This window comes from Lepus europaeus, chromosome 18 (genome assembly GCF_033115175.1).
Source record: "Lepus europaeus isolate LE1 chromosome 18, mLepTim1.pri, whole genome shotgun sequence".
Classification (NCBI taxonomy): Eukaryota; Metazoa; Chordata; class Mammalia; order Lagomorpha; family Leporidae; genus Lepus; species Lepus europaeus.
Genome location: NC_084844.1, coordinates 62,331,617 through 62,889,894, shown reverse-complemented (window position 1 = coordinate 62,889,894; position 558,278 = coordinate 62,331,617). Strand labels below are relative to the sequence as shown.

Here is a 558,278-nt window from a genome sequence, read left to right as displayed (position 1 = left end):
GGTGTGTGACAGCGGCCCAGGTCAGACATCATGGCAAGGGCCAAGCCACGTGAGCCAGACCCCGTGAGCCGAGCACCGGGCAGATCCTGCACAGGGAGCCCCTCGTTTATCCCCTCCACAACCGCAACGGGCGATGGCATGTTCCCACGGAGCTCCAAAGTGGCGGAGCGAGGATTTGAACCCACGCCCCTCCGGGTGCCCAGGGCCTCTTCCTTCCTCCTCCTGGCAGTGGGGGCAGGGCGTGTACCTTGAGGTAGCGCCTGCGGTTCAGGTACGTGTGCACCAGGGACCGGAACTTCACCAGACTCCTCCTCATCTGTTGATAGCGCTGCCTGCGGGGTCAGGGGTCATGGTCATGGGCCCCAGGGGTGACCAAGGGGACAGACGCCCAGCCAGTCGGGGCCTTGGCAGCCAGCACCTACACTGTTCTGAGCTGGGGCTCAGAGTGGGGCCGGCGACTTGGCCAGAGTCCTCGGCCCGCGTGAAACCCGTGTGGACCCCTGCCTCCAGCTTGCGTACCTCCACCGACGGGAGGCTCACTACCCGCGGCCAGGCCAGGCCTCTCTCCCCAGCCTGCTTTCTCGGAGCCACACCTGGCGAGGTAGCCGCGGGCCCGGCTTTGCAGGAGGACGATCTTCCGGCGCAGCGAGCGGAAGCGCCGCTGGATGAAGAAGCCGCGGAGGCAGCGCTGCAGCGTGAGGGCGGCCATGTTGAGAACGTGCTCTCGCATCCTCTCCAGCAACTGGTGCAGGTGCTCTTTCAGGAAGAGCTGGGGGCGGGGGCGGGGGCGGGGGCAGGGAAGAGCCGGGCTGTAAGTAAGTGCGGGAGACAGGGCAGCCTCCCCGGGCGGTGGGGCCTGCCCCGAGCCAGGGCCTGGAGGCGGGATTTGCATCCCGGGTGCTTGGACTTGACTCTCACCTTGCTGACCCCCACGCGGTACATGTTTGGCATGACTGTGCACAGGCGGCTCAGCACTGACACACACATGTCCCCGTTAGCTGGTACATCGTGCCTAAGGGCCACCAGACAGCGGTACCTGCAGGGGCGGGAACCCACACTCAGCCTGGGGCTGTGAGACCAACCCCAAGGGGCCTGCCCAACCAGGCCCCGGCCCCCCGCAATGGCTCCCCTCCGTGTCTCCTAATCCACCCTCAACTGCTGGGTGTCAGAAAAGATTTCGGTAGAACAAGGCTCTTTACTGCCACCTGCTGGACATGTATGGTAATAACTACTAAAATCACCCCTCTGGAATCAACACAGATATAACAAAACTATGGAAAAAAGGCATAACAATAAGGATATCTACCACGTCACAGCTAGCTGCGGTGGTTCTGTTGGTGTGCAACCTGGGCAACTGTTCATGGCAAGCCTTGTGCTGCCTGGGTTGTGTACTCCGAGGGTCATGGGGAATTGGGTAAGGGGTCTGTGGAGCCCAGTACTACCCTAAGCAACACGTGTTGAGGCTCAGGGGTTAGGCTGCTGCCTAGGATGCCTGTATCCCAGACAGGAGCACCTGGTTCAAGTCCCATTCATTCTGTACTTTGTAAAAATATATTTATTTATTTGAAAGGCAGAGTTAAGAGACAGAGACAGATGGAGAGAGAGAGAGGTCTTCCATCCACTGGCTCACTCCCCAAATGGCAGCAATGGCCAGGCTGAAGCCAGGAGCTTCTTCCGGGTCTCCCACATGGGTGCAGGGACCATCCTCCACTGCTTTCCCAGGAACATCAGCAGAGAGCTGGATCAGAAGTGGAGCAGCCGGGACTTGAACTGCTGCCCATATGGGATTCTGGTGTCACGGGCAGCAGCTTTCCCCGCTACACCACAGTGCCCATCCCATATCTCTGCACTTCTGAGGTAGCTTCCTGCTGATGTGCCTGGGAGGCAGCGGATGATGTGCCGGGCACTTCCGTTCCTGCTACTCACATGGGAGACCCGGATGGAGCTCCCGGCTCCTGGCTTCGTCTTGGCTCAGCCCCAGCTCCTGTGGCCATCTGGGGAGTGAACCAGCGGATGGAAGACCTCTCTTTCCCTCTCTCTCTGTCTTCCCCTCTCTCCCCTTGTCTCCCTGCCGTTCAAATAAAACAAGAAAGGGAGAGCGCCCTCCCCCAGCCCCGGGCACCTGTCGACAAACGCCTGGAAAGGCAGGCGCACAGGGAAGCCATCTCTGCGGATCCGTACGGTCTCCAGCACCCCCGAATAGCGTAACTGCGCCATCACCACGTCCGGCTCGAAGAGGCCGGGCTCCTGCAGGGATGCCCAAAGGGCACGGAGTGGTGAGTAGTCCCCTGGACAGGTGGCAGTCCAGAGAGGCCGAGCCACTTGCCCAAAGCCACACAGCACCGGGAGGACCATCTGGCTCTCCCAGGGGCCTCCGCGCTGACCCACCTTCTTGTGGTTGGGTTTCAGGCAACGCACGAACAAGGGGTTGCACCTGGGTGGAGGGGGAGGCAGCGTGAGACCCTGGGGAAGGCCGGCGCTCACCTGCTGAGGGGCCGGCTAAGAGGAGGCCAGGTGCTCGGCCCACCTGCCCCCACCCCCGCCCCCACCTCTCCATCTTTTCCACCAGATCCAGGAGCGACTGCTGGAACTTGGCAGCCACCGTGTGTGCCTTGTAGAGCCTGGAAACCGAGCTGCTCTTGCCCAGGCGCTGAGGGGCGGCCTGGAGGCTGTGGCTGGAGAAGAGATGGGCCACCACCTGGGCGGGGGCGGGGCGGTCAGGCACGGAGCGGCAGGCGGGGAGGGCGGGGGGGGGGGCGAGAGAGACAGCCACGGAGTCAGATGGGTCCGGGGCTGGGGCGTGGGGCTCCCCAGCCTTCCAGGGACCCAAGTCGAGCCCTCCAACCCCGTGGCAGCCCTGGGGAGATTGCTGCACAAACAGAATTCCTGTGGAGGGCTGAGGACCACCTGCAAGGGTGGGGCGGGGCCCGCTGGAGAATGAGGGGGGTGGGGCCGGGGTGTGGCAAAGAGCGGGGGGTGGGGGGCGTGGTGCGTCCTGGAATGGGCTAAATCAGGGGGCCGATGGGGGAGGCCACCTGCGGGGCTCCTGGCATGGGCAGGGGCGGAGCCAGGCTGGGGGCGGGGCCCGGCTGGGCGGGGAGCCAGACGCGGCCAGGGCGAGCTGTGGGGGGCGAGGCCAGGCCCGCTCACCCGCGTCCGGCTGCGCACGAACAGGTCCAGCACGTCCTGGCGCACCTGGTCATGGTTCTTGTCCAAGAACTGGTGCACCTTTAAGAAAGATCAGTGGAGGAGGAGGGTGTGCTGTGCCCATTCTACCGATGAGGCAAGTGAAGGCTCCGCGTGGGGACAGAGGAAGCCGCCTCTGCTGATAGCAGTGCAGTCGACCACAGCGACCTCAGCTATGACACCCCCTCCCGAGACAGGCACCACCCACGATCACGCCCCTTTTCAAGACAAGAAAGCTGAGCCTGAGAGGCTAAGGGCTTTGTGGCCAAGGTCACACAGCTGGGGGGGAGCCGCTGGACTGGAGCTGGAGCCTGGTGTGCGCGTCAGTGGTCAGTGTCTCCCCCCACCCCACCCCACCCCCGACAGCCGGGGCGGGCCTTGGCCGCTCACCTGGTAGGTGACCTTGCCCGCATAGTGCTTGATGGTGAACTCGGGCAGCGGCATCTTGGGCTTGGAGTAGAGCGGGTTGGCGCCATGGTGGTAGTGACACTTCTGCAGGAAGGTGTGGTCTGTGGCCTGGGGGCAGGCAGGGCCAGTGAGGGGGCAGGGGGGACCCGAGTGGCCAATTCTCTAACATACTGCAGAGGGGCAGCTTATGGCTTCCTGTTGCCCTGGGTCAGGGGGGCAAGCACCTATGAGGCCCAAGAGGACGGGACCCCTACAGACAGGCATGGCAGCCTCCCTTTTCCCCTGGGCTGCCATCCCACCCTTGTGCAATCACCCCCCCATCACTTCCTCCGGGAAGCCTCCTGTGATTTCTCAGGGTGGGAGAAGTCCCTGTCTGCTGGCCTCACTCGGTGCCCCCAGGTTGGGAAGAGCAGGTGGACGAGGATGGAGGAGGCTCACTGGGGTGGGGTGGGGGACAGGTGCCAGGGCCCCCGCGGTTCACCTGGGGGAAGCAGCACTGGTCGTCGAGGATACGTAAGATGCCGTAGGGCTTCAGCGAGATGAGGTTGATGCAGGGCTGGTTGTCGGCGAAGGGGATCTCCCGCCAGTCTATCTGCTCCCGGATGTACTCCTCCTGCGGGCAGCGGGCAGCAGCCGTGGGGCCTCCTAGGCCCGCCCAGGACCCCCCACCCCAGCCCGGGCTGACTCCACCTGGAGTCGTACCCCTGCTTGCATACCTCCCAGAACAGGGAGCTCACCTCCTCACAGGGCACCACATGCTATCTCAGGGCCCCGCTGCCCCCCTGCCTGGGCAAGCTCCGAGGGGGGCAAGAAGGCCCCACCCCCTGCCCCAGACCCCGCCCCCAGAGCCCAGGCCTTCTCTCTTCTCCCATCACTGGGCTCCTGGCATAGAAACCGCCCTTTAAGAATCCCGATAGCCTTGGCCGCCCCCAAGGAGGCCTGCCCACCGGTGCTGATGGCGCGACGCACCTGCTCCTCCTGGAAGACGATCTTATTGAACAGGTACTGGAGGTTCTCGTTGGCGTAGTTGATACACAGCTGCTCGAAGCTGTTAAAGCTCAGGTCCTGGCCCGGGGCGGGGTGGTGGTGGTGAGGCTGGGCCTTGGCCCCCTGGGATGCCAGCAGCAGGCATGCATCTGTCCCTACCTCCCCTCCCCATCTAGCACCGCCCAGCCCAGCCGGGGGCAGGTAGCACCTGCCTCGTGGGCTGCTACAAGATGGAGCGAGTTGGCAGACACAGGGTGCCGCCGCGGGAGAGCCTGCTGTCCCCGGTCCCCGCACTGTGCACGCGACACAGCAGTCACCCCCCATCACAGACATCATCCAGACACCACGCCCCCGCCCCCACCTCCCAGCCTTTGCACATGCTGCCCGCTACAGCCAATGCCTTTCATCACTTCTCAGGAATGTTTCTTCCTTCCCCTCCTTGATTCTTGCCCAGCTGAGGGAAGCATCCCTGGGGGCTCCCCCTTCCTGGCTCTGGTCCCATGGGCTTCTCAGAGTCACACCCCCCTCCCGCCCCCAGCCAGCCCCAGTGGGGAGCTCTCCCCAGGCAAGCAGGGCTCTTGTCCTTGCTGGGGTCACCAACCCAGGTCCCGGCTCACAGAGGCCCCAGGTAGCGGGTGAAAGAACTGGGAGGGAACAAGAGAACCCCAAGTGAGGCCGGTGCTGGCTGCAGGCAGAGCACGGCAGACAAGATGGGCAGCGGCCGCAACCCGCAGAGCAGAGGTCTGGCCCTGCGTCCCCTGCCCCTCACCCCTCACGCAGCCCCACCTCGAAGCCATAGATGTCCAGGATGGCGATGGACAGTGTGTCCTGCCGCGGGGACACCAGTGCGTTGACCCTGGTGATGAGCCAGCCGAACAGCAGTGCGTACAGGACCTTGGCAATAGCGTCCCTGGGGCAGAGGTGGCGCTGGGCTGGGCAGGGCACGGCGACGGGGTGGGGGCGGCGCTGGGGGCCTTGGGGTCCGGGGGTTCCGCCTCACCTGGCATCTACAGCGCTCTCCACGGTCAGGGGCGTGAAGATCTTCTCCCGCATCGTCTCCTAGGGTGCGACAGGGGCATGGAGGGACAGTGGGCTGGCGGCACCAGGGGGTATGGGGTAGGGAGGTCTCAGGCACACAGTTGGCCAGAGGCTGGAGAGGACCCCTCCTCCCTCCTCCGCCTGGCATAAGCCGACAGGTAACACCGCAGCGGATTGGCCCTGGGAAGGCAGAAAGGCGGGCCTTATGGTTGTGAAAACCCTAGAGGAGATGATGACCCAGCCAGGCATCAGGGAAGGCTTCCTGGAGGAGGGGGTCACAGTACTGGGACCTGAAGGAAGAGTAAACATGAAGACAGGAAGTGCCTTCCAGGCACAGGGAACAGCCTATGCAAAGGCCTGCATCTTGGGAGTCAGGCCCGGCCCAGCAGGTGGACAGAGACAGAGAGAGGAGGAGGGGGGCAGCAGAGGCCGGGCCCTGGCAGGGCGCTGTGTTCGAGTCCCAGCGAGTGCAGACTCACGGTCACTTTGAAGGTGATGGCCTTCTGCAGGCCCTCGGGGGAGATCTGGAGCAGCTCCGCCACCACCTGGATCTCCCGGGCGCTCACCACCGAGGCCACCTCCTGGGCGTCCGTCTGAGCGACAGCCACCAGCAGCACGGGTGTGAGAGGTGGGGGGGGGGGGGGAGAGGGAGAGATAGAGAGAGAGAGAGAGGTGTTCCATCTGCTGGTTCACTTCCCCAGATGGCCACGACTCAATAGTCAGGGCTGGGCCAGGAGCCAGCAGCTCCATCTGGGTCTCCCACATGGGTGGCAGGGGCCCAAGCGCTTGGGCCGTCTTATGCTGCTTTGCCGGGTGCATTCGCAGGGAGCTGGATCGGAAGTGGAGCAGCTGGGACTGGAACCGGCGCTCCTATGGGATGCCGGTGTCGCAGGGGGTGGCTTAGCCCCCTGTGCCAGAGCACTGGCCCCCCAGTATCATTGGAGAGAGAGAGAGATTTGTGGAAAGTGAATGACCAACCCCTAAAGGAGAAGAAATGCAGGACGGGAGACCAGTGAAGAGGGCGACCCCCAAGGCAGACAAACGGCAGGTGTGCCCGGCTTTGCAAAGCCAGCCCGTGTCTGGGGGTCCCGCGGCCCGCACCTCATACTTCTCGAAGTAGACGTTGCCCAGGTGCAGGATGGAAGCCAGGATGCGGAAGATGCTGTCCTGGTCCTCGGCGCTGAAGCCCAGCACCTCCATGGCGGCCAGGAGCCGGCGGAAGTCCTCTGCGTCGCTCTTCCCCGAAATCTCACAGTTCCCGCCCTGGAGGGGCCGGTGGAGGTCAGCGGCCTGGGGCGGGGCCTGGGGCCCTCCCGCACCTGCTGGCACTCACCTGGTTCAGGTAGTAGTAGGTCTCCGCCTCCTGCAGGCTGAAAGCCTGCCGAAGCTGGGCGGGCAGCCCCGCCAGCAGCTCATAGAAGATGTGGTAATTCCTCTCGTTTTTGGCCTGCAGGACGGGGCAGGGGTGCAGAGAGAGGAGGCGCCTACCTCGGTGCCCCCCACCCCCCACTACACACACACAGGCACACCAAGGCTTGCAGGCGATACCAGGCGCCTGTGTCACGGGCAAGGCTCCCAGCCCGGCCCAGATGGGGCTGGGGCTGGGGCTGGGGCTGGACACGGAGGAGCCCTGGTAAGGGAGAGAGGGGGTCGTGTCCTAGGCCCTGGGTAACAAAGCCAACAGAAGCCCCTGCCATCACGGATCTCGATCTGCTAGCCGGGGAGACAGACTCTCCAGCAAACCACTGATTACAAAGGCAAGATGTTTCAGACAGAGAAAGCGTCTACACAGAAATACAGCAGTGACAGGTGTGGGGATCCCGGTGGAGTAGAAAGGGGCTGAGCAGGAGCCACTGCAGGAGAGGGGCAAGGGATCCAGGGGATACAAGTGCTCCTAGGAGAAGGCACGGCAGGTGCAAAGGCCCTGGGGCAGGAGCGTGCCTGCTGTGGTCTGGGACAGGCAGGAGCCAACATGACTGTAGGATGGTGTGTGGGGGGGGGGAGGCGATGAGGCCACTGGTTCATGTGCACATGTTGACATGCATGTGCACACGTATGGCCGCATCTGTTCACTGATTTGACATCGGCTTAGCCCCACCAGGTGCCAGGCTCTGAGGGTTTGTGCTGCGCCCCGCCCCAGTCCGGGGAGAGGACGGCCCACCTGAAATACAATCCTAGACTTCTCCAGCAGGTACTGGGAGGTTATGGCCCCGGAGATCACGCCCCTGGCGAGGGGGAGGGGCAGAGTCAGCTCCCGGGGTGGTGCGTGGGGGGAGGGGCGCGAGGGAGCCCCCGCACAGGCCCCACTCACCCTTCCAGAAAGATCTCCACGAACTTCCCAAAGCGGCTGGAGTTGTCGTTCCTGACGGTTTTGGCATTCCCGAAGGACTCCAGGAGGGGCGTGGCCTCTAGGATCTGAGCCCCAGAGGAGAGGTGGGTGTGTGTCGGGCTGGGCGCTGTTCCGGATGTGGGGGCTTAGCTGGGCACGCTCAGACACAGGGACCCTCCTTTGTGAGCTGTAGATTCTCGGGGTCTCCCTAGTGCACCCCCTCCCATCCCACCACCATGCTGCCTGGTTCTCAAACCACAAGCCCCCCCCCCCAACTCCCTGTGCAGTGCCAGCCACCCCCCCGCCACAGGCTCCTCGCAGCTGAGACCCAGCACAGGCCTTGGGATGTCTCCCGCTGCCCACACACACACACACACACACACGGTCTTTACCTTTATCTTCAGGAGCGCAGGGAGGGAGGAGAGACAAGAAGAAAAGTCACCAGCAGAACCCAGACGTCTCTCCCAGGGGACTGGCATACCTCTCTGGGCCCCCGAGGTGTGAACCCACCACCTTCGGAGACCCCAGGAGTCTGGGCTAGGGGACGGCAGAATGCTGTCCCCTTCTCCTCCTGCCCATGGCTACCACCAGCCACTGGTACCCGGGCCCCCTGAGCCTCTGCCCCAACCCTGCCTTTGCGCCCTCAATGCGGCCATCAGAGGGGTCCTTTGAGAACCCACGTCAGGCCAGGCTCCCCGCCCACTCCCATTCTCACCAGGACCTCTCCCCAGCCCAACCCCAGTGCTTCCCCTGTGCAGTGCAGCCCTCCTAGCTGCTCCCTTGACACCTAGCCCCGCCCTGCCTCTGGGCATTTACACCTGCCACTCCCTCTGCCTAGAAACTGCTGCTAGGGGCTGGCGCTGTGGTGTAGCGGGTAAAGCCACCGCCTGCAGTGCAGGCATCCCATATGGACGCCGGTTCGAGTCCCAGCTGCTCCTCTTCTGATCCAGCTCTCTGCTGTGGCCTGGGAAAGCAGTGGAAGATGGCCCAATTCCTTGGACCCCTGCACCTGTGTGGGAGACCTGGATGAAGCTCCTGGCTCCTGGCTTCGGATCAGCACAGCTCCGGCCATTGTGGCCAATTGGGGAGTGAACCAGCGGATGGAAGACCTCTCTCTCTCTCTCTCTCTCTTTCTCTCTGCCTCTCCTCTGTGTAACTCTGACTTTCAAGTAAATAAATTAATTAAAAAAAAAAAAAACTGCTGCCCTTCGGCACCTCCTCCAGGGGGGCCTCATCCCTGCTGTGGCCCTCAGCACCCTCACATCCTCTCTTGTTTCCCGGTCTGTCTCCTTGGCTGTCATCTGTCTCCCCGACTGGAATGTCAGCAGTATTCTGGTGCTCGTGCCGTCTGAGCAGCCCTCAGCGTGCGCTCAGGCCCCCGTGCACGGCGCAGCCTCTAAGAACCTTTCCCGAAAGGATGGGGAGAGAAATAGCATTGCCCAGTACAGCAGCCACAGCGCGTGAGCACGTCCCACACCCGGACACACGGCCCCCATCACGTCCTCCTCCACCACCCTCCAAGGCTGGTGTTATATGGCTTCTGCTTTGTAGACTAGGAAGCTGAGACCTAGGTGCGTGCCCAGGGACCCCAGCATCCCGGACAGCAGTATCCCCGACAGCGGCGAGCCGAGCGTATTCCCAGTGTGTGTGTGTGTGTGTGCGCGCGTGCGCGCCATGTTTTCTCCAGCTGTTATTTCTTTGTAAGCTGTGGTACAAAGGGTTAAGCCGCCGCCCACAGTGCCGGCATCCCATGTGGACACCGGTTCGAGTCCCAGCTGCTCCACTTCTGATCCAGCTCTCTGCTATGGCCTGGAAAAGCAGTGGAGGATGGCCTGAGTACTTGGGGCCCCTGCACCTATGTAGGAGACCCAGAAGAAGCTCCTGGCTCCTGGTTTGCACCTGGCCCAGCCCTGGCTGTTGCTGCCATTTGGGGAGTGAACCAGCAGATGGAAGATCTCTCTGTCTCTCCCTAATTCTGCCTTTCAAATACATAAATCAATCTCAGTAAAAAGAACTGTGACCTGGATTCCCCAGCAGGGCGCCAGCCCCCTCCATCTGTTACACCCCCGCTGTGCCCATTGCATAGCAGAGTAGACTGAGGCCGAGGAGAACAGGGGCTGCCCTGTGGTTGCTCAGGGAGTGCCTCTTTGGTGTGGGACGCCCTTGAGGGCGCCAGACGGTGCTTGTCAGCTGCTTCAGTCCCCTGGGGCCAGCACAGGGCAGAGCACAAAGCCAGGGGCTGGGGAGAGAGGCCTCCAGTCCAGAGGAGATAAGCATCAGAGGGGTGGAGCCCACGGCCTGGGCCTCAGCCAATCCAGGCATAGCATGCTAAGTGCAGTGCTCCATGATTGGCTCCAGTGAGAACACTTGACCAAGCCCTGAAATGTTGGGCGGGGGTGGATGCTGAAGATGCCCACACGCATGGGAGGATGGAGCAAAGACAAGGGCCATTGTTTCAAGACCCTGCATCCGTCCAGCGTTGCCTAAAACTAGCCTCCATGTAAACAGCTGGATGGTTATGAGCAGGGTAGGGTCTTGGCTAGGAGGGGAGCCCCGTGGCCATCACAGCTGGCGGGCACATCCTCAGATCTGTTGTGTGCCCGGCACAGGCACCCCCAGCACCAGCCCCAGCCCCAGCCCTCAACTCCTCCCACCCCACACTCCATGACAACGCTAGGCCATGGACTGCAAACCCCAGCTCTGCCACCCCCCTGCCCTGAAGGGACACAAGGCAGGTTGGTCACCTCCCCTCCGAGGCCACAGCTCCCCACCTGCAGACAGGCACCATGCACCTGCTCCCAGGGCTGCAGTGAGCTCTGCTGATGACGTAACCGGAGGCCCTGGCGCACGGCAGGTGCTGGAGGGGCACTTACTTCTTTCCCTGTCTACCATGCAGTCCTTCTAGAAGTCTGATCTGAAAGGCTTGGAGAACTGCTTAAGAGCAAAGGCATTGTCTAGTTGGCTGTCAGGGGGCCCAGGCCAGGATGGCAGTCCCAGGCTGGGCTCCCGAGGGTGCAGCTTGGGTTAACCCACTCCCCACAGGGCCCACCCTGCTAAGATGCTTGCTGGCTGGCTTCTTTGCTGGCCACGCGCTGCCTCTCTGCTGCCCCCTGGTGCCCTGGGCTGACTCACACCTCTCACCCTCTTCTCTCGGGCTCTGCGCTTCTCCATCCCTGAGCCCATGTCCCTTGCCTTCCCAGTGCGGCCTGCCCTGACCGCAATACTTACAATTACACACCCGACACGTCTCCTCTCTCCTCCCCACACTTTTTTACTCAACCTTCCACCCTTTCACACACAGATAAGGGGGCTTCCACAGTCTGTGGAAAGGGCAGGGCGCTGTGGCGTAGTGGGTAAAGCCACCACCTGCAGTGCCAGCAACCTTATGGGCACCAGTTCGAGTCCCAGCTGCTCCACTTCTGATCCAGCTCTCTGCTATGGCCTGGGAAAGCAGTGGAAGATGGCCCAAGTCCTTGGGCCCCTGCACCTGCATGGGAGACCTGGAAGAAGCTCCTGGATCCTGGCTTCAGCCCCGGCCATTGCAGCCATTTGGGGAGTGAATCAGTGGATGGAAGACTTCTCTGTCTCTCCTTCTCTCTCTCTAACTCTGCCTCTCAAATAAATAACATAATTTTTTTTTGACAGGCAGAGTGGACAGTGAGAGAGACAGAGAGAAATGTCTTCCTTTTTGCCGTTGGTTCACCCTCCAATGGCCGCTGTGGCCGGCGCACCACGCTGATCCGAAGCCAGGAGCCAGATGCTTCTCCTGGTCTCCCATGGGGTGCAGGGCCCAAGGACTTGGGCCATCCTTCACTGCACTCCCTGGCCACAGCAGAGAGCTGGCCTGGAAGAGGGGCAACCGGGACAGAATCCGGCACCCCAACCGGGACTAGAACCCGGTGTGCCGGCGCCACGAGGCAGAGAATTAGCCTGTTAAGCCACGGCACCAGCCAACATAAATTTTTTTAAAAAGGTCTGCGGAACATGGAATTGAAAGATAAATGTGGGTGCAAAAAGTTTTGACACGCGTGCATCGTGTTTTCACAGTAGGTACTTTCACAAGCTCCTCCCACTGGAATGCCATTACCAACAGGGGGTGGATTTCTGTCCGAGTCACTGCCGTCTCCCCCCGCCAGTGCCCAGCCTGGTGCACAGTAAGTCCTCAGTAAACCTCCAACCCCACCCAGACCATGGCCTCTAGTCCTCTGATGCACCCCCACTCTGGCATCTACTGCCTTCCCCACCTCTTTTAACACCACAGCATCCAGGGGCCAGAAGGTAGGGACAGGTGGAGGGGGAGGGGATGGGATGAGCAGCCTGGGCAAGCTGGGGTCCTGCTACAGGACCGGCAGCCCTGGGCAAGGTCACGATCCATCTGCTGCAACTCAGCCTCCTCCGGGTGGGGGCGGGGGTGCTCAGGGGAGGCTCCCAGGGAGACCAGCCGGCCGGGAGGGATGGACAGACAGACGCACCTGCTGCACGACGTCCCGCTTCTGGTTCATGGCGGCCAGGTAGCGAAGAATCAGCTTCGTGGCCTCAGTTTTACCAGAGCCGCTCTCCCCGCTGGCCGGGCAGAAGGGCAGGCTCAGCCTCCGGCTATCACGGCGGGGCCTGACCCCATCATGAAGTAGGAGAAAGAGGGCCGCAGGTGCCACCTTCTGGGGGTTCCATGCACACCAGCTCACCTGATGATGATACACTGGTTCTGTTTGGCATCGAGCATTTTGGCGAAGGCGAGGTTTGCAATGGCAAAGAGGTGCCTGGGGAGACAGGCTTCCAGTTATCACTGGGCCTGGCTCCTGTCTCAAAGTCCCAGGGGCTGGGGGGTGGGGTGGGGGGGAGGTTTCTCTGCCCAGCTGGGCAGCCAAGTCCATCAACCCTGCAACCCCCTTTGTAGGGAAGTGTTCCCATGGCCATCCTGCTCTGAGCCGCTGTGGCCTCCAGACAGGTGGTGGCCAGGCCTGGGGAAGACACTGCTGGGCTGAGCAGCAGCCAGGGTTCCGCTGAGCTCAGAGGAGAACCCAGGAGAGCAGATACTCACGGAGGATTCTCTCCCAGGGCCCGCCCGCTGTACTGCTGCACCTGCTCTGGCCCGTAGATCCCAAACATCCGGTAGGGGTTCACTGACACCAGGATGCTGCCGATGTATGTCTGCGGGGACATGGTGGCCTCAGCACCGCAGCACCCCATGGTCCTCCCCCGGTGCTCCAGGGTGGGACGCGTTCCCGTCGGGATGCATGCCTGGCTGCCTTCCCTGGGTGCTCTGACCTGCAGCTGTGGGTCATATGCTCTGCAGTGGGCTCTCAAGACACTGCACCTGTTCAGTCTGCAGGGAGCAATGCCCCCACAGCCACGATCCTGCCCCTGGGCTGCCAGCTTCATTTACTCACAGTCAGGCCAAGGCTTCTGCCTGGGGATGGGGCCAGACCAGAGCGAGCAGACCCAGAGGGTCCCCAGGAGGCTTTCCATACTGTGGCCCTGGGCCTCTGTCCTGACACTCTAGGAACGCCCCTCGGGCTACCTGTACTCTGAGACCCAAGTGCACCATGGATTGGGGCCTCCAGGGCGCACGGGGCTGGGGGATCGGGGGAGGGGCACATTTCTGCTTCCTGCCTGCAGGTCTGGGCCTCTGGCACCCAGCACTTGACGCTACACATTTGAGAGGTTCAGGCTCTCACACACACCAGGCCCACACAGCAGAAACCCCGGAGCCCAAACCTCAGGCCACTGGTCTGGGGCTTCCCACTGGAGCCCAGGAGGCAGCCGCCCAGCAGACCCAGGCCCTGCCAGAGCCGAGACCTACGTAGATGAGGTTCCGTTCAAATCTGGTCTTGAGGTTGGACAGCACGGTGTTCTCCTGGAGGTCTCTGAAAGGGCGTGGAGAGGGGCGATCAGCACCTCCAGGCTGGAGGCTGACCCGGACCCCTCCCCACTCGGTGCAATGCTTTTTTGGTTAGGCTTGAGTTCAAGACACTTGTCTCGGGGGGTGGGGAGTGGCGACACTGTGGCGTAGTAGGTTAAGTCTCTGCCTACAGTGCTGGCATCCCATATGGGCACCGGTTTGAGTCCCGGCTGCTCTTCTTCCCATCCAGCTCTCTGCTGTGGCCTGGGAAAGCAGTGGAAGATGGCCCAAGTGCTTGGGCCCCTGCACCCATGTGGGAGACCCGGAAGAAGCTCCTGGCTCCTGGCTTCAGATTGGCCCATCTCTGGCTGTTGCAGCCAACTGGGGAGTGAACTAGTGGACGGAAGACCTCTCTGTGTCTCTCTCAAATAAATCTTTAAAAAAAAAAAAAAAAGTCCTGTCTGACATCAGGGAGCTGTGAGGCCTTGGGCAAGCTACTTCACCTCTCTGCCTTGAGTTTCCTCATCTGTCTAATGGGTACGATAAGCATCACACCCACCTCACCACAGGCCTGGGGGATGCTCTTTGAAGGCAGAGTCGCCTCACAGTTCTGGGTGTCTCCACCCCGCCCCCACCCCCACCTGGTAGAGGAGAAGCCCAGGTGCAGGGTGGGACCCAAGGTCCCCGGTTGGTGAGTTTGGACAAGGCCGGGATGCCAACTCAAGGCCTAGTGCACACGGCAGGTAGGAGAAAAGTCTCAAAAGATTCCGGGAGGGGGGAGCAGAGGCTCTGGTTGGGAGTGTGGGTTCCCCCCCACCCCACCACACCGCCCTCCCGCTGGGGACCACACCCAGCCCCTCCCACTCACTCCAGCTGTGTCATGTCCTCCACGCCATCCTCGCTGTGCTGCTCACGGGACCGCACGGAGGGCAGGTTGCGAATGGAGTGCATCTGCATGAGGCAGAGGTTGTGGGGGTGTGTGTGTGCGCCTCACGGGCACACACCTGGGACCCCGCTACTATTGTCAGCAAGGGGACCCTCCACGGGCCAGCCTGGTAGGTCCTGCAAGGTCTCCTTGCCTTGGAAGGCTACGGTGCTTAGGGAGTGCACGAAACTCCTACCCATACACGCCCAGGGACTTGGTGCTCCTGTGAGCTCGCCAGTGTTCCAGGCTGCACCTGCCCCTCCCATGCACCTGCCCCTCCCATGCACCTGCTCCCCCCCAACCTCAGCTCTTCCAGTACTGCTCCCCAGCAGACCCTGTGTGTGGCGAGTGTGATGGCTCCATGGACACAGGTGTCCTGACATATGGGGCCTCCGTGGCGGGGTGGGACAGAGACTGTCTTAGGACCATACACCTGTGCCCAACCTGGGGCAAATGTGTGAACACCCACATGCAGACCCCCATACAAGGGCGCCTGCAGCTCACACAACTCCCATACTACTCCTGGTTTTGCAGGAGACCTGTGGTCCTGGCCGGCAGCATATACTCTCAAGGTCTACTCGGCACGTGTAGGGACGTGTAGCAGGGGCCTTCCTCACCTGGGGGGGGGGGTGCACTGGACGATGGAAGTCTGGATGCCACCTTCGGGTTGCATGCAGAGGGTGGAAGATGACCACAGCCCCCACGAAAACCACATCGGCTCAGGCCCTGGTGCTCACAACACACACACTTTCTTCATTTGGCCCTGGCATTCACTCCCACGCACACGAGGGCATGCAGGCCTGTCTGGGATCCATGTGACTGAGCAGGCACAGAAAGGAGACACCAGGAGGGAGCCCCACATGCCGTGTGCCCGCCGCCGGGCCGCTAAGTAGGCCACGGCACGTATCACCCTTTCAGCCCTGGCCTCGGGCCCACCCACCTGCCCACTTGCTCGCCAGCGGCCACAGACCCTGAATAATTTAGCCACTCACGTATTCCAGGGTGAGGAGGGCCCAGGCATCCTTGCCTCTCACCCCCGGGCGCCCCGCGGCCCGTTCCCGCAACGCCGCAGCCCACACGGCACGGGGTACCCGCCGCCGCGGCCAGGGTCCCCCCAGCAGCCAGGCCGCCCCAGTCGCCATTGCCAGGCCCGGCTGGCTGCCCGCTCCACCGGGTACCGTCTGCGGAGGCTGAGAGGCACCTGCTGCCCCTGCTTGCCCCGCCCACCCTGGGCGTCCCGGGGGAGGCTCCAGTGACCACCCGCCTCCGCCAAGGGCCACCTAGCATGGGGCTCACGTTCCGCCACGAGTGTGGCAGCCAGGCATGGGCTGGGCACCCCTCAACAAGGCTGCCTGCCCTGCATAGCCATGGGGTGATGGCTGGGCCTGTTTCCCCAGCCCAAAGCTTGTGTCCTGAGCCCCTTATGTTTGCTTAGTACAGAATCCTGCACCCCAGGGGATTATAAAGTGGGGGGAGGGAAGACTTAAGTTTGGGGGTCAAGAGAAACAGCACGAATGTAGATTTTGCACTGGGCGTGGCCCAACCTCTAGAGCCCAATGCTCCTTCAAAGATTCTTTCCCCAAAAGCAACCTGGGTGCAATTTTGCACACCTCTGTCCTGGGCTGGGCGTCCCCCACCTTAACCTTCCGGGCAGCTCTGGGAGGCTGAGGATGCTCTCCCCAATTTAGAGATGGAAAGACTAAGGCACAAACAGAGGCCAGCAGCTCACTAAGCTTGCACAGGACTCCTCGGGCCGGCGCTCCCAAGCCCGCCCTCTGACCTATGCCCTCATACCTTGTTCCGGCAACTTGTGGGGTCAACCGCTTCCCAGGGGCCTCTGAGGGACAAGCAGATGGCCCTGAGGCCCGGGCGGCAGGACTGGGGGTGGGTGTGTGCCCGTGGCCAAGCACGGTGGGCATTTGCTGGCAGCCAGAGGTGGGACCAGCGCAGACTCCAGGCTGGAGGCTTGGGGCTGGGCTTGGGGTCCTGGGCTGGCTGGCTGGTACCAGACCCAGTGTGCTGGAAGGCATTCAGTTTCTGCACCTGAGGCATGACCACAGCAAAACGTCCAGCCTGGCGCCTCTCACCGCCTTTGGGCAGGGGTGCCGGGGCCCCGGTGGGCGCCAAGGGAGCTGGGGCTCGAGGCAGGGTCCTCCAGCGGCGCCACGGGGGCCACGTGGCTCTCGTTTGATCTCCTGGGTAGGACAGGCTGGGCCTTAATGACTTCTGCTCTGGGGATACATCCTTGGAGGGTGCCGGTGTCAGGGGTTCCGGCTCTGCTGGTGGCTGGGGGTGCCCTGGGGCGGCTTCTTCTCCCAGCTTCTCAGGACTCGGGCTGGCCGATTTGGCGAGCTGTCCAGGCCCGGGGTCGTGGTGTCTGCCCACGAAAACACCGGCGGGGTCAGAGGCTGGGTTCTCAGTCTGTGCACCGGGGGCCGGCACCGGGCCCAGGTGCTGGAGGAAGGGGTTTTCCAGCACAGGGGGTGGCCTGGAAAAGCCTCGGAGGCTGCCGGCCCCTCCTGGCCACGGGGAAGGTGGCCGCTGGGTGGGAGGCATGTCCACGTCCCAGCTGGGGGCCAGCGGGGGCACCGTCCAGGGCGTCTCCGAATCCTCGGGTTCTCGCTGGCTCTCTCCGGCGGCGGCGGCGGCGCCGCGCCAGCCCCCCGGCCCCGGCGGCGGCGGGTGGAAGGGCGTACGGACCCGGGGCTTGACGGCCCGGGTGGGCGGCTCGCTGAGGCGCCGCCACGAGTGCGGCAGGCGCGAAGGCAGGTCGAGAGATCGGCGCCGCGGGCCCCGCAGAGGCGGCGGCGAGGCCGGCCGCGGCGAGCCCAGGGCCGGCGAGCGGGGTGGGCCCGGGCGCCCGGAGGCCCGGCGCGGGGCTGGGGGCTCGTGCAGGGAGCGGGGCCGCCGGGGCGGGGGCGGGAAGGGCGGCTGGAAGGGGCCTCGGCGGAAGGACAGCTGGGGGGACAGGGGCCCCAGGGGCGAGCGGTACCCGGGGCCCGGCAGGTTCCTCAGCGAGGGCTGGGGTGAGGGCAGGGGGGTCCAGGCCCTGCGCGATGCCTGTGGGGAGGCCCCGGGGAAGCCGAAGGCCGCGCCTCGGCGGTGGCGGGAGCCTCTGAACGAAGGCCGGGGCCCCGCGAACGCCCTGAAGTCGGGCGGCGCCTCCGGGCCCACGGGCGGGGGCTCCACGAAGGCCCACCAGCCGGCCTGCGCGCCCAGGGGCACGTGAGCGGGCGCGGCCCAGGGCGGCGGGTGCCGGCGGAGCGAGCCGTAGGGCGAGGCCGGGAGCACCGGGGAGAAGGGCGGCGGGCCGGGGCTGGGCGGCCGCGCGGGCGCCAAGGGCGCGCTCCAGTGCGGGAGGGCGCGGGGCGGCGCGGGGGGCGAGGGCGGCCGGTGCGAGTTGTTGTTGTTGCGCGCCAGCGGCTGCGCCCGCCTCAGCACGATGGGCGTGTTGGGCCGCTCGGGGTCCATGCCCGCCAGCTTGTAGCCGAAGCGCTTGTAGGCCGCCTCCCGGACTGCCGGACCCCCGGGCCGCGCCTTCTGGCTGCCCCTGAGCCGCCGCGGCAGCGGCTGCTTCTCGGACAGCGTCTTCTTGAGGAACCTGGCCAGCGAGGTGGCCGGGCGCGGCGCGGGGCGGCCCAGCTCCGGGCCGAAGCCCAGGCCCCGGCGCGCGCCGAAGGCCGACAGGGCGCGCTGCAGGTTGCGCTGGCGCGGCGTGAGGAAGCCCCAGTAAGGGTGGACATAGGGCAAGGGGGCCACGTCCTCCTCCTCCTCCTCCTCTTCCTCCTCGTCCGCCTCCCCCAGGGGCAGGGGGATGTCCAGGGAGGGCGGCAGGGGCACCTCCAACTTCTCCTTCCCGAAGAGCTTGACCTGGGGCCGCGGGAAGAGGCGGAACTTGCGGATGAGGGACAGCTTGGACCTGGCCGGCTTGTCCATGCCCTGCTGCTCGAAGAAGGCGGCGCTGGGCAGGCGGAAGGAGGTGCCGCCCTGCCGCCCGCTGCCCGCCGCCTCCTCGGGCTCCTCCTCCAGCTCCGCGATGTCATCCATGGGGTGCGCGTAGGGGTTGTGCGGCGAGGCGATGGGTGGCGGCACCCAGGGGTACATGAAGGCCGGTTCTTCCGGATAAAGGTAGGGCGCTCCGGGAGGGTAGATGGCCTCGTCGCCACCGCCGCCGTAGTCGCCTTCGGCGTAGGGGAGCGTGTAGGGGGCCCCGTAGGGGTCGAGGTAGGGCAGGGGGTAGGGAGTGTCGTAGGGCAGGTCGTAGGGCAGGTAAGGCGAGTCGTAAGGCGCGTAGGGATCCAGGTAGTAGCCGTAGGGGTCCACCTGGCCCTCGTACGCATCCAGGAAGCTGTAAGGTGAGGAGTACCCCGCCGGGGGCGCGTACGGGGGCGCATAGTCCTCGTAGCCATAGCCGTAGCTGTAGGGGTAGCCGTAGGGGTACCCGGGGTCGAAGGCGTCGCCGTAGTAGTAGTCGGGGTGGTGGTAGTAGCCGTAGGGGTCCTCGGGCGGGTACCCGTAGGGGTGGTGGCCAGCAGGTGGCCAGGCGTGGCCTGCCAGGTAGGGCTCCCGCTCCTCGTACTGGTAGAGCGACTGCTGGTCGTAGTAGTCGTCGCCCTCGCGGTGGTAGTCGTAATACTCGCCCAGGTCTTGGAAGCCCTCGAGGCCGTACAGCGACCTGCGGGAGCCCGAGTGCCCGAAGGGGGCTTCGTCCTCAAAGGGCAGGAAGCCGACAGGCTCGCCCGAGGAGTAGATGCTGTGGCTGCGAGGGAACCTGCGGAGCCGGCCTCCGGGCCGCAGGATCTCGGCGCCCGAGGGGAAAGGCAGCTTCCGGGAGCCCACGCGGGAGCCGGAGCGCTGCAGCCACGCGTCCACCGTGGCGCGCTCGCTGCCCGCCTCCTCCGCCTTCTTAAGCAGGAACTTCTTGGTGAGCCAGTTGATGGCGGTGGACGCCTTGCTGAGCGACTGGGCGCGGGGCCGCAGGCGGCCGTAGCCGCGACGCCCGGGGAAGCGGATGACCATGAAGGACGGCTTCTTGCCCTTCATGGCCCGCTTCTTCTTGCCCATGCGCATCTGCGTCATGAGCTTGGAGGTGGACTTGAGCACGGTGCGGGCCTGCTTCTTGCGCCTTTTCTTCTGCGGCCCGGTGTGCAGGCCCCAGAAGAAGGCGGAGGCGCTCCGGAACTGGCCCTTCTTGGAGATCTTGGGCGTGCGGTCTCGGAAGCCCATGAACAGCCGGGAAGTCCCCTTTAGGCTCCGTTTGGGTTTCTCCGGCTCCGGAGCTTTCTTCCCCTTCTTCCCTTTCTTGGCTTTCTTCTCCTCATCTTCCTCCTTCGCCATGGTGGCTGCCGGCTCCCGACCGGGCGTGCAGCTGGTGTCCCTGGCTCAGACACTTGGAAACACACACACACACACACACACACGGGAAAGACCTGCTTCTGTCCGCTCTGCGGCTGGACACGCGGCCTCCCCGGGGCTCAGAGCAGCCAGGACTGGCCAGAGAGGTGTGGGGAGCTGGGACCAGGATTCCGAGAGGGCGGATCCATAATTCATCTCCTCTAAAGCCGCCTTGGGTTTCACCTTGAAGCAGCAGTGGAAAGCGTGGGTGTTGTTTACGGAACGGGAAAGCTGCAGAGGCCGGCACTGGGCACGGGGCGGGGGCGGGGGGGGGGGGGTGGGCGTCCTGGCCTTAGAATCACTGTAGTTAACAGAGGTGCTGGCCTAGCTCGGGCCCATCAGCCCACCGCGCGCAGGAGGTGTGTATGTGGAGGGGGGTGCTTTTGTCTCTAGAGCTTCCCCTGGGAAAGACACTGGCCCTAAGCCATCCTGCACAGCTCCACTTGACCCAGAGCGAGGCCAGGTCTCCAGAGCCCAGAGTTCCCCAAGGCACCTTGGAGGGAGACCTTGGCCCCCTCCAGGTCCTGCACAAGGGCCAAGGGGAGTGGCCAGGGCAGGTGCCGGGGCCCACTGTCTGTAACAGGAGCTAGCCAGCCCTGGGAGCTGAATAATGCATCGGGGAGATCTGGATGCCCGCTCAGCAGGCAGGGCAGGGTGCAGGTGTCACGACCGGACTGTAGCACAGCTCGGGGAAGCAGACGGAATGTGGGTCAGGCCCGGCCCCGATCCCTTTCTATGCCGCCGGTCGGCTGTGTGGCCTCAGGAACGCCCCCTCTGGGCCTCCATCTCTGCCTCTGTGAACCTATATTGGAGCCTCTAGGGCTCAAGCCCCGGCTCCACTTCTGATCCGGCTTCCTGCTAATGCACACCCTGGCAGGGAGCAGGTGATGGCCAAGAACTTGGGTCCCTGACACCCACATGGGAGACCTGGTTCAGCTTCCGGGCTGCTAGCTTCGGCCTAGCCCAGCCCAGGCCTCTGCCGTGTGACCCCTGCCCCCTCTGGGTGCAGCTGATGGCTTCAGGTTTGACACCTGACCCAAGACTGTGTGCCCAGCCCCTGGGCTGGTGTGTGTGTGTGTGTGTGTGTGTGTTGGGGGTAGGGGGCAGGGGCAACTCACTTTTGAGAATCTGGACTAAAAGAGGTAGGGGCTGTGGCTGGTTAGGGGAGGAGGTGGGGAGCTGCAGCCCTGGGGCTCTCCTCCGCCTGTTGCTCCTCTTCCTCCCCCCCACCCTGCTTCCTTCTGCCCCAGGACCTGGCCACACGGGATCCAGGGGCCTAAATTAGTTTTTTAAACAATGCCAAGCTACCTTCTCCCCACACTGTGGTTTAAATCTTTGAGTCCCAATACAAATGCTTTGGTTGTTTGAGGTGTAGCACAGCAGGCCCCCAAGCTCCACCGTTCTGGCCCTGGCCTCTGCCAGCTCTGTGCGCCCAAGGGAGTGGCTCCAGGGTGTCGGCCTGCTCAGCTGTGACATGGGGACAGTGAGAAGCCTTCTCAGGCAAGTGGTGAGGAGCAAGAAGTCTTCCTCTCTCTGTCTGCTCCCCGCCTCTGCCTCTGCTCCTGCTCCTCCTCGCCGGGGTGCCCAGCCATTCAGAGGGGGCCATGGCCATGCCAGGGGGCTAGTGGCACCTGCTGAAGGCAAACACTATGCAGAGCTGAATGCAAAGCACCTCTCTGGCCTTGAAGCCCCGGTTCTGCAGAATGACCGGGGAGTCAGCACCACCCACGAAAGAGAGGCAGAGTTGGCGGAGGAAGTAGAGCTGCAGGGGTGGGATCCTGGGGCTGGGGAGGCCAGCAGTGGCCAACGGGCGCAGGACAGTGACAGCGGTGGTCTCCGTGGAGAGGTGGGGCAGGGGTGGTTACGGCTGGTGAGAGAGCGTTCAAGACAGCATGGCGCTGGGTATCACAGGTGTGCCTGCTGTGCACACACTCAAACCTCCACACTGGACCCTCCAGGGTGTGAATGATATTGGGGCATGAGTTAAAGCTCCGGTAAACTTGTTATTAAAACAAACAGGGGGCCAGCACTGTGGCATAGCAAGTAAAGCTGCCACCTGCAGTGCTGTCATCCCATATGGACACCAGTTCAAATCCCAGCTGCTCCACTTCCGATCCAGCTCTCTGCTATAGCCTGGGAAAGCAGTGGAAGATGGCCCAAATCCTTGGGCCCCTGCACCTGCGTGGGAGACCCGGAAGAAGCTCCAGACTCCTGACTTCAGATCGGCTTGGCTCCGGCTGTTGTGGCGTGAACCAGTGGATAGTTCTCTCTGTCTCTCTGTAACTTAGCCTTTCAAATAAATACATCTCTTTTTAAAAAAAAAAATGCAGCCAGGGGCCCTGTTAGACATGTCTTGGGCACATGTGATGGTGAACTCTTAAACTGATCTTGGCCGGCGCTGCGGCTCAATAGGCTAATCCTCCGCCTTGCGGCGCCGGCACACCAGGTAATAGTCCCGGTTGAGGTGTCGGATTCTGTCCTGGTTGCTCCTCTTCCAGTCCACCTCTGCTGTGTCCCGGGAAGGCAGTGGAGATGGCCCAAGTGCTTGGGCCCTGCACCCGCATGGGAGACCAGGAGAAGCACCTGGCTCCTGCTTCGGATCAGCGCGGTGCGCCGGCCGTAGCAGCCATTTGGGGGTGAACTAACAGAAAAAGAAAGACCTTTCTCTCTCTCTCTCTCTCTGTCCACCCTGCCTGTCAAAACAAACAAACAAAAACTGATCTTTAAAGTTTTTATCGGGGCTGGTGCTGTGTCACAGCGGGTTAACGCCCTGGCCTGAAGCGCCGGCATCCCATATGGGCACCGGTTCTGGTCCCGGATGCTCCTCTTCTGATCCAGCTCTTTGCTATGGTCTGGGAAAGCAGTAGAGAATGGCCCAAGTCCTTGGGCCCCTGTGCCCACATGGGAGACTCGGAGGAAGCTCCTGGCTCCTGGCTTCGGATTGGCACAGCTCCGGCCGTAGTGGCCATCTGGGGAGTGAACCAGCGGATGGAAGACCTCTCTCTGCCTCTCCTCTTTCTGTGTAACTCTTTCAAATAAATTAATAAATCTTAAAGTTTTTATCTATTTATTTGAGAGCCAGAAAGAGTTCTCATTCACCGGTCCACTCGCACGATGGCTGGGCCTGGGCTGGAGCCAGGAGCTCAATCCAGGTCTTCCACGTGAGTGGCAGGGGCCCACCTACTGGAGCCATCACCTTCTGCCTTCCAGGTCTTCATTAGCAGGAAACTGGAACTGGGAGCGGAGCTGGGACTTGAACCCAGGCCCTCCAGATATAGGATGTGGGTATCTTTGCGGTTAAGCCAAAAGCCTGCCCTTGAGCTGAATTTTCAAACGCAGCTGTGTGCACAACCCCACTGACCTTAGGAACAGAGCTGAACCTGCAGCTTCTGGGGCAGAATCTGCCAGCCTGCATGAGGTCACCCCCTGCCTTCCTCTTGCACCCTTAACCCACAGAAGGTGTCACTAACAGCAGCCACCACCGTGCACAGCTCGTGGATCACACATTCAGGACCTGCCTGCATCTTGTGTCGCTCACTCGCCACCTAAGAAGCCCCCGAGGAGCAGAAGTCTGTCCTTAACCGAGTGGATCCGGTCTTGGTGGAAGCTACACACGCTCATTGCTACAACACATGATGCATCCCCAGAGGGCGCGCCCCGTGGCTGTGAGGGACAACGGAGACAGGCTCTGTGTCCCGCTGAGGAGGCCCCTCGAGGGTCTGCGAATGAGAACCGAAGACACGGAACCCCCTGTCCACAGAGCTCCCTCGGCCCTGCCTCTTGCAGGAGGTGTGTATGTGTGTAGTGGCGGGTAACACTATGAATTCATATCTTATCTACAAATGGAAATACTGCAGAAGGTACAAAAGAAAGGACTGAGAACGGTTATCTCGCCATAAACCTTCCCGTAGCAGCTGGAGTTCTGAACCACACAATGCATTTCTGAGCAAAGAAAAAAGTAAAAAGACATAAAAATGGGAGAAAAAAGGAATTGGAAACAGCGAGTGGAGACAGCCCTTTATGGGGCTCCCAGGAAGCAAGTCAGGGTACAACCCCACCCCCACTCCAGCCCTGCTGGCCCCAGCTCCAGGTGACGTTTGAGGAAACTGAGGCAGAAAGAGGTCAGGGACATGCAGGGTGGAGACAGGGCAGGGCTAGTCCTTCAGGCTCAAGGCCACCTCCCAAAGCCACACCCACTGCCTGCCCCCAGCGGGGACCCTTGGCTGTCTGGAGTTTGTCCTGGAGAGAGACTGAGAGGCTGCCACTGCCCAAGACCTACAGTGAACCTTCAGGCAGGCATCTTTCTGCCCCAGAGTTGCACCATCCTGAGGAAGAGACTGACGCTCAGGCAGGCCCGGCTGTTGAGGGTACACTGTGCTCAGAATGGAGCCGGGCTCCGGGTCAGGTCTCATTCCTGTCCTGGACCTGAGCCCCAGCAAGTTACGTGGCTCCTGCACTGCCCCCCATCTGTACGTGTAGGTGCCACCAGCGCCCCCTCCTGCCGGGGCTGATGGGCATCAAATAGCATGCAGTCTGTTTGAGCAATGGCTGTTGCCATGACGACTACTGTCATTGTTATCACAGGCGGCAGTCCTGTCTGCTGTGTGTGTGTTGGTGACCGCTGGCAGCAAGGGCCGTCCACTTGACCCCTCCTGGTGTCTGGAGCCCAGGCTAGTAGCCAGCAGAGGCTGCTCTTTCTCTGGTGGGTTCCAGGTCCCCCTCCCTGTAGGGGTCCACAGCCTCTGCAGCTGATACAGAGTGGGTGTCAGGGAGCAAGTCTCTCATTCACTCATTCATCCATCCATCCATTCATTCATTCCTCAAAGACTGGTCATACACGTGCTATGTGCTGAGCATAGGGAAGTCACAGAGCTGAGAAGGGCAGTGCCGGACCCCAGGCAGGCGGGCACTGCCCTGGGGGGGGGGGGGGCCAAGAAGTGGCCCCTGAACCCAGATCCTAAAGGGTGAGGAGCCAATCACATGGAAGAGAGAGCAGAGTGCCGGGCAGATGGGCAAGCACACGCAAAGGCCAGGTGGTAAGAGAGGCTTGAGGGGAAGTCTTGGGGCCACAGCAGAGCTGAGGGGCACACGTGTGGAATGGCAGGCAGCGACCGGCCCCCATGAGGCCGTGCAGCCTGGGACGGGACTTTGGTCTCCATCCCAAACTAGTGGGGAGCCACAGCAGGGTTTTAAGTTCTTGGAATACTGTGACCAGATTGAGGTGTGGAAGTTACAAGAAAGGTAACCAGCACTACTTAAGGGTCTACTACCTGCTCAGGGCTGAGCGCTTTCCTGGAGTAATTTTTAAGAGTCTCATATAAGATGGCGAATTTTCTCATTCTGCAGACACAGGGCTGGGTCTTTTTTTATTTTTTTTACTTTTATTTTTAACAGGCAGAGTGGACAGTGAGAGAGAGAGAGAGAGAGACAGAGAGAAAGGTCTTCCTTTGCCGTTGGTTCACCCTCCAATGGCCGCTGTGGCCGGCGCGCTGCAGCCTGAGCACCGCGCTGATCCGATGGCAGGAGCCAAGTACTTCTCCTGGTCTCCCATGGGGTGCAGGGCCCAAGGACTTGGGCCATCCTCCACTGCACTCCCTGGCCACAGCAGAGAGCTGGCCTGGAAGAGGGGCAACCAGGACAGAATCCGGTGCCCCGACCGGGACTAGAACCCGGTGTGCCGGCGCCGCAAGGCGGAGGATTAGCCTGTTGAGCCACGGCGCCGGCTACAGGGCTGGGTCTTAAGAGAGGGGAGACTCCCCTCCCCGCCCCCACCACTCAGCCAGGAGCAAGGAAGGGATGGGCCTGGGTCTCTCTGACTGCAAGACCCTGTGTTCAGAACTTAGCAGCCCTTGCTGTAATCTCCAGAAACTGCTACTGTTATTTATTTTCCCATGGAAGAAACAGGTCCAGAGAGGTTAGGTAAGTTGCCTGAGGCCACACAGCTTAAAACTGGGTTTAAGTCCAGGCAAGCTGGCTCTAGGGACCCCAGTAATTGAGCCCCCACCTGCTGCCTCCCAGGGTGCGCATCGGCAGGAAGCTGGAATGGAAGCGGAGCCAGGTCCGGAACCCAGGCAGCTGCTTAACCCTCTGCACTGAACTCCCAGCTCTGGAAGACAGCTCTTGGGCTACTGTGGGTGAAAAGTCAGGGATGGGACACATAGCGGGGCAGGGCGCAGGGACAGTGAGAGGATGGGAGTGCCGTGGACACATTCAGGACAAGGTGACACAGCCCTGGGGAGGGCAAAGCCATGTGGACTTGAGGCTGCTGGATGGGTAGAGGACTTCTCTCTGAGGTGAGGTGGGGTGGGTGGGAATGTGGGACATGGCGGGGTTGGTGCTAGACAGCCAAGGAGGCTGAGGGGGAGGTCCGGGGAAGGGGCGCGGCCAGCCCTACTGAGCTTACCAAGGCCACAAAAATATGGGCTGAGTGGTCCCTGAGGGGGCCTGGCTGTGTGGCACCATGGTTAAGCCACCACCTACAATGCCAGCATCCTATATCTGGGCACCAGTTCGCGTCCCGGCTGCTCCACTTCTAATCCTGCTCCCTGCTAATGGCCCGGGAAAGCAAAGGAAGATGGCCCAAGGGCTTGGGCCCCTGCACCCACATGGGAGACCCAGATGGAACCCCAGCTTCCTGGCTTCAGCCTGGCCCAGTCCCAGCCAGCTACTGTGGCCATTTGGGGAGTGGACCAGTAGATGGAAGATCTCTCTCTCTCTCTGCCTTTCAAATAAATCAACAAAATCTCAATAAATAAATACACGAGATGGCTGCTCGGCCGCACGTGGCATCAGGAGCTGGTGGGGTAGCGGGTTGGGAGTCAGTGAGCAGGTGGGCCTGGGAAGCTGAGGTGGCCAGAGCAGGCGACACACCTGTGAGAACTTCTGTGGCTGGAGCCACCCGGGATTGGGGCCTTTGTTACGGCTGTGGCTGCCAGAGCAAACGCAAGGTCACAGATCCCGCTGAGAGGGGGAGGGGCAGTCCCCAGGGAGCAAGAAGGGGTCCCTGGGGGGAGAGTTTTCCAGCTGGGACCCCATGGCAGGAGGTAAAGGAGCAGTGGGGAGCGAGCAGGCTTGGCAGAGCTGCAAGGGGAGCCGGAGGCGAGGCCCGGCCCTTGGGAACAGGTGAGTGCGGGCTTTCTGGGGGAGCTGCGGAATCTAAGCCGGAGAGGAAGGGATGTGGAGTGGACAGACGTACAGGCGCTGGACAGAACAACGGACCCTGGGGTGCCAGGCTACCTGGGGACGACTGGCCCCTGGGGTCACCCATGGTCAGGAGAGTGATGGGGCTCCTGGGGCTGGCAGGATGGTGTGGGGGCAGGGACTTTTGAGCCCTTGGGGGTCTCCTTGGCCCCAAGGGCACTGTGATCTGGCCCTCCACACAACCTGGGTGTGCACAGCTGCGACCCCCCTCTCGCACTCAGACGTGTAGACACACAGGCATGCAGACCACAGACCCGCAAAGCCCCGGTGCAGGTCAGGAAACAATGCCATCCCCGAGCCCAGGGAGGAAGCCGTGGGCCCGGGGGCCTCAGGCCTGGGTCTGCTCTGCCCAAGGGCTCCAGATCCCACCCAGAGCCTGGACTCAGCCTGAAGCCCTGGGAGCACAGGGGCTGCCCAGCCCCTCTCCGGGCATGGGAACCACAAGCCCCAGGCAGGCACGGCCGGGCCCAGCAATGGGCGAAAGGGCTGCGGCAGGCTCATTTATCCGGCGTGGCATCCACCCCACCCACCCCACCGTGGCCAAGACGGGGACTGCATGGCACCCCCCCCCCCCCATTTTACAGGGGAGGAGGGCGAGTGTGCCTGGGGGAGGCCCCAGCACTGCCGCTGCCCCGTCCCGTCTCACCTGTAACCTCAGGGGTAGGGGCACAGACCCCAAGGTACCCAGGAGGCCAGGCTGCCCTTACCTGGGTCCCTCGGCCTGCTCCCTGGCTGCATGCCGCCCACTGGGTGCTGGGGCCACTGGCCCCGGGAGCAGCTTGCTGTTGCGGGGAGGGGAGGCCCAGCCCACCACGCCGGCCGCCTGGGGCCCCATGCATATTTAATGATGTCTATTATTCCCATTTTGTCTCTGGAAAGGAGCGAGCGGCTGACAGCTGAGCCGGGAACAGCTAGAAAGCAGGGCAGGGGGCTGCTCCAGGCTCTAGCCTGGCCCCGGGGAGCTCCCTGTCCCTCCTGGCAACCTCGCATAACTTGATCCAGTCTCTCCCAAAGCACACCTCCTGCAGGAAGCCCTCCCTGCCACTCAGGCCTCAATCTGGGCTCTGCACTCACCACCTGTGCAGCTTCCATGACGAGGTGGAGCCCTGGCATGCAGGGGTGCTTGGCTGGCACCCGGAAGTCCCTCCATCGCTGCTTCCAGGGCAACAGGAATACACATGGCTTTCACAGGGGAGCCTCCCGCCACCCCAATAGGGTCATGAGGGCCACCTCTGACATCTGTCTGGCGCCGCAGACCCTGGCCAGCACTCTTGGGTAGAGAGCCATCTGGTGCCAGGATAGCAAAGTCCCCACATTCCCTTGCCCTGCAGGTTGGGCCTGCCCACGGAGGGCCCAGGCTGAACCCCCTCCCCAATCACCAGGCTCACTGCCGCCCCCCCACCCCGCGCCCACCCCACCAGCTGGGGCCGGCTGACAAAATCTTCCTCACCCTGAACGGGAATCATTTTCGATCTTTTATTTCAGAAAGGAGAGCTGAGAGGTCAGGGCGCCTAAAGAAAATACAAGACCCAAACTCAGAAGTGATCCCCCCTGGTTGGGCCGGGCCAGGATCCTGGGGGTGTGGGCTGGGCAGGGCCGCCCTGCGAGGGGCAGAGGGAGGCACTTGAGGACCCCACTTGGGCGGTGCAGGGACAGGCCGGGCAGGGGGGGCGGGCTCTTCCCAAGGGCCAGGGAAGCTGGTGGAAGCTGCGGGAACAATGTGCCCTAACAGTCCCCACCACCTTCAGCGACCCAGACGGGCCCAACTCCCCACCCTGCACTGAGCCTGCCGTCGGCTCTGGGCCCTGGCTGGGAGGTAGGCCGGCAACTCACTCCCTTGCAGCCTGAAGACGCAGGCCCAGGGCTCAACTCAGGACACCCCCAAGAAGGACCAGTCTCATGGGAAACGCTGCCAGGGAGCCCAGGGCCGCCAGCCTCGCCCCTCTGCCCTAACACTTTCACCATCTGCCTACTGAAGAAGCTTCTGGAAACAGCGGAGACCCAAGGGGCCCCTTCCCGGGGTGTGGCTGTCTGGGCTTTTGTGCGTCCAGCGGGCCTGACTCCCCAGGGAGATGGGGCCGAGCAGGGTGGGCCCAGCAGGTGCGGCTACTTCTTCACAATCTGGATGACGTCCTCGTGCTCCACGGTGTGGGAGAGGCCCACGCGCTGCGGGCTGTACTTGGTGCTCGTGCCCTGGCAGGGGTGGGCAGAGAGGCCACGTCAGCCTCTGGGCCAGCCGAGGCCGAGGCTGCAGGAGCCACGGCGCGGGGTGGGCGTGGGTCTACAAGCCGGGGGGACGTGGGGGCCCTAGCACAACAACCACCCCCCCGGCCTAGGCAGCAGGACGTACAGACGTGCCTGCCGCGCTCGGGACAGGCAGACTACAGAGGAGGTGCGCGCCCACTGCCCGCCTCCTGCCCACACTCACCCACACAAGGGCATACTTGAACTGGCTGGCGAGCGACCGGTGGATGCGGTGGCACTGGGGGGAGTCACACAGGGAGATGAGGCGCCACCCCTCGCCCAAGCTCAGCTGCAAACCCAAGGCCTGAGCAGGGGCCGAGCAGCAGGAAGCCCAGAGCAGGTGCTCAGACAGCCCGACCCTGGACCAGGACCACCCACCACACGCTGGGACGGCACGCCACCTCCTGGTCACGGCTGCGAGGCGCTCTGATGCCCGCCTGGTCAGGAACGCTGCCGGTGAGCAGCCTCTGCCCGCCAGGCCTGAACGACACCCGGACACGCGCCTTCCGAATGTGCCAGCGTGGAGCCACGCCTGCTCCGTCAGTCCTAGCTGTGGCCGCAGCCTCCCGCGTTATCATCCACCATCTCCCTCCCCGCCCCCAGCGGCCCACAGCCTTGCACACTCCAGCTGGGGCAAGCGGTGAAGGTCCCGACCACAGGGGCCCCTGGCTGCCGTGGTGACAGGAGCAGGGCGGGAGGGGACCACCTGTGGCTCCTTCTCCCCCATGTCCACGGCTCTGACGGCCCGGCTGCCCTGGATTTTACTTTCTGTCTGGCTTGCTGTCACTTACAGCAAAGGACACCCCCCGGCAGTTTAACAAGCAGGGGCGGGGTCACTCAAGTTCGGGGGGGGGGGCACTGAGGCAGTCGGGGCAGGAGCTCTGCTGCGTGCTGCAGGCCCCACTGTGCCCTAGTGCCCTGCCTCAGGAGGCTCCATAAGCCGTGGAACTCACTCTAGGGCTCCCCCCAGTGGGAGAGAGGAATCCCTGCACTCACATCTCTAGCAAAGAGGGTTGGGTGGGGATGGAAGGTCATCTGAGGCTGTGCTTTTCAGAAAAAGGGGAAATGGCTTTGGGGCTGGGGAGACTACTCCCCTGGAGCCCCAGGCCCACTCCTGCAGACCCTCACACACGCTCCTGTCTGGAGCCTACTGCCTGGAGCCTCTCCCAGGCCGGGCGCTCACCACTGACAGCCCTGGGGTAAGTTACCCCAGACGAGGAGACCCAGGCCTAGGACTGGCTGGTCCATCTGCCTTGGGTCTCTGTTGTCAGCACCCAGGCTGAAAGGGAGCCTGTGGGCAGGGCAGGACCCTCTGGGACAAAGCCCAGGTCTCCTGGGCAAGGTCCCAAAGCCCCTCCTCACCGTGCGGTCCAGCACCTGTTGCCTGTGCCCCTGTGTCCCGGCCCCCGGCCCCCGGCCTTTGCACCTGCTATTCCACTGCCTGGGGCACCCTGCTCCTCCCAGTGTTGCCCCCTCTTCTTCCCACGGTGTGGCCAAGACCCCCACCCTCCTGGACAAGCAGCTGAGAGCCTGAAAGGGCGGGTGAGGACTGCTCTGGCCGCCACAGGCCGGCCCAGGGAGGCCAGCTCGAAGCCTCTGACCTGGAGCTCTGTGTGAGGGACCACGGGGACTTGGGAGGGTCATCTGGGGTCCCCTTGCCTGCTGCCTGGCCTGCGAACACTGAAGCTCGTTTTTCTCAGAGTCAGGCACCCAGAGGCCTCAAGGCAGGCTTTGCTGATGGACAAATGTATGAGGCCAGACTGTAGGCCTGGCTGCCAGTGCCCTCCCGAGCGACTGCTGGGTCACACAGCAGCCCTGCCTCCCAAGACAGAGCCCGGGGAACGCAGGGAAGGTGGAAAACAAAAACCCCGGACCCCAAGACGGCTGTGGGGCCTGGACCGAGCGTGGCAACACTCACTGCTCCTGCGCGCTCCTGTACAGGTGGCAGGGACTGGGCAGCCTCTGTTCATTGTGACCCCCATGTGGACCACCCCCATCCGCCATGACCCCTGTGTGGACCCCCCCGTCCAGCTTGACTACCACCAGGACCTCCCCCCATCCATCCTGACCCCCATGTGGACCCCCCTGTCCATCCTGACCCCGTGTGGACCCCCATCCATCCTGACCCCGTGTGGACCCCCCTGTCCATCCTGACCCCTGTGTGGACCCCCCATCCATCCTGACCCCTGTGTGGACCCCCTCATCCATCCTGATCCCCCGTGTGGACCCCCATCCATCCTGACCCCCGTGTGGACCCCCATCCATCCTGACCCCTGTGTGGACCCCCCATCCATCCTGACCCCCCGTGTGGACCCCCTCATCCATCCTGATCCCCCGTGTGGACCCCCATCCATCCTGACCCCCATGTGGACCCCCATCCATCCTGACCCCGTGTGGACCCCCCTGTCCATCCTGACCCCCGTGTGGACCCCCATCCATCCTGACCCCGTGTGGACTCCCCATCCATCCTGACCCCCATGTGGATCCCCCGTCCATCCTGACCCCGTGTGGACCCCCCATCCATCCTGACCCCGTGTGGACCCCCCTGTCCATCCTGACCCCTGTGTGGACCCCCCATCCATCCTGACCCCTGTGTGGACCCCCTCATCCATCCTGATCCCCCGTGTGGACCCCCATCCATCCTGACCCCCGTGTGGACCCCCATCCATCCTGACCCCCATGTGGATCCCCCGTCCATCCTGACCCCATGTGGACCCCCCATCCATCCTGACCCCGTGTGGACCCCCCTGTCCATCCTGACCCCGTGTGGACTCCCCATCCATCCTGACCCCCATGTGGACCCCCCTGTCCATCCTGACCCCGTGTGGACCCCCCGTCCATCCTGACCCCCGTGTGGACCCCCCCATTCATCCTGACCCCCGTGTGGACCCCCCATCCATCCTGACCCCCACGTGACCCCCTCATCCATCCTGACCCCTGTGTGGACCCCCCATCCATCCTGACCCCTGTGTGGACCCCCCTGTCCATCCTGACCCCGTGTGGACCCCCCTGTCCATCCTGACCCCGTGTGGACCCCCCCCGTCCATCCTGACCCCTGTGTGGACCCCCCATCCATCCTGACCCCCGTGTGGACCCCCCATCCATCCTGACCCCGTGTGGACCCCCCTGTCCATCCTGACCCCGTGTGGACCCCCCATCCATCCTGACCCCTGTGTGGACCCCCCATCTATCCTGACCCCCCGTGTGGACCCCCTCATCCATCCTGATCCCCCGTGTGGACCCCCATCCATCCTGACCCCCGTGTGGACCCCCATCCATCCTGACCCCTGTGTGGACCCCCCATCCATCCTGACCCCTGTGTGGACCCCCTCATCCATCCTGATCCCCCGTGTGGACCCCCATCCATCCTGATCCCCCGTGTGGACCCCCTCATCCATCCTGATCCCCCGTGTGGACCCCCATCCATCCTGACCCCTGTGTGGACCCCCTCATCCATCCTGATCCCCCGTGTGGACCCCCATCCATCCTGATCCCCCGTGTGGACCCCCTCATCCATCCTGATCCCCCGTGTGGACCCCCCATCCATCCTGACCCCTGTGTGGACCCCCCATCTATCCTGACCCCCCGTGTGGACCCCCTCATCCATCCTGATCCCCCGTGTGGACCCCCATCCATCCTGATCCCCCGTGTGGACCCCCTCATCCATCCTGATCCCCCGTGTGGACCCCCATCCATCCTGACCCCTGTGTGGACCCCCATCCATCCTGACCCCGTGTGGACCCCCCTGTCCATCCTGACCCCGTGTGGACCCCCATCCATCCTGACCCCCGTGTGGACCCCCTCATCCATCCTGACCCCTGTGTGGACCCCCCATCCATCCTGACCCCCGTGTGGACCCCCTCATCCATCCTGACCCCTGTGTGGACCCCCCATCCATCCTGACCCCCGTGTGGACTCCCTCATCCATCCTGACCCCTGTGTGGACCCCCCATCCATCCTGACCCCGTGTGGACCCCCATCCATCCTGACCCCCATGTGGACCCCCCTGTCCATCCTGACCCCGTGTGGACCCCCCGTCCATCCTGACCCCCGTGTGGACCCCCCATCCATCCTGACCCCGTGTGGACCCCCCGTCCATCCTGACCCCGTGTGGACCCCCCCCGTCCATCCTGACCCCCTGTGGACCCCCATCCATCCTGACCCCCATGTGGACCCCCCTGTCCATCCTGACCCCTGTGTGGACCCCCCATCCATCCTGACCTCCGTGTGGACCCCCATCCATCCTGACCCCCGCGTGACCCCCTCATCCATCCTGACCCCCGTGTGGACCCCCCATCCATCCTGACCCCCGTGTGGACCCCCCATCCATCCTGACCCCGTGTGGACCCCCCTGTCCATCCTGACCCCGTGTGGACCCCCCCCGTCCATCCTGACCCCCTGTGGACCTGGCACCTGCTGACCCCAGTCGACACCGTTCTGCTGGGAACTACAGCCCGCTGCTCAGTGCTTGTGCTGAGTGCGGGAGGCAGTCACAGCCATCCCTGGCGGGGACACGCCAGGCTGGGGCCTGAGTGGGGGCCATGGGAGATGGGAACCTGAGCCACAGCCAGCAGTGCCACCAGGGATTTTGGGAGGGAGGGGCCTCTGCCACACTCACAGACCCGGTCCCCTGGAGAAACCTGGAGCACAACAGCTGGCTCAACACCTGCGGCCCGAGGAGCAGACATGCCGACGGCTGCCTGCTGACGTCGTCCAACACCAGGCAAAGCCCTTGTTCAGTGCCACTCTCCCAGCGGCAGGGGTGGGGGGCGTCGCCAGCCCATCTTACAGGAAACGGATGGAGGCTCCACAGCCAACCCGCAGAGGTGGTGTGCGTGCAGCTCTACCCTGGGCCAGGCTGGGCCCAACCCCCACCCGAGAAGCCTGTGGCACTCCGACTCCGACCCCGGTCCACCAGGTCTTGCCGACTCACCACGTGTTCCACGGAGGCCCCCTTCCGCAGGATGATGGCGTCCGTGAAGTCTGGCCTCTCTGCGGGGAGACGGAGGGCTGCGTCAACCGCACGGGCTGCGGCCGCCCTTCTCACCCCTAGCCTTCTCACCCCTAGCCGGTCTTCCAAGCAGTGACCAAACCCTGCCCCCTGCTGGCGAGCACGACCTCGGGCTAGACCCCTTGGATGACGGCCTCAACAGGGAAAAGCAAAGGGAACCAAAGCCCAGGCTTCCACGGGCCATGGTCTGGGTGAGGAGCAGAGGCCGGCTCTGGGACAGGCCAGGCCAGGACTGGCGGGGGGTCTCGTGGCCGGGGCGCCCCTCCCCACTCACGGCCTCTCTTCTTGGTGTAGATGCAGGTCAGGGCCAGGTACTCCCAGAGCATCTCCAGCAGGTAGTCCAGGTTCAGCTTCATGCCGCAGCTGCGGGGAAGGGGGCGGCGTCAGGCAGAGGCCCCACGGGGCTCAGAGGCTGCCGCCTCTGCCTCCCCCAACCTCCATCGGCTGGGCACGGCGGCAGGGCCTGCGGCCATCAAGCCTGCAACTCTGCCGGCTGCACGATGCCTCCCATCACCAATCATGGTCTCGGCCGGCAGAGCTCTGAGTCGCTCCCGGGGGCTCGTGGCACCTGTGACTGCCGCAGGCTGGCCTTGGGAGACTTGGGGGGGGGGGGGGCGGTGGGCTAGGGTCTCTGTGGGGCCCAGCGAGGATTTCAGCAGAGGGGAGAACCCCACAGCTCTGGAGGCAGTCAGACCCAGGGCGGCCCCGGGCTCGGCTGTCTATGGGAGAGACACCCGAGGGGCATCCTGACCTCTGCCTAGACTCCGTGGTCGTGGGCAGGCACGCAGGCGGCATGTGGGGTGCACACGCTCATCATCCCTGAGGATGGATGTGGCCCCACACAGCCTCCTGCGGGCCTGTGACTCTGCAAGGGAGGTGCTGAGGCCACCCTGTGTCATGCACCCCTACCCGGCCTCCCCGTGAGGCAGGCCTCGCGGTCTGAGCCAGGGATCTGCCAAAGTGGGGTCAAGGGGCACCCCAGGGCCCACCGTGCAGGGAAGGGCAGGAAGCAGGGGCCTGTCCAGCCTCAGCGTCACTTCTCTTTGCCTCCACGCTATGGTCGGACAGAAACCAACCATCCAGAGCCCCAGGAGGGAGACTTGCACCGGGGCTTCCTGGGATGGGCCGTTCACTACCGCGCTAAGAAGTCCCAAGTGCCAGCGAGGACTCCCCTGATGGCTAGGCAGAGCCCGGCAGAGGTGGCCACCCTGCCCACGCCGAGTCAGGGCCGGGGCAGACCGGTGTCACTAGCAGCCGTGGGAGGGGCCGCCTCCTCCAGCCCAGCTGGAGCTCAGGGAAGGCGCTCTGCCCCGGGACGCGGCGCCAGTGGCCTCACCTGATGACCACACTGTTAGGTTTTTGGGCCAGGCGGTCCACTTCTTCCATGGAGATCTGGTCGATCTTGTTATAAACCTGAGATGGGAAAGGCGGAGGTGGGAGCTGGGGAAAGCAGGCAGCCAGGAGGTCGGGGAGAGGCCCGACAGCCCCACACCTGCCACTTACATACAAGCAGGGCATGTACACCCGGTTGCCCACGATCACGTCGATGAACTCGTCTGGAGAGCAGTCTTCGCGGAACAGCACTTCTGCATTGAAGATCTCTGAGGGGCTCGGGTTAAGGGACTCATGTGCCAGCAGCCCCCAGGCCCCCGCAGTGGAGGCCCCCAAAAAGCCACGCACGACACACGGGCTGCAAGGGACCCTGGTGGGTATCTGCCTGTGAGATTTTACACAACTTTGAAGTTCGCAGCAAGCAGTGGGAGGGTCGGCATGGCAGCCAAAACACCCCTTATAAGCACCCCTTATCAGTGTTCCATTTCTGGCTCGAGTGCCAATTCCAGCTTCCTGCTACGGCACACTCGGGGAGACAGCAGGTGATGGCTCAAGTACTAGAGTCCCTGCCACCCACACAGGAGACCCACAATGAGCTCCCGGCTCCTGGTTTCGGCCTGGCCCAGCCCTGGCAATGACCGGAGCTATGCTGAACCAAAGCCAGGAGCCAGGAGCTTCCTCCAGGTCTCCCACACAGGTGCAGGGGCCCAAGCACTTGGGCCATCTTCTACTGCTTTCCTAGGCCAGAGCAGAGAACTGGATTGGAAGTGGAGCATCTGGGACTAGAACCATGTGGGATACCGGCATTGCAGGCGGTGGCTTTACCCGCTATGCCACAGCACTGGCCCCTATCTCTCTGCTTTCAAAAAAAAAAGTTTGGGGCCCTCTCCTTTCTTTTCCCCACAGACGCTACGAGACATACAACTGTCCCTCAGCGAACAATGAGCATGTCTTCGCCGTTAGGTAGGGGAAGTGTGCCACTTCCCCTGGCTACTCTGGGCGTCATCTGAGAGCCGGCCCAGGGCAGCTTCTCCCACACGGGACCTCCTTGGGGCCACGCACCACAGGGTGCCAGGGGCTCCCACACTGTCAGACAGCCTGCCCTGTGGAGCCCCAGAGCCCACCGAGCCCCCATCCTGCTGTTACCTGAGGCCTCTGCAGACCAGGGGCCTCAGCACCGCCTCATCTTTCTCCGCGGTGGGCCTCTTTCTTGGGGGGGGGGGCTGCTGGGGGAGACCCAGTGCTGGGTGGACGCGGCCCCGCCCCGCCCGCCCCACGGGGAGGATACTGTACTCGTGTAGGATGAGCTGCACCAGCTTTTCCGAGCACTGGGTCAGCGTGACCGTGGAGTTAAAGGAGATGCCGCCTCCCTTCTTGGGCTGCAGGAAGAGAGGGCGGGGCGGGGCAGCTGCTGAAGAGGCGGGGCAGCCGCCCCGGGCCCCCCCCTGCCCCCCCCCCTCCGCACACGTTGGGCCTCACCTTGAAGTAGATGTTGGGCTTGTGCTTGTTGAGGCGGATGCCCACAGACTCCAGCTCCTTCTCCAGCAGGCTCCTAGGCAGAGCCCCGCGAGCCCTCAGCTGCCGTCCAGGGGCTGCCGCTCACAGCTTGCCCCCTCCACAGACCCCCAGGAGGGGCTGGGTGACGGTGCCTCCTGGCCCATGAAGGCAGAGCCCTCGGCCCCCAGCACGTGTCTCCCATTCGGGGCAGGGCTCCCGGCCAGCTCTGGGCAGGGGCTGGGGCGCCGGGGCCTGGAGCCAGGCCACACTTCTTAGCCCCCTACCCTGGCCCAAGCTGCCCCAGGCGAGGAAAGGACGCGGGGGACCGGGCCAAGCTCCCCCCAGGCGGCCCGGCGCGAGCTCGAGGACACCAAGGCTTTCCCCAGCCCGGTGAGTCTGCCCCCCAGCCCCACCCCGCGGACCTCTGCACCTCTCCTTTGGTGGCGTCCAGCATCATGATGACGACGTCAGCCGTGCGCGCCACCGCGATCACCTGCCGGCCGCGGCCTTTCCCTGCGCAGGTGGGAGGGGCGTAGGCAGGACCCGCGAGCTCCCCACCCCAGCCCAGGGTGCGGGGACACCTGCCCTCCACACAGCCACCACCCACCAGGCTCTCTGCCGCAGCCCCCCCGGGCTGTGACTTCCCTGGTGCCTCTGGCATCCCCACTGTCAGCCGAGCAAGGCCAAACGTCTCTCCCACACCACCTCACTCAGCCCTCCGCACAGCCAGCACCAGCGCGCCCATTTTACAGACAGAAACACCCGATCACTTGCCCACAACCACAAAGCCATCGTGGTGCCAGTATCTGAGCCTGAGCCTGCCCTTTCCAGATCTCTCCCAGCCACACCCGTTCCAACAGTCAGTGACCGCCGCCCGCCTGGCCCCAACACCCACCTTGCGCTGCGCCTTCAATGATGCCAGGCAGGTCCAGGAGCTGGATGTTGGCGCCTTTGTACTGTGAGGCAGGAGAGGGGTGGGGGGAGATGGTCGCCGCCGGGAAGAGCTGCCTGGAGCCCGGACACGGACGCCCCACGGCTCAGGGTCCCTTGTGGCCCAGAGAAGGCCCCAGCCTGGGTGCTGGAGAGCTGCCAGTCCCCAGAGCTGCACGGGCGGACCTGACCCGGAATCAGTCAGGAGTCCAGGCCCGGCCACACGCCTCTGGGACCCTCAGGGCCACGCAGCCACAGCTTCACCCACCCCAGCACACGCCCCACCCCACCCCTCCCCACCCGGGCCGGCGCACCCGCTTACTTCGATGACCCCGGGGATACAGGTCAGGGTGGTGAACTCGTAGGAGGCGGCCTCACTGGCTGTGGAGGTCATCAGACTCAGGAAGGTGGACTGGGGGGAGAGGAGGCACTGCCTGAGTTCTCCCGGGCCCTGGGGCCACCCAGGTCGGGCAGTGAGAACAGGGCCTCAGGCCTGCCCGTCTCAGGTAGATCGGAGCCTGGTTTCTAGGGGCTTCCCCATATGAGCGGGGGTCCTGCAGCCCCTGCTGGCCCCTCTGTACCCGTGGAACCCACACACAGAACGAGCTGCTCCCTGGAGAGGGCAAGGGGACAGGTGAGGAGGTGCCACCCTCTCACTGGGAGACAGACGGCTATGGGAGGGAGGTGGGGGTGGGGTGGAGGCTGAGTGCCACTGTACTCTGGGAGTGGGGGAGACCTGGCTTCGGATGTCACTGCTGCTTGGGGACCCGGGACAAGAAAGGTCCCTGTGTGAGCTGCACAGTGGTTGCGTGCACAGCCGGCCTCAACCCATTCCCTCCATCGCAGGACCGCACCAAGGAGAGAGCCTGGGACACCCAGCTTGGAAGGTCACCTGTCACTGATGGCTACACCAGCAGGGGGCAGAGCCTGGAAGGGAGAGGCCCACCCTGTGAGCCCTGCCCCGCCTAACCTGCAGGACCCTGGGGTTCTGGGCTACTGCGGTCCGCCCCTGCCCACTCATGGCCACACCCACACAAGGCGTGGGAAGGAAAGCCTCCAAGCCAGAAACTCAGCCACGGGGACCTCCGGGAAACAGAAACCCGGCAAGCAGAAAGGCATGGACAGACAAGGGCACCAACTGCGAGACAGAGTAGGCTCTCCGAGGCCACCCAGGGACACCCTAGATCCCAGCCACGGTGCCCAAACCCCAGGCGCTCGGTAGCTCCAGTAGCTAGTTAAAATCCCCCACCCACCTCTCTCTCTCTGCACACCCCCACCCTGCCTCTCTGATACACACCCCCACCCTGCCTCTCTCTCTCTCTGATACACACCCCCACCCCGCCTCTCTCTCTCTGATATACACCCCCACCCCGCCTCTCTCTCTCTCTGCACACCCCCACCCTGCATCTCTCTCTCTGAGACACACCCCCACCCCGCCTCTCTCTCTGAGACACACCCCCACCCCGCCTCTCTCTCTGCACACCCCTACCCCGCCTCTCTCTGACACACACCCCCACCCCGCCTCTCTCTGACACACACCCCCACCCCGCCTCTCTCTCTGACACACACCCCCACCCCGCCTCTCTCTCTGACACACACCCCCACCCCGCCTCTCTCTCTTTGCACACCCCCACCCCGCCTCTCTATGACACACACCCCCACCCCGCCTCTCTCTCTGATACACACCTCCACCCTCTCTCTCTCTGATACACACCTCCACCCTGCCTCTCTCTCTGATACACACCCCCACCCCGCCTCTCTCTCTCTCTGATACACACCCCCACCCCGCCTCTCTCTCTGATACACACCCCACCCTGCTTCTCTCTCTGATACACACTCCCACCCCACCTCTCTCTCTCTCTCTGACACACACCCCCACCCCGCCTCTCTCTCTGATACACACCCCCACCCTGCCTCTCTCTCTGATACACACCCCCACCCCGCCTCTCTCTCTGATACACACCTCCACCCCGCCTCTCTCTCTGATACACACCCCCACCCTGCCTCTCTCTCTGATACACACCTCCACCCCGCCTCTCTCTGATACACACCCCCACCCCGCCTCCCTCTCTGACACACACCTCCACCCCGCCTCTCTCTCTGATACACACCCCCACCCCACCCCTCTCTCTGATACACACCCCCACCCCACCCCTCTCTCTGATACACACCCCCATGCTACCTCTCTCTCTCTTACACACCCCCACCCTACCTTTCTCTCTGACACATACCCCTACCCTGCCCTGCCCCTCCCTCTGACACCCCCCCACCCCTCCCTCTGACACACACCCTAGTCTCACGGACGGAGGAAGCAGCACAGAGCTGCACAGCCCGCAGCAGGCGACGGCAGCCCCTGCCCACCTGCCCTCTGCCAGCCCAGGAGCGTGGGCTCAGAAGCTGCCCCGCTGGCTCCTGCTGCAGCTCCAGCCCTGCCTGCTTGGCTTGGAACAGATCAGTGCCTCTGTCTGCCCTCCGCCAGCCCTGCCCAGCGCCCATCCGCCCATCCGCTGCACGGCGGCCAGGGCGATCCACTCAGAGGCCTGTCAGCCGTGTCTAATAGTGATGAGCATCTCCAGTGATGAGAACCAGGGCCCTCTGGGAAGCAACAGACAGGACGAGCCCCAAGTGTCTCCCAGTGCCGGGAACCGGGCCAGCATCAGGGAGGCTGCTCCAGCTTCCTGCTAATGGTCGGGAAAGGCATCGAGCGATGGCCCCTGCCACCCATATGGAAGGCCAGCCGAGGCTCCTGACTCCTGGCTCAGCCCTGGCCATTGTGGCCATCTGGGGAGTGAAGCTGAGGCTGGAACATCCTCTCTCTCTCTATCTCTGACTTTTGAATATATAAAGAAACCTTTAAAAATATTTTTAAAAGAATGGAAGAAATGAACACGGCTATGTGTACAATGCTGCCGCTGATTAAAAATAAACAAACCCCATGGATGTCGCACTGAGAAAGCTTTCAAAGGAAACCAAAACGAGAGCGCTCCTGCTTCCCGCTCACCCCCAGCAAAGTCCTTCCCAAGCCGGGACCCCCAGCCCCTGCCGTTCCCAGCTGGCTCCTAGCCAGGTGCCCCCGCCGTTCCCGCTGCCCACAGCGTCCTTGGCCAGGGCTCCACAAGCCCAGACAGACCCTCGTCAGCACCGCCCACCCAGGACCCTGCCCTCAGCCGGCTCTGTTCGCTGTCCTTGCTCCCCGGAGCAGGGGGCTCTGCGCAGCCGGGGCCAGAACCCGACCTCCTCGCCCGCCATCAGGACCTGCGCAGTCCACGGCTACCGGGAAAGGAAGATGCTAGGGGCGGGGCCTCGGCCCGGGGGCGGGGCCTCCGGAGCACAGCAGACAGGCAGTGGCAGGGGCGGAGACGCCGTGTGTTTGGGAGCTGCCCCCCTGCCCTCCTCCCCCAGGCCGCAGTGCCCATCACTGACCTTACCCACAGAGGGGAATCCAATGAGGGCCACCCGGGCGTCACCCGACTTCATGACGTCGAAGCCCTCTCCTTTGGATGAGGCCGACTTGGAAGGCTCCAGGAGCTGAGCCCGGTACTTGGCGAGCTTCGCCTTCAGCAGGCCCAGGTGGTACTCGGTGGCTAGAGGAGGTGAGGCAGACAGTGGGTGGCCAGGGGCCCCAAGCCTGGGGGCCACCTCCTCCCGCGCCGAGCAGACCCGGAGAGGAGCAGCTGGCCCTTCGCTCCCACCACCCCTGCAGACCCCAGTGCCAGCCACGGTTCTCAGCGGGGCAGCGCCGCTCCCTGGGGGCCCTCTGGGACTTGCAGGACTGTTCTCTGCCCCTCGGAGGCTCAAGTCCTCCCTGGCGCCTATCCTAGGCGGCCTGAGTTCAGTCCTGTGCAGTCAGTACCACGGGCTGTGTCACAGTCCCAAAGACATGCCCAGGGGTGGGAACCCTGGGGGAGGGGAACCAGGGCCTGGATTCCCACTCTGTCCGCCCCCACAGGGCCTTTCTCAGGGTGTTCCTGTGCCCTGAACTTCCCAGCCATGCGCCTGCTGAGTTCCTGGAGCAGGGAACGTCTGAAACTCCACCACGCCGGGAGGCCGGCACCACACGCCTGACAGGTGCGCACTGCAAAGCCGCCCCCGTCCCCGGACTCCATCCAGAGCAGGAGGCACTGCTGCCTCCCTGTAACCCTGGCACGGAGGGACTGCAGCGAGCGCCTCTGGTTCCCAACTCCTTCTCCCTTTCCCCTCCTGTGTGGTGCCCCTGAGGGCGTTACGGGCTTTTCACGTTCCATGCCACGTAAGCCGTAGTGCACATGGTGCCCAAGGGAATTCCGGATCTTAGCTGCAGTAGGGGACTGGGGTTGAGGCTGAGGAGCAAGGACCCACGGGACTGGGCCGCTGGCTGTCTCAACGCCACCTGTCACCCCCTATCTGTCACTCCTCCCATCACCCCCTGCCTGTCACTCCCCCCATCACCCCCACCTGTCACTCCTCCCGTCACCCCCTGCCTGTCACTCCCCCTGTCACCCCCCACCTGTCACTCCTCCCATCACCCCCCGCCTGTCACCCCCCACCTGTCACCCCCCACCTGTCACCCCCTGCATGTCACCCCCGCCTGTCACTCCCCGTCTGTCACCCCCACTTGTCACTCCCCTGCCTATCACTCCCCTTCCTGTCACCCCCTGCCTGTCACTCCCCTGCCTGTCACCCCCTGCCTGCCACTCCCCCGCCTGTCACCCCCCACCTGTCACTCCTCCCATCACCCCCCGCCTGTCACCCCCCACCTGTCACCCCCCACCTGTCACCTCCTCTGCCTGTCACCCCCCGCCTGTCACCTCCCACCTGTCACCCCCCACCTGTCACCCCCCGCCTGTCACCCCCCACCTGTCACCTCTCCCACCTGTCACCCCCACCTGTCACCCCTGCCTGCCACCCCCCTGCCTGTCACTCCCCCTGTCACCCTCCACCTGTCACTCCCCACACCTGTCACCCCCCGCCTGTCACCCTCCACCTGTCACTCCCCACACCTGTCACCCCCTGCATGTCACCCCCACCTGTCACTCCTCCCATCACCCCCCGCCTGTCACCCCCCACCTGTCACCCCCCACCTGTCACCTCCCCTGCCTGTCACCCCCCGCCTGTCACCTCCCACCTGTCACCCCCGCCTGTCACCCCCCACCTGTCACCTCTCCCACCTGTCACCCCCACCTGTCACCCCTGCCTGCCACCCCCCTGCCTGCCACCCCCACCTGTCGCCCCCCACTTGTCACCTCCCCCACCTGTCACCCCCCGCCTGCCACTCCCCTGCCTGTCACCCCCCTGCCTGTCGCCCCCCACCTGTCACCCCCCACCTGTCACCCCCCTGCCTGCCACCCCCCTGCCTGTCACCCCCCACCTGTCGCCCCCCACCTGTCACCCCCCACCTGTCGCCCCCCACCTGTCACCTCCCCCACCTGTCACCCCCCTGCCTGCCACCCCCCTGCCTGCCACCCCCCACCTGTCATCCCCCACCTGTCACCTCCCCCACCTGTCACCCCCCGCCTGCCACTCCCCCTTGGCCGCTGTGTTCCAGACAGTGGCTTTCTTTGCTTTGCAGAACCTGCTGACCACATGACTGCCTCGGGACCTTGAGCTTGGGGCTCTGGGCATTTTGAGCGCATCTTCGCAGAGCCGGCCCCTTCTCACCGTGTGAGGCACAGCTCAGACGCTGCCTCCCGGAAGAAGCCTCTCGGGCCCTCCCTGGGGGTGCACGGGCGGTGCCCCGCAGAGGCTGTGAGCCCCTGCCTCACTGCTGGCTTCCTATGGACAACTCACTCCTGTGCCTCAGTTCCTTCAGCCGCAAGCAGGGGATGTTAAAGAGTGAACTCCAGGGGGCCGGCACTGTGGCACAGCCGGTAAAGCCGTCCCCTGCAGTGCCGGCATCCCATATGGTGCTGGTTCTAATCCCAGCTGCTCTACTTCCGATTCAGCTTTCTGCCGTGGCCTGGGAAAGCAGCAGAAGATGGCCCAAGTCCTTGGGCCCCTGCACCTGTGTGGGAGACCTGGAGGAAGCTCCTGGCTCCTGGCTTCGGATCGGTGCAGCTCCGGCCGTTGCAGCCATTTGGGGAGTGAACCAGCGGATGGAAGACCTTTGTCTGTCTCTGTCTCTCTCTCTAACTCTGCCTTTCAAATAAATAAATATTTAAATATATATATCACTCATATATATATGAGTGACCTGCGGCCTCAGGTTTCTGTAGTGTGAAAGCAGCATAGAACATGGCTCAGCACACCGCAAGTGCCCAAGAACAGGGTCTGCAGGAGCCCCGCCCTCCCCGGCGTGTACTGGGCTCTCGGCTCCTATCCCGCCGTGGTGGACCGGCCTGCCCCCTCTTCCCTGCCTCTGACGGCGCAGGGGGTGGGGCTGCCAGCGGCGTCCCCAGCCGATGGCCATGAGAAACGGTCCCATCCTGGCTCAGAACATGCCGGGCAGCGCTGCAGGGACCTCACTGAGACCCTCTCAGCTGCTACTGCCAACGCAGTAGCCCCCTCCCCCACCCCGGGGCTCCCTGCTGATCCTCCACATTGCCAGCCAGCATCCGCCAGCCAGCATCCGTCTCCCCCCACCCCCCGGGGACCCGGTCCACCGGCTCCTCCTACCCTTAGGACAGGAGCCGGGCCGGAGGCCTTTCCCGTGACCTGTATGTACGGCTCTGTGCTGCCCGCACCTCCTCTCCCACCACTGCCCCAAAGCCCCAGACTTTGGATCCTTGATAGGTGCACCTGCTGCCCGAGGTCTTGCCCCAGCTCTCTGCCTGGCTGGGTCCTCCTGCTCATTCGGGTCTCATCCCAAATACCCCCTTCCCCGAGGTGGTCTCCTCGGCCCGGCCCCCGCCCCCGCCCCGGCTCTGTCCTCACCCACTGCTGCCCGGCATGATGTTGTTTATTGGGCTTACTCGATCAGCTCCAGCAGGGCAGGGGTGCACCTGCTGTGACCACAAGTACCAGGCCCAGCTCCCCAGCCGCCAGACCTCAATGGGGCCGAGCGGGGAGAGGCCCCCGAGCCCGGCCCCCGAGGGCTCCCTGCCTCCCGCGAGCCCACAGCACCGCCCGGGGAGTCAGCCGGGCCAGTCCTCCCCCACGATCCACACTGGTCTCCTCGCCGTCCCAGGAACACGCCAGGCCTCTCCGCCCTCCTCCTGGCGCCACCATCTTTCTCTCCAGCCCTGACAATCCGAAGCCCAGACTCGGGCACCTGGTCCAGCACGGGTCATTTTCCTTTGGGAACCTTTGCTGACAGAGCGGGGCGTGGGGCCCTGGCCCTGCCTCCAGCTTTGGCACGCCCCTGGCGCTTCGCCCTGGTCTACCGCTGGAGCTGCTACCCCATTTTGCAGACAGGAAAACTGAGGCGGGCACAGCACGCAAGGCCCCGCCGCGTCGGGCCCTCACCCTTGTTCTTCTGCGTCCGAGCGATCTCCTTCTCGATCTCCGAGATCTTCTCCAGGATCCCCATGGCTGCGGCAGAGATGGACACACCGGCAGCGACGGAGGTGGCACGGGCGAGTTCCGGTCGCACGGCGGCGGCGGAGCGGCGCGCGACCGGAAGTCCGCGGAGAACCGCGTCCTCGTGGGCGCCCGGTGCGCCACTGTTCAGCGTCCGGGCGGGCGACGTCGAGCGGAAATGCCCGGACACTATCGGTTCCGCCCGCTGCGCCGGCCCAGAGGCGGAGCTCCAGAGGCGGGGCGGGGCCGGGCCAGACGGAGCGAGGCGGGGCCAGGTGGGGCGGGGCCAGATAGAGCAGGGCGGGGCCGGCCGGAGAGGGCGGGCGCTGGATGGAGCGGGCGGGGCCAGACTGAGAGGGGAGTGGCCGGCCGGGGAGGGAGGGGCCGGATGGAGCGGGGCGAGGCCATGTGGGGCGGGGCCAGATAGAGCAGGGCGGGGCCGGCCGGAGAGGGAGGGGCCGGATGGAGCGGGGCGGGGCCAGACGGGGCGGGGCGGGGCCAGACGGGGCGGGGCGGGGCCAGGCCTCCCGCTGGCCCGGGCCGGACTGGAAGAGAAAGGGAAACCTTGAGTGTTAAAGCCGACCTTGACAGTGAAGGCAGAGGTGCTGAGGTGGAAGGCTGGTGCCTGTCATTTTGTGGGCCCCCCTGGATCACCTTAGACAAGGGCTGCAGCTTGGCACTGCCCGCCGTCAGATACCCCCTTGAGGCCGCGCGGTGTGGACAGCGTCTCCTATGTGACATTCTTGACAGGAACAAACTGTGCCTGGGTTTAAACACGACAGACACGGAGAGTGGGTCGTCCTACAGGCCAGTGGCTGGGGGCTGGAGGGTGGGCTGGGGTAGATCCAACATATGAAATTCACGGTGTGGCAATTTGTTTCTCACAGCCTGGGCACTGGACGTCTCAGAGCCCAGGACCAGTGTGGACGGGGGCCCGGGAGGGCTTAGACGACACAGCCTCACACAGCCGGTCCTGGGGGCGTGCTCTCTGGGACAGCGAGCCTGCTGGTCTCTTCTGGGAAAGGCACCAATCCCATTTTTTTTTTTTTTTAAAGACAGAGAGAAAGCAAGGAGAGAGACACAGAGAGATCTTCCATCAGTTGGCTCCCTCCACAGATGGCCTCAACAGTCAACAGCTGAGCCAAGCCAAAACCAGGAGCTGGACTGCATCTGGATCTCCTACAAAGGTGGCAGGAGCCTGACACTGGGGCCATCTGCTGCTGCTTTCCCCGGGGGAGCAGACACTGGATTCCAGCCAGTCTCCATGAGATGCCTGTGTTGCAGGCAACAGCCTAACCCGCTGGGCCACCACGCCTGCCCCACTAATCCCTCCTCCTCCTCCTCCATTTATTTATTTATTTATTTGAAAGGCAGAATTACAGAGAGAGGAGAGGCACAGAGAGAGAGAAGTCTTCCATCCGCTGGTTCACTCCCCAGCTGGCTGCAATCAGTAGAGCTGGACCAATCCGAAGCCAGGGAACCAGGAGCTTCTTCCAGGTCTCCCACATGGGTGCAGGGGCCCAAGCACCTGGGCCATCTTGTACTGCTTTCCCTGGCCATAGCAGAGATCTGGATTGGAAGTGGAGCAGCCAGGACTCGAACCGCTGCCCATATGGGATGCGGGCACTGCAGGCGGCAGCTTTACCTGCTGTGCACCATTTCAAAATGAATAACAAACCTTCAGTGTATAGGCAGAGGTGGGTAAATCACCATGCCTGTATCATATTCTCAAGTAGTTCAAACATGCATATATTCACAAAATGCATGCTGAAGTAAGAGTGGCAGTATGCAAGGGTTGTTGGCCCTGGGGGAAGAGTATGAGGGAGTTTATTGTTAGTCCTTCAACTTACCTGTATCGTTTCAATTAGAAGTTGGGGCACTGGGGAGCAGGTCCTGTGTTCAAATCTCACGTCCCTAACTGGGTGATCTTGGCTACATTTCTTTATTTTTAAGATTTTTAAAAATTTATTTGAAAGACAGAGTTATAGAAAGGAGAGGCAGAGAGAGAGAGAGAGAAAGAGAGGGGGGGGTCTTCCATCCGCTGGTTCACTCCCCAGCTGGCTGCAACGGCCGGAGCTGCACTGATCCGAAGCCAGGAGCTGGATCAGAAGAGGAGCAGCCAGGATTAGAACCGGCGCCGGCCCGCGCCATGGCTCAACAGGCTAATCCTCCGCCTTGTGGCGCCGGCACACCAGGTTCTAGTCCCAGTTGGGGCGCCAGATTCTGTCCCGGTTGCCCCTCTTCCAGGCCAGCTCTCTGCTATGGCCCGGGAGTGCAGTGGAGGATGGCCCAAGTGCTTGGGCCCTGCACCCCATGGGAGACCAGGAGAAGCACCTGGCTCCTGCCTTCGGATCAGCGCGGAGCGCTGGCCGCAAGGTGCTGGCCGCGGCGGCCATTGGAGGGTGAACCAATGGCCAAGCGGAGCGCTGGCCGCAAGGTGCTGGCCGCGGCGGCCATTGGAGGGTGAACCAATGGCCAAGGAAGAACTTTCTCTCTGTCTCTCTCACTGTCCACTCTGCCTGTCAAAAATAAGAAGGAAGAGGAGGGGGAGGGGGAGGGGGAGGGGGAGGGGGAGGGGGAGGGGGGGAGGGGGAGGGGGAGGGGGAGGGGGAGGGGGAGGGGGAGGGGGAGGGGGAGGGGGAGGGGGAGGGGGAGGGGGAGGAGGAGGAGGAGGAGGAGGAGGAGGAGGAGGAGGAGGAGGAGAAGGAGAAGGAGAAGGACCGGCGTCCATATAGAATGCTGGCCCTTCAGGCCAGGGCTTTAACCCGTTGCGTCACAGCGCTGGCTCCTTGGCTACATTTCTTAAGCTTTCTGAGCCTGTTTATACCTCCTGGTAGGGTTGTTATAAAAATGAAATAAGGAGGGGGGGCACTGCTGTGGCGTAGCAGGTAAAGCCGCCGCCTGCAGTGCCAACATCTCATATTGGACGCCAGTTCGAGTCCCAGCTGCTCCTCTTCCAATCCAGTTCTCTGCTATGGCCTGGGAAAGCAGTAGAAGATGGCCCAAGTCCTTGGGCCGCTGCACCCACGTGGGAGACCCGGAAGAAGCTCTAGGCTCCTGGCTTCAGATCCGCACAGCTCCAGCCATTGCAGCCATTTAGGGAGTGAACCAGAAGATGGTGGACCTCTCTCTCTCTCTCTCTGTCCTCTCTGTGTGTAACTCTGACTTTCAAATAAATAATAAATAAATCTTTAAAAAAAATGAAATAAGGGGTGTGTGTTGGTCAAGTGGTTGGGGTGCCTGCATCTCCCAGCTGTGGGCTATGTAGACCCCTTTGCAAGCTTTGAGTTTGCCACACTCACCCACATTTTACTCATTTTAAAAAAGACTTTTATTTTATTTATCTGAAAGCAGGGAGATTTTTCAGGTCCACTTTCCAGATGGCCACAGCAGCCAGGGCAGGGCCAGGCCAAAACCAGGAGCCAGGAGTTTCTTCTGGTCTCCCACGTGGGTGCAGGGGTCCAAGCACTTGGGCCATTGTCTGCTGCTTTCCCAGGCGCATTAGCAGGGAGCTAGATGGGAAGTGGGGCATCCGGGACTCGAACTGATGCTCATGTGGGATGCTGGCTTTTTTTTTTTTTTTTTTTTTTTTTTTGCAGCTTAGCATATTACAAATTAAGGTGTGAGTGAGCCGTGCAAAGTTCCTGGCCTGTTGCTCAAGCTGTTCAATGGCCGGCTGAGCTCCAAAGCCAGGGCTTCCAATTCCAGGGCCAGAGACTCCAAAGCTGACTGTAGACTGTAGGGGGAATATATCGTAGACAGGTGTTACGTCTACAGCGTTTACGGATGGTAGGAGGTGAGAGCACTTAGGGAACTGGGGGGTCCCTGCAGTCCTCTCGGCCTCCTTCTTCCATGGGATGTGGGTCTTGGGGCCTCACTGTGGCCACTCTTGTGCCCACGGAAGCACGTTCATAGTCTACACTTAGGAAAAATGAGTCTCTTTCCCAGAGTCCTGGCGTCTGCTGGTGTGTCTGCCCCCACGGAGATCCTGTGGGGCTCAGTTTCCTCATGAATGTAAGGGGCTCGTGCTGACTTCCAGGCTCAAAGGAGATTGACGGCACATCAGGCTTGCTCCAGGCGAATGGCCTCTCCTGCCTGGAGGGTCTGTGTCCTGCCCATCCCCAGCCTGGGAAGCCAACTATGAACTTGATGTTCAGGCTGCCAGGGACCCCTTGAGGTGGAGTTTCTGTGCTTCCGGGAAGGCTGCTACTGGCAAACACCTGACCTGGGCACCAGCAGACTGAGCTGATACCGTGAAAGGTAACCCATGGAATGAGGAGGACAAATAGCCCTGCAACTCAGCACCAATAAAACGGGCAACCAGATTAAAATAGGTAAAGGACGTGAACAGGCACTGCTGCAGGGAAGATGTACAAATGGCCAGCCATCATGTGAACATATTCTCCGCATCACCAGTCATTTCAGAAATGCAAATCAGGCCAGCAACGCGGCTCACTACGCTAATCCTCCACCTGCGGCGCTGGCACACCAGGTTCTAGTCCCAGTTGGGGTGCCAGATTCTGTCCCGGTTGCCCCTCTTCCAGGCCAGCTCTCTGCTGTGGTCCGGGAGTGCAGTGGAGGATGGCCCAAATGCTTGGGCCCTGCACCCGCATGGGAGACCAGGAGTAAGCACTTGGCTCCTGGCTTCGGATCAGTGCAGTGCGCCAGCCACAGCTGCCATTGGGGGCTGAACCAACAGAAAAGGAAGAGCTTTCTCTCTGTCTCTCTCTCTCTCCTACTGTCCACTCTGCATGTCAAAAAAAAAAAAAAAAAAAGAAAAAGAAATGCAAATCAGGGGCCGGTGCTGCAGTGTAGTGGGCTAAGCCTCTGCCTGTGGCGCTGACATCCCATGTGGGCACCGGTTCAAGTCCCGGCTGTTCCTCTTCCCTTCTGATCCAGCTCTCTGCTAATGGCCTGGGAAAGCAGTAGAAGATGGTCCAAGTGCTTGGGCCCCTGCACCTGCATGGGAGACCCAGAAGAAGCTCCTGGCTCCTGGCTTCAGCTTGGCCCAGCTCTGGCTGTAGCAGCCATTTGAGGAGTGAACCAACGAATGGGAGACTTCTCTCTGTGTCTCTCCCTCTCTTTCTGTCTCTAACTCTACCTCTCAAATAAATAAATAAATAAAATAAAACAGAAATGCAAATCAAAACCACAATGTGATACCATTTCACAGCCATTGGGACGCCTGTTATAAACAACCAAACAAGGCTGGCACAGCAGCTCACTTGGCTAATCCTCCACCTGCAGCGCCGGCACCCGGGTTCTAGTCCCGGTTGAGGTGTCGGATTCTGTCCTGGTTGCTCCTGTTCCAGTCCAGCTCTCTGCTGTGGCCCAGGAAGGCAGTGGAGGATGGCCCTGGTCCTTGGGCCCTGCACCCGCATGGGAGACTAGGAGGAAGCACCTGGCTCCTGGCTTCGGATCAGCGCAGTGCGCCGGCCATAGTGGCCATTTGGGGGGTGAACCAATGGAAAAGGAAGACCTTTCTCTCTGTCTCTCTCTCTCTCTCTCTCTCACTGTCTAACTCTGTCTGTCAACAAACAAACAAACAAACAAAACAGAAAACAACAAACTGGTGAGGAGGCAGAGAAACTGGATGCTGGTAGGAATGTAAATTGGTAACACAGCTGTGTATAGTCGACCAGTTCCTCTTCCAGGTATTTGGCCAAAAGGATTCAAAGCAGGATGTCAAAGAAATCCTTCCATACCCCAGTCGCAGCAACATTATTCACGACAGCCGAGGGGATGGAAGCATTTCAAGTGTCCGTCAGTGGGCAGGTGGCCATAGGCTTGCAATGGGACACTGTTCACCAGGCTGACACATCCTATGCTACAGATGAACATGGGCGATGACAAGCTATTGAGCCATTCACAGGAAAACAAATTCTGCAGGGCTCCATTTCTATGAGATATGTAGACAAATTCATAGACACAGAAAGTAGAATGAGTGAGCGGGGCTGGCGTGGCACACTGGGTTAAGATGCTGCCTACAATGCTGGCATCCTGTATGATGGTTAGTGTGCGTCCCGGCTGCTCCACTTCCAATCCAGCTCCTTGTTAATGCACCTGGGAAAGCAGCAGACGATGGCCCAAGGGGCCGGTGGGTAAAGCCGCTGCCTGCAGTGCTGGCATCCCAACATGGGCACCGGTTTGAGTCCTGGCTGATCCACTTCTGATCCAGCTCTCTGCTATGGCCTGGAAAAGCAGTAGAAGATGGCCCAAGGCCTTGGGCCCCTGCACCCACGTGGCAGAAGCTCCCAGCTTCAGATTGGCCCAACTCCGGCAATTGCAGCCATTTGGGGAGTGAACCAGCAGATGGAAGATCTGCCTCTCTCCCTCCCTCTCTGTCTCTGTAACCCTGCCTATCAAATAAATAAATCTTTTTTTAAAAAAAAAAAAAAGTGAACACATTTGAAAAAAAAAAAAGATTCTAGAAAGTTCCAAAACCAAAACTTGAATTGGCGGCACACCGACGTAGTACATGGGATCCACACCAGCCACGGGGTGTGCACACTCTGCATTACGCAACAGATAGAGCATGGGGGGTTTTTGGAGGGGGCGTTTAGGGCAGTGAATGACACTACTCTGTGTGATGCGTAACAGCCTCCACAGAATCTTTCCTTTGTCCAAACCTGTAGACAGATGGCATCAAGAGTGACCCCACAGGTGGCTGTTTGGCACAGCAGCTACCTCGCCACCTGGGACACCCACATCCCGTCCCATGGTGTCTGGTTTGAGCCCCCATGGATCCACTTCTGATCCAGCTTCCTGCTGATGCTCACCGTGGGAGGGAGCAGGTGCTGGCTCCAGTGCTCGGGCCCTGCCACCCCCGGTGAGAGATCTCTGGATGGAGACCGTTGTGGGCATTTGAGGGAATGAAACAGTGGATGGAAGACCTCTCTCCATCTCCATCTCTCTCTCTCTCTCTCAAATAAAATGAAAATAAATAAATAAATACAGGATGTTAGATGTTGGCCAAAAGTGACTTAAAAAAAAAAAAAAAAGCATGGGGGCTGGCGCTGTGGCGTAGTGGGTAAAGCCATGGTCTGAGGTGCCAGCATCCCATATAGGCACCGGTTCAAGTCCTGGTTGCCCCACTTCCAATCCAGCTCTCTGATGTGGCCTGGAAAAGCAGTAGAAGATGGCCCAAGTCCTTGGGCCTCTGCTTCTGTGAGGGAGACCTGGAAGAAGCTCCTGGCTCCTGGCTTCAGATTGGTGCAGTTCCAACTGTTGTGGCCAATTGGGGAGTGAACCAGTGGATGGAAGACCTCTCTCTCTCTCTCTCTCTCTCTCTGCCTCTCCTCCTTCTCTCTGTGTGTAACTCTGACTTTCAAATAAATAAATAAACAAATATTTTTTTTTAAGTGTGAACCCTAACATATCCTAGGGACCCTGAGTGACAAGGACAAGGGCACGTAGGCTCATCTGTTGTAACGAATGTGTCACTGCCTTGGGGAGCTGAACGGTGGGCCAGGCTGCCTATATGTGCGGTGAGGGCCTATGAGAATCTTCTGAACTTTTTTTTCTTACTGTCAATCAGAAAAATACTTCAGAAGACACAAAGCCCACACTCAGAAACAAAGAACAGAAGTTGGCTCCCTGCTCACGCCGCTCATCTGACACGGGAGCAGGAAGACACTGGGAGTCAGAGGCAGGTGGGGCTTGGGCCCACCAGCAGGGGGGACCCTAGCCCCCCGCCCCGTCCTGGAGCCGCTTTCCGGCAGCAGCGTCCACTCCTTGGCCACTGCTGACCTGGGAGGACACGGGGAAGTCCTTTCCACCTTGGCGGCTGCCAGGAAGCCCCTGCTGCCTCCGGCCCTGGCCAGGAGTTGGGAATACCAATTTCTCTCACGTTTCAGCTGCCCCAGGGGGGGGCTACGGCCCTCTCACGCTCCGCCGCCCCCGCGGAGGAACATGACCGCATCTCCTACGCACCAGCTTGTCGGGGATGAAACTCCTGGCGACCTGGTTCAGTCTGGCCCGCCGGGCCGATGTGGCCATTTGGGGAGTGAACCAGAGGATGCGTGACCTCTCTCTCTCTCTCTCTCTCTCTCTCTCTCCATATCTCTGCCTTTCAGATAAATATATCTTTTTTAAAAATAATAGGTAAGTTTGCTTGAACAAAGGAAACAAGGGTGCAGTGAGCGATCCAGGGTCCCACAGCTGGAGCGCGGTCCTCCCCTCCCTGAGTCTCCCCCCACCCTCGTCCACCTGCCCCGGGGCCACGCCCACAACTCAGAGAGGGGACAGGCAGAGGGCGGCCTCCAACACAGCCACGGCCAGCCTGGCACACGTGGGAAGTCCGTGCACACCCCGCTGCACAATCAGAAACTCTGCCCCCACAGGCCCCACGCGCACGCAGACGCTGGTGGGGAAGGGGGGGATGGGCTGCTGGGCCCAGGATACAGGTGGACATGACGACAGGCAGCGCCCACGCCCCGTCGTCTCGGGCTGCAAGCATGGCCCGCCAGGGGAAGGGAAGTGGGCGGGCTGGGCAGCCCAGCTAAGGTGGGGTTCTGTGCAGACCCCAGAGTCACAGAAGGGACACAGAGAGATCCCCATCACCACCCACCTGAGGGGCGTGGCCTGTGCTTTTGAGCATCCCACTGTGTGCCCAGAACTTAAGTGTACTTAACAGATGGAAGCTGCCAGCAAACCCATCTTACAGATGGTGAGACCGAGGCTCAGTCAGAGTTACAGAGGGAGAGGGAGAGGGAGAACAGTCTTCCATCTGCTGGTTCACTCCCCAGATGGTCACAACAGCCAGGGCTGGGCCAGGCTGAAGCCTGGATCTAGGAGTTTCTTCTAGGTCTCCCACATGGTTGCAGAAGCCCAAGCACTTGTCTTCCATTGCTTTTCCCAGGCCACTAGCAGGGAGCTGGATCGGAAGTGGAGCTGCCAGGAAACAAACCAGCGCCCATATAGGATGCTGGCACTGCAGGTGGAGGCTTAGCCCCACCAAGCCATAGCGCTAGCCCCTTTATTTTCATTTTTTATCTGAAAGGCAGAGAGAGGGGAAGATCTTCCAATTGAGGCTTTAATCCCCAGATGGCTACAACAGCCAGGGCCAAGCCAGGCTGAAACCAGGAAGCCTGGAACTCCACCTGGAGCCTCCCACATGGGTGTCAGGAACCCAAGGACTTGCATCCTCTGCTGCTTTCCCAGGTGCATTAGCAGGGAGCTGGAGGCAGAGTGGCTGGAACCCAAACCAGACGCTAATCCGGGACTCAGCTGTCCGAAGCAGCGACTTAAGCCACTGCCTTAAATACCCACCCCTCACATTTGTCTTTTGAGTTGAAAGAAAGCAAAAAGAATTAGCAAACACAAATGGAAACTAAGTAGCTTCAGGAACAGGTGGATTCGCCTCACTGAGGTTGTCAGCTCTCCTGGCCCCTGAGGCTCCCGGCTGACAGCAAACCGATTTAGAAGTCCCCCAGAAGCAGACTCCCCGAGTGTTTGTCAGGTGGGTGCTGGTAACACAAGTAAGAGTAGGAGTCTACGGCCAGCTCTGGGGAGAGGTCCCCCGGAGAAGAGCGAGAACATCCTTCTGCACCGGATAGCGTCACCTCTGCCCGTGCTATGGCTCTGGTCGCATCCTGAGCACTTCCCAAGACTGACCCACGGAACCCCCTGACAGCCCCAGAAGGCTGTCGCAACGTCCGCCTCACGAATGGAAAAAATCACAAAGGAATGATGATGGTGCCCAACTGCTAATCGTTTGAAGATGACTTGGTTTCAAAACTCCTGCAAGGCTTTTTTTTTTTTTTGAAAGATTTATTTATTTACTTGAAAGTCAGAATTACACAGAGAGAGAAGGAGAGGCAGAGAGAGAGAGAGAGAGAGAGAGAGAGAGAGGTCTTCCATCCGCTGGTTCACTCCCCAGTTGGCTGCAACACCTGGAGCTGTGCTGATCTGAAGCCAGGAGCCAGGAGCTTCTTCAGGGTCTCCCGTGTGGGTGCAGGGGCCCAAGGACTTGGGCCATCTTCTACTGCTTTCCCAGGCCACAGCAGAGAGCTGGATTGGAAGTGGAGCAGCCGGGACTCAAACCGGCGCCCATATGGGATGCCGGCACTGCAGGTGACAGTTTTATCTGCTATGCCACAATTTTTTTTTTAATAAAGGATTTATTTGTTTGATTTGAAAGTCTGAGTTGAGAAGCCATGCTCAGGAGCTCCCCACTCTGAACGAAAGAAGGACTCACCCCAAGCCTCTTCCTGCCTCGGCTTGGATGCTGCCTGCGATGGGGACCTCACTACTGATCAAGGGCGTGCAGGGGATGGTCCAGAGGTGTTCACTCAGCGGCCGCCATGGACAGGCACCTGCCCTGCCCGGCAGCCCTGGGAGCCACTGTCTGTGGAGCTGGACGTCCCAGCTGCCCAGTGGCCTTGGGGGCTTGCCTGCCCATCTGTAAAATGGGTGGGTTACTCCATTCAAGAGTGCAAGTCCTCCTTCCGTGCAGTCTGGGAGGACTTCCTGTTACATCCCACAAATGGCTGCCGAACATGGACAATGCAGTTGTGTCTCACTGAACAGCCACGAGTCCCTGTCTCTGCCTCTCTCTCTCACTGTCACTTGGCGTTTCCAATAAATACATCAAGGACCTGTGGCGGCTCCAACGTCCCATGGCCCCACGACCTTCTCCTCTGCTGAGACCCTGCCCTGCTGGACAAGGGACTCCCGCGGATCCCAGAGATCAGAACAGGGACACCTTGGGGGCCACTTCCCAGCATCCCGCAGTGAGCCACTTGGGATCTGAGCCAGACAACTCTGTCACCAACTCCCAAAGTCAGCCCGAGCACTCGAGAGCTTCCTTTCTGGCTTCTGGGAGGAGGTGACCGCAGGCTGGGAGCAGGGGACTGCCAGTGGGCAATGTTCCCCCTCTTGGGGGCCTCAAGACGGACTCCAGCAACACCCACGCCCCACAGCAGAGTGGGGCCACGTCTAAGATACTCACCCAGGGGCGGGTACTGACGCACAGTGGGATAACCCGCCACCTGCAGTGCCGGTATCCCATATGGGTGCCGGTTCGAGTCCTGGCTGCTCCACTTCTGATCCAGCTCCCTGCTAGTGCACCCAGGAAAACATTGGACGATGACCCAGGTGCTTGGGCCCCTGCATCCACATGAGAGACCCAGAAGAAGCTTCTGGCTCCTGGTTCTGGCTCTTGTGTCCCTTTGGGAGTGAACTAGTGAATGGAAAATCTCTCTCTCCTTTTCTCTCTGCCTTTCAAAGAAATAAAGATATAAATCTTTTTGTAAAAAAAAAAAAAACCAACAACTTCAGAACCGTTTATTTCTGGAATTTTCCACTCCATCCTTTACTGAGAGTAAATAAAACCGTGGAAAGCAAAGCGTGGCTGGGGGGAAGGGCACCATCCTTCTGCTCGCTCTGTCTCTCTTCCACTTCCCATAAAGACAGTTTTTGTGTTGCTTTCTCTTTGCTGCACCAGCCCACGACCCCCCCACACACAGCCCCTCCCCTCCCAGCACCAGGTGCACTGCAGATGCTAGCAACTGTGGCATGAAGGCAAGGCAGACCCAGCGGGGCACAGACAGGTGGGACAGGTGAGCCGTGTGCAGCTGCATGCATGGGACCACAAGCCCCCCCCCCCCGAGTCACGTGCACAGCTATCCATACACGCACACAACACACATGCATGGAAGCCCTGAGTCCAAGCTGCCCCCTGTCCAGCGGGGCCCTGGACAGCAAGGCCTGACTCTGCCACTTGGGCAGCGAGATGGGTCTGTCCACTCTCGGTGCCCGTGAACCTGTCCCCGGCTGCATGAGGGCTGGATAAGCCCAGACTGCTTCTATGTAGAGGACGGGGCTGCAGGCTCTGCGACACGCCAGACAGCCAGTCAGCCAGCTGCAGGGCCCCAGCTGCCTGCCCTCCCCCGCCTGCCCCCGTCCCAGGCGCGTTGCCAGCCAAGTGCGAGCGGCCACCCCACTGAGCAGAAGGAGAGACTGAGGCCCGGGGGCCCCCTTTAGAGGCGAAACAGGCAGTGGCGGCTCCCTGGCCAGCCCCCATCTCCCTCCTCCCCCTCCCCCCCACCTGCCCCCAAACAGCAGGACCCCAGCCCGTGGAGCCCCTCTCCACCGAAGCCCCTCCAGCCCTGTTCACCAAGGCTCGCTTTCCCGACAGAGATCGATACAAAACCTTTTATCTCCTTCCCCTTAGACTCAAGCCTGGGAGCAGAGCTGTTACTATGGTGACCCACCAGGCCCCCCTGCAACTCCTGCCCCACCCCTTCCCTCACCCCCCGCCCTGCCCCTGCTCTCCCCCACTGCCTCCCACCCCCATCCTGCAACCCAGGACCAACGTTCTCAGCACTGTTGCTTGCTTTGCCGCTGAGGAGTGGGCGGGGGTGGGGGTTCCTTGGGGTCCCCCCAGACTGCACCTGCTCCCCACATTCCCAGGAAAGACCACCACCCGGCGGCTCCTGTAGACCCACTGGTCTCTCTGCCTCCTTTCTTCTTTAAAAAAATTTATTTGAAAGGCAGACAGAGAGTGAGCTAGACACAGAGATCTTCCATCTGCTGGTTCATTCTCCCACGTGTGTGTCCGCCGGTGGCTGGCACTGAGCCAGGCGGAAGTCAGGCGCCTGGCGCGGAATCGGGTCTCTCCTGTGGGTGGCAGGGGCCCAGGTGCTTCAGCCATCACCAGCGCCCTCCCAGGGTGAGTGTCTTAGCAGGAAGCTGGAGTCAGGAGCCTCCATGGCCGGGACCCCCAGCACGCAAACCCTCAAGGTCAAGTTCGCGGGAGACAGGGATTGAGTTCCTGGCTCCTGGCTTTGGCCCAATCCCAGCTGTTGCAGCTACTTCTCTTTCAAGTCCGCTTTCTAACAGCGCATGGGCTAACAGAGAAGCTTGTTTTGGTGCGAAATGTTTTGAAATTCATAATACATCATTTCCATGAACTTGGGGAAGATTTCTCATGTACATGTGTTTCAAAACAAAAAGTTTGCACCAAAATAAATGTATATATATATTTAAAAATTTATTTACTTATTTGAAAGGCAGAGATACATGAGAGAGAAGGAGAGAGAGAGAGAGAAAGGTCTTCCATCTGCTGGTTCACTCCCCAAATGGCCGCAAATGGCCAGAGCTGGGCAGATCGGAAGCCAGGAGCCTGGAGCTTCCTCCAGGTCCCCCACGCAGGTGCAGGGGCCCAAGGACTTGGGCCATCTTCCACTGCTTTCCCAGGCCACAGCAGAGAGCTGGATCAGAAGTGGAGCAGCCGGGTCTCGAATCAGCGCCATATGGGGTGCTGGTGTTGCAGGCAGCTTAACCAGCTGCACCACAACGCCGGCCCCAGTGGTACTGAGCCTGCTAAGCCTTGAAGAGGATTGAGTTTCTGGCTCCTGGCTTCAGCCCCAGGAAGAACACTGTGGACATTTGGGGGCATTTGGGGAGTGAGCTAGTGATTGGATTTCTCTCTCTCTCTCTCTCTCTCTCTCTCTCTCTCTCTCTCTGCTTCTCGCACAAATAACTTTTTAATGAAAACAAGAATTCCAGCCCCTGGATAGAGAGAGAGAGATTCATGTAGAAAAAGCGATGGGGGGCCTGCTGGGGGATCTGCGGGATGCATTTCGGTGCACTACCACCAGGGGGAGCCAGGCCCTCCTTGTCCTGGGCAGTGCGCCCCTGAGCTGAGCCAGACAGAGCAGGGTGGGAAGAGCACCACGGGCAGAGGGAACAGCGTGTGGGGCTGCTCAGCGGACACAGGGAGGAGGCAAGAGAGGGACCAGCGAGTCGTCCTGCAGGCACGCAGCAAGAAGAATATACAGGGGCCGGTCTTGGGGGGACATGGGGAGCCAGGGGTCAGGGCACAGCAAGGGACCAGCGTCCTGCCCTGGCTGCCCTGAGGGGCGTGGGTGGGGACTAGCTCCCAAGGAGGATGAAAAGGCCAAAGCAATTCGAATCCATGACTTCCTGGACGGAGGTGAGTGAGGAGGGGCAGGGGAGGGGTCCGGGGTGCCGGGTGGGGGCGGGGCGGGGATGGCACCGTTGTCATATAAACAGATGAAAAGCTGTTCCGGGCGTGCTTTTGTTGTATTTTTTTATAATACTTTTCTATTGTCAGAAAAGGAGAGCAGAAAATATGTTTTATTAGCGGCGAAGCCCTTTTATGCTCACCGCTGGTTCTAACAACAACACACGAGACTGCAGGGTCCCCGGGCACAGCCATTCTGCCCCTGCTATTTGGTAAAAGCTTAAAGACCTGCGGGGCTGGGGGAGGCGGGGCGGGGGTCTGTGGTCAGCCATACCAATGAGGTTTCTTGGTGTGCGTGTGTGTGTGTGTGTGTGTGTTGCTAAGATGTATTCATTTATTTATTTGAAAAGCTGAGTGATAGAGAAGAAGGGAGAAAGAGAGAGAGGCAGAGAGAGAGGGGGAGAGAGGGATGGAGAGAGCGTCTTCCTTCCTTTGGTTCACTCCCCAAATGCCCACAACAGCCAGGGCTGGGACAGGGCAAAGCCAAGAGCCTGGAACTCCATCCGGGTCTCTCACATGGGTGCAGGGACCCAAACACTTAGGTCACTGATTTCTGCTGCTTTCGCAGGCATATTACCAGGAAGCTGGATCATAAGTGGAGCAGGGGCCCACTGTGCTGTAGTGGGTAAAGCCGCCGCCTGCAGCGCTGGCATCCCATATGGGCGCCAGTTCTAGTCCTGGCTGCTCCACTTCCCATCCAGCTCTCTGCTATGGCCTGGGAAAGCAGTAGAAGATGGCCCAAGTCCTTGGACCCCTGCACCCACATGGGAGACCCGGAAGAAGCTCCTCGCTCCTGGCTTTGGATCGGCGCAGCTCTGGCTGTTGTGGCTAATTGGGGAGTGAACCAGTGGATGGAAGACCTCTCTCTCTCTCTCTCTCTCTCTCTCTCTCTCATTCTCTCTCTGTGTAACTCTGACTTTCAATTAAGTAAATAAATCTTTCAAAAAAAAAAGACTTTACAATTCAACATTGGGAGCACGCTGGCTTCCCCAACTCTGCACTAACACTGGCTGGGGTGGCAATGGCACGAGTTCCCATCACCACCTCCTGCCTCTCTCTCTCGTGGCCGACTGCTTCTCCTGAGGCAGTCCTGGTGGCGGGAGAGTTCCTGCTTGGAGCCGAAAGCCCACTCCGGGAGCTCCTGCCCCATGGAGCCACACAGCCTGTGAGTGGTTTTACCTGTTCAAGGCAGCTGCTCAGCTCCTTGGAGACTGGGATTGTTCCCTGTCCCTTCGCCTTCCAAATGTTTCTCCTTGGGGTACAGTGGTCTCAGTTCTCTTTGGAACAAGCTGCAGAAAAACTAACACAAATTGTGTGATGCAAAAAGAGAATAAATAAAATAAAATAGGCACATGTTGTTGGCTCCTGTCAGTGAAAAGTCCACAGGTTTCCAGCTTCAGGCATGGCTGGATCCAGGAGCCCAGATGGTATCTCTATGTCTCTCTCAACACTGCTTTTCTCCATGTTGGCTCTCTTCCCAGACCCACAGCTAATGAGCTTACCGTTTGGTAAGTTTCCAGCAAAGCTCGGCACTTCCAGCAAAACACCCAAAGAGCTTGGGGAACGTTAGCCATCCCTGTGGCCAGGCAGACGGGGCAGTGTGGCAAGACTCAAGGCGCTGGCTCCTCCCATCTCTGCCTCCCAGTCTGAAACCCTGGGCTGGAAGTGGGGGAGGCTGGCCCCATGGGAAAATCGGGGCACGGTTAGCATGTTCTAGAAGAGCCGTCTACGAGGACAATGGCATATGTGGTAGAGTTGTGTCCGGGTGCCCTTCCAGTGCCAGGAGTCTCAGCAGACACGGCCATCCTATGGTCGGCACCCTGACAGCCGAGCGCTGGTTACCTGGGCGGCGGCATCTCTGCCTGCCTTTCCCAGCAGCCTCTGGAGTGGGTTCACCACAGTGAACGTGTGTTGGATGGGTGGACAGATGGGTGGATGGGGGGATGGGTGGACAGATGGATGGATGGGTGGATGGGTGGATGGGGGGGGTGGATGGGGGGATGGGGGGAAGGGGGGATGGGGGATGGATGGATGGGAGGATGGGTGGATGGCTGTGTGTTGATGGATGGGTGGATGGAGGGAGGGGTGGGTGGAGGGATGGATGGGTGGATGGGTGGATGGGTGGATGGGGGACAGATAGATGGATGGGTGGATGGGTGGATGGGGGGACAGATGGATGGATGGGTGGATGGGTTGGTGGATGGATGGGTGGATGGATGGATGGAGGGAGGGGTGGGTGGAGGATGGATGGGTGTGGATGGGTGGATGGGTGGATAGCCTTGTGTAGGTAGATGGATGGATGGTGGGTGATCCTAGCGATGCCTGTTGGCCCTGAGTCAGTTGGTCTGTGACTCCCCTACATGGCATTTCTGGGACTGGAAGAATTCCCCTCACCCCACGGCGCCCAGACTCACCAGGAGTTAAGCAGGGCCATCGCCCCACACTCACTCCTCTCTGCTGGACATGAGCAGCCTCCCAGGGAGTCCCAGGCTCTCCCCTCGCCCTGCTCGCCGGCCCCACCTCCCTGCCAGCGGGCTCTGAGCACTGAGACCCAGGCTGGGTCACATCCACCTCGGCTTTCAGTGTAGTGGGTGTCACAGAGCAACGTGCAGTGCCCAAGGTCTTTTTATTTTTTTTAAATGCTTACTGCAAACCCAAGGGCTGAGCATCGCTAAGCTCCGCCTGTTTACAAAGCAGAAGTTTGCCGAGTTTAGGGGAGGTGCCTGAGGCCACAGCTGGACCAGATGTCACCCCCCCCCCCACACACACACACCGCCATGGTCCTGCTGCTGAAGGGGCACAGAGCCTGGCCAGACCCGTGCCCAGCGACAACCACTTCTGGGAGCCTTTCAGACAAGCACACAGTAGGTGCCAAATAAACTGTGTTTGCTAACAGGAGTCCTGCTGGGCGCCTCCCCTCTGCCAACCTATAAGATCGGTGGGGAGTCTCTGGGGTGTGTGTGTGTATGTGTGTGTGCTCTTGAGCGAGAGGAACCCCCCACCCCAACACGCACACACACACACACACCCCAGGCACAGACGCCTGGCGGTAGAAGCGCCCTCCACATTCCCTGTGCTAAGCCCAGGGGCCCCCTGCGGGGAGCAGGGTCCTATCTGACCCCAATCCTCCCCCCTTTCCCAGCCTTCCTGCCACTGGGTCTCTCTCTCTCCCGGAAACATAACCTCCAGTTGACCTCGGAGAAAACACGGAGGAAGTTCAAGGCCACACAGATGCAGATTGGGTTGTTAGACCCCTGGGGTGGCGGGGTGGGGGCTGGGGGCGGCAGTTCTCTGGGAGCGCTAAGCCTTGGGGTGGAGGACTCAGCCAGGTGATTAAACAGGCCGTAGGGGAGGGATTTCGAGACTCCGAAGGTATTTCCAACCCCACGATTCTCTGTTTGCTCTCCAACCTAAACAAACCGAGAGCCCGGGCCGACCCTCCCCGCTGTGAGTCTGATACTGCCTTTATGGGGCCTCTGGGCTGCACAGCGCCCTGCTCGCTCCTCAGCCCCCCGCCCCACCCCCACCCCAGCCTGCCAGCGATGCGGGCCTGATCCATCCCTTATGGTCTCCACATCCCTGCTGTCCCAGCAGCTGGTAGACGCACGAGCTCTCGGCCAGCACCATTTACAGGACCAAGGCCACCTGCCCTGCCCTAAACAGGACACTCCTAAGCCCAGGAGCCTCCCACAGGCTAAAGCAAGCAGGGAAGACAGCAACAACAAATCACTCTTGAGACCGCCTCCTCCAGGAAGTATCCCCTGATTTCCAGGGCATGAACCCCACCCCCTACCCCCCAAGACCTGTGGGCCAGGGCATTTTGCATAGGTTTTCTCATCTGTGAAATGAGTTTTTTTTTTTTAATATTCTATTTATGTACTTGTGAGGTAGAGCTATAGACAGAGAGAGGTAGAGACACAGAGAGAGGTCTTCCATCTGCTGGGTCACTCTCCAATTGGCCACAAAGGCCAGAGCTGGGCCGATCCGAAGCCAGAAGCCAGGAGCCTCTTCTGGGTCTCCCATGTGTGTGCAGGGGCCCAAGGACTTGGGCCATCTTCTACTGCTTTCCCAGACCATAGCAGAGAGCTGGATTGGAAGTGGAGCAGCCGGGACTCAAATCGGGGACCCATATGGGATGCTTAATCTGCTACCACACAAAACGTCGGCCCCCAGACCCCGGATCTGTGGTCTTGTCTCTCTAGCTTCTGGAGGTCACCAAGAGGTCACAATCAAGACATGGGGTTGGCCACAGAAGCAGGAAAATACCAGAAGCCCCTGCTGCAGCCAGCCCTCACCCCAGCGACACCCAGTTTGGCCTTTGGGCCTGCAGAGCTGTCAAGAATGAAGTTATGTCATGAAAAGCCACTAAACTCAGGGACAGACAGACAGACAGCTCCCATCCTCTGGGTCACTCCCCCAAATGCCCACAGCAACAGCCAAGGCTGGGCCAGGCCGAAGCCAGAGCCTGGAGCTCCATTGGGGTCTCCCACATGGGTGGCAGGGGCCCAGGCACTTGCAAGGCCTTTCCCTGCTGCCTCCCAGGGTGTGGAGAGCAGAGCAGGGGCACGAACCACACACTCAGACCTGGGACGTGGGTGGCGCAGGCGGTGTCTCCCGCTGTTGGCATTTACACGCCCACTACCCCTGGACCACCTGCTCTGTCTGCTGCCAGCTCCCACTCCAGGACCCCTGCCCCTCCTCCAAGCCCTCAGTAAATCCCCAATGCACTTCTCCAAACGGGGCCGGAGCTGTGACCCTCCCCAGCCCCCGCAAAAACAAAAAAACTCCATCTGTGCCTCTAAGCCCCACGCATACGGCCCAGTGTCCCCAAACCTGGTAAATTCTAGCAAATTAAAAACAAAACTCTCTCTCTCTCTCTCTCTCTCTCTCTCTCTCTCTCACACACACACACACACACACACACACACACACCTCACACCGAAGTCCAAAGCCAGACAGCTCCTCTGGGTAGAGTTAGCCAGGCGGGGAGGGTGGGAGGCGGGGCCCGGAGGGGACTAGAGAGACATCTAGCATTTTATTTGATAAAGATTGATTGATTGATTGACTTGAAAGGTAGAGATACAGAAAGAGAGAGAGAGAGAGACAGACAGACAGAATCTTCCATCCGTTGGTTCCCTCCCCAAGCTGTTGGCTACAACAGCTGGGCCAGGCCAAAGCAGGAGCCTGGAGCTCCATCCGGGTACCCAGGCGCATTAAGCAGGGAGCTGGATCGGAAGTGGAGCAGCCGGGACTCATGGGGGATGGCAGTGGTGTGGGTGGTGGCTTAACCTTGCTGAGCCACGACCCCATCCTGCTGAGTGTCCACGGGGCACCACGCATCGACAATGGGCACTGCCATCATCTCCACCCTATGGAGGGGGAAACTGGAACGCAAAGCCCACAGCCACCCGGAGGAGCCATCCCCGCGGCACCACGGTTCACGGCGTGCTCCCAGCGTCTGTCTGTCTGTCCACACTGCCCTGGGCGCTGGCGGCCAGGGCTGGCTGTCACTGAAGACCCCTGGGGCGGGGGACTCCATCACTGCCTGCCTCAGTTTCCTGATCCGTGGAATGGAGATGAAGAGGGTTGCCAGGATCAGAGAGGGCCTGGGGCTGGGCCCATCCCAACTCCTGCTGTCAGAGATGAGGGTACTGAGGTTGGTGGGGGGCACTCACTTGTCCCGAATCACCCAGAAGCTCTGACACCTTAAGGCCACTCATCCCAATCTCCAGCTTCTCACCGGCCACACGGCCTTTGCACCTGCTGGTCTTCCACCCCCCCTACCCCCCAGCTCCCAGCTCTAGCCCAGCTGGTTCTTTCTTGCTCTTTGGTTCTTCGCTCACCTCCTGCTAAGTAGCCCGTCTCCATCACTTCACCTGCTAACTTTAGAATTCCGTGTTTCTGTTTGCCCCGGCTCCCTCTGCCAGGAAACCAGCTCCGCGACAGCGGGGACCATACTGGTCACTGTTGACTCCTCTACACCCAGCAAGGTGCCAGAGACGGTCGGTGTCCAGCGCAGGGGGTGCTCTGAACTCCAAAACCGCTTCTCCAACTGGGCAAAGGCGAGCACAGGAGAGGGCTGGGGTGAGGGCGATGGCGGAGGGGCCTGGGGCTGGAAGCGCCACCCCCAGAGTTTCCGAATCCCCCAGCCCCCATCGGACCCCAGACCCCCAGCTCCAGGGCTGCGCGGAGCCCCGCCGGCCGGGGCCGCGTAGTGGGGCGCGCGGGCCGCCAGGGGGTGCTGTCGGGGCGCGCACGGCCCGCCCGGCGCCCGGGGCCGCGAGCGAGCGCAGCCAGGCCGCCCGCCCGCCCGGGAACTTTTCCTCGCGCTCTCGCGCTCCTGCTCCCCCCGCGCGGCGCCCGCCCGCTCTTCCTGTGCGGAGCGGATCGCATTTCCCCGCGGCCCCCGCGGACACCAGGCAGGCCGTGCCGGCTTGCGCGGCCAGGGCGCCGCCCCCCGCCCGCGGCGGGGCTGCGAGAGGCGAGTGGGGGAGCCGAGGCGGCGGCGAGGGCGAGAGGCCAGCCGAGCAGGCCGCCCTGGCCGCGGCCCGCACGCCGGCGCGAGGAGGGGGCGCCGCGGTCCACCTCCTTCCGCCCTGACCCCCATGGCCGCCGGGGCCTGCAGGCCGCGACGTCGCAGCGCCAGGCCCGGCGGGGCCCCCGAGTGAGCGCGGGCGCCGAGGTGAGCAGCGGGCGCTGGGCGCGCGCGCGCTCGGGCCGGGTGGAGACGGGGGTCCGTGGGGGTCGTTGCTTTGTGTGGCGGTGAGGGTGGCCGAGGTCACCGGCCGGGGGCCGCGCGGAGCGGGGGCGAGCGTGGCCAGGGCCCCCGAGTGCACCGGGGCGCGGCGTGGGGGGCCGCTTGCGCGTCGCCGGGGCGGGGGGCGCGAGGGGAGCTTTGTTGAGCGCGTTGGGTGTGTGTGTGTGTGCGCGCGGGGGAGGCGGGGAGCGGCTCCTCCGTGCGTGACCGGGGCCGCCGCGGCCCACGCGTGGGAGTCGGGGCGGCGAGCGGGGCGCTCTCGGCGCGCAGCCCTCTCCCCGGGGCCCGCGCGGCGCCCGGGGCCTGTGCGCAGGCCCCGGCGGGCGGCCGGGCAGGAAGCGGCCCCCGCGCCCCGGGGCGCTCCGCGGTGGCCGGGCCTGGGGCGCGCGCGGGCCCCGCGCGGGTGACGTCACAGGCGCCCCCCAGCCCCCCGGGACCCGCGAACCTGGCGACCCCCCCAGGCTGGGCTCCCCCGCCGCCTCCCACCCCCTGCCCCTTCCCGCAAGCCCTGGAGGAGGGGCCGCGCGCAGCAGGGGCGAGGGGCCGCGCAGGACGCGGGGGTGACACTTGGAGCTCGGGTCGCGCCGGGGGGCTCGGAGGAGGGGCTGGGTGGGGAAGCGGAACGGCAGGCAGGCCCTAGGGCGCCGCGGCCCCGGCTTCCTGGGGCGCCAGGTCCAGGGTGCGCTCCACGGGCCGGGGCCGGAGTGCGGGCCGCAGCGGCGCGCGCCCCCCACCCCAACCCCGGGCCGCGAGCGAGGTAACAATGCGCCGTGGGGGGCTGGGGGAGGGGAGGCCGCGCGCCCGAATGGCGGACCCGGGCCCGCGCCGCCGCCGCCGCGCGCCCGCCCGCCCGGGCGCCACGCGGGACCCGCGCGCCCCCTCCCCCGCGCCGCGCCGTGTGGAGGCTTCAAGGGCATTACATCTGGTTGCAATCCGGTGTCTTGCTGCCTGGCCCGGGCTGCTGAGACCTCGCGCTGACGTCAGAGCACGGGAATTACTTCTTTTTATTTTATCTTTTTTTTTTTTTTTTTTTTTTTTTAGTGGTCTGCTGCTTTGGGAGGGGGGCGGGGTGGGGGGAGAAAATGTGATGTGGAGGCGCCAGCGCCGAGGGTGGGATTGGGGGGGTGGGGAGATCCAGGCCGGTGAGGGGGGGCGCTGCGTCTCCCCTTGCCACGCGCCCCCGCCCCCACTGACCACATACTGGCATCTCCAGGCTCCTGCTGGACGCGGAGCTGGACGGTGGAGAGGAGGCTTTGGGTTTCCCACACCTCGCCCCCCCCCATAGTTGGGAGGGTATTTGGGTATTTACCCCAGGGGTAAAGGGAACCGGCCTTTTGGGTGACACAGAGAAGTGGACTCAGGAGAAGGGTGCAGCCGCAGCAGGGGGGTGATCTAGGCTCCCACTGCCCGGAGCCGCTCGCCCCCCAGCCATCTTTCTCTCCCGCCGGTTCTCCCAGCCTGTGCCCAAGTCGTCCCTGGGACCTATAGGGGGAAGCTCATTTTGCATCGTGTTTCCTAAATGTAAAACCAAAAGAGAAGTTAGAGAAAGAGCCTGCTACCCTGTCTGCTGGTCTGTGATAACGCTCTCTTCTGGTCTGATTTAAAAGAAAATTCCTCACCCCCGGCGTTGGGGTGCACGGGGCTGAGCTACCTGCTTGCATCCCGTGCTGGTCCTGGCTTCCCACTTGTGTGCCGGGGGGCAGGCAGCTGAGAGATGCCGGAAGTGCTCGGGGTCCCCTTGCCACCCACATAGGAGACCCAGCCGTGGGGGGGGGGCCCGGATGGAGTTGGGGGCTCCTGGCTGCAGTCAGCCTGGCCCAGACCCAGCTGTGGGGAAGAAGAGCCGCAGGTGGGACATCTCCCCTTTCTCTCTCTCTCACACTCACTCTCCCTGTCACTCTGCCTTTTGCAGAAATAAAATACTTTAAAAAAAAATTGCAGTTGGACCCACGAGATTGATTTCACTGTCAGCCGATAGATCAGACTGGGAGTTCGAAACAAACAGGACTGGGAAGTGAACCTGCTGTTGATTCCGTCAGCAAACATTAAGACCATGGAGTCCTGTCTCTCTCTCTCTCTTTTTTTTTAATGACAAGTAACGGCATGGCTGTGGTCTCGGTGACCAATGCCGGTGACTACAGAGCACAAGTCCCCCGCAGGCAGCCCCAGCCCCAGGTGTGGGAAGTGAATCACAGATGCACAGGTGTTTTGTGTCCCCAGGCACCTGGCTTCTGTGTTCCGCACAGGAGCCCTGGCCCTGCTGTGGCTGGGGCCCCTCCCCTCCCCCGCCCTTTCCTGGCTGTGTGTCTGGGTGTGGGGGTGCCTCAGGGAGAGGTTCCGGGTCATCCCTGGCTGCCCACGTACTTTGCACCTACCCTGCCTCTCCGTGCCTCGGTATCCCTGCTGGGGCCAAGGGGAGTATAACAGTTGTGACCTCATGGGACCACAGTGGAAGTGTGGGACAGTGGCTGTCCCCAGGCGTGCCCGGCACTTCCATCTTTATGGCTGTGGCTACTGCTTCGTGTTATCGTGATTTTATGGCCGCGGTGGCTCATATTCGTACCTCGTCGCTTTCCTCTTCTGTTTGTCTTTAAAAAATTATTTGAGGGGCCAAGCCGCCGCCTGCGATGCCAGTGCCCCAGGAATGCTAGTTTGAGTCCTGGCCTCTCCACTTCCGATCCAACTCCCTGCGGATGTACCTGGGAAAGCAGCAGAAGATGGTCCAAGTGCTTGGGCCCCTGCGCCCACGTGGGAGACCCTTGGGGAAGTCCTGGCTGTTTTGGCCATTTGGGGAGTGAACCAGCAGATGGAAGGTATCTCTCTCTGTAACTCTGCCTTTCAAATAAATAAACTTTAAAAAAAATAAATAAATAAATTGAGAAGCAGACAGAGAGAGCACCAGCCCTCATCTGCTGGTTCACTCTCCAAATGCCCACAATGGCAGAGGTTGGGCTGGGGCAGAGGCCGGGCTGGGGCAGAGGCCAGGAGCCAGGCGCTCCATCCAGGTCTCCCATGGGGGTGGCAGGGGCCCAAGGACTTGGGCCATCCCTGCTTCTTCCCAAGAGCCTGCATTAGCAGGGAGCGGGAGTCGGGAGCTGGCGCTGGGACTTGACTCCGTATGGGATGCCGGATGCTGGTGGTTTAACTGCCCAATCCTTCCCACTTCCTTTTAACAGCTGCCCATATACAGGGAAGAGTCTCTGTGGGACAGGCATGTTGCCCTAGGGCAGCAAGGGCTGTACAAGGACCCACTGTTTGCAAAGCCTTATGCTTAATGCTGGGGTCCAAGCATGAGACATCCTTGTAGCTGCCCCCCCCCCCCCCCAAGAAAGACACAGCGCAGTGGCTGATGGAGATGTGCGTGACAGCCAAGGCCATGGCCAGACCTGGGGCTGGGGCTTCCGGCGGGGAGGGCTGTGAGCAGGTGCCTGGGGGACAGGGGTCGGTGGGTGAGGATGAGACAGGCAGCTCCTGGCAGAGGACACACAAGGAGCAAGTGTTTGTGGTGTGGCCCGCGTGCTCTGGCCAGGAGGGGAGGACTTGGCCCAGAGAGAATGGTGGCAGAGGAGGCTGGACGGCAGCCAGGACCTCCACGCTGGCCTCTCTGCCCTCCCTGCTGCCATCCTGCGTCGCCCCCACCCCACCCCACCCCCGCCACGCTGCAGGAGTGATCTTTCTAAGCTGCCGGGGCTGCCTCCGGGGGCTCCCGCTGCCTTCGGAATAAAGCCAGGGCCTGTGCCGCGGAGCTTCCCACACTGCTGGGGCCCTTTCAGGCCTCGCCGGCCGCTCTGCCCCCTTCCAGTCCCCTGCCTTCCCCTCCTGTCGCCGCCGAGGTGAGAGCCGCGTGAGCCCTGCCTCTGTGCACGGGCCCGGGCTGCCCCTTCCACCTGGGATGCCCTTCACCTTCCTCCAGGGCCCCCCAGGACCCAAACAGACATCCTGTCTCCTCTTCCTCTGACCTCCGAGGCGGAATGAGTCATCTCCCTTTGTCTATACCCGCGGCTTGGCGTTTATCACGGAATTATCGGCAATTCTGTCAGTGTCTGGGCTCGGCACGCGCGCGCAGGCTGGAGCATCCAGGCCTCGCAGCACGGTCACGGCCGTCCTCGGCTGGCTCTCCTTTCTCTGCCCCGGGCGCTGGGCCAAGGGCGAGGCCCGGGGACCTGGGGCCAGGCTCAGAAACTCCGCTTGGCAGGGCAGCGGCCAGGTGAGGTGCAGAAGGTGAGAATCCGGCATTGTTCGCCCGGCCCCTTTGATCTTCCCGTAAGGGCACGCATGAGCTGTGTGTGGGTTCTGCACTCACACAGGGCAGGCGGGTAGATGGCTCAGCGGCCCAAGGGATGGGGGGAACGTGCTGAGAGCTGGGGCCCAGCTCCCCCAGGCTGCTTCCTGCAGGTCTGGGGAGAAACTGGCTCGTCCTGTTTCCCCAGGGACCCAGGCAGAGCTGTGCCCTGATCCTGGGGGTGGGTAGATGGATTGGTGGTGGTGGGGGGGGTCCCTGGGGATCTGAGACTGGAATGTGACACTCCGGGGAGGGGAGGGGGCAGGGGCGAGGCCAGGCTGGAGGCGCAGGCTGGGGCTTGGCTCCCCAAGGGCAGGGGTGTTCTCTGGGGTCTTAGACCCGTGTTGAGTGGTGTGGCACGGCCAGGCGGGGCAGGCCATGTTCTGGTTGCTGAAGAACAAGCACAGCCGGGCGCCCGCCCTTGGAAGCCCAGAGGGCCTGCTTGGGGATAAGAAATGGGGCAGGGGAGAGGCTCGAGAGGAGGGGGAGGCGGCCCAGGCCCACTCTGCTGTGAAGCTGGGGCTCACTCCTGTCCGTCCGTCCGTCTGTCCGTGGGACAGGGCTGTGGGAGGGGCAGGCACCCGATTGGGAGGCAGGGAAGTTTTTAGTTCTACTTCTCTTCCCTGAGTACCACTGTGTTCCACTCTGCCCAGAATGGGACCCTGCACGGGTTAAGCCGTCGCCCGTGACGCTGGCATCCCATACAGGGGACAGTTCGAGTCCCGGCTGCTCCACTTCTGATCCAGCTCCCTGCCGATACACTGGGGGAAAAGCAGCAGAAGATGGCCCAAGCGCTTGGGCCCCTGCCACCTACCTGGGAGACCCGGGTGGCGTTCTGGTCTCCATGAGCAGGTTCAAGGTGACGCTGGTTTGGTGTGTGTGTGTGTGTGTGTGTGTGATGTGCAAAGCCAGGAGGAGGCCTTGGAGCTTGGGGTCAGGCCGGCCTGGGTTCAAAGGCAGGTTCCTGTCTCCGTACCAGCTCTCTCCTGGTTGCTGTGAGGAGGGTGCTGGCTTGTCACTGCTAGGCACTGCGGGTGGAAGTGATGGCTGTGATGGTCACCCCTTTAATCTCACCTGTGTAACACTGGCCACTTAAGTGGCTCGGGCGGGTGACTAGCCTCCTTTGCTCAGTTTGTTCATCTGTAAAATGGGAGGAATGATGGCGCCAGTGCGCGGACGGGGTCCTGCTGGTTAGAGTCTACGCCACGTCTGGTGCAGGCAGGGCCCTAGGGACCGGCTGTCGGTCCCACTGGGCTTCCCTGCCAAGGGTGGCATCCAGGGAGGAAGGGCAACTTTCCAGGTCCCCTGTACAAGCAGCTCAGCTCCTGGACCGCTCTTGGCTGCCTTCCAGTCCTGTGGGATCTTTCTCTGTCTCCTGTGCTACCTGGCAGGACCAGGTGGGGAGACAACGTTGCAAGGGCTTTTACTCAAGATTTCGTTTGTTTAGTTATTTGAATGGCAGAGCGATGCCTCGGGTGCCAAAGATGGTGTCCTTAGCACAGGTCCCTCAAACTGGGGGGGCCCTAAAACACTAAGCACAGTACTACTTAATAGATGCCCTGCCTCCCTTCCCCCAACCCCCCCAGGAATCGTCACGGGGATTCTTAGTTAATCACTTGATCCCAGGGTCTGTAGCTCCTGAGAAATGCGAAGCCGGGCCTTCCCACTAGTCCAGGACAGAGAACTGGCACAAGCCCTGGAGAGACAGGCCCCCGGGGGCCCAGGCACCCAGTGATCCCGGCTGGGCCGCGGGGACAGGAGGAAGCCAGAACTGAACTGGGTCTCTGTCTGGTGCCAGCCATCACTTTGCATGTTTCTCTTTTCTTTTTTTTTTTTTTTAAATTGAGCACCTCCTCCAGCTGACTATATTGCTTTTTTTTTTTTTTTTTTTTGGACAGGCAGAGTGGATAGTGAGAGAGAGACAGAGAGAAAGGTCTTCCTTTTTGCCGTTGGTTCACCCTCCAATGGCCGCTGTGGCTGGCACATCGCGCTGATCCGAAGCCAGGAGCCAGGTGCTTCTCCTGGTCTCCTATGCGGGTGCAGGGCCCTAAGACTTGGGCCATCCTCCACTGCCTTCCCGGGCCACAGCAGAGGGCTGGACTGGAAGAGGGGCAACCGGGACAGAATCCGGCACCCCGACCGGGACTAGAACCCGGTGTGCCGGCGCCGCAAGGCGGAGGATTAGCCTGTTAAGCCACGGCGCCGGCCTATATTGCTTTATTCCAAATGCCGGGAGACACAGAGACCACAGACAGGGATCTTCCGTCTGCTGGTTCACTCCCCAAATGCTTGCAGCAGCTGGGGCTGAGCCAGGCCAAAGCCTGGAGCCAGGAGCTCCCTCTGGGCCTCTCGGCGTGGGTGACAAGGGTCCAAGGACTTGCGCCATCACCCTGCTGCCTCCCCGGGGTGTGCGTCAGCAGGAAGCTGGAATCGGGGAGGTGGCTGCTGGGACTCAATCCCAGGTGCCCCGGCGCGGGATGCTGGCGTCCCCGGTGGCATCCTGGCCTCTGTGCCGGGTTTTCCGGCTCCCGTCACATGCTTCCATGAGTGTTCCTTCACACACTGTTTCAGGCAGTCAGCACTGATAATCCACGGGGGCCTGTCTTCTGGAAGCTTCTAGGCTGAATAAGGAAAGTGGAATTTGTACGTGATTGCGATAAGAGGGAGAGTGAAAAATCCCCTGTTCTAGAGGGAAGAGTCTCACACTCGCTGTGCCAAGGGCCACCGTGTCAGTGCCTGGCCAGGGAGCGCTGGCGCTCAGTTGGGAGCAGTTTTGAATGTGTCTGGAGGTCTGTGTGTGTGTGTTTCCAAGATTTATTTATTTATATGAAAGGCAGAGTTGCAGAGAGAGGGAAAGAGAGAGAGAGAGGTCTTCCATCTGTTGGTTCACTCCCCAGATGGCCACAATAGTCCAGTGCAGGGGTCGGGGGGCTGGGCCAGGCTGAAGCCAGGAGCCAGGAGCTTGATCCAGGTCTCCCATCTGGGTGCAGGGGCTCAAGGACTTGGGCCATCCTCCGCTGCTTATTAAGGCACATTAGCAGGGATTGGGATCGGAAGCGGAGCAGCTGGGACTCGAACCGGCACCCACGTTGTAGGAAGTGGCTTGACCTGCTGGCGCCACAGCGCCTGGCCCCTAGAGATATTTTTGTTGGTCTCAATGGCAGAGGTCCTTACTGGACTGAAGCACCCATCTTTCTGTGCACAGGACGGCCGGGCGACTAGGATTGGCAGGGTTGAGATGCAAGCGCACCTGGCGTGTGCCTGGGGAGAGAGACCCGGCCTCAGAGGACCCACTGGGGAGCAGCTCCCAGAGGTGGTGAGGACCTGAAGCAGGGGTGGTGCTCCCCACCTCTGCAGCATGCAGCAAGCTGAGCTCTGGGGGACACCACACAGGCTGGGGGGTGGGTGGGTGGTCCCTGGGCCCAGGTGCCTGGCCTGCCTGCCTGGCCCTGCCTGCCCTCTGGCCTGGCCTGCCCAGCCTCCACGACTCAGTCTCCTATAGGTGGGAAAGAGAAGCAGGAAAAAAAAAGAGAGAGCAGGGAGAGGAGGAAAAACAATATTTTCATTTCAAACACAGATAGGGGTGGGGGAGGCGGGGAGGGATCCGGTTTATGATACCTTTGAGACAGGCACAGAAAATCCCCGCCCGTGGCCCAGAATAGCACTCAAGACAGACGTTTTGCCAAATCCGACCTCACCGAGTCGACTCGAGTCCAGCAGGATGTGGACGGAGCTGGCCGTGTCCCCTCGGGCCGACGCGGTCCCCTTGGGCCCCTACCCTTGCTAGTTGAACTCAGTGGCCCCGGTTTTGTTCCTGGGGCTGCACGGCATCGAGGAGCAAAGCCGTCACCTGCTGTTGTGGTCGCCCTATGAGCTGCCCTGTATGGGTTATTACCAGGGGAACCAGAGAGCTCAGAGAGGTTAAGTGACCTCCCTCATGTCACACAGCAACCCAGGGGCAGAGCTGGGAGTGGACGGCACGTATGTCTGGCACACATTGGGAGGGTGATCCCTGGCCTCAGAGGAAGCTGTGACCTGGGAGTCAGACCCGGATGCCCCCCGAATGTGGACTTGGGGTGATTTTGTTTGTTTCTGTGGGCATCATGAGAGGATGGAAGGTGTGTGTGTGGGGGGGGCCTGGGAGGGAGTGAGGCCTGCCCTGGGGCCACCCAGCGTGACAGCCCAGGTTGAGGGAGCTGGGGAGAGTGCTGTAAGTGCTGTATCTCTGGGTGGTATCAGAGTCAGGTTTCTTTATTTGAATGGGGAGAGAGGGCAGCCTCTCGGCAGGTAGAGAAGGTGGTGTGGAATGCTGGTGTTTATTTTTCTTTGCAAAAGCCCTGCCTGGGCAGGGCTTCCCAGGACAGAGCTGCCCTCAGCCTCCTCGTGTGGCATGGGGGTGGGGCTCTGTCCAGGTGGTCTGCCCAGGGTGGGCCCTGGGAGGGGGCACCCTAAAAGCAAGATCCTAACCCCCAGTGCAGCCTGTACACCCTCATCCCAGTGCCTGGGATACCTGGGGAGGGGTCTCCTAAAAGAACCAGAGGTGGGTGAGGCCCACAGGGCCGGGAGGGGGGCAGCATCCTCTCTCTGCCTCTGCTGGCTAGGCCCTCTTGGTCTCATTCATTTCCTTATCTCCTGGCAGCCAGTGGGTGGCTGGGAAGGCAGGGGCAGCCTTCCTGATTGACAGACAAAACCGGCCTGGCTCAGGAGAGAGGGGAAGGCTGGCTGGGCCTCTCCCTCGCTGAGCTCTCCCCCCCACCCCAGGCACCGCTGCTGCTCCACCCAGGGGCACCCGACATTCTAGGAGGCACAGTCTGGCCACCCAGGCTCCCTGCAAGCCCCCTTGTCCCCCCACCCCCGGAGGGGCATTTGAGGAGCTTTGGCGGCGGGGGGGGGGGGGGTGTCCTGAGCTAGGGCTTGCAGCCATGACTGGGCAGGCAGCTGGGAGAGGAAGCCCGGCCGGCAGGTAGCAGGGAGAAAGACATCGGATCCAGGGGGAGCAGCGGCGGCAGCAAAAGCAAACAAACAGGGCTTTGTGTGGCTGCAGATTGGAAGGGAAGCCAGGCAGGCCTGCGGTGGTGGTGGGGGAGGGTGGCCCCTGGGAGGCTCGCCAGGCCATTGCTCCGGCCGGGGAGATAAGCGGCTGGACCAGCCTTGGCGGGGCTCTTAAGTGTGGAGCGGCCTCTTGGAGGCACAGCTGGACCAAGCACCCCCCCCCCCAGCCCACCCCCCTACCCCCACCACGTCCCTCCCGGGCTTGTCGGCCTGCTTCAAGGGGCAGAGTCCGCAAAGGGGCACTAGGGGTGGTGGTCGTCTGGCCAGCCGGTCAGGGCCAGCTCCCATCCTGCGGGTGGGTGGGGGTCTCCTGGGAGGGCAGCAGGCTCCCGGGGTGCAGCTGGGCACCCCAGATCTGGGAGTCCAGCCGCTCATCCCCCTCTGGGGCGACGGCTGAGAGACGCCCCCTCCCCGTGGAGTGTGTGTTGGGGGTCCTGGCCAGGGCAGCTCCCTCTTTGGGGGGTGGTCCCGGGCCTCGCGCGAGGTTTAGGCAGGAGCTGTGGGGGCCGCTCAGGCGGCGGCAGCAGCTCCACGACCGCCCGCCCGCCTCCGGGGCCATTTCCTCTCCTCTCCCCGACCTCCACAGGGAGCATCAGGAGGGCAAACGCCCGCGCTTCCTGCCCGCCCCGCCCGCGGCGCCCACCATCTTGGCCGCGCCAGGGGCCTCCTCCGTGTGGCCAGCGGCGTCCGACCCGCCCGGCCCTGCCCTGCCGGGGCCACGACGACCACCGCCCTCCCGCCCGCAGGTGGCCGCAGTGGGGGCGCCGCGGGCTGGGGCTGGGGGCGTGGGGGGCGGGGCGGGCCGCTCGCGTCGCCTTGGCAGCGCCCCGGCCCGGCATGCTCTGCGCGGGCGCGGGGCGGGGCTGCGGGGAATCCCCGCCCCCTGGGCGGAGCCTGACTCCCCGCCCCCCCAGCTTCCAGTCGCAGGGTCCCGGGCTGTGTCGGCGGGGCCCTAGGGCCGCGCTGATGTTGGGGGAGAAGAAGAGAGGCCGTGTGGGCCGAGAGCCCCGCGCAGGGGCCTGCGGGAGCCGCTTCCGCGCTGGGAGAAGGGATAGCCGGGACACCTGGCTCCCGGCCCCTGGTGCAGCGAGGCAGGTGGCCGGCCGTGGGGGCCTCGCTGCAGGTGCTGGGGCCGCCCACAGCCACTCAGCTGCTGCCCCTCAGCCCGGGGCCGCAGAGGGGCCAGGGGCGCACACGCGCAGCCCGGCCTGCCTGCCTCCTCCCCTGGTTGGCAGCCGCTGGACTTGTCTGGCCAGGAGGCACATTCCTGCCTCCGGAGCCCGGGCACCCCGCCTGCCCTGGGGCAGCCTCTTCCGGAGCCTTGCAGTCAACCCGGCCCTGCCCTTGTCTGTGCCAGACTCCCTGGTTCCTGGAGCCCCCAAGCGCTGGCTCCACGGGCCACCTTCTCTGTCCCGGCTTCGGAAGCGCGGCTCTGCTGACCTCTGCCTCCTGCCTGCGCTGGGCGATTCGATTGGCAGCCTTCGTGGCCTGGGGGCGACGGGCTGTGTACTTGACTCCTGTGTCTCTTGTCCAGGGTGTTGAGAATGGGGAACTGGCGTGACAGCAGAAAGAATTTTCTAGCTCTGAGCTTTTTTTTTTTTTTTTAAGATTTATTTTTGAAAGGCAGAGGCAGAGAGAGGGAGAGAGAGGGAGGAGTCTTCCATCTGCTGGTTCACTCCCCAAATGGCTGAATTGGCCAGAGCTGGTCTGATCTGGAGCCAGGAGCTTGATCCAGGTCTCCCGTGCTGGTGCAGGGGTCCAAGCACTTGGGCCATCCTCTGCTGCTTTCCCAGGCCATAGCAGGGAGCTGGATCGGAAGTGGAGCAGCCGGGACTCGAACCGGTGCCCATATGGGATGCTGGCGCCGCAGGAGGCAGCTTTACCCGCTACGCCACAGCGCCGGCCCTATGCATTCTGTTTGAGTGAGATCATCAGGTTGCTACTGTGTTGCTTGCAGAAAAATCTAAAAACACAGGGAAGCGGTTAAAGTAAAAACCCCCTATAATCCCACCACCAGGACACAAAACCAGCGTCGACATAGTTCCGGTAAGATAAACAGTTTATGATAAACAGAATAAAACAGGGCAGTGTGGTATCTTGCTTGGTTTTTGCATGGCAGTTGCTAGTTTTAATACCTTTCCCCCCTCTTGCTATAAAAGGAGACGGCACTTATTGTAGGCTTTTGGAAAATGTGACAAGTTAAAAGGGAAAAAGATCTCCCCAGCTCTGCGTGTCCCCGGGCTGCTGCGGCTGTGCTCTCCAGTCCCCCTCCCTCCCGGGGCGGGGGGTTGTTGAGCATTCTGTGAGTGTTGAGGTGCGCCGGGGCCGCCATGGAGCCCATCTGATGGCCTGCGCGCCACACTGGATGCCCGGCCTCACGCTCCTCCTCCCCACGCGTCTGTGAAGACTTGGCCAGAGCCGGCGCCGTGTTCTTGGGAAAGCCTCAGAAGACCGAGATTTCTGGAGCTGATTGGTGGACCTGGTGGCCGCTTCCCGATCTTGTTTCTCCTCGCCAGATCAGAACCCTTCCCACTGCTGCTAACCTCTAATAAGCACTGGTGCACCTGCTCGCTGGGGCCCCTGGAGGCCGGGTCTGGACAGGGACATGAGCTGTTGCTGGCCCTTAGCTGAGATCTGGGTTGTAATGGCAAGGGCTTTTTTTTTTTTTTTTTTAAAGATGTATTTATTTACTTGAGAGGCAGAGTTAGAGAGGAAGAGAGAGAGAGAGAGGTCTTCCATCTGCTGGTTCACGCTCCATATGGCTGGGACAGCCGGAGATGGGCCAGGCCAAAGCCAGGAGCCAGGAGCTTCCTCGGGGTCTCCCACGTGGGTGCAGGGGCCCAAGGACTTAGGTCATCTTCCACTGCTTTCCCAGGTGCATCAGCAGGGAGCTGGATCAGAAGTAGAGCAGCCGGGACTGGAACTGGTGCCCATATAGGATGCCGGCACTGTAGGCAGTGGCTTTACCTGCCATGCCACAGCACCCAGCCCCAAGGGCTTTTGTTTTTTTAAGGATTTATTAATTGAAAGGCATTGTCATGAGAGAGAGCTCCCATCCATTGGTTAACTCCCAAATGACCTTGACACTGAGGGCTGGGCCAGGCTGAAGCCAGGAGCCGGGAACTCCATCAGGGTCTCCCATGTGGGTGACCAGGGCCGAAGCACTTGGGCCATCTTATGCTGCCTTCCCAGGATGCATTAGCAGTGAGCTGGATCAGAAATGGAGTGGCCGGGATTCGCACCCGGGCCGCTGTGGGATGCCGATGTTGTAAATGGAGGCTTAACCTGCTATGCTGCAGCGCCAGTCCTGGGTATTTTTTGTTTATTATGTGTTTAAGAGGCAAAAAGAGAGGATGGGGAGAAAGAGAGAGAGCGCCTACGTCTGCTGGTTCACTTCCTAAATGCTGGCCACCGTTGCGGCCTGAGCCAGGCACTCAGTCCCGGTCGCCTCCCAGGGTGGCAGGAGCCCAGTTAACTTGAGCCATCACCGATGCTTCCCAGGGTGCTGCATTAGGGTGCTGGAGCCGGGGGAACCGAAAGCCGGCCGTCGGAGTATGGGACATGTGTGGTTTAACTCTCGGGCTGCATGCACAGGCCAGGCCAGGCTTTGGTCTGGGCTGGGTGTGGGAGGCTTCAGGCTGGTCTCGGGTTCAGAGCAAGGCCCTGTGTTGGTCGGGTCACTCACCTCCTGTCCTGACTGGCTAGGGGTCAGCTGCTGCTGTCCCAGGCTCTCCCTGGAGGCGGGCAGGCCTGGCACCAGGCACGGCCTCTGCATCTCCCACCAGCTACCCGCCAGGCCTCTCTCTCTTCTCCCCCTTTTCCTGAACGGTTCAATTCTAACACATCCAAGCTCTGTGGGAAACAAGCCTTGGGAAATCGCAGTTGCCAGGGATGGATTGGCATTTAAAAGGCATCCAAGGCTCAGAGAGAGAGAGAGAGAGAGAAACAAACTGAGATGACAAGAGAATCCAGGGCCTTGTCTCCCAGCGGCAGCTGGATTTCGTGGATGGAAAATCACAGAACGCCCGTTTTCCCGGGAATGACACGCCTGGCAGAGGGGCGGCGGGTGCGGCAGCAGACAACGCCAGGCCCTGCCTTGGCCACCACCTGCCACCACCTCTGTGCGCCTCGGAAATGCAAAGACCAGGGAGGCGTGCGTGGTGCTGTCTGCCGCCAGCCGCCCTGCATATTATATTCTCTCAACAGGGTTCTTTTATTTTTTTGGTTGTTTTTCATTTATAAAATATTTAAGAGCCGTCTCGCTTACCTGTGCCGGGGAGGCAGCCAGGTTGGGGCTGAGATGGCTGCTCTCAACATGATTTATTTACCTGGGCTTGCTCCTGGGGGCTGGGGCTCCGCCTGTGTGTGCGACTTCGCCAAGCGGCAAGATTGTGTGTGTGTGTGTGTGTTCCCAGGCTCAGGGGGCCTGTGTGTGCATGTGTGTGTGTGTGTGTTCCCTGGGCTCAGGGGGCCTGTGTGTGTGTTCCCCGGGCGCAGGGGGCCGGTGTGTGTGTGTTCCCCAGGCTCAGGGGGCCTGTGTGTGCATGTGTGTGTGTGTGTGTTCCCCGGGCGCAGGGGGCCTGTGTGTGTGTGTTTCCCAGGCTCAGGGGGGCCTGTGTGTGTGTGTTCCCCGGGTGCAGGGGGGCCTGTGTGTGTGTGTGTGTGTTCCCCAGGCTCGGGGGGCCTGAGTGTGTGTGTGTGTGTGTGTTCCCCGGGCGCAGGGGGCCTGTGTGTGTGTGTTTCCCAGGCTCAGGGGGGCCTGTGTGTGTGTGTTCCCCAGGCTCGGGGGGCCTGAGTGTGTGTGTGTGTGTGTTCCCCGGGCTCGGGGGGCCTGAGTGTGTGTGTGTGTGTGTGTTCCCCGGGCTCAGGGGGCCTGTGTGTGTGTGTGTTCCCTGGGCTCAAGGGGGCCTTTGTGTGTTCCCCAGGCTCAGGGGGCGTGTGTGTGCATGTGTGTGTGTTCCTGGGTTCAGGGGACGTGTGTGTGTGTGTGTGTTCCCCGGGCTCAGGGGGCCTGTGTGTGTGTGTGTTCCCTGGGCTCAAGGGGGCCTTTGTGTGTTCCCCAGGCTCAGGGGGGCCTGTGTGTGTGTGTGTTCCCGGGTTCAGGGGACGTGTGTGTGTGTGTGTTCCCTGGGCTCAGGGGGCGTGTGTGTGCATGTGTGTGTGTTCCTGGGTTCAGGGGACGTGTGTGTGTGTGTGTGTTCCCCGGGCTCAGGGGGCCTGTGTGTGTGTGTGTTCCCTGGGCTCAAGGGGGCCTTTGTGTGTTCCCCAGGCTCAGGGGGCGTGTGTGTGCATGTGTGTGTGTTCCTGGGTTCAGGGGACGTGTGTGTGTGTGTGTGTGTGTGTTCCCCGGGCTCAGGGGGCCTGTGTGTGTGTGTTCCCTGGGCTCAAGGGGGCCTTTGTGTGTTCCCCAGGCTCAGGGGGGCCTGTGTGTGTGTGTGTTCCCGGGTTCAGGGGACGTGTGTGTGTGTGTGTTCCCTGGGCTCAGGGGGCGTGTGTGTGCATGTGTGTGTGTTCCTGGGTTCAGGGGACGTGTGTGTGTGTGTGTGTGTTCCCCGGGCTCAGGGGGCCTGTGTGTGTGTGTGTGTTCCCAGGCTCAGGGGGGCCTGTGTGTGTGTGTGTGTGTGTGTGGCTTAGAGAGTGACTTGAGGGGGCCTGTGTGTGTGTGTTCCCAGGCTCAGGGGGGCCTGTGTGTGTGTGTGTTCCCAGGCTCAAGGGGCCTGTGTGTATGTGTGTGTGTGTGTGTGGCTTAGAGAGTGACTTAAGGGGCCTGTGTGTGTGTGTTCCCCGGGCGCAGGGGGCCTGTGTGTGTGTATGTATGTGCGTGTTCCCCAGGTGCAGGGGGCCTCTGTGTGTGTGTGTGTGTGTGGCTTAGACAGTGACTTGAGGGGGTAGGTGTGAGCGTGTGTTCGTGACAGGGTCCTTTGCAGGGCCCTGTGTGTGGCCGCGTAGCTGTGTGTGCACGCATGTCCCGTGCTACCTGTGCTATGAGGCCAAGTTTCTCTGTTGCACGGGCAAGAGGAAGGCGGTAGGGGATTTTGCCGCCTGCCTTTTCTCCGTGGTGGGCAGTGCTGAGCTGTTGGGCATCTGCTTTTCTACGGGGCACTGGGAGGAACTGGTGCCTGGCAACCTTGACCCCATGACCCCGAGTGGCTGGGCCTCGGTGGGTCCAGGGAGGCTTGGCTGTAGGAGGGGTCACTGGTGTCCCCTGACCTCCCACCTGCAGAACTGGCCCTTCCTGTCATGCGGCTCAGAGCCCAGAGAGGCCGTGGTGGTCCAGATGGCGCTCAGGACCCAGGACCGGGTCCCTGAAGGCACAGGTGGCTCCAGTCTTATGCCCTGCTCTGGGGCCACGCCTGTCCCTTCCTGGGTCTCAGCTTCCTCTCGTGTGACACAGAGGCCAAGTTCCAAGTCCCCGTGGCTGATCATCGCACATGGGGTCGCGGAGAGCCCAGGTCAGCAAAGGCCGGAGTTTGCCCACCGCGCCGCGTGCGGCCAAGAACAGCAACGGAAGACGGGAAAATCCCACCAGGGGCGCGCTGACTTTGCATCTGAGCATTGTCTCCAGGCCTCCCCCAGCTCCAGCCTCAGCCCCAGCCCCAGCCCATGCTGTCAGCACTTTGCTAATGAGCCTGCCAAGCGCCCTCCTGGGACAGGTCCCTGTGCAGGCCAGCCAGCAGCGGGGAGGTGGGGCCCCTCCCCTGCCTCCGTCCCCCAGGCCGGCTCAGCTGTGCACAGCGAGGCCCCCGAGCCCACTGTGATGGGGCAGGAGGGCTCAGGGGAAGCAGGAAGGGCCACGCCAGGCCCTGGGACCTTCGGCCATAGTAACGCTCCCATCAGCTGTGTGTGCAGGCCTCCTGGGTCTTAGCCACGGTCTGGGGTCGGAGAATCCAGGTATCCAAGTTGCTGACCCCTAGCCCAGGCAGGAAGCCCTGAAGCAGAGCTGTGCGGGAGATGGGGGCCTGGGCCTGGCCTGGGGAGTGATCCAGGCATCGCTTCAGAGGCACTGAAGGGCTCGGGGGTAGGGGTGGGGGTCCAGGTTCTTGCTGTGGGGCCCCAGACAACTGTCCACCCTCTCTGGTCTCCTTTCCAGTTGCACCTGCTCTGAGTATCTCCTCCTCAGGTGCCTGGCCAGAGGGTCCTCCCAAACAAACTTGACCTTGGAATGCTGCAGGCACTGCCTCAGGGGATGCCTGGAGCCAAGGCACAGCACCTGCCCCCCCCCCCCGGGTGTGTGTGTGTGTGTGTGTGCCTGCCACTTCCTTTTAGTCCTGAAGAAAGCTTGGAAGGGGCAGTGTGAGAGCGGCCCCTCCCTGTCCGTGGTACAGGCACCTGCGCTGAGCATCGGATGGGGGTGGTGAACAGGGGGCCCTTCTGCTACACTTGACCCACAGACCCACCGCGGAGGCCCACTTGTCATTTGGGAGGGAAAAATAAATGAGTTGCCAGGCAGTAATCCTTGGGTGATTTCTTCCCCAATTTCCAGGTCGCCTGGATTTTTTTTTTAAAGACATATTAATTTATTTTGGAAGTCAGAATTAGACAAGGGGAGAGATCAGTCCATCTTCCATCTGCCGGTTCACTCCCTCGCATTTGGCCGCCAAGGGCCAGTTCTGGGTCAGGCCAAAGCCAGGAGCCAGGAGCTTCACACGGGTCTCCCACGTGGTTGACAGGGGCCATCTTCTACTACTCTCCCAAGTGCATTAGCAGAGAGTTGGATGGGAAGTGGAGCAGCCGGGTCTCGAACCGGCGCCCATATGGGATGCTGGCACTGCAGGTGGCGGCTTTACCCACTTTGCCACCACGCCGACCCGGGTCTTGTTTCTTACAGTCCGCTTCTGCCAGGCCCCATGAGTGAAGCTGGCCCAGCCACCACCCCTCCCGGCATGCCCACACATGGTAAGTGTAGATCCTTTTGATAGCTAGAGGGATCCCCGGAGTTAAGTGAGCACCTACTGGCTTCTGGCACTGTTGGAGGGAAGAAGGAGAGATTTTATGAAGCTGTTTAGCACCGGCAATGGTGCTGAATAAGGCCCCCACTTGTAGTTCGAGACCTGGGCTGCTGGGACCAGCAGGCTCCTCCCCCCTCTCGGTTAGACACCCTGCTCCCCCTCGGAAGAAGATCTATGCCTGCGACCTGCGCAGCGCTCCAGCCTCCTAGCCGTTGGTGGAACCCGGCTGGCCCCAGGATCTGGCCTCCGCAGGGTCCCCTGCGGCCTCTCCCGGCTCGCGCGCTGCCCCGCAGGGGGGTGGCCGCCATCGGAGCGTCTTCTGGTTCTTATGCTAATAAGCCGCATTCAAGCTTAATGGGCGCGAACGCGCGGGTTTAATCGCACCTGCCCGGGCCGGAGGCGCGGCTGGCCTCGGAAGCAGCTGCGCGCCCGCCCCGAGCGGCCTTAATTACCTGGAAAACGACGCCCGGCGGGGAGGGGCCGCCTGGCAGGTTCATCTCCCCTAATTTATCGCCTTCCCAGGTGGAGATTTGCCCTGCCGGCGGCCTCCCCCCCCCCCCCCCCCCCCCGCCCCGGTCCATCGTTCACACCGCTGGGGCGTCCTGGGCTCGGCATTCAAGGCCCCTGCGGGACCCAGCGCCATCTCACCCCGCCCAGCCCTAACAGTGAGGACTGTGGTGGTCGTATGCTGTGTGCCGGGCGGGCGCCCAGCCCGTGCCTTCTCTCGGTCTCCCTTCCTGAAGCCCACTCGGGTCCCTCTGCTTGGGGACGAGCCAGCCCAGGACCAAGGGTCCCTGGGTGTGTCCTCCTGGCCCGACACCACCTCCCCTTCTCCCCAGGGGCTGGCTTGCAGGTGGGGAGCAGGGTGGGGCTGCTGTCCCAGGGTGGGGGTCGGGGCCCCTCAGGGAAACCCTGCCAGCTACTGGCATTCTCTGTGGGCCCTGCCTGTGGTCTCCCGGCCCTAGCAGGTGCATCCTGGAACACCCTAGCCTGCATCCGGGTCTCTCTGCAGGATGGAGTTTGGGGCACCTGTCTCTTCCCCTGACCCCTTGTCCTCAGCACCACCCCCTTTTCTGCCTTTTACCCCTCTTGGTCTGCACTGATGACTTGGCCGCCCCCCTTCCCCTCGCAGGGCCTCAGGGACATAGAACCCTAAGACTTAACGCCCCACCTGTGGGAGACTCCCTGGCCCCAGCCCTCTCTGCCTGTGTCGGGCGATGCCAGTGGCAGAGATCAGATGGAAGCTGTGCAGCCTGGAGAGGGATTGGAGAAGGGATTGGACTTGGATCCCCCACCCCCCACTGTCGCAAGCCAGGCTCCTGTGTTTTGTCCTGAGTCTCTGTGTGCAGGGGGGCGTGACTCTTTGTGGACTCAAGGCAGTAGGGCCTGCTGGGTGGGGTCCCAGCATGCCCGGCCTGCAGGGAACACTTGGCCTGCCGCCTCCTCCCTCCTCCCCCCTCCTGCCCCTCCCGGTCGACTCCCTGCCCTCATCCCTGTCCCCGCATGTCCTTGCAGACAAGATGGAGGTGAACGGGCTGGCTGCCAGGGCGTCAGGTGGCGTCACAGCCGGGCACACCGTCGTCTCTGATTAACGAGGTGGTGGAAGTCTGGGGGGGGGCAGTCTCTGCTGGCGTGGCTCAAGGCCCTGCCCCTGCCAAGGTGAGGAGCAGCTGCAGATTCAGTCCCTACTCCGTGCCAGGCCCCTGGGAAGCTCGGGGTACCCAGGAGCTGGTCACCACCTGCAGGGGGGGGTGCACTGTGCTAAGGTCGCCTCTTGCAAGGGGTGTGGTCGGCGCCAGGGACACCTGCTTCCCAGATCTGAGCACCTGGGTTCAAGTCAGGCTCTGTCTGCTCCCTGCTTCACGCACACCCCGGAGGGCAGCCACGGTGGCCCCAGGACTGGGTCCCCGCCACCCACGTGGGTGACCCGGATTGAGTTCCTGGCTCCTGGCTGTTGCGGGCATTTGTGGAGTGAACCAGAAGATGAGAGTCCTTTGTTTGCCCTATGTCTTTCTCTTCCAAATGAGTACAAATGACACTGAAAAGCCGCTGGCTCAGTCAGGAGGTGGCCGAGTCCGGCCTTCACCTACAGGCCTGTGCCACTCACAGCCCGCGTGCCTAGGGCTGCATGGGACACTGCTCTTGGGCTGCGCCCGCCGACCCTCCCTCTCACAGCGGTTGGTACGGTGCTTTGCAAACAGTGGGTGCTCAATAAGTGCGTGTGGCCGGATGACTGGGGCAGTGAGCGATGAGGAGGGCTCAGAGGCAGTGGGCAGGCCTGCTCCAGCTCTGCCTTCCAGGAATTGGGCAGGGGGGCTGGAAGGGGAAGTGGAGACTGGAGGCTTTGATGGTGGAGGTGGGCTTCCAGGAGGCGGCGGCGGAAGATCTGGCTTCCTGTTGTAGCTTGCACGTCTATATCGGGACAGCACCCTGGTGGCCGGGCCACCCGTGCACACTGCTTTGGAAGTGGTTGTGGTCTGGGGATGGGGTGTCTGGGATGGGGGCAGCTTTCTGATAATGCCCAAAATGCAGGGGAGGGTCTCAGCTGGAGACTGAGGCCCAGCTGGAGCTCAGGGAAGACACCAGTCCCAGCCATAACCACCATGCCGTGTGTGGAACACCTGTGCCACATGCACCCAGTGTTACTGTTTGCATCATCCGGGAGCTTGATCATAACCCCATTGTACAGATGGGAAAACCGAGGCTTGAAATGGTTAGGGTCAAAGAGCTGAATCTGCTGGACTCCAGTGTCCCCTATGGACCCCCGTGTGGCTTCCTGGAAGGCCCCCAAGGCCCTGTTTTCTTTTTTCTTTCTTTAAATATTTATTTATTTACTTGAAAGAGTTACACATAGAAAGAGAGGCAGAGAGAGAGACAGAGAGAGGTCTTCCATCTGCTGGTTCACTCCCCGATTGGCAGCAACAGCTGGAGCTGTGCTGAACAGGAGCCAGGAGCTTCTTCCAGGTCTCCCACGTGAATGCAGGGGCCCAAGGACCTGGGCCATCTTCCACTGCTTTCCCAGGCCATAGCAGAGAGCTGGATCAGAAGAGGAGCAGCCAGGACTCGAACTGGCGCCCATATGGGGTGCTGGCACTGCAGGCGGCGGCTTTGCCCACTATGCCACAGCGCCGGTCCCAGGCCCTATTTTCGGAAGCTCAGCAGTTAGAACCTGGAACCCGCCTCCCTCCAGCTCTTGAAGGCTGTCCCTGGAGGCAGTGAGCTGCCTTGTGCTAGCATCAGGGCCTGGTTGGGGTGACTGCTGTGTGTCTGCCCTGCCTGTCTTTCAGGAGGGTGGAGTGAGCGGGGCTGCCCCACCCAATGTACCCAGTGCCATCAGGTTGTGGGTGACAGTGGGCAGAGCCTTGCCATCTCATCTCATCTCAGCCCCGCCAGCCCTACGGTGTGGGCGTGGCCTCTGGGCCTCCATTTCTCTCCAGGCCCAATCTGGAACCTGCCTTACCACCAGGAGGGCTGTGGCATCCGATGCCCAGGTGTTGGCTACGGCAGAGTAGGGGAGGCTGTTTCTGGGGGGGACCCCTTGTCTAGCCCAGGGCAGTCCTCAACCGCTGGCCAGCTTGGTGGGAGAAGCTAGGAGTGAGCCGGGCAGCGGGTATGTCATCACGCCATCGCGTAGTCCCACCTCATCCAAGCCATGTGACCTTGGCAGTTCCCTGCACTGTCTGGGCTTTAGCCGCCTCGTTGGGATAGGGGCTGCTGGTAGCTGTGACCTCAGAGTGTAGCCTTGGGTGTGCGTATTCGCGCTATGAATGTTGGTGCCATTGCTCGATGCGTTCCCCAGAGCGGTTGGCCACGGTTCTGGCTGTGAGCCGGTGGCGGGGTTGTGCTAGACCTGTGGTTGGGTGGTGCTGTGTGTGGCCGGTGAGATCCTTGTAGGGCTAGAGCATGGCATGGCGAGAGTCCCCCTTGGAGCCCCCCACCCCGGCACCCCCATATGGACCTGAAGCAAGGCAAACAGTCGGCTTTGGTTGTCCCGAGCCCTGGTGGGTTGGGGGTTGATGAGAGTGACAGCCCAGTCCCTGCCTGACCGCTCACCCTCCCCAGCGGGCTGGCAGGGAGCCGGGGGGCAGGGTGAGGGGTGAGACACCCGCTGAAAGCAGGGTGCTCCTGTATTCCCCTTCTGCCTGATTTCATTTGTGTCTTTCCTGGGCTCCTGTGGCCGAGGTCCCCACGGGAATCCCAGGCCAGCAGCATGTGGGCCCCAGATGGGGAGGCCACCGTGCCGGGAGGCGGGCTTCCAGTGCCGTGTGGTGGGTGTAGGAGGCACAGCCCTGTGGATGGTGCCCTGTGTGGGTGTGCATAGGCAAAACGCAAGACCAAGGGCCAGTGTCATTCTGTAGAGGGTAAAGCCGCCACCTGCAGCACCGGCATCCCACGCAGGCACTTGTTCGAGTCCCTGCTGCTCCACTTCCCGTCTGGTTCCCTGCTGATGTGCCTGGGAAAGCAGTGGAAGTCGGCCCAAGTGTTTGAGAGACCTGGCTGAAGCCCCTGGCTCCTGGCTTTGGCCTGGCCCAGTCCTGGCCATTGTGGCCATCTGGGGAGTAAACTAGCGAGTGGGAGCTCTCTCTCTGTCTCTTTCTCTCTCTGTCTTACAGGTGTATCAGCCTGGCTCACCCCACCCTCCGTCTGCGGCAGCCCCACCCCGCGATGTCCCCCACCCCCCTCTAGCCAATTCACAGCCTGGTGCCCCCCCGAGACAACTCCTCAGCCGAGGCGTTTATGGGCCCCCTGAGAGTGCCAGCAGTGGTGGGAAGCAGGCCCCCCAGGGAAGAGCCTTGATGAGCCCTGGGGAGCGGTTGCCTGGTCGGTGTCTTTCCGCCCGCCCGAGCTGGGAGAGGGACTCCCGTTCTCATGATGTCTTAGCGTTCCCAGGGCTGGATCTCAACTTGGGAGGCATAGGTCCCTCTCCTCCTACACCTACCTCCAGGGGCTCCGGGCAGCTCCCTTGTTGTCCTGTTTGAGGCTCGGTGGGGGGTGGGGGGACGCTGCAGCCCACAGGGATGGTCACCTCTTACCCAGAGTCCCGCACAAGGGTAGGAGCACAGAGCTGAGGCCGGGGTGCGAGCTGGGAGGCCAGGACCTTTCCCTGTGTGGGCCCCGGCTAACTGAGCAGAGTCTGTCCTCTCTCTCTCTCAGTGCTCAGAGATGCTCACGCCCACCTGCAAACCTCCAGAACATTCCAGCTATACAGCGGCACCTTGCTCCAGGCACCCCGCCAGCAGGCTTCTCCTATGTCACATGCGTAGTGGGCCGCAGAGCCCCACATTCCAGACGGGGATAGCCCAAGAGAAGGAGGGGAGGGGTCCCTTGGGGTTTCCAGCCTGGTGTTCTTCCCGCGTGCCCCACCAGCCCTCCTGGGACCACCAGTGTAGCCACAGCAGCCACGGATGCAGTCCCGTGTGCAGAAGCCCCTGAGGAGCCTGTGCGTGTGTGCGCCAGGGCAGGTGGCAGGGTTGGAACTGACCCAGGTGCTGGACACGCAGTGGTGCGTGCCGTTGGCTGTATCGTGGGGGACCTTCCTGGTACCCCGGTGCCTCCTTAACCTGGTGACCACCGATCTGTGGCACCTGGAAACTGACTTTCTCGTGGCTGCCCCGACTTGCCCTGTTCCCAGCCTGGGGAGCCACCATGGCCTCCCTCGGCTCCCTGCCACCCCCCAAAGTCTCTCCTGCCCGGCCCTGCCCTGCCCTCTGGGTCTGCTCTCTACCTCCCTCCAGGACCCTGGCTCTGTCTGTGGCCGTGAGCTGCTGCCTGAGCCGCAGAGCCTTGGGATGGGGCCCTGACCAGGACCCCCTGAACCCCCAACACTGGATCCGAGTGCTGGGGCATTCGGGGCGAGAGCCTTCTGGAGCCTCTCTCAGAACCTCGGGAGGGCCCACAGATGTGCAGGGAGCTGTTCCAAGAGCTCTGAAGGAAACCCTCTTGCACACCTTGCACACGCACGTCCCTGGGTGCTGGCACACACAGCCTCCCCGACACATACTTCCCCACCCCCCACAAACACACTCCACCACCGCCGTGAGCCTCAGCCACAAGGCCGGGTCCAGGCCCTCAGCTCAGGGCTCCGAGGGAGGACACGCAATCACACGCGCTCATCCGTGGGCACGCACGCCGAGTCACACGCGTCCGTGCTCACCGTTGTGGGAAGCCTGCTCGTCACGGAGAAAGCAGAGCCGCAGCCTTCCAGGGAGGAGGGCTCCCACGGCCCCCGCCCCAGCGGCAGACACACAGTGTCCCACACACACACTCCCGCCTCAGCCACCCAGGGCCACGTCCCAGGAGCTGAGTCACATGATGTGGGGGGGCGGCGAGCGGGGCAGAAGGGAGGGGGTCTGCCTCTTATTTTCCCCGCAGGCCTGAAACCCCATAACCCAGAGCCTCTCCACGCCCTCCTGGCTGCTGGGTCTGGGTTAGTCTGAGACCTGTCTGTCACCAGGCAGACACCTGGTGTTAGGCCTTCCGGTGGGTGGTGCCTGGCAGGTGCGCCCTTGTGGGAGAACTGAGACAAGGAGGCATGCCGAGGCTGTCCTGCCTCTTCTGAGAATGATGGCGCCACCCCCTCCACCCCGGCGCTGCCCAAACCTATGTCTTCTGTAGGGGTGGGCCTTCCAAGACATCGTCTTCCGAGGCCCAGAGAGGGCAGAAGCCTAGCTCGCCCAAGGTCACACAGCAAAGTCCATGGCGGAAGCTGAGCAGCCTGGGACTCTGGGGCTGCCGGGGACCCCACTGCCTCCAAGCCCACCGCCCTTCACCCTGTGTGTGTGCATGGGAGGGGGAGTGGAGGGGGCCCAGGCTCGGGAGGGCAGGAGGTAGGGCTGGGTTTGCTCCCCGCCGCCGCTGCCGCCTCCCCCGCCCCTGCTCCCTCCTTGCCTTGCACGGTTTGTTTGGAGAATGACTCACAGGAATGCAGCAAAATCCTGATGGATGGGAAGGCAGGGCTGCGGGAGCAGCAGCAGCACCGGAAGACCTCTCCCTGGTGCTGGGGAGGAGGCGCTGAGGCCGGCCAGGGTGCCTGCACACAGCAGGGCTGGGGAGACTGAGGCCCCGGGAGAACTCTGCACGCATGTGGCCTGGCACACGGAGGCCTCCTACCATAACGCGCACGTGTGTGTGTGTGTGTGCGCGCGCGTGCTCACAGCCCCCTCGCTGGGCCTGGCCTCCACCGTGGGGCTCCCCGCCATCTCCACCCCATGGGTCCCGATGCCCCCACAGCACAGCGGGTCCCCCGATCAGAGCCTTATGGGTGCACACGTGGACCCTGGGGCGGGGAGGCTGTCTGTCTTTGGCCATTTAACCAAGGTGGCCACTGGTGGCCGGGGTGAGGTGGGTGGAGCCGCTTAGAAGACATGGGACACGGTGGAGCATGGGTGTGGGGGTGCCGGAGCTCCGAGAGCTGGGGAGGTCACCCTCGTGGACTCAACGTGGAAGAGAGGCCTTAGCAGGTGGCCGGGGGCATTTGGGGGCCCAGGTGCCAGACAGACAGTGCACCTTGGGCCTGTGCGAGGAGGGACAGTCCCACGCGCACCCCCTCTCCCCCAAGCCCAACCTCTCGGTGAAGGCCGATGTTGGTTATGCCGTGCGTAGGCCCCTGGGTGACTAGATCTGTGTTTCCAAGACAGGCTGCCGTTTGGATAGTTACGTGGGCGCTCCTGGTTTTCAGACGCCGGCTCGAGGCACGGAAGAAGGCACGGTGTGCCTGGGTCCCTGGGGTTTATAACGTCTGCTCCACGGGGTGCCTGGGTTGGCTGCTTTTTGCGTAGCTTTTGTGATCGGTTGATGGGCATTGAGCTGCAGTTGGGTTCTGTGTGCTGGGGATGTGTCAGCAGCCGATACAGCAGGGCATGCGCGCAGAGGTGTCGTTTTTCCTGGGGGGAGAAGGCCGTGAACCAGCGGTGTGTCAGGGGTGCAAATTAGGAGGCGAAATCAAGCAGGTCTGGGAAAATCTTGGGGCTGGGAGAGGCGTGTTCCATGTAGCAGGGGCAGCCAGTGCAAAGGCCCTGAGGCAGGACTATGTGGCGGGGGGGGGGGGGTTGAGGAGCCCCAAGAGGCCAGTGGTGGGTGGGGGTGAAGGGAGACTGGGAGGAGGTGAAGTTCGAAGGTCACAGAGGTCAGATCTCATGGTGGCGGGGGAGGGGCTGTGGTTTAAGTTTAAAGTGCTAGGAGATCCGACTCTGGTTTCTCGGGCTCTGTCTCACTGCTGTCAGGGCTGACGGGGCCAGGGTGGGTACAGGGAGGCTGGGGGGAGGCTCCTGGAGCGTGATACAGAGCGCGTGGTGTGACCCGTCCTGTCCGGGCCAGGCGTGCTGTGAACGGGAGCTGACGTCACGTGGACGTGGAGACCGCACGCGGTGCTGTGTAGAAGTGTTTCCCGGAGCCGTCTGGAGAACTCAGCACTGCCAGACACAAGGGCGTGTGAGCAGGCAGGAGGCGAGCGGGGGGCTGGGGGGCTGGGGGGCTGGGGCCGCGTGCAGGGGCTGCTCCAGGGGGCCGGCGTGAAATGTTTTGAAATCGGCAGTAGTCAGTTCCCAACTCCGTGCCACTTTTGTTTTTATTTATTTGCGTCAAAGGCACAGAGACAGAGCTGTCCTGTCTGCAGGTGCACCCCCCAGATGCCCACAAGGGCCAGGGCTGGGCCAGGCCAAAGCCAGGAGCCTGAAGTTCAGTCCAGGTCTCCCACATGGGTGGCAGGGACCCAGGTATGGCCACAATGGCTGGAGCTGTGCAGATCGGAAGCCAGGAGCTGGGAGCTTCTTCCAGGTCTCCCACGTGGGTGCAGGGGCCCAAGGACTTGGGCCATCTTCTACTGCTATCCCGGGCCATAGCAGAGAGCTGGATCAGAAGTGGAGCAGCTGGGACTCGAACCAGTGCCCACATGGGATGCTGGTGCCACAGGCGAAGGCTTAACCTCCTATGCCACAGCATCGGCCCCCACTGTGTACTTTAAAAGGATGTATTTTATGGTGAATTATATCTCAATTAAAAAATTAAGCACAATAAGATTTCTTTTTAAAGATTTTTATTATTTGAAAGGCAGAGAAACAGAAAGAGAGAGGGGGAGAAACAAAGATACCTTCCATCCGCTGGTTCACTCTCCAATTGGATGCAACGGCTGGGGCTAGTCCAGGCCGAAGCCAGGAGCCAGGAGCTTCTTCTAGGTCTCCCATGTGGGTAGAGGGGCCCAAGGACTGGGGCCATCTTCTGCTTTCCCAGACCACAGCAGAGAGCTGGATTGGAAGTGGGACAGCTGGGACTCGAACGGGTGCCAAAGTGGGATACTGGCACCGCAGGCCAGGGCTTTAACCTGCTGCACCACAGCACTGGCCCCAGCCTACTTTTCTTAATGGTTAAAAATAAATGTTGGCCGGCGCCGTGGCTCAATAGGCTAATCCTCCGCCTGCAGCGCCAGCACCCCTGGTTCTAGTCCCGGTCGGGGCACCGATCCTGTCCCGGTTGCCCCTCTTCCAGGCCAGCTCTCTGCTGTGGCCAGGGAGTGCAGTGGAGGATGGCCCAAGTGCTTGGGCCCTGCACCCCATGGGAGACCAGGAGAAGCACCTGGCTCCTGGCTTCAGATCAGCGTGGTGCGCCGGCCACGGCAGCCATTGGAGGGTGAACCAGCGGAAAAGGAAGACCTTTCTCTCTGTCTCTCTCTCTCTCACTGTCCACTCTGCCTGTCCAAAAAAAAAAGCTAAAATACTCAATACAAAAAAAAAAAACAAAAAAAAACAAAAAAAAAACTCCACACAAACAAAAAAACAGCCCCCAACCAAGACACAGCTCCTTAAAGAATTAAATACCGCATGGTGGGGCAGGGTGGGGGGAGCGGACCTCGGGGCTGGGGGCTCAGCCTCTCTCGCCCGCCCTGGGCCCTGGGAGGTCTGGTCTCTCCGACCTCCGCCAGCCTTCCACTCGGGAGGCTCCCAGCGCACCCTGCTCTGGCCCCTGGCTCTGACCCTGGAATTCCACTGCTGCTCACATGGCCTTGGGCGAGTCACAGGACAGGGACTGGGCGGTCCTGTCTGTGGGGTGCCCCATCGCTTTGGCCCCCCCGAAGCCCCCCCATACACACCCCGCTCCAGGCAGCCTCCTGCCTCCCTTTCTGGGCAGCTCTGTTTGTCAGCTCCTTATATGGAGACGGAATCTGCCTTCCTGTCGTTTCTACCCTCTACCCTGCCACAGCTCTCTCTCTGAACCCCAGCTTCTGGGGCTGGCGACCAGGCGCTCCTGGCCCCTCCCTGCCTCCACTGCTGTCCCCCACCCCTCCCCCCAGGCTGATGATGGGGGGGTGCAGGCAGAGAGACTGGGGGGAGCGCTGAGAGCGTCATCCGGCCAGCCAGCAGGTGCAATGCCTAGGCTGTGGCTGTGAAGCCGGAGTTTAACCCCAGGGAGCTACGGTTTCTGCAGGGCGTGGGATGGGGCACACACACCCACGGCAACTTCCACGAACAATGCAGGCCCTGCGCGTCTCCCTGTTTCCACGGTGAAGACGCCGAGGCTCAGAAGCGTACCGCAGAGCGGGCGTGAGTCTCTCGGCATGTGTTTTTTGGGGGTGCTGTGGAGTGCGCGAGGAAGGCGGCCCCGGAAGGCCCCTGTGGCCTGCTGGCCTTGGCTCCCGGCCCTGTCCCTTTGTTGGCTGCAGGACCCAGGTGTCGGCTCTGGCAGCCGCCTTGGCTCAGGGGCTGGGTTGGGGAAGAGTGTCCATGTCTCAGGCCTGGAACTTCCTGTGAGTTTAGGGGGAGAGAGAGAGAGAGAGAGACAGAGAGACAGAGAGGGCGAGCAAGCAGCATTATCTTCCACCTGGTGAACTTCACAGCAGGATCTCAGCTCTGGATGCCGGGGCCCAGAGAGGGTGCACAGCGGCCTGGGGACACACAGCCACCAGGGCAGGGCAGTGCCTTCCGAGGTGGAGGGGGTGGGGAGGATGGGGAGGTGTCACTTTACTCCCCAGAGGCTCTCCTCGGGTGTCTGAAGCCAGGGTGCTGTCCTTACCCTCTGCAAAGGTGCCAGCCTGGATGGCTCGGAGCTGTGTCCTGGCGGGAAAAGTGCTTGGACCCCTGCCACGCACGTGGAGACCCAGAGGGAGTTCCTGGCTCCTGGGTTCAGCCCGGCCCCGCCCCTGGTCGCTGTGGCCATTTGGGGAGACAGCGGCCGGGGGAATCTGTCTGTCTCTCTCATGCCGCTGCCTTTTAAATAATAATAAGCATCAGCCAATGCATAATTCGTCAGAGAAGCTCCGTGCTCCACTCCAGAGGCTGAGCGGTGATTCCGGCTCAACCTGCCTTCTCTCAGCCTTTGTGCCTCTGTTCTCTGAGCCTCAGTTTGCACATCTCTCAAGTGGGCTGAGGACAGCCTGCCTGGAGCACTGCAGAGCGGGTGCTGTGTGGGGTGCTCAGCAGGTCAGCCCCAGCTCTGCACGCCACCCCCCATCCCCCATAGCACGGTCCCCAGGGTCCCACGAGGGGAGTGCAGATCACAGGTGTCTCTTCCGGTGTCGCTGATCAGTGGTTCCGGCTCCTTCCAGGTGTTATCTGCAGAGCCAGTGCCCCCGGTGCCTGGTGTCCCGGACTCACCTGGCCCCAGGAGAGCTGAGCCCGTGCCTGGAAGGGACCGTGGTCCCCTCTGCACAGGTCCTTTGGAGCCCTCGCTGCTCACCAGTGGGAGCAGAGAGGCCCTGGTTGGTCCTGTCCTGCAATCCCACACCCTCACGGTGCCTGACAGCTCTATGTCCGCCGTGTCACGGGCAGAGCAGCGTGGGGGAGGCAGAGGTGGGGACTGGGTCTCCCTTGGCAAGGAGGGAGTTGGCTGAGTCGTGCCAGAGATGCCAGTCTGGGTCAGGCGATGCTAGGGCCTCAGCTGGCCAGGGGCAGGGAGCAAAGGTCGTGGGAAGGCAGGCGGGTCCCGTTCACATGTGAACTTGCGTGTGCACACCTGTGTCCTGACTTCTCCATTGTGGAGGGACATGAGATGGGTCCCCCAGGCCTTGGTGGCCCCCAGGCCATTGCAGTGGCCCTGAATTTAGGGAGGGAGCAGGGGAAGCTCTCGGGGCTCAGGGTCCTGTGTGCTCACCAGTTCTCTCTCCGTTCCCGCTGGTGGGCTTCAGGGGCGGGGTGTGTGCACTTGTGCGTGTGGACACGTGTGCGCATGCGTGTGTGTGTGCGTGCACACACATGGACATGTGTTTCTGAGCACGCACCTCTGCAGGAAGGGGCTGGGGGTTGTACAGGGATCTGATTCTGTGTGTCAGAGGTCCCAGGCCCGCCTGTAGTGTCAGCAACGTAGGACACAGGGCAGGGTTAGTGGTGCCTCTGGGTGGGGGTGGGGCTGGTGCGAGCTGGGCTCCTTCCAGCTCCCCCACGTGGTCCCCCCCAGGGTCAGAGGTCAGTCTGTAGCAGCGAGGAGGTGCAGGTCTGTGGCTGCGGCTGGAGATTGGTCCGTTTTGGTGCGGGGGTGGGGGTGCTGGCTGGGCCTTAGCCACTCCGTCGTCCCCAGTTCCATGGGGCTCCCTGGCCATGGGATGGATTTGAGCCCTGGGCACAGCTTGTGGCCAGGCCCTGATGGGCATGTGTCATAGCTAGTCTGGGACAGGACACAGAGGAGGCAGGGGGTGCGTCCCAGGCAAGGCAGAGAGGAGACCCCTGCCCGAAGCGTGCTGGGCACCCAGCCCTGTAGCTCTGTCCCCTCTCCCTCTCTCCCTACCTCTCTTTTGTCTGCTCTCAGTCTCTCCCCACTTCCTGTTCGTCTTTCCCAGGTGCCCAGCCCCCCTCCCCCATCACCCAGACCCCCCCCCCCCAATAAGCTCAGATGCTGGTGCCACCATTGCCGCCACAGAGGAGGAAGGGGGCTGCCCCGGGGAGGCCCAGCCGTGTGGAAAGACTGGGCTGGGAGGTTCCACGGAGGCCCCGGCACAGACCTGCGGGCGAGGTCCCTGCTGCAGCCCATGTCTCCCGTGAACAGGGTCCCTGAGGGTGGGTTGAGGAGGGGTCCGGCCAGTCTCAGACGCTGCCCTGACATCCCGTAGTGGCCTCCCACAGGCTGGCAAGGACGCGTAGACAGACAGATGGTAGAACCACCGCAGGTGGCACCAGACTGAGACAGCTCCCCCTGCCTTGTGCCTGGAGCCTCCCGTGCCAGCCCCTTCCACTTGGGGAGCAGGGGACCAGCGGCAGGGGGCAGGGGGGCCGGGGAGCACCAGCTATCTGCACTGCTCCTGGACCTTACAGGGACTTGGGACGTTTATACTTCTCCTGGTTCCCCCCACCCCCAGCTAAAACACCAAATTTTTGCTTTCAAAGAAAAGCATTTTTCTTAAGAGTTTTGTCTTGGTTTTATACCATAGCCCCAGCATTCCAGAAGTGCTAGGGTTAGAAGGTTCTGATTGGGAGAAAAGGGGCTGTGGTTGCCTTTTATTTAGTTATTTATTTTTTATCTACTTATTTATTTGAAAGGGAGAGTGACAGAGCGAGCTCCCATATGCTGGTCCACTCCCCAGGTGCCTGTGATGGACAAGGCTGGACCAGCCTAAAACTAGGAGCTAGGAATTCTGGGTCTCCCACATGGGTAGCAGGGACTCAAGTACTTGAGCCATCGCCTGCTGCTTCCCGAGGCTGGGACATTGGCCTGAAGTTGGATCCTAAGCAGAGCGGGAACTTGCTGAAACCCAAGCATCTTTTTTTTTTTTTTTAAAGATTTATTTATTTATTTGGAAGGCAGAGACCGAGAGAGAGAGATCTTCCATCATTGGTTCACTTCCCAGATGGCCACAGTGGTCAGGGCTGGGCCAGGCAGCCAGGAACCTGGAATTCCATCCAGATCTTCCATGTGGCTGGCAGGGGCCCAGGTACTTGGAGCATCTTCCACTGCTTTCCCAGGAGCATTTGCAGGAAACTGGATTGAAAGCAGAGCAGCCAGGACTCGAACCAGTGCTCACGTGGGATGCCAGCATTGCAGGTTTAACTTGATGCACCGTAAATCCAGACTCTAAACCCAGGCAACTTTAACAGTTAGACCACAACACCCATCCCTCTGATTGCTTTGAATAACCACACTCTGAGAGCAAGGTTGTCTTTATTTATTGGGGAATCAGAGAGACAGTGCAAGAACTCCGATCTCCCGGTCGTCCCCAAATGCCACCGTTGGTGCTGTCTAAACACACAGCAAGAGAGACTGTGGCATGGGTTGGCTGAGTGCGTCTTAGAGAGAAAGCTGGATACATGGGGGTGCAAAGGAGGGGACTGGCTGCCCTCACCTCATGGGCCTATTGGGCCGTGAAGGCGGGTGAGTGGGGAGGTGACTGGGGTAGATCACCCCTTGCTGTCCCAGGCCAGAACACAGATTCCGGCACATTTGCCAAAAACGGGGCCTCTTCAGATTGGCGTGAAGCTCATGCACCTGTCGGCCAGGGCAGCGTGGAGGCCAAGGAGAGGGCAGGGGCAGGTTCCCTGTGGAGGCTTTTGGTCTCCCACTGCCTGCCTCGGCCCCTACCGCCGTGAGTGGCAGGTCCCAGGAGTTCAGACGTCTGCCAGCTGTTGAGTCTGAGCGAGGCAGCTAGCAGTGTCAGCACTCCCATCCAAGAGCAGGTTTCTCATCTGCCTCAGCCTGGCCAGGCCCCGCCCTCGCCCCGCCCATCCTTTTCACAGCATGGGGGGGGGGGCGGGAGACGCCCTGTGGGGACCCACGGGAGATCACGTCCCTGCTGTGCTCACGACACTGCAGCCCAGGTCCCTGTGGGGGTGCACAAGGCCCTACAGGGCCCCTCGGCCCCATTCCTTCCCACCCAGCCCCACTGCTCACCACACTAGCCACAGCAGCTGCGTAGAGTCATGGGGACTCTAGCCTAGCCTGGCTCCCGCCTCAGGGCCTTTGTGCTTGCTGGTTCCTCTGCCTGCACAGCTTTTTTTAATTTTATTTTTTTAAGATTAATTTTATTTATTTGAAAGAGTTACAGAGAGAGGTAGAGACAGAGAGCGAGGTCTTCCCTCCACTGGTTCACTCCTCAGATGGCCGCAACGGCCAGAGCTGCACTGATCTGAAGCCAGGAGCCAGGAGCTTCTTCCGGGTCTCCCACGTGGATGCAGGGGCCATCTTCCACTGCTTTCCCAGGCCACAGCAGAGAGCTGGATCAGAAGTGGAGCAGCTGGGACTTTGAATCAGCGCCCATATGGGATGCGGGCACTGCAGGCTGGGGCTTTAACCAGCTGCACAAAAACGCTGCCCCCCTCCTTTTAAATCTTAGATTTTCCTTTAAAAAAAAACACCTTTTTTCTTCCTCTATTTTCACTTTATGTGAAAGGCAGAGAGACAGAGAGACACGGAGATACATGAAGTATCTTCCATCTGCTGGTTCACTCCTCAAATGTCCACAACAGCCCGGGCTGGGCCAGGCCTACGGCCAGGAGCCTGGAACCCCATCGGGGTCTCCCATGTGGGCAGCAGAGACCAGAACTGGACCCAGGAGCCCCGACAGAGGGCGTGGGTGCCCCAAGCAGCCTCTTCACCACGAGTCCTCGCCCCTCTGCATCACCTCTCCTCCAGGGCCTCAGTGCTTCAAGTCTGCTCAGACGTTCCCAAGTCCCTGAGCACCCCGTGTGGAACCACGGCCCCCAGTCCCCGCCCCCTGCACCCTTTTCCTTTTTTAGTAGCAAATAGGACATCACTTACTGATTCGCCCTTTCTTGCCTGTCTCGAGCCTGAAATGGAAGCTTCTGTCTCTCGTGCAGAATCAACATGTCGCACAGTGCCCAGCACGTAGCAGGTGCTCAGTAAACCCAAGTAAACTTGGGCATAGCGAATGATCCGGAACGCGGCAGCAGGCTTCCAGTCTCTCTCTGGTACCTCCCTGGCTTGGGGGCTGGGGTCTGTGCCCTTGTCCCCCACCATCCATCCTGCCCCACCTCCACCCGCCCTGCCTCTCCAGCCCCCTTCCCCAGTGGTGTCTGGACACACACTTTGCAGCTATATCCAGACAGTGCCAGGCAAACAAAAGGCCATCCTGTCCAAGGCCTAGGCTCTCCGGAGCGCAGCCACATCTCACCAGGAAGCACTGGGCCTTCCCCTGCCCTCACAGAAGTGTCCAGCCAGTCAGGTCAGGGGATCCCCATGGCCCCTGGGGCAGGATTCGCCTGGTAGAAAGGTGGGGTCAGATCCCCAGGGAGCAGGAAGCCTGCTGGCCTCCCCCCCCCCCCCCCCCCCCGCCCAGCACTTAGGGAGCCTGGTGCTGGTGCCGTGGCCCCATGGGATCCTGCCAGCAGGATCTGACAGGACAAGCCAGGGTCTGGAGCCTGGCTGCCTTGGTTTGAATTGGACACGGCCACTCCACGCATTCGCTTGATAAATACACATTCAGCTGCACCTGCCCTGTGTTGGGCAGAGATGGGCAAGGCCCTTCTGGAAGCTTCTCCCTAGGTGGGATGGGACTGTCTTGCTCTGAGTCCCTTGAAGGTAGGGGCACCTGCTCATAGAATGAGCACTGGGCACCATTCCAGGTTGGGAGGGTGCACCAGGGAGCAGAGACATAGCTACAAAATAAGTGGCTTGGCAGGAGGGGAAGAGCCAACCAGTGCAAAAGGTGTCGAGGTGAGCATGTACCTGGTCAGAGTGAGGGGGCTGTGTGTGTGTGTGTGTGGTCTCACCAGCCATCAGGAGGACTTTTCTCCTGATGACCCAGAAACTGGGGTGGGGGGTGTCCATCACCATCCTCTCCCCACCAGGCTTTGCATTACCAGGTGGCTGCCTGGAGGAGGTGGCTGGGTCAGGGACAGTCCAGAGCTGATGGTAAGGGGTTAGGGGAGGTCACTGTGGCAGGGGCTGCGGGGTCAGGGCATGGCTGGATTAGTGGTTCCCAGGAGGGGTTTTGTCACCAGGGGTAACCGTGCACACGGCAGTGCCCATACTGAGCAACCCCTGGCTCTCAGACCAGAGGGCATTAAAGGCCCTGCCTCGGGGCCTTAGGGACCCAGTTCTTGAAGGGAGCTGGCTGTGGGTGAGGCCAGGCCCCTAGGCAACAGCAGGTGTTCCGCACCAAGGAGTCCCAAGCCTGGCTGTGAAAATGCTGGTTCCTCGGTGGACGGCACAGCCGGTGCAAAAGCCCCAGGCATTCAGACTGGTTAGATCTGTGCCAGGGACCGGGGGGGGGGGGGCACGAGGGCGTCAGGCACCCCTCAGGCTGGAACAAGCATGCTGGGGGAGGAGTTCTGGGGGAGGAGTTCTCAAGCAGGGAGTGTAGCCCTGATGCCTGCCTGCCTGCAGGAACACCCTACAGAAGGCACCTCATGCCCACCTGGCAGGTAACCGTGGGCGTGGGGGGGTGGTTAGCACGCGTGGAGCCTGCACAAGAGCAGGGCGAGGGGTCGGTAAAAGCCAAGCAGGCAGCAGTGGTGGGGTGTGCCCCCCCCGCCCCCCGCCAGGGCGCAGAGGGGCCCGGGGAGGAGCGAGTGGGGGAAGAGAGGCAGCAGGGGCTGACACATCTGTGTGATCTCTGGCGCGGATAATCAGGTGGCTGGATGGACACGTGGGTGGATAGAAAGGTGGGTGGGTGGAGAGCGGATGGATGAATGAGTGGCCGCGTGGGCGGCGAGCGAGCGAGCGGCCAGGAGAGGGGCGGGCCAACCCAGCGCTCAATCACAGCCCCGGGGCTCTCGGCGCCCGCCAGCTGCGCTCAGAAGCCTGCGGGCCTCGGCCCCGCCCGGGGCACGTAATAACGTGCCCGCGGGGCTCTGGAGTGGCTCCTGGGAAGCGGGCAGAGAGTGGAGCCGCCGCCAGAGCTCCGCGCGCCGGCTCTGTGCGTGCGCGAGCAGGCCGCCCTTGCGCTGCGGAGCTGGGGACCCGGAGGCGCAGTCCGGCCTCACGACCCCTCAGTCTCCTCTTCTTTGTCCTTGCTGTCCCCGGGTCTCCCTAGGTCGCCCTCGCCATGGCCCCGTTGCCCCCAGTCTATAGGCGTCTCCCCAGGCTGGTCAAGGTCTCCCGAACCCTGTACCTCTTGGACCGCGGGTACATCAAGAGGAAAGATCTGCAAGCTGGGGAGCAGAATGGAGACACCCCCCACCCCCGCGCGCCGCCCCCTTTACCTTCTCGCCCTCTGCCCCGCTACGCTACTACGCGCTGCGCCGCCCGCCTGGACCCAGTGCTGCGGGTTTGCGCTTTAAGCCGCTCTTGTGCTGTGATGCGATCCTTGAGGCCACCAGGGCTAGCCCACGACCGCCTGCAGACACGCGCCGCTGCCTCTCGCCAACCCACAGCTCCGCACAGGCGCATTGCCCCCCCATGCACCCCGCACCCCGCAAAGCCCGTTCACAAACAGGCCCACGCGGACACTCGGCGCCACGCAGGCACAATTCCGTATACACACACAACCCCCCCCCCCCCGCAACCTCCCCTCCCCACTGCGGGCTCTGTCCCACCCACGCAGCCACACAGAACCCGCCACCCCCGGAAACAATCGCGCGCGCGCGCGCACGCACACACACACACACACACACAGCCCCAAGCAGGCACCGCATCGCTCCGTGCCGCCAAGACCCAGAAACACATTCCCGAGCTCTTACCCAGGCCTCCCCCACCCCACCCCAGGCCGCGTGACATTCACACGTAGGGACAGACCAGAAATCTGCAGCCACGCAGATACACACCCGGACCTAAATGCACAGCCAGGAGCTCACCCCGCGGGCTCCTAAGTCACTAGAAAAATATTAAAGCGCTCGCCTGCCTCCCTCCCTTTTTGCCTGGGACACACGCACGCGCGTGCGCGCGCACACGCTCACACAGACGCGCTCACACGCACCCCACCCCCACCCCCCAGTCTCTACGCGCCTCGGAGCCTCGCGGCTGGTGACCCCGAGCCCCCGCGGTGAGAGCCGCGGGAGCGTCTCCCTGGCGCCCCCTCCTCCCGTTCCCCTCTGGAGCTCCCCGCCTCCCTCCCTCTTTCCCTCCCTCCACCCCTGCCGCCTCCTCCTCCTCCTCCTCCCCTCCCCCGCGTCTGGGGCGCGGGCTGCGCGCAGCCAAGCCCCCTCGTCGCGCGCCCCTCCCCGCGCGCGCCCCCCGTGCCCGCATCGCGCGCTTGTCGAGTGGATGCGGCCACGGGGCCGTCTCTAATTACCTCCCGTCCCCCCCAGCGGCCCTGTGGATAATGGCTACTGAGGGCGCTCGCAGGGGCTGCTGAGAAGGCAAAGCGGGGCGCGGGAGCGCGAGGGACCCGGGGCCGCCCCCCGGCAGCGGCGGGCGGGCAGAGAGAAAGGAATCGTGCGAGCGCTCACAATTTTTTTCCTCCCAAGGATCTCATCTGGCCGCCGCCGCCGCGTTCTGGAAGAGGCGAAGCGGGAGAGCGCGCGCGAGAGCCGGAGAGAGACGGCGGGACGCGCAGCGCCGGCGCCGCGGAGACCCGGGAGGAGCCCGCAGGTATTGTTGGCCGCGGAGCTTTGTGTCCTCGGCGGGCCGTTCGGGGCGCGAGGGCTCCCCGAGTCCCTGGCCGCTCAGACCTGCCCCGAAGCCGAGGCTGGCCAGGGGGTCGCCGCCCGCGCCGCGGTCTTGGCTGGAGTTGTGGATGTGCCTGTTTGGGGGCTTTTCCGCGCCGGTGGCGGAGGCGGAGGCGATCGGTTTCAGCCGACGGAATTTCTTTTCTTTCCTTTCTCTCTCTCTTTTTTGGCTGCAGTTTGGTTGTGCTGGGGATCCCCCCCCCCCTCCTGTGCCTGCCACAACGCACTGGCGAGCGGGCTTGGCGACCGTGGCACTGGCGGAAGGCACGGATGGGGCTGAGATGGCGGGGCTGGTGGCTGCGGCGGGGTGGGTGAGAGGCGCCAGGGGGAGGACGGAGTTGTGTTCAAGTTCGTCATCGGCTCCCCGGAGCTGCTGCAGCCGGGGAGACGCGGGCGGTCGGTGCGCCCCAGTCCTGCTCAGGGCAACCGGTGGGAAACTTCCCGGGAGCGCGGCCTCGCTCCCGAGGGACTCGGCGCCCTGACGCCTCCGGGCGGGCGCGTCCCGCGGCTACCGCCACCGGGTAGCCCCTCCTCGCCTCCTGCGCGCCGCGAGGTCGTGCTCTCCCCACCCCCGCCTTCCTCCCGGCCCAGGCGGCTTCCGGATCTGGACTGAGCTGGAGGAGCAGCTTCCAACACTTCCCCTGGAGACCCCTCCCCACTGCCCGCGCCACAGCCGTCCCAGCCACCACCCTCCCCATCCCCCCCCCGCCCCCCCCCCCCCCCGCGCGCCGCCTTTGCCCTGCGCCCCGGCCCCAGGCGCGCGCAGTGGAGTGGCCAGGCTGACAATGAAACCTCGCGCCTCGGTTTCTGCCGTGGGGGAGGGGGTCGCAGCTCACTGCTCTCTGCGCTGCGCTGCTGACCCTGGGTGGGGGGGTCAAGGAGGGGGAGGAGGAGCTTGTCTGGGTTAGAGATGTTGACGTGGATGGCGCTATGGCTGGGAGGGGGCAGCGGGGCCCTGTGCAACCACGGAGGTTGGGGGTCGTGTGGGTTTTAGCCCCTGTGTCCCCCTGTGGGGCTTGGCTCTTGGCTGATGACTTCAGGCGCGGTGAGGGGTCTCTCTTGCGTCCCCTCCCAATGCTGGGCTGGAAGAGGTGATCCCAAAGGTGTACTGTGTGACGGAAGTGTTTATCTCAGCCTGGGCTGCTGTTCCTCCGGTGGCCCTGAGATTCCCGAGGTTGGGGCCTCATAGGGGAGAGGAGCAGTGGGAAGTTCTACCCCCTACCCCACCCCGGAGGGCTAGCTGTGTTAAAGATGCGGCTCCTTAGCCCAGAGCGAGCCCCCTCTCTCCCAGCAGCTGGCAGCCAGGCTGTGCCCTGACTGCTTACAGAGAGGGAGTGGGGGCACAGGGGCAGGCATCTGTGCCGGCTGGACTGTGTTCAGGCTGTGTCACTGGCCCAGGGGTAGAAAGAGTTAACTGTTCCCCAGACACATGTCAGCCCCACACAGCAGGTACACTCGGTGGGGCCCGCTGACACTGGCTGACCCAAAGCTAGCAGTTTCCAGATCCTCTACTCCTGTTTTCACAGCCAGGCAGGACCAGGGGGAGCCTGGGGGAGGCCGGGAAGTAGAGCCCAGAGCGGGGACAGCAGCCAGGCGACAGGCCAGGGCCACCATGGGGGTCTGGCGTGGAGGGACCAGGGAGGCCTCTTGTGCCCAGGTTGGGGAAGCTCCTGGGCCGGTTGGTTCCTGCCCGGGTATTTGCCCTGCTCCCTTTCGCCCTGCAGCTGGGGGACAGGTCCCCCCATGGGCCCGGATGTCTGTGAGGCTGCCCCCTTGGGCGTCCCCCAGGACCATCCGTTGGCATTGGTGGCCATTCACAGCGTTCTGCGTTTGGCTGGCTCAAGAGTGAATGAATCAGGGCTGAAAAAAATGAATGAGTGTGAATGGGGAAAGTTTGTCGTTGGGAGAAAAAAAAAAAAAAACCCTTTTCCATGCACATATGTTAAGATTGGGAAATCTGAGAAATGGAAGGGAAGAAGGTGGCTGACAGTGGCCGTGGGCCGAGGGTCGCGGGGCCCTGGCCGACCTCCGAGACCTGGTTGCCGGCAGCTGCCCTGGGAGACTGGCCCTTTGCTGTGTCGGAATGCATGCACACAGCTCACTCGCCTGGTGAGCTGAACCGGAGCCCCTGCCTGTGTCGTAACCGTGTCTTAACAAACACCCGCGGCCGTGGCTTCGGGCTTTCCCAGCCAGGTGGCTGCACCGGGACTTATTTAATTTCCCCTTTTGTCCGGTGTGGTGGACGTTCCTGGCGAACGCCGGCACCGAGCTGTTTTGCGTGGAGAGAGCGTTCTCTGAGGGTTGAGGCCATGTTCCTCTCCGGCATGCCTGCAGTGGGAGACACAGGCGTCTCCAGTTTTCCCTAAGTGGGACATCGTTCTGCTTCCTTCCCCACAGCCTAGAACCTTCCACCAGGGCTGAAGGGAGCCTGGGCCAAGCCAGAGAGATCCCAGAGAGGGCACAGGGTGTGTGGGGTGGGGGGGAGGGGATCCTAAGGTGTGAGGTTAGCAGTCCCTGGGCCATAAGGCAACCAAAAACTGGCTACTGAATCCGTAAGGTCCCTAGAGGTCATCTTTCAAGTTCATCTTGCCCATTGCAAAGATGGAAAAACTGAGGCCCCGGCTCAGGAGAGGCACCTGTGTCTTCCAGCATCGCCCACAGTGGCTGCCATCATGGGCGCTGCGGCTGCTGGGCCTCCAGCTCCCTGTTGTCCCTTCTCACCGGCTTCTCGCTTTCCTTTTTGCTGTCCCACGCCGCATGAGGAAGTGGGGAGGGCCCACGGCAGCGAGACGTGGGACTGCAGATTGTTAAGGGGGCACCGTGCCTGTGCCCCTGCACCTGCACCTCAGCTCACTTGTCTGGTGTTGCAGCGTTGGGTCTGCTCAGGACCCGGGGGGGAGGCTGGTGTTGGCACAGATCCGTGGTGGCAGCAGGAGGGTCCAGGTACATCCTGAGTGAGCCTTGCAGGCACAGAGACAGAATGGAGACCGTCAGGGTTAAGGAAAACCTGGCTCCTTGTGCAGTCTTTGGGTGAGGTCTCAGCGGGAGTGTGCGGGTTTCTGTGTCCCCCCCCACCCCCGGCAGGTGCGTGCCCCTCCGTGGGCGTGGGTGTAGGTCTGTGGTCCTGTTTGTAGAGTTCCCTCTTGGGCATGGGGTGTGCCTGCATGCCTCTGTGTGTGTGTGCATTTGTGAGTCCCTGATCGCATTTGTGTGTGTTGAGGGGGGGGGGGGTGTGCTCCTGAGCTTGGCGTGTGCGTGTCTGTGTGAACACACACTTCCTGCTAATGGCCCCAGGAGGGATCCGAGCATCAGGCTTTTGTGCTGTTCTCAAGGTTGCAGCGGGGTGGGGGGAGTGGGGGGGGGGAACGGCCTTCGGCAGGGAGGGGTGGGCTGGGGGAGGCAAAGGAAACATCTTAAAAGACCATCTTCCCTCTGGTCTCCAAGGAGATCAGCCTGTGAAATGATCCGCACGTTAATTAAAAACGATTATATCCTGATTGAGCCATTCCCACTCACATCTCCCAGCCGAGGAGAGGGTGGATGGGCTGGGGCTGGGGCAGGGTCCGGCTGCAGGGCCCCGCTCACGGGGCGGGCAGGGGGAGCAGAGGTGAGGAGGGGCCGGGTGCCCGAGTCGAGATGGTCTCTGAGGTCCTGGGCTGGGCCCCTGGAACTCGTCCCCCAGGGCCAGGTGCCTCCTAGCCTGTTGTGAACGTAAGATTCTGCCGCATTTGGGGCTTGGGTTTTACAGAAGCGTGGTGGACTTGAGGACATGCTGGGGCCCCTTCTTAACTTGCAGCTGCCCCCAGACTCCCAGCACGAGCCCCTTCCTCAGCAAGGCTTCCAGGGACAAGGCTGTCTAGGTGGTCCCATGCACGCTGAGGTTGCTTGTTCCTGAGGTCCACGCTGGGCTGGTGCCCTGGCACCTCTGTGTGCGGGGAGCTGGGTGACTCGCCAGCCCCGGCCACCTTGGCCACCCCTCTCCCTCTCCATTGCCCCTGCCTCCCCCACCGCCAACCCTGCTCCCATGCTGGCTGGTGGTGGGGTGTGTGTCCATACTCCTGGGCGCCTGTGCTGAGACGTTTCTGGGAAAGCCCAGGCCTGGCCGCTCTGTGCCCTGCCTGTCTTCACTCGCCGCTAGTCAGCCCTGTAGGGACTGTGGGGGTTCCAACAGTCAACCAGAGGGTCCTCAGGCCAGGCTCCCAACAGCAGGTGTTGCCAGGGGGCCTTGAGTGCAGTAGGTGCTTGGAGAGCTGGCTCACCTTGGCATCTGTGGGGTGCTGGCTGGTCACTGTGTCCTGTGCCCTCCTACGCACTCTCCCGCCTCTGGGCCCCGTTCCTCGGGGCTCTCTTGAGTGGGGGGAGAGAGCTACTCTGTGTGGATCAGCCACACCCAGAGGCACGGTCACCGGCCGTGAGCGGGGCCTTCTTCGGGCTTCTCTCTCCTTTCTATGTGATGGGTATCCTCTTTTTCCTGGCATCCTGACTTTTTCCTGGCAGGACCGTAGGGAAGTTGGGAAAACCAGGTCAAGTTTGTCCCAGTGCCTGGCAGGACCTGGATGCCCAGAGGGGCTCCTCGATGCACCTGTCTCATTCATCCAGGACCCCTGTGTGTTGCCCGTGGCCGGGGCCTTGGGTTTGCTGGTGTCTGGGGCGGGTGATGTGCTGAGTGCTTCCTCCGTCTGGGCTGCAGGGGACCCAGAGCGTGAGGCTCCGAGGACTGACGTCTAAGGCTCCATTTCCAGAAGGGACGGGGATGTTCCTGCTTAACCTGGTCCCGCTGGAATTTGTTGGATCCATGCCCGCATTCTTAGGCGGAGTTTGACTAAGTCTGGGATGCAGACAGAGTGTGACAGAGGGCCACGTTGCACCGGGAAAAGCCCCCAAGGTCAGGCCTGGGAGAGAGGCAGACGCCCACTCATCTCATAGGAAGGCGTGGGCACCGGAGCGGGGCGGAGAGACCCTGCCTGTCCCCAGTCGTCCCTGCAAGGTGCACCGCCTCTCAGGGTGGCTTAGGGGACCTTGGACGCCCCCTCGCTGCCCTGCCGAGGGTCGGAGCACTGAAGGCATTCCTTAGAATGCAAGCGTGCTCCCTCGGAGCAGTGAGCGATCAAAAGCTAACCTCAGCTTTGCATAATGCAGAGGCTGCCAACCAGGGCCTGGCAGGCAGTGCTGGTGAGCTGTGGGGGCTGCCTGCCTCCTTGGGGGGGCAATGCCGCTAGGGCGGCACGGGGGTGGGATGCAGCCAGGGGTGCCCGTCACCCTTCTCGGGAGCCAGGGCTTGCGTGTGTACCCAGTCCAGCCCTGGGTCTGGTTCGCATCCTGGGCCCAGCGATCCTGGCTCAGTGGCTGTTACCCAGCAGTCACGGCGCCAGGCAGGCCTGTGGCACAGGTGGGGCAAGAATGGCGAAGCTGGGACTCCCACAGGGGACGTGCCCCACGCTAGCCTTGGCCAGGAAGGGCCCTGCATGGCTAGGGTCAGATGAGGCACTGTCACCAGGATGGAGGCACAGCCCAGGACAAGGGGAGCTGGGTGGGGATTGGTGATGCGGGGACCCAGGAGAGGGGTGGAGGGTTAGGGCCGCTGGTGCCGCCTGTGGGAAGACCTGACTCTGGGCTGGCTCACAGCCAGAGCCCCTGAGCAGCTGGGAGAGGGGCAGGCCAGGGCAGGTGATGCCCGGGGGCAGCTGTGTGTGTGCAACGCCCCTAGAGCTGCCAGGGTGCCAGGCAGGGTGCCAGCCTGGTGCATTTCCCTCACCTACCCCAGCCCCTGTTAGCGGCGCACGAGGGGAGGGTGTGGGAAGAGGGGCACCCACAGCAGGGCTAGGACCAGGCTGTACCTGATCAGGACCTGGGCCTCCACTTCCACGGTGCCCCCACTTGATGGACCGAGTTCCATTTGTTTCTCCGAGTCCTGCCCACGTGTGCTGGCAGCCCTGTGAGTCTACAGGGAGGCCCTGCCGAGGAGAGTCTCGGTGGGCGTCCTGCAGGAAGGGACGTGGCCTCAAAGCGGGGAGTGTGTGACTGCGGGAGAGAGAGCGTTGGCTGCAGGGTGCAGCCTGCTCTGGGCGTCTGTGTGTGTGTGTAAGGGCATGGAGTATGTGTGTGTGTAAGGATCTGATGGCGTTTGTGTGTAAGGGCCTGGTGTGTGTGTATAAGGGTCTGCTATGTGTATGTGTGAGAGTGTGTGTGTGTAAGGACCTGGAGCATGTGTGTGTAAGGGCCTGATGTGCATGTGTGTGTGTGTCAGGGCCTGGTATGGTGTATGTGTGAGAGTGTAAGGACCTGGAGCATGTGTCTGTGTAAGGACCTGATGGCGTTTGTGTGTGTGTAAGGGCCTGGTGTGTGTGTATAAGGGTCTGCTATGTGTATGTGCGAGAGTGTGTGTGTGTGTAAGGGCCTGGAGCATGTGTCTTTGTAAGGGCCTGGTGTGAATGTGTGTCTGTAAAGGCCTGGTGTGTGTGTGCATGTGTGTATGTGTGTGTATAAGGGCCTGGTGCATGTATGTGTGTAAGGGCATAGAGCATGTGTGTGTCAGGGCCTGGTGTGTGTGTGTGTGTAGGCCTGGTGTGCACGTGTGTGTGTGTATAGGCCTGGTGTGCATGTGTGTGTGTCAGGGCCTGGTGTGTGTGTGTGTATAGGCCTGGTGTGCACGCGTGTGTGTGTCAGGGCCTGGTGTGTGCATGTGTGTGTAAGGGCCTGGAGCGTGTGTGTGTCAGGGTCTGGTGTGTGCATGTGTGTGTAAGGGCCTGGTGTGTGCATGCATGCATGTGTGTGTGTATCAGGGCCTGGTGTGTGTGTGTGTGTAAGGGCCTGGAGCGTGTGTGTGTCAGGACCTGGTGTGTGCGTGTGTGTGTGTAAGGGCCTGGTGTGTGCATGCATGCATGTGTGTGTGTGTCGGGGCCTGGTGTGCGCGCGTGCGCGTGTGTAAGGGCCTGATGAGAGAGAGAGAATTTGAGAGATGACAGTGTGCCGCAGGCTGACCTAGGCAGCGGGCAGAGAAGCGTGGCCCAGGCCAGGTGTGGCTGGAGCAGAGGTTCTGCGCAGGCCTTGCCTGTGCCGTCTGGGTGCAGACAGGTCCTCGCTGGGGCTGTGTGCCCTCTGGGCTTCTCACTGGGTCTGGCAGGTGGGGTGTGGCCGGGCGAGGAACTTCCTCCTTCTGCCTTGTCCTGGAGGCCTCCATCTCCCCCCCCACAGAGCTCCTCCCTGCAGCCCAGGACAGCTCCGCTAGGGGCCCTGCAGCCCGGGCGACTAGGCCTGTGGGGACCATTAAATCCCCGCTGGGGAAGGAGGTGGCCCTTGGGGGTGGTAATTACTGCCTGGCAGATTCTAATTCTCTAAAAGACATCAGGGAGGGAGGTCCCAGCTCCATTGTCCAGATGAAGAAACTGAGGCTTGGAGAGGTCGGGCCATGCTGGCTGCAGGTCCTAACCCAGGCTGGGGGCTCCCTGGATCTCTGGGCAGGGGCGGGCACTGCTGGATGCCATGGAGGCTAGGCTGTCTGATGGTGGAGGCCTGAGTCAGGGGTGAGTTTGGGCAAGCCAGACCTGCTTCAGGACTCCTCATGAGCCTGCCTCTTGTTTGGGGGTCTTCTGTCTGGGGGACAGGGGTTGGGATCACAGGTCACCCTGGAGGGAGTTGGCCACCCCCTCGGGGGGGGGGGGGGCTCGAGCTGATTTGGCCATGCTGTGTGTCTCGAGACGAGGGAGGGCCCTCTCTGGGTGACTCTGCACCTGTTAGAGTCTGCACCTGTTCTCCCAGGGTTCCCCGGTGGCCTTGACGGTGTGATCGGCTGAGACGGTCAAAGCCAGCAGCCTTTCCGAAACGACTTTCTTCCCGGCTTTGTCCCACAGGCACCTGCCCAGGCCATGGCGGGCCAGCAGTCTCCTCCCCAGGGACATGATGCTCCCGCAGCCACCGTGGCCCCTTCCCCAAAGGGCTTTGCTCCCAGGCGCTGAGCAGGGCCCACGCCTTCCTTGCACAGTCCGCCTGTCATCCACAGAGGGGCGGAGCAAGAACGGCACTTGCAAACTCAGGCCTGGGGTCCTCTGCTGCAGCCCTCACACAGGCACTGTGTGGCCGGCACAGCATTTAAACAAACAGCATCAGGGCTGGCTTTGTGGTGCATTGGTTAAGCTGCATCCCATGTGGGCACCGGTTCGAGTCCCGGCTGCTCTACTCCCCATCCAGCTCCCTGCTGATGCGCCTGGGAAAGCAGTGGAAGATGGCCCAAGTGCTTGGACCCCTGCCACCCATGTAGGAGACCCAGATGAAGCTCCTGGCTCCTGGCTTCTGCCTATTCCAGCCATGGCTGATGTAGCCATTTAGAGAGTGAGCCAGCAGGTAAAAGATCTGTCTGTCTCTTGATCTGTGTGTGTGTGTGTGTGTCTCCCTCTCTGTAACTGCCTTTCAAATAAACAAATAAAAAATCTTAAAAAAAAAAGACTTTCAGACTTCATGTAAAAATCCTACATTTTGCTTCTCTCAAAAAAAATTGGGAGGCGGGCGTCGTGGTGCAGTGGGTTAAGCTGCCACTTGGGGTACCTGTATCCCGTATCAGGGTACCAGCTCGAATCCTGGCTGCTCTGCTTCCAGCCCCGCTCCCCGCTAATATGCCTGGGAGGCCACAGATGCTCCAGTGCTTGGGTCCCTGCCACCCCCACAGGAGAGAAACTGGATGGAGCTCCTGGCTTCTGGCTCAGCCCTGGCTGTTGCAGGCATTGTGTGTGTGTTGGGGGAGGGGGGCAGTGAGCCAGCAGAGAGAAGATCTGTCTGTCTCTCTCCTTCCCTCTCTCTTGGTTTTTGTCATACCCTCTTGCCGTCTCTGTTTTTCATGTAAATAAACTTACAGGGCTGGCCCCCAGGCCCCGTAAGGGCACCGTGAGCACAGCTGAGACTGGGCTGCTGCGTCCCGACCGGGCCTACGCACCCCTGCTGCCCTGAGCAGACCTGGGATCGGACTTGGCATGGACGCCTTTGAAGTTCATCTGTTTGATGTGTTTGGAGACCCAGGCGCCCATGGCTAACTGGCTCTTGGCAGGTCTTTTCCAAGAATTCTCCAGGAAAGAAAGGAAATGGTGTACCTGGGGATGGGCACAGAGGTGGGAGAGGGGGACAGCACACAGCGGGGTGGGTCTGCGTTCTCTGCCTGCTAAGCAGTTGGCTTTCATAGGCTGTTGACAGCCATTGGAGCCTGCTCCTCTGGGGAGTGGAAGCTCTTCCTTCTAGGCGTTCTCGTGACCCTGCTAGGATGCAGTGTGCGTGTGCGTGTGCGTGTGCGTGTGTGTGTGTGTGTGTCGGGGTGGGGGTGAGGGAATCTGTTCCAGAAAACTGAAGCTCAGACAAGGCACAGTGACGCCGCCCACCCCTGGGTCCCCCCCACAGCCCTGACTCCCAGTCCAATGCTCATTTTGATCTGAGACGCCATAAACCTCAGCTCGTAGGTGAGCTGCTTTTTCCTATGCATCTAAAAAAAAAAATGCTCTTTTAGTTAATATGCGGGAGGGATTTTGATGTTCTCGTACGTAACCTTTTGCTGGAGCGACATCATGCGATAAAAGGGTCCCGGGAGAGCCAGTGTAATTTGGCTGGGAGGGATGGCGAATACCAATGAGAGGTCTTTCCAGACGGCCCGTTTGCTCCCAGGAGCCGGGTGGGGGGAGGGGAAAGGGGGTGCACCTAGGGCCCCCAGCCCCGCGGCCGTGCTGGACGCCCGGGGCCACGTAGTCACTCAGATTCAAGTTCGGCCACCTGGTTGTCTGCTTTCTTCTTCCACCTGTGGGTGAGGACCTCCTAGAAGAGGGAGGTGAGGCAGGGCGAGGAGGGGGTCTCTGGGGCCAGAGCTGGCATAGTGGACAGTGGCAGGCAACGCAAAGGGGACGTTAAAGGGTACCTGCCGCTCTGGTCACGGCTGCCCTTGACCCCGAAGCATTGGGCTGGGCCGGGCTGGGGTGGGGCAGCTTCCAGTTTAAATCAGGAGGCCAACCGGAGCCTGGCGGTGCAGATGGTGGGGACAGACCCCCTTCCCTCCCTCCCACCCACCTGGAAGTGTCAGGGACAGAGCCAGGGCAGGCCGGCCTCCCGCGTGCATAGGTGTGCTGTGTGCATGTCCAGGGGTCTCTGTGATCTGTGAGTGTGGTACCGGCCCATCTCCCACTCAGCCACCCCAGCTCCCTTCTGTGAGAAACCCATCCTGGTAACTGTCCATGCAGGGCACTCTAAATCCCCAATGTGGGCTTTGTGCCTCTCGGGGGTGGTGCCTGGCTGTGCCTAGCCAGGGCTCAGTCCCGCCCACCAGGGCAGCCTCCTCCTGTCACTCAGAGGCGGCCAGGCCTGCCCCAGCAGGGGGTGCAGGCAGGTGCCACAGGTGCGCTGCCTGCTTTTCATTCATGGTTCCTTCCCAGCCCAAAGCGCTGGGACGTGAATTTCCCGTGGGCACCGAGCAGTTGCTAACGAGGCCGCTGTGTCTTGCCACCCACACGGGCTGGGGGGGGGGGGGGGGCGGGGCTGGCAGGGCTGCTGTGCTTGATGTCCCAGAGCTCAACCCTTAAGAGGCCAAGGGAGTGTGGGCGTAGCTGCGTGGTGTGTTTTGTGTATCTGTTCTGTCTGTACTGTGTGTGTCTGTTGTCTGTTGTGTGTTGTGTAATGTATCTGTTGTATGTTGGGTATCTGTTGTATGTGTATTGTGTGTCTGTTGTGTTAGGTGTTGTATCTGTTGTGTTATGTGCTGTATATCTGGTGTGTGTATGTGTGTTATGTATATGTTGTGTGTGTCTGTTGTGTGTATATCTGTTTGTATTGTGTATGTTGTGTTATGTGTTGTATCTGTGTTGTGTTTTGTATGTCTGATGTGTGTATATGTGTTGTATTAGTTGGTTTTGTGTGTCAGTTGTGTGTATATCTGTTCTGCCGTGTCTGTGCTATGTGTGTGCTGTGTTATATCTGTGTTACAGGTCTGGGGTGTGTATATCCGTGTTTTCTGTATCTCTTGTATGTATCTGTTCTGTATTGTGTGTATTTGTTGTATGTCTGTTTTGTATATGTTCTGTACCTGTATTGTATCTGTTGTGTGTATCTGTTCTGTTGTGTCTGTGTTGTATGTGTGTGTGTTGTGTGTTATGTGTTGTATCTGTTGCATATCTGTGTTGTTACGTGTTGTATATCTGGTATGTTGTGTGTATCTGTGGTGTGTTTGTTGTATGTTGTGTGTGTGCTGTGTTATGTGTTGTATCTGTTGCATATCTGTGTTGTGTTATGTGTTGTATATCTGGTGTGTTGTGTGTGTCTGTGGTGTGTATATCTGGTGTGTGTATGTTGTACATGTGCTGTGTGTTGTGTATCTGGTGTGTGTGTTTGTGCGTTTTGTGTATCTGTTTGCGTATATCTGATCTGTGTTGTATGTCCATGTGCCTGTCATGTTAAGTGTGGTATCTATGTTGTGCTGTATATCTGGTGTGTGTCTATGTGTTTGTGTCTGTGCATATCTCCATGTTGGTGTGTTATGGTGTGCATGGTCGAGGTTACAGCTGATGGGTGTGGATTCCCACATTGTGTGTGGCTGTCAGTGGTGGGGCCATTGTACATTCTGCAGGTGTTCGCCTTGAGATGTGTGTCCGCGGGTTGGTGGGGTGTTTGTGGTGAGCTGAGGGCGTGTCTGGTGGGGGAGGCTGTGCCCAGGTTGCCACTGCTCCGTCGGGCCCATCACCCCCACCCAGGCCGGACTTGGGGGGCTCCCCATCACCCTGACCGCTCACGAGGCTCCCTGCTCCCAGAGGCCTCAGTGGGGCCAGCCCAGTCCAGGGCTTTGTCCTGGCCCCTAGGGCAATGGCAGCTCAGCGTCCCTCTTGGGAGGTCCTGGAGCCAGGAAGAGGTGTCTGAGTTTCTGTGGCGTCCCGGCCAGGTGGAGAGAACTTTCTGGAAAGACCCTAGGTGAGTCCAGGTGCAATCAGGACGTTTCCAGAAGTGGAATGTCTTTAGAGAGACATTGCTAGGGACCGTATGGCAACACCTTGCGGATGATGCTTTTACATTTTTTTTTTTAATGTTTATTTTCATCTACTTGAAAGGCAAACTGAGAGAGAGAGAGCGCAAGCTTCCATCCACTGGTTCCCTCCCCAAATGTCCTCAAACAGCCAGGGCTGGGCCAGGCTGAAGCCAGGAGCCAGAGGAGCTCCAGCCAGGGCCCCCCATGTGGGTGGCAGGGCCCCCAAGGACTTGAGCCATCCTCTGCTGCTTTCCCACAACGCGTCGGCAGGAAGCTGGATTGCAAAGGTGGAGCTGCCGGGACTCGAACCAGCTACGCTGCAAGATGATGGGGTACAGGCATTCCAAGCAGGGGCCTCCCCCACCCCCACTGCACCCCAGCGCCGACCTGGGTGGGGTGGTGTTTTGGAAGATGAAATCAGAACCGCGGCGCATCACAAGCGTTGCCGGAGACGGCCCGTGGCAGCGTGGTGTGGCGCGCGCTGCTGGAGTATTCCTGGGGATGAATAGGGCACTTCTGGGCAGGAGGTATTTTTGGAGCTAAAGTGCAGCCTCTCTGGAGACGGCGTCAGCGTCAGGAGTGGAGCTCTCTTGGCGTTGCTGGGGAGCCCCGGTGTTTCTGGAGTGGCGGGGAGGCGGGGGGGTTCCTCCCAAGGCCAGGCTTGGTGGTTTTTTTTTTTTTTTCCCCCTGCAGATGGAACTTTCTGGAACCGGAGGAAGTCCGGATGACAAGGAAGCCTTTCTCAGAAGGAAATGGGCTGCGCTCACGGGAGGAGGCGGCTGGTTGAGAAGTGGATGGGGCTGGGTTCTCTTAGGGGCCCTGGGGCCAGAGTGGAGAGCCGGCTGCTCAGCCAGCCTCCTGTGCCAGGAACCCCTGCCCCTTCTCAAGCCCCTAACGCCCAGCTTTGGAACAAAGCAGAAGGATTGGGGGGTGGAGAGGGGGCAGAGACCCAGGCTCCTGCTCTGGGCCCCCGCAGATCCCCAGGCTTCCCCCGCCCCCAGCCAGCCTGGAGCCCTGAGGTCATTACTGTGTCCTCCTTAATTGAAATTTCAGAGACCCTGCCCCAGGAGGAGGCGACAGTGGCGGGCAGCACCCACCACAGGCCCCAGGGGAGCAGGTGGCTTCTCCAGCCCCGGATGCTGGCGGCGGGCACAGAGTGGAGGCTGTGGCTCAGGAGGCGGGGCCGGCGGGCTCAGGCGGTTGCAGCCAGCTGGGATGGACGAGGGTGAACCTTTCACCCCCAGTTCTAGGGGAGGAGGGGAGGGGCCCGGGGCAGCGCTGTGGTGGCATCTGAGCTCTGGGAAGCATGAGGGGTGGGTCCCGGAAGAGCTGCTACCTTGTCCCCGAGCCGGTTGGGGACCTGGGGGTGGGGTGGGGATGGAGGGGCTGTGACTCAGACAGAGTGACTGTGACCGTGTCGGAGTGGCCAGCCCCGTTCATGGTTCAGGCCTGGGGAAGGCAGCAGCAGGGTGGGCTGGGCTGGGCTGTGTGTGTGTGTGTGGAGGGGGGGCGCGGGCAGTGGATGAGCCTGTTTGCCCGGCTGCTGTGGTCAGGTTGGGCGGAGCATCCGGGCTGGGCACTGGGTCAACACACACACACACACACACATACACACACACCACCTGGGTGGTCCCTGCCACCCCACAGGGCCTTGGGCCTGGCCTGGCTGTAGGGGAGAAGGGAATAAAGACTCCGGGAAAAGCCACGAGCTCGGGATGGACCCGGCGTCTGCCTCCCCGTGAGATCTGGAGAGCCAGATGTGGAACTGTCTACTTCTAAGCAGGCCTGTGCAGATGCGAGGCTGACCCAGAGCCTGCGTGTGGTGGTAGGGCTTTGGGGCTCAGTCTTCTCCATCTGAGAAATGGGTTGGGCCCAGGAGGCACTTCTAGGGCACTTCTAGGGCCTCCCCGTGGTCTGTGGTCTGCCTCTCCTGCACGCAGGAGGAGCCCTGGGGAGGAGCAGGGGAAAAGCACCTGGGGAAGAAACCCAGGAGGTGTCTGTCCGGGCCTGCCTGAGGTGATGGGGAAGTAAGAACCAGCAGGTGAATACCGCGTCCCGGGCACTCAGGGCTCTGATCAACCAGGGAGACAGCAGCCGAGGCCAGCAGTCCCCTGACCCCTGGCCTGGGGCGGGGAGCGTGGCTGGGGCTGCCCTCCACGTAGGAGGAGTTGCCCCAGTTGGCTGCAGGGGCTGGGGCAGCCAGGGTGGGTGCAGATGGGGCTGGGGGTTGCATTTGCATTTGTGGTCCATTTGTTTCAGTCCCCAGCTGGGAGGAGGACCATGGGGATGGTGAGGGTGGCAGAGAGGAGATCTGTCGGCCAGGGGTCAGACGAGCCCATGGCCCTGGGACCTGGAGTGCCTGCTGCTTGCCTGGGCCCTGCGTCCCCCTCCTGCCTTCCGGCTGCCGCTGGAGCTGGGGTGGCTGTGTTTGCTCTCTGCTCCAGGTATCCAGTCCCCACCATGCATTCCAGCACTGGCCCCTTCCCCGTGACCCCAGCCACACCCCCACCCCTCCATGGAGGCGGGGATTTTGAGGCCCTAAGCCCCCTGCATCCCCCGCCCACCGAAGGGGGCCAGGCTCACTCCTCCCTGCAGTACCCAGGCCAGGGAAGGGGGAGGTAGAGCAGGGGAGACAACCTACAGGCTGCCTGGGGTAGGTCCCAGGCGCCAGCCCAGCCGGCTAGTCGGCTCCTGGGCCTGACCCCTTCACCTTGGGCCCAGACTGAGGGCAGCCCCTCCCCCATGCACCAGGCTGTCCGTGCTGACATGACTCAGACTGCAAGCCCCACCCCAGAGGGGACTCACAGCCCCTTCCAGGAGGGCACAGCCAGGGATCAGGTGGGGTTGGTTCTGGGGGCCGCCACGTTTGGGAGTTGGGGGGCCCCCTGACCAAGCAGCAGTGTTCCGGCATGCCCGTCTGCTCTCAGGTGCCAGGCACAGCAGCCTCCGGGGAGTTGGGGGGGTCCCTCGTGTTGCTCCCCACTCCCGCAGGTGCAGAGAAGCCGGCCGAAGGTGCTGTGTCACAGGAAGGTGCCCCAGGAGGGCAGAACGCCGGGCTCAGAGATTGACAGCGTCTCCCCCCGCCCCGCCCCCACCCCGGCCACGTGCCAGGCTTGGGCTGGGATTTGAGCCGCTTCTTTGAACCGTCCAGGGCAACAGTGCTGGTTTTTACGTTTACGTCTAACCTGCCCCTCACCCCCACCCCCAGCCCACCGCCCACCGCCCACCCTGGCGGGCACTCAGGACAGACCCAAGTCTAGGCTTCCGTCAGAACAAAGCGGCCAACGTGGCGGCTTCCATCAGAGCAGGTGGAAGGAAACTCAGTCTCTCCTGTCGTCACTCAGGGAGGGGAGATTTGCCCTCGGAAGGGTGGGGGTGGGGGGCTTGGCAAGCGGGGATGGACATACCTGGGATGAGACACCCGCCCCCTTCAGACCAGCAAAGGGCTGGTCACCATTTTAGTATTCCACCCTCGAACACACACGCACACACACACACACATCACCCCCCCCCCCCCAGGTCCCCCTTGAAACCGGCAAGGTAGCATCTGACCAGCAGAGAAGAAAAGGAGAGAGAGAAAAAAAAAATAAAAGAGAGATTAGTGGGAAGAAAATCCGATTCAGGGAGTTACCTTAGTTACCAATTCCTGATGACACGGCGGGCGGGTGTGAGAGTGCGTGTGCGTGTGTGTGTGTGTGTGTGTGGTGGGCTCAGCCACCTTTTAGAGCGAGAGGACCCTCCCCCTGCCGCCGCCACCACCACCCTCGGGCCCCCTCCTTCCCCCCTGTTCATAAGAGGGGGGTCCCCTGTTTCAGAGTTCGGCGGCAGGAGGGGGCAAAATCAAGGACTTTGCAGTCAGAGCGTAGCGTGCTCCCTGGGTGGCTGCGAGTGACCGCTGTTTGTGTGGTAGCAGAGGACTTGTCCTCAGCCGCCAGCTCCCGGGTCTACAGATGGATGAGTGCGCTCTCCCTCCGGGGGCTCCATCTTTTATTGTTGGCTCCCTTTCCGCTCCTGACGCCCTCAGCTGAGCAGGGGCCGTGAGTCAGGCAGGCAAGAGCATCCCCCCAGGAGGTTCAGCCACAAAGGTTGCAAACCTGGGGGTGGGGTGACTGCTCAGCGCACGGTGCCCGCGCCCGGGGTTCCAGGGCTGCGGGCCAGGGCCACGCTCCTGGCTGTGGCCCCGGTGCCAGCAAGAGGGGCAGTGAATGGAGGAGAGGCTTGGCCGGGGAGCGACGCGGCGGCAAGGGAGGGAGACGTGTAAATCCGTTTTTATCAGACGCTGCATATCTTAGACAAGCACATTTCTGTTCCTTGGGCTTTGGGCGAGCTGGCCCTACCCTTTAATTTTCTAATAAAAAGGAATTATGTCTGCTGAGAAGGCAGGAAGCAGCTTCGAGTCAGTGTCTCTCACAGGGGCCGTAATTCTCGCTTCGGGTGCCTGTGGGGCGCCTGCGGGCTCCCGGGGCAGCAGGTGGGCTCCTGTGATCGCAGGTGATGCTGCAGGGGCCCAAGGGACAGGGACGTTGGTTGGGGCACGTGGCAGATACGCCCTGCCCGCCCTACCCCAATCCTGCCTCAAGCCATGATTCCAGAGGTACCATAGAGACCGCAGAGGCCGGAGACTCACAGGCGACGTACCGTAATTATCTGTGGCATGATTGACAGTTCTTGCTGCCGTGGCCTGGTTGCTCAGACAGTTGGATTGGGGTTGAATGAATGAAGCAGTGAATGAATGAATGAGTGTGTGATGGCACCGCGGAGTCCCTGAAACCGCCTACCTGGAGGGACCCGTCCCTCAAGCTCTGGAACTCAGTGTAAAGTTGGCCAAAAATAATGTATCCCCCTCCCCCTCCACTTGAAAAATAACGTGTCCGGTGCTTGAAAAAGAGAGAGCAGACAGAAGTGGGTCGGTCACAAGTTCATGTCTTCAGCCCCCCTGCCCTGGCCCGGGCCACGGACCTTCCTCCTGGAACCCGGAACTCTGCGACCCTTGCTGCTCCGGGGTTTCACCCCTTGCGGGGCCCCGCAGCCAGGCTGTGGCCCCGAGAGTGTGGCCCTGTGTGCTCCCCGGCCTGGGGCACAGAGGGCACTCGGCTGTGATAGATAACCTGCACCCCCGCCTGTCTCCAAACAGATCCAGCAGGCAGCAGCAGGCCACTGTGCAAATGGTAGCCCTTGGTGACTTGGGCTTCCATGCTCTGTACTTTGCTTATTACCTCCTCCCGTCCCTCCCCCACCCCCCACCCCCAGGTTCCAGGGGCCAGGGCTTGGCTGGTAGCGGGAGTCACACAGAAATACTCAGGATGCCACCTCTCTGTGTCTCCGTCCCAGGGAGGTGTGCTGTACCGTGCTGCTGGGGCCAGCCAAGACTAAAGCCAGCACCAGGCGGAGGGAGGCAGGGCTGGGTGGCCTGTGCATCCCCCTGGCTGGACAGGAGATCAGCATACAGGCCTGGGCTGGGGGCAGGGAAGGGTCAGGAAAAGAGAATGGAAGGGGAGACCCGCAGGGGTGTGGTCGCCCAGGTCCTGGTTTGGGCAGTGCATTTGTCACTTGTGTTTTCTGTCTTGTTCTGGCATGTAGTCAGTGCATAATGGACTTCTTTTTAAAAAAAAATTATTTATTTGAAAAGCAGAGTTTATAGAAAAAGGGAGGGAAAGACAAATCTTCCATCCGCTGGTTCACTCCCCAGGTGGCTGCAATGGCCAGAGCTGTGCCGCTCTGAAGCCAGGAGCCAGGAGCTACTTCTTTCTGGGTCTCCCACGTTTGTGCAGGGGCCCAAGGACTCGGGCCATCTTCTGCTGCTTTCCCAGGCACGTTAGCAGGGAGCTGGATCCGAAGTGGAGCAGCTGGGACTTGAACCCACGCCCACATGGGATGCCAGCACCGCAGATGGAGGCTTTACCTGCACCCCCACTTTTCTCACTGGCACCCAGCTTGGCTGGGGAAGACCCAGCGGCCGTGAGAGTTCCGAGAGGTCCAGGTTCCCCTGGGGCTGCCACTCCGTGAAATGGACTCCACTCTCCAGCACCCTCGGTGTGGTTTTTCATTCACAATCTTTTTTTAATTACAAAAGAGATGGTAAACAAGAAAGGGGGTTTAAAAATAAAAATCGCAGTAGGAGCAGAAATGGGTGGGTCCTTCGGCTCTCTGCAGGTCATCCCTGTGTCTAGTTTTGAGTCTTTGGAGTCCGTAATGCCCTTCAGTGCACATCGGTGTGTGTGCGTGCACACACACACACACCTCCATCTTCATTGAGTTCCTACTTGATGTTCAACTGGAGGTGTTAGAGGCGCGTCTGTACCGAGCCCTGCCTCTAGGGGGCGCTCGGTCCCGCTGGGAAGACTGAGCCCTGGGAAAGGGGCTGCGCTGGGCGAGAGGGGCACAAAGGGACCAGCTGGGGGTGGGGGCTGGGGAGTGACGTGCACGTTCGGAGGATTGATTTTTAGGTAGAGAAAAGGAGAAGGGTAGGCTTGGACAAGCATTCCACGGAAGAGGAGGTGCTTGGGAGGGGTCATCAGTGCAGGAGCGCCCCCCCCCCACCCCGTACCTCCCCAGGGGCCGGGCCGGGCAGCTGTTTGATTTGTGCCTGTATGGCTTGGAAAACAGCAGAGGCTGCGGGAGGGTGAGCAGCGAGGCCCCTGAGGAGTCCAGTGGGCACCATGACCCTGGGGCTGGGCCGTGTGGGGTGAGGGGCCATGGGCAGAGGAAGGGGCTGGACTCTCTCCGCAGCAATTGGCCCAGGCACAGGGGCGGAGCCAAGCAATGAGAACCGGCTGGGGGACAACTCAGGCAGGGGAGCCCCTGCCCACCCGGCACAGCCCCACGCCACCACCTGTCCCTGTCCGGGCTTAGGTGACCGCCCAGCTGGTGCCACTGTGCCCCACCACTGCCCTCTGTCGCCCAGGGGCTGCCTGGAGAGACAGCCCTTGGGGCCCAGCCCTGCCTGCCAGGGTTGGGGCCTCTCAGGACCCCTGCCCCCACCCCCAGTGTCACACGTAGTGGGGGAGGGCCCCTGCCTCCATTCTCTGTCTCGGGCACGCAGGCTGGAGCCATGTTTTTGAGAGAGACGCTGCCAGACAAACCGCATTTATTACGTAATGATTAATGCAGTGCCCCCATTTCTTAGGCATCAAAGGCATCTGTAACTGCCTATCAGAGCTCCGGGGGTGGGGGTGGGGGAGCAGACAGACCCAGACCCAGGGGGCTTCCGTGGGTTTGTGTCAGGGCAGCCTCCCGTGGGATGGGCGTGCAGTGCCCCGGGGGCTTCTAGAAGGGGCAGTGGGAAACAGCTCAGGGCTCCCACCTGCACCTCCCTGAGGGCCTGGGCCACCCTGGAGTGTGGGCTAGCCCCTTCCCCCTCAGCCAGCTCCAAGCTCAGGTTGGCCACTTGGCACTTGGCTCCTGGGTGATGCCCGGCTTGTCCCAGCACTAACTGAGAGTGAGGCAACTTGGAGATGGGGGGGGGCTGGGGGGGCTGGGCTGCAGCCAGGAGCAGGAGCACTCTGGGCAGAGTCCACAGGGAGGTGTTGGACCGAGCTGGGGGTGGGGGCAGGGGGCGCTGGGCTGGAGAATTCTGGAGTCCCGGGGTCATCTGAGATGCTCATCCCCTGGCTGCCGGGATGGGCCAGGAAGCTTCCTCGGCTCTCGCCGACCACGTGGCCTGGTCTCCATCAGAAGTGTGCCCGCCCTCGAAGTGCCCACGGTTCACCGGGGTCGGGGCCAGAGGCCCAAACAAGGCATTTTGTGCCTTGCAGTGCCGGGTCAGGAGCTGCCCTAGGAGCCGAGGTACCCGTGAGAAGGCACGTAGCCCAGGCTGGGGGTAGGTAGGGGAGGGTTTCTTAGAGGGGGTACTGCCCCCTGCAACAGGGCGGCATGGCGGGTTTTCTGTCTGGTGTGTGTGTATTTAGTTTACTTTATAAATAACCGCTCGGTGCCACATGCTGTTAGCCACTCTGCACCTCTCTCGTCAAGTTGCCTCGGCACTGACACCCCACGAGGTAGGAAATAGCTCCCGTATGTTCCCCGTGAGTAAGCCAAGGATCAGAGAGGAGAGGTGAGGTTGCCTGTCCGGCTCAGATCAGCCCCAGCGAGGTAAGGATGGGCAGTGCGGCCCTGGGTACCAGCAGCGGTGCTGGGGTAAGCAGAGACTGGCGAGCTTGGGTCTTGGGGGAGCCTTGAACGCTGGGGCACCGTGGCAGGTGTGTGAGTCGAGGGAGCGGTGCTGGGGGGGACTTAGCCCCTGCCCCCTGCCTGCTGTGCCTTCCTGGCTACCTGGTGGCCCGCCCCCTCCCCCACACTGCTTTCCTGTATCTGATGTGCCTTTTCCTGCTCTGGAGTTAGCAGCTGGGTGGGCGTGGAGCATCAGAGAGGAGGGGGGGCTTCCCGGATCTGCCCCCTGCCCTGTGATGCGGGTGTCGGATGTCTCCGTGTTGTAGAGAGAGGCTGAGTGGAGCCAGCCTCTGCCCGTCAGCAGCGAGTTCCCGCTCTTAGCACCAGCCTGGCTGAGCTGCCCCTGGGGACAGGCCTGCCCGCCTCCCCAGAGAGCCGGAGCTTCCGCTGCCGCCTAATAGCTCTGCCGGCTGGAGACGAGCCTGGATACTTAGCCTGCGTGGCAGGAGCCTTAATAGCAGCAGCTCCTGCCTCTCGAGCTGACCTCTTCCTCCTCTACCACCCCTGGTGGCCAGGATGCCATAGCAGAGCCTGCGACCCTCCCCTCGGCTCTCTGTGCGCGGAACCCTGGGGTATCTAGAAGGCATGAACTGTGTGCAAGCTGTCTCCTTCCGGCCCCACCCCGCCCCTCCATGGGGGGGTTGCCCTTGCCTGGGGGCTAGTGGAAGAGGGGGGGTGCATCTCTGAGGTCCAGGCCAGGGCCCAGCTGACCTCGCTGTCCACCGTGGGGAACGGTGTGGCCACTCACCATCAGCCGTCGCCCGCCCTGGGTTTTGTCTTCCTGGTGATTGGCGAGTACCCTCCTGCTTGGGAAAGCCCGAGCAGACTGGCCAGTTGGCGAGGTCAGGACTCGGGTCTGGGTGGCTGGAGGGCGGGCTCCAGGGCTGTGGCACCATCACCAAGCCAGGTATAGCCCAAGCTTCCTGAGGTGATTATGTGGTGAGTGGGCGTGGCGTCTGGCAGATTGACAGGCAGGAAGGGAACAGCGGATGCAAAGCACCGCCCCGCGCCCAGGCCTGAGGACCTCCCTGTCCCGTGCTGGAGGGGGGCCCCATCTCCTAAACCCACGGCTTCATCTCAGCTCAAACTTGAGTCCCCCAGGAGAGAGACTTAGGTAGAGAAGACCGGGAGGGAGGAAGGGAGGGAGAGCAACAAGCAAGCAAGCAGACGAGGGAGGGAAACAGGTCCGCACCGACCCTGCAGGCCGTCTGCTGTGGCGTCAGGGGGGCTTGGCCGCCTCCGAGACCTCTCAGCTCCCCCGGCCCTCTCCTCCATGCACACTGCTGCCCCAGGGCCTTTGCATGCCCTGGCTCTTCTGGACATGGCTTTGACTCCCCTGCTCTTTCTGCACACGGCCACAGAGCTGCCCCCCCCCCCCCGAGGGTCCTCCCTCGAATGTCCCCCTCCTGGGGAGGCCCACTGTCTGCCTCAGGTGTTCCCCGAGGGCATTTAATCCCGTCTGATGCCTGCACTGCTCAAGGTCGTGTTTTTCTGCGTGTTGGCTGGCTCCGGTCTCCGCACCCCCTTCCCTCCCCGGTGTAAGCCACGGGGTGGCAGGCTTTGTCTTTTACTGTCTCTAGCCCCTGAACACAGTGGGCGCTCAATGAATGTTTATTGATGACGTCAGCTGGGCCAAATGCAAGCCCATTTCACAGACAAGGGAGTGGAGGCCCAGGGCCTTTTTATTTGTAGGTTTTTTTTTTTTTTTTTTTTAAAATATTTATTTGAGAAGCAGAGGTAGAGAGAGAGGTTTTCCATCCGCTGGTTCACTTCCCACATGGCCGCCACGGCCGGAGCTGGGCTGATCCGAAGTCAGGAGCCTCTTCTGGGTCTCCCAGGTGGGTGCAGGGGCCCAGGCACTTGGGCTATCCTCCACTGCTTTCCCAGGCCATAGCAGGGAGCTGGATCAGAAGAGGAGCAGTGGGGACTCGAACCGGTGCCCATATGGGATGCTGACGAGACTTAACCTGCTGCACCACAGCGCCGGCCCTTATTAAGGTTTTTTAAAATGGTTTTGAGGGGCCGGCGCTGTGGGGTAGCAGGTAAAGGTGCCGCCTGCAGTGCTGGCATCCTATATGGTTTAAGACCCGGCTGCTCCACTTCCGATCCAGCTCTCTGCTATGGCCTGGGAAAGCAGTGGAGGATGGCCCAAGTGCTTGGGCCCCTGCATCCATGTGGGAGACCCGGAAGAAACACCAGGCTCCTGGCTTCAGGTCAGCGCAGCTCTGGCCATAGCAGCCATCTAGGGAGTGAACCAGTGGATGGAAGACCTCTCTCTCTCTGCCTCTGCCTCTGCCTCTCTGTAACTCTGCCTTTCAAATAAATAAGTAAATCTCTTAAAAATGTATTTGAAAGGCAGACTGACAGAGATCTCGCATCTGCTGGTTCACTCCCCAGCTGGCCACAACAGCCGGAGCTGGGCCAATCCGAAGCCAGGAGCCAGGAGCTGCTTCCAGGTCTCCCATGGGGGTGGCGGAGACGCAAGCACGTGGGCCATCCTCCGCTGCCTCCCAGGCACATTGGCAGGGCGGTAGGGCAGAAGCGGAGGTGAGACTCCATCCCTGGCTATGAGAGACACATCCTGAGCTGCTGCCCGGCCCCCTGCACCCCAGCCCCCAGGCGCAGTGTGGCATGGGCTCAGGATATGGGGCGGGAGGTGATGGATCCATCTTTCTCCACTCGATCCTCAGGAGGCCGGGAGGGTGCAGGTGGCCCTGGGCACTGTGCCCTAGGCTACTTGTATTTCCTGCCTTTTATGTTTGCATAGGCCTGGACCCCCGCCCCCAGCCAGGGCTGCCACCGCTGATTGGTTGTCCTGCAGTAGAGGGGTGGGACTGGTGGGAAAGGGCGGAGCTTGCCCTTGTGGCGGCTGCCAGGGGAGAGGCATGTGGTCAACCCACCTGGTTGGCAGAGATTAACGGACTGGGCTGAAGGGGGAAGAGGCTTCCGGAACAGTCACCTTGGGAACCAGGGAATGGGCACCCCCTCTGCGTCTCAGGGTCAGAGAGAGGGGCCCAGACCCCTCATCCTCCCCAGCCGACCTGCCCTCCCCCCCGCCCTCAGAGGGGTACACCCCCTCCTCTGCCAGACTCCCCTTCCCTGTCTCACCCCAGTGCCTTTGCACGTCATACTGTGTCCCCAGCCAGTTCCTCACCCCATGCTCGGCACATCCCCATCATACCAGACTCGGCACTGTCGGGGCAGGGCCTGGCACACCGTAGATGCTTACTGTATGCTGCTGAATGCATACATTTGTCCACCTGCCCGGAGACTCCCAGAGCTGAGCACTGGGACTTGGGAGGGAGGGAGACAGATGAGCCTTCACCCGCAGGCTCACAGGAGCTGCACGGCCAGGGGCTGGGGTGGGCACCTGGTCTGCACCGCGGGCCGCAGCAGCCGGCTTTGGTGTGTGTGTTTGCTGAATGGCCCTCTGTGCCGGCCGCCCAGGGAGCCGGGCAGGCTGGCCCTGCCCCAGGAGGAAGCAGGACCACAGAGACAGAGTAGGGGAGGAGGGAGGGGGCTGCCCGGCGCACCTTGGGGCCAGACCGGGAGGCCCAGTTGTCTTTGGCTCTTGGTCGCTTAGCTCCTGTGCCTCGGCCTGGCTGGAGCGGGGACGAGGTAACGGCGGCGCCCGCCCTTGGCACTGTCACAGCCTGGGAGGAAACCAGTTCTGGGATCAGGCACGTGGTGGTGCGTGGGGTCTGGGGTATGTACGCGTCGCTCCCGGCTCCCGCAGCAGGGCAGGTGTGGGTGTTTTCCCCCCACACACACACCCCGTGAGCTTTGGCGGGGACTCCGTGGCGCCTGCTGTGTGGGCAGGCCGCCCCCCACTGTGTGGACCCCCCAGAATCCGCCCCAGTCCCAAGCTTCCTCTGTGGTTTTGACCCTCAGAATCTCTAGTGCACACTTGAGAAATGGAATGACAGATGTTTGCGTCCCCAACCCTTTCCAAACCCCTCCTCGGGCCCCCAACGTCCTCCCAACCAAAGTCTTCTAGCCCAGGCCTGGGCTCCAGTTTGTCTTCAGAAAGATGTGCCGTGACGTACAAACTCAGGAGGTTCTTAGTGCTGGGCCGGGGAGGGGGGTCAGAAAGGTCTCCATGTTCGCACTCACCTGAACCTGAGACCAAAGCGCCCAGTTGTAGAGGCTGTGCACTGCACAAAAGGTTCCTGGCAGAAACGCAGCCACTGGCCAAGCTGCTTGGAGCCTGGCGCCTGGGGTGTCCTCTCCTGTTTGGTCCGAGGGCATCCCACGGTGTTGTAACCCCTCCAGCTACTCAGGTCAGCAGCGCTAAGGAAGTTACAGCAGCAGCGGTGTTTCTGTCAACGCTGTTATTAGACCGGTGAGGGTGAGCCAGCAGCCGCGTCCACGCTCACTTACTGTCCAGTTCCTGGCGCTTCTGCTGGGCGCAGTGGCCGGGGAGCTGCTTGGGACAGGGTCGTGGGTGGGGGAGGAGAATGGAGGGGGTGGTGGGGAAGACAGCAGCCTGGACCTTGGGGACACGGTGCTGCCGCCCTGCATCCAGGCCTGGCGGCTGCCCAGCAGTGTCTGAGAGAGCTTTCCTGATTGGATGACCGAGCACTGATGTGGTGAACTGTGGGCTCCCAGCAGCGCGGCTCAGGGAGGGCCGGGCCACGGGGCCCGGGGCCATGGAGCCGCCTGCCGGGGTGAGTTGGCACCTGCTACTTTCCCAGCCCCCTCTCTCTGACTGCCCCCTGCTCAGCCTGACTGCCGGAGCCCCCATCCCAGGGCGAGGGGCAGGGGGAGAAGGGCGGAGCTGTCCATGCCATGGAGCCGGGTGTACACTTCCCACCTGCAGAATGGGCACAGCTCCTGGTGCCGTCCAGGGCCTGGCTTGGGAGGCAGGGCAGAGGCTGCCTCCAGCATGCCCAGCAGTGAGGATCTGCCCACCCCTGGGTCACAGGAGGACCTGGGCGCATGCACAGGGCGCTGGTTCACGCCTTATGTCTTTGTCCACCCAGCACTCTGAGAGCACCTACTGTGTGCCGGGCCCGCGACGGGCCTGTGGGTGGGCACCCTGGCTGTGCTGCCCGCTGCTGAGGCCTCCCGTTTTGCAGAGGGGCAGCAAAGCTCATGGAGACCTGAACCCAGAGCCCAGAGCCACCACAGCCCCATTGGTGAGGGGTGAGGGGCCCAGTGTGGGTGCCGGGGTGCGCCGGCCCCCAGTCGGTTTTCTCTGACTGCAGCCTCTGTAGGAGACAGGTTGTCCAAGCGACACTGAGGGTCAAGGGGCAAGAGAGACCTCAGGGCTGGGGCAACACATGGGAAGCGCAGCAGCCCCCCACCCCGCCACCACCTCCATCCCCAGGCTGGTCCAAGCCCACCCTTCTTGCAGCCCCCCCAAACCACCCCCACCCCGGCTCCAGGTTCTGTGGCTTCCTGGGGGCGAGGTGGGACCCCAGGTGAATAGCCCTGCTTCCCGCCCACCGTGCCACCTGCTCTGCATGGGGGCTTCGTGCCAACCACCCCCCCCCCCCCGCCCGTTCCCTCCCTGGGACCTGACAGCAGCCGGTGCCGGCAGCCCAGCACAAGGAAGCTGGGCCCTGCCTCTTGCCTTCCAAGTGCCAGTAATCAGCCCCACACAGCCCCCGCCGCAGGCGCCCATCAAACCCGCTTCCGGAGCCTACTTGAGATACACCTGCTCGCGCTAAAAGCAGAAGCAGTAATCCATCCAAACAACCCCAGGCGCTGGGGCGGCGGCGGGAGGGGCGCAGCCTGGGCCTCCCGGAGTCCATGCCGCTGGGTCGCTTCGCCCCTGTGTGCCTCGGTTTCCCTGGTGCGCCCAAGGTGCGGCGGCCGGCCGTGGCGGGGGGTGGGGGGAGGAATTGGGGGGAAGTGAGCTCCCCGCTCGCGCCTCCTCCCTCACCCCACCCTCGCCTCTCCCTTTCCAGAGACACTATAAATCAAACGGCTCAGAACGTAAGGCATCAAAAATTCTGAGACCTTCATCTATTATTAAAGCTGACAGTAAATTCCCCCTCGGAGCGTTTTACATAGCAACTGTTACCAAGACTCGCTGGCAGAGCTGCGGCCGCAGCCCAGTCGCGTCCCATGCAGCTCCGGGCAGGGTGGCGGGCCTGTCGTTGGACCTCACCCGCCGGGCCACCACCTGGGCACCTGCCAGGCTCTCCCCCTCCCCGGAGTGGGGAGCTGGTGGCGGGGAGGCGGAGGCGTCCTTGGCAGAGGAAGTACTGGCTTCCTGTTGAAAGGGGGACCCAGCTGCTTTGGTTGAGCCCTGCCCGAGGCTTCCTGGCCAGGCAGAGGGAGAAGGGGCCCCGAAGCACCCCCAGGCCCTTCCCTGTGGTCGGGGATGGCAGCCAGGGAGCCCGCGCTGGCGCGCAACGCCGTGGTGAGGGAGCAGGCAGGCCCCCACCCCCCACCCCCTAGACAGAGGACAAGCTGTGGTAAACCGTGACAGGGCCGTGGGGGTGTCGTCTCCCGCAGGCGGCTGCGTGCCCACCTGTCAGGCAGCCGCTCCTGGAGCGCCTTGTTTGTCTGCAGGCGGTATCTGGGCCCCGGGGATTTCAGACAAAAGACAAAAGGCCCAGTCCCCCGTCGTCATCATTGCTTCCGGTTTGGAAGGAGACAGGCGCGTCACCCCCTAATTGCAGTCAACAACAGTGATCAGTGTGTGTGTCGGGAGCCGGCTTGGAGGGGGGCGGGTAGGCGGCCAGTGCCTGGGCTGGGTTGGAAGCATGGAGAACGGAGGGGCTGAGGATCTAGCACCTGCCAAGCCCCTGTGGGGCACGCGGCAGCCCAGGGGGCAGGTGGGTGAGAGGCTGACCTGTTTTGGTGGGAAAGAGCTTGGGGGCAGGAGCAGCGCTCATGGGGTGGGTGCTGGGCCTTGAATGCCAAGCCAGTCTTTGGGTGGAGGCATTGGAGAACCATGGAAGGGTCGATTTTTTTTTTTTTTTAAGATTTATTTTATCTATTTGAAAGGCAGAGCTACAGAGAGAGAGGGAGAGACAGAGAGAGAGAGCATTTTGGTCCACTGGTTCACTTCCCAAATGGGCCACATGGCCAGGGCTGGGCCAGGCTAAAGCCAGGAGCCAGGAGCTTCTTCTGGGTCTCCAATGCGGGTGCAGGGCCCAAGGACTTGGGCCATCTCCCACTGCTTTCCCAGGCCATAGCAGAGAGCTGGATCAGAAGTGGAGCAGCCGGGACTCAAACCAGTGCCCATATGGGATGCCAGCACTGCAGGCGGAGGCTTTACACGCTACGCCACAGCACTGGCCCCATGGAAGGTTTTAAAACTGGGGAGGGGCCGGCGCCGTGGCTCAACAGGCTAATCCTCCACCTTGTGGCGCCGGCACACTGGGTTCTAGTACCGGTCGGGGCGCCGGATTCTGTCCTGGTTGCCCCTCTTCCAGGCCAGCTCTCTGCTGTGGCCAGGGAGTGCAGTGGAGGATGGCCCAAGTCCTTGGGCCCTGCACCCCATGGGAGACCAGGAGAAGCACCTGGCTCCTGCCTTCGGATCAGCACGGTGCTCCGGCCGCGGCAGCCATTGGAGGGTGAACCAGCGGAAAAGGAAGACCTTTCTCTCTGTCTCTCTCTCTCACTGTCCACTCTGCCTGTTAAAAAAAAAACAACTGGGGAGGGACACAGATTTGAGTTTGCGGGAAAAGCATGGACGTCGCCGTGGTTCCTGGGGCCCAGGGACCCTGGGGTGGGGGGCAGCTGACGTCATAGGCGCCGCTGTCGTGTAGGTAAGGATAAGTCATCACAGGGGGCGAGGCCAGCCGCTGTCTGCCTGCGGTCACTGCGCACTTGCTGTGTGCCCACTGCTACGTTGGACCAGAGGTGCAGCTCATGGGGGCAGGCGGGGTCTGTGCCAGGTCAGAGCGGCCCAAGGGACTCACTCAGACACTCAGAGTGCAGCTCCTGCGGCGGCTTCCCCCAGGAGACCCTCCTCTTAGAGAGAAACTGTCTCCTTCCTTGTTCATTGCGGGAAGTTCAGGAAATACAAGTTCTGGGAGAAAGAGGCTCCCCTGGGAGCCCAGCCCAGCCCCGCCCCCGGAGCCAGGCCCAGGGGCGCGGGTGGCAGGGGATGGGAGGGGACTGGTACCGGACCCCTGCATTCCCATGGGTGACCTGCTTTTCTCGGTACATCAGGAAACCCCCCCCAACCCCATCCTTGGTTTTGAGGGGAGAGCCGTGTCCGCCCCTCCTGTTGCTGCACCCAGCTCTGAGACTGGCACCCAGCAGGCGCTGGGCTCCAGACCTGAGGCTCAGCCGAGCTTCCGGCTGAGTCCTGTGCTTCGGAGTAGTGGGGTAAAGTTGGTTCCCTGAGGGCTTCTTGGAGGCGGTGAGCCGTGGGCCGTACGGAAGGGAAATCAGTGCATCTCTGTCCATTCAGCCCTCCCAAGGGCTTCCTCCTGGGCACAGCTCTGTGCTGGGCAGGGTTGGGGAATCCCACAGTGCTGCTGGGCATGGGGGAGGGACAGGCAAGTGCCCGGGGCCCCTGGGGCCGGGGACCCAGAGTGGCCTGGCTTCGGGCAGAGACGCCCACACACTGGACTGCCGTTTGGCTCAGCTCTGGCAACTCTTGGACACCGGAGGGCTGGTGGCAGCTCAGTTAGCACCCTGGAGCACCCAGTACCTGGCAGTCCAGTGCCCACGCCGGGTCCCACACCAGGGGGGCCCTAGCCTCCATCTAGAATCTAGGGGTGTCTGTATGCGTGTGGCGAATCCGAATCCAGAACCTGAGCTGGACTCCTGCTGTGTGGCCCTGATCTCAGTGTCCTGAGCCCTTGTGGGGGGTGTGGGATCGGCCCCTTCCCCCTTTCCTGCAGGACACGTGTGAAGTTCAAGGTGATTTGTGTTCCAGATGCCCTTGGGGCTTGGGGTCACACCCCCAGGAAACCCATTCCCCATGCAAGTCGAGAAAGGTTCCAGGGAGAAACCCCCACCTCCTGGCCCCAAGAATTCAGGGGTTGGTTTATGGGTGTGTTGGGGGGGGGGCTCGGGAGGGAAGCCCACCTGCCCGCAGTGCCTTGGACCTTCTAGAACTGTGTGCAGTGCCTGGCCCTTGGAGGTTCTGTGCCCTTTGCTAGCTCCTCACCCTGTGTGCTGCCTGTACCTCGGGGCTGCAGGAGGTGTCAGCACAGTGCCGGGCACATAGGCGGGGCCTACAGATGCAAGCTGGGCTGTCCGTCATCCTGTTGCCCGGGGCACCCAGGGATGGCAGCGTCTCCACCAGTCTCTTAGGTCCCGGGCCCGTGGGCAGCCACCAGATTCTGTCCCTGGGGCCACCACATCATCATCTTCTTCTGTGCCCGGGGCTGGGATGGAACCAGAGGAGGCGCTAGGTACCACTGGCCCCACGAGTAGCCACTGCCCTCGGAAGTGGCTGCCTGGGCAGCAGGGAGGGAGTCTGGATAGGTGTAGTGACATTTACGAGGAGATGATCCCCAAGCTGAGGCAACCAGGCCCTAGTGGCATTTGCGGGCAGGCCGGGGTGGGGGTGGGATGTCTAGAGGGTGCCCACCCCCCGCTGTGAGTGGCTTCCCCTGTGGCTGAGCCCTGCTGGGCATTCATTTGGGGAGTTGGGACAGTAGGAGGTGACACCCCTGAATGCCAGGCTAAGAAGGCGGGGCATCGTCTTGTGAGTGACAGCGCCGGGAGAATGGGAGATGGTAGCCGCGGAGGCACAAGCAAGGGGCAGAGAGATGAGGAGGGTTCACAGAGGGGACAGGAAGTGGAGGGCCGACTCCCAGGGCCCCAGGCCCTGCAGAGTTCCTGGCATGAGGGTGCCATAGAAACATCGGCCTCCTTACTGGCAACGTGCTGCACCTGGTACAGAGTTCCCAGAATTCATCTGTGCATTGACAAGCACAGGTCTGCTGTGGACCCTGACAAGACAGTGGGACCCTGCCCTTGTGTGGTCACCTTCCAGTGGGATGGACAGACGAGAAGGGAACAGGGCGTTGAGGGGAGAGCTGCGGAAGTGGTGGCAGGTGGGTGACAGAAAGTGGGGGGGGAGTCTCCCTTAGGCAGGACAGTCACGGAGGGCTTCTTAGAGGAGGTGGCTTTTGCCACCCACAGGGGCCAGGCCCTGCAGCCAGTGGCCCACCTTAAGAACCCCCTCAGCTGTGAGCAGCTCCCAGTAGGCTCCCACTGCTCCTGCTCTGTCTGCAGGGGGTGGGGCCTGTGGGCCACAGCAGGTGGAAGGGAGCTTTCCTTGCCGGGGGACACAAGGCATCCAGGGGCCCATACTGTGACAGCAGGGTCACCCCTTGATGAGCCCTCTCCTCTAACGGGGGCCGGGAAGCAGGCTGCTCCCCCCCACCCCGTGGCCCCATGATTGGCAGTCGATGAAGGCAGCTGGGAGCCCCTCCCGCCCTGGGCGTCCTTTATCACGCGCCTTCAGAGACCTTTCTGGAACAAATGTGCTCTCCCTGGGATTCCAACGCCTGCTGTGGGCGGCACCTTTGTCCCCTGGGAACCCTGAGATGCTCCCCTGGGTCCCCCCCCCAAGCTTTCCCAAGCCATCAGGGAGCCTTGGAAGCGCTAGGAGAGAGAGAACAGGCTTTTAACTTATTTCCTTGTTTATTTGGAAGGCAGAGGTGAGACAGACAGACAGCAGTCTGCCATCCGCTGGTTCACTGCCCTAAATGCCCACACGGATGGGAATGGGCCAGGACAAAGCCAGGAGCTGGGAGCTCCATCCAGGTCTCCCACGTGGGGGATGGGGTCCAGGAGATGCAGCCATGACTGCCTGTGGCTTGGTGTCCCCGGGGGGCAGGGCTGCCTTTGAAGTCCCTCCCCCTGAGTGGAGGGCGGGGCCGGAGGTCAAAGAGCCTGTGTTTCTCCTGTCCTCCCTTGAGCTGTAGGAAATGATTGACAGCTGACAGCAGCCAGAGAGGGTGAGACGGACAGACAGGTGCAGGGTGCCAGGAGGCCGTGTGGACCAGAGGGAGCAGCCCAGTCTGCGTGGTGATGGATAAAGAGCAGGTGTCAGGCCGCCTGGGAGGCTTGGTGGGTGCAGGTACAGAAGCCTGGGAAGCGAGAGACCAGGTGCATGGGGCAGCTGCGAGCTGCCAGCCTGCCTGGAACACAATCCATGGAGGGGCCGGAGCTGTGGTGTAGCCAGTAAAGCTGCCTCCTGCAGTGCCGGCATCCCCTATGGGTGCTGGTTCGAGTCCCGGCTGCTCCACTTCCCATCTAGCTCCCTGCTAATGGCCTGGGAAAGCAGTAGAAGATGGCCCAAGTCCTTGGGTCCCTGCACCTGTGTGGGAGACCCAGAAGAAGCTCCTGGCTCCTGGCTTCAGATTGGCCCAGCTCCGGCCGTTGCAGCCATTTGGGGAGTGAACCAGTGGATGGAAGACCTCTCTCTCTCTCTCTCTCTCTCTCTCTCTCTCTCTGCTTCTGCCTTTCAAATAAATAAATACATCTTTAAAAAAAAAATAGAAGAACCCACTGAGATCCTCCAAGCTGACTCTGCCACATAACAAGCATCTCGCATTCGCCAGGTCAGTGGGGAGACAGCTCGCCGGTGTCTCCAGGGGCCCTGGGCAGACAGGGGCAGCGCCATCCAGAGAGCCTGCGTGTGACAGGGAGAGGGCCTTGCATTCGGCCGTGTGCAGCATTCCCCCTAAGGCAGCACGGGCCACCTCCACGCCGAGTTCGTTGACCCAGAGGAGGGCACAGGAGGGCACTGGGGAGGAGGGGACGCACACGTCGCCGCGGGCAGCCGAGGACAGGAAGTACTTGGGAGGGGCAGAAGTGGATCACACAGGCAGGCCCAGGGTCTGCGCTCTATAAACCCAGGCACAGCCACTCCTGGAGGAATGGCATAGAGGAAGCTGGGAAATTTTATTTGCTGATTTTATTTAAGTGGCTGAGAGAAAAAAATCTCCCATCGACTGGTTTCACTCCCCAGGTACCCCCCGGCCCCCAACAGCCAAGACTGGGCCAGGCCAAAGCCTGGAGCTGGGAACTCCATCCAGGTCTCCCATGTGGGTGCAGGGGCCCAAGGACTCGGGCCATCGTCTGCTGCTATCCCAGGACACAGCAGAGAGCTGGATCGGAAGTGGAGCAGCCGGGACTCGAACCAGGGCCCATATGGGATGCAGGTGCTGCAGGCCAGGGCGTTAGCCCACTGCACCACAGTGTGGGCCGCTACTTAGTTATTTTTAAACATTGTATTGACTTGTTTCTAGTGAAGATAGATCAGTGAACAGCCAATGAATTTCTACCAGCTGAACACACTTGTGTATAACTGACATTTGTGTAAAACTGATGAGAGAGAGACCCTTCCATCCATTGGTTCACTGCCCCAAATGGCCCTGCCAGGCAATTGCCAGGCGTCAGGAACTCCATCCAGTTTCCCATGTGGGTGGCAGGTGGGCCATCTTCAGCTACCCTCCCAGGCCCATTAACTGGGAGCTGCATTGGAAGTGGAGCTGCCAGGACTCGAACCAGTGCTCATACAGGATGCTGACCTCCCAGGTGGCAGCTTTAACCACTGTGCCCACCACGCTGGCCCCGGTGCTCCATTTCTTGTGACTTGGTCGCGTTGTTTATTTTTTGTTGTGTAGTATTCCATGGTAAGCACGTTGTGGGGGTCCTCATATCCACAGGGGTTATGCTCAAGACCCTCTCCCTTGTGCATGCCTGAAGCCATGCAAAACCCCTAGCCCTGTGTCACTTTGCCTTTTTAAAAAAGATCTATTTATTTGAAAGGCAGAGTTAGGGAGAAATACAGAGAGGTCTTCCATCTGCTAGTTCACTCCCCAAATGGCTGCAATGGCCAGAGCTATGCTGATCTGAAGCCAGGAGCCAGGAGCTTCTTCTGGGTCTCCCATGCAGGTGCAGGGGCCCAAGGACTTGGGCCATCTTCTACTGCTTTCCCAGGCCAAAGCAGAGAACTGGATCAGAAGTGGAGCAGCCAGGACTTGAACTGGCACTCATATGGGATGTCGGCTCTGCAGGCAGCAGCTTTACCCACTACTCTTAATATTATACTGAAATAAAGTCGCTTACCATGGGTGAATTGTTATGTCTGAGATGTCCCATTTCACATGCTGCTCACATAGGATGCAAATGCCGTATAGTGGGCACCCTTGGGAGTCCCAGGAAGCAGGGCCCAGGAGCCTGGGGCTGAGCGATCATCCGCAGCCAGCCCTGGTGTAGGCCTCACCGGGTGAGGCGTTCCAGCTCATTCTAGCACATGTGGGAGCAGGGGCCCAAGCACTTGGGCCATCTTCCACTCCTTTCCCAGGCGCATTAGCAGAGAGCTGGATCGGAAGTGGAGCAGTCGGGACTCGAACTGTCACCGTATGGGATGCCGGCACTGCAGACAGCAGCTCCACCTCCCCTGGAGCCATCGGCAGAGGTCCAGGCGCTGTGGCTGCCGCCTGAGCCCAGAGCCCAACACCTGCCCTGTCTCTGCTCAGCACCTGCGCGGTGGAGACCAGAGCAGGGCTGCCCAAGGCCCTCCCGGGTCTGGCGCGCTTGGCTTTTGTTTGAAGAAGTAAGCTCTGAGGGGTGTCCCTCAGGCTGTCCTCCCTTCCTGGGATGGGGACGGTGGATTCCACAGTGCCCACTCCCGGGTGCCGTGCCATGGGCCACGCAAGGAAATGCATCTTTGTCACAGACGGCACGCGGGGGCTCTTTATGTAAATTGTTTCAGTGCCTTAACAGGAAGAAGAAAAATGAAGCTTTGATCAGGCCGCCGCCTCCCGGCCGCCGCTGTCACTCAGCCGCGTCAGCCGCCTGCTTCCATTAAGGAGCTGTCAGCTGTGCTCAGGCCAGAGCCCAGGGGGCTCTCCGGGCAGGAGGTGGCTTGGAGCTATCTGCCCGCTGATGGTAGGCGGGGGAGGGGTGTGTCCTGGCGGATGGGTGGGCGGGGTCTCAACTCAGCCCTGCGTCCTGGCAGGGCACAGCAGACTGTCAGTGGAGTCCCTGGGAGCCGTCTGTGCTGGGCACCAGTGGTCGGGGACAGGGCTACCTAATGCGGGGACAGGCGTGCAGACAGGCAGCATTCTCAGGGCCAAGTGTGGCGTGGTTCTTACTGCGTGGTGGCACTGAGTCAGGTTGCTCCAAGGGAGAGAGGGCAGAGGTGAGGAGGCCGGAGCAGCAGGGGCCTGGCGAACCTGGGAGCTCCCCCTGGAGGCGGTGGCTGGAACCTGGCTGCAGGACGGCCCGGATTTGTGGCCCTCTTGCGTCATGGGGGGGAGCCGAGGGGTGGGAGTCTGAAAAAAGGCCAGAGTGGCAGGTGGGGGCAGGAGGGCGCCTCCCACTGGTCGCAGTCCAGAGGCTGGGCTGATGTCAAATCTCCCAGCTCCAGGAAACCCATGCGGGCTTTCCCCTCGGGGCCCTGCTGTTCCCAGGAAACTAGGCAGAGGTGGCCCTGTGGGTCCCCAGCTTCCCCCCAGTCCTGAGGAGCCTTCCAGACCAGGCCGTGGTTGCCCCCCCCCCCAACCCGGTACCCATAGCAACTCTGTTAAGCAGCAGTGGGTTCCATAGACTCAGAGCAGGTGGTCTTATCTGAAGGCCCACTCAGAACAATCTAGAAAACCTGGAAGAGGAAAGCAGAAGTGGGCTGTAGTCTCTCCGAGGACGAGACGCTGATGCCGGCACTTCTGTGTGTTTCTACCCCCCCCCCCCGAGTGTGAAACCAAGTCGGCCTCAGAGTCCTGCCCCTTACTTTCTGCGTTCTAGCCTGTGCATCTCCCCTAGGGCATAGAACAAGGCCACGAGGCCTCCAGGGGCTGGCACTCGGAGGGCCTGGTGTGCTGGGTGCAGACGATTGAGGGTGGTTTCTTGGGCTCCAGTGCTGGTGCACTCAGTACGTGCTCAGCATCATTGTACCTGGGCCTTCACAGGTGTGATGAGACAGTTAACTCAGGGTCTGGTCTCCCTGTGATGCTGGGGCCGAGGGAGTGCTGCTGGCCTGTGGTGGTGGGGGGGACTGGGCACTGGACCTCCTCCTGGCCAGGGCATTCGTGGTGGATTGCAGCCTGGGGAGCCCTTGGTGTTCTGCTGTTACAGTCTTGAGATTTTATTAAGACTCATTTTATTGATTGGAAAGGTGGAGAGACAGAGACAGAGGTCTTCCATCCACTGGTTCACTCCCCAAGTGGCTGCGAGGGTCAGGACTGGGCCAGGAAGAAACCAGGAGCTTCATCCGTGTCTTCCATGGGGGTGGCAGGGGCCCAAGCACTGGGGCCATCTTCTGCTGCCTTCCCAGGCGCATGGGCAGGGAGAGTTAGAGAGAGAGAGATCTTCCACCTGCTGGTTCACTCCCCAAATGGCTGCAACGGCCAGGGCTGGGCCAGGCCAAAACCAGGAGCCGGGAGCTTCATCCAGGTCTCCCACGTGGGTGGCAGGGGCCCAAGGACTTGAGCCATCCTCTGCTGCTTTCCCCCAGGGAACGTTAGCAGGGAGCTGGATTGGAAGTAGAGGAGCCAGGACTCGAACTGGCACCTATACGGGATGCCGGCGTCACAGGCCACGGCTGAACCCAGTACGCCACAATGCCAGCCCCATTTCCACGCTCTTTTCAATAGGATTCCTTGCAGTGGTTCACAGAACAGCCTGGCTCGGCGCCCAACACATGGACATGCTAGGGAACTGTTTGTGGGTGAAGGTAGGGGCCAGGCGCACCCCACCCACGCCCACTCTCACTCAAAAGAGAACACTGGCTCCTGGGGAGGCCAAGCGGTATCTGGACGGTTGTGCCAGAGATGGCTGAGGGCAGGAGCTCTCTGTGTGGAGTGCCCGCCAGGGCAGGAGAGCAGAGCAGCCAGACACCGGGGCTAGAAGCGAGCTCCAGGGGGCTCTCTGCTGCGTGCTGGGCCCGGCGGGCAGTGCCTGCACTGGGGATGCAAGCCAGAAGTCCTCCCGCACGCACGCATGAAGGCAGAGAGGGGCAAGACGCCAGGCCACCTGGCGTGCAGACGGCCTGACAGTTCAGGGAGCCGCTTAGGGTGGCCGTGGGAGGCCTGGGTGGCAGCCACGGAAGAGGTGGGGCTTGGGGGCCGCCTGCACATGCAGGGGATGGGGCCTCGGGATGGAAGGGGCTGCCCCCCCCCAACAGCTTAACAGAAAAGGAAGTAGAGACAGGAGGAGGAAGACAGTGTGGCTATCGTGTCCTGGGACCAGGTGGTCCCAGGCCAGAGGTGCTGGGTTCCAGTGAAAGACAGTGGATAGGGTGTCCCCCCAATCCCGGCCCTGTCTTTTAAATATCACGTGTCCGCCCTTGTAGGGGTGACCTTTGGCCTAATGCAACACCTGCCCCGCAACCTTACACCTGCCCCTGGTCCACACAGCTACCAAGGATAATCGCCCACAGGCAGGTGGGGGGATTGAGGCTGTGAGAGGCGGCGTTGGTGCACTCCGGGGTGCACGTGAAGCTAGGTGGGTCTCCAGGAAGCTTCAGGAGCTTCCGAAGGAGGCGGAAGCCACAGGGGCCACCCAATGCCGTGCGGGACCCGAGGGGGGGGGGCAGGAACATGGCAAGCCAGTCATGGAATTCCTGGCAGGGCTGGACTCTGGAAGTGGCCACCAGGACGAGCAAGGGTGGTCTGATGGGGAGACCCCAGCGGGACTGGGCTGGGGGCAGGGTCTGGGGTGCAGGGGAGGGGTGTCGGAAGGGCCTCAGGGTGCTGTGGGCGTGCTGGGTGGGGGAGAGATGGTGGGCTTTGGGAAGGGGGACCAGGGGATGGGGTTAAGGATGAGTGACATGGGGTGGGAAGAAGAGGGAGATGTGGGTGCAGCTGGCTGCCAGGGGGAGGGGAGAGGCCCTAGGCCTGGGTCTCCCTGGGTGAGGCCTCTGGACAGGGCCAGGGCATAGGGTCCTTGTCCAACTACGAGGAGGTGACAGCTGGTCTTCCGGAGGGTGGTGGGACAGCGGAACCTCAAGGACAAAGGCAGGGCAGGGGAAGGAGCCTGTGGCTGGGAGCTTAATGGCCCCGAAAAAAAAAAAAAAAAAAAAAAAACATAAAACCGGAGAATTATGGGGAGACATAAACAGAGCTGTCAGGCGCTGGCCGCGGGGAGACGAGATGCCGGCGGCCGGGCTGGGGTCCTTCCTTGCGTGTGCATAAAAAAGACAGAAGTTATAAAAAGGAGGGAGATGAAGGCCAAGCCAGTCGGCACTCCCTGCTCCACGCCTGGGCTCCTGCCATGCCTTTCTCACGCCCTCCCCCCCCCCCCCAAAGCTGAGGCCCCAGCCACAGGCCGACCTGGGGGCAGCGGAGGGGCCTGCCTGCGGGGGTGGGTGGGGCGGGGAGCCCAGGCCCAGGGGTGGGGGCGGCGCCGGCGCTGACAATTTATGGGCGCTCACGTACCCTGCCATCTTCATTTTCGCTGCTGCTGCTGATGTCATTAGCCAAGCACTAATGGGCTTAAATTTCACCTTAAACCATCCCCACTGTCCTCGCAGATGACAAACACCCGGCTCTGGGAGCTGCCGGAGCTGAGCTGCCCGGGCGGGCGAGCTGCGAGCAGGCAGCTGCCCCTCCCCCTCCTCCGCCCCCCCTTCTTCCTCCTCTTCCTCCTCCTCCTCCTCCCTCCTCTTCTACCTCCCCTCCTCCTCCTCTTCTTCCTCCTCCTCCTCCTCCTCCCTCCTCTTCTATCTCCCCTCCTCCTCCTCTTCTTCCTCCTCCTCCTCTTCCTCCTCCTCCTCCCTCCTCTTCTACCTCCCCTCCTCCTCCTCTTCTTCCTCCTCCTCCTCCCCTCCTCTTCTACCTCCCCTCCTCCTCCTCCTCTTCTTCCTCCTCCTCCTCCTCCTCCTCTGCTCCTCCCCTCCCTCCTCCCCCTCCTCCCCCCTCCCTCCTCCTCCTCCTCTTCCTCCTCCCCACCTCCTGCTCTCCCTCCTCCTCCATGTACCCTTTGGGGGCCTCCATGGCCTGGCGTACTTGGGGTCAGGAGAATTGCTGGGGGGCCCAAGGAAGAACAGGGTTGAGGAAAGGTTGGGGGTAGTTAGGGGCTGGGGGGGAGGCCCTGGCATGGCACGGCCCCGGGGGAGGCAGCAGCCCCGAGGCCGGTGACCCCCCAGTATGAGGGCAGGGCTGTGCTCCTAACCCGGGCATGGTGGAGAGGGCCCCAATGGGAGCCCATAGGGCTATGGGAGCTACCTGCACATTTCTTTATTTAAAAAAAAAAAAAAAAGCCTTAGGGAAATGGTGTTTTGCTCAGACAGACAAAAATAGCAATGGCTTTGCTTGGGGCTGGGGTTCGATTCATCCATCCGTCCAGTCATCCATTCACCCATCCATCCGTCCGCCCACCCACTTCTCCAGCCACTCTCTGCCTCCTTTGCTGGACCCACGGGGCTCACCCAGGCATGTCCCCAAGGGGCTGATGGGTGCCCCTCCACTCCAGTCAAGAGGGGTGACCCAGGAGCCACTGAGACTGGGGAGGGTTGCATGGACCTGTGGTCCCCTTAGTGTGTGTGTGTGTGTGTGTGTGTGTGAGAGAGAGAGAGAGAGAGAGAAGGAAGAGACAGGAATAAAGGCAGAGCCGCCACGGACAAGCCGCGGGCTGCCAGGGGTTCCTTGCTCGTGTTCGCACATGTCCACAGCCACCGCCAGCCACTGCCTTTGTTTCCCAGCGAGGGGCAGGTGCCCCCGAGGAGCCGCCTCCGGCTGGGGTTTATCTGCCATCAAAGCCGGCCAGTAGGGGGCTGGTGCACAGAGCCAGACCTTTCCCATGGGAACCTTCCAGGTCCTCTGCGCCCGCCTTTCATCACCGAACTGGGAGTATGCCTCTGTAGACACCCCACGGTAGACACCACGCACGCCGGTCTCCCCGTCCCAGTCTCTGAGCCGCCAGGCTGTGCGGCTGCCTTTGCCCTCTCTGGGACCTCAGGGTGTGGACCCTGTGGGCTGAGGCACCCTCCGGGGGCAGGGGGGCGGGGGGGATGTGTGCAGGAGGCTTGGGTGAGGCCCCTCCCCTCCCCTTTGCTCCGATGCTGGCATTTCTAGAATGCCGCCTGCCTTTGCTGTCCACTTTGGTCCTGCACCCATGCTGTTCAGGAAGACATCCTGCCGCCTCCTGGCCTCCACGCCCACCCCGTGACCAGTCCCTCCTGCATCCGCACAGCCGTGAGCGGCGGGGTCGCTCCTCCCCTCTTGGGCTCCCCACTGCCCCCACCGCAAAGGCTGTGAGCTGTGCTGGGGCCCACGCCTCGCAGACCCCTCTCCCGTCTTGGCGACGGACCCTCACAGTCGGCTTGCGAGCCGTGCCATGTTCTCATCGCCCCGTCTCGCTCCCTTGCTGCCTGGTCTCGGCCTTTTTCCTCTCTCGCTCTGTAACTCTTGCACAATCATCAGGTCTTGGGTAACAAGTCACGTCCTCCGGGAAGCCCCTTTGGGTCCCCTATTACCAACCAGTATGATTTGGGGCCCTTTCCTGTGCTGTGGCTCTTAACTTGCCTTTTGCAGGCATCTCTCCCCTCCCCTCCCCTCCCCTCTCTCGTAGGTTTACTTATTTATTTATTTGAGAGGCAGAGTCACACACAGAGAGAGAGGTCTTCCATCCACTGGTTCACTCCTCAAATGGCTTCAACAGCCAGAGCTGGGTCAGTTGGAAGCCAGGAGCCAGGAGCTTCTTCCAGGTCTCCCACGTGGGTGCAGGGGCCCAAGCACATAGGTCATCCTCTGCTGCTCTCCCAGGCCGTAAGCAGGGAGCTGGATTGGAAGAGGACATGAACCAGCCTCCATATGGAATGCTGGTGCTGCAGGCAGAGGCTTAGCCCACTACACCGTGGCCCTGGCCCCTGCAGGTGTCTTGAGCCCATGGCAGCCCCTGGCAGCCCCTGGCACTTGGTGAAATAGTTAGGCATATTGTAGCTGCTTTATCGGATGGCGGATGGATAGACCACGCCGTCTGAAAGGAACCAGGCGCCAGGAAGTAGGGTCCTGAACCTTGGGCAAGTTCTTGCCCTCTGTCTGTAACATGGTCTGCTCACGCCTGGGTTAGTGTGCAGGTTCAAGGTGAGCTGGGGTGAAGGCACAGGCCCCAGGAGGCAGGGGTCAGGCACCCCACGGTGTGCCTGCCCCCACCCCATCCAGCAGAGCATCAAAGCCTCCCCCTCCCCATTCTTGGCTGTACCCTCCATCTTGCCCTGGGGAGCAGACTCAGAACCAGCCAGGCCAAGTTCAAGTCCAACTGTTGCCGCCCCTCCCCGGTCGCACTCCTGTGTACAGTGGGGGTGCTCGTGTGTTCTCACAGTTTCTCTGGGGGATGGAAGAAGGGCTCAGCCCACCGATTCCCACGGCCTCCGAGGCTGGTGTGGTGGCGTAGCAAGCCAAGCTGCTGCTGGAGACGCCTTCACTGCATCAAGTCCCAGCTGCTCCACTTCTGATCCAGCTCCCTGATGATGGCTCAAGTGCCCAGGCCTCTGCCACCCTCCTGGGACACCCGGATGGAGCGCCTGGCTCTTGGCTTCTGCCTGGCCCAGCCCTGGCTGTTGCAGGCATTTGGGGAGTGAATCAGCACTTGGAAAATCTCAGTTTCTTTGCCTTTCAAAAAAAAAAAAAAAAAAAAAGCCCCAGACTAGTGTTTTGTCTTAGCGAGTTAAGCCACTGCCCACAACGCCAGCATCCCCTCCGGGTGCCGGTTCAAGTCCTGGCTGCTCCACTTCTGATCCAGCTCCCTGCTGATGCTCCTGGGAAAGCATGGAAGATGGCCCAAGTGCTTGGGCCCCTGCACCCACGTGAGAGACCCAGAAGAAGCTCCTGGCTTCAACCTGGCCCAGCCCAGGCTGTTGGGGCCTTTTGGGGGAGTGAGCCAGTGGATGGAAGATCTATCCCTCCCTCTCTGTCACTTTGCCTCTCAAATAAGTAAATACATCTTCTTTTTTTAAAAAAAGAAAATCCCTCTGGTTGGCCTGACGGGCCACAGCCACCCCCAGCGCTCCCTCCTGGGTCTGTATCCAGGCAACACTTAGCCCTGAGAGCTTCCAAACCTCAGTCCTCAGCCCACGGCCACTGTCGTAATGGTGATGCCAGGCCTCGGGGAGTGTGACACAGGCCCTTCGCTCTCTGCAGGCTGCTGCTCAGAGCAGGACACGTGACAGCTGTGCGGGCACTGCCCTGGAGGAGTGATGACAACGCAGCCCTGTATCCGTTTTCTCGTGGCCTCTCTGGGAGGCCCAGGGAGGTGGGGTGATTCACCTGAGGTCACACAGCGAGTCAGCAGCGGGGCCTCTGCAGACAGGGTGTTCTTTGCAAAGACCTGGGGTGGAACAGAATTCCACCCCCCCCCCCCCCCATCCAGCCAGACAGCCAAGGCTGCTGCAGCCCGCGTGCCAGCCAGGGAACACAGATGGCCAGCCCCTGCTCCACTTACTGCCGGCGCTAGGAGGGCGTGTCCACCCACCCAGGCTGCTCTGTGTCCTTGCAAGGAGCTCCTTCCTGGCCTTCCAAGGAGGAACCAGGGATTTTCCTGAACTTTTCCATGTTATAAGAAGTGATATAAATATTTACCTTCTAAAAGTAACAGCTAACTTACCGCGCGCCCAGCTCTGCCCAGAAAGCTCTGTGTAAATTATCTCATTCAGTCCCCTCCCACACACACACCCATTCCCACCCCAGGGGCATATGCTTGCTGTCTTACTGTGGGGATTCAGATGTGGTTCTCTGCTCGCTTAAGGGGCCTCAGTTTGTTCATCTGGGAAATGGGGCCATGATCTGTATCTTGTCTGTTGGCAGGCCCCGGGGTGGGGGGTGGTTACTTGGCAGTCGGCCTCATCCCATTCTGTTGAAACACACACACAGGCCAGCTCAGCAGCTGGAAAGTAGCAGCTGGCGCCCAGGCTGGAGCCCAGAACCGGGCCATTTTCTGCAACCAGTGTGCCTAGCCTGAAGGGCAGATTTTTTTTTTTTTCCCTAGAGGAAGTGTTGAAGCCTCTTAGGAGGGTACCTTGTAATCAGGGCAGAAGGCATAAAACCCCGCACACGCGCGTTTGCTCCGCGCCGTCTACACTCTGCTGCTGTTCACACAGCTGGAAGACTCCCCGCCAAGTGGGATTCCCCGAACCTGTTTCCCGTGTCCCCTCTACTTACGGGATCTGGGATCCGCGATCCACAGCCTTTTGCTGCTGCCTAGGCCGGTGCCCTTAACAGCGCTCTGCAGATGTAGTTCCCTTGGGGCCCTTGCTCCCCTCCCAGGCCCAGCCAGACTGGGACTGGTCTTAGCCTTACCACCCCCTCCCCCCCAACCTGGGGCAGGTACACAGCACCATGTCAGCACCTTCTCTGCTCCAGGCAAACCACAGGGGCTCTTTCCCTTAGGAGATCTCCAGGGGGCAGGCATGTTGTGGGAAGCAGGCTGAACTGGAGAGAGCCGAGTCCAGCTCCCCCCACTGCCCGCTGCGTAACCTCCCTCAGTAGGCGTCAGCCCTGCAAGGCCTAACCTGGGTGATGTTCGGCCCTCGGATGCCTGCTCCAGGGAAGAGAAGAAGTGTGCAAGGAACTACAGGGGGCTAAGGGGAGATCAGCTATCCCAGCTCCCTCCCTGCACCAGTGGGTGTGTGTGTAGCGTAGGGGGTAACCAAGGCCTCCAGGGGACCAGTGATGGCAAACTCAGCAGCAGGAAACCACTTTTTTATCTGTGTTGCTGCCAGGGAGCGAATACCCAGTGCAGCATCTTGAGGGTGGTGGCCAAGCTGCTGCTGGGCCACGGGCTCTGAGACCAAGGGGCTTGGGCACACAGAGGCAGGATCCTGGTCCCGGAGGGGGCCCTTCCCGGAGCCTGGCTCCCAGGACCCAGCAGAAGCCGGAGTCCCCGAGGGCTGAGCTCTTCCCGCAGGAGTTGTGGTCCACAGGGCTGGGCTGGGAGGTGCCTACTTGGCGCAGCAGCGCCTGGGGAACACGCAGGCATCCCGCAGCTGCCTCTGGGGGCAGATCTCACTGCAGTCCCAGATGTGAAGCCAGAGCGCATTTACAGGACAGGCACAGGGCCAGGTAAGAACACCCCGTGCCCCCAAAGCCAGACCCTCCCCCAGCCCCTGCACCCATGAGCGCTCACAGTGGGCCGGCCTGCCTGTCTTGAATCCGATTTGTCGCCTCTGGAGGAGGAGAGCTCTGCCTTGGGGGCAGGGGCTGCAGCTTGGCAGAACCAGGCGGGTCTGGGGTCAGGCCAAGTCTGGCTATGTCCAGCTGGACGAGGCCCTCTGCCCCCCGATGCTGAGTGACTGGGAGGCAGCTGGGAGGGGGTTCTAGAAGGGTCTGAGGTAGTAGGAGAGACTACGCAGAAAGTGGTCCGCTCTCCCTGGGCAGATACGAGAGCTGTTGGGACCGGCTTGATTCTGGGCGCCTCGGTGTTGGCGTGGCTGTTGGGACGAGAAACCAAAGGCAGATCTCCTCTGTGCTCAGGAAGCTCCCCGGGGCAGCTCCAGGTCCTCCTGGGGAGCAGCGCAGTGGCAAGGTGGCCCCTGGCGAGGCCAGTGCTTCTGGCCACCAGGCCCCACCTGGAGAGAGCTGGAGGTGGGTGGTGGTGGTGGTGGTGGTGGTGGGGCAGCGGCTGTCCATCCCAGGCCGGCTGTCAGTGCAGGCTCCCAGGCAGTGGTGGAAGTTGCTGTGGACCGAGTGGAGCTGTTAGGCCCTGAGTGAGATGTGTCATGCATTTATCAGACACAGCGAGGGGAGGGGACCCTTGGTCTGCAGCCCCAGGAGCCAACCCCTCAATCGGGGTTGATAACGGGGCAGCACGCAGCTGTCTCTAGCCTCCCACCACAGGAACTCCCTCCATTCCTTTTTACTTCCCCCCTCCCCAAGAAAACCAGTTGTCTGGAGTTTTCAGAGGGGGAACCTGGGACCTCAGGGCCCCCCATGCTTACACTGGTGTTTTCCGGTGCTTGTGCATAGAAGCCCCTAGGGCCACCTACCTTCCCTGGGACACCCAAGTGGAAGCCCTACCCCACAGGGCCCCGAGCAGGGGACCAGGGAGGACCCCCAGAGGTGGAGTGTGAACTGGGAAGTGGGGTCACCCCCTCTGCCCCATCCCCCGAAGGTCAGAATTAAGTCTCCTTATGTAGGACAGCAGCTCTGGGCCGGCTGAGAACTCTCCAGATCTCAGGGAGGCCCCCAGGCCAGTGGCTGGCTGGCTTGGAAATGGAGGGGCAGGGGAGACCCCCCTGAAGAACTTCCCTCTGCCACGCCCCGCCCTGTTGCATCTCAGAAGCCTTGGCCCCCTCTCTCCTCCCTCTGGGACCTGCTTGGCCTGTTGGTGGGGGGAGGGGTCTGGACCCTCCTGGCTCCAGCCAGTGGCCCTGTCCCCACCGCTATACCAGAGGCTGCTCCCCTTGGGTGGGGGACCCAGGCTTCCCCCACCGGTCACTCCCCACCCCCACCCCGCCACCTCCAGCTTGATTTGCCTAGCCCAGCCAAGCCTCAGGGGTCTGTCCCAGGTTTTCCTGGTACCTGGACTGCCCCTTTTGTCCTGGGGTTGACATGTGACACTCCCCCACTTCAGGAGCAAGATGGGGCTGTCCTGGGGTGTCTGTGAAGGGGACAGCGGGTCCACTCAAAGCCCCCCCCCAGGGGGGCTTCTGTGCTGTCCCCGCCTTTGGGGGCAGGGCGGGGCTGGGAGGCGGTGTGGAGACAGCAGGGTAATGGGTTGCAGCCCTGACCTTCCTCCTGGGAAGGAGGGCGCGCCAAGAGGAGGAGGTGGAGACGGAGCTGCTGCTTTCCGCGCGCCCCCCCACCCCCACCAGGGCGAGGGCGCTGGGGACGGGTGGGCTCTGCCCCGGGAGCTGTGGGTATGGCGAGCCCGGATGCCGTTTAAATGGCGTGTTTGTTTGGAGCAGTTCGGGAGGACCGGGGTGGGGGGCGGTGAGCGCAGGCAGCGCCCCGCTTGGCGCCCGCCGCCCCGGGGTCCGCGCGCTGGAGGCCAGCACACGACTGCAGAAGGGTGGGCGTTGAGGCGAGAAGGGCCAGGGCCCCGAGCTGGGGGTGGGTGGGGGGGTGGGGGCTTGCCGCCCCGGCCGGCCGCCCCCCCTTGGGCGGGCGGGAGAGCGGGAGTGCCGCCTCTCGCAAGCCACTCTGCGCGCAGGGTGGGAGGGAGAGCGGGAGGCAAGGGGGGCCGAGAGCGCCGGGCTCCCCGCCCCCACCCCCACCCGGTTCCAATATTTCGCAGAAAGGCACGCGGCTCCTAATCGGTCCTTTCCAAGCTGCGATTTAGCCGCGCGATGCCCGCGCAGGGGCGGGGGCCGCGGGCCGGGGGAGGCGCTCAGAGTCCGGAGCCGCGGCGCGAGGTGAGGAGCCCCGCGTCCCCCGGCTGCGGTGGAGCGGGGCGGGCGGGCTGGCGGGGCGCGCAAACCCGAGAGGCAGTTATAGAAAGGGGGGCAGGTTAAAAATAACCGTCTCCGGCTGGGAAGCTCGCGCGCGCTCTCTCGGCTCGTTCGGTGCCAGAGGACTCCAGGGGAGGTGGCGTTGGGGAGGGCAGAGCGGGATTCCCCCTCCTCCGCCGGGCGGGGTGCCCGCCCGCCCGCCTGCCTGCCTGCGCGCCGCGGCTGCACGTGTGCGGGGCCGCGCGCCCTCTCTGCACCCGGCCGGCGGGCGCCCCCTCCCCAGGACCCGGGCGCATCTGGCGGCGGGCCCCCGCCCCGCAGCCTTGCGCGGCTGGAGGGAAGCGCTCCATTATTCATTATTTACGAGCGTTAATAGGTTTGAGGCAACCGAGTTGGTGGTGGTGGGTGGGTAGCGGGAGGCGAGGGCGCCGTGGGGACCCAAGCCTTAGGGAGAGGAGGGGGGCTGGGGCTGCGGCGCGGGGTCGGCCGGGCTGTGCCGCGCAGGGCCCCGGGAGGGGAATGCGGGGCCTTTGATTGCGTCTCTCGGCCTCTGTCCTCCGCGTCCTCGCCCTTCCTGAGCCGCGGGGAGGGGGCTGCGGGCCGCACGCCCCGCCCTGCGCGCCCCTCGCCGCCGCCGCCGCGTCCCCGACGCAGCCTCGCCTCATTTATCATCATCTTTGGTCAAGTGGAGTGTGCAAAGAACAGCTGCTTCACTCGGCTGACTTCCGAGGGCGGCTACTGCGGGAATCTGGGAGATGAATGATGGGGGCCCGGGGCGCAGCCCCCCTCCCCCGCGCCTCCGGGGTCCCCGCGCGGGCGGGGGGGAGCGGCCGGGCCGCCGGGCCCCCGTGGCCAGGGCAAGCGCCCCCTCCCTCCCTCTCGGCGGAGCGGGGAGCTGGGGCGCCCTTGGCCGGCGGAGCCCGAGGTCGCGGCGACCTTGCCGGGGTCAGAGGGTTGCGCTGCGGAGGAGGTGGCGCGGCGTCTTTGGTGGCGCTTTCGGGATTGGCGCAGGCGGGGGCGGGGGCGTGAAGGGGTGGTGGTGTTGGGGGGGGGGGACGCAAATAGAAGGTGAAATTTTACCTGCCCCCTGAGGGACTCCTGCGGATTTTTCTCTCGGCAGCGGCGGGCGCTCTGCCTTTGTCTTACAAGGCTGAAACATCTGTTGCAGAGGGGCGGCGCGGCCGCAAACCACCCCCGCACACCCCCAGCCGCCCCCCGCCCCCACCCCCCAGCCCGGCCTGGCTCCCGGCCCCGCGGCGCCGCCTTCGCCCTGCCGGAGCTGGGGCGCACCACGCCAGCCCCCTGCCGCAGTGCGCGCCCCCGCGCCCCGCCTGGACAGGGGCGCCGTGGCCTCGACCTGGGTAGGGAGGTGGGCAGGGGGCGCTTGCGGAAAGGGTTAACGGGCCTCCTCGCAGCCCCTGATTGTCAGCGGCGGCCCCGCTTCGTTTCAATTACCCGAGCAGAGACTGAATGCGCAATTAACAAAGTCAGCTCGCCAACTGGAAAGCCGGCCCCGCGCCTGCACGGAGCGGAATACTCCACCAGCTGACTCGGGCTAAGCAATTTCCTGCTCTCCGTGCTCGCTCGCTCGCTCGCTCGCTCGCGCTCGCTCCCAGCCCCCTCCTCCTATCCCCCCTCCCTTCTCCTTAATAATAAAATTATACCAAGCAGTTTGCGGTGTGGCAGGCGGCCAGAAAGGCGTTTCTTTAAACGCCGCCGTCTCACAATTAGGCAGCGAGAGGATTTGACACGCCGCGGCGGCCTGACAGGCGGCTTCCTCCCCTGGGGGCTGATGGGGGGGAGGGAGGGAGGGGCGCCAGTTCCCCCCGGCTCCCCCAGGTGGAACTCGGGCTGTCAGGACGCTGCAGCGAGGGGTGGCTCTGGCGGGGGCCGGGGGGGGGGGGGGCAGCAGGCGCGCATTCCGTGACTCCCGTGGGAAGCCTTGTTTCCCCGCCTCCCTCCCCACCGCCTCCCCGGTTTGGACAGGCAGTCTGGGTCTCAGGGCTGCCGGGCGGGCCAGTGGGGATCTCGGCCTGGCTGGGCCTCTTGGATGAGTCACTGGCCCTCTCTGGGCCTCTCTGCAGAATGAGAGATTTGGTGGAGACTGTTTTGTGGCTCCCTGCTCTGGGTGGCCCCAGAGTGGGGTCAGGAACAGCCAGGGAGACCCCACCGCGGCCTCCAGCAGGGGCGATGGGCCCCAAAGGCACACAGCAGGGGGTTGGGGGGGGTCGGGATGTAGGCAGGGTGACAGTGCAGGGCTGCATGGGGCTGGTGTCCTGAGGACCCACCAGTGGACGATCAGCTGAGAGGCAGGTCCAGAGAATGGCAGAGGGGAGGAGTGACCTGTGGCTACTTCCACAAAGCAGGCCTTTGCCCGGCCTCTCATGGTTAAGCCCTCCTTCCAGCACCCCCCCACACCTCCCATCACCTCCCCTGCCCTAACCCCCTAGCTCCCAAGTGCGGGGCTAGGGTGGGGTGGGGGTCACTCCATCTCAGCCACTCCCAGGCAGCTGTCAGGATGTCTTGTCCACTGTGTAGCACCCAGCCCAGGCCCCATGGGGGCTGTGACCTGAGCAGACGGGTGCCTGTGTCCTGGCCTCCGTCACCATACCTGTCTGTGGGTGTCCTAGGTCCCTGGCGAGGTTACAGGAGATGCACAGGACACAGAGCCCGGTGCCCTCCCACCCCACCCCTACCCCTCCATCCTGTCTGCCCATCCAGCCCTCCCAGCAGCTACCAGCACTCTCCCAGGGGCGGGGTTCTGGCTTGGAGCCCAGGATCAAAAGAAGCCCTCGTCCTCACCAGGCTGTATTCTGCTGGGGCAGGCTTGGGTACCATTCACCATGCTAATGAGTGCCATCAAGGTGCCTGCCAGGACCCCAAGAGGGTGCCCCCCAAACCGGCCTTGTCCCTTGTCTGGGGGCCGCCCCCAGGGGCCGAGGAGCAGCCCAGAACTGCCCCTGCTCTCCTCCCAGCACACTGAGTGGCTCCCATACACCCTTCAGCACCCACTAGGCACCCAGGCTCCTCGGAGTAGGTGTCTGGTGTAGCATCTGGTGTAGCAGTGCCTAGGTTCGAGTTGCAGCTCCGCTCTGGTTCCTCTTCCTCATGTGTAACCTGGGAGACAGCTCAGCCAATGATGGCTCAAGTCTTTAGGTTTTGACTACCCACATGGGAGACCGGGGTGGAGTTACTCCTGGCTTTGGCCTGGCCCAGCCCTGACTGTTGCATGCATCTGGGGAATAAACCAGTAGTTGGGTGCCATGTCTTTCAAATTAGAAAAACAGAAAAAGCAAAGCTCCAGCCCCACAGGGCCTCGCCTTTGCAGGTGCAAGGTTCAACCTGTGACAGTTACAGCATCTCTTGACACGTGGGAGCTTATGACCCCAAACAGGCTCTCTTGAACCTGAGAGATTTTTTTTTATTATTATTTTTTTATTTTTTATGTATGTATTCCAAGTAGAGTGACAGATTTTCCATCTGCTGGTTTACGCCATTAAGTGGCTGTCATGGCTAGGGCTGAGCCAGGCCAGAGCCTGGAACCTGGAGCTCCGTCTGGGTCTCCCACATGAGTGGCCGGGGCCTGGGCACTTGGGCCATCTTCCGCTGCCTTCCCAGGCTCATTAGCAGGGAGCTGGATCAAAGTGGAGCAGCCGGGACTCGAACCTGCGCTCATTTGGAATGCCAGCATCGCAGACAGCAGCTTAACTTGCTGTATGTAGCACAGCACTGACCCTACAGGGATTTTAAAGATTTATTTATTTATTTGAAAGTCAGAGTTACACAGAGAGAGAAAGAGAGGCAGAGAGAAAGAACGAAACAGGTCTTCCATCCACTGGTTCACTCCCCAAATGGCCACAGTGGCTGGAGTTGAGCCGATCTGAAGCCAGGAGCCTCCTCCAGGTCTCCCATGTGGGTGCAGGGGCTCAAGCACTTGGGCCATCTTCCATTGCTTTCTCAGGCCACAGCAGAGAGCTGGATTGGAAGTGGAGCAGCTGAGACTTGAACCGGCGTCCATATGGGATGCCACTGCAGGTGGCGGCTTTACCTGCTGCACCACAACACCGGCCCCCTCACAGGGATTTTAAAAAAGGGAAAAAAAAACTTTTTATTTGGTTAACATTTTTTAAAATGGAAAGTACTCATTTTTATAAAGTCCTTATTTCTAGCTTTTTTATTTTGAAGATTAACTTATTTAGGAGTTGAAGTCAGAGAGAGAGCGAGCTTCTGTCCACTGACTGGTTCACTCCCCAAATGGCCACCATGGCCAGGGCTGAGCCAGGCCAAAGCCAGGAGCTTTTTGCAGGTCTCCTGTGTGGGTACCAGTGACCTGAACACTTGGGCCAGCTTCGCTGCTTTCCCAGGTGCATTAGCAGGAAGCTGGATCGGAAGTGGAGCAGCCGGGACATGAGCTAGTGCTCAGGTGGGATGCTGGCACCGCAGGCAGTGGCTTTACCAAAACACTGTGCCACAGTGCTGGCTTGGATAGAAAGTTGTGTATATATATATATGTATGTATATATATATGTATGTATATGTATGTATATATAATTTATATATATATAATTTATTTATTTGAAAGAATTACAAAGTGAGGCAGAGAGAGAGAGAGAGAGGTCTTTCATCCACTGGTTCACTCCCCAATTGACCACAACGGCCGTAGCTGAGCCGATCCAGAGCCAGGAGCCTCCTCCAGGTCTCCCACACGGGTGCAGGGGCCCAAGGACTTGGGCCATCTCCTACTGCTTTCCCAGGCCACAGCAGAGAGCTGGATCAGAAGTGCAGCAGCCGGCACTTGAACCGGCACCCATGTGGAATGCCGGCGCTTCAGGCAAGGACCTTAACCCCCTATGCCACAACGCCGATCCCCCAGATTTTTAAAGAGAAAAACTAGGTGTCCTGGCACCCTGGGCTCCTGTTCCCCAAATCCTCCAGAGCTAGGTGGGGCTTCTCCACCTGGCCCACGTGTGTTCAGGACCAGGACCCCAACATACATGTGCACTTCACTCAGGCCTCCCTGCTGGACTCAGGAAGTTTGTTTCATGTGGGATGAATGAATGAATGAATGAATGAGGTGGCCCTGGGGCTGTGGGATGAATGAATGAGGTGGCCCTGGGGCCATGGGGTGAATGAATGAATGAGGTGGCCCTGGGGCCATGGGGTGAATGAATGAATGAGGTGCAGCTGTGGCCGTGGAATGAGTGAATGAGGTGGCCCTGGGGCCGTGGGATGAGTGATGAGGTGGCCCTGGGGCTGCCAGCCCGCCCGGGTGCCCTCTGTCACTCGCTGCTTGCTGTAGCTTGTCACAGGATGAAGGTAGCGTTTTGCGCATCCTTCGTGCAGTGAATATTTGGCAGGGTTACCAATCGACCAGGCAGAGGTCCATCTCCTGTTCTGAAAAGGAGGGCAAACCGGGGTTTATCACAGGAGAGTGATGATCGGGGACGCACTGGGGGCTGTGCAAGGGGTGCTGCTTCCAGGAAGACCACTGCAGAGCGTGGATGATGGGAGCTGGGTGGGGGCTGACAGGTCCCTGGGAACGGCATCCCCTGCGGAGGAACAGCGTGCAAAGGCCCTGAGGCCGAGGGAGTGACAGCACTCAGACAGCCCTCCTGGCTGGGACTCTGCACTTCCACTTCCCCGGGGACGGAAGTCGTGGTCTCCCTGGGCAGAGGGAAGGAGACTGGGCGCCCATTCTTTGCTTTTTTTTTTTTTTTTTTTTTTTTTTTTTTGACAGGCAGAGTGGACAGTGAGAGAGAGACAGAGAGAAAGGTCTTCCTTTTTGCCATTGGTTCACCCTCCAGTGGCCGCTGCGGCCAGTGCATCGTGCTGATCCGAAGGCAGGAGCCAGGTGCTTCTCCTGGTCTCCCATGGGGTGCAGGGCCCAAGCACTTGGGCCATCCTCCACTGCCTTCCCGGGCCATAGCAGAGAGCTGGCCTGGAAGAGGAGCAACCGGGATAGAGTCCGGCGCCCCAACCGGGACTAGAACCCGGTGTGCCGGCGCCGCAAGGTGGAGGATTAGCCTGTTAAGCCACGGCGCTGGCCATTCTTTGCTTTTTTTTTTTTTTAAAAAAAATGTATTTATTTACTTGAAAGTCAGAGTTATACAGAGAGAGGAGAGGCAGAGAGAGAGATAGAGAGAGGTCTTCCATCTGGTTCACTCCCCAGTTGGCTGCAATGGCTGGAGTTGCGCCGATCCAAAGCCTGGAGCTTCTTCGGGTCTCCCCCATGGATGCAGGGGCCCAAAGCACCTGGGCTATCTTGTACTGCTTTCCCAGGTTCACTAGCAGGGAGCTGGATAGGAAGTGGAGCAGCTGAGTCTCGAACCGGCACACATATGGGATGCTGGCGCTTCAGGCCAGGGCATTAACCCACTGCGCTACAGTGCCGGCCCCATTTGCTTCTTTTGCAAACCTGCAGCCACACAGCTCCTGGGTAACGATACTGTGCGCGCCTCTTGGAAGGGCACGAGTTACTGGGGGGGGGGGGTGCACCCTCGTGGGTTCCCGTAGACCTTGGTGCCAGCTATGACCTGGGAGAGGGGAGGGCGGACGGGCTGTGCCCTGCAGGGCATGGAGAGCTGCCTGGGCCGCCAGACCCCACTCCCCCCTCTCACACACACACACACACACACACACGGGACCTCAGCACAGCAGGTGGGACCCAGGAAAGGGTGGGGGCACGGGGTCCTGAGGCACGGAAGACCCCCCACTCAATCTTGGGGGCTTAGTCGGTCTCAGCTGGGACCCGAGAAGAGACCTCGCATTGGTGGTTCCAGAATGGAGCGTCTGGAGCAGTACCCAGGGGCTTGGCAGGGCCTGACTCCTACAGAGGGTGCTGGGGTTGGAGGTGGGGGTGGGGGTGGGTCTCCCTGCTACCCCACTGCTGACCCCTTAACATCCCCAGCTGCCTGGCCTGCAAAGACAGCCACACAGCAAAGTGCCCCCCCCGCCCCCGCCATGGGCGTACTGAGGCCCATGCGGATGGGCTGGGGGCTGCCCTCCCCTGGGAAATCCTTGTGTCCCAGGATGCTCCTGGTGTGCCCCAAGCAGGCCTCTTCCTCAGGCCCGAGGCCTGCTGGGTGGGCCCCTGGGAATTCACCCCTCCCTCCCACCCAGGCCCCGCCTCCCCCAGCGCCTGATTGATCTGTTCTGGAACATTCACCCACAGCAGAGAGGGGGCCCCAGTGGCTCCCCCTTCTCCCCAGATGCCCACCCCGCTTCTTCCCCAGCCTCCTTAAGGCTCTGCGAATTCCCACCTCTATCTCGTGTTCCAGGCCTTGAGGGGGTTGGTGTTTTTTTTTTTTCCCCTGCAGCTACAAATCAGGAAACCATAAAATAACCCGGGTAAGTAGGAGGGAGGGAACCAGCAGCCTCAGAGCCGCTGCTGCCTGGCTGCCGGGAGCAGCGTGTGTCCCTCCCCTCCTCTCAGGAGAGTGTTCCAGGGGCTCGGTGCTGTGGGCAGCGGCTTCAGCCACTCCCCGGGGGCCACCTGCAATCCTTGTGGGAGCGCCAGTTCCAGTCACAGCTGCTGGCACTGCCGGTCCAGCCCCCTGCTCACGCGCCTGGGAGGCAGCAGAAGATGAGCCCGAGTGCTTGGGCCCTGGCCTCCCACGCGGGAGACCCAGACAAGGCTCCAGGCTCCTGGGTTTGGGCTGGCCCTGCCCTGGTCGTTGTGGGCACTGGAAGTGAACCAGCAGATGGAAGGTGGATCTCTCTTCTCTCCTTCTGTCAGTCTGCCTTTATAATAAATAAATCAATCCCTTCTTTTTTTTTAAGATTTATTTATTTATTTACTTGAAAGTCAGAGTTACACAGAGAGAGGAGAGGCAGAGAGAGAGAGAGGGAGGGAGAGAGGTCTTCCATCCACACTGGTTCACTCCCCAATTGACTGCAATGGCTGAAGCTGCTCCAATCGGAAGCCAGGAGCCAGGAGCATCTTCTGGGTCTCCCACGTGGGTGCAGGGGCCCAAGCCCTTGGGCCATCTTCTACTGCTTTCCAAGGCCATAGCAGAGAAATGGAGATCGGAAATGGAGCAGCACGCTGTGCCCGTTTCCCTGGCTGGGGTGTGGCGGGACTGTGGGCCTTGTAACCTCGCTGGGCGGCTGCTGGTGCTCAGGGCACAGCAGTCACCTTGGCCATCAGAAGCCAGTGACCGTCGTTGCCCGTTGGTGGGGAAGGAAGGCATGGTTAGGTTAAAGGGGCTTCCGGGGGCTGGGCTTGTGGCGCGGCGGGTTAAGCTGCCATTTGGCAATGCTGGTATTGAGCACCAGCTCAAAGCAGCTCCCGGCCAATGCCTGGGAAAGCAGCAGAGGATGGCCCAAGGGCTTGGGCTCCTGCACCTGCATGGGAGACCCGGATGGAGTTCCTGGCTTAAGCCTGGTCCGTCCTTGACCGTTGTAGCTATTTGGGGAGTGACCCAGCAGATGGAAGACCTCTCTCTCTCTCTCTCTCTCTCACTCTCACTTTCACTCTCTCTCTCACTCACTCACTCACTCACTCTGCCTCTCAAATAAATAAATACTTCAAAGAAAAAGATCAAAGATCGGGCATGCAGCAAAGGGGACGAGGGCACATTTGTCTTATCATTCGGCTCTGGCTCCCCGGTAGCTTCCACTGGGTGGGGTCCAGGTGAAGGGCTGTGAGCCTGGGTGTGGCCTGGCTGCCTCCTCTTGGTGGCTGGGCTCTGTCCTGGGGCTCTGAGCAGGTCCCTGGCTGCTCTGAGCCTCATTTTTTCCTGTAAAGGTGAGGGGACGGCTGTGTGCCCCCAGAGTTCTCCTGCTGACCTGGCACTGGAGGGCTAGGTCCTTGCGCTGCCCCCCTACACTCCACTTGGGGAGCTGAGCCAGGGGACATCCTGGGGCCAGCTTCAGGCCTCTGTATCCGGTGCCTGAGGCCTCGGCGGGTGGGGAAGAAGGGATGGGAGGGGCTGTGGAGGAAGGGGTCTCTGGGGCCCCCCCAGGAGCCTTTGGGGGGTGGAGGGGTGCCCTACCGGCCCCCACACCCCCTTTGCCACTTGCCCCTCCCCCAGGTCACCATCACCCCTCCCTCTCCCCCTCCACTTCCTTTCCTAGTGCTCTTGAAAAAATAATAATTAATAACAACAGAACTGGTGGCAGGCCCAAGGCAGCTCTTAAAGGGGCAGCGCCCCGTTTTCTGCCAGCAGAGCAGGCCCCGGGACTGGGGGAGGGGGGCCCCGTGGGGGTCCACGCCTTTGTTCTGGCGGGCCCCGCTCTGGCTGGGCTGCGGGTGGCGTTGGGGCGAGCTCCATCAGGCGCTGGGCCTCTCCTATTCTAATTGAACTGTCTTTTCTCCGAGATAGATGTTTGCACGGCATCCGGCTGCTTGTGTGCGTTGGGAAGCCGGCCTGTAACACAGCTCGGCTAAATTAAAAGACGCAGCAGCTGGGATGATTAAACGGGGAGGGGGAGAGATGGGGACGGAGCAGGCGAGGAGGGGACGCTGATAATAGCACGCTCCCCCCCCTCCACCGCCGCCTTCTTTCTCTTCTCTCTTTAAATGTCTCTGGTAATGCATTTTGAAGAATGTGCAAGAAAAAAAAATTTTAAAAGCTGTAGAAATGTTAATGATATCCACAGGACACGCAGCAGGAAATGAGGGAGACCTGGGAGTAATCAAAGCTGAAATGTAATTTGTGCAGATATACGACAGGCTTGGTGCAGTTCTGGCCTTACACAGAGGGCAGGGTGCAGGTCCCACCGTGCCCACCCCCCCCCACCCCGGCCTTGCTGCAGGCACCCCCAGAGCAGAGGTGGCCTCCACAAGCCGGCCCTGCGGCCGAGGGGCTGCGCCCCCTTCCCCGCCCCCACCCCCCACCCCCGGAAAGCTGGTTCATCTGACAGGCCAGAACCCAGCCGCCACTGCCGCCGCCGCCAGCAGCTCCCCTGGGCAGGCGGGCGCGCCAGAGCAGGCCCTCGGTGTAAGGTTTTATCCCAGCCGCCAGGGCTGGGATTGAAGTGGGTCAGAAGGGGCGGGCATGTTGCTCCTTGTTAGGGACCTCGGTGACACATCCGGGGGTGGGGTGGGGAGGGGCTGTGGGAGGGAAGGGGTCTTGCCTGGCGACTCCTTTACTCCCCCAGGGCTGGGTGCCCCCCCCTCCCTTCTCTCTCCCCGCCCCCACCCCCCAGTCTGGGTGTCTCTGGCCCCTGAGAACACCCTGGAATCTTGGTAGCACGACCCAGGTCCCCCTTCCCCCTCTCTCTCTGGATCTGGGAATGAGAACTGGAAAGTCCCCGTCCCCTCCTGGGACCTGGGCCACGCAGGCCAAGCCGTTGGGCCAACAGCTTTTGCTCTGGGCTGCAGGGTCCCTGGCGTTGGTCTGGCTTCTGCCCCTCCTTCCAAGGCCTTCTGGGCTGACCAGGCCTTGCTGGGCTGAGTGTGTGGGGTAGGGGGAGGCGGGAGGACCCTCAGCCCGGCCTGTGTTGGGACTGCAGCTCCTCTGGCCTGAGAAGTGCCTCCCACCTGCCCCGGGTCATCTCTTGAACCGGGATCCTGCTATGGGGACAAGGTGGTTCCTGCCCTGGGCCCCAGCCCCTAAAACCATCACCAGATGGGTTCTGGGGCGTGGCCCTGGGAGGGGCCCCGTTAGCGTGCACTCACGTAATTGTTTATGCAGCTACAGTATGGGAGACGGGTGCAGGTGCCCCCCGTCCTGCGTGCCCGGAGTCACAGGAGGGGCCTTTTTATGTCTGATGGCTCAGAAGCCCCCCATTGAGGTCTGCTCGTAGCAATAGATTCCAGATGGCGTGGCAGTGGAGGAGGTGTGTGTGTGTGTGTGTGTGTACGTGTACACGCTGAACCTCAGCTGCCTTTGCAAGAGGCCTCTCCCAGGGCCCAGGGTCCCCAGCGTGGCTGGGTCACCGCTGAGCATGGCCGGTGCCCCCACAGGGACTAGGGTACGGGATCCAGCGCCCCCCCCGGGGGTGGGTGATGGATGGGGGGAGCGGGTACATGATGTTGGGCTGTTAGGAAGGGCTGGGAGTGGCCGGAGGAGGGCGGCCAGGGTTTCTCGCCTCCAGGGCCGGTGGTGGTGGTGGTTGGCTGAGCTTTGACGCGGCTCAGCTGTAGGCTCCGGCACAGCACACCCGCCACCCCCCTCCCCCAAACACAGAAGTTGTCAAAATATGTGCACAGCTGGCGGTGGAGGGGTGGGGGGGAGCAGAAGAGGGGCTTGGAGCTGGGGGAGGTGGGTGGGAGGGGGGTTTTGGGAGGTGGAGGAAGTGGCCCCCATCTGACCGCTCTCCCCCTGCCCTCCCCACCGCCCCCTGTGCCTTTCTCTCTCTCTCTGTCTCTGTCTCTGTCTCTGTCTGTCTGTTCACAGCTGACCAGCCCAAGTCATGCAGTCCTTTCGAGAAAGGTGTGGTCTCCATGGCAAGCAACAGAACTACCAGCAGAGTTCCCAGGAGCCATCGCGCCTCGAGAACTATAGGCAGCCCGGGCAGGCCGGGCTGAGCTGCGACCGGCAGCGGCTGCTCACCAAAGACTACTACAGCCCGCAGCCCTACCCGGCGGCGGCTTACGAGGGCACGGGGCCCGCGGGCACGGCGGCCGACAAATACCACCGAGGCGGCGGCAAAGCACTGCCCTCCCAGCAGGCCCTGCAAGGGAGGCCGCCCTTCCCCGGCTACGGCGTCCAGGACAGCGGCCCTTACCCGGGGGGCTATTCGGGTGAGGAGAGCCTGCAGGCCTGGGGGACCCCACAGCCCCCGCCCCCGCAGCCGCAGCCCCTGCCGGGGGGCGTGGGCAAATATGAAGAGAACCTGATGAAGAAGACCGCGGTGCCGCCCGGCCGGCAGTACCCGGAGCAAGGCGCCCAGCTGCCCTTTCGGACTCACTCCCTGCCGCAACCCCCGCCCCCGCAGCCGCCACAGCCCCCGCAGCCGCTCGCCTACCCCAAGCTGCAAAGGCAGAAGCTACAGAATGACATCGGGTCCCCCCTGCCCTTCCCCCAGGGCGGCCACTTTCCCCAGCACTCCCAGTCCTTCCCCGCCTCCTCCACCTACTCCTCCTCCTCCGTCCAGGGCGGCGGCCACTCGTACAAGAGCTGCACGGCGGCGCCCTCGGCACAGCCGCACGATCGGCCACTGACCACCAGTGCCAGCCTCGCCCCGGGCCAGCGGGTGCAGAATCTGCACGCCTACCCGTCCGGCCGCCTGGGCTACGAGCAGCAGCAGCAGCAGCAGCAGCAGCAGCAGCAGCAACAGCAACAGCAGGCGGCGCTCCAGAGCCGGCACCACGCCCAGGAGACCCTGCACTACCAAAACCTCGCCAAGTACCAACACTACGGACAGCAAGGGCAGGGCTACTGCCAGCCGGAAGCAGCCGTCAGGACCCCCGAGCAGTACTACCAGACCTTCAGCCCCAGCTCCAGCCACTCGCCCGCCCGCTCCGTGGGCCGCTCGCCTTCCTACAGCTCCACGCCGTCGCCGCTGATGCCCAACCTGGAGAACTTCCCCTACAACCAGCAGCCGCTGAGCACGGGGGCCTTCCCCGCGGGGCTCGCCGACCACAGCCACTTCATGCCCCTGCTCAACCCCTCCCCCACGGACGCCGGCGGCTCCGTGGACCCCCAGGCCGGTAACTGCAAGGCCCTGCAGAAAGACAAGATCCCCGAGAACCTGCTGTCGGACCTCAGCCTGCAGAGCCTCACGGCGCTGACGTCGCAGGTGGAGAACATCTCCAACACCGTGCAGCAGCTGCTGCTGTCCAAAGCCAGCCTGCCGCAGAAGAAGAGCGTCAAGAACCTCGTGTCCAGGACCCCCGAGCAGCACAAGAGCCAGCACTGCAGCCCCGAGGGCAGTGGCTACTCGGCTGAGCCGGCGGGCACGCCGCTGTCGGAGCCGCTGAGCAGTACGCCCCAGTCCACGCACGCCGAGCCGCAGGAAGCCGACTACCTGAGCGGCTCCGAGGACCCGCTGGAGCGGAGCTTCCTGTACTGCAGCCAGGCCCGCGGCAGCCCGGCCAGGGTCAGCAGCGGCTCCAAGGCCAAGCCCGAGTCGGTGTCCACCTGCTCCGTGACCTCGCCCGACGACATGTCCACCAAGTCCGACGACTCCTTTCAAAGCCTGCACAGCACCCTGCCCCTTGACAGCTTCTCCAAGTTCGTGGCGGGCGAGCGGGACTGCCCGCGGCTGCTGCTCAGCGCCCTGGCCCAGGAGGACTTGGCCTCCGAGATCCTGGGGCTGCAGGAGGCCATCGGCGAGAAAGCCGACAAGGCGTGGGCCGAGGCGCCCGGTCTGGCCAAGGACACCGGCAAGCCGCCCTTCGCGCTGGAGAACCACAGCGCCTGCCTGGACTCCGTGGCCAAGGGCGCATGGCCGCGGCCCGGGGAGCCCGAGACCCTGCCGGACTCCCTGCAACTCGACAAGGGCGGCGGCTCCAAGGACTTCGGCCCGGGGGCACTGTTTGAAGACGCTTCTGTGGCCTTCGCCGCCCCTGACCCCAAAAAGCCAGCGGGCCCCCTGTCCTTTGGCACCAAGCCTGCCCCAGGGGCCGTCGCCCCGGACCCTACAGGAGCGACAGCTTTCGATTGCTTCCAAGACACGACCGCCACCGCAGCCACTGGCTCGGCCGACGGCGCCAACCCCTTTGTGTGGCCGGAGGAGAACCTGGGCGACGCGTGTCCCCGGTGGGGCCTGCACCCCGGGGAGCTCACCAAGGGCCTGGAGCAGGGCGGCAAGGCCTCGGACGGGGTCGGCAAAGGCGACGCCCACGAGGCGGCTGCCTGCCTGGGCTTCCAGGAGGAGGCGCCCCCCGGGGAGAAGGCGGCTGCTGCCCTGCCTGGGGACTTCAAGGAGGACGATGAGGCGGGCGGGGTGAAGGAGGAGGCGGGCGGGCTGCTGCAGTGCCCGGAGGTGGGCAAGGCCGACCGGTGGCTGGAGGACAGCCGGCACTGCTGCTCCACCAACGACTTCGGGGACCTGCCGCTGCTGCCGCCCCCGGGCAGGAAGGAAGACCTGGAGGCCGAGGAGGAGTACTCGTCCCTGTGCGAGCTGCTGGGCAGCCCGGGCCAGCGGCCCAGCGTGCAGGACCCGCTGTCGCCCAAGGCCCCGCTGCTGTGCACCAAGGAGGAGGTTCAGCAGGTGCTGGAGGCCAAGGCAGGCTGGGGCTCCCCGTGCCACCTCTCGGGGGACTCGGTCATCTTGCTGGGCCCCACCGTGGGCACTGAGTCCAAGGTGCAGAGCTGGTTTGAGTCCTCGCTGTCGCACATGAAGCCCGGGGAAGAGGCGTCCGGCGGTGGCGGCGGCGGCGGTGGGGAGCGGGCCCCAGGGGGGGAGTCGGCCGCCCCGGTGGACGCCCTTCCCGAGGCGCCCATCGCGAAGAAAGAGCCGGTGCCCCGGGGCAAGAGCTTGAGGAGCCGGAGGGTGCAGCGGGGGCTGCCCGAGGCCGAGGACTCCCCGTGCAGGGCGCCCGCGCTGCCCAAGGATCTGCTGCTCCCGGAGTCCTGCACGGGGCCCCCACAGGCGCAGATGGGCGGGGTCGGGGCCCCCGGCCGGGGGGCCTCGGAAGGGCTCCCTCGCATGTGCACCCGCTCCCTCACGGCCCTGAGCGAGCCTCGCACGCCCGGGCCCCCGGGCCTGACCACCACCCCGGCACCCCCAGACAGGCTAGGGGGCAGGCAGCGCGCGGCCTTCAAATCGGGCAAGCGAGTCGGGAAGCCGTCGCCCAAGGCCGCCTCCAGCCCCAGCAACCCGGCCGCCCTGCCCGTGGCCTCGGACAGCAGCCCCGTGGGCTCCAAGACCAAGGAGACCGACTCGCCCGGCGCGGCCGGCAAGGACCAGCGCTCCATGATCCTGCGCTCCCGCAACAAAGCCCCGTACCAGAACGCCAAGCGGAGACGGCCCTCCGAGAACCGCCTGCCCAACGGCCGCGCCACCAAGAAGCTCCTGGCCAACAGCCACCTGCCCGCCGCTGCCGCCACCACGTTCAAGGCCTCCGACGGCCCCCCACAGAAGGAGGGGCGGGCGGGCCAGCGGGCCAGGGTGCCCAAGCCCGGGGCGGGTGGCAGGCTCCCGGAGCGGGCCCTGCACACGCTCAAAAGGAAGTCGCCTTTCATGGCGCCTGTCCCCACGAAGAAGCGCAGCCTCGTGGTGCGTGGCAGCTACGGCGACAGCAAGGACGAGCAGGCCGAGGGCGCCCCCACCCTGTTCAAGAGGGTGTCGTCCCCCAAGAAGGCCAAGCCGGCCAAGGGCGGCAGTGGTGAGCCCATGGCCAAGCCCGCGCCCCCCGAAGCGGCTGCCGCCACCGAGGAGGCCGCCGCCGCCTGCCTCAAGCTGGCCTCCAGGGTGGCCTTCCAGGGGACCGTGAAGACCAAGGTGTTGCCACCGCGCAAAGGCCGGGGCCTGAAGCTGGAAGCCATCGTGCAGAAGATCACCTCGCCCAGCCTGAAGAAGCTCGCGTGCAAAGTGCCAGGGGCCGCCCCCGGGGACCCCGTGAGCCCGGCCCTCCCTGAAAAGGACCGCAGCAGCGCAGGCCTCAAGAGCGCCGGGGGCAGCCCGGTGGGCGCCGAGGAAGGGGCATCGGGCGCGGGGCCTGGGCCGAAGCTCCCGGCGGCGGCGGCCACTCCGGGCACCGAGCCGTCGTGCAGAAACCCGGCCAGCAGGTCCTTAAAGGGCAAAGTCGGGAACAGTAAGAAGCTGTCCTCGACGGACTGTTTCAAACCCGAGGCCTTCCCCTCCGCCGCGGCTCCCAAGAAGAGAAGCCGGAAGGGCCGGGCCAGCCTGGGCCCAGCGCTGCTCCTGACGCCCCGAGACAGGGCCGGTGGCGGCGGCGGCGGCGGCACGCAGAGGACCGGCGAGGACAGCTCCGGGGCGGGAGGCAAGAAGCCAAAGACGGAAGAGCTGAGCCCGGCCCCCCAGCCCCCCGACGGCCGGCCCTGCCAGCCGCAGACCAGGGCTCAGAAGCAGCCGAGCCACGCCGGCTACAGTGGCGGCTATTCCAAACGGAAGCGCCTCACCCGGGGCCGGGCCAAGAACACCACATCCTCGCCCTGTAAGGGGCGGGCCAAGCGGCGCCGGCAGCAGCAGATGCTGCCCCTGGATCCCGCCGAGCCTGAGATCCGCCTCAAGTACATCTCTTCCTGCAAGCGGCTCAGGGCAGACAGCCGGACCCCCGCCTTCTCCCCCTTCGTACGGGTGGAGAAGCGAGACGCGTTCACCACCGTGTGCACTGTTGTCAACTCCCCCGGGGACGAGCCCAAGCCCCACAGGAAGCCTTCCTCCTCTGCCTCCTCCTCCTCCTCCTCGGCCTCCGCCGCCGCCTCCCTGTCCCTGGACGCGGCGGCCGGGGCCTCCCTGGCCACGCTGCCCGGGGCCTCCGTCCTGCAGCCGCGGCCCTCTCTGCCTCTCTCCTCCACGATGCACCTGGGGCCTGTGGTGTCCAAGGCCCTGAGTACCTCTTGCCTTGTTTGCTGTCTCTGCCAAAACCCAGCCAACTTCAAGGACCTAGGGGACCTGTGCGGGCCCTACTACCCCGAACATTGCCTCCCCAAAAAGAAGCCAAAACTCAAGGAGCAGGTGCGGCCCGAGGGCACCTGCGAGGAGGCCCCGCCTCCCCTCGAGAGGACACTCAAGGGTCTGGAGTGTGCGGCGGCAGCCTCAGCCACGGCGGCCGCTGCCACCACCCCTGGGAAGGCCCCCAGGCCTGACGGCTCCGCAGACCCCGCCAAGCAGGGCTCGCTGCGCACCAGTGCCCGGGGCCTGTCCCGGCGGCTGCAGAGTTGCTACTGCTGTGACGGGCAGGGGGACGGGGGTGAGGAGGCGGCCGCGGCCGACAAGAGCCGGAAACATGAGTGCAGCAAGCAGGCCTCGACAGAGCCCGGGGGGGACACCCAGGAGCACTGGGTGCACGAGGCCTGTGCCGTGTGGACCAGCGGGGTCTACCTGGTGGCCGGGAAGCTGTATGGGCTGCAGGAGGCCATGAAGGTGGCCGTGGACATGGTAAGAGGAGGCCGGCCCAGCCAGGGTGGGGAACTTGGGGTCTCCAAGGGCAGACATTCAGGGAGTCCCTCTGGAGCCATGGTGTGGGTCAGCCGTGCTCCTAGGCACAGAGCCGTGTGGGTGGACCTAGAGTCCATTGGGTGAGTTGAGGGGGGGGGGAACAGAGGCACGCTCAATTACCCCCCATCCCTGTGTCCCAGGACACGTCCTACTACCAGAGCCCTTGTGTGCACCTGCCCCAGCCCAGCCAGTACACACACACGCACACACACACACACGCGCGGCACGTGCCAGCTCTGGCCCCAGCCAAGCCAAGATGCCAAGACCCAGAGAGCATGTGGGGTCCCCCCCACCAGCCCAGGACCCCAGGGCAGCCCACAAAAGCAAGCCGCCCTCGCCAGCTCTGCCTGTGACCCCCTCCATGGACGTCCGTCCCCCCACGCCTCACCCAGTTCCCTTCCCAGGAGCTCTGCGAACAAACCCTGGGCTGCCCCGGAGGTCACTGTGTGACCCTGGGAACCTGACCTGCCCCCCTCTGAGCTCCGGTCACTGCTCTGTGCACATGGGCGCCTCTCCCCACCCCCATCGGGGGGTGACACCTGTCATGTGCTAGGGCTGGAGCCTGGCCCCCGAGTCAGTGGCTGTGTAGCCGTGGGAGGCTCCCCTGGGAGTGGTGTCCCTGCTGCTGGCGGCTGGGCGCCCTCAGGAGCCACACATTCCACATGCCCCCCCCTCCCTGCCCCTACTGTCCCTCCGAGTGCCGGCCCTTCTTCCCATGCCGACCTGCCGGGAGCCATGGGCTCTTGTTGCCCATTCAGACTGCCTGCTCCCCCCCAGACACCTGTGATCCTTCTGTACACAGCCCCGCCCCTGGTCCCGCCGCCTTGGCGAAGCTGGCATCCAGATGGGGGCTCTGGAGGCCTGGGCTTGGCCTGCCTCTGGTGTCTCGGTGACCCAGCATAGCTGCTGGGGCCCCAGCCCTCACCCTTTCCTCCGAGTGCACCAGCTTTGCTTGCGAGAGGCAGCATCTGGAGCAACAGTGCTCCTGGGACCCCACCCCCCGCATGGGCTGTAGACCCTCCCTGTGCCTGGACGTCCCCTGCCTGACACCTGCTGATGCCCCAGCCTGCCGTGCCCCGCCCCCCCCAGCCCGGTATCTCCCCTCTTCCCTTCCAAGTGGTTCCTCCTGGCTGCTTCCTTGATGCTTGGCCCCATCCAGCTGAAACAGGTTCCCGTCTCCCCCCACAGCTCCGCCATTAAAAACCGCTGCCCTCCCTAACACACAGCCCCACTCCAGTAGGCGTCGCCTGCACTGCAGCCTCACTGGGTGCTGGTGCCCCCCCCCCAGCCCCACCTCCAGGGCCGTCTCTGCGCAGGGACTGGGCTGTCTCTGTGTGCCCTGCACTGCTGGCCCTGGGCGGGAAGGGGTTAGAGACAGCAGGGAGAGTGCATGAAGCTCTCCCCTGCCACCCGTTCAGGCCCATCAGAGAGGGGTCATGCCTCCCCCCAAGCACACAGCGCCGGCAGCCGCTGCACCTGCTCCACAAATGGCCACGCAGCCTCCCCCGCACAGGTCACACAGCGGGGCAGGCGGTGTCTACGTATCAGGTGGTCCCGGTGCAGGGCAGGGCATGTCCCCAGAGGCAGGGCTGTCTCCCATGGAACACTCCAGAAGAATGAGCAGGGTCTAGGACGCCCCCGTGTCCCGCTGAGCCCCTGGCACACAGGGCTTGACAAACCCCAGGGACACTGGTTCCTTCAGTGTCTGTGTGGGACCTCAAGTTCCCAGGCTGCCCAGGGCCTGCTCCTCTCCTGAAACTGGTGGACACATCTGCCGTCCAGACTGGGCTGGGTGAGAAGGCGGCACCCGGCCGCCTGGGGGCGTGGTCACAAGGCTGAGTGCTGCCTGGTGCGGGCTCCTTGGCCAGCCGCGGTTCCAGCGGCAGAGCATGGGGGCGGCTGACTCCAGCTCCCTGTCTGGAGCAGAGTGGAGGGGCAGGGTCCCATTCTGAGTCAGAAATCATGGGCCCAGGTGCCCAGGAGGACAACCCCACAAAGGGGCCCATCCTGATATTCTAAAAAGTACCGCAGCCCCGCACGGCCCCACTGCCAGCTCTGGGCGCCAGAGGGCGCACTCCTAGGCGCCACCCTCACCTCCCCCCAACTCTGGGCTGTGGTGTGCATGGAGCTGTCAACAGGGTAGTAAGGGACAGTGGGTACTCCAGGCTGGCCACCTAAGTCAGGAAATGCATGGGGTGATGAGGGCCCCAGCTTCGGCCGTGGCTGGCACAGCCAGCCACCCGCTGGTTCACTCCCCAAATGGCTATAATGGCAGGGACTGGGCCAAGCCGGAGCCAGGAGCCAGGAACTACTTCTGGGTCTCCCATTTGGGTGGCAGGCGGTCCCAGCACTTGGGCCATCCTCTGCTGCTTTCCCAGGCGCATTAGCAGGGAGCTGGATCGGAAGTGGAGCAGCCAGGACTTGAACCGGTGCCTATAGGGGATGCTGCCACTGTGCCACAGTGTCTGAGCCCTTGCTAAGCTCTTCCAAAGGACCTGCTTGTCACTGCCATCCCGTGCTCACTAGGTCCCCTCCAAGTGGCCAGGCCAGGCGCTGGGCAGCCCCCAAACTCAGAAGATGATAGTTTTGGAGAACATGAATTTGACATAAAGGGGCGTGTCTGTACCGCCACGGTGGGGGGGCCTCTGAGATCAGACCCGGGGTTCCAGGGAGCGCAGAGAAGTCCGATTCCATGTGGAGTGTTCCTGCTGCTGCCCGGAAGGGTGGAGACCAATGCAAGGGCTGCCTCAGTCTTCCCACCTGGAAAGTGGGTTCAATGGGAAGTACCCCGTTTCCAGTACCTTCCACTGCAGGTGCTGCCTGGTGGCCACAGACACAGGGGGTCGCCAAGGTCCATGGCCCACATCCAGTGCACCAGCCCAGGGGGTGCGGGTACCCAGCCGGCTGGGATGGGCGTGTGGGAAGCCTGGGCTTGGGGACTGACCTGCCTTCCCTCTCTCTGGCAGACCTGTTCCAGCTGCCAAGAGCCCGGGGCCACCATTGGGTGTTGCCACAAAGGATGCACCCACACCTACCACTACCCGTGTGCCAGCGATGCGGGTAAGAGCCGGCCTGCGGGGACTGGGAGGCTGTCGGTGCCACCTCCTTGGTGCCCCTCTGCTGCCGCCCGAGCTGTTCATCTCCTCCTCCTCCTCCTCCTCCTCATCCTCTCCACCCAGACCTGGGCTGGGCAGGGCCAGGGCCATGACAATGAGCCGTCTCCAGTGGTAGAAGGAGGGAGGTGCTGGGGGCGGGGCCTCGAAGACTGGGAGGGGTGGGGCACAGAGGAGGCGGGGCCAGTTCCCCTGCCGCCCTTCCCTCCCTCTGCCACCTGCTGGGCCCCTGTTCCACACCGCCTGATTGGGCCATGGGGATTTGGGGGGGGGGGGCGCCCACCCTCTGAGGCTCGGAGACACTCGTTGCAAAGCAAGCAGTGGGTTAGGGGGCCATGGGCTTTGTGTCAGCGGGGGGCTTCCCAGCCAGTGTGGCCTGGATCCAAACCCCCCTGGTGGCGGTCCACGTGTGGAATGGAGATGACTGTGGTCTCTCCTCACCGGCTGAGGAAGAGGCAAAGCCCCTCTGACCGCGCCACCCCACCCCCACCCTCCGTCCCTCCTGGCGCTGTCCTGGCTAGCCTCGCTCTCCCAGTAGGCTGTCCCCCCCCTACCGCCCCATGACCCCTGCTCCCTGGGCACCAGGGACCACAATCCTGCACACTGCCTGTGCAGAGTCCGGAGCCAGTCTGTCCCAGCCACACTGCCCCCACCCCACCCCCGCTCCCAGGAGGCTTTGAGTGACAACCTGGGCTGAGCTGCCAGCATCCAGCATGGAGTGGGGGGGCCGGCTGGACTGGACCTCCCCCAGGGGCTCCTCACTGGCGCCCCCCTCCCACTCCCAGCAGCAAGAACTGGATCTCTGTGCACGGGCTTCACTCCCATATTAGCTACCTGAGTCCCAGTCCTGCTTCGCCCCAGGCCCGGGGGGTATCGGCCTCCCAGCTCTCTCCAGCTGCACCTTGAGGGCTGGGCGGCCCCTCAGCAGGCCTCAGGGCCTGGTATGGACAGAACCAGGCCAATGCTCTCCATCCTGTGTTCCTTCTACCCCGGCACTGTCCAGCCTCCCACGTGGAGCAGACAGGAAAGCCATGGCGAGGAGGAGAGTGTGTGTGGTGGGACAGGGTCATTCTGTCCGACCTGGAGGGGCAATCCAGGAGGGCTTGCAGGAGGAGGTGGGGATATCTGAGCCAGGCCCTCAAAAGGGCAGAGGATGTGGCCGCAGAGGGCCACATGCTGGGCAGGGGTGGACATCAGGCTTTGTGCAGTGGTTTCCCCAGATACCAGGGATCCCTGGGCAGCCGAGACAGGGGCTTTGTCAGGCTGATGGACTACTTAGCGCACAGGGGTGGAGGAGGCCTGACCCCCAGCTTCCGGCCCGAGCAGGATGGAGGCTGTGCAGGTCGGGGTATTAGCTGCTTGCCCTTTCGGGAGCGCCTAAGTGGCTCAAACCAACCCTGCGCTGTTTGGCGCAGGTGCTGTGGGCAGCTGGCAGGCTCGGCAGGAGCCGTCGGGCCGCAGGTGGCCCAGCCTGGGCTCCAGGCCTCTCCCCGGCTGCTGCTGGCCAAGGAGGTCCCGGAGGCCCGGGTGTGGGAGGAAACGGGGCAGTCTGCCCCCCCAAGCCAGCACTGGGTGACACGATGGGCACCTGGGGGACCAAGCCGCAGCCTTGTTCCCCTCCCTTCTTACTAAGGAGCCCCACCTTGGAGAGCAGCCTTGCCTTGTGGAGCGGGCGGGTGGTGGTGGCTGTCCCCGCCTCTCTATCCCATGGGAGCTTCCCATGCTGGGACCCCAGTACAGACACCAGGAGAGGAGCCACTGATGGCTGGCTGTCCTCGCGACCCTGTGTGGCACGAGGCGGGGCACAGCTGCAGCCCAGCACTGCCTTGGCCTGTAGCTGTCCCCGCTCTGCCCTTGAGCTGCACACTGGCCACGGGAAGGGTGCACTGGCCAACCCCGCTGCTTAGGGGCTCGGGCTTTAACAGGGCAGTTGAGGCTGCGGGGGGCAGGGTCTCCCCAGGTGGCGCAGACAGGAGCAAGGACTCCCTGAAGGGGGTCACACCCCTGCCTGGCCGAGGTGGGCATGGCACCCCGTGTCCACTCGGCAGGAAACGGGGGTCTGGGCACCCAGGTTTGCTCACCCCTGATACCCATCACCAGCCGCATCCGTCCACCCCTGGGAGCCGCCCCGCCCCCCGCCCCCAGGAGGCAGCACGGTGCCCATTCTATAGATGTGGAGAGAGAGGCTCTGCTTGGTCCAGGCTCACTGAGCAGCCAAGGGCTCTCTCCTGCAAGACAGACCAGGAACCAGAAATGTACATCCCGGGAGGCGGTGGGGGGGTGGCCGGAAGAGGAAGGCTGGTCCCCCTCCGGGGGCGGGGGCGGGGGCAGGGGAGGGAGGGGCAGGGGAGCTGCGGATGAAGCCCGTCAATGGGTTTCTGTGCACTGTGCGGCCCACCCGCAGCCAACTCCCTGGTGGCCCTGGTGCCCTGACCACGCGCCCTCTCTCCGCTCTCAGGTTGCGCGTTCCTCGAAGAGAACTTTTCTTTGAAATGTCCCAAACACAAGGTAAGCGACCAGCAGGGGCGCTTGCAGGGTGGGGCCCGGGCTGGGGAGGGGCACCGCCCCCACGGCTGCCTCCTACCTGGGCGGGCTCAGTTCTATGGGGCAGCCCCTGCACCCCCGCCACGCGCGCGCATCCTGGGGGCGTGGGGGCGTCCTGGGCTAGGGGCGGAGGCCCGCCAGTGACCGGCGCTGGGCGTCTTCTCCCCGTGCAGAGACTCCCGTTGTAATGCAACCCCCGACCGGCCGGAGCCGCCGCCGAGGGCAGGAGCCGCCCGCGCAGCACCGCCGGCCCGGGCCTCGGAGCAGCTCCCGGCGCCGGAGCCGATCCTTGATCCGGGCCCCGGGTGTTGGAGCCGGCCGCCAAGGGCTGAGACCTGTGCACACACCTGCCCCGCCGACCCTCGCCCCCACCCCACACCGGGTGGGGGAGGAAACCCGTTCCGGAACCGGACAGCCCGGGGCGCTAGTGCGCGCGCCCCCTGGGGCCAAGCCCGAAGCTGGGGAGCTCGCCCCACCCTGCCCTCCGCCCCGCTGCGGGACATCCAGGGCGACGTGGCACGCATCCACCCGCGTGGGTGCTGCCGTCACCACCCCCAACCCCGTGGCTCGCGCCCTAGGGTCGGTATGGGGGGCGCTGAGGGGTGGGCGCAGACGGCCCCGGGAGAGGCCGAGGGCTGCCCCCCGACCCTGGGCTCCGTGCACCCCACGAGGCGAGGGGGCGAGCCGAGGCTTCCCGGAGCAGGGGAGGGGCGGCGGGAGGCTCTGTCTTCGGCGCGACCTAGCCGGCAAGCCTTTGCCGAAGCTTTCGCGCGCTTCCGGGAAGGCCGCCGGGATTGCGGGGGTGTGAGTGGAGGGCAGTCCGGCGGGGGAGTGGGGGCCTGCTCTGAGGACGCCGTCACCGTCACCGTCACCGTCACCGCCACCTCCGCAGAGTCCGGCCTGGGAACGCGAAGAGGCCACGGCGAGGCGGGCCGAGCGCGCCGGGGAACCACGGCGCGCACTAGGCACGGGAGCAGGGGACGGCTCCGGCTGCGAGCTACAAAACCTGTGTGCCCCGCCCCCTCCGTCCCACAGAATGTATATATGTCGGGAACATGCTCGCTTCCCCCGTGTGTCGCCGCGCCCCGCAGCACGGAGCCCCCGCGCCCTGGCCTACCGGGGGTGGGGGCGAGCGCAGTGCCACTTCCCCCGCGCAGTCCGTCCGCCAGTCTGTCCGCGTCCTCAGCTCTGTCCACGCTTCGATAGGCCTGACGCAGACCCCCACCCCCTCCGCCGGGGCCCGCCCTAGCAACTTCCTGTACATATGACTGTAAAATGGCAAACGTGTGTATTATATCTGGCCTCGTTATATAGTGTATATATATGTATACATATACATATATATAATATATATGAAGATGTAAATGTTCAGACTAGTGTTCTTATTAGTATATTGCTTCACACTGAAGACTGTGTGTATCGAGCTGTTTCTAAAAGATGTTTATTTTCCTTAAGAGTAAAAAACAGTCATTGCATTCAGAAGAAAAAAAAACAATAAAGATACGACGATTGTTTTGGATCTGTGCAGCCCCTGCCTGGATTCTGACCACAGCCCCCTGGGAGGTGGGCGGGGCGGCGGGGGCAGGCTGGGAGGGGGCAGGTAGGTTGCCACCTGTAGTGCCTGATCCCGCCCCCATGTGAACTCGGACCAAGGAAGGAGGGACAAGACTGCCGGGGACAGTAAGTGACACTGGGTGACATGCCAGGAAGGGGTGGGGCTGCTGTCACAGCAGGTCCTTGGTGACAGTCCTCTTGTGCCCTGTCACCCTGGGACCTGCTGGAGGCAGAAACTGGGAGGCCACCGAGGCTCTAAGGGCTGATGTGGCCTGGTGGGACGGGTCATCAGCGGGTCACACGGCCACCTGTGCCCCCCCCTCCCCAAACACTGGAAGGAAGTTCATTTTGTCCCACCTCCTCCCCCTGGGGCGGGGCCTTTGCCTAGGCACTGCATCCCAAAGGCCAAAAAGACTTTCTGGTCAGCTGACCACACACCGCTCCTCCTCACAAGCGCCAAACTCAGGTTATAAATAATTTCATTTTTTATTCTCTGTACAAAACTCAGCCTACGAAAATAAAGTTTGCAAAAGACAAAAAGTAGCAGGTGCACCTCCCAGAGAGGCTGGCTCACCCAGATCTACACTATATACAAGTCTTTCCCAGAAGGGACAGAGGCGCCTTGGGGAAGAGGCTCCCTTGCTGGCCGGAAAAGCCAAAATGGGACCCCCCCTCCCCCACTAACCCCTACACCAGCCCCACCCCTTCCTCGTCCATCTAATCTGGGAGGCGCGGGGTCGGCCCCCTGCAATCCCCACATGGGCCACTAGAGGTCAGCACCATCCTGGCCGCTGCTCGAGGAGCGGGAGAGCCGGCTAGGGTGGTGGTGGTGCTGGGGGGGGGGGGTCTCACCCCTCCTGGCCTCCCGGAGCCAGAGACAAAGGCCGCCGAGCGCCCCCCACCCCGGGGGGCAGTGCAGCCGTGGGTGAGCCGCGGGAGCAGGGCGCTGGGCCGCATAGCGACGCGGCGGGGGCCTAGCTGGAGGTGACGGTGGTGCCGCCGCCCAAGCGCAGCAGCATCTGCTGACAATCGTGCAGCAGCCGGCGGTCGCCGAGTTTCTCCAGCGTGCGCGCCGCCTCGGCCAGCATGCCCACGCGCTGGCCCGGCGCCGACAGGAAGCCGGGCGGCAGGTAGCACGAGGCTAGCAGCAGCGCCTCAGCGTGCTCCCGCCGCGTGGGCCGCGGCTCCAGCTCCGCCGCCGCCGCCGCCGCCGCACCTGCGAGAGGGACAAGGCCCCTGTACCTCCCCGTGCGTGCGCACGCGGGGGTCACCGGCCCCCGGAGCGCACACACGCACGCGCAGTGGTGTATGCCACGGAGCTGCCCCCCCCCACACCTGTGCAGCACGAAGCTGGGGGCTCCCCCACACCCCTGAAAGGGTCAGCCCCGGTCCCTTACCTCCTTTGCCACCAGGGCCTGCCCGCTTTCTCAGGCTGCGGTCCAGGAGCTGGTGCGTCCGCGCGGGGCTGGCCCCTGCCATCAGCCTAGCAGTAGCCTCGTGCAGGAACACCTGGCGCGTGTTGGGGGCAGGGAGGGGCGGGAAGTTGAAAGGTCAGGCCCAGAGCCACCTGCCCCTGCCAACCACTGCGCGCGAGGCCAGGGGTCCGTGGACACTCACCCTCCGCATGGCGGGCCGGAAGCTCTGCGCCAGACGTCTCAGGCCACTCAGGTCCCGCTGGAAGCCACGCAGCTCCAGGGCAGAGGCCTGGGGCCCGTTGCTGGGGCCCTGGGACCCCTGGGCAGCTGCAGGTGGCTGCTGCTGGCGCCACAAACTGGTGCGCACCACCAGGAGCAGGTCACAGAGGAGCAACTGCATAGCCTGGGGGGAGGGGGTGGCAGGCAGGGCAGGGGTCATGGGCGGGCCGCCCCAGCTGCGGGAGGGGCAGGGAAGGAGGCCCGCGGTGCCAGGGGCCGGCTCCGGGCTGCACTGCCGAGGCACTGCACCTGCTGCGCACACATGCAATGCAACAGCAATGCACCGCGGGGCCGCCCGCCTCTCCGGGCCCCGCCCCCACCACCTGCCCTCAGCACCACCCGCCTCCCAGCCTCCCAAGAGGCCCCCTCCCCTCGCCACGGCTCACCCCACCTTTCCTCCTGGGGATGGAGGAACCAGGCCGGGCAGGGACAGCCACTCTCTACCCCCCTCCAGGACACAAGCCTTGGCCAAAGCGCCCCAGCCCCGCGCCAGGCCCCCAGCCCCGCGCCTCTCACCTTGTCGATGGAGCTGCCTGCAGGAGTGGTGGCCAGGCTGTCCCGCAGGTACCCGCTGGCCTTCTCACAGATGGCCAGGCTGGCCGGGCCAGACTCTGCTTTTGCGGGGCTCAGCAGGGCGCGGGCGGCCTTGAAGGAGTGCAGGGCTGCCCTGGGCAGGGGTCTCCTGTGGGAGCCGAGGGCAGGCGTGCTGGTCAGGACAAGCCCCAGGTCCTCACCAAGCACCCCCCACCCCCCACCCCACTCCGTGCGCCTTCCTGGGGAAGAAAGCACGATGACACGTCCCCCTGCCCGCCACCCCCTCACAAACGGTGCTGAGGGCCCGGGGAGGGGTGAGCGGGGACCAGCACGCACTCAGACTCCTGCAGGCTCCGGGGCAGGTGCTCCACCAGGGGGTACAGCCGCTCGGCCGCCTCTTCGTCCCGCCGTAGCCAGTGGACCACCACGGTGGTCAGCGAGGCCCACCACTTGGCCACGGGGTCTGTGCCTGCAGGGGACAGGGGAGAGAGAGAGAAGGGAGGAGGGAGGGGGCTCCCTGAGCCTCGGGCCACACCCACACCGAGGCTGGGGCTGAGCCGAGAGGCGGGGCCAGGACCCTGGGAGGCGGGGCTTACCGGCGGTGGTGGCCATGCTAGAGCTGATGGAAAAACTGCAGGCGGGCGCCCCGGCGGCGTCAGAACAGGTGTTCAGCAGCTGCAGGTAGCCCAGGGCGTCGGCAAACTCCCTGGGGGAGGAGAGGGGCCGGCGTCGGCACAGGCGGTGGGGTCCCCGAGGCCCAGGGGCACCAGCCCTGCCCACTCGCTCTGGGCCACCGTCTCCTTCCGGCTCTGGCCGCTGGTACTGCCTGCAGTGCAGGCCACGGGGACACTTACTTGTCCCCATCAGCCGACCCGGGGCTGGGGCTGGGGCTGGGCTGGGCCACACAGGTCAGGGCTCGCTCCAGGAGATGTTCTCGAAACAGCTGGGTCACCCGGGCCAGGGGGTCCACTGGAGAGAGGGGCGAGGGGGTGGGAACGGGGCCCACCCCACCCCACCCCACCTCCCCACATTCTCCTCTCCAGGGCCAGACCGAGGTTCCTCATTGGTCCTGGGGGTGGGGGTGGGGGTGGAGCATGCTCTCCCGGGCTCACTTCCCAGTGTCACCTCCCAAATCAACTGCAAGGGTTGGGTTTGCTCTTGCAGCATGCTGGGGGTGGGGGCAGAGACCTGGCTAGGGGCGCCCCACACCCAACACAGCTGCGGGGGCCGGTGGGGACCACCCAGAGCTATGGGGGAGAGTGAGGAACAGGGGACAGGCAAGGGGTGAGACAGCACCTGGGTTCCCGGCCATGCTGTACAGGCTCTCCCGCGGGGCACTGCGCACGGCCCAGTCCCCGTCCACAAAGAAACGGTGGCCCACAGGGTGGCAAAGCCACTGCATGGCCAGAGGCACGGAGCCACTCTGTGCCAGGCAGGCCTGCCGAGCGCTGCTCAGGAAGAGACGCTGTGGGGAAGGGGAGAGGGGGGCCGGGCTGTCACAATGGACGCAGACCCCCAGGGTGAGACCCCAGCAGGGGCCCCTGCCCCCCCCCCCACCATGAGCCAGCAGGGAAGAGCTGCAGAGAGAAGCCCCCTAGCCAGCCCTGGCCCACCCACTCACCGTCAGAAAGTGCAGGGCCCGTGGGAGACTGGTCTTGACCCTCAGGGCAGCCGCTACATAAATCTCGGCCAGCGTTGCCACGGAGACCGCATCCCCCGCGCACTCGGCTAGGTTCAGGGCACTTAGCGCCAGGTTGGTGGCGGCCAGGTGCCCGCCTGTGTACTTCCCTGGAAAGGAGGCCAGATGTGAGGCCAGGGTGGGGCGGGGTGGGGGGCCCCGGGGGCCCGGCAAAGTGCCACCCCCCACCACCACCAGGCTTACCCATGGCATGCAGCTGGTGCAGCTTATGGTACACGAGGGCGGCATCCCGGGCACTGGTGCGTGCGTCCGCCCGCAGCGCACAGTCCCGCTGCAGGCCCCCGGCCCGGCCTGCCAGCCAGCGGCCCACCCAGAGGCGCTGCAGCAGGTGGCGGATGAGGTTCCAGAGCAGGCTGTAGGTCAGGTCCAGGTGGGAGGTGGGCAGGGGCCTGCCCAGGGCCCGCAGGGCCAGCCACAGCTGCTGGGCAGCCTGGGCAAAGTCCCCCTGGGGAATGAGAGTTTTCCAGGTGAGAAATGCAGGTTCTGGACCCCAGTGCTACAGGGAGAGTGGGCACAGACGGTAGGGCGAAGCCAGTGCCTCCTAGCACCTCCCACTGGGGGCCAACCCCATACCCGGGCCAGGTCCAGGTCGGCCTGCTTGCGATGCCGCCAGAAGTGCACGGCGGGGTCCGAGTGGGGCCTTGTGACCGGCTCCCCGTACACAAAGAGAAGCGCCAGGGAGGTCAGTACCAGGAGTCCGTTGCCTACCCAGACCAGAGGGGGCAGCAGCCACTGGGGCCAGGTGGGGCCATCTGGGGACAGAGGGTGAGGGCTGGGGACACCGTTGCCAGGAGACCCAGAGTCCATTCCCCCGCCCCCTCCCCAGCTCCCCAAAAGGCACTTGGGCTGGCCCTGCCTACCTTGGCCGTCGGTGCCCAGCATAGTACGCCCAGGGTTATGGTGGATGGCGGTGGCGTCCGGGGGACCAGGAGGCCCCCGGCTACCCAGCAGCAAGGTCAGGGGGTTGCAGGAGAGGCAGAGGACGACCAGGGCGCACAGGGCCAGGCGTGAGCGGTCCAGCATGCCCCCGCTGCGCGGCGACGGTGGCTGCTCCGGCTTCACCTGCAGGGGGCGCCAGAGCCAGGGTGACCCCGACGGCTCCCTCCCGGGACCCGGGCGGGAGGGGGAGGGGGGGAGGCGGCAAGGTCTTGGGCTTGCTGCAAAGTGGCAGGACCGGGAGTGGGGAAGCGGGCAGGACCCCCAGGGCCCAACCTGGCTGTCCTCGAAGGCTGGGCTGTCCGGCTCCGAGTCACTGCCGCTGCCCGTGCTGCCACTGCCCCTGCTGCCGAGGGACAGCGGGCTGCCCTGGGAGGGCGAGCCGGCGTCCGAGGGCGGCGGGGTCAGCGTGTCCACCGCTTCGGGCTTCACGCCGTCCATGGGCGTGTCCGCGCTGCCTCCTGCGCCGCAGACCGACACCAGATCCTTCAGGGATTCTGGAGATGAGCAAAGGAACAGAGCTGGGGTCGGGGGTGGGGGGACAGGCTGGGCGCCCACAGCCAACCCGAGCTTAGGACCCTGGGAAGGGAGCTAGGTTAGTGCCAGCGCAGCCATAGGGCCAGAGCGCACCCAAGCACCGGGGCTCTGGGCCAGGCCAGGGGGCTGGAGGCGGGGCCAGAGGCAGGGTGGGCTGGGCTGGCAGCAAGCCCGGAGCCAATGGGGGCTGGGCGGGCGGGGCCGGGGGCGGGGCTGGCACGGAACTCACTGCTCTTTTGGGCAGCACTTCGCAGACTCTGATTCTCCTGCTTGAGTTTCTGGTTGCTGTGTTGTAGGAAGCGGATGTAGTCGATGGCCTTGCGCAAGACGGCGGATTTATTCAGCTGCAGGGGGCGGGGGCGGTGGGGAGCAAGATTGGCCAGTGAGGCCTGGCCAGGGCCACCAGCAAGGGGGTGCGGGGCGGCTTTGCAAGCTTGGCGACCCCAGCCACCTGCCGAGTAGCACTGGATACATGGTCCCCCGAGACAACTGGATGGACTGCCGTCTCTAAAGTCGGGTCTGTCCAGGCTGAACCCCAATCCCGTGCTCCCCACCGCCACCCCCTGCTCCATGGCTGCCTCCGCACAACCCCCCCCCCCAGCCCCAGTGCCTCTGCCCTCACCTTGGCTTCAGTGCCCACCACCAGGTCCTTGAGCTCCACGATCTTGTCGTTGATGGAGGAGCGGTAGCGCTTCTCGATGGCGTTGTGCGCCGTGCGCTTCTCGCCGCGGCTCTGGGCTGAGCCGGGGGCTTTGCTGCCAGCCGCCAGGCGGTTGATGGGCAGTTTGTCAGCATCCACGACCAGTGGCACCGTGGCCAGGATGGCTCCGCCGCTCACCAGCGTCTGTGGGGCCGGGCGCGGGTTACTCCGATGTGTGCGTGTGCGCGTACGTCCCCACCCCCCTCACCCTCGCCCACTTCTGCCCCACCCATGCCACCCACCTGCAGGGGCCCGGTCTGCACAGCGGTGCCGGGGGCCAGGGGGTTGATACCCGCCGCCTTCACGGAAGCCCCCACATCTGTCTTCATGGTGGTCAGGAGCAGTGAATCAGCCTTGATGAAGTGGGGCTGCAGCAGGACCTGGGGGGTGGGGGTGGCGGAGGAGGCTGAGTGGTGAGCCCAGGGGGGTCTGGGCCAGGGGCTGCCACCTCCCTGTCACCGCCTGGCCGGACCCCCCCTCACCGGGACCGGCTGGATCTGGGAGGTCACAGTGGTTGTCGCAGGGACTGCCGTGGCCGTGAGCAGCGGCTGGGGTGTGGCACTTGGGACCTGGGTGTGCAAGGAGACGGGCGGGACCCCTGGCGGGGAAGCCAGGGCCAGGCCAGGCAGCGGCTGCTGGGTGCTCCCGGGAGGGGTCCCTGTGGACAGAGATCAAGCACCACGTGGTCTGGGATGAGCCCCTTGTGGCTCCCTGGGCGGCCAGCCTCGCCCCCTCCATCCCCCCCGCGCCCCTTACCTGTGGGGAAGCCCCCAGAGGGGCTGGGGTAGCCCATCACGGGTGCAGGGCTGAAGGGTGGTGCTGCTGCTGTGGGGTTCAGGAAGCTCTGGGGTGCGAGGGCCCCGGGCAGGGGCTGCGGGGCTGGCGGCTGCAGGATGGTGAGGGGCACGGGCTCCTCCTTGATCCCAGGCCCAGGGGAGAAGGAGGGAACCGATGGATAGGTTTTCAAGGGAGGGGACACCGGTGAGGGGGCTGCCTTCGGCACCCCCAGGAAGGCTTCCAGAGGGGAGCTCAGTGTGGCAGGAGGCGGGGACAGGCTGCCTGGAGAGCTGGCCCCGGGGCTGACCGGGTCCGTGCCCCCTGCCCCACCCCCGGCGTAGGGGGCATCGAACAAGCCAGGAAAGTCACTGTCTTGGTTGTTGATGAGTTGCAGCATATCTAGGGGAAAGAACAATGGGGGGGGGGGGGATGAGTCACAGCGAGGGGCAGGGGGTTGGAGGCTGGACCCTTGTGGGTGGGTCCTCAACCACAAAGCCACCCACGGGCGTCTGTGCTCCAGGACACGCAGCCATTCTGTGGACTCCAGGGGCATCAGGCGGGGATACCCAGTGTGGCAGGTGCACACACCCGCCCGACAGGGAGGCACCAGAGGCAGCTGTAGCCTGCCCCACCGCCAGGCTGCAGCCTTCAGAACCCGAGCTCCCAGCAGCCCCACTATGCGCCGGCCCCTCCAACACCAGCCTCAGCCCACAGCACACAGCAAGCCTGCACACAGTCCTTTCCCACACTCACCCACGGAAGCTCCTGCCAAATGCCTGGTATGAGGTACCAGTCTCAGCCACAAACATGACAGGCAAAAGAGCCCTACCCAGAACCAGGCAACTTCCTGGGGGGCTAGGCAAGTCCCCTATCTTGACACGGATGGAGGTAAAATTTGCCACCTGTCTTCACGGAGAACCAAAGCCTAGAATGTTCGCCTCCAACTCTCCGCACACATGGGCTGCACCCGGGACCTAAGCCAGCCTCTGAGGATTCGCCCACTGCCCACCCCCCCACCCCCGGTGTTCACCACCACCCAGGCTCAGGGCATGATTGTCTGGCTGCCCCAAGAGAGTTCAGAGGCCCAGGGTCGGCCCTACCCTAGCACCACACACGGCCTCAGTTTCTCAATCCACAAAATGGACACATGCCTCCCACACACAACAAGCCAGTCCTTAGGCAGGAGGTGGGGCAGAGAGGGTTTCCCAGCTGCCCACAGGGTCCTGTGCGCACAAAGCACTGAGAGTGCCAAGGAGTGAGCGAGTTCCCACCTCCCTCGGCTTACAGGAGATGGGGTGGGGTCCTCTACCACCAGGCCCCATGGTGCAGCCCCAGCCCCACCGCCCCTGGGGCTGCACAGGTGCCCTGAGAGGGAAGGCAGACCTCCAAGAGGGGGCCCCAGGTCTTCCACCACACTGGGGGGACTCCAAGGGCAGGGGCTGTGTCGGCAGGGGTTGGGGCTCCCTACCCACGGCTCTGGGGAGGCTGGTGTGGTCACTGGCCACAGTGCTCAGTAAGTCAGCGACAAAACTGTGGCCAGACCCCATTTCCTGCTGCTAACCAGAGCGCTGGCCTCTGGGAGCAGGACAAAAGGCACTGTGGTTCAGAGAGAGCCGCACGCAGCCCACGCACAGGACTCGCCCCCCACCCCAGGTCTACCAGATACCACTCTATCACCTCCACGCAATAGAGCCTCGACCCCATCAAGGGGCCAGGAGCAAAGCTGGCATCACCCACCCATTCCCCAGTGGTACAGGCTGAGGCTGGGGGCCAAGTCAGCTGCTGGTCACGCAGCCAACCACTGTGTCCCTGCGTGTTCTGGGCACAGACCCAGGCCCCAGCCTGCAGCCAAGCAGCCTCGGGACCCAGGCTGGGCCCTTCAGGGCTTCGATTCCGCCTCTCTGAGAGCGAGGGCTGGCTGTGCCGGCTCCTTCCTCCTCACGCAGCCTAGGACACACTGTGCACTCCGCTCCAGCCTGGCCACAGGCCCTCTCGCCCAGCTGGCGACAAGAGCCAGGCTGGCTTGGGTCAGGGCCCTCTAACCCACCTGGGGCAGCCGCCCACTGGGTCAAGGTGCTCCTCGCACCCCCGGCCCCCTCCTCAGGCTACTCATTGGCACAACAGCAAAGGTGAAGCCCTTCTGGACAAAGCTGCCGATGGTTTGCCTAGCGGGCAGCTGGCACAGCCATGAACACAAGACAGGCACGGGTGCGGGCTCAGCACCCCCCCTCCCCTGCCGGGGACCCCCAAACAGAAACACCTTGTGGGCCGCCCCCAGGTCCAGGTGGGTCACAGAGTACGTTCCATCCCAGGCCTCCCAGCCCCAGTCCACGGGAGCCCCTTTTGACAGATAGGGAAACTGAGACCTGGACAGGAAAGCAATCTGTGGGCAACTGGGGGTCCCCACTGTCCACCTAGAGGCCCAAGATATTCACAAACAGGCCAGACCCCCACCCCTGGCAGGGGACAACTGTTGCCCCTCGTGTCCTTCCAGCCCTGCCCAGGGAGAGGATATTGCGCCACCCTCTCCCTCCAACCCCCCTGGGTCTCTGGGAGCTGCTACTGGGTCTCTACGCCTTCCTCTGGGTTGCAGCGGGCACTCAGGGGGTTGGGGGTGGTCCCCCGCCGCCCCAGCCAGCAGAGAACTGGCACAGCCCCTCCCGCAGGCAGGGGAATCCTATAGGTCCCATCCCGACACTATCTATGCACGAGAGCCCAGGACAGCGAACTGCAGCAAAGCCAGAGGCACGGGGGTAAGAAAGAACCCCGCAAATACCTTCGAACGTGCAGTCCATGGCTCTGCGGTCCGCGGCCCCCGCCCCCTCGGGGCGTCCAGGCGGCTGGCCCCGGGCCGGTCTCAGCGCGGATTTCACCTGTCAAGACTTCGCTGAGTTTTTAAAGCCCGCCGAGCCCTCGGACCGGCCCCGCCCCCGGGCCCCGCCCACCCCGCCCCGCCCACCCCGCGGCCGCGGGCCGGGCATGGGGTGAGCCCGCGCGACCAATCAGCAGCCGCGCCGCCGGCCCCGCCCCGCCCCCGCCGCCGGCCTGGGCTCAGGTTGCAGCCCGCGGCGCTGAATGGGGCCGGGGTTACTCGCGGACGTCCGCCTTTAACCAGATCGGCGCCAGCGCCCGCCGGGGTTACTGGCGGTCACCGCGCCGCGGCCCGCCGCTTCCGCGACCGCCCGGGCACCACCTTGAGAACACTGAGACCCCGAGTGAGGAAGGCACACATGCGAGGGGGCGGGCGGCCTCCTGACTCCCAGGACCCCCGGTCCCTGTGCCCCTACCCACCCACGTCGCTCCAACAAGGTCTGCGGCCCCTGCCCCCAGCAGGTGCCAGGTGAGGCCAGACTACACACGGCAGCCCCCTGGGAGTCCAGCGATCGGTGTTGGGGCTGAGGGGGTGGTCCCTTGTGGCCCCCATGGTAGTCGCCTCTTTGGAAGCCCTAGGTGAGAAGGAGCCGAGTCTCCCTCTCACATACACACCCTCCCCCTCCCTGGGCAGCCACAGCCGGAGGACAACACAGGTCAGCTTTGGCACCTGCCCCAGGCCCTGGGGTCCAGCCTGTGGGTGCTCAGCGCAGGCTCACCGCCCCAGCAGGCTGAGCGCACATGGGAAACAAAAGACAGGGGTGAGCCTGCCCCCCAAGGATGCTCACGGCTTCATTCATTCTTGGGTGGCTGTTGCCCAGTTTCTGAACCCAGACTTGGCAGGGGCCACGGCCACTGTGCACAGTGCCCAGCCCCCTCCTCTTCCCCTTTCTGCCTCTGGACTGAGGACCACCGCGCACCGATCCCCCTGTTTCCCGCCCCCAACCTCACACCCTGCTGATGCCGTGGCCTTGGGGAGGGGCCTGTGACCGCCAGGGTATTGTGGGCCTGGAGGCAGAGGGCCCTGCCCCGCTAAACTGCAGGGTCGAGCAGGGGGCCCAGGGGCCTCCTGGTGCCTGGGGCCCCGGAAGCAACCAGCCTATCTTGGGGCAGATCTGCTGGTCAACTCCTGCAAAAGCCATTGACTTCTGTTAACAGTGAGGGGTGGACTCTGGACAGCCAGCCAGCCCCACAGCCTCCCCGGGGAGATCTGGACAGCCAGCCAGCCCCACAGCCTCCCCGGGGAGATCTGGACAGCCAGCCAGCCCCACAGCCTCCCCCGGGGAGATCTGGACAGCCAGCCAGCCCCACAGCCTCCCCCGGGGAAATGCAGCCACCATGGGTGGACCTGGGGCCAGGTGCCAGGACCCCACTTGCTGTGCGACCTGGGGCAGGCAGCCACTTCCTCTCTGAGCCTCCACCCCCCCCCCCCCCGCCTCCACCCTGGAGATTCCAGAGGGGAGGGGTGCAGCACCTCAGTGAAAGTTAAGTCAGGTAGTGAGGTGCCCGTTGCTTGAAGTATTTAAGACGGAGCTCCGAAGGTAACCATTTTATGGAGGTTTTTTTTTTTTTTTTTTTTCCAAGCAGGTTAAGGCAGCTTCGCTCCAGCTTCCGGCTAAGGTGGCTGGTTCTGAAGCCCCGGCCCCCAGCGCGTGCGAGCTAAGGGTCCCCACGCTCGGGGAACAGAGAGCGGCCCCAGCCCCACCACCCCTCCCCACTCCTCCCCTCTTGTTCCCCGCTCCTGCCCTGATTCCATCAGCAGCCAACAGGAAACTTGAAACCATTGCCCGCCCCTCCTGGACTCCAGCTTTGGGACTCTGGCCTATTTATTCTGAGAGGTCAGGACAGAAATCCCGGGGCAGGCCAAGCCCGGCTCTGACCATCACAAGACGCTCACAACCTGTCCAGCAAGCAGCACTCGGCCTTGAACCCCACCTTGAACCCCAACCAAGTTCGGCTTGCATACCTCCCTGCATGGGGAGCTCACCACCTCTCCCCCCACACACAGCGTGTCTCTCTGACACTATCGACCAGCTGTTCTTCAGCACCTATTTGGTGTGCGTCGACCCTGAGCCAAGCACTAGGACGGGAGCACAGGAAGAGACCAGTGAGGCAGAGGGAGGGTACGCAAAGTCACAGACGGACAGAAGTGGCACAGGGGCCGGCCCATGGCCTGGCGGTTAAGACACGCGTGCTCCATATCAGAGTGGCCCGGCTCTGACTCCTGCCTCCAGCTTCATGCTAAATGCCAACCCTCGGAGGCAGCAGGGTGTGGTATGGCACCAACCACATGGAGGACATGGGACAGAGGCGGAGCTGGCCCGTCTGCCTCCGTGAGGGGTGCTCAGCCAGGACCCCAGGGAGCGGGGGCTGCCCCTGCTCGCACCCAGCGCCTTCTTGGTCTTCTGGATCCCACAGGTCAGCAGGTGCCGAGGTCCTCGCCGCTCACGTGTGCAGCAGGGGCACAGGCTGCCTTTTGTGTGTGTGCGTGCACGGCTGCCCCTTCCTGGAATGGGATGGGCCGAGGGCTGGCTCCCCGGAGCTCCTGGGCATGGGTTCTGTCCACGGACGAGGAAACCAAGGCTTGGAGGGAAGCCACGTGCCCCAGGCCCCTCCACTGCCCGGCAGAGCACCGGGGTTCCTCTGCTTGCCTGCTTTCGGCACACGTCCTGCCGTGCAGTGGCACCGTGCATTTGTTCAGCCTGTTCCTTACACCAGGAATGCCCTTCCCTTCAGCCTCGGTGCACCTGCCAAGTTCCTGTTCCTCCCTCAAAACTCGCTACAGTGTCACCTCTGCCTCCTGCCCAGTGGGCGCCACCCACCCTACGCGCTGGCCACGCCGTCCTATGAAACTCGGGTTACATGTCCTTGCTGCTGGAGCCTAGGAGGGACCCTGAACGTGACCTGGGAAGATGGCGATTAGCAAGTTCCCAGTGGGGACCAAGGCAGACGCTTCGTCTGCCGCCGTGGGCCCTGAGCACGGATTCGACATTCTGGCTAAGGAGTAACCAACCAGTGAAGGGCCCGGTGTGCTTTGCGTGTCTTTGCGTGAGTGGCATCGGTCTCTCCTGTTGGCGTTTCAGACCTCGAGTGAGGGCAGAACCCGCCCTACACCGGGGCCCATTTCTACAGCATCGCCGGCACCGGGTTCTATTGTGGTTTTTCATTTTTTTTAAGTACACTGTGGTCTGCTTTGCCTTAGTGATTGAGCTGTGGGGCCTTCCAGGTGATAGTATTTGCAATTCTGAAGGGCCTGGGAGGTGTGTGGGGTGGGGGGTGGGACTGTTGTGGCCACGGAGGACTCCGACACACCTGCTATACCACTGCACCTGTTACACCGGCTCCTTCCGCCCCCACGCCCCAGGCCAGGCCTCTCCCGATGCTTTACCAAGTCTGACCTTCTTCACCCTCCTCAGCTGCCCCAGGGCCTGGGCCTGGGCCATCGCAGGGGCTGCTTAGCAGGCAAGTGAGTGACAGGTGCCCTGGTGGGGAGGGGCCCAGTCTCAACTTGTCGCTCATGCAGACTCCGGCCCACCCCACACCATGGCTGCTCAGAACTTGGAACCACAGCCCAGAACATCCTGGAATCGTCCAGAGTAGCCTCTCCCAGGCCCAAATCCTCCCAAGTAGGATGGAGGCCAAGCCCCGCCCCTACCCAGCAAGCCCCACCCCCAGGAGCCTCTGGAGCCGGCCTCCCTGTGGGCCTGCCTCCGCAGCAGCATCCGAGAGGGGGAGAGTGTGGGATGCGCCGCCCACAGCTGTCTCCCAGGTCACGGGCCTGTGGCTGGCCGGAGACAAGGCCAGAGACACTTCCTGTGGCCAGCGCAGCGGTGCCAACCCCAGCCACGCAGGTGAACGGGCGATGTCCAGATCCCAGGCCGCCAGCCCGGCAGTGACACCCCCCCACCCCGACCTGGAGCTGACCAGGTCGCTCCCACGGCTGGTGGCCAGCTAGGTGACTGTCGGGCAGGAGGTCACTCCCGGTCACCTGCCTGCCTGCCTCCCCAAACCCACTCCTAGCATTTGCCTCTGTTCCCCTCCTCCAGCCTCACTGAGCCACGGGGGAGGGGCTAAGGGAAGGGGCGTGAGTACAGAGGTGGAGGGAGGAGCAGGTTGTGCCAGAGGGGTGGGCTTGGGGTGGATGGGAGGGTCGAGGGGTGCAAGGCTGAGACCCCACAGAGAGGAGGGGACTCTCCCTGGGGGCACCCAGGAGCCGAGGTTGGCCTGGGCTCTGGGGAGTCGGGCCCGTGCAGGGAGCTGGGCAGAAGTCAGTCCAGGGCTGTGTTGCCCGGGGATGGCCCGGGATGGCTGGGCCAGGGAGAAGGGTGAGGCAACAGATATGGGGGGGGGACGCAGGGCTGGCACAGGGGACACCTATGGTACCCTCTCTCGTGGGGTGGGGTGGGGAGGTGAGGCTGGACCCAGACTGAAAGCAAGGCCAGCCACTGTGGTGCGGCTGGGCACAGACAAGGGCAGGGGAGACCCAGGAGGACCCCCTGGAGGCAGCATCTGACACAGACCACACATGGAGCAGCCCCGGGCAGAGGAGAGATAGCTGTGGCACCCAGGGCCCCAGACGCCCCTTCGGCCAGGGCAGAGAGGTCCCCGTGGTCGCCACCCCCTTCCTTCCCCAACAGCACTGCGTTTCCGCTCACCTCTTCTTCGGCAGCTAGCCGTTTGTGCAAGAGCTGATAAATTAATCCGCCCAAGAGGAAGGCTGCCACGGCTCAGCGCTAATCTCCGACACGTGCCCGGGCCACCTCCCTCCTCCCCTGTGCCGCGGGGACCCTGAGTGCACTGCAGCTCATCCAAGGTCACGGGGCAGGCGCAGGACTTGAACCCACGGAGCACCAGAGCAGGCTGGCACCTTCACCCCCTAGAAGCCAGGGTGCAGCTCTGCCCCCACCTCCACCCCTGAACCCATCCACAAGACAAAAGCTTTGGCCCAGGCTGCAGGCTGGGAGGCAGAGATACTGCATGACCTCTGACCCCTCTGTGACCCACTCCCAGGTCCCCAGCATAACCCTCCCTGGAGCAGCCTCCCCCAACCCTCAGCCCCCAGTCTTAGGAACCCAGCTGTTAAGAGCTTAAGCCAGCTTTGTAGCACAGCAGATTACGCTGTACCAGCATCCCCTATGAGCACCAGTTTGAGTCCCGGCTGCTCTACTTCTGATCCAGCTCCCTGCTCATGCACCTGGGAACACAGAGGAAGATGGCCCAAGTGCTTGGCGGGAGTTTCAGGCTCCTGGCTTTGGCCTGGCACTCTGATCCAGGCAGCAGGTGTCCCGAGTGGTGGCTGTAACCACTGTGCCCGCCAAGCTCCCAGCCACGAGGGAACATGCATGTCATGTCCCTGTGCTGCCCCCTCCCCCAGCCAGCCCAGCTCGCCCCTGGGGCGCCTCCCCACCCTCACTTCTCTCAGGGGACCTGGCTTTCCCATCTGGCTCTTCCAGACTGTGTCCAACCTGCCCAGGGCCAAGTCTGGTGGCAGCCCCCATAGAAGCTTCTGTAGAAACCCTCTCCCCAGCAAATCCCCCCTCCCAGAGCCCAGACCTTAGGAACCAAAGTGAGGATCCCAGCACAGGCTGGCCTCGGGGGTGGGGAGGGGGGCCCACTGCAGCACAGGTTAGGAGAACAGAACCACTGTGGTGTCTTTAGCAGGTGGATGTGTGGGGGAAGTGGCTGGCTGCTGGCTGCTGACATGGAACAAAGCAGATCCCCATCTGCTGGGAACCGGATGGATGCTACTGTAATTTATCAAAAAAAAAAAAAAAAAAAAAAAAAGGCCGGCGCCGCGGCTCACTTGGCTAATCCTCTGCCTGCGGCGCCGGCCCTGGGTTCTAGTCCCGTTTGGGGCGCCGGATTCTTTCCCAGTTGCCCCTCTTGCAGGCCAGCTCTCTGCTGTGGCCCGGGAAGGCAGTGAAGAATGGCCCAAGTGCTTGGGCCCTGCATTTGCATGGGAGACCAGGAGGAAGTACCTGGCTCTTGGCTTCAGATCGGCGCAGCGCCGGCCGTAGCATAGCAGTCATTCGGGGGGTGAACCAATGGAAGGAAGGCCTTTCTCTCTGTCTCCTATCTCTCTCTCTCACTAACTCTGCTTCTCAAAAAAAAAAAAAAAAAAAAGGCCGGCGCCATGGCTTAACAGGCTAATCCTCCGCCTTGCGGCGCCAGCACACCGGGTTCTAGTCCTGGTCAGGGTGCTGGATTCTATCCCGGTTGCCCCTCTTCCAGGCCAGCTCTCTGCTATGGCCTGGGAAGGCAGTGGAGGATGGCCCAAGTCCTTGGGCCCTGCACCCGCATGGGAGACCAGGAGAAGCACCTGGCTCCTGCCTTCAGATTAGCGCGATGCGCTGGCTGCAGCGGCCATTGGAGGGTGAACCAACGGCAAAAAGGAAGACCTTTCTCTCTGTCTCTTTCTCTCTCACTATCCACTCTGCCTGTCAAAAAAAAAAAAAAAAAAAAAAAAAAAAAAAAAAAAAAAGCAGACAGCCTAGGGTGTGGGGGAGGAAAGGGCAGAAACTGTACAGTCACAAGGAGTCCAAGTGGGCAGCTGATGATGGGCCTGCGACTTGGTAAACATGCTGGAAACTTGCATAGGGCGCTACTGGAAACTGTTGCATAGCACGCTTAGAATGTATCTATTTCCCAGTGTGTAAAGTTGGTACCTTAATACACTTGTGGGTGTTTTGTTAAAGATTTATTTCTTTCATTGGAAAGGCAGAGTTAGAGAGAGAGAGAGAGAGAGAGAGAGAAAGAGAGAGAGAATATCTTTCATCTTTTTAACAGTTGGGGCTGGGTCAGCCTGAAGCCAGGAGCTTCTTCCAGGTCTCCCATGTGGGTGCAGGGGCCCAAGGACTTGGGCCATCTTCTACTGCTTTCCCAGGTGCATTAACAGGGGGCTGTATTGGAAGTGGAGCAGCCGGGACTCAAACCGGCACCCCCATGGGATGCCAGTATTGCAGACAGTGGCTTTATGGGCTATGCCACAACTCTCTGGTCCCTGTTTTTGAAAAAGTGGATGAAAGGGTCAGTATTACGACTGGGTGGGTTAAACCGCCACCTGTGGCACCAGCATCCGAGATAAGCGCTGGTTGGAGTCCCGGCTGCTCGATTTCTGGCCCAGCTCTCTGCTGTGGCTGGGAAAGCAGCAGAAGATAGCCCAAGTGCTTGGGCCCCTGCAAATGCGTGGGAGACCTGGATGGACTTTCCCACCTCGCACAGCCCCGGCTGTTGTAGTCAGAACCAGCAGATGGAAGACCTCTCTCTAACTCTAACTCTAACTCTAACTCTAACTCTAACTCTAACTCTTTGCCTTTCAAAGAAATAAATCCATCTTTTAAAAAAAGTGGATGAAGCTTCAGGGCTTATCTCTGGTGGGTAGAGTTAAGAAACATTTTCTTCCTTTTGTTAATCAACACTTCCTACTTTTTCTACAATGGAAAAAAAACAATGTGTTGCATAACCAGGAAAAAGAACAGAAAGTGTGAGTAAAGACAGAGAGAGACTCTCCCCCGTAGCAGGCAGACCTCAGCCACTGCCCACCGCCCCCGCCTGGTCCTGCAGGGCTTCAGCCTCCCTGGCAGAGCACTCAAGCCCGGTTTGACCCCCAACGGCGCCCCCCACGTGGCTGCCCAAGCCCTGTGAGTCAGGGAGAAGGCCAGGCACAGATCTGAGTCAACTGTCCCGGCTCCCTCGTGAAGGGGGCATTTACAGGGGAAGAGGGGGAGACTGAGACTCGGTGGGCGGGCGAGGGGGCTCCAGCAGGATGGCAGAGGGTCCAGCTTCAACTCTGACCCCCCGAGCCCACGGGGACCCCTGCAAGTCGCAGCCACAGGCTGCGCAGGACAGCGGCCACCAGGGTGCCAGTGTCCACGCAGGTTGCTCCTCTGCCCTTAGCCTTCGCGTCTTCCCACGGCAGGTGCAACGAAGCTCATTCTGCAGCCAGCATGGGGGGAACTTCCTGGGACTTGGGGTTCGCCGGGCCTGCCACGTGGAAGCACCTGCAGCCCCGAGCTGCTCCTTAGGGACAGGGCGCCCCGCCTAGGCACTGCCCGGGGCCTCTACCCTCGCCCCGCTGTCCCCGGGGCTGACCCTCAGGTCCGCGCTGTCTGCGAACCCTCCGCGCCTACGACGTGGTGCTGGGGTGGAGTGGGGTGGGCTTGGACGGTGGGGGCCTGGCCTTCGGTGGTGGCTTTACAACGCGTGCGCAGAAGCCAGACCCTCTCCGGCGGCGGCGGCGGCTGGCAAAGAGGCCGCGCCGTGCGCACGCGCAGAGGCGCCTGCGCCCGGCTGAACTCTTGGGCCGGAGGGAAATGACCGTGAGTAACCCCGCGCGGACGTCACGGCGGGGGCGGGGCCTCGGCGACGCCCGGGTCCCAAGCTCCAGCCGCGGCCGCCAACGGGGCTGGGGAACGGGCCGGCCCCGCGGCGCAGGGCCCGGGACGCGTCCAGGCGCACGTGTCCCCCCCGCCCCGCCAGCGCCGAGCTGCCGCGGGACCCCCGGCGCGGCCCGGCCCAGGCGGCCCGCAGCCCCGGGAAGCCCCCGCGTATCCCCCACGCCGGCCGGGGAGACAAAGGCCGGGACGCCTCCTGCGAGCCCCCCACCCTCCGCACCCACCGCCCCGGCGCACCTTCGATGTCCGTCAGCAGCGCCGCGTCCAGCTCGCACGGCTCGGCCAGCGCCTGCTCCAAGGCCGCCTCGCTGAAGGGCGGCTCGTCCATGGTGCCGGGCCCGCCGCCGCCGCCGCCGCCGCCCCCGCTCCGCGCGTTCGAGTCCCGCGCCGGCCAAGTCGCTGGCGGCCCGGCGCAAAGTTCCTCGGAAACTGGGTTTCCCCGGGCAGCGACTCGGACTCCGCAGGGCGGGCGCGGCGGGGGCGGGGCCTGGCGGGAGGTCCCGCCCCCCTGGGTAGCCGGCTCCGCCCCCACGCCACGCCCCTCCGGTGGAACCATGGAGCCCCCGCCGGGTCTCGGCCGGCCGCAGGGGCACAGCACCGGTGGCCACCCGCAGCGAGCAAGGGGGCCGAGTGGAAGACCTCACCAGGATGGGTTCCATCGCTGGGGTCTCTAAACCGGGGGTCCGGGGCGCGACACGCTCAGTTCCCTCTGTCTGGCTCTGTGGGGCTCCAAGTGACAGCTGTCACTCTGCCTCAGTTTCCCCCATCTGCAGATGGACCTGGGACCCGGGCCTAGCCCCTGCGGCGGGGAAGGTAGTGTCCCATCCGGTCTTTTTTTTTTTTTTTTGACAGGCAGAGTGGACAGTGAGAGAGAGACAGAGAGAAAGGTCTTCCTTTTGCCGTTGGTTCACCCTCCAATGGCCGCCGCGGTAGCGCGCTGCGGCCGGCGCACCGTGCTGATCCGATGGCAGGAGCCAGGTGCTTATCCTGGTCTCCCATGGGGTGCAGAGCCCAAACACTTGGGCTATCCTCCACTGCACTCCCTGGCCACAGCAGAGAGCTGGCCTGGAAGAGGGGCAACCGGGACAGGATCGGTGCCCCACCGGGACTAGAACCTGGTGTGCCGGCGCCGCAAGGCGGAGGATTAGCCTGTTGAGCCACGGCGCCGGCCCCATCCGGTCTTTATCTCTGGTTTCCTCCCAGACTGAGCTGTGGGGAGGAAGCAAGACCCCAGACTAAACAGTGAGCCTCCCGAAGCTGCAAACCCCAGAGCCAGGCCAGGGGTCTCAATGTGGGAGATCGACATCACTCAGAAAGAGGCCCCCTTGGTGGAGGGCAGCCGGGGAGACTCGGCAGGGGTCTGCACCTTCCGCCCACCCCCACTCCCCCAGGCTCCGCCAGTCAGAGCATGCCTAAGACCGCCCCCGGCTGACTCCAGTTATATAGCCTGTCCGCTCACGTCCACACCCGTGCAGGGAGGAAAGTGCGGGGTGCAGCCTGCAAGGGGGGTGGGGTACCCCTGCAGGGAGAAGCCAGCCACAGACACCCGGGGCCTGGGGCTCAGCCTGCACGCGGATAACCCGCACAGGGTCTCTAAGCTACAGCGCCTGCACAGGCAGCCTGCTCAGGGGCCCCACCCAGGGCTTGCCCTCTCCAGATGCTGGCTGGGGTCTCTCAGGCTCGCCCCCTCCCCGCCCCCAGGAGGCCTCTGGCATCCGGTGACTTTCCCTGAAAATTCAAACAAGCCCTTCTTCCCAGGGGACAGGGATGGGATTAGGGGGTGCCAGGCGATGCCCCCAAGAACACTTTTCTTCCAAGTCGGGCGGCTGAACTGGTCTTTCCTCCGCCTGCCCCGGGTACCGACAGAGGCAGGTACGGAATCCCCAGGGGCCATGGTCTTGGGGATCCGCCCCGCCGTTACCGAAATGGGTTCAGCATAGCTCCAGATGCCAGGAGCCGGTTAAAACAAGGTCACTGCAAAGGCCCATGGGACCTGAGCCTGGTTGAAGACCCCCGCCCCGTGCTGCACAGTTCATGGCTGCGACTCGGGGGTCGGGGGTCGGGGGTCGGGGGTCGGGGGTCGGGGGCCGGGGCTGGAGTGCGTTCGGTGTTGGCCACCAAAGAAACACAGCTTGGAATAAAGAGTGCGAGTGGGCAAGATAAGGGTGTGGAGGGCCAGGCCAGGGGACAGGGTTCTGCAGGGGAGCCCTGCTGGTCCCCACCCCCACCCGGCAGAAACCCCAGGACCTCCAAAGGAGACCCTGGATGCACCCCTTCTTGGCCCGGAGGCTCTGAACACAGCAGGATGTGGGGCGGTGGGCGGTGCTGAGGGGTCAACGCCAGGCTGCCCACGCGGCCCCAGCCAGCCAGTTCCACGCCGCTGTCTTCTGTCATCACCCAGCGCTTCCAGTGTGCCAGCTCCTTGTCCTGTTTTAACCCATGCATTGCCCCCAGCAGCCTTGGCAGCTGTCACCACCCCATTTTGCAGGGTGAGCAAACTGAGGCCGCGAAGACGCGCGATTTCTGCTAGGCCAGGGCGGGGAGGGGGGGTGTTGCAGTTCCGAGAGCCCTGCCCGGCTCCGCAGGCTGGGCCACGGCTGGGGAGACCCGTGCCGGATCGCCGGGGTGGGGTGGGGGTGAGGGTAAAGGGGGCGCAGAGCCAGGCAAGCCCCGCCCCGCGCGCCCGGCGCAGCCAATGAGCGCCCCGCCCGGAGTGGGGTGACGCGACGTCAGCGCGCGGCTCGCGGGCCCTGGGTCACATGCGCGGCGCCTGTTCCCCCGGGGGCGGGGCGGGGCCGCGGCGCGGCTGGCGTGTCCGGCCCCGGGGCCAGTCGGGCCGGTGCGCGCGTCCTGGGCATGGCGCAGCCCCGCTTGTCCGTCTTGTCCGTGCCGTGCCTGGGCGGGGCGGGGTGCGGTGGGGGTGGGGGGTGTGCGTCGCGCCCAGCCACCCCCCCCCACCCCCAGCAAAGCCCCTGCCAGACCGCCCCCCTCCTCCTCCCAATGGGTTCCGAGCCATCGGGGGCAGGGCGCCTGCCCGGGCCAGCGCTCGCACCCGTGCCCTGAGCGCCCCGGCTCGGAGCGGGCAGCCAGGCCAGAGCCAGCCGCGGCCACTCTTCATGGCTGCAGGCGCCCGCCGAGCCTGGGTTAGGGTCCCCTGCTCCCGGCCTGGAGCCACCGGGAGGAAGTCTCCCCCCCGCCCCGTGTGTGTGTGTGCGCGCAACGGAGCCCGTGAGGGCTGACACGAGTGGTTGTGCACGCCGCCCAGCTTAGCCTGAGTCCCTCAAGGAGCTTCCATGGCCTGTTCTGCCCCCAGCCCAGGGAGGCTCATCCCGGGTCGCTGGGCTCGACGGTCGGGCCCACGCCGCTGCACAGTTAAGGGCTGAGGCTCAGGACTGGGAGACTGGGGGCTGGGAAGAGGCTCCTCCCACCCCAGGTGAGGGCCTGCTGCACAGGTGCCCCCACAATGCCCCGGTAAAGCAGCTCCTGGGGCTGCAGTGTCAGGAGGCCGCCTGGGGCTGTGGAGGGAGCGCTGACACTGGTCCAGTGCCACCCCCTCCCCGGCCCTCCCGCCACGCTGTAGGGACCCCGCCCCCCCGCATTGTGCCTGCCCAGCCTTCACCCTGCCTTTAATAACAAGCCTGCTGCTTCAGGGTGGGGCTTTGGCTGGAACTACTGCGAAAGAGGGGTTCTCTCCCCGTGCCGGTAGGACGTCCACAGGGAGCTGAGCCAGAGAGAGGGAGCAGTGCCAAGGCATAGGAAGAGGCAGGTTCCTGGCTGACACCATAAGCACCTGGATCCACCTGTGCCTGAAGCTTGATTCCGTTACATAAACCAATAAGTCATTCTTTCTGGATAACCAGTTTCGGCCACAACCTCTTGCATCCAGGGCTCAGCTGAGTCAGAGTACCCCCCCACGCCCCTCCCCGCAGGGTCTGGAAGAAGGCTCAGTGCCTCGGTTCTGGGGACCCAACCAGCTGTGAGCTCCCCCCTTCAGGCCCAGCTTGGCACAGAAGGCACAGGGGGACCAGGTGCCCTGGGGAGTCTGCGGTGGTGTCTCGGGGCCACACCCACTTCCCCATAGGAGAGGGACCCGGCTTAGGCCCAGGGTCTGGCACAGAAGGGACTCAGGCTCCAGGCTGTGTGTTCAAAGGGCCTGGGGTTGCAGGCTTCCCCATCTCAGAGGTCCACCCCTCCCCCTCCGCATGGGCGGGCCTCTATCTCAGCCTGATTGACAGGAAGCAGGCAGGGTTTCTGTTGAGCTCTCAGGAGCCGGGTGTTGCTACTTTTGACCCGCCAGGGTCGTGGTCCCAGCACGGTCCCCACCATGGACCCAACTAGCTTCTATCAGGCAAGAGAGTCGGGCCCGAGCCCCACTCCCGAGCCGGGCTGGTGGCCGGTCTTGGGGACTGTGTCACGTATGCCACTCATCCAGGCCCGTATGGGCCCATATGGGCACCGGTTCGAGTCCCGGCTGCTCCACTTCTGATCCAGCTCTCTGCTGTGGCCTGGGAAAGCAGCAGAGGATGGCCCAAGTCCTTGGGCCCCTGCACCCGTGTGGGAGAACTGGAGGAGGCTCCTGGCTCCTGGCTTCGGATCGGCGCAGCTCCGGCCGTTGTGGCCGCCTGGAGAGTGAACCAGCGGATGGAACACCTCTTTCTCTCTCCCTCTTTCTCTGTAACTCTGCCTTTCAAATCAATAAATAATAAAATGTAATTTAGTAATTATCTAATGCAGGTGGCAGGCGTGGCTCCAGCGATGGGGCTGCTGCCACCCACGTGGGAGACCCAGGCTGGGTTCCTGGCCCCAGCTTTGGCCCGGGAAGGCTCTGCTGCAGGCTGCAGGACGGAACGTTAACAAGCTGGTCGGAGCTCTCCAATGCATACTCACTGTTTATTAAAAAAGGCAGGGAGTGGGCAAAGATACGAACGCTTGGGGCCCCGCGGTGATGAGCCCCACCTCTGCCTCCAGCCCAGTTCCCCGCACATCCTAGCCAGAGCAGATGATCGCTCAGGTGCTTGGGTCCCTGCTGCGCCTTTGCAAATCCTGGCTGGGGCTCCCGGCTCTTGGCTCCGGCCTGGCCCAGCTCCAGCTCGTACAGGCATTGGGGGAGTGAACCTGCAGGTGGACGATCTCTCTCTGTCTCTCTTACTCTGCCTTTCAAATAAACACACATTATTTTTTAAGTTTAAACTCCTGAGTTCTTGGCTCTCACTTGTACTGATGGTCACATAACCCCACAAAGATGTTAAAAACTGCCCAGTGAGGGGCCAGCGCTGTGGGTAAGTGGGTAAGGCCACTGCCTGCAATGCTGGCATCCCATATAAGCACAGGTTCTAGTCTCGGCTGCTCCACTTCCGATCCAGCTCTCTGCTATGGCCTGGGAAAGCAGTGGAAGATGGCCCAAGTCCCTGGGCCCCTATGTGGGGGACCTGGAAGAAGCTCCTGATAGGTTGCATCCATCTGGGGAGTGAACCAGGGGATGGAAGCCCTCTCCTCCCTCTCTCTCTCTCTGCCTCTCCTTTCAAATACCCAGTGATACGCTGCAAAGGCATAGTTGTGTGCTAGCTGAATTCTCTCTCAGTAAGTTGCTAACATAAACAGTGGAGGATAGGCCTCAAGTTCAGTGCCAAGCTCAGGTTCTGTGGACCAGGCTGACACCCAGCCAGGCTATAGGGACTCAGGGGGCCGCCTCTGGCTGTTGCTGGGTGCCGTGGGTGCTCCAGGCAGGGGGAGCAGCTTTCCCTTGCCTGCTTGGGGTGCAAAGCAAGACAAAGGAGGACCCACAGTGCTGATCTCTGGCACCTCCCCCCCCCACATGGGGCAGCTCAGGCAGGTGGGCAGGCTGGGGGAGGGGCGTCCCTGCAGGCGGTCAGAGCCAGCAAAGAGCTCTTACAGGAGTGTTTGCTCAATTATTTATTGTGCAGTATTTTACATGCAAGGACTCAAACAGAGAGAAAGAGAGAGAGAGAGATGGCTTCTGCGAGAGAGAGCCAGTTGAGAGGATGGGTGCCCCGGGGTAGCTCTGAGCCACCCTCCAGACCACCTCTGCCCCTACCGCGACACAGGACAGCGACGAGACACCAGACTGCTCCACACACGCCTCTGTTCGGTAGCCCCCCATCCCTACCCTCGCCGACCCCCTGTCCCCAGGCAGTCCTGAGAACCCTCCAAGACCAAGTCCAAGCTCTGGGAGACAGGTGTGCCGGGACAGCGCCCAGGGAGGGTCTGGGGCTCCTCCCCGCCCCTCCCCCAGGGGTGGGGGCTGGTGGCTGCAGGTTGGAAGCCTTGGCTCTTGGGCGCTGGAGAAGTGGATCCCACAGGGAGCAACTTCCGGGGGGGGGGTGTGAGCACGCTGGCTGCAGGCGTCCCTCACACCCCACCCCCGCGGCCGACCGACCGGGCAGCTGAAGGGACTCGAAGCTGGGCCCCTGCTCTTTGGGGTGGGCATGGATGGGTAGAAGGAGGGCGCATGGGTGCCCTGGGTTCCAGGACCTCGGGGTGGGCAGAGGGAGGCCAGGGCTGGGAGCAAGGCACAGGCACTCACACCAAGGGCGACAGACAGACAGACAGGATGGACAGATGGACGGCCCCCTTCCCCTCCGGCCCAAAGCCAGCAGTGAGATAGTTTCCGGCCCTGAGGGCCTCAGCCTCGGGTGCTCTAGCCCTAGCTGCCGGCTGGCCACGGAGGGAGGTAGGGAGGCCCGTTTTTTAACATCCCGGCACACAAGGAACACAGAAAAGGTTAAACGCATCCCCAAGAAAATATTTTGACAAAATAAATATTTTAACCTATCATCAGGTGTAATTAGTGCTTAATGCGGAATGCCGGCGATAATTTAGTGTAATTAAGCACACACCGTATCTGTGATTTCTAACACTGCGGAGGGGCGGGCGGCTCGCGAGGGTCCGGCGTGCCTGCCGAGGCCACGCCCCCTCCCTCCCCTGGATGGCAGGGGCGGCCCAGGCCCTGATAGGGCGCCTCTTCCAGGCGGCCCCCGCCCCCGGCAGGTAGGAGTGGCTGCAGACCAGGAAAGCAGGTGGGCATTCACAGGCCACTGGTCTCCTGTCAGTCACTGCCCCCAGAGCAGTGGGGGCTGGAGGGGGCGGGGCGACTCTGGTGTGGAGAACAGCTTTGCGGGGTGCAGGGCCTGCCCCTCCCCTCCCCTCCCGCCTCCAACTTCCCAAAAAGCAAGGAGGCGGAGCTCTGGCGGCACAGGTAGCCCTGGCTGGCTTTCACGCTGCCCAACCCCTCTGGGGCCACCTGCAGCCTCCTGGCCACGGGCCCTGCAGAGGCCTTGGCATCCCAGCTGGTCTTGGAGCCACAGCGATGCTGAGAAAAGGGGTCAGGGCAGAGTGGGGGTGCATCGCGTGCTGGGTCCAAGGACTGGGGTGTGACTTTTCCCACTGGTTCTGCGGACATAATGGCCCCGGGGCCAGCTACCAGGTCTTCCTGGGGAGGCAGCCGTGGGGGTTGGGGGTGCACTGGGCGTGGAGTTCTGGGCGGCAAATGGGCCTCTCTCCACGGGCACTGCTCCGGCTGGTGCCCCAGCCCGGTCTCTGGGCCTCCTCACTGCTCAGCTCTGGCGGCGGCAGGGGGTGGATGGGGAGGGGAGATGGCACCATGGGCTGGGAACATGTGGCGACCCGTGTACTGGAAGGGACCGGGATCTGACTCCGCGAGCTGGCCCGAGACTCGGCGGGGGGGCGGGGCAACGCAGCCGTAGCAGTGGGGGGGGGGCGGTGGGCGTCAGGGCAGACCAAGCTGGGCGGAGCTGTGAGTCCCTCGCCCACGGCCAGGAATCACGGAGCAGGTGTCCCAGCGCCCACCTGCTCCGTCAGCCTAAGGTCAGGTCAGGAGAGGGACCACAAGGGTGCCTGGGGACAGGAGAGGCAGGAGTCAGGCTGTCAGGGCTGTCTGAGGGGGGAGGCTGAGGCGCACCACTCTCTGCTGCTGGCCTCTGGAGGTAGAGGTGGGGAGACTGCCTTGGGCCAGGCACCCCGAGAACCCACAGTGCATCCTGGGACAGGTGTGCAGGTGGGTGCGGGCGTGCAGGTGTGCGGGTTGGTGTATGGGAGTCAATGCGGTCAGGTGCCCCGGGCCGCCGTCCCCTGTCCCACGATGCTGCCCTCGGGTCCCTGGCCGGGGTGGGTGGGTCCCTGGGTCCCTGGCTCTGGGCAGCTGAGTGACAGCAGGGGGAGAACCCCACAGGACCTTCTAAAGTGCTGAGCTCGCCAAGTGCCACAAGGGGACACGCAGTCCGAGGAGGGAGATGGTGCCCGTGGGGGGAAGGGGAGGGGTTGGGCCCTGCCCTTCCAGACTCCGGGCCCAAAGACCTTTCTGGGAAGGGAGGGGAGGGGGCAGCATGCCTGGGGAAGCCACAAGCTGGGCGGGACAGGCACCAGGGCATGGGAGGGGGGTGCTGCCTGTCCCTCCAGGGTGGCCATGGGCCTAGGGGTCTGTAGGGGAGGGGGAGGTCTCCGACCCCACACCCAGAGAGAAGATGACACAAGCCGGTCCTGACCAGGGAGGGCCTGGGAGCAAACATAGTGGCGTTTCCATGGAGACACAGGTGCAGGCAGCGGGGCGGGGTGGGGGTGGCCACTGCCTGGGGTCCACCGGGGAAATGGCGGTGACCTGCCTGGAGGAGGTGAACGGCCCAGAGCTCACAGGGCGAAGAGGGCATCCTCTGACCGCTCTGGCTTCTTCCGGCCAGAGGGGTTTGCGGCCGGGGCGGGGGCCTCCGTGGGGGGTGAAGGGAGGTCCGGGACCTTGTCAGCAGCTTTGGCTCGTTCTTCCAGGAATTTATCGAACTCTGCAACGCAGACCAAGCCCAGGGCCCGGGGTTGGGGGCTGCCCACCCCGCCGGCTCCAGGAGCTCACCATCCCAGCATGCCCCCCCACCCCAGCTCCAGTCTGCACCCTGGGGGGAGGGCAGGGCAAGCAGCCAGCCAGAGCCAGGACACTCCTGGGCCCTTCCTGCCTGGGGCCAGCCTCAGGCTTCTGCCACCTGCGGGGGCCCCCAGGAAGCCCAACAAGGTGTGGGTGGGTAGGGGCCCGGTAACTGGCAGACAGGCTGGCCATGCCAGGGGAGGCTTGGGAAAACATGGAGCAAGCACCTGCCCCCCTCTCTAGTGCATCCCCACCCCCCACCTCCACCCAGTTCCAGAGTTGGCAGGGGTGGCCCTGGCTCTAGGAATGAGAGTGGGGGAGGCAGCAGGGAGAGAAAGGGGGTCCCCAGAACCAGGGAGCCGGGGCGGTCCTCGGAAGGTGCTTATGGGGTCCTACCTTCGCTCGTGACACCCTCTTCCAGGTCGTCCCCTTTCTGTGGGAGAAGCAGAGAGAGGGGGGTGTCAGGGCTGGTCCTGGCCACACCCTCTGGGTGGTACTGCCCACCACAGCCCGAGCTAAACTCCCCATGGTTCCCCACTCCTGGATTTATTATTTTTTTTAGCACTCTTCTTGTTGGAGAACGAGGATTCTTGTTTTTTAAAAAAATAAAAGCAAAAAACAAACTAATTTAAAAAAATAGGTTCTAGGTTTTGGAATGTTACAAGGACCAGAAAGAAAAATCCAAAAATAGGAGGCTGGTTCTCTGGCCTGGGGCCATGGCGGGGGTGGGACCACCCCTATCCCCACCCTTGGCAACACTGCACCCTGGGGAGAAGCCAAGGGCCTGCTACCCAAGCACGCCACCCCCGGCTCTGCCACCCGCTGCTGTCCACACCAATACTGCAGGAGGCCCATGGGAGCTGCGCCAGCCTCCTCCCGAGCCCCATTCCCGCCCTTTTGGGATGGGGTGTGTGGAGGTTGTCTCCTTACTGGGGGAGGGGAGGACGTTGGCCCCTTCTGTGTGGCTTCTGTGACAGAAGCCATCTCAGTTCGAGGCATCGCCTTGGGAGAGAGATCACCGGGCAGTATCTCTGGGAAGCCTGGCCTTCTGGCCACGGGGCCTGGAGAAGTTGGGGGGCCCTGGCTGGAGGCAGCCTGGGGGAGGGGGGGACAAGGCCTCCTTTGAGGACCCTCGGAGCATCTGAGCCTCCGGGTCCAGGAGGGGATCAAGGATCTGCCCCTCCCCCCATAGTCTCTCTCTCTCTCTCCCTCTCTTTCCCTCTCTTTCCCTCTTTTTCCCTCTCTCTCTCTCTCTCTTTCTCTCTTGATGGAGGCAGGGGTTCTCCTGAATGAAAAGTCGCCGATGTGGGCAAGAGGGCAGTGGAAACAAGTCACCTGTGTAGATATTTCACCATTGAAAAGCCGAAATGAAAAACCGAAACAAGAAATACGAAACACAAAAAATACTCCCCTACCCCCCCAAAAAAACCCACCCAAGCACGTGCGCACGCACACACACACAGAGAGACACACATCAGACTGCGAAGTGAGTCTGAGGGAGGTTGTACCCATGGGGGCTGGCGCTGTCACAGCACCTCCGGCCCCGGGAGTCCCGGGTGGGGAGGCAGGTGCACACGCAAGCGCATGCGCAGTGAGCTGCTGGCGCCTGTGCGCGGTCCTGCCTGCCCCCGGGGGTCTCTCCCATTCCCCTGCCGAATTCCCCACCCGCCTTCCGAGGCCTGTCTCAGAGAAGCCTCGGCCTGCCACGCCCGCACCGGAAATAAAAAAGTCTCGCGTCTCACCAGGTCGGTCCTGAGCCACACCTCAATGTCGTCCATGACAGAGGGCTGCGCCACGGGGATCTATGGAGGCGGCAAGCAGCGGTGGCGGGCACGGGGGTGCCAGGCAGCCCCACACAGCCAGGCGAAGAGAAGACAGAACACCAGAACAAAGTAAATCGTCAAAGCAACCCCCAAATCAAACCAGAACGTACACAGAGCAAAATAAATAAACAAACTCAAAAAACAAAAACAAAAACAAAAACAAAAAAAAAAACCAACACAAACCAATAACACGACCACAAGTGGCATGGCAGCTCGGGGCATTGCACATGGAATGGCAGGTGAGGAAGCAGGGAGGCGGCCGCGGCGGGTTATGGGAAGGGAGACGGCAGGACGGGTTCTTGCCATGGACAACTTTTTGACTATGGCTGGCGGAGTCTCCGCGGAGGGCGCCAGAGCCGGGGCCCATCAGCTGTGGCAGCCAGAGGAGTCCCACTGCCTCCTGTGCAGCCAGCCCAGAGGGTGTCAGCCAGAGCCCAGAGGGGACCCCTGGTGTCCCCAGTGGTGCCGGGGAGCAGGGAGCCAGGTGCAGGGGCTGGGGAAGGGGAAGGCGGTGGCGATCTGTTTGTTCAGCTGAAAATGCTTCTGAGAGGACACAAGGACAGCCTGTGGGCAGCGGCAGTCAAGCTCAGGTGTGGTCCCTATCGACAGGGGCGGGTGCATTTCAGCACCCAGGCCTCTGATGACAAGAGGAACCATCGTGGGGCTTTTGTCTCCTCTGAGCCTCCTTGGGGGGGGGGGGCCTGAAGCAGCCTGGGTGCAGTAGCTTCTTTCCGAGTTCAGCTGAGGAGCGGAGGGGGCGGGCAGAGGCTGGGGGCGCTGGGGAGTCCCCTCGGGGCTCCTGAGTAGGCTGGGATGGGTGGGCTTCGTGGGTGCCATCCCCACACCTTAGGCCACCTGTGCCAAGGGCTGCGGAGGCTGAGTCTGAGAAACACTAAAACTACGCTGCTGTCAAGTGGCCAAAAAGTGAGTGTGCACCTGCTCCCAGGAGCCCCGTTAATGGAGCGCTGGCTCCCAGCCCCCAGAAGGGGGTGACAGCCCCTAAGCAGGCTCACCTGCCTCCCGGCCTGAGCCTCAGTCTGAGAGGCCTTCGCAAGTCTATTATTTCTAGAAGGGGGGGGGGGGGAGCGCTGTGTTTAGAGTTGGCGTTAGTCCCATGTCAGGATCTAGGGTAAGAATAAAGTTCCAGCGAGAAGATTGCATCAGCTGTGTTTACCAAGCCCAAAAAAACAACATGACCTGACAGAGGGAAAGAATTCACACCAGCAGCCCTGACCCCTGCTGCCCACGGCGGGACAGGGCTGGGGCTCGTGGGCGGAGGGCCCGGAGCCAGTGTGACAGGGCGGCGGCGGCGGCTCTGGGGGCTGGGTTGTCTTCCTCCCTGGGCTCCCAGGGAAAAGGCAGCCACGGGCCAGAGGAGGAGGGCTCCGTGCTGCCGTTTTAAAAGGATGCCCGAGCTGAAGAAGGAGGGCGCTCTTATCACCCTGGCTTGCAAACTTGGGGTGGGGGTGCGGGGGTGGGGGTTACTCATGCGGGGCTGGGAGGGGCTCATGCGCTGTTTTTCCCGCTGGACACGTGCCTGGGCATGGGAGGTGCCAGCTCTCACGGTTTCCATGTTTGTGAGTCGGCAAGCCTGGCTCTGGGAGGAAGGTGCCCAAGCCAAGTGCCCTGCGGGGAAGCCTGCACAGTCAGCTACTTCTCCAGAGAGAAAACAGGGCCCATGTTGTGGTCATCACACACACGCGCACTCACACACGCGCATGTGCACACTCACACACACATGCGCGCACTCACACATTCACACACACACGGACCCTTTTGCTACCTGTCCAGCTTTGGTCTCTCTGGAAGGTACTTGTGTGCTGGGTGGCAAAAGCTTGGGTTAAAAAAAAATGCCACGAAAGGGCTCACGGGCCTTAAACCTGCAGTTTTGGCTCAGATCTTTGTGTTTCTGTTCAGAGATCACCCCCCCCCCCCGCCCTGCCCCACACCCAGGCCTGGGACTCTGGGAACATTTTTCCTTGCTCTCCCAGATTTTTCCAAATAAGATGTTTAGGAATAGCTCCCTTTAGCCCATGCCCCGGGGAGCCAGTGGAGTCTGGGAGCGGCCCAGCGCGGCCAGTGGCCTCTCTCTTCTTTCCTGGGTTGCTGCCTGAACCCCTCTCTAGGTGGAGAGGCAGGAGCAGGGGACAGGACTTGGGCAAATGTTGGCCCCCGTGTCCCTGTCCGTGAGATAGAGCGATTGCAGAGCCCACTGTCAATGCCCTTCCGGCTTGAGATTGCTTCATGCCCAGGCCAGGGCTTCTGCTTCCTCGTTCAGACACCCAGAGTGGGCAGAAATGACCGGAAGTGACCCCTCCTGGTGAATGGACAGCCCTCGGCGTCCAGGCATGAACTGCTGTGGAGCCGGAGCATGCTGGGTAACAGTTAAGCTTCTCTCATCCGAGGAGGAGGTGGGTTTCCTGGCCACGGGACAGCAAATCCTGAGCTACAAGGGCTGGGGAACTCTCTCAGCAGGTACAGAGCCCTCCAGTAACATGGCGGCCGGCATCCATGGACTACACAGGAACAGGAACAGCAGGGACAGGACGGAGGAAGAGGGCTCCAGCTGGGGAAAGGGGTGCCATGCTGGGACGAGGGGGCCTGCTCTCTGCCCCGGCGCATGGGGGCAGCCTTCGCCAGACCAGAGGCTGGTCTGGCAGGTCCCTGGGGAGGCTGCTGGCTCCGATGGGCCCAGGAGACCTTAGCAGCACCCCTCATGGGTAAAGGATGCAAAGAGGAAACAGGTGGAGGAGGGAGACAGGAAGGAAGAAGAGATGTGAAGAGAGAAAAAGAACAGAGGCTAGCATTGGACGGCCCTCCCAGGGGGAGACAAGGGCCCATCAGCCCAGCCACACCCACACCCACACCCAGAGTGGAAAGAGGCGGGGCCTCAGATCTGGGCGGGGCTGCCTCACATCTGGGTGGGGCCATCTCGGATCTGGGCGGGGCAGCCTTGCATCTGGGTGGGGCCATCTCGGATCTGGGCGGGGCAGCCTCGCATCTGGGTGGGGCCGTCTCAGATCTGGGTGGGGCCTGCTACCCCAGCCTTGGTTGGCTGTGTCTGGAGGTGTCTCAGGGCCTTGGGGGTCTCCAGGTGTCCAGCAGGGACCTCCCCTGGGGAGTGCAGCTGCCCGATTTTCAAGGCAACAGGAGTGGTCTCTGTAGCTCAGGCGGGCTGCTTTGCTGTTTCTAGAAGCCTCGCCTCAGGTGCAGGAAGAGTCGAGAAGCTTTAGGTGTCGCTCAATAGTACAAAAAGTTTCCAAGTAAAGAATCTGTACTTGGCAGGGTTAGAAAGACTCCAGGTTTCTACGCTGTGGGAAATAAGGCAAAGCGACGGACAGACGCTGTTAGTTGGGTTTGTTTCTGGGAAGTTAGGGACTGGGGTTCTACGTGGGGACAGGCAGGGGGCGGGGAGCAGCCTGTGTGGGCAGAGGCAGGTGCCACCGCCAGCTGCCAAGGCCACACTCAGGGCAGTTGGCGTGGGCAGTATTTTTTTTGTTGCAGGATTAGTAGGCACGAGGGCGCGCGGCCTGGATCTCACACAAGTGGGCCACAGCCCAGCGGGCCCCGGAGCATCAAACGAGGGAGCAGGCTGTAGGAAGAAGCTCCTCTCACCCAGAGCCGGCCTGCCACGGCCACTGGGCCAGGCTCACTCCGGCGGGGAGCTGCACGGGTCCTGTGTGGCCCGAGTCCTTGCGCAGGTAGGCGGCCCACCCGGACACTCTGTCCATGCGCCAGGCTCAGGCCAAACCCAAGAGGCAGGAGAGATCTTGCCAGGGCTCTGGGCCACACAGGAAGGAACTGCGCAGAGGCTGCTGTCCTGTCCGGCTTCGTCTCTCTCTTCTGTTCCTGCTGTGTTTGTTTCAGAAGGCTCGAGACCTTCTGGGGGGCATCTCAGTGGACACAAATATCTAAATCAGAAGAATCCACCAACCCTGAGAGCACCGAGTTCCGAGGCGCTGGCCTAGAGGGACGCCTCCTGCCGATCAGACACCTGGACTCGAACCCTCCCAGGCCAACGCCAGAGGAACTCGCGCTCATCCTGGAAAAAAACCAATACTGCCCAGGGCTGCAGAGAGAGGCAAGTGGGGCAGAAGGCCCCGCCCTTCATTCCTGTCTTTGTTCCAGGCTCTGAGGAGCCAGGGCACCAATCTCAGCAGGACAATCCACGCAGGTGTTTCGGGGCTGGAGTCTGTGGCTCCAGATTACACAAGGCAGGAGGGGAATCTGGCACCGAGCGGGCCTGGTCCTGTCTGACCACAGGGCTGGAGCAGGTGGCGAGAGGAAAGCACAGCTGTGACGCGGGCAGGTGAGGGGCGGGGCTCCTCACCATTCCTTGGGTCAGGAGCCAGCTGTCTATGGGCTCCAAGGCGGGGTCCCCACCTTCCCCTGTCTGCTGGGCCGAGGACAGAAAAGTCACAGCAAGACCCAGGATAGAGAGGTTGGTAAAGTCACTTTTCAGATGTGATGGTGTGTCACGCAAGGAAATGTGACCCAAGGCTTCCCCCCCAGCTCCCAGCCCTGCCCCCGCCCCCCCCACCTGTCTATTTAGCAACCAAGAGTTCCTACAGGGTTACATGCAGGAGGTGTGGCTACACGATCCCGCCCCGTCTTCCCTGTGTGTGGTCTCAGTTTCTCCTGTGGCCCAGTTTCTACTTCTGGGTTAGTGTGATGGCATGGGACCAGGCACCCCAGGCTGTAGCCGGTGCCACCACACTTCTCAGCAAGTAAACAGAAGACTGTTCAAGTCATCGGGACCTTTGACATGAGCGAGCCAGTCTGGGTGAAAGGTGACCAGTCATCCCACGTCTCCTGGACTTGGCCCCAGGCCTGGGTGCTGATAACTACAGTGCTGTGGCAAGCCACAGGCTGGTACGGACAGGGCAGGTCCCTGGGGGCCAGAGTGGGGAGCAGGCGAGGCTGGCCCCCCGGGGTCAGGAATGGGACTGTTCCCAAGCCAGGCCAGGGTCACAGGTCCCCAGCCTGCCTCTCTGACACCTCATGCATTAGGCGGGGATGGGGGGACACTTGAGATTTTGGGTGTGCGGTGCTGAGAACCCAAGGCAGGCACAGGCTCTTCTGCGCCCCCTGGTGGCCAGTGCAGAAGAGGCTGCCTGGGGCCAGTGGTGAGGAGTCCCACCCACTGCTGCTGCTGCCTGAGCCAGTTTGGACAGTTGGGGGCAGGAGGCAGAGAACTAACCCCGGGGAAGCAAAGATCCCTCCGCAGACTCCCCAAGCAGTGGACGGACGCCCGGACAGGAGCTGCAGCTGTCTCATGAGCACCCCTCCCTGGCTCTGAGTCGGGCGCAAAGGATAAAACTCCCCCAGCCGCCCGAGACAAGAAGTCTCTGTCTTCCGGGGAACTGGACTCTTGGGGGCACCCGGGCTGTGCGGGGCGCCCTCCACAGCCGCCCTCCTCTCCCAAGGGCCTCCTCGGTGGCTTTGCTCCTTCTAGACCTCCTCCCAGCCACCTCCTCCCCCCCACCCCCCACTGTGCCAGCCCCTTGAACGGGATCTGAGCCTCCCCTGTGTTCCACTGGGGTTGGCACGGCTGGGCCTGGCAGCACCAATGGTTACAGAGCTCAGCCAGCCTCTGCCGTCCTAAGGAGGGGGCGGCATTCCTAGGATGGGATTCCCTGCCGCTTGCCGTCTGGGTGCCCCTCAGTCTGTCTCCTACCTCTTGGGCTGAAGACCCCCGGGTGGCATCCAGGTGCTCCCCCCGGGGCCAGTGCCCAGAGGGTCCCCGCCCTCTGTGCAAGCCAGCTTTGTCAAACTACCCAGCCAGCTTTTACCAAACTGCCCGACTTTCCCTCTAGAAGGTTCCAGGCAGGAAACAGGGGTAGAAGACGTACCACCTCGGAGGTCTGTTTCCGGTGATCAAGTGCAGTGGTGAGGCCACTGGCGGCCTGGGTGTCCTCGTACGTGACCCTGGGGAACAGGCGCAGGAGCAGTGAGGTCTCCCCAGGGGTCAGGGGAGATCAGGGCGGTGGCCTGGGTCTCACTCTGTCCCAGGGCCCCTCCCTCAGAGGTCACTGGAAAAAGCATCTTCCGTGACTTCGGCCCCGGGCAGAGGCTAAGGGCCTGTGTTGTCTCCTTGCCGCTGGAACCAGTATACCAAGGTCAAGCATGCACTCAGCCACTGATCCCTCCCCGCCCCGGTCCTGGGAGAGGTGCATGCCTCCACGTCCCTCTCCCGAGCATCAATGCTGGGAATGTCAGTGGCCAGCAATGCCTGTGATGCCAGCAGCCCATGTGGCCGCCGGTTCGAGACCCGGCTGCTCCACTTCCGATCCAGCTCCCTGCTAAAGCGCTTGGGAAAAAAGCAGTAGAAGACGGCCCAAGTGCTTGGGCCCCTGCCACCCACGTGGGAGACCTGGAAGAGACGCTCCTGGCTCCAGGCATCTCTGGAGCTCAGTGACAGGGTGCTGGAGGGCCCTGAGGCTCCCCAGAGGAGGGCAGAGCAGCCTCTGAGGGGTGCTCCCGGGCCCCTGAGCCCATCAGCTGGACCTGCGAGGCTGTGGAAGGGGGCGTGGTGCCTCGGCGTGCTCCTGCATGGAGCCAGATGCCCCCAGATGCCGCGTGTGTGTTCGGTCCCCCCCCCATGCGGGGGACTGCCTATTTTGGAACCAACGCCTCCATTCCCATACGGCGCATTCTTCTTGGAGCTGCTGCCACGGAAACCTGTTCCTGCCCTGCACGGCTGCCCCTTCTGCTCCCAGCTCCCTGCGCATGGGGGCTGGGGGTGGCGGCTGGCGCTCATTCCACGGCTGTGGGTCACGCTAAGTTCCCAGCAAGCAGCGACTCGCAAGTAAAGGCCTCTGTGTGCTGGCCTGGGCCCACCCCCCAGCCCCCACCCCTGTCCCAAGAGGGCCCTGGGAGGGGTCCACGTACGTCTTGCGCTGCTCGGCCAAGGAATTCCCTCGGGTCTGGGCGAACATGTCGAAGCCGTCCCGAGGACTGCACTGCTGCAGGGAGCTGAGGGTGCCGCTGACGCTCTCGGCCCCCAAGTCTGTGGCAGCGGACGTGAGAACGCAGCGTCAGGCCCCGTCCCGCAGCGTCCCCAGGGCGCCACGTGCAGGCACAGCCACTGCCGCCCCCTCCCCACAAGCTGCTCAAGGAAGGAAGGAGGTGTCACAAGTGACGGGGCCCTGCTGGCGTGAGAAGGTGGGGACCGAGGGCCAGGGCACCGGCAATTTCCCATCATGCCCCTTTCTCCGTGTGTCCCTCGTTAACGCACTCAGGGTATCTAAGGACTAGGGTCATGTACACATCCTGTCACTGTTTCTTAGGCACCCACAATGTCCAGTTCCGATCTAGCTCCTGGGCGGGGGGGAGGCAGCTTGAATCTGCAGGAGGAGGGGCAGGGGCAAGTTCAAAGGCACGGCCCTGGGGGGCCAGGGAAGGGGCCGGGCCTTGTGGGGAGAGGCGGGAGGCGGGAAGTGGCTGGGATGGCAGACGCATGAGTGTGTGGGAGCACCAGGCAGCGCTGAACCAGGCAGTGGCTCCGATTTGAATTTCAGATATTAAAGCTGGCAGCCACGTGTGGGCTGCTCGGTAGAATCTTGGTGCTGATGGGGAGAGAGCGGTTACAGCTAGGATGACCGCAACCGGCAGGCCACTGACAAAAGCTTAATTCGCTGAAATGAAGGTAGAAATGGATTAGGGGGAGAAAACGGGGGTGGGGGGAGGGACCAGCACATGGGAGGGAATTCCGAGGGCCCAGCTCGCTAAGGCCGTCAATATCAGCACTGTTGCTCGTCATGAATTGGTGCCATCTGGTGTGACGCAAGCAGGGGCAGTCTTTGGGACCCAGTGGACCATGGGAAAGAGGTGACTTCCTTCTACGGGTCAGACCCTGAACACCTAAGGTGGCTGGGACAGGATGAGGAAGGCACACCCCCGCAGGCACAGTCTGTCCATTTGGGATCTGATGTGGCTGGAGCATCCTTCTCAAACCTAACCCTCGGCCCAGGGAACATGCGAAAGCAGACGGCTTCAGCCACGTGGACTATCCTAGCTAGAACACAGCCGGCTACGCTGTTCTTCTAGAAGCCAACAAATTCCAATTCCTTGGAACTTGCCCCCCCCCCAGCCTGTTTGCCAACACAGGCTTACACTTCAAGTGCCAGGGCCAGAGTTATGCACTCAGACAGGTGCAACTGGCCAGACCCCAGGAGCACACTGATGCTTTCTCTAAGTCTTCCCTCACCCCCCCACCCCCAACTCACCCAGGCCTGCAAGCTGGGAGGAGAGGGACGCCGGGGGCGCCGTGTTGCCCACCATTGGGCTCACCACGGCTGGAGACCCGGGGCCCAGGTCTATTAGGTTGTCTTCAGTCACCTCATTTAACACCTGCGAGAACGTGACACGGGCGTGTGAGCATGTGCAGGGTGAGACGCCGGCAGGAGAGGAGAGGTGGGAGCGTTGTGAGTGACGGGTGTGTGTGCGTGTGTGCGCGCGCACGTGTGTGACCCCACTAGTAACTGTCCTGAGAGCCACAGGTGTCAGCTCCCCTCAGGGTGCCCAAGGCACTTTCCCAACCAGAGTTTACCCCACAATTATGAAAAGATTTTAACCATAGCTAGAAAAAGGCAGGGCGAGGCCAAACTGGGGCGGCCGCCCCCCTCCCCCCCCACTACCCCCACCCCCACGACGGGAGGGGAGCTCCTGGAGCTACACTTACTCCGTTACTGGCATTTTGAACTGACCGGCCCGACCTGTACCGCTCGAACCTAGCGGGGAAGAGAAGGCAGAAGTAAGGAGAGAGGCGCACCTGCCATGGCGCCGTGGTGCTCACAGCCTGAGCAGGGCTCCTGGGGGCAGAGCAGAGGCTGGGGGTCCTGGGAGGAGGACCTCAACCTCAGCACCATTTGGGAGGATGTGGATCCACACCTAAACCGTGTGGCGCCTTTGTCTGCATGCCTGGGGCTCCCCCGCTGGGTGGACCAGCCTGCCTCTGTCTCCCACGGGACTCGAATTGGTATCAGGGTGGGGGGAGCTGGCCAGCACACAGCAGAACGGTCAGCCGCTGTACGTGGAGAAGTGCCAAGCTTGTGCTGGGGGATAATGGGTGGGGTGGGTGCTCAGCCCAGGACACCACCCAGACTGCACGTGGGACAGAGAGCCTGGGGGTGGCAAGTCAGCAGGTGCAGAGGTGGGAGAGGATGGGTCCACCCACCCCGGATCTCAAAGCCCCCCAGTGTCGCCGGTAAGGGGAGCCTGAGAAAGTGGCTTCCGTGGGGTGCGCGGCTCCACACCGACCTCCTAATTGCTGGGGACGAGGGTGTCCCAGCAGGGACAATCTGGCTGGGTGGTGTGTGCACTGAGGTTTGACGATGTCTGTCTGTCTCTTGCTCTCTCTGTGTTTGCGCTCCAGGAACAGGACAGGAACATTAACACATCTGAAACATTTTAAGTCCCAGGGTGCCTTTCCCACCCTGTCTTGGAGGAACTGACCAGGGTGGGGCAGCTCAGGGCTGCTGGCCCCAGCCGTGCTTCTGGGCTCTTTGTAACGCTGAGATTCGCGGATTCTTGGGTGAAAATGCCCTGTTAGCTCCTGTTAAGCTGTTCCAGCAATAGCTGGAAAATTGAAACCCAAGATGCCCGCATCCCACTCCAGAGTGCCTGGGTTCGAGTCCCAGCTCTGGCTCCTGACTCCAGCTAATGTAAAGTCAGGATGGTGGCGGTGTTGGCTCAAGCCAGCTGGGCTCCTGCCACTCACGTGAATGGAATTTCCTGCTCCTGGTGCTACCCAGGCCCCTCGCTCAGCCTTGGTCACTGTGGGCCTATGGGGAGTAAACCAGCAGACAGGAGCTGCGTCTGTCTGGGTCTATTTGTCTGTCTATATAAAAAAAAAAAAAAAAAAATCCCCAAACCTAAGTCCATTCACTTGGGGGAAGTGGAGCCATAGGGTGATACGAGGCGGCCGCAGGCTGGTGTGGAGGCCCTCCGATCTGCTCCTGTTCACCCACCCACACGGGGTGGGCAGAGGTGACCTTCCCCATCAGATGGGCAGGGGACCGCCAGTCCCTCCCGCCACAGCTGCTTGTGATAGCCACAACAAAAATCACCCTGAGCCCACAAAGGGCAGTGTGTGTCCTTGTGACTCTCCCTGGTGCCAGGCCTTTGTCCCCGGGGACGAGACCACGCAGTGAGTGGCGCGCTGGCTGGTGAGCACAGAGGCGGTGAGGACCTCGGGGCTGTCTCGGGCTCCCCCTCTTTCAGCGGGGAAGGCTGGCCTGGTCGAGGTCCTTTCCAGCCTTGACACTGGGTCATTTAGGACAGTCCCAGGTGCAGCCATCAGGGTGATGGGTGGGGACTGTGCCTGCTGTTAAACTTCCTGTTCAACTAACCAGGAGGTCCTGGGCAGGGTGGATTTGGGGACATAGCAGGTTAGGCAGCTCCCTTATGGGAGCCTTAATGGAGTCCTGGCTACTCTACTTTTTAAAAAAATATTTATTTATTTGAAAGGTAGGGTTACAGAGAGGCACAGAGAGAGAAAGAGAGAGAGAGAGAGAGAGAGGTCTTCCATCCACTGGTTTACTCCCCACATGACCGCAACAGCTGGAGCTGGGCTGATCCAAAGCCAGGAGCTTCTTCCAGGTCTCCCATGTGGGTTTAGGGGCCCAAGCACTTGGGCCATCTTCTACTGCTTTCCCAGGCCACACAGCAGAGAGCTGGGTCAGAAGTGGAGCAGCCGGGACTTGAACTGGTGCCCATATGGGATGCTGGCACTGCAGGTGGCAGTTTTACCCGCTGCACCACAGCGCCAACCCCTGGCTACTCTACTTTCAATCTAACATCTTGCTAATACACCAAGGAAGCAGTGGGTGATGGCCCAAGTGCTTGAGTCCCTGCCACCCCCATGGGAGACCAGGATGGAGTTCCAGGTTCCTGGCTTTATCTTGACCCAGCCCCAGCTGTTACAGCCTTTTGGGGGTTGTAGGGGAGTGAAGCCTACAACCCCCAAATAAATATATAATAACTGGACTATGCTGTTATTTTCTTTTTCCAAAAAAGAGATTTTATGTATTTATTTTCACAGGTGCATTAACAGGGACCTGGGTCAGAAGTGGAGCAGCCAGGACTTGAACCAGAGCTCATATGGGATGCCAGTGGCTGGCCCTAATAGATCAATCTTAAAAAAAAAAAAAATACTAACTACTAGGTCTAAATCAGGTGTTTTGCATTTTGTCTTGTGGGAGAATGTCCAGTTGGTGGCCTTAGACTGTACATGATCTGGCTGCAGGGAGTTGGAGGGAGAGTGTGCGCGTGCGTGTGTGTGTCCTGGACAGCATACCCGGCAGCGGCGGCAGCAGCAGCTTGCCTACCCTGTCTGCGTCTCAGGAGCAGTCCGGACACACTGACATTTACAAAGGGAAAAGCCATTTTTTTTTTCCTTTCTCTCTTTAAAGGTGGTGAAGAGGAAATCCTTTTCCTTAGCGGAGCTCCCCCCCCCCCTTAATCCTTGTCAAATTCAAAGCATGGCCCCTGGGGACAGGGAAGACACAGGCACAGCCTAATCCCCCCCCCCCCCCAGCCAGCTTCCTGCTGCTCAGGTCCCCCGCCCCACCCCTGGTGAGGGCCACAGGCCGCTCACCTGTCCTCCGAGAACACATTAGCATCCCTAACGGGCATTTCCCCTGTGATCTCCAGCTCTCTCCTTTGTCTATGCCAGACATCCCTGTGTTATGGCGATGCTCCTTTCAAGGTGGGGGCGGGACCAGGGGCGGGGCCGGGGCCCACCTCTCGTAGCGCAGAAACACGTTGTTGAGGTCGTCGTTGACGTGCAACAGCTCCTCCGTGACCTCCTCGTTGGACACGCGGGAGATGAGCTCCACGACGCGCTGCTGCATGGCGCGGCAGGTCCTGTTCAGCTCCTGGGGGGGGGGGGGGGACACGCACCTCTGCAGGGGCTGCTGGGTGCCGCTTCTGTCTACGTTCCACCGCCTTTGAACAAAATCTGCACTGGTTCTTAAGTCACAAACGGAGTACATGGCTTGTTCGTAAAACCGTAGGCTGACCCGCGATCGCCTTGGAGACAAGGGGGCGCTGGCACAAAATGTAAAAACGCAATTGCCTGCACCTTGCTTTCTCTCTTACTACAGCCGTGCAGTGCATCCTCTTACTGTGCGTTACCTTTCTCTTCTTTGCCACCTGCTGAGTGGGCTCGCTTCTTCTGGCCAACCTGGAGCAGCCCCGAACATCTGTGCGTGTGTGCACAGAGCACACACATGCCCACACACGCACATCTGTACATGCACACACACAACACACACGCATGTACACACATGTGTACACACACGCGCGCGTGCTCTCCTAGGCCTGTGTTTTTCCAGAAGAGCTTCCATCAAGTGGAATTCTGGGTGCAGGGGTTTCGTCATTTAGAATATACCAGCGCTTAATTTAACACCACCCTCCACAGCCCAAGTCTATCTTAGGACTGCACAAGGCGTACTGTAGTGGTGGCACCTCTGTCGCCTTGTCCATGTGTCGCCTTGTCCAAAGCTCCCCCCAGGCTCCCCGGCTGGCCGAGGATGGCACTCCAGATGTTACAGCTCTGCACGCGGTGGCCCTCTGGGGGTTCTTGGGTCGGGCTGCTCCCTGCCAGCCTTGCCTGTCCCAGCAGAGAATCCTCACCCACGCCCTTCTTCTTGGGTGCCTGCCAGGGCTCTGTGCCTCCTCTGTACAACAAAGATGGAGCACCTGACCCCCTGGCAGCACTGCTTAGCGCTACCCCCTCCGTCTCCCGGCCTCCAGGTCAGGGCCTCCTGCTACCCTCTGCTGAATCAGCTCCCAGGGCAGGCCTGAAGGGCCCTTCGCCTGCCCCCTGGGACCCACAACTCAGGGTCTCTCCTGCTGGGCTCCCGGGGGGCAGAGAGGGTGCAGGACCCCAGGCTGACACAGGAGGTGCTCCCAGATGCTCTGGGGGGATGCATCAGTGGAGGCCTTTGTAGTCCACACTCGGCCCAAGGCGGCAGGTGGGGTCCCGGAGACACACGCCCCCTTCCCCACAGCTAGAGGCTCCTGTAGGCAGGGGCAGGACACCTGCCCGACAGCACAGTGGCCAACCAGATGCAGCCTCCCACCCCCTCTCCCGCCTTGAGGGTGCCCAGGCTTTGGGGCTCCTTCCCCGGGAGTGGGGGAAGGAAGATGCCTGGCCCAGGTAGGTGAGCCCAGAAACATCTGAGCACAGCCCTGGGCTCGCCTGAAAGAGAATCTTCTGCCGGGGACTCTGGCCTCGGGTCGGGCAGCTTGTGGGCCCTGTCTGTCCTACCACAGGTGCCCTTCGCCTTGACCCATGCTGATCGGAGCCCTCAGCACAGCCAGGACGGTGCTGTCCATCTCTCTCGGTTCCTAGGCAACCCAGTACAGGGTCCTGCCCTGGCCTCTTCTCTGAACAGGTTCCCACCTGGGATGGCCCCTGGGAGCAGGGACTTTGAGCAAACACCACTCAGCCTCTCTCCCTGCCCTGCCTAGGAGCCTCAGGTGACAGCAGTCCAGCGGCAGATAAGTGGGGGGAGGGGCATGGGGAGAGCCAGGCTTGGGGCGGCCAGGGGAAGGAGGTGTGTGCCTCCACTCTGCCCACCTGGGGACCGTGAGGGTGAAGCGCGCTCAACCCTCGGGCCCCAGAAACACCGCCAGGGTCTCACCACTGTCCTCTTTCAGGCATGCGCTCTGCACTCCGAGATGGGGGAATTCCTGTCCGGCTGCAATGTTACTTCCCTCCGAGACCTGTCCCCAGGCCCCCCTGAACCAAGCAGAAGGCCTCGCTACACAGGCGCACGGTGCCAGAATCGATAAGGAGAGGCAGACGCTGGAAATTAATCACAGGGGGACACCCACGTGCACTGAAGGGGGAACCATTTGCAAGATGCTCTTTCTCTTCCACGGCGACTGGCTCATACCCCCAGGCCAGCCGGGAGAGGGACACTTGAGAACTGGCCGGGGCCTCGGTCAGTGACAGATTTTTGCACAGTAACTGCCACGGGGGTCCCCATGGATGCGCACAGCGCAAGCCGAGTCGCCATGGGAAAAGCAGCAACAGAGCGCGCATCGCAGCCATGAAGTGTGCTCCTGAGACACTGCAGGCTGAGCCCGACCGCCAACGGGAACGCAAACACACACAGCATCGGGAAGCCCAGACATAGGGAAGAAGGAAGCACCGTGGACCGACGGGAAGGATTCCAACAGCCGGGGCTGCAGAAGACAATTTCTAACCCGTCACAGAGCTCAGCAAATGTCCCCCTTAGAGCGCAGAGGCAGGTCAACCTGGAAAGACCATGCTCCCTCGTCACCTAACCAAGAAAAAAAAGAGATACTGGGGCAGAGGTATCCCCAGCGTGCTTTGGTGACAGGCTAGAGGGAGACCTGGATGGAAAACTGGGGGGATGCTGCAGCCATGGCGCAGGAGTGACTGGGGCCAGGACAGAAGATGCAGGTGACTGCCTGTCTCTCCGCCATGTGCCCCAGGCACTCTCTGGGCCACAGTGCGTGTCCTGCACACACAGGGGCCAGGCTTTGTGTGAGCCTCTCTTGCTATGGCCCTCAGGAGTCTACAGAAAATCTCTGATGGTAGAAGGATCCTGAATCCCACTCCCTCCCGCAGAGGCAGACCGCACCCATAGGACCAGTTCAGGAAGGTGTGGCCCGTCCGGTGCCTGTGGCCAAGCAGCAAGCACTGGCTGCCTGTGGCCGGGGACAGGAAAAGCCTCCGTCCCCACCCATCCAAACTGCAGGCTATTACAAGGCACAGGACCTGCCAGTGAGGATAGCGTGGGGTCACGTGGCAGGGAAGAGGAATAAGGCCACCTCTGGGCCCACAGGTCATTTCCAAACACACCTAGGACACTCCAGGACAGCAGGTGGCCACAGGCAGGCCCCTGCGGAATCCCATTCTGCCTACAGGGGCCACTACTCCCCGGGGCATTGGCAGAGCCGTTAAAGCCTGGCTTGGGACACGGGTATCCCATACAACAGCGTTTGGTCCAGTCCTGGCTCTCTCACCAGTTCCAGTGCTTGGCCACTGGGGAACAGCACAGCAGAGGAAGCTGCTGCCTGCGTCCCATAGCCAAGTGCGTGGTTTGAGTCCCAGGTACTCCATGCTTCCAATCCAGCCTCCTACCAGTGTCTCCTGGGAGGCTACAGCTGTTGGCACAAGTACTCGGGGTTCAGAGGGAGTTCCTGGCTCCCGCCTTCAGCCTGGCCTAGCCATCCTCGGCCTCTTTCCATCTCCAAACCACCCAGACGCTGCCCCCGTATTTCTGGGTTCGAGATGCAAGAGCCTGCAGCTTGCCAGGTCAGCCTTTCCAGCGTGCGCCAGCCACGATGGGGATTCCCTGACTGCTAATGAGCTCAGCTTGGTTCTCCTGCCCCTGTGGCTCTCAGCGGAGCGGGGGAGGAGCTGGTGACTAGTGCCCCGGGCCTCCACCCGACACCTTCTCCCTCCTGTCGCATCAATCCCAACGCCTTTGTCTTCTTTTCAAGGGCCAGGTTCACCCCCACCTGACAAAACCGGCTTTTCTCGCCCTCCGGCTTTCCTCGAACCCCAACCCCGTCGGGGCATCCGAAGGACCACTGAAGGAGGCCTGAGGGGGGACCGCTTTTCTGTCCCTGCAAAGGGGAGAAGAAAGCCCTAACTGACGAGGAAGGAGGGAGAGTGGAGCCAGACATGTCGAACAAGCTGCCTTCTGCCGAGGAAATGGCCTTAGCTGGTCTGTCCTGGTTGATACACGACGCGAGAAGACTCGGTGTGCAGGAGGCTGCTCTTGGCATCTGAAAGACGGCGGTGGAACAACGGCCCTTCCTGGCACCACTGGGCCAATGCAAAGTGAGCACTTGAAGACAGAGCTCTAAAGGCTACACTGGGAGAGGGAGTTGGGTGACAGAATCGAGACCTTCAGGGGCGCGTCTTGTGCGGCAGCAGGTTAAAGCCACCCCTTGGGACGCCTGCATCCCGTATCAGAGCGCATCAGAGTGGTTCAAGTCCTCGCTCTGTTTCTGATGCCAGCTCCCTGCTAATGCATCTTGGGAAGGCATCGGTTGATGGCCCCAAGTACTCGGGTCCCTGTTACCCATGTGGGAAATGTGGTTGGAGGTCCTGGCTCTGGGCTTCAGCCTGGCCCAACCCTGGCTGCTGTGGGCATTTGGGAAGTAAACCAGTGGATGGAAGATCTGTCTGTCTGTCTCTCTCTGTTGCTTGTCCTTTCAAATAAATAAACTTAACCAAAAGAATCAGAAGCTTTAAAGACCCCAGAAAACGACTCACACTGCAGCCGAGGGGGTGACGTGAGCAGGGACAGATGAGAGGAGTCAAATGTCAGGCCTGGCCCCAGGCCTGCACGCAGGGTGAGAAAGATGCGCTTAACAGCCACACAGCAGAGCAGGTGTTCAGCTCTCGGGCAGTGTCCGCAGGCACAGAGAGCCACCTGTCATCAGAGGGTGGGCCGCGGACCGCTGCACCTGCTCCCTGGAGAGTGGGCAGGGGGCAGGGGGCAGGGCTGGCGGCCATCTTCAAATCTTTAAGGTCCTACCGTGGGAAAGGGATTCCTTCTGTTCCGTGGCCTGAGAAGACAGGGCAGGGGCAAGGTTGCAGAGAGATGGACTTGAATCCTGGGTGAGTGCCCAGGGAATGCAAGGTGCCATGGAGGGAGGAGCAGCGGGCTCGGAGAGAGCTGTGGCGGGGGCCGGCATGTGCACCCAGCGATCCGTAAGCCCGCTGGGCTGCTCCCCCAAATCCAACCGAGACGTCTGTCTAAAAACACAGTGCCGCCAGCAGCAGCTCAGTGTTGGGGGTGAGGAGAAGGCTGGCAGGCAGGCAGGCACTGCTGGACGAGATGCTGGAGTTGGACTGGCTGACCCAGCTCAGAGAATGATGGCAGATGCTCACTCACTCCACGCACCCCTGCCTCCATCTGCCTTGGGGGCTCCAGCTAAGCTGACAGCCTGGGGTTCTAGACCTCATCCTGGCCCCCAAAAGTCGGCCAGCTGCTATGAGTCCTTAGGCCAACAGCTGCAACCAGGGCTGGAGCAGGCAGGTGGCAGCGACCCCTGGAAGTGCTTTGCAACACACAGGAAGCAATAACCTGCCCCTACCTTCACCCCCCACGCCCCCACCCCTGTGAGGATGAGCCACACCAGTGCCACCTGGGGGCTGACACCTCCAATTACCTCTCCCACTCTCTCCATTTCCCACGCCCTCCGCCTCCCGGGGAGGGAGCAGCTACTGTCGGCAGGGCCCTTTGCCTTGGTGATGAACGCGTTTCTTTGCGCGCGCGGCCCTGGCCAGCACGCTAAGCTTGGCACTGCTTCACCCTGAGCGCTCTGGCCGCCCTCCAGACAGACAGAGGGGGTTCCCGGGGGTGGGGGGCGGGGGTGCCTTGGGATCCCAGGTCTTGCCGGGCAGACTGGAGAGTTTTCCCACGGGCAGGGCCCTTTGGGAGCTCCTGTCGGCCGCCAGCCAGGGGGAGCTGTGCGTGTCACACGATGCACCCCGAGAGTCGTCCCTTTTCAGTTTGATTTATAAGTTAGCTACGAGGGCTGCAGGGCTTGGCGCTGGATCAAGACAGAGGGAGGGAAGACATCATGGGAAGCAGCCTATTTTTGAAAACTGTGAGCTGACGCCAGGAGATTGGGTTCTGTTTGTCTTGGCTGACGGGGCTTCTTTAAAACAAAAAACAAGACCAAAAAAAAAAACCAAACCAACTCCACAGTCACAAATACACACACACACGCACGCACACACACACAGAGGGACTCCTGCTGCCTGGGTCAGCTCTAGTGTGTGCAAGCATCTTGGCTTTGTTCAATTCACTGCCGGGAGCTCAGCTCTGTCCAGGGCAAAACCCCCATGCCCCCACCCCACTCCCTTGTCAGCAGGAACTGCAACGCTGACACAGCACAAAGCGGCCACAAGAGGCCCTGTCAATTTAGGGAGTGACCTCGGGTTCCTGTGCATCTGGGCACAGCCTGGCAGAGGGAGGCCCTCCTGCAGGGGTGAGGCACTGCAGGGCGGCAGGTGCCAGGCATGGTTGGGGCACGGGCAGGTGTGGGTCTGGGAGCAAGAGAGGGCTGCTGGGGGCTCTGCACGGGGGCCCAGGGTACTTGTCCTGGCTTCCGGAGCAGCGTGACACCACAAGCTGCTTCCCCGTCTCCAGCACACCGCCGCTGGGGGCTACACTTCTAATCTCTCGGGACCCGATGGTTTTGGAGTTGGGAGGGGGCGCTCCGAGGAGCAGCACGGAGCAAGGCTGATGAGGGCAGAGTGGGACCACAGGAGCCTTCTGCTTTCAGACAGGCGGGTGGCCAGATCCCAACAGCTCATTGGGAGTCACCAGTGTGAGAGACGCCAGCCTGGGCAACCTCAGTGTTTGGCAAGAGAGAACAGGAGCTCCCGGCCTGGTCTCAGGAATGCCTTGTGGTGGGGAGGGGCGGACAGAAGAGCTCTCATGTGTAGTCCAGGGGGTTTCTGACAATGCTGAGGGACCGAAACAGCACAAGACTGCACAGACCATGTCATCTCCCCTAGTTTAAAAACAAGCATAGAAAAAGGCCCGAGAGAAAAACACAGCAAAACATCAACAGCAGGGCGGCTCTGACCCATGGCCAAGTTCCTGGGTTGAGTCCTGGCTCTGCTTCCATTCCAGCTTCCCGCTCATGTGGCCCCTGGGGGACAGCAGGTGACGGCTCAAGTACTCGGGCCCCTGTCATTCACATGGGAGACACGGCTATTGTGGGCAGTTGGGGAGTGAACCAGCAAACGGAAGATCTCTGTGGCTGTCTCTCTGATGGCATTGTGGCACAGTGGGTTTATTTTATTTTATTTTATTTTTGACAGGCAGAGTGGACAGTGAGAGAGACAGACAGGGAGAAAGGCCTTCCTTTTACCATCGGTTCACCCTCCAATGGCCGCTGCGGCCAGCATGCTATGGCTGGCGACCCATGCTGATCCGAAGCCAGGAGCCAGGTACTTCTCCTGGTCTCCCATGCAGGTGCAGGGCCCAAGCACTTGGGCCATCCTCCACTGCCTTCCCGGGCCACAGCAGAGAGCTGGACTGGAAGAGGCGCAACCGGGACAGAATCCGGCACCCCGACCGGGACTAGAACCCAGTGTGCCGGCGCCGCAGGCGGAGGATTAGCCTAGTGAGCTGCAGCGCCGGCCGCACAGTGGGTTTAAACTATCACCTGTGATGCTGGCATCCCATATAGACACTGGTTCAAATCCCGGCTGCCCCACTTCCGATCTAGGTCCCTGCTAATGAACCTGGGAAAGCAGTGGAAGATGGCCCAAGTCCTTGGGCCCCTGCACCCATAGGGGAGACCCAGAGGAAGCTCCTGGCTCCTGGCTTCAGCCTGAACTAGCCCCAGCTGTTGTGGCCATTTGGGGAGTGAAACCAGAGAATGGAAGATCTCTCTATAACTTTGCCTTGCAAATAAATAAAAAAGTCTTTAAAAAATTGTTATAGTAAATGATTTTTTAAAATGTCCATATTCCATAATGGAAGGCCTGGATTCGAGTCCTCAATGTACCTTTTAAAAAAAAAAAGATTTATTTATTTATTTGAAAGTCCGAGTTATACAGAGAGAGAAGGAGAGGCGGGGTGGGGGGGTCTTCTATCCGCTGGTTCACTCTCTAAATGGCCACAATGGCTGGAGCTGTGCTGATCCAAAGCCAGGAGCCAGGAGCTTCTTCTAGGTCTCCCATGTGGGTGCAGGGGCCCAAGGACTTGGGCCATCTTCCACTGCTTTCCCAGGCTATAGCAGAGAGCTGGAATGGAACAGGAGCAGCTGGGACTAGAACCGGTGCCCATATGGGATGCCGGTGCTTCAGGCCAGGGCGTTAACCCACTGCGCCACAGCGCCGGCCCCTCTCAATGTCCTTCTGAATCCAGCTTCTTGCTAACGGTGCCCCCTGGGAGGCAGCCCGACGCGGAGCACGGCCAACACGGACAACGGTGCGTCCTGGCGCCTGCGGGCCGCCCCACTCCACAGGACGAAGCCCCTCACCTGCAGCAGCTCCAGATCAGACGAATCCTCCTGCCCAGGGACCATTTCCGTCAGCATCTCCGACATGACTTTCGTGTTTCCTCGGACAACGTCTAGTTCGCTCCGCAGTCTGGCAATCTGGAGGTGGGGGAGAGGAAGGCAGGGATGGGTTGGTCAGGCCGCGGCCACGTGGGCCCCCATGAGGGAGGACTGGGGCCCTCGTGTCCGCGGGGAGATGAGGCCTGGGCACCCCTCCTGAACGCACGCTGCATGGGCGGCCTTCCTGGGAGGGGGGCGGCAGGTCAGGGTGGCCATCCGTGCCTGTGCCACCGGCATTGCTAACGGGAGCGGACATGAGTGCATTCCAGCCTCACTCTTCCAAACCACCCCACCTTGATTGGGAACCTGCGCTGTGGCTGCTCATGGAAACCCCAGCGGGGTGCGCAGGCGCTCTGAAGGCTTGCAGCCTGCAGCCACCTTGGTCTATGGACCGTGTACGAGTTATGGCCCCTGCTCCGGGGAGTGTCAAAATCTAAATGCTGGGCTGGCGCTGTGGCGCAGCGGGTTAAAGCCTTGGCCTGAAGCGCCGGCATCCCATATGGGCGCCGGTTCTAGTCCTGGATGCTCCACTTCTGATTCAACTCCTTGCTAGTGGCCTGGGAAAGCAGTGGAAGACGGCTCAAGTCCTTGGGCCCCTGTATCTGCATAGGAGACCCGGAGGAAGCTTCTGGCTCCTGGCTTCAGGCTGGGCCCTGCTCTGGCTGCTGCAGCCATTTGAGGAGTGAACCAGTGGATGGCAGACCCTTCTCTCTGTCTCTCCCTCTCTCTCTCTGTAACTCTACCTCTCAAATAAATAAATAAACCTTAAAAAAAAAAAAAAGAAAATGAAAGTCCCACTGGTTCAAGGCTCAGCCATGCAAGACCACTGCGCGCTGGCGAACAGAGTCGCAAGCTGCCACAGGCCACGGCAGCGGCGGCAGCAGCCATGTCCAGAGACGGACCTGACCCACAGCCAGTGTCCTCACCTGCGGAGAGGTGGTGACAGCGCCACACCTCGAAGTTGCCGTGACATCCCCACCCCCACAGTGCTGGTGCACAGGCATCTCCCCACTACACACGTGGACTCTCCTTCTGTACCCTCCGGAGACAGCTGAAGCCTGACACTGCTCAGGGACTCGTCCCCTCCCCAGCGAAGTCCTGACTGCCCAGCCCCCACCCCTGAAGATGGGACTGGCCCTGGCCCCCCCAGCCCCCCACTACCACCGAGGCAGCGAGTGCAGCCTCTCCTGTGCTGCCATCTCTCAGCAGGACCCTGGGCCCTCAGGGCCGGGGCTTCGTTAGGCTGAGACCTGTGCCCCCAGCACAGGCGCAGGGACAGGGGGACCTCAGTCAGTGGTGAACCCAGGATGTGGCTCAGGTCCCGCAAGACTCCTGCTGGCCCCTGGCTCTGCCTGGAGCTAAGGCATGCTCAGGCAGGCTTTGATGACCACCCCCCCCCCCCGTATCTTCTCTGTTCCACTCTCCCTGGGGGCAGCAGGCTGCAGGATTCTGCACGACCCCCACCCTCTGGGCTGTCCTGGTATAGAAGACCCCTGCTTTTGAAGGCAGGCCCAGGCCAGGTGGGTTACCAAGGAAGGAGCGGAGTTTGCTGGCCCAGCCCACAGCTAGCACAGACCCTGTGTTGCATCTGTCAGCTGGGCCCTACAGGTGCACACAGCACAGGTGTGGCTCCCACTGGAGCCTCCTCCACCTGCCTTGCAGGGGGACTGGTAGCTGACCGGAGGTGGAAAGCCCACAGAGAGTGGCAGGTGGTCCTGGAGCCAGGCCAGTGTGACCACCAGCCCCCTCAAGCATGCACCATGCTCCCCCAACTCAGCACCCAGGAGAAATGAGAGGGGGCTCAGTGCTGGCACCACACTGTTGCCGCCTATACATACTCACTGGAGCTGCTTCAGCAAGGTAGGGAACCTTTTTTTTTTTTTCCTGGCAAGGGCCATTTGGATCTTGATAACCTCATTTGCAGGCTGTACCAAATGATCAGCTGCAAAATGAGCCTGCATGGATGCACTATGCGTTTCCAGTCCCGCCAGACCAAATGATTCCGCGGGTCTTGTACGGCCCCGCGGGTCGGCGGGACGTTCCTCGCCCATCCTCAAACTTGAACAGAAACTGTGTGGATTCATCTACAGGTCAGCTTCCACGGTTCATCTCAAGCATCAGAACGGGACCCAGGGACCGGTGGGCAGCGTTTGGGATAAAGCGGGAAGAGCGCTCTGGAGCGCCCCCTGGCGCCGGCCTCTGTCTCCACAGGAGCGTTGCCGGCTTCTGCCAGGCTGAGTTTGCTGCAGGACAGACAGCTGTCCACCTGTGACAGACAGCCCATCAGCGACTCAGCTGCCTTTCCCAAGTGTGCTGCGCACATGAGCCGTCTGCCCCCAGCCAGGCCACCTGCTGGTGCCCCCGCCTGCACAGGGCCCCTCCTGCCAGAGCCCCCTTTGTGTTTTGGGGACCCTTGGTGCCTCAGCTGCCCGGCTGCCTCCCAGGCCCTGCTCACTGCTGTGCTGTGCTCGGTCCCTGTGGGACCCCGGTGTCCCTCACACCCCTGCATGGCGGCCGCTCTGGGGGAGTCCCGCGTGGCCCCAAAGCGTGCAAGTACCTGTTCTGAATTGGCCGTGATGGGCCCAGTGATGCTCAGAGCCGGGGCCTGCGGTGCGGAGTAGGGAGCAGGAGGAGGCGCGGAGTAGGAGCCGGAGCTTGTCCTCTGCTGCGGCTGGGACCGGGGCATGGCTGTGGCTGGATCCACTTCAGGGACGCTCTGCCTCGGACAACGACACAGCACTACGTCCACCAGGGCTGCCTCCGCTGCGGGGCCTGGCACCACCCCAGGCAGCACCTCCTGGGTCCGCTCTGGGCCCAGTCCTTCCACCCACACAGGAGGGCCACCCAGCAGCAGGCTGGTGGCACCCGGACAGGGACCCCTGGCAGACCCTGGCGCCTTCCTGGTTCTTACATGTGCCAGCGCGCAGCCCCTGCCCAATCCATGCGGCTCCCCTGACTGCTGGCACCAGGAGAGCTGCAGGAGGAGGCCCCCACATGGTCTTTCCTGGGCTTGGAGGACTCCACGGATTCCCTGGGATTGATACTGAACACACAGCTTAGCCTCCCTTCTAGATGTATGTGGTGTGCACAGCTGATAAACCACGGGGCCACATTTTGCCCTTCTGTGCTGATCTGGGGGCTCCGGTGCCGAGAATGGGTGCCAGGGGCCCCTGAAAAAGCAGGTGCTAACGACCTGCACAGGACCGTTCTGCCCAGCAGCCGCCCCCCACCCCCACCCCTACCCCCACCCCTACCCCCACCCATATTATAATCTTCCACAGTCAGTGTGAAAGCTGGGGAGGGGGGCTCTCTGCTGCCGCTTAATCACCAGTCAGCCAGCTGTCTCACGCCTGCACTCCCCCTTGTTATTAAAAAGCAATGCCCCGGGGGCTTTCGGAGTGACAAGCTGAATAATTCACAGGGGAGCGGCAGAAGGGTGGTGGCCGCGGCTTGGCCTGCCCGCGTGCAGCAGGTTCTAGAACGCCAGCTGGAAGCTTACCCGCTGCGGTGTGTGTATGGGAGACAGAGCGTCCAGGTCTGACATGGGGAATTCCACCCCCTTCCTCTTCAGCTCCTCGTATATGTGCACCACCCCGGTGAGATCGGGGCTGCTGCGGAAGGCGTCGGCCCACGCCTGTGGGAGGCAGAAGAAGGCCCTTGGGAAAGATCGTCCCCCGCCCCCCAAAGGCGGCTGCGGCCCCTGAAAACCCAGGGCAGCCCTGGAAGCCAGCGCTCTCCCACGCTTGAATGCAAAGCTCCCTGGCGAAACCCACTGTGGACCTCCCCTGGCGAAATTCTGGTTTGCAGGTGCCGCTGAGCGCGCGAATGAGAGCATGAAACGGAACTGCGGTGCGAACTTCCTTGGCGCAGGGACAGAGAAGTGACACCTAAGCCCCGTGCGCATCCTCGGATGCAGGCAGCTCCGTAGCCACAGGAAAGCAGCTGCTGGGCTGTGCAGCTGGGGGTGGCGGAGAACTGAGCAGAAGCAAGGACAGATGGATGTGGGCTGTGAAATCCAGGCCAGCCCCGGGCCTCAGCAGATCTGAGACAGCCACAGCTGCACTGCCTAGCCCAGCCGAGGGAAGACTTTAGCCCAGAGGAGGGCTCATCCCCAAGGGTCCTGCTACCCCACCCTGCTACCCTGCTTCTATTGTGTCCTGCTGAGGCTAGGGTCAACATACATGGGCCAGACAGAAAAAAACCACAGGGGCCGGTGCTGTGGTGCACTAGGCTAATCCTCCGCCTGCAGTGCCGGCATCCCATATGGGCGCCGGTTTGAGTCCCGGCTGCTCCACTTCTGATCCAGCTCTCTGCTATGGCCTGGGAAAGCAGTAGAAGATGGCTCAAGTCCTTGGGCCCCTGCACCCATGTGGGAGACCCGGAAGAAGCTCCTGGCTCCTGGCTTCAGATCAGTCCAGCTCTGGCTGTTGTGGCCATTTGGGGAGTGAACCAGTGGATGGAGGGCCTTTCTCTCTGTCTCTCCCTCTGTCTGTAACTCTGCCTCTGAAATAAATAAATAAAACCTCAAAAAATATATACACACAATGCAGACAGGAAAGAGCCAAGATTCCAACAGATTACCATTTCTCTTAACTCAGGAAACTCTTACACATTTTCTTTTTTAAAAAAAGATTTATTTATTTATTTGAAAGTCAGAGTTACACAGAAAGAGGAGAGGAAGGGAGGGAGGGAGAGAGAGAAAGAGAGAGAGACAGAGAGAGACAGAGAGAGAGAGAGAGAGATGAGATGTCTTCCATCCATTGGTTCACTCCCCAGTTGGCTGCAATGGCTGGAGCTGTGCTGATCCAAAGCTAGGAGCCAGGAACTTCCTCCAGGTCTCCCACGTGGGTGCAGGGGCCCAAGGACTTGGGCCATCTTCTACTGCTTTCCCAGGCCATAGCAGAGCTGGATCGGAAGTGGAACAGCTGGGACTCGAACTGGCACCCATATGCAGGCAGTGGCTTTACTGGCTATGCCACAGCGCCGGCCCCCACACATTTCCTTATAAGATATTCCACTCTTTGGAAGTTAAAGAATGTATATAAAAAAAAAAGCATATCTGGGGCCCGCTGGCATGGTGCAGTGGGTTAAGCTGCCGCCTGCCATATGGACAATGGTTCGAGTCCCGGCTGCTCCTCTTCTGATCCAGCTCCCTGCGAATGTGCCTGGGAAAGCCGCAGAGGACGGCCCGAGTGCTTGGGCTGCTGCCACCCACGTGGGAGACCCGGATGAAACTCCTGGCTGGTGGCTTTGGACTGGGCCAGCCCCAGCCATTGCAGCCACTTGGGAAGTGAATCAGCTGCATGAAGATTTCTCTCTGCCTTTCAAATAAATAAATCTTAAAAAAAAAAAAAAAGCAGATCTGAAGGGCTCCCTGGCAGTGGGGCCCAGCCCCTCCTGTGCCGTTCCCTTCATCCTGTGTTCTCCAGTGCTCATGTCTGGGGGGAGGAGGGGCGGCCTGCAGCGCTCCGGCCCTCTGTTGCCAAGTCTGCTGTCTGCACGCCATTTAACTGCCTTGCCTCCCTGGCTCCAGCGAGCCTTCCAGCCAATCCGGAAGCAGCCACAGAAATTCTATCTCCAACCCACGGACCCGCTGGAAGTTAACAGGTCCGTTTCTAAACAGCCTCCTTAAATCCGAGGACATGAGAGGCACGCCACCCAGTGCCCTGATTCCATTTGCACGCTCGGGGTTTAGCACCGCTGTGTCTGCTTAGCCTGTCTCGGCCAGCGCTTCCTTCTGGATTCTGAATGGGCCAAAGGTGTCCGCAGCGGGGCGGTGGGAGGCCCAGCCTCCAGGGAGGGCCCCAGAGTCAGGTCCCCGATCAGCAGCTCCTGCGGTACTACTCCCCCTTCCCCAAAATTAGCATCCAGCTGAGTCCTGGCTCGATTCAAAATGCTCTGGCATTTCATTCAGTGGGGACAGAGGGGACCCCAGTAACTGAGCCTGCACCATGGGAGGGGAGGCAACAACATGCTCTGCATCGGGCCAATCAGATTCTCCTCTGCCTGTGGGGGCAGGGTGGGGGTGGGAATGGGTGGTTCTCTTCGGGGGGGGGGGGATTGAAACAGTCATCTCAACCTGTAGGCTCTAGGAGGCGGCCCAGGGGCAGGAGACACAGCAGCTGGTGTTCAGAGGGAGGTGCGGACATCAGGTCTGGAGGACTTTTCTGATCCCTTTCGCTCCTCCCCTGGCTTGGAGGCCTGGGCATGCAGCAGGCTCTGCCTTGTCCTGGCAAATGCCCCTCTTTGCCCAGGCGTGTGGGAGTCAGCACCTGCTGTCTGCAGCCGAGCCGTGTTGGCCGGCGTACCCCTTCTCACCTGCCAGGCCTGCAGCCCCTGTCCAGGGCCCCCTGTGATGGTACTCACCACTGATGCCAACAGGGAATGAATGGGGGCGGCAGCAGGGGTGGGGGGTGTTTAAAGAAACAGTAGTCCCATTGGAAACGCACGGTGTCTGGTGCATGCCCAAATAACTCTGCCCACCGTCTTTCCCACACCTAGGCAGACACCTCTTAAAGGGAGCACCAGGGGCTGGCACTGTGACATAACAGGTAAAGCCGCCACCTGCAGTGCTGGCATCCCATATGGGCACCGGTTCAAGTCCCAGCTGCTCCACGTCTGATCCAGCTCTCTGCTATGGCCTGGGAAAGCAGTGGAGGATGGCCCAAGGACTTGGGCCCCTGCATCCTCGTGAGAGACCTGGAAGAAGCTCCTGGCTCCTGGCTTTGGATTGGCTCAGCTCCAGCCTTTGCGGCCATTTGGGGAGTGAACCAGTGGAGGGAAGATTTCTCTCTCTGCTCTGCCTCTCAGTAACAATGACTTTCAAATAAATAAATAAATCTTAAAAAAAAAAAAAAAAGAGTACCAGTTCTCTTGCCCTTGTACAGGGAAGCCCAACGGCCAGCACTTGGCACCTTGAAACTGAATTTGGTTCTTCCGGTTACCTAGCAACCTCATTTTCTTTCTTTCTTTCTTTTTTTTTTTTTAAAGATTCATTTATTTATTTATTTGAAAGTCAGAGTTACACAGAGAGAGGAGAGGCAAAGAGAGGCCACAACGGCCAGAGCTGTGCCGATCCAAAGCCAGGAGCCAGGTGCTTCCTCCAGGTCTCCCATGCGGGTGCAGGGGCCCAAGGACTTGGGCCATCTTCCACTGCTTTCCCAGGCCATAGCAGAGAGCTGGATTGGAAGTGCAGCAGCCGGGACTTGAACCAGCGCCCACATAGGATGCCGGCACTGCAGGCGGCGGTTTTACCTGCCGCCACAGCACTGGCCCCTATGCATGCTTATTGTCCTGCCTAGGAGAACAGAAGCACTCTGGCCACTGAATGTGTCACAGACTGAAGGGACAGTGATACGGGAGGGTTCTCTGGAGGCTGACCTGGCACGGAAGGCTCTCTCTGGGAGGTGTGGCAACCCTGGGAGTGGGAGAGGAAGGGGAGGGGTCTGCTCTGCTCAGAATCCCAAGCTGACGCCAGGGTGGCAGAGAGGGTGGCGACAGGCGAGCGGTCCCTGAGGGCCCTTGTCACAGTGAGCTGCACACTGAGACAGCCAGGCTCTCGCCTGCCTATGGCTACGGGACCGAGAGGATCATCTAACAAGGAGAAAGAAGGCAAGGGATCAATTCACCCTTTCAGCTCCTTCATGGCTCTGGACGGGAACACAGCCCCCACGCAAACACGGGCCGCTTTCTTCTTGTTTCTCTACCCCTCTCAGTTTTGAACCACCAAACTTCAGACTGACAGACCACTGCTGGCTTATACTGTGTGTGGGGGGAGGGGGGAGGGTCTGGGAGGCCTCTGGACACAAGGGGGCTTCTGTGGCCTGCTGCTCAGGCTCCCAGACCAGACCTCCTGGTCCCAGTAACCAGGCTCGCCAGGGCACTGCCCCTGCACATAGTCACAGCCATGGTAAAGGGACCCGGGTGGCTGTGCTCTGCCCTGGAGTTTTCCAGAACACGACACCTCTAGCCCTCATGGCCCTCCCGCCCCACCCCTGCTCCCCTCCTCCTCCCCCCTCCCCTGACCGCCCCCCACCCCCACAGCTCACTCTCTTCAGTGGAAAGAGAAACTCTCAGTGGAAAAAGAGTATTTTTAGCCCCTGTGGCTTGGGTGCTAGGGAGGCATGACCACGCTGAGGTCTTGGAAAAGCCGAGTGGGAGGAGGAGCTTGAAGCTTCTTGTCTTGGAAACACATGGGACCACCAGCTGAAGACTAGCTCAGGGACCACGCGGAGACGTGGGTGCGACAGCTACGGCGGCCGGCGGATGCAAGGCCCTCAGGTGGCCCTGGGTAGCAGGGGGCACCGGCAAGCTGCTGAACTGTTCTGCCCTCCCTGCCTCTCCTCTCCTCCCAACCCCCACCCACCCCTGAGAAACCGGCTCCTTCTAGGAGGGTGGACGCCCGCGATGGGACTGAGCTGACCGGGCCGCTTAGTGCACCATGGCTTCGGGGCTCACGTGGAGCCTGGGACGGGGAACCGGAGGGCAGCCTTTGGGTGCTCCAATGCCAGGGCCCTCTGCAGTGCGGGAGCCTGAGAGGCTGGCTTGTGTGTGTCTGTGGGGGGAAGCCAGAAGACACAGAAACCTCGGTGAGGGGAGGGAGGGAGAGGGGTGAGGAGGGGGAGCCCCAGGCGCAGGGACTGCTGGAGGCACAGGTGTGCCTCTGAGAACACCCCTGCTGCGGGCAGGTGCCGAGGCTGACCGTGCCCGTGAAGAGCAAGCAGGGGAAGGAGGCAGAGGGATGTGGGCTGGGGGCGCAGCGGGGCGGGGGGTGCTGACACACAGGGACAAGCTCTGCACTCGCTTCCTTCCAGGGACAGGGGACTTAGGCCAGGGCTACAGCGCATTCCCTGGCTCGGAGAGGCTGGCGTGCTCACTCTGTGGGTTAAGCTGCCACCTATAACACTTGGCATCCCGTATCAGAGCGCCGGTTCAAGTCCCGGCTACTCTGCTTCTAATGCTTGGGAAAGCAGCAGCTGATGGCCCAAGTGCTTGGGCCCCTGCACCCATGTGGGAGACCCAGAAGAAGCTCCTGGCTCCTGGCTTTGGATCGGCGCAGCTCCAGCCATTGCGGTCATGTGGGGAGTGAACCAGCGGATAGAAGACCTCTCTCTCTCTACCTCTCCTTCTCTCTCTCTGTCTGTTCTCTGCTCACCGACATACAGGAGAACCCGGGACCCACCACCCGCCACCTCCCATTCCTGTCTCAGTGGTGTTTTCTCATCCAGAGAAATTCTCAGACTCCCGTGTGTGTGTGTGTGTGTGTATAGTTTGTAAAATTAATCAACATGCAAATAAAATTATCTGCTTTCTCAAAAGGGTTAAAGCCACAGTTGGGAGGACACGGGTGACAGCCCTCCGTGGTGAGACAGGTCATGGGGACCATGAGGGACCAGGCAGCCAAACCCCTGCCTGCTGAGGGAGGGGCCCCTGAAGAGCCCCACGGCCCGGCCACTCCACCTCCTTACTCAGATGGCAATTACTGTACCAAGTGCCTACCCCTTTAATTTTTACTTATTTTTTTTTAAAAAGATCTATTTATTTATTTGAAAGGCAAAGGCAGAGAGAGGTCTTCCAGCTGCTGGTTCACTCCCTAAATGGCTGCAAAGCCGGAGCTGTGCTGATCCGAAGCCAGGAGCCAGGAGCTTCTTCCTGGTCTCCCACATGGGTGCAGGGGCCCAAGCATTTGGGCCATGTTCTACTACTTTCCCAGGTCATAGCAGAGAGCTGGATTGGAAGTGGAGCAGCTGGGACTCAAACCGGCATCCATACAGGCTGCCGGCACTGCAGGTGGTGGCTTTACCTGCTATGCCACAGTGCTGACCCCAATTTTTTATTTATTTACTTTTTCATTTTACTTGAAGGGCAGATAGAGAAAGAGACTCCATTAGCTGGTTCACTCCCCAACACAGCCAGGGCTGGACAGGGCAGAAACTGGAAACCAGAACTCAGTCCAGGTCTCCCACGGGGGTGGCAGGGACCCCAGTACTTGAGCCATCACTGCTGGCTCCCAGGGTGCATTAGCAGGAAGCTGCAGCCAGGAGCAGAGCTTCACCAGAGACAACAAAGCCTCTACAGGCTGCCTGCTGGGGTCTGCATTGGCCATGGGAGGGGTTTCCAGGAAGACTGCAAAACTTGGAGAGGAATCGAACTCTCTAGCCAGGTTACCAACCCCACCCAGGACACCCTCTCTGAGGCCTCCTGCATTTCCTTCGGCTCAGGCTCCCCTGGGCCAGTGCGCACCTGCTGTTGCTGAACCAGTGTGGGGAGGCCTTGGTATGGGGTGCAGGCCCCTGTGCTGTGGGCTAATGGGAGTGGGGAGGTGGGAACCCGGCCCCAGCTGCCCCAAGGCTACAAGTTGTGTGGGAAAGCTTTGAGGTCAGGGCAGGGTGCGTGGGGCCTCATTCTTGGCCTGCCCTCAGCCAGGTCGCCACGCGGCGAGCAGGCACAGCACACACCGCGCCTGGTGATGGCTGTGTTTGCCAGGGGGAGTGAGTCGGCCACTCCACTCGGCCCCTGCCAGACCACAGGTGAGGGCGCTCGTTCCCCCCCAAAGTGCTCTTCTAGGGGTGTCCATGGTAGGCCCAGGAGATACCTATTGTTGCATAAGGGGTCCAGGCTGGGGCACCCCATCTTTCATGAGAAGAAGTCCCTACTTGAATTCCTGACATCAGTTTCTGGGGACACGGATGTGCAGCCATGGAAGAAGGGGCAGTGGTGTGGCCACACGTGGAGGTGGGGGTGGGGTGGGGAGAGAGGTAGAGTGTGTGTGAGTGAGAGAGAGAGAGAGAGAGAGAGAGAGAGGGAGGCCTGGCAAGGAGCACAGGACAAAGGGAAACAAGGGGGGGAACTCTGCTTGTCCTCAAAGTTTCAGACAAGTACATGGTTCACTCATTTAAAAAAACAAAACTGGGGGGCCTAGCATTGGGGCATAGTAGGTTAAGCTGCCACCTGTATTTCCAGCATCCCAGATGAACGCTGGTTCGAGTCCTGGCTGTTCCATGACCTCTCCAGCTCCCTGCTAATGCACCTTGGAAAGCTGCAGAAGATGGTCCAAGTGCTTGGGCCCCTGTCACTCATGTGGGAGATCTGGATGGAGCTCCTGGCTCCTGGCTTACACCTGGCCCAGCCCTAGCCGTTGCGGCCATTTGGGGAGTGAACCAGCAGATGGAAGATGGCTCATGTTCTCTGTGTCTCCCTCTCTGTGTGACTCTGCCTTTCAAATGAATGAATGAATCTTAAAATCAGGTGCCCTCTGCCCTGTCACCTGGGCCATGTCACTGGCTCAGAGGCCTTCAAGCACTCCCCAGTGCCACAGGACCAAGCCCACAGCCCTGCTCATCCTTTTTTTTTTAAAAGATTTATTTATTTCAGAGTTACACAGAGAGAGAGAGAGAGAGAGAGCGAGAGAGAGAGGTCTTCCATCCGCTGGTTCACTCCCCAATTGGCAGCAATGGCCAGAGCTGTGCTGATCCTATGCCAGGAGCCAGGAGCTTCTTCCGGGTCTCCCATGAGGGTGCAGGGGCTGAAGAACTTGGGCCATCTTCTACTGCTATCCCAGCCCACAGCGGAGAGCTCGATCAGAAGCGGAGCAGCTGGGACTAGAACTGGCAACCATATGGGATGCCGGCAATGGAGACCGTGGCTTTACCTGCTACGCCACAGAACCGGCCCCTCTGCCCCTCCTCTGGTCTCTTTCCCTCAACCCTGCAGGCCTGGCCCTGGACATTGTTTTTTATGACATCTTGCTTCTTGTCACACAGTTTAAATTAAACATGGCCACAAATTCTTTGACCCTCCTCTGTTCAGAAGTGGAGTTTTTTTTTTTTTTTTTTTTTGGACAGGCAGAGTGGACAGTGAGAGAGAGAGACAGAGAGAAAGGTCTTCCTTTGCCGTTGGTTCACCCTCCAATGGCAGCCGCGGCTGGCGCGCTGCGGCCGGCACACCGCGCTAATCTGAAGGCAGGAGCCAGGTGCTTCTCCTGGTCTCCCATGGGGTGCAGGGCCCAAGGACTTGGGCCATCCTCCACTGCACTCCCTGGCCACAGCAGAGAGCTGTCCTGGAAGAGGGGAAACCGGGACAGGATCGGCGCCCCAACCGGGACTAGAACCCGGTGTGCCGGCGCCGCAAGGCGGAGGATTAGCCTAGTGAGCCGCGGTGCCGGCCCAGAAGTGGAGTTTACTCCCCCTCTGCCTCCTGAGGCTGGGCCTGGGGACTCCCTTCTGACAACCAGAATGTGACAGAAAATGGCGCGTGACTTCCAAGACGAGGTCACCACGGACCTGGTCCAGAGAGAGAGAGAGAGAGAAAGAGGGAAAGAGAGAGAGAGAGAGAGAGACTCGGGCTCCTGCCAACAAGGCACTGAGCTTCCCGCCCACAGTGGTGAGGAGGGGGACATCTCCCGCAGGACCACGAGGTCGCAAGCTTTGTTGTTTTAAGTCACTAAATTCTGGGGCCATTTTTGCAGCGTGATTAACAATCAGTCCACGCCAAGTGTATCAAGGGTGCTCTGTGCTGCCCCCGGGCCTTTGCACACCTGCTAATCCCATTGTCTGAGCTGCCTCTCCCAGGCAACCCTCCCAGAAAGCTCCTCCTCCTCATCCAGACATGCCTCCTCGATGGAACATCCCTTAGTACCGCCCCCATCTCCTCTCTGCCCTGCACTGGCCCCTGCCCTGCACGGGGCGCTGGTCTGGCCCTCCATACTCCATACGGTCTCAGAGGCCGGCTAGGCTTCCGTTGTCTCGTGGACAGCACGGGGCAGGGCAGCTGGAAAGCTTCTTGAAGGTTTTGTTCAAATGGCTGGAGAGCCCCTGCGTATTAGGGCTGTATCCCAGCGGGAGGAGCAGCCAGCAGATCAGTGTTTTTGCAATAAAATATTTAAACCCTGCAAAGCCTCCGCCGGTTTCCTGCAGATGGGGGCAGAGGCAGGGGTAGGGGGAAGCAGAACCCACCTGGATCAGGGCGAGCACCTTGTCCTGCACGATGGTGGGAGGGTTGTTCTTGGGGGAGATGATCTTGACCAGGACACTGTCGATGAAGTCTCGGTTGGCCACGAGGACGTGGAAGCGGTGGCCACAGTTCTTCACGCACGTCTCCAGCACCTGATGCGGGGAGGGAGAGAGGGAGTGAGGGAGGGCCAGGGCTCCCTGCCTCAGGTAGCTGAGGGCCTTGCCTGCTCGGTCTCCAGGGCCACGCAGAGATGGCTGGCACATTCCCACACTCTCACTCCCTCCTCCCTCCAGGGCCGGGGCAGCCCCTGGCTGACAGAGGTCTCCCACCCCTTGCACAACAAGCAGGCGATCAATCGATCAATTGGTCATCCAGACATCAGTTTTGCATGAGAAAGAACCCTGGTGTTTTAATGGGATCAAGCCCAGTCCCTGAAAACGAGCATTTTTAACTCCTCCCTCTGGGCCTCTGGGGGCGAGGCTTCAGCCAATGGGACATGGGCTGTCTGTCCAGAGAGGAGGCTCCTGGGACAGGACCCTTGCAGGGGAGGAAGCAAACACGCGCACACATGCATACATACATGAACACATACATGCATACAACAGTCACAGATAAATGTGTGCACAAAGATACACATACACGCACAAACACACACAAGCACAAACACATAATTGCACACACGCATACAGGCATGCCTGCTGCTGAACGGACGCGGCCCCTTCCCAGGCCTGGCTCATAAGCAAGTCTGGCCAGAAAGACGGGCTCATCACTATGACAGTGACCGGACGTCAAGGGCAAGCCAGGTACAGAGAGTGATCCCTCTGTATCCTGCATGGCTTCGCCCCATTCTCATGGCTAAAGACTCCTGGTGGGGGGTGGGGGTGGGGGGACCTTATCAGCCATTCCAGACGTCAGAGGCTTAGAAGAAACTGGTCCAGGTACAGATGGCTGGTTAGTGCCAGAGCCTTCTTGGGCATCCTGTCCCTCGCCCTCCCTCCCAGCTGTCCTCGCAGGAGCCACACCAGCTGGCCATCCACAGAAGACAAGGCGCCGTGTGCTGGCTACTTGCTTCCTGCTTTGTGCTATCCCATTTCCGAGGTGAGGCCCCAGAGAACTTAACCCAGGGGGCCTGAGCTCCGTGGCCAGCCAGAACGGCCCCCTCCTCACCCTGCTGCTGCCCATGGAAGATCCCAGGGTCCTGTGTGGCTTGCCCAGTTAAGACTCCGATGACTTAGCAACCTCAGGGCCTCCGAGCCACTATAGGTTTCGCTCAGCCAACAAGGTGTTTCCTTTTTCTTATTCTCTCTGCTGTGCCTGGTCCTGGGTGCCCACAAGGTGATCAGCATTTGCTCTTCAGGGGCCTTGCAAGGCTAAAAGAGGCAAATCCCAGTGCAGGCTGGTGGGCCAGGGCAGGGCAGGAGATTCAGGGGGAGCAGGGCCCTTGGAAAGATCCCTGGGAGAGCTATCCAGTGGCTCTGCCTCTACCCTCAGGGCAGTGGGAGCAGGGCCGTTGTCGTGGTTAGGGAGCTGCTCCTGAGGTTTTCCCCCAGGGCCTGCGTCCCCCCACCTGGCACTGGGAGTGCCCCTGGCAGAGACCCACACGCTGCAGGGCAGCCCAGAGCCCTACCCAGCAGGAAGTGCAGGAAAGCCTCCTGGGCCAGCCGGGCCACCCCAGGTCACCCTGCCGAAGAAGCCCCTGGGCCGTGGGGCCTGGAACACACGGTGGCAATTTTCCAAAATGCAGCCAGCCCAGAGAAACCCATGGGACAAGTAAAAGGAGCTCTCGAAGCAATCAGACGTAGGAGGGACTTCAAAAAGTTCACGGACAAAAGTTTGCTTTTGTGTACCAATGTTTTGAAATCCATCCACTGTTGTTCTTTTTAAGGTTTATTTATTTGAAAGGCAGAGTAAGAGAGAGAGGGAAAGAGAGAGAGAGAGAGAGAGATCTTCCATTTGCTGGTTGACTGTCCCAAATGGCTGCAATGGCTGGGGCTGGCCCAGAATGAAGCCAGGAGCCAGGAGCCAGGAGCCTGCTCGGGGTCTCCTACATAGGTGGCAGGGGCCCAAGCACTTGGATCATCTTCCATTGCCTTCCCAGGCCATTAGCAGGGAACTGGATTGGAAGTAAAACAGCCGGGACTCAAACCGGTGACCATATGGGATGCTGGCCCTCATCCATTTTTTTTTTCATTCATGACACATTTTCCATGAATTCTTTGAAGATCCCTCGCTACGTTCTGAGGCCATTCACGAAGGCCCAGGCTGAGCGTCCCGGGAATTCGAACTCGTATTCTGGGTAACTATTAGCAATGGTGGCACAGATGGAAAGTTAGGGGAAGGTCACACAAAGCCACGAAGCAGGAGAACTGACAGCCACAACAAAATTGGGAAGTAAAAGCAGACACGGGGCCATGCACAGTGCACCAGCCTGGCCCGGTATAGGATCAACAGCTCTGCCCGTCCCGCCAGCTGATGGCCTCGCTGCATTTACAGCCAGGACCTGACGATGCCTTGTTGTAGGAAGGCAGGTGCACGGCGGAAGACTTCCAGCCAGCATGGTCAGCGTGAAGACAGGCGTGGGAAGGGAGAGGTTTTAGATACAGGGCCATGGCTTGACACACGGGAGCTCATTCTCTGGGGTGTGAGTTATTGAAAACAACTCATTTTGGGGCTGGCGCTATGGTGTAGCAGGTTAAGCCTCTGCCTGCAGTGCCGGCATCCCATATGGGTGCTGGTTCGAGTCCCGGCTGCTCCACTTCCAATCCAGCTCTCTGTTAATCCCTGAAAAAGCAGTGAAAGATGGCCCAAGTCCTTGGGCCCCTGCACCCATGTGGGAGACGGGGAAGAAGCTCCTGGCTCCTGGCTTCAGATCAGCCCAGCTCCAGCTGTTGCGGCCATCTGGGGAGTGAACCAGAGGGTGGAAGTCCTCTCTCTTTCTTTCTCTCTCTCTCTGTCTCTAACACTGCCTCTCAAATAAATAAATAAATCTTAAAAAAAAACAAAAAAACCAAAAACAAAAAAAAACCATTCTGGGACTCGCTCTGGGTTTAGTGGGTGCTATGGCTCAAGTTCTGAGAACGAAACAAAAGCTTTCAACTCCCTGGTTCTCAAATGTTCTTTCCTCCTTTATTATCCAAATTCCAATCTCCTGGCAGAGAGAAGTCGCCTAAGAAAGTTCTGAGGGGGATTTTTCAGAGGGAAAAAAAAATCCAAACAACCTCTGGGCTTTAGAGGGAACTGTTCGTTCCGGGGCTGTTTGGGATCAATAACCCACTATTTCAGACCCGCAGAGATCCACGTGCTGACCTGCCACCGTTTCTATTCCGAGAGCTCACGTGGCCCAGATTCTGCCGCCTCTGAGCCACGGCCGGCTTTCAAGACACAAACAACATCTGAAGTCTCCATTTCGTTCTCTGATAGCTTAAGGATAGGGGCGCGGGCCGGCCTGCTCCTCTGTGTTATTGCTAACTTCTTCAAGGACCTTTGCAGCAAAGTTTTCACCCCAGGTTTTAATAACAATCCACTGCTCAGTACCTCTCTAGCTGTGAGGCCTGGGCAAGTCTCTGGACCGCCGCCCACTCCCTGCCCCCCACTGCTGAGCCTCAGTTTCCCTTAAGGAACCCTGTTTTAGAAGGCAGGGGTCTGCAGTACATCTGTCTGGTTCAGCACAGTTCCAAGGGGCACAAGGAAGGCATGGGTTGGTGACTTTTTTTTTTTTTTTTTGAAAAAAAAATTTTTTTTTCTTTTTTTCTTTTTTTGACAGGCAGAGTAGATAGTGAGAGAGAGAGAGACAGAGAGAAAGGTCTTCCTTTTTGCCGTTGGTTCACCCTCCAATGGCCGCCACGGCCGGCGCATTGCGCTGATCTGAAGCCAGGAGCCAGGTGCTTCTCCTGGTCTCCCATGCGGGTGCAGGGCCCAAGCACTTGGGCCATCCTCCTCTGCCTTCCCGGGCCATAGCAGAGAGCTGGCCTGGAAGAGGGGCAACCGGGATAGAATCCGGCGCCCCAACCGGGACTAGAACCTGGTGTGCCGGCGCTGCAAGGCGGAGGATTAGCCTGTTAAGCCACAGCGCCGGCCTTGGTGACATTTTTATAAAGGGGGTGGCCACCCAGAGAGGCAGCTGAGCTGTCTCAGAGCAGGCTGGCGGCAGGTTGGGGGGACTCCCTCCCAGCCTTTGGCCCCACTGCTCTGGGCATCTGTACCCGGCGGTGCTGTCCAAACCTCATTTCCTGGTGCGTACACACTCTCTGTTTCAGAGAGGGGCAGGAAAACCCCGGGGCCCTACCGGAAGGCTCAGCTCATCTCCAGTGGCACCGGCACCAAGCCTTTCCCAGGCTGTGCCCAGTGGCGGAAGGGCAAGGCCGGGAGTACAGTGCCCCCCCAGGAGAGCAGCACTCACTGTCAATGCCAGCATCACTTCTCTGTAGTTCCGGTTCCCGTTGAGCCGCTTCTTCAGGGCTCGGATGGCGTCCCTTGGCCTGTAAAAAAGGGCAGATGCAGTGAGACCCTTGCAGCACCCCCACACACCCACCAGGCTTCAGTTATCCGCGGCAGCGTGGAAGTGCACAGACCAGGCCACAGGTCCAGTGAATGAAATCACGGCTCATTCACGCCGTGGAACACTGTGTACCTGCAGAGAGGAATCCGGGAGGTCCCTAAGGACCTCTGTGGGTCAAGTTCAGAGACGGGTGCAGAAAGTCCTTTGCACAGGGTGCCTGAGGCGTGCTGGTTTTGTTACAAAAGGACAGCACACACAGGGAGGCTGTCCCGGAGGAGGGGAACTGGGGTGGGGGTGGGGCGAGCTTTTTCCCTGAATTTTCTTTTTGCAGGCCTTTTGAATTGTGCATGAAGTGCAAGTATTATTTGTTTGTAACAGTAACTAACTCACTGGGGTAGGGGATACACCCGGGAGAGTTTTCCAGAGAGATACCAGGAGACAGGCAAAGGATGACAAAGGTCCAGGGCCTCAGGCCTGGAGGTTCAACTCCTCTAAATTCCATGGAGTTCCTTTCCCAGAAGCCCAGGGCATTATGTGTTGTAGAGAAGAGATCCCATGTGCATCTCCACAGGGAATTTTTTTTTTTTAAAGATTTATTTGGGGGGAGGGAGAGAAAGAGGGAGAGGGAGGAAGGGAGGGAGGGAGGGAGGGAGGGAGAGAGAGAGAGAGATATCTTCCACTAGCTGGTACACTCCCCAAGTGCCTGCAATAGCTAAGGCTGGACCAGATCAAAGTCAAGAGCCAGGAATTCCATCTGGGTTTCCCCCAGTGCGGGAGGCAGGGGCCCCAGCACACAGACCATCCTCTGCTGCCTTCCCAGGCGCCACCAGCAGGAAGCTGGATTGGAAGCAGAGTAGCCAGGCACGCTGATAGGGGATGCAGATGTCCCTAGCCATGGCTTAGCCTGCTGTGCCATGACACCGGCCCTCCCAGAGGGCATCTCATGGAATTACAGGCAGCTCCCGGTTGACCAACGGACCTTGTTCGCAAACAGATGGGGCAGCTTGGACTGGATTCCTCCTTAAACAGGGCTCCAGCCAGCCCTCTGAGCTCTCTCTGCTGAAGGTGATCTTATGTCTATCATGCTACTTAATGTAGGATTTGAGAAAGCTGGGGGCCAGGGGCCGAAGCCCCTGCTGCTGGATGGCCCAACACCCTGTGTCTCAGGGCACCCCAGGCTCTCATACAAGGGGCTGTTAACCCAAGGGCCTAAGGTCTGGGACCTCCTATCTGTACAGTTCTAAGACATTCATGCTCTGGCTACCTAATGAAGAAATCCCTCCAAGTGCTTGAGAGAAGACACAGGGAGGGTGGAACTCTGCTGAGCAGCCCAATCGAGAGACAGAGACACACGCACAGCGGCAAGGCCTCTGGAAGACACTGCTAAAGCCCCCTCCCCCACTGTTTCCCACTCCCCACCTGGAGCCCTGCAGGAATTCCTGGCTCCTGGGTCAGGGGCTCTGCAGGGGAACAGCCCCCCAGGCGAGCAGGTTTGCAACAGGCACGTGGGACCTCAGGGAGCTGGCTTGAGGCATGCGCTGGGGCGTGACCACCCACACCACCGCTCCCCCTGCGACCCACGGTTGCCACCCCTCTCCCCTGCGGAACGTCCACCGAGGCATCAACACGGGGCTGCGACCCCTCAGGCAGGAAGCGCCCCCTGAGAGTGTCTGGGTGAGCACAAGAGCGAGGATTCCTCTCCCTCCCCCACCCTCCCCCCCATTCCCCCGGAGAAGCTTCAGAGAACAGGATCAAAGTCGTGTCGGAGGAACTGTCGGGTTTCAAGGGGCTGTGCAGATTAGACAGCGTGGAAACCGAGAGGAGAGGAGGGGAGAGGAGGGGGAATAGCTCCAGAGCCAGTGCGGGAGAAAGGATGGGGCAGGGTGGGGGTGGGGGTGGGGGGTGGGGGTGGGGGTGGGGGGTGGGGCGCCAAACACAGAGACTTTCAGCAGAAAGGTCAGGCCCCCGGGGGCAGTCCCCAAGGCCTCAGGGTTCCTCCCTGGACCACCTGAGACTCAAGAGACCACCCCCCACTTCTTTCCAGCCCCACTGCATTCTCTGCTTGCTCTGCAGAATCAGGCTGCCTTCCCCTCGCAACCCCAGGGGGACCAGGCTGTCCCCTCCCGGGCCACCTCGAGCCCCCCAGCTGTCACCTTGCTCTGTGCTGCCTTTCCCGGTGCCTCCTCTGTGCCCATCAGCTTAGCTGCTGGAGCACAAAGATTCAGCGAGCCGGGAAAGGTCAGAGATGGCCGTGGAAATGACCTAGGACCCAGATCTGCCAGGGGTGTGATTTCAGGCCCACATCCACATGTGTGCGCCCCCGTTAGGCAGGTCTGTGTCAGGAGGCAGGGTCCACAACGTTCCCAAGTGGGATTATTCACCCAGGTGCTCCTGGTTAGTAAGCAGAGGTTAGGACAGACACAGGGGATCTTGGGTGTCAGTACTGGTCAGACAGGGGGCGCTCTCACCCCTGGACATAGGGCAAGCGCAGAGACAGGCTCTTAGGCTGTTCATCCATCTGCACCCCCCAGCCTCCATAAATACGCAAAGGCCAGGCAGACCTCCAGGGGCAGCAGCTGGGGCAGACTGGGCCCACATCTGGCACAAGTCCTTCCTGCTGTGCCGTGGGGCCTTTAGCCCGTGATCAAAGCACTCTGGGTTTCAGCTTTAACGTTCAGGAGTGGGGCATGTGCTTGGCTTAGTGGCTAAGAAGCTGGTGAAGATGCCCAAGTCCCATATTGGACTACTTGGGTTTGATTTCAACTCTGTCTGACAACGCAGACCTGGGAGTGACTGAATTCCTGCCACCCATGTGAGAGAACTTCTCTCGCTCTACCTCTCTACCTCTAAATAATAATAATAATCAGGCACAGGTGCGTGGCTTGGTGGTTAAGATGCCAGGTTAGGATACTCACGCCCCCTACGCTGGAAGGTCTGGCTGGGCTGGAACTCCAGCTCTGGCTCTCAATTCCAGTGGATTCTGGGAGGAAGTGCTGAGGGCTCAAGTATTTGGCTCGCTGTCGCCCATATGGGAGAGCTGGGATTGAGGTCCTGCCACACAGTTTGGCCTCCTGCCACCCCTGCCCCCCACCCCACCCCCACCCCAGGGCCACTGGGAGAATCTGGAGAATGAACCACCAGATGAGAGCGCTCTCTCAACTTAATAAATAAATAAATAAATAAATAAGATTAGATCAAACAAACGAGGCTGCCTCTTCCTTCCAGGGCTGCTGGGGGCTGCCTGAGATGATCACAGAGCAGGCCTGGGGCCTGGACCAGGGCAGGTGCTCTGGGAATGATCCACAGGGAGAGGCAGTGAACCCAGAGAGATCATTCCCAAGGTAGCTCGCAACACAAAAGCCGCTGTGGCGTAGCGGATAAAGCCGCCGCCTGCAGTGCCAGCATCCCACATGGGCGCCAGTTTGAGGTCCGGCTGCTCCTCTTCTGATCCAGCTCTCTGCTATGGCCTGGGAAAGCAGCAGAAGATGGTCCAAGTGCTTGGGCCCCTGCACCAGTGTGGGAGACCTGGAAGGGGCTCCTGGCTCCTGGCTTTGGATTAGTGCAGCTCTGGCCGTTGCGACCATCTGGGGAGTGAACCTTCACATCCATGGCATAGAGGTGGAAACACATAGTCAGTGGCTTGTACTCCTTGAGTCCTTGTGTGAGCCCTGGCACAACTGGTAACCATTTTCTGAACGGGAAAACCACAATACAGGGAGATGAAGTAACTTACCCTGGAGCCCAGGGCAGGTGACTAGGGACCTAGGATGCCAGCCCAGATGGATGGATCCAAGGGCCACACCCCTAGTCCCACTACAGCTGTGTCCTAGGCACGTGTCGCACGCTGCCCTCCAGCCTGGGGCAGACCACCTTCCTCCCCTGTCACCTGGCTGATGCGCTGGTATCCAACAAGACGCCACTCCGCTAGCACCTCCTCCAAGAAGCCTCTGGCTGCTGCCAGCCAGTTGCTGCCGGGCGGGTTGCTCTCTGTAGCTAAGTGGGGCCTCTTCACGGTGCCTGCAGCTGGCTCTCTTGGCACAGCCCAGGCTGAGCTGTGACTGTGTCATTTACAGGCCTGTGTTCTTCATCAGACTGAGTGCCTCGGCACCTTCCCCGCCTGATCCACTTACTGAACCAGTTTTTATCCACAGCCAATTATGGATGGACCGTGCGAGGTGCTAGGGCTGAAAAGGTGGCTGAGGCATGGAGTCCTGCCCTGGTGTAGCTCATAGTCTACTGGGGCGTGGTGGGGCAGACAGACCCCAACATCTATGTAGATGTATCGGCCTGCAGCGCTGGCATCCCATAGGGCACCGGTTCAAGTCCTGGCTATTCCACTTCTGATCCAGCTCTCTGCTGTGGCCTGGGAAAGCGTAGAAGATGGCCCCAGTCCTTGGGCTCCTGCACCCGCATGGGAGACCTAGAAGAAGCTCCTGGCTTCAAATTAGTGTTATGGCAGGATTTTTGCATTAAAAAAAAAAAAAAGGAAGAAGCTAAGGTGCAGGCAGCTCCTCCGGCATGAGGAAGGTCCCAGGGCCCTGGGTTTCCTTGGCCTGGAGCCTTCTGGGTATTTGCACATTTTCCCAGAAGATCAGAAAGAGGGCAGAAAGAGGCCCGTAGGGGGAGGCGTGGAAGTCAGAGAGCCACACACCTGGACTGCCCGCCCGCCCAGGAATTCAGCCCAGGGACACGCTGGCTCTTTTCAAGTCACCCTCAGCGGCTGGACGCTTCTTGCTGTCAGCCTGGGGGCCCAGCCCAAAGCCTGTTCTTCCTCTGAGCCTGTAGGGGGCGCTCGAGGGCGGGCTGGCCCATTCGCCTTGGCTTCCTGGAGCAGTTATACCCGCCCCCCCAATCCGCTGATCCCCAGGGGCCGTGAGGAAGAAAACAGGCCAAGTGGGAGGTCAGGAGGATGGTGGCCAGTCTGAGTGACTACATCAGCAGCCACCTGTGAGGGGCCGCGTGCCTGGGGCCCCGAGCGGACCACCCCCACGGGCAGGCAAAGTGTGTCATCTTTAACTGGAACCCCTCTCCACCAGCTCACAGACGGCACAGGTCCCTGTGCGCTCCTGATGCTGCTGTCTGCCCTGTGAGCTTAGCTGGCGGCTCTGTCCCCGGCCCACTCCACCTAGGAAGTGGTGGCTCCAGCCTGTGGCTGTGCAGCCCCTTCTGCTCACTTCCCACACCAGCAAGCCCCCACCTGGCTTCTCCCTCCCAGAGCACCCAGAATGGAATCGGAATCCCCTCGGTCAAGGCCGCCACCCCGCCCCCACCAGGATGAGGACATTCAGCTCCTGCCTGGTCTTTCTCGCTTCTGCACTGGGCCTGCCTCCAGCCAGGCTGTTCTGAATGCAGCATCGGACAGCGTGGTCTCTTTGAGACAAGGGCCGGGCCGTGCCCAGACTTCACCGGAAGTCGGAGCCAGAGTCGCTTTGGTGCTGACACGGCCTGCGCTTCTGGGTGCCCCTGGGGACTCTCCTCTCCCATCTGTTCTCCTCACCACCCTGGAGGCGGTTCAGAGAGCGTGATGACAGCAAAGTGTCCATGGGTGGGCAGAGGGGCTAACCACAGGACAAACAGAGCGAAGGGGAGGCTACAGCCTGCAACCTGGGAGATCCAGCAGTGTGGGAACGTGAGACACAACCCTACGGGCTGGGTCTGCACAGTGGCCTGTACCACGCGTGCCCCCTTCTCACTCCCTGCCTTATCTGACCATGCCCTAGCCCTCCCTCAAGAGGCCCTGTGACCCAGCAAACCAGGGCAGAGACAGCCCCACAGCTGCCAAGGTGCGGCAGGGGACAGGCAGGAGGGGCAGAAAGAGACGCCACCAGGGACAGGGAGCCAGGCAGTTTCTTCCCCACTTGGGATTAAAAGTGGTCACTACTGCTCCACCTTAAGCACTGTCACAGGGGAAGCTGGGAGAAGAATGGATGGGAAAATGACACGTAATTAAGAGTAACAGTGGGGCAGGCACCGTGCAGCAGCAGGTCAAGCTGTATCCCCCATCGGAGCGCTTAGGGTTGAGTCCCACTTCCGTTTCCCATCCAGCTTCCTGCTAATGTGCACCCCAGGAGATGAATATACACTGTGGGAGGCAGTGGATGATGGTTCAAGTGCTTGGCCCACCCCCCTCCCCACCGCCACTCATGTGGGAGACCCAGATGGAATTCTAGGCTCCTGGCTGTTGCAGGCATTTGGGGAGCAAACCAAATGGAAGAAACCCCCCACCACCACCTCACCTATACCCATCTCTCTATTGCTCAGTAGGTAAACTAAAAAAAATTTGTCAGCTTATTTAATGCCAAAGGTAACAGACTAAAAAAAAAAAAAAAGTCAAACTCCTACCCCTGGGCCCTGATAGGCTCTGAGCGGCGCCAAGGGTTTGAGAGAGGCCCCTGGCCCGAGGCACACGTACCCTTCCTCGGTCTCATTGATGATGTCACAGATCTCCATGTTCAGTGTCCAGTCCTCGCTCTGCAAGGAGCCGTCTGTCGCCTTTTCTGTGGAATCAGAAAGAGAGATGGGTTTACATTCTCCTCGAAGAGAGGGGTGGTGCTGGCAGGAAAAGGGGAGAGACCAGACTCCCCCAATCTCTTCCCAAGCAAGATGGGTGGAGCCAACGGGGCTGCTTTCATGAGGGAACACACACTGGGGACAGATCTGGCCGAGTACTGGCGTCCCACATGGGCACTGGTTCGGGTCCCAGCTGCTCCACTTCCAATCCAGCTCTCTGCTGTGGTCTGGGAAAGCAGTAGAAGGTGGCCCAAGTCCTTGGGCTTCTGCACCTGTGTGGGAGATCTGTTAGAAGCTCCTGGCTCCTGGCTTTGGATCAACTCAGCTCTGGCTGTTGCAGACACCTGGGGAGTGAACCAGCAGATGGAAGACCTTTTTCCTCTGCCTCTCCCTCTCACTGCCTGTAACTCTACCTCTAAAATAAATAAAATCTTTTTTTTTTTTTGACAGGCAGAGTGGATAGTGAGAGAGAGAGAGAGAGACAGAGAGAAATAAATAAAATCTTAAAAAAGAAAAAGAAAAAGAGGTGGGGAGAAAGGACCATCATTTAGTAAACCATGGTGGGTGTGGTATCAGGTGCTATGGGTGCACTGTTTCACACCACGCACAAAACAACCTGCTGCCCACTCAGTAGAGGAAAGGACAACTTTTTCTTTTCTTTTTTTTTTTCTCAAAGATTTAGTTTTATTTATTTGAAAGGCAGTTACACAGGCAGGATAGGGTGGGATGGGGGGGAGATCTTCCATCCTCTGGTTCATTCCCCAAATGGCTGCAACAAATCAGGGCTGGGCTAGACTGAAGCCAGGAGCCAGGAGCTTCTTCTGGGTCTCCTACGTGGGTGCAGAGGCCCAAGTCCTTGGGCCATCCTCCACAGCTATCCCAGGCCATAGCAGAGAGCTGGATCAGAAGAGGAACAGCCGGGACTAGAACTGGTGCTCAGAAAGCATGCCGGCACTGCAGGCCAGAGCATTAACCCACTGCGCCACAGCGCCAGCCCCCCATCTGGACAATCTTTTCAACAAACGGTGCTGGGAAAACTGCCTTTCCACATGCAAAAAAAAAAAAAAAAAAAAAAAAGAGTGAACCTTTCTCTTGCGCCATATACACAAATAAATCCCAAGATATAATCCTCAGAGCGACAGCTGCAGAACCTTTAGAAAACACAGCGGGAAAGGTTCACAGTGCTGGATTTGACAGTGATTCCCTGGTTCGAACACCAAAGGCATAGGCAACAAAAGGAAAAAAACTAGGGAACTTAAACTATTTCAACATGAAAACCTCCTGTGCATCAAAGGACGCAACGGACAGAGTGAAAGGCACCCCACGGACTGGGAGACAATATTTGCACCTCATGCATGCGACACAAGGCAGATCTCCAGAACACAGAAAGAACATCTATGATCCCCGATAACAAAACTACCCAGGTTAAAAATGAGGATGGGTAGGTATTTGGCCTAGCGGTTGAGACATCCACAACCCACACCAGAGTACCTGATTCCACTCCCATCCCTGGCTCCTGACCCCATCTTCCTGCCGACACAAACCCTGGGGGGCACCAATGAAGGCTCAAGTAATTGAGTCCCTGCCACCCACTTGGTGGACTGAGTACCCAGCTCCCAGTTTCAACCCCAGTCAGGGGCCCTGTGGGCATTCAGGGAGTGAACCAGCAGATGGGGATTTGCTCACTTGTGCCTGTGTGTACTCTCTCTCTCAAATAAATAAGTAACTTAAAAATAAATACGTAAAATTGAGAAAAGTCTTGAACATCCAGTTTTCCAAAGAAGATATGTTAGTAGCCAAGAAATACATGGAAAGGTGTTTAACATCACTAAGCATTAGGGAAATGCAGATCAAAACCACAGTGAGGTGGCACTTCCTATCAATTAGGATGGTTATCACCATAAATAGGTAGATAGATAGATGGATGGATAGATGGATGGCTGGATGGATGGATAGATAGATAGCAGGTGTTACTGAGAATGTGGAAGAATTGAAACCCCAGTGCATGGCAGGTGGGAAAGTACACAGTGCAGCCACACTGACAGGCCCTCAAAACCAGAGATACATACGGAACTGTTTCCACTCGCCAAGATATGGGATCAACCTAAGCGCCCACAGTGGGAGGAAGAGAGAAAGAAATGGTGGCATAAACACTCAATGGAATATTACTCAGCCGTGAAAAAGAGTGATATCCTGACATCTGCCGCAGGTGAGTGGACTTGGAGGTCGTTATGTTAAGTGGTATAGGCTGGACATAGGGAGACAAATAACACACTTATGCTCTAAGTAGGAATTCTTTTTTTTTTTTTTGACAGGCAGAGTGGATAGTGAGAGAGAGAGAGACAGAGAGAAAGGTCTTCCTTTTTGCCGTTGGTTCACCCTCCAATGGCCACTGCGGCCGGCGCATCTCGCTGATCCGAAGCCAGGAGCTTCTCCTGGTCTCCCATGCGGGTGCAGGGCCCAAGGACTTGGGCCATCCTCCACTGCCTTCCCAGGCCACAGCAGAGAGATGGCTTGGAAGTGGGGCAACCGGGATAGAATCCGGCGCCCCAACCAGGACTAGAACCCGGTGTGCTGGCGCTGCAAGGCGGAGGATTAGCCTGTTAAGCCACGGTGCCGGCCTAGGAATTCTTTTTTTAAAAAAAGTCAATCCGAGCTTTGATAGTGATTACCACAGGGTGGGAATGGGGATGGGGGTCGGGGAGAGGAATGTTGGAAAAGGAGGAAAGTAATGGATTCTCCTGTTCCTCAGCACAGTGGGGTACCTGGTTCACAACAATGTATCGATACTGCAGGAAGAACTGGGAGGGAGGGGTGGGTAAGCCCAAACACAGAGAAGGTGATGCAAATGCTAATTGCTGTATGCTATATTGTGTATGCTATATTGTGTTGAAATGTTGCACAGTACCCCACAAAAATGTGCAAGTATTACATTTAGTCCCAAGTTAAAAAAGACATGTTAAGCATAAAATTAAAGTATGACCCAGCCTTTCCACTTCTGAATATACATCAAAAGAATTGGCAGGGACCAGTGCTGTGGTGTAGTGGGTAAAGCTGCTGCCTGCAGTGCCGGCATCCCATGTGGGCGTCGGTTCTAGTCCTGGCTGCTCCACTTCCAATCCAGCTCTTTGCTATGGCCTGGGAAAGCAGTGGAGGATGGCCCAAGTCCTTGGGCCCCTGCACCCACGTGGGAGACCTGGAAGAAGCTCCTGGCTCCTGGCTTCGGATCAACTCAGCTCCAGCTGTTGCGGCCATTGGGGGAGTGAACCAGCAGATGAAAGACCTCTCTGTCTGTCTGTCTCTCTCTTCCTCCCTCCCTTTGCCTCTCTGTAACTCTGCTTTTCAAATAAATAAAAACAAATCTTAAAAAAAAAAAACGAATTGTAAGCAGGGTCTCACAAAGGTACTTGCACACTCATGTTCACAGAGTCACTCACAATAGCCAAAAAGTGGGAACAACCCAAGTGTCCACCCACAGCGGAATGGAGAAACAAAGTATGCTACAGGTCTGCAACGGAAGCTCACTGGCCTCAAAACAGGAGGGGATCCGACACCTGCTCCAACGTGGCTGAACCCAAGGGCACCGTGCTGAGTGACGTAAGCAATCACAAAAGGAAAAAGTGTGGGGCCAGCGCCGTGGCACAGCAGGTTAAACTGCCGCCTGTGACACCAGCATCCTACATGGATGGGTTTGAGAGCCGGCTGCTCCACTCCCAATCCAGCTCCCTGCTAATGAGCCTGGAAAAGCAGTGGAAGATGGCCGCAAGTGCTTGGGCCCCTGAACCCGTGTGGGAGTCCCAGATGAAGCTCCTGGATCCTGGCTTCATCCTAACCCAGCCCCTGCCATTTTGGCCATTTAGGGAGTGAATCGGTGGATGGAAGATTCTCCTCCCTCTCACTCTGTAACTCTGCCTTTCAAATAAATAAAAAGCAAATAAAAAAAAAAAAGCTGACATTGTAGTATAGTGGGTAAAGCCATCACCTGCTTTACTAGTATCCCATGTGGGCACTGGTCCGAGTCCTGGCTGTTCCACTTCCAATCCAGCTCCCTGCTAATGTGCCTGGGAAATCAGTAGAAGATGACCTAAGTGCTTGGGTGCCTGCACCCTTGTGGGAGATCTGAAAGAAGCTCCTGGCTCCTAGCTTTGGATCAGTCCAGCTCTAGCCATTGCAGACATTTGGGAAGTGAACCAGCTGATGGAAGATTTTCTGTGTGTGTGTGTGTATGTGTGTGACTCTGTCTTTCAAGTGAATAAATAATCTTTAACAAAAAAATACAGGGGCCAGAATTGTGGCACAGCGGGTAAAGCCACCGCCTGCAATGCCAGCATCCCACAAGGGCACCAGTTTGAGTCCTGGCTGCTCCACTTTGATTCCAGCTCCTTGCTTATGGCCTGGGAAAAGCAGCAGAAAATGGCCCAGGTGTTTGGGCCCTTTCCACCCATGTGGGAGACCCAGATGAAACTCCTGACTCTTGGCTTCAGCCTGGCCCAGTGCTGGCTGTTGTGGCCATCTGGGGGAGTGATCCAGCAGATGGAAGATCTTTCTCTCTCAAATTGCCCTCTCTCTCTGTAAGTCTGTCTTTCAATTAAATAAATAAATAATTTTTTTTTTTTTTTTTTTTTTTTTTTTTTTTTACAGGCAGAGTGGATAGTGAGAGAGAGACAGAGAGAAAGGTCTTCCTTTATGCTGTTGGTTCATCCTCCAATGGCCGCTGCAGCCGGCGCATCGTGCTGATCCGAAGCTTGGAGCCAGGTGCTCCTCCTGGTCTCCCATGCAGGTGCAGGGCCCAAGCACTTGGGCCATCCTCCACTGCACTCCCAGGCCATAGCAGAGAGCTGGCCTGGAAGAGGGGCAACCGGGATAGAACCCGGCGCCCCAACCGGGACTAGAACCCGGTGTGCTGGCGCCGCAAGGCAGAGGATTAGCCTGTTGAGCCACGGCGCCGGCCTAAATAAATAAATCTTTTAAAAAAGTTCCACCCTCACCTGGCCGCAGCCCGGGAAGATTCAAGTCCCGTGGAGCTAGATGGTGATGACGGTTCCCTCACAGAGCAAATGTACTTAACCACTGAGCTGCACACTTAAAATGGCTACGACGGTAAATTTTACGTTATCTATATTTTACTACAAAAACTAAAAAAAAAAAAAAATCAAAAGGAAAAGAAAAAAGTATGCATGAGCCAATGGACTACTGGGCTGGAGGGAACAGGGAGACGTAGGTCGCTTGCCAGGGCGTGCCGACAGTCCGGAGTAGCAGAGGGAACGGCAGGGCCAGGACTGGGACCAGTGTCACCTGAGTCCCTGCCCTTTGGGCTGTGAGCTCCGGGCCACGTCTCCCTTGGCTTCCGCTTATGTCGGAGAGGTGACCTTGTCAGCATTCCCAGCCTGGCTGTCCGTGAGCACTGCCCGGGGAGCTTGGGCGCACAACACCACCTGAGCCTCAGCCCCACAGGTTCCTATTTGAATGGCACGGCGTGGGACCAGGCATTAGTATTCCTTTAACTGTTTCCTGGGTGATTCCTCTATGCAGCAAGGTTGGGGATCCTGCTCTGTCTCATACCCTGCCCCTGTGCTCTCTCTAGCTGGGAGAGAGATATAGGGACATGGTGCTTCCTCTGGGCGGTTGCAGACTGGCCTGTCTCACTGCCTCTGTATGCCCCCACCTCCTTTTTAAAAAGATTATTTATTTGAGAGGCAGAGTTACAAAGAGAGGGAGAGACAGGGAGAGAGAGGTCTTCCATCTGCTGGTTCACTCCCCAAATGGCTGCAATGGCTGGAGCTGGGCCAATCCAAAGCCAGGAACCAGGAGCTTCTTCTGGGTCTGCCACATGGGTGCAGGGGGATAAGGCACTTGGGCCATCTTCCACGGCTTTCCCAGGACATAGCAGAGGGTTGGATCAGAAAAGGAGTAGCCAGGACAGGAAGGGGTGCCCATATGGAATGCTGGCACTGCAGGTGGAGGCTTAACCTACTACACCACAGCACTGGCCCTGGGTGCCCTCCTTGAAGAGCCCGCTGTCTGTTGGTTCCCTCTACAGCCTCTTGGCACCAGGGCACAGGTGTGCAAGTGCTCAGAGTGCTGTGGCTGTCCTCTGTCCCAGGCCAAGCTGGACTATCCCAGGACCGACTGCCTGTCTGCCTCTTCCCATAATTCCCTCTGAAGGCAGGGACTTAACCAGCTCCCTCTCCTTAACTCTAAGGATTGTGCATGGTACACTCCAGGCTTCTGTCAACCTCAAGGAAACGGCTCTGGGACCACGTGGTTGTACTTAAAGTCACAGACAAGGGCAGGCATTTGGAGCAGCCATTAAAACGCCACTTGGGACCCCTGCATCCCACATCAGAGCACTTGGGTCTGAGTCCTGGCCTTGCTTCTGCTTCCAGCTTCCTGCCTAGGGGCACCCGTGCAGACAGCAGATGGAGGCTCACGTACTTGGGTCCCTGCCACCCACACATGGGAGACCCACACTGAGTTCCAGGCTCCTGGCTAGGGCCTGGTCCAGCTCCACCTGTCACAGGTAACTATTTGGGGAGCACACCAGCGAATGGAAGATCTCTCTGTGTGTGCCTTTCAAGCAAGATGAAAATAAACACAGGCAAGGGAAAAAGAAAACAAAGTTGCAGAAGGAGAAACACAGCCCTGAGAGTGGGTGTGAGTTCATTCTCTGGGCTCTCCAGAGACAGGGCAGGGTCCTGAAGCAGTTGGCAATAATGGCTCCCTGTAGGTGGCTGGCGTCGGTTTCGCCCTCTGCCTGGCTCATAGAAGCCTAAGGCCCTCACCGGTCACCTCTTGAATGCTGCTCCTTCCTCCCCGCCCCCTTCACCACTGGAGAGGTGGATAATTCGGCTGTTTTCTCCTTATCCTCATCAAACAGAATTGGCTGAATGCGCAAGGCTAAAACCAGGCTTCTTTTCCTTCTGGTGCTGGGCTGCTCCTAAAGTCACACTGCTTAACTTCAAAGGGCAGGAAGCAGCAGCCAAGAAGCCAAGCCACTGGACTGTGAGGCCCCTCCCAGCAGGGCTGCCCTAGGTTTCTGACTGCTGGGGAGGGGCGGGTGGGAGGCGCAGCCGTGTCCAGGAGAGAACTGTCGCTGCTGTCAGGGTCAAGGCTCCAGGGCATCCTGGCCCTTGTCCATACCAGGTGGGAGGCAGCCTTTCTGAACGACCACAATGCCATGGCAACAGCATCCGGAGGGCAAGCTGCTCTTGAGCTGGGGTTTAACGGGAGCTGAATCCGATCACCCCCAGCCCTCCACAGCCCTGTCCTATCCAGTCTTTGGCCAAGAGCATCACCACAGAGGCTGGCACTCTGCAACCAGGGGCACTGGAGCCTTGACCCTAACCCATCCCCAGCTCTGGGCCGCTCCAGGTTTTATTTTTGCATTTATGCGACCAAAGAAATGGGGAGGGGGAGGGGGGCGCTGAACTCTGGCTTTCCTCTGGCCTGGGGACCGGACGGAGTGAGACTGGCGCCCATCCTGAGTGGCCTTAGTGTTCCCGTTTGCTGGGGATTCTTTTATAAGAGGAGGAGAGGGAGAGCTGATTTACCCTCCTTTGTCGGCCTCCCTGGCGGAGCCAGACCTCGTGGCTGTGTTTGTGCAGCGTTCCCAGCACGGCGGGGGTGGGGGTGGGGGGCAGAGAAAGAAGTGTTCTTTCGGTGGCGTTGGCTTTTCATAATCCAAACGAGTGTATATCTTTTAGCTCGGAAACTCGGAATCGCAGTAATTGAATAGCACACGCTGACCCTGCGGATAAGTTATCATGCCTCTGAACCCCTCCCCGGTTTTTATTAGAGGGAAGCAGAGGGTGAATATAAGGTTAATGGATTCTGCCGCTGAACCGATCTTGGAAATGAGGTTTCATTGATTTAATATTTCCTCTATTAAGCCTCCCAAGACTGCGTCCCTCGCGGCCCTGCCGAAGTGTAATATCGGTCTGCCGCAGCCGGACTTGTGCGAAGGGATGACAAGGTACACAGCGGGGCCCCACCCCCACCCCCAGACCACCTCCCACGCAGGGACACCTGACCTGTCCTCTGGATGGCTGGGACGGGCCACACAGCCAGAGCTGCTTCCTGCAGGATGGGCCTCCTGCCAGGAGGCTGCTGGCCCCAGACAAGACCCACACTGTGCCTGAACTTGACCTGGGAGTGAGTCACCTCTTCCCAGCACTGACACCTTAGAGGGGAAGGGAGTGGGACAAGTCCCGGTCTATCTGGCTCTTAACCCTCGCTGACCAGGAAGTGCTTTTGCGTCTCTCCCTCATCCTCTCCACGGCCTCCTTACTTGCCAGGCTGGCACCATCAGAGGACTTTTTGGTTATGATCTCCCCAAACCTTGGAGCAGGCTAAGTTTAGTCCAGTGGTTAAGACATGAAGATACCCACGTTCCACATCAGGGTGCCTGGCTCTGGACCCAGCTTTCTGCTGCTGACGTAGACGACACGGAGGCAGCAGCCATGTCTCAAATGCCTCCTACCTGGGAGACCTGGATTGAGCTCCTGGGTTTGGCCCCAGCCCGGGGGGTGGGGGGTGGGGCCGGCACTGTGGCATAGTTGGCTAAGCCTCCAACTGTGGCCCCTGCATCCCTATGGGCGTCAGTTCGCATCCTGGCTTTTTCTCTTCTGATCCAGCTCTCTGCTGTGGCCTGGGAAAGCAGTAGAAGATGGCCCAAGTGCTTGGGCCCCTGCACCCACCTGGGAGACCTCTAAGAAGCTCCTGGCTCCAGCTGTTGTAGCCATTTGGGGAGTGAACCAGTGGATGAAAGACCACTTTCTCTTTCTCTCTCTCACTCTCTGTAATTCTGCCTCTCAACTAAATAATAAAGGAAAGATCTACCCAAGTGTCAGGATCCTTCCTAGAGCCCTGCTCAGTGCTGAGTGTTATGGCATAGTAGGTAAAACTGCCTACCCTCAATGCTGGCAACCCATACGGGTGCTGGGGTTCCTGTCCGGGGGGCTCCACTTCCGACCCAGCTCCCTGCTGATGGTCTGGGAAAGCAGCGGAGGATGACCCAACTACTTGGCCCCCGCCACCCACATGGGAGACCAGGTAGAAGCTCCTGGCCCTGGCTATTGCAGCCATCTTGGGAGTGAACCAGGGATGCAGGATCTCTCTCTCTCTCTCTCTCTCTCTCTCTCTCCTTCCAGTCTTCACCACTGTCTCTCCCTCTCCTAGCTCTAAATTTCAAATAAATAAGTCATTTTTTAAAAAATGCAAACTAGAGGCAGTTGCACAAACGTGGGGGTAATATCTATATTCTTGGAGGATGTTGTCACTCCTTGTAAGAATAGCTTGTTTTGCTGTGTGAGTTCTAGTACATTATGCAAAAAGCAAGTGCAGCCAATGAAACCCAGACATTTCCAGCTTACACAGAGGCCATCTAGATTAGTATTTGAGGATCTGTGGAAGGGTGGGTTGTATTAAGCCTTGGTGGAAGTGATGGTGAGGGTGACCCTCTCCTGTACCGACAGGATGGGGCAGTCCTGGAATTCACCTAAGACATCAGGTTCAGATCCATGCTCAGGCTCTGCCAGCAGGTGCAACAATATTATGCAAATGTCCAGGTTTCACAGAGCGATAAGCCTGAGATCAAGTTTTTTTTTTTAGATTTGTTTATTTATTTGAAAGATGGAGTTATAGAGAGGCAGAGAGAGAGAGAGAGTTTTCCATCTGCTGGTTCACACCCCAGATGGCCACAACAGCCAGAGCTGGGTCGATAGGAAGCCAGGAGCCAGGAGCTTCTTCTGGGTGCACCACGTGGGTGCAGGGTCCAAGCACTTGGACCATCTTCTACTGCTTTCCCAGGACACAGCAGAGAGCTGGATTGGAAGTGGAGCAGCCAGGACTAGAACCAGCACCCATACAGGATGCTGGCACTGCAGGTGGCGACCCTACCTACCACAGCACCGCCCCACTCCAGGCTCATTTTTTAATCGGGTAGTTTTTTATTGTTGAATTGTAGAAGTTGTTTATATATATTCTAGATAGTAATCCCTTGTCAAATATATAATTTAAAAATTTGTTTTGTATTTACTTGAAAGGCAGACAGACAGGGAGAGACAGAGATAGGTCGACAGATCTTCCATCCGCTGGTTTACTCCTCAATGCCTGCAACAGCCAGAAGCCGGGAGCCTGGAACCCTATCCAGGTCTCCCATGTGAGTGGCAGACACCAAAGTACTTGAGTCCTCACTGCTACCTCCCAGGGCATGCATCAGCGGGAAGCTGGATTGGAAGCAGAGCCAGGACGCAATCTCAGGGGCTCCAACATGGGGTATGGGTGTACCACACAGTGACTTAACACCTGCCCTCAACGTCACAGTTCAATTCAGTGGGCTGTCTTTCCACTCTCTTGATGATGCCCTTTCAGGCACATACTTTTTTTTTTTTTTTTTTAAATGGGAATTCTTTTTTTTTTGACAGATAGAGTTAGACAGTGAGAGAGACAGAGAGAAAGGTCTTCCTTCCATTGGTTCACCCCCCAAATGGCCATTACAGCCGGAGCTACACCGATCTGAAGCCAGGAGCCAGGAGCTTCCTCCTGGTCTCCCATGGGGTGCAGGGCCCAAGCACTTGGGCCATCCTCCACTGCCTTACAGGACCACAGCAGAGAGCTGGACTGGAAGAAGAGCAACTGGGACAGAATCCGGCGCCCCAACCGAGACTAGAACCCGGGATGCCAGCGCCGCAGGCGGAGGATTAACCTAGTGCGCCATGGCACCAGCCCCACACACACATTTTTAATTCCAATGAAGTCCTATGTATCTATTCATTTTCTTTTGCTGTCTATACTTTTGGTGTCATATTTGAGACATCATTGCTAAATCCAATGCTGTGAAGATTTTTCCCTGTTTTCTTCTAAAACTTTTTTTAAAAGATTGGGAGAGGGAGAGGGAGGGGGAGGGGAGGGGAGGGGGAGGGGAGAGGGGGGAGGGAGGGGAGGAGGGAAAGGGAGAGGGGGAGGGGATGGGGAGGGGAGGGGGATGGGGAGGGGAGGGGGGGAGAGGGAGAGTCTTCCTCCATTGGTTCACTCCCCAGATGGCTGCAATAGTTGGAGCTGTGCCAATCCAAAGCCAGGAACCAGGAGCTTCCTCCAGGCCTCCCACGTGAGTGCAGGGGCCCAAGCACCTGGGCCATCTTCCACTGCTTTCCCAGGCCATAACAGACAGCTGGATCAGAAGTGGAGCAGCCAGGACTTGAAACGGCGCCCAGATGGGATGCTGGCACTGCAGGCGGCAGCTCTACCTGCTACGCCACAGCGCCAGCCCCTTCTTCAAAGACATTTTATATATATATATATATATATATATATTTTTTTCTCATTTGTTTAGGTCTTTGATCCATCTGGAGTTAATTTAAAAAAAGTATTTGAAAGGCAGAGAAAGAGAAAGAGAGAGAGACCTCCCATCCAAAAATCATTCCTGTCCAGTTTAACTTTCCAAATGCCCACAAAGGCTGGGCTGGGAGCCAGAAACTCAATCCAGGTCTCCCATGTGGGCGGCAGGGACCCAAACACTTGAGTTATCACTGCTGCCTCCTGGGGTCCACAGCACAGGAAGCTGGGGTGAGGAGCCAGAGCCAGGAGTCCAGCTCGTGCACTCATACGGGACTCGGGCATCCCAACCAAGGTCTTAACAGCAAGGCCAGATGCCCAGTCCTGGAGCTGATTTTTGTATATGGTGTAAGATAAGGGTGGGGCCGGCGCCACGGCTCACTAGGCTAATCCTCCGCCTACAGCGCCGGCACCCGGGGTTCTAGTCTCAGTTGGGGCACCAGATTCTGTCCCAGTCACTCTTCTTCCAGTCCAGCTCTCTGCTGTGGCCCAGGAGTGCAGTGGAGAATGGCCCAAGTCCTTGGGCCCTGCACCCGCATGGGAGACCAGGAGAAGCACCTGGCTCCTGGCTTTGGATCAGTGCGGCCCGCCGGCCGCAGCAGCCATTGGAGGCTGAACCAATGGAAAAGGAAGACCTTTCTGTTTCTCTCTCTCACTGTCCACTCTGCCTGTTAAAAAAAAAAAAAAAGATAAGGGTGGAATGTCATACTTTTGCATGTTGATAGCATTTTCCCAGCTCCATCTGTCCCCACTAAATAGTCTTCACACCTTTATTGAAAATCAATTAATAAATGGGGGATTTATTTTATTCCACTGGTCTGTCTATGGCTATGCTAGTATCACACTTTTTTTTTTTTTAAGATTTATTTATTTACTTAAAAGGCAGAGTTTCAGAGAGGGAGGGAGGGAGGGAGAGTGGGAGGGAAGAGAGAGAGACAGACAGACAGAGAGAGAGAGAGACAGAGAAAAAGTCCCCCATCTGCTGGTTCATTCCCCAAATGGCCACAACAGCTGGAGCTGAGCTGATCCAAAGCCAGGAGTCAGGAGCTTCTTCCAGGTCTACCACATGGGTACAGAGGTCCAAGGACTTGGGCCATCTTCTATTGTCTTCCCAGGCCACGGCAGAGCTGGATTGGAAGTAGAGCAGCTGGGACTCGAACCAGTGCCCATACTGGCCACCAGCATGCAGGCGGCAGCTTTACCCACTAGGCCACAGCGCCGGCCCCCTACTGCTTTAGTAGCCTCAGTTTTATAGTAAGTTCTGAAACCAGGAAAGTGTGAACCCTCCAGCTCTGCTTTTTTCTAAGCTCACTTCGACTGCGTAGGTTCCCCTAAGATCTCATGTGAAACTCAGGATGGATTTTTCTATTTCTGCAAAATATGTCATTGGGATCTTGAATGGGATTGAACTGTATCTATAACTTACGGTAGTATCATCATCTTCAAAATATTAAGTCTTCCAGGGTAGATGTCGAACCCAGTGGTTAAAATACATTCCATATCAGGCCGTCGCCGTGGCTTAACAGGCTAATCCTCCACCTTGCGGCGCCGCACACCGGGTTCTAGTCCCGGTTGGGGATCCAGATTCTATCCTGGTTGCCCCTCTTCCAGGGCAGCTCTCTGCTATGGCCCGGGAAGGCAGTGGAGGATGGCCCGAGTGCTTAGGCCCTGCACCCGCATGGGAGACCGGGAGAAGCGCCTGGCTCCTGGCTTTGGATCAGCACGATATGCTGGCCGCAGCGGCCATTGGAGGGTGAACCAACGGCAAAAAAGGAAGACCTTTATCTCTGTCTCTCTTTCACTATCCACTCTGCCTGTCAAAAAAAATAAATAAATACATTCTATATTGGACAAGCTGCATGTGATGCCCGGTCCCAGCGCCTCCTTCAGCTTCCTTGTCAGTGTAGACCTTGGGAGGCAGGGATGGTTCAAGGCATTGAATTGCTGACACCATGTGGGAGACCTGGGGTTGAGTTCCTGGTCGCCAGCTTCATACTTGGCCATGTGAGCAACTGCCGAGTGAACCAGCGGAGACAGCCTTTTCTGCCTCTCTGCCTCTCAAATAAATAAATGTTTAAAATTATTGTCTTGGGGCCAGCACTGTGGCGTAGTGGGTAAATCCACTGCCTGCAGTGCCAGCATCCCATATGGGCGCCGGTTCGAGTCCCAGATGCTCCACTTCCGATCCAACTCTCTGCTATGGCCTGGGAAAGCAGTGAAAGATGCCCAAGCGCTTGGGCCTCTGCGCCCACATGGGAGACCTGGAAGAAGCTCCTGGCTCCTGGCTTCAGATCAACCCAGCTGCAGCCATCATGGCCATTGGGGGAGTGAACCAGCAGATGGAAGACCCCCCCCCCCCGCGCCTCTCCTTCTCTGTGTAACTCTGATTTTCAAATAAATAAATAAATCTTAAAAAATTGTCTTCCTATCCATGAAGATAACATTTCTTTCCATTTATTTGTACCCTCTTTAATTTCAGCAAAGTTTTTAATATTTTCAGTGCACAAGTTGTTTAGCCACCTTGGTTAATTCCTAGGTATTTTATTCTTTTAGATGCTATTCTAAATGAAATTGTTAAAAAAAATTACACTTGGGCGGTGCCGTGGCTCAATAGGCTAATCCTCCACCTTGCGGTGCTGGCACACCAGGTTCTAGTCCCGGTCGGGGTGCCGGATTCTGTCCCGGTTGCTCCTCTTCCAGGCCAGCTCTCTGCTGTGGCCAGGGAGTGCAGTGGAGGATGGCCCAAGTGCTTGGGCCCTGCACCCCATGGGAGACCAGGGTAAGCACCTGGCTCCTGCCTTCGGATCAGCGCGGTGCGCCAGCCACAGTGTGCCAGCCACAGCGGCCATTGGAGGGTGAACCAACGGCAAAAGGAAGACCTTTCTCTCTGTCTCTCTCTCTCACTGTCCATTCTGCCTGTCAAAAAAAAAAAAAATTACACTTAACTTTTTTCTTTTTAGATGAAAGCAACAGAGAGAGAGAGAGAGAGAGAGAGAGAAATCTTCCATCTGTATGTTTACTCCCCAAATGCCCACAACTCAGTTCAGGTCTCCTATGTGGGTAGAAGAAACCCAAGCACCTAGGACATCACCTGCTGCCTCCCAGGGTGCACATTAGCAGGAAGCTGGAATTGGAAGTGGAACTGGGACTCGAACCCAGGCCCTCTGACACAGAATGTGGGTGCCCCAAATGCCATCTTAACCACTCTTCCAAATGCCTACTCATAACTGTTTTCTCAATTTCTTTTTTCGGTTGTTCATTGTTACTATACATAAACACAGTTTTTTTTTTTTTTTTTTTTTTTTTTTAAAGGCAGAGAGAGAGAGAGAGATCTGCCATCTGCTGGTTCACTCCCCAAATGGCTACAATAGCCAAGGCTGAACCAGGTCAAAACCAGGGGCCAGGAACTCCATCAGGGTGACAGGGACCCAAGTATTGCGCCAGCTTTTACTGCCTCCTGGGGTGCATTAGAGAAAGTTGGATCAGAAGCATGGAGTAGCCGGGACTTGAACCAGGCACCTATTATGCCACAATGCCCAGCCCTTTTCTTTCCTCCCTTCTTCCCTTCCTGTCTTTGTTGGGAATGCAACTGATTTCTGCATGTTGATATTGTATAGTGTAACTTTGCTGAATTTATTTCTCAGCTCTAACAGTTGGTACGGCCTCTTCAGAGTGCTCCCTGCATAAAGTCCTGCCATCTGCAGAGATTTCATTTCTTGCCTTGCCATTTGGATGTCTTTTATTTCTTTTGCTTCCCCAATTGCTCTGGCTAGAATTTCCAATACTGTGTTGAGCAGGATGGGGGAGAGTGGGCAGCTTTGCGTCTGCATGTACTTTTGCAGAGGTCCAATCAAGAACAAACAAGGCTGGGGCCGGTGCTGTGGTATAGTGGGTAAATCTGCTGCTTGCAGCGCTGGCATCCCATATGGGCGCCGGTTCAAGTTCCGGCTGCTCCACTTCCAATCCAGCTCTCTGCTATGGCCTGGGAAAGCAGTAGAAGATGGTACAAGTCCCTGGGCACCTGAACCCATGTGGGAGACCCGGAAGGAGCTCCTGGCTCCTGGCTTCAGATCGGTGCAGCTCTAGCTGTTGTGGCCAATCGGGGAGTGAACCAGCAGATGGAAGACCTCTCTTTGCCTCTCCTTCTCTCTCTGTGTAACTCTGACTTTCAAATAAATAAATAAATAAATATTTTTTTAAAAAAAGAACAAACAAGGCTGAAGAAGACTCCCCTGGGTCCCTCATGCTGGAGGGCAAAGTGGAGCCACACCCTCACAGGAGGACTGTGCCAGCCCTGGTGAGCCCACACAGCGGCTTGCTGGATCCCACATCCTCTCCAGGGGCCCTCCCTTGTATTTGCTCCCAAGGCACGCCCTCTGATGGCTGCAGCATCTCGCGGTGCAGCCCAGGCCACCACTGAGATCTCAAGACGACTCTAAGGTCCTGAGATGTTCTTCAACGCTGTGAGGCATGCGCGCATTCCCAGCCCCCTACCCTGGACTTGAAGCTGGCGGGAGGCGGGACATCTCCAGGACAGTGTGTGACCACAGACCCTCACACACTGCTGGGGGGGCGGGGGAGAGGGGCGGTCCCTGCATTTTCCCTTTGGGCTTAGAAGCAGGAGAAGGAAGTGGGGTGGACTCAGACTGGGTGAGCCCAGGGCGGTCACCACCACACCTCTCCCACACAGTCACTGTGGCAGAGTAAACACGGGGCAGAGCCCCCACCCCCACCCCGGCTGGGGCACCGTTCCGCCCTCTGCAGCCCAGGGTCATCGACGGAAGGTACGGCTATGGTTACTGCAGCTCTTCTGCAAAGAGGGCCCTCCGCGCCCCTCCGTCAGCATCCCGTGTCACCACTGCCACCTGCAGGTAGAGAGCCTGCCACAAGCACGCTCACCAGATGCAAGCCCTGGGAGCTGCAGCCTTTTGGATTTCCGGGTTTGTGAGCTGCAAACTCACAGAAGCTTCCCTCCCAAAAAGCCCCCCACCCCACCCCCACCCCGGCTTGGTTCACCTGCACGGTGAAGGCGCAGCCAGGGCACATTCTCCCCGAGCATCAAATGTCCAAACTCCAAGAGGCCTTACAGAGCATCGCCTGCAAAGGGCTCCCTCCCCCTCCACTTCTTGGCCCTTGGGAAATGGGGAGCACGCGGGGAGCAGGGGATGCTGCTGCGGGCCCCCCGCCAAACTCCTAGCTTCCTGCCCTCTAACCTCCACCGAGCCACGGATCCCAAATCTTCCCACGGCAAGCGCACTCATCCGTCTCACACAGAAGCAGAGAAAGAGAAGGGAGAAGGAGCACCACACCAGGGCTAGGTGCTTTGCGTGTGCTGGCTCGCTTACCACCCCCCTCACCTCATCCTCCAGAAAAGAGGATCTTGCTTGCAGAGGTAAAGCAACCGAGGGCCAGCAGGTTGACCAGCTGCCCAGTCCACGTCTGGCAGGCGGCGGCACTCCCAACCATGTGACCCAGGCCATCTTGGACCCTGATCCATCTCCAGAGAGAGGGCAGTGGGGGCGAGGGAGCCCAGGCCTCTAAGGCTCTGGGATGCACAGGCAGGGGAAGGCTGGAGACCCCAGGCTTTGCGGTATATCCACATGTGTAGGCGGACGTTCGGTTGCAGCAAACTAAGTACCGAGTCGACTTTTCCCCCTTGCTCTGCTTTTCTTGTTTTATTAATAGACTTTAATTTTGGAATAATTTGAGATCTACCAAACCCTTGCACAGGAAGTCCCCATAGGCCCTCCTCCCAGTGTCTTCTGACGTTAGCATCTTCTGTAACTGCAGTACATTGGCCAAAACGAAACAATTATCGGTAGCACGGCGCTGTTAAAACTCCAGACATTACTCGGATTTCTCTGGTATTTCCAAGATCCAAGCAGGCTACCACGGTGCACTTAATTTTCTCCTGCTTTAAGCGTCTGTTTTCTTTAAAGATCGCTGAGTTTGCAGACTCGCCAGCGTCCCCTCGCTGGAGAGCTGGGATCGGCAGGGATTGCTCTGTGCAAGCCTGGCTTCCACACCCAGCCCGGTTAGGGTCCCCGCCGCGGCCGGCCGGCTGCCCACTTGCCACACAAAGGAGCCCTTCAGGCCGGCCAAGCACCAGAGAACACAGAAGCTTGTTAGCCACACAGGCCCCGGGCTGCTGACCCAAGTTCTTTTTTAACTGGAATTCCCTTGAGGAGAATCCACAGATTTAAAATGCATTTGGGGTGTGTTTTCTAGAGGCTGAGCCGCCCGGGTTTGATGTCTTCCCTTCTTTGTACTTGCACGGAATAGCTTCTGTGTGGAGTAAATGCGCGCATGAGAGGAGCTGGGGTGGTGGGGGGAGGCTGGCTGGGAGCTGCACACGGGGGCAGGCGACCTCGTCCCAGCACGGCAGGCTGCTCTCTAGTGTCAGGCTGGTGAGCTGTCGACTGGGAAGATAAAAGGTCCCCGAGGACCTGGTGCTCGGGTCAGACCGCTGTGTGACAGCACAGCAGATCAAATGCGAGCCACGCACAGGCCCTGTGTCCCCTCCCCCTTCTCCGCTGGGGTTGCCAATTCTTTGTCCCCATCGCGCCTCTCGGGGGCTGGTCGCCCGGCCCGCGTGTCCTCTTTGGCCACCAGCGTTCTGAGAGAAGAGACGAGGGCCTGAGCGTTTCAGCGGGTGGCTGTGTCGCTACCGGCACTGCTTCTGATTAAGGAGCCGTCATTCCTCCGGGAGGGGAGACTATGCAAGGCCATCCAGGGATGTCCCAGCTCGGTCTAAACCTTGAACTGAGCGGTCTGTCCCTGCCAAGTGCCTTGCTAGATTAGAACAGACATAAGTAAGCCCCGAAGGAGCTCTGCGGGGTGGGGACAGCCCTGGCAGCAGCCGTGAGTGGCAAATGCGAAGTGCGCGGACTGCAGGGCGCGCTAATGAAGGCTGCAGACAGAGGGAGAGGGTGGACGAGCAGGCAGGTGCAGGGGAGGCAGCCCCGCGGGACGCGTGGATGGCTCTGAGAGGAGCCGCTCGGGAGAGTCCTGGCATTTTTTACAGGGAGTCTGGGGGCTTTGCAAAGAAGCACTTGGGACAGAGGGCTCTGGGAAGCCCAGGGAGCTGGGCTCGAGTGGAGGACGGCATGGGGGTCAAGGGCACCGGCTCTGTCCCCAGGACACATTTCCTTACACTCTCTGATGGTCCACTCTGATCTATAAAACCGGCATACCTGCTCCCAGGGTGTAGTGAGGTGGAACCAGTTGTGGCAAACGTGCGGTAACTCTACACTACGCTCTGTAACGTGTGTGTCCTGTGGGCTGGACCTGGGCAAGACAGCTGGGGCAAGTGGCAAGGCCGATGGGGCGGTGGCTGTCTCCAAGGCCTCTGGCAGAAGAGCGAGGTGGCCTGCTGGAGCGTAGGGACAGAGGTCCCAACAAGAGTCATGAGCTGTTGGCCACGCTGCAGCCAGCCTAGGAGGCTGGCCAGGGACTGCAGACTGAGCCGTGAACAAGGCTTGAAAAGGAAGCAATTATGAAATTCCAAGCCAGGAGAAAAGACTCCCCCAAAGTCCCCCAGGGCTCGTACCTGCTGTGTTCATTACAGCCGGAATGCCTTTGACTACTCCCGCGGAGAGCTGCTCTTCAGAACTGGGTACAGAGAGACACCCTCCCGGCCACCATCACAGCATTGGCACTATTCAAAGGCATTTGTGGAGAGCTCTCAAAAGCAACCATGGGAGTGAGACTCAAACACCAGCTCTAACATCCTCCATCCAGAGGCCCTCGTCTTAGGGGGACCAGAAGCCAAATCAAAACACCCGTGTGCAAACGTGGAAACTAAACTTTTACACTGATGTTCACGTGTAGTTTGGCAAGAGCAGTACCCGCTGGGGGCGGGTGCTCGGTGCAGCAGTTAAGTCGCCGTGAGATACCAAACCAGCTTCCAAACCAGCCTCCTGCTAATGCACCCTGGGAGGCAGCAGTGACGGCTCAAGTCCTTAGGTCCCTGCCACCCCCGTGGGAAACTAGGATGCAGCTCCTGGCTCCCAGCTTTGGCCTGGCCCAGCCTTGGTTGTTTTGGACATTTGGGGAGCAGACCAATGGATGTGCTATTTCTCTCTCTCTCTTTCTGCGTTTGAGATAAATTAATTAACTTTAAAGACAAGAGATGGTTACAGTGAAACAGAATATTACATTATTGAAGAAAGCCTACATTTAAGAATACTTTGGAAAAACAATTCAGGCGACAGACATCAAGGGACAAGCCGAAAAAGGTTCTGATCCTTTGACCTAATAATCTCTTTCTCAAAACTCCCAGTGGAGGGCCAGCGTTGTGGCAAAGTGGGTTGGGCCACCGCCTCTAGTGCTGGCATCCCACATGAGTGTCCATCTGAGTCCTGGCTGCTCTACTTCCAATCCAGCTCCCTGCTAATGCGCCTGGGAAGGCAGTGGAGGATGGCCCAAGTGTCTGGGCCCCTGCACCCACATGGAAAACCAGAAGAAGCTCCTGGCTCCTGACTTTGGCTGGTCCAGCCCTGGTCATTGTGGCCATTTGCAGAGTGAAATAGTGGATGGAAGATCTCTCTCTGTTTTTCTAACTCTGCTTTCAAATAATAAATAAATCTTAAAAAGAAAAAGGCAACTACAAGATAAATGAAAGTTTAAAAATAATAAAGTACATTTAAAAAATTAAAATACCTAGGCACAAGGCTAGCCTCCACATACAAGTCAGACTTTGTATGGAATCTATAGATTATTTTCTCTAAGGAGAAAAGCGCTCCAACCCCAGTACCTCTAATAAACCAGCTCTACCTGACTGGCCAGGTTTTCTGGTAACTCTCCCTGGTTCTAGGAAGACACCCCAGGGTACCCAGCCAGCCCATGAATGTGAGCTGGCTCTGGGGTGGGTGGAGGTGCAGACATAACCCACACATGTGATTTGCCTTCCACGGCCAACACAACAGGCATTTGAATCGTCTGGGAAATTGCTCTTATCCATCAACACAGAAAAAGCAGGGACATCAACGGTGAGAACAAACAGGGAGATTAGGTTTAAATGCAGCCATATTTAAAGATGAAGAAGAGATCCAACCCGAGCACGGATTCCTGCCTGCACAGTGTTCTGAGCTAATAGACTTATCACACGCAGGGTGTGTAACTTATTAACGACAATGTGACTTTAAACAGTTCTAACTGGGTCACCTTGAATAATACAAAACACAGCTTGCCAGGGGAGACATGCAAAGAAGATGATCAGAATCCAGGGGGAATAGGCATTTTCCCAGCCGTTTGGAATTTTTACTGTAGAGTGAGAAGCCCCCTATCTATGGATTTTTTTTTTTTTTTTACCTTGCACTATAAAACCCAGCAACAGAATACTACATTCTTCAGTGGGGTGCAGTCCGGAGGGTGGGGCCTGCCTTGCCTTCGCCACCTCACGCCCAGTCAAGCTGAGAGTGGAGAAAGTGGCCAGCCAGCCAGGTTCACCATGTGGGCAATAGGTAGCCAGGACCGCACTACCCCCATCAGCACAACCCACACAGGGGCCTCCTCCACACGCCCCCCTCCCCTCCACCCCTTCCCAAAGTCAAGCCTGGCAGGCAGAGCCCTTCTTTATAAAGGACTCCCGACCTTGGAAGGCAGCACCAGGCGTGAGGTAAAACCTCCCTACCCACAGAGCAACGCAGACACAAACAACACCTGGTCTCGCAAGAACGGCCACGGACAACACAGGGAAATTGTACCCTTGCAGCTGGCTGACTGGGTGTTTTATGATACTAAATAGCTGTGGCTAATTGATTTTATTTAAAAAAAAATTTTGTTTATTCATTTGACAGGCAGAGTGAACAGCGAGAGACACAGAGATCTTCCATGCACTGGTTCACTCCCCAGATGGCCACAATGGCCAGAGTTGGTCCAGGTCAAACCCTGAAACCCTGAACTTGGTCTGGGCTTACCACATGGGTGGCAGGAGCCCAAGGACTTGGGCCATCTTCCACTGCCTTCCCAGGCACATTGGCAGGGAGCTGGATCAGAAATACAGCAGCTGGGACTGGCGCCGTGGCGTAGTGGGTAAACCCTCTGCCTGTGGCGCCAGCATTCCATATGCATACCGGTTTGAGTCCTGGCTGCTCCACTTCTGATCCAGCTCCCTGTTATGGCCTGGGCTTGGGCCCCTGCATCCACATGGGAGACCCAAAAGAAGCTCCTGGCTCCTGGCTTCGGATCAGCTCAGTTCTGGTCATTGGTGGCTATTTGGGGAGTGAACCAGCAGATGGAAGACCTCTCTCTCTACCTCTACCTCTACCCTTATACCTACCCCTACCCCTACCCCTACCTCTATCTCTCTGTAACTTTGCCTTTCAAATAAATAAATAAATCTTTAAGAAAGATAAATACAGCAGACAAGATGGGAACCTTGCACTCATATGGGATGCTGGCATTGCAAGGGGCAGCTTAACTTAATGCCCTGGCCTGAAGTGCCTGCATCCCATATGGGCACCAGTTCGAGTCCCAGCTGCTCTACTTCTGATCCAGCTCTCTGGATCCTCATAAGAAAAAAAAAAAAAAAAAAAAAAAAAAACAAAGAAAAAAAAACAAAAACTTCAGTGGGAAAAGGATAAAAAAAATCATCCATAACTGTGACGCAGCAATCTGCCCCCGAGGAAATATGGGATGAGAAGGAGACCACCCTTGGGGGGAAACCCAGCTCTCCCACACGCGGCAGGATGGCTAAGCAAGGAGCTCTGTATGTGGCTTTAAAAAAAAGAGGAATCCTTCAGCCCAGTGGCCAGGCAGAAATCGGTAAAGGAATGCTAAGTGGAAAACAGGCAGCATGAAGTAGTGTGTGCATACTAATCATGACAAGGTTGAAAAAAATAAAATAAAATGCGTGCGCACAGAACGCATCGGGTCAGCAAGGAAGACAGAGGCGCGTAACCCCTGCAGCATTCCCTCCTGCAATTAATCGAGCTCTTTGCGGGTCCCACGGCCCTCCCTTGCTGACTCTCAGCCTTTACCCTTGGGTGATGTCTCCTCCTGGGTCTGCCTTCCCTGAGAGAAGGCACACAGTAGGTATTCAGTAAGGTTTGCCCAACAGAAAGAAAACATAAATAGTTGTGTGTTTTGTTTTGTTTTTTTCCTCCTTCTGAGCTGTCCACGCCCACAGGAACCATTCAGGAAGGGCATTCCTCAGTGATTATCAGAGAACAATGCTTCCATTTCTGATTCACAAAGTGCTTCTGACACTGCGGGCTGGTGCAGTCAGCGAGGCAAAACAAAATCCAGCCGACTTCCTGTCCAGATCCCTGCTGGACCACAGAGGGAAAAAAAAAATCTCACCGTGCTTTTGCAAGCTTCTACGGAGTCTCATTGCTATGGTTCCTAGAACCGAGCCCGAAGAAATTCTCCAAGCACAGCTGGCGGAGTAGCAGCCTTTCCTGGCACGCCATGGCTGCCCTCCGAGGCTGGCACGGGGCGGGGGTGCCGCGGGGACTGGGGTCACTCGGCAGCCCTGGGAGGGGAGCACAGGAATTGCCCAACTGGAGTGGACTGGTGGGCAGCTGCACAGCCAGTAATTTTTTTCAGAATAGTAGTTTTTCTTTCTTTTTTTTTTTTTTTTTAAGATTTGTTTCAAAGGCAGAGTGAAAGAGACAGAGGGAGAGACAGAGCGAGAGATAGCCATCAGCTGGTTCACTTCCCAGATGGCTCCAACGGCCATGCCAAAGCCAGGAGCCTGGAACTCCATCCTGGTCTCCCAGGATATCTTCTGCTGCCTTCCCCGGGGCACATTAGCAGGGAGCTGGATCTGAAGTGGAGCAGCCAGGCCTCAAACCAGCGCTCCAATTATGGGATGTCCTTGTTGCAGGCAATGTGCCACAACGCCGGCCCTAGGATACGGCAGTAGTTCTGAAGTCTTTTTTTTGGATAAGATGTTGAAGGAATAACGTGCTCCCTTCTTAGATCATCTGGTAAGACTTTTCCAGAAAGGAGCGAGAGCACACGGTTTGGCACGCTTGCTAAGGTGCCTTCTCCCAGCTCTGGTCTGGTCAGGTACTCTGCACCCCACAGCACTTTGGCTGCAGCTGTTCATAGAAAACACCAACAACGCCCGAGCACGCCAGGGATTTTCACACCAGCAAGGCGGCTGCAGGTGTGAGGCCAGGACTCACTGCGGGAGGCTCCGCCCTGCGTCTTCATGAAGATGCACAGAGCCCAAGCCTGGGCACACAGAGCAAGACAAGACCGACACATCCCCGAGCCCCTAACAACCACGGGACAGTGGGCCCGCGATGCTGGCACAGGGTCACTTTGCTGAGGGTTCCCCATGAGGTCCAGAGAGTGAGGAGGAGAGCTGCCGATATAAACTTCAGCTCCCGTTCTCCTAACAAAAGCCAGAAACTTGGCCCAGGTGGTCCTGGACAGTCGCCGAAGCAGAGACTCTGCAAAGATGGTAGAAAAGGGCTGGGGGGAGGAGGCGAGCAATGTGCGGGACATGACCTTGACCTTGGCAGGGACAAGGAGGACAGCGGGGAGAGTCCCCGTGGTGGACACACACCTGGCGGGCCCCTCCCAGCAGCCTGAAACTCCTGGGATTCACAGGCCTGGCTGATTCCACCCCCTGCCCTGCCCTGGAGTCTTGCAAGCAGCTCAGGAGAATGCGAGCTTTGGTCACGTGACTGCCAGTTCCAGCCCGAGCTGCTGTGAGAAGGGTGTGTCGCCCTACTTGCAAAAGGAATTTAAGGCAGCTTTTAATAAGTTATATCCAAGGAAAAGAAAAGCAAATGCAAGGAGGACCAGAAGGCACATGGAAGAAAAGATTTTTTTTTTTCTCCCAAGAACTAGAGCGCTAAGACATTGCTGAATTAGGCCAGGGCTTCCTGGCAGCCTGGGTGAAAAGGGAAAGACAATGCATTTCACGTGGTCCTTACTTTCTGATTAAAAGCAGCATAGAGAGGCATTCCTTTAGGAAGGGGAGAAATTTTTTCTCTGACACCCAGTATTGAGATCAATTCTCCTGCAGTCTTTCTTATATTCAGGAGCGACGGACAGCATAAAATATGCTATCTTCAACAGTTTTACACAAAATATACAATGCTCTTCCTGCAGCTTAGCCCATTCTCCGGACAAGAGACCCCCCTCCCCCGACCCTCGCCTGTCCCTCTGCAGGCAAGCGGCGTGGAGCACCGACGAGGCGGTCACACAGGGGCGTGGGAAGCGTCTCTGGAGGCCAGCAGATCTGCACTCAGATCTGCTGCTCATTGGCAAACACCTAAATCTGTCCACATCTGGGAGCAGGAGCAGACACACCTACAACTCGCAAAGCTTTGGGAAAAAGTACATGAGTGCGAGGCCTGGCGCACAGCCGGGCGGGCACGCGGGAGCCTGGCGAGGAAGCGGGAGTGGCAGCGGCTGCCCCTTGGAAGGGAGCTGGGTGAAGTGCCTCCTGGATGATCACGCACCACGCGGAGGGGAATCTCAGAACTACCTGACTGTCTCTGATAACATCAGAGGCCCCGGACACCTGGCGGGCCAATGCCAGACCCAGGTCCTCCCTCCTGGGCCACATGCACCCACTGATGCCCAGGGCCCTGGAAGGCCCCAGGTACACCGACCTCCTATTCTACGTAAGGAACCTTTCTCTTCCCTGGCAAAAACTCATCCCTCTTGCGTGCGAGTCTCCAAACACCCATGCAAATCCCATTATTACAACCTGAGGTGGCCGCCTTGCCCAGAGATCCCATTCGAGGGGAGCTGGTGTGTGTTTAATTGTTCTGAATGCGTATCACTGACCAATGCCTTGATGAGCCACGGATAACATCCATCAGCCCTTGATGGCTAATTTGGTATAACACGAATCCTGCCGGTTCTAATAACTCACAGGAGACTACTCCAGTACTTACCAGCTATATGTCTTCCACACTCATAAAACAACCATAATTACCTTTCATGGGTGAAATGTTCTAGTAATTCTTAAGTGACTTAACCCTAGGAAGCCTACGGAAAAAGCTAATTTCCAAGAAGTTTTGTTTCAAACGTAGAAGACTAAGAACTTAGGAGTTTGCGTTTTTAATAAACAAGTCAGGGAAACCTGTACCCCTCCATCTCCTGGGGCGTCAGGCATTGCAGATTCTGCCCCCTGGATAGCGGAGGGTAGGGGGCGCTGCTGTGTCACGGCCCACTGCCTCTCCTGTCCTGGAAGTTCCCTTTGGAAGCTGTGTGTCTGTGCTCTGGGGAAAGCGGGGTCCCCCCACAGCAGGGCGGGGGAGGTACTTTGGGACAGATCTCAGTGCAAATATCACTGTAAAACATCGGGATAAGTTGTGCAACCTCCTTAGGCCTCAACATTCTCATCCATAAAATGGGGGATGGTGCAGACCGTTGTGGTGCAGTGGGCTGGGCCACCGCTTCGGATGCTTGCGTCCCATAGCAGAGTGCCTGGGATGGAGTCCTGCCTCTGCTTCCTGCCAGGGTGCACCCTGGGAGGCAGCAGGCGAGGGTTCAGGGACTTGAGTCTCTGCCATCCACATGGGAGACCTGGATTCAGTTCCTGGCTTCTGGCTTCAGCCTCACCAAGCCCCAGTTGTACTGCCTTTCAAATAAATTTTAGAAAAATTTGAAGTGGGGGATCATACCGTTAATGAATATGGGAGCGACTACCCTGTGGTACTGTGTGCGCCCGAATCGCCTGGAGAGTTTGTTAAAGCCACGGGCAGACGCACCAGTCTCGTCCCCAAAGGTTCTGTTTCCGCGTGTCTGATGTGGGGCTCAGAGATCTGCCGGGATTTAAATTATTTTTCATTTTTAATTACACAATATGTAAATACATTTCCCCCTTGTAAAATATTAAAACGTTACCTTATCAGTTATGATTGCATTCAGCTGCAAGCAATTAAAAACCTCACAGTCGCTTAAGCAGATGGGGGGTACTTTTCTCACGGAATAAGAACAACTCTAGAAACAGGCAGTCTGGAACGAGAACAGGAAGTACGGCAAGGACCCAGATGCTCTGTTTCTCTCTCTGCCCTCCTCGGCCTGAGCTGCCATCCTCACAGCCACGGGGCAGCTGCTGACCCACCCGGCTGACAGGCAGGAAGGGTGGACATGGGCCAAAGGACTTGGCCAATTGGCTGTTCTCCCTAACGGCTTCTGCCTCCAGACAGGACGGGGTCACATGATCACTCCTAGCTGCAAGAGGGTCTGGGTAAAAAGGGATTTTTGCCAGTTAAGCACATGGCCGTTCCAAACAAAACCAAGGTGTCTAGCAGGAGGGAAGAAAGAAGACAGGCGCTGGGTGCCTGCGGGCAGTGTCTCTGGCGGGACAGAGAAGGTTCTCTTTGGAGCTTCTGCGCCGGCCCCAGCCTCCGTCAGTCACTTTGGACAGCGCTGCCACACTTAGAGTCCTTGGGCAGGGGCTTAGGTCTGCCTTTAAGACGTTCTACCGAGTGCAGTCCTAACGGGATTTCCAGTGAAGTCTTACTCTCATCTTCTTTCCTTCACCTAAAAGCCACCCAGCAAGACGAATCTCATTTGTTACAGCCGCGTCTCAAATTTGGCCCCAGATGGCCGTGCTCAGCTTCTGCCGCTGCAGCGTGGAAAATTACTGGCTGGTTTCAAAAAGCAAATCCATCCTTTCAAGGGTGATGATCGGCCGCCCCTGACGATATTTAAAGACTGTGACTTGGGCCCAACACGCGGCCGGCCGAAGCCTGGGACCCCAGTGGAAAGGGTAGCGTTGTCCCACAGCAGGGACGCCCCGCCTGGACACATCTGGCTGCTAGGTTAAGGGAAAAAAAAAAAAGCAAAAATCAGAGGAGAGGAAAGGGTGTGATACACAAGAAGTGGAGAAAAAGAAGATACAAAATAGATATGCACTGCATAGCATGTTATATGAAAAGTGTGTAACTGGCGCAGCGGGTTAACGCCCTGGCCTGCAGTGTCGGCATCCCATATGGGCACAGGTTCGAGTCCTGGCTGCTCCACTTCTGATCCAGCTCTCTGCTATGGCCTGAGAAAGCAGTGGAAGATGACCCAAGTCCTTGGGCCCCTGTACACATGTGGGAGACCCGGAAGAAGCTCCTGGCTCCTGGCTTCGGATTGGCTCAGCTCCGGCCATTGTGGCCATTTGGGGAGTGAACCAACAGATGGAAGACCTCTCTCTTTCTCTTTGCCTCTGCCTCTCTCTGTAACTCTGCCTTTCAAATAAATAAAAATAAATCTTTTTTTAAAAAAAGTGCACAACTATGCCAAGGGAAAAAAAGCCTCAAAGCCTGACCTCTAATACAGTAATGGCAGTTCCATCCGGTTACACCTGAGCAGAGAGAGTAATTCTGTCTTATTCTGTATTGTTTTCTTTGAGGGACAGGGGCACGTTCCAAAATTTTCTACTTAAAAAAATACATAGTTCTTTTGTAACTGGACTGAAGGCTTTTTAAAAATATGTCATCAGGAAGAGAAGCATAGTTTTTGGAAGGCCCTCGGTGGGCGGGCTCATCGGACTCTATCTTGATTTATCTGGTCTCTGTAAAATTAAACAGCTGAGAAGGAGGACTGGGGGGGAGGAGGAGCCAGGATGTGGCCTGACCGTGGCTGTGGCGGCAGCATTTCCACGACCGGGAACTGTTCACGGTGAACAGGTGAGAGTGTTCCAGAAGGAAACACAGGCTCTCGAGGGCCCCGGACTTCCTAATGGAGAAAGACAGCTACGCACGCTCATTACGCACCATTGGGAATGCTCTCAGCCACCCCGCATGGAGAAATTAGGGTGGAACTTCGGGGGGGGGGGCACCATGTGCACTGCATACGAAACCCAAAACGTACAAGACCCCTGCAGCAGGACAGGACAAGTTTTCCCAGGCGGGGTGCATCCTCAGCAGGCTGCTGCCTGCGAATTTCCTCTGGCAGTTTCCGTGACTATCAAATGGGTGAAGTTTTTAACAGGCAGGAGCCACAAGTCGGATGCTGTTAGCTTCAAGGCGGGCGGCTTCCGGTGCACCTGACACTCTATTCTCTTCCGGCTCCGGCAAATGCTTACGCCCTGCAGGCAACACATGGCTTTGGCTGGGCTGCTTCTAAAACAAAAATGCCTGCACTGGCCAAGGACACGCGGATGTAAACTGTGTTTGCTATTCTCCAAGCCCCTCCCCCCAGACCTGCAGGGCAGAAAAGCAGCTTTCTCCCATCCACTCTCACTGCTCTTTCTGTTCCGCAGACCGCAGCTGGCTGACCTGCACCTGGTCATGCTGCCGGCTTTAGGACGAGGTAGCTCAGAGCACTGCAGAGGGCAGAGGCTGGGGTGCCAGGAGCCCCCATCCTGGGCCCAGGGACCCGAGCAAAGTCCCTTCCCTGGTTTCTCTGGGGCTCCAACGCGAAGCTGAAACATGTACCTGACCTCCCTGTCCCTGAGGTCTGTGATGACGGTGACATCAGGCCTCAACAGCCTTCGGGTCACAAGGAATCACGTCCCAGGAATGGAATGGAGTCAGCAACTCCACATAAAAGCACTCAACCCAGCAGGAATGAAAGAAATGAACGTTGAAGCGAAATACCCCTTCACCTACCCATTTAGCAAATTCTTTTTTTTTTTTTTTTTTTTTTGACAGGCAGAGTGGACAGTGAGAGAGAGAGACAGAGAGAAAGAGAAAGGTCTTCCTTTTGCCGTTGGTTCACCCTCCAATGGCCGCCGCGGTAGCGCGCTGCGGCCGGCGCACCGCGCTGTTCCGATGGCAGGAGCCAGGTGCCTATCCTGGTCTCCCATGGGGTGCAGGGCCCAAGCACTTGGGCTATCCTCCACTGCACTCCCTGGCCACAGCAGAGAGCTGGCCTGGAAGAGGGGCAACCGGGACAGGATCGGTGCCCCGACCGGGACTAGAACCCGGTGTGCCGGCGCCGCAAGGTGGAGGATTAGCCTAGTGAGCCGCGGCGCCGGCCCATTTAGCAAATTCTTAGCAATGATTCAGAATGGGTGAGGCGTTGTCTTGTGCAATGACCCTAACTGGGCTCCCCAATCAGGGGTTCGTCCCCTCCACCTGCCCAACCCATCCCCTTTGCAGCACCTGAGTGGCCCTTCTCATCCTGACACTGGTCACTGAAAGTCCTTCGTGGTCTCCCACTGCTGGCAGGTCACAGTCTACATTCCTCTGGGCCCTTGCCACCCCACCCTCCAGCAGCCCTGGGGTTCCTGCCTTCTGCCCCCACCCCCACCCCTGCCCCGGCCTGGACACCTGGGACAACCTCTCTCCACCGTTGCATCTACTTCTGGCCTTGTTTCTGTTTAACACCTTCAACACAAGGTCTAAAAACCCTTCTTCCATGGGGCCCCTCGCCAATCCCGTTCCATATACCAGTGCCCCTGCCCCTGCCCCAGTCCCGGTACCAGCCCCCGGCCAGCTTAGATTAAGACAAGCAAACGTAAACCAGTATAATTTGTTGAGAGAGGAAGAACCTTGAAAATGAGCCTACCCTTTGACATGGTAAATCTGTTCATGGGGATTTATTATAGGTAAATAACGTAAAATGCAGACAGAGAGTTAAGCCATAAGATGTTTATCACTGTATAATTGTAACAGCAAGAGAGAAAAAAATAAAAGACATCTAAATGTCCCAGCATTAAGACAATGGTGGGTAAACTGTAGCACATTATGTAGTTGTTTTAGGTTTTTTTATTTGTTTAAAAAACATTTTCAATTTCAATGTTTATTTATTTTATTTTCATCTCTGACAGAGCAGAGAGAGAGAGAGAGAGAGAGCTAGCTTGCACATGCTGGTTCACTCCTCAAATGCCCACATTTGGGGGCTGGGACTATGGCATAGCGGTAAAGCCACTGCCTGCTGTGCCGGCATCCCATATGGGTGCCGTTTGAGTCCCGGCTGCTCCACTTCAAATCCAGCTCCCTGCTATGGCCTGGGAAAGCAGTGGAAGATGGCCCAAGTCCTTGGGCCCCTTCCCCCTCGTGGGAGACCCAGAGGAAGCTCCTGGCTCCTGGCTTCGGATTGGCGCAGCTCTGGCTGTTGCGGCCAACTGGGGAGTAAACCAGAGAATGGAAGACACCCCTCTCTCTCTCTCTCTCTCTCTCTCTCTCCCTGCCTCTCCTCCTTTCTCTGTGTAACTCTGGCTTTTAAATAAATAAATAAAATCTTTTTTTAAAAAAATGCCCACAACGGGCAGACTGAGCCAGGCCAAAGTCAGGAGCTTGGAACTCCATCTAGGTCTCCCAAGTGAGTGGCAGGGACCCAAGTACTTGGAGCATCATCTGCCTCCCAGGATGCATTCAGGATGCTGGACCAGAAGCAGAGCAGTAGGGACTTGAGCCAGCACTCCAATATAGGATGCAGGTGTCTCAAGCGGTGGCTTAACCTGCTATACCACCACACTTGCCCAATGTTGTCATTATCACTATTTATGGGGGCTGGGGCTGGCTCTGTGGCACAGCAGGTTAACGCCCTGGCCTGCAATGCCAGAATCCCATATGGGTGCCAGTTCCAGACCCAGCTCTCTGCTATGGCCTGGGAAAGCAACAGAAAATGGCACAAGTCCTTGGGCCCCTGCACCCACGTGGGAGACCTGGAAGAAGCTCCTGGCTCCTGGCTTCGGATCAGCGCAGCTCTGGCCATTGGGGCCAATTGGGGAGTGAACCAGTGGATGGAAGACTCACTCTCTCTCTCTCTCTCTCTCTCTTTTTCTCTCTGTCTCTCCCCTCTCTGTGTAACTTTCAAATAAATAAATACATCTTTAAAAAAATATTTATGGGAGCTGGCATTGTGGCACAGTGGGGTAATGAGCTACTGCCTGCAGTGCTGGTATCCCATATGGGTGCTGGTTTGACTCTCGGCTGCTCTACTTCCAATCCAGCTCCCTGCAAGGGCACCTGGGAAAGCAGCAGAACATGGCCCAAGTGCTTGGGCCCCTGCACCCACACAGGAGAGTCAGATGGAGTTCCTGGCTCCTGGCTTCGTCCTGGCCCAACCCTGGCTGTTGCGGCCATCTGGGGAGTAAACCGGCAGATAAAAGACCTCTCTCTCTCTCTTACTTTGCCTTTCAAATAAATAAATCCAAAAAAGATAATATTTATAACCTGCTTTTAATTAAAATGCTTATTACATACGGGGCTGGGGAGAACAGGGCACAAAGTTATCTACAGCATCATCTCTGTAAAGAAAAATACACTCATAATATGGAGAGACACGCACGCATCACAGATGGCTAGTGACCTCCAGGAGGCAGGGAAATGAATATTTTTGTCTCCTCTACATCGCTTCATGCTTTCAAGTTTTCAGGTTGTGGGCGGGGGAGGGGGGAGGGAGGGAGGGAGGAAGGGATTCTTAAGAGCCTAAGTTGAATTCTTCCCCTTGCTCTGGAGCTGCCTCATACCTCGAGGGGTCAGAGTTGACTCGGTCTCTCTCTCTCTGATGCCCCTGCAGCACCGATCTCCCGTGACCTTCCCCTCGGGGTCTCCTAACCTACAACATGCGGTGACAAATGCCAGCGGGGCAGAAAGGAGGGCTGGGGCCATCTGTCTCTGCAGACCCCAAGGATAAAGGACAGCAGAACCTGGCAGACGGCCCTAGGCCAGCAGCTCCTGCTCCCAGAAGGAGGTGGTCACCCAGAATAGGCCGCTGGATGCTGGATGTGACCTTTTTCCCAGGGGGCGGGGGCTTCATAGAAGCCTAGCCAGCCCCTGCCCCTGGCTCTGCGATGGCATTCCACTATAATCCCTCTCAGGAAACACCTAGCATCTTTACTTTCATCTTTCCTGGGAGGCAACTAATAAGGAAATGGCAGCCTGTGTGTACTATACAACCCGATGAATAAACCACCAGGCACATTCAATGTCTCACACCGGGGCCATCGGGTTCCCATTAGCGGGGTTTACACAGGTATGGGAGGCGAGGGCCAAAGATCTGTAGGGCTGGTACCCCACCGCCCAGAAGAAAACAAATCTTTCCTGCCTTCTCTGTGTCAGCGCCAGGGTGGGCCTCTCCCCGTGATGGAGGGCCCCAGGGCACACAGGCTCTGTGTCACCTGCCAGGGTCGTTCGTGCGTGCGTGCATGCGTGGGCTCTCAGCTCCAAAGGCTGACAAAGGGCCCAGCACTGACAGCAGCCCGCATGCGAGGCACTCGCCCTGTGAGCCGCGGGCATGAGAAGGCGTGGGGATAAATGGCACTAAATAATGCAGGGGTGAGCACCACGCAGGCAGGAACCTAACAAAGGGCGTTTGAGAGAGCTGCGCCGTGGTGGGCGGACGGCAAGGGGACCGCCCTACCACTGGGCTCCAAAGCGTAGCGCTCCAGCTTACAGGCAGCTCCCGCGTCGTCTCCTTCATGGCTGTGGGCCCACCTGCCCCTGACATGGCTCATTCGAGAGTCCTGCTCTGTCCTGCCACTCAACAGAAGGTCCGCACAAAGGCGGTGCCTCGTGTGTGGCTGGATTCTGCCAGATGGCAGGTCAGCTTCAGAGGCTGTTTTGGGGTCACACAACAACCTGTAGCAGGGACCCCCTTTTCCATATCACTCCCTCCCACCCAGCCTGGTGCAGCTGAACGAGCATCCAGGACCAGCTGCTGGGAAGGAGAGGGGACAGACTTCAGGTGAAATGAAGAGGGACCCTTTTCTGGCTGACGTTGTGGCGTAGCGGGTAGAGCCACTGCCTGTGACACGGGCATCCCATGTGGGTGCTGGTTTGTGTCCCAGGTGCCCAACTTCTGAGCCAGCTCTATTCTAATGGCCTGGGGAAAGCAGCGGAAGATGGCCGCAAGTGTTTGGGCCCCTGCCCCGACATGGCAGACCTGGAAGAAGCTCCTGGCTTTGGCCTGGCCTAGCCCTGACCATTGTGGCCATCTGGGGGAGTGAACCAGCAGATGGAAGACCTCTCTCCCTCTTTCTGTCTCTCCCCTCTCTGTGTAACTCTTTCAAAATAAATAAATAAATCTTTGAAAAGGAAGAAAGACCTTTCTCTCTGACTGCAGAAGAAGCCAGACAGGTGATGAGTCTCCCGTCACTGGAGGTATGCAAGTCTGGGCTACAGACCCCTGGCAGGACACCCCCTAGGGATGACCCCTGTGCCAGAGATGCTGCCGTTGGTGACCCATGGGTCCCCAGGCCTGGGATCCTGGGTGCCTTGGACAGGCCTGCAGCTGCCTTTCTCCATTGCTACTGGAAGGTGGACAGGAGCCCTGCTTCTCACTGGAACAATGGCCGAGGGAGGCCCTGGGGAGGAACATGGGAGCCGTTCAGTCTTTCACTGGAGAACAGAGCAACGGGGCACCCTGGATGGAGCCATGAAGCTTGGGACGGCCCTGGGATTGCTGCCGTCTCCAGATACCACTTCTACCTCTCCCCTCCCACACCCCCACCCAAACACAGAGGCAGCATCCAGTTAATCATAAACAGCACCACCTAACCTCACTGACTGCCTTGTTCACTTCTCATCGGGAGGCGGCACAGAAACTTCTCACCCCCACTTTTCACATCCCGGGGGGCGGGGCCAGACTCACACACACCGCGAACAGCAGGGTCTGCCCCAGGACTCAGCTCTGTCTGGCTTCCAGAAGAGCTGTCCTAAAAACCTAGGCCGCTGCTCGCTAAACGGGCTGCAAACTGTGAAACCAAGACCCCTGACACCGGCCTGCCTTTACGTGAGCTGTTTCCACTCAGTCCAGAAGGACCTTGCCCGTGAACCAGACGTTCCCCAAGGCTGGCGAAGGGAGGCCCGACCTCTCTGGTGTAACCCGCCTCCCTCTGGGTGTTGAGACTAACGCCAGGCAAACAGTCTGGCAGCTGGGTTCTGGAAAGTATTTGTCAGCCCCTCATCAATCAGCAGGACCCAGGCCCCGACCGTGAAGGCTGTTAACCTGGCCCGGGGGGAAACGCCAGGCGCTGGCATGCCTCCAGAAAGAAAACCACAGCCTCTCTCAAGGGCCTGCTCACAGAAAGCGACCGTGAGTCTGTTCAATTCACCCCGAAACGCGTTAAGGGCAGAGGAACCTGCAAACATGTTAAATGCAACCACAGAGGCACCATCGGCAAAATCCAGGCTATGAGAAACACTGTAGGGTACAGGACCTGGTGTCTTCAATAAATAAACTTTGCAAGGGGGAAAAAAATGTGGAGGAGCTGCCTATGGAGGAAGAGACTATCAACCAAACTACAACACTGGATCTTACTAGGCGCTATCCAAAGAAACAAACCCGTCATATTAGGAATTACTGTTAAGGTTTTTTGTCGTTGTTATTGTTAAAAAAGATGTATTTATTTTTTATTTTATTTTTATTTATTTATTTATTTATTTTTGACAGGCAGAGTGGACAGTGAGAGAGAGAGACAGAGAAAGGTCTTCCTTTTTGCCGTTGGTTCACCCTCCAATGGCCGCCACGGTTGGCGAGCTGCGGCCGGCACACCGCGCTGATCCGATGGCAGGAGCCAGGTGCTTCTCCTGGTCTCCCATGGGGTGCAGGGCCCAAGCACTTGGGCCATCCTCCACTGCACTCCCTGGCCACAGCAGAGAGCTGGCCTGGAAGAGGGGCAACCAGGACAGGATCGGTGCCCCGACCGGGACTAGAACCCGGTGTGCCAGTGCTGCAAGGCGGAGGATTAACCTAGTGAGCTGCAGCGCTGGCCAAAAAAGATGTATTTATTTGAAAGGCAGAGTTACAGGGAGGGAGGGAGGGAGAGAGAACTTTTATTCTCCTGGTTTACTCCCCAAATGGCCATAACAGCAGGGGCTGGATCAGGCGGAAGCCAGGAGTCTGGAACTCCATCCAGGTCTCCCCTGTGGTTGGCAGGGGCCCAAGCACTTGGGCCATCATCTACTGCCTTCCCAGGCTCATTGGAGGGAGCAGGATCAGATGTGGAGTAGCCGGGGACTCGAACCGGCACTAGAATGGGATGCTGGGGTTGCAGGTGGCTGTTTAACCCTCCGGGATAAATGCCAGCCCCTACTGTGGAGGGTTTAAAGTGGAATCATGGTATTCTGGATGTTTTTAAAAAAGAGTCATTGCATTACAGAGATACATACTGAAACACACAGCTGAAATAACGGGAGCAGGGAGAGGGAGGAGACGAGCGCATTCGCACATCTAACAGGCTATGTTAATGACTGTTGATGTTACACAAAGCATACTCAGAGGTTCATCACACTATGTTTAATATATTTAAAATCACCCTCAGCACAAGGTTTAAAAAGTAAATCATGGGGCCAGCACTGTGGCATAGCGGGTAAAGCCGCTGCCTGCAGTGCAGGAATCCCATGTGGGTGCTGGTTCGAGTCCCGGCTGCTCCACTTCCGATCCAGCTCTCTGCTATGGCCTGGGAAAGCAGTGGAAGATGGCCCAAGTGTCTGAGCCCCTGCACCTACATGGGAGACCTGGAAGAAGCTCCTGGCTCCTGGCTTCAGATTGGCACAGCTCCAGCTGTTGTGGCCAACTGGGGAGTGAACCAGCGGATGGAAGACCTTTCTTTCTCTCTCTCTCTCTCTCTCTCTCTCTCTGCCTCTCCTTCTCTCTCTTTGTAACTCTTCCTTTCAAATAAATAAATCTTTTAAAAAACCAAAGAATTAAGTCCTGAAGAAGAACAAACTCATAGATTCAACGCTCTTGAAGAAAAGCTACTGGAAAAACAGATGCTAAATGTAATGGAAACGAAGCTAAGGGAAAGACTCAGACTCCATGAACACCGAGTGCCTATCGCGGGTGAGGCTCTGCAGCAGGCATTCTATTCACTGGCTGTGTGATCTCTTTACCTCAACTTGCCCATCTAGAACATGGGAGCCTTGGGAATTACACTTCAGGGATGGGTCAGACCCCTGCTTGGGGAGCCCACATCCATATCGGAAAGCTGCTCTGCTTCTGATCCAGCTCCCTGCTACTGTGACTGGGAGACAAGAGATGATGCCCCAAACACTTGGGCCCCTGTCACCCAGTTGACCCAGATGGAGCTCCTGGCTCCTGGCTTCAGCCTGGCCCAGCGCTGGCTGTGGTAGGTATTTGGGGAGTGAACCAGCAGAGAGAGGCCCTCTTTCTCCCTGTCTGTGTTGCTCTGTCTACAAGTAGCTGAAAACAAATGAACATTTAAAAGAAAAGAATTCCATTTCATATAGTTAGTTGCTAATCAGATGAGATGAGCTTACACAAAGGTACTTTAAAGCGTTCATGGAAAATACAATTAAAAGACAAGTTTACTTTGGTGTAAAAAATTTTTTTAAAGATTTATTTATTTATTTGAAAGTCAGAGTTACACAGAGAGAGAAGGAGAGGCAGAGAGAGAGAGAGAGGTCTTCCATCTGCTGGTTCACTCCCCAGTTGGCTACAACAGCCAGAGCTGTGCTGATCTGAAAGCCAGGAGCCAGGAGCTTCTTCCAGGTCTCCCACATGCATGCAGGGGCCCAAACACTTGGGCCATCTTCTACTGCTTTCCCAGGCCATAGCAGAGAGCTGGGTCAGAAGTGGAGCAGTGGGGACTCGGACCAGCACCCACATGGGATGCCAGCACTGCAGGTGGCGGCTTTACCTGCTACGCCACAGCGCCGGGTTCCCAAGACTTTTTTTTTTTTTGACAGGCAGAGTGGACAGTGAGAGAGAGAGAGAGAGAGAGAGAGAGAGAGAAAGGTCTTCCTTTGCCGTTGGTTCACCCTCCAATGGCCGCCACGGCTGGTGCGCTGCGGCCGGTACACCACGCTGATGCAAAGGCAGGAGCCAGATGCTTCTAGTCTCCCATGCGGGTGCAGGGCCCAGCTTGGGCCATCCTCCACTGCACTCCCAGGCCACAGCAGAGAGCTGGCCTGGAAGAAGGGCAACCGGGATAGAATCCAGCGCCTCGACCGGGACTAGAACCTGGTGTGCCGGTGCCACAAGGCAGAGGATTAGCCTATTGAGCCGTGGCGCCGGCTCCCAAGACTTCTTTTCAAAGATTTTTATTTATGTGTTTGAGAGGCAGAGAGACAGATACATAGAGACAAAGCTCCCATGGACCATCACTCTCCTGCAATAGCCCCACACTGAGGAGATAGCTGGGAGCCAATCCCATGAAGGTGGCAGGAGCCCTCCCACTATCTCCCCCACCCAGGGTCTGCACCAGCAGGAAGCTGGAGTCGCAAGTGAGGCTGGGCACTGAGCCCATGCACCCCAATACAGGACTCAGATGTCTTAATGGGCATCTTAAATGCCAGGTCACACGCCCATCCCTAGTGTAAAAACATTTTGAAATTGTACTGGGGCCGGCATTAAGCCACCCACTGCCTGCAGTGCCGGCATCCCACATGGGTGCTGGTTTGAGCCCGGGCTGCTCTGCTTCTGATCCAGCTCTCTGCTAATGCACCTGGGAAAGCAGTGGAAGATGGCCTGAGTATTTAGGTCCCTGCACCGACATGGGAGACCCACAAGAAGCTCCTGGCTTCCAATTGGTCCAGCTCCAGCCATTGCAGCTGTTTGGGGGTGGGGGTAAACCGGTAGGCGGAAGATCTCCATCTTTCACTCTGTCTCTCCCTCTCTCTGTAACTGATTCTCAAATAAATAAATAAATCTTTAAAAAAAAAAGAAATTGCATCTATGAAGGTTTTCAAAAAGTTCACGGAAATGTGTATTATGAAAAAAAAAAACTATGCATGAATTAATTCCAAAGGGTTATTGGTACCAAAATAAACTTTTCACTCTATTTCTACATATATTTTGGAGCCCCCTTGTACATGTCAAGCACTTAGAAGAGTTCCTGGCACACAGAGGTACTCAGTAAACATAGCTTTGGGGGCCAGCACTGTGGCACAGTGGGTTAAAGCCCCGGTCTGCAGGGCCAGCATCCCATATGGGCTCCGGTTTGAGTCCCGGCTACTCTACTTCCCATCCAGTTCTCTGCTATGGCCTGGGAAAGCAGTAGAAGATGGCCCAAGTCCTTGGGCCCCTGCACCTGCATGTGAGACCCAGAAGAAGCTCCTGGCTCCTGGCTTCGGATCAGCCCAGCTCCAGTTGTTGCGGCCATCTGGGGAGTGAACCAGCGGATGAAAGACCTCTCTCTCTCTCTGTCTCTCTGCCTCTGCCTCTCTATAACTCTGCCTTTCAAATGAATAAAATAAATCTTAAAAAGAGAAAGAGAGAGAGAGAGAGAGAGAAAGAAACAGAGAAATGGCTATTAAAAAAAAAAAAAAGAACTGGATCAGATCTTCCCGAATAGGGCTTCCAAGCCAACAGGTTCTGTCACGGTCATTAACACGCCGGGCCCCGGAGGCTGGGCACTGCTGAACAGAGGCACCAAAGCCAGCAGTGATGTCTGCCACGGCCACGTTTATCTTCGAATTTTCCGTTGCTAGCAATGATATAGTTGCTGGAAATGAATGGGCCCTGCCCACGCCTCGCTCTCTCGGGTCCCTGGAAAACCAAACCCCACAGGTAGCCTAGGAACCTCATTTTCCCTTAAGAGGTTGATTAGCCTCTTCCCCAAGAAAACGGCACAAAAGGGCTGGGTTTTGTCACGAAGAACTTCCTGTGCCTGCTCTGGTCTCTCCAGTACCAGTGCTGATGAGTGCTAGTGACCTCCTACCCGGAGCAGCAGGACGAAGGCAGGAGACACGGACAAAGGAACAGCTTCTCAGCACCCAGTGGTGGCCTAGGACAGCGGACAGAGGACAGGGCTGCACCATGTGGCCTGCCTGACCCAGCATCGGCGTGTTCTGTGCCTGGCAGGGCTCTGTCAACAACAGCAATAAAGACAGGTGGGGGCCTGGTGGTCAGCCTGGGCTCCAACTCAGGGCTCTGCAATTGATTAGTCCCAAGACCTCAGGCAAGTTCATTAACCTTGGTTTTTTGTTTTTGTTTTTTTTTTATTATTATTTTTTTTTATTTTTGACAGGCAGAGTGGACAGTGAGAGAGAGAGAGAGACAGAGAGAAAGGTCTTCCTTTTGCTGTTGGTTCACCCTCCAATGGCCACCGCGGTAGCGCGCTGCGGCCGGCGCACCGCGCTGTTCCGATGGCAGGAGCCAGGTGCTTCTCCTGGTCTCCCATGGGGTGCAGAGCCCAAACACTTGGGCCATCCTCCACTGCACTCCCTGGCCACAGCAGAGAGCTGGCCTGGAAGAGGGGCAACCGGGACAGGATCGGTGCCCCGACCGGGACTAGAACCCGGTGTGCCGGCGCCGCAAGGCAGAGGATTAGCCTGTTGAGCCACGGCGCCGGCCTAACCTTGGTTTTAAGTTCTCAGGCACTTCACGTGTAACGTGGGGACAGTCACTATACATACTCAAGAATCAGAAATAACCAACACTTGATTAAAGAATTTTTATAATGTCAAGCACTTGGGCCATCTTCCGCTGCCTTCCCAGGCACACAAGCAGGGAGCTGGATCGGAAGTGGAGCAGCCGGGACTCGAACTGGCACTTAGACATGGGATGTTGAGTTGCAAGCAGCAGCCTAACCTGCTGTGCCACAACGCTGGTCCCTGTCCTCGTTTTTCAAGACGAGGCGACTGAGGCTCGGACGAAGTACTCAAAGACACGACGGTGTGGCAGCTGAGGATGGACTGGGGTCTGTCTGCTCCCGCTGGCTGGTTCACTCCCCAGCAGCTCAGGGCCACGGGCAGCAACCTTGCCCTAGCGAGGTCGGAACCAGGGGCACGGGTGGATAAAGACTCTCAGGGTGAAGCAGAAAGCCCTCCTCTTTTAGAGACATGCATTTAATGTATGGAGAAAAGTCCAAGAGGTCTGAAATCTGCTTCAAAATAGCACATGAGGGGAGGGGAGGGCAGGGGAGGGGAGGGGGGTTGTCAGGTGGAAGACACTGGATTGGCCAGATGCTGAGAGGTGCTGAGGCTGAGCTACAGGTAACACAGAGGTTTCTGAGACCCCTCTCCCTATTCCTGTGTATGTCTGAAACTCCCCATGATAGAAAGACAAAAACACAAACAAAAAACTACCCCATCTCCTGGAGAAGGGGGAGACAGAAACAGGTCTCAACTGGGGTGTGTTCTGTCCCCAGGTTCTGAGTCCATACCATAATAATCATTTGAGGAGCCGGTGGGTTAAGCCCCGACCTAGGATGCCAGCATCCCCTATGAGTGCTGGTTCAAGACCAGGCCTCTCGACTTCTGATCCAGCTCGCTGCTAATGAGCCTGGGAAAGTAGCGGAAGGTGGCCCAAGTCCTTGGGCCCCTGCACCCTTGTGGGAGGCCCGAATGGTTCCAGGCTCCTGGCTTTGGCCTGGCCCAACCTTAGCCATTGCGGCCAACTGGGGAGTGAGCCCATGGATGGAAGATCTCTCTCTCTCTCTCTCCCTTTCTCTCTCTCCCTCTCTCTCCTCTTTCTGTAGTTCTGCTTTTCAAACAAATAAATAAAACTTAAGAAAAAAAACTTTCTTTTTTTTTTAATTTATTTGAAAGTCAGAGTTACACAGAGAGAGAAGGAGAGGCAGAGAGAGAGAGAGAGAGAGAGAGAGAGAGAGGTCTTCCATCTGCTGGTTCACTCTCCAATTGGCCACAATGGCTGGAGTCGTGCTGATCCAAAGCCAGGAGCCAGGAGCTTCTTCTGGGTCTTCTTATGTGGGTGCAGAGGCCCAAGCACTTGGGCCATCTTCTACTGCTTTCCCAGGCCATAGCAGAGAGCTGGATCGGAAGTGGAGCAGCCAGGACTTGAACTGGCGCCCATATGGGATGCCAGCACTGCAGGCAGCGGCTTTACCCACTACGCCATGGTGCCAGCCCCTCCAGAAAAAAAACTTTGAAAGCACCCCTCCTCCTGTCCCTCCCAAAGCATGGCTACTCCTTGCTGGGGAGCTAAGAAAGCACCTCAGCCTCCACTAAGAGAGCACATGGCAGGAAAAGCAGCCTGCACTGGGCAGGGGACACGACAGAGCCCTGCCACCCGGGGAGTGCAAGGGCTTGGAGAGGCAGCAGGCATACTTGGGTCTACAGAGCGCCTGAGGGATTCCAAGGAGCCCACAGGAATAAGACAGCAAAAGCAGGGAAGGAGCAGCAAGGGGCACGGCCGGGGGAGCCCAGAAGCTGAGCTGCCTCCAGGTCTCTGGGGGTGGCTGTTGCAGCCCCTGCACTGGTCTCACTTCCTCCAGTCTCTCCTAGAGCCCTCCCTCCATGCTGTCCCAGGAAGGTCCTCCCCACAGACCTCATCACCTCCACTTAACTCACATACTCTCCACTTCCGGTTGCCCAGGTGACCGCCACGAACCAGGCATCACCTCCGCCCCGCCCTCACAGGTCACACCTAGTCCAGCTGCCTCCAACACACACACAGGCCCTCTCCCCTCGTGTCCTCGGAGCCCGGCAGCTCCTTCCTGCTGGGGGGCCAGTTCAGATGGGACCTCCTTAGTGATGCTGTCCTCATTCGGCCCAAGCTCAGAGCGCACCTCTCGGTTCGCAGAGCACACACCCGCCCCACCCCCACTGCCATCCCGGCACCTGGGGGTGGGTCTGTCTCCCAGGAGAAGATGGGCAGGCAGAGGTAGCGGACAAGGTGACCAACACAAGGTGGCTGTCATCACTATCGGTGGCGTAAACAGCGCGGCCCCTGGGCAGGCAGGCAGGGTCTGTGCCAGCCATCACAGAGACCCTGGCATGCAGCGGCTGTTGGGAGAGCCTGTCCAGCGAGTGGACAGGTGTGGATGGCAGGACGCTGAGCCGAGGGCTCCCTCCCAACCTTGGCCGAAGCAGCCTTGCTGCTGTGCCCTTCACACGTCTGGAAAGCCCGTGGCTGCGGGAGGCTAATTTAGCGCTGAAAAATGTCTGCAGCCACTTCCTTCGGAGGCTCCAGACACATGGAAAATGATGCCGACAGCCTGATGCCCTCTCAAAGCGCGAGAATATTTATGATCCCTGGGATCAGAGACTGGCTGTCTTAGAAGCCGGGAAAGGTCACAGGAGGAGCGAATGCCGGCCATCTGCTCTGGGCTGGGGACGGAGAGTCCCATCATCAGTGATGCTCCTCAGCGCAACCGAACACCTGCTTCTCTCGTGAAAAAAAAAAAAAAATCTACCAGCCGACACAACGATCCTTATTTAGCTTAGGACACAACTAACGTCTCCTACCAGCTGAACACAAACATGCCGACTAACCGGGAGCTTGGGGGCCCGCCGGTGGGCGAACGGAGCCCCGCGAAGCCGGCTGTAGCCCTTGCAGGCAAAGGGCCACGTGGGTCTCCATATTTCTTGGCGACAAGGCTTAACGGAGGAAAACAAGTGCTCCCGGAGATGTCTGCGTGATTGCGAGGGAGAAAAACCTCATCGGGGCTGGTGCTGGCAGAGCCCCCGCCCCCCCCCCCTCCATTTTTCACGGGCCCGCTGCTCCCACAATTCCCAGCACCGCTCTGCTGACATTCCGACAGATGCTGCTTGCCACCGTGCACTAATCCTCCTCCTCGGGGGCCAATGGAAACAGAGGATTTCCCATTCATCAGGGCCGCCGACACCGAAATAGCTCATCTGACCTTTGCAAATACCACAGGGTGGATTTAAAGCAGGCACTGGCAAAAGGTAACGCGCGGATCTTTAGCTTTTCCTCTTGCAGACGATTTTCCGCAGTCATTAGCCAAGAACAGACTGCTGAGACGACCGAGGAGGTTAAAAACGAGGCAGAAACTGCCAAGCTGGAAGTGAGGTGGCCACTGACATTTCAACACACACACACACACACACGCATGCACGCATGCATGCATGAGTTATTTAACATGTGTTAAATATGTATACATATACGGCTCAGAAATCTCCTGGCTTTTGATTTAAACCAACGTCACGCTGGAAATGAGCAGCAGCTCTTCGTGAGAACGCTTAAGACTTGTGCATGGAAATAAACATGGATGTCAACACCCAGCACCAGCTGGACTCCGCCCAGTAGAGCTAACACCGCCTCAGACCCTCGCTCTGAACTGATGATAAGACGCTCCCTTTAACGAGGCGAGCTTCGCAGCCTCATCACATACACACACACACACACACACTCTCTCTCTCTCTCTCTCTCATACACACACACACACATTCTCTCTCTCTCTCTCTCATACACACACACACACACACATTCTCTCTCTCTCTCTCTCTCACACACACACACACACATTCTCTCACACACACACCTTTTCTACTTAGAGCCTATAAATCTTCTAAAAAAGATTTACTTTATTTATTTCAAAGGCAGAGAGAAAGAGAGAGAGAGAGAGACAGACAGACAGACAGACCTTCTATCTGCTGGTTCACTGTCCAAATGGCCACAACAGCCAGGGCTGGGCCAGGCTGAAGCCAGGAGCCTGGAATTCCATCTGGATCTCCTACCTGGGTGGCAGGGGCCCAAGCATTAGGGCCATCTTCCACTGCTTTCCCAGGCACATTAGCTGGATTGGAAGTGGAACAGCTGGGACTTGAACTCGTGCTCATAAGGGATGGTAGTGTCACAGGTGGCGGCTTAACCTGCTGTGCCACGGTGCTGGTGCTGAGCCCATATATATATATTTTTTAAAGATTTATTTATTGATTTGAGAGGCAGAGTTAAATAGAGGCAGAGAGAGAGAGAGAGAGAGAAAGAGAGAGAGAGAGGTCTTCCATTCAATGGTTTACTCCCCAGTTGGCTGCAATTGCCAGAGCTGTGCCAATTCGAAGTCAGGAGCCAGGAGCTTCTTCCAGTCTGCCAGGTGGGTGCAGGGACCCAAGCACTTGGGCCATCTTCTACTGCTTTCCCAGGCCATAGCAGAGAGCTGGATCGGAAGTGGAGCAGCCAGGATTCGAACCAGTGACCATATGGGATGTTGGCATTGCAGGCGGTGGCTTTACCTGCTACGCCACAGCACTGCCCTGAGCCTGTAAATCTTAACCATTGATATTTTAGAAGCAAAGTGACCCCTTGATATTTCACGGTGGTTTGCTTTGTTTGCCTGTAATTCAGCATCACACAAGCCTGGGTAAATGAAAAGCAAGACTCTGGGCTTTTTCTCAAAAAAAAAAAAAAAAAAAAAAAAAAAAAAGTAATTACCAAAACCTTGAGGAGAGAAGACAGAGAAGACACGCTGCTCACTGGAGTCTGCCACCCCCGATTTAATTCTTTATGACAGCTCTGTTGAGACAGAATTCACACACCACAAAATCTACCCTCTGAAGTGGATGAAGCACTGGGTTTTAGTATATCCATGGGCTGTGCAAGCACCACCATGCTCTAACTCCACAGTACTTTTTTTTTTTAAGATTTATTTATTCATTTGAAAGGCAAAGTTACAGAGAGGCAGAGAGAGAGGTCTTCTATCTGCTAGTTCACTCCCCAAATGGCCACAACGGCAGGAGGTAGGTGGCCCAAAGCCAGGAGCCAGAAGCTTCTTCCAGGTCTCCCACATGGGTGCAGGGGCCCAGGGACTTGGGCCATCCTCTACTGCTTTCCCAGGCCATAGCAGAGAGCTGGATTGGAAGTGGAGCGGCCGGGACTGAACCAGCACCCATATGGGATGCTGGCACTGCAGGCAGCGGCTTAACCTGCTATGCTACGGCGCCGGCTCCTCTCCAGAATACTTTCACCACCCCAAAAAGCAGCCCTGGACCCATGAGTGGTGCTTTCCCCTCCTCTCAGCCCCCACAAGCACCCGTCCATTGGCAGTCTATACAGATATGTCTATTTCGGCATTCTACATGGACTCATCACACCCATGACGGACAGCCTTTTGCATGGGGCTTCTTTCACTGAGCACATATTTTTACCCAATGCGGTTTTTACTAGAAACTTGGTAGGTTTCCTTCCCATCTTGATTCTCATACATTTAAAACCTCAGGGGCCAACACTGTGGTGTAGCAGGTAAAGCCGCAGTCTGCAGTGCCGGCATCCCATATGGGCGCTGGTTTGAGTCCCGGCTGCTCCACTTCCGATCCAGCTCTCTGCTATGGTCTGGGAAAGCAGACCAACTGGGGAGTGACCCAGCGGATGGAAGACCTCTCTCTCTCTCAATCTCCTTCTCTTTCTGTGTAACTCTGACTTTCAAATAGATATATAAATCTTTAAAAAATAAAATAAAATGAAACCTCATCCTCTGCCAACATTGCAAGTCTGCTGTCTGCCCCGCAAGGGTTTTCTACTGAACCCAGAGGCTGAGAGGGACTGGTTTTGCTCTCTGTATATCCACCTATTCTCTTGGTCTGCTTTTAGACAAGTGCCTGGGGGTAGGAGGGTGCTGAACAGCACAGTCCTTAGGACAACAATACATTCAATACAGTCTTCAGCCAGAAAGAGAAATGAACTCCAGTACATGCATTTTATTTTATATTTTTAAAAAAACAGATGTATTTCTAAAGGCAAAGTGACAGAGAGATTGAGAGACAAAGAGAAAGAGATCTTCCACCTGCTGGTTCGCTCAGTCCCCAAAAGCCCACAGTAGCTGGGACTAGGGCCAGGCCACAGTCTGGAGCCGGGAACTCCATTGAGGTTTCCCACACTGGTGGCAGGGAGCCATCAGCTGCTGCTTTCCCAAGTGCATGAGCAGGAAGCTGGATCAGGAGTGGAGAGGCTGGGATTTGAACTTGCACAAGGATATGGGATGCTGACCCACCATGCCACAACCCTGGCCTCAAGAACAAGGATTTTAAACAGGAAAAGGCTACTTGGCATCCATTAAACTCTGTGCTTTGTAAATGTCAGAAGCTAAACTGTGTACCCTAACCCTTAATTCACATGTTGAAGTCCTAGCCACAATATAACAGTGTTTAGAGATAAGTCAGCCTCGCTAACATCGCATTTAACGCCAACACACCCGGGTTTTTTTTTTACTTGAAAGATTGATTTTATTTCTTCAGATGACAGAGAGAGGGAGAGAGAGAGGGAGCAGGAAGAGAGAGAGGGAGAGGGAGAGGAAGGAGAGGGAGAGGTAGAGAGATGGATCGATCTTCCAGCTGCTGGTTCACTCCCCAAATGCCTGCAACAGCCAGGAGCCTGGACCTCCAGCTGGTCTCCCACGTGGGTGGCAGGGGCCCAAGCACTTGAACCATCACCTGCATCTTCCGCGATGCATTTGCAGGAAACCGGATCAGAAGTGGAGTGGCTGGGGTTCGAGCGGGCGCTCCGAGAGAGGACGTGGGCGTCCCAAGCAGCAGCCGAACCCCGCCTGGCCCGCCAGCCTCTCCTGGGAGCCGCTGCAGGAACTCACGGGCCCAGGGCTCTCGTTCTGGGTTTGCCGTTCCTCTGTCTTCATGCTGGTGGTTACAAGGCGACTCCTTGCTCCCTTCTAAAGACAAACTGGCTGCACTTGAGGGGACGGCGCCCTTCAGAACTCTGACCGCCGCCTTGACGTCCATCGGTCACCCCAGAGCTGACATCCCAGACTTCGGCTGAGCCGTTTCTCAGGAACTTCGAGCCCTGTTCAAAACAAACTAATCCCCGATCTACCCTGAGACCCAGACAGCCTGGAGCCCAGCTTTGCCATCCCAAAGGGAACACACTGGCCCCTACCACTGACCAGTCAAAGGAAGGCCTCGCGCACCATGGACCAAGAGGCCTACGCGAGAGCTGATCGGGCACTGCTCATCCCCAGCTTTGACCTGAAAGATTCCCGGTCCTCACTCTGTTGGGGAGTCGGGGAATTGGGTATTATTAGTCGCCTGACTGCTGGCTCTGCGCTTTGCACTAAACACCTGCTTTGTTCCACCACCCCGTTGTCAGCCATGGGCTTGCCGCACACTGGGTAAGTAGACCCAGTGTAGGGGTTCTACGGCAACTCCTCCAACCAGTCTTGTGGGTGTGCAATAGCAGTATAGCCTTCCACGCCCCTCTGGACAAAAGCAATACACATGATCCACAGTCATGCTGCCTTGGTGGGCAGGGCAGGGCCAAGCCTGCTCAGAGTGGAAGGTAGGAAAGCCAAAAAAAGAGAGTGCCAGGCCGGCACCGTGGCTCAACAGGCTAATCCTCTGCCTAGCGGCGCCGGCACACCGGGTTCTAGTCCCGGTCGGGGTGCCGGATTCTGTCCCGGTTGCCCCTCTTCCAGGCCAGCCTCTGCTGTGGCCCGGGGAATGCAGTGGAGGATGGCCCAAGTGCTTGGGCCCTGCACCCCATGGGAGACCAGGAGAAGCACCTGGCTCCTGCCTTCGGATCAGTGTGGTGCGCAGGCCGCAGTGCGCTGGCCGCGGCGGCCATTGGAGGGTGAACCAATGGCAAAGGAAGACCTCTCTTCTGTCTCTCTCTCTCACTGTCCACTCTGCCTGTCAAAAAAAAAATTTTCAAAAAAAAAAAAAAAAAAGAGTGCCAAGGGACCAGTGCTGTGGCATAGCAGGTAAAGCTGCCACCTGCAGTGCCGGCATCCCATATGGGCGCCGGTTTGAGTCCCGGCTGCTCCACTTCCAATCCAGCTCTCTGCTATGGCCTGGGAAAGCAGCAGAAGATGGCCCAAGTCCTTGAGCCCCTGCACTCGTGTGGGAGACCCAGAAGAGGCTCCTAGCTCCTGACTTCGGGCCGCTCACCTCCCGCCATTGTGGCCATCTGAGGAGTGAACCAGCGATGGAAGACCTCTCTCTCTCTCTTTCTGCCTTTGCCTCTCAAATATATAAATAAATCTTAAAAAAAAAAAAAAAAAAAAAGGAAGGCAGTGTGCCAAGCAGGGGTCAGAGTGCTTGGCGGGAAATGGGAGTGTAGCCCAGCAGTTAAGACAGCAGTAGGACACCAAAGCCTATAGCAGGCTCCAGTCCCGGCCCTGCTTCTGATTTCAGCTTCCTACTAATGCGCACATCGGGAAACAACAAGGCCTGGTTCCAAGAGCTGAGTCCCTGCCACTCAAGCGGGAGACCCGTACTGGGTTCCTGGCTCCTGGCTTCGTCCTGGCCCAGCCCTGGCTGTTGTGGGCATTTCAAAGTGAACCAGTGCATGGCATCTCTCTCTCTCTCTCTCTCTCTCTCTCTCTCTCCCCCTCCCTCCCTCCCTCTCAAATTTAAATAAAAGGGAGGGGGCAAGGATCCCACCAGGAATAGCCTGTCCCAAAGACCAGGTGCATGGGGTGCAGGAGCCACAAAGCCAGAGAGGGGCCACACAAGGCCCCAGTCAGGGACACCTCGCTTTAATGCTCTTGGGGACCCTCTGTGGGCGTTCATGCCATGCAGTTCTCCTCTCTTTCCTTTCCACCCCAGCTGGCTGCTCTGGCCACCTGCTCCACATGTCCCCCCCACCCCAGCTCTCCCAGTGTGAGGGGATGCTCTAGATTGGGGTGCAGCTTAGGAACTCCTACCAGGAAAAACCCAGCTCCCCACCACGTCCTGAGGCCTGGTGCCACCGGGCCACGGCACTGACTTAGCACGCAGCTCAGCAGAGCAGTGTGGAGAGAGTGACAGCCTGGCCCTGCCCTCCCTGGACTCCCACCTCGATCAGGAGAATAAATCCAGCATCCCCTCCTGCAGCTCAGAGTCTCACAGGACAAACTCGGCCCCCTCCAGTCCTCCAGGGCGATCTGAACCAGGATGGACAGACGCGAGAAGTTCACGGGCAGTGGGCAGCGAGGTGATGGCGGTCAGAGGCTGCGTCTCAGTTAAGTGTGATGTCTCAGACTCGCCTCGGACGGAGCAGAATCCCCCAGGTGAGCGAGTGGCAGCGAAGACAGCCGTCCCAGGAAGGGAAGGCCAGGAGCAGGCCCAGAGGCTGGCGGTGCGGCCCCCAGAGGCGCACAGCCCGGAGTGGCCAGAGCTAGAGAAGTGCTCCCCAGAGAGGGCCACGGTCCACCGGGGGGTGATGTGAGGAGGGCCAGGGTAGTAAGAGCACTGACCCCTCCTCCTGAGGTTCTCCCGCCCCTGCCCCCTTCTGGTGCTAAAGCCCATGGCCAGTGTTATACTCTGTGTGCCCTTTTTATTATTAGTATTATTTAGGTCTTTATTTGAAGGGCAGAGTTACAGAGAGAGAGAAAGAGAGAGATCTTCCACCTGCCGGTTCACTCACCAAATGGCTGGGGCTGGCCTAGGTTGAAGCCAGGAACCAGGAACTCCATCTGAGTCTCCCACATGGGTAGCAGGGACCCCAGGCACTTGGGCCATCTTCCACTGCCTTTCCAGGTGCATTAGCAGGAAACTGGATTGGAAGTGGAGCAGCTGGGCCTCCAACCAGCACCACAGGCAGCAGCTTAACACCCTGTGCCCTAACACCAGACTCCCTTTCTTTCTTAATTTTTTTTTTTTTTTTAGAATTAAAAAAGAAAATATTCTAAAAATGTGTTTATTTAAGTGGGAGAGAGACAGCCACTGGTTCACTCCCCGAATGCCTGCCATGGCCCTCAGCCGAAACTGAACCTGGCATGAGTGGGGAACTTAATCCAGATGCCCCATGTGGGTGGCAAAGATGCAGCTACTTAGGCCATCACCGCAGGGCTGTCTCCTAGCTCTGCACCAGCAGGAAGCTGCAGTCATGAGCCAGAGTCAGGCATCGAACTCAGATACTCTGACAGGGTTCACGAGCGGGCGTCTTAATTGCTGGGTTAAATGCCTGCCCTTGGGCTCCCACTGTGTGGAATTCCTGTTCTAGTGAGAGTGCACCTTGGCTGGGAGCCTCAGGCAACAGCAGGATCCGGTTAGAATAGCCATGCTTTGATTTCATTGCATTTATTTTCATTTTCACTGTCTTTATCTTTCTTTAGATTAACGCCCACTGCAACTTTTTAAAAAATTTTATTCTTTTATTTATTTGAAAGGCAGAGTTACAGAGAGAAGTAGAGACAGAGAGAAAGAGAGAGGTCTTCCATTCATTGGTTCATTCCCCAGATGGCTGCAATGGCTGAAGCTGAACTGATCTGAAGCCAGGAGCTAGAAGCCAGGAGCTTCCTCCAGGTCTCCCACGTGGATGCAGGGGCCTAAGGACTTGGGCCATCTTCTACTGCTTTCCCAGGCCATAGCAGAGAGCTGGATAGGAAGAGGAGAGCCGGGACTAGAACAGGCACCCGAATGGGATGCTGGCACTGCAGGTGGCAGCTTTACCTGTTATGCCACAGCGTCAGTCCCCCAGTGTAACTCTGCAATAGTGATAAGGGTCCTTTAAGAGTAAATCTGCCCAGGGGGATGGGCGTTGTGGCACAGCAGGTTAAACCATATCGGAGTACTGGTTAGAGTCCTGCCTCTGCTTCCAATCCAGGTTCCCGCGAATGCACATTCCGGGAGGCAGCAAGTGATGTCTCAAGTACTTGGGTCCCAGCCACCCACAGGGGAGACCCAGATGGTACTCTGTCTCCCAGCTTCAGCCTGGCTCTGCCTTGGCTGTTGTGGGCGTTCAGGGAGTGAACCAGCAGAAGCAGAGGTCTCTTCCTCTGTCCAACAAGCCTGGCCTCACTTTATCTTATGGGATGAGAGCAAGGAGGAGTAACATCTACTTGGGAAGAGCCTATGGAGTCCCAAAGCCCTCACGTCATCAGTAAAAGTAAAGGAATTTGAGTTTAGGCATAAAATCTTGCTACCCTGAAGCAGTGACAGAGAAACGTAGCTTCTGGGGCCGGCGCTGTGATGCAGCCGGTTAAGCCTTAGCAAGTGGTGAGCGCCACTTCTGAATCTCCGGTGTTCTGTTTCCGACCCAGCTTCCTGCTAATGTAGCTGGGAAGGCAGTGGAAGATGGCCCCAGTGTGGGTCCCTGCACCCATGTGGGAGACCTGGATGGAGTTCCTGGCTCCTGGCGTCGGCCTGGCCCAGCCCTGGCTGTTAAAAAGAGGTGATGTAGGGGGATGGCACTGTGGTTAGTGGATAAAACTGCTGCCTGCAGTGCCAGCATCCCATATAGGCGCCGGTTCAAGTCCTTGCTGCTCCACTTCCGAACCAGCTCTCTACTACGGCCTGGGAAAGCAGTAGAAGATGGCCCAAGTCCTTGGGCCCCTGCACCCACGTGGGAGACCTAGGAGAAGCTCCTGGCTCCTGATCAGCCCAGCTCCAGCCACTGCAGTCATTTTGGGAGTGAACCAGTGCATGGAAGACCTCTCTCTCTCTCTCTCTGTAACTCTGCCTTTCAAATAAATAAATAAATCTTTTTTTTAAAAGAGTTGATGTAGGCTTGATAAACTTTAAGTGAAAACCAACTAGAAAATGGGGACCACAGCGTTCTTAGGAAAATAAAAAGCCTTTTCAAAAAAGCAAAGATCCTGGCTGATGTCGCCCAGAGGAGGAGAAGGCCAAGGAGCAAAGAACACAATCTTAGCAGCTCCTGCGGACGCAGTGCCTAGCAAGAAGAGTTGGCTGAAGGCAACAGCTTTAACCCGCAGGCCTCAGAAACGGTTTTCCACTAGACAGCACAGCCCAGCAGAGGACACGTAAAGGATACGGAGCCCTGATGAGGGAGGGGGTAGGGACCACTGGGACCTGCCGCAGGCTCTGTTGGGGGTGGGCAGGCTGAGAACACCTTCAGGGATCCCACAGCCCCTATCAAATTTCAAATGCCCCTGTAGTCTGATCGGGCATTTTGCTCCCAGAAATTAAACGTGGCCACAGGGCTGTTTAAAGGGCAAAACCTGGCCACGCCCACAGTAGGTGACTGGCTACATGGATGCTAGGTTAATTCACCGAGCAAATGATGAGGCAGATCTGCACTTGCTGACTTGGGCAGGCCAAGGAGAGACTGAGGACAGGAAGGATCTGCCTCCCCTGATGCCAGCATCCTGCAGCCGCCCTCACCAGTTTGCTACACTGTAACCTGCTATGGACTTGGGGGTGGGGGTGGGGGAGAATTGTCACCGCCGGGTGGGGGTGGGGGAGAATTGTCACCGCCAGACCGCTGAGCTGTCTTTTAGGAGAATCCTTGACAAAACCAGACCACACCAGCCACAGCCAAGATAGCAGCTGGAGTCTGTGACCCAGGCTGCCCAGAGAGCCCCCTCCTAGGGCGTTTTCATGGCCACCGTGCTTCGGCAACCAAGGTCCGACATGCGAGACAGAGAAGCAGGACCCGCCAGGGCGCGAGCTCCAGCGGCTCTCCCCACCTCTCATCTCTTCGCCTACGCTGCTCTGTCACCCTACTTGGCCAGTTAGGTCCCATTTCCCCAGACATGGCACTGAGACGCCCAGCTGGCCAAGGAGGCCCCCCACCCGGGTGGCAGGGCCCTAGAGGATGAAGCAGGCTGGGCGGGGACCTCTTGGCTGCCTGAGACCCACTTCCTCCTCTGCCCACCCACAGGCAGGCAGCAAGGGGTGCACACCATTCACAGAGCCTGCATCCTGACCTCCGCAATGGGCGGCAGTGGGGCTCTGCGGGCCACCCACATCAGGCTGTACCCTCCCCTCAGCAGCCTCTGTCCTGTCCCTCCATGGAGCTCTGGGCTCTTGCAAGTTTTGAACAAGGGCAGGTGTCACTGCACATTGGCTTAAGCCACTGTCTGGGTTGCTGGCATCCCACATCACAGCCCCGGTTCCAGTCCCGGCTGCTCCAGTTCCTAACCAGCTCCCTGTAACGTGCCTGGGAAAGCAGCAGATGATGGCCCAAGGGCTTGGGTCCCTGCACCCACACGGCAGATCCAGCTGGAGTTCCTGGCTCCTGCTTTTGGCCTAGCCCAGCCCTCGCTATTGCAGACATTTGGGAAGTCAACCAGCAGATGGAATCTCAATCTCAATCTCAATCTCTCTCCCCCAACCCCGTCACCCTTTCAGATAAATAAACTTTTTTTTTTTTAATCAGCACCAATGTTATAAAGTCCAATGATAACCTGAAGACATCCTGCCCTCCTCCCAGCCCCTTCCCTGTCTCTAATCAGCTCGGCTGAGCCTTCCAAACCAGGCCCAGGCAGCATCGGTGCTGAGGGAACTTCCTTCTCCCACCACCACCCTGGGTGCACTGAGCACCACTCCTCTTGGGACTCCCGCAGGGCCCAGTCCCCTCGTCTCCCACAGGGCCCACCCTGGGCCCCAGAGTGGTGTATCTCCCCACTCCCTGCAGAGGGCCGAGCCCTGCCATGCCCTTGAGTATGAACAAACCAGGAAGCAGCAGTTTGGCTACATCAGCCTTCCGGAAAGGTGCTAGGGACAAGCAGGAGGGCCCCAGGTCACTTCCCAGGCCCTAGGAGGACAGAGAACTGGGGGCAGAGCCCAATGTCACCACGGGGACAGAGCCGAAGCTTCCCACAGCTCCCTGACCCGAGCCCATTAGGGAAACCTATGCCCAGTGGCAGGCACGTGGATGGGAAAAGCCCACACCCGACCTCACTGATCGGGCTGCGTGGCTCTGACAAAGTCACAACAGACATAAAAATGCCCAGCGTCCAAGGTCAAGTGGGTGACATGAGACCAAACCTTAAAGGATCCAGCACAGTTCCTGGCACAGGCAGGTGCTCTAGTACTGTCCCTCCCCTCCGATCCCCGCCTCTCCCCGCCTCTCCCCACCTCTTCCTTGCACCCCACACAAAGCTGTCCCTCCTTGGGTCCTGCTCGGATAGGTACTCTGGGGGCAGGCCTAGGATGTGACTTGTGTTTGAACTCAAAATCCTACCTGACCCGACATGACACACTTAGATATTGTCTAAATATATACAAAATACAAGGACCACTGAGATTCCGGGACTCCCGGGCCTGCTCTGTGTGTGTGTGTGTCTAAGCCAGGCCTGATGCTTGTGGATCTGTACCAGGAGCAGGAGGGAGGAAGGGATGGGGCCAGGGGCCTGGTGCATGCGAGGGGAGACAGGGAGAAGCCCGATCCACAGGGTCACGAAAGCCAGGCTCTGTGTGTGTTCTAAAGAAGACGAGGAGGTCCAGCAGGTTGCTGGCCGAGCTGTCCAAAAGTTTTGAGTCGCAGCAGCATGGGAAGAGAAAGGGTGTAAGGGGGCTGGGCGGCACCTACGACAGCCCACGTGTGACCAGAGAGGGTCCAACTTAGAAAGGAGACTGAAGACTAAGACGAGGGAAAACGCTAATGTCATTATGCAGGAAAAAGACATAAACAGAAGGCCTGCGCACAGATGCTGAGCTCACCGCCAGGAGAGGCCCCCAGGACCCCCAAGGCACCCTGGGGCCTCGCCGTCCATCTGCTCAGCCCCTCCCTGGCCTCCCTTCCTCCTGCCGTCGCTCACCCCTGGAGCAATCTGTCTTGATGTTCAGAGAAGTCGTTAGGAAACTGAAATGAGTGCATCTCATGGGCACCTTGTCAGAAACGTGCCATAACGAGTGACATTTTCGGGTGTCAGAGTTAGTCTCTCGTCTGCCGGTGGCTCCGATCTGCCCAGCTGACAAGTGAGAAGACTGTGACACCAACAATTATAGAAACACACTCAGCCTGGAATCTGGGAGCCAAGCTGCTCTCTCCATCTCTTCCATCACTCTCAGTGCTCAGCAGATGATACAGGGGCCACTGGCAGAGGGCCCTCGCTTCTCAAACCGCTGTAGCCTGGGGAGACAGGCTCCCGGGACCCCGGACTATAGGACCTTTTGTGATGGCAGGGCGGGGAAGGTGACCTACACAATGTTGTGGGACTACAGGAAGAAAGCAGAACGCGTCTTCAAACATCACTAGGATTCCACGCAAAACAGCATTTACCATATGGCTCCGCTGAACTGCTCAGACCGGCAAAACTAACCTATGGCGGCAGAGGCAAGATCAGTGGCCGCCTCGGCAGGTATGCTGGACCAGGAAGGGGCGCGAGCGAACTCTCTGGGGTAGGGTTGACTCTCTGTATCTTGATGGGGTGTGGATTACAGCATGCAGGAATTCGTCAAAGCGACTGGGGTGGGCATCATGGAATGGCAGGTTAACATGCTGCTTGGGACAGCCGCATCCCGTATTCGAGTGTTGGTTCGAGTCCCCACTGCTCTGCTTCTGAGCCAGCTCCCTGCTGAAGCACCTGGGAAGGCAGCAGACGATGGCCCAAGTATTTGGGCCCCTGCCACCCGTGTGAGAGGCTCAGCTGGAGTACCTGGCTCCTGGGTCCGTCTCAGCAATTGGCATTTGAAGAACAAATCAGCGGATGGAAGACTGATCTCTCTCTGTTTCTCTCCTTTCTCTCTGTCACTCTGCCTTTCAAATAAATAACTCAGAAAAATATTATGAGGCAACAAGACTCCTATATATAGTGTACATACACACATGGGCATATCTACACATGAGGGTACTTAAAATGTTCATGGAAATGGAATTAAAAGTTTATTTTGGGGGCTGGCGCTGTGGCATAAAGGGTAAAGCCACCGACTGCAGCACCAGCATCCCATATGGGTGCTGGATCGAGTTCTGGCTGTTCCATTTCTGATCCAGCTCTCTGCTGTGGCCTGGGAAAGATGGCCCAAGTGCTGCAGCCCCTGCACCTGTGTGGTAGACCTGGAAGAAGCTCCTGGCTCCTGGCTTCGGATCAGCACAGCTCCTGCCATTGTGGCCATCTGGGGGAATGAATGAACCAGTGGATAGAAGACCTCTCTGTCTCTCTCTGTCTCTCTCTGTCTCTCTCTCTCTCTGCCTCTCTCTCCACCCATGGTTGATGACTTGCTGGCTAAATTTCACGAGCCTAACGCTGCAGAGAAACCCCTTGCAGAGGGGCGGGCATTGTGGCACCCATGATGCAAACATCCCCTATGAGCATCAGTTTGAGTCCTGGCTGCTTGGCTTCTGATCTAGCTTCCCGCTAATGTGCCTGGGAAAGCAAGAGAAAATGACCCAAGTGCTTGGATCCCTGCTACACCCACGTGGGAGATCCGGATGGAGTTCCAGGCTCCTAGCTTCAGTTGGCATCCCGATATGGTAACTCTGCCTTTCAAATAAATAAATAAATAACTCTTTATTTAAAAAAAAAAAGTTTATTTTGGTACAAATGTTTTTGAAATTCATGTTTATGAGGGATCCTCAAGAAATTATTTCAAAACTTTTTACATCAAAGTAAATTTACCTTTTTTTGAGAGAGAGAGAGAGAGAGATGGAGCTCCTATCCACTGATTTACTCCAAATGCTTGCAATGGCCAGAGCTGGACTGATCTGATGCCAGGAGTTGAGAACTAAATCCAGGTCTCCCACGTGGATGACAGAGACCTAAGCACACAAACCATCACCTGCCACCTTAGCAGGAAGCTAGAGCAGAACCAGAGCCGAGGCTTGACTCTAGGTACTCTGATATGGGAATGTGGGCATCTCAACCGGTATCTTCAAAACAATTATTTATTTATTTGAAAGGCAGGGTTACAGAAAAGCAGAGAGAGAGAGAGAGAGAGAGAGAGAGAGAGAGAGAGGTCCTCCAACCACTGGTTCACTCCCCAGATGGCCGCAATGGTCAGAGCTGTGCCGATCTGAAGCCAGGAGCCAGGAGCTTCCTCTGGGTCTCCCACATGGGTGCAGGGGCCCAAGGCCTTGGGCCATCTTGAATTGCTATCTCAGGATGTAGCAGAGAGCAGGATTGGAAGTGAACCAGCCAGGACTCGAACTGATGCCCATATGGGGTGCCTGTACTGCAGGCTTTAACCTACTGCACTATAGCGCCGGCCCCTCCAACCAGTATCTTAACTGTTAGGCCAAACATCTGCTCCTAAATATATCATTTAATCCATTTCGTGTGAACTTGCTGATGTACCCCGTGTGTGTGTGTGTGTGTACTGGATTCATAAGAAAGTAGAATCTTCTATTGAGCACTAAAGGTCTTATATAGAAAGTAAAAGCCACTGTGATTTGGGCCTTAAGCTTTGGGCAGGGAAAAGGACTTTCAGAACCTGTTGTTCTAACTGTGCTCTTCAAATGAGTCCATAAGTAGGCCTCCAGCTCCCAGAGGCAGCCAGCAGAGCAGCCGCTGGGCAGGAACAGCCCCAGGATTCCTAAGTTCTGACACGGGGTTGGTTCCTGGTTCTGGACTCGTCCTAGGGAGAAGTGGATGAAGCAGAAGACCAAAGGCGATTTTATGAACTTATTTCATTTAAACCGTCAAGCCTGGAGCTGAACAGTCCCTCCCAGCAAGCCTGGGCTAAATCAGGACATCAGCTCTCCAGCAATGAGAAAGCGCTTGCTTAGACCAGCAGGCTTAGTCTGTCTGCTCACAGAGAACCAGGTGACTGGCGAGCGGCTGCGAGCTAAGGAGACAGAGACCAGGAGTCCTAAGATCGGCTCACTGTGGGACCTTGAACTGCCTCTGACTGTGACAGAGAGACATGCATGTTTAGTCTTCATCTCTGGTCCTTGGCAATCAGCTCCCAAACCTTGGAAACCTTGAATGATAACAGTGTCTTCCGGATGTGAAAGAGATGACTGGTGGCAGGGGACGCCAGATGGCTTCAGGCTGGGGCTGGCGGCCAGAAACACCAAGCCTGTTCATGGCCCTGGCCCTTTGAGCTCCACCCTGAGTCACCCGCCCACGGCCGATGATTTGCTGGTTCAATCTCATGAGCCGAAAGCTCCAAAGAAAGCCCTCGCGGGCACTGTTTAAACCCCTCGCCAAGGAGCGGGCATTGTGGCACCCATGATGCCAGCATCCCCTGTGAGCACCAGTTTGAGTCCTGGCTGCTCGGCTTCTGATCTAGCTTCCCGCTAATGCGCCTGGGAAGGCAACAGAATATGACCCAAGTGCTTGGATCCCTGCTACACCCATGTGGGAGATCCTGATGGAGTTCCAGGTGCCTAGCTTCAGCTTGGCCTAGCCCTAGCTGTTGTGACTATCTGGGGAGTGAACCAGCAGTGGAAGCGCTCTCTCTCTTTCTCTCTCTCTCTCTCTCTCTCTCTCTGATTGCCTTCCAAATAAATAAATCTTAATAAAAGAAAAGAACTCCTTAACTGATGGGCCTGGAGAGCTTCAGGCTGGTGGAAGGGGCGGGGAGGGCAGAGCACCTGCAGAGGGAGTGGAAGCCCTGCCTGGTTCCCACCCCTTGTCCCATACATCTTTTCCATGGGCTGCTCCTGAGCGATAGCCTATTAACGTCAAGGTCAGCGCAGGGTTTTTCCAGGCTCTGTGGGACACTCTAGCATATGATCCCTCACGAGGAAGGCTCCCTGGACTCCCCAGTTCCTAGCCTGGGGGATTCAAACCTTCGGGGGTGTGCTCCGAGTCTGGTAAGTCAGGGACAGGACTGATCTGAATAGCAGGCACCCAGGTGGTATCAGGATGCCAAAGCAGAAACCACACACGTGGGGCCGAAGTGCTGTCAGGTTGAAACCAGCACAGACCTACCCTCGTGGGGCCCGATTCCCCACCTATGGGACCAAATGTCACTCGGGCCTTGCCAGCTACGATCCTGGGGGTGAGCCGCTGGCTTCAGAATTTCCAGCGTTAATAAGGGGGGGTGCTCACTCTGGGAACAACTGCAAACTCAGCTTCCGAACACCAAGCACCACGGCTCTGCCACCTTCCTATCCTGTCTGGACTAAGCTTGTGTCAGAACTCTTGGGATTTCTGCAGCGGGAAGCAGCACACACACGCAACCCTGTCCTTGTCTCCAGCTCTCAAAAGACCTGCAGCCCACGTGCCCCGAGATGAAAGAATCGGTCTCTCCCCACGAGCCTCTCGGTTTGACACTGAAACTCAAAACAGAATTCCCGACGTGCCTCGCAGATGGCAAGGCCTGGGCTTCATTAATGATTAAAACGGCAGCTGGTAATGTCTGAGCGGCAAGGTGGCCAGTTAGGCAGCTTAGCATCTGTTTAAATTCCCTCTCCTCTTCCATCTCACACTGTCGTTCCAACGCAAATCCGGAGAGAAAGTAAAACAACGCAGATCTGAGCTGTAATGAGCTGGAAAGGAAACATATCCTTGGACCAAATTCCTGGAAAACTTGCAGAGATAAGAGAGGACAGTTAAGACACGGAATGACAGGAGGCCTGAGACCAAACTCGGCCCCCCGGGGAGGCTGCCTTGCTGAGCCTCAGCTTCCTGATCTGTGAAGGACGGGGCCTCCTGCCTGACAGGGCTGCTAGGAGAGGGAAGGGAAGTGATGCCTGTCGGGTATCGAACCCAGCCCCTGGCAGAGACTAGCATCATGGTTCTTAAAAAAAAAAAAAAAAAAAAAAAAAAAAGATTGTTTTTATTTATTTATTTGAGATGTAGAGTTACAGAGAGGCACAGAGAGAGAGAGAGAGAGAGGTCTTCCATCTGCTGGTTCACTCCCCAAATGGCCACAATGGCTGGAGCTGTGCCGACCCGAAGCCAGGAGCCAGGCACTTCATCCAGGTCTCCCACATGAGTGCAGGGGCCCAAGGACTTGGGCCATCTTCTACTGCTTTCCCAGGCCATAGCAGAGAGCTGGATCAGAAGTGGAGCAGGCAGGACTTGAACCGGCACCCATGTGGGATGCCGGCACTGCAGGCAGAGAATTAACCTACTGCGCCACGGCGCCAGCCCCAGCATCACGGTTCTTAATATAAGGGTATGACATCAGAGGTAGGCAACAACAAGAACAACAAAATCCAACCGGACTTCAAATGAATGAATTTTAGGCCTCAAAGGCCACTATCGACAGAACAGAAAGGCAACCCACAGAATGGGAGAAAAATTGTTGCAAATCATTTATCTGATAAGGGGTTCAAATCCAGACTATGTAGAGAACTCAAAAAAAAAAAACAAAAAAAAAACCAACCAAACAAACAAACAAAAAAAACCTGAACAACAACAAAAAGCAAACAAACCGATTAAAAACTAGGCAAAGGACTTGAAGAGGCATTTCTCCAAAGACGATACACAACTGGCCAACACACACACACACACACACACGCAAAGATGCTCAGCAGGGCCAGTGCTGCGGCACAGGAGGTCAGGCCACAGCCTGCAAGGCCAGCATCTTGTCCCGGAGTGCCAGTTTGGGTCAAAGACGCTCTGCTTCTGATTCAGCTCCCTGACAAAGCACCTGGGAAAGTAGCAGAAATTTACCAAGAACTGGAGCCTTTGCCCATCCATGTGGGAGATGCAAACGGAGTTCCTAGCTCCTGGCTTCAGCCTGGCCTGGCCCCAGCCGTTGCAGCCATTTTGGGAGTGGAAGAAAGATCTCTTTCTTTCTTTCAAAGAAATACAATAAATCTTTTTAAAAAGTACAAATCATACTCACAATGAACTCAACTTCATACTCCCTAGGATGGCCACCATACAGAGAAAGCAAAGCAAAAGTGAAAATAATAAGTGTGTGTGATTCCTTCTCGGCCTTTTGGTGTTGGGGCCAGTGCTGTAGCAGGTAAAGCCACCGCCTGCAGTGCCGGCATCCTATATGGGTGCCGGTTTGAGTCCCGGCTGCTCCACTTCCCATCCAGCTCTATGCTGTGGCCTGGGAAAGCAGCAGAAGATGGCCCAAGTCCTTGGGCCCCTGCACCTGCATGGGAGACCCGGAAGAAGCTCCTGGCTCCTGGCTTCGGATCGGCACAGCTCTGGCCGTTGCAGCCATCTGGGGAGTGAACCAGCAGATGGAAGACCTCTCTCTCTCTCTGTCTCTGTCTGTCTGTCTGTCTCTCTCTCTCTCTCTGCCTCTCCTTCTTTCTCTGTGTAACTCTTTCAAATACATAAATAAATCTTAAAAAAAAAAATGAGAAGTGTTGGTGAGGATGTGGAGAAGTAGAAGTCTTGTGTGCAGCCAGTGGCAATGAAAAATGGAGCAGCGGCAATGAAAAATAGCAAAGGGGCTTTCCAAAAAATTCAGAATAGAATTTCCACCAACCCAGCCATTCTGCTTCCAGCTACCAGGAGACAGGGACAGGAGCAGATGGCTGCATATGCGCCTCCATAGCAGCATTATTCACAACTGGCAAAAAATAGGAGCAGCCCAAGAGTCCATCACTGGATGGATGGACAGATAAACAACATGTGGCATACACAAGAGGGGTTTCAGGGCTGGCGCCGCGGCTCACTAGGCTAATCCTCCGCCTGCGGCGCCGGCACCCTGGGTTCTAGTCCCGGTTGGGGCACCGGATTCTGTCCCGGTTGCCCCTCTTCCAGGCCAGCTCTCTGCTGTGGCCCGGGAGTGCAGTGGAGGATGGCCCAAGTGCTTGGGCCCCTGCACCCGCATGGGAGACCAGGAGGAAGCACCTGGCTCCTGGCTTTGGATTGGTACAGCGTACCGGCCGTGGCGGCCATTTTGGGGGGTGAACCAACGGAAGGAAGACCTTTCTCTCTCTCTCTCTCTCTCTCTCTCTCACTGTCTAACTCTGCCTGTCCAAAAAAAAAAAAAAAAAAGAGGAAAAGGGAATTTAAAAAGTTTCTTTCGGTTGGAAAATTTTTGAAATCTATACATAGTGAAAGAGTTACAGAGAGGCAGAGTGCATGCTGGAGAAAGAGAAAGAGAGAGAGAGAGAGAGAGAGGTCTTCCATCCACTGGTTCACTCCCCAGTTGGCCTCAATGGCCGCAGCTGGGCAGATCCAAAGCTGGGAGCCTGGGGCTTCTTCCAGGTCTTCCTCGTGGGTGCAGGGGCCCACACACTTGGGCCATCCTCCACTGCTTTCCCAGGCCATAGCAGAGAGCTGGATCAGGAGTGGAGCAGCTGGGACCGGAACTGGCACCCATATGGGATGCCAGCACTGCAGGCGGTGGCTTTACCTGCTACACCACAGCGCCGGCCCCCATACATAGTTTTTTCGTAACACTCATTTTCCATGAATTTGTTGAAGTCTCCATGTGGATTATACAGCCTTAAAAGGAAGAGAGTCTTAACAGAGTTGAGCCTGGAAGACATCATGCCGAATGGAATAAGATACACAGGGTCAAATGCTGTGACTCCATTCACGTGAGGTTCCCCAGAATGGTCACATTGACAGGGAGAGAACAGGCAGTGGTGGCTACCCATGGCCTGGGATGGGGGTGGGGGTGGGGAGCAAGGAAGAGGGGAGATCCTTTCTCAATTTTTTAAGATGAGAGTTCTGGAAATAGACTGTACTGGTATCTCGTAACAACGTGAGTGTACTTAATGCCTCTGAATGGAATACTTAAACACTGTTACAATGTTACAATGGGGGAAAGCATTTGTCTCAGGGGTTAAGATGCCACTTGGGGGGTCGGTGCTTTGGCATAGCAGGTAAAGACACCACCTGCAGTGCTGGCATCCCATATGGGTGCTGGTTCAAGTCCCGGCTGCTCCACTTCCCATCCAGCTCTCTGCTATGGCCCTGGAAAGCAGTGGAAGATGGCCTAAGTCCTTGGGCCCCTGCACCCACTTGGGAGACCCAGAAGAAGCTCCTGGCTCCTGGCTTCGGATGGGCGCAGCTCCGGCTGTTGCAGCCATCCGGGGAGTGACCCAGCAGATGGAAGACACCCCTGCCCCGCCTTTGCCTCTCTGTAACTCTGACTTTTAAATAAATAAATAAATCTTTTTAAAAAAGACGCCACTTGAGATTTCCTGCCTCCCACACCACTGGGCCTGGATTTGCGTCCTGACCGCTTTCAAGTCCATCTTCCTGCTTATGTACAACCCTGGAAGGCGATCCACAGAATGGGAGAAAAATATTTGCAAAATGTGGATCTGCTAAAGGATCAATATCCAGAATATATAGGGAACTCCTAAAACTGAGTAACAAAAACACTAACAACGCAATGAAAACCTGGGCAAAGGATGCGACCTGTCCTTTCTCTACAGAAGATGCACAAACGGCCAACAAGCAGAAGAAAGGGTGCTCAAGTATCCGGATCCCTGCTACCCACGAGGGAGACCCAGGCTGAGTTCTGGGCTCCTGGCTGTGGCCTAGCCCAGCCTTGAGTGTTGGGAGCATATGAAGAGTGACCCAGCACATGGAAGGTCTCTCTCTCTCTCTCTCTCTCTCTCTCTCTTCTGCCTTCCAATAAATAGAAACTACATTTTAAAAACTTCAGTGGCAGCCAGCGCCGTGGCTTAACAGGCGAATCCTCCGCCTTGCGGCGCCAGCACACCGGGTTCTAGTCCCGGTTGGGGCGCTGGATTCTATCCCGGTTGCCCTTCTTCCAGGCCAGCTCTCTGCTATGGCCTAGGAAGGCAGTGGAGGATGGCCCAGGTGCTTGGGCCCTGCACCCGCATGGGGGACCAGGAGAAGCACCTGGCTCCTGGCTTCGGATCAGCGAGATGCGTCAGTCTCAGCGGCCATTGGAGGGTGAACCAACGGCAAAAAGGAAGACCTTTCTCTCTCTCTCTCTCTCTCTCTCACTATCCACTCTGCCTGTCAAAAAAAAAAGAAAAAAACTTCAGTGGCTAAAATGATAAATTTTGCATGTTTATTTTGCCACATTTTTTTTTACGATGAAAGAAAAAGATAAAGAAAGAACAAACAGGATCAGGTGCCCACAGGGCACCAGTGTGACGACGCCTGGGGGAGCCGCAGCGTGGTAACACACTCCATATCCTCAGTTGACTCTCCATGTCCTGCGTGCGAGGCGTAGGTGTTTCTGGATGCCCCACAACACCCCCGGACAGAGGACAAAGCTGAACACAGACCGAGTGTCCCCTTGTGCAAAATGCTGGGGATCGCAACTGTGTCCGATCTGGGAGAATTTTTCAAAACCTGGGATCTCTGGACTTCACTTGTGGAGCCTGGCTGATCTGAAAACCCACAGTGCTCCACGCCCTGAACCTTCTGGGTGTCACGACAGCACTCAGAAACCTGGGGAGCGCCATGGGCTGCAGACGGCAAATGAAGGGGGCTCAACTTTCATTGCAACAGTGACTGGACCCACACAAGGGGCAGGTGCTGGGAGAGGCAAGGACGGGCCTGCCTCCCACCCCACACGGAGCTTCTGCACACCGAAGGCGTGGAGATTCCCTGATGGCTGTGCTGTTGGGCCTGCGCTATCTTTGGGGAACTCCCAGTTGGAACTCAGGCGCCTTCCTGAGCCAGCGGAAACCACCGTGCTCAGTGTCTCCACAAGTGGTGTGGGCGAAAGCCCTGGGGCTGCACTGCCTGGGCAGGAGTTGGCTCGGCCTGCAGTGAGCCATGGGACCTTGCGCAAGCTCCTGCTCTGGGCTGCCAAACTTCTTCATCTGTGAAGTAGAGATAACACCACTGTCTTAACAGTGTTTTCAGAGAAAATAATATTCCATGAGATAATGGGGGTACAATACTCAGCCAGCTACCTGGCACAGGGTGAGAGTCCAATAAATCATAGCCAACAACTGTGGCTTAGAAAGATGCTAATAATTATGACTGACAGTTACCATGAGTGCATAACTGTGTAGCACAAGTCCGAGAGTGCAAGGAAGGGAACCAGGAAACAAAAGCACACATCCTGCCTTCAAGAGCCCCCAGGCTTGGGGCTGGCGCCGTGGCGCAGTAGGTTAATCCTCCATCTGCAGCGCCAGCATCCCATATGGGGGCGGGTTCGAGTCCTGGCTGCCCCTCTTCCAATCCAGCTCTCTACTGTGGCCTGGGAAAGCAGTAGAAGATGGCCCAGGTCCTTGGGCCCCTGCACCCATGTGGGAGAAGCTCCTGGCTCCTGGCTTCGGGTCAGCACAGCTCCGGCCATTGTGGCCATTTGAGGAGTGAAACTATGGATGGAAGACCTCTCTCTCTCTCTCTCTCCCTCCCTCTCCATCTCCATCTCCATCTCTCCCTGCCACTGCCTTCCAGATAAGTAAACATTTTTGTTTAAATGCTGGTCGGGTTCCTGCATCCCACACTGAAGCACATGGGTTCAGGATCCAGTTCTGCTTCCGGCTACTGCGTGCCCTGTACACAGGTCAGAGACCTGGATTGAGTCTGGCTTCAGTCCGGCCCCACTGCCACCTGCTGAGGGCATCCGAGGTGCAAACCAATGCATGAGAACTCTCTCTCTGTCTTTCTCATTCTCTCTCTAATAAGCAAAAAATAAAGCAATAATTAGAAGAAGGCAATAACCACATGACAAGACACATGAGAACAGGAAACAGTCAGGAAAAGGAACCAGCAGGTCTGAAGATGGCAGTTTTCTGCAGGCCACGGTGCTAGGCGTCCCACACACATCATCCCATCTCATCTTCCCACAACCCCGGAGGGCCAGTAACCTCCCTCTGCTTTGCAGGCGACGGAAATGCCGGATGGCTGACATGGCCGACAAGCACCGTGAGTTCGGAGAAGAGAGTCTTATCGTACACGGGATGGTCTGGGGAGGCTGCCTGGAGGAAAAGGCTAGAGCTGACGGGTAAGTCGATGACTGGATGAAGAAAATGAGAGAATCTTCCAGGTCAGAAAGACTGGATGGACCACTAAAACAGGTGTGGTGAGAGAGAGAGAGAGAGGGAGAGAGAGAGAGAGATCTTCCATCCACTGGTTCACTCCCCAAATGGCTGCAACAGCTGGCACTGGGCCAAACCAAAGCCAGGAGCCCTCTCTGGGTCTCCCATGTGGGCGGCAGGGGTCCAAGGACTTGGGCCATCTTCTGCTGCTTTCCCAGGCACATTATTAGCAGGGAGCTGGACTGGAAGTGGGGCACCTGGGACTTGAACCCCTATGTGGTGGGGGAGCCATGGGCCGCAGAACTGGCCCCAAGAGACCTGTTTTTGAAAGGTCCCTTGGGGAAGGCGTTTGGCACAGTGGTTAGGGTACCGCATCCCTTTTCGGAGTGCCTGGGTCTCAGTCCCCGCTCCACTTCCTCAAGCATAGCTTCCTGTGGATGCTCACTCCAGGAGGCAGCAGGTGATGGGCCAAGTACTCGGGCTCCTCCCACCCACGAGGGAGACCTGCACTGAGACCCCAGTTCCCAGCTTCAGCCTGGCCAAGCCCAGGCTGCTGTGGACATCTGGGAATTCAACCAGGGATGGAAGATCTCTGTCATATCTCTCTCTCTCTCTCTCTCTCTCTGCTCTTCAAATAAATTAAAAAAAAATTTTAAAGATTTATTTATTTACTTGAAAGTCAGAGTTACACAGAGAGAAGTAGAGAAAGAGAGAGAGAGAGGTCTTCCATGCACTGGTTCACTCCCCAGTTGGCCGCAATGGCCGGAACTGGGCCGATCTGAAGCCAGGAGCCAGGAGCTTCCTCTGGGTCTCCCACATGGGTTCAGGGGCCCAAGGACTTGGGCCATCTTCTACTGCTTTCCCAGGCCACAGCAGAGAGCTGGATTGGAAGTGAAGCAGCGGGGACTTGAACCGGTGCCCATATGGGATGCTGGCACTGCAGGCAGTGATCTTACCCATTATGCCACAGCACTGGCCCCAGCAAAAATTTAAAAAGTAAAAGGCCTCTCCTCTAACCACAGCAAGCTAGGTTGGCACAAGTATTTCTGAACCTTACTTGTATCTTTTCAGACTATTAGATTAGCACAAAACACTTCGGGGTGATTTATCTGCTAGGTCAAGAGCAACGACCCTCGAGTGCAGCTCCTCTGGGTGTTATATTTATACTCCCTTCCTTGCCTAATATTTCAAGTCAAAAATAGATAGTGCTATATAGGAAGGTCGTACAGCAATACGCTAAAAGTGCTCACACAACTGTCGCATCTCCACGGCGTGAGAAAATGGGGGTGAAAGACAGAAGTAGTCCCTATATGAAGCAATTAGAATCTTAGCGACTTTGTAAGGAAACTGGAGATTCTTTTCCTTTGCATTTTCTGTATTTTTTGTATTTTCTACATGGTTATATGTGTTTTTTTTTTAAAGCACAATTACATGGGAGTTTTAAATACCCCAAACAGCCCACCTCGAGGCAGTCTATCTCTTTATTTGTTTTGTTTTGAAGACTTACTTATGGGGCTGGCACTGTGGCATAGCAGGTAAAGCCTCTGCCTACAGCACCGACATCCCATATGGGTACCGGTTCAAGTCCTGGCTGCTCCACTTCTAATTCAGCTCCCTGCTAATGCACCTGGGAAAGCAGCGGAACTTGGCCCAAATGCTTGGGTCCCTGCACCCATGTTGGGGACCTGGATGAAGTTCCTGGCTCCTGGCTTTGGATGGACCCACCTCTGGCCAGCGAGGCTATTTGGAGAGGGAACCAGCAGGTAGAAGATCTCTTTGCCTCTCTTTTTCTATAACCATGCCTTTCAAATAAATAAATAAAAAGACTTATTTACTTATTTGAAAGGCACAGTTAGAGAGAGAGATCTTTCATCTGCTGGTCCACACTCTAAATGGTCACAATAGCCAGTTCTGGGCCAGGTTGAAGTCAGGAGCCCAGAACTTTATCCGGGTCACCCACGTAGAGACAAACCCTACTCTCCGGCCCCACCAAACACACACACACACACACTCTCACGGATGGGGGCTTTGATGCTAAGAGCGAAGAAGGATCTTTTAGTGACCGCCGAGGGGAAACCCATGCCACCCCCCTAACTTAGACATCGCCCACAGCCCCCAGCTGGCCAACACCACGAGCAAAGCCTCCCCCCTCAAGCCTTACCTTCCCTCTCCTACCTCTTCCCATCACCAGGCAAGCGGAACCAGTGTCATCGCGCCCACCTGCCCCAACAGCCAGCATTCGCCGGGTTGTGTCTCTGCTGAAAGCCACCCCCCCCCACCTTCTCATTTCCCCAGGGACCAAACCGTGCCCGCCCATCAAAGCCCTGGTGTCTCCTGTGCCCCGTTCCCTTCCCACCCTGCTCCTCCTCACCTCTCGCACACCTATAACAGGACCACCCCCAGATCACAGCAGGCCCCTACTGCTGGTGACCCTGGGTAAGTTAGAGAACTTCCCATGGCCTCTGTGGCCTCATCTGCAGCATGGAGCCAACGACAGTGCACTGTGTGAGGGTGAGGCAGCCACACTTACTACAGAGAGTGCCACTGCAATCTCTGGCACATGGTTACAGCAACACTGATCTCAAAAAGCAAGTGCAGGGGCCAGCACTCTGGCGCAACCGGTCAAGCCACCACCTACGATGCATCCCATGTTGGAGCACTGGTTTGGAGTCCCAGCAACTCCTGCCTCTACTCTCGATCCAGCTCCCTGCTAATGTGCCTGGGAAGGCCCCGGAGAAGGTCCAGGCACCCGGCTTTAGCCTGGCCCAGTTTCCCAATCATGTAGCCATTTAGGGAGTGAACCAGTAGAAGGAAGATTCTCTTTCTCTCTCTCTGTCACTCTGCCTTTCAAATAAATATAAATATTTAAAAAATAAAAAGATTTATTTATATTTATTTGGAAGGCACACACACACACACACACATCTTCCATCTGCTAGTACACTCCTCAAATGGCCACAATGACCAGAGCTGGGCCTCCAGGTCTCCCACGTGGGTGCAGGGGCCCAAGTACTTAGGCCATCTTCTTCTGCTTTACAGGTGCATTAGCAGAGAGCCGAATCAGAAGTGGAGCAGCCGGGTCTTGAACTAGCGCCACAGGTGGCGGCGTGACCCGCTATGCCACGGCACCGGCCCCTAAATCTTTTTTTTTTTAAAGTTCAGCTATGATTATTACTTCTAGAGGTGTCCTCGCCGGCCCCCATCCTTACTGCACTGTTCTGTCTGTCAGTCTGTCTCCTAGGTTTAAGTAAATAACCTTGGGTAACCACTTGTTTCGTTATCCGAATTAAGTTCCTGTCTTTGGTCCCCTACCAGGCTGAGCATTCTGGTAAATGCTTAACTTGGTATACACAGTCCATAAAAGAACCATGAATGAATGAATGAATGCATGAAATGGGAGAACAAATTCTACCGAATCACAACTGGAATAGGCATTTGGCTGGCGGGTAAGGCGCTACTTAGATGCCCACGTCCCATATCCGAGGGCCTAGGTTTGACACCCACATCTGGCTCCTGACTCCAGCTTCCTGCTGGTACGGATCCAAGGAGGCGGCAGTGACAGCTCAGGTCATCAGGTTCCTGCCTGGGAGACCCGGGTTAAGGTCCTGGCTCAGGGCTCCAGCCTTGGCCCCGCTTCGGCCATCAAGAGCATCTGAGGCATGAATAAGATGAATAAGCAGACAGCAGTGTCTGTCTGTCAGTCTGTCTCCTGATTGTAAGTGAATAAATACACTTACGGTCTGACCACAAGAAAACCCGCGTGCAATGTTTGAAGACAGGTAAAGGAGCAGACTTTTCATGGAGAGCGGTGGTTCCCACAGTACACCAGCAGCAGCAGCCTCACCAGGGAGCTGAGCAAGGAGGAATGCCAGCCCCCAGGCTGAGGTCCTGAGGTGGACCCAGCGTCCTGTGTTAACAAGTCCTCCGGGTGTTTCTGGTGACGCTGAATCCTGAGCTCTGAAGACCAGTAACACACACAGAGACTTCAAAAAGTTTGTAGAAGGATGGAATTAAAAGATAAGTTTACTTTGGTGCAAAAAAATGTTGAAAGCCATGCATAGGATTTGCATCATATGCATTTTTCATGAGTTTAAAGTTTGTTTAAATTTTTATTGATTTGAAAGGCAAAGGGCCAGTGCTGTGGCTCAATAGCCTAATCCTCTGCCTGCAGCGCCGGTACACTGGGTTCTAGTCCCGGTCGGGGCGCTGGATCCTGTCCCGGTTGCCCCTCTTCCAGTCCAGCTCTCTGCTGTGGTCTGGGAGTGCAGTGGAGGATGGCCCAAGTCCTTGGGCCCTGCACCTGTATGGGAGACCAGGAGAAGCACCTGGCTCCTGCTTTCGGATCAGCACGGTGTGCCGGCCGTAGTGCGCCAGCCGCAGCGGCCATTGGAGGGTGAACCAACGGCAAAAAGGAAGACCTTTCTCTCTGTCTCTCTCACTGTCCACTCTGCCTGTCAATATATATATGTGTGTGTGTGTGTGTATATATATATATATATATATATATATATATATATATATATATATTAAAAAAAAAAGAAAGGCAAAGAGACACTGACTTACTCCCTAAAGGCCCACGACAGCCAGGGCTGCCGCAGGCCAAAGCCAGCAGCCAGGAACTCCATCCAGGTCTCCCACACAGGTGGCAGGGACCCACCAGGGCTTTTCATTAGCAGAAAGCCGGCACTGGAAATGGAGCCGGACTCTAACCTAGGCGCTCCGAGATGGGACACAGTGTTCCCAGTGGTGTTTTCCCCGCTGTGCCAAAAGCCTGGACCTTTTAAAATATTTACTAATTTGGCTCCCTCCCAAATGCACACAATGGACCCCAGGGGATGAGGTCAGAGCCAGGAGCTGGGAACTCAACCCAGGTTTCCCACGGGGGTGGCAGAAACCCAATTACTTGAGCCACCACTGCTGGGTCTGCATTCCTAGGGTGTGCATTAGCAGGAAGCTGGAACAGAAGTGGGGCTGGATGTGAAGCCTGGGCTCTATGATACGAGAATACAGGTGATTTACATGCTAAACCAGCCACCTGCTCCGGCATAAGCTTCCTGAGGTCCTTTATGTGACAGCCCAGAATGAACCAGAAGTGGATCCCGGCTGCATCCCGGCACTGACTTTGCACAAGTCTCTCAACTGCTCAGAGCCAGGGTATCAATGCCCAGACAGCTACATGTTGTGGAGATTAAGTGAGCTTTGTAGACAGCAGGTGCTTCCATACAGCAGGCGCTTAACAATGACTAGGACGGCTGGCTCATCTTGGTATAAACATCCCAGGCTACAGCTAGACACCGTGCACCAGGTATTGTCCAGCAGCCCTCAGTCTACAAACTCTACAACAGAATATCTGACATTTGCCTGTTTATTAAAACAGAATTATGGGCCGGCGCCGCGGCTTAATAGGCTAAACCTCCGCCTAGCGGCGCCGGCACACCAGGTTCTAGTCCTGGTCGGGGCACCGGATTCTGTCCCAGTTGCTCCTCTTCCAGGCCAGCTCTCTGCTGTGGCCAGGGAGTGCAGTGGAGGATGGCCCAGGTGCTTGGGCCCTGCACCCCATGGGAGACCAGGAGAAGCACCTGGCTCCTACCTTCGGATCAGCACGGTGCGCCAGCCGCAGCATGCTGGCCGCAGCGGCCATTGGAGGGTGAACCAACGGCAAAAAGGAAGACCTTTCTCTCTGTCTCTCTCTCTCTCACTGTCCACTCTGCCTGTCAAAAATAAAAAAAATTAAAAAATAAAAAAAAAAACAAAAAAAAACCCAGAATTATGGAAGAAAATGGATATACCTCGCCCATACTCACTCACACACACCACCAACAACAACAACATTCTGGCCAGAATGAACTGCTCACTGGCTTTTCAATGTAAATTAATCTGAACATAAATCTTACAAAAGGAATGTCTTAAAACTTTGGCCAACAAGGAAAGCTGCAAATACCTTGCAGGGCTCCACGGACCTCACGGGGAGGGGAGCACTGGTCTAGGACATCCAACTCCAAGTTCAACTCCAGATGGCTGTGGAAGGTCGCGATTAAGGCAGTAACATTTTGAAACTTGTTTCAGAAGAGGAAATCAAGAACTAAAGTCCTTTTTCTTCCTGCACATTTCTGAGCCTCTCACGTCCCTGTGTACCTTCTCTCGGCCCCACCCATTCGACTGAGGAAGCTTCTGGAACAGAGGGCAGGAGGGATGTGAAGAAGCTCAGAGCTGTGTGTCTGTCTGCGGTCTCAAGGTGCTGGCATGAGACCAAACAGTGTCAGGTTAGACCCAGGCTAGACCCAGCATCAGAGAGGACCAGTCTAGACCCAGCGTCAGGCTAGACCCAGCGTCAGAGAGGCCCAGTCTAGACCCAGCGTCAGGTTAGACCCAGTGTCAGGTAGACCCAGCGTCAGGGAGGCCCAGGCTAGACACAGCGTCAGAGAGGCCCAGGCTTGAGACAGCTCAGTGACTTAACTGCTCCTGTGGCCACAAACCCAGACATCGTCTCTGAGTGTGTCACCTTCGTCAAGGATGCCCTAGGAGCAGCGTTTGACAACTGGATCTCCAGCATCCGACACAGGTCCGCCACCCGAGAGGCACTCATGGATGTCTACAGTTGGACGAATGGCATTATTTAGGCTGTTGGGAAGGTATTTGTTTCCAAGATATATTTATTTATTTAAAAGTCAGAGTTACAGAGAGAGAGAGAGAGAGAGAGAGATATCTTCCATCCGCTGGTTCACTCCCCCAAGTGGCCAGCAATGGCCAGGGCTCAATCAGGCCAAAGCCAGGAGCTAGGAGCTTCATCCAGGTCTCTCACATAAGTAACATGAGCCCAAGGACTTGGGCCATCCTCTGCTGCCTTCCCAGGCCATAGCAGAGAGCTGGATCGGAAGTGGAGCAGCTGGGACTCGAACCAGTGCCTATATGGGATGCCAGCTTCTCAGGCGGCAGCTTTACCTGCTACACCACAGCGCCAGCCCCTGGGAGGTATTTTTTTTTTTTAATGAGGACCAGAGGGAATACAAGCAGAATCAGTTAAAGAATTAAACCCTTCACTGTCCTGCTCCCCTCCTGCCCCCCACCCCACAAGAGCAGATCTTCCCCCATGAGACCCAGGCCCTGCAGCCATCGCGGCTCCACTCAGACTGGGGGCCCCCTCCTGCCTCCTGCCGCCTTCCCGGGCCCGCCAGATCCTCCTCTTAGCCTGCAGAGTTCGTGGACAGTCCCCAGCAGCTCCTGAATGCCGGTGGCCCATAGGATCTGCATTGCCATGGTTGCTCCACACATCTGTTTTCTCTCCTGAAACCCTGAAGCCCTGGAGGACGGGCTGGGTGTGAGATCCTGGTCCACCTTTTTACGGGCTGAGCGGTCATTTCCACCCCCTGTTCCTAGGGTTCTCATGTCTAAAGCAGAAAGGACAATGAAGCTTATTCTCACAACAGCTCTAAGGTCAAGGCACGGTGTTGACAGCAGGTGCTTAACCTGGACGTAGACAGACCAGGGTCCCACTTGGGAGGCGCTGGGTTTGGCTCCAGCTCCAGCCTCCTGCCAAGGCGGACCCTAGGAGGCAGCAGCAATGGCTCAGATGACTGAACTTCTGCCACCCACGAGGAAGACCTGGATTGAGTTCCTGGCCCAGGCCTGGTTCTTGCGGGCATTTGTGGCATGAACAGCTGACATGGGGCTCTCTGCTCTGTCTTTCAATCTGTCTGACTGGGTCTCTGTCACTCAAATAAGTTAAAAAAAAAAAAAAAGAATTGAAAATAAACCAACCAGAATACTAAGTTATGCTTTAAAAAGATGGCTATCAGAACTGCTCTGTGGAAGCTACAGCCACTGTTGCAGTTATTAGTTTGCTGCCGTTATGTTTATTTCTGTGCGGCTGCCCTCTCCCAGCCTCCAACCCTTCAGGGAGCACACTTTTAAGATCACCTTTATGCTTGGTCACGACAGTGCAGCATATGTATTAGCACCTTATCTGTCCCCTCACCCTGCATCAACTAACTTGAACTACGATGATGACAGCTCTGCCTACTGGTTGCCTGGCAACGGGAGCCTCCATCATCTTTCCGGTCAGGTGTCTCTGATGAGCGACGGTGGACGGTGGTGGCTGGGAGGGCCAGTTTCCTTCACGGGTCACGGATGGGCCACTGGTCTCTCGTACCCTCTCCAGGAGAGCAATCCAAGCCTAACTGAATGATGCTGTTACTCATGCCGACGGTCAGATTTACTGAACCTCTGCTATGTTGTAGGCGCTATACTCAATGTATTACACACATTATGCTATTGAAACAGTGCCACTCCGGATGGCGCTCGCTCACTCGCTCTCTCTCTCTCGTCTTTCTAAGCAGATACACAGTCAAAAGCTCACACCATTTCCTGGGGTCACAGAGCTGAGAAACGGGCCCAGCCAACATTCAACTCAGGTCCTTCCTGACCTACGTATGACGTTCCTTGTACTTGATACGTATCCCAACATCCTATTTGTAATTCATTAAATCCCCTTTGAGTTCCCCTCCTCACCGATTACCCTGCATGTTAAAGATGCAGAACTTTCTATAATAAAGGGTGCGGAGGAGAAGGGAAAAGAAGAAACCCACCCCAAACTTGCAGGCTCCTCTGTAACTAGGAGGAGGGCGGCACCAGTAAGAAATGGCCTTTGGGATGCGGCTGCAATGGAATGGCCCCACCGGGAAGCAGGGGTGATGGGAGGAAGAACGGAAGGGGCGGGCCCAGAGAGACGCCTGAGCCAGCAGCAGAACCCCATCGAGGTGGCAAAAGAGACTTTGGGGCCCAGTGTCCATGACCCCTTATAAAAGCCACTACACGTGGGCTGGCGCTTTGGCACCACAGGCAGAGGCATCCCATTTGGGCACCGGTTCAAGTCCCGGCTGCTCCACTTCCCATCCAGCTCTCTGCTATGGCCTGGGAAAGCAGTAGAAGATGGCCCAAGTCCTTGCATCCCTGCACCTGCGCGGGAGACCCAGAAGAAGTTCCTGGCTCCTGGCTCCGGATTGGCACAGCTCCAGCCATTAAAACAATTTGGGGAGTGAACCCGGATGGAAGACCTCTGTGTCTCTAACTCCCTCTGTCTGTAGCTCTACCTCTCAAATAAATAAACACGATCTTTAATTAAAAAAAAAATAAAAAGCTACTACACCAGGAAGGCGTCCTGAATGCCTGTTAGCCAACAGGAGAGGCCTCAGGAACTTGCCAGGGCCCACGACAGGCTGAAAAGTGGTGGGAAATCGGTACGCAAAGCAGGAAGTGAACAAATCGCCACGGCCTAAATGAGTCGGGCCCCTGGGCCAGCAAAGGCTCCTCCCGTTCCTAAAGAGTCCTCCAACTAAGATGGTCAAAGGCGCGAGGCAGCATTCTTGAGGGGTCACGCCTGTCGCTAGCACCTGCCCCAGGTGGGAAAGCAGCTGCTTTTCCAGTTCAGGGAATCCCACACGGTGGCCACGCCAGAGTGCTTTCTCCCACGCGTGAGCTGTGCTCACCCAGGATGCTGCTCACCTCTGCGGCCATTTCCCAGGTGGCCAGAGCCCCACCCCACCCCCACCCTGAGAACTGCCAGCAGGCAACGCCGGGCTGGGCACCACCAGATCCCAGCTTTGGCAAAAAAACGGAGCAGAGCGGGGGGGGGGGGGGGGAGGTATTAGCAACCTGTTCACCACGCAGCTGCTATTAGGATCACAACTCCACAATGGGACCGCCCCGAACACCTAGCTAGCTCTCTCCCTCCAAACACTCACAGCGGAACTTCAACTCAGAGGGGGCACAAGGCCACTGTGCCCGCTCCAGGCTCTTATCACTCACTCGCACAGTCTCCCATCTTTCCCGGGACGTTCAATCCGGAGTGGCACCCCGCCCCCACAGCGCCCCGCCCCCCTCCCGCACCCCGTCCCACCACGACCCCCTCTACAGCTCGGCTGAGTCGCCTTGCCAAAGAAGCGAGTCTTGCAACCCGGGGCATTTTCTGGGGAGAAGCCCAGTCTGAGGGCTGCTGGTACTGACGGGGAGGGACAGGCGTCCGGGACAGCCGGGTGACCGGGCCCTGGCGGGGTGGGGGGGGTGGGGGGACAGAGCCGCGAGACTGGCAGGGTGGACGAGGGCGCTCCGCGTAGCACCACCTCTAGGGGACAGGGAGGGCCGGGCCCGGATGGGGAGGGACGCTGGAAGTCTCCCAAGAGTACGAGCTGGGCCCCGGGGGCGCCTCCTGGCAGGGCATCCCGCTGCCCAGCGGAGGCCTGGCGACCAGGATGCCGGACCCGTCCCGTGAGCTGGCCCAGCTGCCCGGCCCAGGCGCGACGCCAACAGATGCTGCGGGGCTGGAGGCGGGGGACCCTGAGCCGGGAGCGGCCCGCGCGGTCCGCACCAGCCTCCACAGCCGCCGCCGTCGCCCACCCCCGCCGCTCGCCGCTCGCCGGGCCTTACCGAGGCACTGTCCCACGGGCGTGCTGAACGGATTCCCCAGGAGGAACTCCATCTTGCACGGAAAGCGCGGCGGCGGCGGACGGGGCGTCCAGTCTGCCCGCCCGGGGCTCCGCCGTCGCCAGCCGCGGTCCCGACCTGACTGACACTTGCCCCCGCCCCACCCTCAGGAACGCCGAGCCCCGGGCCCTTGACCACGCCCCCTGGTCGCGTCTCTATTGGGCAACATCTACACAGCCCTCATCCGATTGGCCTTCGCCTTTACCTCAGTGAAGCTCCCACCCACCCCGCAGCGTTCGATTGGCCGGAGAGCGAGCTAGGTCACTGGAGTCCCCGTCAGGCGTAGCGGCACCTCCCCTGGCCCGCCTCCGAAAGAGAGGCTTTGCGTGTTGATTCGCCCATATATCGGTCAAGCTAGAGAATCCTTAGTATTATTGGATAAAGGACGAGTCAATCACTCAAACCGGGGCAAGGAGAGGAGGTGCATCCACGAATATCCCCGCCCACAGAAAGTGCTGATTGGGTAAACGTTTGTTTTCTCTAAGCCTGGTTGGTGTGGTAGGATTTCCCCGCCCCGAGAACTGATCACGTGATTCGTCCACGCTCACCCAGGATGTCGACCTCTTAACTTCCCCTTAGCGACCGAGCGGCGGCGCTTGGTTCCCTAGCAACCGGGGGACGCTGTTGCTGCGCGAACCCAGCCCGGAAGCCAGCGCCTGAGACGAGACGAGAGAAGACCCGAGGCGGACAGCCGGGAGAGAGGTCGGTCCACTAGTGTGCTCCCCAGATAACCTCAAAAGCCCAGGTCTCCCGCGTGGGCGGTGGGGCCGCGAGCACTCGAGCCAGCACCCGCCCCTTCCCAGGTGTGCATTGTTAGCAGGAAGCGGGAGCCAGGAGCTCCCGGGACTCGAACCCCGGCACCCCAGCACGAGACGTGGGTGCCCCAGCGGTGTCCTAAGGGCTGCTGAATCCCACGCCCACCTCTGCGAAGTGAGCTCACGGCTCCTGGGCCAGCCACGTCACGCTGGCTTCAGCCGGCCACAACACTTAGTCCTGTGTTTTCTGTGGGTGAGGAAGGAGAGGGTAAGGGCACAGGGCCAGAAAAGATTTTTTTTTAAAAAAAAGATTCATTTTATTTCTTTGAAAGACAGATTTACAGAGAGAGGTAGAGCCAGAGAGAGGTCTCCCCTCCACTGGTCCACTCCCCAAATGACCACAACAGCTGGAGCTGCACCCATCCAAAGCCAGGAGGCAGGAGCTTCTTCCAGGTCTCCCACATGGGTGCAGGGGCCCAAGGACTTGGGCCATCTTCCACTGCTGTCCCAGGCCATAGCAGAGAGCTGGATCAGAAGAGGAGCAGCCAGGACTAGAACCAGCACCCGTATAAGATGTTGGCACTTCAGGCCAGGGCATTAACCCGCTGCGCCACAGCGCCGGCCCCTAAAGCCCTTCCACACACAGTGTGTTCTCCAGTCTGCTGATCATTCCTCCAGGTTCCGGCTGTCATCGCCAACCTCTTTACGTCCATGTGATCATTTTGCTTTGGTACTTTGGGAATGCAGGGTCGTCCCCGTTAGCAACTCCGCTGTGTGACCTTGGCCAAGTACCCTCTTCCCCTCTACTGGGTATCTGAACCCTGTGCCGTGTCCCGGCCTGCAGAGCTGGCGTGTGATTCAATAGTGCGTGTGCACAGAGTCCACTGCAAACTCTGTTAGTGGCTGCTCCCCTCCTTAGTAATTCATGGGCACTGGGAACTGTGTGTCGCAGAGCCGATTGGCCCAAGGTTCCTGTTTCCCAGGAAACTGCTGCACCTGCTTCCCGGCGAAGAGGCTCTTCAGGTCACAGCGGTGTTGGACTCGAAGCTGCTGTCTCTGCCGCCTAACTCTGGCCTTCACTGACGCCACTGACAGGCAAGTTGGTGGGGACCCGGCCTGGGTGGTGAATTACTGACTGTATCCCCATAGCACAGTGCTGTTCGGGCCTCGTCCCTGACCCGGGACAGCTGTGAGAAACCTTGTGCACGGTGGCGGTGAGAGTGTCTGGAACCCTGGGTACAGCTGAGCCATGGTTAGGAAGATGGGTGCCATTTCTAGCCCGCTTCTGTTTTCTTACCTGGAAACTGGGGATGGGTTCGTCCTACGTGTAAATCGAGTCCCCAGGGAGCTCTCAAGTGCGACCCCCACCTCAGCTGTCACCAACCTCACTCCTCTTGGGGTTCTCAGTACTGTAGCTGGAATGTGCTTCTTAGAATTATTACAGTCCAGGGGCCGGCGCTGTGGCGCAGCGGATTAACACCCTGGCCTGCAGTGCTGGCATCCCCTATCGGCTCCAGTTTGAGTCCCAGCTGCTCCACTTCTGACCCAGCTCTCTGCTGTGTGGCCTGGGAAAGCAGAAGATGGTCCAGTCCTTGGGCCCCTGAACCCACGTGGGAGACCAGGAAGAAGCTCCTGGCTTCGGATCAGCACAGCTGCAGCCATTGCAGCCATTTAGGGAATGAACCAGCAGATAGAAGACCTCTCTCTCTCTCTGTGTCTCTGTCTCTCTGTCTCTCTCTCTGTGTGTCTGCAACTCTGCCTCTGAAATAAATAAATAAATAAATATTAAAAAAAAAAAAGAATTATTAAAGTCTGGGCGTGGGTGGCTTAACCAGGGCCCAGGTTAAGTAGCCACCCCTGGCTCCTGACTCCAGCCCCACATCAATGCAGATCCTGGAGGCAACAGGGGAGGGCTCGAGTGCTTGGGTTCCTGCCACCCACGTGGGAGACCCAGATGCAGTTTTTAGTTTTTCTGGCTTTGGCCTCAGCACAGCTCAGCGCAGCCCTCACCATTGCGGGCGTGGGGTGGGGTGGGGTGGGGGCCGTGCTGCTTCCGTGGGCAGAAGGTGGGATAGCAGTGGCACGTGTGGCCAGGGCCAGGCTGGGAGTGGAAGGTGCATACCTGCATCAGGTGCATCCAGGCCGGGGGCGAGGACGAAGAATCGGTGAGGATGGCCGGCGCCGCGGCTCACTAGGCTAATCCTCCGCCTTGCGGCGCCGGCACACCGGGTTCTAGTCCCGGTCGGGGCACCGATCCTGTCCCGGTTGTCCCTCTTCCAGGCCAGCTCTCTGCTGTGGCCAGGGAGTGCAGTGGAGGATGGCCCAAGTCCTTGGGCCCTGCACTCCATGGGAGACCAGGAGAAGCACCTGGCTCCTGGCTTCAGATCAGCGCGGTGCGCCGGCCGCAGCGCGCTACCGCGGCGGCCATTGGAGGGTGAACCAACGGCAAAAGGAAGACCTTTCTCTCTGTCTCTCTCTCTCACTGTCCACTCTGCCTGTCAAAAAAAAAAAAAAAAAAATTAAAAAAAAAAAAAAAAAGAATCGGTGAGGACGCCCCCTGTCCCACCTCACAGGGCCTGTATTTGATTTCCAGCTCTGGTTCCCGACTCCAGCTTCCTGCTGGCCCACACCCCAGAGGCAGGAGTGATGGTGCGAGTGGTTGAGTCCCTGCTGCCAGTGCGGGAGACCTGGATGGAGTTGAGGGCTCTTAGCTTCACCCTCTCACCCTGCCCACCCCCCACATTGGGAGCACCTGCTTGCGCTCGCCCCCCCCCCCACCCCCTTTGTGTCTGTTTCTGCTTGTCGAAAACAAGTTGTTGTTTTTTTTAAAAAAAAAAAAAAGATTTATTTATTTATTTGAAAGGCAGAGTTAGAGAGAGAGAGGTCTTCTATCCACTGATTCACTCCCCAGTTGGCCGTAACGGCCAGAGCTGTGCTGATACGAAGCCAGGAGCTTCTTCCAGGTCTCCCATGTGGGTGCAGGGGCCCAAGCACTTGGGCATCTTCTCCTGCTTTCCCAGGCCATAGCAGAGAGCTGGATTGGAAGAGGAACAGCCGGGTCTCGAACCAGTGCCCATATGGGATGCCGGCACTGCAGAGGGCAGCTTTGCCCGCTATGCCACAGCGCCGGGCCCCAAAAAGTAATTTAAAAGATCACAGAGACCTTAACAGAAAGGGATTGGAAATGCCCACAGAAGGGGTCACAGAACTCGCAAGGCCTGGACTCGGGCATGTGAGGGACTGAAGAGCCAGCAAGAAGGAGACAGCGTCTGTCTGTGTCAGTCTGTCTGTCCTGTGTGTACCCCCCCAGCCCCACCTTCCTCTCTCTGCCTCTGTGTCTGTTCCTCCTGTTCTTGGCGTCTCCCTGTGCCTGGCCAGGCCAGCTGTGGGGGCCGCACCCTGCTGAGCACCCTCATCCCCGGTCCCGAGTCTCAGCACGCAGGGACACGAGTGGGCAGCTTGGGACAGTGCCTCACCGAGCACTGGCCCTGCAGGGGACAAGGCAACTGCCAGCCAGCAGCTTGACCAGGGCTGCCAATGGTTGGCACCAAGAGGCCTGGACGGGGAGGCCTGGCACCGGGCCACAGCCCAGTGGGACCAGCTGTAGCTGTGGGGTCGAGAGATGGACCCTGGCAGGTGGCTCGGGTGCTTGCCAGGAGCACCCAGAGCTCCCTGGGGACACATGGATGGACCCTGAGGGGCAGCCCTCCGAGTTAGGACGCCGTCACAGGACCTGGCATTGTGGGTTAAGCCGCCATTTGTAACGCCCACATCTCATATTGGAGTGCTGGTTCGAGTCCTGGCTGCTCCACTTCCCATCCAGCTCCCTGCTGATGTGCCTGAGAAACAACAGATGATGGCCATAGTGTTTGGGAGACCCGGATGGACTCCAGACTCCTGGCTTTGGCCTGCCCAGCACTGGCTGTTGTGGCCATTTGAGAAGTGAACCAGCAGATGAAGGATCTCTCTCTCTCTCTCTCTGTCTCTCTCCCTCTCCCTCTCCTCTCCCCTCCCCTCCCCTCCTTCTCTCTCTGTCCTTTTCAAAGAAAGAAATCTTGGGTTAAAAAAAAAAAAAAAAAAAAAAACAGGAAACAGAGAAACCTTAAACCTTGAGAGGAGACCTCAGGGAGGGCGGCGCTGTGGTGTAGCGGATAATGTGGCCGCCTGCAGTGCCCACATCCCTTAGGGGTGCTGGTTCGAGACCTGGCTACTCCTCTTCCAATCCAGCTCTCTGCTATGGCCTGGGAAAGCAGTAGAAGATGGCCCAAGTGCTTGGGCCCCTGCACCCATGTGGGAGACCCGGAAGAAGCTCCTGACTCTGGATTGGCCCAGGTCTGACCATTGCAGCCATGTAGGGACTGAATCCGTGCATGGAAGACCTCTCTCCCTCTCTCTGTCTCTCTCTCTCTCGGACTTTAACTGTGCCTCTCAAATAAATAAATCTTAAAAAAAAAAAAACAGGGGAGACCTCAGCAGTGCCTGTCCCCCGACGGAGGAGGGGTGCGGGGCCTCAGGAGGGCGTGGCGCTGTCTTGCAGGGAACATGAGCCGGCTGCACAACTCCATAGAGCCGCGCGTGATGGACGACGAGATGTTGAAGCTGGCCGTGAGCGAGCAGGGGCCCCGCGAGGAGGCCGGGCAGCTGGCCAAGCAGGAGGGCATCCTCTTCAAAGATGTCCTGTCCCTGCGGCTGGACTTCCAGAGTGCGTGCCCGTGTCCCCCGGGCCCCCCCCGGGGGGCGGGAGTAGCCCCCTCTTCCCTCCCTCCCCACCTCAGCCTTCCCTGCTCCCCCTTCCAGCCCCAGGAACCCACTGCGGTCCTGGCACGGATGCGCTGAGGGCTCCATACTTAGTGCCGTCGCCGTGTGACTGTCCACAGCACCCCTGACCTGACTGAGAACAGAACAGATTAGAAACCCGTCCCACTGCCAGTCTAAGCCCCGGGGGGACCCCACACTGGTGTCTGCAGCAGGGAGCTCCCGGCAGGTAGACGCTAGGAGTCCCAGGCAGCCGGCAGCTAGAGATAGGAAGCAGGGGCCCAGTAGCCTTGGTGGGGGCGGGGGCGGGGGCGGGGTGGCTGAAGAAAGGGCAGGAAAGCAGGAGGGCGCAGGACGCCTGAGGCCAAGAAGCAGCCCGTGGGAGAATGGGGCTGGGGACCAGGTGGATCCCTCCCGCCTTGCGTCCCCAGCAGCAGAATGGGCGCCTGCAGCTCCCGATGTGAGACAGCCCAGCCGGGCATAGCTAGGGCGTTTTGAGAGGAAGCGGGGAGAGCTTTGCGGGGGTCCTGAACCCTCACCCCGTGCTTTGTGCACCTGCTCTGAACCTCATCCCTGCTCCATCTTGAGCCCTCCAGGCTGGCCGGGCGCCCAGCCAGCAACAAGGAGGGATCGAGATTCGTGGTGAGCAAGACGGGGTGTGGTCCAGGCCGGCCTTAATTAAGAAGCCTGTGGCTGCCCGCCCCTCCCCCGTCCTGAGTGCTCAGCCCCCTGCCGCCAGGGCACCTAGCTTCTTCCTCCAGGGCAGGGCGAGAGAAGGTGGGGCGTCTCGGGGCTCCCCTACGCCGGTCCAGAAGCCCACGCACTTCTCTCCTCTGCGCTTTGCAGACATCCTGCACATTGACAGCCTCTGGCAGTTCGAGAACCTGCGCAAGCTGCAGTTGGACAACAACATCATCGAGAGGATCGAGGGCCTGGAAAACCTGGTCCACCTGGTCTGGCTGGGTGAGGCCCCTTCTGCGCATGCGTCTGCTCCCGCCCACCTGCCCAGGTTGCGCTGAGCTCCGCCTCCCCTAATCTGCCGCCTAGCAGGGGTCGACACTCTCACGCTTGACCCTCAGCTGCCAGCCGGTCCTTAGCCTGGGCACGGCTGCTGTCTTTCAAAAGACCCAGGATGGCCGGCGCCGTGGCTTAACAGGCTAATCCTCCACCTTGCGGCGCCGGCACACTGGGTTCTAGTCCCGGTTGGGGCGCCAGATTCTATCCTGGTTGCCCCTTTTCCAGGCCAGCTCTCTGCTATGGCCCGGGAAGGCAGTGGAGGATGGCCCAAGTCCTTGGGCCCTGCACCCGCATGGGAAACCAGGAGAAGCTCCTGGCTCCTGGCTTCGGATCAGCACGATGCGCCGGCCGCAGCGGCCATTGGAGGGTGAACCTTTCTCTCTGTCTCTCTCTCTCACTATCCACTCTGCCTGTCAAAAAAAAAAAAAAAAAAAAAAAAAAGACCCAGGATTCACACTGGACAGAGCACAGCACAGACAGGCCATTCTGCTCCCGCCCGCCAGCCTCTCAGGCTGGGCGGGGCGCTCGGGGGGCTGCTACAGACTCCTCCCCTTCAGTTTCCACTCGGATTGACAGGTAGCCACTGACTGGCAGGGCCCCGGGAGCAAAGCAACAATAGCGGAAGCTGGTGGGCCTGTGCGTGGGCTCCGTGAGCTCCACGACCCCACACAGCACCCAGCACCCCCACTGTGCAGATAAGCAGAGGTCACAGTGCCTAAGAGCGACATGGGCTCTGGCCCTCCCTGCCCAGGCCGTTTGGATGAACAGTGGCCATGCACTGGCCTCCCGGGGGCATCTGGTGAGGGGCAGGTAGGCACCCAATAGGGAGAAAAGGATGGGCCTGCTGAGTTCCCACAGCAACCATAGGATACAGGTGCCTGGTACAGTCTACACAAGAGGAACCAAGGCTCAGAGAGGCCGAGGCGCATGCCCAGAGCCACAGGACCAAGCAGTAGCAGCGCTGGGACTCGGACCCACACCTGTCTGAGCCCAAAGCCCGTGTTCTTCCCGCCCCCACTGCACACACACACACACACACACACCCCTTACCCAGCACCCCTTATTGCTGATTCCTGGGCACGGTGGCCTGTCCACACCATCAGGAGCCCTCTCTCTCTTTAGCCAGCCCTGAGCCATGGCCCCTACCCAAGGCAGCCATGCACAGGCCATCTGAATGCCATTTTTTTTTCCTTTTAAAGTTTTATTGAGAGCTTCCATCTACTGGCTCTGCACCCCCAAGATGTTCAGCAGGGGCCGGGCTGGGCCAAAGCCAGGAGGCACGTGGGTGGCAGGAACCCACGGTACGAACTTGAGCCATCGCTGCTACCTCCCAGGGTCTGCATTTAGCAGGAAGCTGAGTCAGGAGCCAGAGCTGGGTGTGAAACCCAGGCTCTCCACTGTGGGACGCGGGCATCTTAATTGGCACATGAGCCAGCAGCCCAGCCCCCACACCCACACGGGACACAGGGCCGAGGGTGCAAGGTGCACCTAGTGTCGGCTTCCCTGCCCTGTGTCCTGGGATGCTCTGTGGGTAGCTTGGAGTTGGCCACAGTGGGAGTAGTGGGAGTGTGGACACCCATCCATCCCCCGGAACTAAGAAAGAACCACAAAGCAGGCCTCCCCCCACCCCCTGCTGTTAAGCACTCACCACGCATTCTTAGGGGCTGGGCCAGGCCCCTCAAGAACAGAACCTGGGGGCGAGTGTAGTGGTACAGTGGGTGAAGCCGCTGCCTGGGACGCTGGCATCCCGTGTGAGAACCAGTTCGAGTCCTGGCTGCTCCATTTCCCATCCAGCTCCTTGCTAATGTGCCTTGGAAAGGCAGCAGAAGATGGCCCAGGTGCTTGGGCCTCTACCACCCAGCCTGAGCTGTTGTGGCCATTCGGGGAGTGAACCAGTGGATGCAGCCAGAGGCAGGCATCAAACACGTGATGTACGATGTGGGCATCTTAACCTGCATATCAATCTCTCTCTCTCTCTCTCTCTCTCTCTCTCTCTCTCTCTCTCTCATTTATTTATTTATTTGAAAGGCAAAGTTGCAGAGAGGGAGAGGCAGAGAGAGAAAGAGTCTTCCATGCATTGATTCCTTCCCCAAATGGCTGTAATGGCCAGAACTGTACTGATCCAAAGCCAGGAGCTTCTTCTGGGTCCCCCAACAGGTGCGGGGGCCCAAGGCCTTGGGCCATCTCCTACTGCTTTCCCAGGCCATAGCAAAGAGCTGTATCAGAAGTGGAGCAGCCAGGACTCGAACTGGTGCTCATATGGGATGCCGGCACTGCAGGCGGTGGCTTTACCCGCTGCGCCACAGCACCGGCCCCTAACCTACCTCTTAACCACCGGGCCAACTGCCTGCCCCTGCCCACACGGAACTGACTGCAGGCATCGCCTGTTTCTGTGCTGTGCTATCTGCAGCAGGTCACCAGGGGGCGCTGTTGAGTCCCAGGTCCCTCATCTGTGGTGGGATGACGACACCTGTGCTATGAGGATTAAATAAGGCGGTGCCGGTCCAGGGCCTGGCACAGAGCAGGGGACAAGGAGACGTCGGCAGTGTCACCCATGCACAGATGGGCGTCGTGGACGTGCAGACGAGACCAGTGACGCTGGGGTTAAACTGACTCCCAACTCACCCTTGAAAAGTGACCGCTTGTCTTTGCCATGATTGTCCATACTGCCAAGCTCAGGACAAATCCCCAGTGCCAGCCTCTGGCCCACTGGCCTCCTGCACAGGGTGACAACCCAGCCACCAGCCAAGCCCGAAAGCTCGTGCCAGATGGGTTCCAGGACCCCCTGAGGTCACATCCCTGGATGTCAAGTCCCCTGCGTAGAGTGGCATAACACAGGGCCAGCGCTGTGGGGCAGCTACCATCTGCAGTGCCAGCATCCCACAGGTTCACCAGTTCAAGTCCCGGCTGCTCCACTTCTGATCCTGCTCCCTGCTAATGGCCTGGGAGAGCAGTGGAAGATGGCCCAGGTGCTTGGGCCCCTGCACCCACGTGGCAGACCTGGAAGAAGCTCCTGGCTCCTGGCTTCAGATTGGTGCAGCTCTGGCCATTGTGGCCATTTGGAGAGTGAGCCAGCAGATGGAAGACCTCTCTCTCTGTCTCTCCCTCTCTCTGTAACTCTGCCTCTCAAGTAAATAAATAAGAATAAATAAATCTGGGGGGGGGGTGACATAACAGGAGGATGCTTCAAAAAGTTAGTGGAAAGGTGAAATTAAAAGTTTAGGAGTCAGGATGTAGCCTAGCAGTGAGACACCTGCATTGTTGCCAGGCTCCACCCCCAACTCCAGTGCCCTCCCAGTGCGGCCTCTGGGGGCAGTGGTGACGGCTCAGGTAGTTGGACCTCTGTCAGCCACATAGAAGTCCTGGACTAAGTTGCCGGCTCCTGGCTTCAGCCTGGCCCAGCTTTGGCCCAACCCAATCCCGATCATTGTGGGCATTTAGGGAGGAGACAGCAAATGGTAGTCTCTCTTTTGCCTCTCAGATAAATAAATTGGTGTTTAAAAAGATACCTTTATTTTGGGGCTGGTGTCCTGGCACCGTGGGTCAAGCCGTGGCCTGTGTCACTGGCATCCTGTATTGGAGTGCTGGTTCCAGTCCTGGCTGCTCTGATCCAGTTGCCTGCGAATGCACCTGGGAAAGCAGCAGAAGAGGCCCAAGTGCTTGAGACCTGGATGGAGTTCCAGGCTTCTGATTTCGGCCTGGTCCAACCACAGCTGTTGCAGCCATTTGGGAGTGAGCCAGCAGATGGAAAACCGCTCTTTGTCTCTCTCACCCTTCTCCCACCATCATTGTGCCTTTCAAAATAAGATAATTTAAAAAAAAAACACTTTATTTGGTGTAAATAATTTTTTAAAGATTTATTTATTTTATATGAAAGTCAGTTACACACACACACACACACACAGGTCTTCCATTCACTGGTTCACTCCCCAGATGGCCACATCAGCTGGAGCTGCACGCTCCAAAGCCAGGAGCCAGGAGCTTCTTCCAGGCGTCCCACATGGGTGCAGGGGCCCTAGGACTTGGGCCATCTTCTACTGCTTTCCCAGGCCATAACAGAGAGCTGGATTGAAAGTGGAGCAGCTGGGACTTGAACCGATGCCCACATGGGAATGCCGGCACTGCAGGCGGCAGCCTTACCTGCTACGCCACAGCGCCGGCCCCTGTGTGTGTAAATAATTTTGAATCCATGCTGCTTTTTTTTTTTTTTTTTTTTTTTTTTGGTCATGACATCCATTTTCCATAGACTTTTTGAAGACCCCCGATATGCATGGATTTCAAAAAGATTTTGGACCAGAGCAAGCATTTGGCCTAGCAGCTAAGCTGCCAGCCGAGACCTCTGCCCCATATCCAAGGGCCTGGATCCAAGTCCCAGCTCTGCCCCTATTCCAGCTCCCTATCAGTGCACACCCTGGGGAGAAGCAGGTGTTGGCTCAGATAGTCAAGTCCCTGCCACTCATGTGAGGAGACCTGGATGGAGTTCCTGGCTCCTGGCTTTGATCTGACCCAGCCCTGGCCATTGTGGGCCTATTGAAAGTGGATGAAAGCCGTCTCTCTCTATCCACCTGCCTGTCTCTTGCCTTTGTGCCTTTCCAAAGAGTTAAATATGATAAGACATTTAAAAACAGTATGCACCATAAGCAAGCTTATCGTGACTTCCTTTTTTTCCGTGAACTTTTTTTTAAAGATTTATTTATTTGAAAGTCAGTTACACAGAGAGAGAGAGAGAGGTATTCCATCCACTGGTTCACTCCACAATTTGCTGCAAAAGCTGAAGCTGCACTGATCCGAAGCCAGGAGCCAGGAGCTTCTTCCCATGTGGGTGCAGGGGCCCAAGGACTTGGGCCATCTTCTACTGCTTTCCCAAGCCACAGCAGAGAGCTGGATCGGAAGTGGAGCAGCCGGGACTCGATCTGGTGCCCATATGGGATGCCGGCACTGCAGGCGGCGGCTTTGCCTGCTACACCACAGCGCCGGCCCCATCTGTGAACTTCTTAAAGTACTCCTATGTTTGTGTGTAACTTACACCCATCCTTCCGAGTACTTTAAATTATCTCTGGATTACTTCACAATACCTAACGCGGGGTAGATGAGATGCACACACACAGCTCTGGATAAACCCGGAGTTGCTACGCGGATGGGAGGCCTGAGGCTAGGGGGCGTCCCTGAGCCCCAGGTCTGCTGTCTCAGAGCCGCCGTTCTTGTCCCAGCTCTGACGGAGCGAGCGCCGCCCACAGGGGTGATGTGGTGAGCGTGGAGGCTTCCAGAAATAATCGCAGGTTTTGCCCCGGGGGTGTGGGGGGCGTTCCGCTTGCTGCTGGCCCGCGGAGCACCAAGTCCCCTTGATGGCCTCGCTCGCAGAGCGCCCACCGCCCAGCCCAGGCGCCGGACAGCAAAGCCTCTTCCCTTCTCCCAGATCTGTCCTTCAACAACATCGAGGTCATCGAGGGCCTGGACACCCTGGTGAACCTGGAGGACCTGAGCTTGTTCAACAACCGGATCTCCAGGATCGACTCCCTGGACGCGCTGGTCAAGCTGCAGGTGCTGTCGCTGGGCAACAACCAGATTGACAACATAATGAATGTGAGTGACCCACACCCACACCCACACACACGTGCGCATGCGCGGGGCTCGGACGGGGCGGGGTCTGCCGCGTGGGCAGGTGCACCTGGAGCATCGCAAGTCTTCTCCCCCTACCCTAACCCACCTCCCCATCGCTTGACAAGTCGGCTTAGTCCACCAGGGACCCGATCGTGTTGGGACAGCACGCTTCACAAAATCTGCCCGGGCCGGCGCCGTGGCTCAACAGGCTAATCCTCCGCCTTGCGGCGCCGGCACACCGGGTTCTAGTCCCGGTCGGGGCACCGATCCTGTCCCGGTTGCCCCTCTTCCAGGCCAGCTCTCTGCTGTGGCCAGGGAGTGCAGTGGAGGATAGCCCAAGTGTTTGGGCTCTGCACCCCATGGGAGACCAGGAGAAGCACCTGGCTCCTGCCATCGGAACAGCGCGGTGCGCCGGCCGCAGGGCGCTACCGCGGCGGCCATTGGAGGGTGAACCAACGGCAAAAGGAAGACCTTTCTCTCTGTCTCTCTCTCTCACTGTCCACTCTGCCTGTAAAAAAAAAAAAAAAATCTGCCCGTGGCTGCCCGTTCACAGCCTTTGCCACGGCAACGTCTCGTTCTGCCCCTTGGTCTTGGGCTCATTTAGCCAACGTTTGCCTGCTGGCTGCACTTGCTCTGTTCTCAGTGGGGCCAGAGCCGGACAAGGCGGGTTCCCCTCGGTGCTGACCAGCCCACAGGTTAAAAGAACCCCCCGTGTCCCGTGTCCGCAGGCGCCGGGGGGGGCATCTATGCAACACTGACAGTGGTCATCTCCCGGGAAGGCTGGTTGGCTGCCCCTGCACTCCCCACAGGGGGCTCCCAGCTCAGCAGGCTGGGGCGGAGACCGCCCCCCCCCCAATAGCTGGGGGTCTGGCAGCCTCAGGAAGGGGCCCGCATCAGAGGTGACCCAACAGAGACCTTCCCCGGTGGTTCCTGGCCAGGGACCCTGGGAGCTGCCCCGAATTCCATTACTGCGTGGGTCAGATGGATGGCCTGGGCAGCGAATCCCAGCTCTCAGTGAGGCTGGCTGAGATGGATGGCCCGGGCGGCTGGAGAGGGGGTCAGTCACCCAGATGGTCCCTATACGTAAATCCTCCCATCCGACGGGGCAAATCCTGGAGGCGGCGTAGTCTCAGCAGTTTGTCCTGTATGCCCTATGGGAGCCAGTGTGCTTGTCGGAGGTCCAGAACTGGTTGTACAGCCTGCCCCCTCCCTGCTCTGCTGGGGTAGGGGTGGGGGAGATCCACTGCGGACCAAGGACATGGCCTTGGATCGAGGGCTGAGATTTTAGTCACCTCCCAGCTGTCTGAGCTGGGGCCGGTGTCCACTTGCCCATCTGTGAAATGGGCTCAGCCCGTAGAGCTGTAGCGAGGACTGAGCGGATCCCAGAGTGTTTGGTGCCTGAAACGAGACCCCACACCTGGCGGGTACACAGGGAGTGCCTGTTACCCAGACTGCACTTGTAGGGTGAGTCCCAGATGGCCCCCGGACCTTGCCGCACGTGGGTTTCTCTGAGCACTTAGCAGGCCCTGAAGCTTTGTTGTCCTTTGGACATCCCTGAAGGCCCAGGCTGGGCACGAAAGGGTGTGGAGGCGGCTGCCCTACTACTGCCTGCCTGGGGGGACTTGGTGTTCCCCACCCCCCCAACCCAGCTAGGGCTGGGCAGGAAGAAACTCCATCACCCTTTCCCCATGGGGGCCCCCGGGCAAATGTGTGAGAAGCAGTGTTGCTGGTTCCCAGAGTCAGGGAGAGAGAAGGCCCCTAGAGAGAAGCAGCCAGGGCCAGAAGTTAGCTGTGGCTGGGCTGCACCCTGGGGTCCTGGAGACTACCGGTTGTCTCCACCTAGCTGTATCCAAGAGCCTGGGTTTGAGTCCTGGCTCTGTTGTCAGTTCCAGCGTCTTATGCTGTGCAGCCTGGGAGGGTGGGCAGGTGATGACTTCCCTGCAGTGTACGTGGGAGACCCGGATGGAGCTCCTGGCTCCGGGCTTCGGCCTGGCCCAGCCCCTGGCTGTGGCAGCCATGTGTGGAGTGAAAACAGTGAATGCAAGATCTGTGTGTGTGTGCATGTGTGTATGTGCACCTTTGAAAGGCAGAGAGAGAGAGGGGAGGGGAGAGAGAGCGAGCTCTCCTCTGCTGGTTCACTCCCCAAATGGCCACAACAGCTGAGGTGAGGGCCAAATCGAAGCCAGGAGCCCCATTCAGATCCCCCACTTGAGTGACAGGGATCCAAGCGGGTGCTTCCCAGGCGCAGGGGCATGGAACCAGATCAGAAGCAAAGCAGCTGGGACTCAGACAGTACTCCAGTGTGGGGTCCCCAGACAGCATCTTAACCCGTGAGCCACAGCGCCCATTTCAAAACACGCAGACTTTGAAGCAAAATTCAGGGCCCCCGGGAAAGAGCCTCTGTTACCCCCTCACCCTCTGTACCTGCGTCCCTGGCTGAGACCACAGCTGCGGCCAAGCATGTGTGCCTGCCCAGGCATCCTGGCTCTGTCCAGCTGCCCTCCAAGCCCCGCCTTCATGTCCTGTCTCCACCCCCGTTACCAGCCCACTCCGCTCCCTGCGCGATATTCCGATGCCACGCGATGTATTTCCCCCGTCCCTCGGAGGTGGACGCTGAAGTTGCTTCTAGGCTGGTGGCGTCACACAGACTCCCAAGGATGACCTCGAGCAGGGGTCACGTGCACCTGGGTCAGCCCACATGTAAGACACACTCCCGGTGAGGGCTGCTGGACCAGAAGGCAGGTGCATCTTCAATTTGGATGGCTCTCTGCCAGCTTGGCCTCCGGGGAAGTGGAACCGCTTACAAACCCCCCAGCAGTCGTGATGTGGCCCGCTGCCTGTCAACTTTCTATAGCGCGCTCGCTTCTGAGGCTTTTCTCTTTGCCCACCAACAAGCTGAGAAATGGAATCTCACCGGGAGAGCTCTAAAAAATGGAATCAGGTCCCGTTTTTTGTTATACACGCTTCAAACTCCACTGGCTTCCATCAACCTTAGAGCAAACTCCAAACCCTTGACCATAGCCTGCGTGGTCTATTTTTTTTTTTTTTAAGATTTATTTATTTATTTGAGAGGCAGAGTTTCAGACAGACAGACAGAGGGAGAGACAGAGAGAGAGGTCTTCCATCTGCTGATTCACTCCCCAAATGGCCACAATGGCCAGAGCTGGGTCGATCTGAAGCCAGAAGCCAGGAGCTTCTTCCAGGTCTTCCACATGGGTAGCAGGGGCCCAAGCACTTGGGCCATCTTCTACTGCTTTCCCAGGTCGTTAGCAGGGAGCTGGATCAGAAGTAGAACAGCTGGGACTTGAACTGGTGCCCATATGGGATGTTAGCACCACAGGTGGAGGCTTAGCCTACTGTGCCACAGCACTGGCCCCAGCCAGCATGGTCTTACATGAACCAGCCCCTGACCTTGTCTCCACACTTGTATCAAGTCTTTTCTCCATCATACTACAGCTGCCCCAGCCTTTGCTCTGTTCCTGGTGTACCCTGAACTTGTTGCTGCCCCAGGGCCTTTGCCCGTGCTGTTTTGGCTCCTGAGAAAGTGCTCTCCTTGCACTATCACCACTGGCTCCCTCCTGTCTCCCATAAATGCCACCTCTCTCGGTCAGTGCTGTCTTTATGTTCCTTGTAGCACTTTCCCTAGTCTGTGATGATGCTACTTTATTTTATTTTATTTTATTTTTTTTTATTTTTGACAGAGTGGATAGTGAGAGAGAGAGACAGAGAGAAAGGTCTTCCTTTTTGCCATTGGTTCACCCTCCAATGGCCGCTGCGGCCGGCGTATCTCGCTGATCCGAAGCCAGGAGCCAGGTGCTTCTCCTGGTCTCCCATGCAGGTGCAGGGCCCAAGCACTTGGGCCATCCTCCACTGCCTTCCCGGGCCATAGCAGAGAGCTGGCCTGGAAGAGGGGCCACCGGGATAGAATCCGGCGCCCCAACCGGGACTAGAACCCGGTGTGCCGGCGCCGCAAGGTGGAGGATTAGCCTGTTAAGCCACGGAGCTGCCGATGCTACTTAATTTTAAAAACACTCCCAGCACCACCCACCGTGTAAGCTTTGGGGCCCACGTGGGCCTTGGTCCCCTTGAGCACATACCTGAGGCTTGCTGCCTGCTTGGCCGTGTCTGCTATTATGACTTGGCCTTGGGCGCAGTTCTGACACTGGTCGCTGGGAGGCGCTGTGCGCTGCAGTTCTAGCGCAGCTGCGCGAGGCTGTCTCCTGCTGGCTGGCCATGGGTCTAGATCCATTTGATGGACGAGATGGGGTGGGGGTGGGGGTGGGGCATCCACGAAGCCCCGCCCTGAGGGCCCACAGACCACAGCCCTTACTTGGCCTCTGTGTCTGGATGTCAGGCGCCTTTCATCTGGGCCTTGCTTTACGACGGCCATAACACACGCGCTCATTCTAAAGGCACTAAGGCTTAGGGGAACTTGCCCCAGGCCCCACAGCTGGGATTGGAGCGCCAGTCTGTCTGTGCCTGATACAATATCTCAGGGCACTACCTAGACCCCTACCTGCAGGTCTGGACCCCCACCCACCCACTCTGCACCTGTGCTGCGCCCCCACCCTGCCTGAGGCCTGAAGGCGCCAGGGCCCTCCCGGCTGCAGGGAGAAGGAGGGGGTGTATTTCCAGGAGTGCGGCAGCCAGGACGGGGCGTCCTCTCCTCCCCAGCTGGTCTACCTGCGGCGGTTCAAATGCCTGCGCACACTCAGCCTCGCCGGGAACCCCATAGCCCAAGGGGACGACTATAAGATGTTCATCTACGCCTACCTGCCCGACCTCGTGTACCTGGACTTCCGGCGCATCGGTGACCACATGGCACGTGTCTTCCCCCTCCCCCACCCCCTTGGGGTTCCACAGCACCTGTGTGGGTGCCCTCTCGCCCATGCTCCCAGCAACCAGGGCTCCCCCATCTCTGCATTATCCCAAGGCCACCTCCCAGCCACTGTGGTTTCCTAAAGGAAACAGTGGAGAGGGCTCCCCACCCCCGCCCCCTCCACCCTGGTCTCTGTGAACCCGGGAGCAATTTTTTTTGGACAGGCAGAGTGGACAGTGAGAGAGAGAGACAGAGAGAAAGGTCTTCCTTTTGCCGTTGGTTCACCCTCCAATGGCCGCCGTGGCTGGCGCACTGCGCGCACTGCACTGATCCGAAGGCAGGAGCCAGGTGCTTCTCCTGGTCTCCCATGGGGTGCAGGGCCCAAGCACTTGGGCCATCCTCCACTGCACTCCCGGACCATAGCAGAGAGCTGGCCTGGAAGAGGGGCAACTGGGACAGAATCCGGCACCCCGACTGGGACTAGAACCCGGTGTGCCAGCGCCGCAAGGCAGAGGATTAGCCTGTTGAGCCACGGCGCCAGCCCCGGGAGCAATATTAAGAGCTAGCTGTTGTTGGACGTTCATCAACCAAGCCCATGGCGCCATCTCACCACCAGCCAGCCAGCCAGGACCCCGCTGTCGTCCCCAGTGGCGAAACTGGAGCTCAAGGGCGGGGACTCCAGTGGGCAGGGCTCAAGCTGGGAGTCAGTCCCTGTGAGTGAGCTGCAAAGCTCACACCGGCCCGTGGGAGGGTCTTCCTGCTGCCCCCTGCCTGCCTCCCTCCCCCCATCCCCTGCTGTGAACCCCTTGCTTCTCACTCTGGGCAGCGTGATCCGTTGTGGGAAGGAGTGGTGGGGGTAGGGGGGTACTGATCCATTGGGACTGGGGTGGCACCTTGAGTCGGGCCAGCTGGCCTGCCTGCTGGTACCTGTCCTGCAGACAGAGCTGTGTTGAGGAGCACTAAAATGACCCCCCCGGGGGGGCACCTGGAGAGGCAGGCAGGAGGGTGGGCCCCCAGCCTCAACTCTGAGCCCCCAGAACCTGCAGTGAGCAGAGCCCCCACTCTCCTGGGTGGGCCAAGGTGCCATCCAAGCATGTGGTCCCCTGCCCACTAGCACCGCTGTGGAGGCTTAGAGAGGAGGTGACCTCAGGGGCTCCCGCCACGGGCTTTCTCTTGTCCCTTCATGGGACCGGAAGCTGAGACTACAGCTGTATCTATTTTATTTATTTTATTAAAAATATTTATGTGTTTATTTGAAAGTCAGTTACACAGAGAGAGGAGAGGCAGAGAGAGAGAGGTCTTCCATCTGCTGGTTCATTCCCCAATTGGCTTGATCCAAAGCCAGGAGCCAGGAGCTTCTGCCAGGTCTCCCATGCAGGTGCAGGGGCTAAAGGACTTGGGCCATCTTCTACTGCTTTCCCAGGCCAGAGCAGAGAGCTAGATCGGAAGTGGAGCAGCCGGGTCTCGAACCAGCACCCATATGGGATGCAGACACTGCAGGCGGCAGCTTTATCCGTTATGCCACAGCACTGCCTCACCCCCCCCCTTTTTTTTTTATTTCAAAGATTTATTGGTTGATTTGTTTCTTTGGAAGGCAGAGTTACAGAAAGACAGAAGAGATCTCTCATCTGCTGGTTCACTCCCTAAATGACTTGCAAACAGGCCAAAGCCCGGAGCCTCCATCCAGGTCTTCCATGTGGGTGGCCAGGACCCAAGCACTTGGGTCATCTTCCGGTTCCCCAGATGCATCAGTAGGGAGGTGGAGCAGCTGGGGCTCATGCGGGATGCTGGCATCGAAGGCCACAGCTTAACCCGTTGGGTCACAACACGGGCCCCTGAGACAGTTTTAAAGGCAACGCTGCTCTCAAATGCCTGGAATTGGCCATACACCTGTTTGAGTGTTCTCTGCTTGTTATGAAACCATGGCGCACTCCTGGAACTGCACCTATAGAGAGCATAAAATCTGTTCTCTTTATATTAAAAACATTTTAAAAATAGGAAGGAGGCAGGTGTTTGCTGTAAGTTGTTTGGGACGCCCGCATCCCATATCGGGAGTCCCGGCTACTCCCCTTCTGATCCAGCTCCCTGCCGATGCCCATCTTGGGAAAGCAGCAGAAGACGGCCCAAATACTTGGATCCCTGCCACCCACGTGGGAGACCCGGATGGAGTTCTGGGCTGCTGGTTTCAGCCTGGCCCAGCACTGGCTGTTACAGGCTTATGGGGAGTGAACCAGCAGATGGAAGATGTCTCTCTCTCTCTCTCTCTCTCTCTCTCTCTCTGCCTTTCAATGTTTTGTTATTTTAAAATCTAACAAAAGAATTTAGAAAAGAAAGCCTCTCACTGAGCAGTGCCCCAGCCCCCGGCCCCAGCACAGCAGGGGTCGGGGCTGGGGGATGAGGGGCAGGGGAGGGCGCTCAGGGTCCCAGAAGCAAACCAAGGCCCGACTCAGACCCTCGCCTAGAATCATCCGGACAAATCAGAAACGAAACCCAGGCTGTTGAAGGGGCCTCCTCAGCTCCCTAATTTCTCTGGGACCCCTCAGCCAACCTTGCCTTGTGAAGGGGACTGTCCAGCCCACGGCAGGGAGGGAAGTGGGGGGGGGGGGACAGGGGACACCATCCCAGCGAGCTCCGCTAATGGTGCCACCTGCTGTTCTCCGGCCAGAAAGAGCTCGCAGAGGCAAAGCACCAGTACAGCACGGACGAGCTGAAACACCGGGAGAACCTGGCGCAGGCCCGGCTGGAGGCCGAGCAGGCCCAGCGCGCGGAGCTGGAGGCACACAAGGTCCCTCGCGGAGGAACACGTTCGACGCAGGGCTGCCGGGATCCCTGGGCGCCCAGGGGGAAATCGTGCCCCACGCACGGGCGCGAAGCCCCCCTGCCCGCCTGTGCCCCCGCCGCGCCCACCTCCCTGGGGCTGGCTCCAACCACAGCGCAGACTCCTGGTCGGTCCTGTCCCGCGCTTGCTGGCGTACCCCTGCGTCCAACGCTCGGGGCTGCGAGAGTGTGCTACCGTCTTGCGCCTTAAGACCCTCGGGCAGACGCCCCCCTCCCTACATGCCAGAAACAGGCTGAGCACTTAGGGCACCTGCGGGCTTCCCGCCATGAGCCCCACCCCTCCGTGCAGCCAGACTGAAGCAGCCTCGCGCCTGCTGTTCCTTCTGCCTGGGAGGCACCCCATGCACCACCCCCTCCCGCTGCCCCTCTACCTCTGAGAGGGTTGAAGCCCCAGGGGCAGTGTCTGCGTTAGTGCCCAGCCTGGGGGCCGTGCCCAGCGCGTCCTCCCTGGAGCCCGCCTGGGTCACCGCGGGGCCCTGTTTCTGCCCGCAGGCTGCCTTCGTGGATCGCCTGAACGACTCCTTCCTGTTTGACAGCATGTACGCTGAAGATGTGGAAGGCAACAAGCTGTCCTACCTGCCCGGCGTCGGGGAGCTGCTGGAGACATATCCGCCCCGGCTCTCGCAGCCTCTTGTCTGGCAGAGCCCGCTCACAGAGCCCCCAGCCCCTGCTGGGACTGTTTCCCCATCCTGGGCCAGGCTGAAGTCAGACGCCTGGACCTCCATCTGGGTCTTCCATGTTAGCGGCGGAGGCCCAAGCACTTGGGCTATCTTCTTTTTTTAAATTAATTTATTTATTAGAAAGAGTTACAGAGATGCAGAGACAGAGACAGAGAGAGGTCTTGCATCTGTTGGTTCATTCCCCAAATAGCTGCAATGGCCAGAGCTGGGCTGATCTGAAGCCAGGAGCCAGGAGCTTCTTCCGGGTCTCCTACACGGGTGCAGGCACCCAAGGACTTGGGCCATCTTCTACTGCTTTCCCAGACCACAGCAGAGAGTGGATCGGAAGTGGAGCACCCGGGACTAGAACCGGCACCCATATGGGATGCCGGCACTGCAGGCGGAGGCTTTGCCCTCTGCACCACGGCGCCGGCCCCATGTTAAGTTGTTACAGCAGAAGGTTCATGGGTACCAGCAGTCACTGAGCGAGACTTGACACCTCGAGGCCTTAGCAGCCTGTTGTGTCGGGTGGGGCTGGTGGAGCCGCTGTCCGGCAGGTGCTCTCGTGAAAGTGGCCCAGCGTGTGTGTGACAGTCCCTTTGATCAGGCATATCTTGCGCTGCCAGCCGCTGCCAGCCACCGCCCCCCCCCCCCCCAGCCTGCCCTGGTGGCTCTGCTTTGCCAAGGTATGACACGGATGACTCTGTTTTCAAATCTCGACAATTTTCACAGTGGCAGTGGCAGGGCCAGGACTTGAACCTGGATCCTCCGCTTCCACCCCTGGTCCCTCCACCCCCACCCTACCCCACCCCAGCATAGCTGAGCACCAAAACAGGCCCTCTGCCCAAGAGCCCACCTCGGTCACACACCAGAGACACAATGCACACCGCCTCATCCCCTGGCCAGGGCTGGCTCCTCAGGCTGCCAGCCCCTCCCTGCCCCGCCAGGTCCCCAAGCGGTCTCTTCGGAGCCTTTCTTAGCATCTTCCTGCTCTGCCGTGGTCTCCAGCTCCTTCCCCCACCAGGCCTCCGATGGTGGCAAGACCTCAGCCACACCATTACCCTCTGAATCTCCAGTGCCGGGTCTCTGGGCCCTCAGTGGCTTCATCCATCAGACGAGACCCTGAGTTCGAGTCCTGCACACACACACACACGTTCAGCATAGCACACCCTTGCACCCTTGTGGCCCTCCCCGGTGGTATGCTCCGAGGGAGAGAGATGCTGCCCTGAGCTTCCTTAACGCCCACCCACCTACAAGGACAAATTTGTCACCATCTGCGTGAACATTTTCGAGTACGGCCTGAAACAGCAGGAGAAGCGGAAAGTCGAGCTCGACACGTTTACTGAGTGCATCCAGGAGGCTATCCAGGAGAACCAGGAGCAGGGCAAACTCAAGGTCGCCCAGTTCGAGGAGAAGCACTCGCTGGTAGGTGCGCCCCTCCCGAAGCCGCGGCTGTGCGCCCTGCAGAAGGGCTGCAGCACCTGTGCCCCTGCTGGCCCTTGCGGCCCAGGCCAGGGGTTCATGCAGCCGCGAGCAGCAGAGCCAAGGCCCAGCCCACTCACCGCCTCCCCTGCTGCTCCACTGTGGCCACGAAGGTGGGGCTGTGGAAATGCCCCAGGGGTTCAAGGCCATTCTCGCCCTCCATGACCTCATCTGTTAACTGTCGCTATTTTGTTTTATTTATTTGTTTGGAAGGCAGAGTTACAGAGGGTCAGAGAGAGAGAGAGAGAGAGAGAGGTCTTCCATCCGCTGGTTCACTCCCCAAATGGCCACAATGGCCAGAGCTGAGCCGATTCAAAGCCAGGAGCCTGGATCTTTTTCCGGGAATCCCACGCAAGTGCAGGGGCCCAAGGACTTGGACCATCTCCCACTGCTTTCCCAGGCCACAGCAGAGAGCTGGGTCGGAAATGGGGCAGCCAGGACTCGAACCGGCGCCCATATGGGATGCCGGCACTGCAGGTGGCGGCTTTACCCGCTACGCCATAGCGCCAGCCCCAGGATGTCCTTTTTTATTTATTTGAAAGGCAGAGCGGCAGAGAGAGGGAGGGAGACAGCGAAATCCCAGCCACTGCATCAAGCTCCCCAAACAGGAACAGGAGCTTCCCAGACATTTAAACAGGGAGCTGGATCGGAGCAGAGCAGCCAGGGACTGGAACTGGTGCTCGTATGGGGTGCCGGTGTCGCGACCCTGGCCCCACATTTGTGACGCTCTTTTCTGGTCCCAGTGGCATTGGGTTTGGGATGGCAGGGGGTCAGCTGGTCAGTGCTTCCTGGAGCAACAGGTGTCTCTGGGGAAGCAGGAGCAGCTAGAACGAGGCTGATGGGGACTCTGCTCCCAGGGTCTGGAGTGGCTGCCTCCTCCTTCAGGGCCACCAGGCATGAGCTGACTCGCCTGAGCCTGGGCCCAGAGCAGTGGGGCTTGCCCAGCCTGCACAGAGCGGGCGTGCGCTCTGGCGCCCTCCTTGAAGGCCTTGTGGGCGTGGCCTGTGGGCACTGGGGTTGGCCAGAGCTCCCCAGGTGTTTCAGAGTCCATGCCTAGGAAGATCCCAGGACCCACAGGCCCTGAAGGCCCCCTACCTCCCCGTTGCACGTAATACCTGCTACTGGCACACAGTGACTCCTGCCTCAGGTTTGGGGCTGGGGGCTGAGGTGGACCCCTCCCTGGTGACCCAGAAATACGCCATTGACCCTCCCCTAGCCCCACACTGCTCATGGCCCAGCTGTGCCTCGCAGAGCCCTTTTATTTTCTCCTGAACAACGCGAGCTGCACCTGTCTTCCAACCATCGTTATCTCCTATTCTGTCAACTACGTCTGCCTATGTTTGGCCCTTACCACCCCCCCCTTTTTTTCTATTTGGTTTTTGGTTTCTCGGTCTTTCTCACTCTCTGCGCCTCTTTCTTTAAAACGAAGAAAACATTACCATGTAGGAGTGCTTTAGAGATTTCCAGGAGAGCCCTGTCTCGGTGAGATGAGGCGCAAATCTTTCCCTCACTTTGCTGTTCGTCTTGCCATCTTGTCTGTGTTGCATTTCCTCATTGCAATTTTCACTTTATTTGAAGCAGGGTGGGGATAGAGAGAGCTTTCACGTACTGCAGTACATCCAGCCCGCGGGCCATACAAAGCCCTCGAAATCATTGTCTGGCCTTCCCGAGGCAACCATAGGCAGGACTCAAAATCCAGTCAATCTATACCAGGTTAATTAATTTTATGGATCATGAACGATATTACAAATACCCAAAAGGCCCTTAGCAGAAAAAAATGTCCCCCATCCCTGCTGCTAGTTCCCTCTCCAAATGCCCCCTCAGCCAGGTATGGGTCTGGCTGAATCGGGATCTCCCATGCGGGGCAGGGACCCACTCGCCGTATCGGTCACCAACAGCTCCCCAGGGTGTGCATCAGCAGGAAATCGGATCAGACGTGGAGTAGCCGGAACTCGAACCTAGCACTTGGGTATGCGAGGCGGGCACCCCGAGCGGAGACTCAACTCCTGCACCCAACACCCCCCTCGCCACTCAGTGTTAATTTTTTTAACGTGGTATTTGTTAGTCTGTTTTGCTGCTAGTATTCGGAAAGGAATTTTTCACTCAGAGATCATTGGAAAAACCTGTGTTCTTCTTCTTCTTTTTTTTTTTTTTTTTTTTTTGACAGACAGAGTGGACAGTGAGAGAGACAGAGAAAGGTCTTCCTTTGCCGTTGGTTCACCCTCCAATGGCCGCTGCTGCCGGCGCTGCGGCCGGCGCACCGCGCTGATCCAATGGCAGGAGCCAGGTGCTTCTCCTGGTCTCCCATGGGGTGCAGGGCCCAAGGACTTGGGCCATCCTCCACTGCACTCCCGGGCCATAGCAGAGAGCTGGCCTGGAAGAGGGGCAACCAGGATAGAATCCGGCGCCCCGACCGGGACTAGAACCTGGTGTGCCGGCGCCGCAAGGCGGAGGATTAGCCTGTTGAGCCACGGCGCCGGCCCTGTGTTCTTCTGTTAGCACTTCCATGGTTTTCTTTCTTTCTTTCTTTCTTTTTTTAAAGATTTATTTATTTATTTGAAAGAGCTACACAGAGAGAGGAGAGGCAGAGAGAGAGAGGTCTTCCATCCATTGGTTTACTCCCCAATTGACCGCACTAGCCGGAGCTGTGGTGATCCAAAGCCAGGAGCCAGGAGCTTCTTCTGGGTCTCCCATGTGGGTGCAGGGGCCCAAGGACTTGGGCCATCTTTTACTGCTTCCCCAGGCCACAGCAGAGAGCTGGATCGGAAGTGGAGCAGCTGGGACTCGAACTGGCACCCATTTGTGATGCCAGCGCTGCAGGCAGTGGCTTTACCCACTACGCTACAGCGCCAGCCCCCATGGTTTTATGTCTTACATGGGAATCTTCCCTCCCATCAGGTGAGGGAGCCAGCTCTGTCTTTCTCCCGATGGGGAAACCATGATGAGAACAGCGCTCATCCCTCTGAATCACGCCCAATTACTCCGTCCTCCTGCAGGACTGACGCCAAGGATCCACGAGACAAGTGGACGTGGCACCTGGCACCGGGGGCATCCCAAGGCTTCCCTGGTGACACCCTCAGCCTGGCTCACTCTCTCCCCCTGCCAGAGCACCCTCTCCCTCCAGACGGGTCCAGGATCCACATCTCCCACTTGCCCCCTGAGGTTCTCTGTGGGTGCGGCTGCTTCTTCCCTGTCCAGCACCTCTCCTGACCTGTGCTTGCTATAGGAGCCCCTGGAGTCCACAGTGTGTGCCAGGCCTCATGCACAAGGCCCATGGTCCCCAGGACCCTGTGAGCGCAGGAAGCCTGGGAGACGCTAAGCAGCTGTTACAAGCTTACACTGCACATTGTGGGCTCAGCTCCACCTGACTCCGATATTACAGGACAGACAAAATTGCTTGTCTGCCCTCTTTGGGGGGAGGGGTCTCTGACCAGGACCAAGAATGAAACACCTTGAGGACCAGGTGTCGTGGTGTAAGTAGCAGGTTAAGCCACCGCTGGAGTCAGGCTATCCTATATCAGGGTACCTGGTTTGAGTCCCAGCTACTTCACTTCCGGTCCAGTTCCTGCTTGGGCTCACCTTGGGAGTCAGCAGCAGCTGATGGCTCAAGTGCTCGAGTTCCCATCACCCGTATGGGAGACCTGGATGGCATTTCAGGCTCGTGGCATCAGCCTGGTCTAGCCCTGGCTGTTGGGGGCATTTAGGGAGTGCACCAGTGGATGGAAGATTCTGTGTGTGTGTGCGTGTGTGTGCCGTGTCTCTCTCAAGTCAATAAAAGCAAATACATTTAAAAAAAAAATGCAACCTGGCCGGCACCATGGCTCACTAGGCTAATCCTCCACCTGCGGCATTGGCACCCTGGGTTCTAGACCTAGTTGGGGCGCTGGATTCTGTCCTGGTTGCTCCTCTTCCAGTCCAGCTCTCTGCTGTGGCCCGGGAAAGCAGTGGAGGATGGCCCAGGTGCTTGGGCCCTGCTCCGGCATGGGAGACCAGGAGGAAGCACCTGGTTCCTGGCTTTGGATTGGTGCAGCAGCGGCCGTGGCGGCCGTTTGGGGGGTGAACCAACGGAAGGAAGACCTTTCTCTTTGTCTCTCTCTCTCTCATTGTCTAACTCTGCCTGTCAAAAAAAAAAAAAAAAATGCCACCTACACAAGAGAGATGAAGAGGGGAAAAGCATACACGTTTCATTCCGTGACCTGCACATGTGCATTTTATTTAGTGATCTTTGTATTACTCGCCAGAGTAACAGGAAGACACAAAGACAGAGCTAGGGCTGGAATCCTATGCACAAAATTGGGCAAAGAGCCGCACCCTGTGAAAACGACCAAAACAGTGTGGTTACACCAGGGCAGGGCATGGCGGCGCAGAACCAACAGAGAAGGCTCACGTGCGCACTGGTCCCTTGGCCCCCCGCCTCCAAGCTCTGGTTGCTGGGGACAGCAATGGCTTCCTTGCCGGGGGCACAGGAAATGACATGTCTCACCTGCTCTTTCAAGGTAAAAAAGGGGAGGAGACAGATGACTTCTTGCAACTGCGGTCTTGAAGCATCTTCGGCTCCAAAGCGATCCACATGGCAAAGTGGTGTGGTGTAGGGGGTCGCACTCAGAAGCCCCGCTGAGCCCTGCACCTTCCACCCAGCCCTGCTTGAACGTATAGAAACCCACGCGAGCAGGGGCGAGCCCCGGTTGGTGCCCGTGAGCCTGTGCTTCAGCATCCCCCTTTCACAGACAGGAAAACTGAGGCAGGAGAGGGCCAGTAGCTTCTGCAAGCTCGCAGGGCTGGCACCTGCCGTGAGGGAACCTCAGCTCTCCCGCTGCGGCTGCCTCAAGCCCTGGCTTTGTCCCACAGAGCCTAAGCAACATCCGCGAGGAATCAGAGCTGCCCACCGCGGAGAGGATCGCTGAGTGCGACCAGGACATCGCCGAGCTGTTCAACGCGCTCATGACCCTGGAGATGCAGCTGGCGGAGCAGCTGGAGGTGAGGTGGGGCGGGGGGGCGGGTGAGGCGGGCGCAGGTGCCGCCTGTCCCGCAGCTGCGCGCGCACCTGTGAACCGCAGACCACCCACCCACCCTGGGCGCGCGTCCCTATTGCACACCTCCTCGGCAACTCGGCGCCTGCCAGCCCCGTGTCTGCTTTTCGTCCATTTAAATAACTCAGACGGGAAGGGGTTCTGATGCGACCTCAGGAGCGGGGCCGGATGCCCATGAGACCAGGCACGCACGAGGCTTGGGGGACCAGACCGAAGCACCTGCCGCTCAGCACGCGGTAGAAATGATACCCGGATGGCTGCTGGAGCAGCCATGGGAGCCTCATGTGTTCCCCGGGAGGGCGAGCGCGGGCCCGGAGTGAGAAGGGATGAAACGATGACTTGAACCTCATTAGGGGCTGCCACGGCTGGGCCAAGAGATAGCACCGAATGGATTTCTCCAGTGATTCCTCCGTCGCTGGGGGGTGGATTCCCCCCTCCCCGTCCCAGGCAGACGCTGGCTCGCCCTGCGCTGGGGACTTGCAAAGGCAGCTGAGCGCTCGCCGGCTGGCAGCCCTGGGGAGGGCTGGGCCGTGGCTCTCCCATGCAGTCGAGGCAGGGAGACCACGTTCCAACATCCAGGCGTCCCCCAGAGCCCAGCCACTGCCTTCCTTGTGTTACCAGCGAGTGGCTGGGCCTGCAGACGCGTGCTCGACCCCACCCTCCCCTCTCCCCGTGCACCTGCACCAGCTGTGGCCCACCGCAGATCAGGCAGGGAGGGGGTCCGTGCTCCCCGGGGGAGCCAGCAGAAGTCCCCAGGTAGGCCTCTGTGCCCTTCTAAGCGCAGGAAGCAACACTGATGGGGAGAGTCCTGGGGTAACAGCCAGCGCTCATGGAGGGGAGGGGGCCCACTCCGCCCAGCAGCCTGCAAAGCATTCTGTGGGACGCGGTTCCCCAAGGCAGTGACTGCGGGAAACCCATTTCACAGATGAGGAAGTCGAGGCTGGGGGAAGTCAGGTGACTTTCCCAGAGTCACACACAGTGGTGGAGCTGGGACGCGGCCCCTGAGGGCTGCCTCCAGCGTTTGTCTGTTGAGTGTGTGTGTGTGTTGGGGGGTTTGAGAGGAGTCTTATGCCGTGGTGCTGGGCATCTGAAGACGCACAGTGACTGTGCTTTTTCTCATTTCCAGGAGACCATAAACATGTTTGAAAGGAACATTGTCGACCTGGTGGGGCTCTTTATTGAGAACGTGCAAAGCCTATATCCTAGCTGCTGCGGCCTGGCGTGGGGAGGGGCTGCCCTGGCCTCCATAGGGGAGCAAGGGGTTTAACTCGAGGCCAGGAAGGGTGAAGAAAACCCAGCAAGGACCCCTTGCCGGCAGCGTCTGCAGGGTCATGCCCTCACCACTCCCACCCAGTGCCCTAAGCCCCTCCCACCCAGTATCTTAAGCTCCTCCCACTCAGTGCCCTAAGCTCCTCCCACTCAGTGTCCTAGAGACCTTCCACTCAGTGCCCTAAGCTCCTCCCACCCAGTGTCTTAGAGACCTTCTACTCAGTGCCCTAAGCTCCTCCCACTGAGTCCCCTAGGCACCTCCCACTCAGCCCCCTAAGCTCCTCCTACCCAGTATCTTAGGCACCTCCCACCCAGCCCCCTAAGATCCTCCTACCCGCGGGTGGTGAAGGTGATGAAGCCATCTTTGGCCCTGGCAGCCTGTCCCTGGCTGAGCCACTCAGCCTGCCATGCACCTGCTAGAGCCCCTACCCCCCTCCGCAGCCGCCACCCCAGGGGCACAGGGCAGCCCCGGCCAGCTGTCCTGGGACCTTTGCTTGACTCCCGGCGGGACGATGGCGCAGTGTCGGGACCTGGAGAACCACCACCATGAGAAGCTCTTGGAGATCTCCATCAACACCCTGGAGAAGATGGTCAAGGGCGAGCTGGACGAGGACCTGCCCGATGACGTGCGAGCAGTGAGTGCGGGCAGCGGGGGAGGTCCCCCTCCCCCACACCGAGACAGGAAACCCGCAGCGGGCAACGAGGGTGCCCGGTGGGGGCGCCATCAGCCAAGGAGGGCGTGAGGCGGGGGTGGCGTCAGTTTTCCAGCAGGTCGGGGCTTCTGGCACTTTCTAAAAGACACCACTACAAACGTGTCGTGTCTGAGATGGCCCCGCGTGCAGGTCGTCTTACTTTTAGCGGCACGGTTCCTGATGCAATGGGACGCTCTCCCTCTTCCCACCGGCCCGGTCCAGGATTGGACGTGGGCAGGAAGTGAGAGGCAGCCCAGGCTTCCCGCTCCCTGCCCAGGGCCTGCGCATGGGCGGGCCCAGCCGCAGCCACAGCCCTGGCCTGTGTGTGTGTTTGGGACAAAGCCCAGGCTCTGACGGGAAGGGCCTGGGGCCTGGAAGGTGCCCCAGCATGCCTGCTGCTAGCATTCCACATTCTCAGCTTCTCTCCCGCCAGTCACGCCGAGCCCAGCCACCACCACCCTGTGCGCTCAGCCCCAGAACCCTCTCAGGCTGCCTTTGACACTGTTGCCTGCTAATGGCTTCCTGTGGCTCCTAGAAGCTCTTCCTGCAGCCTACCACACGCCAGTGGCTGGGCCTGCCCTGCGTCAGCAACTGCCGCTCGCCCTTCTCATGCCCAGGGCCCAGTGCCCCGGCCTGAGCCAGTCCCGTCTCCCGGGCAGCTGAGAGTCCAGCTCTCCGGTGTGCTCCTCCTCTGGTCTCTGTGCCCCTGGTTCCTCCTGGGCTCCCTGAGACCCCAGCTCCAGCGTCCGCTCCTTGGAGGACACACCCTCGGGGTCTCTGTCTCGCATTGCCACCCCTCGCTGTCTGGTGTAGGTGGGTCTCCCTCTCTCTGTCTCCCTGCGCGGGCAGCAGGGCACAGGGCACAGCATGGAAGCCGGGAGGCGTCCCCAGATGGTGCAGGTGCGTGCACCACGCCTTCTGTCACGTGCTCGGCTGATTCCTGCAGACACAGCCTCTGTCCCAGGCAGACAGACAGACGCCCAATGCTCTGTCCCCGGCTTTGCCTTCCTAAGCCGCGAACCACAGCTGAATGGTGCTGTGTGTTGTTTTTAAGATTTATTTCTTGATTTGAAAGTTAGAGTTATACAGAGAGGGAGAGACAGAGAATAAGATCTTCTATCCACTGATTCACTCTCCAAGTGGTCTCAATGGCCAGGGCTGGGCCAGGAGCCTGGAACTCCATCTGGGTCTCCCACGTGGGTGCAGGAGTCCAAGCACTTGGGCCATCTTCCACTGCTTTCCCAGGCCTTAGCAGGGAGCTGGATCAGAAGTGGAGCAGCTGGGACTTGGACCAGCGCCCACAGGTTATACTGGCACTGCAGGCAGCGGCTCTGCCTGCTACGCCACAGTGTTAACCCCAGCTGACTGCTGTGGGTCGGCAGAGGAGAGTGCCACCTTCCTGGAGCCAGGAGGTAAGGCTGCCCCGGAGAGAGCCTGCTCTGGACTCCTCCACACAGCAATGCCGACCGCCACGCCCCGCCGCAGCTCTGTGACACCCAGTGGGTATAGGACAGACAGGTGCTCGCTCCCATGGCTGCAACACAGCCAGAAACATGGGTCCCGGAGGCCGAGGGCTGAGAACCAGGCTGGGCTGGTGCTTCCGGTGGCCAGCCCCCCTGCTACCTGGCTGGCTCTGCGGTGCCATCTACCACCCGCTCGTGAGGCCTGGGAACCCCAGAGCGGCACCTGCTGACCAAGGCAGCCAGCAGTGCAGAGCCCCCCCCACCCCGAGGGCCCCATGATCTATGTCATTCACTGCACCCACAGAGGCGCTTCGGTAGGCACCTTGAATACTGTCACTTTTGGGCACATTTTGGATTTCAGAATCCCCCCTCCCCCCCACACACACTGGGGATGTTCAAACCGGTAAAGTCTATGCAAATAATATTTCAAGAATCTCAAAACAAAACAAAACAAAACAAAACAACAACAACAAAAAAAAAAAAACTTCAAAACTGGAAGCACTTCCGGCCCCGGGCATTTTTGCATGGGGCATACCCGACCTGTCTATCCCCCTTGTTTACAGGTGAGGGGAAGCAGGTGCACCTGGGGCTTGGAGAGGTCAAGCGTACTGGCCAAGGTGCCAGCGCTTTCAAGGACCAGATTCTAGGGTGACTGGGCTGTTGTTACTGTACAGCACCATGGGGACTGTGGACTCACTGTGGACTCGGCGTCCAGGCGCTGGACTTGAGCCCACAGGCCACTTGACCTCAAGTGAAACTGCACTTTTTTTTTTTGAAAGTCAGAGTTAGAGAAGGAGAGGGAGAGAGAGAGAGAGAGAGAGAGAGAGAGAGAGAGAGAGAGAGAGGTCTTCTATCCCTGGTTCACTCCCCAATTGGCCACAACTGCTGGAGCTGCGCTGATCTGAAGCCAGGAGCCAGGAGCTTCTTCCGGGTCTCCCATGCAGGTGCAGGGGCCCCAGGACTGAGGCCATCTTCCACTGCCATAGCAGGGAGCTGGATCAGAAGTAGAGCAGCAAGGACTCAAACTGGCGCCCATATGGGGTGCGGACACTGCAGGGGGCGGCTTTACCCACTACACCACAGCTCCAGCTGGACCCCAAGATTCTGCAACAATGTCCACTGAGCCAGAGCAGGGAGCAGGTGCTCCTCTTACCTGGTGATGAGCACCACCCGGTGGAGTCCCATGGATGAGGCCGTCTCTCAGACTCATCATCCCAAGAAGGGATTTGTGTTCCTAGGGCTAGACTCGCCAGGAGCTGGTGGCCAGGGCGGGCCCAAGTGACTGCAGGAAGCTGCTTCCCTCCCCTGGCACAAGTCCCTGCCCCGTCAGGCTGAGCGGCTCCTTTGTGGGTGGGGGATGGATAGGATGATCTGATTGATCGCCGGCACCACAGGCAGCACAGGGGCTCTCCAGGGTGGGGGTGGGGTACCAGCTCTCAGAAGCGCCCCTGAGCAGTGGCTTGGGAAGACATGTACCTGCACAGCCATGAGACCCAGACAGACAGGGGGTGGCGCAGCAGTGGGCCCTGCCTCGCCCTGGAGCTTTGCAGCAGCTGCAGGGGAGCCTGGAACATTCTCCATGTAAGAACTACTCCTGGGCTGCTGTGGGTACAGGGGCATACTGGAGACTGGGTGGTGTGGGAAGGGGGGGGACGTGTCCGGGCTCCCAGGGCACAGGATACCAGGACAGGCTCAGAGCCCTGGCAGGGCCTGCTGCTGCTTTACCTCGTGTCGGACAAAGGAAGCAGGTTTAGCCAGGGGGAGCCAGGCCCTCCCTAACAACACAGTCTGTCTCGCAGGGGTGGGGAAGGGCTGGCACTATGGCGTAGTGGGCTAAGCCTCCACCTGTGACACTGGCATCCCATAGGGGCGCCGGTTCGAGTCCCGGCTGCTCCATTTCCAGTCCAGCTCCCTGCTAATGCACCTGGGAAAGCAGCAGAGGATGGCCCAAGTGCTTGGGCCCCTACTACCGACATGGGTGACCCTGGCTCCTGGCTTCAGACCGGCCCAGCTCTGGCCATTGCAGCCATTTGGGGAGTGAACCAGCAGATGGAAAACCACCCCCCTCCCCCATAACTCTGCCTTTCAAATAAATGTTTTACAAAAAAAAAATAATAATAATAATAATTCTGGTACAAGCAGCAGAGACCAGCCCGATCCCAAGCACAGCACAGTCCAGGAGAGAATGGAAGTGGCCGCCCCTTCCAGATCACCTGGAGACCAGAACTGACAGCTCCCATTCCTACCTAACCGCCTTGGTCCAGGCTGCCTTCGTTGGCCCCTTACAAACGGCACGCAGGCCATGGTATCCAAGCAGGCTGCCGGCCGGGCGCACGGCTCTCCAGAGCCCCTCTCTGCGCTCAGGCTCCGGGGGAGACCCATCGCTCCGCCTGGCTTCAGAGGGCAGCTGCGACGACCCACTTTCCAGGGTGAAGGAGGAGAAGCCGTGATGACGGATCGACACGCTGGCGGCTATTTCTAGAATAACCAGGACGCCCACTTCTGAGCACTTGCCTGAGGCGCTCGTGGGCAGATTGCACACTTGTTCTTTTTTCATTTTCATGTGAAAGGCAGAGACAGAGAGAGAGCAGGAGAGGGAAACAGTGGGGTGATCAGTATATTGGAGTACTCCCCGCGAAGACTCACAACTGGGGCTGGGCCCGGCCAAAGCCGCGAGCCCAGGATTCAATCGGGATCTCCCATGTGGGTGGCAGGGACCCGGGTCCCTGAGCCACCTTCTATCTGTCCTCCCAGGACGCATGGGCAGTAGCCGGGAGCTGGATGGGAGGCAAGGTAGGCAGGACTTGAACCAGGCGTGCCAGTATGGAAACGTGGGCATCCCAAGTGATGACATAGCTGCTGCGCCAGACGCCTGCCCCAAGATTGTGTCTTTGAACCCTTGTCGCCGCCTGGCACGGCTTTCTGACACACACAGAAGGAACCTGGTCACTTCCTCTCATTTCTCTCCATGACTGTGCTATCCGGGTCCAGACCCCCCGTGTCCCACTGCAGCTGACCTGGCCCCCCAACCCCTGGTCCCCCTAGTGTGGCATGGTGCAGAAAACCAGCACCCCAGGAGAAGTTAGCGTGCACTCTGAGAAGGAGCCATAGCCAGACCAGTCGGGGAGGCGAGACAGACAAGGTGAAAACGGTTTCTGTCCCACCAGACTCTGCAGAGACCCAGAACACCTTGGGCCTGGGGAATCTTCAGGAGCAGCCGGGCTGTGCCGGTTTTCCCAAATGCACCTGACCTGTCTGACCACAGAGTATTTTTTTGCAGAGTGACATCTCAGGGGCTGGCGCTGTGGTGTAGCAGGTAAAGCCACCGCCTGCAGTGCCGGCATCCCATATGGGCACCAGATCGAGTCCCGGCTGCTCCACTTCCGGTCCAGCTCTCTGCTGTGGCCTGGAAAAGCAGTAGAAGATGGCCCAAGTCTTTGGTCCCCTGCACCTGTGTGGGAGACCCGGAGGAAGCTCCTGGCTCCTGATCAGTGTAGCTCCGGCTGTTGTGGCCATCTGGAGAGTGAGCCAGTGAATGGAAGACCTCTCTCTCCCTCTCCTGTGAAGCTCTTTCAAATAAATAAATCTTTAAAAAAAAATAGGTGCAGCTGGGCCAAGATGAAGCCCAGAGCGCCCTCTGGTCTCCCCAGTGGGTGGCAGGGGCCCAAGCACTTGGGCCACCCTCCACCACCTTCCTCAGCACATCAGCACAGAGCTGGATTGGAATCTGGGTTCCTGGGACTGACACCGGCACCCCGACATGAGATGCAGAGGCGTAACGTGCTGTGTCTTAAGTTTTTATTGACTTGCGAGGCAGGGAAACGGAGATGTCCTATTTGCTGGTTTATATCCCAACAACAGCCCAGGCCGGGCCGGGCCGAGGCTGGTGGCCGGGAGGAACTCAGTCCAGGTCTCCCCCGTGGGTGGCAGGCACCCAACGGCTGGAGCCGTCACTGCTGCCTCCCAGGATCTGCCTTAGCAGGAAGCTGGGGTCAGGAGCGCTGCCCCGCACGGAGGATATGGGATGCAGGCGTCCCTAGCAGTGTCTTCTCTGCAACACGAAGTGCCAGCCCCTTGGCAGCTTTTTGTAAGGCAAAACCAAGGTCAGGAGCAAGGGCATGCAAGAGGAGACCCCTCCTGGACTCCCAAGTGTGTTGCTGTGGACGCGAGAGGCAGTGTAGCCTGACAACTGCGGGCGAGCTTTGGGCTCCCGCTGTCCTCCGCCGGCCGCCAGCGGTCTCCACCTGGCTGACAGAGGTTTGGGGCAGGTGAGCCTTGTCAGCGCCCGAGGGAGGGGAGCATCATGGGAACAGGTGTGCTGAGCGAGGTTACCCTGGTAGCCAGGGAGGGTGCGGGGTACCACCTGCTGGTTCCCCGGGGCAGCCGAGGCAGGGCTGGCACATGTGCACCCGGGGCGGGGGTGGGGGACCCTTCGGTGGGCTCGGAGCAGCGTGCTGACTCACCCCTCCCCCCACCAGCTGTTCGTGGACAAGGACACGATCGTTAACGCCGTCGGGGCCTCGCACGACATTCACCTGCTGAAGATTGACAACCGAGAGGACGAGCTGGTGACCAGGATCAACTCCTGGTGCACACAGCTGGTGGACAAGGTGAGCTCTCGCGGGGCCGGCGCTGGACCCCTCCCACTCCCACCCCCTCGAGAGGCTGCGGTTAACCGGGGTCTGACGGAGGGTGCTGGGGTTCGGTTTCACTCCTCAGATTCACAAGGATGAGATCACGCGGAACCGGAAGCGGGTGCGGGAGATCAATCAATACATCGACCACGCGCAGAGAGAGCTGGAGGGCCTGGAGAGCCCCGACATGGACTAGTGGCCGCGGCGGCAGCGCGCATGCGCCCCCGACTGTCCCAGGACGGCCACGGGGCTGGGGGGAGGGGGTCTCAGCCCCCTCGCACCTGTCTTTCCCCTGCTCGTGGGAAAACATCCAGATACGGAGAGAAATAAACGGCCGAGCCGCCCTTCCCCTGTGCTTTCAAACCCGAGTCCACGTTCATGTATGAACGGGAGGAAGAGGCTGGGGCCTGGGCGGGGCCCGGCGTTGGCTGCCCCTGGGACCGGGGGATCGCCAGTGCGGGCTACGGGTCAGGGGGCCGAGCCCGAGGCCCGTGGGTGCTGTGGAGCCAGGCCTGTAGGAGACGCTGCAGCTGCCCCCAGTGTTGGGTCCCGGGGGCCAAGCTGCCCAGCTGGGCGCTATGGCTCCTGTTGGCTCACCAGCCTCACCCCTGCAGGAGCGGGTGCCCGCCAACCATGCTGCTCTCTGCCGGGGGTGGGCAGAGTGGCCACAGGGACCTATTTTACAACACGGGACAGTGCCTTCCCCCCAGGGGTGTCCTGGGGTCCCCGGAGACAGCGCGTGGGAAGCAGGGATGAGCAGCTGGGAGGCCATTTAGTCAGAGGAAGCCTGGGCTCGCCCCACTACCTGTTCCCGGGGCCACGGAGGCTTCTGGGCTCCCGTGGGGAGGAGGCTTCGCACACACACGCACGCCTAGTGCCGTGCCAGCCCGCGGGCCTCTGTTCCCAGAGCGAGGGGTCGCTCTCTCCAGAACAGTAAGAAGCCAGCAGCTTGGCCCGAGGGGGATGCCCTTCCACAGGTGGCCTGGCTCACAGCCAGGGACACACGTGCAGCCTGCAGCTCCCCCGCTGCTCCACCTCGGGGACCCTGAGCCGCGGCGGGAGCAGGGAGACCTGGGGGCACCACACACTGCCAGTGCCAAGGGCTATTTTAATAAAGTTAGGGTTGAGGGGAAGTCTCTTGCCCGGTCTCTCGGCCCCACTGCTCCGTTGCCGCTGGCCAGCCTGGGGCACCCTGAGTCAGTCAGCTGCAGTCCTGGGGTGACTCGGGGAGGACGCTGGCCAAGACAGCGCTGTGCAGGCCGGGCTGGAAGGAAATGGGGGGTGCTGTGGCCGTGCAGCCTCTGTCCTGCCCCCCACCCCACGGACGCTCGGCCTCACTCCTGCAGGAGTTTGTGCTTGACTGTGGAGCTCTCGGAGCAGAGGTGGATGAAGAGGGTGCCGGCGGCCGTGCGGGCCCGCAGCTCCTGCAGCTCGTAGTCGTGGGCCCATTCCACGTTGCCCCATTTCTGGATCTGAGGAGGAGGGGAGCAGCCGCTGACCGGTGCCTGGCCTGGTCCGTCACGTGGGAGACCGGCGTGGCTGAGGGGGCGCTGGGGGAGGACCCCCGTCACCCGCCCCTGTGTATGGCCGGAGCAGGCGATCCTTCTCCATGTGGTCTAGGAGCTGCGTGTAGGCTCCGGCCGGTGGTGGCTGCCCACGGCTGGGCGGGTTGGGCGGGTTGGGCACCCAAACCACCCATGGATCTCCTGGGAGGGCACCTGGCCCGCCCGTGGCCCCTGCTCCCAGGAGCCCGGCGTGGAGTGGCCTGACTGAGCGCTCCTCAGACACGTGACATGGCCGTCTGAACATCTCTTACTCCAAACTGGCCCTGTGGGCTCGTCCCTGCCCAGGGCCCGACAGGCCAGGATGGCTGCTGCCCCCAGTCGCCCAGGGACCTGGATCTGCCACACAACATGAGCCAGCTCCCTTCTGGCCAGTCAAAAAGCCGTGCCCAAGAGGTCTCCTGGCTCCCCCAGCCCCTCCCCTCCCCATTCCTGTGTGGTGGGTCCTGGCATCCGGAGAGTACCCAACATGCTCTGCCGGGTGCAGGCAGCGCCTGTCCCGAGGTTCTCCTGAGCGGCCGGGGGAGGGGGTACACGGTACAGGAAGGCATTTCTCTTTCTAGTCCTCAGAGCAGCTGAGATTGGAGGCACAGCTACAAGACGGCAACCCTGAGCCCGCGAATGCAGCAGCCCCTGCCGGGAAGAGACTCGGGGTGGGCAGGCTTGGCCAAAGCAGGGGCTGAGTCAGGCCCGGATGGCAGCCAGCAGCCCCCTAACCCGGCTCCCACAGGTCCCAGAGGGACAGCCTTGTGACTCAGGGGCCCCCTGTGTAGAACGGGCACCCGCACAGCCCCCAGCTGGCCGGGCTGTGCACAAGAGGAGGTGGGGGCACTTCCTATGCCTGCTGATGCCTCTGACGGGCCTTATTCTGGTGGCTGGACTTACTCGACGGCAACACAGGCCAGGGTTAGGTGAATGTGCGGTGCCCCCTCCCCGCCCGGGCCACAGCCCCTCACCTGGTACTCTTCCTCCAGGCGCGACAGCAGCACGGCCTGCTCCACCGTCAGGTGCAGGTCAGTCAGGCCCAAGGTCAGCACCATGGACTTGAGCTGGGTCACCACGAACTCGATCCCTGTGGGGCCGCGAGCGGAGTCAGGCTCACACCCTCAGGCAGCCCCTGCACCCCAGCAGGGAAAGGGAGGGGGAGAGTGTGCTGCGGCCCTTGGGGTCCGGCGCCCTCTTCCGTGGCGTCCTCCTCCGCCCAGCCTGGCCAACTAGAGCAACCCTGCCCCGCAGCCCGGTGGCGGGTTCCCGAAGGGCTTGTACTGCGGACATCGGCTGGAGAGCCAAGCCCCACTTTCTCGCTAGGAGGCGCGGAGCCACGAGAGCCGCGTGGACGGCCAGCTCCCAGACATTCCCCCCGCCCGGGCCCCACCCCCAACTCGGGGTGCTGAGTGTGTGTCACCCGCCCACAGGAAGCTGCACACGCGCTCTCCGGGCACACCTTGGAGGGCCCACATGTTGTAGGATGCCAGGTGGCTGGCCAGCACCTCGTGAGTCCTGGCGGGGATGCTGGGTCCCATGATGCTGGTGGAGGAGCCGATCTCCACGCCGTACCTGCAAGGAGAAGGCTTCAAGCCTGCCCGAGACCTGCGTGGAGTTTCTGTCTCCTGACTCTGGCCTGGCTCAGCCTTGCCTGTTGTAGGCATTTGGGGAGTGACCCAGCAGTGAGACCCTTTTTATCTTGTCTTGCTACATTTCAAATAAATAATTTTTTAAAATACATAAAAATAAATATTTTTGAAATAAAGTATGGGATACTTGTTTTTCAAATATTTTAAAAGCCTTTTAGGGTGGCCAGAGCAGTGGCACAGTGGAGTGCAGGCATCCCATGTGGGCACCAGTTCGAGTCCCGGCTGCTCCACCTCTGATCCAGCTCTCTGCTATAGCCTGGGAAAGCAGTAGAAGATGGCCCAAGCGCTTAGGCCTCTGCACCCGCGTGGGAAACCCAGAAGAAGCTCCTGGCTCTGGGCTTCAGATTGGCACAGCTCTAGCCATCATGGCCATTTGTGGAGTGAACCAGCGGATGGAAAACCTCTCTCTCTCTCTCTCTCTCTCTCTCTGCCTCTTAACTCCACCTTTCAAATAAATCAATCTTTAAAAGAAAAAAACAAAGCTCTTCCCACTAAGGAAGACGCTGGGTATCAGCAATTCCTCAAACCCTGCGCACACGGACGTGACCTGTGGCGCATGAGCAGTGCCCAACCCTCCCCATGCGTGCTTGTTCCACGACTCTGCCCGACACTGCGGTTGTGGCGAGGAAGAGAAGGATGAGAGGCGTCCCCCAAGTCTGCGCATCGCGTGTGGGCTCGGCATGACGCACCACTCCTGGGGTCCTCCCCACGCCACCCGCCCCACTCGCAGACGAGGAAACTGAAGCTGGACGGGCTCAGCGGCCCAGAGGCAGACAGCTCCCGCTTGCGGTCATGGTCACGGAGCTGGCGCGCAGACCGGCACCGCTGCCCTGCTCCTGCCCCGGACCTAGGCGGATCCTGCCCGGATCCTGGCACTCCCGGAGGGCGCCGGACCGGCCCTGCGCTTGCTACGTTTCTCCCAAGGGACCGCTGTTTTCCAAGGCGGGCGGTCTCAGAACGCTCGGGGCGTTGGCGGTGTGGCACCAGCCACGCCTCCACGGCCTGCGCCACCTCTTACCTGTTCTCAGCCCACTCTATGACTGGATCCCATTCATTCTTTTGGAGCTCCACCAAGGTCTCGGGCTCTTCCACCCTGTAGCTAATTCATGGCAAAAACCACCTTCATTAATGGAAAAGTACAATTCTTTCATTCGGTGACCGAAAGGAAAACCACAAAGGGGGCGGGCACAGGCTGCTCCGGCCCTGGCCCCGCTCCCCGCCCCCCAGCCCTGCAAGGCTCTCCCCTAAAGCGGCAGCCTTCGGGGCCAGCGGCAGCACCTGGGAGCCCGGGAGAAATGCACATTCCCGGGCCGCACACCCCACCCCACCCATCTACAGAAACCGGACCCTCTGGGGTGAGAGCCACAGCGCGCAGGCTGAGCCCCGGCTTGGTCGCTGCCGCCTTCCCAGAGACGCACACGAATGGCCTGTTTCCTTCTCAGGAGCCCGCCCCTCTCTCGGTGTAGACGCACAGTCCTCAAGGCCAGGCTGTGGCCCTTGTGCTAACTGAGAGACACGGAGACTCAGCTGGCTAAGGGGGAGCCGGGCTGCAGGGGTGTCCCGGGACCGCAACCCAGGTGGGCACCATGGAAAGCCATGATCTCGCGCAAGGGAGAGGAGGAGAGAGGCCATGCGTGTGCAAAACAGCGGGCCCCTCCCCCACCCACCAGGGTCCCCGGGGACCTGCTCACGCCGGGGAACGCCCATCTCGGCATCACTAACCAGATGGTGTCAGTGTCCAGAAACTTGATGGCCGCTCGGATCAGCTGGTCCTTGCTCCGCTGGGTCGGGTTGTCCAAGGACGTGTTGCACAGGGTGGTCTGTGGGGAGAAGTGGGTGAGGGGAGGGGGCGGCCGTCAGCACCGGCTGGGCTCGGCCGAAAGCCGGGTGCAGGGCAGCAGGGCAGCGGGGCGGGGACCGGGCGTCACCCAGACGGGAGCCCTGGCGCGGCGGAGACTTTGCTCCTCTGTGCCAGGGCAGCTGTGGGATGCTCGCAGCAGCGCGGTGGGCCTCCCCGAGGCCTCAGGACTCATTTATTTATTTGGAAGAGTTACAGAACGAGAGAAGTGACAGCGAGAGATTCTCCACCCGCTAGTTCACCCCCAGATGAAAGATCGCTCTCTGTCTGTCCCTCTCTCTGTAGCTCTGACTTTTAAAATAAACAAAAATTTAAAAACAAACAAAATACCTATCTAATTTAATCCCCATGACAAAGCTCTGGAGTAGGTACGATTATCATACCCATTTCACAGATGTAAGAGACTGAGGCCCGGGGTGGTCAGATACAGTAAGACCCGTAGGTAGGAATGGGACACAGATCTGACAGAACGGCTTTTCCAGTGGGCGCCCTTAACACACAGGCAGCGGGGACACCGACATCCAAGCCGGACCCACACTGGTTGTCCAGATCTGCCTGGACAGTAAGAGGTTGCTCAGCGCGCTCTGTCTGCGGCCCTGGTCACCCCCAGCTCATCTGCTGGCCCAGGAGCAGGCTGGCCCCTCAACAGGACGCCCTCTGGGGTGGTGGGCCAGGGTGGGAGCCACCCTCCTCAGGCGGGGTGCCCCCTGCACTGACCACGGCTCCCTGAGGTGGGAGCTCTTCACCCACCTTTAGAGGCGGGGGAGGGGGGCCCAGGGCCGAGCAAGCGGCAGCCCCTTCCCCAGGGTCACCGTCAGGCAGCTGCGGGCTAGACCTGGGGGCCTCAAGCAGCCCCCTCAGTGGGCACGGGCGGGGCTGGCACTATGGCAGTCTTCCTGCCCCTGCTGCCTTTAGCCAGGATTTACTGAGTGCCAACGAGGCTTCCCGCCAGGGGCCGGCTGTCGCTGGTTAAGAGAGCAAGGGGCGTGGCCCTGCCCTTCTGTCACTCAGTGGTCAGCGGGGAGACAGACAGGACCTGTGCAGACGCAAGAAAACAAAAAAAAGCAACAGCGACAACCCGGACACAGGACGAACCGCCGTGAGAGAGAAGAGGACTGGGCAGCCGGCAGAGGTGACAAGTGTCCTCAGAGCAGAGCTGGCCATGCGAGGGGCCATGCGAGGGACTGCAGGTGGCCAGGCCGCTGGAGAGAGAGCCTGGCGAGCCGTGCGGCTGTCCCGGGCAGGCAGGAGCCATACCCACCCCACCCCTGGGCCCTGCCAGGACGTAGAAGGAAGCCCCGGGCTCGTTACCAGGTGCATGGTGTAGGACTTGATGGTGTCCCGCTGGGACTCCCACTCGGTGGCCACGGCAATGGCCAGGGCCTCGCTGGGCACGGTGAAGAGCTTGGCCTGGGGCGTCTTCAGCTTCCTGTGGTCCAGGTTTATCTCAAAGCCACCTCGAGAGAGCAGGTGAAGGACTCTCAGGGGTCGTCACGGGGGAGCGGGGCCGAGCCTGTATTTGGCCGGAGTCCCTTTACGGAAACACGTAGGGACGAAAGTGCAAAGGACAATCTCGCCACTGAAGTGGCTGAGGATGAAGAAAAAAATAAAACAAGCAAGGAAGCGAACAAAGAAGCCCGCGCTGCTGGCCGTCCACGCACAAAATCTCAGACACTCACCTTCGCCCTGGCTGATGCTCACGTTCTGGTAAAACCTCTTCCTCTCTGTAAGAGAGGATTGTTTCATAAAGGCAGTTGAAAACCACGCCGCCACGGCTCTGGGGGCCCCACACCTGCCGTGTGCCGCCGGCTCGCTAGTGCGGATGGATTTTGGCTACCCCCAGGGCCGCCCGTGTCCCGCACACATCCCAGACTGGGTGAAAGTCATAGACCCATATCCCAGACTGGGTGAAAGTCATAGACCCATTTCGGGCAAGACTCTGGCCCTCTCAGAAGCCAGTGTGTGCGTGTGCAGTGCACGCCTGTGATGTGTGGGCAGGAGGTAGAGCTCCCAGGAGCACCTCCCACTCCCTCTCTCCAATTAATTAAACTAATTAACCGGCTTGCTCATCTATTCAGCAGGAACTCCAAACCTTTGCTTTAAGAAGGGGAGAAAAAAAAAATCGGTGTTCAGCATTTTCTTTTGAAAACAACTTGAATAATATCTTCGACGATGCTGTAAACACATACTCCTTTACCCTGCAAGGATTAAAACCTAAGGCCTGGGCCTGGCACTGTGGCGTAACAGGTAAAGCCACTGCTTGCAGTGCTGGCATCCCATATGGGCACCGGTTCGAGCCCTGGCTGCTCGACTTCCGGTTCAGCTCTCTGCTATGGCCTGGGAAAGCAGTGCAAGATGGCCCAAGTCCTTGGGCCCCTGCACCTGCGTGGGAGACCTGGAAGAAGCTCCTGGCTCCTGGCTCCAGTCTGGCCCAGCCCTAGCCCTTGTGGCCCTTTGGGGAGTGAGCCAGCGGATGGAAGATGTCTGTCTTTTTGTCTCTCCCTCTCTGTAACTCTTTCAAATAAATAAATAAATAAACCGTTAAAGAAAATGATAATGTAGTGTGTGGAGGAAAAGGAGATCCTTTAGTTTGCTCTCAAGCTTTAAAAAGGCAGTATTAAGTTAAACACTTCATTCATTCAAACAGACTCTGAAGATTCAAAGGCCCTGCCGTGTGCATCATGGGCCCAGGACGATGGGCAGAGGGCGTGGGTTTCACGCCACACACAGGATTCTCATGTTTCCATGCCACACCGGTGTCACTCCTGTTAAAGACAGGAAGCTGGGGCGCGCGTTTGGTGGGCACTTGAGACGTCACACAGGACGCCGGCATTCACGTCAGGGTGCCTGGGTCACGAGTCCTGGTTCCCTGCCTCAGTGCAGCCTGGGAGGCAGGAGGCGATGGCCCAAGTGGCTGGGTCCCTGGCACCCACGGGGGAGATCCGGCCTGCGTCCCAGGCTGCTGGGTTCAGCCCGGCATGGCCATGGATGCTGCAGCAGCGCAGACTGGGGAGGCAGCAGACGGGGGTCTGTCTCTCTGCTTTCCCGTAGAGTAAGGACGGGGACCCTGTGTCCCCAACCAACTAAGCAGCTTCCTGCTAATGGCCTGGAAATCTAGCAGCTGCCCGTGTCCAGGCTGGCCTGTTTGGACCAGCCCAAAGTCTCAGGAACTACAACTCCCACAGTGCACCAGGAAGAGGAAGTGCCGGTCTCAGCGCGGCCTCAGCGCCTTTAGCCTTTAAAACAGTGCCATCTGGTGGCGGCCTCTGTTATCTGCACCCCTGCAGCTCTATTTCTAGGTAGCAAAATCTCCTGGCGAGATAACATAAAGAACCCTTAACAAATCCACAATAAAAATAGACAACCCAATTTAAAAAATGGAAGAGGGATTTGAAAATAGACATTTTTCTTTTTTTTTTTTCTTTTGACAGGCAGAGTGGATAGTGAGAGAGACAGAGAGAAAGGTCTTCCTTTTTGCCGTTGGTTCACCCTCCAATGGCCGCCGCGGTAGGCGCATCGCGCTGATCCGAAGCCAGGAGCCAGGTGCTTCTCCTGGTCTCCCATGGGGGTGCAGGGCCCAAAGACCTGGGCCATCCTCCACTGCCTTCCCGGGCCATAGCAGAGAGCTGGCCTGGAAGAGGGGCAACCGGGATAGAATCCGGCGCCCCAACAGGGACTAGAACCCGGTGTACCGGCGCCACAAGGCGGAGGATTAGCCTGTTAAGCCACGGTGCCAGCCAAAAAAATAGACATTTTTCTCAAAGAAAATATACACGTGGCCGAGAAGCACATGCAAACATACGTGACGTCATTCACAAGTAGGGAGCTGCAAACCAAGACCACGGTGGAGATCCTGCCTCACGCCCTGCAGCACAGCTGTTGTCAAAAAGACCTGGGCAGCTGTTTAGTCTGGAGGCTGAGACACCCACGTCCCCGTCAGAGTGCCCCGATTTGACACCTGATTCGTTCCTGACTCCAGCTTCCTGCTAGTGCAGACCCCGGGAAGCAGCGGTGACGGCTCACGCAACTGCGTTCCCACCATCGGCTCTGGGCTTTCGGCTTTTTAAAGATTTTTATTTATTTGAAAGGTAGGGTTACAGAGAGGCAGAGGGAGAGAGAGGTCTTCCATCCGCTGGTTCATTCCCCAAATGGCTACAACAGCTGGAGCTGCGCCCATCCGAAGCCAGGAGCCAGGAGCTTCCTCCAGGTCTCCCATCTGGGTACAGGGGCCCAAGCACTTGGGCCATCCTCTACTGCTTTCCCAGGCCACAGCAGAGAGCTGGATTGGAAGAGGAGCAGCTGGGACTAGAACCAGCACCCACATGGGATGGCGGCGCCGCAGATGGAGGTTTAACCTACTGTGCCACATGGACAGCCCCGAAAACACATTTGGATGTGGAGCAATCAACCCCCACGCGTTGCTGCCGGGGCCTGTGACCCAGCGGAGCCCCCGTGGGGAGAAAGTTAATGTCACCATCTGACCCGGCAGTTCCAGGCTTCGCTAAAAGCACAGACAGACGCCCACAGAAAACCTGCATGCACAGGGCAGGTGCCTGGCAGGGCAGCTTAGATGGCTGCTGGATCAGAGTTGCCCATTGGAGCCCCAGCTACTCTCCTTCCAATCAAGCTTCCCGCCGTGTGCCTGGAGGCGGAGGCAGATGGCTCAGGAGTTTACGTCCTTGTCACTCCCGTGGGGAGACTGGGGTGGAGTTCTTGGGCTTCTGGGCCCAGCCCTGGCCGTTGTGGGCCTTTGGTGAGTGGGAGACCTCTGTCTGTCTCTACCTTTCAGACAGAATGAAAATACGATTTTTTGAAAAGTGTACACAAATGTCAACAGCAAAATTATTCATAATAGGCAAAAAGTAGAAACAATGCAAATGCCTCATCAGTGAATGAATGGATAAAATGAAATACAGTCCACGTACACAGTGGAACATCAAGTGACAAAAAGTAATGGAGGCGCAGCAGATCAAAATGCCACCTGCAGTGCCGACATCCCATATGGGCGCTGGTTCGAGTCCCGGCTGCTCCTCTTCCAATCCAGCTCTCTGCTATGGCCTGGGAAGGCAGTAGAAGAGGGCCCAAGGGCTTGGGCCCCTGCACCCACGTGGGAGACCAGGAGGAAGCTTCTGGCTCCAGATCAGTGCAGCTTCAGCCGTTGCAGACATGTGGGGAGTGAACCAGTGGATGGAAGACGGACCTCCCTCTCTCTCTCTCTCTCTCTGTAACTCTGCCTTTCAAATCAATAAATCAATCTTTAAAGAAACAAAAGTAATCAAGGACGAATACTTGAAGACGAAGGCAAAAAAGAGACAAGTGGGGTCCCATCAAACTAAAAACCTTCTTACAGCAGCGCAACAATCAATCAACAGAGCGAAGGCACAACCCACAGAAAGGGAGAAAATATTCACAAACTCTGCCCCTGACGAGGGGTTAATTACTGGAATACACAAAGAAGCAACTTCAGCGCAAATACAGCACCCAAATGAGCCAGAGAGAGAGCAGGAGCTGTACAGACACCCCTCAGAGGAGGACACACAGACGCCCAGCAGGGACCCGAGCAAAGGCTCAGCCCGGCGCATCGTCACGGGAGTGCAGAGCCAGCCCGGCGAGAGAGCGTCTCCCTTGTCGGATGCAGGAGATAACGCACACCAGCGAGGAGGTGGAGGGAGGGCACCCTCGGAGGCTGTGGGTGGGAATCTGCGCAGTCGTGGTGCAAGGCTACACAAAGGCTTCTCCAGGAACTACAGCTAAAACCACCACAGGTGGCCGGCGCCATGGCGTAGTGGGTGAGGCTCCGCCCGCAGTACCGGCATCCCATATGGGCACCAGATCGAGTCCCGGCTGCTCCACTTCCATCCAGCTCTCTGCTGTGGCCTGGGAAAGCAGTAGAAGATGGCCCAAGTCCTTGGGACCCTGCCTCCATGTGGGAGACCCAGAGGAAGCTCCTGGCTCCTGGCTTCAGATCGGCTCAGCTATGGCCATTGTGGCCAATTGGAGAGTGAACCAGTGGATGGAAGACGCCCCCACCCCCCACCTCTGCTTCTCTCTGTGTAACTCTGACTTTCAAATATATAAATACATCCTTAAAAAAACAAAAAAAGAAAGAAACTCAGCCTGCTGCAGCTTTACTGAATTTCTGTCCAGCCCTGCTGAGACCACATGGTTCTGTGTTCCTTACATGGCTGTGGGCTGAAACCCTCCCAGCCCCGGGACTCCCATGGTAACTGATTTGAGTTCTCACAGCGTGTGCGATGCACTGAAACATCACATGGTACCCCGTAAGAGCGTATAATATTTATATATCAACTAAAAAGGTTTTATAGATTTTTTAAAAGATTTATTTATTTGAGGCCGGCGCCATGGCTCACTAGGCTAATCCTCCGCCTTGCGGCGCCAGCACACCGGGTTCTAGTCCCGGTCGGGGCACCGATCCTGTCCCGGTTGCCCCTCTTCCAGGCCAGCTCTCTGCTGTGGCCAGGGAGTGCAGTGGAGGATGGCCCAAGTGCTTGGGCCCTGCACCCCATGGGAGACCAGGAGAAGCACCTGGCTCCTGTCATTGGATCAGCGCGGTGCGCCAGCCGCAGCGCGCCTACCGCGGCGGCCATTGGAGGGTGAACCAACGGCAAAAAGGAAGACCTTTCTCTCTGTCTCTCTCTCTCACTGTCCACTCTGCCTGTCAAAAAAAAAAAAAAAAAAAAGATTTATTTATTTGAAAGTCAGAGTTACAGAGAGAGAGGAGAGGTAGAGAGAGAGAGAGAGAGAGAGAGAGAGAGAGAGAGAGGTCTTCCATCCACTGATTCACTCCCCAGATGGCTGCAATGGCTGGAGCTGAGTCGATCCAAAGCCAGGAGCAAGGAGCTTCTTCCGGGTCTCCCACGTGGGTGCAGGGGCCCAAGGACTTGGGCCATCCTCCACTGATTCCCCCGGTCACAGCAGAGAGTTGGATGGAAAGAGGAGCAGCCGGGACTCGAACCAGCGCCCATATGGGATGCCGGCACTGCAGGCAGCCGCCTTACCCACTACGCCATAGCGCCAGCCCCCTATATAGTTTTAAAAGACTACACTCTCTCTACCTGAAATGTCCAACGCAGAGGAATCTAGAATGGAGACAGGGCAGTAGCGGTTGCCCATGGCTGGAGGGTGCACAGGGTAAGGGGAGATGATAACTACAGGGTAAGAGTTCCATCTGGGAGTGACAGAAATGCTCCAAAATTGAGTGTGATGCAGAGTGCACGATCGGAATGTACTAAAACCCCCTGAATTTGACCCAAAGAGAATGACCTGCAGCGTAAGTGAATTAGCTCTCGACAAAGTGCTCAACTCTTTTTTTTTTTGCCTCAGGCCAAATGTATGAACATGCTATTTTCCATTCAGCTCTGACATCCAGGCCAGCGGCTGACAAACTCCTGTCAAGACCGCAAGGCAGGGCTGGCGCTGTGGTGTAGCGGCGGGTTAAGCTGCCGCCTGTGACACGGGCATCCCAGATGGGCACCGGTTCGAGTCCCAGCTGCCCCGTTTCTGATCCAGATCCCTGCTGTAGCCTGGGAAAGCAGTGGAAGATGGCCCAAGTGCTCGCTCGCTCGCTCGCTCTCTCTCTCTCCCCCTCTCTGTAACTCTGCCTTTCAAATAAAAATGAATAAATAAAACAAGAGCCACAAGGCACACATTCCAGGCCTTGCAGACCACGTGGTCTCTGCTGGGAACTCCCAACTGCCCTTGCAGTGAAAGCACTTAGAAATGATGGGTAAATGAAAGAGCACTGTTTGTGTGCGAATAAAACTTTATTTGTCATTTGCTCAAAAAAAAGAAAAAGAAAAAAAAAAAACCTAACCAGCAGGCTAGCCTCCTGCTCTATGCGCTACAAACCCTGCCTGGATTTCACACCGCACCCTAGGAGGCTGATGGGGCTGGGGTGGGGGGTGGGGGTACACACTTGAAGCAGCTGTTTGCCCAGGCGAAGACAAGGCGCCACTGGGCATGCCCACGCAGCCAGGACACCTCCCGCACCGGGCAGCATGGAGCCAGCCTGTCACATCAAGTCTCCCAGCGCCTCAGAGACCCTCTCCTAACCCCCCTGTCCAGGCCTCTGATGACCTCAGGGCCACCTAGCACCAGCGTGCCACACCGCAGTCTCCCCCAAGAACGACCTGCCTGGCGCGACTTCCCCCACGCCGAAGCTGAGAACCGGAGGAGCCTTCTAGAACGCACATACGTGCGCACACACATACACGCACACACGTGTGCATGTGCACACACACACACACGAGCACGCGGGGGCATGGTCTCCGCGACTCGCGCCCCCGTGCCGCCTTTTTTCATCCACGCGTGTTTTCTCTGCATCTGACTGCCGACCACGCACCCGGGACTTCCAGGGGATCCGCATTGCAACAGAGGAAGATGGCGGATCCAAGGCCAAGTGAGCGGCCACTCGCCTAAATTTCAACCCTTTGCTTCTGCGCCCTCTGCTGGTGCTGGGCCCCACTGGGGACGCCCGTGCTATTCTAAAAAATGGCTCTTCCTGGCACACCTGCGGGCCCTGACGGGGACATCTCATTTGTATAACTAGGAGCTGGCGCTGTACAGTGTAGTGGGGAAAGCCGCCGCCTGCAGTGCTGGCATCCCATATGGGCGCCGGTTCGAAACCCGGCTGCTCCACTTCCGATCCAGCTCTCTGCTGTAGCCTGGGAAAGCAGTAGCAGATGGCCCGAGTCCTTGGGCCCCTGCACCCCCGTGGGAGACCCAAAGAAGCTCCTGCCTCCTGGCTTCGGATCGGCGCGGCGGGTTAGAGGCTCAGCTTGGTCACCTGGCTACACACACAGAGCCCTGCTGCGCCCCCGGCCCATGGAAACAGCGCAAAGAGACGGCCACTCCCGACGTCCCCCCGCCCCACCCCCAAACCCCGCTCCTGGGGGATCAGAGTCACCGCCTTCCACAGGCCTCCTCGGCTTAGGAGGCAGAGGGGTCGCACACAGGTTCAGGACAGACGGCTAGACACGGCCAGCAAGCTGCAGCCTTGACCTTTGCCCTGTGACCTTGGCCAAGTCCTGAGCCGCAGCCCGAACCTGCCGCGTTTGCAACCTCGGCTGACCCTCGCTTCCCGTAGCAGACGCCTCGTGCTCTCATTAACCACGCGAGCCCGGTCCCGCTGCCCGGCCCTGCGCGCCCCAAAGCTCGCTCTCTGCCCACCCCAGCCCGACGTGGCCCCTCACCTGTCGGCGGCGCGTAGGCCCGGGCCGGGGACCCCAAGGCTGGCCCCGGCCCCACGGGCCGAGTCAGGAGGCGGCGCCCCCGGTCCCGCAGCCGGAGGCAGCTCCTCCACATCTCCACAGGGAGCTGGGGAGCACGCGGGGCGCGAGACCAAGCCGCGCTGTCCGGCTGTCCGGAAACCTCTCACGCCTCCCCGGATCCCCTCAGCCGCCTCTGGACGCCGCCATCTTCCGCATGAGCCCTACGGCGCCCCGTAGCCGCGGCGCGCCTCCTGCGCACACCCCGCAAACGCTCCTCGCCCCGCCCCTCCGCGCCGCGCCTCCGGAATAAGACTACAATTCCCAGAAGGCCGCTCGCGCTCCCCGCCACGTGTTCTCTCTGCTCGCCAATGGGCGGAAGCGCCGCGTGAGCTTGCTCCCGCCCTCCCCGGCGCTCCGGAGCCAAGTGGAGGGCAAGTGGGGTAGGGGCCGAGCTCAGGACTGGGAGGCCTTGCCTGCGGGTTCCGGAGGGCGGGGGCGGCCGGAGCGCTCGGTGCGCAGCGAGCGCCCCCCCCCCCCCCCGCGAGCTCACTGTGCCCCAAACCGCCAGGCACCCGCGCGGCGGCGGCGGCGGCGGCGGTGGCGGTTCCTCTCCCCTCCCCTGCCCCCAGCCCTGGCTCCGGGGGACCCCGCAATGCCGGTGCGCACCGAGTGCCCCCGCCGGCCTCGCTCATCCCGCCGCCGCCCATCGCACCCAGCAGCCCGGCGTGGCCACCAGAAGAGCAAGGGGAATTCGTACGACGTAGAGGTGGTGCTGCAGGACCCTCTGGGCCGGGGGCCCCCCCGCCTGCTAAGACCCTGAGGGAGCCTCCCCCTCCCGAAACCAGAAACCCGCTGTCCAGGGTCCTCGTCTAGGGGGCCCTCCTCCTACTGGAGTTTGTTGCTGGGAGAGCAAGATCTCCCTGTGCAGCCCACGACCGCTGGTTGCTCAGCCCGGGCACGTTCAGCCCGGGTGCTGTTAGCATCTTGCTTCCTGCCGTGCCGCCCCCCACCTCGGCTTCCGTCTCCTTGGCCTGGCCCCGGGCGGCCCCTGGGCTCCTGAAGACCCTCTCTTGCCTGTTGCCTGCACACAAGCCTCCTCCCAGCCTGACCCAATCTGATTTCACGTCCACTCACCTCCCCGTCTTTGACCTGGATTTCTGAGTTCTGCCGCCAGTCCCTGACCCGCTTGGGAGCTGCAGTTTGACCTGCCTGGTCCTTGGCGGGTGCCACCCCCTCTCTCACATCGCTGGGAGCACCCCCTCCCCAGAACACACGCTGTTCCTTAGCCTGACACCCAGCTGCCTAGGCTGGACCTCAGAGCCCCCAGACCCCCAGACCCCTGTCCTCTTGAAAGCCCTTCCAGAAGCCAGGAGGCCCTGTGTGCTTCCTGCTCCCCTGTGAGAGTGATCTGTTTCTCGTGTTGGCCTTGTAACAGGTTTAAATCTTTTTTTATTTTTTATTTTTTTTATTTTTTATTTTGACAGGCAGAGTGGACAGTGAGAGAGAGACAGAGAGAAAGGTCTTCCTTTTGCCATTGGTTCACCCTCCAATGGCTGCCCGCGGTAGGCGCGCTGCGGCCGGCGCACTGCGCTGATCCGATGCCAGGAGCCAAGTGCTTCTCCTGGTCTCCCTTGGGGTGCAGGGCCCAAGCACTTGGGCCATCCTCCACTGTACTCCCTGGCCACAGCAGAGAGCTGGCCTGGAAGAGGGGCAACCGGGACAGGATCGGTGCCCCGACCGGGACTAGAACCCGGTGTGCTGGCGCCGCAAGGCGGAGGATTAGCCTAGTGAGCCGCAGCACCGGCCACAGGTTTAAATCTTGAAAGGAAGTTTTCCCTTCCGCTAGCTGGCGTGCATTCCTCAATCTTTTTCTTTTTTTATCCTGTGTTTTGCGGGAATAAACAGTTCTCTCTGGTTTGGATTGGCAGAGCTGGGTCCTCCTAGCTTTGCTCTATAAGCTTAAAGGTCGATCATAAGCCGTGATGTCTCTGTTGTGGAGGCAAAACGATTGTGGCTGACGTTGTCGGTCCTCGGGACTGTATGTCTGGTCTGGTGGTCTCTTCTGCCTAAGACGTGAGACTGCAGGGTTGTAGGCTTCTGTTTTGTCTTAACTAATGAAATTCAGGATGTACATTTTTTTTCAAGATTATTTATTTGAGAGACAGAGTTACAGACAGAGGGAGGGACAGAGAGATCTTCCATGTGCTGGTTCACTCCCCAAATGGACACAATGGCCAGAGCTGGGCCGAACTGAAGCCAGCAGCCTCTTCTGGGACCCCAAAGTAAGTGCAGGGACCCAAGCACTTGAACCATCCTCTGTTGCTTTCCCAGGTACCTTAGCAGGGAGTTGGATCAGAAGTGGTGCACCCAGAACTTGAACCGGAGCCCATATGGGGTGCTGGCTCTGCAGGCGGAGGTCTAGCCTACTATGCCACAGCACTAGCCCCAAGTCATGCTTGCCCCAAGTCATGCATTTTCCATGAACTTTCTGAAGCACCCTTATGTTTCATCTCCTCAGAATAAAACTATTTGGGGCTGGCACTGTGGCGCAGTGGGTTAAAGCACTGGCCTGAAGCGCCGGCATCCCCTATTGGTACCGGTTCTAGACCCGGTTGCTCCACTTCCGATCTGGCTCTCTGCTATCGCCTGGGAAAGCAGTAGAAGTGGGCACAAGTCCTTGTACCTGCGTGGGAGACCTGCACTCCCGGGCCACAGCAGAGGGCTAGACTGGAAGAGGAACAACCGAGACAGAATCCGGGGCCCTGACCGGGACTAGAACCAGGGGTGCTGGTGCCACAGGCAGAGGATTAGCCTAGTGAGCCGCAGCACCGGCCAGAGGTCTGCTCTTAATTGTCCTTAGCCTGCATCTGTCTGTGCGGAGGTGCTCTGGGCACGCGTCCGCCCTGGTCCTTTGGCCCCTTGCTGCCCGCCCTCACGGGCTGGAGTCCAGTGCTCTGACCCGAGTGCAGGGCTGTGGCAGTGGCCGGAGGGTCTGACCCAGGCTCCCCCGGGCATTACTGGGCTTTAGCCGCCCCATCAGGAGCCAAGGCCGCAGCTGGCAAGGCTATGACCAGGTGAGTGCCCCCGGGCGCCCACAGCCAGCTTGGACACCAGGCCCCATCACCATCCTCTTTTTGCTTCCAGGGCAAGTTTCTGGCTTTTTACCAGTACGCAAAATCATTTAATTCAGATGACTTCGATTATGAAGAGCTGAAGAATGGAGATTATGTCTTTATGCGATGGAAGGTGAGCTCCCCCTTCCCCGGCCCGTGATCTCCGCCGCCTCCCGTGGGCCAGCGCTGGTAATGCACCCCACACACATGCTCTGCCCCAGGGCGTGCTCTGGGGGACTGCTGGGTCCTCCATGGCTCTGGTTAGTGGTTGGCTGGGGAACTCCTGCCTGGGCGCACGTGCTGACACTGTTGCATCTTCTCCCTCTCCCTGCTCTCACCCCAGGAATCCCTTTGAGTCTGCAGGCTGAATCACCCACGTGCACTGTAGATTTGGGGTGGAGCCAGATGTTTCTCTGAGTGTAGTCACCCATTGGACCACCTTAGTGCCATCGGAGTGACTGGTCTCCCCCCCCAACTCCTTGCCACATCCTTTCCCTGGGGCCCTCTGCTCCCCTCCAGCTCAGGAAGTGAGGGACCAGGAATGGAATGTGGGTTTTCCACTCAGCCGCCCTCGGAGCACTCTGTGTCGGCGCGGCTGTCGCCTGAGAAGTGGCTCTGTGCTCCCTGCCTGGGTAAGCGCGGGCAAAGCCGGGAAGCAAGCTTGTGAAGCTGCACCCAGCTCCTGCTCCTCCTGCTCCCGATCCGTGGGAGGACTCGGGAGGCCTCGCCAGCTCTCAGGCCGACGCGTCATCTAGGGTCCTCACGCAGGCCTCCTCTGGGGAGAGGGCAGGAGCATCCCTCAGGCCGTCTGTGTTGCTGGGCACAGAGTCCGTGCCCAGCCTGCCCCTGTCTAGTGGGACGTGTGCCCGCTGAACCTGTTCAGCGCTCCAAGGGGCTGCCAGAATCCATCAGCTCCTGCTCAGGGCATACTGCGTGTGCCCCAGCAGCCTGAGTCACTGTATCCTGAAAACCCCGTCAATGACCCATCTGTGCCTGTGGGTCCCATGGCTCCTCTTCAACTGGCAGCCTTTGTGGCTACCAGTCCAGGCGACTCAGCCTCTGGAGAGGGCCCAGGACCTGGGCCAGCTGACCTCCAGCCTCCCTTGGCTCTCTAGCCCTGGTCTTCCCACTCCTCGAATGCGCCACCTGAATCACCTGACGCACTCACACCCCAAGCAGACCCTGGTGGCTTTGATGACCTGCGGTCTTCTGCTCCCTCCCAGATGCTGGCCTCGCTTCGAGAGTCCACTGTGAGTTTGGTTGCTTTTCTGGACATGGATTCAGCTCGAGGGCTGCCCCCAGAGCCAGAACAGCTTGCTGTTCCGTACCAGTATTTCAATAGGCTTACTCGACAACAAAGGCTACCAGTGCCCACTCCCGTGCTAGACAGGGATCAGGATCAGCCCCTAGTTCTGCCTCCTCGACTGGAAGGAAAGGTTCACCCGTCATTTGAAGCACTCGTTCCGCCTCTACACAGAGTTCACAAGCAAACAAGTTGACTGTTTCACCCCTGATCCCCAACAAAGATCTAGCTCGGCGTCGACGACTTCCTAAGGTTGGTGTTGGAACTCCAGACAAAGCGGCAAAGCTTCAGGGTCAAAATCAAGTTTTGCCGGCTGACTATGTGGTCTATCCTGGTGGTTTTCCTAAGGAATCCCAGGAGAACCCAGGGGAACCTGCACAGCTCTCTGAGCAGGCTGAACCATCTCAATTCCTGCTGGAGGGCCAGACTCAAAATCCAGAGACCCAGGAGCCCATCCAATCCTCCTCCCCACAGCAAGAAGCCCAAGCTCCACCTCCACAGCCCATTGAAACCGATGAACCTGCTTCAACCCAGCAAGAGGTCCCAGTTCCAGAACTACAGCAGCCCGAGGAATAAGCATCTCCATGGCAGCAGGAGGCCCCAGCTCAGAATCCATTTGCTACTGCAGAAGTAGTAGGGCAGGCATCAGTGCATCACCATCTTCACACTCCATCCTCACCTCAGATTGTAGCTCTCCAAGCAAACTTCCCCAGCGTCACTCTGAAACCTGCAGACACGGAGCTGACAGCAGCCTCAGAGGCCGGTGAAGAAGTTCAATCTACTCCAAGCACGGAGCAGGCTCCAGCGCAGCCTCTGGAGCATCCTGAGGAAGTGGGCCTCCCCTCAACCCAACAACAGGCCCCAGTGCAGACTCCAGAATTCCCTGGGAAGGTGGAATCTTGGACTCAAGAGGGTCTAGCTCAGACTTCAGAGCTCCCTGAGAACACTGGACCTTTCTCTACCCAAAACGATGCCACAGCTCAGCCTTCAGAGTATGCTGAGGAAGTCAGCCCAGCTGTAGCCCAGCAGGGGGCCCCAGCTCAGCCTCCTGGCCTGCCTGTGACCACTGAATATTCCCCCAGCAATCAGGAGCAGCCTGTTCAGCCTTCTGAGTCTCCCAAGATCGAACCTTCTAGAAGCCAACTGGAAGCCCCGGAGAAGCCTTTGGCACTCCCTGTGGAAGTCAAATCTCCAGTACAGCAAGATTCCCGAGCTCAAGCACTAGACTCTCCTGAAGAGAACATCATAGCTCAGACTCCACAGATTCAGAAGGGGACGGACTGGTCTCTAGATCAGAATCAAGTTCACCGTTATAACTTGCCCAACATTACCATCAAGCCTGCAGATGTGGCACTGACCATAACTCCGGAGCCCACCATGGAGCAGGACTCTTCTCCAGTGCAGCAGGAGGGCTCTGCTCAGACTCCAGGCCCTCCTGTGTGGAGACAGAACCTTCTAGTGAACAGGAGCAGCCCGCTCAGTATGTTGAGTCTTCTATAGAGAAAAAACCCTCTCCAGCCCAGCAGGAGACCCCATATCAAACTCTGGGCCCTTCCCTGGAGACAGAAGCTTCTCCAGCCCAGCAGGAACCCCCAGAGCAGACTCCGGTCCCTTCTGCAGAGACAGAACCTTCTCCATTCCAGCAGGGACCCAGAGCTCACACTCCACGCCCTTCTGTGGAGGCAGAACCTTCTCCCCCTGAACAGGAGCAGATAGCTCAGTATGCAGAGGCTCTGGTGGAGACTCAGCCTCCTCCAGGCCCTCCCGTGGAGACAGAGCCTTCTCTCAGAGAACAGGAGCAGATTGCTCAGTATGCGGAGGCTCTGGTGGAGACTCAAGCTCCTCCAGGCCAGCTGGAGGCCCTAGCTCTGACTCCAGTCCCTCCTATGGAGACCGAACCTTATATCAGTGAGCAGGAGCAACCAATGCGGCCCTCTGAGTCTTCTGAAGAGGTAGAATCTTCTGGAAAGAAGACAGAAGCCCAGCATCCAAGTCCTCACGCAGTGACCATTTTACCTCCAGGTCACCATCAAGTTCAGCAGTACGACTTGCCCAGTGTGACTACTAAACCTCCAGACCTGCAGCTGACCCTAACACCAAAACCTGCAGCAGAAGTGGAAACATTTCCAGTCAGCCATGAGGTCACAACAACTCAGGCCTCAGTCCCAGCTCTGCCTCCAAAGCCTCTTGAAGAGGTTGAACCATTGCCAATTCAATCTCCAGAAGTTATCCAGGATGAGAAACCCTCTATGACCCAGCAGGAGGAAACAGCTGAAAATGTACAGACCCCCGAGGAGGCCGGACCTTCTCCAATCCATCAGGAAGCCCAAGATCAAGCCTCAGTGTTCCCTATGGAGCCTGAGCCTTTGCAAGACCAGGAGGCACACACAGCTCAGCATCCAAAGCCCCCAGAAGAGGATGAGCACTCCCCAGTCCCAAGGGTCCCAGCTCAGCCTGAAGGACTGAAGGAACCTTCACCAAGCCAGCAGGGGATTTCTGTTCCACCTCTACAGTGCCCCGTGCATGCTTACCAATTACCGCTCCAACAGGGAGACACAAACCAGCCTTCAGTAATCTTCCCAGAGATTAGTGATGCTATTCCAATGAATATGACATTTTCACCTCTTATTCCGGAAGAAATACTCAGCATTTAAGGTTGTCCAAAACCACACCAAAACTTCCCGAACAGGGCTTCCAAGCCAACAGGTTCTGCCACAGTCATTAACATGCCCAGCCCCGGCGGCTCGGCACTGTTGAACAGAGGCACCAAAGCCAGCAGTGATGTTTGCCACGGACACGTTTATCTTCAAATTTTCCGTTGCTAGCAATGATATAGTTGCTGGAAATGAATGGGCCCTGTCCACACCTTGCTCTCTTGGGTCCCTGGAAAACCAAACCCAACAGGTAGCCTAGGAACCTCATTTTCCCTTAAGAGGTTGATTAGCCTCTTTCCCAAGAAAACGGCACAAAAGGGCTGGTTTCTGTCATGAAGAACTTCCTGTGCCTGCTCTGGGCTCTCCAGTACTGGTGCTGATAGTGCTAGTGACCTCCTACCCGGAGCAGCAGGATGAAGGCAGGAGACACGGACAAAGGAACAGCTTCTCAGCACCCAGTGGTGGCCTAGGACAGCGGACAGAGGACAGGGCTGCACCATGTGGCCTGCCTGACCCAGCATCGGTGTGTTCTGTGCCTGGCAGAGCTCTGTCAACAACGGTAATAAAGACAGGTGGGGGCCTGGTGATCAGCCTGGGCTCCGACTCAGGGCTCTACAATTGATTAGCCCCAAGACCTCAGGCAAGTTCATTAACCTTGGTTTTAAGTTCTCAGGCACTTCACGTGTAACGTGGGGACAGTCACTACACATACTCAAGAATCAGAAATAACAAACACTTGATTAAAGAATTTTAATAATGTCAAGCACTTGGGCCATCTTCCGCTGCCTTCCCAGGCACACAAGGAGGGAGCTGGATCGGAAGTGGAGCAGCCGGGACTCGAACTGGCACTTAGACATGGGATGTGGCGTTGCAAGCAGCAGCCTAACCTGCTGTGCCACAACGCTGGTCCCTGTCCTCGTTTTTCAAGACGAGGCGACTGAGGCTCGGACGAAGTACTCAAAGACACAATGGTGTGGCAGCTGAGGATGGACTGGGATCTGTCTGCTCCCGCTGGCTGGTTCACTCCCCAGCAGCTCAGGGCCACGGGCAGCAACCTTGCCCTAGCAGAGGTCGGAACCAGGGGCACGGGTGGATAAAGACTCTCAGGGTGAAGCAGAAAGCCCTCCTCTTTTAGAGACATGCATTTAATGTATGGAGAAAAGTCCAAGAGGTCTGAAATCTGCTTCAAAATAGCACATGAGGGTAGGGGAGGGCAGAGGAGGGCAGGGGAGGAGAGGGGAGGAGGATTGTCAGATGGAAGACACTGGATTGGCCAGATGCTGAGAGTTGCTGAGGCTGAGCTACAGGTAACACAGAGGTTCCTGAGACCCCTCTCCCTATTCCTGTGTGTGTCTGAAACTTCCCTTGATAGAAAGACAAAAAGCCAAACAAAGAAACAAAAAACCACCCCATCTCCTGGAGAAGGGAGAGACAGAAACAGGTCTCAAACTGGGGTGTGTTCTGTCCCCAGGTTCTGAGTACATACCATAATAATTGTTTGAGGAGCCGGTGGATTAAACCTCGACTTGGGATGCCAGCATCCCCTATGAGCGCTGGTTCATGACCAGGCATCTCCACTTCTGATCCAGATCCCTGCTAATGCGCCTGGAAAAGTAGAGGAAGGTGGCCCAAGTCCTTGGGCTCCTGCCACCCTTGTGGGAGGCCCGAATTTGTGCCAGGCTCCTGGCTTTGGCCTGGCCCAGCCTTAGCCATTGCTGCCAATAGGGGAGTGAGCCAGTGGATGGAAGATTCAATCTCTCTCTCTCTCTCTCTCTCTCTATCCACAAGGCTGGCAGGGTGGAAGAGGGTGCTCAGTGTAGCACCACCTCTAGGGGACAGGGAGGGCCGGCCCGGTTGGGCAGGGACGCTGGAAGTCTCTATTGGGCAATGTCTACACAGCCCTCATCCGATTGGCCTTCACCACTACCTCAGCGAAGCTCCCACCCACCCCGCGGCGTCCAATTGGCTGGAGAGCCAGCTAGGTCGCTGGAGTCTCCGGCAGGCGTAGTGGCTCCTTCCCTGGCCCACCTCTGAAAGAGAGGCTTTGCGTGTTGATTCGCCCATATGTCGGTCAAGCTAGAGAATCCTTAGTATTATTGGATAAAGGATGAGTCAATCACTCAAACCGGGGGGGGGGGGCAAGGAGAGGCGGTGCATCCACCAGATGTACCAGAAAGTGCTGATTGGGTAAACGTTTGTTTTCTCTAAGACTGGTTGGTGTGGTAGGATTTCCCCGCCCCGAGAACTGATCACGTGATGCATCCACTTTCACCCCTTAGCGACCAAGCGGCAGCGCTTGGTCCCCTAGCAACCGGGGGATGCTGCTGCTGCGCGCACCCAGCCCGGAAGCCGGCGCCTGAGACTAGACGAGACCCGGGGCGGACAGCGGGAAGAGAGGTCGGTCCACTAGTGTGCTCCCCAGATAACCTCAATAGCCCAGATCTCCCGCGTGGGCGGTGGGGCCGCGAGCACTTGAGCCAGCACCTGCCCCTTCCCAGGTGTGCATTGTTAGCAGGAAGTGGGAGCCAGAGAACCAGGGACACCAACCAGTGATCCTATGGGGCAGTCACCACAGGTGGCAGTATATCATTATCTTGGGCTCCAAAGCTCCCATCGCAGACAATAATATGATTGATGGAGGTTGACCAGGACACAGGGAATAGACAATAATTATGAGACAAAATTGAGGAAGGGAAACATGAAAGATGGAAAACAATGTGTTACACAGGTTGACACAGAGACCATGGCCACCCAAGGGAAGAACAAGGTGACATTTCCTAGCCACTTTTATGGTCATCTGAGGGCTGAAAGAAGAGGTCAAAGTTCAGAGATCCTCTCATGAGGCTGAGGTGAAGCCACCCAAGCCCTGCAACAGGGGTGTAGGGATCGAGCTCCAAGAGGGTCCCAAGGTTGGCCTACATCAACCAACCAGCAGCAGGGGTCCAAGTCCTCACCTCAAATCTAACTCTTCTCTTTCCTTCTCTCTGGCAGCCTCATCACTCCCTGCTCCTGTGCAATCAGAAGGCTACAAGGGAGCATCCGAACTTTCTCTGGGGAGCAGCGATCTGGGGGTAAGTGATTTCCACATTTATCACTTTCTGATTCTTTGACTTTCTTGCTCCAAAGCTCCTATTCCTGCTTCTCCCTCATTCCCTCTTCAACAGAGTTGATGATTCTCATCCTGAAGGACCTGGTGTCATCCAGGCAGGTGATATACTAGCAGTGTGGATGCTGATCCAATCTCTCTATAGCCCCCCTCTCTCATTGGATCAGTCTTGTCCTCACTCCTGCCCCCAGACTGCCCTATGAAATGGTGCTGAGCAACCTGGGTCCCAATCTTGGTGGGAGGGACGACTCCAGGGAAGTCTGAATCTGTCCTTAGTGTCCACCAAGACAGGTCAGACAGGTCTTTTCCTGCAATGCCTGCTTCAGGAAACTCATTCTGGTCTCCTTCCAGCTGTCCACATGTTCCCTTGAGGTTAACTACAGTCAAAGCCTTCAGGACACAGAGGAGCTAGACCAAGAAGCACAGGAACTGTGAGTCTGAAGCAGGTAGATGGGGGTCAGGGAAATCAGGGCATAGACTCCATTGTTTCACATTCTTTGTGACACCTCAGGGATGCCAATAAAATGGAGCCCAGAAGTGGAGAGGCTGCCATCGAGCCTGACCTGGAGAATGGAGATGAGTGGATTTTCAGGATCCACACAGGTTAGTGAAGAATGTACCCTGAGGTGGTCCCATGGAGCACATTCTCATTCCATGGAAGCTCCTAGAGCTTCTAGAAGGAGTTTTGCTTTCATCTGAAGGGAAGGTGTAGGTGCTAGCAGGATTGGCAGGCAAATGACTTTGGAGGGGGCTGTTAGTTGTGTTGTTTCTGGGAAGAGCCACCATAGCTGTTGAACATCTCCCTCTATAAGATGCATCCTGAAGTCAACAAGGAGCCTCACTGGTGTGGGGAGACACAGGGGGTTGCCCCCGACCACATCCAACTCAGGATGATTAGGAAGAGGCAAGACAGAAGGAGGAACCTTTGAGTGCCTTCTCACACCAGGAAGAGAGCCCAGTACACCCACCTTTGTATCTTTGCAGCTACCCATCCCATCCTGACATCACATAAGAGCTCACACAGAATGCAAGAGCTGTGGGAATTTGTCCAGGCCTTTTGGGGCCCTCAGCCTCCTTTCTCGGAGGCTGAGGATAGAGGCTTTTAACATGCTGATTGTTTTATTTTTGTGGTTATAAAGTCTTCTATCTTCCTGGCAAACTTAATTGTCAGCAATTAAGGCAAAGCTCACTTTGAAGAGTGGCAGGAGCAGGGCAACAATTCCCCAGTGTGCTTCTCATGTGCACTGATTTTATACTTCAATTACAAATACACACTGGCTATACAACCCTTTCAAAAGAAATGTCATCCATCACTTTTTCCATGCTGAAATATACTAAAGCAATAATGGTTGGGTTTTAATGCCACAAAATAATTCTTTGCCAATAAAATCTCCAAGATGACTTCTACATGGAGGATAGAAATAACTTCTACAAGATTAGAGAAGGAAACCGAAGAACTCTGTGCAGTTGTCCATAATTAACATGCAGGTCACAGGTCTGGACCTGTGGGGTAAGGACTGAGTGGGCAGGGTCAGGACTCCCATTCTGTGTCATCAAACCTCCTGTTCCTCACAAGACCCAGGGGAGTGGGCCTTGGATTTTTAATCCCAGGGGCCCAGAGACCTAGCCTTTCCTGTATATCAGGTTCACTGCCAAAGTGGCCAGTCCCCTGAAGGCTTCCCAGGTGAATGCTCAATTGGAATTCATAATTATAGGACATTCATACCCCAAACAAATGGGCCTCAGTGCACCATGGCCCTGACTGCTGTGGAGATCAGGACCTAGGGTTACCTCCCAGGGCTTTTGAGTACTGCACACCCATCCTGTTGTCCCTACCCCTACATCATCCTTGTCCCCCCCCCCCCACTGATCCCTGCACCTGTGTCATCTTTGCAGACATTTTTAGCTCCTTGGATGATTTCGGTGTGGAGTACTGGGATGCAGAGGAGCTGGAGTTTCCAAAGCTATCGGAAACTTGAACCATATAGGAGGAGACGCTTCAGAAACACCCCTCCTCACCAGTCCTCTGCTAGATTTGACATTAAATTCTTGTCACCCAGTACTAGTGATTTTCACATTTTTTTTAACTTTTATTTAATGAATATAAATTTCCAGTGTACAGCTTATGGATTACAATGGCTTCCCCCTCCCATAACTTCCCTCCCACCCGCAACCCTCCCCTCTCCCGCTCCCTCTCCCCTTCCATTTGCATCAAGATTCATTTTCAATTCTCTTTCTATACAGAAGATCAATTTAGTATAAAGATTTCAACAGTTTGCACCCACATAGAAACACAAAGTGAAACATACTGTTTGAGTACTAGTTATGGCATTAAATTACAATGTACAGCACATTAAGGACAGAGATCCCACATGAGGAGCAAGTGCACAGTGGCTCCTGTTGTTGACCCAACAAATTGACACTCTAGTTTATGGCGCCAGTAACCATCCTAGGCTGTCGTCATGAGTTGCCAAGGCTATGGAAGCCTTCCAAGTTCGCCGACTCTGATCATATTTAGACAAGGTCATAAAAGACAGAGTGAGGATAGTAATCAATGATCCTAAGAGTGGCATTTACCAGGTTTGAACAATTAGACAGCATTAAGTGGGGAAGAGGACCATCAGTACACACAAGTTGGGAGTAGAGCCATTGGTGGTAGAGCAGAGGTTATGATTACGAAGGAATGAGGCCCAAGAATGAGGCCAAGCTAGACAGGGTCTAGAACAAAGGACAGAGTCATTATTAGAGGAGCTAAGAAAGGTGCTGTCTAAGCTACAATTAAGTTTTCTGATTGAGAGGCAAATAGAACCTGACAGAAGGGGCTTGATAATAATCTAGTGGGCTTTAGGCCTTGTAAGTTAAGAGGCCCAGACCTATCTATCACTTCACATGGGGTATATCCTAAGGGAGGTATGAACCTCCTAGGGGAAGGCACTCTGTTGACTTTCATGACTTGGCTGGCCTGGGAGGAGAGCTGGCCAGGTAAAGGCAGGTGGCATCACTAACAAGAAATTTACAGTTCTGCCTGCAATGTTGCTGACCCTACTTGACCATCCCCTCAGCTGCAGTGGTCACTTTGGAAGTTGGGCTGAGTGAAGGGCTTTTCAGCTTAGAGCCAATAAGATCTGTGGCTCTGACCTGGGCATCCTTCGACTCCAGGGCAGGTCCATTTCCAGTGATCCAACTCTTGGCAGAGCTGCCAGGGCTCTTCACAAGCTGACTTCTGCTGAAGCCCAGGCTTACCACATTGAAAGCCACTGCAGTGGACTGGCCTGTTGGGTCTCCTTGAGGGCAGATCACTGTACAGATCAGCCATTAATAGGCCTGCCACCCATTGCTTCTGATGCCGAGCTTTCTTTTCCTCCTGGTTTGTGTTAAAGCAGACCAGAGGATGCAAGTCAAGGGAGTGCCCGTGTCCCATCTCTAATCTTCGGTGGCCTGAACTACAAGTCTATAGTCACAGGCATGTTCTGTAGTAGTTTTTCTAAGGTAGACAATGCCCATGAGGAAAATTATATTCTCACTTTAAAACTTTCTTTCCCTTTGGTCTGAAAGGGAGGTTTTTTCTACTTACTGTATACTTCGCTGATGGCGAAGTGAATCTAGCTATGAGACTATTATTTAAGTTCTTATTTTGGCTATGCTATTACAGAAAAATGTTAGCCATCTCTTTTATAAGGTCTAAAGATTAAATTGTGTGTCCTACAGATTCCTTCATAATAGAATTAGTTTCCTACCTTGAAGAGAATAGAGAAATGAAAGAACAAGTTGGGCTTAGAATAGAGAAATGAGGGAGCCAGTCCTAGATCGCTTGCTGACAATAGCAATATCACATGAATACTTAGCAAACCGTTTCAACCATTAGATAACAACTTAAGAAAACATTTACCAGAAGGTCCAATGCCTTCTATATTGTAAGAATCATGTATTTGAAAACACCTCTTAAATATCTAACATGGTATAGTTTGTTTAGCCAGTAAACTTAAGCACAACCATCTAAAATGTTTTTAGTTTCTTTCTACCAACAAGTCTAAAACATATGATACACAGATTCAGGTCCAACAAATTAAAATGTATCTTTGATTGATTTTAGCAGCTGAAATTTATGGACAATCTTATCTATAAGCCATTTAAAATAAAACTCTTAATAAAATTTCCCCATGTGGACATACAATATGTACACACATATAATATAGCATAATAGACCAATATAGCAATTTTAATAATAGCTTTTAAAATCTTTAACTCTTTTTGTAGATTGCCTATTGATTTGAATTGCTTTTTCTTTTTAGTAACCTCAGTTAACCATACTTTCTCTCAGTTGGTACTGTTAATACATTATTGGCTTCATCTGTTTACAGAGCCATCCCAAAGTACTGAATACAATAAAAGTGGCTGGAAAAAATCCATAGGAACCTATAGGAGGACAGCTAAACACAGAACCAACAACGCTTTAGTTTTATGAGCAGCACATCATATATAACTGTGGATGACAAAAGTCGTCATGTTTAAAATTATAAACTCATCAACCAACAAGAGGCACTTGCTTACTTCACAGTATTTTTGAAAGCACCTGTAGGATTTTACAAGTATTTAACCCTTTAGGCCTCTGGGGCTTTCTCATTAAGATAACTATCATGTCTAGTAACACAAGATCATTAGACTTTTTAATTCTCAAACATTTGTATTAATAGCATTTTCCATTATAGAAACTTAAAGTCTGGTACCACATCACATCTTGACAGTACTTCTAATATAATCCAAATAGCCTGATTAGTTGGTGTCTCTATAAGATGAGAGACATAGGTCCTTCGATTTTTTCAGGTGGGCCCAAACTGGAAAAACCAAAGTCCAGGATTTACTGGAAATTTTAGAGACCAGATTGTTTGAAACTTTGATTTTTTGAATGCCTGTCAAGAATGCCAAGAAGGCTCAAAATCCAAAATATCTGGTTGAAATAAGATTTCTTAAAATCATGACATAACATAGACCAAATTTGATCATTGTTACAAGGTGATGATTCAAATTTTTGAAAAAAGCACATATTTAAATAACCCATAGCTCTTAATAAAAATTCAGCTGTTTTTGAACAATTAGAATTTAACAGACATCAAGAGAACATAATAGATTACTTTAACACACTGCTTTAACAGAGAATCAGATTTTCATTCTATCTGAAAGAGATATTGAGCTTCCTGGGATCTTTTGCTGTGAGGTTTCCTTCTTTTACCTTCTTTCATATTGGTGACCATGTTTCTGTGTTTCTGTGTGTAACACATCCTTAAGCATCTTTTGCAGGGCAGGATGAGTGGCAACAAATTCTTTCAGTTTCTGTTTGCTATGAAAAGTCTTAATTTCACCTTCATTCACAAATGAGAGCTTTGCAGGATATAGTATTCTGGGCTGGCAGTTTTTCTCTCTTAGTACCTGGGCTATGTCTCGCCATTCCCTTCTAGCTTGTAGGGTTTCTGATGAGAAGTCTGCTGTGAGTCTAATTGGAGATCCTCTAAGAGTAATCTGACGTTTCTCTCTTGCACATTTTAGGATCTTTTCTTTGTGTTTCACTGTGGTGAGTTTGATTACAACATGTCGTGGTGAGGATCTCTTTTGGTCATGTTTATTAGGGGTTCTATAAGCTTCCTGTACTAAGATGCCTCTGTCCTTCTCCAAACCTGGGAAATTTTCTGCTAGTATCTCATTGAAAATGCCTTCTAATCCTTTCTCCCTCTCCATGCCTTCAGGAACTCCTAGAACCCGAATGTTGGGTTTTTTAATAGTATCCTGTAGATTCCCGACAATATTTTTTAGATTTCTAATTTCTTCTTTTCTTTGGTTTGCCTGTTTCCTTTCCTGTTCTCTGTCTTCTAAGTCTGATATTCTCTCTTCTGCTTCGCCCATTCTGTTTTTAAGGCTCTCTAATGTGTTTGTCATTTGATCTATTGAATTCTTCATTTCATTATGATTTCTAGTCACTATCAGAGTTTCTTGTTCTACTAGTTGTTTCATTACATTTTGATTCCTCCTTAATATTTCACTTTCACGAGAGAGATTTTCTATCTTGTCCATTAAGGATTTCTGTAGTTCAAGAATTTGTTTTTGAGAACTTCTTAATGTTCTTATCAATGTTTTAAGATCCGCTTCTAGCATTTCTTCGATCTCATCATCTTCATAACCTTGAATTGGGGTGTCTTTTTCATTTGGGGGCGTCATAGTGTCTTCCTTGTTCTTGTTAGATTGGTTTTTGCGTTTGTTGTTTGGCATGTTGGAGATATTTGGTTTCTTCACTGTGGTGTTTTTTCTTGTTACACTATGGCTCTAGATTAAGTGGACTGTCTGCTTTCAGTGGAGCCTTAGAGGCTTGAGATGAGTGTGGACTGAGAGCTGTGTTTGGTTCCTCAGGGTTGAGGGTGTGTCAAAGATGACACTCCCAGGTTAGGTGTGGTAAAACTCTCTTTCTTTTTTTGATTTAAAAGGGAAGTAATTCTGCACAGCTGAACGTAATTGGAGGTAGTTAGCAGGCAAATGATATACCCACAGGAGCCAGAGATCAGAAGCTCTTTCCCAAGGACCACACAGGGAATCTGTGCTGCCCTCAGTGTGGGCTCCAATTCTCCTGCAGTCTCCCACTGGGTTGCCAAGTTAGATGCTAATCTCCTGTTATTTCACCCCTCCCCCCAGAGTCAGGTTTTTCTGCTAGGCTCAGGGCTAGTGCAGACCTGAGGTCGCCCTGCTTATGACGTATGTCCAAAATGGCGCCTGCTCTGTCTTGCTCACCTTTGAGAGGTGAGCGGAGAGAGAGAAACTTGTGTCTGTATCGGTCACGTTTTTTATTTTTTTCCTATCTCTCTTCTAGTTAGCCTGGTGAACTTTTCCCCACGGAGTTTCAAGCCTTGTTCCCTCTAGCCTCCTCTTTCTGCTTGCCCGCTGGTGTCTCGGGCTATTGAGTTTCAGCTCACCTCGTGTTCCAGCGCTGGTGCGTTGAGTCTGCCACTGGAGTCCCGAACTTGGGCTCCCATGCTCTCCACGCAGGTCCACTGTGAATCACTAGTTCCGGAAGAGTTTCCTATGCTGTTTCATCCCCTACTCTTCCTTGACCCTGCAGTATCTCCACTTATATTAAACTTTCTCTCCCCCCGGACTAATAGTGTGCTCTCTGCCTATTCCGCCATTTTTCCGCCCCCCCGACAGTTCATTTTTGTTTCGATTTTCACATTTTTAAAAAACGTTTATTTAATGAATATAAATTTCCAATGTACAGCTTATGGATTACAATGGCTTCCCCCTCCCATAACTTCCCTCCCACCCGCAACCCTCCCTTCTCCTGCTCTCTCTCCCCTTCCATTCACATCAAGATTCATTTTCAATTCTCTTTCTATACAGAAGATCAATTTAGTATATATTAAGTAAAGATTTCAACAGTTTGCACCCACATAGAAACACAAAGTGAAACATACTGTTTGAGTACTAGTTATGGCATTAAATTACAATGTACAGCACATTAAGGACAGAGATCCCACACGAGGAGCAAGTGCACAGTGACTCCTGCTGTTGACCCAATAAATTGACACTCTAGTTTATGGCGCCAGTAACCATCCTAGGCTGTCGTCATGAGTTGCCAAGGCTATGGAAGCCTTCCAAGTTCACCGACTCTGATCATATTTACACAAGGTCATAAAAGACAGAGTGAGGATAATAACCAATGATCCTAAGAGTGGCATTAACCAGGTCTGAACAATTATACAGCATTAAGTGGGGAAGAGGACCATCAGTACACACAGGATGGGAGTAGAGCCATTGGTGGTAGAGCAGAGGTTATGATTACGAAGGAATGAGGCCCAAGTGCGCTAGACAGGGTCTAGAACAAAGGACAGAGCCAATAAAATCTGTGGCTCTGACCTGGGCATCCTTCGACTCCAGGGCAGGTCCATTTCCAGTGATCCAACTCTTGGCAGAGCTGCTAGGGCTCTTCACAAGTTAACTTCTGCTGAAGCCCAGGCTTACCACATTGAAAGCCACTGCAGTGGACTGGCCTGTTGGGTCTCCTTGAGGGCAGATCACTGTACAGATCAGCCATTAATAGGCCTGCTACCCATTGCTTCTGATGCCTAGCTTTCTTTTCCTCCTGGTTTTTGTTAAAGCAGACCAGAGGATGCAAGTCAAGGGAGTGCCCAAGTCCCATCTCTAATCTTCGGTGGCCTGAACTGCATGTCTATAGTCACGTGCATGTTCTGTAGTAGTTTTTCTAAGGTAGACAATGCCCATGAGGAAAATTATTTTCTCACTTAAAAACTTTCTTTCCCTTTGGTCTGAAAGGGAGGTTTTTCCTACTTACTGTATACTTCGCTGATGGCGAAGTGAATCTAGCTATGAGATTATTACTTAAGCTCTTATTTTGGCTATGCTATTACAGAAAAATGTTAGCCATCTCTTTTATAAGGTCTAAAGATTTAATTGTGTGTCCTACAGATTCCTTCATAATACAATTAGTTTCCTACCTTGAAGAGAATAGAGAAATGAAAGAACAAGTTGGGCTTAGAATAGAGAAATGAGGGAGCCAGTCCTAGATCGCTTGCTGACAATAGCAATATCACATGAATACTTAGCAAACCGTTTCAACCATTAGATAACAACTTAAGAAAACATTTACCAGAAGGTCCAATGACCTCTATAAATTTTATGAATCATGTATTTGAAAACACCTCTTAAATATCTAACATGGTGTAGTTTGTTTAACCAGTAAACTTAAGCACAACCATATAAAATGTTTTTAGTTTCTTTCTACCAACAAGTCTAAAACATATGATGCAGAGATTCAGGTCACACAAATTAAAATGTATCTTTGATTAATTTTAGCAGCTTAAATTTATTGACATTCTTATCTATAAACCAATTAAAATAAAATTCTTAATAAAATTTTCTCATGTGGACATACAATATGTACACACATATAACATAGCATAATAGACCAATATAGCAATTTTAATAATAGCTTTTAAAATCTTTAACTCTTTTTGTGGATTGCCAATTGATTTGAATTGCTTTTTGTTTTTAGTAACCTCAGTTAACCATACTTTCTCTCAGTTGGCACTGTTAATACATTATTGGCTTCATCTGTTTACAGAGCCATCCCAAAGTACTGAATACAATAGAAGTGGCTGGAAAAAGTCCATAGGAACCTATAGGAGGACAGCTAAACACAGAACCAACAACGCTTTAGTTTTATGAGCAGCAAATCATATATAACTGTGGATGACAAAAGTCGTCATGTTTAAAATTATAAACTCATCAACCAACAAGAGGCACTTGCTTACTTCACAGTATTTTTGAAAGCACCTGTAGGATTTTACAAGTATTTAACCCTTTAGGCCTCTGGGGCTTTCTCATTAAGATAACTATCATGTCTAGTAACACAAGATCATTAGACTTTTTAATTCTCAAACATTTGTATTAATAGCATTTTCCATTATAGAAACTTAAAGTCTGGTACCACATCATATCTTGACAGGACTTCTAATATAATCCAAATAGCCTGATTAGTTGGTGTCTCTATAAGATGAGAGACATAGGTCCTTCGATTTTTTCAGGTGGGCCCAAACTGGAAAAACCAAAGTCCAGGATTTACTGGAAATTTTAGAGACCAGATTGTTTGAAACTTTGATTTTTTGAATGCCTGTCAAGAATGCCAAGAAGGCTCAAAATCCAAAATATCTGGTTGAAATAAGATTCCTTAAAATCATGACATAACATAGACCAAATTTGATCATTGTTACAAGGTGATTATTCAAATCTTTGAAAATAAGCACATATTTAAATAACCCATAGCTCTTAATAAAAATTCAGCTGTTTTTGAACAATTAGAATTTAACAGACATCAAGAGAACATAATAGATTATTTTAACACATTGCTTTAACAGAGAATCAGATTTTCATTCTATCTGAAAGAGAAATTGAGCTTCCTGTGATCTTTTGCTGTGAGGTTTCCTTCCTTTACCTCCTTTCATATTGATGACCATGTTTCTGTGTTTCTGTGTGTAACACATCGTTAAGCATCTTTTGCAGGGCAGGACGAGTGGCAACAAATTCTTTCAGTTTCTGTTTGCTATGAAAAGTCTTAATTTCACCTTCATTCACAAATGAGAGCTTTGCAGGATATAGTATTCTGGGCTGGCAGTTTTTCTCTCTTAGTACCTGGGCTATGTCTTGCCATTCCCTTCTAGCTTGTAGGGTTTCTGATGAGAAGTCTGCTGTGAGTCTAATTGGAGATCCTCTGAGAGTAATCTGACATTTCTCTCTGCACATTTTAGGATCTTTTCTTTATGTTTCACTGTGGTGAGTTTGATTACAACATGTTGTTGTGAGGATCTCTTTTGGTCATGTTTATTAGGGGTTCTATAAGCTTCCTGTACTAGGATGTCTCTGTCCTCCAAACCTGGGAAATTTTCTGCTAGTATCTCACTAAAAAGGCCTTCTAATCCTTTCTCCCTCTCCATGCCTTCAGGAACTCCTAGAACCCGAATGTTGGGTTTTTTAATAGTATCCTGTAGATTCCCGACAATATTTTTTAGAATTCTAATTTCTTCTTCTTTTCTTTTGTTTGACTGTTTCCCTCCCTGTTCTCAGTCTTCTAATTCCGATATTCTCTCTTCTGTTTCGCCCATTCTGTTTTTTTTTTTTTTTTTGACAGGAAGAGTGGATAGTGAGAGAGAGAGACAGAGAGAAAGGTCTTCCTTTGCTTTTGGTTCACCCTCCAATGGCCGCTGCGGCCGGCGCATCGTGCTGATCCTAAACCAGGACCCAAGTGCTTCTCCTGGTCTCCCATGCTGGTGCAGGGCCCAAGGACTTGGGCCATCCTCCACTGCCTTCCCGGGCCATAGCAGAGAGCTGGTCTGGAAGAGGGGCAACTGGGATAGAATCTGCCACCCTAACCAGGACTAGAACCTGGTGTGCTGGCGCCGCAAGGCGGATGATTAGCCTGTTAATCCACGGCGCCGGCTCACCCATTCTGTTTTTAAGGTTCTCTAATGTGTTTGTCATTTGATCTATTGAATTCTTCATTTCATTATGATTTCTCATCACTATCACCATTTCTTGTTCTACTAGTTGTTTCATTTCATTTTGATTCCTCCTTAATATTTCATTTTCACGAGAGAGATTTTCTATCTTGTCCATTAAGGATTTCTGTAGTTCAAGAATTTGTTTCTGAGAACTTCTTAATGTTCTTATCCATGTTTTTAGATCTGCTTCTTGCATTTCTTCTATCTAATCATCTTCATAATCTTGAATTGGGGTGTCTTTTTCATTTGGGGGGCGTCATAGTGTCTTCCTTGTTTTTGTTACCTTGGTTTTTGCGTTTGTTGTTTGGCATATTGGAGATATTTGGTTTCTTCACTGTGGCGTTTTTTTCTTGTTATACTATGGCTCTAGATTAAGTGGACTGTCTGCTTTTGGTGGAGCCTTAGAGGCTTGAGATGAGTGTGGCCTGAGAGCTGTGTTTGGTTCCTCAGGGTTGAGGGTGTGTCAAAGGTGACACTCCCAGGTTAGGCGTGGTAAATCTCTCTTTCTTTCATTCTTTTTTTTTTTTTTATTCAAAAGGGAAGTAATTCTGCACAGCTGAATGGAATTTCAGAGGTAGTTAGCAGGCGAATAATATACCCACAGGAGCCAGAGATGGGAAGCTCTTTCCCAAGGACCACAAAGGGAATCTGTGCTGCCCTCAGTGTGGGCTTCAATTCTCCTGCAGTCTCCCACTGGGTTTCCAAGTTAGATCCTAATCTCCTGTTATTTCACCCCCCCAGAGTCAGGTTTTTCTGCTAGGCTCAGGGCTGGTGCAGACCTGAGATTGCCGTGCTTATGACGTGTGTCCAAATTGGTGCCTGCTCTTTGTTTTGCTCGCCTTTGAGAGGTGAGTGGAGAGAGAGAAACTCGTGTCCTTATCGGTCACTTTTTTTTTCTCTCTCTTCTAGTTAGCCTGGTGAACTTTTCCCCACGGAGGTTCAAGCCTCGTTCCCTCTAGTCTCCTCTTTCAGCTTTCCAACTGGTGTCTCAGGCTAGTGAGGTTAGGCTCACCTTGTGTTCCAAGGCTGGTGTGTTGAGTCTGCCGCTGGTGTCCCCGAAAATATATTTTCAAGGAATATACTTTTTAGGGTTCTAGATCACAGGTACTTTCTCAGCAAAGAAGAGAATTGCCACCCTGTGTAGGTCTCTTCAAGTCATATTTTATCAGAGGGATTGTAACCCTAACCCTAACCTTAACCTTAACTCTAAACCCTAACCTTAACCCTAATCCTAACTCTAACCCTAACCCTAACCCTAACCCTAACCCTAACCTTAACCCTAAACCCTAATGCTAACCCTAACCCTAACACTAACCCTAACCCTAAATCTTAACACTAACCCTAGCCCTAATCCTAACCTTAACCCTAACCCTAACCTTAACCCTAACACCAGCCCTTTTCAAAGTAGTACTTGTCCTTGGGAGAAAAGTTCATTAATTGATCGATCAACCAGACAGAAAATCACTGAGAGGGGGCCGTCTCTGTGGTGTAGTGGGTAAAGCTGCTGCCTGCAATGCTGACATCCCATATGTGCACAGGTGTGAGTCCTGGCTGCTCTACTTCCAATCTAGCTCTTGGTTATGGCCTGGGAAAGCAGTAGAGGATGGCCCAAGTCCTTGGGCCCCTGCATCCATGTGAGAGACCTAGAAGAAGCTCCTGGCTCCTGGCTTTGGATTGGCACAGTTCCAGCCATTGTGGCCATCCCCCCTCCCCCTGTGTCTGCCGAAAGTGACACCTCCTCTTTTAACTCTTATAAAACTCAGCGCTTTTCAGTCAGAACCAGAAAAGAACTTTCTGACTGGAAAATTGTCAGAGTAACCTATCAAGAAGAAAATTATTAAAAGGAGATATTGCAGTTGTTTGCAAAAACAGATTTTAAAGTTTAAGATCAAGACAATTTTTAGGGCCGGTGCTGTGGTGTAGCAGGTAAAGCCACTACCTGCAGTGCTGGCACCCCATATAGGCACTAGTTTGTGTCCTGGCTGCTTCACTTCCAATCCAGCTCTCTGCTGTGGCCTAGGAAAGCAGTAGAAGATGGCCCAAGTCCTTGGATCCCTGCATCCACGTGGGAGACCTGGAGAAGCTCCTGGCTCCTGGCTTCAGATCAGCACAGCCCCAGCTGTTGCGGTGAATTGGGGAATGAACCAGCGGATGGAAGACCTTTCTCTCTTCTTCTAGCTCTCCTTCTCTCTCTGTTTAACTCTGACTTTCAAATAAATAAATAAATCTTTAAAAAGCAATTTTTAGATTTGATAACATATTGATATTTTTATGCATATATTTTAAAAACCTCATTGCTTTAGCAGATTAGACTTTAATTTTATGTAACTTTACCTTTGACATTAATGTTTACATTTAAAGATTTATTTATTTATTTGTTTGTTTTCATTTATTAAACTTTTATTTAATGAGTATAAATTTCCAAAGTACAGCTTATGGGTTACAATGGCTTCCCCCCTCCCATAACTTCCCTCCTGCCCGCAACCCTCCCCTTTCCCGCTCCCTCTCCCCTTCCATTCACATCAAGATTCATTTTCAATTCTCTTTATATACAGAAGATCAGTTTAGTATGTATTAGGTAAAGATTTCATCGCTTTAGCAGATTAGACTTTAATTTTATGTAACTTTACCTTTGACATTAATGTTTACATTTAAAGATTTATTTATTTATTTGAAAGTCAGAGTTACACGGAGAGAGGAGAGGCAGAGAGAGAGAGGTCTTCCATCTGCTGGTTCACCTCCCAGTTGGCCACAATTGTTGGAACTGTGCCGATCCAAAGCCAGGTTCCAGGAGCTTCTTCTGGGTCTCCCATGTGGGTGCAGGGGCCCAAGGACTTGGGCCATCTTCTATTGATTTCCAGGCCATAGCAGAGAACTGGATTGGAAGTGGAGCAGCTGGCTCTCAAACCAGCACCTATATGGGATGCTGGCGCTTCAGGCCAGGGTGTTAACCCACTGTGCCACAGCGCCTGCCTGAATGTTTACTTTTAGAAAACCCTGTAAACAGTATTTTTCTCAAATTTTTTTCTAATGTTATGGGACTTTTTATACCTTTGGTAACTTACTGAAGCCTTTAGGTATTTCTGTCTTATCTTTCCCTTTTCAGTCTAAACTAATCTAGCGATTTTACTTTAGGACAAAAGGGTTTTACAAGCAAGTTTTTTTCCCCACCCAGCAAACATAGGCACCTAGTCAACAGTCAGCTACTTGGGACCGTCTCTGAAACAGACATGTATCCAGGCAGTTGCAAGACAGTTCCCAAGGGTGACTGTGGGCCAGGGCCCATGTGCTATGGTGACAAGCCCACTGGAAATTGTCAGCTTACATCTTGGAGACTTTGTTATTGAACAGCCTTATTAATAAATTTAGTATTAATATTTTGAGAGTTCTTGCTGTCTATTCAGATAAGAATTCTGAATATCAACTCCAATAATCCAGGTGACATGGTATGTTTTTTTTTTTAATTTTTTTTTGATAGTGAGAAGACAGAGACAGGTCTTCCTTCCATTGGTTCACTCCACAAATGGCCGCTACGACCAGTGCTGTGCCGATCACATGGTAAGTTTTTAACATTTATTCAGTGAAAGACATACACAGAAAGTGAGGGCTTTATTTAGAAGAAGTCTGGAAGCACAGGCTGGGTCCATACCAGGCAGAGAGCAGGCTGGGAGCCACATGGAGCAAAGTGTGTGATTAGGAGCAGCTACAGGTAGCCCAGCTTGGCCAGGAGGCCCCAACCCTGGAGGTAAAGAACGGCAAGTGAGGGCCCGGCAAGGGAGGGCCCACCATGCTCCAGGCCTTTCGTTCACATCGCAGGGAGAGTGGTTACGTAGTCTTATTGGCAGGTGGATGTACAGGTGAGGTCAGGTATTGGCATGAGATCAAAAAGGGGGCAGGCTGAAGGCGTGGTCTCCAGCTCGTAAATCTAATCAGTTTAATCCCATGTGCCTGCCTCTATCAACTTGAGTATTGCTGCCCTGGCCGAGAGACAACTGGCCTTCCTCGTCCCCTCTCCCAGCAGAGGGGTGAGGTAACATGCTACAAACCAGAGAGAGAGAGAGAGAGAGAGAGAGGGAGAGAGGGAGAGAGGGAGAGAGGGAGAGAGGGAGAGAAAAGTTTAAACTGCCAAACTGCCTCGGGCTTTGTTTTCAGTCAGAACTCAGAGTCAGTCCATCTCATTTAGTGACCGTTTACTCGATGCCCTGTGCCTTAGAATTGTCATCTCCAATCCACCCACCGCCCAGTGCTTTTGCCTGACACTTGTTTTTTTTTCCTTCCACTGCCTAGCACATCTATTTTTTTCCTCTCTCAGCGGTGTGCAGTTGCAATTTCTTTTTCTTTCTTTCTTTTTTTTTAAAGATTTATTTATTTGAAAGTCAGTTACAGAGAGGAGGAGAGGTAGAGAGAGAGAGAGAGAGAGAGAGAGAGAGAGAGGAAGAGAGAGAGAGGTCTTCTATCCACTGGTTCACTCCCCAATTGGCTGCAACAGCTGGAGCTCATGCAGGTGCAGGGGCCCAAGGACCTGGGCCATCTTCTACTGCTTTCCCAGGCCATAGCAGAGAGCTGGATTGGAAGTGGAGCAGCCGGGTTTCAAACTGGTGTTTATATGGGATGCTGACACTGCAGTCAGTGGCTTTACCTGCTAAGCCACAGTGCCGGCCCCCAGTTGCAGTTTTGTCTCCTGTCTCCTGTGACGGAGAGTACTCTGGCAACTCTAGGAGTGGGTGACATCAAGCTGTCCTTCTGCCTCTTAGGGGCAGGCTCACTAAAACCAAAATGAAGGAACCCGGGTTTTTACCTTTTTCCCTCCCACCATTCCAACTGCCCCCTTGCCTGTGGCAGCTGTCTTTCCTTTGGCTGGTTCCTTGTGCCACATTGGGTTCCTCTGTGCTCCCAGGGCCCTACCCCGGCACACCAGGACGGTGAGTCACGTATGGATTTATCTGCCCACTGGCACCCGGCAAGGTCACCTCTATCAGCGTCCTGGGGTGGAGGTATCATACCCCAGCAACAAAAGAGGTAGAAACCCCATCTCTGAATCCTGGACACAAGCCCCTAGAAATGTTGTGGGGTTCTCAGACAGACAGGACACCGAAGCTCATAGCAGGAAAGCAGTCAAAGGCTGAGCCCCGAGCAAAGCGGGTCATTGCCTTACACACACTCTTACTTTCTTTGTCCCCCTCATACGGTTACCTACATTCTGATGGGGGTATTAAGGCTACAGGGTTGCTAGAGTGTTGTTACAGGGTTACACGTGAGCACATAGGTTCTGATTATGCCACTTCCTGGTTCTCTCTCTCTTTCTCCTCTGTTGTTCTGGGAGCCTCCTCGACCTTTGGTTTGATCTGAGAAGGCCCTTCACTTTCCTTTTGGAAACCCCTACCTCTGGGGTGAGCCTTGGGCTCAGTGTTACAGCTGGCACTTGGGATGACCACATCTCAGGTCAGAATGCCTGGTTCAGACCATGGTTCTGCTTCTGATTTCAGCTTCCTGCAAACGCAGACTCTGGGAGGCAGCAGATGATGGCTTAGGTGCTTAGTTCCTGCCACCCATGTGGGAGACCTGGACTGAATTCTGGGCTGCTGGGTTCTGCCTGGCCCAGCCCCAGCTGTTGCAGGCGTTTGGGGAAGTGAACCAGCAGATGGAAGATCTGTCCCTTCTGTCTCTGTTTCTCTGCCTTTCACCTCAAATGAAAATAATTAAGTAAAAGTTAAAAAAAAAGATGGCTGAGTGTGACTTTGGAACTGACTGTATGTGGTTAGTGGCTGCTGTATTGGATCCTAAAGTTCTATACAGATAATGCAGAGCATACAGAAGTTGCCGTTGTTGGACTGTGTCCTCACAAACTGAATTCCAGGACAGTGCTGCGGCTCAATAGGCTAATCCTCCGCCTTGTGTTGCCGGCGCACCAGGTCTAGTCCCGGTTGGGGTGGCGGATTCTGTCCCGGTTGCCCCTCTTCCTGTCCAGCTCTCTGCTATGTCCTGGGAGTGCAGTGGAGGATGGCCCAAGTGCTTGGGCCCTGCACCCGCATGGGAGACCAGGAGAAGCACCTGGATCCCAGCTTCGGATCAGTGCGGTACGCCGGCCGCAATGCACCAACCGCAGTGGCCATTGGAGGTTGAACCAATGGTAAAGGAAGACCTTTCTCTGTCTCTCTCTCTCACTGTCCACTCTGCCTGTCAAAAAACAAAACAAAACAAAAAATAGAAACTGAATTCCAAAACTCCTGTGTTGATGGTGTTTGGAGGTAGAGGCTTTGGGAGGTACTTAGGATTGGATGAGGTCAGGACAGAGGGAGCCCCATTGGCATTAGCAGCACTTTAGAAAGAGGGACCTGTGCCAGCATACGTGCTGTGTCCCAGCATGTGATGCTCTGTGTCATGTTATAATGCAGTAAGAGGGCCCCCAGCGGATGCTGAGCAGATGTCTGCACCATGGTCTTGGACTTCCCAGGTACCAGAACCATGAGCCAAATGAGCTTCTTTATAAATCACCCAGTCTTAGGTATTTTGCTGTAGCAACAGAAAACTAAGATAGTAGCATGCTTTACCCCCACACTACCATAGGGCTTTGTTCACTTAACACACCTATATATCTAGGAGAGAGATTGCCAAGGTCTATTTAATTTTTTATAACTGCTGCATCCTCTTATTATTCACAAAGGTGATCCTTTCTCAGTCTGGAGAGCCATAGGCCTTCACTTTTATAATAAGCCCTAAGAGCCCACATGTATCTTAACCAAGTACCTCACAACAACTGCAATTCCCCACACTTCCATAGTTATCAGCCTGGGCCCAAGAGAGCTTGACACTCACAGTACCTTTGAGGAACTTGGGAAACAATTTATCATGAGCCACTGCCCTAAAATACATTCAGTGTATGTGGCCTGTGCCCTGAATTCAGTGGTGGTTGGTCTTTTTTAATGGTTCTCCTTTAAAGAGCAAGGTCTTCTGAGAAAGACGGCAGTTAAGGTGGAGCACCTGCGGCTGATCTTGCTCCTGTCCTGATGTGGCCAAGGGGCACTGTGCAGCAGTGGGGTGACTGCGCACTGGTGGTGACTCTCACTACCTCTCAGTTGTCCTGAAGCCTTGTGGATCTCTGGCTAATTTTGGGCCTTGAGACAGTCTGCTCTTAGGATATTTCTGCTTGTGAGAAACTTTAAAATTTCCCAGGTCCCAGGGGCCGGCACTGTGGTGCAGTAGGTTAATCCATTGCGGCATCAGCATCCCATATGGGCGCCAGTTTGAGTCCCAGCTGCTCTTCTTCCAATCTGGTTCTCTGCTGTGGCCTGGGAAAGCAGTAGAAGATGTCCCACATCCTTGGGTCCCTGCACCTGTGTGGGATACCTGGAAGAAGCTCCTGGCTCCTGGCTTTGGATTGGCACAGCTCTGGCCTTTGCTGTTATTTGGGAATGAGCCAGTGGAAGAAAGACCTTTCTTTCTGTCTCTTCTCCCTCTCACTGTCTGTAACTCTTCCTCTCAAATAAGTAAATAAAAATCTTTTAAAAAAATAAAATTTCCCAGGTCCAAATGGCCTCTAGAGAAAGAAATTTCACTAACATGTTCCTATCTCTTGTTGTTGCTCCTGCAGAAGCTGCTTCTACTTCTTCCTGATTTAAGTATTTATTTGAAAGACAGAGTTAGAGAGTGAGAGCGAGAGCTAGAGTGAGAGAGAGATTTTCTTTTCTTTTTTTTTGTGTGTTTCTTTTTTTTTTCTTTTAAACTTTTATTTAATGAATATAAATTTCCAAAGTATAGCTTATGGGTTACAATGGCCTCCCTGCTCCCATAACTTCCCTCCCGCCCACAACCCTCCCCTTTCCTGCTCCCTTTCCCCTTCCATTCATGTAAAGATTCATTTTCAATTCTCTTTGTATACAGAAGATCAGTTTAGTATATATTAGGTAAAGATTTCAACATTTTGCCCATATAGCAACATAAAGTGGAAAAATTACCATTGGATTACTAATTATAGCATTAAATAGCAATGTACAGCACATTAAAGACAGAGATCCTGCATAATTTTTTTTTCAAATTAATTAATTTTCTATGCCATTTCCATTTTAACACCAGGTTTTTTTTTTTCATTTCCAATTCTCTTTACATACAGAAGATCACTTCAGTATATAATTAGTAAAGACCTCATCAGTTTGTGCCCACACAGAAACGCAAAGTATAAAAATACTGTTTCAGTACTAGTTATAGCATCACTTCGCTTTAGACGACACATTAGGGACAGATCCCACATGGGATGTAAGTACACAGTGACTCCTGTTGCTGATTTAACAATTTGACACTCCTGTTCATGGCGTCAGTAATCTCCCTAGGCTCTAGTCATGAGTTGCCAGGGCTATGGAAGCCTTTAGAGTTCGCTGACTTTTATCTTATTCCGATAGGGTCATAGTCAAAGTGGAAGTTCTCTCCTCCCTTCGGAGAAGGGTACCTCCTTCTTTGATGGCCCCGTTCTTTCCACTGGGATCTCACTCACAGAGATCGTTCATTTAGGTCTTTTTTTTTTTTCCATGATATCTTGGCTTTCCATGCCTGCCAACTCTCATGGGCTCTTCCGCCAGATCCGAATGCCTTGAGGGCTGATTCTGAGGCCAGAGTGTTGTTTAGGACATCTGCCATTCTATGAGTCTCCTGTGTATGCCGCTTCCCATGATGGATCTTTTTCTCCCTTTTTAATTCTATCAGTTAGTATTAGCAGATACTTGTCTTGTTTGTGTGATCTCTTTGACTCTTAGACCTATCAGAGCTATCAATTGTGAGCTGAAATTGATCACTTGGACTAGTGCGATGGCATTGGTACATGCCATCTTGATGGGATTGTGTTGGAATCCCCTGGCACATTTCTAACTCCACCATTTGGGGACAGTCCGATTGAGCATGTTCCAAATTGTTCATCTCCTCCCTCTCTTTTTCCACTCTTAGATTTAACAGGGATCACTTTTCAGTTAAAATTTAAACACCTAAGAATAATTGTGTGTTAATTACTGAGTTCAACCAATAGTACTAGAACAACAACAACAACAACAAATACTAAAAAGGATAAAGTATTACATTGTACATCTAAAGTCAGGACAGGAGCTGATCAGTTCATTGTTGCTTATAGTGTCCATTTCACTTAACAGGTTTCCCCTTTGGCGCTCAGTTGTCACCGATCAGGGAAAACAAATGATATTTTTCTCTTTGGGACTGGCTTAATTCACTCAGCATGATGTTTTCCAGATTGCTCCATCTTGTTGCAAATGACTGGGTTTCGTTGTTTCTTACTGCTGTATAGTATTCAATGGAGTACATGTCCCATAATTTCTTTATCCAGTCTACTGTTGATGGGCATTGGGTTGGTTCCAGGTCTTAGCTATTGTGAATTGAGCTGCAATAAACATTAATGTGCAGATGGCTTTTTTATTTGCCAAATTAATTTCCTTTGGGTAAATTCCAAGGAGTGGGATGGCTGGGTTGTATGGTAGGGTTATATTCAGGTTTCTGAGGAATCTCCAGACAGACTTCCATAGTGGCTTAACCAGTTTGCATTCCCACCAACAGTGGGTTAGTGTCCCTTTTTCCCCACATCCTCTCCAGCATCTGTTGTTGGTAGATTTCTGAATGTGAGCCATTCTCACTGGGGTGAGATGGAACCTCATTGTGGTTTTGATTTGCATTTCTCTGATTGCTAGTGATCTTGAACATTTTTTCATGTGTCTGTTGGCCATTTGGATTTCCTCTTTCGAAAAATGTCTATTGAGGTCCTTGGCCCATCTCTTAAGTGGGTTGTTTGTTTTGTTGTTGTGGATTTTCTTGATTTCTTTGTAGATTCTGGTTATCAATCCTTTATCTGTAGTATAGTTCGCGAATATTTTTTCCCATTCTGTTGGTTGCCTCTTCACTTTCCTGTTTCTTTTGAAGTACAGAAACTTCTCAATTTGATGCAATCCCAAATGTTAATTTTGGTTTTGACTGCCTGTGCTGTTGGAGTATTTTCCAGGAAGTCTTTGCCTGTGCCTATATCTTGCAGGGTTTCTCCAATGCTCTCTAATAATTTGATGGTTTTGGGTCGTAGATTTAAGTCTTTAATCCATGTTGAGTGAATTTTTGTGTAAGGTGATAGGTATGGGTCTTGCTTCAAGCTTCTGCACGTGGAAATCCAATTTTCCCAGCACCATTTATTGAATAGACTGTCCTTATTCCAGGGATTAGATTTGGATCTTTGGTCAAATATAAGTTGGCTGTAGATGTTTGGATTGATTTCTGGTGTTTCTATTCTGTTCCATTGGTCTATCCATCTATTTCTGTACCAGTACCATGCTGTTTTGATAACAACTGCCCTGTAGTATGTCCTGAAATCAGGTATTGTGATGCCTCCGGCTTTGTTTTTGTTGTACAGGATTGCTTTTGCTATTCGAGGTCTTCTGTGTCTCCATATGAATTTCAGCATCATTTTTTCCAGATCTGAGAAGAAGGTCTTCGGGATCTTGATGGGTATTGCATTGAATGTATAAATTGCTTTTGGGAGAATGGACATTTTGATGATATTGATTCTTCCAATCCATGAGCATGGAAGATTTCTCCATTTTTTGGTATCCTCTTCTATTTCTTTTTGTAAGGTTTTGTAGTTTTCATCGTAGAGATCTTTAACGTCTTTGGTTAAGTTTATTCCAAGGTATTTGATTGTTTTTGTAGCTATTGTGAATGGGATTGATTTTAGAAGTTCTTCCTCAGCCGTGGCATTGCCTGTGTATACAAAGGCTATTGATTTTTGTGCATTGATTTTATATCCTGCTACTTTGCCAAACTTTTCGATGAGTTCCAGCAGTCTCTTAGTAGAGTTCTTTGGGTCCCCTAAATAAAGAATCATATCATCTGCAAAGAGGGATAGTTTGAGTTCGTCCTTCCCGATTTGTATCCCTTTAATTTCTTTTTCTTGCCTAATAGCTCTGGCCAAAACTTCCAGAACTATATTGAATAGCAGTGGTGAGAGAGGGCATCCCTGTCTGGTACCAGATTTCAGTGGAAATGCTTCCAACTTTTCCCCATTCAATAGGATGTTGGCCGTGGGTTTTTCATATATTGCTTTGATTGTATTAAGGAATGTTCCTTCCATACCCAGTTTGCTTAGAGTTTTCATCATGAAAGGGTGTTGTATTTTATCAAATGCTTTCTCTGCGTCTATTGAGAGAATCATATGGTTTTTCTTCTGCAATCTGTTAATGTAGTGTATTACGTTGATTGTTTTGTGAATGTTGAACCATCCTTGCATACCGGGGATGAATCCTACTTGGTCTGGGTGGATGATCTTTCTGATGTGTTGTTGCATTCTATTGGCCAGAATTTTATTGAGTATTTTTGCATCTATGTTCATCAGGGATATTGGTCTGTAATTCTCTTTCAATGTTGCATCTCTTTCTGGCTTAGGAATTAAGGTGATGGTGGCTTCGTAGAAAGAATTTGGGAGGATTCCCTCTTTTTCGATTGCTCTGAATAGTTTGAGAAGAATTGGAGTTAGTTCTTCTCTAAATGTCTGGTAGAACTCAGCAGTGAATCCATCTGGCCCTGGGCTTTTCTTTGTTGGGAGGGCCTTCATTACTGTTTCAATTTCTGTGTCAGTTATTGGTCTGTTTAGGTTTTCTATGTCTTCCTGGCTTAATTTAGGGAGGTTGTATGTGTCCAAGAATCTGTCCATTTCTGATAGATTTCCCTGTTTGCTGGCATACAAGTCCTTGTAGTAATTTCTGATGATTCTTTTTATTTCTGTGGTGTCTGTTGTTACGTTTCCCATTTCATCTCTGATCCTATTGATTTGGGTCTTTTCTCTTCTTTTTTTTAGTTAGTTGGGCCAATGGGGTGTCAATTTTGTTTATTTTTTCAAAAAACCAGCTCCTCGTTTGGCTGATTTTTTGTAATGTTTTTTTGGATTCAATCCTGTTGATTTCTTCTTTGATTTTAATTATTTCCCTTCTTCTACTGGGTTTGGGTTTGGTTTGCTGCAGATTTTCTAGATCCTTGAGATGACTTGAAAGCTCATCTATTTGGTGCCTTTCCAATTTCTTGATGTAGGCGCCTATTGATATAAACTTTCCAATTAACACTGCTTTTGTTGTATCCCATAGGTTTTGGTATGTTGTGCTGTTATCCTCATTTACTTCTAGAAAATTTTTGATTTCTCTTTTAATTTCTTCTATGACCCATTGTTCATTCAGGAGCATGTTGTTCAATCTCCATGTGTTTGCACGTGCTCTAGGCATTCCTGAGTTGCCAATTTCCAATTTCATTCCTTTGTGGTCTGAGAAGCTGCATGGTATGATTCTAGTTCTTTTGAATTTGCTGAGACTTGCTTTATGGCCTAGTATGTGGTCAATCCTAGATAAGGTTCCATGTACTGCTGAGAAGAATGTAAAGTCCTTAGATGTAGGATGAAATGTTCTGTAGATATCTGTTAGATCCATTTGGGCTATAGTGTCATTTAAATCTACTGTCTCCTTGTTGATCTTCTGTTCTGTTGATCTGTCTATCTGTGAGAGTGGAGTATTGAAGTCCCCCAGTACTATTGTGTTGGGGTCTAAGTCTCCCTTTAAGTCCCTTAACAAGTCTTTTAAATAAGCTGGTGCCCTGTAATTAGGTGCATATACATTGATAATCGTTATATCTTCCTGTTGAATGGATCCCTTAATCATTATATAGTGCCCCTCTTTGTCTCTCCTAACAGTTTTTGTGGTAAAGTTTATGTTGTCCGATATTAAGATGGCTACGCCCGCCCTCTTTTAATTTCTGTTGGCATGGTATATCTTTTTCCAGCCTTTCACTCTCAGCCTGTATGGATCATTGTTGGATAGATGGGTTTCTTGTAAGCAGCAAAAGGATGGGTTTTGTTCCTTAACCCAATCAGCCAATCGGTGTCTTTTAACTGGACAGTTCAAGCCATTAACATTCAATGTGACTATTGAGAAGGAGTAACTTTGCCCTGCCATTAGCCAAAGATACTTTCTAATATATGGTTTGAGATTCCTGTGATCTTTTGGTGTGAGGTTTCCTAGCTTTACCTTCTTTCGTATTGGTGACCGTGTTCCTGTGTTTCTGTATGTAACACATCTTTAAGCATCTTTTGCAGGGCTGGACGAGTGGCGACAAATTCTTTCAGTTTCTGTTTGCTGTGAAAGGTCTTTATTTCACCTTCATTCATAAATGAGAGCTTTGCAGGATATAATATTCTGGGCTGGCAGTTTTTCTCTCTTAGCACCTGGGCTATGTCTCGCCATTCTCTCCTAGCTTGTAGGGTTTCTGAAGAGAAGTCAGCTGTGAGTCTAATTGGAGATCCTCTGAGAGTAATCTGGCGTTTCTCTCTTGCACATTTTAGGATCTTTTCTTTGTGTTTCACTGTGGTGAGTTTGATTACGACGTGTCGTGGTGAGGATCTCTTTTGGTCATGTTTATTAGGGGTTCTATGAGCTTCCTGTATTAGGATGTCTCTGTCTTTCTCCAAACCTGGGAAATTTTCTGCTAGTATCTCACTAAAAAGGCCTTCTAATCCTTTCTCCCTCTCCATGCCTTCAGGTATTCCTAGAACCCGAATGTTGGGTTTTTTAAGAGTATCCTGTAGATTCCTGACAGTATTTTTTAGATTTCTGATTTCTTCTTCTTTTCTTTGATTTGATTGTTTCCTTTCCTGTTCTCTGTCTTCTAAGTCTGATATTCTCTCTTCTGCTTCGCCCATTCTGTTTTTAAGGCTCTCTAATGTGTTTGTCATTTGATCTATTGAATTCTTCATTCTCGTCACTATCGCAGTTTCTTGTTCCACTAGTTGTTTCATTTCATTTTGATTCCTCCTTAATATTTCATTTTCACGAGAGAGATTTTCTATCTTGTCGATTAAAGATTTCTGTAGTTCAAGAATTTGTTTTTGAGAACTTCTTAATGTTCTTATCAATGTTTTGAGATCTGCTTCTTGCATTTCTTCATTCTCCTCATCTTCATAATCTTGAATTGAGGTGTCTTTTTCATTTGGGGGTGTCATAGTGTCTTCCTTGTTCTTGTTACCTCGGTTTTTGCATTTGTTGTTTGGCATGTTGGAGATATTTGGTTTCTTCACTGTGGTGTTTTTTCTTGTTACACTATGGCTCTAGATTAAGTGGACTGTCTGCTTTCAGTGGAGCCTTAGAGGCTTGAGATGAGTGTGGACTGAGAGCTGTGTTTGGTTCCTCAGGATTGAGGGTGTGTCAAAGATGACACTCCCAGGTTAGGTGTGGTAAATCTCTCTCTCTTTTTTTGATTCAAAAGGGAAGTATTTCCGCACAGCTGAACGTAATTGGAGGTAGTTAACAGGCAAATGATAAACCCACAGGAGCCAGAGATTGGAAGCTCTTTCCCACGGACCACACAGGGAATCTGTGCTGCCCTCAGTGTGGGCTCCAATTCTCCTGCAATCTCCCACTGGGTTGTCAAGTCAGATCCCAATCTCCTGTTATTTCACCCCTCTGCCCAGAGTCAGGTGTTTCTGCTAGGCTCAGGGCTGGTGCAGACCTGAGGTCGCCCTGCTTATGACGTATGTCCAAAATGGCGCCTGCTCTGTCTTGCTTGCCTTTGAGAGGTGAGCGGAGAGGGAGAAACTTGTGTCCGTATCGGTCACTTTTTTTATTTTTTTCCTCTCTCTCTTCTAGTTAGCCTGGTGAATTTTTCCCCACGGAGTTTCAAGCCTCGTTCCCTCTAGCCTCCTCTTTCCGCTTGCCTGCTGGTGTCTCGGGCTATTGTGGTTCGGCTCACCTCACGTTCCAGCGCTGGTGTGTTGAGTCTGCCACTGGTGTCCCGAACTTGGGCTCCCATTCTCTCCATGCAGGTACACTGTGAATCACTAGTTCCGGTAGAGTTTCCTATGCTGTTTCATCCCCTACTCTTCCTTGATCCTGCAGTATCTCCACTTATAATAACTTGTCTCTCTCCCGGACTAATAGTGTGCTCCCTGCCTATTCCGCCAGAGAGAGATTTTCTATCTGCTAGTTTACTCCCCAAATGGCTGCAACAACAAACAACAGCTGGGGTTGTACCAGGCTGAAACCAGGAGCTGCTTCCGGGTCTCCCACGTGGATGCAGGGGCACAAGGAACTGCACCATTTTCTGCTGCCTTCCCAGGTGCATCAGGAGGGAATGGGATCAGAAGTGGAGCAGCTGGGACTTGAACCTGTGTCCACATGGGATGCTGGCACTGCAGGTGGCTTAGCCTGCTACAACACAGTGCTGGCCCCTTGCTCCTCCTTCTGGAGGTCCTCACAAGGCAGTAGATGTACTATTTGGTGTCAGATCTGGCTACAGACTCAGCTTCAATGGCACAATCTCTTAAGAGCATTTTGGGTGAATACTTAGTGCACTATCTGCTGAGCTTTAGGATCTTAGGCTATATTTCCTAATGAATCACATCGTGGGGTGCAGTGGAGCAGAATGAAGGGGCCATCTAAAACGCACTCAGCAATCTTGCTGCGTCATCCGTAGGGGCAGACTGGGTGTTAGGCATTGAGGGAAGGGCACGGGGGCTTTGTGGAGAAGGAAGGCTGAGTTTTCAGGATTCCTGACCTAATAGAAAACTGGGGGTGAGGGATGGACAGTGCCTTTTACTACACTCATTTCCAGGCAACCCCTAGAAGAGTGGGCCCAGATCATATAACCTTCAAACCAGGGTCCATCACAGTGGAATAGACGCACTTATTGGCCCCAATTCCTCACCCCTCCCTGATCCGCACACTTGCCATAGTCTCATTGTGGGAAGACTGTGGCTTGCTTTGGCCCATGTAATGAAGGAGCAATGAAGACATAGTAGTTCTGAGCCTAGGCTGGAGGGGCCGTGTGAGTTTCTGTGGCCCTCATGTGCTTCTGCCTTCACTGTGAGAAGAGCTGCTCTCGGGGAGCAGCTGCCTCGGTCAGCCTGGGCCCCAGAGTGAATACCCGTGGACCAGAGCCACCCTGGCTGATTGGCAGACCCATGTGAGAAGCAGAGCCAACCCTGCCAGCACAGCACTCTAGCAAAACTGTGGAAATGATCAGGCACACGTGTCCTAGTTGTCCTTAGTCACCCGGGTTGACTGTCTCGTGCAGCTGAAGTATGAAAACATGGGACAGGGGACAGGGTGAATCAAGAAACTAATGGTCATCTTGTTGAGATCCCATCTTGCTTAGTTCACTCTGCCCATTTGGCTAGAATCTGCCCAGGTGTTCTCCCTCCCCAAAATTCCTTTGGGTTAGTACTTTATGATTTTTGGGCCCATCTTGAACACTCTCCCTGTTATTTATAGCCTTGGACTTGTTAGGTTGCAATCCCTGGCTTTACCGCTTAGCTCTGCTCATTTACAATCCCAGGTGTCTTTGTTTTGTTCATTTAGAGTCTCAAAACTCTTATCTCCTTAATATTTTTTAGGTTCCAGGCTTTTTTGATTCTCAATTGCATGTCTCTTAAATGCAACCTTTTGCTTGTATAAGGCTTACTCTCTGCACTTAATTTCAGTTTCCTTTATGCAAAGTCTGCTTTAACACAGCATGCAGGCTCAATGTTCATTAGAAACCCTTCTCCCCATCTTGTAGCCACCTGCCTTCATTTTCCATCCAAGTTCAACCTAACCTAGCTGGCTTTTACTACCTGTATCACCACGACCTACAGAGGTGAAAGAATGGTGATTGTAACCCACTCTGTGTTTTCGGATGGTGTATGACATAGCGTTATTGTGACCATAGCTAACATTGATGAGGTTATAGGTTCAGGTGCTACAACAAAGACCCACACAAGGGTAGGTTAAAATAAAAGAGCAATTTTTGGCTCATGTGTCAGGGACCCAGGTACCTTTTATTGCTCTTCCTTCCTTGGGGGGGGGTGGCTCTCATCCACATGCAGATTTCGTACCCTTCATTTCCTTCCACACTGCAAGCCCACACACCTACAGCGTGGGGCAAACCCTCTTTCCAGCAGTACCCTCCAACACTTAAAGCTTCAGCTTGAAGCCCTGTTTCCGCTTCTGTTCCATCCTTGGGCGTCTTCCTCTTCTTGAATGGGGGTGCTGCTCCCTCCTGCATTCTCTAAGTCTCTGCAGCATCCCAATCCCACCAGGATGTCGGGAGCCACAGCCAGTGGAGCCTGTTGCCCTGGAGGTGGGAGGCCCTGGCTTTCAGGGTGGGAAGCTGCAAAGCAATGTTAACATTTTGCCTTCCAGACTTTGCCAGACACCAGTCCTCCTCACCCTGCTCTGCCTTTCCCACCCTCATCTCCCTGCTGACCTCTAGCCTTGAAGTAGCTAGAGGGCCTCTGCTTTCTCCTGGCCTTCCCTATAACACCTCAGGAGTGTAGAGAACACACAGAGCCTTGTTAAAGTAGGTGCCTGTGTCTTGGAGATTGACTCAGGACAGCTGGCATAGGGGATCCTCCAGGTGGAGGCATACGTCCATGTGTTGGGAGGGTGGATCACCCTGACTCCATGGGAGCCTTCCAGACCATGCGGATGTGTGTCTTCATCTGGCTGCTCCTTTACATCCTTTACATCATCCTTTCTGATCAGTTGGCAAGACTAAGTGATTATTTTTCTGGATTCTAGCAAGTGATTATACCCAAAGAGGGATGTCATAGGAATCCGGATTTACAGCTACCCAGTCAGAAGCACAGGTGGCAGACTGGATTTTTGATTGGCACCTGAAGTAAGGTCAGCCTGTGCATGTGTGACCTGACACTAGCTGTGTCATAATTGAATGGAATTATAGAATGCCTACTTGGCATTCACAGAGAATTGCAGAACTGCTTAGTGTGGGAACTGCCCCCCCCCAAGCAGGGGTCTGAAGTGAAGTACTGAAGAGTGAGAGTAATAGTGGTGAAAATTGTTTTTTTTTTTTTACCCTATGTGCAAGAGGTTTTACTATATATTTACAAATTCTTTAACCCTTCTCTCTTCAAGAGATTGAATCATTGACTTCTTGACCATACTATTGGCGGAGATAATGCCCTGTACTTCTGAGGCTAGTTCATAAAAAGTATCATCCATCTCTTTGTGCTCAGAACACTCCCTCCAAAAGGAGCCAGTCATCATGGTGTGAGGACACGTCACCAAATAGCATGTGGACATGTTGGACCTCTCAGTTGCAGAGATGCCCACTTGCTCGGGAGGACGCCCAAAGATCCAGACTCCAGACCAGTTGATGCAAAAAGCACGAGGTTTTTATTGAACGTTTGCGCAAACGGGCCCCCACCTCAGGCAGTGAGGAGCCCTGAGCGGCAGTTTCACACAGGTTATATAGGCAACAAATTAGCATATTCCTAATGCGCATGCGTAGGATTGGTCAGTTCAGAGGGACATTAGCATATGGGAGAATGCTGGCGAAGAATGCTGGTGGAGAGTGCTGGTGTAAAATGCAGAGGTGGCACGGGATTGGCTGGTTCGGAGGGACAATTAGCATACGGGAGAATGCTGAGGGAGAGTGCTGAGGGAGAGTGCTGAGGTGTTACAGGATTGGCCGGTCGCAGTGACATCATAAGTGCGCGCCTAGAGACTCTCCGAAGGGGAGGGGCAGCTCTGCTCTGGGCGCGCCCAGAGGTTTCCCGTAGGGGAGGGGCAGCTCTGCTCTGGGCGTGCCTAGAGGTTTCCCGGAGGGGAGGGGCAGCTCTGCTCTGGGCGTGCCTAGAGGTTTTCTGAAGGGGATTGACTTTTCCTTCCCAGAGAACGTCCTGCCCGCTGGACTCTGGGGAACATCTAACCTCTTAAGAAGCCCCTGATATTTGCCCAGGCCTAGTTTCTTGTCCCTCTCCCCCATAAGGGTCCTTCAGACAGGCCCCCTAATGGGAGACACTGAGGCATCCCTCCTTGGCTGGCACCAACTTCCCCTGAAGATGAGTGGGTGAGCCACTTGGGAGGTAGATCCGCCAGCCTCAGTTAACCTCTCTGATGCCTGCAGCTCTGGCTAATAGCTTAACATTTTGAATGACCCAGAGCCAGAGCTGCCAAAGCTACCCCTGAATTCTTGACTTGGAGAAAATCTGAGTGGTAAATTTATATTGTTCTTACAGAGCATCAGATAAACCATAACTGTCTGACACAGGGTTAAGGCAGACAGACTTAAGACAAGCCTCTGAGATGCTGTATTAATTCATGATGCCTAGATCATGGTTGGGGACTTTGGCCCTAGGCTCTAAGTCTCCTCACTACCACAATAGTTGCCGTGCCTACAAACTCATAGGTTTTCCTAGGTATAAAATTCCTTGACTCCCTGTCCCATAAAGGGGATGCTAGCATCACATTGAGCAGGGAGGAATTAGAGTTTTGGGGGAAGATGTACAACCAGAGTGATACAAGAGCAGACTCAGTCTCTCAGGTTTTCAAAGGTGCGTTAGGCTGGACTTAGCTTGCCTGTGTCTGCCATGGATAGAGTTCTATAGAGGAGACCTGCCCTGGAATGTACTACATGTTTAAAGAGGTGGCGAGGCAGAGGGCACATATGCCATCGTCAATGGAAACTGTCTGATGGTAGAAACTGACTCACTAGAAAGGGGGAGCCTGTTTTCCCATTGTGCTCATGTGTCTTGAGCTATTTCTCTGCCAACAAGCTGAAAGGGGAATCCAAGCCCTGCTGCATTGCCCCACCTGTTAGATACCCAATCCCCAAGGTTGCTGCTGAGTCTGGACCTCCCAGTTGATCTCTCGCTCTCTCCATTTCTAGGCTATCAGCACTCTTGTAAGCTTGGTCACATCTTCTCTCTGCTTAAAACTGTCAGTAGTTCATCTTGTTTGGCCAAGTTCATGACCAGGTATGGTTCTCTGTCACATGTACAGCTTCATGAACTGTCTTCTACTCCTTGCACTCCATGTTCTAGAAGACTCACACAGTTTGATGCTTCTCTGCCCATGTGCCGTCCTCTGTTTAGAGTGCTTTTGATACCTCCTGGCAGCTAAAACAACACCTTTCTTTCCCAGCTACTTTACTCCTTCCACACCTGCATCCCTTTCCACTCAACCAGGAGCCTGACTACTTGTTGGTACTGAGCTACTGTCGTGTGCAACACAACATGGATTCAGATGGTTGTCTTTCTTCTCAGTGTAGGAGCCCCATGAGTAAAGGGACTCTGCCCCAGTCAGCTCCCTCCCCAGCACAAGTTCCTCTTTCTCACACTGCCCTGGCCACCTATCTCCTCCTCTGAACCACTGCATTTCTTTTCTGTATCCCTTTTCCCTAGCCATCTGCTGCCTCTTTTCACCATCTTTTTAAAAATGCTTCATTTCTCTCTGGCAGGTTTCATAGGAATCCGTGAGAACTTCATTGATGTAGTGGCATTGGTCTTCTGAGCTGAAGTTTGCCTGTCAGTAAGGTGGAGGTAGAAGCAGGTTTTGTGCCCCCTGGCCGTGGGTTCCCATTTTCCCTTCCCAGTTACAGCCAGCGGTGTGCACCTGACCTTAGGGGTGACGACAGGTCATCAACAGTTGGCCAGGCTCTAGGGTAGGATACAAACTGAGCAATCCAGGACAAGCTGGGCAAAGCAGACTCTCACTCTTGGGAGTTTTTGTTTAGGAATAACAATAGCCAAATTGAAGGCCAGAGCTGCGCCTCAGTATGCTAATCATCCACCTGCGGTGCCAGCACACCGGATTCTGTCCCGGTTGTTCCTCTTCCAGTCCAGCTCTCTGCTGTGGCCCGGGAATGCAGTGGAGGATGGCCCAAGTGCTTGGGACCTGCACCCGCATGGGAGACCAGGAGAAGCACCTGGCTCCTGGCTTCGGATCAGCACAGTGCGCTGGCTGCAGTGGCCATTGGAGAGTGAACCAATGGTAAAGGAAGACCTTTCTCTCTGTCTCTCTCTCTCACTGTCCACTCTGCCGGTTAAAAAAAAAAATAGCCAAATCGAGGAGAGAGTGCTTAGAAGAAACCAAATGCTACCAGCATCTTGATCTCAGACTTCTGGCCTCCAGATCTGTGAGAAAAGCAATGTCTGCTTTAAGTTACTTTATTATGGGAACTTTAGCAAAAATAATACAGGTAGTATACCCTCATATGTGTTCTTCCAATTATCTTCAAGTGTGTTCTTCAGATTATCAAGTAATATGTAAATAAAAAGTAATGTTGATGACATTGAAAAAGCTATTATATTAAAAATATGGTGGGCTTATTTTTTATTATCGAGACTAATAAGAATTACTCAATTTGAGACTTTATTACATAAAAGCATTATCTAAGCCTCACATTGTGTACCATGTTGTAAATGCTGTAAGTAAGCCAAAATAGGAACCTGCAGCTGTCTGGAATCCCCATCCAGACTCCAGGAAGCCCAAAAGTCTCTATTGTGATTTCTCCCTGTTTATATCCAACACTCGCATTCATATCAACATCCCCCTCCCCCAGTTATAAAATGTGACCAGCGTGGGGGCATTTCTGTGACTCTACTGCCTAGTACTGTACCTGTGCCTAGCTGGTGCTCAGTGAACAGTAGCAGCCACCGTCTTTTCCCATCAGTGTGATCATCGCTGCTGTCGCCACTTTGGTGGCAACCCTGGTTGTTCCTTTCCTCCTCCTCCTCCTCCTCCTCCTCTCCTCCTTCTTCTTCTTCCGTCTTCCTCCTTCTTCCTCCTTCTCCTGCTCCTCCTCCTCCTCCTCCTCCTTCTTCTTCTTCTTATTTATTTGACAAAGTCACAGACAGAGCGAGGGAGAGAATGAGAGAGAGCTCTTCCATCCTCTGGCTTACTCCCCAAATGGCTGCAAAGGTTGGAGCTGGACCAGTCCAAAGCCAGGAGTGAGCAGTCAGGAGCTTTTTCCGGGTCTCTCACATGGGTGCAGAGACATCTTGGACCATCTTCTACTGCTTTCCCAGGCCATAGCAGAGAGCTGGATTGGAAGAGGAGCAGCTGGGACTAGAACCAGCACCCATATGGGATGCCAGCACCGCAGATGGAGGCTTAGCCTACTATGCCACAGCACTGGCCCTGGTTGTTCTTTTTCTATATCTAGTGCCCTACAGCAGGTCCCAGAGGCTTTGGAGTCTAACACCCCTGGGTTAAAATCCTAACTTTTCTCCTGGCTCCTGGCTTCAGACTGGCACAGCTCCAGGCATTGAGGCCAGTTGGGGAGTGATGAAAGACTTCTCTCTCTCTCTCTGCCTCTCCTCTTTCTGTGTAACTCTTGACTTTCAAATAAATAAATCTTTAAAAAAATCCTAGCACTTTTGGATGTGTGACTTTGGGCAGGTCACTGCCATGCCTTGAGCCCTGTTTCTTTATCTGTCAAATAATGATAAAGGCATTTGCTCCCATGGATTGCTGGGATACGTGATACAAGAATTTAAAATGCCTGACATAGAGCCTGGCAAAAAGTAGGAAAATCCTGAATGGCAGTGGCTGCTGCCACTGCCCATTGGTTTTTGTTTTAAAAAGATTTATTTATTTATTTATTTTAAAGACAGAGTTAGAGAGTTAGAGAGAGAGAGAGAGGTTTTCCATCCACTGGTTCACTCCCCAGTTGGCTGCAATCCAAAAGCCAGGAGCCAGGAGCTTCTTCTGGGTCTCCCACATGGGAGCAGGGGCCCGAGGACTTGGGCCATGTTGCACTGCTTTCCCAGGCCATAGCAGAGAGCTCGATCAGAAGTGGAGCAGCTGGGCCTTGAACCAGCTCCCATATGGGAGGCCAGGACTGCAGGTGGCAGCTTTACCCGCTATGCCACAGCGCCAGCCTCTGCACATTGTTATTAGTACCATTTTGTCTCAGGAATATTGGTTACTTGCTGAAGTGTTTCTCACTCCCAGTGACGAACTTTGGACAGTGACTTGGGAGGTATTATGATCCAAATATTCTGACCACCCCCAAGACCCTCCGAGACCGACCAGAGGAAGTGGGTCCTCTGTGAGCCGGAGGTCTAGTCCCCCTCTGCTGACTGGTTCTCAGTGATCCAGGGGAGAGAAAGCACCAGAACACCTGGTATTTGATTTAAAAGTCTGTGCCTTGAGGATGTGTTTTCGGGTTCTTGGAGACTGACAGGTTTAAATAGATGAGTTCACAATACTCCTCTACTTCATGGAGGAAGAGAGGTGAGAGTTCTTGCTGGTGTTGTGCCCCTGTGGAGGGCTTGACTCCCTCCAAGGCTTCTAGAAGCAGTCCTGCTTTTCTTGCCTGTGGTCCCTGTTACTGCATATAGTAAATATTTGACAACATTTTAATTTCTTGCCACCTGGCTCAAATTGCTTATGAATATCACACCCATGAATGTAAGAAATTAAGTATTTTATAGGCACCACTGAGGTGCCAATATAAGAAAACACAATTATTCTTAGGTGCTTAAATTTTAACTGAAAAGTGATCCCTGCTAAAATTAAGAGTGGAAAAAGAGAGGGAGGAGATGCACAGTTTGGGACATGCACAATCAGTCTTGCCCCAAATGAAGGAGTTAGAAATGTGCCAGGGGATTCCAATACAATCCCATCAAGGTGGCATGTACCAATGCCACCTCGCTAGTCCAAGTGATCAATTTCAGTTCACATTCGATGGCTTAGACAGGTCTAAAAATCAAAGGGATCACACAAACAAGACAAGTGTCTGCTAATACTAACTGATAGAATCAAAAAAGGAGAGAAAGATCCAACATGGGAAGTGGGATACACAGCAGACTCATAGAATGGCAGATGTCCTAAACAACACTCCGGCCTCAGAATCAGCCCCTAAGGCATTCGGATCTGGCTGAAGAGCCCATGAGAGTATTTTAGGCATGGAAAGCCAAGATACCATGGAAAAGAAAAAAAGAAGAAGACCTAAATGAAAGATCTCTGTGAGTGAGATCCCAGTGGAAAGAACGGGGCCATCAAAGAAGGAGGTACCTTTCTCTGAAGGGAGGAGAGAACTTCCACTTTGACTGTGACCCTATCGGAACAATATCAAAGTCAGCGAACTCTAAAGGCTTCCATAGCCCTGGCAACTCATGACTAGAGCCTAGGGAGATTACTGACACCATGAACAGGAGTGTCAAATTGTTAAATCAGCAACAGGAGTCACTGTGTACTTACATCCCATGTGGGATCTGTCCCTAATGTGTCGTCTAAAGCGAAGTGATGCTATAACTAGTACTGAAACAGTATTTTTACACTTTGTGTTTCTGCGTGGGTACAAACTGATGAGATCTTTACTAATTACATACTGAATCGATCTTCTGTATATAAAGATAATTGGAATAAAAAAAAAAACAAACCTGGTGTTAAATTGGAAATGGCATAGAAAATTAATTAATTTAAAAAAAATATATAGTATGTAGGATCTCTGTCTTTAATGTGCTGTACACCCTTATTTAATGCTATAACTAGTACTCCAACAGTATTTTTTTTTTCTTTTCTTTTCACTTTGCGTTACTATATGGGGGGCAAACTGTTGAAACCGTTACCTAATATATACTAAACTGATCTTTTGTATACAAAGAGAATTGAAAATGAATCATGATGTGATAGGAAGGGGAGAGGGAGTGGGAGGGGGGAGGGTTGTGGGTGGGAGGAAAGTTTTGGGAGGGGGAAGCCATTGTAACCCATAAGCTATACTTTGGAAATTTATATTCATTAAATAAAAGTTTAATAATAAAAAAAAAAAGAAAACAGGATTTGCAGGTGACAGAGGTGGGACAGTCACAGTTTTACTCGGGGGCTTCGCTCTCTTCACCTTCTGGAGGGGGTGTCTTCTCAGTGGGGCCCTCGCTGAGCTCCCTGTGAGAAAAGAGCAGAGCAAGGCTTCCTCTCCTGCCGCTCTCCCCACCTCCCCAAGTATGCTTGCACAATGGACACACTGCACCACCACCCCAGGCAGAAGTATTTTCTCTCCCCAGAGGCATTTGACACCTGCCCCTTTAGGATTGAGCCTCACAAGCATCATTCACTGGGGTGTAGGGAGAACATGCTTGTGTTTCCATAGCTGCTCTAGTCCCCTATAAATTGAATCCTATGAAGCAATGCCCGAGTCCAATAGCAACGTTACCCAGCTCATAGATTTTTCTCACTGCAGGGTGTCTGTCACTGATGGAAGATGGAGTTGTGAAACCACTTTAAAGTACAAAAACAGCGTGGAAATACAGGTACCCTTTTTGAATATGATTAAAACAGAAAAAGAGTGCATTGTTTTAGCAACTGCTTGTGTCTACAGAGTGTGTGGGTATGGATTTGCAATAGAAATTGTAGCGCACAGCCCAAGCTCACTATGACCAAGGGAGAAGTCCCTGACTGGGGAGGAACCATCCTCTCTGTGATACTCAGTGGCAGTGTGACTATGGGACTAGATATTGTCCCTTTCTCCTTTTGTTTCCTTACCATAACAGGGAGAGACAAAAGGTCTGAGAAGGTGTGAATAAAAGACATAGGCAGCGGGGGTCTGGAAACAGTAAGTTGACAAGGTAAGTTTTCCAGCCACCTCATATGTTTTACTCTCCAGCAGCCTTGAGGGTGACTGTCCCCCTTCCCCCAGTGTGATGTGACTTTCCATAGCCCTTCTCGGAGCCTCTGGGAAGGCCTCTGGACTGGCCAGATGCCCACCAGCAGCAGGAACAGCACAGCCAAAGCCCCTCCCTAGCTGCTGTGTCTCAGAAGGACCCCTGACAGCACATGTCTCCATGCTGGTCCTGTCTCCCCAGCCGTGGCTGAGGACCAGTTTTGCTGGAATCAGGCAAAACATTCGGATGGGTAGTCTTCTGCCTCTGGCAACGTCCTCATTCTAAAGTGAGCAGGTTTAAATAGAGGAGTTCTAAATACTCCTCTACTTCTAAAATTCTAATGTAACAATTGTCAGACTGATACTTACGTTGAAGCTTTTTCTATGTCTTCTGTTACTCTTCCTCTATGATAGTAAATCTGTTTTGTAAGGAAAAGCAATCATTATTCACCATAATGATACTATCTCCAAATCGTTTACCTTCCCTTTCCTCCTCTAAAAGCCTTGCCTGCCCAATAAGATAACTTTTTTTGAGGACAGGAATTCTGTCTTGTTTATAGTTCTCACTCTTCCACAGTCCTTGGTCTTGAATGCCTCTGGGTCTTAATACATTCTATTGAGAGCCATTCATCAATGAGTCCTCTTAAAAGTGGAATGGGAGTGCAACGTCATGCATTTAATATATACAAATTTGGGAACATGGAAGTTGTAGTCCTTAAACAAAATAAAAAAAATCTGGAAGAAAACAAAGTGGAGTAGAAGGAAACACCCTTAACCTGCTGAAAGTATGGACCAGAAACCTAAACAATGGTGTTTTAAAGGCAAGAACAGGAGTAGGATACTTAGTAGACTGCTACTAGTCATCATTGTTGAAAAGGCTGAAATCAGTGCAATAAGAAAAATAGGTATAATTACTGCAAAGGAAGAGACAAAACTGTCAACATTTGCATAGGAGATGGTGGACAACCTAAAAAAAAGCCCAAGATAATCAGCTGGCATTTTGTTGGACAAAACGTGTGGGTCTGGGGAGGTGACTAGGTGCTGAGTCAGGAGAGCAGTACAGTGGATCTCCTGTTTGTTTTGCCCCACCAGTGACTAGAGGGAAAATGGAGTACAGAGCCCTTCTGTAATAGCAATAGAAAGTAATAAACTGTCTTGGAATAAACTCAACGAAAGTTGTATAAGATTTATGTGATGAGGATGCTCTTCTGAAGCCCATAAAATGTCATGTTTCTAGGGTAGCATAAAGAAGCCAGTTCTCAAATTAATCTACAAATTCAATGCAACTTAACTCAAACCCCAAGAAAACTTTTTACAAAAACAAGCAGCTGCCGTCCTTTAGGGAAAAATATATGAGAAAAACTACTAAATTTATGAAAAAGATTAGAGAGCAGGAGCTTGCCCTGCACTGAAACTGTGTAGTGTTAGGGTGGGCACTGCCCGTGCTGGTCTCTTTCTCATCTCCTCTGTGCTGTTATCACTTACTTCTTGTGCCTAGACATGTCTTTTTAAAAACTTTCATTGAAGATATACAGATTTCATGGATACAGATTCAGGAACATAGTGATCCTTTCCACCTTACCCTCCCTCCCACCCACACTCCCATCCCTTATTCTTCCCCCTATTTCCATTCTTATTTTTTATGAAGATCTATTTTCAGTTAATATTATACTCCTAGATTAACCCTACGCTAAGTAAAATGTTCAACAAATAATATGAAGAAAAAAATTCACTGTTCTTCAACAGTCCAGACAAGGGCTATTTAAAATCATCACATGTCAGGGATTTTTCAATATGGTGGCATAGGGAGGCAGCTTGCTGCTCTAGTCTAGGGGTGGATAGTTAAAAAAAAGTGGAAGGAGTGCAATCTCAGGGAAGGTTTAGGGGGAAAATGGTAGAGGAAACTCCATGCAAATTGGATGGACACTGTGGACCTATATGGAGGGTGTGGACTTGCACAGTTTGAGACCCTAGCAGCTGAGAGCCTCAGCACCAGCTTTGGAATGAGGTGAGACCATACTGCAGCAGCTCAAGCCACTGGCAATAAAGCTGTGCGAAAAGCCTGGCATGGGTCTGGCTTGGAGCCCTGTGGGGGTGGTGTAGCTGCCAACCTAGAGCAAAAAAAAAGGGGGGGGGGCTCACATTTCTCTCTCCCTGACCACAGGCACTGGCATGCTGTAACTAGCCAAGAGAGGCACCATTTTAGAGATACATAACAACTGCTCGAGCTACTGACCACGAACCCAGCAACCAACCTAGAGGAGATGCTGGACTCTGGGAGAATTGATAGGGGGCTGGGTGCTTGTGACTGTGGGAGCCTTGTGTGGTGGGACTGTGAAAACACTGGGCTGTGTGGGAGGGTGCAGGCAACCTCCATGGAGGGAACATATTTAGAGTAGCTTGATGCAGGAATCAGCTGCAGTGCATCAGCTGAACTTATTTAGACAAAGTCTTAGACATTGGAGCAGTAGGATGCTACGTAGATCTAATGTTTCTGTAAGATAATACTTTTGTCTTTTGGCTGCGTCCATTCTCCCAAGGGCAGTGACACTTCCTAATCTCATTGTTTCAGCAATGAGGAAAGAGTTCAGTGGTAGAAAAGAGTACATCAAATCCCTGACATAATTTTGGAGAACTTCTGCCATTTTACTCTGGCCTTCTTACACTTAACCTCTCCAAATGTCCAGTCCCTTGTTATCTTGGTTCCAGTTGCACAGAGATTTTCCATGAGTGGGGTTCCTATAAAAAATCTGTGGAATGTGCTTTTCAAGGAAAAGAATAAAGCGCATCTCAGTCTTGGTGACTAAAGAGGAAGGTCAGCTCGTGGTACGTGGAAAGTGGCTTTGATGTTCAGTCTGTGGATTCCGAATCTATTACAAAGGAAGGATGCACTCTGGAAATCTGAATGAGTCGTCCTTACCTCAATGAGACAGAAGATGATAACCAGCATCGTGACCACTGCCGTCACAGATATTGCCACGATGAGCTTGTGATAGCCGTGATCTTGAGCTCCTTTTGCGAGCTAAGAAAGAGCACAGTTTAAAAAGACAGAATAAAGAGCTGGAAAATATGAATGCTTAATATTCAGAACCCCCTTCTTCCAGGTGAGTGGCTTAAAAGATCTTAAAAGACCATACAAAATCTACTGTAATATTATAATCTTGGTATTACTCATTTTCTTCTACAGTGTGTTAGGTCTGCCTCCTTCCCTAAAGGAACCAAGTGTCACCGTCTTGGCTAAAGTTACATTACCGAGACAAGATCTGGACTGGGAGCCCCTGGTCCTCCCGGGTGGGTTCTCCTAAATGATGGAAAGGTGCAGGTCTCCTGTCCTCACCTTACTCGACTCCCGCTCTTTCTGTCCACTCGGGGCTTCTGTACTCTCATTGATATAGGTCTCAGTCCTCCACTGCTCTGTATCCCATTCTTCCTTGGCTATCTTTTCTTCCTGCTGCTCACTGAGGAGCTTCATCAGGATGCCTGTTTTGGAGATGAGCTTGGCACAGGGCAGTTGCACCTGGGCCTCAGAGCAGTCCATTTTCAGAGTGCGGATGACGTGAGAAATGAGCCTTCTCACATCAGTGTTGGGGATGAGGGGCTGTAGCTGCTGATTCAGCTGAATTTCCAACTGTTCCCCCTGGGACCCCATCACGGGGTAGGTGAAGCCTGCAGGTGTGGTGGGGGCTTCAGTGCCCTCGCTGGGGTATTCCCACTGTGTTTCCTTGGTTTGGTCCACAGTCGGCATTAGGTTGAACTCGGTCCCAGCAGAATCTGTAGCTGAAGGATCTATATGCATTTGGTCTCCAGGGAGCGTTTCTTCAGGCCCAGTGGTGTTTTCTGTCAAAACGCTTTCTTCGAAAACACGCCCTCCAGAATGGTTTTCCTCCCTAGTGTCGGCTATAGAAGGTTCTCTCAGAGAAGGACTTCCCTGAGAATGCAGGTCTCTGGGGGATGAGAAAGCCTCTCCGGAGGGGGGATTTATGAGACTCCGCAGTGCAGGGAAGGGAGGCCTCTTCCTAGCCGTCCGCCTGTTGAGGGAAGTTTTCCTTCTGAACTTTTGACTCAGTTTGGCCTTGGGGGTTCGGAGGACCAGGTGAGAGCGAGTTTTATGAAAACGGTAATTTTGTCTGGAATGCGAGATTGGTTTCCCTGCCGCCTTATTTTTGGCTCTAGCATTGGCATCTTCTAAGACAAAAATGGTGTAGGTTAAGTCTTTTCCTTTGTTTTTGATCTGAGAGAGATTTTGCAGGGGAGGTAGAAGACCTGCCCAGGATGCGTTTCTTCAGGAAAGAGGAGGCTGCAGCCCCATGTTCCTTTGTGAGCAAGGGCTCCATGTGCAAGGAGTTTCTGACCAACTGCCTGGGCCTCTGAGCCACTTGAAGCTCCTTCAGCTCCCTGGAGCCTGCTCTCCCAAGCCTTCTTCCCCCGATGCTCTCCGCAAAGGGCCAGGTGCCCTGTCTCCTCCCGAGTCTCTTCCTCATCTCCTGGAGGTGCCTTTTCCGTAAGCCCTTTGGCCCCTTGATGACTTTGTTCACTCTCTGCAGCCTGTACCCCACACTTGGCGTGGTTGCCAGGCTGTTCTCCTGTGACGGGGCAGTTTCTGATTTCTTTAGGAGGATTTGAGGGTTAAATTGAGGACCTAACAGGATAGGCTGCATAAGCATGGCCTTTTCTTCCTTTTTAACCTCATCGATTTTTTCTTGAATTTCTTCGTCTAACAAATTCTCTAGATAATAGAGCTTTCTCAACTTATTTCTGTAAGGATGAGAGGGCCTTCTTATGTGGGTTTTCACGTAGCTCAGGGACTTATCTCTCTCTTGCACATTTGAAAAAAGCAGTTTAATGAATGGTAATAATGTTGATTCTACATTTTGCAGATTTTCCTCTGAGAAATAAGGCAATATGTAATTCAGTGCACTAGTAATGTTACTTTCATCATTGAAGTCCGGCTGTTCACTCATGCGACCTGGGAAGTCCACGCTGTTTCTCTCTGATACTGGGTTCTCTGGCTCAATAGTCAGCTCCTTGCTGGTGTTGTTCTTCCGGGCTTGCAATATCTTCATGAATGCCCCCTTTGGGTTCCCTATGGATGCTTCTTCAACTGTCAAAAAAAGAAGAGACTGCTTTTTGGTACAGAAGACTGATGGGACAGCTTTATGTCAGTCCACAGCCCTACACTCATCAATTAAATTAGGAGTCAAATCCAATATTTGGGGTACCATTGAAACTGTAGAGAGAAAAGTAAAGCCAAACTCAAACCTATGAAATGGCAACAAAAAGAGGAGGAAAAAGATATTTTTGAGAGAGGCATTCGGAAGAGTTCACAGTGTTAAAAAAACAGGAACTATGATCAGTATTACTTCATTGGTTTCCAATGACCGACCACTGCAGCCTTCTGACTGCATCGGAGGAGCCAGGCAGCCATTTCTGGTTGTGGAACCAGAAACTCCCAGGCTCCAAATAAAACAGCATCACTTGTACTCTTTTATACAAGTGCAAAAACAAACAACCGCAGTGAGCAGTGTAGACCTGTTCTGTAAGACAGAGTTTCCTTGAGGCCCAACACATAGAAAACCAGTTTATAGACTGTGTGCAAATGAGTTATCATTGAAAAGCAAAGCACCCAAGAGCACAGAACACCACGTGTGTGGTTCCCAATATTACTTCCTTCCCCTTCTATCTCTTTTCCATGATCCTTAGTGCATATGTAAGTTACATTATTAAATTACATAGTGGTAATTGGGAACCTGACTTTTAGCAAGGGAGCAGTGTAGCAATTTAGGGAGTTTAGATCTAAATGAATGAATAAAAATACAGCAATTACATTGTTACTTTAAACTTGACCCTCAAATTTTAAAATAGGAAATTTAAAACAAATAAAAATCTAAAAAAGATCATCAGGTAGTTCCGACTCACGGCAATGTATGGTATTTGCCAGGCATTCATTGTCACAATGAAGCTTGATGGTCTTGCAGACAACCTCGATAGTATGTTTAAATTGGCAGAGGCAGCAGGCCATATGGCTAGGTAAGATCCTATGAATAGAAACAGAGAATTAAGTTACGTGTAAAGGGGTTCCTTGGGTAGGTCAAACAGGTGAGCCAAGGTGCCAGCAAAGGAGTTCTTGAGGTATGTGGCCAGGACATTTGGGTAGGAGCCTGGTGGCCAATTGTTGGTCTTGAATATGAGAATAAAGGAAGGAGGGAGAGGTGGCCAAAGGAGGTATAGGCATGGAAGTGGTTATGGTGTGCCCAAAATAAAGTCAACAGGGTGAGCATTGGGCACCATAGTTCTGTAGTTTGACTCAGGGGTGTCTCCTTCCAGTTCACAAGTCTCACTGTGGGTTGGGAGTGCACAGGAGGACTTCCCCCAACCTCTGGAGTCCCCTTCTCCATCCCTGTTGGAAGTGTTCACTATTAGAAACTACTCTGGTCCCAGAAAAACGACTGACTACAGTAATTGTTGGGAAAGATGTGGAGAAAAAGGAACACTCGTTTACTGTTTGATGAGTGAAAGTAATTGGACCAGGCAGGTGTTTAGCCTAGTGATGAAGATGCTGCTTGGGACAAGCACATGCCATTGTGGATTGCATGGCTCCATTTCTTTTTTTTTTTTTTATAACAAATCTTCAGTTTATTTGAAGCAATTCCATTTCAAAAACTTTTAAGTTACAGCAGTCACAGAAAAAACGGGATAGAAACAATGGAAGAATGACCGGGAGTACTGTATTTACTGTATTTTTTAACACTGTCATGGCTTTATTCAAAACACAGTTGCACAAAAGTATTAACTTCAAAGTTTTTAAGGAGAGATTCTTGAGGAACTTAACACACTACCTACATACTGTGCATGGCTCCATTTCTGATCCCTGTTTCCTGCCAGTGAGTGCCCTGGGATGTGTCAGGTGGTGCTTCAGTAAATACCCAGAAATGGAAAGGCTGCAACTTATGGTAGGTGTGTGTTTTTAAGTTTTTAAGAAACTGTTAGTCTATTTCCATTATACTTTTTTTTCAAATTTATCATTTTAGCAGTTTCTGTGGAAGGAAGAGAGAGAACAGACACAAACACACACACACATCTTTTCATTAGGTGGTTTACTCCCCAAATGTCTGTGACATCCAGGGCTTGTCCAGGCCAAAGCCAGGAGCTCAGAAACTAGTTTGGTTTTCCATGTGAGGAGCGAGAACTCAAGTCCTTGGGGCATCACCCACTGCCTTCCAGGGTGCACATTAGCAGGAAGCTGGGGTGGAACAGAGCCAGGACTTGGATCCAGGCATTCTGATGTGGGATTTGAGTATCCCAGGTAGTGGCTTAACGGCTGCACCAAATGCCTGCCCTCATAAACAGTTTAATTTTTATTTGTTTTGTTTTTTAAAGCTTTTATTTAATGAATGCAATTTTCATAGGTACAACTTTAGGAATATAGTGTTTCTTCCCCCATACCTGCCCTCCCACCCACACTCCTATCCTACCTCCTACTCCCTCTCCCATCCCATTCTTCATTAAGATTCACTTTTGATTAACTTTATATACAAAAGAGCAACTCTATACTAAGTAAAGATTTCAACACTTTGCACCCCCCACCCCCCACATAAAAAGTACTGTTTGAGAACAAGTTTTGCAGTTAATTCTCATAGTACAACTCATTAAGAACAAAGGTCCTACATGGGGACTAAGTGCAAACAGCTTAATTTTTAATACCCCCAAATTGGAACAACCTAAGTGTTCATAAATAGGTGAATAGATAAACTATGATAGGTTCATATAATGAAATGCTATTCAGCAATAAAAGGAAATTAACTCTTGGTACACACAACAACAAGAGTGTCTTAATCATGTTGAGTGACAAAAAGTGGTTAGAAAACAGTGCATACTGTGTGGTTCCATTTCTATAAAAGTGTAGAACATGCATATTAGCCCATAGTAACACAAGAAGGTCAAGGTTATGTGGAAATTGGATTGGGGAGAGCAAGGAGGGATGGAAGGGAAGAATGATAGAAAGATATAAGGACAAGTTGAGGTGGCGGGTATTTTGCTGTGGTCATGGCCTATGGTATATACATCTATCCACATAGATTGTCCACTGTGTCTATTGTTTCTTCATCTCTGGAACTACTGTGAAATTGCTCAGAGGAAAGAAGGAAGGGAGGAAGCAAGAGAGAGGAGGAGGAAGGAGTAGGGGTGGGAGTGAGGGAGCAGAGGAGGGGAGGAAGGCTAATAATTGAGTCCACATGAGAAGTATGCTGCTTGTGATACTCACATCCTGTATCGCAGTGCCTGGGTTCTCAGTGTACTTTTTGTACTATTCTTTATTTTTCTTGGGGGATTGAATTATTTTTAAAAAGATTTATTTATTTATGCTATTATTTATTATTATTTTTCACTCCCCAAATGGCCACAAAAGCTGAGTGGAGTAGCTGGGATTCAAACTGACATTCCAATATGGAGTGCTGGCATCACAAGTGGTGACTTACCTTGCTGTGCCACAAGGCGTGTCCCTAGTAGGTTTGAGTATTTCTAAAATTAAAATTTGGCAAAAATGCTAACAAAGCTAGTTGGTTATCTTACTAAGAATTATTGGAGGCTGTTTCAGGGAGATAAAAACAGCCTGTTTAATAGGAGTGAGTCCCCAAGATGATACTTAAGCAGTATAATCACTTAGGAATACGGATTCCATCGCCAGATTAGGTTCACATCTTAGCTCTGCTAATAATATGATCTTGGGCAAATGGCTTAGACTCTGTGTCTCAACCACCTCATTCTGATAGCACCTACCTCTACTGAGATGTGAGGATCAAATGAATCAGTGCTTGAAATGTGCCTGACACATGTGAGTGTGCAACACAAGTTAGCCACTGTAGTTGTTCACTTGCAAACCACTACCTGCACAGTACTGATGCTCTCCTACCTTTGGTTGTTTGGGGACCTTCTCTGAGGCAAAAGGATGACTTTATTAGGAAAACAGAAAGTGTGCTTCATGGAAACATGAAGGCTGTGGGTTGGGAGCACAATGTATAGAGTTTAGATTAACACTGGGTACACTTAGTGGGCCTGGATCTTTCTAACCAATAGAATAACCAATAGTTGAGTTGTTACAGATGACTAATGTTACTTCTTTGGGTCCAGGGAAAGCTTCATATAGAAAGAATGTACTCAGAATGGTAACCTAGCATTTTACTAGACTTCAATTCTAACACGAAATTTTTGTTAAGTCCTTTCCTACCCCTGACTTTGTATTTTGAAAATTTTCAAGCCTACAAAAATATCCGAAAGATTGGTGTCATGAATTTACATATTCTTTCACTTAGATTCAACTCTTGCTAACATTTTGCCACATTCACTTTCCACGTGTGTGTCTCTATACACTTCTTGGACAAACCATTTGAGAATGAGCTGTAGATATGATGACCTTTTATTGCTAAAACTGAAGTCTGCATCTCCTATGAACAAAGGCATTCTCCTGTATATCCACAACACTGTTATCACCCAGTCAGCTTTACATTAATATCACCGTCTATTGTAGTCCACATAGAGGAGCTCTCAGTTGTCCCAGACATGTCTTGGCTATTTTTAAATCAGCCATTGCATTTTATTTTCATGGCTCTTTAATTTTCTTCAGTGTAGAACTGTTCCTGGTTAGCAGTATTTCAAGACATTGACATTTTTGAGGCATTCAAATCAGTTGTTTTACAGCATGTACCTCAATTTGTCTTTCTAAGACCAATACTGAATATAATCACCATGGATCATTTATTTTTTTATGTGGCTAAGATTTTTTTTTAAAGTTTTATTTATTTGAAAGGCAGAGTGATTGTTGGGTGGAGAAGGAGAGAGAGGGGAGGGGGGGGGACAGAGAGAGAGGGAGGGAGGGAGGGGGAGAGAGAGAGAGAAAGAGAAAGAATATGAATGAATGTGAATAAATCTTCAGCCACTAGTTCATGCCCCAAGTGGCCACAGGAGCTGGGGTTGGGCTGGGTTGAAGTCAGGAGCCAGGAGCCAGGAGCCGGGAACTATATTCAGGCCTCTGCTGGGTGGCAGGGGGTCAAGCACTTTGGTCATCCTATGCTGCTTTCCCAGGTTCATTAGCAAGGAGCTGGGAGGGAAGTGGAGCAGCTGGGACTTGAACTGGCACTCCCATATAGGATGCCAGCATCACAGACAACTTCACCTTATGCCACAACACCAGCCCCACCAGGGACCATTTCTAGCAGGAACACTGCATCTTGCATAGGGAATGTTGTAGTTTTGCTGCTTACTAACATGGATGCACTAGGGATGATGTCAGTGATAAACTTAAAATATTTATTTTTTAGAAGATTTATATTTATTTGTGAGGTAGAGTTACAAACACAGAAAGGGAGAGACAGAGACAAAGATCTTCCATCTTAAGCTGGTTCACTTCCCAAATGGCCTCAATGGCCAGAGCTGGGCCAATCTGAAGCCAGGAGCCAGGAGCTTCTTCCAGGTCTCCCATGCAGGTGCAGGGGCTCAAGCACTTGGGTCATCTTCTACTGCTTTCCCAGGCCATAGCAGAGAGCTGGATCAGAAAAGGATCAGCCAGGACTGGAACTGGTGCCCATATGGGATGCTGGCACCACAGGTGGAGACAGCCCACTATACCACAGTGCTGGCCCCCAAATCATTATTTTCAAAATATTGGCAACTCTGGGGCCAGCACTGTGGTGCAGTAGGTTAATCCTTCACCTGCGGCACCGGCATCCCATAGGGGCACTGGTTCTAGTCCTAGCTGCTCTGCTTCTGATCCAGGTCTCTTCTATGGCCTGGGAAATCAGTGGCAGATGGCCCAAGTCCTTGGGCCCCTGCACTCGCATGGGAGACTGGGAAGAAGCACCTGGCTCCTGGCTTCAATTAGTGCAGCTCCTGCCATTGTGGCCATTTGGGGAGTGAACCAACAGAAGGTTTTTCTCTCTGTCTCTCTCTCTCACTGTCTGTAACTCTGTCAAATAAATAAATAAATAAAATCTTAAAAAAAATTGGAAAATGTTTTGAAATTGCTAATGACCTGAGGTATAGCTTATTCTTACTAGGTAATATTTAAGTATTAAAGACCATTGCACATTAATATGCAATAAAAGGGCCAACGCTGTGGTGTAGCAGGTTAAGCCTTTGCCTGCAGTGCCAGCATCCCTTATAGGCACTGGTTCAAGTCCCAGCTGCTCTGCTTCTGATCCAGCTCCCTGCTAATGCACTTGGGAAAGGAGCAGAGGCCCAAGTGCTTGGGCCCCTGCACCCACGTGAGTCGGAATAAGCTCTGACTCCTGACTTTGGCCTGGGCAAGCCCTGGCTGTGGTAGTGTTTTGAGATAGGAACTAGCAGATGGAAGATCTTTCTCTCTCTCTCTCTGTATTTCTGCCTTTCAAATAAATAAATAAGTCTTTAAAATGCATTCAAGACCATCGCTTATGAATCATGACACAAATGAGCTGGTCTGCTTTGTCTAAACTCCTGAGGACTTCCAATAATGAACTGCAGTGTAACAATTGCTTTCAGGTTTTTATAGCGTTGGTTGCAAATGGCTCCAGAAAATGCTAGCACTTTTCCTATCCACTGATGGTCAAGTATAAAAAAAACAGCTAGAACACCACTCCCTTGGCTAACCGAGAAAGCTTGTTGATGATGAGAGCTTTGACTCTTTGGAAAGGAAGGCCTCTCACTGACCTAGGAGGGATCCACTGTGGCAGATGCTGCCCAAGGTTGAGGAAGAGGAGGCTAGAGCAGAAACCAATGGATTTGATGATGTAGGGAAGTTAGTCAAGGAGGTGATCTGACAGAAACGATTAGAGCAGGGTATGCTATGAGAGGCCTTTCCCCATTCTTATCTTGTGGAGTCCACTCAACTAGCCTTATCATAGTTTCTGTTTAGCTTGTCCAATTGGCAGGGAGGAGGTCACAGTGGAAGTTGCAGTAAGTTTATGATAAAATGTCACAATAGGGCTCTAAGGAAATACTTTTTAAAACTTCAAAACTTGAGATACTTCAAACTCTACATGAAAATTAACTAGAATGGATCATGGACCTAAATGTAACTCTACAGTTTCTACAAGAAAACAGGAGAAAATCTTTGTAACTTTAGATTAGACGATGGGTTATTTGAAAGATTTTTTTACGAAAGGCACAATAAAAGGACAAACCATACAAGATAAAAAGTTGCTATAGGCTCATCAAAATTAAAAAAATTAACTTCTACTCTTCAGAAGATACAGTTAATAGAGTGAAAGGATAACTCACAACCAGAGAGAAGATATTTAGTAAACATACATCTGAGAGAAAGTACTCATACCCAGAGCATACAAAACACTCTTAAAACTCCCTAAGATTAACATCAAATTACTACATGGGAACAGATTTGAATAGACACTTTGTAAAGATATTTGCACAACAGTATCATCAATTATTAGAGAGTGCAAGTTTAAACTGCAGTGAGTGTACCCAAGGTGCCAGCGTTAGGATGACTGAGTCCCACATTTGAGCACTTGTATTTGATTCTTCACTCTGGTTCCTGGTTTCAGCTTCCTGCTAATATGTTTTTCTGCCTTTCTTGGGCTTGAGCAATTGGGGTTCCTGCCACCTACATGGGAGGTCTGGGTTGAATTCCCAGCCGTCAACTCTAGCTTCAGCCCAGCGCTGGTCATGGTGGGCATTTGGTGAGAGAACTGATTGACTTTCAAGTATCTATTTTTAAATACTAAAAAAAATAGAGATTCCACTATATATCTACTAGCAGAAGAGCTACATTAAAAAAAGTTTTATTTTTTAACTTATTCGAAAGAACGACAGAGAGAAGGAGAGAGAGAGAGAAAGAGAAAGAGAGAGATTGATTGATTGATTGACCTTCCATCTGCTGGTTCACTTCCCCAAATGCTGATAACAGCCAGGGTTGGGCCAGGACTATGCCAAGGACATAGGTCTCAATGTCTGGGTCTCCTACATGGGTGGCAGAGACCAGAATACTTGAGTTACCATCAGCTACCTCCCAGGGTGCACATTAGCTGGGACTCAAACTGGGCACTCCGATATGGGATGCAGGCATCCCAAGTGGTATCTTTTTATTTATTTATTTATTTGACAGGTAGAGTTAGACAGTGAGAGAGAGAGACAGAGAGAAAGGTCTTCCTTCCATTGGTTCACCCCCCAATTACCCCCGAAAATGGCCGCTACAGCCAGAGCTGTGCCCATCCGAAGCCAGGAGCCAGGTGCTTCCTCCTGGTCTCCCATGTGGGTGCAGGGCCCAAGCACTTGGGCCATCTTCCACTGCCCTCCCAGGCCACAGCAGAGAGCTGGACTAGAAGAGGAGCAACTGGGACTAGAACCCGGTGCCCATATGGGATGCCGGTGCCACAGATGGAGGATTAGCCAAGTGAGCCATGAATGCCAGCCCCCCAAGTGGTATCTTAATGCTGTGCCACAACGTCCAGTTTCTAAATTTTTGTTAAAAAAGTTGAAATCTGAGGACTAGGACAACACATGTTGCAACTGCCACTCTCAAACAGTGTTGGTGAGAGTGCAGACTGCAGCAGCTACTTGGCAAACAGTTTAGCTGTGTGTTAAACAGTTCAATATACACTTAGTATGTAATGAACTGTCCTACCCCTAGATCTTTACACCAAAGAAATGAAGACACATATTCACACACAGACCTGCATGTGAGTGCTGCTAGTGGCTTTATTTATAATTGCAAAAAGTTGGAAAACACAGTTCTGTAAACTGATGAAATGGATAAACAAACTGGTATAACTACACAATTGGAATGTTACTCAGCAATAGGTAGCCACAGCAACATGAATAGTAGTTTAATCTCTAAAGGATTATGCTGAGTAAAAGGAGCCAGACACAGGAGGCTACACTTACTACGTGATTTTGCTTATAAGACACTGTGGAAAGAAAAACTACAAGAATAGAAACAGGATGAGTGGTTTGCAGGGCCTGGGTCTGGGGATAGGAGGAGACAGTTGATTGGAAAGGACCATGAGGGACCTTTTGGGGTTGATAGAAATGTTCTACATCAGGAATTTGGTGGTGGTTACATAACCACATGTTTGCCAAAACTCAATAAACTTTACAGTGTGAATTTCAATACATAAAAATTATACCTCCATAAGCCTGACTTAAGAAAACATGTCTACAGAATTACATGGAAATAAACCTAAGAAAAAGATAACTTACAGTTTTTCCAATTGAAGAGTCATCATGAGGATGTTCTCAACTGTGGTAAGTGATACTTGTGTTGCTCCCAAGTCTCTGAAGGAGAAAGCCCAAACATTCATGGTGTGGAACTCAATAAAAAAAATCTGTCCTTAAAAAGATTGTTTCAGGAAGATGTGGTTACATCAGTTTTGGCTTCTCTATAAAGAAAGACAGCTCAAGAGTTTGTCATGGAGACAGATCCAGAAAGCCCTGGTTGAAATGACTTTACTATGTGCATCATCAGATTAATGACCTTGGCATTGAAGAGTAGAACCTACAACTTTTTATGCCATTGTCTTATTTTTCATTTTATAATACATTTACCTCTTTTAATTACTTAATTTGTTATTTAAAAAATTTACATCTATACCTCTTTGCTTGGGATAAATGGTGTTCCTAACATGTATTTGCATGTAACACTGTCTCCCCCTGCCAGCTGTCTTTCCCATGATAAATTCTTTCTCAGTTCTTGCCTCAGTCAATAACTTTTTTCAGTAATCTAATTTAAAATTATGACATTTTAGCCTCAATCTCAAATATTTAATGTTTGATGAAAATAAAAAGATTATTTTAATACTTACAGATATTTTAATGCTGGCAGTTTAAAAAGATATGAGTCTTCAACATTTGTCAGAGGATTACGATTGAGATTTCTGAAAAATGCAGTGGAATTAAAGTTATCGGCCTTTTCAAAAAGCACAAGACTGTATGAGAAATGTTATTTTTTGTGTAGACATTTTAGGCTTAAAATTACTTTCTGTGTACTTATAAATCACCCTTAGAATTCAAAAAGCACTTGTTCTTTGGGAACTACCTATGTCTCTTAGAGGATGAATGGAGAAGAGAAAGAGAAAAGATACAAAAAAATGCATAATAAACAAAAAATATGCAAAAAACCTTTTTAGGTCAAAAACCTTAGAAGTGGAGACAGTGTTTTGCCTAGCAATTAACACCCAGATTGGTATACCTACCTCTCAAATCAGATGCCTGGATTTGATTCCCAGTTTCAGCTTCTTCTTCTTTTTTTTTTTTTTTTTTGACAGGCAGAGTAAGACAGTGAGAGAGAGAGAATGAGAGAGAGGGAGAGAGAGAGGGAGAGGGAGAGGGAGAGAGAGAGAGAGAGAGAGAGAGATCTTCCTTTTTCCGTTGGTTCACCCCCAAAGTGGCCACTAGGCTGACACTTTGTGGCCGGCGTGCTGCGGTGATCCGAAGCCAGGAGCCAGGTGCTTCCTCCTGGTTTCCCATGTGGGTGCAGGGCCCAAGGACCTGGGCCATCCTCCACTGCCTTCCCGGGCCACAGCAGAGAGCTGGACTGGAAAAGGAGCAACCGGGACAGACTCCGGCGCCCCAACCAGGACTAGAACTCTGGGTGCTGGCGCCGTAGGCAGAGGATTAGCCTAGTGAGCTGCAGCGCAGGCCCCAGTTCCAGCTTCTAATTGCAACTTCCTGCTAATGCAGACCCTGGGAGGCAGTGGTGGTGGCTCAATTGGTTGAGTCTCTGCTGCCTACTTGGAGACCTGGACTTCAGCCTGGGCCTGGCCTAGCCTCGCCCAAGCCATTGCAGGTATTTGGGAAGTGAACTAGTGGATGGGAGCTGTCTGTGTCTTAAAAAAAAAAAGACATATAGAAGTGACCACACTGATAGGGAAGCCCTTTTTTTCTTTCTTTTTTCTTTTTTTTTTTGTAGGAAACACTAATACTGTGTTCTCCATAATTCAAGGTGCTTGCCTTTCATCTTTAGAAATTTTAAACAATCCATGACTTAATTCATTGTTAATGGGAAAAGAACCCAGGTCAAAGCCATACTCCTGTCATGTTCTTCCAGTGGTGTTCTCATGTCACATCACAGTACATCACATCACATCACATCACATCACATCACATCACATCACATCACATCACAGTCTTTGTTACGTTGCTTGTCATCACCTGTTGGCCTGTCAGTCTCCTGGCCTGTTAGCTCCTTGAGGGCAGGGATATTGTTATTGTCTTTGTTATGCCTGAGTGTGTCATAGTGCCTGAAATTTACTGCATGGTTAGTAAATATTTGTTGAGTAAAGAAGTCACATTTTGTTTCCATACCAATACAATGAATAAATTCATAATGATGGAAATTTCATTCCTAAACGCTGTAATAGATTTTTAAATTTTTTAAAGCAAGCAAACAAAAACAAAAACAGGTTAAAAAAAACTGCCTTTAGTTTAACTCTACTCAAAAACGTACTTTACTGTTACAGACTGTGAAAATAATAATTCTTACAGATGATATTGATTGGGCTGCCAAGCATCTATGTTCAGCATTTAACACTGAATGTTCCCAATAACCTATGTGATAGATATTGCACCCCAGTAGCCTATTGTGATATGTATTGTGCTGAGTCATAGAGGTTATACAACTTGTTCTAGGTCGCTGAACTTTTAAGAAGCAAAGCTGGCCAACATTATGCTATGTTATATGTGTGTACATATTGTATGTCCACATGGAGAAATTTTATTAAGAGTTTTATTTTAAATGGCTTATAGATAAGATTGTCCATAAATTTCAGCTGCTAAAATCAATCAAAGATACATTTTAATTTGTGTGACCTGAATCTGTGTATCATATGTTTTAAACTTGTTGGTAGAAAGAAACTAAAAACATTTTAGATGGTTGTGCTTAAGTTTACTGGTTAAACAAACTACACCATGTTAGATATTTAAGAGGTGTTTTCAAATACATGATTCTTACAATTTATAGAAGGCATTGGACCCTCTGGTAAATGTTTTCTTAAGTTGTTATCTAATGGTTGAAACGGTTTGCTAAGTATTCATGTGATATTGCTATTGTCAGCAAGCGATCTAGGACTGGCTCCCTCATTTCTCTATTCTAAGCCCAACTTGTTCTTTCATTTCTCTATTCTCTTCAAGGTAGGAAACTAATTCTATTATGAAGGAATCTGTGGGACGCACAATTTAATCTTTAGACCTTATAAAAGAGATGGCTAACATTTTTCTGTAATAGCATAGCCAAAATAAGAGCTTAAATAATAATCTCATAGCTAGATTCACTTCGCCATCAGCGAAGTATACAGTAAGTAGAAAAAACCTCCCTTTCAGACCAAAGGGAAAGAAAGTTTTAAAGTGAGAATATAATTTTCCTCATGGGCATTGTCTACCTTAGAAAAACTACTACAGAACATGCCTGTGACTATAGACTTGTAGTTCAGGCCACCGAAGATTAGAGATGGGACACAGGCACTCCCTTGACTTGCATCCTCTGGTCTGCTTTAACACACACCAGGAGGAAAAGAAAGCTCGGCATCAGAAGCAATGGGTGGCAGGCCTATTAATGGCTGATCTGTACAGTGATCTGCCCTCAAGGAGACCCAACAGGCCAGTCCACTGCAGTGGCTTTCAATGTGGTAAGCCTGGGCTTCAGCAGAAGTCAGCTTGTGAAGAGCCCTGACAGCTCTGCCAAGAGTTGGATCACTGGAAATGGACCTGCCCTGGAGTCGAAGGATGCCCAGGTCAGAGCCACAGATCTTATTGGCTCTAAGCTGAAAAGCCCTTCACTCAGCCCAACTTCCAAAGTGACCACTGCAGCTGAGGGGATGGTCAAGTAGGGTCAGCAACATTGCAGGCAGAACTGTAAATTTCCTGTTAGAGATGCCCCCTGCCTTTACCTGGCCAGCTCTCCTCCCAGGCCAGCCAAGTAATGAAAGTCAACAGAGTGCCTTCCCCTAGGAGGTTCATACCTCCCTTAGGATATACCCCATGTGAAGTGATAGATAGGTCTGGGCCTCTTAACTTACAAGGCCTAAAGCCCACCAGATTATTATCAAGCCCCTTCTGTCAGGTTCTATTTGCCTCTCAATCAGAAAACTTAATTGTAGCTTAGACAGCACCTTTCTTAGCTCCTCTAATAATGACTCTGTCCTTTGTTCTAGACCCCGTCTAGCGCACTTGGGCCTCGTTCCTTTGTAATCATAACCTCTACTCTACCACCAATGGCTCTACTCCCAACCTGTGTGTACTGATGGTCCTCTTCCCCACTTAATGCTGTATAATTGTGCAGACCTGGTAAATGCCACTCTTAGGATCATTGGTTACTATCCTCACTCTGTCTTTTATGACCTTGTCTAAATATGATCAGAGTCGGCGAACTTGGAAGGCTTCCATAGCCTTGGCAACTCATGACGACAGCCTAGGGTGGTTACTGGCGCCATAAACTAGAGTGTCAATTTGTTGGGTCAACAACAGGAGCCACTGTGCACTTGCTCCTCATGTGGGATCTCTGTCCTTAATGTGCTGTACATTTTGATTTGATGCTATAACTAGTACTCCAACAGTATGTTTCACTTTGTGTTTCTATGTGGGTGCAAACTGTTGAAATCTTTATACTAAATTGATCTTCTGTATAGAAAGAGGCAGAGTGGACAGTGAGAGAGAGAGAGAGACAGAGAGAAAGGTCTTCCTTTGCCGTTGGTTCACCCTCCAATGGCCGCCACGGTAGCGCGCTGCGGCCGGCGCACCGCGCTGTTCCGAAGCCAGGAGCCAGGTGCTTCTCCTGGTCTCCCATGGGGTGCAGAGCCCAAACACTTGGGCCATCCTCCACTGCACTCCCTGGCCACTCAGAGAGCTGGCCTGGAAGAGGGGCAACCGGGACAGGATCGGTGCCCCGACCGGGACTAGAACCCGGTGTGCCGGCGCCGCAAGGCGGAGGATTAGCCTGTTGAGCCACGGCGCCGGCCAAGAATTGAAAATGAATCTTGATGCAAATGGAAGGGGAGAGGGAGCGGGAGAGGGGAGGGTTGCGGGTGGGAGGGAAGTTATGGGAGCGGGAAGCCATTGTAATCCATAAGCTGTACACTGGAAATTTATATTCATTAAATAAAAGTTAAAAAAAAGAAATTAAAAAAAAAAAGAAGCAAAGCTGGAGCTTGAACTCAGTCCTGCCGCCAGACTGTGTCTAATATGTGTGAAGAAAAGGGGTTCCAAATATTTGTTACTTTAATCTGAAGCTTGAGATGACTAAATATAGAAGTACTTTGAAAATTTCATCAACCTTTTCAGGATAGCTCTCATGAAAATTAGTTTCTCTTTTTATTCCTTTTCCCTAATCATATCCCATGATTAAATATTTAGCTCAGAGTCATTGAGACTAGAGATTTAAAACCATGTTGTAGGTGACATCAGTGGAAACCTATGTAAACAGTGGAGTGAGAACATTTGAAAATTTATCCCTTCATAAAAGGAACAGCAAAATGGTAAAAGTGGTCAGAATCAAGTTTTTCATAATTCTGGAAATTTAACCAAAGGCTTGCAGCAACCTGTGGGGCATTTATTCAAGAAAATTGGCTGACTTTCTGTAAGAATAGTGAGATTTGTGTGGGTTTCGTGTATTTAACTTGCCCTAGACAGTTCTTCCCTGGCAAGCTCAGTGGTAGCCTTAAAAATAGCCTTGGCAGCTTATGACAAGAGCCTCAGGTGATTACTGACGTCATAAATAAGAGTTTCAATTGTTAAATCAACAACAGGAATCACTGTGTACTTACTCCCCATGTAGGATCTCTGTCCTTAATGTGTTGTACTGTGTGAATTAATGGTATAACTAGTACTCAAACAGTACTTAATACTTTGTGTTTCTGTGTGGGTGCAAACTGCTGAAATCTTTACTTAGTATATACTAAGTTGATCTTCTGTATATAAAGATAATTGAGAATGAATCTTGATGAAGAATGGGATGAGAAAGGGAATGGGAGATGGGATGGTTGCAGGTGGGAGGGAGGTTATGGGGGGAAAAAGCCACTATAATCCAGAAGTTGTACATTGGAAATGTATATTTATTAAATAAAAGTTAAAAAAAGAAACATCTGCTTTAGGAATAGACTGATGTCTTAGTAATATTTGGGTTTAGGTTTTTGGATTGTGGATGAATTTTATTTTTAATTTGTTGCTTCTCAAATTTTTTTTAAATTATGAGATGTATTACTTGCATACTCAAAGTCATATGTAACCACGTGAATGTTGGATAATGTTTGACTTAGTCTAAGTTATTTTGTCTACATTTGAACCAAATCAGGAATAATAATGAGAAAAGAGAAGTATGTGTAAAATGAGCAACAACAACAAAAAAACCTCAAACTCTCCAAAAAAAAAAAAAATAGCCTGTATGCCCAGCATCAGAGAGAGTGAGGGAGAGAGAGTGAGAGTGATAGAGGGATAGAGGGATAGAGGGAGGGAAGGAGGGAGGGAGGGAGGGAGACAGAGAGAGAAAAAGAGAGAGAGAGAGAGAGAATGAAAATGAATGGAGATGAGCATGCAGAATGAAGCTGAGCTCCTCCAAAGTGCATTCCCAGTGAGTTGTCAGAATCTTCCTGGTGATTCCCTGGAAGACCTGACTTGACTGCTGTGTCTTTAGTTTATCTGAGGGCTGATTAGTGTTAAAAGCCTCTCTCAGAGGCTGTTTTTGGGAAATAACTACAGGCAAGTGCTTCACCATGGAAGCTGTGTGAGACACTGGATAGCAGTTGGGACCAAAAAATAGTCCAATCAAAAAGCTTAACGTGAGAAGCTAAGGAATAAGATGTTCATTAGAACTTTGAAACACCGCAGTATACCCTCAGGACACTGGAAGATGGTGGTATGTATTCCTGTGAATTTGGAAGGCCTTACACATATTTAGGGCTATAAGCATTGCCAGGAAAGACCTAAAGAGGCCCTGACTTCTTTATAACTGGCTGATCCTGAGGCTCTGTGCATGCGGGAAGTGAAAGCTAATACAGCCCTGGACTGCCTGGTTAAGAACAGAAAGGACACAGTACAACGTGTACATGGAGCTCTTTGACAGAAGCTGGGAGATTTGTTGATTCCAGACTTGTAGGGAATTCTCTATTCAGTCCTGACCCCCAGGCTAACCAAGTAGAGACTTCAATGGCCACAAACAATAAGTAATACAAACTTTATAGCATTGGTTCAGAAAAGTGGTTAGATAACAGCATCTGCTACAACAAGCATTACTAACAGCAAACTGTGGAGACAGGAACCTAATTTTTGGAATTGCTACATCATTTAAAATGTCCATTTTTTTATGAGAGCGAGAAGGAAACAAAATATGGCTCATACTCAGGGGAAATGCCAGTTTCAGTAAAAAACTATCCCTGAGGAAACCCAGACATTGGACTCACTAGATAAAGATTTGATTCAGTTATTTAAAATAAGTTCAGAGGTGGGTGTTGTGGTGCAGTGGGTAAGCTGTCACTTGGGATGTCCACATCCTACCTGGCTTCTGATTTCAGCCTCCTGCTGATTCACGTGCTGGGAGACAGCAGATTCTGCCTCAAGTATGGGAGCCCTTGCCAGCCATGTGGGAGACCCAGATGGTTTTCCAAGCTTTTGGCTTTGGCCTGGCCCAGCTCTGATTTTGCAGGCATTTAGGGAATGAACCAGCAGATGGGAGACCTCTCTGTCAGTCACTACTTTCAAACTAATGTTAAAATGGAAGTGATGATGAGGACACCCTGGTTGAAAAAAATAGAAAGGAAACCATTTAGTTTTGTTTAGTAAAGAACTAATGAAAACAATGCCTCATCAAATAGACCATATTAAATATGGAAATTACTTTAAAAAGAGGGACAGCTGATTGGTGCAGCAGTCAAGATGCTGCTTGGGACATCTGCATCCCATAGCAGAGTGCCCGGGTTCAAGTTCTGATTCCACTCACAACTTCAGCTTCCTGCTAATGCAGAGTATTGGAGGAAGCCGGTAATGCCACCCACATAGGAGACTTGGACTGAGTTCCCCATTTCCTGTTTCAGCCTGCCCCAGCCCCACATGATGGAGATAGTTGGGGAGTATAACAGTGGGTGGAAGATCACCATCTTTGTATGCTTTTTAAATAAAAAAACCACAGAAATTATAAAAAGGAGCCAAATAGAACTTGAGGAGTTGAAAAACATAGTAATTAATATGGAAAATTCACCAGTGAGTGTCAGTGGCAGATCTGACTAAGCAGAAGAAAGAATCAGGAACTTGATAACAAATTGAGATTGTTGAGTTGAAGGAACAGAAAGAAGGAAGAAAGAAGAAAGACAGATGGAATCCTAGAGCGTAGGACACCATCAAGCTTACTAATTTCAGAAGGAGAAAACAGGAGAAAGAATATTTGAAGAAATGGTGGCCTAGGCCGGCGCTGCAGCTCAATAGGCTAATCCTCCACCTGCGGCGCTGGCACCCTGGGTTCTAGTCCTGGTCGGGGTGCTGGATTCTGTCCTGGTTGCCGCTCTTCCAGTCCAGCTCTCTGCTGTGGCCCAGGAGAGCAGTGGAGGATGGCCCAAGTCCTTGGGCCCTGCACCCGCATGGGAGACCAGGAGAAGCACCTGGCTCCTGACTTCGGATCAGTGTCGTGCTCCAGCCACAGCGCGCCGGTCACAGCGGCCATTGGAGGGTGAACCAACATTAAAGAAAGACCTTTCTCTCTGTCTCTCTCTCTCACTGTCTAACTCTGCCTGTCAAAAAAAAAAAAAAAAAATGGTGGCCTCAAACTTCCTAAACTTAATAAAAATATGGATCTATATATGCAAGAAGTTCAAGGAATTCTTAAGTAGGATAAACTGAAAGAATTTCACATATAGACATATCATAATAAAACTATTAGAAGCCAAACACAGAACATCTTGAAAGCAGCAAGAGAAAATAACATCATCTACTAGGTATCGTCAATAAGATTAATAGCTGATGTTTCATCAGAAACAATAGAGGCCCCAAGGCAGTGAGATGGCACATTCAGTGTGCTGCAGGGAAGAAATAGCAACCAAGAATTGCATAGTTTTTCCGTAATACACATTTCTGTAAACTTTTGAAGACTCCTCAAATGCATGGACTTCTAATATGTTTTAATTCCACATTCTCAAACTTTATTGTTAAAAGCAGTATATGGTTGAACTCTGTAATTAATACACAATTATTCTTAGGCATTCAAAATGAACAGAAAAGTGATCTCTGTTAAATATAAGAGTGGGAATAAGAGAGGGAGGAGATGTACAGGTCGGCACATGCTCACTCGGACTTACCTCCAATGGTAGAGCTAGAAATGTGCCAGGGGATTCCAATTCAGTCTTATCAAGGAGGCATGTACCAATGCCATCTCACTTGTTAAAGTGATAAGTTTAAGTACATAATTGATCAAAAAGATAGGGTAAGTCTTAAAGAGATTTCACAAAAAAACCAGTGTTTGCAAATAATGAAGGAGAAAATTAAGAGAGAGTGATCTGGTGGGGGAAGCAGGACACACAGCAGACTCATAGAATAGCAAATGCCCTAAACAGCACTCTAGCCTCAGAATCAACCCTTGGGGCATTCAGATCTGGCTAAAAGGCCCATGAGAGTCTCACAGGCATGGAAAGCCAAGACACTGTGGCGAAAACGACCTGAATGAAAGATCTGGGTGAACAAGATCCCAGCAGAAAGAATGGGCCATCAAAGAAGGAGGCACCTTTCGCTGAAGGGAGGAAGGAACCTCCACTGTGATATGGCCTTGACTAAGTAAGTTCAGAGCTGGTGATCTCAAGAGGCTTCTATAGCCTTGACAGCTCATGGCAAGAGCCTCGGGTGATTACTGACGTCATAAATAAGAGTGTCAGTTGTTAAATCAACAATGGGAGTCACTGTGCACATGCTCCCCATGCAGGATCTCTGTCCTTAATGTGTTGTACTATGAGAGTTAACGATAAAACTACTAGTCGAGCAGTACTCTATATCTTGTGTGGTTGTGTGGGTGCAGTCTGTTGAGATCTTTGCTTAGTATATACTAAGTTGATCTTCTGTATATAGAGATAATTGAAAATGAAACTTGATGAAGAGCGGGATGGGAGAGGGAGTGGAAGATGGGATGGCTGCGGGAGGGGAGGGGGAAAGCCAAAACAATGCAAAAGTTGAACTTTGTAAATTTACAGTTATTAAGTTAGATAGCAGTATAAAGGTAGGGGAAGAATGGAGCTTTAGAAAAGCAAAGTTTCTGTATACTATTGAAGTTATTTTGATAGTAATCTGAAGAAAAATGTAAAACTAATATGTTAATTATAATTTCTAGGACAACCACTAAGGAAATAACTTGAATATATTGTAGAAAAAAAGGGGATGGCCATTTGGTCTAGTGGTTCAACCACTGTTTGGGTTGCCTGCATCCTGTATTAGAGTGTTTGCAAAGGAGTCTGAGCTTTGCTCCTAATTACAGCTTCCTGCCAGTGTGGACCTTGGGAGGCGGCAAGTGGTGGCTGAAGTGGTTAGTTTCCAGTTGCCCATGTTGGGTAGACATGGACTGAGTTGCCAGCTCCTGGCTTTTGCCTAATCCAACCCTGGCCAGTACAGGCATTTAGGGAGTAGGCTGGAAGCTGTGGCAGCGGCACCCCAGATGGGTGCTGGTTTGTGTCCCGGCCGTTCCTTTTCCCATCCAGCTCTCTGCTATGGCCTGGGAAAGCAAGCCCCCGTACCTGTGTGGGAAGACCCAGAGGAAGCTTCTGATTCCTGGCTTTGGATGGGTTCAGCTCTGGCTGTTGTGGCTATTTGGGTAGTGAACCAGTGGGTGGAAGACCTTTCTCTCTGTTTCTCCCTCGCTGTGTACTCCCTCAAATAAATAAATAAAATATTTTAAAAAAAGAAAACTTGAATGAATATAAACCATCTAGATGTAGCAGACTTCTACAGAGCAATTCCCAGCAAAATCAGCATAAAAATGCTAAAGATGTATTCTCTTCTGGTGTAAACAGAACATTCTCTAGGAAGATCATATGTTACATCACAAGACCTATCTCAATACATTTAAAAGAACTGAAATCATACAGAGTATGTTTTCAACTAAAGTAGAATGAAATTAGAAATTAGAAATCTAAGCAGAAAAACATCTGGGAAGTTCACATATAAGTGGAAATCAGCACCCATGAATAACCGGTGGTTCAAAGAAGAAATCACAAAGGAAACCAGAAACTATTTTGGTAGGAATGAAAGTGAACACAGAAGATTTCAATACTTACATGATGCAGCTGGAGCAGTGCTCAGAGGGAAGTTTATATATGTAAATTCAAATGTTTATAAGTCTCATGTCTGTACCCAAACTTCCTCCCAAATAAACAAGCAAAGCAAAAATGAATGAAATAAGGTTCAGAGCAGAAATATAGAAAAACAATAGAGAAAAGTCAATATAATAAAAATTGGCTTATTGAAAAGATCAACACACTTAAGTTAGACTGACCAATAAAATTATTAAAATCAGGAATGAACGGGGACATTACTATTGACTTTATAGACATCAAAAAGATAAAAGGAAAACTGAGGACTATATGCCAGTGAATTAGGAAACATGGATGGAATGGACACGTTCTTAGGATACAAACTGCTGAACTTGACTTCGAATTAACAAATCTGAATAGATCTATATCATGTGAAGTCAGATGCAAAAGGCTGCAATACTGTATGATGCATTTGTATAAAATGTTCAGAATAGGCAAACCCATAGGGACAGGAAGCAAATTAATGGTTTCCTAGGCCAGGAATGGGGAAGAAAACTGGGGAGTGATTTCTAACTGGCACAGTGTTTCTTTCTGGGGTGATAAAAATGTTCTGAAATTGTTAGGTAGGAAGCTAGAAATTAGCCTCTCTCTCTCTCTCTCTCTCTCTCTCTCTTTGTGTGTGTGTGTGAGAGAGAGAGAGAGAGAGAGAAGGATCTGAGGAAGCCGGCATCTGCAGGAACCCAGCATCCTCACTTCAAAGTCCTGCCCAGACCCTGATGACCTTCCAGATGGTCCCAGCCCTTCCGCCATGGGAATGCTCTCTCCTTAGCACCTGGCCTGATAAACATCAGGCAGGCACCCGAGGGGCAAGCCCCTCTGTCCAGCAAACCTGGGGAGGCATTTCCTGATTAACATTTAATAAACCATTTGTCCTAGGGGAGGAGAAGGAGGAGGGGAAGGAAAAACCTGGACCCCATTTTCCTTATAAGCCCCAGTCTAGACAAAGACTGCACGCTCAGCTCTCTGCTCTCCACTGAGCGGCCCGCCTGGCCTGCCAGGTGTATTCTCTCTGCTCAAACACACCACCTTGCTTTCCCCTGGTCCGAGTGACTGGGCACACTCTCTCTGTCCCTTCCATTCTGACAGATGCCCTGTCCCCAGTGAAACCTTGCTACTTTGCTCTCTGTCTCACGCCTGAATTCTTTCTTGCATGAAGACAAGAACCCACATGACTTCTCTCTGGTGACAGAATCAGATAATGGAGATTATTGTAGAGCCTTGTGAATGACTATACTGGACACCACTGGATTGTATGCATTTTATGATAAGTGGATTCTATTTCAGTTTTGAAACAGAACCATATTGTAATATATAAAGCACAGGTGCCAGAAAACCAGACATGCTGCTATCTGGGAAAAGAATGAAACATCTGATTCTTCTGTGATCAAGTTCAGGGTCAGTGGTGAGTTCAAGAGCCATGTATTGTCTTGCCAGTGATCTCCCCCATTCAACTGTGTTCTCCCAGATATTTTTAGTATTATGAACTTGTTCAACTCAATTATTTAATATTCAGTAAGGATGCTAGATGAAAAATGTATCACGTGATTGGCGAAGCAAGGTTTCTCAGACTGGATTTTGACTATCTTCTGTTTTGTTCTTTATTCTGTGAGATCACGAGGGAGCCTTGTGCAAGAAGGCTCCTTGGCCTCTGCATCTCCCCTTGGCACCCTTTCCCCAAGCTGTGAAGAATGATGGTAGAGCATTAAGTAGCCCAGACTATTTGGCCATGTTTGTTGTTCTCCACTGCTTCACTCTTCCTTAGCAGCACCCATGGCCTTGTACCAAATGGCTCAGCCTTTCCTTTTAATGAGGCAGCCCTTCTGCAGTTGACGTAGGGGCCTTGCATTTGTCTCCAGTGAAGTCACACTACAAGGCGACTCTCTACTCTCCTACCTCTTCCTCCCATTGCAGAGCATTCATTTCTTCATTAGGGTTATGCATGGGCAGTGGAGAGACTGAGCAGGAACTGTCTCAACAGCTCTAGGTGGACTCTACAGATGCTCTTTACCATGAACCATTATGTTTTTTTTTTTTTTTTTTTGACAGGCAGAGTTAGAGAGAGACAGAGAGAAAGGTTCCTTCCATTGGTTCACCCCCCAAGTGGCCCCTACGGTGGACATGTTGTGCCGATCCGAAGCCAGGAGCCAGGTGCTTCCTCCTGGTCTCCCATGCAGGTGCAGGGCCCAAGGACCTGCGCCATCCTCCACTGCACTCCCAGGCCACTGCAGAGAGCTGGATTGGAAGAGGAGCAACCGGGACAGAATCTGGCACCTCAAATAGGACTAGAACCAGGGGTACCAGCGCCACAGGCAGAGGATTAATCTATTGTGCCACGGCACCAGCCACATTATGTTTTGAGGTTCATGTGGATTCCACCATTTCTGGCCCAGTTCCTTCACTTTATAATTGATGGTCTATTGAATCTTACTCCATTGCCTTTTTGATACGCTTGTGGGAGTAAAATGTGGCAGCTTTTTTATAGCCCCTGCAAATCAGAGTCCAAGTGTAAGAAATATTTGTTCTAAATGATCATGTAAAATTTACCTTATTAGAATAGAAAACATATTTTTGCTTTAGCTTTTTGATGTAGAACAATAGGACAGAGTAAACTGGCTCACAAAGTAAGTAGAACATCTCTTTACTGTCAATTTCTCCTCTAAACTCGTTTACACAGACCCAGCAGATGGGCTACATTTCTTTTGTATTAACTGAGGAAACAGAAGAACTTCTGACCTGGATATGCTGAAATCCTCACAGCTTTAACTGAAGAATGTACAGATGGGGCCGTGAAAACACAGTCTCTATGCTAGAATCCCAAGGTAGGCAGGGAATCCTCGCTTCTCAGAGAAAGGAGGCAGAGGAAATAAGCAGAGTGGCCTTGTCCTTGGTCCAGGGTGTCTGTCGTGCCTGAGGACATAGACTCCTTTTCCTTTACCCCATGAGCTGTGAAGCTTCTCAGTAGAAGACCTCTGACTCCATCACATAAACCTTTCTCAGGAGCAAAGTCTGAGGAGTCTGAAATTGCTTGAATTTTAATCAAAGTTCTGAGAATAGAAGAGTCTTGAAGAAGACTCTGTGTGAGGAACAAGGGAAGAAGCAAGGGCCCTACAATGAAGCAGCAAGTGACTGGGTAAGGAAATCTCTGAGTCTTTGTGGCATTTACCTCACCAGGGTCATAGTCAAAGAGGAAGTTCTTTCCTCCCTTCAGAGAAAGGTACCTCCTTCTTTGATGGCCCCGTTCTTTCCACTGGGATCTCACTCGCAGAGATCTTTCATTTAGGTCTTCTTCTTTTTTTCTTTTCCATGATATCTTGGCTTTCCACGCCTACAGTTTAACATATACACCACTTCTTCCTATTTAAAACGTTCTTAGTATCCACAGATAATTTATAAATCGAGAGCTAAATACATTTTGGAAAAAGCTCATGATCTGGGTGATGGGGAGAGATGTGCCCTTTGGCTGGGTCCCAGGAATTATTTTTGCATTATGACTTAAAAGCAGGTTACCCTGAGAAAGCACAAGAATGTTTTTCTCCCAGAGTACTTGGTGTTAGATTTTTGAAAAAAAAAAAAAAAAAAAAAAAAATGGAAATTAAGACCTCCTTTGCAGAGTTTATATACAGGACTTAATACCCAGATAACCATAACTATATACAATTTTTACACATAAATGGTTTTTAAATATGTGTTCATCATCTATTTCACTTACACACTGTGCAAAAACTGCATTCCATGCCACGCCTGAAATGTCCCAAAATTCAGTTCTGTCAGTAAATTGCAACCAAGATTTCTACAATAAAAGACACAATCAAAGAGAATGAATAAGAAAAAAGACATATTTTAAGAATACTCTTCTCTCAGGAGGGATTCTAATTTTTATAGATGAAACAATACTTCCATATTTTACCTACACACTAAAGAATTTACAGGTACTGGAAGATTTGGTTCTGAATTATACTTGGACATTTACAATAAATTTCATCGTATCATTTTCATATTACGCATGACATACTTGTACTGCGTGATCTTTATTTCTCTGGAACAGTTTCACAACTTGAATGCTATTGACATTTTGGATTCGATAATGCTTTTCTAGTGGAGGTTTGTGCTGTCCATAGTAGGTGGCTTAACAGCAGGCTGGCCTTGGCCCACTGGGTGCCAGCAGCACGTGCAGGGCTGTAAAATGTTACCTAAATGCAAACTCCTGTTGGCTGAGAAGCACTGCTCTGTGGGATTCACTCTGACCTTTGTATCTGATAGCATCTGTGCTAGAGAGGGAAAGGACCTGTCACAGAATTTTAGTAACCTTCTACTACAAATGTAAAGTAGAAGCTTAACCCTATTTCAAGGTGAACAGTGAAGATTTATTAAAATTCCAATTGTGATGAGATTGTAACTTACACAGACTGCAGAAAAGGGAGTGACTCAAATGCACGTCTTTCGATAAACTCTATTTTATTGCAGGATAAATCTCTAGGAAAGGAAAACATTGCCTTGGTTAGCTATTACCTATGTAGTCAGTGGGGTAATAAAATTTGCATTTGATAATGTCTGATATTCAGTTTTTACCTAAACTGTAAAGCTTTGGACTTGTATTTGACCTTCTGGAGATACTAACCCTTCTTATAACCTCTCCTAATAGTCTCACTGTTAGAACCTTCATAAATGACATACACAACTATAGATCTTGATAGATGGTGGTGGTAAACTTCCCTGAGAGAGGGAGAATTGATTAGATGAACTTTCATAGTCTTCATCCATTTGAAACAAGGAGCAAAGCTGTCATCTCCATTTTTAATGTCTAGTATTCAAAAGAACACTCACATTTTCACACCTTTCCTGGTTTAGTCCTATTTTTCTAACTTCATTCAATACCAGAAAAAAAGATGCCCTTTCAAACCATTGGAAAGGAAATTGGTGCTCTAATTAATTCATGATTTTGAACTGATTCAGAATTACACTTTCTGTCATACTAGAGGAAATTTATTTGTTGCCTGTTGCTTGATATTCCATGAAAGCCATGATAGAAATGTCAGAAAACAGCACGACACTGGATTCTCACTTGAAAATACTCTTGGTGGTAGAGGACTCTCTAACTTCCACTGATTACAATTTGACCCTCACTTTTCACCTGCAACTCATCTGTTGGTGGCTCAATCTCTAGAATCTCCTTCTCTCACCTGTCCCACCCACAGTCACCAGTGGGACTTGCCCTAAGTGACTCTCCGATTCCAGCATCACCTAGGTGCTTATGAAATGCAGATTCTCAGCCCTGTTCTAGACTGACTCAGGCAGTAACTGTGGGGTAGGGTTCAGAGCCCCAGGGAACTGTGATGCAAACTCAAGACTGTTTTAGAGCACTGCTGTGACAGCATGGTTCCCCATGGTGACTCTTGCTCAGCATTCAAAGGCCTGGAAGACATGGCTTCAGTCTCCAGCTTTCCCTGCTTCCCTATGGATACCCATGGCATTCCTCAGAAGCTCCCATGTTTTCCCTTTCTCCCACGATATTCTCTCCAAGATGTCTGCTTGATGATGCACACTGCCCCCTTGGAAGTCCTGTTCAACTGGCCTTGCTCCCAGTAACATCATCCCTGACCCAGCCCAAAGTCTCTTCTCCTTCGTCTGGACTCTATATCCATTTCTTTTCATATCGTTACTTGTGCCTTCCATTTCCCCAGAACATAAACTTCTTGAAAGCATGGATTTGGCCTTGCTCATCTACATTGCCCACTATGTTTCAAACTGACTCATGGAAATAAACTCAGGTGTTTATGAAAGAAATGAATGGTTGAGTAGGTAGAAGAAGGAAAAGTGAATTTTTAAAAAGCAATGTGGTTTTATTATTCCCTGGCCCCTCCGCAGCATTCTGTCAGCTACATAGCGCTTGTTGGGTCTTGGTTTGAGCTTGTGTATTTGTTTCCCCTGCAAGATTGTGAGCTCCTGGGAAGGTGGGATCCTGTCTTACTCATTTATGTGTCTCCAGTACTAGGCAAAGTGTTTGGCTTTCTCTTTCAGCTTTAAACAATTGATTGGCATTTTGAAAGTGATGTGAATACATATGCTAGCATAAACTAATTAGGCTACAAGGGATTTTCCAGCAGAAACCATGAAGGGCCTATTCTACCGGCAGTAGTCTCATTTGTTTTTCTCCAAACATGTTTGCAAGGTTCCAGAGCCCAGATGGCAAAGGTGCTCAGAGGAACCATGCAGATGTGGTTGTCCTCTTTGGCCTAGAAGTTCTGATCATTCAAAGAAATGTTTTCAGTATCACATGCTATGTTCCTTAAGCCTTGTACTTTTGAGACAAGAATCTATTTGCTAAAGAGGCCCAGTAATTAGCCTAATAAGGATTAATGATGTACACTTCCCAATACTATGTAGCCATTGTTTTAATTATCTATTTCCAGCATGGGTATAATAGTTCCTTAATTGAAATCATGAATGCCAAATCTGTTCCCTTGGTAGCTTAGTATTCTTGATAATATTGTTTATATAATTTACCTGTTTAGCAAGTCACTTAATGGCTAAAGGTTAATTTATCAAGATTAGATCATCTAACAACTTTCAGTTGACGGCATTCAAATTAATGTTGTTGGTTTCTGTTTTCTTCCCTTTGTTGTATTAAACCAACTTGTTCAAACCTTGTTTGTAAAGGCCAGGTGATGATAAATGTTTGAGACTTGGTGGGCCACATATTGTCTCTGTTGCATTTTCTTGTTTCTTTGTTTTTCTTTACAGTCCTTTATAAATGTAAAACTCATTCTTAACTTAGGACCTGTATGAAGACAGACCTTGGATCCTATTTCATCCATTGCTTGTAAATTAAACACAAATATAATCAATCAGTATATGAATATTTATAAAACAGAGTCCATATGGTTATCAGTAACTAATCAGATATTACCACTTTCCTCTAAAAGTGAAGTTTTTTCTGCTTCTTGTTTATATAATTTTAAAACACAAAGCACATAATAGGTATTCCACATTAGAGATATGAGACCCTACAGTGTAGACTTCCAGAAGAAACCTTAGGGATTATCTAGCTGGGACCCATATTTATTTCCTAGATAATATAACTAAAATCTCATAAATAAATACGATTAAATGACTTACAAGTGTTGGAGCGATAGCAGGCCTTCAAATGAGTCCTTATGTAATTCAGTCAAGTTATTTTCACTGAGGATTCTGGAAAATGAAAGAGGTACTTCTGAATCAAAATGACAACTAACTGCAGCTGTTTGCTTCATAGGAATAACTCCGTATGTAGAGGATAATGGTGCTGTTTAAATATCCTGATTTTAATTTACTTTTAGGGTGGTGATGTCTGTTGTATTTTAATTTAAACCATTTTTCCCACTCTCCCTTTTTTGTCCATCTCTATACACCTACCCATCCTTCCCACCAAATCATAAATGTAATGTCTGCTCTGTGGGTCACAATGTCCCTGTTAGAACCTAACACTGGGAGGCACCAAGATTGGCAAAACTGCCATTTCCTTCTGTTTTTCCCCCAAACTCTAGTACCAAAGCCCCATGTTTGAGGTATGCCAGGGCTACAAGTTAAGGTTGACCTGGGAGGCAGTGATGATGGCTGAGTATTTAAATCCCTGCCATCCATATAGGAGAACAAGACTGAGTTTGAGGTTCCTGAGTTTGACTGACCCAGTCTCACCACTACAGGCATCTGGGGAGTGAACAGTGTATTATAGCATGCTGCCTTTGCCTCTCAAATAAAAATTAAACTTTCTTCCCCTTCCCTTTATCCCTTAGCCTTTCCAACTCCCTTCTTCACTCTTCAGAGGAAACTAGTGTTATTTAGTTTTGTGTCAGATGACTTTGATTTTTTCTTTTTCTAAAGATTTATTTATTTATTTGAAAGAGTTACACACAGAGAGAAGGAGAGGGGAGAAGGGAGAAAGGAGAGAGGACAGGGGAAAGGGGAGAGGGGAGAGGGGAGAGGGGAGAGGTAGGTCTTCCATCCACTGGTTCACTCCAAAATTGGCCACAATGGCCGAAGCTGTGCTAATGAGGAGCCAGGAGCTTCCTCCAGGTCTTCCCATATGTGGGTGCAGGGGCCCAAGGACTTGGGCCATCTTCCACTGCTTTCCCAGGCCATAGCAAAGAGCTGGATCAGAAGTGGAGCAGCTGAGACTTGAACTGGCACCCATATGGGATGCTGGCACTGCGAGTGGTGGCTTTACCTGCTATGCCACAGTGCCAGCCCTGACTTTAATTTTTCTTACAAGTTTGGGACATCTTCAAACGAAGCATAACCAAAATAAATATAAACTGTGTATTGTATTTAAGAAATATCATAAATTAAAAGTCACAACTGCCTGATTCTAGCATTTTCCCATCAGAAATGAGATAGTAGGCTAAGGGGAAACTTTTATCTTTTTTAAAAAAGATTTTATTTATTTGTTTGAGAGTTATAATTACAGATGGAGAGGAGAGACAGAAAGGTCTTCTATCCACTGGTTCACTCCCCAAATGGCTGCAATGGCTGTAGCTGGGCCAATTGGAAGCCAGGAGCCAGGATCCATGAGCCTCTTTGGGGTCTCCTACATGGGTGCACAGACCTAAGTGCTTGGGCCATCCTCTACTGCATTCTCAGGCCATAGCAGAGAGTTGGATTTAAAGTGGAGCAGCTGGGACTAGAACTGGTACCCGTAGAGGAATCCGGCGCCACAAGTAGCAGCTTAGCCCACTGCACCACTGTACCACTGCACAGGCCCTGGGAAAATTTATCTTAAAGTGATCATAACCCTTCTCCTTTGTCTGTTATATGTCTTGTTTGTATTCAGAAATAATTTATGACGTCTATACAAGTTGTCCCAGTGATATAACCCGCAAACTGTTGTGAAAAATGTCAGTTAATTCTTTTTTTTTTTTTTTATTATGTTACACTCAGCACTTCAAAATTTCTAGTTCACTGTCCGAGGTGACATGATAGATTTTTATTTTTAGTTAATTACTTTTAATGTTAAGTATTTTCCCCCAAAATTGGGAGTCTAAACTGATTCCTTTCAAAAATCAGTAAGGAAAAGATAATTCAACAAATGGACAGTGGACAAAACCTCAACGAAACATAGATATTCAATAAGTATATAAAGACATTTAAATTTATGAGTAATCAGAGAAATCCAAATTCAGCTGGGAACCCTTTTATTTGCCTGTCACATTAGCAAAATACAGAGCATCCCGAGGTGAAAAGGTGAAGGGAAGAGTCAGTGTTGGGGCATAGCAGGCTAAGCCCTCACTTGAGAAGCGCAAATTCCATATTGGAGAGCTTGGTTAAAGTTTTGGGCCCTCTGCTTCTGAGCCACATGCCTGCTAGTGCACCTAGGAGGCAGCAGATGATGGTCCAAGTGCTTGATTCCTCACCATCCTTGTGGGAGACCCAGAATCAAGTATTAGATCTTAGCTTTGGCCTGGCCCAGCCATGGCTGTTTTGGGCATTTGGGGAATAAAGCAGTGGATGGAAGATTCTCTCTTTCTCTCACTCTCTCACTTGCTCTCGCTCCATCTCCCCCTTCCCTCAACTCTCATATTTCAAGTAAACAAATACATCTTTTTAAAAAGGATGAAGGGAAATGAATGTTCTTATTTTCTGTTAGCTGGAGTGTAAGTAAGTGTGCACAGCTTTTCTGAGGGCGATTAAAATTTCCTATTTCTGTAGTCTTCATCTATTTTCATTCTTTTTTTTGAGATTTATTTATTTATTTGAAAGTCAAGTTACACACAGAGAGAAGGAGAGGCAGAGAGAGAGAGAGAGAGAGAGATCTTCAATCCACTGGCTCACTGCCCAGTTGGCCACAACTGCCGGAGCTGTGCTGATTCAAAGCAAGGAGCCAGGAGCTTCTTCAAGGTCTCCCACATGGGTGCAGGGGCCCAAGCACTTGGGCAATCTTCCACTGCTTTCCCAGGCCATATCAGAGATCTGGATCAGAAGTGGAGCAGCCAGGGCTCAAACCAGTGCCCATATGGGATGCTGGCATGGCAGGTGGAGGCTTTTCCCGCTCTGCCACAGCACTAGCCTCCCCATTTTCTTTCTAGACTTCTATTTTGCAAAATGCTTGTCCATGTTCACAAGTGTGCACAAGGATTTTCCTTGAAGCAATACATGAGAAGTGGACATAATCCAAAATCCATCAATAGCGGGATTATTAAGTAAACTGTGAAATGGCCATCCATACTATAGAATTTCATGTAGGAGTTAAATGAATAGGATAACTGACTGAGTACTAGAAGGGAAAGAAATCCAGGAGAAACCATGAAGTGAAAGAGCCAAGTTGCGGGATGTTACTATTTAGGTTAAAAAAGAAAGAAACCACACAACAAACTTATTATGCTCTATGTAAATATGTTTGTAGGTAAGTTTTTGGAAGGATATATGCCAAACTCAGAGCAGTGATTATTCCCTCATAGGTAGGGAGTTAGGACACAATGAAGGTCTTCACTATCCCTATCACTTTTTATCTACTAAGAATATAATCAGTATTACTGATAAATGATTCTTATTTCAAATTCTGTGCCTTGTTAAAACAACCATAGAATCATAATCAACAGATGTTGATTGTGACATGGAGAGGGGAATACTTTTTCTGGCATACTGACCTCAAAATAGTAGAACAAGAAAGCTCTTACAATGCAGTTAGTTTTTTGTATTCATGTTTTGGGAGCGTGTACTCACAGTGTCTCAGCCCAACGGTATGCTTTCCATACATGTTCATCAATGGAAGAAATTGAGTTTCCTTGGAAATTTCTGTAAAGGAACACAGTTCATATCCATAAATAGGTTGGAAAAGAATGAACAAAACGAGGCACCCTCATGGGGGAGTATTGAAATACAGAAATATTATCAGCTTTCTAATAAATACCAGTGCTCTTAAGGTCCATAGCTCTCTGCTTCCCGGTTTGCTCACTCAACAAATAATGTGGGGCCACTGACAAACAATGAAGCATCCTCTCAGAAGCTTAACTTCGTCTCTGTGCAATCTCTGATAGTAAAGACAGTCACTTTGAATATTAAGTATTTTCACCAAAATAACTCAGGTGTCTAAAGTGACTTCTATAAATCAGTGAGAAAAGGATAAATAATTCAAGAAAAAAATGGGCAAAATGTATTGTCACAAATAAGAATAATGAAAACCTATGACAGGTAATACCAGTGCTTTGGCCAAGCACCCTCTGCTGAAATCTTTCCAAGTACGGAATGGATACAGACAATTTAAAATCAGAGGGACTAATGTGCTGATGTGGAAAGCCTTTTGGAATACAGCATAGGGTAAAAGTGCCGATCACTGAGCCAGGAGCCAAGCATTACCTCCATAGGAAAAATAGTGAGAGGAGGTTGGAAGGAAAGACACACAGCCTGGGTTATGGGTGATAGAGTGAGGACCAGGGGATGATGAGGGTTTGTGGGGGTTCATACTTTCACATTTTATCCTACATTCTTTGCACTTTTTCAAAAGTGGGAAGGTACTCATAATCGACACATGTTTACAAGAAGCTGTTAAATGACTTATATTTAGCTTCAACTCTGAATTGCTGTGAGTGCTTACCTTTCACTCTGTCCTCAGTCCTCAGCAATAATGAACCTATTTGTTTTAGGTACACATTTTCCTGGAAGCAGGAGCAGCAATAAAACAGGTCTGCTCACCTGTCTGGTGGATATGTCCACTCGGGTTACTTTATGCTCACCAATAAAAAGTGCCTAACACCAAACACATCTCCTGCAAACGGGCTCTTCTTTCTGACTGCTGTGCTTCTGCCTTACAGACCACCATCATTCTCACTGTCATCCAGGGAAAGACTGTGGAGTCACCCGTCTCTATTTTCTGTTACGTCAATTGCACAATTCTTTAAGCCAGCTTTACAGATGAGGAGATTGAATCCAAGCTAAATAACTTTTCCAAAGTCACAAAGCTAATCACTGAGAGACCTGTGTTCAAAGCCAGGCAACCTGGCTCCAGAATCTATCCTTAAAACTGTTGTATCATCTCTAATAAGTTGGGATGAGGGTTGTGTTTAAGAATGGGAGTAAAGCAATGAGGTAATAATATGGTGAATGACAATACATAAATAATCAGGCAAAGGAGTAAGGGCAATCACACGAGACTGAAGAAGGCACACAAGACTAAGAGGAGGAGGATAACGAAAGCTCACAAGCAAAGTGGCCACTTGGGGGGGTGAACCAATGGAAAAAGGAAGACCTTTCTCTTAGTCTCTCTCTCTTTCACTGTCTAATTCTGCCTGTCCAAAAAAAAAAAACTACACACACACACAGTCAACATAAGGTGGGGACTTGAGGAAGGCTCAGAAGATCTTGAGGAAAAGCTGCTGAGACAGGCAGGCTGTAGGGAACTATGAGGAAGGGAGATTCTTACAATATGCTGAAGGTGCCGTTGTAGCTGTTGGGCTCTGGTACAGGAACTTTGTGAAGCTTCTGCACTGGGCTGAGGCCAGTGCATGAAAGTGTCTCATTTCTGCAGGAACAGAGCTCACATACATTTATGGTGGCAGCCGCATTCAGGGGCTGATCTGTGACTTCAGTTAGGGTTGAGTGCTGAGTCTGAACCTGGCTTGGATGTAGATCTGTAGTCTTCTTCAGGGATGGAGAGTGGCCAGCTTTTGTAGTGGGTACCAGAGTTCTGGTAAGCTCCATCTTGGAAGGCTGAGCTATGACACTGGGTGATAGTGGGTGCTGAACTTGATGCTGACCTGCTGTTGGAACTTTCATCTCATTGTCCCCTGGGGATTGAGGTACGAGCTCCTTTAGTGGCTCTGTAGAAGGAGTTAGGGTCATTTGCGTGGTAGTAGAAGGTTTAACCTCTGTAGTACGTTGTGGAGTTTGGGTAATTTCCAGGTCCCCAGGCTTAACTGTGACTTGAGGCAGGTTTGTATGCTGAGTCTGAATCTGGACTGGAGGTGAAAATGTCACCTCAGGGTACATTGGATAAGGAGGAGGAGATATAGGCTTCAAGGCTGTAGAATGTTCATCCTGTGTAGTGGGTGCCTGAGTTATGGTTGGCTCTAGCTTTGAAGGTTCAGCTGTGGCACTGGGTGACATTGGATGCGGAATTTGATCTTGACTTGGTTTTGGAACTACCATCTCATAATAAACTGGAGGCTGATAGACCGCTTCATTTTGTGGCCCTGGAGGCTGCCCTGAAGTCTCCTGGGTGGTTGGAAGTGGTTCACCCTCCACAATGGATTCTGGAGTTAGGGTAAGTTCTACATCAAAAGGTTGAACTGTGACTCTTGTCAGGGTTGGATGCTGCACCTGAACCTGGTCTGGTTGTGAAAGTACCTCCTCATGGTGCACGGGAGGTACTTTAGTCCTCTTCAGGGCTGTAGAATGTTCAGCCTTCCTGGTATGCTTTGCATTTATGGTAAGCGTTGTGTCCAAAGGCTGAACTGTGATATTAGTAGGCAATGTTGGAAATTGAGCTTGATTATGACCCAGTGTTGGAACTGTCACCTCTTGATGTGTTGGAGATTGGGTTACACCCTCCTTGGGAGGTTGACTTGAGGTCTCCTGCTTGTCTGTAGAGGGTTCAGTCACCATACTACTGGTTTCTGGAGTTATGGTAAGTCCCAGGTCCAAATGTTGAGTTGTGACTGGAGTCAGGTTTGGAGATGGAGCTGTAGTCTTGCTCAGTTCTGTAGGATGCTCAGCCTCTGTAGTAGGTTCTGTAGTAATGGTAAGTGCCAGGTCTAAAGGTTGATTTGTGACACTGGGTGATAGTGGAGGTTGATTTTGATCCGGACCTAATGTTGGAACTGTCATCCCATGATGCACTGGTGGCTGAGCTACAGTTCCTTCAGGTGGAGCCTCCTGCACATTTGTGGCAAGTTCAGCCTCTGTAATGGGCTGTGGAGTTATTGTAAGCACCAGATCAAAAGGTTGAAATGTGATGCGGGGTGATTTTGGAAACTGAGCTTGATCCTGAGCTGGTGTTGTAACTGCCACCCCCTGATATCCTGGGGCTTGAGCTATACCCTCCTTAGATGGCCCTGGAAGCTGAACTGGGGCCTCCTGCATGATTGGAGAAAGTCCCCCTTCCATTCCAGGTTGTGTAGTTATGGTGAGCTCCATGTCCAAAGGTTGAATTGTGACTTTGGTCAGGTTTGGTTGCTGAGTTTGAAGCTCCTGCTGGGTTGCAGATGATTGAGTATTAGGGAAGTCTTGTGGCTCAGCTGGGGCTTCATTTTGCACTGGAGCATGTTTTGCATTCTTGAGGGGCTCTGGAGACTCAGCTGGAGAAGGTTCCATCTTTTCAGGCAGTGCCGGAGGCTGGGCAAGAGGAGGCCTAAGCTGGGTTGGAGAAAATTCAACTCGCTTGGTGGGAACTGTAGGCTGGGCAGGTCCTTCCTGCTGACCGGGGTAAGGATAAACTTCTGGAGTGGGCTTTAGGGTTCTGGCAAGGTCAATATCCACATGTTTTGGTGTGGTTTCAGACAACCTTAAATGCTGAGTTCTGAGTATTTCTTCCGGAATATGAGGTGAAAATGTCATATTCATTGGAATAGCATCACTAATCTCTGGGAAGATTACTGAAGGCTGGTTTGTGTCTCCCTGTTGGAGTGGTAATTGGTAAGCACTCCTGGGGCGCTCTAGAGGTGGAACGGAAATCCCCTGCTGGCTTGGTGAAGGTTCCTTCAGTTCTTCAGGCTGAGCTGGGACCCCTGGAACTGGGGAGTGCTCATCCTCTTCCGGGGGCTTTGGCTGCTGAGCTGTGTCTGCCTCCTGGTCTTTCAAAGGCTCAGGCTCCATAGGGAACACTGAGGCTTGATCTTGGGCTTCCTGATGGATTGGAGAAGGTCCGGCCTCCTCGGGGGTCTGTACATTTTCAGCTGTTTCCTCCTGCTGGGTCATAGAGGGTTTCTCATCCTGGATAACTTCTGGAGATTGAATTGGCAGTGGTTCAACCTCTTCAAGAGGCTTTGGAGGCAGAGCTGGGACTGAGGCCTGAGTTGTTGTGACCTCATGGCTGACTGGAAATGTTTCCACTTCTGCTGCAGGTTTTGGTGTTAGGGTCAGCTGCAGGTCTGGAGGTTTAGTAGTCACACTGGGCAAGTCGTACTGCTGAACTTGATGGTGACCTGGAGGTAAAATGGTCACTGCGTGAGGACTTGGATGCTGGGCTTCTGTCTTCTTTCCAGAAGATTCAACCTCTTCAGAAGACTCAGAGGGCCGCATTGGTTGCTCCTGCTCACTGATATAAGGTTCGGTCTCCATAGGTGGGACTGGAGTCAGAGCTAGGGCCTCCAGCTGGCCTGGAGGAGCTTGAGTCTCCACCAGAGCCTCTGCATACTGAGCAATCTGCTCCTGTTCTCTGAGAGAAGGCTCTGTCTCCACGGGAGGGCCTGGAGGAGGCTGAGTCTCCACCAGAGCCTCTGCATACTGAGCTATCTGCTCCTGTTCACGGGGAGAAGGTTCTGCCTCCACGGAAGGGCCTGGGGTGTGAGCTCTGGGTCCCTGCTGGAATGGAGAAGGTTCTGTCTCTGCAGAAGGGACCGGAATCTGCTCTGGGGTTTCCTGCTGGGCTGGAGAAGCTTCTGTCTCCAGGGAAGGGCCCAGAGTTTGATATGGGGTCTCCTGCTGGGCTGGAGAGGGTTTTTTCTCTATAGAAGACTCAACATACTGAGCGGGCTGCTCCTGTTCACTAGAAGGTTCTGTCTCCACACAGGAGGGCCTGGAGTCTGAGCAGAGCCCTCCTGCTGCACTGGAGAAGAGTCCTGCTCCATGGTGGGCTCCGGAGTTATGGTCAGTGCCACATCTGCAGGCTTGATGGTAATGTTGGGCAAGTTATAACGGTGAACTTGATTCTGATCTAGAGACCAGTCAGTCCCCTTCTGAATCTGTGTTGTCTGAGCTATGATGTTCTCCTCAGGAGTTTCTAGCATTTGAGCTCGGGGATCTTGCTGTACTGGAGATTTGACTTCCACAGGGAGTGCCAAAGGCTTCTCCAGGGCCTCCAGTTGGCTTCTAGGAGGTTCAATCTCGGGAGACTCAGAAGGCTGAACAGGCTGCTCCTGATTGCTGGGGGAATATTCAGTGTTCACAGGCAGGCCAGGAGGCTGAGCTGGGACCCCCTGCTGGGCTACAGATGGGCTGACCTCCTCAGCATACTCTGAAGGCTGAGCTGTGGCATCGTTTTGGGTAGAGAAAGGTCCAGTGTTCTCAGGGAGCTCTGAAGTCTGAGCTAGACCCTCTTGAGTCCAAGATTCCACCTTCCCAGGGAATTCTGGAGTCTGCACTGGGGCCTGTTGTTGGGTTGAGGGGAGTCCCACTTCCTCAGGATGCTCCAGAGGCTGCGCTGGAGCCTGCTCCGTGCTTGGAGTAGATTGAACTTCCTCACCGGCCTCTGAGGCTGCTGTCAGCTCCGTGTCTGCAGGTTTCAGTGTGACGCTGGGGAAGTTTGCTTGGAGAGCTACAATCTGAGGTGAGGATGGAGTGTGAAGATGGTGATGCACTGATGCCTGACCTACTACTTCTGCAGTAGCAAATGGATTCTGAGCTGGGGCCTCCTGCTGCCATGGAGATGCTTCTTCCTCGGGCTGCTGTAGTTTTGGTACTGGGACCTCTTGCTGGGTTGAAGCAGGCTCATCGGTTTCAATGGGCTGTGGAGGCGGAGCTTGTTCTTCTTGCTGTGGGGAGGAGGATTGGATGGGCTCCTGAGTCTCTGGATTTGGAGTCTGGCCCTCCAGCAGGAATTGAGATGGTTCAGCCTGCTCAGAAGGCTGTGCAGGTTCCCCTGGGTTCTCCTGGGATTCCGTAGGAAAACCACTAGGATAGACCACATTGTCAGCCGGCAAAACTTGATTTTGACCCTGAAGCTTGGCCGCTTTGTCTGGAGTTCCTACACCAACCTTAGGAAGTCGTCTAAGCCGAGCTAGATCTTTCTTGGGGATCAGGGGTGAAACAATCAACTTGTTTCCTTGTGAACTCTGACTGTCTAGAGGCAGAACGAGTGCTTCAAATGACTGGTGAACCTTTCCTTCCAGTCGAGGAGGCAGAACTAGGGGCTGATCCTGATCCCTGTCTAGCACGGGAATGGCCTCTGGTAGCCTTTGTTGTCGAGGAAACCTATTGAAATACTAGTACGGAGCAGCAAGCTGTTCTGACTCTGGGGGCAGCCCTTGAGCTGAATCCATGTCCAGAAAAGGAACAAAACTCACAGTGGACTCTTGAGGTGAGGCCAGCATCTGAGAGGGAGCAGAAGACCGCAGGTCATCAAAGCTGCCGGGGTCTGCCAGGAGTGTGAGCGCGTCAGGTGATTCAGGTGGGGCATTCGAGGAGTGGGAAGACCAGGGCTCAGAGAGCCAAGGGAGGCTGGAGGTCAGCTGGACCAGGTCCTGGGCCCTCTCCAGAGGCTGAGTCGCCTGGACTGGTAGCCACAAAGGCTGCCAGTTGAAGAGGAGCCATGTGACCCACAGGCACAAATGGGTCATTGACAGGGTTTTCAGGATACAGTAACTCAGGCTGCTGGGGCACATGCAGTATGCCCTGAGTATGAGCTAATGAATTTTCAGGATACAGTAACTCAGGCTGTTGGGGCACACACAGTATGCCCTGAGCATGAGTTAATGAATTATGGCAGCCCCTTAGAGGGCATGCCTTAGCAACTGTGAACCCCGCCCCACCCTTTATGACACCTGACCTTTATTTACACATTCTTTATTAGGCTCCGCCTCCAGGGCTCTTCTGCTTTGAGCCAGGGCAGCCTTTTTCTACAGCCACTGGGTTACAGACCCAGGTGGCTCCAGAACCCCAGCAGCCCACTAGTGTGGGGTGGGGCTGGGGAGGCGGAGTTTCCCAAGGAAGTAACAGGGCTGGTTTTTTTTGGGGGGGTCTTCAGAGTTATCTGGTTCTGGTTGCTAGCTTGAAGTTTCCTCCTCCAAGTTCAAATCCAAGAGCAGTCTTTCCTCCCATCAGGGCTAGTTAGGGCAGAGGTAGGAGGACACATATTATGCTTATTTATTATGGAACAAGGCCATTTCCTCTAAAGTCTCAGTATCCTTGTTTTCATATTTGACAATTCTGTTAGGTAGGGGCTACAATGAAATCAGTTCTTAGAAGATTTCTGTAGAGACATGGGCAATTCAGTGTGGGTGTGATGATTAGAACAGAAATCAATAGCAGTTTACATTGGCATAGGAAAACTTCCCCCATTCTACCCTGGCTCAGTACAGCTGCTAACCTAGAAGTAACAATGGCACTTTTTAGTGGTTTTGCCCTGTGTGGCCCATAGAGAAGATACGTAAGATGTTAAAGTCCGCAAAGCATACTGCTGTGACCAGAACCCAGCTGACTTCCTTCAGAGCCCTTTTCATAATCTATTTTATCATGTACTGTCTGACACAGCTTCTGCTATGGAAACTCCAAGAGAGGACTCTATCTTATTCCCAGTACCTAGCACATGGCTTGGCATATGGCAATGATTTTCATATTTTTTAAATTTGAAATGATTATTTGAGAAGTAGAGAGACAGAGGGAGGGAGAGAGAGCTCTTTTGTACTGGATTATTTCCCAAATACCTGCAATGGCTGAGATGGGGCCAGTCAAACCAGAAGTCAAGAACTCAATCCAGCTTTGCCATATGGGTGGAAAGAACCCAGATACCCAAGCCATGGCTGCTCTCAAAGTCTGCATTAGGAGGAAGCTGGAGTTAGGAGCCAGATCTGTGTGTTGAACCCTAGGTACTCTGAATGTGGGATACAAATGTCTTTGTTGCCAAATACTCCAGTGTTAAAAATGGAAGTGAGGCTGGTGCCATGGCTCAATAGGCTAATCCTCCGCCTGTGGTGCTGTCACAGCGGGTTCTAGTCCCGGTCTGGGTACCAGATTCTGTCCCGGTTGCTCCTCTTCCAGTCCAGCTCTCTGCTGTGGCCAGGGAGTGCAGTGGAGGATGGCCCAAGTTCTTGGGCCCTGCACCCCATGGGAGACCAGGAGAATCACCTGGCTCCTGGCTTCGGATCAGCGCAGTGTGCCAGCCGCAGTGCGCCGGCTGTAGCGGCCATTGAGGGCTGAACCAATGGCAAAGGAAGACCTTTCCCTCTGTCTCTCTCTCTCAACTGCCCACACTCCCTGTCAAAAAAAACAAAACAAAACAAAAAACCCAAAACAGTGTCAATTAACATTGTTGGAGGGAATGAGGATGACTACAGTCTTTCTGTAAAGCGTTCTCTTAATACTGAATTTGTGTGTGTGTGTGTGTTTGGGCACAATAATCTAAATATTGTTATCTCATTTACAAAAATAAGACATTAATAAGACATTAATGAGAAAGATAAGTACATAAATACTTTATAAAAGTAGAGAATTAATCCATTAGCAAATACAGAAATATATATTGCAGGATAAAGTCACCAACTGTGACACTGGCATCCCATATGGCCTTGGGTTCAAGTCCCAGCTGTTGCACTTCCAATCCAGATCCCTGCCAATCCACCTAAGAAAGCAAAAGAAGATGGCCCAAGTCCCTGGGCCCCTTCACCCATGTGGGATATCTAGAAGAAGCTCCTGGCTTCAGTCTGGCCCAGCCATGGCCACTGCAGCCATTTGAGGAGTGAACCAATGGATGGAAAATCAATCAATCTCTCTCTCTCTCTCTCTCCTTTTTCTCTCTCTCTCTGTAACTGTGCCTTTCAAATAAATAAAATAAATAGTTTTTAAAAAGATCGGAGAAAAACAGAAAAGCATGTATGCTATAATGCAATAAGAAATGGTAGTGTTTGAGACACCAGTTAGGAAACTTGCATCTCACAACAGAGTACTTGGGTTCATATCTTGGCTCTTCCCCCAATCCCAGTTGCCTGCTAATGCACACTCTGGGAGGTAACAGGAGATAGCTCAAGTAGTTAGGACCCTAACACCCACATGAGAGACCTGGATTGAATTCTGGACTTCTGGTATTTACCTGACCCAGCCCCAGGCGTTAAAGGCATTTGGAAGATGAAGAGCAGATTGCTGTACTCTCGCTCGCTGTCTCTCTTGCTCCGTCCCTCTATGTCTCTCTCAAATACATACATAAATACATTTTTTAAATAGAAAAGATGATTGAGGCCAGCACTGTGGCATAGTGGATAAGGCTGCAACTTGCCATGCTGGCATCCCATATGGGCGCCAGTTCGAGTCCCAGCTGCTCCACTTCCAATCCAGCTCTCTGCTATGGCCTGGGAAAGCAGTGGAAGATGGCCCAAGTCCTTGGGCCCCTGCACCTGTGTGAGAGATCCAGAAGAAGCTCCTGGCTCCTGGCTTCAGATCTGCCCAGCTCTGGGCGTTGCAGCCATCTGGGGAGTGAACCAGCAGATGGAAGACCTCTCTCTCTGTCTCTCTGCCTCTGCCTCTAAAATAAATAAAGAAATCTTTAAAAAGAAATAAAGATGAAACTGATAATATTTCTTCAAAAATATAAGGGTATATAATTGTTTATGATCAAAGTTTAAGAGTAACATGAAACAGAAAACTTTGATTTTATTAGAAGATAGAACTGGGGCATTTTTATTTTTTAGATTTCTATTGTTTCTTGAATGCTTGTTTTCAATAAAGTAACATTAAATAAAAGTAAGTAAAATACTGAAAGGAAAAATTTTATGAACTACAGGTGGGGGAGACTATCTGTTACAAATTGAAGGAACCTAGAAAATTTGAAGGAAACAATTGATAGATTTATCATTATAAAAATGGTAAAAGATGCTATATTAAAAGCCAAAAATTCAAATTATAGAGTGGGGAAAATATTTTTAACATCCATAACAGGAAAAGGTTATTATCTCTAATATTTTAACAACACCTATAGGGTCTGGCATGGAGGCACAACAGATTAAGCCACTGTCTGCAGTGCCAGAATCTTGTGTGGGTACTACTTCAAGTCTCAGCTACTCCACTTCCTATCCAGCTCCTTGCTAATGCACCTGGGAAAGCAGTGGAAGATGACCCAAAATATTTGGGACCCACTACACACAGGGGAGACAAGGAAGAAGCTCCTGGCTCCTGGCTTTGGCCAGGCCCAGCCCTAGCCATTGCAGCCATTTGAGGAATGTACCAGCAGATGGAGGTTTCTCTCTCTCTCTCTCTTTCTAACCCTGCTTTTCAAATAAATACATAAATATTTAAAAATAAATCACCTACAAATTAATTAAAACAATTACTAGGGAAAAATATACTAGATGTATGAACCAGCAAGTCACACAAGACAAATTGAAAATGGCCTGCAAATACATGATAAGACAGTGATTTTCAATATTAATTATGGGTATGTCAATTCAAACATAACTTCTCTGCATATCTAATTGGCAAATTATTTTTATAAAAAATGGGTAGCACTGGGGACTGGAACTGGTGTAAGAAAATTGGCAGATTTAAGAACAGTTCATTAAAAAAATGTAAGAGCAACGGATGGTGATGCGCCAAGTTCTGCATATAAATTTCCCTGAAATTATCATCTGACTCCTAAAATGCACACGTGCAGGGCATACTGCAAGAATCTCGATGGAGACACTAGTCTTGTTTATGTGATCCCTTTGACTCTTAGTCCTATCATTATGATCAATTGTGAACAGAAATTGATCACTTGGACTAGTGAGATGGCATTGGTACATGCCGCCTTGATGGGATTGAATTGGAATCCCCTGGCATGTTTCTAACTCTACCATTTGGGCCAAGTCCTATTGAGCATGTTGCAAACTGTACATCTCCTCCCTCTCTTATTCCCACTCTTATATTTAACCGGGATCACTTTTCAGTTAAGTTTCAACACTTAAGAATAATTGTGTATTAATTACAAAGTTCAACCAATAGTATTAAGTAGAACAAAAAAACACTAAAAGGGATAAAGTATTAAGTTGTTCCTTGACAGTCAGGGCAAGGGCTGATCAAGTAACCGTTTCACATAGTGTCCATTTCACTTCAACAGGTTTCCTTTTTGGTGCTCGGTTAGTTGTCACCAATCAGGGAGAACATATGATACTAGTTATAGCATTAAATCACAATGTACAGCACATGAAGGACAGAGATCCTTCATGAGGAGTAAGTGCACAGTGACTCCTGTTGTTGACTTAACAAATTGACACTCTTGTTTATGGCGTCAGTAATCACCCTAGGCTCTTGTCATGAGTTGCCAAGGCTATGGAGGCCTTTTGAGTTCACCGACTCTGATCATATTTAGACAAGGTAATAGTCAAAGTGGAAGTTCTCTTCTCCCGACAGAGAAAGGTACCTTCTTCTTTAATGACCTGTTCTTTCCACTGGGATCTCACTCACAGAAATCTTTCATTTAGGTTTGTTGTTGTTGTTGTGTTGTGGTTTTTTTTTTGTTTGTTTTTTTGTTTTTTTGCCACAGTGTCTTGGCTTTCCATGCCTGAAATATTCTCATGGGCTTTTCAGCCGGATCCAAATGCCTTAGGGCTGATTCTGAGGCCAGAGTGTTGTTTAGGACATCTGCCATTCTGAGTCTGCTGTGTATCCCACTTCCTATGTTGGATAGTTCTCTCCCTAATGCTATAACTAGTACTTAAACAGTATTTTACACTTTGTGTTTCTGTGTGAGTGCAAACTGTTGAAAGCTTTACTTAATATATGCTAACTTGATCTTCTGTATATAAAGATAATTGAAAATGAATCTTGATGTGAATGGAAGGGGAGAGGGAGCAGGAGAGGGGAGGGTTGCGGGTGGGAGGGAAGCTATGTGGGGGAAAAAGCCATTGTAATCCATAAGCTGTACTTTGGAAATTTATATTCATTAAATAAAAGTTAAAAAATAAAAATAAAAATAAAGGAATCCCAATAGAAAGCAACATCTGCAAAGGTGAGAAACAAAGAGAATTCAGCTATAGCTACCGCTTGTGACAAAGATAAGAACATTTAGAGCTCGAATTCCATCAAGTTAGAGGGGTTGATTATCAGCTTGGCTTTTCTATGGAAGGGCCATAAAACATTTTCTATGGAAGGGCTATAAGAACAATAAAACAAACAAACAAACAAACCAAAACTATGAAAATATACTTCCACTGGCTCAAGGTGACTGGTCAACAATTTATCTTCCTAATGGAATAAAATAACTCTCTTCAGAGAAAGTATATGGAGTCCACAGTCCCCATAACTAATTTTCTAGTATTTAGTATATGTGACAACAGCACAATCAAAATACTAAATATGTGAAAACTGTGACCCATAGTGAACTGAAAAAGCAGTCAAAAGCAGTCAAAAGAAACTTAAATGACCCAAAAACTGAAGTTAGCAACAATTTTAAGAGGGAAACTACAAAGATTAGTAAGTCTGAAATTTTAAGTAAAAATGACCATTATGGGTGAGCAGATAGGGAAATTTCTGCAGAGAAGAAAAAATATTAGGCAGAACAAAATGGAAATGGTAGAACTGAAAAGTGAAATGTCTGGGACAAAAAAGCTCATGCCAGATGGACTTAGTAGAAGGGAATGGCAGAAGAGAGTGACCATGGGCCAGCGCCGTGGCTCAATAGGCTAATCCTCCACCTGCAGCACCGGCACACCGGTCTAGTCCCATTAGGGGCACTGGATTCTGTCTCGGTTGCCCCTCTTCCAGGCCAGCCCTCTGCTATGGCCTGGGAGTGCAGTGGAGGATGGCCCACGTCCTTGGGGCTTGCACCTGCATGGGAGACCAGGAGAAGCACCTGGCTCCTGGCATCGGATCAGCATGATGTGCCGGCCACAGCGCGCTGGCCACGGTGGCCATTGGAGGGTGAACCAACGACAAAAGGAAGACCTTTCCCTCTGTCTCTCTCTCACTGTCCACTCTGCCTGTCAAAAAATTAAAAAAGAGAGTGACCATGAAGATAGGTCAATAGAAAATATCCTTCTTGATGACTATTTAATGAGTATTTCAATAGAAAATACCCTACTTAATGTTTTCTTTGAAAAATTAAAAAAAATTGTAGAGCCTCTGTAGCTCCTAGAGTATTAGGCAAATCTGTGTAATAATTACTCAAATTCCATATGAATTCTAATATTGGCAAACATTCATTACAAAAGCTTTCAATTTACTTTTAGTAATGGAATTTTGTTCAAATAATTTTATTGTTAACTATGGTATTTTTATTCCATTTTAATCCAGGGGATTAAAAACATTTTAAGGGAGGGAGAAGAGCTACAGTGGGAAGTATCATTATGCTCTTAAAACTGTATATATGAAAAACTTGAGGGGCTGGCGCTGTGGCACAGTGGGTTAATGCCCTGGTCTGAAGCGCCAGTATCCCATATGGGTGCCGGTTCGAGTTCCGGCTGCTCCACTTCCAATCCAGCTCTCTGTTATGGCCTGGGAAAGCAGCAGAGGATGGCTCAAGTCCTTGGGCCCCTGAACCCACATGGGAGATTGGGAAGAAGCTCCTGGCTCCTGGCTCCTGGCTCCTGGCTCCTGGCTCCTGGCTCCTGGCTCCTGGCTTCGGATCAGCACAGCTCTGGCCACTGCAGCCATCTGGGGAGCAAACCATCGGATGGAAGACCTCTCTCTGCCTCTCTCTCTGCCTCTCCTGTGTAACTCTGACTTTCAAATAAATAAATAAATAAATCTTTTTAAAAAAACTTGAAATTTTTTCCCTTTATATATATATGTGTGTATATGCATATATATATATTTTTTTTAAAGCAAAAAAAATTTTAATGAAATTCAGGGGGCCAGCACAGTGGCTTAGCAGGTAAAGCTGCCACTTGCAGTGCAGGCATCCCATATGGGTGCCGGTTTGAGTCCCAGCTGCTCCACTTCTGATCCAGCTCTCTGTTATGGTCTGGGAAAGTAGTAGAAGATGGCCCAAGTCCTTGGGCTCCTGCACCCACATGGGAGACCCAGAAGAATCCCCTGGATCCTGGCCTCAGATTGGCTCAGCTCCAGCCATTGCAGCCATCTGGGGAGTGAACGAGCAGATGGAAGACTCTCTCTCTCTCTCTCTTTCTCTCTGTCTCTCTCTCTCTCTCTCTCTCTCTCTCCCCCTCTGCCTCTCTGTAACTCTTCCTTTCAAATAAATAAAATGTTTTAATTTTTTTTAAATTAAGCATGAAATTCACACAAATATAGTAAAGAAAAAAATTTTAAAGAGAATTTTAGTTTCTCTGTAGTGAATGGAGAATTGATGGGAGTGTTCTAAATAAATGAGTAACAGCCTGCAGTCCCAGCATCCCTTTCCCAGTTGCTCCTCTTTCTTTCATAGTCATTAAATCATTGATGACTTACTTTATAACCATTGTAAAGGAAATGATTGTGAGATGTTTCTAGTTCAGAACGATAGAAATATTTTTCATGAGGGGAGGAGAAGGATAGAGAATATAAAGGCAATTGCTACCTAACGCCAATTAACCTTTCTGATGGCACTCCACCATCAAGGCCCTTTCCTCAGCCCCTCAATTCTTTTCCTCCTCCAACATATTTCTGTGTGACTTTACTATCGCTAAAATACCTCTGTCCACATACACACAAGTAAAGGTGAATATAAGGGACCTTTGGTGAAACTCAGTGGTCACTGAAATTTGTTCTGCCCATAGTCTCACATTTCACCTTCTTTTTTTGTTTATTATATATATTTTTTTATTTAGTGAATATAGATTTCCAAAGTACAGCTTATGGATTACAAAGGCTTCCCCTCCTCAACTTCCCCCCCACCCACAACCCTCCCCTTTCCCACTCGCTCTCCCCTTCCATTCCCATCAAGATTCATTTTCAATTCTCTTTATATACAGAAAATCAGTTTAGCATATATAAAGATTTCAACAGTTTGCCCTCACATAGCAACACAAAGTGAAAAAATACTGTTGGAGTACTAGTTATAGCATTAAATAACAGTGTACATCACATTAATGACAGAGATTCTGCAAGATATTTTTTTAAAAGATTGATTATTTTTCTATGTAATTTCCAATTTAAAACCAAGGTTTTTTTTTCATTTTCAATTATCTTTATATACAGAAGATCTCTTTAGTATATACTAAGTAAAGATTTCATCAGTTTGCACCCACACATAACCACAAAGTGTAAAAATACTGTTTCAGTACTAGCTATATCATTACTTCACCTTCGACAACCTATTAAGGACAGATCCCACAAGGGACGTAAGTACACAGTGACTCTTGATGTTGATTTAACAATTTAACACTCTTGTTTATGGCGTCAGTAATCTCCCTAGGCTCTAGTCATGAGTTGCCGAGGCTATGGAAGCCTTTAGGGTTCACCGACTTCGATCCTATTCCAACAAGGCCTTAGTCAAAGTGGAAGTTCTCTCCTCCCTTCAGAGAAAGGTACCTCTTACTTTGATGGCCCCGTTCTTTCCACTGGGATCACACTCGCTGAGATCCTTCATTTAGGTCTTCTTCTTCTTCTTCATCTTTTTTTTTTTTCCCCAGCGTGTCTTGGCTTTCCATGCCTAAAATACTCTCATAGGCTCTTCAGCCAGATCCAACATTCACCTTCTACAACCTTCTTGGGGCCATCAGCTTCCTCACAAAAGCACTAGTGCCCCTACCTGCTCTCCTCATCAGGTGTCCACCGTGTACGATGTTTGCATTCCAAATAAAATACACTCTTCCAAAGCTATTTGTTCAACCCCGTTTCCTGGGAGAAGTCTACCCCATTACATCTCGCATAGTCTCTTAAGAGAAGGCCTGGGGCTACTGTAAGATCCAGGCTTACCCAGAGGTCGCATCTGCAGGGTGAATTGGGATCGCTTGGCTGAGGCAGGCCTGCCTGCAGCTGTTGGAGGGCTTTTCCCGGGAGCCTGTAGCATTGAACTTCTTCCTGCCAAGTTCTCAAGATGTGACTCCTCTGCTGCCAGGAAGTGCATCCCCTGGAAACGTTCTCTCCCACTACTCTGCACTCATCTGCACTTTCCCCAAGCCAGCCACTCTTCCCCTTCTGGCAATTTGAGATTCCTCTCTTTTAATATTTTTGCCAAGTTTCAGAAAAAGGCTTACTTTAAAAAAATATTTCTTTCAACTTTTTTTCAAAGTATAAAATTAACTTAAGCTTATCTTGTAAATAATTAGAAAATTGATGAGGGCATAAAGCACTTACTCCTCTCACCCAGAGACAACTGATTTTAATTTTTTAGTGAGTGATTCCCCTTGGGTTCAAATTCATTGGAAAGTATGATACCACTAAATATGTGAGTGCATTAGATTTCTGCAAACTATGACTTTCATTCTGTGTGTTGAGCCCCATAGGAAGCCTCTCCAATGAGAAGAATGAGGGACACACATTAGCCACCCCATTTGTGGGGGGTACTTTCCAAGCCCCTCACCTCACGTGGATCCCTGAAGCTGCAGATAGCAACAATGTATACTAATGATCTTCAAAAAGTTCATGCAAAAATGCCTATTATCAACAATCTGTGCATGGATTTCAAATTTTTGCATTATAGTAAGCTTATTTTTTAATTCATTTTCTACAATCTCTTTTTTTTTGACAGGCAGAGTGGACAGTAGAGGGAGACAGAGAGAAAGGTCTTCCTTTGCCGTTGGTTCACCCTCCAATGGCTGCCGCGGTAGGCGTGCTGCGGCCGGTGCACCGTGCTGTTCCGATGGCAGGAGCCAGGTGCTTCTCCTGGTCTCCCATGGGGTGCAGGGCCCAAGCACTTGGGCCATCCTCCACTGCACTCCCTGGCCACAGCAGAGAGCTGGCCTGGAAGAGGGGCAACCGGGACAGGATCGGTGCCCCGACCGGGACTAGAACCCGGTGTGCCGGCGCTGCAAGGTGGAGGATTAGCCTGTTAAGCCACGTCGCCGGCCCTCTACAATCTCTTTGAAGTACCCTCATATATACTATTTTTTTCTCGTGCATACATACCTGCAATAGTTTAATTTGTAAATTAGGCACAGTGATATTAACAACATAATGTAGATCTTAGCAACCTCATAAGATGATTTTTTTTCTTTCCTGATCAAACTGAGAGTTTTCACCTGTTACTGAAAGGAAGCAGTCTGAGGCTCCTGAGTTCTAAAGCAAAAGATGACATTTATGTTTGAAGAGCAAGGAAGAACCAAGATTTTTCTAAATGATGATTTCCCACTCAGAAAATCCAACATGAGTCATTTCCCTGGTGGCCGATGGTTTTGTCATTCTTGCTTGGCAGTGGTCCCATATCTGTGGTGGCTAAAGCATATACAATGGAGGAGCCCACGTTTTAGAAAAAGAATAATGAATTACAAATACATACGAGGTTAAAATATGACTATACTTTAAAATAAGGGGGTGGGAAATTGGAATACATTGCGATTTTAAAAGAAAAATGCTGTAATATCAATGAATAAAGAAGTTCAGTCTCACCAATGAAGGAGAGTACCATCGAATCTGTTAAGGGCCCTAATGGAACAAGGAAGCAGAGGAGGATGAATTTGTTGCTGTTTGAACTGGGACACCCCCTCTTCTCCTGAACTTGGGAGTTAGTTCTCAGGTTGCTTGCATCTTTGCACTCAGACTGGGCCTTACAGTATTGTTTTCCCGGCTCTTGGGCTTTCAGATATGGATGAAGTACAGCCCCAGCTTTCCTGGTTCTCCAGTTTGATCCTGGGATTTCTGAGCCCCTGTACTCATGCTAGCCAATTCCCATGACAAATGTAAATATTCCTGTGGAATTTTCACAATATTCACTTTGCATGAACTTTTTGAAGACTTGTATCTTGTTATTTATTTATTTGTTTGAAAGGCAGAATTACAGAAACACACACAGTGAGAGAGATTTTCCATCTGCTAATGCAGATGCATCTCCAAATGCCTTAAACTGCTGTGCCACCATATCTTCCAAAATAAATAGATTTTAATTCCATTTTCTGTGTATCTTTTGAAGTGCTTTCATGTGTGTGTGTGTATGTGTCTGTATCTTCTATTGGTTCGGTTTCCCTGAGAACCTTGACTTACACACCTTCTATTATCCACTGTTGGGGAAATATAATTTAAAACAAAAGCACAACCCAGAAAATCTTCACAAAGCTAGTAGAGAAAGAAAACAATTTTGTTATCAAATGAGGATTAAACATGAATGTGATACACATCACAAGCAATCTGCTAAAGGACTGCAAAGAGAGGAAGAAATCTCACCCTTTTATAAATGCAAACAGACCCAACCTATTACAGACATGTTTTCAAGATAAAGAATAGTCCTCAAGTAAGAAGACTTGACAGCACCATGTGCCACACATAGTTCATCCTGTGTTGCCTAAGTGGATTTCCAAAAATGATTAAACACTTGGAATCTAAAACCAATGTAGAGAGACCTCATTGAACACTCTGTGCTAGAAGAGTCACCTGCCTTTGCAACAGGAAGAAATTACCTTAAAATAAAGTCCATACTAATGCCCTAACAAAGCTTAAAAATAAGTTTTGAAAAAATAAAGTAAATCTACAGAAAAATTGAAAGCCTATCAGTACAAATTATAAGACTCATCAAAGGAAGAAAATAAAACTCATTGAACCATCTTGATGATGTCTAGCATTTCATCAAAATATACTAGATAGGGGTGAGCATTTGGCACAGCAGTTAAGATGCTGCTTGGGCTGCGGTGAAGAGTGCTGTTGGTGTTGTGGCAGAGCAACTCGAACCACTGCCTGGGACACCTGCATCAATAAACCCAGGAGCCAGTTTGAGTCTCAGTTGCTCTGCTACCAATCCAGCTCTCTGCTAATGCCACTGGGAAAAGAGCAAAGGATAGCCCAAGTACTGGGCCTCTACCACCCACTTGGGAGATACAGATGGGGTTCCAGGCTCCAGACTTCATTCTGAACAAGTACCAGCCATTGCAGCCATTTGAGGAGTGAACCAGTGGATGAAGATCCATTTCTCTGTATCTTGCTCTCTCTGTGTTGCTCTGTCTCTCAAATTGAACATATATATATATACATGTATATGTATAAATATATATACATACAATTAATTATATTATATATAATGTAATTATATATAATATAATTATATATATGCATGTATATATACATAATTATATGCATATATATGTGAATATATATGTATATATATGTGTATATATATGTGTGTGTATATATATTAATGATGCTTGGGATGCCCACATCCCATATTGTAGTGCCTGGGTTCAAGTCCCAGTTTAACTATACGATACTTCCCCTTCCCCATTTACAATCTAACCTTGAGAATATCCATTCATTTGCAATTGTAGGGGTGGAGGGGGGGAATACATCTTCCTCTTCTTTTCAGCTTCTAATTAACAAAAGCTAACCCACAAAGAGATGCACAAACAACAGATTCCAGTTAAGAAAATTTATGATGGAACACAGGTCTCTGTCAAATTTCATATCAGAGAAGACTCCATCAGACCCCCAGAAATCTGTTTAACCATCTTCCCCAGCTCCTGTTTTTCCCTTTAAAAGGATCTCTAGTTAAATTGCAAGGGATAGAAAAGCATATTAAATGCATCTGTCAAGCGACCTCAGCCACCTCCACTGGGAAGGAGAAGACTCAGTGCACAGGCTGCTGGAGGTTAGCAGACCCCATGGCAGGATTTCAGGGATGGTCCAAGCAGATGCTGAAAAACCTTTTTTGGGGAAAATCTCTCTTCTCTTCCTGCCTTGGCATAGGATACCTGTAATACTTGTTGATGCAGGGACACAGTACTTTGAGAAGTGTACCGACTCTGTGGGGAAGTCAAACTGGATGCACCCTGGGAACCCTCTTTCTCCACTGTCTGGACTTCATGCCATTTGGACCTAGCTTAGGTTGAATTTTCTGGAAGCATTTGGTGGGTGTTAAAACTCTAAGAGTATTCTGTCAGTGCCTCTACAAGGAGCATTTGCTTTGGAAGAGAGCTCTCTTTGTGTTAGGATTTCTTTCTCTGTCCTAAAATATGAGTGACAGTTTTAATTCCTTCTAAAAACCCTCTGAACCCTATTAGGATCTGAAATGAAGACATAATTTTCATAAGTGTGAAAGTGTTGCTGGTACTACAGTAATTTTGCAAAACAAATGCTCAAGTAACTTTTTTTCCCTGCATGTTCCAATTGAGATGATGATACAGAAAAATTTAAAATTGTTTACTAGATTTTCACTAAAAAATTTACTAATTAAGGTCACCAAGAGCAAGAAGTAATTCTAACTGATTGATGGTAATTTTTCAAAAAGAAGATAAAGATTAAAAAAAAAAAACCAAGCTGCTATAATACTGCAGCAGATTTCTGTCTCATAATATATATTATATAGGTGTTTATAGTATGCATGTAGTATGTTGTGTCTACATAGTACAAACTTCTTAAAAGCTCTGTTTTAATTTACATATGGATAAATGAGTTATTGATGTAAATATTCCAGAAGTTATATAATATTTATAGAGATCTAGTATTTCTGGTAGGATGTTATCACTAATGATTGTTTACTTAATTTTTTAAGGAGGGAATTTGGCAGGGGGTGAGGGGTGGCATTGTGGTGTAGTGGGTAAAGCCACCATCTGTAACACCAGCATCCCACATGGACACAGTTTCAGGTTCATTTCCTGCTGTGCCAATTCTGATCCAGCTTCTTGCTAATGGTCTAGGAAAAGCAGCAGAAGATGGACCAAGTGTTTGAGCCCCTGCCACCCACATGGGAGATCAGATGAAGCTCCTGGCTCCTGGCTTTGGCCTGGCCCAATCTTGGCTAGTATGGTCAACTGGGGAGTGAACCAGCAGATGGAAGATCTCTCTTTCTCTGTCTCTCCCTTTCTCTGTAACACTTTCAAATAAATATATGAATCTTTTTAAAAAGTGGGGTGGCTCAAGAAAATGCAAATCAAACCACAATGAGATTCCACCTCACCCCTGTTTGAATGGCTCTCTTTTTTTTAAAAGATTTATTTATTTATTTGAAAGTCAGATTTACACAGAGAGAGAAGGAGAGGCAGAAAGAGAGAGAGAGAGAGAGAGAGAGAGAGAGAGAGAGAGAGAGAGAGAGAGATATGTCTTCCATCCTCTGGTTCATTCCTCAACTGGTCACAATGGTGAGAGCTGCGCCAATCCGAAGCCGGGAGCCAGGCGTTTCCTGTAGGTCTTCCCACTGTGGCACAGTGCTGGCCCCCTGGGTTTGTTTTTGCTGTTTAAGATTGCTTTAGCTATTTGGGAGTCTCTTCTTGTGTTTTCCATATGAATTTTAGCATAATTTTTTCTAGATCTGAGAAGAATGTCATTGGCATTTTGATTGGGATTGCATGGAATTTGTAAATAGTTTTCGGTTGTATGGACATTTTGATGATTGCTAAGTAGTATTATCACTAATTTCCACAAAGAGGTAATGTTACAGAAAACTTTAATTTTCTTCTTCATATAATGATTTAGCAAGAATTGGCTTCATTTTTGAAATATTGAACAAGTAGATCTGAATGATTTTCCATGTACTTGTGTGTGAAAAGGAGGTTGAATGTTACATGTATGTGATACACTTAGGACTGGTTTCTCCTCAGACAACTATCCCAGAGAGAATCCAAGGCATAAACACTCCAACAAATTTTCTTGCAATTTCTAAACTAATCTCCAGTCTTACTAATCCAGTTTGTCCATAGACACAGCTCACACATGGGGATCAAAAATTAGAGGACAAAAAAGTCATTCATAATGAGCATGACAAGTATAACATAGGAATAAATACCTTTGAGATTAGCCCAAAAAGTTCTCTTTTCAATGATTCTGTTTAAGAGATCTGGCTTGATGCAAATGGAGAAACTTTTGCAAACATGCTACTTATGAAGAGGCTTTCTGTTTCCTAATGAAAAGAACAAGGAAAATTGTCTCCATTTCAATGAAAGATGTCACTAGAAATGACCATAGAACACACATACCATAATCAGTATTACGCAACATACATTGTATAGGAGAGGACTCAGAATAGAGCTCCCAGACAATTTAGGGCCAAATGCTACAAGGAACATACAAGTGATTCTGAGCAACTTGTTCTCTCTCAGTGTCAGTTCTGTACAGTGAAAAACAGACAATAATCAGTACATGTCTAAGAAGGTTATTGTGCACAGTAACTGAAATAAGAAAATGAAACACTAAGCACAGAATTAGCTCATGTCAAATGTTCCATAAGTCATAGATAATCATTTCCATAACTGCATTTGATAAAATACAACACCCTTAAATGATGAAAACTCTAAGCAAATTGGGTACAGAAGGAACATTCCTCAACACAATCAAAGCAATCTATGAAAAACCCATGGCCAGCATCCTATTGAATGGGGTAAAGTTGGAAACATTTCCACTGAGATCTGGTACCAGACAGGGATGCCCACTCTCACCATTGCTATTCAATATAGTACTGGAAGTTTTAGCCAGAGCCATTAGGCAAGAAAAAGAAATGAAAGGGATACAAACTGGGAAGGAAGAAGTAAAACTATCCCTCTTTGCAGATGATATGATTCTTTATTTAGGGGATCCAAAGAACTCTACTAAGAGACGATTGGAACTCATAGGAGAGTTGAGCAAAGTAGCAGAATTCAAAATCAATGCTCAAAAATCAATAGCCTTTGTATACACAGGTAATGCCATGGCTGAGAAAGAACTTCTATGATCAATCCCATTCACAACAGCTACAAAAACAAATACCTTGGAATAAACTTAACCAAGGATGTCAAAGATCTCTACGATGAGAATTTAAAAATCTTAAAAGAGAAATAGAGGAGGATACCAAAAAGTAGAAAAATATTCCATGTTCATGGATTGGAAGAATCAATATCATCAAGGGGCGGAGCCAAGATGGCAGATAGTGAGGACGTGCGCCGATAGTCTGGAAAATAAAGTTTCATAAAAGTGGAATTACTGTAGCCTCAGGAAAAGATTCAAGAAAAAAACTGCAGAGGAAACGCTTCCGGATCTAGTGGATGTGACACAGAGGACCTACAAGGAGCCCACCACGTGGAAACCCAACCGCAGGAACCGAGCCACAGAATCTCCCCAGCGCGGGAACCAACGGGAGGTAAGACAAAAGCCTCAGAAACGCGAGACATTAGTGGGGAAAGGCAGAGGCCCCTCCCTCCACTTGAGCAAAACAAAGAGCAGGCACCATTTTACATATGTAAAGCGGCAATGAGTACACAAACTCAGTAACTTTGGGTCTAAGGTGAAACTTGAGAACACATTGAGGGCTGCATAAACTCTGTGTGTGGTCCCAGGGGTAGTTCAAACGAATACTCACAGAGGCCAGATTTCAACTACCCTCAATTCCACTCAGCCATTCGGAATTACTTCCCAACTGAGTCAAAAAAAAAAAAGAGAGAGAGAGAGAGAGAGAGATCCAGCAAGGAGCAAGGTGAGTCACTTTTTGCACAGCCTTAAACCTGCAGAATCAAGCAGAGCTCTCTGGCCACACCCATCACAGCCTCTAAGGATCCATCAAAGCAGACAGCCCACTTAGAGGCATAGTATAACGAGAAAAAATCACCACAGCAAAAAAAAAAAAAAAAAAAAAAAAAAAAAAAAAAAAAAAACCATAAATTATCTCCAACATGCCAAACAACAAACGTAGCAAGCGAGGTAACATAGAGCACGGAAGACACTATGATGCCCCCAAATGAACAAGACACCCCAATCCAAGATTATGAAGATGAAGAGATATTGGAAATGCAAGAAGCGGATCTCAAAACATTGACAAGAACATTAAGAAGTTCTCAAAAACAAATTCTTGAACTACAGAAATCCTTAATGGACAAGATAGAAAATCTCTCTTGTGAAAATGAAATATTAAGGAAGAATCAAAATGAAATGAAACAACTAGCAGAACATGAAACTGTGATAGTGACAAGAAACCATAATGAAATGAAGAACTCAATAGATCAAATGACAAACACATTAGAAAGCCTTAAAAACAGAATGGGTGAAGCAGAAGAGAGAATATCGGACTTAGAAGACAGAGAACAGGAAAGGAAACAGGCAAACCAAAGAAAAGAAGAAGAAATCAGAAATCTAAAAAATACTGTCAGGAATCCACAGGATACTATTAAAAAACCCAACATTCGGGTTCTAGGAGTTCCTGAAGGCATGGAGAGGGAGAAAGGATTAGAAGGCCTTTTTAGTGAGATACTAGCAGAAAATTTCCCAGGTTTGGAGAAGGACAGAGACATCCTAGTACAGGAAGCTCATAGAACCCCTAATAATGGAGAGGATGTGGGGAAAAAGGGACACTAACCCACTGTTGGTGGGAATGCAAACTGGTTAAGCCACTATGGCAGTCAGTCTGGAGATTCCTCAGAAACCTGAACATAACCCTACCATACAACCCAGCCATCCCACTCCTTGGAATTTACCCAAAGGAAATTAATTTGGCAAATAAAAAAGCCATCTGCACATTAATGTTTATTGCAGCTCAATTCACAATAGCTAAGACCTGGAACCAACCCAAATGCCCATCAACAGTAGACTGGAGATAATTTATGGGTTGTTTTTTTTTTTTGCTGTGGTGATTTTTTCTCGTTATACTATGCCTCTAAGTGGGCTGTCTGCTTTGATGGATCCTTAGAGGCTGTGATGGGTGTGGCCAGAGAGCTCTGCTTGATTCTGTAGGTTTAAGGCTGTGCAAAAAGTGACTCACCTTGCTCCTTGCTGGATCTCTCTCTCTCTCTTTCTCTCTTTTTTTTTTTTTTTTGACTCAGTTGGGAAGTAATTCCGAATGGCTGAGTGGAATTGAGGGTAGTTGAAATCTGGCCTCTGTGAGTATTCGTTTGATCTACCCCTGGGACCACACACAGAGTTTATGCAGCCCTCAATGTGTTCTCAAGTTTCACCTTAGACCCAAAGTTACTGAGTTTGTGTACTCATTGCCATTTTACATATGTAAAATGGTGCCTGCTCTTTGTTTTGCTCAAGTGGAGGGAGGGGCCTCTGCCTTTCCCCACTAATGTCTCGCGTTTCTGAGGCTTTTGTCTTACCTCCCGTTGGTTCCCGCGCTGGGGAGATTCTGTGGCTCGGCTCCTGCGGTTGGGTTTCCATGCGGTGGGCTCCTTGTAGGTCCTCTGTGTCACATCCACTAGATCCGGAAGCATTTCCTCTGCAGTTTTTTTCTTGAATCTTTTCCTGAGGCTACAGTAATTCCACTTTTATGAAACTTTATTTTCCAGACTATTGGTGCATGTCCTCACTATCCGCCATCTTGGCTCCGCCCCCCCTCGCTTGAGGGACTTTTCAATTGGGAAAAGCTCGAATTCCTCACTGACTTTGAGTCTGGCTTGGAGGATCAGATTCAATTCATCAGGGCATAACACACACAGGCAGCAGCACTGGGAACACCTCAGTTTTGTTGGACCTCTCAGTAGTAGAGATGCCCACTTGCTCGAGAGGACGCCCAAAAATCCAGACTCCAAACCAGTTGATGTAAAAGCATGAGGTATTTATTGTACGTTTGCGCAAACGGGCCCCCCACCTCAGGCAGTGAGGAGCCCCGAGCGGCAGTCCCACACAGGTTATATAGGCAACGAATTAGCATATTCCTAACGCATGCATAGGATTGGTCAGTTCAGAGGGACCGTTAGCATATGGGAGAATGCTGGCGAAGAATGCTGGTGGAGAGTGCTGGTATAAAATGCAGAGGTGGCACGGGATTGGTTGGTTCGGAGGGACAATTAGCATACCGGAGAATGCTGAGGGAGAGTGCTAAGCGAGAGTGCTGAGGTGTTACAGGATTGGCCGGTCGCAGTGACATCATAAGTGTGCGCCTAGAGACCCTCCGAAGGGAGGGGCAGCTCTGCTCTGGGCGCGCCCAGAGGTTTCCTGGAGGGGAGGGGCAGTTCTGCTCTGGGCGTGCCTAGAGGTTCTCTGAAGGGGATTGACTTTTCCTTCCCAGAGAACGTCCTGCCCGCTAGACTCTGGGGAACATTTAACCTCTTAAGAAGCCCCTGATATTTGCCCAGGCCTAGTTTCTTGTCCCTCTCCCCCATAAGGGTCCTTCATTCCCTCCTTTTCTTTTTGTACAGATTTTAATCCTAAAATCTATTGGACCTCGGAGGTCTTTGAAGCTTGACACTGGTACTGTTGAGTCAGCACCCGGGTTTGGATAAGGAAAAGCCTCTCGCGGATAAACTGGAGCAACCTGTTAAGAATACATGAGCCGTCTCGTATAGTAACATTGTGGGTGACATTGCACAAGTGTCGGTGGGACAAGGGAGGATTTCCTACACAAGTACCTTGTCCCGACACCTCTGTAAAAGTGAGACGCGCCCGAAGGGGCAAGAGGCAATTATTTGCCTTTGTAGTGCCATTCCAGGTCCTGGGAACCGCGAGGCCCTCGTAATAAGGTGGACCTGGGGCTAGGCATAGCCAACAGGACTCGGTCAGCTCCAGATTGGTCTGGTTGAGGGCCAGAAAGGCCCCTGTCAAAAGGTTAAACAGCCGCTGTCCGGTTGTACGGGGGCTCGAAGCGTTTGGAGTTAAACTTGCCAAGCTAGGCGAAAGGGTGGCTGGCAAGAGGGGTGGCCTGGGGAGAGCCTGCCTCACTGGAGGGAGGGAACTCTGTTCTTGCTGGACTGGGTTGGGTCCCACTGACTGGGGACTGGGAGCCATACACGCCCTAATAGTTAAGACTATTTTCAGGGATTTTTGTCAAATTATCCTGGTCAGGTACATCTCAGGTATCTAACCCAGTAACCAGTTGACATACGTCCGGGTATAAGGTGGGTCACCATGCCCCGGGGGTATGTAACCCACTAACAGACCAGGCCACCCGTCCTGTGGAGGAAATTACTTCCCACGTTAACAATTGTGGAGCATGGGAATTGGAAAAACAATGGGGAAAGGCCAGGAACATCACAAATATTAAACAGTTTTGAAAGTCTTAGCTTGAGTGGGTTCTGAGTGCGCTGGAGCTTCCATTTGGCTGGTCTATCCGGATCCTCGGGGCCCTGGGGAGGTGGTGCTCGCTTCACGTGTGAGGCGTGGACCCAAGCAGCGATTCCGTCGACCTTGAGAGCGGTGGGAGTTGTCAACAGCACAGTGAAAGGGCCTTTCCACCGGGGCTCTAGAGTCTTAGATTGGTGTTTTCGGACATACACGGCATCACCGATTTGGAAAGGATGTGGGATAGCTGTCGTCTTGGGTTGGTAGGCTGCTGCAAGAGGTTTCCAGACCTGGTTCTGGATGATCTGGAGCGCTCTCAACCGGGCCTGTAACTTAGGGGCATCGGCAACGGAGTCACTGGCAAGGTCAAGCAAGCCTGCTACTGGTGGGGGCCCTCCATAAAGGATTTCGTATGGTGTCAGCCCGCAATGAGAGGGCGTGTTTCGGACCCGGAACAACACCATAGGGAGGAGTTGGACCCAGTCTTTAACGCCAGTCTCCAACGCTAATTTGGTCAAGGTCTCTTTAATTGTTCTGTTCATCCTTTCTACCTGTCCTGAACTTTGGGGTCTATAGGCACAGTGTAATTTCCAATTTATGCCTAATGCTTTGGCCACCAACTGACTTACCTGGGAGACAAACGCTGGGCCATTGTCGGACCCGATTACCTTAGGCAAGCCGAACCGGGGGAAGATCTCCTCTCTGATCTTCTTGACGACCACCTGGGCGGTTTCCCGTTTTGTGGGGAATGCCTCAGTCCATCCGGAGAAGGTGTCTACAAAAACTAGAAGATACTTATTCCCATAACTGCCCGGCCTTATCTCAGTGAAATCGACCTCCCAGTTGATTCCTGGTCGGTCTCCTCTTACCCTAGCTCCCTCCGGGAGCTTGAGGTGTCTGGCATTTACCTTGGCACACGGAACACAGGATTCAGTCACCTGCTGGACTAAAGAGTCAAGTCCGGGGATGTAATAAGACTGCCTATCTTCCTGTAAGGCTGCTTTTAGTTTTTTTTGTGTCCCAAATGAGTCCATTGATGGAGGCTGGTAATTATTTCTTTAGCCAATTGGTGTGGCAGGACTATTTTCTCTTCGAGCCTCCAAACCCTTATTTGTTCATCATACTCTGCACCGAGCCGCTGGATCGTATCTAAGTCTTGGTCCGAATAGAGGAAAGGTGGTTCCCTCGATACTTGGGTGGGCTCAGTTGTCTTTAACGGGAGCACCTGTTGGCTCAGGGCTGCCGCCCTAGCGGCCTCGTCTGCCATCCTGTTTCCCCTTGCTACGGGGTCGTCTCCTCGTTGGTGCCCGGGGCAATGGATTATACTCAACCTTTTGGGCAGGAACAGGGCCTGTAGAAGATCTAGGATTTCCTGCTTATTTTTAATGTCCTTGCCTGCCGAGGTTAAGAGGCCCCTTAGCCGGTATATCTCCCCATGTACATGGGCAGTGGCGAATGCATACCGACTGTCTGTGTAAATGTTGACCTTTTTGTCTTGTGCCAGTTTTAAAGCTTGAGTTAAGGCTATGAGCTCGGCTTTTTGAGCAGAAGTTCCAGGCTTTAAGGCACTTGACCAGATAACAGTTTTTTCATCCACCACCGCTGCCCCAGCCCTCCGCTCACCGTTCTGTAGAAAGCTGCTCCCATCCGTGAACCAGGTCATTTCGGCATCCGGCAGAGGCTGGTCGGTTAGGTCTTTTCGGGTGCCGTGGGCCTCAGCCAGGATTTGGTGACAGTTATGGATTACCTGGGCCTGGGGCCCCAGTTCCGGGAGCAGGGTGGCCGGGTTTAAAGAGGTGGCAGTCGGACCCGCTCTGAGTTTAATAACATAGTCTGGTAATGAGTTATCCGAGCATTTGAGAGCCACCGATCTGGTGGCTGTCGGATAACTGTCTCCACAGCATGAGGTGCCACTACGGTGAGAGGTTGGCCTAGAGTCAATTTGTCCGAGTCTTTTACCAGAACTGCCACGGCCGCTATCATGCGGAGGCTCGATAGCCCAATTCCCCCAGTCTCTGTAGCAGGGCCCCGGTACCTTTTAGGCAGTCCTGCTCAGTTTCAGCGGCAAGGAGGAGGTCGTCCACATATTGCAGGAGGACCAGGTCCGGATGGTTGACTCGGAAGTCGGCCAAATCTAGGTGTAGAGCTTCATCAAACAAGGTAGGCGAGTTTTTAAATCCTTGGGGCAACCTTGTCCAGGTGAGTTGTCCTGAAAACCCGGTCTCTGGGTCTTTCCACTCAAAAGCAAAGATGGATTGGCTCTGAGGGCTCAGTCTTAAACAAAAGAATGCATCTTTTAGATCTAACACAGTGTACCATACGTGGGTCGGAGGCAAGGTACTTAGCAGATTGTAGGGGTTGGGCACTGTGGGATGCATATCCTCCGTTCTCCTGTTAACCTCCCGCAAGTCCTGTACCGGGCGGTAGTCACCCGTACCAGGCTTCTTTACTGGTAGTAGGGGGGTGTTCCAAGGTGAACGACAAGGTTTTAAAATGCCTAGGTGTAACAGTCTCTGGATATGTGGCCGGATACCTTCCTTAGCTTCCTTGCCCATCGGATATTGACGAACTGACACGGGAATGGCCGTGGGCTTCAGATCTATGATCAAGGGAGGCCGGTTGACGGCCAGCCCTATTCCCGCAGTCTCTGCCCAGGCCTGAGGAAAATCTGCGAGCCACTTGGGATCCAGGGGAGCCATGGTGGACGAGGGCCTCTCGAATAACCGATGTTCGTCCTCCAAGCGTAGTGTTAACACCTGGAGGGGCCGCCCTCCTGAGTCTGTGATGGTAGCTCCTTTCTCATGGAAGTGAATTTGGGCTCCTACCTTCGAGAGTAGGTCCCTGCCCAGGAGGGGGTAGGGGCAGTCTGGCACTAGTAAGAACGAGTGTGTCACAAGTCCTGTACTCAACTGGACCTCTCGATTGGTTGTCCAGCGATATAACTTCCCTCCAGTTGCCCCCTGAACCCAGGAAGTCTTGGAGCTTAAAGGCCCTTTTTCTGAAGTCAGTACCGAGTGCTGGGCTCCCGTGTCAATCAGGAAGGTTACCGGTCTGCCCCCCACTTCAAGGGTTATCCTGGGCTCAGGGGGGGGCTCCTGGCCCTGACTCACCTAGTCGTCTTCTTCCAGGGACAGGATTGGAACTGGTCTCTTCTTTGGTCCCTGTGTTTTCTTCGGGCAGTCTTTGACCCAGTGTCCTCTTTCTTTACAATAGGCACATTGATCTCTTTCCACCCGAGGCTTTCGTTTGTCTCCCAAGTCCCTATTTTGTCCTGGTCTACTCCTTTCTATATCCTGCACTACGGTGGCCAAAATTTTACTAAGCTCTCGATTACGTCTTTTATCTCTTTTGTCTTCCCTTTCCTCCTGCTCCTTGTGGATCCTTTTTGTTGTAAATCCTTTTTGCCTCCTTTATTAAATCTTGTATGGTATACCCATGAAGCCCCTCTAGCCGCTGCAATTTATTGCGGATGTCCGGCGCTGACTGTCCTATAAAGGACATGATTACATCTCCCTGCCGGTCCTCTGCCAGGGGGTCAAACGGGGTGTACATACGGTAGGCTTCCATTAATCTTTTTAGGAAGCCTGCCGGCGTTTCCTCAGCCCCCTGCACTACTGCACGTACCTTGGCCAAATTGGTGGGGCGCTTTCCAGCCCCTCTGAGACCCGCAAGGAGAATCTGGCGGTAAAGACGAAGTCGCTCCCTACCAGTAACGGTGGTGTAGTCCCAATCAGGACGGGTTGAGGGAAACGCCTCCTCGATTTCGTTTGGCAGTAGGGTCGGTCGGCCATCTGCTCCAGGGACGTTTTTCCGTGCCTCAAGGTAGACACGCTGCTTTTCCTCAGTAGTGAGGAGGGTCTGCAAAAGCTGCTGACAATCATCCCAGGTGGGCTGGCTGAAAGACTCGCGCCTTAATCTGTAAAATAATATCGAGGTTAAAAGTGCCGTTCCTTGGCCAGCCGACCTCGAAGGCCGGCCACTCTGAGGAACAGAATTTTGCCCATCGTTTCCTTTTAACCTCCACTGAGAGGTGGCGCGCGTTCTCGAACGTCCTTCCAGTGATCTAGAGTGAGACTTAAAGGGGTGGTTATTTGTTGACCCATGCGTGCAAGGATTTCAGCCCAAACAAAAAGAACAGCCAATACACAGACACATACAGTAAACAAGACAAACCGCATGGCTAGGACAAATCGAACGCTATTGCGCTATTTTTGGGAGCGGCTGCCTGACCAGCCCTCCCCGGGAAGGAGGGAGACTTGGTCTCCGACCCACCTCCAGACCACCCCGGGTGCGTGTTCCGGGGGAACAGACCGAGGGTTTCCCCTCATAACCCGGAGCGTCCTCCGGGGAACAGACCAGGGGTTGCTGGGCACGCCTGCCTCCCCCACTGGTCCCACAGAGTCAGGTCAGATACTGGCCAGTCAGAATACTCCAGTCAGATTACTCAAGACGAAGACAACAACAGACAGAAAACACTTAATTATACCTCCAACTGGTCCGCAGAGAATGGGTCTGAGGGCGACCTCGAGCCCCACGTTGGGCGCCAAATGTTGGACCTCTCAGTAGTAGAGATGCCCACTTGCTCGAGAGGACGCCCAAAAATCCAGACTCCAAACCAGTTGATGTAAAAGCATGAGGTATTTATTGTACGTTTGCGCAAACGGGCCCCCCACCTCAGGCAGTGAGGAGCCCCGAGCGGCAGTCCCACACAGGTTATATAGGCAACGAATTAGCATATTCCTAACGCATGCATAGGATTGGTCAGTTCAGAGGGACCGTTAGCATATGGGAGAATGCTGGCGAAGAATGCTGGTGGAGAGTGCTGGTATAAAATGCAGAGGTGGCACGGGATTGGTTGGTTCGGAGGGACAATTAGCATACCGGAGAATGCTGAGGGAGAGTGCTAAGCGAGAGTGCTGAGGTGTTACAGGATTGGCCGGTCGCAGTGACATCATAAGTGTGCGCCTAGAGACCCTCCGAAGGGAGGGGCAGCTCTGCTCTGGGCGCGCCCAGAGGTTTCCTGGAGGGGAGGGGCAGTTCTGCTCTGGGCGTGCCTAGAGGTTCTCTGAAGGGGATTGACTTTTCCTTCCCAGAGAACGTCCTGCCCGCTAGACTCTGGGGAACATTTAACCTCTTAAGAAGCCCCTGATATTTGCCCAGGCCTAGTTTCTTGTCCCTCTCCCCCATAAGGGTCCTTCAGTTTCTTTGTGGACGGGACAGGCTAGTAGGGCGGAATGTACTTCTTGCAGTCTTTGACCATGGGAGCCCTGGGTGTTGAGACTGAAAAAACTATGACTGCATGAGAGGACGCAGGATGTAGCTGAGTTTCTGGGCAATCATTGGGTGCAGCTGCACACATATAGAGCCCTTGGTTGCCAGAGGCAGCTCACTGCAGCGGAAACTGTGCCCACAGTGAGGTCTGCTAAGATCATTTGTTTGAGTCACACGGCAGTACGCATGAGTGTTGAACCCACTGGAGGCATTGCTCAGCTTGGGGGAGAGGAAGTGAGGGGATGATCACACCAACAGAGGTGACCATTGCCCCTATCTATTTTTAAAAAGATTTATTTATTTATTTGAAAGGCAGAGTCGCAGAGAGGCAGAATCAGAGAGGGGGTCTTCCATTCACTGGTTCACTCTCCTGACGGCCAAAACAGATACCACAGAAATGAAAAAAAAAATCAGGAGGAATTACTACCAGGAATGTATGCCAACAAATAAGGAAATGCAGAAGAAATGGATAGATTCTTGGACACATATAATCAACCAAAATTGAGTCATGAAGACATAGATAACCTAAACAGATCAATAACCCAAACGGAGATTGAATCAGTAATAAAGGCCCTCCCAACAAAGAAAAGCTTAGGTCCTGATGGCTTCACTGCTGAATTCTACAAGACTTTTAAAGAACTAATGCCAGTTGTTCTCAAACTATTCAAAACAATTGAAAGGGAGGGTATCCTCCCAAACTCCTTCTACGAAACCAGAATCACCTTAACTCCTAAACCATAAAAAGAAACGACAGAAAAAGAGAATTATGCTCAACAAAATATTAGTCAATCAGACCCAACAACACATCAGAAATATCATTCACCCAAACCATGTGGGATTGATCCCTTGTATGTAGGGATGGTTCAACATCCAAAAATCAATAAATGTGATACATCATATTACCAAACTGAAGAGCAAAAATCATATAATTATCTCAATAGATGCAGAGAAAGCATTTCATAAAATCCAATACTATTCAACACAGTCCTGGAAATTTTGGCTAAAGTCATTAAGCAAGAAAATGAAATCAAAGGGATACATACTGGCAAGAAGGAAGTCAAACTATCCCTATTTGAAGATGACCTGGTTCTATATATAGGGAATCCAAAAGAATCCACCAAGAGACTGTTTGAACTCTTTTATGAAAAAAAGAGTAGTAAAGTAGCAGGATATAAAATCAACACACAAAAATCAATAAAGTTTGAACAAACAGGCAATGCCATAGCTCAGAAAGAATTTCTAAGATCAATCCTTTTCACCTTAGCTAACAAAAAAATACCTTGGAATAAATTTAGCCAAGTACATCAAAGATCTCTGTGATAAGAGTTACAAAACATTAAAAAAGGAAACAGAAGAAGACGTTATAAAGTGGGAAAATCTTCCATGTTCATCGATTGTAAGAATCAGTATCATCAAATTGTCCATACTACCAAAAACAATTTATAAATTCTATGTAATCCCAATAAAAATACCACAACATTCTTCTCAGTTCAAGAAAAAATGATGCTAAAATTCATATGGAAACACAAGAGACCCTGAATAGCTAAAGCAATCTTAAGCAACAATAACAAAGCTGGAAACAGTACAATACCAGATCTGAAGACACACTACAGAGCAATTTGTGCCAGTACCAGAGCCTGGTACTGGCACAAAAACAGAAGTGTAGGCCAATTGGCACAGAATAGAAACTCTAAAAATCAAATCCGCACATCGACAACCAACTTATCTTTGACAAAGGAGCAAAAATCAATCCCTGGAGCAAAGACAGTCTCTTCAACAAATGGTGCTGGGAAAACTGGATCTCCATATGCAGAAGTATGAAACAAGACCCCTCTCTTACACCTTATACAAAAATCCACTCAAAATGGATCAGAAACCTAAATCTAAGACCTGATATCATCAAATTACTAGAAAATATTTAAGTAACCCTACAAGACATTGGCATAGGCAAAGACTTCTTGGAAAAGACCCCAGAGCACAGGCAATCAAAGAAAATGGGATTTATCCAACTGAGAAGCTTCTGCACTACAAAAGAGACCCTGAGAAAAGTGAAGAGGCAACTCACAGAATGGGAGAAAATATTTGCAAACGATGCAACAGATTAATTTCTGGAATCTATGAAGATCTCAAGAAACTCAACAACAGTGAAACAAACAATCCAGTTAAGAAATGGACAAAGGACCTGAGTAGACATTTTTCAAGACAGCAAATTCAAATGGCCAACAGATACACGAAAAATGCTCAGGACCACTACCCATCAGGGGAATGCAAATCAAAACCACAATGAGGTTTCACCTCACCACCATTAGAACAGCTCTCATACAGAAATCAACAAGCAACAAATGCTGGCAAGGATGTGGAGAAAAGGGAACCCTAACGAACCCTGATGATTCTCCAGCCCACCACAATCCTGCACCCACTTCAAAGAACTTGGACACCTGAGTAAAATGTGTACAACATCTGAAGCCACTAGAAAGCACATGACAATAAAAACACCATCTTGTGTATCACCCAAACACCCTCAAAATCCAGTCTTCATGCTCAACCCACTCAACTACACCACATCGTCCAAGTTTTGATGCCCGGTGTCCTATCCACAATGTAGTCTCCAAAAACACAATAGCTGTTTCTCCAGACCCAATGATGAACCCGGTCCAATTCCTAATGAACTCCCCAAACACAAAGGTGAACTTCAGAATACATATACATAATGTAATCTCATGAATCTACACAAGCAGTCTTTCCCTATGCCATAACTGCACACACACCAACCATGCAAAATATTTTCCAAATATTTACTCCACTCCTGAACACAATCACCATTCACCAATGGCCTCAGTACACATAGGCCAAACTTACCTCTTCATGTCTTCATCAAGAACATGGGGTAAGTGAGAATTGGTGTTACAGGGGCCAGGTGTGGTATTTGTACTGAGATCCTCTTATGCTTCTTGTTCTTGACAGCATTTCCTCAGTGATCTGAAAGCAAACAAGAATGTTTACTCTCACTGCCTTTGCTCACAATAGGACTGGGTAGTGGCTGGCACTGTGCACAGTGTGTAGAGCTGCCACCTGCAGAGCCAGCATCCCATGTGGGCACTGGTTCAAATCCTGGCTGCTCCACTTCCAATCCAGCTCTCTGCTGTGGCCTGGGAAAGCAGTAGAAGATGGCCCAAGTCCTTAGGCCTCTGCACCCATGTGCAGACCCAGAAAAAGCCCCTGGCTCCTGGCTTCAGATAGGCTCACCTCTGGCTGCTGCAGCCATCTGGAGAGTGAACCAGCACATGGAAGATTCTCTCTCTCTCTCTCTCTCTCTCTCTCTCTCTCTCTCTCTCTCCTTCCCTCCCTCCCTCCCTCCCTCCGTCCCTCTCTCCCTCCCTCCCTATACCTCTGCCTCTGCCTCTCTGCAGCTCTGTTTTTTAAATAAATAAATCAATCTTTTAAAAAAAGTACTGGGCAAGAAAAAAAATTACAGGCATACAATTAAGCAAGGAGGAAAAACTGATCCTTGCCTGCATATAACAAGACAGACAAAACTAAAGACTCCGCCAGGAGACTTAGATTTGATAAGCAAATCCGATAACACTTTAAAAACAAAAGGAACAAAAATTAGTAACAATTTATGCACTAATCACAAATTTAATGAAAAAGAAACAGTAAGAACAACCCATTCACAGTAGGTACAAAAAAAGGAAGACACTTGGAATAAATTTAACCTAGGGTATAAAATTCCCATCAAGCTACCAATCACATCTTTCCTTAGAATTTAGGAAAACTATCTCAACGTTCATATGGAAGTACAAATGAGCTCAACATAAAAGCATTTTCAAAAAATGCAAAAGCTGGGGTCTTCACACTACCAGCGTTCAGAAATTGTTATAGAGCTATTTTAACCACTACAGTAAGGCACTGGCATTAAAAATAGTCAAAAAAGAATGGAGCAGACTGGGTATGCCACAGAGTAATCCACACATCTACAGCCAACTGATAGTTGACAGAGATTCCGTAAACATGCCCTGGAGGAAAGACAGTCTCTTCAATAAATGCTGCACAAGACTTTCCATGGATGCCTCCACTTATACTATACATAAAATAACTCAACATGCATCACAGATCTAAATGTAAGACCTAAAACTCCCAGGAAACAGCACAGGAGACACCTTTCATGACACTGGCATAGGAAATGAATTTTTAGATAATATCCCAGAAGCACAGGCAACAAAAGCAAACATGACAAATGTGATTATATAAACCAAAGAAATTTCTCAGCACCAAAATAAAAAGACAGCCAAATGAAGAGACAACTTTTAGAATGGGATTAAAATATTCATAAAGTATGTCCCTGAGAAAAAAAGAAAATCGAGGATATGCAAAAAAATTTTAAAACTCAAAAATAACGACCCATTTAAGAAATAGTCAACAGTGAGAACAGACATTTCTCAGAAGAAGAAATTCAAATAACCAAATGACATATGAAAAACAGTTCAGGCCGGCGCTGTGGCTTAACAGGCTAATCCTCCACCTTGCGGCGCCGGCACACTGGGTTCTAGTCCCAGTTGGGGTGCCGGATTCTATCCCGGTTGCCCCTCTTCCAGGACAGCTCTCTGCTATGGCCCGGGAAGGCAGTGGAGGATGGCCCAAGTGCTTGGGCCCTGCACCCGCATGGGAGACCAGGAGAAGCACTTGGCTCCTGGCTTTGAATCAGCACGATGCGCCGGCCACAGTGGCCAGTGGAGGGTGAACCAACGGCAAAAAGGAAGACCTTTCTCTCTGTCTCTCTCTCTCACTATCTACTCTGCCTGTCAAAAAGAAAAAAAAAAAAAAAACAGTTCAGTTTCACTAACCATCAAGGAAATGAAAGTCACAATGAGGAATCAATCCATTCCGATTAGGATGTTTCTTGTCAAAAATACCACATTCTGAAAGGTATATGGAGAAAAGGAAACCCTTATACACTGTTGGTACAATATACATTAGAACAGCCACTACTGAGAACAGTATGAAGGCTGTTTAAAAAATTATAACTACCTTATGATCCAGCTATCCCACTTCTTGGTGTATTTCTAAAGGGAATCAAACAATCACTTTCATTGCAGCACCATTCATAATAGCCAAGCTATGGAATTAACCCTGGTGTCCATCAAGGGAAAAATGGAGGGGAAAAAGTGTGAGACACACACACACACACACACAGGTATACACAAAATATGGTATCATTTACCCATGACAAAGAATGAAACACTCCCATTTGCAGCAAAATGATTGGAACTCAAGATCATCATGTTAAATGAAATCAACCAGATGTAGAAAGATACATATGTTATTTCTTTGAGAAAGTTTAAAAAAATTGTCCATGTGAAGTTTGAACAGGGATTAGCAGAATTTGGGAGCCATGGGAGTAGGCTGAATAACAGATACCAAAACCCAGTCAGACAAAAGAAGTAAGTTATAGTGCTCTGCAGTGCACTAGTACCTCTGAAGTTCAAGACAATCAATTATTTACTGTATAAAGAGCCAGAGTAAAGGAGCTAGCAGGGTCCAAGTACAAAGAAATAATATGAAAAGGAAATGTAGCTACCTGGTTTGATCAGTTTATGCTGGGTACATGTGTTGACATATTAGACTGGACCCCATAACACATGAGCATTGCAAAATTTTTTAAAATAAATAATTTAAGAAAAAAATAAGAAATATTTAAGAAATAATTTTTTAAAAATCTGGAAAGTGTGGTATTCAATAAAGGAAAAAATGAAAATCATCCATAACTGTCCCTCCAAAGTTAAAAACTGACAATAAAACTATATATATATATATACATATATATGAATATATATATATATATATATATGTGTGCATGAAATGCTCCATAACAAAAGTAACCTACAAAATGAGTTAGAAACTGCGGTGATATTCACTAAACTTTTAAAATATCAATGTAGCATATAGTGTGGTTTCACATGTGTGTAAAATAAAGACATGAAGGGCCATTAAACACAAGAACTTCGGGAAAGCAGTACACTCAACTACGAAAAGGAGGAAAGGGAATTATGTCTTTAGCTGTACCTGTAATGTCTCCTTCCTTTACAAAAATACTGTCTGAAAAAGTTTGGCAAAAGGTTAATTCTGTTAAATGTAGGTGGTGAGTATATGGGTATCTTTTAACTTGATCTATTTTAAATTGGCTTTATTTTCATACATTTCTAAAATACTTCATACTGAAAACTAAAATAGGAATAAAAACCATTCATTTAGCATATAGCTTCAGAACAATTAATAAGCAATAAGACAATATGTAAATATTACATTTTGCATTTTGTGACAATAAAAGCTATCTCTGTATTGAATTTTTACATTTTTAACTATGTATTTTTATTTATTTAAAATGCACAGTGACTTGGGGCTGGTGTTCTGGCATAGCAGGTGAAGCTGCTGCCTGCAACACCAGCATCCCATGTGTGTGCTGGTTCAAGACCCGGTTGCTCCACTTCTGATCCAGCTCCTGAGAAAGCAGCAGAAGATGGCCCAGGTGCTTAGACTCCTGCTACATGGAAGATCAAGAAGAAGCTCCTGGCTCCTGACTTTGGCGGGTCACAGCCCCAGCCATTGCAACCATTTGGGGAGTGAACCAGAGGATGGAATATCTCTGCCTCTTCCTCTCGCTGTCTCTTTCAAATAAATAGATAAATCTAAAAAGAAACAAAAGGGCAGAATGACACAGAGAGATAGCAACAAACATAGATCTTCTGCCCACTTTTTTTTGGTTCATTCCCCAAATGCCCACCACAGCCAGTGTTGGGAAAGACCAAAAGCAGAAGCCCAGAATTCCATTCAGGTGTCCCTCATGGGTTTCAGGGACCCAAGTGCTTGAGCTGCCATCAGCCACCTGCATAGGTGTATCAGCAGGAAACTGGATGAGAAGTGACACAGCCAGAGCTCAACCTGCACTCTGATATGGGATGCTTAACTCACCATTCCCCCTATGCAACCTCCCTCCCAATTTGACATTTTAAATGTTGAAAACACACGAAAAACACTTGGAGAACCTCATAGGCAGCTTCTAGAAAAACAACTAGCAAAATGCTGAATCCTAACAATACCCAAGAAAAATAGCAATTGAATGATGTGAAAGATACACTTAGACCAACAGTGAAGAAGACCATTCTCTCTGTCTCTCTCTCTCTCACTGTCCACTCTGCCTGTCAAAAAAAGAAAAAGGCTGCCCTGGCTCAAAGCAGAAGAGCCCTGGAGGCAGAGCCTAATAAAGAATGTGTAAATAAAGGTCAGGTTCATAAAGGGTGGGGCACAGTTGCTAAGGCAGCTCCAAGGGGCTGTCAGAATCCATCAGCTCCTGCTAAGGGCATACTGCGTGTTCCCCAGCAGCCTGAGTCACTGTATCCTGAAAGCCCCATCAATGACCCATCTGTGCCTGTGGGTCCCATGGTTCCTCTTCCGTGGCAACCGCTGTGGCTGCTGGTCCAGGCGACTAGCCTCTGGTGTGGGCCCAGGACCTGGTCCACTGACCTCCAGCCTCCCTTGGCTCTCTGAGCCCTGGTCTTCCCACTCCTCGAACATCCCACCCGAATCGCCTGACGCACTCACACTCCCGGCAGACCCTGGCGGCTTTGATGACCTGCGGTCTTCTGCTCCCTCCCAGATGCTGGCCTTGCTTCAAGAGTCCAGTGTGAGTTTGGTTGCTTTTCTGGACATGGATTCAGCTCAAGGGCTGCCCCCAGAGTCAGAACAGCTTGCTGCTCCGTACCAGTATTTCAATAGGCTTACTCGACAACAAAGGTTACCAGAGGCCATTCCCGTGCTAGACAGGGATCAGGATCAGCCCCTAGTTCTGCCTCCTCGACTGGAAGGAAAGGTTCACCAGTCATTTGAAGCACTCGTTCTGCCTCTAGACAGTCAGAGTTCACAAGGAAACAAGTCGATTGTTTCACCCCTGATCCCCAAGAAAGATCTCGCTCGGCATTGAAGACTTCCTAAGGTTGGTGTAGGAACTCCAGACAAAGCGGCAAAGCTTCAGGGTCAAAATCAAGTTTTGCCAGCTGACGATGTGGTCTATCCTGGTGGTTTTCCTATGGAATCCCAGGAGAACCCAGGGGGACTTGCACAGCGCTCTGAGTAGGCTGAACCATCTCAATTCCTGCTGGAGGGCCAGACTCCAAATCCAGAGACTCAGGAGCCCATCCAATCCTCCTCCCCACAGCAAGAAGAACAAGCTCTGCCTCCACAGCCCATTGAAACTGATGAGCCTGCTTCAACCCAGGAAGAGGGCCCAGGTCCAGACCTACAGCAGCCCGAGGAAGAAGCATCTCCATGGCAGCAGGAGGCCCCAGCTCAGAATCCATTTGCTACTGCAGAAGTAGTAGGTCAGGCATCAGTGTATCACGATCTTCATACTCCATCCTCACCTCAGATTGTAGCTCTCCAAACAAGCTTCCCCAGTGTCACACTGAAACCTGCAGACACGGAGCTGACAGAAGCCTCAGAGGCCGGTGAAGAAGTTCAATCTACTCCAAGCACGGAGCTCCAGCGCAGCCTCTGGAGCATCCTGAGGAAGTGGGACTCCCCTCAACCCAACAACAGGCCCCAGTGCAGACTCCAGAATTCCCTGGGAAGGTGGAATCTTGGACTCAAGAGGGTCTAGCTCAGACTTCAGAGCTCCCTGAGGAGACTGGGCCTTTCTCTACCCAAAACGATGCCACAGCTCAGCCTTCAGAGTATGCTGAGGAAGTCAGCCCATCTGTAGCCCAGCAGGGGGCCCCAGCTCAGACTCCCGGCCTGCCTGTGACCACTGAATATTCCCCCAGCAATCAGGAGCAGCCTGTTCAGCCTTCTGAGTCTCCCGAGATTGAACCTCCTAGAAGCCAACTGGAGGCCCTGGAGAAGCCTTTGGCACTCCCTGTGGAAGTCAAATCTCCAGTACAGCAAGATCCCCGAGCTCAAATGCTAGAAACTCCTGAGGAGAACATCATAGCTCACACTCCACAGATTCAGAAGGGGACGGACTGGTCTCTAGATCAGAATCAAGTTCACTGTTATAAACTGCCCAACATTACCATCAAGCCTGCAGATGTGGCACTGACCATAACTTCGGAGCCTACCATGGAGTGGGACTCTTCTGCAGCACAGCAGGAGGGCTCCACTCAGACTCCAGGCCCTCCTGTGTGGAGACAGAACCTTCTAGTGAACAGGAACAGCCCACTAAGTATATTGAGTCTTCTGTAGAGAACAAATCCTCTCCAGCCCAGCAGGAGACCCCATATCAAACTCTGGGCCCTTCCCTGGAGACAGAAGCTTCTCCAGCCCAGCTGGAACCCCCAGAGCAGACTCTGGTCCCTTCTGTAGAGACAGAACCTTCTCCATTCCAGCAAGGACCCAGAGCTCACACCCCAGGCCCTTCCGTGGAGGCAGAACCTTCTCCCCGTGAACAGGAGCAGATAGCTCAGTATGCAGAGGCTCTGGTGGAGACTCAGCCTCCTCCAGGCCCTCCCGTGGAGACAGAGCCTTCTCTCAGAGAACAGGAGCAGATTGCTCAGTATGCAGAGGCTCTGGTGGAGACTCAAGCTCCTCCAGGCCAGCTGGAGGCCCTAGCTCTGACTCCAGTCCCACCTATGGAGACCGAACCTTATATCAGTGAGCAGGAGCAACCAATGCGGCCCTCTGAGTCTTCTGAAGAGGTTGAATCTTCTGGAAAGAAGACAGAAGTCCCAGCCCAGCATCCAAGTCCTCACGCAGTGACCATTTTACCTCCAGGTCACCATCAAGTTCAGCAGAACGACTTGCCAAGTGTGACTACTAAACCTCCAGACCTGCAGCTGACCCTAACACCAAAACCTGCAGCAGAAGTGGAAACATTTCCAGTCAGCCATGAGGTCACAACAACTCAGGCCTCAGTCCCAGCTCTGCCTCCAAAGCCTCTTGAAGAGGTTGAACCATTGCCAATTCAGTCTCAAGAAGTTATTCAGGATGAGAAACCCTATTCGACCCAGCAGGAGGAAACAGCTGAAAATGTACAGACCCCCGAGGAGGCTGGACCTTCTCCAATCCATCAGGAAGCCCAAGGTCAAGCCTCAGTGTTCCCTATGGAGCCTGAGCCTTTGAAAGACCAGGAGGCAGACACAGCTCAGCAGCCAAAGCCCCCGGAAGAGGATGAGTACTCCCCAGTTCCAGGGGTCCCAGCTCAGCCTGAAGAACTGAAGGAACCTTCACCAAGCCAGCAGGGGATTTCCGTTCCACCTCTAGAGCGCCCCGTGCGTGCTTACCAATTACCACTCCAACAGGGAGACACAAACCAGCCTTCAGTAATCTTCCCAGAGATTAGTGATGCTATTCCAATGAATATGACATTTTCACCTCATATTCCGGAAGAAATACTCAGAACTCAGCATTTAAGGTTGTCTGAAACCACACCAAAACATGTGGATATTGACCTTGCCAGAACCCTAAAGCCCACTCCAGAAGTTGATCCTTACCCCGGTCAGCAGGAAGGACCTGCCCAGCCTACAGTTCCCACCAAGCGAGTTGAATTTTCTCCAACCCAGCTTGGGCCTCCTCTTGCCCAGCCTCCGGCACTGCCTGAAAAGGTGAAACCTTCTCCAGCTGAGTCTCCAGAGCCCCTCAAGAAGGCAAAACATGCTCCAGTGCAAAATGAAGCCCCAGCTGAGCCACAAGACTTCCCTAACATTCAATCGTCTGCAACCCAGCAGGAGCTTCAAACTCAGCAACCAAACCTGACCAAATTCACAGTTCAACCTTTGCATGTGGAACTTACCATAACTACACAACCTGGAATGGAAGGCGGACTTTACCAATCATGCAAGACACCCCAGTTTAGCTTCTATCTCCATCAAAGGAGGGTATAGCTCAAGCCCCAGGATATCAGGGGGTGACAGTTCCAACACCAGCTCAGGATCAAGCTCAGTTTCCAAAATCACCCCGCATCACATTTCAACCTTTTGATCTGGTGCTTACAATAACTCCACAGCCCATTACAGAGGCTGAACTTGCCACAAATGTGCAGGAGGCTCCACCTGAAGGAACTGTAGCTCAGCCACCAGTGCATCATGGGATGACAGTTCCAACATTAGGTCCGGATCAAAATCAACCTCCACTATCACCCAATGTCACAAATCAACCTTTAGACCTGGCACTTACCATTACTACAGAACCTACTACAGAGGCTGAGCATCCTACAGAACTGAGCAAGACTACAGCTCCATCTCCAAACCTGACTCCAGTCACAACTCAACATTTGGACCTGGGACTTACCATAACTCCAGAAACCAGTAGTATGGTGACTGAACCCTCTACAGACAAGCAGGAGACCTCAAGTCAACCTCCCAAGGAGGGTGTAACCCAATCTCCAACACATCAAGAGGTGACAGTTCCAACACTGGGTCATAATCAAGCTCAATTTCCAACATTGCCTACTAATATCACAGTTCAGCCTTTGGACACAACGCTTACCATAAATGCAAAGCATACCAGGAAGGCTGAACATTCTACAGCCCTGAAGAGGACTAAAGTACCTCCCGTGCACCATGAGGAGGTACTTTCACAACCAGACCAGGTTCAGGTGCAGCATCCAACCCTGACAGAAGTCACAGTTCAACCTTTGGATGTAGAACTTACCCTAACTCCAGAATCCATTGTGGAGGGTGAACCACTTCCAACCACCCAGGAGACTTCAGGGCAGCGTCCAGGGCCACAAAATGAAGTGGTCTATCAGCCTCCAGTTTATTATGAGATGGTAGTTCCAAAACCAAGTCAAGATCCAACTCCTCATTCAATGTCACCCAGTGCCACAGCTGAACCTTCGAAGCTAGAGCCAACCATAACTCAGGTACCCACTACACAGGAAGAACATTCTACAGCCTTGAAGCCTCTATCCTCCTCCTCCTTATCCAATGTACCCTGAGGTGACATTTTCACCTCCAGTCCAGATTCAGACTCAAACTCAGCATACAAACCTGCCTCAAGTCACAGTTAAGCCTCTGGGCTTGGAAATTACCCACACCACAACGTACTACAGAGGTTAAACCTTCTACTACCATGCAAATGACCCTAACTCCTTCTACAGAGCCACTAAAGGAGCTCGTACCTCAATCCCCAGGGGACAATGAGATGAAAGTTCCAACAGCAGGTCAGCATCAAGTTCAGCACCCACTATCACCCAGTGTCATAGCTCAGCCTTCCAAGATGGAGCTTACCAGAACTCTGGTACCCACTACAAAAGCTGGCCACTCTCCATCCCTGAAGAAGACTACAGATCTACATCCAAGCCAGGTTCAGACTCAGCACTCAACCCTAACTGAAGTCACAGATCAGCCCCTGAATGCGGCTGCCACCATAAATGCATGTGAGCTCTGTATTTGCAAAGATGAGACACTTTCATGCACTGGCCTCAGCCCAGTGTAGAAGCTTCACAAAGTTCCTGTACCAGAGCCCAACAGCTACAACGGCACCTTCAGCATATTGTAAGAATCTCCCTTCCTCATAGTTCCCTACAGCCTGCCTGTCTCAGCAGCTTTTCCTCAAGATCTTCTGAGCCTTCCTCAAGTCCCCACCTTATGTTGACTGTGTGTGTGTGTGTGGGTTGTTTTTTTTTTGGGGGGGGGGGGCGGGGGGACAGGCAGAATTAGATAATGAAAGAGAGCGAGACTAAGAGAAAGGTCTTCCTTTTTCCGTTGGTTCACCCCCCAAGTGGCCACTTTGCTTGTGAGCTTTCGTTATCCTCCTCCTCTTCTTAGTCTTGTGTGCCTTCTTCAGTCTCGTGTGATTGCCCTTACTCCTTTGCCTGATTATTTATGTATTGACATTCACCATATTATTACCTTGTTGCTTTACTCCCATTCTTAAACACAACCCTCATCCCAACTTATTAGAGATGATACAACAGTTTTAAGGATAGATTCTGGAGCCAGGTTGCCTGGCTTTGAACACAACAGGTCTCCCAGTGATTAGCTTTGTGACTTTGGACAAGTTACGTAGCTTGGATTCAATCTCCTCATCTGTAAAGCTGGCTTAAAGAATTGTGCGATGGACGTAACAGAAAATAGAACGGGTGACTCCACAGTCTTTCCCTGGATGACAGCGAGAATGATGGTGGTCTGTAAGGCAGAAGCACAGCAGTCAGAAAGAAGAGCCCGTTTGTGGGAGATGTGTTCAGTGTTAGGCACTTTTTATTGGTGAGCATAAAGTAACCCGAGTGGACATATCCACCAGGCAGGTGAGCAGACAGGTATCTGTTTTATTGCTGCTCCTGCTTCCAGGAAAATGTGTACCTAAAACAAACAGGTTCATTGTTGCTGAGGACTGAGGACAGAGTGAAAGGTAAGCACTCACAGCAATTCAGAGTTGAAGCTAAATATAAGTCATTTAGCACCTTCTTGTAAACATGTGTCGATTATGAGTACCTTCCCACTTTAGAAAAAGTGCACAGAAGAATGCAGGATAAAATGTGAAAGTATGAACCCCCACACACCCTCATCACCCCCTGGTCCCCACTCTATCACCCGTAACCCAGGTGTGTGTCTTTCCTTCCAACCTCCTCTCACTTTTTTCCCTATGGAGGTAATGCTTGGCTCCTGGCTCAGTGATCGGCACTTTTACCCTATGCCGTACTCCAAAAGGCTTTCCACATCAGCACATTAGTCCCTCTGATTTTAAATTGTCTGTATCCATTCCGTACTTGGAAAGATTTCAGCAGAGGGCGCTTTGCTAAAGCACTGGTATTACCTGTCATAGGGTTTCATTATCTTATTTGTGACAATACATTTTGCCCATTTTTTTCTTGAATTATTTATCCTTTTCTCACTGATTTATGGAAGTCACTTTAGACACCTGAGTTATTTTGGTGAAAATACTTAATATTCAAAGTGATTGACTGTCTTCACTGTCAAAGAGACTGGACAGAGATGAAGTGAAGCTTCTGAGAGGATGCCTCACTGTCTGTGTCAGTGGCCCCACATTATTTATTGAGTGAGCAAACCGGGAAGCAGAGAGCTATGGACCTCAAGAGCACTGGTGTTTATTAGAAAGCTGATAATATTTCTGTATTTCAGTTCTCCCCCATGAGGGTGCCATGATTTTCCCCTCGTTCTGTTCATTCTTTTGGAACCTATTCAAGGATGTGAACTGTGTTCCTTTACAGAAATTTCCAAGGAAACTCAATTTCTTTCATTGATGAAAATGTATGGGAAGCATACCGTTGGGCTGAGACACTGTGAGTACACACTCCCAAAACATGAATACAAAAAACTAACTGCATTGTAAGAGCTTTCTTTTTTTTCTTTTTCTTTTTTTTCTTTTTTTTCTTTTTTTTTTTTTTTTTTTTGACATGCAGCAGAGTGGACAGTGAGAGAGAGAGACAGAGAGGAAGGTCTTCCTTTTTGCCGTTGGTTCACCCTCCAATGGCCGCCGCGGACGGCGCATCTCGCTGATCCGAAGCCAGGAGCCAAGTGCTTCTCCTGGTCTCCCTTGCGGGTGCAGGGCCCGAGCACTTGGGCCATCCGACACTGCCTTCCCGGGCCATAGCAGAGAGCTGGCCTGGAAGAGGGGCAACCGGAATAGAGTCCGGCGCCCCAACCGGGACTAGAACCTGGTGTGCCGGTGCCGCAAGGCAGAGGATTAGCCTGTTAAGCCACGGCGCCGGCCAAGAGCTTTCTTGTTGAAGTATTTTGAGGTCAGTATGTCTGAGAAAAAGTATTCCTCTCTCCAGTCACATCAATGTCTGTTGATTATAATTCTATGGTTATTTTAACCAGGCACAGAATTTGAAATAAGAGGATGATGCTGCGGCTCCGGCACCGGCACCGGCACTCCAGGTTCTAGTCCCCGTTAGGTTGCCGGTTCTGTCCCGGTTGCTCCTCTTCCAGTCCAGCTTCTGCTGTGGCCCAGCCAGCCAGTGGAGGATGGTGCTTGGGCCCTGCACACGCATGAGAGACCAGGAGGAAGCACCTGGCTCCTGGCTTGAGTCAGCACAGCGCGCTGGCCATGGCAGCCATTTGGGGATGAACCAAGGGAAGGAAGACCTTTCTCTCTCTCTCTGTCTCTCTCTCTCTCACTAACTCTGCCTGTCAAAAAAAAAAAAAAATGAAATAAGAAACTACTTATATTTATTTGTATTTATCAGTAATACCTGATTATATTCTTAGTAGCTAAAAAGTGATAGGGATAGTGAAAAGTTTTGTTGTGTCCTAACTCCCTACCTATGAGGTAATAGTCACTGCTCTGAGTCTGGCATATATCCTTCCAAAAACTTACCTACAAGCATATTTACATAGAGCATAATCGGTGTGTTGTGTGGTTTAATAGGTGTGTTGTGTGGTTTCTTTCTTTTTTAACCTAAATAGTATTATCCTGCAACTTGGTTCTCCCACTCATGGTTTCTCCTGGATTTCTTTCCCTCCTGGTCCTCAGCTGGTTACCGTATTTATGTAAGCTCCAGCATGATATTCTATAGTATGGATGGCCATTTCACAGTTTACTTAATAATCCCTCTATTGATGGATTTTGGATTATGTCCACTTCTGATGCATTACTGCAATGAACATCCTTGTGCATACTTGTGGACATGGACAAGCATTTTGCAAAATAGAGGTCGAGAAAGAAAATGGAGAGGCTAGCGCTGAGGTGTAGTGGGAAAAGCCACCATCTGCCATGCCAGCATCCCATATGGGAGCTGGTTCAAGTCCTGGCTGCTCCACTTCTGATCCAGCTCTCTGCTATGGCCTGGGAAAGCAGCAGAAGATGGCCCAAATCCTTGGGCCCCTATACCCGTATGGGAGACCTGGAAGAAGTTCCTCGCTCCTGGCTTTGGAAATGCCCAGCTCCGGCCATTGCGGTCTTTCGGGGAGTGAACCAGTGGATTCAAGACTGACCTCTCTCTCTCTCTCTCTCTCCCTCCCTCTTCCTCTCTCTGTAACTCTGTCTTTCAAATAAATCAATCTTTAAAGAACCAAAAGTAATCAAGTATGGATACTTGATAAGACCTTAAAGACGAAGGCAAAAAAGAGACAAGTGGGGTCCCATCAAACTAAAAACCTTCTTACGGCAGCACAACAATCAATCAACAGAGCGAAGGCACAACCCACAGAACGGGAGAAAATATTCGCAAACTCTGTCCCTGACGAGGGGTTAATTACTGGAATACACAAAGAAGCAACTTCAGCGCAAATACAGCGCCCAAATGAGCCAGAGAGAGAGCAGGAGGTGTACAGACACCCCTCAGAGGAGGACACACAGATGCCCAGCAGGGACCCGAGCAAAGGCTCAGCACGGCGCATCGTCACGGGAGCGCAGAGCCAGCCCGGCAAGAGAGCGTCTCCCTTGTCGGATGCAGGAGATAACGCACACCCCGAGGAGGTGGAGGGAGGGCACCCTCGGAGGCTGTGGGTGGGAATCTGCGCAGTCGTGGTGCAAGGCTACACAAAGGCTTCTCCAGGAACTACAGCTAAAACCACCACAGGTGGCCAGCGCCATGGCATAGTGGATGAGGACGCCGCCCGCAGTGCCGGCATCCCATATGGGCACCAGATCGAGTCCCGGCTGCTCCACTTCCATCCAGCTCTCTGCTGTGGCCTGGGAAAGCAGTAGAAGATGGCCCAAGTCCTTGGGACCCTGCGTCCACGTGGGAGACCCAGAGGAAGCTCCTGGCTCCTGGCTTCAGATCGGCTCAGCTATGGCCATTGTGGCCAATTGGAGAGTGAACCAATGGATGGAAGACGCCCCCACCTCCCGTCTCTGCTTCTCTCTGTGTAACTCTGACTTTCAAATAAATAAATACATCATTAAAAAAAAAAAAAAAAAAAGGAAGAAACTCAGCCTGCTGCAGCTTTACTGAATTTCTGTCCAGCCCTGCTGAGACCACATGGTTCTGTGTTCCTTACACGGCCTGTGGGCTGAAACCCTCCCAGCCCCAGGACTCCCATGGTAACTGATTTGAGTTCTCACAGTGTGTGCGATGCACTGAAACATCACATGGTACCCCGTAAGAGCGTATAATACTTATATATCATCTAAAAAGGTTTTATAAATAGATTTTTTAAAAGATTTATTTATTTATTTGAAAGTCAGAGTTTGACAGAGAGAGTAGTAGAGAGAGAGAGAGAGAGAGAGAGAGGTCTTCCATCCACTGATTCACTCCCCAGATGGCTGCAATGGCCGGAGCTGTGCCGATCCAAAGCCAGGAGCCAGGAGCCAGGAGCTTCTTCTGGGTCTCCCACGTGGGTGCAGGGGCCCAAGGACTTGGGCCATCCTCCACTGATTCCCCCGGTCACAGCAGAGAGTTGGATGGAAAGAGGAGCAGCCAGGACTCGAACCAGCGCCCATATGGGATGCCGGCACTGCAGGCAGCCGCCTTACCCACTACGCCATAGCGCCAGCCCCCTATATAGTTTTAAAAGACTACACTCTCTCTACCTGAAATGTCCAACGCAGAGGAATCTAGAATGGAGACAGGGCAGTAGCGGTTGCCCATGGCTGGAGGGTGCACAGGGTAAGGGGAGATGATAACTACAGGGTAAGAGTTCCATCTGGGAGTGACAGAAATGCTCCAAAATTGAGTGTGATGCAGAGTGCACGATCGGAATGTACTAAAACCTCCTGAATTTGACCCAAAGAGAATGACCTGCAGCGTAAGTGAATTAGCTCTCGACAAAGTGCTCAACTCTTTTTTTTTTTGCCCCAGGCCAAATGTATGAACATGCTATTTTCCATTCAGCTCTGACATCCAGGCCAGCGGCTGACAAACTCCTGTCAAGACCGCAAGGCAGGGCTGGCGCTGTGGTGTAGCGGCGGGTTAAGCTGCCGCCTGTGACACGGGCATCCCAGATGGGCACCGGTTCGAGTCCCAGCTGCCCCGTTTCTGATCCAGATCCCTGCTGTAGCCTGGGAAAGCAGTGGAAGATGGCCCAAGTGCTCGCTCGCTCGCTCGCTCTCTCTCTCTCCCCCTCTCTGTAACTCTGCCTTTCAAATAAAAATGAATAAATAAAACAAGAGCCACAAGGCACACATTCCAGGCCTTGCAGACCACGTGGTCTCTGCTGGGAACTCCCAACTGCCCTTGCAGTGAAAGCACTTAGAAATGATGGGTAAATGAAAGAGCACTGTTTGTGTGCGAATAAAACTTTATTTGTCATTTGCTCAAAAAAAAGAAAAAGAAAAAAAAAAAACCTAACCAGCAGGCTAGCCTCCTGCTCTATGCGCTACAAACCCTGCCTGGATTTCACACCGCACCCTAGGAGGCTGATGGGGCTGGGGTGGGGGGTGGGGGTACACACTTGAAGCAGCTGTTTGCCCAGGCGAAGACAAGGCGCCACTGGGCATGCCCACGCAGCCAGGACACCTCCCGCACCGGGCAGCATGGAGCCAGCCTGTCACATCAAGTCTCCCAGCGCCTCAGAGACCCTCTCCTAACCCCCCTGTCCAGGCCTCTGATGACCTCAGGGCCACCTAGCACCAGCGTGCCACACCGCAGTCTCCCCCAAGAACGACCTGCCTGGCGCGACTTCCCCCACGCCGAAGCTGAGAACCGGAGGAGCCTTCTAGAACGCACATACGTGCGCACACACATACACGCACACACGTGCGCATGTGCACACACACACACACACGAGCACGCGGGGGCATGGTCTCCGCGACTCGCGCCCCCGTGCCGCCTTTTTTCATCCACGCGTGTTTTCTCTGCATCTGACTGCCGACCACGCACCCGGGACTTCCAGGGGATCCGCATTGCAACAGAGGAAGATGGCGGATCCAAGGCCAAGTGAGCGGCCACTCGCCTAAATTTCAACCCTTTGCTTCTGCGCCCTCTGCTGGTGCTGGGCCCCACTGGGGACGCCCGTGCTATTCTAAAAAATGGCTCTTCCTGGCACACCTGCGGGCCCTGACGGGGACATCTCATTTGTATAACTAGGAGCTGGCGCTGTACAGTGTAGTGGGGAAAGCCGCCGCCTGCAGTGCTGGCATCCCATATGGGCGCCGGTTCGAAACCCGGCTGCTCCACTTCCGATCCAGCTCTCTGCTGTAGCCTGGGAAAGCAGTAGCAGATGGCCCGAGTCCTTGGGCCCCTGCACCCCCGTGGGAGACCCAAAGAAGCTCCTGGCTCCTGGCTTCGGATCGGCGCGGCGGGTTAGAGGCTCAGCTTGGTCACCTGGCTACACACACACAGCCCTGCTGCGCCCCCGGCCCAGGGAAACAGCGCAAAGAGACGGCCACTCCCGACGTCCCCCCGCCCCACCCCCAAACCCCGCTCCTGGGGGATCAGAGTCACCGCCTTCCACAGGCCTCCTCGGCTTAGGAGGCAGAGGGGTCGCACACAGGTTCAGGACAGACGGCTAGACACGGCCAGCAAGCTGCAGCCTTGACCTTTGCCCTGTGACCTTGGCCAAGTCCTGAGCCGCAGCCCGAACCTGCCGCGTTTGCAACCTCGGCTGACCCTCGCTTCCCGTAGCAGACGCCTCGTGCTCTCATTAACCACGCGAGCCCGGTCCCGCTGCCCGGCCCTGCGCGCCCCAAAGCTCGCTCTCTGCCCACCCCAGCCCGACGTGGCCCCTCACCTGTCGGCGGCGAGTAGGCCCGGGCCGGGGACCCCAGGGCTGGCCCCGGCCCCACGGGCCGAGTCAGGAGGCGGCGCCCCCGGTCCCGCAGCCGGAGGCAGCTCCTCCACATCTCCACAGGGAGCTGGGGAGCACGCGGGACGCGAGACCAAGCCGCGCTGTCCGGCTGTCCGGACACCTCTCACGCCTCCCCGGATCCCCTCAGCCGCCTCTGGACGCCGCCATCTTCCGCATGAGCCCTACGGCGCCCCGTAGCCGCGGCGCGCCTCCTGCGCACACCTCGCAAACGCTCCTCGCCCCGCCCCTCCGCGCCGCGCCTCCGGAATAAGACTACAATTCCCAGAAGGCCGCTCGCGCTCCCCGCCACGTGTTCTCTCTGCTCGCCAATGGGCGGAAGCGCCGCGTGAGCTTGCTCCCGCCCTCCCCGGCGCTCCGGAGCCAAGTGGAGGGCAAGTGGGGTAGGGGGCCGAGCTCAGGACTGGGAGGCCTTGCCTGCGGGTTCCGGAGGGCGGGGGCGACCGGAGCGCTCGGTGCGCAGCGAGCGGGCGCCCCCCCCCCCCCCCCCAGCGCGCGAGCTCACTGTGCCCCAAACCGCCAGGCACCCGCGCGGCGGCGGCGGTTGCGGTTCCTCTCCCCTACCCAGCCCCCAGCCCTGGCTCCGGGGGACCCCGCAATGCCGGTGCGCACCGAGTGCCCCAGCCGGCCTCGCTCATCCCGCCGCCGCCCATCGCACCCAGCAGCCCGGCGTGGCCACCAGAAGAGCAAGGGGAATTCGTACGACGTAGAGGTGGTGTTGCAGGACCCTCTGGGCCGGGGGCCCCCCGCCTGCTAAGACCCTGAGGGAGCCTCCCCCACCCGAAACCAGAAACCCGCTGTCCAGGGTCCTCGTCTAGGGGGCCCTCCTCCTGCTGGAGTTTGTTGCTGGGAGAGCAAGATCTCCCTGTGCAGCCCACGACCGCTGGTTGCTCAGCCCGGGCACGTTCAGCCCGGGTGCTGTTAGCATCTTGCTTCCTGCCGTGCCGCCCCCCACCTTGGCTTCCGTCTCCTTGGCCTGGCCCCGGGCGGCCCCTGGGCTCCTGAAGACCCTCTCTTGCCTGTTGCCTGCACACAAGCCTCCTCCCAGCCTGGCCCAATCTGATTTCACGTCCACTCACCTCCCCGTCTTTGACCTGGATTTCTGAGTTCTGCCGCCAGTCCCTGACCCGCTTGGGAGCTGCAGTTTGACCTGCCTGGTCCTTGGCGGGTGCCACCCCCTCTCTCACATCGCTGGGAGCACCCCCTCCCCAGAACACACGCTGTTCCTTAGCCTGACACCCAGCTGCCTAGGCTGGACCTCAGAGCCCCCAGACCCCCAGACCCCTGTCCTCTTGAAAGCCCTTCCAGAAGCCAGGAGGCCCTGTGTGCTTCCTGCTCCCCATGTGAGAGTGATCTGTTTCTGGTGTTGGCCTTGTAACAGGTTTAAATCTTTATTTTTTTTTTATTTTATTTTTTTTGACAGGCAGAGTGGACAGTGAGAGAGACAGAGAGAAAGGTCTTCCTTTTGCCATTGGTTCACCCTCCAATGGCTGCCCGCGGTAGGCACGCTGCGGCCGGCGCACTGCGCTGATCCGATGCCAGGAGCCAAGTGCTTCTCCTGGTCTCCCTTGGGGTGCAGGGCCCAAGCACTTGGGCCATCCTCCACTGTACTCCCTGGCCACAGCAGAGAGCTGGCCTGGAAGAGGGGCAACCGGGACAGGATCGGTGCCCCGACCGGGACTAGAACCCGGTGTGCTGGCGCCGCAAGGCGGAGGATTAGCCTAGTGAGCCGCAGCACCGGCCACAGGTTTAAATCTTGAAAGGAAGTTTTCCCTTCCGCTAGCTGGCGTGCATTCCTCAATCTTTTTCTTTTTTTATCCTGTGTTTTGCGGGAATAAACAGTTCTCTCTGGTTTGGATTGGCAGAGCTGGGTCCTCCTAGCTTTGCTCTATAAGCTTAAAGGTCGATCATAAGCCGTGATGTCTCTGTTGTGGAGGCAAAACGATTGTGGCTGACGTTGTCGGTCCTCGGGACTGTATGTCTGGTCTGGTGGTCTCTTCTGCCTAAGACGTGAGACTGCAGGGTTGTAGGCTTCTGTTTTGTCTTAACTAATGAAATTCAGGATGTACATTTTTTTTCAAGATTATTTATTTGAGAGACAGAGTTACAGACAGAGGGAGGGACAGAGAGATCTTCCATGTGCTGGTTCACTCCCCAAATGGACACAATGGCCAGAGCTGGGCCGAACTGAAGCCAGCAGCCTCTTCTGGGACCCCAAAGTAAGTGCAGGGACCCAAGCACTTGAACCATCCTCTGTTGCTTTCCCAGGTACCTTAGCAGGGAGTTGGATCAGAAGTGGTGCAGCCAGAACTCGAACCGGAGCCCATATGGGGTGCTGGCTCTGCAGGCGGAGGTCTAGCCTACTATGCCACAGCACTAGCCCCAAGTCATGCTTGCCCCAAGTCATGCATTTTCCATGTACTTTCTTAAGCACCCTTATGTTTCATCTCCTCAGAATAAAACTATTTGGGGCTGGCACTGTGGCGCAGGTGGTTAAAGCACTGGCCTGAAGCGCCGGCATCCCCTATTGGTACCGGTTCTAGACCCGGTTGCTCCACTTCCGATCTGGCTCTCTGCTATCGCCTGGGAAAGCAGTAGAAGTGGGCACAAGTCCTTGTACCTGCGTGGGAGAACTGCACTCCCGGGCCACAGCAGAGGGCTAGACTGGAAGAGGAACAACCGAGACAGAATCCGGGGCCCTGACCGGGACTAGAACCAGGGGTGCCGGTGCCACAGGCAGAGGATTAGCCTAGTGAGCTGCAGCACCGGCCAGAGGTCTGCTCTTAATTGTCCTTAGCCTGCATCTGTCTGTGCGGAGGTGCTCTGGGCACGCGTCCATCCTAGTCCTTTGGCCCCTTGCTGCCCGCCTGCGGAGGTGCTCCGGGCACGCGTCCGCCCTGGTCCTTTGGCCCCTTGCTGCCCGCCCTCATGGGCTGGAGTCCAGTGCTCTGACCCGAGTGCAGGGCTGTGGCAGTGGCCGGAGGGTCTGACCCAGGCTCCCCCGGGCATTACTGGGCTTTAGCCGCCCCATCAGGAGCCAAGGCCGCAGCTGGCAAGGCTGTGACCAGGTGAGTGCCCCCGGGCGCCCACAGCCAGCTCGGACACCAGGCCCCATCACCATCCTCTTTTTGCTTCCAGGGCAAGTTTCTGGCTTTTTACCAGTACGCAAAATCATTTAATTCAGATGACTTCGATTATGAAGAGCTGAAGAATGGAGATTATGTCTTTATGCGATGGAAGGTGAGCTCCCCCTTCCCCGGCCCGTGTTCTCCGCCGCCTCCCGTGGGCCAGCGCTGGTAATGCACCCCACACACATGCTCTGCCCCAGGGCGTGCCTGGGGGACTGCTGGGTCCTCCATGGCTCTGGTTAGTGGTTGGCTGGGGAACTCCTGCCTGGGTGCACGTGCTGACACTGTTGCATCTTCTCCCTCTCCCTGCTCTCACCCCAGGAATCCCTTTGAGCCTGCAGGCTGAATCACCCACGTGCACTGTAGATTTGGGGTGGAGCCAGCCGTTTCTCTGAGTGTAGTCACCCATTAGACGGTCTTAATGCCATCAGAGTGACTGGTCTCCCCCCCAACTCCTTGCCACATCCTTTCCCTGGGGCCCTCTGCTCCCCTCCAGCTCAGGAAGTGAGGGACCAGGAATGGAATGTGGGTTTTCCACTCAGCCGCCCTCGGAGCGCTCCGTGTCGGCGCGGCTGTCGCCTGAGAAGTGGCTCTGTGCTCCCTGCCTGGGTAAGCGCGGGCAAAGCCGGGAAGCAAGCTTGTGAAGCTGCACCCAGCTCCTGCTCCTCCTGCTCCCGATCCGTGGGAGGACTCGGGAGGCCTCGCCAGCTCTCAGGCCGACGCGTCATCTAGGGTCCTCACGCAGGCCTCCTCGGGGGAGAGGGCAGGAGCGTCCCTCAGGCCGTCTGTGTTGCTGGGCACAGAGTCCGTGCCCAGCCTGCCCCTGTCTAGTGGGACGTGTGCCCGCTGAACCTGTTCAGCGCTCCAAGGGGCTGCCAGAATCCATCAGCTCCTGCTCAGGGCATACTGCGTGTGCCCCAGCAGCCTGAGTCACTGTATCCTGAAAACCCCGTCAATGACCCATCTGTGCCTGTGGGTCCCGTGGCTCCTCTTCAACTGGCAGCCTTTGTGGCTACCAGTCCAGGCGACTCAGCCTCTGGAGAGGGCCCAGGACCTGGGCCAGCTGACCTCCAGCCTCCCTTGGCTCTCTAGCCCTGGTCTTCCCACTCCTCGAATGCGCCACCTGAATCACCTGATGCTCTCACACCCCAAGCAGACCCCGGTGGCTTTGATTACCTGGGGTCTTCTGCTCCCTCCCAGATGCTGGCCTCGCTTCGAGAGTCCACTGTGAGTTTGGTTGCTTTTCTGGACATGGATTCAGCTCGAGGGCTGCCCCCAGAGCCAGAACAGCTTGCTGCTCCGTACCAGTATTTCAATAGGCTTACTCGACAACAAAGGCTACCAGTGCCCACTCCCGTGCTAGACAGGGATCAGGATCAGCCCCTGGCTCTGCCTCCTCGACTGGAAGGAAAGGTTCACCAGTCATTTGAAGCACTCATTCCGCCTCTACACAGAGTTCACAAGCAAACAAGTTGACTGTTTCACCCCTGATCCCCAAGAAAGATCTAGCTCGGCGTCGACGACTTCCTAAGGTTGGTGTTGGAACTCCAGACAAAGCGGCAAAGCTTCAGGGTCAAAATCAAGTTTTGCCGGCTGACTATGTGGTCTATCCTGGTGGTTTTCCTAAGGAATCCCAGGAGAACCCAGGGGAACCTGCACAGCTCTCTGAGCAGGCAGAACCATCTCAATTCCTGCTGGAGGGCCAGACTCCAAATCCAGAGACTCAGGAGCCCATCCAATCCTCCTCCCCACAGCAAGAAGAACAAGCTCCGCCTCCACAGCCCATTGAAACTGATGAGCCTGCTTCAACCCAGCAAGAGGGCCCAGGTCCAGACCTACAGCAGCCCGAGGAAGAAGCATCTCCATGGCAGCAGGAGGCCCCAGCTCAGAATCCATTTGCTACTGCAGAAGTAGTAGGGCAGGCATCAGTGCATCACCATCTTCACACTCCATCCTCACCTCAGATTGTAGCTCTCCAAGCAAACTTCCCCAGCGTCACTCTGAAACCTGCAGACACGGAGCTGACAGCAGCCTCAGAGGCCGGTGAGGAAGTTCAATCTACTCCAAGCACGGAGCAGGCTCCAGCGCAGCCTCTGGAGCATCCTGAGGAAGTGGGACTCCCCTCAACCCAACAACAGGCCCCAGTGCAGACTCCAGAATTCCCTGGGAAGGTGGAATCTTGGACTCAAGAGGGTCTAGCTCAGACTTCAGAGCCCCCTGAGAACACTGGACCTTTCTCTACCCAAAACGATGCCACAGCTCAGCCTTCAGAGTATGCTGAGGAAGTCAGCCCAGCTGTAGCCCAGCAGGGGGTCCCAGCTCAGCCTCCTGGCCTGCCTGTGACCACTGAATATTCCCCCAGCAGTCAGGAGCAGCCTGTTCAGCCTTCTGAGTCTCCCAAGATCGAACCTTCTAGAAGCCAACTGGAAGCCCTGGAGAAGTCCTCGGAACTCCCTGTGGAAGTCCAATCTCCAGTACAGCAAGATCCCCGAGCTCAAGCACTAGACTCTCCTGAGGAGAACATCATAGCTCAGACTCCACAGATTCAGAAGGGGATGGACTGGTCTCTAGATCAGAATCAAGTTCACGATTATAACTTGCCCAACATTACCATCAAGCCTGCAGATGTGGCACTGACCATAACTCCGGAGCCTAGCATGGAGCAGGACTCTTCTCCAGTGCAGCAGGAGGGCTCTGCTCAGACTCCAGCCCCTCCTGTGGAGACAGAACCTTCTAGTGAACAGGAGCAGCCCGCTCAGTATGTTGAGTCTTCTATAGAGAAAAAACCCTCTCCAGCCCAGCAGGAGACCCCATATCAAACTCTGGGCCCTTCCCTGGAGACAGAAGCTTCTCCAGCCCAGCAGGAACCCCCAGAGCAGACTCCGGTCCCTTCTGCAGAGACAGAACCTTCTCCATTCCAGCAGGGACCCAGAGCTCACACTCCACGCCCTTCCGTGGAGGCAGAACCTTCTCCCCGTGAACAGGAGCAGATAGCTCATATGCAGAGGCTCTGGTGGAGACTCAGCCTCCTCCAGGCCCTCCCGTGGAGACAGAGCCTTCTCTCAGAGAACAGGAGCAGATTGCTCAGTATGCGGAGGCTCTGGTAGAGATTCAAGCTCCTCCAGGCCAGCTGGAGGCCCTAGCTCTGACTCCAGTCCCTCCTATGGAGACCGAATCTTATAGAAGTGATCAGGAGCAACCAATGCAGCCCTCTGAGTCTTCTGAGGAGGTTGAATCTTCTGTAAAGCAGACAGAAGTCCCAGCCCAGCATCCAAGTCCTCACGCAGTGACCATTTTACCTCCAGGTCACCATCAAGTTCAGCAGTACGACTTGCCCAGTGTGACTACTAAACCTCCAGACCTGCAGCTGACCCTAACACCAAAACCTGCAGCAGAAGTGGAAACATTTCCAGTCAGCCATGAGGTCACAACAACTCAGGCCTCAGTCCCAGCTCTGCCTCCAAAGCCTCTTGAAGAGGTTGAACCACTGCCAATTCAGTCTCAAGAAGTTATTCAGGATGAGAAACCATATACGACCCAGCAGGAGGAAACAGCTGAAAATGTACAGACCCCCGAGGAGGCTGGACCTTCTCCAATCCATCAGGAAGCCCAAGGTCAAGCCTCAGTGTTCCCTATGGAGCCTGAGCCTTTGAAAGACCAGGAGGCACACACAGCTCAGCAGCCAAAGCCCCCGGAAGAGGATGAGCACTCCCCAGTCACAGGGGTCCCAGCTCAGCCTGAAGAACTGAAGGAACCTTCACCAAGCCAGCAGGGGATTTCCGTTCCACCTCTAGACCACCCCATGAGTGCGTACCAATTACCGCTCCAACAGGGAGACACAAACCAGCCTTCAGTAATCTTCCCAGAGATTAGTGATGCTATTCCAATGAATATGACATTTTCACCTCTTATTCCGGAAGAAATACTCAGAACTCAGCATTTAAGGTTGTCCAAAACCACACCAAAACATGTGGATATTGACCTTGCCAGAACCCTAAAGCCCACTCCAGAAGTTGATCCTTACCCCGGTCAGCAGGAAGGACCTGCCCAGCCTACAGTTCCCACCAAGCGAGTTGAATTTTCTCCAACCCAGCGTGGGCCTCCTCTTGCCCAGCCTCCGGCACTGCATGAAAAGATGGAACCTTCTCCAGCTGAGCCTCTAGAGCCCCTCAAGAATGCAAAACATGCTCCAGTGCAAAATGTAGCCCCAGCCAAGCCGCAAGACTTCCCTAACACTCAATCGTCTGCAACCCAGCAGAGGCTTCAAACAGCAACCAAACCTGACCAATGTCACAGGTCAACCTTTGGACGTGGAGCTCACCTAACTACACAACCTGGAATGAAAGGTGGACTTTCTCCAATCATGCAGGAGGCCCCAGTTCAGCTTCCAGGGCCATCTAAGGAGGGTATAGCACAACCCCCAGGATATCAGGGGGTGGCAGTTCCACCACCAGCTCAGAATCAAGCTCAGTTTCCAAAATCGCCCCACATCACATTTCAACCTTTTGATCTGGCGCTTACAATAACTCCGCAGCCCATTACAGAGGCTGGACTTGCCAAAAATGTGCAGGAGACTCCACCTAAAGAAACTGTAGCTCAGCCACCAGTGCATCATGGGATGACAGTTCCAACATTAGGTCAGGATCAAAATCAACCTCCACTATCACCCAATGTCACAAATCAACCTTTAGACCTGGCACTTACCATTACTACAGAACCTACTACAGAGGCTGAGCATCCTACAGAACTGAGCAAGACTACAGCTCCATCTCCAAACCTGACTCCAGTCACAACGCAACCTTTGTTCCTGGGACTTACCATAACTCCAGAAACCAGTAGTATGGTGACTGAACCCTCTACAGACATGCAGGAGACCTCAAGTCCACATCCCAAGGAGGGTGTAACCCAATCTCCAATACATTAAGAGGTGACAGTTCCAACGCTGGGTCAAAATCAAGCTCAATATCCAACATTGCCTAATATCACAGTTCAGCCTTTGGACACAACACTTACCATAAATGCAAAGCGTACCAGGAAGGCTGAACATTCTACAGCCCTGAAGAGGACTAAAGTACCTCCCGTGCACCATGAGGAGGTACTTTCACAACCAGACCAGGTTCAGGCTCAGCATCCAACCCTGACAGAAGTCACAGTTCAACCTTTGGATGTAGAACTTACCCTAACTCCAGAATCCATTGTGGAGGGTGAACCACTTCCAACCACCCAGGAGACTCCAGGGCAGCCTCCAGGGCCACAAAATGAAGCGGTCTATCAGCCTCCAGTTTATTATGAGATGGTAGTTCCAAAACCAAGTCAAGATCAAACTCCACATCCAATGTCACCCAGTGCCACAGCTGAACCTTCGAAGCTAGAGGCAAGCATAACTCAGGTACCCACTTCACAGGATGAACATTCTACAGCCTTGAAATCTATATCTCCTCCTCCTTATCCAATGTACCCTGAGGTGACATTTTCACCTCCAGTCCAGATTCAGACTCAGCATACAAACCTACCTCATGTCACAGTTAAGCCTTGGGACCTGGAAATTACCCAAACTCCACAACGTACTACAGAGGTTAAACCTTCTACTACCACGCAAATGACTCTAACTCCTTCTACAGAGCCACTAAAGGAGCTCGTACCTCAATCCCCAGGGGACAATGAGATGACAGTTCCAACAGCAGGTCAGCATCAATCTCAGCACCCAACCTCACCCAGTGTCATAGCTCAGCCTTCCAAGATGGAGCTTACCAGAACTCTGGTACCCACTACAAAAGCTGGCCATTCTCCATCCCTGAAGAAGACTACAGATCTACATCCAAGCCAGGTTCAGACTCAGCACTCAACCCTAACTGAAGTCACAGATCAACCCCTGAATGTGGCTGCCACCATAAATGTATGTGAGCTCTGTTCCTGCAGAAATGAGACACTTTCATGCACTGGCCTCAGCCCAGTGCAGAAGCTTCACAAAGTTCCTGTACCAGAGCCCAACAGCTACAACGGCACCTTCAGCACATTGTAAGAATCTCCCTTCCTCATAGTTCCCTACAGCCAGCCTGTCTCAGCAGCTTTTCCTCAAGATCTTCTGAGCCTTCCTCAAGTCCCCACCTTATGTTGACTGTGTGTGTGTGTGTGTGGGTTGTTTTTTTTTTTTGGGGGGGAGGGCGGGGGGACAGGCAGAATTAGACAGTGAAAGAGAGCGAGACTAAGAGAAAGGTCTTCCTTTTTCCGTTGGTTCACCCCCCAAGTGGCCACTTTGCTTGTGAGCTTTCGTTATCCTCCTCCTCTTAGTCTTGTGTGCCTTCTACAGTCTCATGTGATTGCCCTTACTCCTTTGCCTGATTATTTATTGACATTCACCATATTATTACCTTGTTGCTTTACTCCCATTCTGAAACACAACCCTCATCCCAACTTATTAGAGATGATACAACAGTTTTAAGGATAGATCCTGGAGCCAGGCTACCTGGCTTTGAACACAACAGGTCTCTCAGTGATTAGCTTTGTGACTTTGGAAAAGTTATTTAGCTTGGATTCAATCTCCTCATCTGTAAAGCTGGCTTAAAGAATTGTGCGATGGACGTAACAGAAAATAGAACGGGTGACTCCACAGTCTTTCCCTGGATGACAGCGAGAATGATGGTGGTCTGTAAGGCAGAAGCACAGCAGTCAGAAAGAAGAGCCCGTTTGCGGGAGATGTGTTCGGTGTTAGGCACTTTTTATTGGTGAGCATAAAGTAACCCGAGTGGACATATCCACCAGGCAGGTGAGCAGACAGGTATCTGTTTTATTGCTGCTCCTGCTTCCAGGAAAATGTGTACCTAAAACAAACAGGTTCATTGTTGCTGAGGACTGAGGACAGAGTGAAAGGTAAGCACTCACAGCAATTCAGAGTTGAAGCTAAATACAAGTCATTTAGCACCTTCTTGTAAACATGTGTCGATTATAAGTACCTTCCCACTTTTTAAAAGTGCAAAGAATGCAGGATAAAATGTGAAAGTATGAACCCCCACACACCCTCATCACCCCCTGGTCCCCACTCTATCACCCGTAACCCAGGTGTGTGTCTTTCCTTCCAACCTCCTCTCACTTTTTTCCCTATGGAGGTAATGCTTGGCTCCTGGCTCAGTGATCGGCACTTTTACCCTATGCTGTATTCCAAAAGGCTTTCCCACATCAGCACATTAGTCCCTCTGATTTTAAATTGTCTGTATCCATTCCGTACTTGGAAAGATTTCAGCAGAGGGCGCTTGGCCAAAGCACTGGTATTACCTGTCATAGGCTTTCATTATTCTTATTTGTGACAATACATTTTGCCCATTTTTTCTTGAATTATTTATCCTTTTCTCACTGATTTATAGAAGTCACTTTAGAGTTATTTTGGTGAAAATACTTAATATTCAAAGTGATTGACTGTCTTTACTGTCAAAGAGACTGGACAGAGATGCAGTGAAGCTTCTGAGAGGATGCCTCACTGTCTGTGTCAGTGGCCCCACATTATTTATTGAGTGAGCAAACCAGGAAGCAGAGAGCTATGGACCTCAAGAGCACTGGTGTTTATTAGAGAGCTGATAATATTTCTGTATTTCAGTTCTCCCCCATGAGGGTGCCATGATTTTCCCCTCATTCTGTTCATTCTTTTCCAACCTAATTCAAGGATGTGAACTGTGTTCCTTTACAGAAATTTCCAAGGAAACTCAATTTCTTTCATTGATGAAAATGTATGGAAAGCATACCGCTGGGCTGAGACACTGTGAGTACACGCTCCCAAACATGAATACAAAAAACTAACTGCATTGTAAGAGCTTTCTTTTTTTTCTTTTTTTTCTTTTGACAGGCAGCAGAGTGGACAGTGAGAGAGAGAGACAGAGAGGAAGGTCTTCCTTTTTGCCGTTGGTTCACCCTCCAATGGCCGCCGTGGACGGCGCATCTCGGTGATCCGAAGCCAGGAGCCAAGTGCTTCTCCTGGTCTCCCTTGCGGTTGTGTGCTTCTCCTGGTCTCCCTTGCGGGTGCAGGGCCCGAGCACTTGGGCCATCCGACACTGCCTTCCCGGGCCATAGCAGAGAGCTGGCCTGGAAGAGGGGCAACCGGAATAGAGTCCGGCGCCCCAACCGGACTAGAACCTGGTGTGCCGGTGCCGCAAGGCAGAGGATTAGCCTGTTAAGCCACGGCGCCGACCAAGAGCTTTCTTGTTCAAGTATTTTGAGGTCAGTATGTCTGAGAAAAAGTATTCCCCTCTCCAGTCACATCAATGTCTGTTGATTATAATTCTATGGTTATTTTAACCAGGCACAGAATTTGAAATAAGAGGACGATGCTGCGGCTCCGGCACCGGCACTCCAGGTTCTAGTCCCCGTTAGGCTGCCGGTTCTGTCCCAGTTGCTCTTCTTCCAGTCCAGCTTCTGCTGTGGCCCAGCCAGCCAGTGGAGGATGGTGCTTGGGCCCTGCACGCGCATGAGAGACCAGGAGGAAGCATCTGGCTCCTGGCTTGAGTCAGCACAGCGCGCTGGCCGTGGCAGCCATTTGGGGATGAACCAAGGGAAGGAAGACCTTTCTCTCTCTCTCTGTCTCTCTCTCTCTCACTAACTATGCCTGTCAAAAAAAAAAAAAAAAAAGAAATAAGAAACTACTTATATTTATTTGTATTTATCAGTAATACCTGATTATATTCTTAGTAGCTAAAAAGTGATAGGGATAGTGAAAAGTTTTGTTGTGTCCTAACTCCCTACCTATGAGGTAATAATCACTGCTCTGAGTCTGGCATATATCCTTCCAAAAACTTACCTACAAGCATATTTACATAGAGCATAATAGGTGTGTTGTGTGGTTTAATAGGTGTGTTGTGTGGTTTCTTTCTTTTTTAACCTAAATAGTAACATCCTGCAACTTGGTTCTCCCACTCATGGTTTCTCCTGGATTTCTTTCCCTCCTGGTCCTCAGCTGGTTACCGTATTTATGTAAGCTCCTGCATGATATTCTATAGTATGGATGGCCATTTCACAGTTTACTTAATAATCCCTCTATTGATGGATTTTGGATTATGTCCACTTCTGATGCATTACTGCAATGAACATCCTTGTGCATACTTGTGGACATGGACAAGCATTTTGCAAAATAGAGGTCGAGAAAGAAAATGGAGAGGCTAGCGCTGAGGTGTAGTGGGAAAAGCCACCGTCTGCTGTGCCAGCATCCCATATGGGCGCTGGTTCAAGTCCTGGCTGCTCTACTTCTGATCCAGCTCTCTGCTATGGCCTGGGAAAGCAGCAGAAGATGGCCCAAATCCTTGGGCCCCTATACCCGTATGGGAGACCTGGAAGAAGTTCCTCGCTCCTGGCTTTGGAAATGCCTAGCTCCGGCCATTGCGATCTTTCGGGGAGTGAACGAGCGGATTCAAGACTGACCTCTCTCTCTCTCTCTCTCCCTCCCTCTTCCTCTCTCTGTAACTCTGCCTTTCAAATAAATCAAAAGTAATCAAGTATGAATACTTGATAAGACCTTAAGACGAAGGCAAAAAAGAGACAAGTGGGGTCTCATCAAACTAAAAACCTTCTTACAGCAGCGCAACAATCAATCAACAGAGCAAAGGCACAACCCACAGAATGGGAGAAAATACTTGCAAACTCTGCCCCTGATGAGGGGTTAATTACTGGAATACACAAAGAAGCAACTTCAGCGCAAATACAGCGCCCAAATGAGCCAGAGAGAGAGCAGGAGGTGTACAGACACCCCTCAGAGGAGGACACACAGACGCCCAGCAGGGACCCGAGCAAAGGCTCAGCACGGCGCATCGTCACGGGAGCGCAGAGCCAGCCCGGCAAGAGAGCGTCTCCCTTGTCGGATGCAGGAGATAACGCACACCCCGAGGAGGTGGAGGGAGGGCACCCTCGGAGGCTGTGGGTGGGAATCTGCGCAGTCGTGGTGCAAGGCTACACAAAGGCTTCTCCAGGAACTACAGCTAAAACCACCACAGGTGGCCAGCGCCATGGCGTAGTGGGTGAGGCTCCGCCCGCAGTGCCGGCATCCCATATGGGCACCAGATCCAGTCCCGGCTGCTCCACTTCCATCCAGCTCTCTGCTGTGGCCTGGGAAAGCAGTAGAAGATGGCCCAAGTGCTTGGGACCCTGCCTCCACGTGGGAGACCCAGAGGAAGCTCCTGGCTCCTGGCTTCAGCTCGGCTCAGCTCCGGCCATTGTGGCCAATTGGAGAGTGAACCAGTGGATGGAAGACGCCCCCACCCCCCACCTCTGCTTCTCTCTGTGTAACTCTTTCAAATAATAAATACATCTTTAAAAAAACAAAAAAAGGAAGAAACTCAGCCTGCTGCAGCTTTATTGAATTTCTGTCCAGCCCTGCTGAGACCACATGGTTCTGTGTTCCTTACACGGCTGTGGGCTGAAACCCTCCCAGCCCCGGGACTCCCATGGTAACTGATTTGAGTTCTCATGGCGTGTGCGATGCACTGAAACATCACATGGTACCCCGTAAGAGCATATAATATTTATATATCACCTAAAAAGGTTTTATAAATAGATTTTTTCAAAGATTTATTTATTTATTTGAAAGTCAGAGTTTGACAGAGAGAGAAGAAGTAGAGAGAGAGAGAGGTCTTCCATCCATTGATTCACTCCCCAGATGGCTGCAATGGCCGGAGCTGTGCCGATCCGAAGCCAGGAGCCAGGAGCTTCTTCTGGGTCTCCCACGTGGGTGCAGGGGCCCAAGGACTTGGGCCATCCTCCACTGATTCCCCAGGTCACGGCAGAGAGTTGGATGGAAAGAGGAGCAGCCGGGACTCGAACCAGTGCCCATATGGGATGCCGGCACTGCAGGCAGCCGCCTTACCCACTACGCCATAGCGCCAGCCCCCTATATAGTTTTAAAAGACTACACTCTCTCCACCTGAAATGTCCAACGCAGAGGAATCTAGAATGGAGACAGGGCAGTAGCGGTTGCCCATGGCTGGAGGGTGCACAGGGTAAGGGGAGATGATAACTACAGGGTAAGAGTTCCATCTGGGGGTGACAGAAATGCTCCAAAATTGAGTGTGATGCAGAGTGCACGATCGGAATGTACTAAAACCCCCTGAATTTGACCCAAAGAGAATGACCTGCAGCGTAAGTGAATTAGCTCTCGACAAAGTGCTCAACTCTTATTTTTTTGCCCCAGGCCAAATGTATGAACATGCTATTTTCCATTCAGCTCTGACATCCAGGCCAGCGGCTGACAAACTCCTGTCAAGACCGCAAGGCAGGGCTGGCGCTGTGGTGTAGCGGCGGGTTAAGCTGCCGCCTGTGACACGGGCATCCCAGATGGGCACCGGTTCGAGTCCCAGCTGCCCCGTTTCTGATCCAGATCCCTGCTGTAGCCTGGGAAAGCAGTAGCAGATGGCCCGAGTCCTTGGGCCCCTGCACCCCCGTGGGAGACCCAAAGAAGCTCCTGGCTCCTGGCTTCGGATTGGCGCGGCGGGTTAGAGGCTCAGCTTGGTCACCTGGCTACACACACAGAGCCCTGCTGCGCCCCCGGCCCATGGAAACAGCGCAAAGAGACGGCCACTCCCGACGTCCCCCCGCCCCACCCCCAAACCCCGCTCCTGGGGGATCAGAGTCACCGCCTTCCACAGGCCTCCTCGGCTTAGGAGGCAGAGGGGTCGCACACAGGTTCAGGACAGACGGCTAGACACGGCCAGCAAGCTGCAGCCTTGACCTCTGCCCTGTGACCTTGGCCAAGTCCTGAGCCGCAGCCCGAACCTGCCGCGTTTGCAACCTCGGCTGACCCTCGCTTCCCGTAGCAGACGCCTCGTGCTCTCATTAACCACGCGAGCCCGGTCCCGCTGCCCGGCCCTGCGCGCCCCAAAGCTCGCTCTCAGCCCACCCCAGCCCGACGCGGCCCCTCACCTGTCGGCGGCGCGTAGGCCCGGGCCGGGGACCCCAGGGCTGGCCCCGGCCCCACGGGCCGAGTCAGGAGGCAGCGCCCCCGGTCCCGCAGCCGGAGGCAGCTCCTCCACATCTCCACAGGGAGCTGGGGAGCACGCGGGGCGCGAGACCAAGCCGCGCTGTCCGGCTGTCCGGACACCTCTCACGCCTCCCCGGATTCCCTCAGCCGCCTCTGGACGCCGCCATCTTCCGCATGAGCCCTACGGCGCTCCGTAGCCGCCGCGCGCCTCCTGCGCACACCCCGCCCCCCGCCGGAGAACCTGCATCACAAACGCTCCTCGCCCCGCCCCTCCGCGCCGCGCCTCCGGAATAAGACTACAATTCCCAGAAGGCCGCTCGCGCTCCCCGCCACGTGTTTTCTCTGCTCGCCAATGGGCGGAAGCGCCGCGTGAGCTTGCTCCCGCCCTCCCGGGAGCTCCGGAGCCAATCGGAAAGCGTGTTGTGTGTGTGTGTGTGTTGTGTGTGTGTGCGCCCGCGCGTGCTCCAGCGCAAGTGGAGTAGGGGGCCAAGCTCAGGACCGGGAGGCTCTGCTCGCAGGGCCCGGGGGCCGGGGGCGGCCGGAGCGCTCGGTGCGCAGCGAGCGGGCGGCCCCCTCCCGCGCCTGCCCCGCGCGTGCGCGCTCGGCCCCTCCCTCCCCGGTCCCCTCCTCGGCTCCCGCGCGGCGGCGGCGGCGGCGGTTCCTCTCTCCTCCCCCTGCCCCCAGCCCTGGCTCCGGGGGACCCCGCGATGCCGGTGCGCACCGAGTGCCCCCCGCCGGCCGGTGCGTCGGCCTCGTCCGCGGCCTCGCTCATCCCGCCGCCGCCCATCAACACCCAGCAGCCCGGCGTGGCCACCAGCCTGCTCTACAGCGGCTCCAAGTTCCGTGGCCACCAGAAGAGCAAGGGGAATTCGTACGACGTAGAGGTGGTGCTGCAGGTGAGCGCCGGCCGCGCCGGGGCCTCCTCGCGGCGCTCACGGGCCGGGCCGGCCTTCGGCTCCTCGAGCCCCGCAGAGCCGCGGCCCAGGCCCCGCACCGCCCGGGGCCTCCTGCACCCGGGACCTGCCCAGCTGGTGTCTCACACGCTGCGAGCCCTGAGCCCGATCTGCCTGGCCGGGACCCCAGCACTCTGCCAGACTTGAAACCCGTGACCGGCCCGCCTGGGGATCCGGAAGCCGGCACCCCCCGCGCGCACCTCCCCAACTCCCTTGGCAGGGCCGGTGGCCCTCTGGGCCGGGGCCTCCCGCCTGCTAAGACCCTGAGGGAGCCTCCCCCACCCGAAACCAGAAACCCGCTGTCCAGGGTCCTCGTCTAGGGGGCCCTCCTCCTGCTGGAGTTTGTTGCTGGGAGAGCAAGATATCCCTGTGCAGCCCACGACCGCTGGTTGCTCAGCCCGGGCACGTTCAGCCCGGGTGCTGTTAGCATCTTGCTTCCTGCCGTGCCGCCCCCCACCTCGGCTTCCGTCTCCTTGGCCTGGCCCTGGGCGGCCCCTGGGCTCCTGAAGACCCTCTCTTGCCTGTTGCCTGCACACAAGCCTCCTCCCAGCCTGGCCCAATCTGATTTCACGTCCACTCACCTCCCCGTCTTTGACCTGGATTTCTGAGTTCTGCCGCCAGTCCCTGACCCGCTTCGGAGCTGTAGTTTGACCTGCCTGGTCCTTGGCGGGTGCCACCCCCTCTCTCACATCGCTGGGAGCACCCCCTCCCCAGAACACACGCTGTTCCTTAGCCTGACACCCAGCTGCCTAGGCTGGACCTCAGAGCCCCCAGACCCCCAGACCCCTGTCCCCTTGAAAGCCCTTCCAGAAGCCAGGAGGCCCTGTGTGCTTCCTGCTCCCCTGTGAGAGTGATCTGTTTCTGGTGTTGGCCTTGTAACAGGTTTAAATCTTGAAAGGAGGTTTTCGCTTCCACTAACTGGAGAGCATTCCTTAATCTCTCTTTTTTTTTTCCCTGTGCTTTGCGGGAATAAACAGTTCTCTCTGGTTTGGATTGGCAGAGCTGGGTCCTCCTAGCTTTGCTCTATAAGCTTAAAGGTCGATCATAAGCCGTGATGTCTCTGTTGTGGAGGCAAAACGATTGTGGCTGACGTTGTCGGTCCTCGGGACTGTATGTCTGGTCTGGTGGTCTCTTCTGCCTAAGACGTGAGACTGCAGGGTTGTGGGCTTCTGTTTTGTCTTAACTAATGACATTCAGGATGTCCCTGGCATGGGACAGGTTTGCAATGGTCTCTTTATTTTTAAATATTTATTTATTCTGAAAGGCAGGGTTACAGAGAGGCAGAGAGAGAGAAAGATCCTCCATCTGCTGGTTCTCTCTCCAGATGGCTGCATTGGCCAGAGCTGGGCTGATCCAAATCCGGGAGCCTGGAGCTTCTTCCGGGTCTCCCACGCAGGTACAGGGGCCCAAGGACTTGGGCCATCTTGTACTGTCTTCCCAGGCCACAGCAGAGAGCTCGACCAGAAGTGGAACAGCCATTACTCGAACTGGTACCCACCTGGGATGCCGGCACTGCAGGCGGTGGCTTTACTCGCTGAGCCACAGCGCTGATCCCTGCTGTGGTTTGAAGTCTGTGCCCACTGTTTAATGTGGTGCTTTCCACTGCGGCAGGGGACAGCCACCAGGGTAGCCAGTGTCAGAGAAGTCTGCAGTGCCCGCCCTCTCCCACGGGGCGCCAGCCTCCTCCTGGACAAGTGGAAGTGGAGATGGAGTTGAGGCACAGCTGCTAGGTCCCAGGCGACCCAGAACAGAGTGGACACCTGGCCAGTGGCTGGCAGCCACCTGTGGAGGATGGCCGGTGCGGGGGTAGAGGCCACGCCCGGGAAGGTGGCCGCCCGCCTCTGGGCCAGCCAGCCTCTTGTTCATCACCAGGCCCAGGCCGCGGCGCGTGAATTGCCCCACCATCTGGTTTTGCAGCCGGGACGTGTCTGCCTGACTCAGCTCTCCCAGGCCTTCTCCTCTCCCAACACGGCCGCTCTCTTACTTGGAAGAAACCTTGGAATTCGAGATTCTGATTCACCTGTGTCAGGGGTGCGGTTGGGCCCCCAGCTGGTATTCTCGCGGAGTTGTGCAGCCGTCACCACAACTCCGTTTTAGAAAGTCTTCATCACCCCAAAGGGAGACTTCATCCCCTGTAGCCGTCACCTCCTTCCAGTCTTTGAAGAGTGCTCGCTGGGACATTTCGTGTACATGGACTCGAAGCGCCACGTGTGCGTGTTCTTGACTGGTGTCTTTAGCGTGATGTTTCCAGGGTTTCGTTCAGACCATAGCGCGTGTCAGCACTTCGTCCCTTCTTATCATCGCGTTGTCCTTAGAGCCATTGTCCACTGACCACTTGATGGACATCGGGTCATATCCACTCTGGCTTTCTTGAATAATGCTGGTGTAACATTGGTATGTAGGATTTTTTAAAAAAGATTTTTATTTATTTATTTGAAAGAGTTACAGAGAGAGAAGACAGACAGAGATCTTCCATCTGCTGGTTCATTCCCCAAATGACTGCAACAGCCAGAGCTGGGCCCAGCTGAAGCCAGGAGCTTCTTCCAGGTCTCCCACATGGGTACAGGGGCCTGAACACTTGGGCCATCTTCTACTGCTTTCCCAGGCCATAGTAGAGAGCTGGATCGGAAGTGGAGCAGCCGGGACGCGAACCAGCGCCCTTAAGGGTTGCCAGCACTGCAGGTGGCGGCTTCACCCACTACGCCACTGTGCCGGCCCTGGGAGTACAGGTTTTTTTATGGGGACGTATGCCTTCACTTCCCTTGGATAGACAGGCACCAGGGAGTGGGATTTCGGGTCAGGTGGTAACTGTGTAACACTCTGAGAAGCGACTTCTGCAGCAGCAGTACCACTTCCCAGTCTGTCTTGCGGCTTGTCCGTGTCCCTGCTGGCACCTTGCTTCCTGTGGTCCTCCTAGCGGGTGTGCAGTAGCTTCTCTGGTTTCCGTTCTGACTTCCCCGATGGCTGCTGATGGGATACATCCTTGTTTTGTTTTGTTTTGTTTTGTTTTAGTTTCTGGTCTGTGAGGCTCTCAGTGGGTCTTGGTTCGACCCCTGTCAATAGGACGACTCTAACCTCTGCCATCTTGAGGTTTTGTTTTGTTTGTAAGACTTATTTATTTATTTGAAAGTCAGTGCTAGAGAGAGCCAGAGAGAGAAAGAGGGAGAGGTCTTCCATCCGCTGGTTCACTCCCCAAATGGCTGCAAAGGCCAAAGCTGGGCCAATCTGAAGCCAGGCGCCAGGAGCTTCTTCTGGGTCTCCCACACAGGCACAGGGGCCCAAGGACTTGGGCCATCTTCTGCTTTCCCAGGCCACAGCAGAGAGCTGGATCAGAAGTGGAGCATCCGGGACTCAAACCAGCACCCATATGGGATGCTGGCCCTGCTTGTGGTGGCTTTACCTACTGCGCCACAGTGCCGGCCCCGGCTCATAATTTTATTAGCAGGTGTCCCTGCCACCCGCCACCCTCTCTAGCGGCTGTGAAACTCCCAAACTCTATGGAATTCAGGGAGAATCGCCCACAGGACACGAGGCCGCAAGTCAGAGCTGTGGGTGTACGAGTGTGGCTCAGCCGTTCCAAACGCTTCCCCAGTGCCAAGGTCAGCAGATGACGGTACCTACAAGTGCTCTGGCAGGTTTCGCAGGGAACACCTTTGTCACCAGCACCAAGCCTGGAGGCACCTCAGCGTCCCTGCGGTGCTGGCATCCTCTGGCTGCCCGAGTTCATTGCCGCGTGGAAGCCTTGCCTTAGTGTCGGATGTATGGAGTTAACCAGAAGTAGTTGCCGTCTCAGACGTAATAAATGGCACAAAAACTTGTCCGGTTTCTTGGCCCGAGCCCTCGTGTATGTGAAACATCTCAGCGTGTGCTCCAGGGACCAACGTGCTTTAATCCGGGGGTTTCCTGTGCCAGGGATCCCGCTCAGGATGACACCACGGGTGCAGGTGGACCATGCGAGTTCGGCCACAAAGTAACCATGCTGGTCTCAGAGCCACTGGGGGTCCAGGGCTGTGGCACAGCTGGTTAACACCCTGGCCTGAAGTGCTGACATCCCATATAGGTACCGGTTCGAGACCCGGCTGCTCCACTTCCAATCCAGCTCCCTGCTATGGCCTGGGAAAGCAGTAGAAGATGGCCCAAGTCCTTGGGCCCCTGCACCCACGTGGGAGACCTGGAGGAAGCTCCTGGCTCCTGCCTTCGGATCGGCGCAGCTCAGGCTGTTGCGGCCAATTGGGGAGTGAACCAGTGGATGGAAGACTCTCTCTCTCTCTCTCTCTAACTGCCTCTCCTATCTTTGTGTAACTATGACTTTCGAATAAAAATAAATCTTAAAAAAAAATCACTGGAGTTGTCACATCACACCTCAAGGCGCGTGGAGCTGGTGTTGTTGCAGGCTGGCCTCTGGCGGGGCCCGCGGTGGGCCCGGTAACCTTCCATCTTCCCTCACAGCCAACCCTGACATCCCTGGCCCGTCTGGCTCAGTCTCAGAGACTGGACCCTGCACGCAGAGCTGCCAGCCACTGGGTAGCAACAGCCCTTCCTCGCTTATGCGCCCCTTTGAAAGCTCTTGATCCCTAACCTAATGGCTCCAAGGGCAACAAGTTTACTGAACACCCAGCAGGGTTGACCAGGTCTCTCAGGGGCAGGGGAGGCCAGCATGGAAGAAGAGGAAATTGGCTGGTGGGTGGGCATCAGCTGGCGGCTGCCACCCTCAGAATCCACTGTGCCCTCCGCGCCTCTTCCTCCTGGGATCCTGGCTCTTGTCGTTAAGAAACACGAGCGTGTGGACAGGGCGGGCACTCACAGGGTGGTCAGGGTGCTTGACTGGCATCTTAGTTTGTGGCTGGCCCGTGGTGTGCCACGGGGGTTTGCTAAGAAGCTGCTCTGGAGTCTTCTGCCCATGTGTGGGGCGGTCACGCAGCACCGACGTAGAAATGGACTATGGAGAGAAGTGAGCTGGGGTCAGCGGTGGCAGGCACCACGTGCACGGGTCGAGAAGGCTCGTGCCACAGCCTGCAGCCCAGCCGGAGCCCTGAGTGGTCCGTGAGTGGTCCAAGGTCCTCAGCTGCAGGGAGCTGACAGCGTTCTGGGACCAGCTGGCTTTGTATACAGGCCATTTGGCGCATGTGTACAGGGGACTCCTGAGGGCCCCGGGGGCTGGTGGGGGAGCCTTGGGCTTGGGCTTCCCCAGCCTGGCCTGGCAGGATCTCGCAGCACCCTGTCATGTCCCCCGCTGGATATGTTGTTCATCTGCGTGTCTTCTCTTTGCAGCACGTGGACACAGGGAACTCTTACCTTTGTGGCTACTTGAAGATTAAAGGCCTCACCGAGGTAAGCTTCTGTCCACTCCAACCAGAGCCCAGAAGGGGCCAACTCGCCGCAGCCTCGCAGGGAGAGGGGCAGGCCGTCCCCACCCGGGACCCGAGCAGAGCGCGTGGTCGGTCACCAAGCACCTGTGCCGTGTGGGGAGCGGGCAGCATTGTGGTCCTGGCGTGTCCTGTTGGGAAGTCATTCAGAGGAAGCTCTGTAAATAATGTCCCAGTGTGACTGACGGTGTCAGTGTTGTTTTTAAGTCCTTTTTTTTTTTGGGGGGGGGGGAGGGCAAAGGGTGCAAGAACACAGCTACTGCCTTCATCATAAGCTATTTTATTTGGAAGGCAGAGACAGGCAGAGATCTCTCTCCTATGCTGGCTCACGCGCCAAGTACTCACGGTATGTGTGGCTGAGCCAGGCCGAGGCTGAGAGCCAAGAGCTCAGTCCAGGTGCACCGCGTGGGTGGCTGAAACTCAGGTATCTGAGCCATCGCCGGCGGCCTCCCGGGGGTACAGCAGGAAGCTGGAATCAAAAGCAGAGTCAGGAGGTGAATCCAGGCCCCCTCCCACCCCTTATGGGATGTGGATGTCGCAAGTAGGGTTTTAACTGCCACTACACATGCTCTCCCCCTTGGAAGATTTTTTTTTTTAAGATTATTTTATTCATTTATTTGAAATGCAGAGTTACAGAGAGGCAGAGGCAGAGAGAGAGAAAGAAAGAGAGACAGAGAAAGAGGTCTTCCATTTGCTGGTTCAATCCCCAGATGGCCGCAATGGCCAGAGCTGGGCCGACCTGAAGCCAGGAGCCTGGAGCTGCCTCCAGGTCTCCCACATGGGTGCAGGGGCTCAAGGACCTGGACTATCTTCTACTGCTTTCCCAGGCCATAAACAGAGAGCTGACTTGGAAGTGGAGCAGCCGGGTCTCGAACCGGTGCATATGGGATGCCAGCACCACAGGCGGAGGCTTAGCCTACTACGCCACAGCCCTGGTTCCTGAAGTTCTTTAAACCCCATAGTTCACTGGAACCATGAAAGTGACTGGTTTCCAATCTGCTGTGTGAGTAAAGTGTTTTACTTTCTTTGAACCAACTTTAAATAAGTGGGTGTGTGTGTGTTTGGTTGGTTTTTTTTTTTTTTTTTTTTTTTTTTTTTTAGAAAACGAGAGAAAGCTTCCATCCCCTGGCTCACTCCCCGAGTGCCTGCAGCAGCTGGGCCCGGGACGGCAGCAGTAGGAGGCAGGAGCACCACCCAGGGCTTCCCCGGGGGTGGCAGGACCCCTGTCACCTGAGCGTATCCCTAGCTGCCCCCCAGGGTCTACATTAGGCAGAAGCTGGAGTCAGGAATTGGAGCCGGGTATCGAACCCAGCAGTCAGAGCTGTGCCAATCCGAAGCCAGGGGCTTCTTCCGGGTCTCCCACATAGGTGCAGGGGCCCAAGGACGTGGGCCATCTTCTACTGCCTTCCCAGGCTATAGCAGAGAGCTGGATCAGAAGTGGAGCGGCCGGGTCTCGAACCGGTGCCCATATGGGATGTCGGTGCTTCAGGCCAGGGCGTTAACCCACTGAGCCACAGTGACAGCCCCCCTGAAAGACTTTTTTTAAACTATCCATCTAATATATGTTTACCATTGATAGTTAGCAAACTGCGGGAAACTGTAGCAAATCTTTGAACTAGTCTTACAATACCCATTATTTTGCTGTCTGTAAAGCATAGGATGTTGTATGAAATATGTTTTAATTAGTTTAAATGATTTGGGTTTAGTTAGTAGTCATCATCTTCCTCACGTGCATTGCATAAAAAAGTTTATTTTTTTAAAGATTTATTTGTTTATTTGAAAGGCAGAGTTACATAGAGGCAGAGATAGAGAAAGAGGGAGAGAGATCTTCTATCCGCTGGTTCACTCCCCAGATGGCCGCAACGGCCGGAGCTGTGCCGATCCAAGACAGGAGCCAGGAGCTTCTGCCAAGTCGCCCTTGCAGGTGCAGGAGCCCAAGCACTTGGGCCATCTTCCACTGCTTTCCCAGGCCACAGCAGAGAGCTGGATCGGAAGTGGAGTAGCCAGGACTCGAACTGGTGCCCACATGGGGTGCTGGTGCTGCAAACGGCAGCTTTTACCCTCTACGCCACAGTGCCAGCCCCCAGAAAATGTTTAAGTGGGAGATAAATTATGTCTTAAAATGTGTTTATGTGCCCCCTAGAAAGCAAACCCCAAAGCTGTAAGGAATAGTGTGCTGTGTCTACATTTGGGGAGGGGAGCGCTTTCCTGGAGCCCCGCCTTGGGGGAGGGGTCATGGTCAGGGGTGGGTTTGGAAGCGCCAGCTGAGGTTGTGCCACACTTGCTCAGAAGCAGGGAGACTGACCACCCGAACCACACAGCAACCAAACCCACCGGAGACTACTGCGTCACGGGTGCCAGCTCCTCCGCAGGACAGGGAATGGAGTTCTCCTTGACATATCGGCTCACTCAGCGCCCCTCCCTGACAATCGGGGTCTGCAGGGAAAGCCATCAGCCACCGCCCCTTCCGGGTGAGCCCGGAGCCTGTGGCTTGGGCGACCTCAGCAGCTGCCCGTGGCAGGCAGAGCCTGCCTGGGGGATGGGGCTGGCTACAGCACTCCTGATGCTGGCACGGGCTCTCCTTGGCTCTGTCAGTCATCCCCAGTTTGGCTGGAGTCCACTGCTTGAATTTACAGGGCCTGACCCAAGAAGTACAGTCGTCCGCTGGTACCCATGGGCGCCCCAGCGGCCAACATCCGCAGATGCTCCAGGCCCTGGCACCTCCTGCTCTATGCGCCAAGTTCCCTCTAAGATGGCGTACACGCAGTGCCACGCAGTGCTGTGGGAATAGTTGTGTTGTGTAGGGAACAGTCATCAAAAGAAAAATCTGTACTTGTTCAGCAGTGCCGTGATTGTGTTTTGTTTTGGTTAAATGCTCTGGTCCAAGCTTGGCTGACTGCATGGATGCACAGTCCGTGGATGGAGGGACACTGTCCATCTTTCTGGTGACTTCTGTGCATTGTTTAATCGTCAGAGTTTGGGGGACCTGGGCTGGGGTCACCTGTTAAAACACTACCTGAAGAGTTTGGAAGAGAGACATCCATGCAGAATCACTGGTCCAGGGCCGGCGCTGTGGTGTAGCGGGTAAAACTGCCTCCTGCAGTGCCACCATCACATATGGTCACCGGTTCAAGTCCTAGCTGCTCCACGTCCCATCCAGCTCTCTGCTGTGCCCTGGGAAAGCAGTGGAAGATGGCCCAAGTCCTTGGGCCCCTGCACCCACGTGGGACCAGGAAGAAGCTCCTGGCTTCAGCCTGGCCCAGCCCTGGCCATTGTGGCCATTTAGGGAGTGAGTCAGTGGATGGAAGATCGATCAATCTCTCTCTCTCTCTCTCTCTCTGCCTTTGGAATAAATACACAAATGAGCCTCTCAGAACTCAGAGTGCACTCTCAGAGCGCCCTGGAGGTAGGTGTCCTCACAGAGCAGGCCTTGTCAGCCAGCTGAGGCCGCAGCGGTGGCATCCTGTGTCCTGGAAGCCCCGAGCCGGGGGTTGCATGGCGGCAGCGGCTCCCCAGCAGGTCCTGAGCTGTGTTTGTGCACGGTCAGAGAGGCTTCTGTGGGGCCCGGAGGGGAGACACGGCCACACCTCTGTGGTCCTGGGACCCTCGCCTGCAGTTCCCGTGCCTAAATCTTGGGCAGCCCACTCCTGAGGAGCTGCAGGGGCGTGGCCAGCCAGGCCCAGGGCTGGTTTGGTGGGTGGTTTTCTGGGTGGGTGGCATTGACAAACGCAGAGAAATGGCAGATTTTTTTTAATGTGCTTTCTCTTAGGGTTAATTTTTTTCCCCAAATCTTTCATGCCTGTTCATTAGCACATGAACAAATAGCAAAATAAAATTATGTGTTCTACAAAGCATTTCAAAGTCTAATTAAGCGTGGGACAGCTCGGTTATCAGCACTGGGATGCTTCAGGGTCGTGGTTTCACACTGCATACGATGAAATGAACACGGTAGCCCTGGTAGATCCAGCACCCGGGGTGGGGGTGTCTGCCAGAAGGTGTACCCCCCCGGGTTGGGGGGAGGAGAGCTGAGCCAGGCCAGGGAGCAGTGGGCTGCTCTCCGGAGAGCTGGACCGGAGGGGCCACAGGGCTGAGCCAGGCCAGAAAGCAATGGGCTTCTCTGGCCAGGGAGAGACTCGGCCTTCCAGGTTGTGATTTGGGTTTCCCGCACGGGCGGTGAGCGGGCACAGCCCACATGTCTGAGCACTGGGAAGGCGCACCGGCAGGGTCGGTTCCCTGGGGAAAGGGTCAGAGGCTCAGGCAGCCCCTGTCCTCATGTCTGGTTTCCACCGTAGGAGTATCCGACCCTCACGACCTTCTTTGAAGGAGAAATAATCAGCAAAAAGCACCCTTTCCTAACTCGCAAGTGGGATGCGGACGAAGATGTGGACCGGAAACACTGGGTGAGTCGCGCTCCGGCGTCCCCGGCCCCGCTGGGACACCCCTGGAATTCCAGGCTCCCCACTGTGTAGCTGCCGAGGACAGAGCTGTCTCCGCTCCAGTGGCGCTGAGGTCTCAGAACAGCTGAGCGCCGCTGCCCCGGGTCCTGCCAGCCTCTGTCTTCAGAAAGGTGGGCCACGAAGACAGCGGGTTTCTGTTTAACACCAGGGAGCCCAGCAGCTTTGCTGTGTGTAGACCAAGCAGAAAAGAGCGAGGCAGCAGCCGGATTCTAGAGCCCGGCATCTCGTCTCTGCCCGGGTCCAGCACCCGGCCTGCAGGGGGAGCCCTGGGAGCAGCCCCTTGTCTGCCCTTGTCTCCACACAGGAGCAGCTCTGCCTCTGACTACTGAGGGTTTTTTTTTTTTTTTGGGGGGGGGTGGTTTGAGTTTGGAAAGGAATGGCTATGAACACTGAGTTACTATTATTCAATTGAAGTTTGAACTTTGTAAAACTTTTTTTTTGAAAGCTCCACGTTTTGACTGTTGCAGCAAACGCGCACAGCTCAGTGGGTGCCTGTGTCTCCAGAGATGACAGAAGTACCCAAAGGCTCAGGCAGCCCAGGTGGTGTGCACTGGTGCATGGCATCGGCAGGCAGAGTCGGGAGGGCCCCTGGGTGCCATCTGCCCCACACCTGCCCGGCACGGAAAGGTTTTCCTAGGAGTAAAGCTGGCTGGTGCCCATTCCACTTAGTCTCTCATTTCAAATTGGTCCCGCGAAAGGCCGAGTGTTCGGGCCCTGCGATGACTCCCTGGTAGGTTAGGCTGCCTGCAAATCCAGCACTTGGAGAGCAGCTCTAATTTTCCCATCGGCTTCCACTAATATACTGTCCGAGACTCCGGCCTCCGTTAGGCCACACGGAAACCTTTGGAGCGAGAGAGGGACCAAGAAGGCCGCCAGTGGCACTGGCACACCACTGAGTGTGGTTAGGGCGAGGGAGCCAGGCCGGCAGAGCGTCTCCTCCCTGCTGTTCTGGCAGCCCTGGCTTCGCTTGGCATAACCTCCCCAGCTCAGGAGGGCCCCACGTTCCCGGAGCTCTGTGCTGTGCCTTTGCCTGGGACTTAGGGTGTCTCCTAAACCTCCCCCGGCCTCATTTTCCCCCGATAAACTAGAATGAGAGACACATTGTGGTCCTCTCTCAGTGGTCTTGACACGGTGCTACTACAGAGTCAAGATTCCGTGCACAAAGGTACTGCAGAAGTGTCTGGAGAAGTGGGATTAAAGATAAGCTTTGCTGGGCGCAGGTGTTTGGCAGAGCAGTCACGATGCCCACATTCTGTCCCAAAGTATCAGGGTCTGTCCTGGCCGCACTTCTGGCCCCAGCTTCCTGCTCACACGCACGCTGGAAGGCAGCAGGTAGTGGCTCAAGTGTTACTGGGCTCGCCACCACCCATTGGGAGATAGGGATGGAGTTCCCAGCTCCTGGCCTTGGCCGGGCCCAGCCCTGGCTGTTAGGGGGCATTTGAGGAGTGAACCAGCAGAAGATCTCTCTCAGTCTCTGTCTCTGCCTTTCCAATAACTGAAAGTAAATAAATAAAAGATAGGTTTATTTGGTTCAAAGGTTTTTTATTTTACATGTATTATATTTATATGTATATTTGAGAAGCAGAGGTAGAGAGGACCCATCTTCTAGTTCATTGTCCAAGTACCTGCAACAGCGGAGGCTGGGCCAGGCCGAAGCAGGAGCTGGGAGCTCATTGCGTGCCCACCAGACAGTTGGCTGAGACCAGACTGCTTGAGCTACCCGCCATTGGGCACATAGCAGGAAGCTGGAATTGGGAGTGGAGCTGGACTCTGATAACGGGATGCGGGCGACCCAAACAGCGTCTTAACCCCTAGGCAATTGGCAGCCCCCATGCCAACAGGCTTTAAACCCCACGTGTAGATTTTTCAAGATGTACATTTTTTTTTTCAAGATTATTTATTTGAGAGACAGAGTTACAGACAGAGGGAGAGATCTTCCATCTGCTGGCTCACTCCCCAAATGGACACAATGGCCAGAGCTGGGCCGAACTGAAGCCAGCAGCTTCTTCCAGGTCTCCAAAGTGGGTGCAGGGGCCCAAGCACTTGAACCATCCTCTGTTGCTTTCCCAGGTACCTTAGCAGGGAGTTGGATCGGAAGTGGTGCAGCCAGAACTCGAACTGGAGCCATATGGGATGCCAGCACTGCAGGCAGATCCTAGCCCACTACTCCACAGCACTAGCCCCAAGTCATGCATTTTCCATGAACTTTTTGAAGCACCCTCATGTTTCATCTCCTCAGAATAAAACTATTTGGGGCTGGCACTGTGGCACAACGGGTTAAAGCACTGGCCTGAAGCATCGGCATCCCATATGGGCACTGGTTCTAGACTCGGCTGCTCCACTTCCGATCTGGCTCTCTGCTATGGCCTGGGAAAGCAGTAGAAGAGGGCTCAGGTCCCTGTATCCACGTGGGAGACCTGGAAAAAGCTCCTGGCTCCTGGCTTCGGATCGGCCCAGCTCCGGCCGTTGCGGCCATCTGGGGAGTGAACCAGCGGATGGAAGACCTCTCTCTGTCTCTACCTCTCTCTGTAACTCTTTTCAAATAAATAAAATAAATCTTAAAAAAAAAGATATAACAGGATCTACAACTTAAATCTGTTTTTTATGTAAGATGTTTTCTTAGGAAATCAATACGTGCTGATTTTTAAAGATTTGAAGAAAATATGAAAGGAAAAAATACCACCTGTAGTGACAATACCTAAAGCTAAAACAGTGATTGATCTCTGCCTGAGTCGCTTCTGAGATACATACATACAGATATACACACTTTTTTTGTCTTTTTACAAAAATAGGATCAAAAGATACCAGTTCTGTTTTGTTTTGTTGTCATTTACTGAACTTGAAATATAGAAGTGACCCAAAAGAGATCCTGCAGCCATGGTTCACTCCCCAAATGACCCCCAGCAGGCAGGGCTGGACCAAGCGCAGCCAGGAGCCAGGAGCCCTGCCTGGTGCTTGGGCTGCCCTAGGCTACCTCCCAGGCTGCACTGTTAGCAGGGGGCTTGGTCAGAGCTGAAGGCAGGACTCAACACTTGGCACTCTGATGCCGCGCGGGGGCGGGGCATTCCAAACAGCAGCCTAGCCCACTGCACCCCAGTGCCCGGCCCAGAAGGGTAGAGGTTTGCACCCTGTTGCTAGTCTCCTTTTGTGGCTTGGCCAGTTTCTAGCTAAGGCACAGGCCCAAACGCCCCTACTGCCGTGGGAGTCTGCGCTCCGCCGGCCCTCACCTGGGGCTGGCAGGCTCCCGACTCCTCCGCCTAACTCTTTGCTCCTGCAGATTACTTACAGAGGTCTGCTCTAATTGTCCTTAGCCTGCATCTGTCTGTGCGGAGGTGCTCTGGGCATGCGTCCGTCCTAGTCCTTTGGCCCCTTGATGCCCGCCCTCACGGGCTGGAGTCCAGTGCTCTGACCCGAGTGCAGGGCTGCGGCAGTGGCCGGAGGGTCTGACCCAGGCTCCCCCGGCATTACTGGGCTTTAGCCGCCCCATCAAGAGCCAAGGCCGCAGCTGGCAAGGCTGTGACCAGGTGAGTGCCCCCGGGCGCCCACAGCCAGCTCGGACACCAGGCCCCATCACCATCCTCTTTTTGCTTCCAGGGCAAGTTTCTGGCTTTTTACCAGTACGCAAAATCATTTAATTCAGATGACTTCGATTATGAAGAGCTGAAGAATGGAGATTATGTCTTTATGCGATGGAAGGTGAGCTCCCCCTTCCCCGGCCCGTGATCTCCGCCGCCTCCCGTGGGCCAGCGCTGGTAATGCACCCCACACACATGCTCTGCCCCAGGGCGTGCTCTGGGGGACTGCTGGGTCCTCCATGGCTCTGGTTAGTGGTTGGCTGGGGAACTCCTGCCTGGGTGCACGTGCTGACACTGTTGCATCTTCTCCCTCTCCCTGCTCTCACCCCAGGAATCCCTTTGAGCCTGCAGGCTGAATCACCCACGTGCACTGTAGATTTGGGGTGGAGCCAGACGTTTCTCTGAGTGTAGTCACCCATTGGACCGCCTTAATGCCATCAGAGTGACTGGTCTCCCCCCCAACTCCTCGCCACATCCTTTCCCCGGGGCCCCTCTGCTCCCCTCCAGCTCAGGAAGTGAGGGACCAGGAATGGAATGTGGGTTTTCCACTCAGCCGCCCGCGGAGCGCTCCGTGTCGGCGCGGCTGTCGCCTGAGAAGTGGCTCTGTGCTCCCTGCCTGGGTAAGCGCGGGCAAAGCCGGGAAGCAAGCTTGTGAAGCTGCACCCAGCTCCTGCTCCTCCTGATCCCGATCCGTGGGAGGACTCGGGAGGCCTCGCCAGCTCTCAGGCCGACGCGTCATCTGGGGTCCTCCTGCAGGCCTCCTCTGGGGGGAGGGCAGGAGCGTCCCTCAGGCCGTCTGTGTTGCTGGGCACAGAGTCCATGCCCAGCCTGCCCCTGTCTAGTGGGACGTGTGCCCGCTGAACCTGTTCAGGGAAGTGTCTTGTGCTCATTTTAAGAACAATTTTGAAAACCACAATTTTTAGAGGCTGAATAGGGAGGGAGGTGAGGGTCTTAGAATTTTTAAATGGCAATGGAATTGTTCTGTGTCCAAAGGATTTCTTAGGATGACCGACCCGCGGGCCATGGGCCGTTAGCAGCCCTCCCGAGGCCTGGGGCCTCGGACCTTCTCTGTCCAGGAGAGCAGAGGCCAGGACACAGGCTTTCTGCTGGGCTCTGGCCGGAAACCCATGCTCGCCTCTTCTCCTGGAGTGCCCAGAGAGGGTGTCTGCGGGGCTGGTGGTGACCTAGCCACCCTGAGAATAAGCCGCAGGCCCACAGGTGATGGGAACCTGGCCCTTCCAGGCCGTTCCGTCCATGCTCTCTGAAGACAGACATCAGGCAGGTGCTGGTGTTTCCAGTGTTTGGTACTTGTTTTTTTTTAAGGTTGTTTATTCGAAAGGCAGAGCTACAGAAAGAGAGCTCTTCCACCCACTGGCTCATTCCCCAGTGGCTGCAACAGTCAGGGCTGGGCCAGCCTGAAGCCAGGAGCCCGGAGCCCTATCTGGGTCCCCCACATGGGTGACAGGGGCCCAGGCCTCAGGCCATCCTCTGGCGACTCCCTAGGCACATTAGCAGGGACGGGAGACGGTACCCTTTGAGCGGCTGATCCAAATGAACTCACGGTGCAGCTTGCCGCCAGAGACCACATGCTCGTGTTTTTCTCTTGCGTGTGTTCAGAGTGCCCCGGGGCTGAGCAGGGCGGCACCGGGAGTGGCAGAGGATGCTGCCTGCTAACGCCCCGGCCTTCGTCTGCCTGCAGGAGCAGTTCCTGGTCCCAGACCATACAATCAAAGACATCAGCGGTGCTTCCTTTGCTGGCTTCTACTACATCTGCTTTCAGAAATCGGCTGCCTCCATAGAGGGCTACTACTACCATCGGAGCTCAGAATGGTGAGGCCCCGGGGGCCGGGGGTCCCCGCTGGAGGTTGGCTGACCCCTTCACCCCACCCCACCCCTGGCTCTCCCTGGTTCATCAAACCCAAAGGAAAAACCTCGGCCCACATCTGCGTAGGCTTTGCGCTTTATCTACACACCGCAGGCCCGTCGCCATGACCTCAGGGGCTCCTAACGGGCTCGTCCCCTCCACAGAGAGCAGAGCAGGCAGGACCGCGAGGCAGTGTCGGGGGAAGAAACTCGTCTCTGACCCTCTGCTGGACCTCCAGCAGGGCTAGCTCGCTCTCGCTGGCTCCTATTCTCACTCTTCCCAGGTTGAGTTTGTAACTGAGATGTGCTCTAACCCGGTGTGGGCAGCAGGAAGGTGGGTGCCAGCCGCCTCTTTAGTTCTCTGTTTCTGGGACGTGGGTCCCGCACGCCCCTGCTGTCATCCGATGCCCTGGTTGACAGCCTCCCCTGTGTCTCAGCCAGGGAAAAGGATAGAGCCCTGAAGTACTGACCTTTGCCACCTTTTGGGAGACCTTGGTAGCCTCCTTGCCGCACTTTTTTTTTTTTTTTTTTTGATTGATTGATTGATCGATTTGAAAGGCAGAGTTACAGAGAGGCAGAGGCGGGGGGGGGGGGTGTCTATCTGCTGGTTCACTCCCCAAATGGCCGCAGCAGCAGGAGCTGGGCCAATCAAGAGCCAGGAGCCTCTTTCAGGTACAGGGGCCCAAGGACTTGGGCCATCTTATACTGCTTTCCCAGGCCATAGCAGAGAGCTGGATCAGAAGTGGAGTGGCCGGGTCTCGAACCAGTGTCCATATGGGACGCTGGCACTGCAGGCGGCGGCTTTACCCGCTACACCACAGCGCCGGCCCCCTTCTTGCTGTACTTTTAAGCACCTGGCCGTCCCTAGAGGCTGGACCCTATCGTGAAGCTCCTGAAAAGTGTGTTAACCCCTGGAGTCGAGTCCCTGGGAGGGCTGTGGCTTCAGCGCCAGAGCACGCTGCGTTTCTCAGCATCGTCCGTGGTCCCTGGGAACACACTTGGAACTTCACAGAGGCTGTGTCCTAAGTTTTGGGTCATACACATGGCCCCCAGCTTGAGGTGAACTTGCCAGAAAAGGGAAATGAAGACAGTGCCAGGGGCCTGGTCTTGGTGTTTGACGTCGCGAACCCAGCGCTACGGGGCTTCTCCCATTAGCAAGTAGCACTGCAGCAGAGCGCACCCACAGCCCGAGGTGCACCTGCCGCGATGCTGAGCGTGGGGGCGCTTTCCTCACGCTTCAGTGCCTCCTCACTGAGCCCCCCCCTCGAACTCCGTGCCCAGCGGCAGCCAGGTTACACTGGCGAGTAATGAGTGTGTCAGGCTTGCAGCGACTGCGCGGTTCTTGAGTGAGCGTCAAAGCTTGCCCTAGCCCTGTCTCAGAAAGACAGCAGCCTCACTGAGCCAGTGCTCCTGGGCCGTCCCATCAGGGGCCTCTGGTGCGCTCACGGAGCAGTGCAGGCGCCAGCGTCCGAGCCTTGCCCTGTGCACAAGAGGGAACCCCACGTACCCCCTCAGCCGTCATGCCCAAGCCCGCTATCCCCAGCCCTGGGCCATGCTGCTCCTCCCTCCCTCCCTCCCTCCCTCTCTCTCTCCCTCCCTCTCTCTCTGCTCCTCCCTCCCTCCCTCTCCCTCTCTCTCTCTCCCTCTCTCCCTCTCCCTCCCTCCCTCCCTCTCTCTCTCTGCTCCTCCCTCCCTCCCTCCCTCTCCCTCTCTCTCTCTCTCCCTCTCTCCTCTCTCCCTCTCTCTCTCTGTCCCTCCTCCCTCCCTCTCTCTCTCTCTCTGCTCCTCCTCCCTCCCTCCCTCTCCCTCCCTCTCTCTCTCTGCTCCTCCCTCCCTCCCTCTCCCTCTCTCTCTCTCCCTCTCTCCCTCTCCCTCCCTCCCTCCCTCTCCCTCTTTCTCTCTCCCTCTCTCCCTCTCCCTCCCTCCCTCTCTCTCTGCCCCTCCCTCCCTCTCCCTCTCTCTCTCTCTCTCTGCTCCTCCCTCCCTCCCTCCCTCTCCCTCTCTCTCCCTCCCTCCCTCCCTCTCTCTCTCCCTCCCTCTCTCTCTCTGCTCCTCCCTCCCTCCCTCTCCCTCTCTCTCTCTCCCTCTCTCTCTCCCTCTCTCCCTCTCCCTCCCTCCCTCTCTCTCTGCTCCTCCCTCCCTCCCTCCCTCTCCCTCTCTCTCTCTCCCTCCCTCCCTCTCTCTCTCCCTCTCTCTGCCCCTCCCTCCCTCCCTCTCCCTCTCCCTCTCCCTCTCTCTCTCTCTCTCTCTCTGCTCCTCCCTCCCTCCAGAACTTCCCCTTCACTGCCAAATGACTTCCCGTTTCTGCACGCACGCAGCGTGAGCAGTAGCACGGAGCCGCCGCGCACACGGGGCTGAGTTTCCACTTTCAGTTCCAGGGCTGGAGCCGCGCGGGCGCAGGCTTCTGTGTGTAGCACTCTGAGGTTGGGTTTCTCCGCCCCCTCCCTGACACCTGCCGCCACGCCCGCCCCGAAGCCGCCCCCTGTGGGGATGGCCCCCAACCCTGCCACATAATATTGATTGGTGTATTCCCAGTGACTAATGCACGTTCCATTCCCAATCAGTTTTGGGGTTCTCTTCCTCGCACTGCTGCGTGGAACAAGTAGGGGAGAAGCTGACCCCTCAGCTGCTGCCCTGACCATGCCAGGGCTGTCGGGCCTGTGTTCAGTTGTGTGCCCCTGTTCTTCCTTCCTTCCCATGACCCCGCGTGACCTCCACGTGACCATCCACAGTGGTCTCCATTTTTTTTTTTAAAGATTTATTTATCTATTTGAAAGTCAGTTACAGAGAGAGAGAGAGAGAAAGAGAGAGGTCTTCCATCTGCTGGTTGACTCAGTTGGCTGCAATGGCTGGAGCTGTGCCAATCCAAAGCCAGGAGCCAGGAGCTTCTTCTGGGTCTCCACATGGGTACAGGGGCCCAAGCACTTGGGCCATCTTCTACTGCTTTCCCAGGCCACAGCTGGGAGCTGGATTGGAAAAGGAGCAGCCGGGACTAGAACCCGGCACCCATGTGGGATTTCGGCACCGCAGGTGGTGGCTTTACCTGCTACGCTACAGCGCCAGCCCCAGTGGTTTCCGAGTTTAACACTGTACCTCGGGACGTGGGAGCGTGGAAGTGAACGGTGGGATAAAGCGTAGGGTTGGCTGTGTTGAGAACTCTCTGTGTCTGTCCGTGAAGGCTGCAGGGACTTCACAGTGTCACGGACAGGGCTGCAGCGCCACGAGCTGAGATAGACCTGGGGCTTCCGGCTGCAGCTCCCCTGGGGCTCCCCATCCCCCCCCCCCCCCCCCCCCCGGTCCTCGTCTCTCTGGGACTAGAACAGATAGCCTAGAGACAGGGGTCAAACAACAAGAGGCCAAGAGGGAACCTCAGCCAGCCAGGCTCCACTGGGAAAGTACGAGGCGCTTCCAGAACCCCCTGGGAAAACGGTGTTAAAACATAAGTTTATTTTGGTGCCCAAATTTTCGAACTCCACTGCATAGGATGAGTCTTCAAACAGTTCATGGAAAAGGTGTTATTACCCAAAAAGGGGGCAGAATTGTACCCAAATAAGCTTTCCTGCTCAATCCCAATTCCCAGCGTCTTAGGTGGCCTGCTCCTCTGGCGGGGTGCTCGGCGGGGGCAGGGGGTAGCCTGGAGCGGCAGCCATGGCCCGGGCGCGTGGGGTGACCGCCTTGCGTGTGCGTGTCTCCCCCTCCCCCTCTGCAGGTACCAGTCCCTCAACCTGACCCACGTTCCCGAACACAGCGCGCCTATCTACGAATTCCGGTGACAGCGGGTCCGGCCGGCATCCCAATAAAAATGAACTTGGCAGAAAAGACCTTAGCCAGGAAACTTGTGTCCCTGCCAGAGCCAGGAGGAGGAGCAAGTTCCCGTCTCTTCGAGAGCATGGACGAGAACCCACAGAAGCCAGCCGAGGAGCTCGCGCGGGCAGGCGTGGGCAGGCGCGGGCAGGCGGGGCCGCCGGCCCCATTCTCCCTCCCCTCTGGCAGCCTGGCCTCTGTGTGCTTTTCAGCGACCTTAAATGCACTTCGTTCCCTGCACAGCTAACTTCTGCATCCCGGAAATGCCCACTCCTGCCCGGTCCTGGGCCCCGCCTCCCGCCCAGCAGGTCAGCTCCCGCGTAGCCTTGGTGCTCAGTGGTCCCTCCCCACTCCCCATCCCCCCTGCCCCCTTTTGCGTGGCCCTGGAGCTGGGGGGGGGGGGGTGGCGAGCTACAGAGTGAGGTGGAGGCCGTGGCCGATGGGATCCGTGCCGGGTCTCATCGGTCTTCGGGGTTCCTGTCGCCTCGTGTGTTGCCGAGGCCAAGCCAGTAGGTGGCTGGCATGCTGCGGGGGGTGTTTGGGGCGGGGCGGGGTGGGGGGGTCACTCCAGTTAAGGCTTCCAGATCCCCTGGCAGGAGCAGGTCCCAGCCCCGCGGCCTCAGCACGCTTGCTCCAGACTTTGGAACTCAAGGGCAATACGAAACCTAAAAAAAAATGAGATTTTTTTTATGACAAAATTATTTTTATTGGTCCCTTGAACGAGGACCCTGTGGCAAATGCACAACTATTCAGAATTACATTTTATCGTTTTCACATTGAAAACAGCAAATGTCGACTTAGTAATTTTTATATCTATATGTATATGTGTACATATATTTAAGCAACCAGCAGTTTTGAGAGACGCGTGGTCCCGGTGCAGGCGTTATACGGCATCGGTGAGACGACAGGGCCGGACCCCAGGGCCTGTGCGGGGTGGGGTGTTGGGGTGCGGTTTAGCATCTGTAACCTCTTCCTTTTGCCACTCAGAACAACAGTGCGACCTTTTCCCCACGAGGCACTAGGGGGTCGTCCCCCAAAACATGGGGCGCTGAAATGTCGGGGCGCGTGGGGGGCGGGGTAGCGGGGGTCAGGGAGGTGAGAACACACTCAGATAACTCAAGGCTCACGTGCCAAAGTGTGTGTGTGCGTGTTCGTGTGTGTGTGTGTGTGTGTGAGCTCGCGCGCGTGTGGTTTTCTGTTTTGTTGTTTTTCTTACATGTTTGAAAAGCTTCCTAGGTTGGCATTGGTCTGTAGCCCACAGGTATGGGCGGGGCTTTGGGGATCTGCATTTTTCTGAAGGTTTACAAGACTTTGAATCCAAGAGGAAGAGCTTTAAAAATCAGCGTCAGAAACCCCACCACCACCACGCAGGAGCGAAGTTGACCAAAGGTCACGGCGCCCCGGGCAGGGCAAGAGTAGGCGAAGCAGCGAGGAGACGCGCTGGGGAACGGGACTTTGCTGTGGATGCCTGGCGTGCTGTATGCTACTGAGACCCAGGTCACGGGAAGCCTTAGAGGAGCTAGCCAGCAGGCACCCGTGACACCCGTGTGTGGTCCCAAAACTGCGCTGAGGTGCAGCTCCCCCATCCGGCAAGATCCGGGCGCACGGAGAAATGACGTCCACCTTGAGACTCAACAAGGCCTGGGTGGCCAGCCCCAGCAAGGGGACTGTGACTGTGATGGCACCAGAAGAGGAAAGGCGGCCGAGGGCCTGCTGGGAAAACAGCCTCCGCACCTCGCCAGCCACCCCAGAAGGAGCTGGCCCTGGCCAGGGGGGAAGGTGTGCAGCCCCCCGGCCAGGTTCCCGGGGGGAGGTAGCTAGCGCGGTGCACCAGGGGCCCATCAGACATGGCTGTCGTGAATACAGGGCCACCCCGCCGCTGCCCGCTGAGGACAGGGCCAGGGTGAGAATTTGTTGGGACTACCAGGAGGTGACTCCCAGGCCCGCCCCGCCCCGCCTGCCCCCTGCTGTTGCCCGAGGCGCTGTCCCAAGCCCCTCCAGATACGATGTGCAATATTGATGGTTGACACTTGTCTCCACCACTGGGACGTGAGTGCAGGTTGCCTCCCCCCCACACCCCGTCTTCCTCCACCCCACATGGGCTCGTGGCCCCCTCTGCCTCCCCAGCCCCCAGCCGTGGACCCCGTCCTGTGCAGGACTCGCCCTGCCACCACCCTCCTGCTGAGGTTCCGCAGTGCAGGGGTCAGGAGTCAGTGCCCACTGGAGGCGGGACACCCAGCCGTGTACCGCTGCCGGTCCTATCTGTTACTCCGGGGCAGCGAGGGCGGCCCCCCTGTCTCTTTGCTTTTGGAAGCAGGGAGTTTCTGTTCTCTCCAAGGCCTTGAATTGATTTTTTTTCTCCCTTCATCAAATAGTCTGATAAGCTAATTTTTAAAAAGAAACTCCATTAAGTAAGTTGCATTGTGGTTTAAAATGACTAACGAGTTCTGGGAAAGCAAAGTAATATTTGATTTTCAACTTTCAATGTTTTTAAGGCTTAGATTTGAACCGGGCACAAAGTGTGAATATTTTGTTTTCTTTACGGAGGACGTGTGGGGACCGGGCGTGAGGGTTGGGGATGGGAGAAATATTTTGCAGAGTTATCAATGTCCAAATAATTTTTAAAGAAAAAAATAATAAAGGTATTTAAGCAGTGAGTCGGTTCGGTCTGTGAGTCAAAACCATACCCCGGTCCAAGGACAGCAGGCCTTGCCCGGCTGCCCAGGGCCTCCCTGGGGGGTTGGGGCTGGGGGGAGCCCCTCGCTCTCGGTCCTCGGCCACACAGCACTTCGATTCGAATTCCATCTTGTTCCTTCCTGATTCTGTTGGGAAACGCGGAAACCTTTCTCCTTCCCTGCCTGTGTGCAATACAGAGAAAAAACTGTGCAAGCCGGAGCTGCCTCTTAGCCATCGGCCTGGGATGTCCACTATCGGAGCAGGTGACACAACCAGTGGGCTGCCCTCGGCCACCCTGACCACCATGGGTGCTCCTCAGGGGATGCCCGCGCACTGGGGCCTGGGTCCCTGGGTTCCCCTCTCCCCGGCTGAGGTGTCTAACTCGGCTGTTACACTTGTTAGACCCCTCCTCCCTTCCCTCCTTTCCCCAGGAAACCTCATCACTTGAGCTGGGGGTGGGGGGTGGGGGTGTTGAAAGCATTGAAAACACTTTGATCTTTAGCCACTTGCTAGGCTTAAGGGAATTCACACCCCTGACCTGGCAAAGTGTCATCCGATCTCAGGCTTTATATAAAGAATAGCAATAAACCTCCGCACCCCGGGAGACACTGGGAAGAACAGACTGTTCACAATGCTGGACGCATCTTTGGAGGCACCTGTTGGCTGGTTGGTTCTGGGGAGCCTGGGCTCTCTCCATCACCTGTGGGTCCTCAGGGCCTCTGTGCATCCGCTGAAACTCTCGGAGCCCCACCTGGGAAGAACCAAGAACAGCCTCCACCTGGGCCAGAGAGCCTCGAGATGATGCTGAAAGCATTTGTCAGATGCAACAGACATGTAACGCTTATTCTCACTCGGGCAGGTGTTGTGGCGGTGGTGGGTTAAGCTGCCAACCGCAATGCCGGGATCCCACGTGGGTGCTGGTTCGAGGCCCGGCTGCTCCACTTCCGCTCCAGCTCCCTGCTAATGTGCCTGGGAAGGCAGCGGAAGATGGCCCAAGTCTGCACCCACATGGGAGACCCGGATGGAGCTCCTGGCTTTGGCCGGGCCCAGCCCCAGCCGTTGGTGGTCATTTGGGGAGTGAATCAGCGGATGGAAGATACATCTCCTACTCTCTGTAACTCTGCCTTTCAAATAAATAATCTTAAAAAAAAAAAAAAAAGTGACACCCATGTCTCATATCAGTGTGTCTGGGTCTGAGGCTCAGCCGGGGCTCCTGCCTCATTTCCCAACAGAGCAGACGCTGAGAGAACACCGTACTAGCACAAGGAACTGGGTTCCTGCCACCCACATGGGAGACCTGGATGGAGTGTTCAGCTGCCAGCTTCAGTCCTTGGCTGAACCAGTAGATAGGAACTCCCTCTTTGTCACTCTGCCTCTCAAAAAAAAAATATATATATAATAATAATAGCTATTTTTTTAATAGTTATTCCCATTTAGTGCTGCAAAAATACAAGAGCACTACCTTGGAAAATGGAACTTAAAAGTGTATTTTGGGGGCAGGCATTTTTTTTTAAAGATATACTTATTGAAAGAGTTACACAGAGAAGGAGAGGCAGAGAGAGAGAAAGTCTTCCATCCGCTTGGTTCACTCCCCAGTTGGCTGCAATGGCCAGAGTTGTGCTGATCCGAAGCCAGGAGCCAGGAGCTTCCAGGTCTCCCACATGGGTGCAAGGTTCCAAGGACCTGGGCCATCTTCTACTGCTTTCCCAGGCCGTAGCGGAGAGCTGGATCGGAAGTGGACCAGCCGGGACTCGAACCGGTGCCCATATGGGATGCCAGCACTGCAGGAAGCGGCTTTACCCGCTGCGCCACAGCCCCATAATAGGCATTTTTGAAGACTCCTTCACGTGATTGAACCTCAAAAAACTTTTGCACCAAATGTATTTTTTTAAAAGATTTATCATTTGAAAGGCAGAGAGAGAGATGAGAGAGTCTATCCACTGGTTCACGCCCCAAATGGCCACAGCAGCCAGGCTGAAGCCAGGAGCTCCATGTGAGTCTCCCACGTGGGTGTCAGGGGCCCAAGCACTCGCGTCATTGTCCAGTGCCTTCGCAGACGCATTAGAGGGAGCTGGCTCGGAACAAAGCAGCCAGGACTCAAACCGGCACTCAGGTACGGAATGCTAGTGTCACACGTGCCACAGTGCCAGCCCCAGAACCCACCGCGTTGACGCGCCTTCCCGTGTCCTGAGGCTTGCTGCCTGCAATGCGTGATCCCAGGAATGAGAGAGGATGCAGAAGCCAAACACAACGCTGCCTTCAAGGAACGAGTAGTCGAGAGCAGAGAGCAAAAACCCTCTCCTGCATCTCAATCCTGAGCATCTCCACTTAGCAGTTGCCCTCGTTTTTTGGCCCACCCGTGGGAACAGTAGACAATGTATCGATTTTGTGAAGTGTGAAACCGCCTGGGATGCAAGAAACTCAATGCTGCCCTCTCTCCTCCTATCAGCTGCAACTAGGAAGGAAAGTGTTGAAATCGCTCCATAAGGAAAAAGGCAGCTGGCTTTGACACCAAAAAAAAAAAAAAAAAAAAAAAAAAAAAAAAAAAAAAAAAAAAAAAAAGTGGGGGAATGGAAAGGACTGAAAATTGCATTGCAGTTGAACAGATTTTTCTTCCAAAACAACTCGAGACTGAAACTCCCTATTTGGACAAAGCAGGGGAAAATATGCAAGGCTTTTCATCGGTAGAAGAAGCGCGTGCTGGATTCAAGTTTGAACGTCTCATTTTTTTTCCTTTCTCACGTCTCTTGGCTCACTTCTTCCAACTGAGAGCATTTGTCATCAGCCGTCTCCCTAATTCCTCACCGGCGCCTGCTCCGCCTGCCTCCCCCAGCTGCCAGGACTTGGAGCAGAGCTTCTGGAAGTTGATTTTAAAGTGCTGAAGCCCAGGGGGCCCAGCACTGTGCGGGTTAAGCCATCGCCTGCAATGCCCACATCCCATATGGGCGCCAGATCGAGTCCCAGCTGCTCCACTTCTGATCCAGCTCTCTGCTATGGCCTGGGAAAGCAGTAGAAGATGGTCCAAGTCCTTGGGCCCCTGCACCCCTGTGGGAGACCCAGAAGAAGCTCCTGGTTCCTGGCTCTGGATTGGCACAACTCCAGCCATTGCAGCCATCTGGGGAATGAACCAGCAGATGGAAGACCTCTCTCTCTCTCTCTCCCTCTCTCTCTCTGTCTCTCTGTCTCTCTTCCTCTCCTGTGAAACTCTTTCAAATAAATAATAAATATTTTTAAAAATTAATATTAAAAAAACAGACTCCTCCATGTCTTTCATGGCTTGATAGCTCTGTTCTTTTGTAAAAATATAATATATATATATATATATATTTCTTTATTTATTTGAGAGAACCTGAGCCCAGATGCCCAAAGTTGCCGGGAAGGGGCCGCGGCTGAAGCCAGGAGCCACGAACTCCAATCCAGGTCTCCCACGAGGCTGGCAGGGTCCCAGCCATTGGAGCCGTCGCGGCTGCCTCCCAGGCTCTGCATTTCCAGGAAGCCGGGGGCAGGATGACCGGGGATGAGCCCCGGCACGCCGACGTGGGACACAGGCGTCTCCATCGGTGCCAGAACCGCCAGGCCAACTGCCCTCGCCTGCCCATGTACCTAACTCGTCCCCAGATCCCTGACGATGCGTAACGCTGAGTGGGCACACGCCGTGGCTGGTGTGGATCCCATGTACTACGTTGGTGTGCCGCCAATTCAAGTTTTGGTTTTGGAACTTTCTAGAAACTTTTTTTTTTTTAATGATTTACTTATTTGAAAGGTAGGGTTTACAGAGACAAAGAGGGAGACAGATCTTCCATTTGCTGGTTCACTCCCCAAATAGCTGCAATGGCTGGAGTTGGGCCAGGCTGAAGCCAGGAGCTTCTTCCAGGTAGGTGGAGGGGCCCAAGGACTTGGGCCATCTTCTACTGCTTTCCCAGGCCATAGCAGAGAGCTGGGTCGGAAGTGGAGCAGCCAGGACTTGAACCGGCGTCTATATGGAATGCTGGCACTGCAGGTGGTGGCTTTACCCGCTATGCCACCACGCTGGCCCCTCAAAAATGTATTCAGTGTTCCATCGGTCAAATCCACGGAGGTGGAACTTGTGCACCCAGGGGGGCTGAATGTGTGTCTACAGGTGGGGTGAACAGTTGGCAGCGACCATGAGGCTGGCAGGGCCTGAAACGCTAATTCGGTGACCTTTTACTGCGGAACATCAAGCCCCTTAATAGAATCTGTCACTCAAATGGGGGTCCTCGGGGCGGTGGGCGGGGCCTGACAACCCGCAGCCCAGGCCACGGCTGGGACCTGAGGCTGTCCCAGGAGACACAGGCACACACCTACTCTTCCTCTCTGTAACTCTTTCAAGTAAACAAATAAAATATTAAAAGAAAAAGAAAGCGGAGCAGCCAGGACTTGAACTGGAGCTTTGATAGAGGATGCCGGTGTCCCAAGCTGTGGCTGAACCCGCTGCACCACCATGCCCGCCTCCCTGACATATTCGGGAGCACCCGCTGTGAGGCTTTGCACTTTCTACTTCCCGTGGAGCGTTTGCAATGACTTCGAGGCGCCACCGCACCTGCTTCTCGCTGGGCATGGATTTTCAACTCTTTCTGCTTGGAGGCTGTGCCGGGTTTCTGGTGTGCTGAACTCCCAGTTCTCTGGCCCAGCCGCCACCCCGTGTCCCACTGCTCTGCCCTCTAGGGTCAGTCTTTTAGCTCACTTCCTTCTCCCTGAAATTCCCCCCTCCCTTTGCTTTGGGAGGGAGTATCATCTTTCCTCTGTCTCCTCTCCCCCTCCCGCCTTTTCCATGCCAGGACCCCGGGTTCCTCTGGCTCAACTGGTCCCTGTGGGCATTCCTACTCTCCACTCACCATCCCCCTCAGCTCTGCCAAGGCTACAACAGTCGGGGCTGAGCCAGGCAGAAGCCAGGAGCCTGGAACTGCATCGGGGTCTCTCACCATGTGGGTGCAGGGGTCCAAGCACTCGGGTTGTCTCCTACTGCTTTCCCAGGTGCGTTAGCAGGGAGCTGGACCCGAAGTGGAGCAGCCGGGACTGGAACAGGTGTTCATAGGGGATGCGGGCATCACAGGCAGAGGCTTCACCCCCGTACCACAATGCCAGCCCCCTGATCTGATTTTAATGTGATTACCACTGGAAAGACCTCCACCCTCTCCAAATAAGGTTACCTCTGGAGTCCTGGGGGGGCCGGTCAGAACATGCAGTCCCTCAGGTCTCTGAGGGGTGTCAGACAAGGAGAAATCAAGGGGATGGAAGATGCCAGCCACAGCAGGTGTTGGGCGGAGAGCATGTCAGCCAGAGAAAACAGCAAAACAGAAGGCTGGCCCTGCCCCCTAGGGTGCTGCCTGCAGCCACCAACACCCAAACCAAGCTGGGAAGCATGGCTGAGCGTAGCCTCGTGGCTCAAAGGCCAGAGCCCTGGACCGAGAGCAGCCAGGAGGACCCACAGCCTGGCCTCCTGCAGAGCTGAAGGGGAGAGGCCTTGCACCAGCTCCTCGTGGAGGAGCGAGGAGGAGACAGAAACAAGTTGATCGTAAAGACATGCAAGGTAGGCACTCCCCACCTTGGATGCTCTCTGGGCAGGATCCTGGGGGAGGGGTCAGAGGGCACCCAGGAAAGACCACCCTCTGGTATCCTGCTGCAACAATAAACCGGCTCCCTCTCCTACCTACTCTGCTTTGGAGCCGTGCCCTGGGCGGGGAGTCTCATTGTACCCAGCAACTTGGTCCCCAAGACAAGTGGCCGCTCCTGTCATGCCCCTGTTTTCCAGCAGGTGGCACTGTTGGCTTGATGTTGGGCTCCTGAGACTGGGTGGGGGCGGGGGGAGAGGCAGAAATGGCCCGGGGGGTGTGACAAGTCCTCCCACACCACCAGCTGCGGGCTCAGAGGGCTCAGCGTGGCCTCACCAGCAGGGTCAGAGTGGCCAGGATGGAACAAGCCGCCCTATCCAGGACCGAACGCAGCCCGCAGCCGCCAAAACCCAGCCAAGCTCGCTGACGGAAGCCCTGGTGCTGTCTGCGTGACAGCAGCTGGCTCCCGGCCCCTGTCTGCACCTGTGCAAGCTGGCGCTGCCCCCAGGTGAGTGAGGATCCCCCGACCACACCCCCGCAGGAAATCCATCTTTGGGGTGGGGGTAGGGGTGGAGCGGGGGAGGCAGGGTTCCTCCACCTCCTTTGGTTTGTTGAAGAATTCAGAGAACCCGGAATCCCTCCAAAGTGCTTCCTGCAGCTCTGGGGCCTCCCTGGGGAAGAAGCAGCAGCAACTGGCCGTGGACTCCCTCTCTCTCTCTCTCTCTCTCTCTCTCTCTCTCTTTTAAGATTTATTTTATTTACTTGAAAGAGTTACAGAGAAAGGTAGAGACATGGCCACAATGGCCGGAGCTGAGCCAATCCGAAGCCAGGAGCCAGGAGCTTCCTCCAGGTCTCCCACGCGGGTGCAGGGGCCCAAAGACTTGGGCCGTCTTCTACTGCTTTCCCAGGCCATAGCAGAGCGCTGGATCGGAAGTGGAGCAGCTGGGACTCGAACCGGTGCCCATATGGGATGCCGGCGGCGCTGCAGGCGGAAGCATAACCCACTAGAGAAAATATTTCTAGTAATTAAAATCAGTAATGAAGGGCAGAACACTGCCGGGAGAAGTCCAAGAAGGCATAAATAGAAAGCCATCTTCTGGTCTTGGGTTAGGAGACTGGGCTGATGTCACTCACAGCCAGACATCTGCAGGTTCAAGGCCACCCCTGTCCATGTCCCAGCAGCCTTTTTTTGTAGACATGGAAGAACTGATCCTGAAGTTCACGTGGAACTGCAAGCAATGCCAAAAGCCAAAATGATATTGCAGGACAGACCTGGAGGTGCTGTGTCCCGTTTAATAGCCACCGCCCGTGTCCACCTCTCATTCTGCCTCCTCCTTGCAGAGGAAGCCGCTGTTCCCCGTGCAGCGTGCCCTGCAGTCTGAGCTTTTGGTGGCTGCACACCCCCGGGGTGTGGTCTCATCTGCCCCTGTCCCCTGCACTTGGTACAGCCTGGCTGGGTTTAGCTCTTGCTCAGTATCGGGTTTGACCGATTCTGAATAGCCTAGATGCAATGCTGCGCTCATCCACCAGAGGGCGCCAGGCACCTGGTTCTTGATGATAGCAGGTGGCAGCCTGTGTTGGTCTCTCTCCAACGGATGTGCTGGGATGTCCCAGGCCCTGCCCACCTGGGACAGTAGCACCAGCACTGAGGACTGGGGGCTGCGGGAGAGTCAGCAGCCAGGGACCCTGTCCCCCGGAAGTCAACAGCGAGGACTTCTCCCCCAGCCCTCATTATGGGCCATGACGGCAGATCAGAGAGAGAGGGAAGGTGTTTGGGGCAGGGGTGACAGTTTGGAGAAAGAGGACAGAGAAGGAGACAATCGGGGCAGAGGCAGGAGGAATGTGGTGGACTCTGGAGGGGCAGCCCCATGAGAACTCCCTTCTGTAGAAGCTTCCAGAAAGACCCCACAGGTACCAAGGCCACCTTGTACAAGCGTGGGCTTGTGGCAAGATGCCCCTCCTGCTCGCCACAGTTGTCAAGGCAGAGGCTGTTGCTGTACATGGCTTCCTCGCTGCTGGTCATGACGTGTGGGGACTGCATCCCTGCCCTTGCCTTCACATTTGAGGGGCCGGCACTGTGGCACAATGATTTAAGCTGCAACCCGCAGTGCCAGCATCCCATATGGTCGCCGGTTCAAGTCCCGGCTGCTCCACTTCTGATCCGGCTCCCTGGTAATGCGCCTGGGAAAAGCAGCAGGAGATGGCCCAAGAGCTTGGGTCCCTGCCACCCACAAGGGAGACCCGGAAGAAGCTCCTGGTTCCTGGCTTCGGACTGGTCCAGCTCGGGCCATTGCGGCCATTTGGGGAAAATTCTGTCGCTCCCTCTCTCTGTATCTCTGCCTTTCAAATACATAAACACATTTTTTTGGTAAAGATTTATTTATTTATTTGAAAGGCAGTTAACAGAGAGGCAGAGAGAGAGAGAGAGAGAGAGAGAGAATCTTCTATCTGTTACCGGAGAAATTGCAGGGCTCTTGTCTACACGCAAGAAAGAATTCAGGCGTGAGACAGAGTAGTGGAAAGTAAAAGTAGCAAAGTTTTTTAGGGAAGGGACATCCGTAAGAACGGATGGGCACCTCTCCAGACGGGACCTGGGAGAGAGTGCCCGGTCTACATTTAGGCGGGGTGGGGGGGGTGGGGGGGGGTGGGGGGGGTGGAGTTAAAGAAGTGGGTCTTTGTCTTCACATGCTTCCTCCTGGAAAGACAGACTTAATGGATGTAAATGTTAAGAAGCTTCTTCCTGTGGCAGGTCTGAAACAAAGGGCTTTATGGATGCAAATGTTATCAGTCACGAGGAAGGGAGCAGGGTGTTTGAGATGCAGATACTGGGCTGCACCTGGGAGACTGTGGAAGATTTGTCAGGCTGGAGGCCGGAGGGGTGGGGGCCTCCACCTGGCAAGTTATCAGGTAGAAGGGGGCAGGGCAGGGCAGGATGTGAATACCGGGCTGCTCCAGAAACACCATTGGGATGACCTGAGATGCAGCATATGCTGGACATAGACCTCTTCTCCTTAGGCCTATTACACACACAGAAGCTCATAACTGACTTCCTACCTAACATATCCACTGGTTGGAAGTTCTTCCGGGTCTCCCACGTGGGTGCAGGGGCCCAAGGACTTGGGCCATCTTCTACTGCTTTCCCAGGCCATAGCAGAGAGCTTTATGGGAAGTGGAGCAGCCAGGACTCGAACTGGCGCCCATATTGGATGCCAGCACTGCAGACAGCAGCTTAACCTGCTACACCACAGCCCTGGCCCCCAAATCTGGTCTTTTAATGGGCTTTGTCTGTACCCCCTAACTGATTGCTAGCTACTCTCCTGTTTTTTTTTTTTTTTCCTTTCCCCCAAAAATGTGCTTAAAAGACTCCGGAGCCTCGCAGTTCAGGGGGGGGGGCACCCTTCCTCCAAACACCTGGGCGGCCGCCCCAGCTGCTCTGGGCACGCTCTTTGCACCTGCCTCCAGGGGCCACCAGCCTCCTCTGCACTCCCTCCTCCCCTCCCTACTCCAGGAGGGCAGTCCCACCCCTTTCCGTGCTAGGTCCCAGGGTCCCAGAGCAGACCCTGAGGGCGGCAGCCCACCCCTCCGACCACTCTATCCCCCTCCACACCCCTCTCCCCTCCATGACTTAGCAGCTCCAAACCCTGCCATGGCTCCCTACTGCCCAGTCCTGGTACAAGGGGTTCTCCTGCCCAGGCTGGTCCAGGACACCCCTCCACGGGTCAGTGTCTTCATTTACCAACCCACTGATCCCATTTTCAGGGTGCCTACCCTGTGCAAGGGACTGATCGAATGGGGGAAGCTGCGTGCCACCACCACCCCTGGAAGGTCACTTGGCCTTGAGGAGGAATGAGGAAGTGACACCGGCTGTCACCACTCCCCCAGGCAGCTCCAGAGTTTTGATTGGAGCCATTTCCAGTCTCTGAAGGCACCTCATGGGCTCCCAAGTGGTCTTTGTGGTTTGTCAGAGCTGTGATACCTTCCCTGGGGCAGGTGCACACCCCAGCCACCCCCACCCCCGACTGGTCGGGACCCTACTGATAGGGTCAGAAAGCATCCAAAGGTCACTTTGATTTCTTGTTGAAACTAAGATCCCCGACCCCGGGAAGAGCCTCCGTCCTCCGCCAGTTACATGCAATGTAGGGCCGAGTGTGGCGTGTGTTTGTGACTGCGCCTGCGCGGGTGTGTACCTCGCAAGTCAGAGACGCCATGGCCCCTGCCCGCCGGGTCATGACTTTGGAAATGATGTCCTGAGGGTCTCCTAATATTTGTGTAGTGGGATCGACTTGTGGCCTCGAAGGCTAAGCCTCCAGCTGCGGTACAGGCATCCCACAGGGACGCTGCTAAGAGTCCCGGCTGCTCCACTTCCGATCCAGCTCTCTGCTGTGGCCTGGGAAAAGCAGTGGAAGATGGCCCAGGTCCTTGGTTCCCTGCACCCATGTGAGAGACCTGGAAGAAGCTCCTGGCTCCTGGCTTCAGATCGGCACAGCTCCAGCCGTTGTGGCCATCTGGGGAGTGAACCTAGGATGGAAGACCTCTCTCTCTGTCTCTCCCTCTCTCTTGTCTGTAACTCTGCCTCTCAAATAAATAAATATACTTTTTAAAAGAATTTGCATAACAACTCTTTATGGTGCCTTTAAAAAAAGATTTATTTATTTGAAAGGCAGAGTTACAGAGAGAGGAGAGAGACAGACAGACAGAGACAGAGAGAGATTTGCCATTCACTGATTCACTCCCCAGATGGCCGCAATGGCCAGGCTGAAGCCAGGAGCCAGGAGCTTCTTTCGGGTCTCCCACGCAGGTGCAGGAGCCCAAGCACTTGGACCATCTTCTACTGCCTTCCCAGGCCATAGCAGAGAGCTGGATCAGAAGTGGAGCAGCTGGGACTCGAACTGGCACCCATATGGGATGCCGGCACTGCAGGTGGTGGTTTAACCTAAGGCACAGCGCCGGCTCCATGGTGCCTTTCTTAACACAGCCGGGAGAAAGGTCCTGGACACAGAAGACCACCACAGCAGGACTTGATTTGTGAGAAACGTCCAGACAAGGCACATCTGTGGAGACAGAGCGGCAGGAAGTGCTACAGGGGCTCTTTTAGGGGTGGCGGAATGTTCTGGAAATGGATCCCTGGGGGATGGGCAGACATCCTTGGGAGAACACGGACGTGTAAGTTTCAACATGGTGAAGGACTTCTGAAAATTTACCAGAGCCTAACCTGCTAAAAAACAAGGAAGTTTCAAGAAAAGTCAGTTTCTGGGAAACTGCAACTTAGCAGATAACAGGGAATAGCAGTTTGGAAACCCCCCTTGTGCAATGGTTAAGATAAGTAAAGCTGATGTGTACTGAGATAAGTAGAACTGCTGTATACTAAGATAAGTGAAATTACTGTAAACAAAAACCCCATTCCCCTTTGTATTCACTTGCTTAAGATAATTTTGTGGTTTTTGCCTTTAAATACTGCCTGTAACCCTCGTCCAGCACCTCACTCTCTCAGGAGGGAGGGGTCCGTTTTGCGCAAAACGTAAATAAACCGCCTCTTGTGTTTGCATCGCGGGTGTCCGGAGTCTGAATTTCTGGGTCCCCAGGGTGCTACCCAGGACCCCACCAGCTTTGGGTCCTTCAATGGAAAGTGTTTAAACAGCAGATTTTAGGTTAGTGAATTTTATCTAAAAAGCGAGGTGCAGGGAATTCTCTACTTTCTAATGAATTTCTCTGTAAACCTAAAAGTGCTCTAAAAATTACTAGGGGCAGGTGGTGGGGTGACATGGGTTAAGCCCTCACATCCCCACGTCAGGGTGCTGGTTCCAGTCTTGTTTGCACTTCCAATCCAGTGTCCTGCTAACGTGCCCAGCAGGCGGCAGATGGTGGCTCAAATACCCAGGTTCTCGGGTCCCTGCCACCCACAGGGGAGACCCGGATGGAGCTCCTGGCTCCTGGCTTCAACCTTGCCCAGCCCTGGCTGTGGTGGGCATTTAGGGAGTGAACCACAGGGTGGAAGATGTCTTTTTCCTTGTCTGCCTCTCTCTGCCACAAACACTTAAAAAAAAAAAAAGTGAAATAAAAATTCAGTCTAATAATTAAAAGAACAAAAACATGAAGTAACCCTGAACAATGACCTTGGGTCCCATGGCAGCCCCTGCATTGGGAGTTGGATCCCCCTGTGCCTTCCTGTGTAGCCTCACCAGCCTGCCCCTGCCCCTGCACCTGCCCCTGCCCCTGCCCCTGCCCCTGCTCCTGCCCCTGCCCTGCCCCTACACCTGCCCCTACCCCTACCCCTTCACCTGCCCCTGCCCCTGCCCCTACCTCTGCCCTACACCTGCCCCTGCCCCTACCCCTGCCCTACACCTGCCCCTATACTTGCCCTGCCCCTCCCCCCCCCCGCCCCTGCACCTCCACTGAGCCCTTTTCCCTTCCTCCTTGGAAAGAGCACTGAACTGCCCACAGGCTTAGCAGAGCCCAGCTGCCTTTAAACCTATGCGCACCCCAGGGAGATTTGGGGGCCCAGAGGGGTCAGCCCCTGAGCCCCAGTCAGCCGACTGGAAAGGGCTGCAGGTGCGCTGGCCCCAGAGGGCACAGGGTGGGTATTAAGATGACCTGACTGTGTCCCTTCTCATGGGTGCCCAGCACTGCCTCCTGCCTGCCTCCCCTTCCTGCTCACGCACACCCTGGGAGGCAGCAGTGAGGGCTCGAGTCACTGGGTCCCTGACAGCCCCTTATGAGACCTGGATTGTGCGCCTGGCTCCTGGCTCTGGCCCAGCCCAGCTCCAGCAAATGGGGGTGGGGTAGGGGCGGGCGCTGTGGAGGAGCAGGCAAAGCCACCATCTGCGGTGCCAGCATCCCATATGGGCGCCGGTTCAAGTCCCGGCTGCTCCACTTCCCATCCAGCTCTCTGCTATGGCCTGGGAAAGCAGTGGAAGATGGCCCAAGTGCTTGGGGCCCTGCCCCCACCTGGGAGACCCAGAGGAAGCTCCTGACTCCTGGCTTCAGCCTGGCCCAGCCCTGGCCATTGCGGCCATCTGGGGAATGAATCAGTGGATGGAAGATCTCTCTCTCTCTCTCCTCTCTAACTCTGCCTTTCTAATGAATAAATAAATCTTAAAAAAATAAATAAATAAAAGAGACTGGGACACACACACACATATCTACAAGGAGACTTTAGAAAGTAGTCTATGGACAAATGGAATTACAAGTTTACATTTTTGAGATCCACGCATGCATTTTCCATGAACCTTTAGAAGGTCCTGCATGGCGGCTCGCACGGACACACCCCACCCGCTCACCCACACACGGAGACACAGGTACAGGTGTACCCGTGGAGACGCCTTCCTGCTCCTGCACGTGGGCCCTGCTCCAGCCCAGCACCACCCCCTGACCAGGCCGATGACGTGAGTCCAGGGCCGAGCACCATCAGCTGTCCGTTTCCTGGAGCTCGCGGGTCACTCTGACCTGGCCGGGCCTTGCGATGAGGGACTTGGCCATCTGGTGCCCAGATTGCTCACTCTGGACCTGGGCAAGGGTTGAACTGGCACCAGGGAGCTCTGGGTCACCCTTGCACCTACTCAGTGACATCAGGTGGCCGGGGTTCCTGAGAACGGAGCAGAGGGCTCCTGCTGGCTCCTGGGGGCCAGAGGTCACTCGCAGTCACGCAGTGGGGGGTGGTGACAGTGAGACCGGGTGACTACGACTTCTTATCGTCCTTCAAGGTCTTTGCTGTCATTGTACCGTTATACAGATGGGGGTGAATGACGCTGCCCAGTTGCACGCTGGCCTTGGAGCCAGCCACAGTGACCTGGCACCCCCTCCACCGGCTCATGGCAGCAAGCCTGCGTCGCCAGCGCTCCGGGGCTGTGAGCTGAGCCTGCACCGGCTGGTCTCCTCCAGGCTCAGCAGCTGGGGCGGCTTTATGAACGCTCTGGGCTAGCTTTGGCTTTGTGTCCCACTCAAGGGCTCCAGGTCAGGTGCAAAGTCAAAGTCAACTCCCCCACCCCCTCCCCATGCAGCAGGCTCCACCCACAAGGAGAGGGGAAGGGGGCAGGCACTGGGTGAAGCTAAGCAGGCCAGGACAAAAAGTCAGGAAACCAGGCATGAGCTCCTGGCTCCAATGTTCCTTGTGCATTTCTCCGCCTCACTTTTCTCATCTCTAAAATGGGTTGGTACGGGGTGCACACGGGATAGCAACTGAGGGCCTTAATGTACATAGTTGACATGATCGGCTGTCACCCAGCTGTTGGTGGGAGGTCCTCGCATCTCCTTGGAGCAACCTGGATATGCCTATGGGGCTTCGTGGGCTTGGAGGAATATTTTGTGGGTGTGGCCGCGGGTGCAGAATCACCTGGGAAAGATTTGTCCCACACCAGCGCTGGTTGCCCTTAACAAGAGATTATTGGATCCGATTCTAACCCATGCAACTGCCTGTAACAGATGCAGAGGCAAGCCCCAGGGAGGGGTAGAGGCTAGACCAGGAGAGGTCGGGGCGGAGCTGGAGAGATGGGTGGGGGAGGGGAGCTGGTCCCCACCCAGATGCTATCCGGAGCCTGTTCTTGCCTGTACCTTCCCCTTTCCAGCCTCAAGGGCAGGCAGAGACGGCAGACCCCCCGCAGAGGTCGAGGGAGCCCCCTCTCCCCTCCCCACCACTTGGGCGTGTCCCTGGAGCCCAGCGAGACCCCCATGGGGGCCTGCAGGGGACAGTGCCACCCTTGGCAGCTGCCAGCCATCACCCACACTGAAGTGACAGCCACGCCCAGGGCCAGTCATAACAACGCCCCTCCCCCGGGACAGTCCACAAAATACCTGGCTTGTAAGAGCAACCCCCCACCCCAAAAAAAAGTATTTCTTTCTTTTTTTTTTTTTTTTTTAATTTATCTGAAAGAACCACAGAGAGAGAGAGAGATGTTGCAACTGCTGGTTCACTCCCCAAATGGGTGCAACAGCCAGGGCTGGACAGAGCCAAAGGCAGCCACCAGGAAATACATCGAGGTCTCCCACATGGGTGGGAACACTTGAGCCTTCCTCCACCACCTTCCCAGGTGCATTAGCAGGAAGCTGGATCAGAAGTGGAGCAGCCAGGAGTGGAGGACGGAGACCCGAGTTGGATTTTGTTGCAGATTTCAAGCCAGGATCCTGGCCCAGAGCTGGGTCTCAGAGAGAAACGCCCCCTAGAGGGCTAAACCTGCAAGGACCGGACTTGGCTGAGTTCAACCCCGGGGACCCTGTGCCTCCCTCCCTCCCGTGCCCACCTCTGCTGGGAGCTCAGCACCCACTTGTTTTCCCTTCATTGCAATCTCTGTGGCTGTGCTTGGGAACGCTGCCCCGTGCATCCCCTCCTGTAGCCATGAGATTGGACGGGAAACCCAGTGTGCAACGCAGGCGGATCACCCACTCCTCCCCTGCTCTCCCCTCCCCGGCACCGCTACCTGAGCCACTTCCCAGGCCGGGATGGGGAGGAGGGAGGTCCCATTCCCAGGCTGGACAAGCTTGTACAGTTATTGTGTGTGTTTAAAGATTTATTTATTTATTTGAGAGGCAGAGTTTCAGAGAGAGACAGAGAGAGAGGTCTTCCATTCAC

The 558,278-nt window shown here is 55.9% G+C and overlaps 10 protein-coding genes and 1 pseudogene across 17 annotated transcripts in view; 5 read left to right on the top strand and 6 right to left on the bottom strand.

Moving 5' to 3' along the window:
- Nucleotides 1-20,052, bottom strand: part of MYO15A (myosin XVA) — a 47,189-nt gene extending 27,137 nt beyond the window's left edge. Inside the window, exons 1-24 of the mRNA XM_062215878.1 lie at nt 16,510-20,052; nt 14,659-14,741; nt 13,752-13,815; nt 12,990-13,099; nt 12,634-12,708; nt 12,421-12,511; nt 8,341-8,346; nt 7,931-8,034; nt 7,781-7,844; nt 6,953-7,066; nt 6,721-6,882; nt 6,099-6,212; nt 5,582-5,640; nt 5,368-5,491; nt 4,564-4,659; nt 4,076-4,207; nt 3,577-3,702; nt 3,151-3,228; nt 2,550-2,698; nt 2,389-2,434; nt 2,123-2,247; nt 919-1,036; nt 594-769; nt 248-332 (exon numbers count right to left, since the gene is read on the bottom strand). Coding sequence (XP_062071862.1) covers nt 248-332; nt 594-769; nt 919-1,036; nt 2,123-2,247; nt 2,389-2,434; nt 2,550-2,698; nt 3,151-3,228; nt 3,577-3,702; nt 4,076-4,207; nt 4,564-4,659; nt 5,368-5,491; nt 5,582-5,640; nt 6,099-6,212; nt 6,721-6,882; nt 6,953-7,066; nt 7,781-7,844; nt 7,931-8,034; nt 8,341-8,346; nt 12,421-12,511; nt 12,634-12,708; nt 12,990-13,099; nt 13,752-13,815; nt 14,659-14,741; nt 16,510-20,052 — 5,844 coding nt within the window. The remainder of the gene's footprint in view (nt 1-247; nt 333-593; nt 770-918; nt 1,037-2,122; nt 2,248-2,388; nt 2,435-2,549; nt 2,699-3,150; nt 3,229-3,576; nt 3,703-4,075; nt 4,208-4,563; nt 4,660-5,367; nt 5,492-5,581; nt 5,641-6,098; nt 6,213-6,720; nt 6,883-6,952; nt 7,067-7,780; nt 7,845-7,930; nt 8,035-8,340; nt 8,347-12,420; nt 12,512-12,633; nt 12,709-12,989; nt 13,100-13,751; nt 13,816-14,658; nt 14,742-16,509) is intronic.
- An 8,719-nt stretch (nt 20,053-28,771) lies between these two features.
- Nucleotides 28,772-45,864, bottom strand: DRG2 (developmentally regulated GTP binding protein 2). The gene is made up of 13 exons (XM_062216760.1): nt 45,704-45,864; nt 41,747-41,907; nt 38,646-38,735; nt 38,289-38,349; nt 37,816-37,906; nt 37,376-37,448; nt 37,185-37,275; nt 36,068-36,165; nt 35,901-35,977; nt 34,839-34,927; nt 34,487-34,545; nt 29,738-29,791; nt 28,772-29,502 (listed from the first exon to the last, which is right to left on the bottom strand). The coding sequence occupies exons 1-13, from the start codon at nt 45,765-45,767 to the stop codon at nt 29,416-29,418; spliced, it is 1,095 nt and encodes a 364-aa protein (XP_062072744.1). The 5' UTR covers nt 45,768-45,864; the 3' UTR covers nt 28,772-29,415.
- Nucleotides 45,865-103,085: 57,221 nt separating this feature from the next.
- RAI1 (retinoic acid induced 1) lies at nt 103,086-171,612 on the top strand. Its single transcript, XM_062215591.1, has 5 exons — nt 103,086-103,191; nt 160,024-165,640; nt 168,667-168,760; nt 171,272-171,321; nt 171,531-171,612. The coding sequence occupies exons 2-5, from the start codon at nt 160,040-160,042 to the stop codon at nt 171,543-171,545; spliced, it is 5,760 nt and encodes a 1,919-aa protein (XP_062071575.1). The 5' UTR covers nt 103,086-103,191; nt 160,024-160,039; the 3' UTR covers nt 171,546-171,612.
- Nucleotides 171,613-173,378: 1,766 nt separating this feature from the next.
- Nucleotides 173,379-191,447, bottom strand: SREBF1 (sterol regulatory element binding transcription factor 1). Of its 3 annotated transcripts, XM_062215594.1 has the most exons (20): nt 191,273-191,447; nt 182,565-182,661; nt 179,768-180,187; nt 179,494-179,669; nt 179,254-179,391; nt 178,934-179,155; nt 178,541-178,655; nt 178,051-178,271; nt 177,699-177,900; nt 177,412-177,590; nt 177,022-177,283; nt 176,761-176,927; nt 176,436-176,604; nt 175,994-176,108; nt 175,736-175,845; nt 175,476-175,608; nt 175,122-175,287; nt 174,529-174,729; nt 174,309-174,420; nt 173,379-174,127 (listed from the first exon to the last, which is right to left on the bottom strand). In XM_062215594.1, the coding sequence occupies exons 1-20, from the start codon at nt 191,378-191,380 to the stop codon at nt 173,886-173,888; spliced, it is 3,555 nt and encodes a 1,184-aa protein (XP_062071578.1). In that variant the 5' UTR covers nt 191,381-191,447; the 3' UTR covers nt 173,379-173,885. The 3 variants fall into 3 exon arrangements, with proteins under 3 accessions (XP_062071578.1, XP_062071577.1, XP_062071576.1); XM_062215593.1 differs by lacking the exon at nt 182,565-182,661 and having other exon boundaries at nt 173,379-174,122; nt 174,307-174,420; nt 191,290-191,446; XM_062215592.1 differs by lacking the exon at nt 182,565-182,661 and having other exon boundaries at nt 191,290-191,445.
- A 5,503-nt stretch (nt 191,448-196,950) lies between these two features.
- On the bottom strand, nt 196,951-321,578 carry TOM1L2 (target of myb1 like 2 membrane trafficking protein). 4 transcript variants are annotated; one of them, XM_062215596.1, is made up of 16 exons: nt 321,443-321,578; nt 245,709-245,793; nt 239,198-239,276; nt 234,801-234,950; nt 225,347-225,481; nt 224,405-224,563; nt 221,770-221,886; nt 213,511-213,644; nt 210,449-210,497; nt 209,994-210,117; nt 208,657-208,774; nt 207,618-207,693; nt 206,096-206,161; nt 201,685-201,744; nt 200,339-200,375; nt 196,951-199,865 (listed from the first exon to the last, which is right to left on the bottom strand). In XM_062215596.1, the coding sequence occupies exons 1-16, from the start codon at nt 321,492-321,494 to the stop codon at nt 199,717-199,719; spliced, it is 1,590 nt and encodes a 529-aa protein (XP_062071580.1). In that variant the 5' UTR covers nt 321,495-321,578; the 3' UTR covers nt 196,951-199,716. The 4 variants fall into 4 exon arrangements, with proteins under 4 accessions (XP_062071580.1, XP_062071581.1, XP_062071582.1 ...); XM_062215597.1 differs by having other exon boundaries at nt 206,096-206,158; XM_062215598.1 differs by lacking the exon at nt 206,096-206,161.
- A 5,218-nt stretch (nt 321,579-326,796) lies between these two features.
- On the top strand, nt 326,797-356,862 carry DRC3 (dynein regulatory complex subunit 3). Its single transcript, XM_062216637.1, has 12 exons — nt 326,797-326,956; nt 327,856-327,972; nt 333,443-333,609; nt 338,302-338,448; nt 341,112-341,231; nt 341,777-341,889; nt 343,194-343,368; nt 348,274-348,402; nt 349,582-349,652; nt 350,236-350,359; nt 356,358-356,489; nt 356,599-356,862. The coding sequence occupies exons 1-12, from the start codon at nt 326,797-326,799 to the stop codon at nt 356,707-356,709; spliced, it is 1,566 nt and encodes a 521-aa protein (XP_062072621.1). The 3' UTR covers nt 356,710-356,862.
- A 736-nt stretch (nt 356,863-357,598) lies between these two features.
- Nucleotides 357,599-371,030, bottom strand: ATPAF2 (ATP synthase mitochondrial F1 complex assembly factor 2). 2 transcript variants are annotated; one of them, XM_062216648.1, is made up of 8 exons: nt 370,780-371,030; nt 363,247-363,291; nt 362,879-363,024; nt 361,432-361,529; nt 360,728-360,808; nt 359,520-359,632; nt 359,032-359,147; nt 357,599-357,777 (listed from the first exon to the last, which is right to left on the bottom strand). In XM_062216648.1, exons 1-8 carry the CDS (start codon nt 370,889-370,891, stop codon nt 357,715-357,717), a joined length of 774 nt encoding a protein of 257 aa, XP_062072632.1. In that variant the 5' UTR covers nt 370,892-371,030; the 3' UTR covers nt 357,599-357,714. The 2 variants fall into 2 exon arrangements, with proteins under 2 accessions (XP_062072632.1, XP_062072631.1); XM_062216647.1 differs by having other exon boundaries at nt 357,599-357,985; nt 370,780-371,029.
- A 418-nt stretch (nt 371,031-371,448) lies between these two features.
- LOC133777180 (leucine-rich repeat-containing protein 37B-like) lies at nt 371,449-417,073 on the top strand. 2 transcript variants are annotated; one of them, XM_062216662.1, is made up of 7 exons: nt 372,412-373,079; nt 373,942-374,043; nt 380,859-380,938; nt 381,325-381,404; nt 381,485-381,576; nt 395,506-395,585; nt 417,003-417,073. In XM_062216662.1, exons 2-7 carry the CDS (start codon nt 374,037-374,039, stop codon nt 417,015-417,017), a joined length of 354 nt encoding a protein of 117 aa, XP_062072646.1. In that variant the 5' UTR covers nt 372,412-373,079; nt 373,942-374,036; the 3' UTR covers nt 417,018-417,073. The 2 variants fall into 2 exon arrangements, with proteins under 2 accessions (XP_062072645.1, XP_062072646.1); XM_062216661.1 differs by lacking the exons at nt 372,412-373,079; nt 380,859-380,938; nt 381,325-381,404; ... (1 more) ...; nt 395,506-395,585; nt 417,003-417,073 and adding exons at nt 371,449-371,563; nt 375,134-378,001.
- Nucleotides 410,205-505,573, bottom strand: LOC133777155 (leucine-rich repeat-containing protein 37A3-like; annotated as a pseudogene).
- Nucleotides 505,574-511,662: 6,089 nt separating this feature from the next.
- LOC133777159 (leucine-rich repeat-containing protein 37A3-like) lies at nt 511,663-513,423 on the top strand. The gene has a single exon (XM_062216627.1). The coding sequence runs from the start codon at nt 511,663-511,665 to the stop codon at nt 513,421-513,423; it is 1,761 nt and encodes a 586-aa protein (XP_062072611.1).
- A 6,176-nt stretch (nt 513,424-519,599) lies between these two features.
- On the top strand, nt 519,600-540,994 carry GID4 (GID complex subunit 4 homolog). The gene is given in 12 exon segments (XM_062175130.1): nt 519,600-519,611; nt 520,597-520,642; nt 520,745-520,818; nt 520,932-520,965; nt 520,968-521,048; nt 521,051-521,115; nt 521,118-521,345; nt 526,674-526,733; nt 531,061-531,168; nt 534,820-534,921; nt 536,500-536,630; nt 540,373-540,994. Coding segments are annotated over 12 exon segments (1,005 nt in total). The 3' UTR covers nt 540,437-540,994.
- Nucleotides 540,995-558,278: the final 17,284 nt, after the last annotated feature.

What these genes read in the sequence shown, in the direction of transcription:
- DRG2 (XM_062216760.1), bottom strand. Translation starts at nt 45,767, where the DNA reads ATGGGGATCCTGGAGAAGATCTCGGAGATCGAGAAGGAGATCGCTCGG. An exon ending in ACCAAAGGAGAGGTGCAGAG is followed by an intron (nt 37,449 to 37,815) that starts GTCCGCGGGGTG and finishes GGCTCTGCCTAG; the next exon opens with GAGCCTGCTGGAGAAGGAGC. An exon ending in AGCCCAACATCTACTTCAAG is followed by an intron (nt 37,276 to 37,375) that starts GTGAGGCCCAAC and finishes CTCTTCCTGCAG; the next exon opens with CCCAAGAAGGGAGGCGGCAT.
- RAI1 (XM_062215591.1), top strand. Translation starts at nt 160,040, where the DNA reads ATGCAGTCCTTTCGAGAAAGGTGTGGTCTCCATGGCAAGCAACAGAAC. An exon ending in TGAAGGTGGCCGTGGACATG is followed by an intron (nt 165,641 to 168,666) that starts GTAAGAGGAGGC and finishes TCTCTCTGGCAG; the next exon opens with ACCTGTTCCAGCTGCCAAGA. An exon ending in CCCGTGTGCCAGCGATGCGG is followed by an intron (nt 168,761 to 171,271) that starts GTAAGAGCCGGC and finishes CTCCGCTCTCAG; the next exon opens with GTTGCGCGTTCCTCGAAGAG.
- SREBF1 (XM_062215594.1), bottom strand. Translation starts at nt 191,380, where the DNA reads ATGGACGAGCCGCCCTTCAGCGAGGCGGCCTTGGAGCAGGCGCTGGCC. An exon ending in GCTGGGCACCGACGGCCAAG is followed by an intron (nt 177,591 to 177,698) that starts GTAGGCAGGGCC and finishes CTCTGTCCCCAG; the next exon opens with ATGGCCCCACCTGGCCCCAG. An exon ending in TCCGGCCCGCCATGCGGAGG is followed by an intron (nt 174,421 to 174,528) that starts GTGAGTGTCCAC and finishes AACACGCGCCAG; the next exon opens with GTGTTCCTGCACGAGGCTAC.
- TOM1L2 (XM_062215596.1), bottom strand. Translation starts at nt 321,494, where the DNA reads ATGGAGTTCCTCCTGGGGAATCCGTTCAGCACGCCCGTGGGACAGTGC. An exon ending in AAGTGATGCTGGCATTGACA is followed by an intron (nt 234,951 to 239,197) that starts GTGAGTGCTGCT and finishes TCCCCGCATCAG; the next exon opens with GTGCTGGAGACGTGCGTGAA. An exon ending in CTGATCTGGAGCTGCTGCAG is followed by an intron (nt 213,645 to 221,769) that starts GTGAGGGGCTTC and finishes CCCCCCCCCCAG; the next exon opens with GAGCTGAACAGGACCTGCCG.
- DRC3 (XM_062216637.1), top strand. Translation starts at nt 326,797, where the DNA reads ATGAGCCGGCTGCACAACTCCATAGAGCCGCGCGTGATGGACGACGAG. An exon ending in CCTGCGGCTGGACTTCCAGA is followed by an intron (nt 326,957 to 327,855) that starts GTGCGTGCCCGT and finishes TGCGCTTTGCAG; the next exon opens with ACATCCTGCACATTGACAGC. An exon ending in ATTGAGAACGTGCAAAGCCT is followed by an intron (nt 349,653 to 350,235) that starts ATATCCTAGCTG and finishes TCCCGGCGGGAC; the next exon opens with GATGGCGCAGTGTCGGGACC.
- ATPAF2 (XM_062216647.1), bottom strand. Translation starts at nt 370,891, where the DNA reads ATGTGGAGGAGCTGCCTCCGGCTGCGGGACCGGGGGCGCCGCCTCCTG. An exon ending in GGCCTACGCGCCGCCGACAG is followed by an intron (nt 363,292 to 370,779) that starts GTGAGGGGCCAC and finishes CCTCTCTTACAG; the next exon opens with AGAGGAAGAGGTTTTACCAG. An exon ending in GAGCATCAGCCAGGGCGAAG is followed by an intron (nt 363,025 to 363,246) that starts GTGAGTGTCTGA and finishes TGCTCTCTCGAG; the next exon opens with GTGGCTTTGAGATAAACCTG.
- LOC133777180 (XM_062216661.1), top strand. Translation starts at nt 371,450, where the DNA reads ATGCCGGTGCGCACCGAGTGCCCCCGCCGGCCTCGCTCATCCCGCCGC. An exon ending in GGAATTCGTACGACGTAGAG is followed by an intron (nt 371,564 to 373,941) that starts GTGGTGCTGCAG and finishes TTTTGCTTCCAG; the next exon opens with GGCAAGTTTCTGGCTTTTTA. An exon ending in ATGTCTTTATGCGATGGAAG is followed by an intron (nt 374,044 to 375,133) that starts GTGAGCTCCCCC and finishes GCTCCCTCCCAG; the next exon opens with ATGCTGGCCTCGCTTCGAGA.
- LOC133777159 (XM_062216627.1), top strand. Translation starts at nt 511,663, where the DNA reads ATGGAGACCGAATCTTATAGAAGTGATCAGGAGCAACCAATGCAGCCC.